Source organism: Misgurnus anguillicaudatus, chromosome 7, assembly GCF_027580225.2.
Source record: "Misgurnus anguillicaudatus chromosome 7, ASM2758022v2, whole genome shotgun sequence".
In the NCBI taxonomy this organism is placed as follows: domain Eukaryota; kingdom Metazoa; phylum Chordata; class Actinopteri; order Cypriniformes; family Cobitidae; genus Misgurnus; species Misgurnus anguillicaudatus.
In genome coordinates this window covers 29,210,584-29,787,299 of record NC_073343.2, presented here as the reverse complement: position 1 = coordinate 29,787,299, position 576,716 = coordinate 29,210,584, and the positions used below count along the sequence as shown (strand labels likewise).

The following is a 576,716-nucleotide window of genomic DNA, read 5'->3' as shown; positions in this document are numbered from 1 at the left end:
TTATATCCGGTTACCATGGTTTTCTTGCCGTAATCATTTGCGTAAACCATGAAGCTTTAAACGTTACATTAGCAGATTATTTATGGAAAATAATGGTACACAGCATTTATAGGTACAAAGCGGTGTAAATAAATGATAAAATGTGAGGAAATGAATTACATGAAACGAGAATCAATTATTTTTTAAAGCTATTCGCAGGTAGGCTAATTTCAATTATTCACATTTCTTTAGAAAAGGCCCCAAATTATAATAATTAAAATGCATTATACTGACAGATGAATTAAGGTAGACATTCTATTGAATTGCAAATAGGCTGTTGTGTGTATAACTTGTATAGGACTATTAAACAGAAACTGGCTCTTATTTTTCAATCAAGAAAAGCAACTAAAATTGCAGCTAGCAATTACTAAAAATTTTCATTTTATGTAAAAATGCCAGATTTTGCATTTTGATAATTCATTTCTTTGACAGGATAAAAGTCATATGAGTTTCGAGATACATATAGATGGGTAGATGATGACAGAAATTGCAGTTCATAGTGGAAATGATCTGCGGAGTGTAAAACTGATCGGTCATGCAGACATTTAGTTACAAGTTTGATTTTACAGACTGATCTGTTTTCCTGCTCAGTGTTTCAAGCTTTTAAACTAAAATAAAAAACCTCTTATGATCTGAACATGAGTAAATATGATAAGTGTATATGAGAGGCATCACTCACTGAGCGTTTGTGTCACGAATGAGAGCACAAGTATTTTCTTGATTTATTATAGGCTATGTTCTGAAAATGTCCTTAGAAATATAATCTACCTGAGAAGTCTGCAGTTTCTCGTTACTATAAAATAGGTTGTATTGGCTTGAAAATGCTATTACTAAGCTTTGGCTTAGAGAACTTTAGAGATGAATTTGTTGTGCAAATATACACTGCCATTTAAAAGTGAATGGTCACTTGACTGAATTGTTTTTCATGATCTTTAAAACTTATTGATCTGAAGGTTAGTCAGAGTATTTTTACTTTAATCAGCTACATTTTTCAAGAGTGTTTTTCTTTTACTACACTACAGCATAATATCATAACTCTACTATATTTCATATCAAATTTCTTTTAATAGGCCTAATTAATGCAAATTTACAGGGAAAAAAACTGTATTTTTGTATTACGGAAAATTTCTGTAATTTATTGTGACCGTTATTTTACGGTATTTTTTAACAGTGCTTAATTACAGTAAAAATCGAGTAACTATTTACTTAAAGTCTGAGTAAAGTCATTATAAATGTTAGAAATGTATTGCTGAAACACATTACAAAGACTGAATTGTGATGTACTGAATTGTGGAGTTACAGTACAGCGTGAAACCATTTTTCTACATTTCTGTGTTCAGGATTTTCTGGGTGGGGCTAGAAAGGTGGCTTGATGATGCACTGAAGACACCGAGCATGGTCCCGCCCCTAACATAATCGCAAACATGCATTCAGGTTGTAGTGATATTTGAAAGTTGAAAGAGATGATAGCTTTCCCGCAAGTGGGCACGGTTTTTAGTGGCGACAGCAGACACCCCCTAGCCTTTGCATATTTTTCCCAGATTTTCACTTATTTTATGTACTTGATGTTTTTTAATTATTCAGATTTGGCTGGATAGTTAATAACACATTTTTTCTGTGGTGTGACAAACTCAGGACAAATATTTTTATGTTAATCTGCAATACCGCGATTATCCACTAGATAGGCGCACTTACCCAATGCATGAAAAAACTGAAGCCAAAAAGTTATTTACTAATTTAAACTCTCTGTATGTTTTGATAATTGTTCTGAATCTGATCTTAAACAGAATTCCTTTACAAAAATGCAATTATTTCAGCTTTTTGCTAAAAAAATATATTTTTAAAGAAAAATACCCATGTTTATGAGTTTATAAGCAGAGAAAAAAATAGATAAGATGAAAGTTTTTCCCCCGTTTTGTTTGTTTGTTTGTTTATAGTTTTGTTTGAAAGCAGACGGTCTGTTCTTTTATTTAATATATTTGTATGTTTATATATTTTTAGAAGAAAATTTTCCTGGAGGCAGTTTGTGAAACTTTTGTAAAAATCACAAAAAATGCGGACAGGCAACTTAAAAAAAAAATGGCTGGCGGGGAATGAGTTAATATCCTTTTAGACTGACTTTAGGTAAAGGTAATTAAAAGTTTTACTTGAGAATTAATAAGAAAGTTCAAATTTTTTACGTACTTAAGTATGAAAAGTTTTAAAAAACTTGGATTTTTTTAAATGTAGTGGAGTAAAACCTACAATATTATGTATTGAAAAGTTGTAAAGTAAAAGCTTGCCAAATAAAAACACACTGATACGGTACAGATACTAAAAAATAAATACTGCTTTATACCTCTGAGGTTAGTAATGTGGAAAAGCACAATTGTGCTTATGTATTCTAAACTTTTTGAAATCAATTATTGAAATCAAAGGACAAAGGTTGATGCTCATCTTATTGTTAGATTTTGTATGGATTTCACAAACACGGTCCCATATTAGACATAAGTTTTGAAAGACACGCTGTCACTCTCTGTGAAGTCTTTAAACAGATTCAAGCTGTCACCATATTTAATCACCACTGACTACGGGTCTTATACAAACTGGCAAACAGAATCAGGCTGTCAAAACACCCACTGACACACATACACAAAGACGGAAAATATACACGTATGACTTCAGGCAGAGAACCTTTTGAAATCAAAACTATCACCCTATGGGTTGCCTCAATAAACTAATGTCACGGCTGAAATATTTGTCAGTTGAACCACTTTGCAATTTCTAATCTAGAGCTAATTTAGTCTTTTTAAGGCAAAGTGCTCAAATTATAGTACTTCTGAATGAAATGGAAGTGCATGTGAAGGCTCCCGCAGGGTGACATTTATGATGGACACAATGTCGAAGCAGTCACAGATGATGAACAGAGTTATCTTGAGAATACTAATAACTGAGCCTTCTCATTTACAGAGAATTAATGATAGGTTAGGATTTACAGGAGAAAATGAATTGTGTAGGGTTCACTATATTTTTCATGGTATTTCCAGTTTAACGTGAAGGCACACAGATTATGTGATATTGTTTTACAGGTCCTAAACAAGATTATCTCATTGGTTCTGGCATCCGTCATGTTCCCCAAATGCTTATATTTTGATGAATTTACTACAGTAAGTTATTTCCCTTTGGGTTTAAAAGCAATCATGGTAGAATCTCACAAATGCTTTAGCTTCATTAAAATATTATAAAATTTCTCTGGAGAGGAAAATCCTTTAGTACACATTGTCAAAAATCGCTGGTTCGAACATTCTGTACTAAATTGGTACATTATGGTGTGGTAATGATATTACACAATGAATAGACCATAAAGAATCTTTTCATTTGCCAAAATTTTCAATTTTTGGAGTAGCAGGACCCTAACTTTTTGCAAAGAGTATTACTATAAACATATTTAAATCAAATACTGAGCTGTGATATGATAAAAAGGGTAAAACTATATCTCAGACGTCACACTCACAGAATGTTGGCTAAACGTCTGATGTTTTTTGTACACTATTCTGGAAACCCTGTGGGAATGTTGAAGTCATCTTTGATTGGTTAAAATAAACTGGATTTCCAGGGGACGCGAGTGTCGCGATTAGTCCCTGGAAAACAAAGCTCTGAAGAGAATCAGTCGTGTTCATGTGGATAGTAATGAGCAGTTATCATGTTCAGCTAAACATTGGATTCTCAAAAATATGCAAAGTTCGCAGCATAGACTCTCTTAAAGACGTCCAAGAGTTTTGCTTGAGGCAGTTAGTGGAGTCAAAAAGTTTGGTTCTCCTAAATGGCTTGTAGGTGTTAAAAAGTGAAGAGATAAACGGGAGCGTCTCATTGGTGTGGCTGTTGATAACGTGCACAACGTTGTTCTATGGTGAGTAATGTTGTTTATTTAGATGCTAATCGGTTGCGGCAGGTTATTTCAATAACTGACTTGTTGCCAGCCGGCTCGTTATTGTTGGGAGTCTGAAACGTGACGCTAGATGAAACAAACTGTGATTGGTTGTTTGACATGTCGGTCAAACAGCTTGTGGGCGGGCTTTGTCCAGAAAAAGCAGCGAAAAACACCAGACCTTACACTGAAAAAAGTGAAAAGTTTGCTAAACTTTTTCAACTTTAGGTGAAAAAATTAAGTTTTAAAACAAAAAGTAATACGAATTGAATTAATTGAATTAAATACGTGTACGAATCGAATTGAATTAAAGTTCATCCAACTTACATTTTACAATGTAGCAGATTTTTAATTTTGCAGTTGTGACATGGGGTGACATCCTACATTTGATCTTACGATCATTTATCAAAAATGCATATGTGTGATTTATAAACAGAACGTATGCGCAGAAAACGCTCAGTTTCAGATCTCCGCCTTTAAACGATGCCTAATTAATGTCATAGAGCGCTTGTCAATCTTAAAATCCTTTTCAAGCAGCAAGAATAGCTTTTATTTCCAAAAACCATTTTTCCATAAAACTTTGACGTGGATTTTTGGGTACACACACTTTACGATCAAATCTGTGTGTGCATGCTTTATGGGGCCCATGTCAGTGACTGGAATTGCAGAGCTTAACAATAAGTGAAATTATATATTTCTTAAAGTAAAAAAATAGGTTGAAAAATTTTAATTTTTTAGGTGTTACCATTTGTAGTAATTTAAGTTAATACTTTTTAATTTTCTCAATAGTTTGTTAAGTTCTTATTCTCATGCTGCTCCTCAAGTAAGCTTGATTGAATTAACCAAATATGATCATTCAATTTAAGATCTGTGAAAAAAATCGAAAGAGAATTAGTCTCTCACAAACACATTGAGTCACAGAAGGACAATTTGTCCAATTGCATTTGTTCCCATTAATTTGCAATTGGCCAGGCATTTCACAGTAACATTTTCAGTCACTTTAATTCAATGCTTCCTAATCATTAAATAACTCATTCCAACTTGGCAGGAATCCGTCCAGCTAACTTTCCAACCGAAGAATTTGCTAAATAATTATAATTTGCCGTTTGGCTTCTTTCAAATCCTGTTTGTTTCTGTTGTTTATTCATTTTTTGTGATCTGGTATTGCACAATTACTGCGACTTAGCAAGACATCACTCATTCTTGTCTGTAATTCCCTCTTTCTCTGTTTGGCCCCGGGTGGGACCGTGTGAGAACAACACATGATGAATGTGTTCTCCTGTTACTCAGCAGGCTGAATTAGGTACGTTGGCAGCCTCAGGAATACACATCGCACAAAGAGAACGGAAGAGTTTTAACACCGATGTTTGATCCCAGAGTCAGTGTAGGGATTAATGAGGTCTGATCTCAAACTTGAGGCTTTGCTAGATTGAAAGTCTGGTTTGCATGTGAGCATTATGTAAGTGTGCGTCGCACAAGAACTTTTTAATCCTGTTCAGAATCAAGAATCTGCCCTGCAGTGGTTTTTCTTTCACCTTTCTGACGATATTCATTCAATGTGTTCGCTCTTTTGTTCATCTATTTGTTTCATTTCCTCTTATTTTTTCCTTTTTAGCTTTATTTCTATGCTCTACTTCTTCCTTTCACACACACAGCCCTATGCAATCTGGCAGTGATGGAGTCATCATCAGTTCTTATGACAGGATCTATGATGAAGAGGATCAGGGTGATGTTCAGCCCCTCAGGGCTGTCAACTCCAATCCTGTATCTCAAACACACACACTTGCACGCACACACATACACTTTAACACACGTTCATGTTATAATAGTAAGCACGTATTATAACACAATGGCTTTTTACTAAAATGGTGATGATTTATAATAACCTACTTGTAACCCTCTAAACTTAGCCCACGTTTAGGCGTTTTGCATATGCTTCATCTAAAGCCTGGTTCCCACTTAACGATTTTTTGCTTTCACAGATAAAACATAGCCATTGTGAAACATTAATGACGATATCTATGATCATAGCTCATAACATTTTTTTTGGTGGTGTCAGAAATTTAGGTAGCATGATCCAAAATCACAAAATATATGTAGTGGCCTACGAACACTATACTGTAGGTGTACACACTTGTGCTAAAATAGCGAGGACCTTAAAACGTTCTCACATATCATTTTTTTACATGTCTCACTACAGCAGGGCTAGTCAACAAATGTGGCCCTCCAATCATCTTTATCCGGCCCCCAGGTTATCTTTGTCTGATTTAAAATCAGTGTGGTTATTTTAAAGCTGCATTTCCACTGTACATGAGAAATGACGGGCGATAAACTGGAAGGAGAGTCGGAAAGAGGCTGCGTGGGGTGCCAACTATCTGTGGTTGCATGTTCGGATCCAATTTGAGATGCTTAAAAAAAACTTGTTTTGACTACACCGCATGTGACACGCTGACCGGAAGTGGTGCATTTCAGTGTGTTCCAATCAAAAAACTGTGTGTGAGGTGAAAATTATTTATCCTTTTTTTTTTGTTTAACTTTATCAGTAACACTTGAATCTTTTTAAAACTATTGAGTATAAATATATTTGTAGATCTTCGTAGGCTCTTGCGCTGGAATGAGCTTCTCTCCCATGTTGACACGAATTTACGATTAAACCGAAATTACATTACGACTGCCACTAGGGGGCGAACTCTGACAGTCGTGTCCAAATGCAATGTACAATGGAAAGGCAGTTTAGTTTATATATCTTTAAAATATTAAAAAAGAAAACATGAAGTGAAATTTTAGTCATTAGGAGAATACTATAGACCCCTTCAAGGTTTGTAAACATTGAATGATTATCGGGTGCGCGCGCAGCATGGGGTCGAACTGTTCATACCATTTAGGCTTTATAATTTAATCTAACAGTGCTGAAAAATGATGACTTACCTCAAATGAAGTGAGCACTACAAACACAAGCCTCTTTGATCTTTGCATTGTCCCAGTCTGCACGTTAATTGCTTGCAGACGCAGATGTTGTATTTTTTTGTTTTTGAGATTCTGCATGAATCGCGAAAACTTAACGGAAGACCTCGTGCGATTTTCACAGCCCACGACGTAAGTAGGCATTTTTGACGATACCGAATAATACGCAACTCAATCAGCTGTAATGACTTTTCTGACCCCGACATGCGCAGTGGGAACAGCCTGTGACGTGAACCGTGAAGGGGTCTATATGTTATGAATACTTGAAATTTAACAATTTATGAACGTTGAAGAGGACATATCATGAAAATCTGAGAAAATTTAATGAGAAATTAAACTTTGATGCTTATTACTACATCATTTGATTTTGAGATTTAGTCTGGATTTCACATACAGGGTCACAAATCTCCCAAATATTGTGTGTTTAAATTTTTCACCAAAACATGTATGACAGTAACAGTACAATCTGTTCTTTGAAATTAAAAAATGTGGGTCTTTATCTTTATACAAAATGTACAATTGGGCTCTCTTGTTAAATCTGCAAAATGTTAATCATTTTAAGGGGACATATCATGAAAATCGGACTTTTCCATGCTTAAATGCTATAATTGGATGCCAAGTGCTTCTATCAACCTAGAAAATGTGAAAAAGATCAACTAATGGTAAACCATTCTCTTGAAACGTGATAAAAAGATTATTGAAATTTGGCTCCCCCTGTGATGTCAGAAGGGGACAATACTGTCCCTTAATCTGCACTATCCAACCACATCACGAAATCTCCCCTTTAATACATGTGTTGGTTATTTACACTTTTTTGTTCAATGTTCATAGCTGAACTACACTATTCAACATTTGAAGTGGATTAAAACGTTTTTCATAAAAATTGTCTTAAAACTTTGAACAATAATCGTTCTTGTCTTAGAATAACTTTTATGCAATTTTTGATCCACTTCTAATGTTGACTAGTATATTAACATTTGGCTCCTGCAATGTTAAACTGCAATTGTTTTTAGGCAAAATACTGGATATTTTTTATATTTGAATATATGACCTACAAAAAGTGATATAACAAAAACATAAGACATAAACATAAGTTATAACATATAACATACAACATAAGTTATTATATATACATATATACATACATATACATATATATAGGTCAAATAAAAATATATAAAATGTAAAAATAAGGGTAAAAGTTTGGCCCGCGAAGAAGAGTAGTTGAAGACCCCTGCACAACAGTACGTTTACGGGGACAATAATGGGCACAATAATTTGGCACGTACAAGCAAAGCCACACATGTAACCACATGCATACATTTGTTTTTCTTTCATTACACTGAGTCTTTTATATATCCTAATCCTACATCTAAATCAACTGTAATGTATATACAGTACACTACCGCTTCTTTATTAGTACTTCTGACACTATGACAGTACTATTCAGCTACAAAAAAAAAAAAACATTAAATCCAAAACTATTTTGTATTTTAGGTTCTGTACAGTAGCCGGCCCTTGCTCTGCACAGTTAACTGTCCAAACTTTTGACTGTAAAAGAATACACTCATTCTGGAGTATATTCCTGAGAAATGTATCCCATCGAGCCAGTAAATTAATATTCAGCTGCAGCATGTATACGTTGCATTGAGAATCTTCTGAATTTCACGAATGACAGCGGGGCCTTTTCTACGAGGAAGATGGGATGCCAACAACAAAGAGAGAGCGTGCATCCCTGAAGACATACAGTACAGACAGACCAGATCATTAATAAGTCAACAGCAAATACAGAAGACAGTGTACAGCTCACACATGCTGTTGACAGCTGTGTGTTTGCAGGTCATTAATAAAGAAGATGTAATTAGTACGTATTGATGACCGTGTGGCTAAAATCAGCAGATGCTAATGATAATAAATGTACTGGTTGGAATTGAGACAGCTTTTGGCAATCACATGTACATTTCTAAAAGTTTCGGAATAGGTAAGAGTGCACCTTTCCCCCATGACATGATATTGATTTGAATACTCGAACAATCCATTATGAAAATGTATTATTCATTAGGTGGAAGTCTGAATGCATTTTATTCCGCATGTACATTATCTGAAACGCACTTGACCGGGACTTTGTGATATTCAACGTGATATATGCAACTATTGCTGCTCAAAGCTTTGTTCTTTTAAGAATTGGCACAAGCAAATAAATACAATACTGTATATAATTATAATCATTAGCTGTTTACTTAACAGCTTCTCATTGGCAGTGAAGTGCCTCTTAATGAGCTGCCCGTGCCTGATCTTCTTCTGAAAGCACAAAATCACAACGACGTTTTTGGCTCAGATGGCTGACTTTGATGGCAGGCTTGACGCATCCATGAACGCTTCTGTCTTCTCCACACGTAGTCGCACCTGTTCGCTAATCCATTAGACACGGAGGAAATGTGACCATGCTGTGTAGGTTTAGCAAACTATGAGCGCTAAAAGCCGAAAACTTGAGTCATTCAATGACTGAATTCCTATTCCTATCATATCAACTTTTTGCTGACAATTTGTTTCAATTAAAATAAGCTAGTGCAAAACTAATTTCAAACTTATTTGTAATTGCAGCTTTGTAAAAAATTGCTGTTTTTTATTATTACTCCTTTACTTCGATTCACAATGGTAAGCTTATAATAATAATAATAATAATAATAATTTAAAAGTCAAGCTGTCAGGTTGGATTTTGTAATTTTTCTCAACAAAGTATGTAAAGTAACCTGCAATTTTGTGTTTTAAACAGAGGTGGCAATAGAGAGTCAAAACTTACAGATTGCAGCTTTAATCCATTGGTGTTTGGACATCGCAATCTCATGGAAATTCATACGTATTTTACGAGGTGGCTTATTCATATTAATTAATATGACCACATTCGTATATTTTTGTATAATTTGCTTTTGCCCCTGTGACATTGGGGTTAAAGGGACACTCCACTTTTTTTGAAAATATGCTAATTTTCCAGCTCCCCGTGAGTTAAAGTATTTGAATCTTACCATTTTGGAACCCATTTAGCTGATCTCTGGGTCTGGCAGTACCACTTCTAGCATAGCTTAGCATAATCCATTGAATCTGATTAGACCATTAGCACTGCGCCTAAAGAATAAGCAAAGAGTTTAAATATTTTTCCTGTTTAAAACTTGACTCTTCTGTAGTTTCATTGTGTACTAAGACCGACAGAAAATTAAAAGTTGGGATTTTCCAGGCAGATATGACTAGGAACTATACTCTCATTCTGGTGTAATAATCAAGGACTTTGCTGCCATAACATGGCTGCAGGAGGCGCAATGATATTACGCACTGCCTCTGCTATTGAAAGTTACCAAGGGGACTATTTTCGGCTGCTGCGTAATATCATTGCGCCTCCTGCAGCCACACTGTAAAAAATACTTTGCTGTCTTAAAATTTTTTGTCGAATCAACACGGAATTACAAGTCATCTCCACTTACTATTATTTATCTTGACAAGAAGTGAGTTGTTATAACTACAGGTGAGTTGTTATAACTTATAAAATTAAGTTGACTTTTCTCAACTATACTTTATAAGTTGTGACAACTCATCTCAGTTGACATGACTTGTAAATCTGAGTTAATTTAACAAAAAAATTAAAGGCAGCAAAGTATTTTTACAGTGCATGTTATGGCAGCAAAGTCAGAATGAGAGTATAGTTACCAGCCATATCTGACTAGAAAATCGCAACTTAAAATTTTTCGTCGGTCTTAGTACACGATTTAACTTCAGAACAGTCAAGTTTTAAATAGGAAAAATATCAAAACTTTTTTTTTTGCGCGATGCTAATGGTCTAATGAGATTCAATGGATTATGCTAAGCTATGCTAAAAGTGCGAGCGCCAGACCTGGAGATTAGCTGAATGGATTCCAAAACGGTAAAAGTCAAATGTTTGGAAAATTAACATATTTTCAAAAAAGTGGAATGTCTTTTTAAGGGCGTGGTTAAGGGCGAGGTTAGGTTTCATTATTTTTTTCTTTTATGATAACCGTAAGTTTAACGAATTAATACGATTTAGCCAACTCGTTAAATACGTAGAGATTCATGTAAGATGGGGTTGGTTTGAATCTATATCAAAATTGACCTTATGCTGTGTTCCAGGCAGGTTTTTGAGCCCGTAAATCATGACTTCAAAACCACGACTCACTACTCAAAACTGGGAGTACGCATTACAGGCAACGTGTAACCCGTGTTTTCCAACCTTCTACCTGTGAAAGCGCACTGGAACGGCAGTCAAACCTGTGACTTCCCACCCGTGAACTTGTACTAGATCGATGTACTCCCAGTTCGGAGTAGTGAGTCGTGGTTTTGAAGTCGTAATTTGTGGGTAACGGATTAGCGATTTTGAATTCCCAACATGCTTTGAGCAGTACCAATACATTTTTTTTAAATGTTGTGGTAATTCAGTAATTTTAGTAAGTTGAAAATGAAGAATTGAAAATATAGTGATATTTTTATTGGACTATTAAACAAATAAACCTCATCTGCTTTGCTGATATTAAACGAGGTGAAATTACAAAACTGATGGCTGTGTAACATGACCAAGCTAAATAATTAAATAACTATTGTCAAAATTTTTAAAAAAATCTGCATTGGGTTTTAGAGTAGACATATCCACCGTCATGTGCTGGAGGGAAAACATCTCGAAGCAAAATGAGGACTTTTTTCATGCAAAAGCTGTAAAAATGGATTTTAATGCTGTCCAAGGGTGCACGTATGCATATGATCTTATGCAGAATTTATGTCTGCGAAAACTTCACAATACCTGAAAAAGGAAGAAACATTTCCCAGCGTCCCTGCTTCTACTGCTGTAAAAAGTCCCATGTGTAAAGCACATGGCCACAATCTCCTGCCCCTCACGAGCTACCCTGCTGAAACTTTGTATAATAAATCTGGGAATTATTCCTTTATGCACGATCAAACCTCAATGTAGTAATAAATCAGATTTTAAAACATTCCCCTTCTGCATCTATTATCGAAATCCGTGTTGCACATTGCCCAATTACAGTTGCAAATGTGACTTTCAAATAAGACCTCATGTCGACAAGACCCTGACTCTAGAGCGTAGATATATACCCCAAAAATTCAATCATTAAAAATCTCATTATACATTATAATTACTCCACTACAATCTTTGCTAATATTCAGAGATGCCTCCTTTTCTGGGCTTGCATGCCAACCACCGCGAAAGAATAATGGTCTTATAAATCAGCCGTGTTAGTGTGTGCGAGTTGTGCCGGGGAAAATTGATTATGGTGTGTCAGATTGTCAGCGAGCTGAAATCGCGGGAGCTTCAAGCCTTCAGCTTATCTGTTTTTCACACAAACCTCTTCAACCATTCATTTCTTTTCACAATTTACTGACCTCTGCTGCACTTGGCCAAGCTGATTTCTTGACTGATAATTGATTCCTTCTCCAAAAGGTGTCCGTATCAGTGTCTCAAATGCTGCTGTTACAATCAGATTGTTTGGGAGTAGCCGAAAAAAAAATCATTTAGAGTATTGTTGACTATACACAATAACGTGATAGATATTTATTTATATTTATTTGTGTATTATTATACTGCAGCAACCAAAACCTTACATATAGTGTACAGTATATGTATACAGTATTGGCAGCTTGCTGACAAGCTGATGTTTATTATTCAAGCACAGTAGATAGGGAACAGTACGTGGAGTACATAACAGTCTCTGAAGAATTAAAATACTACAGTTTATCGATTTTTTTTCAACAGGTCCCAAGGTGTGAAAAACTGCTGATTGGGCAGAAGCCGGTGCATCTGTAGTGTACACACCAAAGATGCACCTTTAGCATTTTTATAGCGATGACCAGTTACCCGATTGCTTTCAATGGGTACCTTTTGGCGTCAATACACTGACTAATTCCAGATGTTCTAGGTCTATAAAATAAGCTGTATTTGATATTGACTTTGCATCAGCTTACCAACACTAATTAGTTCACAGTTTAATGGTGACTGCTTTGAGATGGTGGCTCTTGTACATCTGTGTCACGTTCTGTCAGGTACTGTGTTTTGGTTGGATGATTTGGTTGGATGTGCTTCAAGAAATATATGGTTAATGGTGAATGCTGGGTGTATTTGTTGATGAAGTTCATGTTTTACCCAGCCAACCAAAAAGGACACTTAAATAAAACATGACATTTTAATAACTGCTGGAAACTAATTAATGTCGGTAAGTTCAAGCTATGCATTTTAGTAATAACAATACAACTTTTTTCAGACATAGTGGAATAATGGAATAATGTTATACTTGGAAAAAGCAATTTTATAATAATACAAATTTCAAAAGTAGCCTTTATCACACCACTGTATACTGTATGCTGTTTGCAACATTATCTCACGGAAAGTTGTGTTATAGTCACGAAAAATTTTATTAATTCAGCTGTTTTTCGTGCCTTAAGCACGAATGTCTTTTTCTTGTCACTCGCACAAGTTTCTATAAATAGTTTTTCATGTCAGTGGCACAACTTTCTTTTTCATGTCATTTTATGTATTGTTTTCTTTTTTCTCCTATTTGTAAATCATTGTTGCTTGGGATAAGGGTTAAATTTGGGGTTTGGGTTAGGATGTACTTTTATGAATTGGTTTCTACATGTTTTTTTTTTATATTCTCGCATTGAGTTGGGGTTAAAGGACAAGTTCGGTATTTTACACTTAAAGCCCTGTTTTCAGATTGTTTATGGTGAAATAGAATGGTTTTGACTGAATTTTCGACATATGCGGCTGCCCTGAAAATTTTCGCTTGTTTGCGTTTCACCTCACACCTCTACAATGGGTTTAATGGTGCACTGGAACAATCCTTCCTAAAATGCATTAAACTTTCGTTTACAAAGACGTGAAACTCACCGAGTGGTCAGGTGTGCCCACTGACATGCTCACACAAAAATCGCCGCAAAAGATGCCCTCCAACAGCTGTTTTAGCATTCGTTGTTAACTTGTGGACCTATTTTTCCAATCGCCTCACATCGGTACATTCTTCCGCTTAGAGCTTGAATAATAGACACTCCAGCCCAGGTGGTGGCGCTAATCCGCCATTGCCAATTGCAAGAATACAAAAAAACGTTCCCGGCGTGGAGTAATACCGTACCTCACAGCACATCTAATACAAGTCAATGGAGTTGGCAAAAACTACGATAAAACCTGTTGGAATGCGTATTTTGCAGCAATTTTTGTGTGAGCACACCAGTGAACACCCCTGAACACCCGGTGAGTTTCATGTCTTTGTAAACGAAAGTGTAATGCATTTTAGGAAGGATTTTTCCAGTGCACCATTAAACCCATTGTATAGGTGCGAGGTGAAACACAAACATGCGAAAATTTTCGGGGCAGCCGCATATGTCGAAATTTCAGTCATAACCGTTCTTTTTCATCATAAACAATCTGAAAACAGGGCTTTAAGTGTAAAATACCGAACTTGTCCTTTAAGGGTCGTTTACATTATAACGATAACTAAAAAAAAATCGAGTTTTAAAAATCGTTTTATATTAAAGAGAGCGGAGTTCACGCCACAACTATAACGATAAAGATACAATGAACGATATCGTTGGAATCACTTTCTGAGCGATTTTTTTCCCACCTGATGAACGATAAACCATTGACAGCCAATCAAATCTATTTGAACTTCAAGTGCATGTGCACTTAAAAATGACAGTGAACATAAAATTACCTCAGGTATCCAGCGCTGATGCAGTTGCTGTGAAATTGACTACGTAATGAGTTTATTCTACAAAATGAACTACGGCAAAAGGTAAGAGATTACATAAACTATTAGATCTTCTGTTTAGAGTTACGCGAAATGCAGCGTGTTGAGGTAATATCAGCTGGTTATCCGCTGTGTAAATGTAACACGAAGAGCATATTTACATATTCAGTGACATGTAAAGAATTGCAAAAGTTTTTTTTACAGGAAATATGCAATATTAAAGGCAAGTGATTTGCGCAAGTGCCGTGCGCGCGAGTGAATTAGCATAAATGTACCGTAATCGTTCAGTGATGTGAACGCTAATATAGTTATCGTTAAATAAAATGAAACGAAAAAGAAAGTCGTGCAACGGACACGAAAAACTATTTATAGAAATTTGTGCAAGTGACACGAAAAAGACAAGCTGAATTTAAATTAACAACACAGTCTCACCCCATGGCGTCAATATTTGACGACACTTGACCATGCGTCAATATGTTGACGCGGAGGGTATACCTTTCGCGTCATTTTTTGACGAACTGGGGACTTCAATACTATTAGGTACGCGAAATTAAACAGTTGTCACCTGGCGTTGGGGTTAGGTTTGGGTAGGGATGTCATTATGTAAATCTAACCCTAAACCGACGCGAAAATGGTAAGAAAATAGGAAAGAGAATGCAACGGACTTAATAGTATTGAAGTCCCCAGTTCGTCAACATATTGACGCATGGTCAAGTGTCGTCAAATATTGACGCCATGGGGTGAGACTGGGTTGAAATTAATCATATTTTGCGTGACTATAACACGACTTTCCATGAGATGTCTGGCTGTTTGTCACCTTTCTCAAATACAATCCATAGGAGCGTTTACTAAATTAGCATTAGAAGCTTTTTTCTGTATGCATTGTGGGGTTTAATCTGTGTGATAACTGTAGCTCAAAAGATCAAGGGTTCGATCCCAGAAACGCACATAAATTATAAAAAAAATAGATATTTTGATTAAAGGTGGGGTGCGTGATTTTTGAAAAACACTTTGGAAAACGAAGTCGGGCCGAGTACCAAAACACAATTGTAGCCAATCAGCAGTAAGGAGCGTGTCTACTAACCGTCATCGTTGCCTGGGTTGCGTATGTCTGGGGCGGGTCTATCAAAAGAAGGCCCAGATTCTATTCAGGTAGGGGTGTGTCTGTTTAGGTGATTTCAAATGTCAACATTGGCTTTCAGAGATAATGCACCCCGCCTTTAAAGCATCTACCAAATGTATAAATGCAAATCATGCAAATTGGATACTGGAAAAATGTACAGGACATGGTAAGGGTGCAAGGCTGTTGTCCAAGCTGCAATATTATTTGATGCCTTGGAGGTGCAGGTGTGCTGTCCCAAACACTGTGTTGACAGTCTGTTCACACTTTCTTTTCCTCGGCTGTTAGATCTGAGAACACTGCCCACAAGATGTAACTGAAGTGTGAGTCGTGGGACACATTGACCAGCTACAAACACAGATATGTGTCACTAAAAGTTATTCAAAAAGAACAGGAGTGCGTGCACAGAATCCAGTACACCAAAGTTACATGCATTTATGTGTAACGGTAAAGTATACAGTATTAAAACTTTTCTGAAGGTTGAAAATGATTGACATTTAAATATATATGTCCCCTCTAGGCATTAATAGCATGCTTGGCATGGTAAGTAAATCACAGTCTCATGGTGAAAGCGAAAGTTTCGCGCTTCCTCACATACCCTACTCATTTCCTCATCAAACTCAATGCAAGGAAAAATCTAATTACCAGTGAGCGTATGCGTGTTTGTGTTGATAAAATATGAGAGTAAACGTTCAAGGGCAAGGTTCATTATCTTCTGTCATATATTTATTTAACGTCTATACATTAATTTACATTCAATTCACATTCACACCTGTGCCAGATTCACTTATGGGGTGCCAGTTTATCTTACAATAATAAATATTTCTTATGAAAAGCCTTCCTGTTGTCTTCTTGTGTAATAGCTTTGCGTGTGACACTGTTATGTAATGCAATTGAAATTAATCATAAAAGGCAGATTGAATTTGTACCTGTGAAATATAACTTAATTACACATCACTTTATTAGATAGTATTCATAATGTTGGTTATAGCATGATGATGTTTATTTTTATAGTTAGTACATTTCAGATAGATAGTTGTTTAACATCATGATAGTAAGTTTTGCTAGAAAACAGATGTGCAGGAGGGATGATTATTCCCTCTTTGGAGGTTTTAAGGGGTTGAAAGCAGTGAGTTTTTGCACAGGTGTGAATATGAATAGAATTTAAATGAACTTCACTTACGTAGCACATGATAAATGTGGTTCATGAGCAGGAACATCACGTCTGTCTAATTTATTCTCACTTGGTTTGATCACATTTTGTCACTTTAATGTCAGAGAACTTGAATTAAACCAAACAGCTTTTAACTTTTTTTTTTAATATAAAGGTCACATTAAAACTTTATACAGTAGTAAAACTCATAATGGTGGTTTCCCGGACAGGGATCCCTGCTAAAAAAAAAACAATAGACACCATCACATAAATTCTATTGGTTTTATTGGGAATTTTATTGGTTCTAATGGAATATGGCCCAAAACACACTACAGTGTAGTGGTTTTAATGGTAAAAGCTAATGGTTCCTATTGGTATTTTAATGGAAACCATTAGAATTTTTTGTGGTTTTATTGTTTCTTTTAGCAGGGATTAGCTTAAGCCAGGACTAGGCCTTAGTTTAATTATGAAATATAACAAACATGCTTTACTAAAAACATTACTTGTGTGCATTTTGAGACAAAACAAAGGGCACTGATGTATTTTAAGATATGTCAGTGCAAGTTGTTTTCAGTTTGGCCAGCTCTTACATTTAATCCCTGTCCGGGAAACCACCCCATAGTCTATTTATGTATTTATGCTACTTTTAAAATGGAGTTCATGTAAGGTTATTATTGTTTGCTTAGGTCTCAAACCCTGACTTTCAATCATAAAATGTGAACTTTTGTGTTTTACATTTGCATTCTACTACTAAAATTTCGTAGAAACACATTAAATATTTATATTACTCAAAACCCAACATGTAATACTCATTTTAACCTATGGAGGCCACCATTGTGTTTGCGCATAGTGCATTCTGGTTCACGTGTAATGACGTGTAATGGTCGTCTACTATATTTTTTATGTGAAAATGTTTTGCTCCCCACTCCAACGCTATCTAATGGCAATTTGTACGTATTTTGTATTGGTGGCTAATTCGTATTGATTTGTTTGACCATATTTGTTTTTGTAAGATTTGCTTTTACCACGTGACTTTGGGGTTGGAAGATGGAGGATTTAGTATTGTTTTTTTATGATAATCCAGGCTGATTTTACGAGAAATCGTACATATTTTATGTATTAGCTAATTCGTATCAATGAAGTTAATGCAATATCATCGTATGATTCTCATGAAAAAACAACAACGAAACCGAACCCCTAACCCCACCCCTAACCCCAACGTCACAGGGCTCAAGGCAAATCGTACCAAAACTTATGAATGTGGTCGTATGAATGAATACGAATTAGCCAACTCGTAAAATATTACGAATTCTTGTGAGATAGCGTTGGACATATGTTTTTGTACTATTCACTTCGTTCTAATACATACGAATTAGCCAACTTGTAAAATACATATAACATTCTCGTGAGATCAGGCTGCCCCACTCCCATCTTCCTGTATGTTTTCTGTATTGTTCATCATTTATGTTACTGTCTGATTCATATTGGAAGGGCTGAACAGAAGATGTTGATGTTCTTGTATTTTTAATGGCATGTGACAAGATGACCTACCACCACCTCCCATCTTTTGTTGAACATCTTTTTACAATCTACTGACTGAAGACTTGTTTACCATGTTTACCGCGCTGTAAACAAAATGGTGGCCTCCAAGTAATTTTTTTTATTAGATTATAAGATTATAAAAAGTATGATATTTGTTTTTAATGTCACATTTATATAGCCAATCCCAGTGTTGCTCTATTATGCCATATACAGTATGTATTTATAGTCAGGGTACCCTTTAAAGGAAAACACCACCGTTTCTCAATATTTTACTATGCTTTTAGTTCAACATAGACAAATTAATACATACCTATCTTTTTCAATGCGTGCACTTTTAATCTTTGTACAGTGCTTCTTGAATGTGTTATCATTTAGCCTAGCCCCATTCATTACTATGCGGGTGGGTATTAATTAGGGCTGTCAATAGATTAAAATATTTAATCGCAGTTAATCGCATGATTTCATGAGTTAACTCGCGATTAATCGCAAATTAATCGCACATTTTTATCTGTTCTAAATTTACCTAAATGTAACACTTTTTAAGATTTTAATGCTCTAATCAGCATGGATTTGGATAATATATATGCTATATGCAAATGTATGTCTACAACAGCCTGTTTACATTTTCAACAGAACCATCAGCCATAGTTTTATAAATGTTTTTGCCTTTAGAAGACCTTGTTCTTTCTCCATTTCTGTTTCCTGCTACATCATTTGTGACCTGTGCTGACAAATTGATTTGGGATGAGCAAATTTTCAAAAATCATTTTGAATGTCATTTATATTTTAACATTCTCTATTAAAAAACTTCAAAACAATTGGACCAAGTGTTGGAATCTGACAAAGCATGACAGAACTATACCTGTTAATGCAGAGCAAAAACAATATCAATATACATATATGTTTTTCTTTTCTTGTTTAATTTTGACATTGAGACAGACCACTTTAAGACTGTAGGATAATGCAAGGGTTTAATATAAATGACACAACAGATACTTTTCCTTAACAGTTAACCAAACATTCACTTCAGATATAACAGATTATAAGTCACACCTGCGTGAATTCTTGTCAAAACAGATATTTTTAAACCTGTAATTTTGTGTTAGATGTCTATATATATCGAGCCCAGTCTCCTGAAGATGCGTATAAATAGCACGAAGTGTCACGCACTCGCGCGTTTGTGTGCATGCGCTTCAGACGTCTGCGTCAGACATCGCTTTTGAGCCTTGTCACTCTTAATAACTCTTTTAACATCAATCAGATCCCGAACTTTATTTCTCTTAATAATTATTTTAACATCAAGAAAGTCCTGTGGTCTATTTTCTATAATTTCTGAATGCTTTTTAAAACGAAACTAAAAAGTGAAAGAAGACGCATCTTTGCTTTATATGGATTTGGGACAGTACACCTCACAGAAAACGTGCAGATAAAGAAAACTGCACGTGCAGAAAACGTGCATTTTAGATGTTTTATTACCATTTAGAGCATTGGATTCGCTAGACGAGAGCTTAATGTTATTATTTTTATGAAAACTCATAGACAGCGCCAGTCACTTGCTGCGTCTCAATTCATCCAGCTGTGGGTCAAACAGAAATTGCGTGTTGCCTTAATCGCGCGTTAATAAAATTAGTGCCGTTAAAATGAATTTGTGTTAACGCGTTATTAACGCGTTTATTTTGACAGCCCTAGTATTAATACATGCCTATCTTTTGTCAATGCGTGCACTTTTAATATTTGTACAGCGCTTCTTGAATGTGTTAGCATTTAGCCTAGCCCCATTCATTCATATGGCTACAAACAAAAGTTTTATTTTGTGCCATCATACTCATGTAACTACTCAAGCAACATTCTTTAAATAGGAAAAACATGGACGTGTTTGGTGGCTTCTAAAATCATCCCTGTTTGGATCCTAAGGAATGAATGGGGCTAGGCTAAATGCTAACACATTCACGAATAGGGTGGCCATTCATGCCAGTTCCGCCGGACACGTCCCGAACATGTTTTCGTGTTCGTTCTCCGAAAGTCGCGTTGGTCGACCGCATACGTCATCAAGGTTTAATATTTCGGGTTTAATTTCAGAAAAGCAACCGTTACATTTCAAGGTCAGAATGAAACTACAATGATTTTATGTCTTAAAAGAAATAAATCGTAATTTTCTAATGTATTTTAACTGAAATGTGAGAACCTCGATGACGTATGCGGTCGAGCAACGCGACTTCCGGAGAACGAACCCGAAAACATGTTCGGGACGTGTCCGGCGGAACTGGCACGAATGGCCACCCTATTCACAAAACACTGTACAAAGATTAAAAATGCACTCATTGAAAAAAGATAGGTGTATTAATTTGTCTAAGTTGAGGTAAAACAATATTGAAAAACGGTGGTGTTTTCCTTTAAGAAACAAAACAGCGATGCCCTAGAAGAACCATTTCTGGTCCGCCAAAGAGCCCCAAAGAACAATTTCTTTCTTTTCCACTACAAAAAACCTTTTATGAAACACAAAGATGACCATACAGTCAAAAATGGTTCTTCTACGGCACTTTTATTTTTAAGAGTTCAGCACCTGTGTATCCGTCTCTTTCATAGTTTCCTCTTCGGACTTGTGTAATTGGCCCATGAATACACTTCCACATGTTTTAAAACAGGTCGAATTTTGATAACCGTGAGACTTCGGGCTCTACATTACCCGAGAGATCCTGCTATTATTCCTATCTGACTCATTAAACTATGCATATTTTTAATACATTCGATCCAAATGTCACAATTTTGCATCTTGCAAGTATGCAGCAAATTCTAACACAGCAGAAGTCAATGCAATTATAATGTCACATGGGACGTAACCTAATCAATTCATTATAGTTGTACAGATTTATCAAACCGAAGCTTTGAATTCATTCAGGGGCTAGAAAAGGTCAGACAAGACCGGACCTTTTGGCAGTTAAAGTAGTTTTAGAAGAGAGAGAATTTGTTTTGAACAAAATCAAATGATGAAGGCAACAACTGTGTCACAGTTTAATGATACAAAATGGCAGAAGGTTAAGATGTGTGGGATGTACCTGGAGGAAGAAACAAAGATTAAACCCGAGGACACGGCCATCTCAGGGTAAGCAGGCATGCTGTAGGGAATAACTGATGAAGGTGCTTTCATATACAGTATGGTTAATCCAGCTGGTTGTCTGAGAGAGGCAGTTTGTTCCTGTTTTTTATATTTTGATTGCCTTGTTCAATGCTAAAGTACTTTTATGGCCTTGTTTGCTAATGTATTCTTCATTGGTCTAGGACAGGGCGTGAGTTTGAAATAGCCGGAGTTAATGATGGTATCATTTAGACTGTTGCTGCTGAGTGCAGTTTATCCATCGCAAATGGCTAAGAGTAGAAAAAAATGGTTAGTGAGTATCGATTCTTTCAATTGTCTGTTCCGCCCTTTGTGAAAATAGATCAATTTAAAGTTTGCGCAAATAGCTGTTAAAATTCTTCGTGTCTGTGAATACTGAAGAAACGAGGGTAAGACTTAACAACAATCAGGTCTAAGTCAATGCAATTGCATAACGACTTTCATTGAAGGCACTACATGCTTTGTAAATCGAACCTGTTTTGTAATGCAGATCCATATATGCATCTCTCTAAGATGTTAGAAAAGCACCTAAAGCAATCATCAATCAGTGTTAAATGTATCATCTGCCCAATATCTCATCTCAGAATCTGTTTCACATGGCAGAACCTGCATATTGCAATGGAAAATAGACTAACGCAACACAAAGCTGTGTTAACATCCACTGATCTTGTTTATGTTGAGTCTAAAATGCTATAGATCTACACTATAGATACTTTGACATTGACAGCTAGTGCCATAGTCACACCACACTCCCTGGGTCAAAACAGGAACGAATGCTGGGTTGTTTTCAAATAGAAACATTGTCTGGGTTAATTTAACCCAATGACTGGGTTTGTCCCTTTTTGACCCAACGATGGGTTGAAAATAACCCAACAGAGGGTAGACTTTTCATTTCACTGACTTCCATTCGTATGCATGTAAAGCTTCAGACATGAACGTAAGCTTATATGAAGAAGAATTCACATTTTGGGCCATGCGGCCTGGCTGATAAACCCTTAAATTTTGTCAACTGGTAGAGATTTTGACCTATATATGTATTTAACCCCCTGGGGTCCAAAAACGCATTGGGGCGTTTTTGACGTGTTTTCTCCTTATCATAGCAGAATCAACTTAAAATACTCCATCATTAATAATCATACACTTACGTGTTTGACATCATTTGAAACTGTGAAGGGTCTTCTTTAAGTTGTGTAGATTCACAATAACAAAAAATCTTAATAAACAGGGTGTGCATTCAGACATTTCTGTCTCCACCAGCTGTCTCTCAAAACACATTACAAAAATCAATTGAAACTTTGCGAATAGACGTACTAAATCTAAGCCACTAAAAACAGTGCTAAATGCATCAGTGAATCTGCTGCTCATTGAGCTCGTGAGCATTTTTCCCATTTTATTGGCCTTAAATACATATATGCTTTAAAATGTATGTTTTTTCTGAGAATAATGAAAATTCTATGCCATGAAGAATTTTGATAACATAAAAACCTCATTAAAAGAAAAAGAAAACTTGTGAAAATCGTTATCAAGATATAAAATGAATCCTATTGTGATACAAGATTTTGGTCATATCGCCAACCCCTAATTCCAAAGTTCAAGTTTGGTTATATATATATATATATATATATAGGAAAATACAAAAAAAAATTGTCATATTGTCATTAAAGGGGACATTTCACAAGATTTTTTTAAGACGTCAAATAAATCTTTGGTGTCCCCATAGTACATAGTACACCCCAAGTTCTAGCTCAAAATACGTAAGGAATAATTGATGACGGACCAATTAGTAGACCACTTTTAAAGGTCTTGGTCTTGTCTTGGAATCGACCGCATTTTTATTCGGTCTCGGTCTCAGACAAAGAGGACTCGGAATTTTATTTTAAGACTGGTCAAGACCACAACTAATGGCACATCACAAATTTATTTTTTATCATTAATTTTATGCAGTTTATTCAGGTTTGGCATATGAAGTTTCTCCCAATAATTTTATTAGTAAAAAACATCTGCATTGTGTTAAGTGGATGGCAAGCCATGGAATGACAGTTCAGAATAAATGGTTAAGTTGATTTCAGCTCTTTAGTGTTTGTTCACTTTTATTTGCTTATAGACAAAGATAATTTCCCACATATCTGCAATTCCTTTGATTATTTTATCAACTTCTCTGATGGCATAGGCATGCACACACACAGACAAGAAGTGCCTAATCATATGTATATTCTACATTTTATCATAAGTGTTTTAATGCAGTGACTTGCAATGGTCTTGGTCTCGACCCTTTAAAGTCTTGTTCTTGTCTCGGTCTCGGTCTTTCTTGGTCTTGGCCTGTCTTGGTTTCGACTCAGTCTTTTAAAGTCTTGGTCTTATCTCGGCCTCGGTCTGTCTTGGTCTTGGTCATGACTTGGTCTCGGTTTAGGTGATCTTGACTACAACACCACCAATTAGTTATAAGAAAATAATGCACAACCAAGGTGGTAATGCGGCATGACGCAAAGCAGAGTGCCGTTACACCGCGGGTGTGTATTATTTTCAAATAATTCAAAGGACCGGAATCAATTATTCCACTTATACCACGATTATCACAAACTTGAGTTGATCTCTGCACGGCAGTGCCGTGGTTGGATAGTGCAGATTAAGGGGTGGTATTATCCCCTTCTGACATCACAAGAGGAGCCAAATTTCAATCACCTATAATCACCTATTTTTTACATGCTTGCAGAGAACGGTTTATCAAAACTAAGTTACTGTGTTGACCTTTTTCACATTTTCTAAGTTGATAGAAGCACTGGGGACCCAATTATAGCACTTCAACATGAAAAAAGGCATATTTTCATAATATGTCCGATTTAATGTTTGTACAAAATATGGTATTTTGCATTATTTGAGCAACTGTAAATATCACTGTACTAGGAACTCTGCTATTCAAATTGTGCAGCTGACTTCATGTTTTAGATTTGATTTAGATTTATATACTGCACAACCCAGCTTGCAGTATATCCCAGCAAGTAATTTTGAGTTTAAAAAAGGTCTAATAGCCATCCAAGCACAGCCCAGATGTCTAGGCTAAAACAAGGCAAAGACTATGAGACTGTGAGTGTCAGTGAGACTGTCAGAGCACAAAATAATATCATCTTGCAAAAACAACAAGTAACCAAATTCAAGTTTATTTTGGCTAGATGTTGGTTATTCATAGTCGGACTATATCGGGTCTGTAGTTTAACTGGGTTTTGAGATGATGGTTATTGCATTGCATGCATAGAAATACTAGAAACATTGCCCCTGTTTTGTAAGGCTAAAAAAGTCAAAGATTCATTACATTTTACTGGCCCAGTTTTACATTTCTCAGAAATTCCTCTGAGCTTTTCCATTTCCTCCTTTATCTGTGACTACTGGTCAAAGCAGACAGATTTAAGTAAAAAGTGTTGGACGACTTCTCACAGCTGTGGCAAAGAGAGACAGAAATATACTGCAAGACATCAGGATTTCTCTGAATAAAATGTAGCAAGCGCAGGATGAGTGGATCACAGCAGTTGTCTAAAGGGTAGAGCTCATTTCACTTTAATACCGTATCCTTTCAATCTTACAGAAGTTGAAATTCACCAGAAAGATGAAGAGAAATGGATGGCACACTCCCGTAAATGAGGTCAAATTATTCAGGATGATGTTCATTATTGTAACTTTGGTATTCGTGACGAAGAACTTGGCGATTATCTGAGCGTTCATGATTTAAATCTCAAAGGTGTGAAGAATAAGGCGTGATTGTTTGTTTACCAAAATAACACCGTATCAATCTGATTTGTAAATGGTTCGCTTGCTTCCCTAATTGCAAAGCAAATTTACTGTAATAACGCTCAGAAAGCACACCGGCGTGATGGAAAAATAAAACAGAATGCGCTGTTCTGGTAAACAAACATTTTGAATTATTAATTCATTTTCATTAATAGTATGTCCCAGAGTTTGCATAACGAGCAAACTAATATTTTATTTATTTCTTTTGTAAATAATTAGCCCCAGCGCCTACTGAATGAAAAACTGCTTAGTTTTCGAAAATTAATAGTCTGTTATTTTGTTGACTTTTAGTTGATCATCAGCACTTCCTGAAGCTGACCTTTTTTAACAAATCTCAATAGAGTGCAAATAATCATTTTTCTGAGGTTTTTTGTTACCCTATTCCTAAAACATCCTTTATCAAAGACTGCAGATCTACTGTATCAATTATTAGTACTGTAAATGTCAGGGCATTTTTTGGATGGCAAATCATTTTTTGTAAACGTCTACTCCATGGAGAGAATAAATCTGCCAGATGTGACCTCCATTTGTCTTCTGAAGTGAGGCAATGACAAGATGAAGAAGAGTCTGTCCCCATTCACTGCACAGGTCAATCTCCACAATCACCACAAGACCATCAAATGTCTTCAAGAGATCCGAGTGGAATAGAGAACGTTCGCCAAAGTATGAAATATTGACCATGGTGACAAAAAAAATGCATTTTGCGTACACTGAACATGCCATAATACAAGAGAGGGGGAAAGGAAGATAATCTAGAGAAGATTAGTTCAACTACAAAGAGAAAACCATGGAGAGAGTTGTCACTGTTAAAATATGACACAGTACATGAACCCTTTCTCATATATCATAAACCGTAACAGTCATGGAAACTTCCTGTATTTAAGTTGGTTTCCAATACCATTACAAACCTCTGTTACCCCACCACCTGTAGCGATGGCTTGAAGATATATTGTCTTGGAGCAGAGATGGGTCATTGCTGTCGAAATGAGTTATGGATGATTGTTAGACCCAACAGTCCCATTGCCAACATAACCTCTCTGAGAACATTCGCAACTTTGGTGATAAGACATGGGGCCCTATTTTAACGATCTAAGTGCATTGTCTAAAGCGCACAGTGCAACGTCTAAATGGGCGTGTCCGAATCCACTTTTGCTAATTTAACGACGGGAAAAATGGTTTGTGCGCCAAGCGCATGGTCGAAAAGGGTTGGTCCTATTTTTAATGATTAATGGGAGTATTTTGGGGCGTAACATGCAATAAACCAATGAGAGTCTCAGCTCTCATCCCCTTTAAAAGCCTGTTGCGCTGACGCTATGTCTAATCCCTATTTAGATGACGGACTTTGTAAACTGAAAAACTAAGTGGAGGAAGAAGATCCCCAGTTTAAGATTAATGTTAAATAATTGTGTTGTATTGAAATTGTTATTTTTTATTAAAACCTTTAAAACTCGTTTTCTTTTAGTCATGGATGTAAAAAAGCAGGCTTTTAATTGCTTTTAATGTATGGCTATCCAATATCATCAAAAAATAATTTACAAGTATGTAAGAAAAGGTTTGTACTGTAAAAATATTTTATTTGTAACAAACAGGAGATAAAGAATTTACAAACGGCTCTCCGCAAGTTTCAGCACTTGGACAGCTTCAGTTTTTTTAAGCATTACTTAAAAATGTTTCTCATCTCACCATATCCACAGGTACAGAGTCATCATATACAATAAATCCGTGAGGTCTGTTAAAAAATCATTTAAAAACAGATGCATTTGTTTAAAGCAACACATTTATTTACTTACCAGGCTACAGGTGAAGCAGCTCTTTGTGCCTTCTAACGTCTCATAATTAGTCCTCATTTATGTCCAAGAGACTCAATAATAATCTTTTACATTCAATCCTTTAATCTTTTATATTTAAAAGCGTTTTTGTGCTGCTGCGCATTCATGTATGTGTTAAGTAAACCCGCGTTGTCGTCCCGTTTAGGCGCATATTACTAATTCGCTCTTTAAATAAAAAAACATATTGTGCCATTGACTTTAGACTTTAGACCAGGTTTTTGTTGGTCAATGGTGTAGTCTATTTTAGTTGCCTCAAAATAGCAACGCGCCAACAATGCGCCTGAACACATCTCGTTTTCAGACCAGAACGCCCATGGGCGCAAATGCATTTGCTATTTAAACAACGCGGCGCTAAGCGTGAAAATCAAAATCGGTCTTATGGTTTGGCAAGTGGGCGGGGTCCAATTAATTCTCAATGGACGAATTTAAGTACAGCCCTACTTTTTTTAATTTCAGAAGCTGTTTACTTCGATGTATGTCAGCACAGGGAAAATAAGGCAATCGCTACTTCCGTTTCATGGTGACTTTGGAGCTCTGTCGAGTTGAAACTAAATCTCAGTTTTATCTTAAAATTCAAAATTTTGTATTCAATTTTATACTCAAGTAAACATACCTTCGGCAATTTCCAATAGCTAAAATATATGTAACGATCTTTTACATGTATTACAAAACCCCAGGCATGTGCAGGGGGTCCTAGATGGCCAAAGTGCCCATTTGTCAAGGCATTTTTGTAATAATTTTTTTTTACTTTTGAAACTTTGAGTATTTGCCCCTTCAAAAGTATCTGCCAAACCAATGTTAATTGAGTATTTATTGCAATGACACATCAGGTATGTAAAATACTTTAAACTTGTCTGTTTAAAATAAGACAGTTACAGTACATTTCCTAATACTTTGTGCATTTGAATAGCAAAGCCAGGCTGTTGTTTTCATACAAATCTCAAAACCGCCCACATCCTCCCCAAACCATGAAGATTTTCCAGACATTTTAGGTTTACTTATTATGCCCTTAAAACTGTTAAAGGAATAGTCTACTCATTTTCAATATTAAAATATGTTATTACCTTAACTAAGAATTGTTGATACATCCCTCTATCATCTGTGTGCGTGCACGTAAGCGCTGGAGCGCGCTGCGACGCTTCGATAGCATTTAGCTTAGCCCCATTCATTCAATGGTACCATTTAGAGATAAAGTTAGAAGTGACCAAACACATCAACGTTTTTCCTATTTAAGACGAGTAGTTATACGAGCAAGTTTGGTGGTACAAAATAAAACGTAGCGCTTTTCTAAGCGGATTTAAAAGAGAAACTATATTTTATGGGGTAATAGCACTTTTGGGAGTACTTCGACTCGCCTGAAAAGTCCGCTCCCCTTCTCCCTCTCATAATGGGAGAGGGAGGGTGTTACTGCGCCGAGTCGAAGTACTCCCAAAAGTGCTATTACGCCATAAAATATAGTTTCTCTTTTAAATCCGCTTAGAAAAGCGCTACGTTTTATAAGCACTGCTTATACGTGCGAGAGGATTTTACATGTAACAAATTAATAATTAAAAAAATATTTTTTCTTTCAAATTTATGAAATAGGTTTTTACAACTCAATAAGTGTTTGTTTACACCCAGGTTTTTGCATTTAATAAGCAAGCCAAATATATTTTTTATTACATCTTTTTATTTACATCTGGGAAATATTCTTCATTTTACCATTAGAATCAGAATTATAAAGTCTAAAAACTGTGTTTCATCTGATGTCAATACAGTTTACACTAACAAAAAATATAGAGATATTTTCTATTTACAATAAGTGACAATATATACATTTGCTATTAACTGCATTATATAAAAAACAGCCAAGTCTTACGAAATTTTGTTATATAGTCACGTAGTTTTTTAATCTTTTCTCGTGATACTATCACAAATTTCCGAGTTTTTTTGTGATCGTATAACGAATTCCTGTTTTTGTGTGATTATCACATATTGGTTACTCAACAGTTTTGTCCTATTTTCTTACCATTGTCGCTTCGGTTTAGGGTTAGATTTACATAAAATGTCAACCCCACCCAAACCCAACTCTTACCCTGACGCCAGGCGACATATAAAAAAATAAATCAATATATATCAGAGGTGTCATGCCCATTCAAACTGAGGGGGCACCTGCCCCCTTGGTTTTTTTGAGCCAATGGATTTTGCATCCAACCTCAAAATCAAATAAGCGTCCATTAATCTGTTATTTGACTTTTAATCTGTTTAATATGCACAATATTATACATTCTGTGCAACATCCTTGTCACTTTTCGGAGATTTTTGCCGTTTTGATAGTGTTTTGATCATGTTACATTACTTTTATTCTGGCGGCAGCTGGAGCTGCAGTCAGCGCAGTCGCAGACGTCATCAGCGTCTGGGTGCGCTCACGAGCTCTCTGCTGTTGCTGGCTTGCTGCTGCATTTGGCTATCTGAGGAATTAAAACGTGTTAGAAACGCTCACAACATTTCCAAACCCAAGTACGGTAATGTGCAGTTAACCTCCTCTGTGTAGAAAATGTATGGTTTTAAATGTGACCGTCTCAACGTTATATGGTAGAGATTCATCTTCTTGGCACAACACCAAAGTTCGCCAAAGTTCACGCGGGCGCGGAATCTCACATGCTCACATGAGGTAAAATTTAATGCAAAAATCCGTTCCTCTAATAATTTTATCTAAACATATTTTTTTTAATCATTATTGAACATTAAAATCAATCACGTGGCTATAGCTTATGTCATTTTCATTGTTTATATACTTTATGGATTTAAAATTACATTAATTTTATATGATAATGTAGTTGTTGTGCAAAATGCATTAATGACACAATTAAACAAACCATTAAGACTTAAATAAAACATGCCGTTCCAGATGTAAATATGATGCAAATGTCTCATTATTCCGATTGAATAGTATTTGATATTAAAGTTAGTTATCACTCTTATTTTGGAGGTTTTTGCATGAAAGCAGGGGTTTTCAGATTGTTAGAAATGTAAGTAACATGGAAAAGACTGAAAGCTCTGTAATATTTCGTTTGATGTCTGTGTATGCAAAAATTTCTGTGTGTGAGCTTTTGACACTGTGCCCCCTTAAAAAAATTGGTGCATGACGCCCCTGAGTGACATTCTAATGCAAGCACCAAATCTCACGCAAAATTTTGTGTTCATTTTACAATCTCAATATGTACAACTAAAGTTCAATGTTGTTGCGTTGAATGGCAATGATATTTAAACTGTTTTGTTTTGTTTTTGTTGTCGAGTTGCATACATTTGTGCAGAATGAGACTAAGGGCCCTATTTTAACGATCTAAGCGCATTGTCTAAAGCACACAGCGCTACGTCTAAATGGGCATGTCCGAATCCACTTTTGCTAATTTAACGACGGAAAAAATGGTTTGTGCGCCGAGCGCATGGTCGAAAAGGGTTGGTCCTATTTTTTTAATGATTAATGGGAGTATTTTGGGCGTAACGTGCAGTAAACCAATGAGAGTCACAGCTCTCATTCCCTTTAAAAGCGGCGCTGGCGCTATGTCTAATATCTATTTAGATGACGGACTTTGTAAACTGAAAAACTAAGCGGAGGTAGAAGATCCCCAGTTTAAGATTAATGTTAAATAATTGTGTTGTTTTTCACTTGTATTGAAATTGTTTTTTTTTATTAAAACCTTTAAAACCCGTTTTCTTTTAGTCATGGAAGTAAAAAGCAGGCTTGTAATTGCTTTAAATGTATGGCTATCCAATATCATCAAAAAATAATTTACAAGTATGTAAGATAAGGTTTGTACTGTAAAAATACTTTATTTGTAACAAACAGGAGATAAAGAATTTACAAACGGCTCTCCTCACGTTTCAGCACTTTGGACAGCGTTTTTTTTAGCAAAGAGTTTTTTTAAGCATTACTTACAAATGTTTCTCATCTCGCCATATCCACAGGTACATCATATACAATAAATCCGTGAGGTAGCATTAAAAAAAAAACATTTAAAAACAGACGCATTTGTTTAAAGCAAAGCATTTATTTACTTATCAGGCTGCAGGTGAAGCAGCTCTTTGCGCCTTCTAACGTCTCATAATCAGTCCTCATTTATAAATATGTCCAAGAGACTCAATAATAATCTCTTAAATTCAATCCTTTAATCTTTCATATTTAAAAGCATTTTTGTGCTGCTGCGCATTTATGTACTTTGTGATAAGCAAACCCGCGTTGTCCTCCCGTTTATAGGCGCATATTATTACTAATGCGCTCTTTAAATAACATAAAACATATTGCGCCATTGACTTTAGACTTTAGACCAGGTTTTTGTTGGTCAATGGCGTAGTCTATTTTAGTTGCCTCAAAATAGCAACGCGCCAACAATGCACCTGAACACACCTCGTTTTTCAGACCAGAACGCCCATGGGCGCAAAGGGGGCGCAAATGCATTTGCTATTTAAACAACGCGGCGCTAAACGTGAAAATTATGGTGGAAACTAGCGAAAGATACTTGCGTCGCGCATTGCGCTGCATTGCGCCGGGTGTAAGATAGAGCCCTAAATGTTCAATAGTTTATGTTTAATTATTTTTGTATATGGTAATTTGTATCTGTGCAGATTTGGTAAGGATTAGAGCTAAAGAAAAACTTAAAACCCAGCAGACGCTGACTTACTAAATCACTGAATCTAAATGTAAATGTAGAAACACGAGTCGAATTCTGTCAGGATAATAGTTTCATGTTGTAATATAATGAGGGTAATAAACTTTTTTGCATTTATATGTTTCCGCTCCAAATATTTCATTAAGGTAACATATTACACCACAGCACAAAACCTTAAAAGGATTTTAAGGTTTTTATGTTTGACAGTATATCATTCGGAGCCAATGTAGCGCACACATGCAGACAACCACATATAAAGGTTTTGGTATAACATCGTATAAATAACCAAAGAAATGAAAAAGAGAAAATCTCCTGTTTTTCTTCTTTTACCTGATAGGAATTGTGACATGCTGTCTTGAGACGTGTAAAGTACGGTTATCTCATCCTGCAGCTAAAATACAGAGTGCTGTTCTCCGTCACCAATCCAGTTCAACAAATCCTTCAATGTATATCTTATATGCGTGATTCAAACTTAACATTTAAAAAAAAGCACATACAAATTATGGCTGGTCACGATTGTTTGGCTGTAATGATGTATTGTACGTTCACATCAGATCTGACAACCAAATCCTTTAGCAATCAACACAAGCAGCTCTTTCATTAAAATAGATGTTCCCATGTAAAATCCTCTTTACTCGACTCTGATAGCAACTCAACTACGAGATTAAGCAGCATTACTGCGTTGAATAAGGTCAATAAGGTTTCTATTAGTCTTTGAAGGTTTGTATTAGACTAAATGAAATGTATATGCTAGAAATGTGTCAATTTATTTTCTCCCACTAATTTTACCAACTTATTTAATCGAGTCCATTTATTAACAAAACTTTTGAAAAACAAAACCAAGGCTTGTTATTGCATAATTTCTGAGAAGTGATTGTATGCAGTTCCCTTTTTGTATACTAGTGAATACAAAAACAATGTCAAAAAAATGATCTCAAACTGTCACTGGGACTGTACTACCCTTTAAAAAGGTCATATTATGTATCATTAAGGGACAGCTATTTATACATTTCAGTATTGTTCTTGCTTTTTATTTCATCACTTTTTTACTCATCATATTATTTAAAAGGGTTAGGACATTTAAGTGTGATTTATATCATGAAAATCTGACTTTTGTGCAATAATTGGGTCCCCAGAGCTTTTATCAACCTAGAAAATGTAAAAAGATCAACCCAGTAACTTAGTTTTGGTAAACCATTCTCTGCAAGCATGTGAAAAAATAGGTCATTGAAATTTGGCACCCCCTGTGATGTCAGAAGGGGAAAATACCACCCCTTAATCTGCACGATCCAACCACAGCACTGCCATTTAGTGCAGAGATCAGCTCATTTGCATTTTAAGGACACACCCAAAAACGATCCAAAAGACGATCTCCCGCAAATTATTGGAAATGTATAATGTTTTTCCAGAGAGTTATTGATGAGCGAGTGTTTTGGTGGCATGTAAGTACATTTTTTCATCATATGCTTTTTTTTTGGTTTCTAAGTTGGGTGTGTAAGATCCAAAATCCAATGCTATGTCATATTAATCAGTCTCCTGTTGACTAAAACATAGCATCATTTTGAATTCTGTCTGCAACTTTTTTGGTATATGAAAATATTTTTACCCAGCGGGGTTAATTGTAACGCTGTGTTACAACTAACCCTCCAGCACTTACGATATGAAAACCACTAACATTAGCGTAATTCTTGCCGTTGTTTTAAATAGGCTGCACACGAATGATTGCTGGCTGCCAACAAAATAAATGTGCCTGTCTTTTCAAAAATCGTTTGTCAAATTTATTTTTGTTCATATCTTTAATATTGATTGAATAAGGTCACGTCAAAGATTAAAATCATAATGAAGGGCTAAAATCAGACTTTGATGCTCATTATCTCAGAATTTGATTTTGAAACTCTAGTATGATTATTACAGAAAATGTTTTGTCATAATTGTGTTGCTTTTTCTCACATATTTGGACATTTGTATCCATTTATAATTACACCATTATTAGAAAAGGCTTGGATAAATGAATAAATACAGTGTAGATACCTGTCTATTATAGGCAGATATATAACCAATATCCACTTCAAGTAAATAGACAAAATAGTATTGAAATATTTGCCTGCACACTAAATTTTTAGCAAGTGTTACAACTAACCCCCTGTCTGTTACGATGAAACCCACCTATGGGGTAAGTTGTAACATTTGCACTTCTGTCACGTTTGGTGTAATTGTCCAAGACTTGCAAGTACTAGAAAGAAACTTCAAATCTTCATTTGTAGCAGAGATGTGTGTGATGCTTGTGTAAAAATATAATTAATCAAACTCAAATAATTTTTGAATGATTGAGCCAAATTTGCCAAAAACCAAAAAGGTTGTGCCCCACTCTGCCATACATATTTATAGTACATATATTTGTTTGACATATTCTATATTGTGAAGCTTTGAGTTTACTCTGTGTCATTGAATGTGTCCATATTGATCTACATTTGTGTTCACCCTTCTTCAGTCCAGTCAGATAGCTTCTAATCACAAATCTTATTGGTAATGGCCTTTATTGTACAAGGTCAAATGCCATTTAACTATCTGGCAGTTTCCATCTCCCCCTGCCATTCTATTCTTTAATCCTTTCCAGTGTTTACTCTTTTCAGACATCCCCTTTCTTTCTTTTGCTCATTCCACTTTGATAAGTTGAAGAATTTGGAAGGACATTTCATTGTTCAGCATTATGCCTAAAAGCGCTGCCATGCACAGCTGTGGTTCACTAACCCTCGCAGCGATGCATGATGGGGTTGCCAACACAGAGGCCTTTTCGAGCCAAATTAAAAATGACCTCAGGCATATTTGTAGCTATAGTGGAAATAATGGCTTTGTGTATAGTTTTAAACAGGTTTTAGAGATTTGCAACTTGAAAAATGCCTTCTTATTTTCAATAATTGTATTATGGTATAGGATATTTAGTTAGCCTAATTGATTTTAGTGTCTAAGGAAAAACAGTAAAAAAGCCCTAAATTAATTCTACCGAGCATCCCACAATTCATCTAGTCCAAAGCTATCTCCTCGAATCTGTCCTGCTGTTATTCATTCATCCTTTTAAACCGTAGGGACTGTGGAATGTGCCTTTAAGTGATTTTTTTCTTTCGTGCCTTCTCAGTCTATTCTCATGAGGAACGAGTTGGTCCAGCAGTCATACAATCACACTGAATTGCACAGCAGAAGATAACAAAGACCGTCCTCAGAGAGAATCAGTAAGAGGTAAGTGATTGGATATAGTCCTCCTAATTCCTTAAAGAGAATTATGGATTTTAAATGTGGATACTGGACATTTTCAGGAGTTCAGAGGAGTAGATTCTGCAATTTTCAAAAGCATACCAAACTAAATGAAATAATACAGCAGCCAGCAGCACTCATCTGGGTCCAAGTGATGCCTTTCAGATGCTAAAGTGTGTACGATACATTTTTTTCTTTAAGCTACAATAATTAAATTCAATTTTATTTATATAGCGCTTTTCACAATTGTTAATTGTTTCAAAGCAGCTTTACATGACTATATGTAGGGGAAACATAGAGATAAATCGATAGATACATAAGAAGCAGCGGCTAAGAATAAACCGTACAAGCGAGCATAGTAACAATGTAACGTATACAGGAAAGTGCTAAGCTAAGCCAATGGCAGCTGACTCTCCAGGGGATGAAAAAACCCTAGGAGAAAAACCCTTTGGGAAAACTCCTAGGAGGAGAAAAACCCTTGATATATATATAAATCAGGTGTGTTAATTAAGGAGACATCTAAAACATTCTGGAAGGGGGTCCTTGAGGACCAGGGTTGAGAAACACTGCTTTAATGTATCATGTTGCCTTTTCAGCATCACTAAATGTTTGCTGTTTTTGTAATAGTTGTGTATTCTCGCTATCTCACGAGAATTTTACGAGTTGGCTAATTCGTATTAATTCATACAACCACATTCGTAAGTTGGTACGATTCGCCTTGACCCCTGTGACATTGAGGTTAGGTGCGGGGTTAGGGGTTCGGTTTCGTGGTTGTTTTTTTCATGGGAATCGTACTATTTTGCACGATTAACTTTGTATGAATTAATACGAATTAGCCAACTCGTAAAATATGTTTTTTCCTGTGAGATCAGGCTTATATCAAATGACATCAGTGTGATACATTCAGAAAAGACTGCTGGTAAAAAGCAGGACCTAGAGGATTTTTCAAAAGGCCAATAGACAGTTTAATGGCTTAGGTCAAAATGGGACTCTTTGGACAACAACCACAAATCATAAAAACAGTTTCTGACTGTCCAGGTAACATCAACAGGTAAAAAAATCAAGTGTATGTAAACTTTTGAACATTGTTCATTTGAGTACTACATTCAATAAACAAAATTACATTTTTATTAGTATAGAAAATGTAAAGAAACATCACTAATGTTCAATATTAATGTTTAAAAAGTATTGTGAAATGTCCCATTTAAAAAATATGAGTAATGATACAAATTAGATGCACTGATTTTAATTTTTTCCACCAATATCGATAGCCGATTAATCAGACTGATATCTGCTGATACCAATAGTTTAGCGGTTATATTAACTTGCATTAACTAAATTCTGAAGATTACATTTTCTGAATGCTATTCATTCATGTCATGAATTAAGATGTAAAATAAATCTTTGTTGTCTCAAGAGTACGTATCTAAAGTTCTAGCTCTAAATATTATAATTTATTATAGCTTGTTTAAATTGCCACTTTGTAAGTGTTGCAAAAATGTGCCATTTGTGGGTGTGTCTTTTTAAATGCACTAAATGGCAGTGGCGTGGTTGGATAGTGCAGATTAATGGGCGGTATTATCTCCTTCTGACATCACAGGGGGAGCTACATTTCAATGACCTATTTTTTCACATGCTTGTAGAGAATGGTTTACCAAATCCAAGTTACTCAGTTTTTCTTTTTTCACATTTTCTAGGTTCATAGAAGCACTGGGGACCCAATTATAGCATTTAAACTTGGAAAAAGTCTGAATTTCATGATATGTTTCCTTTAAATGATTAACATTTGCAGATTTAACAAGATATAGCCCAATTGTACATTTTGTATAAAGATAAAGACCAACATTTTTAAATGTGAAAGAACAGATTGTACTGTTACTGTCATACAGTAGCTGTTTTGGTGAAAACACCAATATTTGTGTCACGCTCCTGTCTGTTTCCATTTCATGTTTTGTGTTTCATTTTCTTAGATTAGTTATCCTCTGTTAGTTAGATTAAATCTTCCTAGATTAGTTATCTTGTATCTATGCCCTATTTAAGTTGTGCTTGTTTCTGTCTTTCTCGTCCCGTCTCATGTCACTGAGTAAAGGGTGTTTGCGCAAGATGTTGTGTATATTCATCCAGTTCTTTTCAGTAAATTGAGTAAAGTATATGTTATTTGGATACAACTTGTCTTCATCTTCTTATCTCACACAACCTGACAATTTGGGACATTTGTGACCCTGTCTGTGAAATCCAGAATAAATCTCAAAATCAAATGATGTGGTAATAAGCATTAAAGTTTAATTTCTCATTGACTCCATTAATATTTAAGACATCAAGATTATATTTTCACAGAATGTTTTTTAAATTATGCAGGATGATTTTATGTATAAAATACTCAATCATAAAAATTACATTACTGTAGCTGAGTTTTTACAGAAAGGCAGGGTCACATTTTTCAGATATAGTTCCCTTTTGTATTATTGTACCTACCAAAGTTTATGCAAATTCAACAAATGGCAAACGAAAACTTAAATATATCAACTGTTTAGGGATCACATTTAGAGCAAAAAAATCATAAAGAAATGAAATAAGAGCAAATACAACAGGTATGGCTCATAAATGATTTACTCCTCTGAAATAAATACAAAGTGCATGTATTGCAAATACTGTAAGTAACACATTGAGCGGCTATTTAACACTAAACCTCAAATGCCAATAAGAACTTGCCAACTTAGTCAATACCGTTCTGCTCTACAGTCCAAGTCTGAAGATGAATCTGCTGTTTCTCTTTTCTTTTTTGGATTTTCTTGCCAGTGGCTCTCCTTAACACTTATTACATCTGACACAACAGCAGTGAAAACTACCATCAGGTGGTCCGCAAACAGCAAGACCGCAGGGGTCTACTACATGTTTGTGTGTTTCCCTCCTCTTTCTTATCCATTTTCCCACATGTTTTCCTTTTATTTTTTTCTTTATATAAACTCCCCTCAAGGAGGTTCAATAGAATTTCCTCTGGAGATTTTTGAAGTTATGCTTGACTGAAGCGATACAAATGCGATACACCAAATGCAATTCCAGATCTCAGCAAGTCCATCAATACAAGTAACTTCAGGAGGGACGTCTGCTTTGTCAAGGTCTTTTCTTTCCAGCAAGGTCTTCTAAGGTGTCAGTCTGAGAACTAGTTAATGTGGAAAGAGGGAAATTAGAGGTGCTGATGCGAGAGGGAAACGTCTCCGCTCTCGGGGGTCTCCTGCCTGTAGACAGTCAATTCAGAGAGAGATTAGAGATGCTCTCTTCCAGCATTGCTTCTGAAATATTTCTTAGTCAAAGTGGACAGTGAAAACGCCTTCCATTTCAGTGACATTCATGGGATGAAAGTACACAAATACATGAGATCATGTTGGGTTGTTTGTCACTTTCTTCAAATATGACCCATAGGACCATTTCCTAAATTTTCACCCCTTCCAGCAGCAGGCGATGCCATAGAAACTTTCTCCTTAATGCTTTGAAATCTTCTTCTGAAAGCTCTCAATAGCCTAACAGAATTTTATAATGTTTCATATTTCATAAGGTTTGTGAGCTCCAGGCATGCATTGCAACATGAATAAATGATGCAGTTACTGAAGGATTGTTTCGCTGTTTGCTGACATTGTAGTTATTTGCTTTTTTACGAGATTATCGTTTACTTAACATTTGTTGCCACAGTAATTGAAGTTTGTCTGTTGAGATCTGTATCATTTATAGATTTACTTTGCAAGATTTCTCTTCAGAAAAGTTTGCAAAGTTCACTTTTAAAGTTTTGTGTTACTAATAATTTGTGAAATCTTTGCTAGCCTGATAAGAATGTGTTTGATTAATGAGGCACTTTGCCTTGTGAATGATCATATTCAAATAACCGACACAAAGTCAAAATCAATCAAAATCATTCCTTAAGATTACAAACATTTATTTTTACAGTCTTATGAACAGTTATATACATAATTTTCACTGGTTTATAACACACATTAAAAATTAATAACGTCACAAGAACATTACAACAAAAGCACATTTTTAAGATCCAAACACGCATTGCAAACAAAGAGCACAAATAAATAATAATAAAATTGCACATTATGTGGCTATTGAGTTTTAATAGGTCGACTGTTTCAAGAATGGATTATTCTTTATCTAGTCACAAAGTTTTAGTTGTTTTCAATAGTGCCATTGTTTTGTAGAATAATGTTAAATGTCACATTAAATAAAAGCAAAAACAAAATGAATAAATTTATTGCTAAATAAACCCCAACAGAGGGCAAAAAGCTGTACATTTTAGCTTTATTAAAGAGATAGTTCACCCAAAAATGAAAATAATGTCATTAATGACTCACCCTCATGTTGTTCCAAACTCAGAAGACCTCATCTCTGGAACACAGTTTAAGATGTTTTAGATTTAGTCTGAGAGCTTGCTGACCCTCCATTGAAAATGTATGTACGATATACTGTCCATGTCCAGAAAGGTAATAAAACCTGCCACAACGTTATTCAGCATTGTAATCTCTTCCGGTTCTGTTGTGAAACACGTGCATGAGACTGAAGTCACATTACTGTAGTGACGCCGCTGACATGTTATCCTCAGATATTTTTGCGAAGTTTTTTTTTAAACTTACAGCGTGCGTCTCCCTCAGATTGTAAACGAAGCTCGGATGGCAAAAAAACCTGGGGTGCACCAGATAACACGTCAGCCACGTCACTGCAGTCACGTGACTTCAGAACCGGAAGAGAAGACAATGCTGAATAGTCGTATTTTTGTTATTTTTGGACCAAAATGTATTTTGATGCTGAACACATTCTAACTGACCCACTGATGTCACATTGACTACTTTGATGATGTTTTTATTACCTGTCTGGACATGGACAGTAGGCTATACCGTATATAGTTGTGCTAGCAACATCTTTGGTATGTTGATGGTATTGCTTCAAATGAGTAATTGTGGACCAAAATCCTACACTTTTTAATAGAAACATGACGGTGACTTCCATGTAAGGAGACAAGCGGTGTGTGTAGAAAAAAAACAGCTCATTCTAAGGTAATAAAAACAATACAGTTCAGCTTTATATACACCATAATATAGTTATGTATATTATATTGCATTTCTGCCAAGAGATCCTTCTAAAAATTATATATTGCACCTTTAATCTTTTTTTACTTTAAAAGTGAAAAATGTAAGGCGAAAAAACTTTTGAAAAATTACATAAATTGGTAACACCTACATTTTTTTGTTTTATCAACTTAATATTTTTTCTTAAAGTGACAACATTTAAGTTGAATTTTTTTTTTTTACTATTTTGTTACATTTTTAAGTTTTTTACTTTTTACAGTCTAAATAGGTTTTCTAAGATTGTAAGCAATATGCTCAGCAGCTTTACATAAATGGGTAATTTTCGCTGCCAAAGGTTGTCATACACTGCAAAAAATGACTTTCTTACTTAGTATTTTTGTCTTGTTTTCACGAGAAATATCTAAAAATTCTTAAATCAAGATGTATTTACTTGATGAGCAAAATGACCTAAGAAAATAATACTAGTTTTTAGACGAAAAATATACAATTTAAATGAATTTGTGCTTAAAACAAGCAAAAATATCTGCCAATGGGATGAGAAAATTTTACTTGAATTAAGTGTTTTAGAAAAAAGAAATCTTATTTCACTATTTTTTTTCTCACCCCATTGGCAGATAATTTTGCTTGTTTTAAGGACAATTTCACTTAAATTGTATATTATTTGTCTTAAAACTAGACTTATTTTCTTAGGTCATTTTGCTCATCAAGAAAAGGCATCTTAATTTAAGAATTTTTAGATATTTGAAAACAATCCTGAAAACAAGACAAAAAATATTAAGTAAGAAAGTCATTTTTTGCAGTGTACAAAAAACAAAATCGCAGCTTGAGTTGCCATGGGAACTGTAATCTTTACCTCCACTGTCGACAGGACATCTTTCCGACTGGACTCACAAATCATGTGCAAGGAAGAAATAATGGAAATAAAGTTGAATAAACGTTATGTTATATGTATAGTGCTGGGCACTGTGTGCAGATCAACCGGTTTATGACATCATGCACAAGCTACTCGATAGTAACGCTTTTGGAACCAGTCTGATCAGTCGAACACATCTATGATTTCTACCGTAGTAAAACCAGACATGCGGACATCATGGACAGGTGGCCCTGCAGAGGCAAATAGTTTTTTTTTAAAACGGCGAATTCTCTAGATTATAACATTGTTGAAAACATTTAGGATAATTTATGTACACGTGTTATTAATTTTGGAATATTTTAATGAAAAATCTTACATATTTAAAGTGTGCAAAAATAATGATTACTTTCATACAGCTTTCCCTTTACGCAAAGCTCTTTACCACTCATGAATCTTGTTATAATTCCAGCTCTGTAAAACACTAAAGTTCGGTGTTAGCATTTAATTAACACATTGATTTATTATGAAAACATAAGCTGTAATAGGGCAATCTGGGACACGTAAGCTCTGATCATACAGTATATTGCATTAGTCTAATTTGCATGGCATCTCCCTGCTTAATTCGAGGCAACTCGAAAACGGCAGGGGATGTCACACCTACTCAGCTGTTGTTGTGAAAATGTTGCTCTCCTCTGTCTGTGGTCTATCACGCTCACCCATTAATATTAGAAAAGGGATGACAGATTAAACCAAAGTGTCTGACATTTCTTTCTGATTTCCTGTCACATACTGCAACGCCCCGTTTCGGCAGCAAATCAATGTGAATAATAACAGGCGCTCGATGCACTTGTAATGGCCTGAATTAGAATGAAATGCACTACTTTGCCCTGTGAATGTCTGCGAAATTGTATTTGTCCCATTGTTCATGCACAGCTTAAGTGAGATAAAATTACGTGTAATGAATAGTCTAGTCCGATCGAGAAAATGCTACGTGACAGAAGGAGATGATTGGACAATGACAAGATCATGATCTTGCCCCACAACTTTTATTCCCACTAATAATATCAAACGGATGATATTAGAGATTCAGAGAGTTGCAGTAATGCCTACTATAACTATATAAGTCTTTAACAGCAAAGATTCAAAAAGCAAGTAAGCTTTTTTGCAAAAACCTAAAACCCACTTCTAAAGACAAAGTAAACTGTTGCCAAATCCCTAAATATGCAACTAGAAAGATTGCAAATGATTTAATTAAGAGTTTGAAAATGAAGAAACTAAACCACACCTTAGGGGGCGCTGTGCATCCATTTGACTGCCACATTCGGGTTGTACTACTCACAAGGGATTCAAGTTCGAATGTGAAACATGGTCGTTTTATCTTTCATGGACTTAGAGGACTTTGCTAAAAAATGTGTTAAGCAAATTCTGCCAACAAAGCGGTATTTTTGAATGGCCTGAAGCTGTGATTAAGCAGATTTGAAGCAAAGGTATTTGATGAACATATAATACATAACAAGAGCATTTGGTTAATATAATTTCCTCATCTTTGACGGAGGTGACTTTTAGCGTCAAAATATAATTTATATTATATTTTAATATTTACATACAGCATTAAACATGATGGCACTGTCTACATACCCTGAGCATGTTTTGAGTTATATTTAGCAATCTTTCAACTTAGTATCTGACTGATTGTAAATTTAAGATGTGCAGAAGGACAAACATAGCCCTTTGTATAAGTCAAAACAACAACATTAAAGATAGCAAACATGCTTAGGCCCTTTACAATGAGGTCAATGAGATTAGGATCATTGAGACCGCTCTGAGATATTTCAGCCTATAGTCTATTGGAAGAAAATCCCAAAAAAGTGGCTTCCTAATATGGCAAAAAAATAATTTCTTTGGCCAAAAATATTTTAAATATATGCTAAATACATTTTAAAGGAAAGCTAAATTAAACATATTTTTTTTAATTAAAAAAATTATTTAGGTATTAACATAAAAATATTTTCCTGACCAAAATAACAAAGTTTGTATAAAATGTATATATAATTATAACATGTATATGTATCAATAAAATGTATGTATACAATTTTTGCAGTTGAAAATATATTTAATTTAAAATGTTTAATAAAAGTGAAAATTTTCTTCCAATGTGACGTGAATATAAATGCTTTAAAATATATTTATTTTTAAAATATATTTTAAAATATTTTAAAAAATGGCCAAAAAATATACTGGTGAAAAATACATTTTTGTAAACATATTTCAAAATATATTTCAGTACATATATTTTTTGTCCATCTTGTTTATATTTTGCATTGCAAACATTTTTTTTTCAGGGAAAAAATCTTACTATTGTTGTCTTGTTTTCAGTAAAAACATCTACAAATTCTTAATTTAAGATGCTTTTTCTTGATGAGCAATTTAAGTGACTTTGTGCATAATACAAAATAATATAAAGTTTTTCTTGAATTTAGTGTTTAAAAAAAAATTTCAAGATTTTTTTTTTGCTTACCCCAATGGAAGATGTTTTTGTTTTTGCTTGTTTTATGCACAAAGTCACTTTAATTTGAAATTTTTGGTCTAAAAACTAGACTTATTTTCTTGGGTCGTTTTGCTCATCAAGAAAAAGCATCTTAATTTAATAATTTTTTGATATTTTTACTGAAAATAAGACAAAAATACTAAGATTTTTTTCTTGAAAATCATTTTTTGCCGTGTGAAATATATTTAAAATTATATTTGAAAATATATATTTTTTTGCAGTATGGGAAAAAACTGGAAAAAACATGATCTGCATCAATGGTTGGACATTGTAGAGCCCAGTCTCCTGAAAATGCATACAAACAGCACGAAGTGCAAAACTCGCGCAATACATACGCCAAATTCCACTTTGGCGTGCATATGATACGCAAGTCCTTCCCATTCACTTAAACGGTGCATCTTTTTTGTCGTTTTATTTATTGGTTTCTCAATTTTTTTGCTATTTTTTACCATTTTCGCTTGGGTTTAGGGTTAGAACAACTTTTTGTTATATAAAAATGACATCCTAACCCAAACCCTAACTCTAACCCCAACTCCAAGCGACCATGGCTTAAATATGGACAAAAACATTGAGAAACCTGTATATTAAATAACCTCATTAAGCAAATCTAAAATCTAACCCTAAACCCAAGCGAAAATGGTTTAAAAAACAGAAAAAAATTGAGAAACCAATAAATAAAATGACAAAAAAAGATGCCCCGTTTAAGTGAATGGGAAGGACTTGCGTATCATATGCACGCCAAAGTGGAATTTGGCGTATGTATTGCACGAGTTTTACACTTCGTGCTATTTATACGCATCCTCAGGAGACTAAGTAGACATTGTAATGAGCTTCTAAAACTCACAGTTTTACTTTTGCTGAAGATCACATGCAAACCTCTCCAGTTGCCTTTGGACCTGACCTTTTACACCTTTGCAATTCATAAGTTGAATTAGCACAGAAGACACTTAACCCTCCGACACGCAAAAGATTTGTTGCCCTCCCACTCCACATGTCTATTTAAGACCCGACATTGTTTCTCACCTGGAGAGTTGAAACCACTCATCCAGGTATTAGCAACTTGGCTTTCATTTCGAAACCTGAGCAGAATAATAACATTTTAAAAAACCACCGCGTGTGCTCTGCAGTTTAACAAGCTGATAAATTTTTATGAGCTCATCCCGCTGTCTGTATGTAGAGATCACGGTGAATAAAACAACACCTCCGTAATGAAAAGATAATTATAGGCCACAAAGCTATTGAGTTTTCCAGTAATCAGTTTATGCTGCTGGCTGCGCGTCAGGTGAAATGGGAGATTGAAGGGGTGGAAGACGAGGAATGGAGCAGAGCAGAGAAGACAAGGAGGAATTACAAAATTTCAATTTCACACCTCACTTTGCATGACTCTTAACAGAACAATCCCAAATGATGCTCTTGCCCTGGGACATGGTTTTAATTGGTGTAGGTGACAAGTGCAAGGTTAATGTCATGATCTTTGTAACATGTTTGCTAATAGGAAAGGAGCTAAAAAAATGCTGGGCTGTTTTTAACCCATGGTTGGGTAAAAATTAGAATAAAATGCTGCTTTACAACCTATAATATGCAATGCTGTCAGTTATGAATCTTCCACTGACATTTTTACAAAACTGCACTCTACAAATCAAGAGTTTGGTTACAAAATGCAATAAACGCCATTTTTAAAAATGGTTACAACCAAAATCAATATTGTATCAGGTCAGTATTAAAAAGTAAATTCTTAATTTTATGCAATATCCGATATTCGCCGTGTTATTCTGTCACCTTTTCTCCCTTTTTTCCCAAAACGCAATAAACGGCAGTCCTCCTTCTCTGCAGAATGCAATAAATCTGCTCAACCAATCACAGCGCACCATTCCACGCAATGTAAACAGTAATGGCAGTCCTTTGAATGCACACAGAATAGTTTTCCTCATCTACTTTGTACTTATAATAATACTTTTGAGGGCATTGATAAACCTGTGGTGGTTTTTTGTGGCAAGAAACGTAAGCCACTTGGGGGAAGGAAAAATGCCGGCTGTTGCTTGTTCTCACACCACAGGATCAAGCTTCTGTCATGCTAACACATTGACTCCAGGGGATCATATGAAAAAGTTTCCATTATTTTATTCAAAGTCAACAAAAATCGAGCTGGACTAAAACATTTTACAGCTGATCGCTGTCAAAAAAAGTTCAGAGACGACGTCCCAAGACAACCCATCCTCACCCCATGTCGTCAATATTTGACGACACTTGACCATTCGTCAATATGTGACGCGGAGGGTATACCTTTCGCGTCATTTTTTGACGAACTGGGGACTTCAATACTATTACGTCCGTTGCATTCTCTTTCCTATTTTCTTACCATTTTCGCGTCGGTTTAGGGTTAGATTTACATAATGACATCCCTACCCAAACCTAACTCTAACCCCAACGCCAGGTGACAACTGTCGTACCTAACTCTAACCCCAACGCCAGGTGACAACTGTCGTACCTAACCCTAACCCAAACGCCAGGTGACAACTGTTTAATTTCGCGTACACTGTTTAATTTTGCGTAATCTAACCCTAAACCGACGCGAAAATGGTAAGAAAATAGGAAAGAGAATGCAACGGACGTAATAGTATTGAAGTCCCCAGTTCGTCAAAAAATGACGCGAAAGGTATACCCTCCCCGTCACATATTGACGAATGGTCAAGTGTCGTCAAATATTGACGACATGGGGTGAGGATGTGTTGCCCAAGAATGACAGCAGCAATGACAGTGTTCTTAATATGACAAAGTGTTTTGATTAATGCCATTCATGTTTTTTGTTTTTTAATCAGTGTATACAACTAGTCAACTAGATGAATATAACATGGCAAACATGAATGCACATTTATATATTGATTCATAGATTTATAGCATTTTGAAAAAAAAACTTGTCACGGATTTATTGCATTTTGCGGAAAAATCAGTTTTTATAATCAAATTATTGATTTGAATTTTTATGTTATTATAACCTAATACCGAAGTTTTTACCGAAATGAGTCAAAATGGATTTATTGCGTTTTGGAACCAACCTCTTCAAATACTGTTGCACCTGCTAAACAAAGAATCTGACCATAGGCAGTTTACTAAGCTCAAAGCAATCACGGACACATTGAATTTTCAGGATATTCAATTCAGTCCGATCTGTCATGCAATATTGATATTTTCTATAAAAAAATCCATAAAAAAATTTCCTTCAGCACTTTGAATTTGAGAGTCTGTGACTTTTAATACACACGAGCAGAAACAGCTTTACATCAGAAAACTATCTGCATTCTATATCACTTTAAATTGTTTTGTGAACGGGTCTGTAATTCTTTGATTTTTCCCCCCTTTGTTTCGCTTCGGTTGACTGAACATTGCATTCTGTATTCTTAAAAATTGATTTTCACCCTATTACAATATTTTCTGTCTTACCCCTTGCAGCGAGTTAAAAGAGATGTGATCAATGCAACGCCTTTGACGTAGACTTTGGCTTTTGAGTGTGGCTGCTGCGTCGATATTGTGAACAATACTTGAGTCTGATTTGTGTTAACAAAAACAACTGTTAAAGCAGAATTTCAATGACTTTGCAAGTTGAGGCAAAAGCGTGACCTTTGCAGTACATGCACTTGAAACATTCGGACCTGCTGTTTCCTTATGCAAAAAAGAAAACAAAACAAAAACACCACATAAAATAGAAATTTTTGCATAAAAAACAAAATAACTTCAAACATTACTTTAATCATCATCTCCTACACTATGCTCTTTTAAAAATAAAGGAGTTTAAAAGGAGCCCTCATAATCTTTCATCGAAAACATCCTTGAAATGACCTCTCTTCACTTCCTGTCACTAGGAAGGGTGCGAAGGCTGGGCTTGTTTCTAATATAAGAGAGCGCCAATTAGCAGCATGGCCCAACTTCTAACGATCCAGTCGTTTCTCGATGAATTAAATCAAGTAATGCCCTTACATTTTTTTTTCATTTTAAAAGTTTCTCTCGGATATACGTCATGATATGTAAAATAAGACAATCACTTGCATTTCATGCTGGCTTTAAAGGGGATACCTAAAAATACTTTTTTAAGATGTAAAATAAATCTTTGGTGTCATATTTGGTGATATTCTATGGAAAGGGAGCGTATGCGCACTGTTTATGTGCACCGAACACCTTGTGGATTTTGCCGCCAGCCGCAGCATGCGCTTTTGAAGGAGCGCTGCAAGAAGTTGTGTTTTTTTTTTTGGTCGAAAATGGTGATTGCTTCACTAGATAAAACCTGTTGTGATCATTTAAAACCTTTTTGATGCATGCATTGAAACTGCAATTTTTAACTGCATTGAAACTGCAAACCATTGGTCCACTAAAGTGGAGAAAAATCCTGGAATATTTTCCTCAAAAAACATAATTTCTTTTCTACTGAAGATAAAAAAAAACATAAACATCTTGGATGACATGGGGTGAGTAAATTATGGAGATTTTTTATGAAAGAAAAATATCTACCACTGGGGTGAGAAAAAAATCTTGAAATAAGTTTACTTTTTTCTTAAACACTTAATTTACGAAAAAAATTCTCAACCCATTGGCAGATATTTTTGCATTTTTTAAGCACAAATTCACTGTTTATTTATTTTTTTATTTTTTGTCTAAAAACTAGACTTATTTTTTATGTCATTTTGCTCATCAAGAAAATACAGCTTGATTTAAAAAAATTCAAATATTTCTACTGAAAACAAGACAAAAATCAACATGATCTCACGAAGTAGTCACAGAATATTTTGCTAATTTTTTCGTGGCATTGTTTAGTGTCATTGTCACGGATTGGTTACTCATCTGCTTTTTCCTATTTTCAAACCATTGTCACTTTGGTTTAAGGTTAGATTTAGTGTTTGCGTTAGGATGTCACTTTAGGTATTTGTTTATACTTTTTTTCTGATTTATTCTTTTATATGTTCTAAATTTTAAACCATTGTCGCCTGGGGTTAGGGCAGTGCTTCTCAAATAGTGGGGCGGGACCCCCAGGGGGGGCTCGAAGCGACACCAGGGGGGGCGTGCGAGACCCGGGGAAAATACTTTTTCAGGAAGTGATTTTTTTTGCACTGTCACTTAAAGACATTACACCCCAAACACGCTGATAAGCCGCTTGCGTTTTTATTATTATTTATTGATTATATTTAATTAAATTTTTCAGTATTAAATGGTCAAAAAATATAATGTAAAGAAGGATTGATTTATTTTATTTCAGGCAAATTGATGCATTTTTAGTCTTTTCTGTTACAGACTAAAAAACAATGTTAATAAAGTTATTCTTTGTTGTTAGTTGATTGATATTTCTTTTTTTGTGTTTTCTTTAATGTTAATATGAATACAATGTTTTGCAGATGTGTAATTTTATAGACAAATTATACTATTTGCAGTCGCGGCGGAGAGTTGGGGGGGCGCGAAATGTTTACTTCTTCCTAGGGGGGGCATGACAGAAAATAATTGAGAAGCACTGGGTTAGGGTAAGAGTTGGGTAAGTATGTCATTTTATGTAAATCTAACCCTAAACCGAAGCGACAATGGTAAGAAAATAGAAAAAACAGTTGAGTAACCAGAAAGTTTGTGGTACAGCCACGGAAAAATTTGAAGATCCGTGACAATGCCACGGAAAAATGAGCAAACTATTCTGTGACTATACCACGGAAATTAGTGAGATCAGGTTGACAAAAATACTAAGTAAGAAAGTATTTTTTTGCAGTGTATGAGTCAATTATAGCAATACAATATAATTAAAGTGAGAGTTCACCCAAAACAATGAAAAAAATCTGTCATAAATAAACACATCGTTTAACTCAAGCGGTTAGTTTCAATTTAGAAAATGATTGTGACAAGAATGGTTAAAAAAGCTGTGACACTCAGAAAAACAGATGTGTGATCGACAAATACTGGTAAGCATTAATTAGTACCCAAATAAAAGTCACATTTATTTACTTCATGAATACGATTTTCTCGGGGCCCACCACACAGGGTCCCCCTCAGAGGGTGCCCTTCTGTTTCACCACTGCTCACAGGAAGCTCAGACAACAACAACAAAACAAAACAAAAAACATTATGAAACCTCATAATCATTACAAAATAAAAGCAGAGAAAGCTTGAACCAAAGAAACAAACAGTATAAATGATACACAGAGATGTCAAGGGAAATCTTATTCTTCACCTTATTTAGTTACTTCCCCGCTTTCAGTAGAGTCTCAGGCCAAACAAGAGCAAAGAGTTTTGATCAATGAGCACTGCCGGTCTCCCTCCATCAATCAAAGGAGGATTACTCTGTGTGTGAGAGGCTCCTAAAGACATTATTATCGAAGAGACGGCTCGTATTATGGGGGTGTCAGCACTCTTCGTAGGCATTTAGGATTACCACAGTGATACCCCATCCTCTCAGCTCTTTACAGACATTCTGCTATTGAAGTTTCAAAAAATCTTTAATCCTGTTGCCATTTGAACTCCTGTTATGATGCAGTGTACAAGTCGATACGGACAAACAGCTGTTAAAAGGTCATGCCACATATCATTGTGTAGTTAACCATCAGTCCATTACAATAGTTAAAGCAATAACAAATCACTTTTAATAAGCATGAGATTCAACAGATTCACACACTTCACATTTTTATTAATGTTTAAATTTTAATAAATAAAGAAGAATAGAAAGGTAATGTATTTTACTTGGCAATTTAATTCTTATGGTGCATGCATTTTTTTGTTTATTGTAATACTTATTTTTTAGCTTATTATGAAGAGACAACTTTAACTAAGATGAATCTCTTAAACAGTGTCCCAACTGACCTGACGCAGTAACTTTAGCTCAACCGTTATGCAAGATTAGGCGAGGCTATCAGTTGTCCAATGAATGGAAGACAGGAGCAGTTCTCGAGAAACTTACTGGAAAAACAATCAAAAATGTTGTTTGGCGATGCTAATGGTGCAAAAAACACACACTTCACTTTAAACTTTGTTTTTTTAAAATTGTGCACAGAGATGCCAAGTTGGTCTCTTGTTGTTGTTCAAGTGTAATGCGCTCTGCTAAGACTCTGCAATAAAATAACTGGGTTCTCCTGGGAGCGAATAGACTTTGTTTGATTTGTTTTGCTCTCTTGCTTTTCACTGGTCGAACCTCAGAGCTGCAGATCGAACAGAATGAATGCTGTCGACAACAAGCTGAACTGGAGGCAAAGATAGAAGCGCAAAAGTTGAATCTGCGTGCGAGTTAGAAATGAGGGGATGTTTACACAACAACATTTCCAACCAAAAACAAGAAACTTTTTAATGTTTAGGCTGCTTTGGCAGTTAGTTTACATGACAATAGAGTGCTGCAGGGATGATGCATTTTTGTAGGCAAAACATGGAAGTGAGTTAGCATTTTAGCACTTCCCTGCTGAAAAAAACAATAAAACCAGCCCGGAAAGTACTGCGTAATACATCGAATTTACAGCGTATGTTTCTGTAATTATAGTTTACTTATGAAGTACGTACGTGTAATTATAAGGGAACAATTTATAATATTTGTGGAATAAAGGGGTAACAACCAGGAAAAATACAAATAATATATGCAGTAAAGTACTGCGTAAGTACAGCGAATTTACAGCATACATTTCTGTAATTATAGTGTACTTATAAAGTACATACGTGTAATTTTAAGGAAACAATTTATAATACTTTGGGAACTAAGGGGTAACAAGTGCCACTTTAATTTACAGGCCGCATATGTTGTATTTACTCTTTAACTACGTGAAACAAGGGGGTAACAAGTGCCACTTTAATTTACAGCCCGGATATGTTGTATTTACTCTGTAACTACGTGAAACAAGGGGGTAACAAGTGCCACTTTAATTTACAGGCCGCAGATGTTGTATTTACTCTTTAACTACGTGAAACAAGGGGGTAACAAGTGCCACTTTAATTTACAGCCCGCATATGTTGTATTTACTCTGTAACTACGTGAAACAAGGGGGTAACAAGTGCCACTTTAATTTACAGCCCGCATATGTTGTATTTACTCTGTAACAACGTGAAACAAGGGGGTAAAAATTTACTTAGACTGTAACAACACAAAACAATTGTATATTTACACAGTAACTACAGAAAATAGTTCTAGTTTTGCTTGCTTTGTTTTCACCATAGTTGCCTTGCCTATTTTTTATTTTGCTTGATGACCCAACAAATTCCTGTACTATTTTTCTTCTTAAGGTAAGTAACCTTTATTGAAAATACTAAATAAATTGTATCATACTAATAAATAGCATAAACACAATTGAAAACTGAATTTCAAGTTTTGTTGTTTATTAGGGTGTTTTCACATATAGTTCATTTTAAAAGAACCAAACCCAGTTCACTTAAAGTGAACCAGAAAAGGAACTAGCTGAATGTGACCTCAGTCCTTTTGGTTTTCACAATATAGTGGACTCAAAAGAGGACCCAGTTCTTCTTCAAGTGATCTCAGACCTTTTCTTGTTCACATCACAACTTCATAAGAACTCAGACCCCAGCTTTCTTTTTTCTTTTTTTTTTCAGCAGTTGATTTTGATACAATGTCCAAACGGCACGCAAAGCGGACCGGGACCTCATTGATTTCACATATCAAAAAGAAATCGAACCACAAAAGAACCCAAAAGCGAACCGTACTCAGACCACCTCCTGACGTGGTCTGAGTTCGGTTCACTTCTGGGTCCTTTTAGGGGGGTCCGAGATCACTTGGTTTGATCACATATACACGCTGAACTGATCTGAGAGCGTTTGGAGGGCTCAAACGAACTAGGTGTGAAAACACCCTTAATCTCCATCATCATGCATCATGAAATGATAAAATATGTACCCCCCGTGGTTAAAAAAATACTTAGCCTATGCCTAAATATATTTTAATAGCCTACCTATATTATTCCAGAAATATATGTGGTGTATGACTATGATTGAATGAAGACCCACAGTTTGCAGAATCCATGTGAAAGCAGCCATGGTACGACGCCAGTGCGATCACCATGCACCAACTATATGTGGAGAGGAGTGTGATCAAGCCAATTCAGTGAATGTGTGTGTTCTCGCGAAATTACTCTCAAACATAAGATTGTTTTGCATGTAGCCTACGCCATATCACGTAGGCCTAATATTTGAATCGTTAGTCCGAAGTTATGAATTACTTACTGTATTAATAATTTGTAATTTCCCACGTTTTTAGCATATAAGTCATACATACCATGTAATATTAAAATAGTTAGCCCTTAGTTATACTTACTGCATATATTATTTGTATTTTTCCTGGTTGTTACCCCTTTGTTCCCCAAATATAATAAATTGTTCCCTTATAATTACACGTACGTACTTCATAAGTATACTATAATTACAGAAATATACGCTGTTAATTCACTGTACTTACACAGTACTTTACTGCATATATTATTTTTATTTTTCCTGGTTGTTACCCCTTTATTTCCCAAAAATTACAAATTGTTCCCTTATAATTGCGCGTATCTACTTCATAAGTATACTATAATTACAGAAACATATGCTGTAAATTCGCTGTACTTACGTAGTACTTTACAGGCTGTAATCTAAAGCGTTACCTGGTTTGATTGATTTTTTGGGAATTTTATTGGTTCTAATGGAATATGGCCCAAAACACACTACTACGATGTATTGTTTTTTGTTGGTCTCTAATGGTATGTATTGGTTCTATTGGTTCTATGTATTGGTTCTAATGGAATATGGCCCAAAACACATTACAGTGTAGTTGTTTTAATGGTAAAAGCTAATGGTTCCTATTGGTATTTTAATGGAAACCATTAGAATTTTCTGTAATGGTTTTATTGTTTTTTTCTCAGCAGGGTTAGCACTAGCAGTTCCATCCTGTCAAAGTCAATGTTTGTTTTTAAAGGGATTTTGGTTGACCGCCTCAAACGCCTTGTGACCTTTAAAGGTCACGTTCTTCCTGATCCTATTTTTCAAACTTTAGTTAGTGTGCAATGTTGCTGTTACACCATAAATAATACCTGCAAAATGATAAAGCTCAAAGTTCACTGCCAGGCGATATATTTTCTTTAACAGAATTCCCCTTTCCAATAGAGGGTATGCATTGACGTCACTTTTCCACGTGACCACACCGGAACTCGCCCCGTCGAGTGGCAAACGTTCAACAAAATGGGAGGCTTTCATAGCGGCTGCGGCGCAAATGCCAGTAAAACTGACTATTATCAGCTTAAATTGAATTTAGTTGGACTTGATAGCAGAGGTGGACAATACTTAGTTACATTAGTTACATTTTCCAAGCATATGTGCTTTATTAAGTTATTTGTATTGGGAACATTTTTACTAAACTACATTCTAAAGCATAGAATCATACTGTGTATGCTTTAATATTGCATATTAAAATTGATTTAATACCTAATTACATCAATATTGTTGTAGTTTTACTTGAGTAGTAACGTACTTAAATATTAAATGTAAAACAAAAACGTATTATTTATGAAATGTAATAGAGTAAAAATTATGATAATATGCTTTGGAATGTATGTTTTCCAAAGAAAAACTTGGATAAAATACAAATACTTGAAAAATACTTTTAAGTGGAAATTAAAACCTCTCCTTGATAGTGACCATAGCAACTTATCAACCCACCTGTGGTCTGTGGACGTTGGCATTGAACGATCAATTTACTTCTACTTTCTGTGTTTTTTGGCAGTCTAGCTCCGAAACGATAGCTCCGAATTCTTGTTAATCTGTTAGTACAGTCTATCGCACAACAGCTTTTTCCCATTTAGACGCATTTTCCCAGTGTTTTTGCCGATGTCACGGTGTACTCAAATGCTGCTGCTCTGTCTTTTGCCACTCAGTGAGCGTAACCGCAGTCCCTCTCACCGACGGTGACGTCATGTGCATACCCTCTATTCTACAGCGAACGGCCGGTTTGGACTACAGTCCTCTACTTCCTAGTTGAATGATGTCAATATAAGAGTTTTTGACTAAACCCGCAGGAATACGTCAGTCGCCGGCTCAAACGTCTCTGCTAAGTTAAGCTGCTATCGAATCACAACACACTAAACAAGCTACACAATCAGAACTTGTTTCGTATTTCTGAAGGAGGGACTTCATAGAACAAGGAAGACATCAGCCTGTTTTTAGGACAATGAAAACAGCGCTATACAAACAAGTAAATTGTGTGAAAAATACAACGTTTTTTTTTACATGTGAAACATGAACACATTTTATATTGCGCTCTGTAAACACAATCAAAGCTTCAAAAACACAGAAAGAACGGGATCTTTAAAGCCGCACTATGCATTTACGACGTTTTTGTCAAACAGCGACCCCTAGAGTCGCTGGAGAATACTTGCAACTGTCGTAATTTCCCACTCTAGTACTCCGGAGATAATGACCAGGTAACGTTTCACAATTTCATACAAATATTAGGCTACTGCATAGTCTACTAAACTACAGATGATGGTAATAGGATAATAAGAAGTTTATTCCAAGTGTAGAGTGCATATAATAATAAAGTACCGCGTTTGCTAGCTTATAACGTTTTTACATGATTGCAGCTAAATCACAAGTAAACATTACAAAATGCCACGACAAAGTTAATTGTGTATGTTGCATTATTTCCTAACGTTGTTCATTATAATGTCACTATACATGATTATTGCTATTTATCATAATAGTTTGCAAATTGTGCATGTTTACACTATTTACAACCTCTAGGCTTATTTATGTCCTGATAATTATGTGAGATATTGACAACTGTTGTCATGATAATCGCATGACATACTACAAGCAAGCGCAACAACATACAACAACCGCAAACAAGTTAACAAATAAGAGATTTACTTACTAGTCCATCAACAAGATCGCCAGATCAGCATCCCTGTTGCATCCAGTGCTGTCTTTTAGCTCAAGCCAACGAGTAAAAACCTGATTGAGTGGGACTCTTGTCCGGTTCCTAACGCGGTCAGATTGTTGTTATAGGCTTGATCGACTTCATGCAGCGCTGCAAGAACCTACAGCCGGATGACGTCAAAGTCCCGTCTCGGATCATTCTCGCGATACTTTGACGTCATCCGGCGGTCGGTTCTTGCAGTGCCACACGAAGTCGAACAAGCCTAACGTGTGTGACGTCGTTGCCGTAAAGCAAGTTGTGATTCTCGCGAGATTTGTCAGGGGCGGTTCTCTCAAGCTTGTATTGGTGGTTTTGCTAGCGGCGTCCTCCCCGAGCTTCAACAGGAGGATGATTCGCACTACTATGACTTTGTTTACCACTGAAATAACTTTGAAGCTGTTATATTAAGGTAAAATAACTGCATAGTGTGTCTTTAATGTGTCAAAGGTAAAGCTTCCACACTATTTTACTACATCGTTGTTGTGTAAATTTGGCTAAGGAAACAGCCAGCAATCTGATACCCGTTCTCACCAAGATGCGTACAAATGACACGTAGTGTCATTATCGTGCAATAGATACGCCAAATTCCGATTTTGCGTGCATATGATACGCCAGTCCTTCCCATTCACTTATATGGCGAATCGTTTCATGACATTTTATTGATTGTTTTCTCATTTGTTTTCTGTTTTTTAAACCATTTTCGCTTGGGTTTAGGGTTAGATTTCACATTTGTTTAAGCAGGTTATTTAATATACAGGTTTCTCTATGTTTTTATCTATATTTAAGCCATGGTCGCTTGGAGTTGGGGTTAGAGTTGGGGTTTGGTATAGGATGTCATTTTTATATAACAAAAAGTTGTTCTAACCCTAAACCCAAGCGAAAATGGTAAAAAAAACAGAAAACAAATGAGAAAACAATAAATAAAACGTCACGAAACGATTCGCCATATACAGTAAGTGAATGGGAAGGACTGGCGTATCATATGCACGCAAAATCGGAATATCTATTGCACGATAATGACACTGCGTGTCATTTGTACGCGTCTTGGTGAGAACGGGTTGAGTATATCAGTATAAAAATGACAGAAGTCAATTTAAAATGCACACCATGATATAAAAACCAACATGTCTTTGAATTTCTCTTTCTCTCTCTGTGTGTGTTTGTGCGTGCGTGTGTGAACTTCTAAGCAACTTTACCTTTGAGAAAAACTCTAAAAAATTCCTCAGAACTCTCAAAGCAAAAAGTGATTCATAAGTAATGTTATTTTTGCCATTTTCGAGAGGCAAAATGTTTTATTCTATAGTTATTCTACACAAATGATCAATTGTACAACTGACACCTATAGCATGTCCCTATTTAAAAAGCAAGTGAGGCACCTGTGTTACTGTTATTTTCCCCACCGGATTTCTTTTTAACGTTGTTATCTGTATTCGTGCCATTAAATGTTGACCGGAAAGAGAATAAAAAGTGAAATTAGGATACACTTGTTCTGTCAAGCTTCATCATTTTTACCGTTTTGTAAGCAGTGAAGCAAAAGCAGAAGTCGCTCTGTCTCTTTGTATTTACTTCAAACTGGATTTCGTTTCTCTTCTCATCACTACAACAGTCCAAAACCGCCGAACAGTCTGAAGCAGAAGCTATAGGGCAGAACGCAAAGAGATTGACAGAGATAACCAGAAGGAGAAACCGTTCGTCTGCTGTGTTGATAGTGAAGCGAGCTGTCACGTGGCCGCAGACTTTCTTGAGCCGGAGGTTTGAATAAGGTTTCTCTGAAGATGTTTTTGAGTTGTTGATACAGCTGAAGGAATAATAAAGACTTGTGTGTGTTGGCTATGCAGCATTTTATGATACAATGATGATTTTAAACACCACGTTTTAAATATTGTAACATCTGTTGATAATTACTTTTGACATCTGTTAAAGCCATGGATCTCAAACATTTTACACGGGCAGAAGAACCTAATGAGGGAAACAATAAATCTCACCACAGCACAGGTGTTTACAGATAAAACTAATCTTTATTTAAGTGCACCTCTCAGGATTGGTAATGGTTTTCAAAAATCTATACAGCTGAAAACAAATCTCATAGGACAAGTGTCATTTGAGACACATTTCGCTCTAAAAAAAAAAGCTGGGTTATTTTCAACCAAGCCTTGGATCAAAAAAAGGACGAACCTAACCGGTTTGGTTGTATGCTGATTTGTTTCGGCCCAAAATGCCGGGTTGTTTTAACCCATTGTTGGGTCAAATGTAAAAATCTTTCAGTTAGATTAACCCATCGTCTGGGTTTGTTGCTTTATTGACCCAACACTGGGTTGAAAATAACCCAGTGTTATCTGGTCATTTTAATTTGTTCGTTAAATCACAATATTATTACAATATGAATAATTATTTAGTTTTTATTTTTAGAATTGTTGAAATCTTTAAAGAAATGCTGGGTTATGTTTAACCTATGGTTAGGATAAAAGGACAAACCTAACCATTGGGTTAGACATTAACCTATGCTGGGTTGTTTCAACCCATTGTTGGGTCAAATGTAAACTTTATTGGGTTTGTTTAACCCAACGGATGGCTTTGTCCCTTTTGACCCAATTCTAGGTTGAAAGTGACCCAGCATTTCTGGTCATTTCAATTTGTCAGTCAAATCACAATATTATCACAATATTAGCATTTATTCAGTTGGGTTATTTTTGACACATAATGGGTAAATATTGGACAGAACAGGTGTTGGGTTAAAAATTATCACGTGCTGGGTCAAAAATGACCCAATGTTGGGTTGTTTCTATGCAACTATGGGCTAATAATAACCCAGCAGTTGGGTTAAAATAACCCAGCATTGGGTCAATTTTTAACCCAGCACGTGTACTGTCCAGTATTTACCATTATGGGTTAAAAATAACCCAGCCATTTATAGAATAGAATGGTTAAAATCCTGTACTCTAAAATGCTGTGTTATTTTAACATATGGTTACACTGTAAAAAAAATCCGTAGAAATTACAATGTTATTGCAGCTGGGTTGCCGGTAATTTACCGTAGATTTAAATTTATGTTCTTTACTGGCAAGAGTTTGTTCAAAGTTAAATAAATTTTAAATATTAACAAGTCTTTATCTTTACAGAATAAAACTATACAATAACAGCCTCATGCAAAGCATTCTGGGAACCAGAAATCATCATCAACCTTTTTCTGTTTTTTGCTTCAGATTATGCTGTTTTTTTAGTTTTACTCTGTAAAGACAAAGACTTGTACTGTAAATGTTAAATGTTCATTTAACTTTGAACAAAATGTTGCCAGTAAATAACATAAATTTAAATCTACGGTAAGTTACCGGCAACTCAGCTGCAATTTCTACAGATTTTTTTTACAGTGAAAAAAATGATAAACCTAACCATTGGGTTAGAATTAACCTATGCTGTGTTTTAACCCATTGTTGGGTCAAATGTAAACTTTTTTGGGGTTTGTTTATAATCCAATCCCTTTTTTGACCCAATTCTGGGTTGAAAGTAGCCCAACATTTTATACTGTAGTGTTATCTGGTCATTTTAATGTTTCAGTCATATCACAATATTGTCACATGTATTAATAATAATAATTATTATTATTTAGAATAGTTAAAATCCTTTTCTCTAAAAAAAAATGCTGGGATATTTTCAAACTATGGTTAGGAAAAAATGGACAAACCTAGCCATTGGGTTAGAAATTAACCTGTGCTGTTGTTGGGTCAAATGTAAAAATAATTTGGGTTCGTTTGGATTCTTTTTTACCTAATTCTGGGTTGAAAGTAGCCCAACATTTGTATAATGTTATCTGATCATTTAAGTTTTTCAGTCAAATCACAATATTAATAATTATTATTAATCGTTTTTTTTTTAGAATTGTTAAAATCCCATTTTTCTAAAAAAATGCTGGGATCTTTTCAACATATGGTTAGGAAACAATTGACAAACCTAACCCTTGAGTTAGAAATTAACATTGACGTGTTTTTCATGTGATTTTACAGTGGATATGTAAATGTGCAGTATATTTCTGTAATTTTACAATTTTTAACTGTATTTTAAAAACCATGGAAAATCTGTAAAATTACGTAAAATTAAAAATATTTTTACAGGGTATGCTGGGTTGTTTTAACCCATTGTTGGGTCATATGTAAACACTTTTTGAGTTAATTTAACCCAACATCTGTGTTTTTCCCTTTTTGGCCCAATTTTAGGTTGACCCCGCATCTGGTAATTTCAATTTGTCAGTCAAATCACAATATTATCACAATATTACCATTTCTTTTTTACTTTATAATGGTTAAAATCCTTTACTCGAAAATTCTGTGTTCTTTAGGACATAAAGGGACAAACCATATCATTTGGGTTAGAAATTGACCTGTGTGTGTTTTGTTTCAACGCATGGTTGGGCCAAATATGCTAACATTTTCTGGGTTAATTTACCTCAACGTTTGTTAGTCCCATTTTGATCCAATTCTGGATTGAAATAGCCCATCAATTAAAAATATCCCATTTTAGAGTGTGCAGATCACCATAAACTATTACAATAACCTGCCCTTAAAGGGACAGTTCACCCAAAAATGAAAATGGAAAACATTTGCTCACGCTCATGTTGTTCTAAACCTGTATGAGTTTTTTTATGAACACCACAGAACATATTTTGATAAATGATGGTAAGCACACAGTTGATTGTAACCATTGACTTCCATAGTAGGAAAACAAATATTATGGAAGTGCTTTGATAACTGATAAAGAAGATATTTTGATAAATGGTGGTACAGTAAGTACACAGTTGAAGATAACCATTGAATTGCATCGTATTTGTTTTTCCTACTATGGAAGTCAATGGTTACAATCAGCTGTGTGCTTACCATCATTTCTCAAAATATCTTCTTTTGTGTTCATCAGAAAAAAAAATCATACAGGTTTAGAACAACATGGATGAGAAAATTATGATTTTTGGGTGAACTATCCCTTTAAGTCATGTAGTCTGTTTTCTTAACCTGTGAGCTGTATATGAGCTATGTGGGAAGTCAATACTCCAAAAGAGAAATAAAACTCATCATTATTTTAATTGCATGAACAACTGATCAGTTTGGAAAGCACACTGTCCAAGTGGTACAGTATTACTGTAAACACAATCAGATTATACACATGATAATGGATCCAGGCCATGCTGTACCTGTAAATGTATCTTAGCTTTATTTGGGAGGAAAGGTGTTTTAATGCAGAAAACAAATAGTAGAAAGTTCAAAAATGTACTATTCTTTTTAACAGACATTCAAATTTACTGACTTCTACAGGCATCTTGTGATTTTCAAACTACATCTACCAATGTTTTCTACCCAAGCCGTATTGTATGGAATTATAATAACCTCTCTCTGTAACCATATCTCTAGATCCCGTGCTGCTAGGTTTCTGCTAAACGTGGCCATTCATCACTAGTGCCTCTGCCAAAGCATGATTTTTGTAGAGAGATTCGTGTGGAGACTGGAGAGAACGAATTCGACCATGAAACCAGGTAAGTCACAGAGCTGTCGACCTCCGCTAATGATGCTTACAGCGTAGCTGAGGTGACAAATCGGCTTTCTAACCAAAAGCATCTAGTGAGAAAACTAAGGAGAAGAACAGCAGGACCGGTGTAATGCTGAGAGACTGCAGCTGTGTGTAGCATAAGATATGTTTTTAATGCTGTTGTATTGGTTATTGTAATCTTTGTCATTTTATTACATAGAAAAATGTATAAAGAGTCAAAAATATGAGAATGGATAGAAGCAAAGAAACTGATTTAATTTATGTTTTTAAAAGTATAGGCTTTGTTCTTGAAGATGTTTTTCATTAACATTATTTTTAGAAGTAACTGGTTGAAACTGGTCTGTGAGCAATGAAATGTTTTAGAGGTCTTTTAAATGCCACAGGGGAATCATATGGCTCCTTATCTGTAAGGGAAATGAACCACAAGAGTATAAAATTGTCTTTTCTCTATGCTATTTCCCACCCACCATTAACAGAGAAAAACACATTATAGAAACTAACTACATAATTAATGTTGTATTATACCATTAAACATATACAACTCAAATTTGAAATATAAAAATTAAAAGTAATGTAGTAGTAAACATGAAACACTAATTTAAAGTTATTGAAATAATATGAAATGCAAATTTGTATCACTACACTACACTGTAAAAAAATTTTTTTGCACTTACATTTTTAAGATTAATAAAATTGATTTTACAATTCATTTCAACTCACTGAAAAAAAAAAGATTCATTCAATTTACTCAATTTTTTTAAGGTAAGTGGTTGCAATCAATTTATTTAAGCTACATTTAAACAAAAAATATTAGTAAAGTAAAATGAAATAAAAAACTTTTGTTTAAATGTAGCTTAAATAAATTTATTGCAACCACTTACCTTAAAAAAATTGAGTAAATTGAATGAATCATTTTTTTTCAATGTATCTTTGTAAGAAGTTTTTTCATTAATAATAAAAATAAAGTTTAATTAGTTCAAATTACTTCACATTTATTTTTGTAATTTATAGCAACTCCTCACTTGTCAATAAAGTTAAAGGAACACGCCCAGATTTTGGGAATTTAGCTTATTCACCGTATCCCCCAGAGTTAGATAAGTGCATACATACCTTTCTCATCTCCGTGCGTGCTGTAACTCTGTCTGACGCGGCCCTCGCTAGCTTAGCTTAGCACAAAGACTGGAAGTGAATGGCTCCAGCTAGCAAACTGCTCCCAATAAGTGACAAAATAACGCGAACATGTTCCTATTTATGTGTTGTGATTTGTATACTCACACCATGTACAAATAACAAGGTGATATGAGACACAGCCATCTTTTAACCGTATACATACTGGGAACTATAGTTTCAGAAGGCGAAGCACTGCTACTGGGCGGAGTGATTTGCACAACTCTGAGCGAACTCTCTGTTCCTCACCAGGGGCTTCTCGGGTGCTGCGAGCAAATCACTCCGCCAGTAGCAGTGCTTCGCCTTCTGAGAATATAGTTCCCAGTATGTATACTGTTAAAAGTTCGCTGTGTCTCATATCACCTTGTTATTTGTACATGGTGTGACTATACAAATCACAACACATAAATAGGAAAATGTTCCCGTTATTTCGTCACTTATTTTTTAGCAGTTTGCTAGCTGGAGCCATTCACTTCCAGTCTTTGTGCTAAGCTAAGCTAGCGGGGGCTGCGTCAGACAGAGTTACAGCACGCACGGAGATGAGAAAGGTATGTATGCACTTATCTAACTCTGGGGGATACGGTGAATAAGCTTAATTCCCAAAATCTGGGCATGTTCCTTTAATTAAATTAATTGTAATTTCAAATTGATTATACTTAAAAATTAAGTGGCAAGACTTCTCTAAAGGAATTTTGGTTTTAATGACATTGAAACACATGATATTGTATTTTTACTAAAGAACAATAAATACAACTGAGCAAAACGTTGATGGGAAGCATCTAAAAGATGCACATTTCTTTATGTATTCCTATAAATGTTAACCTTGATAAAAAGATTTAATGGGCATGCTGGTTTGACATTTATGATAATTATACTTATTTTATATCACTCTCAACTGTGTATACACAACCTGCAAACCATTTCCAAATGACAGATTATTTAGCAAATGTGATGGTTGCACTTAATGTCATTCGAGTGGACCTTCAACTAAAAGACGGCCTCATCTGTAAATCCCCCGTATAACTGAGCAAAACAAAAGACGACAAACAAATTACTCCCCACATAATTATTTACCTTAGCTGCTGGCCTTCAATATGTTTGTTTATCTCCCAAAATGAACCGACTCCCCTCAGACCTTGGGTTTGCTCTCGACCGCACAATAGCCTGAACCAGGAAATTAAAAAATCTACCGATAATTTGAAACAGGAGGAAAATTATTACAGTCTTATTGACGTGCCAGCAGGGAACAAAATACCTGGCACTGAAAGGAATTAGCAAACAGGATTTAGGGCCCTATTAAAACGATTTAAGCTCATGGTCTGAAGAGCATGGCGCGGGTGCACTTATGGCGTGTCCGAATTTTGCTTTTGGTCCAAATGGGTTTACCTGTTCTCATGAGTGTGTTTTGGGCATAACATGCAATAAACTAATCGGAATCTCATCTTCCATTCTCTTTAAAAGCCAATTGCGCTTGCACCATGCCGTTATTTACATGATGGAATTTGCAAAAGCAAAGACTAAACGCTTCTGGAATCCAATTTCATTCATTATTATTGCAAATAGATAATTCTGATACATGAAATGACTATCCATTATGACCAACCCAATCTCAAGCCATTTCGTGGTGTAGTCATGAAATATTTTATTTATTTATTTATTCGTGTTCATGGACATGATTTTTCTTTTTTTTACATGTTATTGAGCACCAATGTCTTTTTCGTGTCACTCCGCACTAATTTCTATTTCTGTTTCGTGTAATTTATGTATTGGTTTTATAAATGTTTTACCTTTGTCACTTGGAGTAAGGATTAGTACGTCTTTCTGTTACATTTCAGACATCCTAACCCAAACCCCAACTCTAAACCCCAACCCCAAGTGACAATGGTTTAAAAGTAAAAAAAAAATAACCAATACATAAAATTATACAAAATTATGTTTTTATTAACAAAGTTCGGGAGGAACACGTTCAAATAATCAACCTAATCACCTCAACTACGACCAGCTGTTGACAATCAGTAATCAGGTATCCACCTGATTGGCATCAACAGAAACCTATATAGACTGGAAACCAACTCACCCTCATTCCTCGATAGTTTCAGCATCCCTCCACCTCCCCTTCTCCGCACAATTGCCTAAGTCACCTTACTAACCAGAACAGGGGGGATTGTTCTGGGTTCGGGCCTAAGGCTGAGCCCGGAACCCTCTCCCCGCCAGGAAGCGCTCCGGGCTCAGTCCATTAACGAGCTCGGAGCCCTCTCCTCGGACAGCACGCCAAATACGCATATTAATAACTCTGTTCTGAATTATTTGTAAGTGTGAACTCGTGAAAAAGACAGTCGTGCTCAGGGACGGAAAAAACTACTTATAGGAATTTCAGGGTTCCCACACCTTAGTTAACTTCAAATTCAAGGACCTTTCAAGGACTTTCCAGGTCCAATACCCTCAAATTCAAGGACAAAAATTTAGTCACTTCAAAATCACTTGAAATGTGGGGACATTTCAAGTGAGAGCAAGGTTACATCGTGTTACCTTTGTAACCTTTAAAGATACATTGTTACAGTTGCCTTTTGAGGGGACACTTTGGGGACGCCTCCAGGGGTAAGTGCATCTGAATGTGAATATCAAATTCAACCAATTTTGAGGCTTAAAAACAAAGACAGGGTGACGTGGGAGCCAGGAAGTATATCGCTATCTAAAATATTGCCAAAGACGGCATTACAGGAACGCAGGAAGTATGGCAAGGGAGACGCAGCGTCTCGTTCCCTTCTCAGGGAACAACAGTTACATACGTAACCCCGAGACGTTTTCGTGTGTCAAACATAACTATGCAAAAAAGCATTTTGGTATGAATCAACATTCGCATACAGAAGATATAAGCATTTAAAGCGAACAGTTTAGCACGTGTACTTAAAACATCTAGAATTTTATGATATTATCCTACACTACACAGGGAATAATATGGATAAAAATGTATTGCTTTAAAAAGATTCATGCACTTTCAATGACCTGTATCTATGTATGTATATTTTCAAAGACTTCCCAGGGCTTTTAATTTCCCCCTCCCCCCCGATTCACAAACTTTCAAGGATTTCAAGACCTGTAGGAACCCTGGAATTTGTGCGGAGTGACACAAAAAAGACATTCATGCTCAATGAAACGAAAAATAGAAAAAAAAATCATGTCCATGAACACGAAATAAGAAATCAAATATTTTGTGACTCTACCACAAAATGTTTTGAGGTAGGGTTGTTATGACATGTAGGCATTTTTATATTTATGTACACAATAGTAATCTTTTACAATGCAATTCTTTCATTTTTAATATTTGGCATATTTGTGTACTGCTGCACGTTTTTACATTTCCTTTGGTATGTAAGTGTGTATTAGTACATGTTAACGATGTGCAAAAGGTACATACCCCAAAGTAAACGATGACGCGAATTATCGTCTCCAACGTAAATCTCTTTTCTTGGACTACAACAAACACACGGATTGTAGGCAACAGTTCACTTCCTTGGTGATGTAGACAAGACTGACATTATCTTAATTCATCCCACTTTGGACTCACAACCTGTAAGTTAACTCCTGTTAGCATTGCATTGTGGGCGAATCTTATAAACGTGGTAAGGAGCGTCACATTTCCGGCTGACGTCAGAGGTATTCAGGCCAATCACAACATAAAAAGTAGCTGGCCAATCAGGGACACAGCGCTTTTCAAATCGATTAGTTTTGTACATTAATCAATGCATCAGAGAGGGAAATCTGGAGCTACAAAAATATACTATAAGTGGAAAATAATGTTTTTTGAACCATAAACCACGCAAACACATTTTATTATGCCAAATATACAAAATAAAGTTGTTTTATAGCAATGAAATGGGTGCTCTTTAAAAAAAAAAAACTGCGCCATTGATTTATCAGTCAATTTTAGTTGCCTTAAAACACACCTTGTTTTCAGACCAGCAGATAGGCGCAAGTGCATTTGCTATTTAAACAATGTGGCGCAAAAAAGGGAAAATTATAATTGCGTTGGGCTGAAACTAGCAAAAAAAAAAAAAACTTGCATTGCGCCGGGTGTATGATAGGGCCCTTAAGTGTTACTGCTTACTTCAAAAGGCTTTATGTTTAGTAATGTTCACAGTGATTTTAATAGCACATGGGGATGGATGGGATACTTTAATGGTAGTAGTGATTTTATTGTGAAGTGTTTAGTGTTTAAATGTTCCTGAATGCCGAATGACTGTTGTAAATAAAACTGTTGAACTGTAAATAAAACAGAATAAAGACATCAATAAACAGAGAGGTTCAATCAATTTATAATCCGACTCCATTTTTGACTATTGTAGCCTTTTCAGCAAGTATGTTTGAATAGCTTTGGTCATAAAAAACAGGACACTAAACATTCCTGCCCTGAAAGTTTTATGGGTGAGATTTTAAGAAAAACAAAGCAGATGACTTCCATGTCATCCTCTTGACTTGCTACAAATCCCCTTTACAATTATTTCATTAAAAATAAACTCAGCAAAAGTTGTGATCACTTGTTATAAATCCTCTTTTTAGAGTGTAAAGCAAAATAGGCCAAAATGTCTTTCAAGTTATTTTTAAGCCTTTTTAGGAGTGCCAATGACCTCAATCCTTCTGACCCCATACAACACAGATGGGACATAATGTACCTCAAGGGTCATTGTCTAACACATCATCTCAACCGGTATGTGACACCTGTTCTTCGTTTTCTAGATCTGGAATAAAGATGGAAAGGAAGTTCTTTCATCTTTGCACTCTGAAAGGTTTGATTAATTATTTGAAATGGGAAGGGGACTCATGCTTTAATGTTTGGGTTAGGTTAGTGTTAGACCCTGGTCATGGTGTATGTGATTTTTTTCATGTGATATAACATGGAAAAAGGCTGTTCAGAAAACATTAACATGAGGGCTTTTGTATATGAGATCTATGGGTTCGAAATGGCTTTCTGGGAAACAGGATATTGGAGGATCAAAATAACAAATTGATAAAATCTTGAATTTCTTATAGCATATGTTCTTCCACACAGGGTCCAGACACTTTTAAGATAGTGATCAAACTCTCGGGCCTTTCTGTGAAGTGATTTTATTCCTCACTGACATTCAGCGAGAAACCACTGATATTTGAAAGCTACATAAAAATACCTCCGTCATGAAAGCTATTCTCAAGATACCCGCAAGATTTACTCAACCATATAACTTAAGTCCTTGCAACAAAAGGATGATGATGAAGTGTAGAAGTTTAGAAAGAAGAAATAAAAAGCAAACAAAAGACCTCTTATGCAAATGATGAAAATCCACATATATTTAAACGGTAATCATGCTGTACTCTGCTTGTCATTCAGATAAAGCCACTCATTTCATAAAAGGCAAAAAGCAGAATATATATATATATATATAGCATGTGCTTAAAGTCACAATGAAACAGAAGTAGCAATTGTCGTATTTTTCCCGTCGTGATGTACAGTGTTGTGAAAAAGTGTTGGCCCCCCTCCAAATGTTATTGCATATTTTTCACACTTTAATTTTTCAGATCACCAATCAAATTCAAACATTAGTCAAAGATAACACAAGTGAACAGAACATGCAGTTTTTAAATAAAGGTTTTTACTATTAAGGGAAAACTAAATCCCAAACTACATGGCCCTGTGTGAAAAAGTGTTTGCCCCCACACTTGTTCCCAACGCGAAATCACCTAAATAGGACCTGACTGACAAAGTGAAGTAGACCAAAAGATCCTTAAAAGCTACATGTCATGTTGAGATCCAAAGATATTCAGAAACAAATGAGAAAGAAAGTAATAGAGATTTATCAGCTTGGAAAATGTTATAAAGCCATTTCTAAAGCTTTGGGAGTTCAGCAAACCACAGTGAGAGCCATTATCCACAAATGGCGAAAACATGGAACAGTGGAGAACCTTCTCAGGAGTGGCCGGCCGACCAAAATCACCCCAAGAGCAGCATAGCGATGACTCATTGACAGTGTCACAAAAGACCCCACAACAAACTCCAAAGAATTGCAGGCCTCACTTGCCTCAGTTAAGGTCAGTGTTCATGACTCCACCATAAGAATGAAACTGGGCAAAAATGGTCTGCATGGCAAGATTCAAGATGAAAACCGCTGCTGTTTTGCCAGAAAACATCTTGATGACCCCCAAGACTTTTGGAAAAATACTCTGTGGACTGACGAGACGAAAGTTGAACTTTTTGGAAGGTGTGTGTCCCATTACGTCTGGCATAAAAGTAAAATTGCATTTCAGAAAAGGAAAATAACAGTAAAATATGGTGGTGGTAGTGTGATGGTCTGGGGCTGTTTGATGCTTCAAGACCTGGAAGACTTGCTGTGCAGCCTGATCTCATGAATTTCCGTGGGATAGTCACAGAATGTTTTGCTCATTTTTCCGTGGCATTCTCATGGATCTCCGCATTTTTCCATGGCCCTGCCACGAACTGTCTTTTTCTGTGGCATTCTCACGGATTGGTTACTCAACTGTTTTGTCCTATTTTCTTAGCATTGTCGCTTCGGTTTAGGGTTAGATTTACATAAAATGACATCCTTACCCAAACCCAACTCTAACCCCAACGCCAGACAACAATTATTTAAAGTTTAGAAAATATAAAAGAATAAATCAGAAAAAATAGTATAAACCAATAGTTAAAAGTGACATACCAACGCAAAAACCAAATCTAACCCTAAACCGAAGCGAAAATGGTTTGAAAAATAAGAAAAAGCAGTTGAGTAACCAATCCGTGAGAATGCCACGGAAAAAGACAGTCCATTGCAGGGCCACGGAAAAATGCAGAGATCCGTGAGAATGCCACGGAAAAATGAGCAAAAAATTCCGTGACTATCCCACAGATCACGTTGTGCTGTGATAAATAGAACCATGAATTCTGCTGACAACCGAAATATCCTGAAGGACAATGTCTGGCCATCTGTTTGTGACCTCAAGCTGAAGCGAACTTTGGTTCTGCAGCAGGACAATGATCCAAAACACACCAGCAAGTCCACCTCTGAATGGCTGAAGAAAAAACTAAATGACTTCGGAGTGCCTAGTCAAAGTCCTGACCTCAATCCTATTGAGATGCTGTGGCATGACCTTAAAAAGGCGGTTCATGCTCAAAAAACCTCAAATGTGGCTGAATTACAACAATTCTGCAAAGATGAGTGGACCAAAATTCCTCCACAGCGCTCTAAAAACTCATTGCAAGTTATCGCAAACACTTGATTGCAGTTGTTGTTCCCTTACTAAAATTAACCATATTTTATACTAAAGTTAAAAAAACATGGTTACTGTGGTAAAACCATGGTTACCACAAAATAACAAATGTGACAACAAATGTGGTTGTACAAATTAATATGTATTAGTCGGCTCATAAAATACGTATTTTATAATTGATGAGATAGTGTTGGAAATAAAATGACAAATGCAATCTCAGTACAAAAGGATTGCCAGACCTGAATTGTTTAACACCATTACCAGCAGGCAGATTAACTGTCAGCATACGTCAGTGGTTGAGGCGTATGCGCCGTTCCAAATATCACACTCCCCAAAAATTAGTTATGCTCAAAATCAAATACTTCGTTCCAAATTTGCCATCATTATTCTGATGTAAAATAGGCCTCAGGATGGCATATATTTGACAGAAGGAGCGCATCAGATTCTTCACAGACCTTAATTAACACTTCCACACCATTTCAACATTTTTTACATATCAAATTATCCGTGTCTTTCTTTTCTGAAAACCTGATTACAGTGTGCTAATGAGAGACAATCCCAAATTAACTACTTTTGGAAATGTACAAAAAGCATGCCTGAAATGTGGCATGGTATCAATGAGCCAAATCTTTTCATTTTGGTCTTGAAAACCAGCTGCGCATTTTCATAAAAATGAACAAAAAGATAAATTCTAATGCTTATCAAATGTCTTTTATAATTTTTAATTAACATGCATTGTTTTCCTAGTCAAAACCAATCTTATATTTATATTTAAAGTGTGTAACTTTTCTGACATTAAAATGTTTTCTTCTATTTCGGATCATTAACTAGCTATTTGTATAGTGTAAACACTAATATACACAAAGTTTCACGACGCAATGCGTAGGACTATACTGTATGTTCAACCAAAAAATAACCTTTATTGAAAGCACACTGAAATTAAAAATCTATTTTACAAGAGTTTCCTGGCCAAGATTGTCCGCAACACAATTCACATATGTTTAATAGATAAAGATAAAAACACAATTTTAAATCAAACAAACAAACAAAAAAATGTACAAGTCATTCAGCTCAACATAAACCATGTTCTATGACATTCTGCAAGGTCTCACATTTTGCTTCTGTGTAATGGTCAGGATTTACAATAATTGGTGCTAAACCTTTTTCCAAGGATAAGCTAAATGCCCTTCAGCTACATGAAATTAATAGATTAGTCTATATATCTAAGAAAATCTCAAATGTCACACATTTGAAATACCACTGCAGGGCATGGCAATTCATTCATGTAGAGCGGGTAAAATAAATCATAAATTGACCTCTTCCAGCTATACAGTATTTATTCAGACACATCATATAGAAGTCACATGAGACGTGTACTTTAACCTTCGATCTTTGTCTAAACTAGAGACTTGATTACTCTACAGTTTAGCCCCGTCCGCCGCCGACGGCGCTGCATCCCTCATGTATCTAAAATTCGAACACATTATTTTCTATTAATGTACACACACCAGCGGCCATTGAATGTGCACGTCCGGTGCGATACCTACTGTATGAGTTATCCCACACTTGACGCTGCACTTCTCGCCCAGTGTGTGACCCCCTTCAGCTGGCTGAATGTCTGATGCATACGGACCCCTTTTTTTGGATACACTTCAGCAGCTTCAAAGTTGCCTCTGATTTGTTGAATTATACAGGTTTTCTGGAATATGTGTGTTGCGTTCTTTAACTCTTTAGTTAACAAATGCTTTCCGGCCAATAACAAGTTTTTTGTCAATTCATATTTCCACTATTATACACCAGGTGGCGCTCTTGCATTCACACTAGAGGCGGCAAAAACATGCTATTCGCGCATAGTTGGACATTGTGCTTGAAGATTTTGAGTTTACTCACTTCATTTGCGCGTCAAATTCTAGTCATTCGAGACATTCATGCGTAAATTTGCGTCATGGGAGGGACTTATATAGCTCAAATTGAGTAAACTTACCAGATTGTTCAATCTCCTCACTCACTTTCTTCTAAACAAGATCCTTTTAATTTCTGTAAAAGTATGAAGATGTCTCGTGTAGCTCCTGATTGGTTAACGCGTAAATCCAGCAAAGTTTAGATTTTTCAACTCGTGCGGATAACGCGGCAACACTCAATTCGCGCGGAATGCGCCATTCGTGGTTACTGCGCCCCAGGATGCCTATTTGCATGTAACTCACGCTTGACGCCTCTTCCGCGTCTGGTTTGAACGCACCATAAGGGCATACTGTAAAATCTCTGTCTATGTTTTGATTATTGCTCTGAATTTGATCTATAACAAACATCTCAGCTTTTTGCTTAAAATTTGGTATTTTCATAAAAGAGATGATATAAAGAGGACAAATGAAGGTAGGATGATACTTTTTTTTAAGCAGATGGTCTGTTCTTTCATTTGATATATTGTATCTTTATATATTTAAAGAAGAGCGTTTTCCGGAAAGCATTAAACTTTTGTGAAAATCATAAAAAATGCTGTGCTGGCTGGCAACTTTAAAAAAAAAACTCTGGCGGGGAAAGAGTTAACCGTCTGCCTGAAAACAACACAAAGTCAAAAGTCTTTCAAAGACATCCAAAAGTTTTGCTCGATGGAATTAGAATCTAAAAGAGATATTTGAAAGGTCCCGTTTTTTGTGTTTTTGCGGCTTTGATTGTGTTTACAGTGCGCAATATAACGTGTTCATGTTTCACGTGTAAAAAAACGTTGTATTTTTCACATAATTTATTTATCTCTATTGCGCTGTTTTCACTGTCCTAAAAACGTCTGATGTCTTCCTTGTTCTATGAAGTCCCTCCATCAAAAATACGTAACGAGTTCTGATTGTGTAGTTTCTTAGTGTGTTGTGATTCAATAGCAGCTTAGCTTGCCGTTAGCTTAACTGGCGACTGACGTATTCCTGTGGGCGGAGTTTAGTCACAAAACTGTTCTACTGAAGTCATTAAAGCAGGAAGTAGAGGGCTGTAGTCCAAACCGTCCGTTTGCTGTAGGCTTTAAAATGTAAATTCTGTTTAGGAAAATATTGCCTGGCAGTGAACTTTGAGCTTAATCATTTTACAGGTATTATTTATGCTATTATAGCAACATTACACACTAACTAGGGTTTAAAAAATGGGATCAGAAAGAACGTTAGCTTTAACCTGTTTAACATTAATTTATTTGGAATTAAAAAGCATTACTAATTCTGAATGGTGCACAAGCCTGAATCAAACAGCTGTTATGTTATACATTTGGTATATTCATTTCTATTGTTGCCTATTAATTTCCAATCTTTAGTCTAAGTAGAGACAAAGAGACCAGACAAAAGAAATGTCATGAGTGTTTTAGATGACGTCGTTTCAGGATTGTAAAACACCTTTGAATATTTCTTGGACGTATTGACTTGTGCCCAGTCCTTCACATCTTCTTTACTCATTCATAAAAGTGACGCTGATGAAGATTACTCGCTTAACTCCCTCAGCAGCTGTCCCCGCTTATTACGCTACTGAGCATGAGCGGGTTCAAGAGGTGTTACTTTAACTGACACATAGCATGACTCACACAGCATCCAGCCAGATCAATGCTTTAGTCCCATCTTCCCCAAAGGCCCTTCCTGAAGACCTGTAAAGAATCAGGTGGGTTAGAGCGAATCAACCGCCAGATTATTTGATTTATAGAGGGAACTGAACAGGAATGCCAAATGTGAGTGTTTGTATGGAACTTGCTACCATAGGTACTCTGTATCCTTTGTAATTCAGGTGCTTTGGATTGCATTGTATTGTGCACTATACCAATAAATTAACCTGATAAGGAACACTGCGCCGTACACCGTACACCCCCTCCCTTGCACGTGAGGCTGCATTACGTCATTGTAACTGTGAAGCATTAAATCTTCAAAATATACGGTCATGCGGCACATCGTTGGAAAGCTTAGACTTTCGGGATTCCATTAAGCGCACACACAAAGCATAATATGATTTTTAGCAGTCATAAAACTGTAATCTAGTTGTTAGTTACCTGAACTGAGCGGCGTCGATTTAGGATATTTACTTACCTTCAAAATCTTCCCTGTATCCGCTTCGGTGAAATTGCCCAAAACAAATTGTTCATAAATCCCCAAAAGTCCAAGGAAATGGAATATCCAAGCCTTTTAATCCAAAACGAATTGTTCATCTCACAATCTTGACGTTTCTGACCGAATTACGATATAAATAGTGTATACAATTAGTTCACTAACGGACATTCGTTCGAATCTCATTTTTCATTCACGATTTATAATGAATATATTCGGATGTCACGTTTATTGTGCAACGTCTGAGGAACAAATACGCCCCCTTGTGGAATTTCAGCCGTTTCATAAGAGGCTACATTAAGTTAAATTTCACAAAAGTCATCTTTGCTTGCAGAGTTTGGTTACACACATTTTCCAGTCCTTCCAGAAAAACTGTGAAAAAGTTTTTTTGTGATTGTTGCGGGCAAAAACCCTCGATTTTGCGGCACGTTTTCTTAAAAAATGTGATGGAATATGCGGGATATTTATGCAATTTATGCAATGGAATTGCGGGAATTTGCGAAAATTGCGGAACTTGCAAAAGCTGCAATGATGTTCACGTCACATAATCACGTCACTTCATAACGTTCCCATGGCAATAAAGGACACGGCTGTGTTTGGGAAGTAAATGCAAAATTTTTCAACTTTCTGCTAATATATATATATATATATATATATATATATATATATATATATATATATATATATATATATATATATATATATATGTGTGTGACTTTTTGCTACAAAAATGCGGAGATTATGAATTCATGCAATCCCCGCATATTTTGCGCGCGGAAATATGTAATTAATGCGGCAAAAGTGCGTCGTATTTGGAAAAAATGCAGCCCCGCATAAATATGAGGACTTTGGCTGATTATGCAATATATTGCGCTATCGCATAATCACGTTTTTCTGGAGGGACTGATTTTCATAAACTTTGTCCAGTATTAAAAACTCCACAAAAGGCAGACAGTCGCATTTTTCTACAGCATTAACATAGCCATTAGTCCTGGTTAATAAAACAAGTGGTGTTTATTTGTAGCAAATAGAGGCAAAATTTTAAAGTGACTTTATCTGTAAGGTTTTTAATAATAGTTTACGTGGTAATATATTTTGAACAGATAATGCGAAAAAGAGTTCTTCAAAGAAATAGGAAAGGATTAAATGGATTTGCGGCCGTAGTCCTTTTTTTTTCATTTTGGTCCTCCGGGATTTAATTTACACATAGAGGCATTACTAAGCTTACCGCAGACTCTATAGCTTCACTCCCTGAACCACATTAAGTGCACAACAGATGCTATTTGAAAACAGCAGACAGAATAGTGATAACTTTCTCCTTGCAATTTCCTCTGAGCACGGCCATCTCCCAAGGGAATGAACCCAGCTGTGAAACAAGCTGCATGTGTGTATGAGCACGAGAGAGGGAGATAACCAACACTAGTTGTTACATCATGGAACAATAGTTTGATGGAAGCTTCTTTTACTCCTGTAATAGTCTCTCATTCATCCTGGTTCTTGTCTGGCCTTTTTTGTGCTCCAGCATTACATTATTGTGGCTGAAAAGTAGCTTTAGTTGCATTTCCATTTGATTGAACATTAACCTATTGGAGGCTTACAGTCCACAGTGGTCGATTTTGCAATTGAGTCAGTCAATCTCAGATGGGGTTCACGTTTTTGTATTCCATCTGAGGTATTTTTTAAATTGTTGGTCTGTTTTGTAATTTATCATTTGTATGGGGGTGACGAGATCTCATGCAACGAGCTTAAAGGAACACTATGTAAGAAATGTATATCAATTAATCATAAAATGGCCCTGATATGTCTCTAGACATTAAGAAATCATTTTCATTTCAAATACTTATATCACTCACAACCATGGTTCGGCCAGGATATTGTCATTTAAAAAGTGGAGTTGCAGCCCTCAACTGATGTTTATGTTGTCATGTTGTGTATTGGCCACCAGAATGCAGTACCAGTTTTAGCCACAAGTTTTGTGATTGCAGTACCAGTTTTGACCACAATCCTACATACTGTTCCTTTAAATATGTATCGCGAAATTAATTATGTCACAAGATTTCTCGCGGAGGTGAAATGCTGACCGTTTTTCAAACAAATAGCTGCATCATTTGGAGGTTGCATTTGTAGACTGCATATATAAAGACTGTCTTATTACAGAATATCAACAAATATAAATATAAACTCTCACTCTGAGTTTACATGAATTTATCTCTGCATGTTCTTGCTCAAGAATAACAGTGGCTGTATCATTTCGTTTGTACGGAATTGGACAAATATTAAAGATCTAAAAGAATTAAAACTTTATTTGGCTAAAAATAAGCATCTAAAGTGAAAGTAACAGAAGCGGGACCGTTAGCGCCCCCTGCAAGCATTTGTTATGCAGGGTTCACACCAGACGCGGTAGAGGTGACAAGCGTGAGTGATTTAAATGTGAAGTCAATGCAAAGACATGATTAGGCATCATGCGGCGCGGTGGAAATGGCGCGTTCCGCGCGAATTGAGCGGAACGTGCGAGTTAAAAAATCTGAACTTCGGCGGATTTCCGCACCACGTTAACCAATCAGGACCTTACTGTAGTAGTGACGTGATTACAGAAAGCGAGTAGAGTGGTGGAGTCTCAGCGGAGTTTCATAAGCCCCTCCAATGACGCAAATTTCCACGTGATTGTCTCGATTGACTAGAATTTCACGTGCGGCTTTCACGTGCAAATGAAGCGAGTATACTCAAATGTTCAAGCGTCCACCTACGTGCAAATAGCGCGCCTTTTTGCAGCCTCTATCGCATTCTGGTGTGAATCCACCTTTATAATATATAATGCATTACTGTGATGCGTTTACTTGTTTTGATGCTGTATTTGAACCATTTATTATTGCATCGTCATTATTATGTAATTTTAAAGGTTATTGCTCACTTGGGTGTATTTTACTACCAAAAAATATCAAATTACTTTATTATCAATTAGCAAAATAATTGTTAGGGACAGTCTTAGATTAATTAAAAAATTAAAAAATTTGAAATAATTAAAAAATTTCAAAATAATGTGATTTCAGTTTCACATTCATTTATTTTATCATTGACGATTTCTTAAAAAATGTAAAAATCTTGTTCTCGTGAACCCAATCTCGTGTCTCGTCAAACCCCTAATCATTTGTGTATGAATGTGTTAGACAGGTGTCTTTATATCGATGTTTTAAGTTGCCGTGTCAACTACAATATAATTCAACTTTGAAAACCGTCTCAAGGATGTGTTTGGCTCTTCATCAGATTGTCCTTGAGGGTGAGTAGTGTGATGAATTATGTTTAATTTTAGTTTCTATTAATTAACTGTAATGAACTACCACATTGTTTGGACAGCCCTACTAGAATTTTTTATTGCTAAAAGTCAACAAGTTTATTGGCTTCAACAAACGGATGTGGGTGCCCATAAAAACAATGTTTTCCCCAGGCCTTTTACTCCTCAGAGCTTAACTGTGACAGGATGCTCTACTTCAAGAGAAAGCTTTAAAAATGCCAAATCTATAAAATCTATAAAAAAGAAAACTTTTTAGTGTTGCTGTAACTTTTGCAACAAAGAGAGCTTGTTTACAATTTTTAAAGGGATACTCCAGCCAAATATCAAAATGACCCCCTGATTTACTTACCCTCAAGCAATCCGAGATACACATGTCCGTCATCTTTCAGACGAGCACATTTGGAGTTATTTTAGTAAATGTCCTTGCTCTTACAAGTAGAAAACAGGGATCAGGAAACAACTTCTGACTTTAACCCTCTGGGGTCCGACCATTTTGGGACATAATGAGTTGCATAATGAGGCAGGAATGTTGGGAACTACAGTAAAGAATGTGAGGACAAATGTATACATGTTTGTTTGAGGTTTATTAAGTTAACAATATAATCAAATAGAAATGAAGGTCAGTAGGAAATTGATCAGTTTATTTGGAAACAAACCCTATTCAAAATCTTTGTATAAACTAAGAAACTGATACACAACAGAGCTGTAAACTTCATGTGGCTCATGTTACCATATAACTTTATGTCCAAAAAGTGTTTTTCCACTTCATAGTTTTGTACTGATGAGAGAGATGCAGACCTCTAAGAGAGTTATAAACAGCTGTTAGCATAAATTGTCCACAGAAATACCCTTACATATATAATTGATGGGTAAACATCACTGATACTACATTCATATAAACTATCTTGTACATAAACTAAATCTCAGATAAACATCTGCAGCGATTAGTAAAGCCATGAGCATATTACATGATAGCAAATATAAATGGTATAAATAACGTTTAATGTTACTTACTATCCTCCTCCAGCTCCAGTGCGTCCTCCATTGTTCTTCTAAGGTAACGTTAAAGATAAATGCTTCTCTTTCCAGACATAAATGAAGATACTCCTCAGGTGTGTGTATAAAGTTTATAATCCAAACACGCGGTAAAGTCTTTAAATCTGATAAACTTTACGCTTTGTTTGTTGATTTCCATGTCAACAGCGAATACCGCCTGTGGGCGTGACCGAATTAAAGATAATGAAGTCTGCCAGGAAAAACAGTACTCTCTTTACTTCAATGCAGATTACATAAACAGGCATTATTTGTTTTCGATTATATTTAGCTTGTTTAAAAGTAGACATTTCATGCTTTCTTTTGATATGTGTATCATGTTTGTGTGACGAGTATTCGCGGAGTTTCAATTGATTTTTGTAACGTGCTTTGAGAGACAGAAATGAAAGCGTCAGCGTAAGTTCTACCAGGAAGACTCTAATACCACGTCATTCATTCATAAAATCTGCTTACCAATCACAGCTCAATGGCGACTATTTAAACGCTGAACTACCACTCTCTCCTGCTGCCCCTAGGTGTCGTAGCTGAAGTTTGCCTCCATTCTCCCCACCACCACCACCAGGTTGTTCCCTGTTCTTTTGTCCGGGAGTAGGCTCCGCCCCTGCCTTCAACATCAGGCAGGATCTGCCGGACTACAGCTAGACCCGGACGAAAGGCGGGGCATACACCAAAAGAATCTATACGAGACTCAAGCATCTATTTAATTTTGAGACTGATTTGACATTTCTTTATGGTAGAAATGTCTGGATGCACACCCTGTTTATTTTCTTTATTTGACAAAAACACAAAGATCTGTTGTTATTGTGAATTAACACATATTAAAGAAGACCCTTTACCATTTCAAATGATGTCAAACACGTAAGTGTATGATTATTGATGATGGAGTATTTTAAGTCGATTCTGCCATGATAAGGAAAAAACACGTCAAAACGCAACGCCGCGTTTTTGGACCCCAGGGGGTTAAACAGTAGGGTACTTTTTGTTTGTAAAAGTCAAAGCAAAACTGACTTAACATTGGCATGTTTTATATACAACTGGCTAACTGCAGTGTAAAAAAAGTGTATTTGATGAGGCACTCTGTCTTTATCTCAGTGTTAAAGGGGCCGTGAATTGGTTGATTTTATTGCTTTATGACGTTGATTGATGTCTACTTATGCATTTCGCGTTGTTTTTACATTCAAAAACATCAAAAGCAATAAGTAATACGCTATTTTGTAACATGGATTAGTGGCTGTCTTGAGAAATGGTTCGTTTGAAGGGGCGGGCCGCATTGAAGACCTGAACGTAAACACCCACTGCTATGATTGGACAGCTTCATTCCCCGTCATTACATGTAGGGAAATGTTTTTAAAACATTAATGTGATAAAAATAGCAGCCGAACACAAATATGTTTGAGACACAAAAGATTCTGGGTGCTAAACATGATACACATAAATGACAATACGTATATTAAAGTAGAAACAAAACTCGACGTGACTAATTTACCGTATAAAACACAGTAAGCGTGCATCCGAATCTAAACTGCGGCTAATAAATCCTTATCAATAACTTTGTATACTTCTATTGTGCTTGTGAGGTTGCTTTTACATTCACGTAATGTTAAATACCACAGTTATATGATAAAAAATAAGCTTTGTTGAGTGTTTGACCTTTCAAACGCAACTTGCCTAAGTTACCGTATACAACACAGTAAACGGGCATCAGAATCTAAACTGCGGTTGATAAATCCTTCCTTATAACTAACTTTGTATATTTCTACCTTTAAATTACAGTCGTATTGTTAAGTGTTGTACCTTTATTAATCGTTTAATGTTTTTAGTAAATTAAAACAGTCAACAAACGTATTTAGACACGGATGTTACAACAGGACACATCAAGCAATCTCTTTTAACAAAGCAATAGTGAAACGCAGTAACTTAAATAAAGTAAAATGTCTTACTGTGAATTATACTGCTGTGTCATTGTTGTCAGATCCAATATAAGTGGTGCTTCTGACTGAGTCTCTCTGCAAATCCAGCATCGACTTCTTTACAAATGAATCCATGTCCACAACGTTAACAAACGCTCCCCACACGAGCTGGAACTTCTTCAAAAGCAAACTTTATCCACGCATATTGCTAATGTTAGGTTCCAAGCCTCCGAATTGAAGTATTTAGCTTCTGTGTTGTTCCCATGGTTGTTCCCACGCGGTTCTTTCAGAACCGAAAAAGCGTTTCCATGGTATCATAACAGATCACCGCGTCAAAATAAAAGTCTCTCAGAAAAAATGTATTTAAAAAGTCATTTTGGTTAAATTTGTCAATCTTTAAAGACATGTTTACTTACTGAGACACACGTGTCACGCGAAGCTGTGGGCGGGGCTACAAAAGTAGACTTGTCCTTTTGGTTATGGGGAGGTGTTTCAATTCTACTTTGACGTCATAGATTTCCGAATTTTAGACTGGAGTTTTTAGCTGGCTTGGTGCCAAAGACGGTTATATTTCAGTAGCACGGACGTTTTCAGTTCTGAAACTTGCAGGATGTTCATTTAAGTATGATGACCTCTTATATAACAAATTATCAAGTTAAAATTGAGTTTTTGATTCACCGCTCCTTTAAGGTGGATTATGGGAACACTAAGAGGCATCTTGAGCGGGTGTTTATGTATTTCATGACTATGGGCCTGATATTGGTAACCTTGGCAACAACATGAGCCCCAGAGGTTGATGCGTTTGTGTGCATGAGCGTGTTTGTTTGCGTATGTCACAGAGGTTTTATAGCACATCTCTGAAAAGAGAGCAAGGACAATCTGAGCACTTTCTGCCCACGGGCCTTAGATGGGCACACAGACACATGCACACACAATTTATGAGGCATCATGGTGAGGATAAGAGAGCCCGGGGCCAGAAAGTCTCTCTTCTCTTCCACCCCTCAAGAGTTTTCACATATCCAATTCATAAAAATGAACTCCTCTCCAGTGCTTAATGTACCTTGTTCAGTCCTTTTCCTCAGTAAGAGACTGCCAGATCTATAAAATTGAGATGATTATGTTGGCTTTTGAAGTGAAATGAATGATTTCAATCAGAAAAATCTTGACATGTCCATATTTTAAGCACATATTTTGGCAGATTACTCCACTCCATTATAACTCCTAATGAGTCCCTGAAAGGTCAATGTGACTTCATCACAAAACTCTTTAGCTCTCCAAAACAAACCTGCTTTTGGGGAGTGTGACACTTAAACAGGAAGTTCACCCTGCAGTTGGTTAATGGCATAGACTGTAAAAAATATGGACGTAGTGTTCGTGACATCAACCATAGGTTTGTGAAGAGCTTTTTTTCGGGGAGTGCCGTCGCCATCTTGGAATCGCGTCACTGCAAAGATGTCTTTTTGTGGCAGATTTGAAAGGAAAACACCACCGTTTTTCAATATTTTGCTATGTTTTTACCTCAACTTGGATGAATTAATGCATGTTGTTCCAAATAAAGTGGGTACTGAACCATCTTTCATTGCCAAACGTCTAGTAAATCCCTCTGTGAAAAAGTAATTTTAACCACTGATTCTTCACAGGCAAACATTTAGTATATCCCTCCTTGAAAAAGTAATTTTAACCACAGATCCTTCATATATCTTCATCCTTTGGTAGTGAAAACAACACAAACTGAAAACACAGCGTGATATGATGTTTACACACTAACTAGCTGTGGGCAGGTCATAGTTTTTGTTTCTTCCGTGGGCAAGGCTGTAGGCGGAGGTTATTATGCAAAGTGTTGGTATTACGTGGATAAAGTCAGGCAGGAGATTCAATCCATATGACGACTCGTTTCAGCGATTCAGAGTCGACTCCCTACTTTAGAAGCCAATAACTTTATTAATCGTGCACTTTTTTGTTCAACTACTTTGCACATTGTTTACATTGATGGACAGCTACATACTGCAATACAGGTCATTTTCTATTTTGGATCTGTGTGGCTCTTTAAATGCCATATTGAGCATTGCATTGTCGCTCTATTCATAGTAGTAGCAGTGCTCAATCTTGTTACAGTATATTCAATATCTTGCTTTTTAACATCATGTCTCAACCACATAAAGCACATTAACGCTACATGAGCAAATCTCTTCAATCTCGTCAATCATGTTCCATGTAATTAATCATATTATTTGTAACAAAAGCTAGCAGTTTTGTGCTCAGTGTGGACAGATAGTAAACTTCTTGTATTGTGCAAGGTTGTAAGCTTAGTTGATCTGTGCAAGGAACCATAGATTCCCAACTGTCACTAATGGATACCCAGTGATGAGGTCTTCACCACCGAAAACCAAGCTCTTAATACCATGTAGGTCCTTAAGTTTCACACTGTAATGCACTTGTTCCCACAGTACGATATTAGTACGGTAGAGTTGCTTAAAAACAAGCGCTGACAAGCGTAGGAGTAGCAGATGTCGAGCAGATCTCATAAACCCATCGACCGGTGCTTGTTGGTTTTTGGGAAAAGTCTTGATTTTAAACAAAATGATATCCTGTATTTGAACACTTGTTCAATAACTGGAATTGAAGGAAATGTCAAGCTGTCCTTTCTTGATGTTATGTTTCTGCCTTAAAGTCCCAGACATAGTTTTGAGAAATTATTCTTGTGAAAAGTATATCTCTACATTTGAGTTATGTACCGCTGATGAGACGATGAATATTTCTGTTATGTTTGAGTGACTAGAAGCAAATGAGTTGGACTAAATGTGGTTATCAGTCACATTAATGATCAGTCGGATGATTGCATTTTCAATGGACCTTAGTTAGAAACCACCTTTCATTTGACGGGGACCAAAACAAAGCGGTGAGGGATAGAATTGCCTTCCTGTATGACACATCATAGACAAGAAATCCTGAATTGGAAAACTTAAACGATTTAGCCAGAGAGTAAGTCTGTCCGTCACAGCGTCTTTTCACATGTTTTTTGTCAAATAAAATGCAGTGTTTATGCTGCAAAGAGATGGGGAGTGAAAGAAGCCATTTTCTCAGATTCATAGCTTTGTTATAAAAAGCAAATCATATTTGTTTATTTTGGTTAGGATTGTCAAGATGTTTGACATCTTTGACGTGCTTTGAGTTTATTCTGTTTCAAAGAAAGATATATTTTAGGATTTACATAATACAATTTATTTATTTTACAATTGCTCATCAATCATTTTTATCATTCATTCAATGCTCTATTCGTTAATTTAAAGAAGAAAAAAACACAACAATTTTTCAATATGTTACTAACTTAGATAAATGAATACATTCCCATCTTTTTTCAATGCATGCACTTAATCTTTGTACAGCGCGTTGTGAATGTGTTAGCATTTAGCCTAGCCCCATTCATTCCTTAGGATCCAAACAGGGATGAATTTAGAAGCCACCAAACACTTCCATGTTTTCCATGTTGTAACATCATCACTCCTGACTAATCCCAATCTCTCTTGGGAGTAAACTTCTGTCAATATTACTGCGCCGAGGTTGAAGTGCTGCAAACTAAGTGCTCTTCCGCCATACAATATAGGTCTCATTTTTATCTGCTTAAAAAAATCACGTCTTATTGTGTGTCACCATACTTACTCGTGTAACTACTCATGTAACAGTCTTCAAATAGGAAAACATGGAAGTGTTTGGTGGCTTCTAAATTCAGCCCTGTTTGGATCCTAAGGAATGAATGGGGCTAGGCTAAATGCTAACGCATTCACGAGGTGCTGTACAAAGATTAAGTGCATGCATTAATAAAAAAGATATGTATGTATTAATTCATCTAAGTTGAGGTAAGAACATAGTAAAATTTTGCAAAACGGTGGTGTTTTCCTTTAATCTATTCTTCAACCAATACAAAACAGTCACAGCTTTTCTCAAAAAGTACTTATTCCAAGTGTACCGAGGTGAAACGATCGATTTCTATGAAGAAAAGATGCAAAGTGATGACTATAATCCGCATTAAATATCAGATCCGGTGTACTCGTTCAAAAACTGCCGCCAGAAGAAGTGATGATACATCATCTTTGATTATGAAATAGCATTGGCTCTTGTGTGTATCGTGACTGAATGCATTATTTTGTCAGCTTTTTTTAATTTATCCAATTAATAGCCTACCGGTGACAGTACTTTTACTTGCATGTTGTGTTTTATATGGTTGAGAAGTGGCTGGGTTTAGGGTGAGGTTAGATGCTCCAAAAAATATTTTAAACCATAAATGTTTATAAAACCATTTCTACATTACAAATTCATCAAATTAAATGTTTCTGATTTGAAATAAGGCAAAAACTTTCAAACGTAACCACAGGTTGTATAAGCTATTGGTCCAAGAGGGGACTAATCCCTTAACACGTTACTTTTCGTCATAATAAGGTGCTTGCAAAAACAAACGATGAGGTCGTTATTTTTGGAGGACATGTGTCTCATTCATTTGATGAGTAATCCCTTGTGTAAACAATTTCATCTCACCTACTTGCTGATTTCTCTGTCTGTCTGTCCGTCTGTCTGTCATTCTAGGTCTAAATGCATCAACAAATGGATTAAAAAATCAATGACTCACAAGCAAATCCTTTCTTTGAACTTTCAGGTTGTGTGATTTTTGGCCGCCTATAGGAAATACTCTCCACACTAGTGTTTCTGTCACTCCCAGAAGACTATTTCTCCTCTTTATATCCTCTGATCCAGATCACTGCTTTTATCTTTCAGACAGTGTCAGCTCTCTCTCTCTCTCTCTCTCTCTCTCTCTCTCTCATAAACACACACACACACACACACACACAAAATGCACACAACAAGAAGTGGGATTTACAACCCTTTTTACTTAAGTAATAATACTGAGTATTTATTATGTGTATTGAGAATGAAATGCAGGACGGGACTTCGTCCATCAGGGATTGGATTGTTAAACGCAGTCTCTATGTGACAGGTGGCTGGAAGTCAAAAGGGATTGGTGACTTTGCCGGGGTAGAGCGATTTATTACATTTTGATAAAGGATTAAAGAAATAAGCATGCACAGATGGATCATGTACAAGAAGACTGAAAACATACGTGACCCTGTCTGTAAAAACCCATTTTTGTCATTTACTGTTTTCTACATAAAATCATCCAACAAAATTTAAAGAAAAACCTTCTGTGAAAATAACCTATATTCACTAAGATCATGTCAAAGATTGAAAAGAATGTGAAATCAATTTTTGATGCTTGTAATCTCATCATTAGATGACACTTTAACCTGAATTTGAATTGGATTAAAAAGTAAAGCAGTGGCGGCCAGTGACTTCTTTTTTCGAGGGGGCACGATGCGAAGTTCGCCACAACATTCAATTCAATTTAATTAAATTTTATTTATATAGCGCTTTTCACAATTGGTTATTGTTTCAAGGCAGCTTTACATTAGTAGAAGCAGGGGAAAAGACAGAGAAAACCCCTATGAGAAAAACCTCCCGACTTTTTAAGCCTAGGAGGAAAAAAGTACTAGGAGGAAAAAAAATATATAGACCGTTTCAGCAGTAACAACATAAACAAGCGGCTGCCGCGGTCCGCACGTAACTTCCGGTAAACTCCGCTAAGAATAAATAACAACAAAGTTCTTTAAACGTAGTTTATTTATATAACAAGCAAAAAAATAACACATAGATTACATAGGAACCCAAAACATTTTATTTTCGACAAGGCATTTGTTCAAGAGATCAGTTTAGCAACTAGTCAGACCATTACAAAAAAATGAAACCGGAAGTAAAGTTCGGATCCAGACGTGTATCACGTGCGTCCGATGAAACCTTTTACATACATATATATATATAAATGGACAGTGGGTACACTGGTTCCACCTGTGGTTGTTGGTCAGGCATCGGCTGGGCATCCCGTTGAAGGACGGCCAGTAGATCAGTGGACAAGACAGGGAGAGAGAAACAAAGTATTATTAGCAAAGGGTCCGTTCACATGTAATGCAAGTGTCGCATAGTGTTGTGGTTTAACATCTGCTCGGTTCCAGACAGGCTAGCTATTGCGGCATTAGTAAATTACCCAGATGAGTTATGTGAATGCTTTGTTCTGTTCTAACTATTGCGAAATAAGTATAATTTTCTAGACAAATTATGTGAATGCTTTGTTAAAGAAAAAAAGTCTTAAGTTTAGATTTAAAGTTATCGACTATGTCTGATTTTTGGACGTCAGTTGGCAAACCATTCCAGAGCTTACGGGCTACACAAGGATCTACCACCTTTAGACACTTTTGATATTCAAGAGATAGTTAAGAGACCAGAAATATGTATTTAGTCCATCATGTGTGTGGTTCGTAATTTTAAAATATCTGTTCTGCGCATCAAGTGAACCTATGTGCATCACGTGTCTTGTCAAAATAAGTGCCTGCAGACGCGTCTAAAGGGTTTTTGATAAAAGAGACGCTCACGTTTGCCAGATACTCGCATAATCTCATGCGTAATCAGAGTTTACTATTAAGGGAAAGTTTTGCGTGTATTTTAAGAACGTTAGCGTCTCTTTTATCCTTTCGACGTATGTACAGCAGGCACTTATTTTGACAAAACACGTTATGGACATGGTTCACGTGATGAAACAAACATATTTTGAAAACACGTGCAACACACATGACACTCCGAACACATAGGGGCTGTTTACACTTGGTATTAAGATGTGTTTTCATCGATGGGATCACAAGTGGACGAGAGAGACACATTACGTTTACACCTGGTATTTAAATCCGTCTCTTTTGTCCACTTTCGACCGCTTCTGTGCTGAATACTATGAGGGGGTGGTCTGTGAGACGGTGGGCGAGTCTCTCTGTTGTCATTCAAACCCGAGCGGGAGTAATTATGAGTTTATATGGACGCAAACTAATATTATGTCGGAGTGCACTGCTTGTTTAGCAAGTATACATGCTGCACAGTGTTTTGTACATATGTAAGGGCTTTCTTTGAATTTTCAGCGCAATTGATGAAATAGGATCGCGCAACTTTCACACGCTTTCAAAACGAAACTACGGAGATCAGCCGCTTAGTTTTATCAATGAAAGGCTAAAATATCGCTGTTCACCGAATGTTCACGCCAGAAGTCAAAAAAGACATAAACTTGTGTTTAATACCTCAGATTAGATAAATGGGCGGAGAGAAGGCGGTCGCGTGTGGCTGTTCGAACGCATTCAACCACATGTGCGTTCCGCAACTCCAAAGCGATCCGATCGAAAGTGGTTTCCACCACCTCTGGATGTGTTCGAAAGTGGACGAGCTCAAAACGTTTTGAACACCGTTTACACCTGGCATTAACGTCGTCCACTTGTGATCCGATCGACGAAAACACATGTTAATGCCAAGTGTAAACAGCCAGATATTTTGAATTTGCGCACCTCAGATGAGCAGTCACGAGCCGCCACTTAAGTAAAGTTGCATTTTAAATGTTATTAAACTTTGTGCTTCAGTTGTTGGGATAAAGACGAGTGGGTGAGAGGAAGCGGAAGCGAAGTGTTTCACACTGTGACAGGAAGCAGCCTGCTAATGAGTTGCAGGTCAGTCTCAATTCTCTTTATGACAGTAACCAGTTTTTATATAAAATCTTTTTTTCCCTAATTGCCTCTAGAAAGGTTCATGTGTTGCCACTGTGGCATTATTGCATTCTGTGCCTGTTTGTGAATGAATCATCTGTCAAGAGAATACAGTAGGCTATTACTGTAAAGTTTGTGTGTTTGCTCAGGTTTGACTATAGTAGATTTGCGAGGGCCGAAATTGTTAACACCAATGTACTGTAGTGAGACATATCAAAAAATGACAATGAAAAAGTGAAAGGATAAGCTTTTCATTCATCTTTTTAAAGGTGCTGCAGTTTTTGTGTTTACTTTTTTGTGTGCAGAGTAAACAGTATATAATGAGAGCTCTGCTTGAGTGTCTGTTCTCAGACGGCCTTTGCGGTTCCCTTTCACAGATATCTGTGGAATATAATTCAGCCCTTCACAATTTTAGAAAACACAATAGTCTACAGTATCTGAACATAAAGCAATAATAAAAATGACATATATGAAACTAAATTTGTATTAAACAACAACATGTATTGGGAACCTGATTTTGACCTATACAGAATATATGCATGCTTGTTATAGTACAAAATGTGTAGCTACTTGAACAGCGTTTTAAAGCAACGTGTTAAAGCAATCTATGTGATGCTCCCTAAGATCTATAAGGCATGAAAAATAGTTAAATATTCACTCTCGGCATACTGATACATACAGATAAAGACACACAACACACCATGACTTAGTGCACCATTTTACTGACAAACAGTGCCACCCAAAGACATTGTGAGGTAATAAAAGGGGCAATTTCACTTTATCCATGTGATGAAGTTGTGTAATATATTTACATTAACTTATAAATTCCATTTCTTTTATTAAAGGTTAAATTACAGGTGTCCCTGGTCCTCATCCACTTTCATTGTATGGAGTAACCGTAGACATTATTCCAGAAAACTGCTTTTGTGTTTCACGGAAGACAGAAAGCACAGGTTTGGAGCAGCATAAATAAGTGATAAACCAAGGATAATTTCCCATAAAGCAAACCCATATGTGCCAAGAGCAGCTGCATGTGAGACATTTAAAATGCAACTTCAAATTTGCGTTTTTAATATGAAAGCTGCAAAAACGAATTTACACAACAAATGTAGCAAATGATTTCAGAATGAAATAGAGAAACATTGAGTTTCATCCATGAAGGATAAACAGATCTCTATTTTCAATTCACTGGCTGATGTGGTCTCACTCAGATTGGTATTATTTTAATTTCAAGCTTTATTCTAGCACTTTATTATTCATGCACTGAACATATCAATTTGTTTTAAAGTCTTTGTAAAGTCCGATATTAAGATAGCGTGCACAGCAAAGCTTTCACGTCGGCGTATGTTTTCAATTGTTTCTAATGGTGGCATTGGTTTTTTCTAAACGTTGTAGGTGTGAGCAAAAATGTGCCGTTTTTAGGTGTGTCCTTTAAAATGCAAATGAGCTGATCTCTGCACTAAATGGCAGTGTACTGGTTGGATGGTGCAGAATAATTGTATTATTGCAATAAGATCCCCTTCTGACATCACAGGGGAGACACGTTTCAATTACCTATTTTTTTTCACATGCTTGCAGAAAATGGTTTTCTCGTCGTTCTTTTAAGGTTTGTGTTTGGATTAGGGATGCACCGAATCCAGATTTTTTAGGTTCGGCCGAATCCCGAATCCACCGTTTAAGATTCGGCCGAATCCGAACCCGAATACCGAATCCTACTTGCATCCTTATTCCATTAACACAGTAAAGCACATTAATGAAGTAAACAACGTCCACAGCAGTGTATTTTTCATTTTATTTAATTTTAACTGTACATTATGCCAGGATGACAAGTTGGAAAAACTATTTTGACAATTACCATAAGCCTATGCATAATGAAAGCGATGCGTTGCGACACGCTCGTTTTTCCAATAAGCAAGCAGCTCCGCGCTGAAAACCATATTCAACTTTGAGTGAGAAGCTCCGCTCGTCAATGTCACAGTCTTCACACGGCCGTCCAATTACAGTGGAGGAGGGGCGGGACATTACCACAGCCACCAACCGGCTCACAGCTGAAGCATCACACCTACCAAGCGCTCGGCTGAAAAACAGCTGGCATTTGGCGTCCTCAAGGCGTTTTCAGCCGTGTTTAAAGGTTTTGGTGTGTCCAGCTCCTAAGGCTCACCGAAAGAAAAAGCTCATCTCCACGTCAGCACCCGATGTGTGTAATCAACGGCCGCGTGACGTCGACCAGCGTAGCGCAAGCCTAGGGTTTGGTTCGGTGAAAAAAAAATCTAGGATTCGGCCGAATCCGAACCCCGTCAAAAAGCCCAGTATTCGGCCGAATCCGAATCCTGGATTCGGTGCATCCCTAGTTAGGATGTTATTGCATGCATTTGTTTCTACATGTTTTTTGTCCGCTTTTAAAACTACTCTCGCCTGGAGTTGAAGTTAGAGTTGGGGTTTAGGTTAGGAAGTCGCAGAAAGTGATTCTAACCCCAAGCTACAATGGTCAAAAATTAGAAAACAACGATGTGCTGGGAAGGACGAAAAAGACATTCGTCTCCAGAGACATGAAAAACAGCAGAAATTCGTGTCATCAAACACAAATAAATTAATAAAAATTTTCATTATAACACGCAGTGAGACTGGGTTGAATTATGGCACTTAAACATGGAAAAAGTCAGATTTTCATATGTCCCCTTTAACTCTATACATTAGTAATGCATATTGTGCGATAACACCTTGCATACCAGATGGCAAAAGGAAGTCTATTATTTATTATCATTATAACAAAGGATAACATTTAAATGTGTTATTAAATCCTTAATATGAAAAAACCCTGTGGCTGCACATCAGTATGAATTTCATATTAAGGCATTAAATTTTGCCAATATTGAAAATTATCTCAAAAAAGGTCTTATCATGAAAAGTTTTATGTGCTTTGATCTTTGGAAATAAGAGTTTGGTGTACTATGCAAAGTAACTTTAAATCACTCTCCTCGCTTCAAAACTGCCTGGTTTGAAAATGTCCATGCCTGAGAAATTACACCCGTGAATATATATACCCCACATGACTGCCCACATTTACACCAACAATGTCTGTTCGATGTTCAGCAAATTGGTTCGGCCTGTCACAGTGATGGAGCAAGAAGGAAGAAGTAGAATAAATGCAGTGGGGAATGATTTGCATACTATTCATCTTAATGGTGTGCAAGAAAAGGAACAGTGCATTGCAAATCGTATTTTGTGACACTGGTATGCTAAAGGAGTTTGATTTTCTTAAAGGTTGTGACTTGATATTGCAATTTCAGTTATACATAAATATTAATGAATTTATAGCTAAAACTGCCACCACAAATCACCTACAGGAGCTGCTATAATCAGACGTTTAGGCTGAGTCTGTGGCATGGTCACCCTTCAGTCACTCGACCGCAGTCTTTACCTGAATGCAAATTGCCTACGGGGGCTAGTATTCAGACGTTTAGGTTGAGTCTGTGGCAAAGTCACTCGACCACAGTCTCTACCTGAATGCAAATGACCGACACACATCAACATATAGCAATGAAGCAATGTGAGAAGATCTGTCACCCAATAGCCGCTTGATCTCCTATGAGATTAAAAGCCAGTGCACAACGATCACATGAGCACACTGCTTTTTATAGGGCCAGATGGAACTTTCCATATATGATGTCATAGTTAAAAGAATCTAAAGAATCAACTCTGTGACATCATTTATTCTAAAATGCTTGGTTCTGATTGGCCAGTCGCAGTTATTCCAAGCCTGAAGCTAATAGCACACGGCTGCAAATCATTTTGACAGGTACAGTTTAATATTACACAAAATTAAATATTAATATGTATTTTAATAATATGACATTACGTTAACAAATTATTAAACCAAATATTGTGTTCGTGACAAAACATCTTGTCTTGCGTTTCTCGCGAAAGGTCTGCATTCGTTCAAAATGAGCAAATAAAATATTTGGAATCAATATTTAATGTTCCTTGCCTTACGGGAGAGCTTGTTCTTAGTAAATATGCATGACTATATGACCTTGTTAATGTGTATGTTAATGTTTATCTTTGCAAAGTAATATATATATATATATTTGCAAAATAATGAAATTACATTTTCATTTAAAATGTTTAGTTTCATCAAATGTTTCAAAAGCAAACCGACAGTACAAACTTGAATTGTTGTGAATAAGAATTAACACTATGAAATTAAATTAAATCAAATTAGCATGTTAACTTCATCCCGACTCCTGACTTTTAAACCCGATTTACTTTTATTTTGAAAAACTCTGAGAAGGCAAACTTTAAGATGTGTAAGATGTGCACTAAATAACCAGCATCGGAAAAATGAAAAACCCTGTGGCTGCACATCAGTACGAATTTAAGGCATTAAGTTTTGCCACTATTGAAAATTTTCTCTAAAAAGGTCTTATCGTGAAAAGTTTTATGTGCTTTGATCTTTGGAAATAAGAGTTTGGTGTACTATGCAAAGTAACTTTAAATCACCCTCCTCGCTTCAAAACTGTCTGGTTTGAAAATTTCCATGCCTGAGAAATTACAGCCGTGAATAAATATATATACCCCACATGACCACATTTACACCAACAATGTCTGTTCGATGAATTGTTGAGAATAACAAAAAATTCAACAGAATGAACACTGAAATTAAATTATATCAAATTAGCATGTTAGTTTCATCCCGACTCCTGACTTTTAAACCCGATTTACTTTTATTTTGAAAAACTCTGAGAAGGCAAACTTCAGGATGTGTTACAGCACTAAATAACCTGTAGATTGATCAGTACACAGCTTTCTGGACCTACACGCGTGAAACGATGACGAAATAATGCAGAATTGTCAGGTCTGTCAAGGGTTGCATGCTAAAGAGAAAATCGCTTTGTTACTTTCATCCCGCATTACTTTTGCACTGGTTCTCACCTACTTAAAGGTAAATAGCTGTGTAAAAAGCGGGGTAATGTACAGGCAGCATCGGAAAAATATAAGCACTTCACTGTAGCCATGTTTCCATCACCATGATTTTATGCGCGTTTTGAAGTATTGCATCGATTTAAACACCAAATTTTGATAAAAAATTGCAAAAAATAATTTTTTTTAATGCTCGCTTGAGGTGGTTTTTGATTTATGCGAAAAATAGTAAATGCAAATAATGGGAGATGGAAACGCATTTGACAAATAATTCTGACATAGCGAACATAAACCCACAGGACTGACCGTCTAGCTGTTTCCGCTAAAGTTGTCTTTAACTTATATGAGTCTTCATCAAAAATGCCTCATTCCTTCTTCTGTGCACAGCATTTAGTTTGGTAATTACAAGCTGCATGGCTGTTAAATTAATAACTTGCCCCATTGTGACTACATAAAGTCATGTCTTCATTTTCCACGCGTAGCCTACCTTGTTTTGTTTACTGTTGGTTACTAGGTTACCAATACCAACGTCACGTCATCCGCTTAAACAAATTGATGGAAACGCATCTAATTCGCATTTCTTTGTTTTTCCTTTTTTGCGAATTTTGAAAAGATTGGCTTCACGTTTGGATGGAAACCCAGCTAGTGTTTGGAATGCAAATCTAGTCAGGGCTTTGAGAAAATCGCTTTGTTACTTTCATCCCGCGTTACTTTTGCACTGCTTCTTCTCTACTATAAGGTAAATAGCTGTGTAAAAAGCGAGAAAATGTACAGGCAGCATTGCGAAATAAGCCCTTTACTGTAGCCATGTTTCCATCACAATGATTTTATGCGCGTTTTGAGGTATCGCATCAAAAACGAGTGATGGAAACGCCTAATTTCGATTAAAAATCCTTAATTCGCAAAGAAGTTTTATGCTCGCTTGAGGTGGTTTTTGATTTAAAAGAGTAAATGTGAATAATGGGAGATGGAAACGCATTTAACGAATTAATTCTGACGTAGCGCTGCGACCATAAACCCATGGGACTGACCGTCTGTTTCCGCTGAAGTTGTCTTTGCCTTATATGGGTCTTGACGTCGTCGCAATGTCCTTGCTGCTATGCCTTCATAAAAAATGCCTCATCCCTTCTTCTGTGCAAAGCATTTAGTTTGGTAATTAAAGGCTGCACAGCTAATAAATTAATAACTTGCCCCATTGTGACTACATGAAGTGTCTTCATATTCCACGCGTACCTTGTTTTGTTTACTGTTGGTTACTACCCTGATAGCACACAAACATCTCGGAGACGTCTATTTGATGTCTGCGTTTACATCTGCAGGACGTATTATTTAGATTGTTTGCTCATCTGCAATACTCTAAGACGTTTCCTAAAAGATGTCATATAGACATATTGAAGACGTCTGCAAGACGTTTTTGATTTAGAATGTATGTAAAGCAGCTCTTTCTAAGACCTTTATAAGACGTTTTTACACACCAGATGTATTCCAGATCTCCAGATCTTTACCAGACATCTTGCAGACGTACCTGTGCTATCTGGGTAGGTTACCAATACCAACGTCACGTCATCCGCTTAAACAAATTGATGGAAACGCATCTAATTCGCATTTCTTTGTTTTTCTTTATTTTTTGCGAATTTTGAAAAGATTGGCTTCACGTTTGGATGGAAACCCAGTGTTTGGAATGCAAATGTGCAGGGCTTTAAGAAAATCGCTTTGTTACTTTCATCCCCGCGTTACTTTGCACTGGTTCTCCCTCTATAAGGTACATAGCTGTGTACAAAGCGGGAAAATGTACAGGCAGCATCGCGAAATTAGCCCTTAACTGTAGCCATGTTTCCATCACCACGATTTTATGCGCATTTTGAAGTATTGCATCAAAAACGAGCCAAATTTCGATTAAAAATCCCTTTATTTGCAAAGAGTTTTTATGCTGGCTTGAGGTGGTTTTTGATTTGGTTAATTTGGTAATTACAAGCTGCACGGCTAATAAATTAATAACTTCCCACTGTGATGCAGTCCTGTCTTCCTTTTCCACGCGTACCTTATACCAACGTCATTCGTTCAAACTTGCATCTAATTCGCATTTCTTTGTATTTATTTTTGTGTTTTTTTTTTTTGTTGCGAATTTTGAAAAGATTCGCTTCGCGTTTGGAGTGAAATACAGCTGGTGCTGCTACAACGTCTGCCTGCCTGTAGATTATCCCTAACAAATGTAAGGCCCTGACACTATAAACTGTATGTTGCCGACTTATAATATTATATAATTACAGAACAAAGCCGTGGAGAGAGAGTCTCTCACATTAGGTCACTATATGGACATCTGCAACTAATACCAATACAAAAACGATCAGTGTACCTAATTAAACTGCCTGCCTACTATAATGGACTGCCTTGCATGAGGCTATTAAACAAATTAAATAGCAATAAAACTTGTTCACTGGCTCTTAGGGAACCATTTTAAGTGCTATAGCACCTATATGTAGATTCGTCATTAGCAAGGTCACCAGCGGTCTAAATAAAGCATTATCATTAGATAGATGTTTTTAAAAATGTGAATTTTTAAGAGGATTTAAATTTGTTGCAACTTTCATTTTGAATGAAAATAAAATCATGGTTAAAAGTAAGAAAACTAGTTTTAATATCTTAAACTTTGCCAGTCTATACAGTAAAAAAGACATGGCTAAGAAGATAAAATATAGCCTAAGTCTAGGTAGATGTAGTTGCGGGCTGAGCTCTTCTAATGAATCTGATGTCTGTGATCCTTGCATTAGCATGGATCTGTGAAAGTGAATGTTTTTATTGTATTTGTATTACCATGGCGCACTCTGTTGGAAAAACACGAAAATGCAGTTGAATGCAAGTCCTTGATCTAAATATGTGACCCTGCAGATTTAAGTCTCATAATCTTATGATGAGATTATAGGGGCATCAAGGTTTGATTTTGGTCATTGATTTCACGTTGATTTTAATCTCTGACATGACCTTAAAGATATCAAGGTTATATTTTCACAGAATGTTCCTTACATTATGTAGGATGATTTTATTTAGGATACAGTAAATTATAAAAAAGACACATGGGTTTTCACAGAGTGGGTCACTTAATTTTTTATATTTCACTTCATCTTTTTATTCACACATTTTGAACTAATTTGGGATATGGGCACTTGCCCTGAGCTGTGACATGAAAGGTATGTCTAAACATAAAGATACGTCCTACATTTTATTAACTGGGCATTTTATAAATAAAGCCACATGCAAAATATCTGTAATGTAAAAATATTTTTTGTAAATATCATCATTTCCATCGATAGAGTTATCTTGCCTCCTGTAATGGTGTTTTTTGATATATCTAAGCTAACTGCTAACTGACCCATCTTAACCAACTCCTGACCCCATTGGCCCAGTGCTAATTGATTAGGGATTTACTCATGAGGGTTAGGCGACACCACCTGCAAGACTCATACATTTTACAGCTTAATTATCCAGAATAATTTTCACCCACTAAGTGAAAAATGAGGCTCCTCAACACCTCTTTATGGGATGAGAGGACGTGTGAAATACTTTAAATCACAGAACTTGATTGGATAGCTGCACATTGCGGAGAGGACTAAATAAAGATTTATTCATTGTTACAAGCATCAATGCAGTATAGATTTCTAATCTACTTTAATTTGTAGCATGCAAATGTTCAAAGATTTAATCAAAGTTTGAAACAGCACAAAAGCACTTTTAGAGTAAGAGATGGTAAAAAGAAAAATGTCCCAAAATGGCCCCAAGCTGTTACTGGGGCAGTACTCTTTAAAGGGCACATATTATGCCCATTTTTACAAGATGTACTGTAAGTCACAGGTGTGCCTAAAATGTGTCTGTGAAGTTTCAGCTCAAAATACCCCACAGATAATTTGCTATAGCACGTCCAAACTGCCTCTATTTGGGTGGGAGCAAATAAGTGCTGTTTTAATGCATGCCTGTACCTTTAAATGCAATTGAGTTGCTGAACTCACTGTCTTACCAACAGACAGTGAGCGTTTTTGGTTATAAATAGATCTGATTCCTGTAGATACAGTCTGAGACAAAAGTATCTTTAGCCACATTAGCCCTACAACACATTTAGAAAAGCTTTTGGGTAAAATTAACCAGTCAGTCAGTGGCTGTGGGCGGAGCTTTGTTTTTGTGATGTCACATTCACAAGAGAATCAAAAGAGCATGTCTAATGAAACTGCTTTGGTTTAATGGGGTTTAAAAAGAAGTAGGGTAGATTTTTTGGTGTTTACACAGTGCCAACAAACATTTACGTCCAATCACCTTGTAAAAGTGGATTTTAGGTAATAAATGCCACTTTAAAAGTTCCTAATATGTACCATATCTGATACCAATATGTACTTCTGATTCACTAATATGAACTCTTTATGTGCAATGGTTCAGCTAGGGACCATTTTTTTCATGTACATGTGCTTTTCAACCTATTGTAATACTGATAACAAAACTCGGCATGTGTGCCAATCTCTTTTTCAGAACTTTGTATTTTATTCTGTCTCTCATGCTTCTTTCTCTATTTCACACTTTATTGATTACATCATTTATGGCTCTTGCAAACTCATGGTGGAAATAGACTTGTTTTGTGTGCTTCAGAAATAAAATTCACATTTAAAGTTAAAGTTAAGAACAAGCTTCAACCAACATTACTTTAATGGCAGCCAGGGGATTTGCACAATTTGCTGTGTTAATTGTAGATCCTGTTGTTGACCTATAATCTTGATGTTCACCTTTTGCAGTTTATCAAGATGTGTGAAGGCCAGAAAGAGGTTGTAACAAACCCACATACTGTTTGGACAACCTCATTTATTTGCAATGTGTACTGGGCCAATGAGCCAATGAGAATTGCTTGATGTCAATTATCTGATTTTGTATATGTTTAATGCAATACTGTGCAATATTGTAACATAAACTTGCGAAAAACACATACCCAACATGAGGAAAACTGCATCTTGTCTTGGAGAAAATGTCAATAATTATATTCTTGTGCAAAAATAATTACAATGTTTCACACACAGAACCTGCCATTTAAATCAATTAAAGTTAGGGTATCTAATTTTGAAAAATGCTAACGGTAGCCGACTAGCAATGAAATCAAAATCCCACCCTCCATTCAAATCGCCATCCAAAGTCACGCATCCTTCAAAACACATGAACACGCATAGATCAGATGGTCACATCTCATGTCTCATTTACCAGTAAGAAAACTTTGCAGTAAAAAGTGAATAACATTACCAAAATAACCAACATAAACAACTGGTTTACATCAGAATTAGTTAAAGCACACTTTCGGTTGTGTAGACGTAGTAACTATATCGTTACGCTAATCCGTAAACGAACACAAATTTCATTAGCAACACGATGTTTCATTAAAGTATAATATCTTAATATCTAATATACGACCCTTTTAGACCCTTTGCCTCCTGCAGGTGTTTGCATCTCATTGTGGTAAAGCAGTAAAGTTTCCACAATGAAAAAAATAATACGCTGGATTTACTAAAAATAATAATATATAGTGCACAATCTTTGCACCCACTTTTTAAAGTAAGTTTTACGTGGAATTTTAAGCAGTTTAAGCTTAAAAAAATTAAGCAATTGCTTAAAATTCTATGTGAAACTTGCTTAAAAAGAGGGACGCAAAAATTATGCACTATATTTTTTAGTAAGTCGAGCTAATTATTTTTAACACTGTAAAATTATTTTAATTCTCAGCAAATATAGCTTAAAAATATAAGCAGATTTTACTAATAAATTTAAGTAAAATTGATTTCTGTCCTTAACAAATATAGTTTAAATAAATGTAAAGATTTTACTCATTAATTTAGGTTTTGCACATTACTTGAATTATGGCTATGTTCATTTGGGTTTTTGCTCTTTGCCGATCCAGTTTTTGCTGTTGTTGTTATAAAAGATGTCTTTCATTTTGTGGCTCATATGCAGGTTGTCAATTCAGCAGGAAAGTTTGCCATTCTCCCTCTGTTTACAGACGGGAGGTGAGGGCACGTGAACGCACCGATGACGTATGGTGTCTGCGTGAACAGGCTGCGCGGTGGCATTCAAATTAAGCTTACGGATGAAGGACAAAAAGGGCAACGTCCGTTCGGACCGAGATCTATGATTGGTTGAACATTTCTTGGTCCTACGCCTTTCACAGATGACATACATTTGTACAAATACATTTAAATAACTTAACATAGTGATTGGTATCAGGATGTGAGGAGACTTTTAACCAGCACAAAAAATGTTTCTGGATCAAATCAGATAACCATTTCACTATTATGCATGGATCTATGAGGAAAGAATGCAAAGTTGAATCAAACTACAGCCGGTAATGCTGATACTATTATGAATGCAGTACAAACAGGTGCTGGGAATATTTATGAATGGGTCGATGATACTTTTTAGGCTGTGGGCAAAAGAAGCAAGCAAGCCAAAACACACAATCCATATATTCTAATAAAAGTCCTTAGGTATCTTGAGACAAAGCTCAAATATTGCCATATTTTTCAGCCATGGCAACAATAAAAAGCACACGCGCACAAACCACAGTGCAGACACATGATAATTAGCTAAAGCAGCGAACTGTGCTAAGCAGCCTGTGAAGCGCAAGTGTCAGGGGAGGAAACCATAAAAGCGTCTGTACTCTGTTGCACTGCCTTCACCTATCTCTGAATGCTTCACCAGGTTTCATTTTGAGGGTCGTAACTGTACCCAATACTTTTTATAATAACATTCGATGACGGTGAGATTGGGTATATAACATAAATCATTTGCATCTTGTTTGCTGGCATACACTTTTGTTTGTTTCAAACTAATATAGCATGTACCGTTCACCGTTACCATCAACAATAATAATATTAATAACAAGTTTTGCATTTTTTTCTAACAGTTATAGACAATTCGTGCCCTGGTGCTCCGATCTTGTGCAGAGGTGTCAATCACTGTGCCCACTCAGGGGCATAAATATGACTACTGAGAACCATTAGAGCTCCTTTATTGCATGTCAGGTTAATTGCTAGTCTTTAGCTAAAGTTACACACCTTACAAGGCTACAGAACAGACATGACAGCTGCACATTTGGTGTAGTGGCCCATGATATTGATTAATTAGGGTGGAGGTAGAAATTGGTGTTTGTCAGAGAGCTGAGGCAAATTACTGCTGGGTTAAAATTAGACGGTGCGCTGAGGATGACAAGAGACAGCCTCTCGCCAGAAACCTCAGAGCTGTCCAGGTTATTATGCTGCATCATTAGCTCCATCTATCCATCCATCCAACCGCTGCAAGCTCATGTGCATTATATGGCCAGAAGTATGTGGACTGTGGCCCTTTTTATTTTACAGGTCTGGCTATTCATGTAATTTCAGTGAGAACACAGCTTAATGCGACTGAACACATTATGGGGCGGTTTTTATGAGGTGCAGGGTCTAGATTAATACAGGACTAGGATATTTGTTATATTAGGACATTTAAGTAGTTTTTACAAACAAAAAACAATAATGGTTTGAACTTGAGACAAAATGATGGCACTGATATATGTTAAAGGGGTCATACTATGTTTTAGCTCAAAATACCCCACCGATAATTTATTATAGCATGTTAAAAATTGCTACTTTTTTGGTCTGAGCAAAAATGTGCCGTTTTTTGGGTGTGTCCTTTAAAATGCAAATGAGCTGATGAAATGCAAACACTGATCACATGATAGTGGTTTGTTGCAATTGAAACTCAATTGTGCTGTCAATTATTTTTTGTCTCTCTTTCTCTCTGCACTAAATGACAGTGCCGTAGTTGAATAGGGCAGATTACGGGGCGGTACTATTGTAACTGGACTTGATACCAGTGGCGGCCGGTGACTTCTTTTTTCTTCTTTTTTCAAAGTTCGTCACAACATGTATGTAGCCCATCGTGTGTGGTTCGTAATTTCAACATTTGTGTTCTGCGTGTGGAGTGGTCCTATGTGCATCACGTGTCTTGTCAAAATGAGTGCCTGCTGCAGATGCGTCTAAAGGGTTTATGATAAATAAGACGCTCGAGTTTGCCAGATACTCGCATAATCTCATGTGTAATCAGAGTTTACTGTTAAGGGAGTGTCTTGCGTGTATTTTGTGAATGTGAGCGTCTCTTTTATCATAAACGGTCTTGACGTGTGTGCAGCAGGCACTTATTTTGACAAAACATGTGATGCACATGGTTCACGACGCAACAAACACATATTTTAAAACCACGAGCAATACACATGACACTCCGAACACATATTTTTAATTTGCGCCCCTCTGATGAGCAATCACGAGCCGCCACTGCTTGCTACCTACATCACAAAACAGGTGACAACTGAACAAACAAATTATTCACATGCTTGCAGAGAATGGTTTACCAAAACAAAGTTACTGGGTTGTTCTTTTTCACATTTTCTAGGTTGATAGAAGCACTGGGGACCCAATTATAGCACTTATGGAACATGGAAAAAGTCTGTCTACACTATGACCCCTTTAAGAAATGTCAGTGCAAGATGTTTTTAAATGAAGGCAGCTCATCGATGCATTTTAGTCTGGGACTTGGATAAGCCCTGTCCGGGAAACCGCCACTGTGACATTATTGGGAATGTGAGTGTGCTTTTTAGTTTGTTGATATAATTTGAGAGGAAATCTGGTGTGGAAGCCTTCACAAAGTCTAGACCTAAATGACTGTAAAATCCAATTATATTTTCAGATATAATTAATTTACATTTGTTCAGCAAGCTACAGCATACATAATCATTTACAATAACAGAAATGCTTTACTGTAAAAGACTGTTGATTTTACGGTAAACACCTGCAGTTATGGATGCCATAAAACTTTGGTAGACAATACAGTCATCGGCGGTCACTCGAATCGAGTATGACTGTCCTCTCTTTTGGGTCTACTTGTGGTTCTTCAGATGGCTATAAAGGCCAATCCGGGATCTGCATACTTTGGTGCAGTGTGGGCAGGGGTAGGTAGTGAGTTTTGATGGTGGTTGGGCCTTTTCTTCTTTCTCCTTACGAAGCTGTCGCTTTGTCTCTGCGGCACGACTAGGTTCTGTTTCATGATGCACCATCCCGCAAGGAGTTTTTCCAGGTGCTTCTATCTAGTGCAATGTATTCCCAGTTGCTCGATGTAATGTTGAATTTCTTTAGAATGGCATTGATGTTGTCCTTTTTCTAACAATACAGTAAGTATATAACAAAAACAGGTCAGTACAGTACAATGGATGAAAATAAATTATGTTCCCAAAAAGTTACATTTTTAATTATTATGCTACTATATACGCTCGCTAGTACTGTTTCACTTTACTTTGCAACTTTTGTTGTCCACCGATTTTTCTGTGTTTTCTCCATAGACTGTTAAAAAACATGGACGTAGTGTCTGTGACGTCACCCATAGGTTTCTGAAGATCGTTTGAAGCTTAAAGTAGGCGGTGACTGCCGTCGCCATCTTGGCCACGCGTCACCGCGCATCACTCGTGCATATCCGAAAATGGGTAAAGAGTCGGGACGTGGGTGACGCTGACATGACTGGTTGCTGAAACCACGCCTGCCTAGGTCGACTCTAGTGAAACTAGTGGCTGTTCAACCGTCCCTCAAGTGAGAGGGAGAAGGGGAGCGGATTTTTCAGGCAAGTCGAAGTACTCCCAAAAGTGTTATTCCGCCACATTATAGTTACCCTTTTTAACCCGCTTTTAAAAGCGCCACGTTTTATTTTGGGCCACCATATTTGATCGTATAACTAAATAGGGAAAACGTTGATGCGTTTGGTCATTTCTAACTTCATCTCTGTTTGGTACCATTGAATGAACTGGGCTAAGCTAAGTGCTACCAAAGTGTCGCCGCGCGCCACAGTGCTTAAGTGCACGCACTAAGATGATAGAGGTATGTATCGACTCTTCTTAGTTAATGTAATAACATAGTTTAATATGACAAAACGATGGAGTATCCCTTTAATTATGCAGAACTTTAAGGCGTAATATAATTTAAACAGATTTTTAAAAAATTCACCCTCCTCACAGTTGTCATGAAGGGCAAAATTAGCTATATAGACCAAAAACACTTTTTGTACCAGGCTGTAAACATACTATTTTCTACTGTAAAGTTGGAGGTCTATGTGAATTTACTCCCTTTTGGAGCCAGCCTCTAGTGGCCAGTCGATGAATTGCAATTCAAATCACTTCCGTATTGGCTTCATCAGAGAGATCGGAAGGTGGGCCCTCGGTTTTCTCCTGCTTTTATTAAGCTACTTTGAAACAATCTAACAATTGTGAAAGCACTGTATGAATACAATTGACATGACTTGACTTAAAACTGAATACTATATTTTGTTGCTCTTTTCAGTGGAATAAGCTTTGGAAACATCTAAAACTTGTCATTAAATACAAATACTCATAGAAATATAAAAATAAGGTTTGTACTTCTAACCAGTTTAAACTCAACATACTATTTTTGTGTGTTGTTAAAACTATTTTACACAAAGGAAGTGAAATGTGTTAAAATGTTTGGGAATTAATTTGCACTCCCTTGGTCTCTGATCTCAGATATCCTCAACAAATTTCTTTAAGCTCCTAACAGAGACTTCATCAAGCCCCGTATTGATTCTTAGATTTGCCTACAACATTTAAGTGGTGAACAATGTTTGTGTAATGGAGCAAAGCTAGACTCATCAGTTACAGTACGTTGGCTGTCATTCTAGACACGTCTTTCTTAGGAATTGAACATCTCTACGGTCAATAAGTCTGGTTGGGAACTAATAATTAGCTAGCATGCCCATCTACCATTTCGAGTCATTTACAGAACAAAAAAATACTGTTTGTTACACTGGTGCTCTAAACACACCACACAGGCAGAGTTTGAGAGCTTATCTGAGCGATTCAAGTTATAGCTAATCTTTTATATTACGTTTTTTAATTTGTCTTCCAAAATTGGTCTAATTTGTCTCATTAATTTAAGGAGCAGTGTGTAACTTTAAGAAGGATCTAATGACAGATATGCAATATGATATACATATTATCAGTGTATAAAGACCTTACATAATTGTTTTGTGTTTATTACTTTAGAATGAGATGTTTTTATCTACATAAACCGCAGGTCCTCTTACATGGAAGCAGTAGCGGAGTGGCAATCGGGAGAGTCAGGATTTTTCCCGGTGAGCCGGTAGTGTTTTGAGGCCGCAAAGGCACGGTCAAATAGTACACTGTAAAAAATTTGCTGTAATTATGCAGCTGGTTGCCAGTAACGTACTGTAGAAGATAAAGACTGAAAATGTTTCATGTTCATTTACCTTTGAAAAAACTGTTGCCAATAAATAACATAAATGTAAAATCTACACTATGTTACTGGCAGCTAGTTGCCAGTAAACCCAGTAATACTGTATTTCTACAGAAATTGTTTACAGTCAGTGTAGTTATTGATTGCGAGTTAGCAACCCCGTCTGGCGGCCTGCGCGGCCGCTTCCAGCTGGTCAAACGGTGTGTGCAGCCTCTCTGCTTAACACAGAATATAAAAGTGCTCAACCTGTTTGGCAGGTCCAATTATGTCTAGGATTTTAAAAATATAGGGAGATCAGTGAGCGGCCCCCTCCCCAAATGGCATAGCCTGTCGGCCTTTGATGTAAAAAGCCGCCGAACGCCTGTTTATTGCAGTACGTATGCGGTCAAGCGGATAGACTATTTGATAGACTAAGGATGTTTCAAATCTATAGCCTGGTGGTCAGGACATGAGTGGATCAAATCAGCTGTTTTGCAAAGGTTTATTTATTTCCACATAGGCTATCATATATAAAAATGAAGGCTACCTTTGCAGTATATCGCATTATATATTTCCTACAATGTGATTTCCATATTATAGACGAGATTATTCAACGACAATATGGCAATAAATATTCTCACAACATTATTATTTCTCAAAACTTTGACAAAAATTATTTTCAAAGGAACTGTATTCTTACAGTTATTCAAAGATGCACACATTATTCCGCATATGATTTGAATATTAGACGAGAGTGTTCATATCGGCAAAGAACGTCTGATACGGCAATAAATATCCACACATAACTTAACATAACAGCATAATGAAATTAATAAACAGACAGGAAGCAGGATTGACATGTAAATTGTATTATTATTACCGGAAAAACAGCAGTATTACTGAAATAAACTCTGTGGTAAATGCGCCAAACACACTGTTAACTGCACTAAATAAGCAATAACAATAATAAAGTCTAAATAAGCAATAACAGTGGAAAAACATTATTATCTCTCAAAACCTTATATGAAAAAAAATTATATTTAAAGGAAATGTATACAGTTATTTAAATATGCACAAATTATTCCATATATTATTTCCTGTTTATGAGCACGTTCGTCTATGGCGTTTTGTTATATAATAGCTGATTGACAGGTGCGCATCCCTATCTTTTAAACAGGAATCATTTTGTATAGGTACTCATTAAGGAAAATTAGCCACGATTTTATGATTTTTATGATTTTTTTTGCAGATTGATTACGATTTGTATAACCTTAGTTTTACTACAAATACGAGACCTTAGTATTTTTATTTATTTTTTACCACGAAGGGCCGGTGGTCTACAAAATTTCCCGGTAGATTTTTTGGTCCCACTCCCTCCCGGCATAAAAGTTGCCATTTTGCATCTCCATGTTTCAAACGGAAACACTGCGCAATTTGTCACTATTTTATTTTGTCTTAAATGACAAACTTGTCTGTCCTGTGGCGGCTACCGTACCTTCTCTATGCATTTCGGTGAACGGTGTACTAAGTCGTTGGTTGCAATTTACAATCTTACTGCTAGAGGCCACTAAAATCAACACACTGCACCTTTTAGTTATTTTGTGTGTAAAAAGTAAAAAAAATCTGTATATTACTTTTTGATCCAGTTAAATAATATGGATTTTAATAACAATAAAAACTTATTATACATGCATCAGGTTTTTAATGATTTTACTTGTAATTTTAAAAGACAGGCTGATTTTATAAGGCTGTTTTAGATATCAGTATAGTTCATTGGTATCCGCCATGGTGCCAGGTTGCCCGCACAGAGTCAGTGAGTTTCCCGCCAAAGCACATTCTATTAATAGCCTCAATTTTATATTCATTTATTTTTTATATTAACTTGTATCAAGTAAAACAATAAAAGTTTTGAGTAGACTACTATAAAAGGGTAGCCCTACAGATTGTTTATCCATTGTGGTAGCCACCATTGCTCACAAAAAGGTTGGAGACCCCTAGTATAGTTGTTTGCTTATAACTTTGTAATAAAAACTATAACAATTATCCACGGTTAAATTGTAAATAGAACAATAATAATTATGGCTAGTATAATTAAATCTGACTTAAATTTGACTATTGAAGTTTATTAGTTGTATATGAACGTCTTCTATAGGATTTTCATATAGCTTCATATATATTTCTCATTCCAGAAGATGGCACTACACGAACAGTACACAATTTAGTGACCAACAACTCTTGCTTGGCAAGAAGCCCCATTATAAAGCAGGCCATTTCAATAAGATTCGTGATGCAAAGGGCTAAATTATTAATTTGGCTGCATGTCAGCTTGCAAATGATATAAGTGCAGTTTAAAGTTTGCTATTTAGATATAAATAGTTTTGAGACAAATAGATCATATTAAATGCATTTGTAATTTATAGTCGTGACTTAGTTTATAGGACTGTAAGCTGGCTAGTAAACATCAGGGTGATCCATGAATAGGAGTTATTGAGAACCGCTTTGTGCCCTTGTGCGAGGCAATTAACCCGTGCAGGGCACTGTCCTTGCAATAAGATTTGCTCTGCTTTGGATAAAAGTGCTACATAACCAGCAAATTGAAAGGCTAATATAGCTTACCCATTTATTGAAACAGACTCATTTTATTATGCAACACCCCTGAATGCAATAGTCAGTGCGTTGCTTTGAATGAAGATGCACAAAATAGATAAATGCAAATTTAATAAAGTCGACCCGAGGCCTTGAAATATAAGGATGCGCGCCGAAATAACGTACTACATGTGATCTTAAACGACAAAACACACGAACGAGCACCTAAAAGCATGTATTGCGCTTGAACTAGCGTCCTTTAATTTATAATGAAGTTCACGTTGCTCTGCTGCGAACGTTCTCAGCGCGTGAGTGCTTCTCATACAAATGAGACCGGAGCGCGCGCTCTCGCTCGCTCGCTCACTCACGCGCTCTTTGACGTAGTCAGCCAGCTGGGCTCCAGCGTTCCAGCGCAGTACGTATGGCGCAGCGTGCCCGACCACCCTTTACATTTCATCCAGTCTAAATGACGCTGAAAATAGGAATCGTGACACATCTGTGCGTGTCATCCGCTGGACACTTCCGAGAAGTAAAGCTGGCGCGAGGCTCTTATGAAAGGCACCCCGTTATGAAATAACGAATTCATCTTTTATTTTTAATCCCTCACGGCGCGAGGACGAAGATTCATAGCTATAGGAGCGCCTCGCGTCCGCCGCCTTCAGCATCAAGGATACCTTTTCGGCGTGCGTTTCTGTCACACTGGCATCCTGTCATTTTGAAAGAATGAGAGATTATCGTTCACATTAAAATCCGCAGTCTTATCTTTTGGGAACGTCGAAGAAGAAGAGGTGGATACCAGCGCGCGTTACCGGACTCCGATTAATAGTGCGCGTGTTTCCCATGGCGCTGTCATTTACTTCAGCCAGCATATCGAGTCGGTAATGCCGGTGTGAGAAGAAAACCGACTCTGAGGCTTTGCTGGACCAATCTCTATTTCGCTGGCAAACAATGACCATTTATATATCCGAAACGGACACTTCTTCACTTCTTCCTTGATGATATTTGCCACGGTCACGCAAGGTGGGAGATTAGACTGCACGCGTTGTCGTCAAGTGTCCGCCGCCTGAGGAACCGGTCGCCACGGAGCTGGATATGTTCTGACTAACTTGAAGATGGATATTATCTTTGGTCTCCTGTGGTTATTGGCCGTACTATTTGAAGGCGTTTTGTGCCAGGGAGTTTACGGTAAGATAAACAGACGTAGCAGCTACGTGCAATACTCTTTACGGAGCTTTCGTGACCTTGTGAAAATGCATGAGGTATATGGATGTGAATTTTTATTTTTGAATGATGCCCAGTGTGATGCAGGCCCGTATATAGCTCGCATGTCAAGTGACAGCTCCCGCGTTACAGGTGCACAGTGGGCATCAGTAATCAGCTGTGGCCACATTGTGCATTTATAGTGTATTTGTGGGCAGCGTTTAGTGCCACATAATGACAAAATGTGTAGCCTACCTTGTAATGCACTGTAAGTCGTTTTGGAATAAAACGTGCCATATGCGTAAATGTTTAAAATGTATGGCTTTTAATTGCGTCAGTTGCCTGTTTAATGGCATATCTTGTAATGAATAATTTAAAGGCTATTTTGCAAAATCACTACATTGTTGAATCAGTTGTGGCCTGCTCAAAGTACATTCATATAGGCCTGGGGTTGTCAATGTCATTTTTTATTCACATGCTTAAGGACACTGTGCCCACTCAGATATACCCTAAACATATTTTGCTGCTAGCATCAATGTCTTTATTAAAACAGTGGCTTATGTTTTAATGTGAAGAGTAGAAAAAATGAGCCCGTTTTGTCTTGGTGTTGTGTGATTGGCAAAACATTAGAAATGATATGAGTTGACTGAATTCCTTTTGACAGAATTGTATGTAGGTTAAGCTGCACATGTCAGCCGTTCATTCTGTCATAGGAGCCTCCATGGAAACGCTTCCTTAGATGTCTGCTGCAGAATATTACAAAGGATTGCTCATAATAGGATGAAGGCTAAAAGCATTGTACTGTAGACCTATTTTAACCGACGTCACTTGGATTACAAGGGCAGATTTATTGTTGGTTAATGAAAGGCAGTTTGGAACCATAAATCAGTGCATGCAACTTCACCAGATTTGTGCTACAGGTTGGATGCAAACAGTTGGACCGAAGTACGTAAGACCAGAACAGGTCACTTGTTTTTGATCTTTGAACAATTAAAGTGCACACATGCATCCATTTTTATATTATGGACAGTCAACAAAAGTCATTGACATATTCTTCAGTGATCTACAATTATCTTCAATTTTTCAAACTTAAGATGATGTCTCCATATACAGTAGGTGACTTAAATACATACTGTTTTCAGAAAAACTGGTCCTCAGCTGTCACTGGGCCAGTACCTTTTAAAAATGTCCCAATGAGACAGCTAGGGACCATTTTTGGACCATTTTTTCCCCAACAGTGTACATAGATGTCATATAGGCAATGATGGCACAAAAACACTTGTTACTGTTATTAAGAGTGCACAATTTTAAAGAAAAATGTGATGTGCGATAATTCGGTAATAATGTGATATGTGATTCTGTCATGCTTTAAATTTGCCAAGTCAATTTAAATTATAAAACATATTTAAACGCTAAAAAGCATCATCATATCGCCAGTCTTGTGCTACCTGCATCGACCTAAAGCTTTGGCTGCACTTACTTTTTGAAGTATCATTTAGTTATTGCACGTTTGCGGTATTTCTGTATATCCCGCAGCCTTAACTGTTACTTACTCGTGTTATATTCTGGGGTCTGTGATATTTCCAGCCGTTGACATTCAGTGGTCAAGTGGTGTGATTATGCGCGTGTTTAACAGTGTGTTGGCTGGCATTACATTCAGACATTGCATTGCTTTAATTCCAGTGTAATGACCTGTGTAAACGTGGGAGTGTTGTGGGTTGTACTTCATTGCTATGACAAGGAGGTTGGTACATGCCCCTTTAGTTTACTGCATACTCTACAGTGAACCATGATAGACCTGTGAACATTGAACCGATTGGTAGCAACTCTTTACAAGACCTGTACAGAATCCGCCCCCGCAATTAATGCAGAATATTTAATTTGAAGAATCATAGATCATTATTACACTAGCACTATAGTATGTGATAGAGTAATACAGTGCATTTTACCAGGTTTCATTACTTCCAAATGTGGCACTGTATAATTTTGTTGTAGCTTCTTATCAAATTTAACTTTGGTACCTTCGAATTAAAGGGCAAATTTTTTGCCAATCTTAAGAGATGTACCTGCATAAGTCTCAGATATGGGTGATTCTCACGAAATCTAGATTTAGAAGGTGTCCAGCATCAGATTTTTTTAAAAAGCCCTTGAAGACAATTTTTTGCACATATAAGATTAAGGTCTCAACTTACTATAAACATTATTTTTAGAGGATTTAAAAATATTTCCTTAAGAATTATTTACATTTTATAGATTATCATTATCAAAAATTATCATTACCGCAATATATTACATTAAATATATGCATTTACAGACTCATGTTTCGGTAATGAGAACTAAAAAGTTGTCTTGGTACTATGACAAACAAAATTTCAACTTTTATCTGGAGAGAAAAATAAGAACTGCTTACCTGGAACTGCCATCTTGAGTTTTATAGTCAATTATGTCCCTTCCAACAATTAAAAAAAAAAAAGTTAGCTCCTTGAGGGCCTAAACTGTTGCGGAGTACGAGAAATTTTTTCTTGGACACATTTATATTTCTTATTATTGTCTCTACATTTACCAATGATCACCAAATACCACATGTTTCTTTGCTGTAAATGTTTATAGTATAACATGCACTGAAGCTTTTTTTTTTATTATTATAAATTTTTCCATTTCAAAGAACCCAAATCCAGTCATGGACATGTTCCGGTAATAAAAATTTCCCCCTTAAATGTGAAAAAAACAACCAAAAACAATTTTTTCTTTTCTGTCTCTTTCGTCCTTCATTAACTGTCAAAGCATATGTTTGAGGGATATTTCATCCAAAAATGAAAATTTTCTCATCATTTACTCACTCTCATGTTGTTACAAACCTTTATAAATTAATTTGTACTGTGAGCATATCAGTGAACACCCCTGACCACTCGGTGAGTTTCACGTCTTTGTAAACGAAAGTTTACAAATACTCGAAAATTCTCGGGGCAGCCGCATATGTCGAAATTTCAGTCAAAACCGTTCTAGTTCATCATAAACAATCTGAAAACAGGACTTTAAGTTTAAAATACCGAACTTGTTCTTTAAATCTTTTTAAGCAAAACCAAAACTTGTAATGTAAAGTTTACCATGAATAGGGGAGGTGCGGTTTCACTGCAAAACCGCACAACACGTATTGCAACAACGGACTAAAACGCTCAGTGACCCCACTAGACATGAACTATGTCTATGTGTGCATGGTGCTCGCCGTGGGAGGTCAGAGTTTACAACACCCACATCAGAGACTGAAACGGAGTGGATAAAAAATTTAGAATAAATTTTGTTTATTTTGCGCACAAAAAGTATTCTCATCGCTTAATGAAATAAAGATTGAACCATTGTAGTCACATGAGCTATTTTAATAACGTCTTTACCTGGCCTTGAACGTGGGAGTTGCGTTGCTGTCAATCGGGGGTCAGAAAGCTCTCAGATTTCATTAAAATATCTTAAATTGTGTGTTTTGAAGATAAACAAAGGTCTTACTAGTGTAAATCAAGATGGGGGTGAGAAATGAATGACAAAAGTTTCATTCTGGAGAGAACTAGCTCTTTAAGTGGGGCCTAGTTATGTATTGGTGAATAGAGATGCTATATTTAAAAATTCTGGCACTGTCCTTTCTAATCAATAGGAATTACAATTCAGTCAACTATGATAAGGGTAAGGCTGCACTGGGTGGGTTGATATATAATCTTGCTGTCCCTATAGATAAAGATATAGTTATATAGTACAAAGAGATAGACTAATGCACTATATTACGACATCCCAACAGGCCACTTAGGCTGAAATGAAAAAGAGGCCTCCAATAGTGAGACATCTAGAAGGTCGATATGCTTTTCGGTCATGTAATGCAGTACAACTGTTTAGGCCTGTCTACTTTTCATAAGTCGGTTAATTGCCCCAGAAATAATGTCGATAGTCAAGACCATTTTATGTCACTGATTTTTATATATATAACAATAAAATAGCAGTATAATGCAAGAACATCCTTTCTAAGAACACAACTTAGATTTTTAAGAATATTAAGATGAAAAATATGAAATATTAATATGAAATTGTAATGTAAAAAAACATATTCTAAATATTTAAAACATAAATAAATATATGATAAAATATGCATTTAATTTTTAAAAGCTAATAGTGATTGTTCAGTGTAAATCCCAACTTTACAGCGTTTGTAGTTTTAGTCAAGTGTTATTGTGTGAGTATATGCCATTACGCGCAGTCACGTTTATAATAGCTACTGTAATGTTATGGTTATGTTTCAGATGACTTTCTATTTGTATAGCTCTTTTCATTGCCTTGTTTTTTTTAACAGAGTAGACATGCTGGCTTGTTTACGTTAATTTCCTCTCCTTACATCTCATTCACGTCGGAGATGGGGGTTGCAGCTTTGAAATTTATTTTTTCAAATTGTATGTTCACCACAAAAACATGACATTTCAGTTCAAGTAATGCTTTCTCTTCCCCTGTCACTGTCCGCACCAGACCCGGCGCCAGACACAAATTCACGGACGGGCATTTCATTTTTCAGGGGGGCACAAATGAGAGCAATGTCACTGCAATGCATAATATCATTAATTATGCATTAAGTGGACAAAAAAGCGAGGAAGAACTAACATACCTCTCCATTAATGCAATACAACGGAGAAGTCGTAAAGATTGGACCTATCTTACTGAAGCAATCTAAACGCAAATAAAACGCGTCGCAGGGCTCGACATCAACGCTTGTCCGGTTAATATCAGAGACAAGTGGATTTTTTAAAAGGCCAAGTGAAAGATAATTTTACTTGCTCGACCGAACAAGTAGCCTAGTCTGATTAAAAACGCCAATAACAATCACCAAAACAGGATAATGATTCTGCATCCTTTAATCAATGGCGACCGAAAGTGCATAATGTAAAAACGCAAAGTTAAACAAATAAGCACAGCAAACACAAAATGTGTTAACAAAGTGGGTTAAACGTACTGCGGTAAAAATGTGGATTTTTTTAATAACATGATACAGTTAACCAGCATCACATCGCGGTTGAAAATGTGACAGATTTAATGACAGTTCACTACAAATAATTAATATTAAGCCACTTACATTTTAGACGCAATGTTGACTGTTTTTGTTGTTTCAGCAGCGAAAATAGTGAAAGATAACAGCAGAACCATAACGTGTCAGTCTCACTGCAGGCAGCACTCAATCGTGTCTTAACATTAAGCGGTGGCGCGCTTAGCAAACAACCAAACATTTCCGCGCTCACTACTGACAAACCAATTAAATTCGTTTAAAATATATATTTTTTTAAATCATACCAAACACATTTTTATTTTTATTCATGAGTTATATATGTACAAAACAATAACTTTTAATTAATAACAGTGGCCTATTGATAAAAACATGGAGCTGGTGAACAGGTGCAGGTTCGTCCAGGGCGGGCACTAGTGACTCACAGGGCGGGCCCGGCCCCCTAAAGCCCGCCCATGGTGCCGGGACTGGTCCGCACGTACATGTGGACCCTGAGCTGCACGTGTCACCTTTTTAAAGACAGACAGTAGACAGAAATGGCAGAGGCAATCGCGATCGGCTAAAATGCTAATGTCATTTATTTCTTATGGAAACAAACAGACATGTAAACACTATGGGTATATATCGCCTCTCTAAAAAGTGCGGAGTTCATGCTCAATTATCGTGCGATAAGTCGCGATTCCGCCTCATTTGCGCGTCTAGTTTGCGCGAATGACGTGAATTGAGTGGTGCCGCTGCAAACGCGCGAGTTGAAAAAATTTAACTTTTGCGGAAAAACGCACCGTGTTAACCAATCAGGAGCTTGCTCTAGTAGTGACATGATTACAGGAAGCGGAGTCGCAGAAGCCCCTCCCATGACGCGAATTTCCATGTGAATGTCTCGATGACTAGAATTTCACGTGCGCCTTTCACGCGCGAATGAAGTGAGTAAACTCCAAATGTTCAAGCGGCAAACTAGACGCAGTAGACGCGAATTTGACGCCTCAAATGCGGCTGGTGTGAACCCACGGTAAGACCTGGATATCCACATACGTAGACATAATTTTTTTTTTGTTTGCACCAAAATACTTAATTCTATGTAACTGGAACCTGTTGTACACAAACGTGGAGAATTAACGTTACACTGCTTCATGTTCAAACAAAAATATTTGGTTATTATATTTATTGGTTCTTCCTAACCCCATAATAGCTAGAAGAAATCTGAAAAAATAGACAAACCAAAGCTCGGGTCTTAGGAGGTTAATTAAGTTTTATTGATGTTTTTCTTAAATTTTAATATTTTTACCCATGGCTAACTTTTTCATACGCAGTCTCTTCATTTATTCCAGTTGATGATGCACACGGACACTAGACTTAGTTAGCGTACACCATGACTTTTTAAGCTAAATTGATTCATTCTCCAGTCTCTGGTATTAATCCATGCTAATATTTAGGGATTTTCTGTAGCTTCTTGATTTTTACATAAAAGATTTACTTATCCCAACACAAGCAGATTATGAAATGCATGCTGTTTTATCTATACACAGCAGACTGCTTTAGTTTCACAGTACATTAGGTTAGACATCACTACTGATTTTAATGAATTAGGTTAATGATCATTTAATACAGAGGGATGTGTCCCAGTATAATGAATGCTAGATGTTTAAAACACTCAGCGATCATGCTATTGACAACATATTTTTATGTAACATTGGACTTTGCTAAATGAAAATATATTTGAGTGAGTGGGGGCAGATGAAAGTTGCGTTTTATATGCATTATGACTCAGTGCTAAACAGATCTGGACAATTACGACAGTTTTCTCAGGATTGTACTGACCATAGTGAAAGGGCCATTTTCAATTCTCCTGGTTTCTGCTCTAAATTATTCACGCCTTTTACAAACAGCAATTTAAAAGAAGTATGAAAAACAAGAGTTGTAGAATACTTAAGATGTTTTTTTATGACACGTTGCCGCTCCGAGTCGTCGAAGGGTGGGAGGCTTAAAAGAAAACACCACAGTTTTTCAATATTTTACTATGTTCTTACCTCAACTTAGACAAATGAATACACACCTGTCTTTTTTAATGCGTGAACTTAATCTTTGTGCAGCCCATTGTGAATATGTTAGCATTTAGCCTAGCCCCATTCATTGCTTAGGATCCAAACAGGGATGAATTTAGAAGCTACCAAACACTTCCATGTTTTCCGTATTTAAAGAGTGTTACATGAGTAGTTACACGAGTAAGTATGGTGGCACAAAATAAAACGAGGCCATTTTTTAAGCGGATAAAAAATAAGAACTATATAGTATGGCAGAAGAGCACTTAGTTTGCAGCACATCGACCTCGGCGAGCAGTTACATAATCACTCCTGACTACTCCCCCTCTCGCTCAAACTTCTGTCATTATTATTGTGCCCAACGTCGAAGTGCTGCCAACTAAGTGCCCTTCTGCCATACAATATAGTTCTTATTTTTTATCCGTTAAAAAATCGCCACGTTTTATTTTGTGCCAATACTAATGTGACAGTCTTTAAATAGTAAAAACATGGAAGTGTTTGGTGACTTCTAAATTCATCCCTGTTTGGATCCTAAGAAATGAATGGGGCTAGGCTAAATGCTAACACATTCACAACGTGCTGAACATAGTAAAATATTGAAAAACTGTGGTGTTTTCCTGAAACACCACAGAAATCGAAACTAACAGTTAAAAAATAAATAAATAAATATTGCAGTTTATTATAAACAATGTATCAGTGAAAGTTATTATCAGTGTTGGGTAGTAGTTAATTACGAGTAGCGACGCTACTAACTACGAACATTTTCTGTAGCTTGATGGTAGTTCAGCACTTTTTAAACAGTGTACCTTTAAAGGTGCAGTGTGTAAATTTTAGCAACATCTAGTGGTGAGGTTGCGAATTGCAACCAACGGCTCAGTCCACTGCTCACCCTTTGCTTTTAAATCGCATGGAGAAGCTACAGTAGACGCCACCGGAATAACATGTCATCGACTGAGACAACTTAGTAAAAAGTTTGTCCATTAAGGGCTTCTGTAGAAACATGGTGGCACAAAATGGCGACTTCCATGTAAGGGGACCCTCGGTGTATGTAGATAAAAACGTCTCATTCTAAGGTAATAAAACATAACGGTTTATTATAAAAAGGACTTTATACACCCCTGGTAATATTGTTTTGTATATTATTTTGCATTTCTGACAAGAGATCCTTCTAAAAATTACACACTGCACCTTTAACAGTTGCACGACCAGACACTACATTACGTTGTGTCTCCTCCACAATGCCTTTCAGCAGTGCACTGACTGAGCGCAGCAGCGTCTGCTTCCCTTTTTAGATCACAAACTCAATTTGTTCATTGCAAAAATTTTTCTGTCTGTGTCGAAAACTTAAAGCACATACAAGTGAGTAATAGCCATTTTAAAATAATCCTTCCAGTTTATTTTTTCTATATCAAATTTCTATTCCTATTTTAAGTGCAGTAATGAATCCGTGTTTCCCATTATTCCAGAATCTAATCTGTCACTGTTTTGTAACAAACTTATAAGTTTGCGCAACTGCTTTAGCATATGCCAATAAAAAAAACTTATATATAACTTACATATCCAATATTTATCAAAACATGTGATTTAATTAGTTTGTTTATAATAATTATTAATAACGATTCATTATTATTATTATAAAGAAGTGAAATAAAAGTATTTCTGAGTCATTTAAAAAGATATATGGTTTCTATTTTTTTCAAAGTAGTTTTAAAGGGGACATTTCACAAGACTTTTAAAATAAATCTTTGGTGTCCCCAGAGTACGTATGTTAAGTTCTAGCTCAAAATACTATATAGATAATTTATTAAAGCATGTTAAAATTGCCAATTTGTAGGTGTGAGCAAAATTGTGCTGTTTTTGTGTGTGTCCTTTAAGATGCAATGAGCTGATCTCTTCACTAAATGACGGTGCCGTGGTTGGATAATGCAGATTAAGGGGCGGTACTATCCCCTTCTGACATCACAAGGGGAGCCAAATTTCAATGACCTATTTTTTTCACATGCTTGCAGGGAATACTTTACCAAAACTAAGTTACTGGGTTGATCTTTTTCACATTTTCTATGTTGATAGAAGCACTTGGAACCCAATTATAGCAATTAAACATGGAAAAAGTCAGATTTTCATGATATGTCCCTTTTAATAGTAACTTGTAGTGTAGCTAACTACTTTTTCAGAAGGGTGGTTTGGCTGTAGTTTAAATACTTTTACTGATAAGTAGCTTGCAGCCTACTAACTATAGTTTCAAAGTAGCTTCCCTATCACTGGTTATTAATTATAATTTTTAATTCATGTGCCCTCATAAACTTTAAAATCTGAAAATGTACTTTCATCCGTTTGTGGTGACCATTCTCTGATTACGTCATATAGACGGTTTGGCGGGAGCATTCTGTAACTCCGCCCCCTCCAACTGTCAGTCTGCTTCTATATCCAATCAATTCACAGTGGAAAACACAAGCCACAGCTGCAATTTTCCTCATGTGATATTCCGTTTCACATGGAAATAGGTCACAACGTCAAGTCTTCCGGTTCCGACATATTTTAGTGCATTCTACATAGATCTCATTCTCCTTATTGTATTGTAAGAATAATTTTACCTCATCTATACACACACAATCTTACTACTCTAGTCTGAAAAATCAAAAGTCAAGTTTGGCATGAACAAAACACATTACAGTTGTAAAGCATTACTGTTAACGTGTCAAGAAACTGCAGTATAGATACATCTTTCTTTGAATTATTTATTAAGCCACCACTCCTAACACAGTTGGGTGATTCTCACGAAAACTTGGTTTTAAAAATGTCAAGCATGAAAATGTAAAAATTGCCTAAATTTACTTTTTTTTCCCACCAGACATTGAAAAACAAAGTCTGGAGTAAATAGGAACATTAATTAAAAAACTTTTACTTATCATTTAACACTTTTTGTAACATAATTAAAAAAATTAGTCCTAAAAAATCTCATTACCGCAACAGTCAGAAAACATCAACACTGACATATTTTCAAAATGACATGACAAACATGAAAGAACATAACTTGGAGATTCTGCACATGCATTTAAAATCAAAGTATTATGCTTCTATTAATTAAATTAACATTTAATAAGCATCTGTTGCGGTAATGATAATCAAAATGTTGTGTAAGCATTCTGACAAGACAATATTTCAAATTAACTGTAAAAAAATGATCTTACCTGGTAGCCATCTTGAAGTAACTGGTACATGTGCTTGGTCACTCAAAATCAAACTTTATTAAAATTCTGTATGTGTGCTTAAACTGTTCTCAAAAAGTGTTGCGGAGGATGAGAACATCAGGCATGGACACATCATTTTCCTAATTTTTCTTCATTATTATTATACATGAATATTCAGTAAATATTTTTTCTGTCATCTAAAGTAGTCTAGCAAAACATCCATTTATTTTTTTTATATTTTTGTGTTAATTTGATTAAATTACAACATAACACATGTTCAAACACAGCCGGACACATTGCAGTAATGAGAATTTCAGCAGAAAATGAGATAAAATTTACAATTATAAATTCTTATGTTGAAATCACACATTGTGCAAGGTAGAACACAGTATTGTGTTAATTCTGATGCTTTTTAATGTTACTATATTACACATTTTAAAGCTAAAAATCATTAGTGCCGTGGTGTTTCAATGGTTTCGTGAGAATCACCCAGTTAGTGTGTCAGGCTCCATAAACCATAAAAGACAATGACAATGAACACGTATATGCATACTGTCATTTTTAACTACGCACTCGCCTCTAACTGTGACTTCTTGTCTATCCTTAAAAGTCTGATGTTTGTTTTTCATTTTGTTAATGCTCGGCTGTCCTGCTGTTGATTTTGCAAGGCTTCAGCAGGCTTTCAATTCAAGTTCCCAAGCATGACAGATCCGGTTGTGTGGAAAGTCAGTAGGGCTTATGTAGGCCACACAGCACCGCAAGATTTTGTTTTAAAAAAAAATACTTTTTTGTGTTTAGTACATGGTGGGCTTTCTGCTACCTGCAGGTTTAGATTTTATCACTGTGGATGACTAACCATATAATGGATTACTGCACCTTCTGCTGTTTTGAATGAAATCATCGTTGCTCATGCAGAGCGAGGTATAGTGGCCAAAAATAATATGGTTCTAACAGGAAGAGATTAGTAATAGGATTTAAATGATTTATACATTTAAATGTGATTGAGATCTTACTACGCAGTCAAAAAAAGTGGTCCCTAGCTGTCACTACAGCAGTACCCTTACAAAAGAAATAGTAAATAGTACATACTAGGACCTTTTCGAAGGGTACTGACATCACATGTTTTGTGGTTCAAACCAATAAAAATGCTGATCAGCCAATCAAAATAAGGAGCACTGATTTAACACCTGAAAAATTCTGAAAAGGTCTGAAGGTGCTAAAAGTATATTTGAAGGGAATAAAGAATCAATCTATATCTTGTCATCTCTTGTGAATCACTGTGAAGTCCTATAACAGGAAGGCAAGATTAGTGACTCATAAAGTGACACTACAGAGGCATAAAAACAAACGCAATAACTCACAATAACTGTGTCGTCCCTTGAGAAGAACAGCTAAAGAGTCAATTAGCACTTTGGACACTAAAACTCTATCCAGTGTACTGCATGTAATAGGTGCCAAATCCCCATATTCTTATTCATCACTGAGCGTAGATAATGACATTTTGTACTGATTTATATTGTAAACTTGTTTCAGCTAGGGCAGTGTTGGGGGTAACGCATTACAAGTAACATGCATTACGTAATAATATTACTTTTCTGAAGTAACGAGTAAAGTAACGCATTACTTTTTAAATGTACACATTAATATTTGAGTTACTTTTTCAAAAAAGTAATTTAAGTTACATTTTTAGTTTAATTAATTCAATTTAAAAAATAATAATACTTAATTAAACTAAACGTATTATGCACTCTATGCGTACACGCCTGTGTGGGAACAGTTCGAGTCAGAAACTGAGATTGCAGGCCAGAGCTCGATATTTTTGTGATGAAATATGCAATTTCTGAATGCAGAACTTTTCAGTCATAAAAACACATGCGAGGCCTGAAAGAGATCAAGCCTCAGCCAAGAAAAAGTAACGCAAAAGTAACTAAAAAGTAACATAAGCATTACTTTCCATGAAAAGTAACTAAGTAACACAGTTAGTTACTTTTTTGGGAGTAACTTAATATTGTAATGCATTACTTTTTAAAGTAACTTTCCCCAACAATGGCTAGGGCAGTGGTCTTGACTATTTTTTCATGAGAGCCACACTGATAGGTCAGAGTCAATGGGAGAGCCGCCCTTACCGCAAAGTATCAAACATTACATCCAATCATAAATAGGAAGTCTGCTTTTCAGTCTGTTGCAATGCAATAAATACAAGGGCGAATCATTCTTTATCATTTACCAGTCAAATTTTTAACTGAGACAAGATGATTTCTCTTAATGACAAAAACAGGATTTTAATGCTAAGCATTCTTATAATATTCATATGCAGTGCCTCCGGACCACTAGGGGGCCACCTTTCTCTTAATTTTATGCGGCGCTGCACAGAACGATTGGCGAGTGACATTACTTTGCCGCGAAAGCAATTCGAAAGCATAACATGCAGTCTGATCTCACGGTACTTTGATGTCATATGACAATTGCTATGTGCAAGCGATGCATACGATTGAACACGCTTATCGAAGTGCGTTTTGATATAATGGGTATGGTTTTTTAACAAAGTTAGAGTCTGAAGCAGAAAAGACAGAAAAATCGCATGCCTGCATGATTATATATTATTACTGCCCTGCGAGCCGCGCAATGAGTAACATTGAGCTAGGGTGTCCCACATAATGATCAAATAATAATACTCATAAGGGGAGTAAATGATGACAGAATTTTAATTTTTGGGTGAACTATCCCTTTAATACACTAGAAAAAATGCTGGGTTATTTTCAACTCAGTAAAAACAACTCGGCATTTTAGGTCGGGTTCATTCCTTTTTGACCCCATGCTGGATTGAAAATAACGTCAGCATCTTTTAGAGTGTATTTCGAGCTTACATTAATTGTTGTAAACATACAAATCAGGGTGTTTTGCAAACTTTTACTATAACAATAAAGCTAAAATCATTAGAAATGAATACAGCACCTCAGGAAGGTAAATTGCTCCGGATTTTCTATGCGCTTTTCATTTCCCTTGAATAAATAGCTAAATAAATAAATCAGGAAATAAATCCAAGTAACATACCTTAAAACATAACAACTATGCTATGTTTCATGACGCTAACATTAGCAGTATGTCGCTAACGTTAGCAGTATGTCGCTAACGTTAGCAGTATGTCGCTAACGTTTATTTCTTATTGGTTCCTGTGTTTCTCGTGACTAAATGCGGGACTAGTCACAACAAGACATACAAGAACCAATGAGATTCAGCGTTATCAACGTGCCACCACGTTATTTGAACTTGCCATGTTGATTTGTAGGTTTACAATAATACACTACAAATTGATTGTTAAATAAAATTAGGCCACCATTCAGGGGTATTACGGTACGTTCACACAGGGTGTAAGTGTTAACGCTTCTCATTCACTTTTAATGGGTGATGTCATGCATTGCCGAACTGAATTGTGGATCCATTGGCGCTGCGTTAGTGCCGTTGCTCGCGGCAGAAGTTGAACATTTCTGAACTTTTCAAGCGGCAACGCGTGCGTCAACCAATCAGATCGCCTAATGCAAATAACCTAGGCAGAGCCAGCCAATTATGTTTATGGAAGACCGGAACATGTGTTCCATCCATAGTGATTGGCTGTTGGCCACGCTTTAGACGGTATGTACCGTTACGAAGCTAGGAAAAGCTGGGGTATTACTTAATATAACACTGATTTTATTCAGCTTAGGAAAGAAAGTCGTATGCACCTGTTATAATGCTAGGGTGAGTAAATTATAGGATAATTTTCATTTTCCATTGAACTTTTCCTTTAAGCTATAATGAATGATGCTGGTCTCACTATGAGAACTGCGAAACAAGTCAAGGGCTGAAGCAAATCTTAGAAATGTTTCCCACATCTAATTATCTATTTAAATGTCATGTCCTGATGCCAGACCTATTTCAGGTGTACATGCTAGTTGACAAGTACAACACTGAACTATACATGAACCGCTTGTTACTGTACGTCTTCATCAAATTGCCATGTGGGTAGATGCTATAATGTTCTAGCAGCCAAAAAAACAGCAAGAAATAACCTCAGCCAGACCTTGGACCTCAAATTGTTAATGCTTCAGTGAAGGTCTCTTAGGACGGAAAGCAGGAAGCTTTTCCTGCTGAGGCCTGCGCAAAAAAACACATCCTCGTACAGCTGCGTTCCCTTTTGGCACACGGTGTACGTTAAAGTAGTTTGAATCATAGCAGAGTTGTTATTATTTTTTTATTATTTTTTTAAGCTAATGAATGTTACCTGGATTTATTTCTTGATTTCTTTCTTTCGCTATTCATGTACAGCGCTTGGAAAGATCCGGAGCAATTTACCTTCCCGTATGCTTTATTGATTTCTAATGATTGTAGCTTTTTTGTTATAGCGAAAGTTTGTGTGCTCTCAACAATGTGTACGCTTGCTGTCTTTTGTGTGGTATTTTAAAGGAAAATGGTTTTGTAGTTTAAACTCATTAAATATTTATGGAAATAAGCGAGTATTGCAGTTCTGCATCCGTGAACCTGCAGGGCAGACGTAGAAGCACAGAAGAAAGTATTGTTTTTCTATCTGGAGTGCACTTCCCTCACGTTTATCAAGTCATTAGCTTTAGATTTTGTGGGAATGAGTGTTAATAAGTGTTAACAAGTGTTAATGAACATAAAGTAGTGCACATTACTACAAGCAATGTGGGCAAGCTTCATTTCATGGTTCACCGCCCTGTTTGAATTTATATCTGAAAAGGTTTCGCCTTTCCTGGACTTTTGCGAGGTACATTTTCTGTCCTGCTGTGCACATTTTTGGTCATTGAAAACCAGTCAATAATATCTCCAAAGGTAGGCTGATTTGAACTGTTTGCCACGTATGCTATATCTAGTTGGGATTTGATCTGTAAAACCTTTACACAGGGTCTGTCTTTTCTTGTTAGTGCATCAGATATCAATGTGCCCCTGGTTACCGCGAGCGCTAATGTGACTTGCATAGGGATGCTCTCCTTAATTAAAGGCTGACTGACTTATTGCGATGCTGACAAACGTTGAAGAACATCAGAGCTTAAACCTGAAGTGTTTTGTCGATGATAAAATACATTTTCCTGTCCTAGCTATGCAGAAGCAACTGTAAGTCAGTAGTTGTCAGGTTTTTATTCCCACTGTTTACAAGCCTTGTCAGAAAAAGGTACAAAATCTGTCTCAGGAATGGTTCCCTTTAAAAAAATCCATTTAGGTAGAGATGTGTACCTTTGAGGCACAAATATGTACTTTTGAGGTACCAATTTGTACCTCTGAGGTACTAATATGCATCCTTTAGGTATAAAGGTGTAGGGGGAAGATGGTGCCCAACCTAACGCTTTTTGGCTTTGGCTTTTAATAAATATTTAGATTTTTTACACAATCAAAAATGGGTAAGCATACCGCCACAATTTTTAAGATTGTATGTTCAGTGTTTGTCCAACCAATGGAATACAGTGAAAGTGTTTATAAAAATTGCATTTGCATCTAATCAAATAGATGCTTTTATCCAAAGCGACTTACAAATGAGAGAGCATTTAACATTTTGTCAGAGGTGCCAACAGTAAGTGTTTGCAGAGCGATGTTTACAAATAGGAATAGTTGAATCTATTTGGCTGTGGCCTGATTCTAGATGTTTTTATTATGCAGTTGAATGCAGTATTTCCCACAGACTTAAAGTTTATCTATGGTGGCACTTACTGTTTGGGGGTTTGAGTAATGGTGAACTAAATGCAGTATTAATGCAGTGTTTTCCCGTTCATCTTGTACCATAGGATGAAGTCAGTTTGTAATTTAATGTTAAACTATGTAAGTGTCGCTTACATAGCGACAGCCCTTTGGCCCTGCAGATTTTTAGGCAGAACTCAGTGTCACAGCGAAGCACCGTGGACAGGCGCCGAATGACGTCGCATGCGTGTACACCATAGACTGTAAAACAGATGGGCGATGCGTCTCCATAGACTTTCATTGCAAAAAAAATGAAGCCAAAATATTAAAAAAAATATTTTGCTGCTGACATCTTGCGCAAAGGTATCGAGGTCCCACCCATTTTCTCATTTGTCTCAATCACAAATATACAAATCAAGTTCTCACACCCCGTTTAATAGCTAACTTAAACCACCGTAAACTTATTAAAAACAAACACTTAAAGAAGCAATTTGTATTTATGCGCCGCTAGATGGCGCCAGATCAAATCAATAACAATGATGTTGTTTAATGACGCTCTGAAGCAGCGTGGAATTATGGGATTTGTAGTCTTTAACTCAACCGCTGATGGCCATCAATCAGACGAGAATGAGAAATCACGTTGATGGATAAGGTAATCAAGTCTTATAAATGTTGCGTTTGATGGCATCGTTTATTTCATTATGTAAGTTTATATGTGATGTTCAAAACGAAATTGTTAGTCATAGATGTTACACTATTAGTCCAAATTCGATGGTTAACACAGCACTGAATTAAGTTTTCAACTTACAATCTACAATGATTTTTCACATAATGTATTGACAGTACAAATCTTATTTTTGAAGTGTCTTAAAATGACCATTTATATTGCTGTACAATACCTATTGATGTGCATATCGTCCGCGGGAAGACGCGCTGATTACAATCTACACACTAATGTTGTGATCAATATAATAACATACGCTTTTTGAAGGGTTACGAATCAAAACAACTCACCCATCACGTAAAACACAAGCAGGATCAGAATCTCTGTCTAGTTAAATGTTGTCGTGAAGCTCTCTCCATCCAGATAATGCAACAACAAATTTATCCTCTCTCGTTTTGTTCCAAACTCTTCTTGGGTCGTTTGGTTGGCCCGTACGTTTACAGGAGCTGACACAACCAGCGGCAGACGGTAAAGAGTTTATCCATAAGTTCATAAGCAAGCGCGTAGCCCGACAGGCGCTAACGCATAGTTCCGCATTTGTCCATGACACTGGCTGCGTCCGAAAACTCAAGGCAGTGAGGACTTGTTGCCTCGCTGCCTCATGAGAAAATGACTTCGGAGGCATGAAGGCAGCTCAGAGAAAGGCTTTCGGACGCACTTCAAAGGCAGCGTGTTTGAAATATAAACAGAGAGCGCCTTTGTGATAACTAATCACATATTTGAAAACTACAATACTAATTTCTCGCTAGAAATGCAATTAAAATGTGTAAAAAAGTGAAAATTATACGTTTATTTACACTAAATTTGTGCTTCAGTCGCTTCCTTGGCCGCCATTTTATTTTTTCGAACTCGGCCACTGTTGTCATGTGGTTTTTACGTCAGTAAAGGCGGTGACAAAGGGTCACATGGATATTACGTCATGGACAGGAGACTGCACTGCCCCGTGTCAATGTTTTGAATGGAAATTTTCTCACGATTTACAAGTAGTTGAAAACATTACAGATATGGATAGTAATCAGCTGGACAAAATATATAACACTGGCCTAGTGGTTTTTGGACATTTTACTGCAAATATCTTACAAATTGCACCTTTAATTGTACATCAACATGATAAGAAATAACAAAAGTAACAGAAACCATAGTTGGGAAAATGTATGTGTAAGAGCACTTAGTTTGCAGCACTTCGACCTCGGTGCACATTAATATTGATAGAAGTTTGAGTGAGAGGGGGAGTAGTCAGGAGTGATGATGTTATTGCGTGCTAAGTGCTCTTCCGCCATACAACATAGTTCTCATTTTTTATCCGCGAATAAAATCGCCACTTTTTATTTTGTGCCACCATACTTACTCGTGTAACTACTCATGTAACAGTCTTTAAATAGGGAAAACATGGAAGTGTTTGGTGGCTTCTAAATTCATCCATGTTTGGATCCTACGGAATGAATTGGGCTAGGCTAAATGCCAACACATTCACAACGCGCTGCACAAAGATCAAGTGCACGCATTGAAAAAAGATAGGGATGTATTAATTCGTCTAAGTTGAGGTAAAAACATAGTAAAATATTGAAAAACTGTGGTGTTTTCCTTTAAGTAGAGAGAGTGGGTTTATGACCTATAGTGCAGTCAGCCACCAGGGGGTGATCAAAATGTTTTGGCTTCACTTTTCAGGATGTGTCTAGCACGCCTGGCGTACACACATATTTGTGGCATTCAATGTTAAAGAAATGAATTAGTGAATGGGAAACACTGTGCTGAATGGAACAGCCGTTCATCATGCCCCATTGGATGACGAGTCAATGACACATGCATCAGGTTCATGGTCACCAAGACCACTATCTCTCTTTCTCTCTGTATAAAAAAAAAGGATTCATGCAATTTACATGGATCATCTAAACAACGTCATAAAATAAGGAAATTGCGTAAAGTAAAATTCTCTTACCTGGGCGGCTTATGTATTGGAAACACTGTAATGTAGAACAACCGACAACATTCGTCAGGTGTCCCAGCAGACAATTAAAAGAAAAATAATATAAAGATAACCTATCTAGGCAACAAACTGGTATTTGTAAAAAAAAGAATAAACAAAACACTGTATTCTATATAATGTATTTAGAAGATGCAAATACTGCCGACATTTCATGCAGTTCATTTTATTTTCCAAGTAAAATTTTAAAGGATAAATGTATTATCTTAGAATAATGTAAAAGTGACACAGTGATGTGATTGTCAAGTAGTAACCCACACTCAGTTTTACCCATCGTAGTATGTATAAAGCTGTGAGAACTGAACCGGCGACCTTTGGGTTACAAGCCCAACTCTCTAACCATCGGGCCACGACTGCCCCAGTAATGTTTTTTAACATTTTAGATGAAAATAATCTGTATATTTGGGATTTGAAGGATCTGATCAAGTATCAGTTCAGCTTACTGACATGAGCATGACTCGAGGCGCAGTCCAGAGGATGTCTGTCTACTTATGACATCAAAGTTATTAAAATGTCTGATTACAATACAATCACATATTATATTTATATGCAGTGATTAATATTAATGTTTTCTTTCTCTTGTTGTTGGTTTATGTAAGTGTTTTATAGTTCCAGATGTTCAATGAAAGGCATCATTAGTCTTTAAACAAAGATACTGATACAATTATGATCATTGTTGAGTCCAGATTGCCTTTAGATTCTCCTGCATCCTTAAAGGTGCAGTGTGTAAATTTTAGCGGCATCTAGTGGTGAGGTTGCAAATTGCAACCAACAGCTCAGTTTACAGCTCACCCCTTGCTTTTGAAACGCGTAGAGAAGCTACGGTAGCTGCCAAAGGACAAACATGTCATCATTTGAGACAACTTAGTGAAAATGTTTGTCTATTAAGAGCTTCTGTAGGAACATGGTGGCACAAAATGGCGACTTCCATGTAAGGGGACCCTCAGTGTATGTAGATAAAAACGTCTCATTCTAAGGTAATAAAAACAATACAGTTCATTATGAAAGGTTTTTATACACCACTGATAATATAGTTTTGTATATTATTTTGCATTTCTGTCAAGAGAGCCTCCTAAAAATTACACACTACACCTTTAAATCTACTTGTTATCAATTTGTATTCTAAATGTACTTTGTTTGATAACATCTCTTTCAATTCTGATTATTAACTTATGTACCATTATTTTTAGTAAGCGAGCCATTGTAAACGTTCTGCAGCCTGTTCCTGTACTGTAAATGTGAATATACACTTTAATAAAAACAGCATGTTTGCATGTTTCAGCACGTCTTGTAACTTCAATAGTGCACATGCAGATTTGCATTTGTGATGCACCTCATAAATAATTCCTCCATATAGGTTTTCTCGCCATTCTGTTATATTCATGATCTTGTTGTTTTCTTTAGACTAGTAATTGGGTTTTCTGTGACTTCAAAGTAAATGATCCTAGATTATAAATTATGAATGTGCCTCGTACCTTCATGTAACTGTAGTGAATTAAGATTAACTGCCTAGCCCTAGATAAATAGGGGGATGTGTTATCCGAAGTTTCACAAAGATGGATGTTGTTTAATGCACGCAGTGTCTTCCTTAGGTCTTGTAGTGCTATTTAATGAGAGTTCCAGTTAGAAACATCAATGAAAATGGAATTCAGTCGCTTTTTTGATTATACAACCAAGATAAAACATTTTTTTCCTCATCCAGCTAATGTCTACAGTTTTGCTGACCTCTGTTATTGATTTTCATATCTGAATGGCTTGAAGATCACAGCGGCCTTAAAGTAATTCGCTAAAATTAGCACTAATCGCTTGACTAGATAAAGAGCTTTTGGAAAGACTTTAAAGGATAGATCAAAACCAGTTGAATGTAAAAGTTGCAAAAATGGTCTTTATATTGATATCAGGGGAGTAGATTGTGCAGTTTTTCTTTAATTGTTACGTTTGGCTTGCTGACTGGGGCACATTTTTCTTTTATTTGTTTTTCTAGTCTTTGTTTAGCTGTTTTGGAACAATGTGTACATTGTAAAAATCACTGTACAAATTGAATTTAAGCACGCACGCACGCACGCACACACACACACACACACACACACACACTTTCCTTTCACTTTACAGACCTTTTAATCTGAACACCTATGCTTAATGATATAGCAAAAAATGGAAATGACCCTATGATTTACTCAATCTCCAGTCCTCTAAAATACATAAGTCCATCATCTTAAGTCCATTGAGTTATTTTAGAAAATGTCTTGCCCCTTTCAAGCTTTATAACAATAGAAAGCAGGGTCCATGACTATTAACTCTTTCCCCGCCATTGACGAGTTATCTCGTCAATTAAGAGAAAACATTTGCATAAAAAGTGTTCCTGATGAGGTTTTATGTTAATCTGTAATACAGCAATTATCCACTAGATGGCACACTTACACAGTTTATAAAAAACTGAGCAAAAATTATTTACTAATTTTAAACTCTGTGTATGTTTTGATAATCATTCTGAATCTGATTTCTAACAAAATTCCTTCACAAAAATTATTTCAGCTTTCTGCTAAAGAAAAATATTTTTGAAGAAAAATACCCATATTTAAGAGTTTATAAGCAGAGTAAATATATAGATAGGATGAAATGTTTTTTTCCTGTTTTATTTGTTTGTTTGTTTACTGTTTGTTTGAAAGCAGAGGGTCTGTTCTTTCATTTGATATATTTGTATGTTTATATATTTTTAGAAGAAATTTTCCTGGAAGGCATTTTGTGAAACTTTTGTGAAAATCACAAAAAAAAATTCAAAAAATGGCTGTCGTGGAATGAGTTAAGCCCAAAAAAGTGCATCCATGCTTCGCAGAAGTAATTCACACGGCTCCAGCGTGTTATTAAAGGACTTTAATGAAAAATATCCATATTTAAAACTTTATCAACTATAATTACTAGCTTCCATTAGCACCCAATGTGGCCAAATTTAGTTTTGTTGACAAATATTTAATTTTATTACAAAACTAAAACTTTATTTTTATTATTTCATGGAGTCGATTAAAAAGTCCAGAACAGATATGAACTTCTTCAATACAGTTTAAAACAGTGGTTCTCAAACTTTTCAGCACCCCCCCTTAGAGTCCATCATTTTTGTGAACCCTCAAAGAAAATGTATAACAATTCAAAGTTTGAATTTTAATTAAAAATATAATATACAAAGTAGTTCTGTTGGTTGGTAGCCTTATTTTCTTCAGTTTAATTACACAAAAATGTATAATTTATTTATTTATTTCATAAAATGCCATAAAACTGGGGCCACTTGTCACCATCTGGTGGCCCCGAATTTGAGAACCACTAGTTTAAAAATTATTTCGGGGTAAGACCGTGAAAGCTGCTTGATAAAATGCTAAGAGTAAATTTTTGCACATTTTAGGCAAAGGGTGACTACATTCAAAATACTAAAATATAACATAGTTTTATAACATGAATTTTAGTTAACCCTTTTAAGTCCCTTGGGGTCATTTTCTGTGGCATTTTGTAAAAACATACATTTCAAAATGCATTAAAACTACAAAAAATTCTACTATTTAAAATAATATTTATTTTTAATGTCTTTTGTTATGTTAATATACATACATTTACAAAATGTATCACTAAAGTAGTGATGTGAGCAGTTGGCCACATCCAGTGAAATGAATGGGTCTCTATGGGCCTCTGCTGTTCAAAATTATTTATTTTCTAAACTGTAATTCTTTTAAGTTTTTTTTTCTAACCAGCAGATGGCTGAATTCAACACCTAACACTTATATCAATATCTAAAAACAATTTAAATCAAGTTTAGATTATAATTTATGTGAATTTTTCTTAAAAATGTATAGCTAATGGTGTAGTTGAGGAGTTCAGAGCTCTAGTGAAGCTTTATAGTCAGTATTGCAGGTGAACCTGGCTTTTCTCATTTTCTGTTGTTACTTGCCGTGTCCATGTGACAAGTTTCTTAGCAAAGCAAATTACCCTGCACCGTTAATGTGCTCTAGATGACATTTCAAGACAATGTACATGTGATGAAAATAGCAGAAGGCCGTCAGATTGGTTGCGGTCCAAAGAGGGCAAATGTTCTCCATCATTATTCTTAAACACTGCCCTCATCATCTTTGCCCTTTGCAAAGAATTAGCATGTGAAAAGGAGAATAAAGTGCCGTATTTCAATGAGCCCCTCTTGCCATTTTCAGTAGCGGCGTGCTCATTTTTCTTTGCTTCATTTGGTGAACAGCCTGAATGGGAGATCAGATGGTTAGAGAAGATGACATCGGATTTAAAGGGGAGGTCTCCAATGAGTGTTTGCTTTACCGGTTTATTATAGGGGGGGATTTGATTATCATGTTTTTCTTGTCGTTGCTTTGATGTGCATTCATGTACCTCATTTGATGGAGCAAGAGGTTAGGAACACTAAGGGGTTCAATTTCCATAGCACACAAAATAATAAAATAAATTATAAAATGTTTTATTGAAAATGTCAATATAAATTGTGTTTACTTTGTAATCTTTCTTTATACCAAAACAAAGAAAGCTTGGAGCATAATTTGAAGAAATTCATAAATTTAAGGCATATCTTGAACAAGAATGTAGTACACTGAAAAAAAAGATTAATTTTAATTTTAATTTTTTAAGGTTTTAAGTGGTTGCAATCAATTTATTTAAGCTACATTTAAACAAAACGTTTTTTTGTTTTGTTTTGTTTTTCAAATTTTTTTTGTTTAAATGTAGTTTAAATAAATTGACCTTAAAAAAATTAGTAAATTTAATAAATCATTTTTTTCAGTGTATGTAGGCATACTGTTGTTACTATTTGAATTAAATAAAGATTTTTTACCATGAGCATACTTCGGTAAACAAAGCACAATTAAGTAAAAACACAAGTAGTTAACAGATGCTGAAATTACTACTTTCCAATGTGAGACTCATGCAACGCTGTTTCAATTTTCCACCCAATTCTTCCACACTGTGTATCCTTCTTTGCATATTACTGACGTAGCGTGACAAAACATACTCCCGACAACCCAAGAAATACACAAGAAAACAGAAACAGATCGTAGAGCATAATTACCAGGCAAATAAATTGGTAGTGAAGAGCGCCTAAAGGCCCGCTCTCAGAGGAATGTTCTTATCTTAAACTGTCTGTTCCTTCCCATCTTGTTATCCTCCGTTTTTTTTTTTTATTTACCGCCTTACCCTACCCTTTTTTAAACGAAACCAACAGTACATTGCTTAAGCCATCACTGATTTCCACTCGACTCCAGTTCAGGAGGGTCACTGTCCAGATTTTAGCTCCAACTCAGATCAAACACACCCGCCTTTGTAAAGATCACAATTAGCATTTGATTTAGGTTGGAGCTAAACTATGGCTTTCAAGGACCGGAGTTAAATAACCCTGGAACGCCGCTTTGAACAAAACCCCCCAAACATTTTCTTTAGAGGCTTCTAGTTCTTCTCATCATGCCCAATTTGGCACAGAAAGCCGTTTTCGAGACGCTCTAATTGACACTTTTAACTTTTGAGTAGTTTATGGCACTATTACATTAAGCGGCACTCTAATGAAAGTACTTAGATGTAGTTCTAGGACGATACGTTGGTGGACAACAATGTAATGGCATTCCCAATCTCCAGACTCATGCTTTCTGCCTTTCCATTTTAGCTGCTTCATTACTCCGGAGGGCAAAGTTAAAAAAAGAGAATGACTTCAATTTGGGCAAATTGAATTGCTTGGAGAAAGACTCCTTGTCCTTGGAGGGGGAAATTGAAAGGTTTTACCTCTGTCCTGTAAATACCAGATTCAGTCTTTAATCGTTTGTACTAGTTCTGGCAGTCCTTGACCTTTCTAGGTCAACATTAATTGTAAACTAACACGCTTTATTAAAAGGGTATTGGATTGGGGTTTGCTTTTTGGTTTTGAGAGTTGCTAGTGTAGAGTAATGTGGTTTAAAAAATATATATATGTATATGTGAAGAGTTTGGTTTCAAAACACAATGAATCTATTTTGACTAATTTTGATAAAAATATGAAAATATAAAAAACTCTATTTTCTGTTACAAATTTTCATATAGCATCTTTAGGTTATAATAACATTAAAAATTCAAATCTACAATTTGATTTTCAAAGATTTATTATTTTTTTTTTCCATAAAATGCAATGACGTTTTTTTAAATGCTATAAATCTATTGAATCAATAAATAAATATTCATCTTGGCCATGTTATATTCATTAAGTTGACTAGTGGTATACACTGATTAAGAAAATAAACATTAATGATCCCCTGGGGTCAATGTGTTAGCATGACAGAAGCTTGATGCCGTCAGGAGAACAAGCAACAGCCGACATTTTCCATCTGCCGAGTGCCTTTCGCATAAATTATTTGATTTTGATGGCTTACGTTTCTTCCCCGCCACAGAAAACCACAACAGGTTTATCAATGCCATCAAAGTATTATTTTGTTTTTGTTTGTTTGTCGATTACAAAGTACAAGATGAGGAAAACTAGGATTCTGTGTGAATTTAGAGGGACGCCATTATGTTTTTCAATGCGTGGAATGGTGCGCTGTGATTTGTTGAGCGGATTTATTGCATTCTGCAAAGAAGGAGGAATCGCGTTTGTCGAGTGTTGGAAATAAGGCAGAAAAGATGACAAAATAACACAGCGGATATCTGATTTTGCGTAAAATTAAGAATTTATTTTTAATTCAGTTTTAATACTGACCTAATACAATACTGATGTTGTTGGTAAAAAAATTTTTTTTAAATCGGTTTATCGCGTTTTGGATATATATATTATATTATAGGTAGCATACTGTCGAAACGCAAAGAAATAAACACAAATGGACAACTGTAATTAAGGCTTTTGGTGGTTATGTAATTGTTTCACCTGTCATTGTAATCCTGATTAGTTTTTCGAATAATTGTGCAACCTTATCCTTTTGTATTACAGTAAGGAATGGATTTTAGAAAGCCTCCTGCATTTAAATCATAGAGATATTGTTTTTTGTACAGTACATTGTATTCTTATGATATGATGCATGATGAAAAATGGTCCCAAGCTGTTACTGGGGCAGTATCTTGTAATAAGGTCTTAACATGTACCATTTAGGTACAGATATGTTTATAATTGGTACCAATATGTACCTTCGAGGTATTAATATAAACACTGTACCCCGTAAAGACGTACTTTTTAAAAGGGTACTGCCCAGGGACCATTTTTTCTGACAGTATATCTCAAATTTAGCAGAATTTTTTTATAAACCCTTTGTGCATGGGTGAAATATTTAATTAATAATAAAAGCTAAGAATATTCTCCACACAAGCAATTTATTCTTATGTTTTCGTTTCCGCTCTTTGTCTCCAGTGGCCTTTTTGTCATGCAAGATGAATGGTGTAATTCAGTGGTGTGACTGTTTCTAGGTTTTGTTATGCTTGAGAAATAATCATAAATATGCCTACTGTACTGTAGTGCACGATTCGTGAGAGCTTTGCTTGGTTGTGAAATGCTATTTCTTGCATGACCTGTCTAATGCTTCCATTCATTTGCCTCAGCATTTATAAAATCAAATTATTACCGAAATAGCAGCAGTTGCAGAGAAATCACATAAGTTTGATAATAATTACAGTTTTGCTCGGTGTGAATGCATAATGACTTCTAAATAAGACTATGTAAATGTATTTTACCAATTTCGGATGTGTAGTGAAAGCTTTATACAGGGTTCCCACGGGTCCTTGAAATCCTTGAAAGTTTGTGAATCTGGAGGAAAAAATTCAAGGCTTTGGGAAGTTTTTGAAAACATACATACATAGATACAGGTCATTGAAAGTGCTGTAATCGATTTTATGCAAGAAGGTTTCTGGAAAACAAATCCATATTATTTCCTGTGAAGTGTAGGATAATATCATACAAATTCTAGACTTTTTAAGCACACGTGCTAAACTGTTCGCTTTAAATGCTTATGTCTTATGCGAATGTTGATTCATACCAAAATGCTTTTTTGCATAGTTGTGTTTGACACATTAAAACGTCTCGGATTACGTATGTAACTGTTGTTCCCTGAGAAGGGAACGAGACGCTGCGTCTCGCTTGCCATACTTCCTTGTAACGCTGTCTTTGGCAATATTTCAGAAAGCGATATACTTCCTAACTCCCGCATCGCCCTGTCTTTGTCGTTAAGCTTCACCATTGGTTGAATTTGATATACACATTCAGACACACTTAACACTGGAGGCGTCCCCAAAGTGTCAACGCAGTGACGCAGCGCAAGTTCCCTCAAAAGGGAACTGTAACAATATATCTTCTTAAAAGATAACACAATGTAACCTTGCTCTCACTTGAAATGTGTCCCCACATTTAGTCCTTGAATTTGAGGATATTGGACCTGGAAAGTCCTTAGCTAAGGTGTGGGAACCCGGTTTATACACTGTCATACCTTTTTAAAAGGTCCTAATATGTTCCATTTAGGTACAGATATGTATACATTTGCTACCAATATCTTTGAGGTAGTAGGGTTAAAAGTGATAGCTAGGGACCATTATTTGACCATTCTGACAGCGTAGGGACTAATATTTCTCTTTGAAAATGTAAAAAAAATAGATATGATTGCGGTCTCTATTTGTACATCACATCACAAAGAGCATTAAATGTTACAGTACAGTCTCATAATCAGGCTTTCCCTTATGTGTGTTCATTCACACGGAAGACCATGGTTACAGTATTACCTTTCTGCTATTATTTGAAGTGCTTAAAATAGTCTTCTTATGTAACCGCCACGGCGTGTGTGTGATTTGCTGGCATAAGATTGTGTTTGTGTATGGTGCATAGTCACGCGGTCATGCAGCGCTCACCACTGTAATGCTTGCGCAGCACTGGGAGAATTGACGTGGGTCTGACGCAACATTTACATGCAACATTTATAAGTAATGAACAGAATAAAAATAGGAATTGCACATAAATGTCATGTCGGCCATTGCACATCATTTAGATGTCCTGGCAGGCGGCGTCTGTGTGCACTGCCTCGCTCCTGCAGTAGTGAGCTCAGGAGACTGATGATGTTGTAATCAGGGACCACTGGAGCTGATCACAGTTAAAAGGCTGGAGCTCCAGAGCGGACCCTTTGCCTGTTCACGCTCATACAGAAATACATATTGCAAAAGAAATGTATTCTGTGTACTGATACATTTACTAAAACATTTAAAAAAGAAATCTAAATTTGTATCTGTTAACGTTGGTTAATGCACACAATAAACCAATATAAACAAATAATTGTATCGGTATTAACCACCATTAACAGAGATTAAAAAGTGCTGTAAAAATATATGACTTTAATCAGTCATATTGTCACAGAATGTTGTTTACATTATGTAGGATGATTTATGTAGAAAATTTATGTTTTCACGGACTTGGTCACATACAGTATTGTTCATTATTAGTTCATGTTAGCGAATGCATTAACAAATGTTAAGGAATGAAACCTTACTGTAATCTGTTACCAAAAAGGTGTTGATTTTTGCAGCAATGCTATAGATGAACCCTTATTAGTTCTCCACAGAAACTTATTCTTAAAAAAATTATATATTTGTACAGTCTACAGTTCCATTTTATACTACAAAGTAGGGCAACAAAATATAAAAAATAATTAGAATGTTGTAAATGGTCATATTGGAATATGCAAATAGCTAGTGTTCGAATTATGTCAAAGCTTATGGGGGTCCCCAAGCTAAGCCCCACCCCCTGGCCAAGCCCCCCCATCATTATAGACGGTTTTATCAGACGCACGTGCGGTGACGCGATTACATGTCTGATCGGAACTTTACTTCCAGTTTCTGTTTGTTTAATGGTCTGACTAGTTGCTGAAACTCTTATACAAATACCTCGTCGAAAATAACAAATGTTTTGGTTTCCTATGTAATCTACGTGTTGTATATTTTGCTTGTTATATAAATAAACTACTTTAAAAGGACTTTGTTGTTGTTGATTCTTAGCGGAGTTTACCGGAAGTTACGTGTTGACCACGAAAGCCGCTTGTTTATGTTGTTACTGCTGAAATTGTCTATAGGGGTGGCTGTGATTTCACAAAGTAAGATGTGATCCTGGATCAACAATCGTCTGATCAACATGATCTCACAAAGATCCGTGTTATAGTCAAGGAATATTTTGCTCATTTATTCGTGTCATTGTCACGGATCTCCGCATTGTTCCGTGTCCGTACCACAGACTTTCTTTTCCGTGTCAGTTTCATTTATTGGTTACTTAATTGGTTTTCCTATTTTTAAACCACTGTTGGGTTTTGGGTTAGGATGTCACTTTGACTATTGGTTTATACTATTATTTTTCCGTATTTTTAAACAATTGTCGCCTGACGTTAGGATTAGAGTTGGGTTTTGTTAAGGATGTCATTTATGTAACAGAAAGTCGTTCTAACCCCAAAATAGGAAAATAGGAAAAACAATGAAGTAACTTATACGTGAAACTGACACTGAAAAGACAGTCCGTAGTATGGACACGGATAAATGGGCAAAATATTCTGTGACTATAACACAGAAATTCATGAGAGCAGGTTGATCTGATCCTGTTTTTAATGAAAAGAAATCTTAAAGGGGGGGTTTAATGGTATTTCAAGCATTCTGACTTATTAACACAGTTATAGAGTTGTTTCCTCATGCTAAACGTAGGCAAAGTGTCAAAACCGCAGTTGGGCGCGTTTCAGAGTATTTCTGTGCCGAATGCACTTCGCCAGGGTTCGTACAAGTTTCGGCTAATTTTTTTCGATTACGGTTCTAACTGACGTTTCAGGGGTTTTCGATACGTATCACTTCTTTATATGGGCTTCCGCCGGAAAACTTCCCCCGGAAAACCCCGCCCAGCCGTCAGTCAGCGGGAGACGCTAGAGCTTGCTAACAGCTTATCACGCCACTCAGCCTTGTTTAATTTCAAAAGTCAACAATGGCACAACAAGAAGTGTGTTTTTGGATGTAAGGAGAAGACATCCAGCCTTATGGAAACAATGGATATAGTTTATTATCCGGATTAGCAGCGGAGTTTTGCGTGTGTGTTTGATGCAGTGGATTTTCAGAACCGGGTCATGACGAGTTACACGTGGTAAGTAAGACTTCTGTCTTATGTTGGAAATAGGCGCGTGTATATTATATAAATGACACAAACATGTAGTGAATCATAAGTTAAAACAGTGTTGTATAGTGTTGCATGACTCGTACTCGCTCCTCCCGTGTTATAACTCCTCCTTCTTCATTTTTTCGTACGTTATCGGAAAGATTCGGTAAAGCTAATCTTTCTTTTATAAATGTGATTAAACTAAAGACTCTTCAGAGATATAAAGGATGTCATACTACTCCATAGGTACTCCAGATTAATATCAGAAATGCAGAAACAGCGTGTGTTACGTGAGCTTTAAATTACCCTTAACGCAAACCCTAACAGTTTTTTACCCCTCAAATTAGTATGAAACAGTATGAAATCTTAGGTGGACCTCAATGCCTACTCTTAAATTACATAATTTTACAATATAGTAGTGTTGGATTACATTAAATTTTTTGGTTCATGGATCAAACATTTCGGTGAAATGCGTGTCTACGTGCATGCGCTTATGAGTGTGCGTCTATTTGAGTATGTATGTGCCATGGTCTGTGTGCACATTAAACAGCTCAATTTAACATGTTCTTGGGCTCAATTTGTTTAAAATCGCTTGCATGTTCTAGGTATAGAAATACATGCAAACGATATACTTAAATAGTTATTTATTTCTGAATGATGCATATTTGAGCGATTAGTATTAAAGGGGACAAGACTTTTTTAAGATGTCAAATACATCTTTGGTGTCCCCGGAGTACATATGTGAAGCTTTAGCTAAAAATATCAAATAGATAATTTATTATAGCATGTCAAAATTGCCACTTTGTAGGTGTGTGCAAAAATGTGCCGTTTTGGGTGTGTACTTTAACATGCAAATGAGCTGATCTCTGCACTAAATGGCAGTGTCCTGGTTGGATAGTGCAGATTAAGGGGCAGTATTATCCCCTTCTGACATCACCAGGGGATGCAAATTTCAATTACCTATTTTGTCACATGCTTGTGGAGAATGGTTTACCAAAACCAAGTTACCAGGTTGTTCTTATTCACATTTTCTAGGATGATAAAAGCACTGGGGACCCAATAATAACACTTAAATATGGAAAAAGTCACATTTTCATGGTATGTCCCCTTTAAAGAAACTATCATTTTTTTCTCATTAATGCGTGTTTTATACTGCGTTCCAAATAAAATATTTTGTGTCTTTTCTGACTGGGTGGACCAGCCGTCAATCTTAGTGAGTAGCCTCAACCAGGGGCGGAGTGGGACCAAAAAATCTACTGGGAAATTTCGTATACCACCGGCCCTCCGTGGTAAAAAAATGTTTCGTAGCCTATTTGTAGTAAAACTAGGGTAATACAAATCGTAATCAATTTGCCCAAAAAAAAAATTTTTTTTCATAATATTAATAAAATCATTAAATCATGGCTAATTTAAATGAGTAACTATACAAAATGATACCTGGTTGAAAGACGGAGATGCGCACCTCAATCAGCTATTACATAACAGAGCGAGACCAGAGATGAATGTGCTCATAAACGGAGTAATATGGAATAATTTGTGCATCTTTGAATAACTGTAAGAATATTTCCTTTAAATATCAGTTTTATCATATAAAGTTTTGAGAGATAATAATGTTTTTTCCACGGTTATTTATTTTAACGTGTTTGGCGCATTACCTCAGTGTTTATTTCAGTAATATTGCTTTTTTCCCCGCTAATAATAATACAATTTACATGCCAATCCTGCTTCCTTGTCTTTTTATTAATTTCATTATGCTGTAATGTTAATTTATATGTGGATATTTAATGGCATATGAGACGGTCATTGCTGTTATATTATCTCGTCTAATATTCAAATCATATCCGGAATAATGTGTGCATCTTTGAATAACTGTAAGAATACAGTTCATTTGAAAATATTTTTTGTCAAAGTTTGGAGAAATAATAATGTTGTGAGGATATTTATATATTTCAGTTAAATACTCTTGTCTATTAATATGGAAATCTAATAGAAATATAATAGTAGGAAATATAAAATGTGATACTGCAAAGTTACCCTTCTAAATTTTATTTATTATATATAGCCATATGGAGATAAACCTTTGCAAATGTGCTGATTTTATCCATTCAAGTACTGACCACCAGGCTAGAGATTTTAAACATCCTTAATCCACACTTTCTCTCAAATAGTCTCCGCTTAATGGATCAATCCGACCGCATATGTACTGAAATAAACAGGTATTCGGTGACGAATATTCACATCAAAGGCCGACAGGCTATGCAATTTGGAGAGGGGCCGTTCAATAATCCCCCTATATTTTCTTAAAATCCTAAAAATGTCCCGACTCTCCCGATGGCCACTCCGCTACTGGCCTCAACACTGTGAAAAATAGAATTTTAAATGCCCCTAAACATAAAAATTACTAAAGATTCTTACTGTCAACGAGGTAAAAATAATCTACACGCAGATACATTGACCTGTCTGTCAATTTCTCTAGAAAACAGCATGAGGCGCACTTGAGAGTAATTTATATTTTTGTGCTTCATAGGGGGTCCCGGCCCCCCCTAGTCCCCCCCTCAATTCGAACACTGCAAATAGCAGTTTAATAATTCAAAAAGTTATGTGTAGTCAAAGTTTTTGGTGAAACAGATACTGATGCTTTTTTTAACTAATGTAAATATAATTTGCAATAACTATTTTTTTTAAATAATTTTTTAATTTTAAATTAGATTTACTAACTAATCTACTTTTTCCTGTAGATTTTTAGTGGCATCTAGGGGTGAGATTGCAACCAATGGCTCAGTCCAAAGCTCTCCCCTCCCTTTCGAAGCACATAATGAAGATACGTTAGCCGCTATAGAACAGTTTGGCCGTTTAGGGCTTCTGTAGAAACATGACGGCGCAAAATAGCAACTTCCATGTAAGGGGACCGACCCACAGTGTATGTAGAAAAAAATGGCAATAAAAACAATACAGTTCATTATGTAAGGTCTATATACACCACTAATAATATAGTTGTATATTATATTGCATTTCTGTCAAGAGATCCTTCTAAAAGTTACATAGTGCACCTTTTATAGCATGACTGTACTGCATGTCATATACCGAATTGTTAGGAAAGTTTTCGCATATAAAGAATAGGTGCATATAGGTGGCTTTAAATGTGTGTGTATGTGAGAGAGAGAAAAAAAGAGAAAGACAGAGAGAGAGACAGAGAAGAAAATGAGGAGAAGGAGGAAAAGTAGAAATAATGGCAAGGGAAAAAATCACCCTGGGCTTATCATAGTCTATAGCCCTCTATGGGCCACCCACACCATCTGCCCGAGCAACCAGAGCTTTTAAGTTCGATTTAAGACTGCTTGGAGGGTGCAGTGCCAGGTGTTGGGGCATGCCTGACATCAGGCAAAGTGCAAGAAAGTCAGATATCAAGGACATGCACATTATCTGTCTCTACCCAATAACATTTCTACCAATAACCATTTCTACCCCTTCAGGCGGACTTACAGAGCACCCTGCAATAGTTTGTGAACCTGTTTAAGTGAGCAAACCACTGCTTGTGCTGTTATTCCAACATCGATTTTAGCTTGTAATTTTCCAACATCGAAAACGTTGCATATAACATATGCATCTTTCCATTAGAGACTGTCGGGTGTTTTATTGATTGTGGATTTACACATTAGGCATATAGGGGTATTATTCGCAATTTTCCAAACGTAGTCCGAATCCATTAATAGTCCTCGAAGGCCATTGATTGATCGCGCCACATAATGCTGAAACCACAAAACCGCAATGACAACAACTGCAACTGCGATGACAACAGCCTCATATTGAGTCCCACCAGAACACATTTTGTGCATGAAGGAATATAATTACACCGAGCCATTATTTCAGCGATGACATCTTTTTGCAAACCCTCTCACCAGCGTTGAATGCAAACCATAATCTAATCATCACTTTTCATGTGGACAGCATGCAGCATCAACGGATTAGCTTCTTTGTAAGCCATAAGCAGCTTTTCCAAATTTCATTACACCCCCCCATCAATGATCAGGTGTTGTGTTTAAACAGGCCCAAACTCTGCGTTTTGAGGTTGATAGCGGCGATAAGAAATCAATGCCTTTGTCTCAGTGCAGCGGGAGGAAATTAGCATTTGGAGGCGTTCTTGCCGTTCCCCAGAAGTAACATATTGGTAAAGTGGAATGTTGAGATTGGAGGCGTGGAACCTGAGACGTGATTGAAATGTTGAGCTTGTGGATACGCATTGCATTTTGCAAACTGAGCTCCGACTGGGAGAGACGTGCAGGGCTGATCAGAGATCAGTTTTATTTTTATACATTTGTCACATTTGAGTGCCATACTCGACTGCGTGCACATACACACGCAGTGTTCATAAATCTACTTGATCTGATAGAGTTGTGCTGTGACAGTTAGAGAGTTTTTACCACAGTATGGGTGAGTCATGGTCTATGTCTCCATCCTACAGTCTTTATCTCTCCGTGTGAGCACTGCTTTGTGTGTGAGGATACGCTGTCATGTTCTGCCATCTTTAAAGTGGACCAGAAATATTGCCAGAACGAATATAAGTAATACTTGTGCCGATTGTGTCACTACAGGGAATTGCAAAAATAACAACTGGTCTCCAACACATCAGTGGCGGCCTGTGACTTCTTTTTCAAGGGCGCACGGCGCGAAGTTCGTCACAACATGTATGTAGCTCGTCATATCTGTGGTCAAAATATGTGTTCGGCACGTCATGTAAACATTATGTGCATCACAAGTGATGTCAAAATATGAGCCTGCTGCAGGGTTTATGATAAAAGAGACGCTTACGTTTGCCAAATCTCATGTGTAATCAGAGTTTACTGTTAAGGGAGTGTTTTGCGAGTATTTTGTAAACACAAATAGGGCTGCAGCTATCGATTCTTTTTGTAATCGATTAATCTAGCACTGAATCGATCGATTAATCGAGTAATCATTTTATGGACATATTCGCTTTGCCATCGCGCCAACTAAATTCAAAATGTACCACGCGCTATGATGTGCTTCCTGAACATTGAACAACGGTATGTGTGAATCAGATCTCGGCGCGTGTAGTGCGCGTCATAAGAATTTAACGAGGCTTCGAGGCAGAATTTTTGCCTCGAGGAATTTTTTGAATCGAGTAAATCGAGTAACTCGATGAATCGTTTCAGCCCTAAACACGAGTGTCTCTTTTATCATAAATCCTTTCGACGCATGTGCAGCAGGCTCATATTTTGACAAGAGGCATGATGCACATGGTCAACACATATTTTGAATTTGCGCCCCTCGAAGAGAAGTCACTGGCGCCACTGCTGTACATACAGATACAGCATTATCTTCTCCTCCAGGCCGCCCCTAGCAAGCAATAGCCATCATTTTACCATCTAGGTTCACTATAGACCCGATATAGTCCAATTATGATTAACCCACTTCTAGCCAAAAATAAACTTAAATTTGGTTACTGTCGTGTTTGCCTAAATAACTTGTGACATGATACTCCATTGTGTAAGCGAAGAAAAAGTGATTACAATTAGGGATGCATAACGATTAATCGATAGCAGAATAAAAGTTTTTGTTTACATAATATATGGGTGCTAACTGTGTATTATAATTATGTATATATAAATATGCACATATGCATGTATAATTTTAAGGAAAATATATATAACTTTAGTTTTATCAGATTTATGAAAGACAGATCAGCTGTACCTATTCTTTCAAAATATAGCCAAGCTCCTGGAGGTGTACCGCGGGCGGAGCGAGTCACGAGCAAGCAACACACACAAAACATTATCTCACTATCTCTGGACAACTTAAGATTCACTACAGATTTGTGTTGTTTACAATATATGGACTTAACATACATCTTTGGTGACATTGATTTCGTGCCAGCCCTTGGTTGGTGTGTACGTGCGCTATTCCGTTTAAAATGCCCATATAAGGACTTCCACTGTACTTCCTGCACTGAAACTGGCCATAAAAAAGCAAGAATCTTTCATGTTCCAAAAAAACTTTCTGAAACTTGTATGAACCCTGGCGAAGTGCTTTCAGCACAGAAATACTCTGTCATAAGTCCACTTTGCCAATGTTTAGCATGTGGAATCTAAATCTTAAAGAGTGTTAATAAGTCAGAATGCATGAAATAGCTTTAGACGCAAAAATGCCTGCTGGGGCTTCACAGGTTGGACCAATTTTGCCGTTTCGACTTGGTTGGTTAGGTTCTGTAGCTTAATTGCAAGATCATTGCATTAGCAGTGCAAAGGTCGTAAGTTCGATTCCCAGGAAACACGGATACTGATAAAATATATAGCTCGAAGTCGCTTTGGATAAAACCCAGCGGCCGTCATATCCCTGTCTACTTAATCTAAAGACTCAATATTGTCTGGCTATAAGTAACAAACTTCTAGCCAAAATAAGCTTGAATTTGGTTACATGTTATTTTGCCAAAATAACTTGCGACATGTATAATAATTTGTCATGAAAGTAAAGTCAACAATGACCAACAGGTGTTTGTCAGTATGGGTTTACTCCGGGTACTCCGGTTTCTTCCCACAGTCCAAAGACATGCAGGTTAGGTTAATTGGAGATGACAAATTTCCCTTCCCCCAAGCTGTGTATCGATCAACTTGTGTGAATTAACTTGTGTATAGATTAAGTAGTTTTCAGTAAATAAGTAAATGAATCATTTATTTTTGGGGTATTATGTCTATAAAACTTTCCCTGACAGCCAAAAAGTTTAGCTTAGACATTTTTGCTGTGTTTGGACGACTATAAGACAACTTTTAAACACAATGTTGCTTGTTGGGAGCGTCTGCCTAATGCATAAATGTAAATGTTGGGTTGTACAAACAAAAATCATCCTTTAAATGACTTCAGTTACTTTTTCTTAATATTGAAGAAAATATTTTCAGATTGGATTGAAGAAACATCTTATTTCAACATTAACAAAATTCCACGCATTAGTCTCTGTAAAGTCAATCTTGAAAATTGTTTCTAAACAAATAAGAAATGTTAGGATTGTATTGCGGAAACACACCAGAAAAGACTGTAAACTATTGCAGAGTAAAGGGCGGTTCACATTTCGTGTCTAAAACCGCGCAGAAACCGTGACCGTTGGTTGGTTCTTGTCACATGACCTGTGGTGCGCTTGCGGTATTCTGAAAATTGGAAATGTTTTTAACTCGATGCGGTGCGGACGCGCCTGGAAAAAAACGTTGCTTCCGTTATAAGCGCACATACCACGCACCTACGTTTGAAATTACGAACTTGAGCGTGCAAAATATGCGATATGTAAACAGCCCCTTAGATGTTTTTTACATTTTTTTACCATTTCTGAGTTCAGGCACGAACCCATATGTCTACCACGCATAAACATTTTTCTCTCAAAATATCAACATGTACATACATGTAGCTCATATAATATTGTAGCCCAGTTTGTGCTTAACGCAATGTTATGAGACACTTGCCATTATTATGTTTTAAAGCAACTGAAAAAAGACCAAATGTACGGGCATGTCAGAACCTCCCAAAATGGTCGGACCCCAGAGGGTTAAGGGACAAAGACAAAAAGGTACTTTTGAGAAGAAAGAATATAAAAAATTGCAGCTAGCCTGGGTCTGCATAGCAAGTTTGACTGCTTGAAATATTTAATGTAAACGTCACATTTTTATCAACATCTTTCCAGTTCGACACCAGTAGATCAAAGGATGCAGAAAATCAAAAATGCGTAATCCTTGTTTGAAAATGCAGAATATGCTGCATACCAAGTTTGTCGGTTATACCCTGAAAGGTCAGCAACTGAGCTGATGTGAATCTAGAAGTAACTCATTACTATTTCAACAGCAAAACAAACTAGACCTGTTAGTCGAAAGCCGCCAAGCAGACTAAAGTCAACAAACCAGGTCCCTAGGCTCAACAAAGGTGCATCCATACTGAATAACTGTTCAGGACGGTGAAGCTGAAATGAAGTTAAATTGTTTTAACATAGTGGTGGAGTAAACTTTAATTGAATTTAGCATGATTGATGAGGTCTTTATGGATCAAAAGATCAAATTTATTAAAGACACAGTCCCTGCCAGATGCAGTGATACATACAGATGAACAGGGTTGTCACATCATATTATTATATGCATATTTGAGACTGAACATTTCATTGACCTTTTCATATCCAGGACAGAAACAAGCAGTTTTGCACTGTAATAAAAAAACACTTTTACAGTCAAATTCCAATTCAGCCTAAACAAAGCTTTGGTTCAGAAAAGATAACATTGCAATCAAGACAATAAAACAGTATTGTATTATTCCCTATTGTCATTAGTATGTTTTTCAGACTGTGATCAGCTCACATGCTTACATTGTAAAAGAGTCACCTATTGTGTTCATAACAGTTGACTCAGAGCTGACACAGTGGTACATTGGCATAAAGGCTCAAACGGTTTATATAAAGCACATACCTAGACAAACTCGACGTTCTGCATTATCAACATCATCTTTTAATGACTGTGCATATTACAATGTCAAAATGCAAACTAACAGAGAATATAGCAACAAAGCAAACATTTAAAATGTTAAAAAAGGTACTGTGCCTCAAAAATGGCCCTGACAACCAGTAGCCTTGGTAAAAAATTATTGTTTTTAAAACAATAAAGTTGTTGATTTTTTCAGCATTATGAACATTTGATAATAAAGTATTGACTCCCTAGATGTCTTTTGTTTTGTTTTGTCTTAATTCATCCGTGACTAGTTGTTAAATCCAGGGATGGAGCCCGAAGTCATGTTCAAATGGTTATCTTTTTAATTATTTTAATAATTTGGTACTCATTGTCATGGATCACAAGATTTTACAGGACACAAACTATGTTATCAAGATAGAGTAACAGTGTTGACAGTATGTAACAGAACTGGCAGTCATAAGCCCTAGGTGGGTGATTCTCACGAAACCATTGAAACACCACGGCACTAATGATTTTAGCTTTAAAATGTGTAATATAGTAACATTAAAAAGCATCAGAATTAACACAATACTGTGTTCTACCTTGCACAATGTGTGATTTTAACATAAGAATTTATAATTGTAAATTTTATCTCATTTTCTGCTGAAATTCTCATTACCGCAATGTGTCCGGCTGTGTTTGAACATGCGTTATGTTGTAATTTAATCAAATTAACACAAAAATATTAAGAAAAAAAATAAATGGATGTTTTGCTAGACTACTTTAGATGACAGAAAAAATATTTACTGAATATTCATGTATAATAATAATGAAGAAAAATTAGGAAAATGATGTGTCCATGCCTGATGTTCTCATCCTCCGCAACACTTTTTGAGAACAGTTTAAGCACACATACAGAATTTTTATAAAGTTTGATTTTGAGTGACCAAGCACATGGACCAGTTACTTCAAGATGGCTACCAGGTAAGATCATTTTTTTACAGTTAATTTAAAATATTGTCTTGTCAGAATGCTTACACAACATTTTGATTATCATTACCGCAACAGATGCTTATTAAATGTTAATTTAATTAATAGAAGCATAATACTTTGATTTTAAATGCATGTGCAGAATCTCCAAATTATGTTCTTTCAGGTTTGTCATGTCATTTTGAAAATATGTCAGTGTTGATGTTTTCTGACTGTTGCGGTAATGAGATTTTTTAGGACTAATGTTTTTAATTAATTTTACAAAAAGTGTTAAATGATAAGTAAAAGTTTTTAAATTAATGTTCCCATTTACTCCAGACTTTGTTTTTCAATGTCTGGTGGGAAAAAAAGTAAATTTAAGCAATTTTTACATTTTCATGCTTGACATTTTTAAAACCAAGTTTTCGTGAGAATCACCCAGGTATAGTATGTTTTTTTATGCATAGGCAATCGTGCACGCAGAGTCGAAGACACAGGCTGGCAAAGCATAGGTGTAGTTATGTAGTCACGTACATGTGCTGATGTTTGATACATGTGCATTGCGACAAATTGCAATACCTCTTGGAGACTACAATCCTGTATGTGCATGCGCGACTAATGCTGGAGTCACACCAAATGTGGTAGATGCGGCAAAAACGCACTATTCACACTTAGTTGGTAGGGCTGTCACAGTTATGAAATTTGGCTGACGGTTAATTGTCTAATAAATTGTGACAATTATGACGATTGATTGCCTGTTTTAGTTCTTTGGCAATTAAATCTCATACATTTTTTGTTTATGAAATCATTCATTTGTTTATGAAATCCTTTTCACACATTGTTGTGATTATTTAAATTAAATATTTTGCAAAGGTTTACCTGGCAGTAAATATTAATACACATAACATATTTAAAAGGAATCTGATACAATCTCGTTTATACAGCCGCTGCAGCTCCCCCTTGTGTTTTCAAAGAGATGTGCAATCATTGCAGTGATCTGAAATCATCACGATGTGGTCAAACAATCACGATGAGACGATTATTTAATCATTGTGACAGCCCTAATAGTTGGACGCTTGAACATTTTGATTTTACTCGCTTCATTCGCGCCTGAAAGCCGCTCATGAAACTCTAGTCATTCAAGACATTTACGAAGAAATTCACGTCATGGGAGGGGCTTATGCGACTCCGCTCGCTTCCTTTAATCATGTCACTACTAGAGCAAGCTCCTGATTGGTTAACGTGGCACGATTTTTCGGCAAAGTTCAGATTTTTCAACTCGACGCGCGACAGAGGCGGATTCTCGTCTACCGTGCCGCACTAAACGCCTCATTCGCGCAGCAAGACCTCCAGACGCGCGTAAACGCGTCTTTACATTGATTTATCATTGAAATCACTAGCGCTTGACGCCTCTACCGCGGCTGGTGTGAACACAGCATTACACATAAAATGTACACAAGGTGCACAGTACGCCAACACTCTTCTGATTACCAAAATTGCGTCATACGCACTGTACACAGACTCTCGCATACACGTAAAAAATTTACTTTACTCCGGGGTATACTGTACACAATAAAACACACCATCTCTCTCCCTCTCTCTCACACAGGCATCGATTGTCCATTTAATCAACGTTGATACGGATTTTGAAAAGTAATTATTAATGAGTAACAAATTACTTTTTTGAAGTAACTTATCCAGTACGTATCATTAGATGCCCCAGGTTTCTCATAACATTCAATACAAACTGATCAATCCATCTATTTTATAATTGTATATTATAAGCCTTTTTAAAATTGCCTATATTTGGATAAGTTATAAGTTACTCCAAATATGCCTCTTTAGGGTCCTTTCATGATACAGCGCTGGTTATATTAATGGCCTTTCTTCTTCCTCTCTGAACAGTGGATGGCACCATGTGCAATAATCACAAATTTAGCTTCATGGCCTTGGGTGGTGCCTCGGTTCTAGGGTCTGAGCTTGTAGCCCCTCCATTATCTATGTATCAAGTGTGATTAATATTAACCATTAGAAATAATCGGATATTTGAAATAGCACTGTCAACTAGAATGTGAATGTGTATATGGGCCTTATAGAATTAGTGCCAGGCTAATGAAAAGTAATGACTCGTTTTGCAGTGCTTATTCAATCGAGCTCCTCTACAATTGAAGAAGCAAGGAAATTCCATCAAGCCGGCCCGGCGGGCTCGGAGAATCTTTATTAGTTGTTAAAATGAGCGCACGTCAAACGACACACCCAAGACCTGGCCGCTGACGGTGTTTCGCTCGTATGAAATACTCTGAACCCGGTAGGCAGAATATAAAAGTGTGCTGGGGGAGAGGTCGATTCAATAATGTCTCAGAGTTTAGCTGAGATGATCACTTTATGAAAGACAAATGCATTTTGCTCTTTACCTCCCCATGAGCTGCACATTGTATGAATAAGTGGGTTGCCAGGTTGGCTGGGGGTTAATCCGCATGGCTGGAGACCAGTGGGGCAACAGCAGCTGTTGTGCCATGTGTATCAGTGATCAGTTGGCTAGTGGCTCACTCCACCCAACAGGGTTATTATCTTTCACCGCCCGTGTCTGAGTGATTGAGCAAAAGGGAGCTGTGCTGTAAAAAAAGGATTAATCTTCCACGCCTTTCTTAACAGAGGGGTTAGTGCTGCACCCCACGGACTGTATTTGGCATTTCTTTGATAGGCAATTACACTTTCTGGTTCCTTGGTTTCTATTAAATACTATTATTATATATGTTTTCAAAAAATGCCTGACATCGCTGTTTTATGCTGTGTGGCAATTATTGTGGTGTACTAACTAGGGATGCACCGAAATGAAAATTCTTGGCCGAAACCGAAAACCGAAAAAAGGAAACCAAGGCCGAAAAACCGAAACCGAAACACCGAAATAAATTATTATGCCAGTTATTAGTACAATTGCATTTATGGCTATCACTGTGTACTAACTTTACTAGGGGTGTGTGATGAATAAAAAAAACTCACAGTTTGGATCACATTACAGTTTTTGAGGCACAAATCAGATTATTTTTGGGATCAGCAAAAAGGTGGGAAAAATATAATAAACAATAAAGAAATTGCAAACATTTATAAAAAAGAACAAAGTTGTACATTAATAAGGTCTGAAATTAGCATTTTAACACAACTGAATGCTATTTTCACATATTATCTTTTCAGTTGTCAGACATATAGTGGCGTTTTCCCAGACAGGGATTAGACTAGTCCTAGACTAAAATAAATATAAGAGCTGTCCAAACTGAAAACATCTTGCACTGACATATGTGACCAGTCACGGAAAGTATGGACACAAGTCGGATCTGAGGCATTTTGAGTTATTCATAGATTCTGAAAGTGCAGATTCTAAGCTTTCCAACGATGTGTAACACATGGAAATCTGATAAGATTTGGAGAAGTTGTGGCCATTTGAATGTAACACATTCAAGAAAGCGAATGCTGAGAAATTTGAGAAAGAAAAAAGTTAACACTTTCCCTTTTCCCTGGCTGGAGAGACAATAGGGCTCATTTACATCTCATTTAGCTAAGCCATACCCCCTGTAAAGCCGTTTTGAGATACAGCTGTTCTAGCAGCATATGTAGTATTTTATTACAGAAGTCCGAATGACAAAATGCAAAAATAAACAGGACTTTTAACGTTACCTTTGTGGGGATCACAAGTCGAATCCAGTCTGTTTCAGATGTGTGAATCATCCAATGATTTTTGTCCACAAATGCGTATAATCCGTGAAATATAGAAATATAGTCTATTACGCATGAACTTCTGGTAATACAATACAATATATCTGAGGACTATTTACATCGTAACATGTAAGGGTATATCAGATTACACTCCGGTATTTACGTTCCGTTAAACACATGAACCCGCCTTCAAAGTTTGTATTTAAAATAATAGATAATCCAAAAACAGCACCGTTGAAAACGTGAAGTCCTTAAGAGATGTTACCAATCGCTCGCTCGTTCCTCCATCAGCCAATGACTTCATGGAAAATATTGATAGACAAAACATGTAGCCAATATTATATAAAGAATTCAACGAACTCTGTGTAACTTCTGTGTGTTTGGACAAATAACAGTCAGCCGCGTCACTGACTTTATGGGGCGCCGCAGTCGGATGACGTCAAAGTACCGCGAGAACGAGTCGAAATTAAACTACTCCGTAAGATTTCTTAAAGAGCTCTCGCGGTACTTTGACGTCATCCGACTGCGGCGCCCCATAAAGTCAGTGACGCGGCTGACGTATATGCGGTTGACTGTTATTTGTTCCGCCCCAGCTTCTTTTATATTTCTTTTGTTTTGTGCGCCCGAGCTTCATTTACAGTCTGGGGAGACGCACGCTGTAAGTTTGAAAAAAAAAAAAAAACTCAGCAAACATGTCTAAGGGACAGAGCAGCCACGTCACTACAGTCACGTGACTTCACGCTCTAGCCGGAAGAGAAGACAATGCTGAATAAAGTCGTAATTCTTGCTATTTTTGGACCAAACTGTATTTTCGATGCATCAACACAATTTTACTGACCCACTGATGTCACATGGACTACTTTGAGGATGTTTTTATTACCTTTCTGGACATGGAAACCGTACATAGATTTTCAAAGGAGGAGACAGAAAGCTCTCGGACTAAATCTAATGTTAAAACATCTTAAACTGTGTTCCGAAGATGAACGGAGGTCTTCCGAGTTTAGAACGACATAATGGTAAGTCATTAATGACATTATTTTCAGTTTTGGGCGAACTATTCTTATTCAGTAGTCACGCTGTTCCCTTTGGGGGCGGAGGCGAAAACACAAGCTTATCCAGTATGTAAATGTACACACAGACAATGACGCCCCCCCGCTGCACGCTAGAATCTCCGGAAAACAAGCCTATTTTAACCGCAAAATGTACGCTTTTAAATATACATAAACTGCTATCTCAAATATGGAGAGGCTTCTTCGTGATCTCAACTAACAGATTCTGCAATAAAACGAAAATCACAAATTTTGAAAAAAAAAACTTTGTTTCTCATTTTCTCGAAACTTGTGCTGCCGACTTGTGTCCCTGGTTTCCGTGACGGGTCACATATCTTTAAATACATCAGTGCCTTTAGTTTGTCCTCAAAATGCACACAAGTAAAGTTTTTAGTAAGGCATGTTTGTTTAAACTAATTATATTTCCTAATTAAACTAAGGTCTAGTTCTGGGTTAAGCTAATCTCTGTCCAGGAAACCACCCCAAAGACTATTAAAATAGTGACTAAACATGACCCAATAACCTTGTGTTTAATCCAACCAGCTGTTACTTTAATACTAAGTTACTAAAATCTTGATTTATAAACGAGACATCGCAGACAATTCGGCGCAAATTAAAATTGTTATTACACAGAGTTACTACAGAAGGCATGTGCGGGCTTAGGAGAGAGAGAGAGAGAGCGCACAAGCACATAGAGAACCAGTGTGTGTGCGAAAACATTGCTAACCTTTCATGATAAACTCGAATCAGTCGTCTTCTTTGTCAGTAACATCTGACGTTTATGCGAAAATGCAAGTACACAGAGGAATCCGCATGGAAAACACAGCCAACTTTTAATTCTTTCACTCAGTGTCATGTACGAGAGGCGCTGTCTAGGGGCTTCACGCACAGAGAGAGAGAGAGAGAGAGAGCGTGCACAAGAGAGGCACCACCGAGCGCTCACAACAATAAATGAAGCCGTTTTAAATGAAAATAAAAATGTAAATGTTGCGACCATTGTTGATTTTGTGGCGCACACAAACAAATAAATGTATGGATAACACTGCCAGGAGCAGAAGCCGCCATTACGCGAGATTAATGTAAACAGCGTGACGCGTCGCGTAGTCGACGTAATCGATGACGTTGACGCGTCGTTGCAGCACTATTGAGCACGAAGGGGAGGGGTGGGAAACGACTGATCACCGTGAGTGAAACCCAAGCGCTAGCGCACAGATGGGAGGGGCGCACTTAACATTCATTTTCGGTTTACATTTTCGGCTGGATTTTTTATTTCGGCCCGAAACCGATAATGCCATTTTCGGCCGAAATTTTTGGCGACCGAAATTTCGGTGCATCCCTAGTACTAACAACTGTATAGCTCAGTGGTAGAGCATTGCGTTTGCAGTGCAAAGGTAATGGCTTCACAAGTATTGATAAAAATTTTTAGCTTGTAATGCACTGTAAATCACTTTCGATAAAAGCGTCTGCCAAATGCATAAATATAATATAAAAATATAACTAATGAAAGTTTAAAGTGAAAGAATTTAAATTTGTGAGTATGTGTCTTCAGTATGCTTAAAGGGATAGTTCACTTTAAAATGAAAATTCTGTCATCATTAAGTCATCCTCATGTTGTTCTAAACCTGTTTGAATTTCTTTTTTCTGATGAACACAAAAGAAGATATTTTGAGAAATTATGGTAAACACACAGCAGATAGTGACCATTGACTTCCATAGTAGGAATAAAAAAATATGATGGAATTTAATGGGTACCGTCAACTGTGTGCTTACCATCATTTATCAAAATATTTTCTTCATCATTAAACACAATACTTCCAAAATATTTTTTTCCTACTATGAAAGTCTATAGTCACTATCTGCTATGTGTTTACCATCATTTATCAAATCTTCTTTTGTGTTCATTATAAAAAAGAAATTCATACAGGTTTAGAACAACATGAGGATGAGTAAATGATGACAGAAATTTTTATTTTAAAGTGAATTATACCTTTAAGTCCTGCCCCAGAAGCTATTGTTTAATGTAATTGTGTTACATACATTTTTAATTTTTAATGAATTTTTGAATTTGCTACAAAAAGTAAAACTGTGTCCTAACTCTTTCATATCCAAAAGTTTTTGTCCGAACCAGTCATGTTTAATTGTGACATACCAATTCAAGTTTTCAGAAATATATTTTTTCAGAGATAATGATGCTATTGGCACATATGATACGCTCATCAAATACCTTCACTTCAAAAAAAAGAAAGACATTTTTGATAGCAGAATCTGCCTTGTCGATTATTCAGCAAAATCCTCTAAGTGCACAGAAGATGAATTTGATAAATGACGGCGCACATTCAAACCTGGGTCACTTGTGACTACTTGGACCTTGCACATACCTCGAATGTGGCAGTCACATGCATCACAGTGCCCCTTAATGTGTGGTTCAGTTTCTTAATTTTTACATTCTGACTTTTTATGATTTGCAATGTTTTTAGTTACATCTTTAGTGATTTTGCAACTGTTTATGACCAAAGAAGTTTATTTTTTTTAAAAGTAAAGGTTTTTGCCATAAAAGCTTGCATGCACTTAGAGGATTTTGCGGTGAAAGACAGTCACATTTGTTAAATACCAATAAAATGACTAGTGACATTTGTGAAAGTAATTTACAAGAAAACATGTCAGACGCACTTAGAGGGTTTTGCATCTGAACTCCTCATATACAGAATAAATGTGTTTAATTTTTTTTTTATATGCTGTATCATATTTTTATGTGCTAGATAGGACAAAGCATTAAAGGGACATTTCACAAGACTTTTTTAAGAAGTCAAATAAATCTGTGGTGTCCCCAGAGTACATATGTGAAGTTTTAGCTCAAAATACCAGATTTATTATTTATTATAGCATGTTAAAATTGACACTTTGTAGGTGTGAGCGAAAATGTGTCGTTTTGAGGTGTGTCCTTTAAAATGCAAATGAGTTGATCTTTGCACTAAATGGCAATGCCGTGGTTGGATAGTGCTGATTAAGAGGCGGTGTTATCCCCTTCTGACATCACAAGGGGAGCCAAATTCCAATTATGTATTTTTTCACATGCTTGCAGAGAATTTTTTTGCCAAAACAAGTTACTGGGATCTTTCTCACATTTTCTAGGTTGATAGAAGCACTGGGGACCCAAGTATAGCCCTTAAACATGGAAAAGTCCGATTTTCGTGATATACAGAAATGTTGTTGTAGAGCAAAAAGTCTACCCTCAATGTTGATTGTAGAGGTGTTGCATTACCTCTATTTTCCACCCAAAATCCAAAGTCAGACTTTTCAATCCCATAACAAACAATGCATTTTCTACACAGTCTCAAACTCCTTACCTCTGCCTTGACGTCTGTTACTATTATCGTTGGCGGCATGAGAATGGCTTTCCATCAGCCTGTCTTCATTAAAGTATTTATTCCCATAACTCTGGCTCTAACGTTAAATTTGCTCTGTAATAATGTGCATTTTGTAATATGATCAGAGAGCAAATGCAACAAGCAATTTCCATCAAACTACACAGTCTGCCGAACATGTCCATGCATATTCATTTCGACTGTTGTTTGTCGGAGACTCCGCTTATTTATTTTACTGCTACCTATCCATTTAATGGGATTAAAGTAAGTCACTTGGCCCTGTTTTACTTACTGGCTTTTGGTGCGAAACAGAAATTAACTTGAATTGACCACCTTTAATCAGCCAGACTGAAACAGTTCTTAATAGTATCAGGCAGTGATCATAAATCTTTGTACCTCGCGAGGAGGAAAGGACCCAAGCAGGCAATCTTTTATTTTTTTTTCTGGAATTTAGGCAGATATTACAAAGCATGCTTGATTGGGAGAACATCCAAAAGCGCTTCAATTTGCCGAGCTGCTCCCACACATGGTTGACTGTGATATAGACCCAAACCTGAATCACTCTCCAGAGTGGATGAAGCAATCACACAGCTGCCGATTTGATTGATCTGGGCAGGAAACCCCAACATGCGGTCCGTCGACTGCTTTCTGAGATACTAGCATTCCAGGAAATTAAACTTGAGAGTTCAGCCTTATTTGATAGAATATGTACTCGCATTCTCTAGACAGTGGCAGTGCTATACCTGGCATTGAGATAGCATAAGAGTGTTTATTTTTTGTTGAGAAAATGCAACATATGTGCAATAGAAACTTGGTGTAGTTGTAGACATTTGAACCCACAGGACTGAATTAAGAAGTGCTAATTGATTGTTAGCTATAGCTAATTGAAACTGTACGGTTACATACGGTTACAACTGTACATCATTTTGGTGATTCTCACAAAATCCAGATTTAGAAGGTGTCCAGCATCAGAATTTTTACAAAGCCCTTGAAGACTTTTTTTGCACATATAAGATTAAGGTCTGAACTTAATATAACCATTATTTTTAGAGGATTTAAAAAATATTTCATATAGAATTATTTACATTTTTAGATTATCATTATCAAAAATTATCATTACCGCAACATGATATTACATTAAATATACGCATTTACAAACTCATGTTTCGGTAATGAGAACTAAAAAGTTGTCTAGGTACTATGACAAACAAAATTTCAACTTGTATCTGGAGAGAAAAAATAAGAACTGCTTACCTGGTAGCCATCTTGAGTGTTACAGTCAATTATGTCCCTTCCAACCATTTTTTTTTTTAATGTTAGTTCCTTGAGGGCTTAAAGGAATAGTCTACTCATTTTCAATATTAAAATATGTTATTACCTTAACTAAGAACTGTTGAATCATCCCTCTGTCATCTGTGTGTGTGCACGTAAGCGCTGGAGCGCGCTGCGACGCTACGATAGCATTTAGCTTAGCCCCATTCATTCAATGGTACCATTTAGAGATAAAGTTAGAAGTGACCAAACACATCAACGTTTTTCCTATTTAAGACGAGTAGTTATACGAGCAAGTTTGGTGGTACAAAATAAAACATAGCGCTTTTCTAAGCGGATTTAAAAGAGTAACTATATTTTATGGCGTAATAGCACTTTTGGGAGTACTTTGACTCGGCGCAGTAACACCCTCCCTCTCCCATTATGAGAGTGAGAAGGGGAGCAGACTTTTCAGGCGAGTCGAAGTACTCCCAAAAGTGCTATTACGCCATAAAATATAGTTACTCTTTTAAATCCGCTTAGAAAAGCGCTATGTTTTATTTTGTACCACCAAACTTGCTCGTATAACTACTCGTCTTAAATAGGAAAAACGTTGATGTGTTTGGTCACTTCTAACTTTATCTCTAAATGGTACCATTGAATGAATGGGGCTAAGCTAAATGCTATCGTAGCGTCGCGGCGCGCTCCGGTGCTTGCGTGCGCACACACGGATGGCGGAGGGATGATTCAACAGTTCTTGGTTGGGGTAGTGACATATTTTAGTATTGAAAATGAGTAGACTATTCCTTTAAATAATGATTGAAAATTGTTGCGGAGGATGAGAAAAATTTTCTTGGACACATTTATATTCCTTATTATTGTCTACATTTACCAATGATCACCAAATACCACATGTTTCCAAATGAAAGAACCCAAATCCAGTCATGGACACGTTGCGGTAATGAAAAATTTCCCCTTAAATGTGAAAAAAGCAACACAACTGGTTTGTATCATGTCATTTGAAATCATGTGCAAAATAGTACATGAAGAGATCTTTGTAACTGTATGCTGCTTATTTTGATAGCATTTACTTTTTTTATCAAAATGTTTCATGACACCTCATAAGTCTAATTCACCCATTTGGGTGAATTCACCCATCACTAAAGAAAAAAACACAAAAAAGATATTATGTATTATAAAAAATTTGATGATGGTATTTTAAGCAACCCAGTCTCACGGAGATGCGTACAAATAGCACAAAGTGTGAAAACTTGTTCAATACATAGGGCAAATTCCAATTTTGCGTGCACATGATACGCCAGTCCTTCCCATTCACTTAAAGGAAAACACCACAGTTTTTCAATATTTCACTATGTTCTTACCCCATTCATTCCTATGGCTCAAAACAAAAGTTTTATTTTCTGCCACCATACTCGTGTAACTACTCGTGTAACAGTCTTTAAATCGAGAAAACATGGAAGTGTTTGGTGGCTTCTAAATTCATCCCTGTTTCGATCCTAAGGAATGAATGGGTCTAGGCTAAATGCGAACACATTCACGAGGCGCTGTACAAAGATTAAAAGTGCACGCATTGATAAAAGACATGTATGTATTAATTTGTCTAAGTTGATGTAAGAACATCGAAAACTGTGGTGTTTTCCTTTAATGCCGCACATCTTTTTGTGGCGTTTTATGTATTTGTTTCTCAATTTTTTCTGTTTTTTTTACCATTGTCGCTTGGGTTTAGGGTTAGAACAAGTTTTTGTTACATAAAATGACATCCTAACCCAAACCTTAATTCTAACTCCAACTCCAAGCGACCATGGCTTAAAAATAGACAAAACATGGAGAAACCTAGTAAACAACATCCTAAAGCAAATCCAAAATTTAACCCTTCCTTCCTTTACAGCTTTCGGACAAAGGCAGAATGTTGCACTTATGTTTATGTTGCTGGGTTCAGCGATGATATCTTTGTTTTATCGCAAATAAAACACAGCTATGGACGAATCAGAATCAAGTACTGGAATTAACCATTTTATAAGCTCTAATAAATTATTAAAATCCAACAGCAATTTATTTTAAAATGGAAAAGTCTTATCAGTTGCTTCTTCAACAGTGTAGATATACAGTATATAAAGATGTAGATATCTCAATGTCTTACCATGTGTTTAGTAGAAAAAAACAACTGATGTTATTTACAAATATAAATGGATGCTGATATATATAGAAGCAATCCTATTCTCTTATAGTTTCACTTTTAGTTTGTAATGCTTTTGTCATTTTTATATTTCCCTCATGATATTGTCTTGTACTGAAACTCATGTAAGATAATCCTCCTCTGGCCGTGTAAGTGGTCTCCAGTCTCTGGGGAATGACCCGATGTCATAGTGCACGAGTAAAAGTGCTGAGAGCAACCTCATTTCACATCAATAATAACCCAGAGCCCACATGCCCGGCCTTTTGAAGCCTGTTCGGTGATGTCTGCTTCACAAATTCTTGACGTCATACACAGACAGTATCATAGTCATACAGTGGGTTGTGAGAAAGACACTGATTTCCTAAAAATAGATGGTGTGAAACTAGGCCAGAGCGCAGAGCAGGCAGCTGGCACACAGGAAGATAATACTTTAGTTTTAGTTTATTCATTTCTTTTTTTGCCCCTTTCAGCATCCAACAGAGACCTTGCAACATAATGCTTTTCGGCTGTGTTTTCTCTCATTGCTCAAATACACAATAGCTACCTGTATGCGCTGTTAGATCTGAGCTTATTACAGATGATGGCAGTTCCGTTACTTCTGTGTGCTTACTTCCAAGCAATTGTAAGTGTGATAATAAATGTGCTTGACAATTTCATGCTACATTTTGTCAGATGATGATGCAATTTGTAATATTTTTGATTTTTATAATAACAACAAAATATCTGAACAGTTCACTGGTTGTCATCATAAATAACTGCATCTTGTTTATTAACTATGCACAGTCCAGTTTGATCATTTTAACCTCTGAATAGGAAATCAGACATTTTCTTAAATCTTTAACTACAGTTTCTATTGGATTTGAGTTAGATAGCTTTGGATTTTTTTTCTGCCAGTATAAATATAGCATATAAAATATGCAAAAAATATTTTTTGTGCAGATGCCTTTTTTCTATATAAAGCTGTGTAAATATAAATAATAGGATTGGTCAAAGAATAATCGCAATTAATTGCATACAAAATAAAAGTTATTTTTTTGCATATTATATAAATGTGTGCTGTGTGTAATTATCATGCTTGTATTTAAAAAAAACATTTACATGTGTATATATTTATATATTCTATATTTTTTATATAAGGGTCAATGATGTGACGTAGTTATTTTGTGTCCGTATGGTTCAATTAAATGTAAAAGGGTTAAAAATTCAAAATAAATTTGCTGATTACTTGCACATACATTCTCTTTTTCGAGGACCAAGTCTAAAATTTCTAGTTTTATTTCATTTTGAAAGAATATTTGGGAGATGTCAGTGTGGTGTAACCGGTCTGTGTCAATTGGTGTAACAAGTATTTTTTTTAATGAAAATATATAAAAATATAAAAATATATTCATAAAAATGTGTAATAAAATATAATCATCTAGTTTAGTGTTATATGATTTTTTACATACATTTTTACATCATTTGGCAAAGATTATATAATATTCTCATTTAATATCACACAATATTATCGCCACGTAAAGGAGCCAGTAACCAATTTTATTAAAAGACATGTTGTGTATATTTTCTGTTGATCATGGAAAGAGTTATAACCATGCATATAGGATGGGCAGTTTCAGTACAGTGTAAAAATTTTAAAGTTTGATCAATTGTTAATTTTCAACTTTAATGTTTAACGATGTCGGGGGTGAACATAGAACATTTATTAACAAAGAACTAGAAAACAAAAACCCACGAGGGGGCAACACAACATTAAACATGATATTACAAACACTGACTTAACATGATGAACTAGACTAAGATGAAACACTAACTGAACAATAACGACTGCATGACACGACACGTCTAAACACAATGAACCAGCACAAGACAAGAGACAAGAGGAGATGAAATAGGGGGACTAAACGAGGGCACCACAGGTGAGAGGGATAACCAATAATGAATAACTTACAAGGAGAACAAGGGGGCGGGGACCTGGAACGAGACACCAGAGGCACATGACCCAATATACTAGGCCATGAGCCTCCACATAAAACAAGAGACTGTCTGAACCCTGCCATCACGATAAAACAAATATAAAACAAGACTCTCATGGCAGAGTCCTGACAGTATGGCAAAAGTACACCGCCTCACATTAAAAAATTTCATAAATTACACAGGACAGATATACATTATAGTTTAGCATGCTTTCTGCATCCCCCCCCCAAAAAACAGCATTCAAATCCGACCCCGGTGAATGGGATTTGCACCATGCAAATTGCATTCCGAAATACGTGCTAGCTGCGTTTGAACCATTACCTGATTTGCATAATTCATATAGCGTATGGGGTGCTAAAACAAGACAGACAGTGCGTGCAAATAATCGCGCCTATGACTATCAGCGGGCGCACTTCATTAGTGAATTTTCCCCACTGTGATACCTCCTCTGTCTCACGGTAACTTCTGCGTCAGTAAAGCTGATGTGTAAGGAGCCTATTCCAAGTGTGAACTATAAAACAGCGGTAAACAGTAGAAAGCCCAAAAGAGCTTCAATGAGAATATCCGAGTGTGTGCAGAAATTGCATCCTTGAAGTGCTCGGTAAGTGAAGATCAGTGCAGGAAACATCATCAGCCGGCCATACTGCAGTATAGAAGAGCTGAGTTCTTTTGCTTACAAGAGAAATCAATAATAGGCACTCTGCCTCATCAGTCGCCCACACATCTTTGGGATGTAATATAAGGTAATGCTTAGAAGAGGGTATTTTTGTCTACGAAATTGGTTGGAAATGCAAGTCTGAGATCCTTCTAGTCACCTGTGTTGTGCAAATTACATCTGTTGGAGCAAGGTGAATGATTACAATGCCTCACCTTGAATTTGATTTGCTTGAAAGCATCAGTCTCGCGTGGCAAGGATTTTATTTTTCTCCGTGACAGCTTTCTGCATGCGGGCGGATGGTGATGATGTGACCTTAAACGATCTGGCAAACTCAGCTATATTTGTTTTCTTTTCTTTGTCGCAGCTCCACCAAACGTCCGGATCATCCACTCCGGTCATGCGTGCAACATAGAGGAAGAACGATATACAGAGAGGGTGTACACTATCCGAGAAGGGGAGACTTTGGAGCTGACCTGTCTGGTCTCGGGGCATCCACGGCCACAGGTGAGGTTCTTGGTGTTTACTAACCTCTGACCTTTCAATGGTCAGCTTGAGGCAGCTCGTAGCCTGTGTATACTTCACTTTTTTGTAGTGGGTGGAATGAGATGCGGTGGGCAGAATACTATTCTTTCAGAAAACTTTTTTCTATGTGACCCTGGAGCACAAAAACTCATAAGAGTCCATTTTTTTTAATTAAGATTTATACATTATCAAGGTTACATGAATAAACTTTCCATTGATGTATGGTTTGTTAGGATATGGCAATATTTTGTCGAGATACAACTATTTGAAAATCTGGAATCTAGGGGTGTAAAAAAATCCAAATATTGAGAAAATCGTCTTTAAAGTTGTCCAAATGAAGTCTTTAGCAACACATATTACTAATAATAAATACATTTTTGATATATTTACTGTAGTGAATGAATTTACAGAATATCTTCGTGGACTATGATCTTTACTTAAAAATCTAATAATTTTTGGCATAAAAAAATCAATAATTTTAACCCTTACAATGTATTGTTGGCTATTGCTACAAACTAAGAGTTTGGTTCCAAAACGCAATAAACGCCATTTAAAAAAAAATGAGTTACCACCAAAATCAGTATTGTATCAGGTCAGTATTAAAAATGTAATTCTTAATTTAACGCAAAATCCGATATCCGCTGTGTTTTCTGTCATATTTGTTCCATTATTTTTTGAAGTCAACGAAAATCGAGCAGGACCAAAACATTTTACAGCTGATCGCTGTCAAAAAAAGTTCAGCGACGACGTCCCAAGATGACAGCAACAATCACAGTGTTATTAATATGACAAAGTAAGTGTTTTGAGTAATGCTATTAATGTTTATTTTTTAATCGGTGTATACCACTAGTCAACTAAATAAATATAACATGGCAAAGATGAATGCACATTTAAATATTGATTCAATAGATTTATTTTGAAAAATAAACAGTTTTTATAATAAATCTTTGAAAATCAAATTATGGGTTTGAATTTTTTATGTTTTTATAACCTAAAGATGCTATATGAAAGTTTGTAACAGAAAATTTCTTGGTATAGAAAATAGAGCCCGACCGATTTATCGTTTTGCCGATTTTTTCGGCCGATATGAGCATGTCGCAGATATATCTGTATCGGCGTATAAGCCGCAGATATGAAGCCGATATGAACGTTCATTACAGAAAACATTAAATGCTTTTGATAGATGTAAGTACTTGTTTGTCCAGCAGAGCGCGCCCTACTGGTTGCTAATGGCGACCCAGATCACTCACTGGAGTGACACCAGCCAATCCCCCGCCCCTTCACTTCAGTCAGTCAGTAGCCGTTTCTCAATGTCAAGGATACTTCCTTGGCAGGACTAGTCCTTACAAGTCACTTCCTTTAGAGGCTAAGCGAGGCTCCTTTTAAGCATTCGGAGAACACGTTAAATGGAACAGGCTAGCAAGTGCACGTCATTACGTCATTGCGTGATTGAAAGGTGTGCTTTCGGTGCTGCGCGCATAGGATTGTGGGTGATTTCAGCGCGTGAAGAGCGCGAAGGATACAAATTTGCATCCTTTCCTGTATATGGGATATTTCTCGAACGAAGGACTCAGTCCTTGGCTGAAATTTCAAGGATCCTCGACATTGGAACAGTCCTTCGACGGACGTCGATGACGTAGCATCCTCGAAATTCTAGCTTCCGAGGATCCTTCCTTGACATTGAGAAACGGCTAGTCTCTCAGTTCAGGTGGCGGCAGTCACGCGGTTTCTTAACAACATTTTACAGCTGGTATTAAGACGCGCTTTGGTCGATTGGATTATAAGTGGGCGAGAGAGACACATTCCCGTTTAGTTTTGGTGTTTTTAATCCGTCTCTTTTGTCCACCTGCGAGTTGTTTAAAACGCAAGCGGGAGAAATAACGCGAGGCGGAGAAAGGACGCGTATAAACTGACGCGCAGTCTGTGGGAGTACAGCTGCTTGTGCTGTTACCAAACATTCTCATTTCAAAGTAATTGATTAAATAAGCTCGCGCAACTTTACACCCTCGCTAAATAAAAGAGGCGGAGAGCAGGCGCTTTATGTTTATAAAAGTTTAAAGTCAGAATACTGTGGATTCGCGTCCTAAAAACGTTGTGCAGTACATTACACAATAGCCTACATCAATATGTTGTCAGTAAGTCAAGCATTGTCGTCTGAACGGTAAGTTTCTAATTATTTTGTGAAGTACATAACTTACTGTAAAGCTAATAAACAATGACTTTATAAGTTTCCATTTTTTAAAATAAGCCCAATATAACATTATTCTCGTCAAAACTGACAATGATTTAAGTTATATGTATTTTGTTTTGTTTGTGTTTTAAAGTTATTTATAATAAGTCAAGTTTACTGTTTTGTGCACTTATATGAGAATCATTTTGGATAATAAAGTTTATTGTTAACTTATAAAACACACCTGCCTATATTACATATCTTTGTCACGTCATTTTAAGTGTTTGATCACCACATTTGTGGTGTGATCATTGCAAAAAGGTATTTATGTATAGTATATTCTGTTAATGTATATAGTGTATTATATGTACAGTAGCCTATTGTAGTATAATATACTGTAGTATATGTTTACTGTACTATAAAATGCACATAAAGCATATCGGCCGATATATCGTTATCAGTCTTTTTTTACTCCCTAATATCTGTATCGGCATCGGTCCCAAAAAATGCATATCGGTCGGGCTCTAATAGAAAACACATTTTTACCCAAATTAGTCAAAATGGATTTATTGCGTTTTGGAACCAAACTCTTCAAATATACCCATGCAACTTATAGAGGGTATGCACATGACGTCACCGTCGGCGAGAGGAACTGCGGTTACACCCACTGAATGGCAAAAGACAGAGCGGCAGCATTTGAGTACAGTGTGACATCGGAGAAAACACGGTGAAAACGTGTCGAAATTGGAAAAAGCTGTTGTGCAATAGACTGTACTAACAGATTAACAAAAATTCGGAGTTATCGTTTTACAGACTGGCAAAAAACACCGAAAGGAGAAGTAAATTGACATTAACGAATACACAGTATGATTCTATGGTTTAGAATGTAGTGAAGTAAAATTTTTCCCAATACAAACATCCTAAAAAAGCACAGATGCTTGGAAAATGTAACTAAGTATTATCCACCTCTGCTATCAAGTCCAACAAAATTTAATATAAGCTAATAATAGTCAGTTTTACTGGCATTTTTGCAGCAGCCCCTATGAAAACCAGCCATTTTGTTGCACATTTTGCCACTCAACCGGGCAAGCTCTCACGTGGTCACTTGGAAAAGTGACTTCAATGCACACCCCCTATAACTGTTTTTGTGGTCCAGGGTCACATTAGGTACTTTCCTCAGAGTCACAACACATCATGATTCTGCACCCCTCTAGATATAAACATTAACTATCATCTTTGTACATCCGTGACCATGCACAATGATGGCGCCGGCGCTGTTGCGTCTGGGTTTGTACAGTATAATTAATTAATATTTCACTGCATCCAGAATGAAGCACATGATTAAAACAGCGACAATCTCAAAAAAGTGAAGACCTGATCATATTTTGCCAATGAAACAAAGTAACAGATGAAAATATGCTTAGTTTGTTTTGACGTTGAATGCAAATCCACTTAAACATCCAATAGACATGATGCCTCTGGGTACTTTTAAAGGTTCTTTGTAGAGCAAAGGTTCTGCAGCCTAAAATGATGTAAGAAAGAAATGGTTATTTAAAAATCCTTTGACTAAAGTTTTTTTTGGGGGAACCAAAAATGACTCTTTTATGGCATCACTGTGGAGAACCTTTACAGCACCTTTGTGTGTGTGTGTGTGTGTGTGTGTGTGTGTGTGTGTGTGTGTGTGTGTGTGTGTTGTTTGCAAAGGAAATAAAATGATTTGAAAATTGCTTTTATTGAGAAGCTTTGCTACAAACTAAAATACAGCGGAAAATACAATTTAGTAGATATAAGGGAACACAATAACAGACAAATAAGAAAAAAATAAAGAGTGAAAATGGAAAATGAATTTGAGTTGCATCGACTTAACTACCGAGACATTCTGCGAAAATACAATACACTAGCATGTAATACTCAATGAACTGGCATATTTCAATTTATTACAGAGCCCTGATATAATAGAGAGCTTACAATGAGAAAAAATGCATTATACTCTACAACACATCCAGCAAAGACCTTCTCACGCAGATCACAGAAGGGGTGTCCTTGACAAAACAGTGAAATTGTCTCAGAAACACTTTGTAATAACTGTTATTACATACATCTAATTTTTATGTTATACACTATAATGCTTTTCAGATTATACAGTAATGTTTATTCACATTTGTGATCCAGTATGTGAAAACCCAGCTAAAGTAATTTTTTGTAATTTACTGTTTTCTACATAAAAATCATCCTACATAATGTAAAGAACATTCTGTGAAAATTTAACTTTGATATCTTTAATATTGACTAGGGATGCACGATATATCGGCCGACATGCTTATTTTTAGTATTATCGGTTATCGGTCTGATAGCAAAATTAGGCCGATAAATGAAAGCCAATAAATGATGGATTATTTTGGTTTGTTGAACCACTTCACTTGCTCATTGCTGGCCATGTGGAGTTTTAATTGGTGCTTTCTGTGACATAGCACGAAGATGACACGTGTTGCGGGCTTAAGAAGAGTATGCTAGTCTAGCGCAAAGACAAGATGTCCGCAGTCTGGGAGTTTTTCATTGTGAAAATAATATGAATATTTATCGGCCTATATATTAGTGATCGACCGATATATCGGCCGGCCGATACATCGGGCCGATTTTAGGTGTATCGGCATCGGCCGATTCGCGGCTTGCGTTCGCCGATAGCTTTCCCCGGCATTAATTACAGACAGGCGCCCACAGGCAGCTATGTGTTCCTGGAGGCTGCCTGCAGCCCGTGCATTGCCCCTCCCCCCACTAGCAGAGCGGAGCGCTCCAAGCCTGCTCTGGTAAGTTTTAAACTTCAAAGCATCTTTTAACCGTTTGACTGAAATATTGCCATATACTTTGAAAGTGTAAGCACGTTGCTCTATATGTGCGTGCAATCATAGCTAAGAAAGTTTGGTGGTCATAATGGAAAACGCGAATGCCTATAAAACTGCTTGCCATTGTATTTAGGGAGCTTCAAATAGCCTTTAGGCTAACCGTATGCATACGGCAGCTGTTACGAACATCATAGGATTAAATAATGCTGACGTTGTTCCGTGATTTCATGGTATTTATAGGAGTTTTATTCAGCGACCACCAGTCTGACGTTTGGACGCGACGCGTGATCATAATGCCGCAAGCGAACGCAGGTCATCAGCCGACATGCTGTTTTTTTAATTTTCATCTCCATAAATATATGTAGTAGTAAAAGGCTAAAAATTAATATCCATTGCTGATAGTTTCTCGTCATTGTGGAGAGCGTAGTTCATGGTTGCATACGCGAACAGCTGATCATAGCTGGACATGCTGGGTTTTTAATTTTCATCTCCATAAATATATGTAGTAGTAAAAGGCTAAAAATTAATATCCATTGCTGATAGTTTCTCGTCATTGTGGAGAGCGCAGTTCATGGTTGCATACGTTTATGGTTGTTAACACGGAGTTTCGCGGAATTTTCGTCAGCGAAAAAAATAAGAAATTCGACTCAAAGCACTTAGTTCCAAACAGTTCCCACAGGACTTTTATGTGACCAGAGAAGTGTTTTTTTTTGCAAGTTTTGTCAACATTTCTGTTCACTGGGAGCGCAAAGATACATGCACTCTCTCATCCATGTCTCACTGCACCTCTCCCACGTGCACGCGCTCTACTATCTGACCGAAGTCCGTACACAAATCCTCATGTATTTGTTCAGTTTTATGCGTTTTAAGCGAGCTGAGGCAAACTATCTATCCCTCGCATTTATTAAAGGGCAAGAGGGTGTGTGAGGTACAGAAGTGGGGCAATTGGCATGTTAATCAGAATTCTTTTTAAGTTGTTTTTTGATCAGTATTGCTGTTTACATTTTCCTTGTCTTCTTATTAAAGACATTTGCTCTACAAGAGATTAAGTTAAGTGCACTAAAACTTAGACCTAAGCATTAAATAGGTTGTAAATAGTTGGTTACTTTCATGGATAAAGTAAAGTGTTCCCCTTGTTATGCTGCTTGGTTGGTGCTACTGTGTGCAATGGTGTAATTATTATTTTATTTATGTATTTTAAGCAGCACTGAATTTTCTTACTTGTTCTACCTCACCTGTTTTTACTATTTGTTAAATATAGTTCAATAAATGTTCCTTTTTTTAAATTAAGAGCTGTAACATTTGGTTTTATCATTGTGTCATTTTTATGATATAAACTGAATGAGAAAAAGCAGTATCGGCTCCAAATATCGGCTATAGAAAATCGGCAGCCTGTATCGGTCATCGGCTAAAGCTGATGGAAAAAAATCGGTATCGGCATCGGCACAAAAAAATCCATATCGGTCGATCCCTACTATATATATATATCGGTTATCGGCCCCCAAATATAAAGAGTTATCGGTATCGGCCAAAATTTCCATATCGGTGCATCCCTAATATTGACTGATTAAGGTCATGTCAAATATTGAAACTGAAATCAAACTTCGATGTTCCTAATATCAAAATTAAATTATAAGAAAGAATTTAGCCTGGATTTCAGGGTCACACATATTTATATAAAATTCATTGAGGGAGTAGAACAAGAAGGGTGTAAGTGACATTTGGGTGAAATGAAGATATATATATATATATATATATCAATCAAATGAAAGCTGCCAAAAGGACATGCGTGACCAAAAAGACATACATTTGGAGTTATTAAAGATTAAAAATAGTACACAAAAGGTATGTTTAAATGCAACGAAATAATCAGTTTGTAATCGTATTGATGGCTCAATCGTATTGAAAAGCCTTCATGTAAACACCTTAATCAATACAATTGGGGACGATTGGATGCAAATTTGGATCATATAAAGTGGGTGGTGTACTCCGATCTGTGATCCGATCAGCAGGAGAAAAGTATGCATGTAAACACGTAAATCGAAGTATTTTCTCAAGCGGATGCAAAAATACATTGTGCACATGCGCAGAACATTTGTGCTCAAGTTCACGTCTTATAATAACCTCTTATATCACACGATTCTCATCACAGAAACACTCAATAGCAAGGCAATGGCAAAAAGCATTATTAAGGTAATGTTAATGGGATCACGCACTGTACACGCGATGTACATTCTCCAGTGTATATGTTTACTTTTAAAACATTAGGCTACTTAAAGCAATAAAATAGCGTTGTACCTTTTGAAAATTGTGTTTTCGTTATCTATATCTAAAAAATTCTTAAGAACAACTTTCTTCAACTCAGTTTTGACTTTAATCCAGAGATAAAGTGTGAACTCGACAAGAGATGCTGTCAGCAGGGTGATGTTGCCAACTCCTCTGCTTTTTTCGAGTTTAGATTTGGGCTACTGTATAAACAGTTTCCACCAGTTGTTGTTTTTTTCTGCTGGTTAAAGATGAAAGGATTTTGTTCATTAGTTGTTGGTGTTTGGGCTGTGAATAGTAATGGGATGCTTTTGGGCTAGTTTTGAATGTCCATTTGGGATGTTTCTGATACGCAAACCTGGCAACCCTGGCTGTGTGCTTGCGCAGACGTTCGGTTCGGATTATATAGAATGTACATGTAAACCAACATTTTAATCAGCAATGTTTAGGGTGCATGTAAACTGAGTCGTCCTATTAAATTTAATCGGATTGACAAAATTTTGTACATATAAACATAGCCAAAGCCAGATCAAACCATGATCATTTTTGGTTCTGGCCCTCCTGTAAAGTTGGTGAAATGTCACTTACAATGGTTCTCACCCCTCGATAAGTGTCCCTGGACCACAAAACCAGTCATAAGGGTAAATTTTTGAAATTGAGATTTATATATATTCTGAAAGCTGATTAAATATGCTTTCCATTGATCCATGGTTTGTTAGGATAGGAAAATAATAGCTTTTTGTAATTCATTTTGACCAATACAATGTATGGTTGGCTATTGCTACAAGTATACCCATGGGACTTAAAGAGATAGGTCACCCAAAAATGAAAATAATGTCATTAATGACTCACCCTCATGTCGTTCCAAACTGTCGTTCATCTTCGGTACACAGTTTAAGAGGTTTTAGATTTAGTGCGAGAGCTTGCTTGACCCCTTATTGAAAATCTACGTACGGTATACTGTCCATGTCCAGAAAAGTAATAAAACATCATCACCATGTGACATCAGTGGGTCAGAATGTGTTGAAGCATCGAAAATACATTTTGGTCCAAAAATAACAAAAATTACAACTTTATTTAGCATTGTCTTCTCTTCCGCGTCTGTTGTGAAATGCATGCGCGAGACTAAAGTCACGTGACTGCAGAGACGCGGCTAACGTGTTATCTGGTGCCCCCAGCTGTTTTTTTTTGTTTGTTTGTTTTTTGTGCGCCCGGGCTTTATTTACAGTCTGAGGGAGACGCACGCTGTAAGTTCGGGAAAAAAACTTTGCAAACATGTCTGAAGATAACACGTCATCCGCGTCACTGCAGTCACGTGACTTTAGTAGACGTGGAAGAGAAGACAATGCTGAAAAAAGTCATTATTTTTGGATCAAAATGTATTTTTTATGCTTCAACACATTCTAACTGACCCACTGATGTCACATGGACTACGTTGATGATGTTTTTATTACCTTTCTGGACATCAGGGTGAGTCATTAATGACATTATTGTCATTTTTGGGTGAACTATCCCTTTAAGGTTTTGTGGTCCAGGGTCGCATATGCCTGTGTATTTATATACATGTCTCTACGGACCATCTGTACTACCTCCACAGACCCCAAGGGTTTTAGTCACTGAGTATTAATATTATAGATAAAACATATCGTCCTATTTGACAAAATAAGACATTTTTACTTCATGCTTCGCAGCTCAAGTGGATACTGTATGATATAACACTAAATAATGTAGCATGTGATTATCACAGAAAGATATCGCATTTATTTCTCCACATACGTGTTATTCACTTGTTACACTTGATGTAGCACTCTCCAATTCACCTCACTGAAGTGATCTTAATTCTGCCAACGTCCCACCCTTCAGTGTATCTTGCAGAAGGCTTATCAGTCTCATAGCCTGAGTGTGGTTATAGATAGGCAGCACTCTAGACCTCTCATCCTGGTCTCAGTGCTGTATTTTCAGTGGAGAGGAAGAGCAGCCCCAGTGAATAAGTGCGGAGAGGAGACAGCCACAGGGGAAATCACTGAATCTGCACGACTGCAGAAGAGCTCAGTGATTCCCTGCGGATCTCTGTCAGACTTTGGAAAGCTCACAAGAGTCCTAAATTCCAAATGTTTACTAAGAAATCCTTCTGACTGTGTAGTGTCATAGTGGTGAGGGAAGACTTTAGTTGGCATACTGGTTTGTGTAAGGAAATCACTATTTTTATAGTTGTCACACTTTTTGAGTGTCACTAATGCAGTATGCACTGTCAGAAAAAAATGGTCTCTAGCTGTCACTGAGGCAGTACCTTTATGGTGCTTTCTATTGCATAATACCCTACGGTTTGGTTTGTTTCAGGTCGGGTCATCTCACCTCACTTTGGCTTGGTTAGCTTTTTCATCGAGTTAAGTAACACTTCGGTGACTTGCGTGTCGTTATATTTGCGCTGCTTACTGCTGTGACATCATACAAGTGAGAGCGTCTTTGTACGTTTCCATACATTCATTTATTTCTCAGTCTGCCACAAAATAAAAATTGACCACCACAAATAGATGTTTGCACATCGTGTTTATCACTACCTCTGTCTCACATGACAATTTCTGTTCAAACACCTGTGGCATCATTCGACGTGCTCCGGTGAGCCTCATTTAAGTTCCATTTAAGCATATATGCGGACGTGCGCGTCGCGCATGTGCCGCCACAAACTGCAAGCCTGGAATAAAACTGGTATGGTGTCCATGATTCACAACCTGTGGATGTTTATCATCGCTAAAAGGGAGTTTGGGAACTTACATCAAAGCACAGATGGCAACAGGTTTACTCGAGACAAGCGCAAGCTAGCATGAAGGTAAAGCTAATCTTTTACATTATAGCGATTCTCTCAAATCAATCAGTGAACTACATTTTTTCGCATCACATTTTGGTATCAGCTCGGGTCGCTTGGAACCCCAACCGAGGTGGTAATAAAAAGAGTATCGGGTAGTATGTACTGCACCCAGTGGAAACAAATTTTGGTTAATTATATTAGGGTTGGGTATGTTGACCTATGATGTAACACTGTGTGACAATAAACATTAACTATGCATAAGCCGTGTCCCAGTTCGAAGGCCACGAAGTGAACTGAAATAAGACTTATAGACGATTGTGTCACCTGCTTTTCCCACAGAGCAGGGCCATTTCTGACTTATTCAAATAAATAACCAATATATATATATATATATATATATTTATTTTATACATTGCGCTTTTTTGCTTTGAATCAATCTAGCTGTTCTCATTTTTAAAAAATGAATTTAGGAAAATAATCACAATAAGCATTTGAAAAATGACAGTATTTCCAGGCGTAGTCTGATGCAGGGTTCCCAAACTTTTTATTTTGCAACCTCGGGTCCCACCAAAATATTTTAAATGGAAATGTAAGAAAAAAAATATTTTATAATTGAGTAATTTTTATTTCTTTGTCATTTTATTAAATGCAGCATATCTGATTTTATCCAGAAACATTTTTTGTTATGCTTGTTAAAAGTCTCCTCACATCCTGATAGCAATCACTATGTTAAAGTGTTTAAATGTATTTGTATAAATATATGTCATCCGTAAAAGATATAGGAACAAAAAATTATCAACAAACTTGGACTGAATGCAATAATTGGACGCATGCAATTTTTGCTCCTCTTCTGTTAACGTGTTTTGCATGCCACTGCGCACCCTGTTCACGCAGACATCATACATTATCAGCGCTTCATGTCTGCTCTGTAAACAAACTTTCCTGCTGAATTGACAACCTGCACTGGAGCCACAAAACAAAATAATAAAAAAAGTCTTGATCAGCAAAGAGCAAATACCTGCATTAACATTGGTAACTTTAACACAACCGAAAAAGTGCTGTATCTAATTCCGATTTAAAGCATAACATGATAATGTTATGGAGTGGGCTTCTGAACTGTACATGTTAATATGTTTTGGAGGAGGCATGGCTTTGAATGGCGATTTGAATGGATGGTGGGATCATTATTTCAGTGCTAGTAGGCTAAAGTTAGCATTTTTCAAAATCAGATACCCTGCCTTTAAAGGAATAGTCTACTCCTTTTCAATATTAAAATATGTTATTACCTTAACTAAGAATTGTTGATACATCCCTCTATCATCTGTGTGCGTGCACGTAAGCGCTGGAGCGCGCTGCGACGCTTCGATAGCATTTAGCTTTGCCCCATTCATTCAATGGTACCATTTAGAGATAAAATTAGAAGTGACCAAACACATCAACGTTTTTCCTATTTAAGACGAGTAGTTATACGAGCAAGTTTGGTGGTACAAAATAAAACGTAGCGCTTTTCTAAGCGGATTTAAAAGAGGAACTATATTGTATGGTGTAATAACTCTTATGGGAGTACTTCGACTCGGCACAGTAACACCCTCCCTCTCCCATTATGAGAGGGAGAAGGGGAGCGGACTTTTTAGGCGAGTCGAAGTACTCCCAAAAGTGCTATTACGCCATAAAATATAGTTCCTCTTTTAAATCCGCTTAGAAAAGCGCTACGTTTTATTTTGTACCACCAAACTTGCTAGTATAACTACTCGTCTTAAATAGGAAAAACGTTGATGTGTTTGGTCACTTCTAACTTTATCTCTAAATGGTACCATTAAATGAATGGGGCTAAGCTAAATGCTATCGAAGCGTCGCAGCGCGCTCCACCGCTTACATGCACGCACACAGATGATAGAGGGATGTATCAACAATTCTTAGTTAAGGTAATAACATATTTTAATATTGAAAATTAGTAGACTATTCCTTTAATAAAAATGTAAGTTTAATTATCAAATCAAAATCATTATCATTGCTTGATATTAGTTGGACTAAACAGTTTTTTTGTTTGAGTCTGAGAAGATAAGTAGTAGCAACCAGTAGTTTGACTTAATGGATGTGACGTGTGATTAGTCTTATGAAGACAAAAGTGTTCTTACATCTTGATGTTCTTAATCTAGGACTCCAAAATCTGATTAAACATACTCACTGTGTGCTTAAATGAATGTCTTAATTAACATGAACGTCTTAATGCATGGCTTCGTTCCAAAATCTCTCTCAGTCAGATTAGCACTAGGGTCAACTTTAGCCATTTTATGACCAAATCCTAATTCACATCGAAGAACATTAAACAGTAATTACTGTGCGCCTTTAAAACACCCTTTTTATAAAGTTCACCTTTTTTTCTTCTTCTACAGTTTTCTCGCAGACAATGAGAGCCAGAGGAAGAGAAGCCCTGGACTGCTTTATGATAGGCAGAGGAAGTTGTAGGCTATATATAGAGCTCTTTATAGGCGCTTTCTGTCTGCATCTGACATATTGAGCCTATCGTCACTGAACTCTCATCAGGGTCCTGGCTCAAGCAGTCTGAAGCACCGAACCACTAGAAACTGACAGTGAAAGAAAGCTTGACTAGACAATTTGGACACAAAAGCTATTTTGAAGCACTTTATAATACACATAATACCTTTTATCATTCACTGCATTTATTATGAAATGCAAGGTTATGAATGTTTTGAAGATAATACAGGTTACAATTACTGTACATTGCCAGACTTTCAGCAATAGGCATTTTGTCAAGAACCGCCAGTTTAGACAACAAGAGCCTTGTGACTGACATGTAAAGCAACCAATCAATTCAAGATAAAACACAATAGACAGCCATAAAAACATTTATTTTACTCTCAACAAATGATACAGAAAACACAGTAACAGTAGTAAATAGTGACGTGCGGGTCGGGATTTTTTCCAAACCGCGGGTCCCGCTTTAATTAAATATTTGGCCCGCCCCGCACCACTGTATCTATTTTTACAACCTGCCCTGCACCCGCGACCATTAAAATAGACATAGACATTTCTAATGTAAACGAAAAGAGGCTTTATTTTAGCCCTTAAAGTGCTTGGAAACAGCCATTAAATTACATCGCAACAACATATGCTTATGAACCATAGAAACCAGCATGGTCATATTAATATAGAGATAGGATAAGGATAAACATTTTAACATTTACAGCGTTTGTATTATCTATTCACAAATTCCTGACCTTAGTTTTCCCGCACCTCGTCTTTTTTTAAGTTTGTTTTGTTGTTGTGTCTGGCAGCAGGAGCTAACGTTACTTGCCACTTTTGGACGCGAGGCCAAAGGTTTGGGTATATCAAATTACGTTGCGGAGGTTATGTCGCAGAGGTTACGTTGCTACTTAGGCTGACCTAATTTACCTTATCATAGAACCTAATAAAAAATGAAAATATATATTCCCAAATATTTAATATAGGCTAGGGAATTGCATGCAGCATACATGTTTTTTTATTTTGTTTTTAACGACCCGTCCCAACCTGCTTGCAATAAAGTGACAATTTCTTCACCCGCCCCAACCCGATTCGGGGCCAGTAGGTTATGAGATTACCCGTGCATCACTAGTAGAAAATGTCAGAAAAAATTGTCAAAAAATGGTCCCTAGCTGTCACACTTTCAAAAAGTGTACCTAAAGATGTCGTAGTAGTATCTCAAAGGTACATATTGGTCAGTGCTTTAAAGGCGGAGTCCACGATGTCTGAAAAACGCGTTGGAAAAGGAGACGGGCCGACTACCAAAACACACTTATAGCCAATCAAATCAAATAAAATGCCGGGTTGCGTATGTGTGGGGCGGGTCTATCAACAGAAGGTCCAGATTCTATTGGGGTAGGGGCGTGTTTGTTTAGGTGATTTCAAATATCAACATTGGCTTTCAAACATCATGGACTCCGCCTTTAATTGGCCCAAAAGAGGTGCCGGTACTCTATTTTTTTTTTTTTTTTTGCTGACTCGACTCCTATATTAAGGGGTTTATATTCAGCAGTCACGGATGACCTTGTAAAAAATAATAAATCATTTTATAAGTTTGTGGATTTGCTTGAGCTAGAAATAGCTACTTAACATAAATAAAATGTGCAAAAGGATTTGATTTTGAAAAAATACCATTAGAAAGAGCTACTGTAGAAAGAGCTTTTGAACATAAATAAAATGTGCAAAAGGTAGATATGTGAGTAAAATTTTCAGCATGGTTAAATGCTACAACTAGTTGTTCAGATAGAAAGAGCTTGAAAAAAAGCTTTAAAATGACACCAAGACCATGTCTATGGGTTCAAGAATAACAAAATACTGGCCATTTGAAACTCGAAAGTAATTTATTTTGTCCCATTGTTTTCCATTTTGCGGATGGTAAAACTAGTGTGCACGTCGTTCAAAATTATTGAAATTTTGTTCACTTGTAGTTTAGCAATTAAACTTAATGTATATTACAATTTCAAGAATGTTTTCTGTACATCGCCTGAGGAAATCCGAAGTTGCATTGAGGGGAACCAAACTGACAGCCTCGACAGCAGAGATTATCACGTACCTACATAAGGCTTGCGTCTGACCTGCAGCTATCATTCTGGCTTGGTGGGATGTCAGGCAGCGAGTCCTCTGATTCTGACCTTGTTCTTTTACTACTCAGAGTCTAAAACAAGGAGGGCATATTACGTGTTCATTGTATTTTCATTTTAACCGAGCAGCTATGGTTGCGCGTTTCACACACAAACCCACACCTCTCCAGAGCACGTTGACACTGACTGACCAACGCATGTTCTGGGGGCACGGAGAGGTGGTGGTACGCTTAAGAGCTATTTTTGGAAGTGGTGGTACTGAGTACCGGGGCGTTCCGGCCCACTTAAAGCACTGATATTGGTACCAAATGAATAGATATCTGCCCCTAAATGGTACATATTGGTACCTAATGTATACATACTTAAGTGGCGATTTCTTTTTCTAAAGGTGGGTGCTCAGCACAACCTCACACAATGCTTTAACCCAAAGTATAGACGATTTCAGCAGTAACAACATAAACAAACAGCTTTCGTGAAACAAAAGTAACTTCCGGTAAACTCTGCAAGGAATCTATAACAACAGATTCCTTTCGAGTAGTTTATTTCTGATAACAAGCAAAATAAAACAACAAGTATATGACCTTAGTTCAAATCATAGCTAAAGCATATCAAAAGCTACACTGAGCTAACTTTACTGTGTAAAATGTGTACTATATAATCTATACAATCTTAACTACAGATCGGCTGCCAAACCTCCCTTCAACAAAACGCAAATCCATGATCTCCGTCTCCCCTCGTCTTCAGGAAACCAAAACTTGTTATTTTCAATGTGCGCAAATGTATGCACACGGTCGAATGCACAGCCTTGCAATGTATAGTATATTTTACTCATCCATGTACACAGATGTTCGATGCATGTGCATTGCGACAAAAATGAATGCATCTCCTGGGCTACATACTATATTCTCATGCAGGCGCATATGTGATCTAGGCATACAATGTACGCAGGTTTTTTTTATCCAGCGGTGCGTGAACAGTACATGCGCACTGATGACAAAAATCGTGTCACCCGCACTGTACGCGGACCTCGCATACACGTAAAAATGGACTCTGCTTCGGCCTTTAGGTTACTTAGCACCGGCAGATGCCACCTAAGCACCCAAGCACCTTGAAAAAATGGATAGGGGCGTGGTTGCGTTTTCTGCGTGTTTTTAGACGCGAAATGTAACGTGCTCCTTTATTCAGCTAATTTATTAAAGCATTGTAGATATTACAACTCGCGAGGGACGGTATTGAATTACAAAAGCATTTCTGATTCAATTTAATTGAGAATATCTGGCGTTTTTAATGGGTGCTCGGCCATTTCCTACGCCTATGGGAAATGGTGCCTATGTATTCATATCTCCCCCTAAAGAGTACATTATAGGGCCTTTTTAAAGGTGTCCCAGTGACATTTTGGGACCATTTTAAACCATTTTGTCTGACAGTTTACAGTATATTAAAAAAACTTGTGCATCCTTACTGAAGCAATGTAAAGTCAGACATCAGATTAGTGCTTTTCCAGTTTTGTGGCAGTATGCATCAGACAGATAGTGAGCGAACTGTGGGCGGTCCGCGCCGTCTGAAGCTGTAAAAAAAATCTTTTCCTCCTTTCCCCCTGAATAATATTTTCCTCTGTAGTGTATGACATGAGGTCTGGAGGCATGTCATTTCCACAGTTATATGACTATTTATGGAGGCACTTTGGTTGAGAAGACAGTGGGTTGCCTTCAAATTGTTATCACTTCCCCGGCATTTCGCCTGAATCGTGATCGCTGCTAACGCAGAAATATATTATAAGACTTTTGATTTATTTGCGTTGCTTTTTTGGTCGCAACACTTTTGAAGTCTTAGCAGATGTCTTTTTAATGAGGCATTTGATCTCATTGACTTGAATCTGAGGGATAGCAGTAATCTCATTATAATCCGAGTAACTTAATTGCTCAAACATTTTGTGGTGTAGCTGATAGCCTCATTATTAACATCCTTATAATATCCACACGTGTGTACACAATAATTTCATAAAAATGAACAGAATTACTTTTAAATGAATAGTTCACCCAAAAAATACGATTGCTCACCCTCAAACCGTTACGAACTCGTATGGCTTTCTTTTATCACATTCACGCTGAAGAAAATATCTCTGCGAATGTTTTCCAAACACTGAATGCAAAACTTGACTACAGGCTGTTAATCTTCATAGCACCATAAAAGCATTTTCCAAGTCTTCTGAAGCCATATAATGGTGGCTCTGTGCAGGAAACAACACAAACAAATTTACAGTCAAGTGTACGACGACAGAATGTTAATTTAATGTTACTGTTCCTTTAAATGATTAGTCCATTTTCTTAAAAAAAAATTCCAGATAATTTACTCACCACCATGTCATCCAAAATGTTGATGTCTTTCTTTGTTCAGTCGAGAAGAAATTATGTTTGTTAAGGAAAACATTTCAGGATTTTTCTCCTTTTAATGGACTTTAATGGACCCCAACACTTAACAGTTGTAATGCAGTTTAATATTGCAGTTTCAACGATCCCAAACCAACCATAAGGGTCTCATCTAGCGAAACAATTGTTATTTTTGGCAAAAAAATGCACTTTTAATCCACAACTTCTCTTCTTCCTCCAGCTGTGTGACGAGCCAGCGCAACCTCACGTAATTGCGTAATGATGTCAAAAGGTCACGTGTTACATATATGAAACGCACATTTGCAGACCGTTTTAAACAATAAACTGACAGAAAGACATTAATTAGTATCATTTGACATACAACAATGTCAGAACGGTCCTCTTTCTTCACACTTGTTAACACTGGGGCGTGTTTCGATATGTCATCCGTGACCTCTTGACGTGATGACGTATTACGTGAGGTCGCGCTGGCGCGTCAGACGACTGGAGGAAGACGAGAAGTTGTGGTTTAAAAGTGCATATTTTTTATTTTTCTTGCCAAAAATGACAATTTTTTCGCTAGATAAGACCCTTATGCCTTGTTTGAGATCGTTTATAGTCCTTTGAAACTGCAATTTAAACTGCATTAAAACTGTTAAGTATTGAGATCCATTAAGTCCATTAAAATTAGAAAAATTCTGGAATGTTTTCCTCAAAAAACGTAATTTCTTCCCCACTGAACAAAGAAAGACATCAACATTTTGGATAAAATGGTAGGGAGTAAACTATCTGGATTTTTCTTTTTTAAGAAAATGGACTTATCCTTTAAGAATATTCCTTGCAGTAGGCAAGCCTTAAATGAAGTAGCTATAAAATGTCTCTTCTGGATCAGAGAGAGTATTGTACCGAATTGCATAATATACAAATGACTACCCTGTTCCACTTTCTCACCCCTGAAAAAGTTAGGATTCCTCTTTGTGTGCTGTCAGCTATAGTCTACCTCAAAACACGCAGACATACTGGACTAAGCACTTTTCTGTAGTCACCTTATTTTCTGTTCGAGCTTGCAAAGAAATCCAGCGTAACTAAGCCCTACGAATTCCAATACGCCGTTATTCCTGACCAACGTCCAATTTGTACGTAAACAAATCCGCCCGTCCTCCATCCTCAGCAGAGCATGAAATGGGTTTCATTCATGTCATTTCCAAAGGTTGCGACTCTCTTAGACTCTAAACTAAGACCTAGTCACTAGTTTTCATTTTTATACTGTTTAGTCTTTTAAATCGGAAAAATGCTTTTAATTAAGTAAGAGAGGAGGTAATCTTTGTGCTGAGGATGTTGGTACTTGCAAGGGGAGGAAGGAGCATTGATCTGTGAAGCTGGACTCAAGCTGAGTTGTTCCCGCCTCTCAGGTTCTTGAGCAGCGGGGTTGATAAAGGAGGGTTCTGTTGTAATGTAGGTCATCTACACAGTAAGTCTCACTCAGGATTCGGTAAGGCCAAGCCAGGCCTGAATGGGCAATTTGCTCTACTTGTCTGGCTGGTTGGCAGATCCAGTGTACACAAGGAGCTACAGAATCTCTCTCTCTCTCTCTCTCTCTCTCTCTCTCTCTCTCTCTCTCTCTCTCTCTCTCTCTCTCGCTCTGTCGCTGCTTTTTATGCTTACTTCAGGGTTATACTACACAGTATCGTGTGTGTGTTGATACAGTACCCCGTACATTTTTTTATTAGATGGCATTTGAGATCATGATATATTTTCATATGGAACACCAAGTTTTCAATAAGCTGATAATTACATACCATGCTTTCACAACTAAAAATAAATAGTGAATACCATTTAATATTTTACATTTAAGAAAATCATGATGTTTTTTTGTCCTTTAATGGTACAACGTGATCACATTAGTCAAACTAATGTTCAAACAAATATTCGGGTATGATTCGGTACCTAGTCTGAATAAGCCTTCAGAGTTTACTCTCTTTCTTGCTATCACAGATCTGACTTATTTTCGTCACCTGAAACAAACTATTTTATTGTAAAATATGTCATGACTGGTGAAGCTCCAAAAATATGTGACAACCCAAGATACACACACACACACACAAACATCATTTTCACATTTAGCGCCACATTGTTTAAATAGCAAATGCATTTGCGCCCAATTTTGCACCCATGGGTGTTCTGGTCTGAAATTGAGGTGTGTTTAGGCACATTGTTGGCGGGTTGCTATTTTGAGGCAACTAAAATAGACTACGCCACTGACCAACTAAAACCTAGTCTAAAGTCAATGGCGCAAATTGTTTTTGTTATTAAATGAGCGCATTAGTAATATGTGCCTATAAACGGGAGGCACACACATGGATGCGCGGCAGCACATAAACGTTTTATAATATGAAAAATTAAGGATTAAAATGTAAAAGATTATTATTGAGTCTCTTGGACATAAATGAGGACCGATTATGAGACGTTAGAAGCCGTAAAGAGCAGCTTTATCTGTAGCCTGGTAAGTAATTAAATGATTTGCTTTAAACAAATGCAAATATTGCATATATTTTTAAATGTTTTTTTAAATGCTACACCATGTATTTGTTCAACCCAGTCTCACCCCATGGCGTCAATGTTTGACGACACTTGACCATGCGTCGGTGTGTTGACGCGGAGGGTGTACCTTTCGCGTCATTTTTTGACGAACTGGGGACTTCAATACTATTAACTATTACGTTGCATTCTCTTTCCTATTTTCTTACCATTTTCTACCATTTTCGCGTCGGTTTAGGGTTAGATTTACATAATGACATCCCTACCCAAACCTTTCCCTAACCCCAATGCCAGGCGACAACTGTTTAATTTCGCGTACCTAATAGTATTGAAGTCCCCAGTTCGTCAAAAACGCATGGTCGGGTGTCGTCGAATGTTGACGCCATGGGTGTGAGACCGTGTTAATTTATTGTATATGATGACTTTGTATCTCTGGTGAGATGAGAACCATTTTTAAGTAATGCTTTTTAAAAAACCCATGGCGCTGTCCAAACGTTTCTGATCTCCACATGTTTGTAAATTCTTTATCTCCTGTTTATTACAAATAAAGTATTTTTAGAGTGCAAACCTTTTCTTGCATATTTGTAAATAATTTTTTTAAAAATTACACTGATTATGTAGGCTGTTCATTTACAGCAATTGAAAGCCTGCTATTTTTACTTCCATGACTGAAAGAAAACAACTTTTAAAGGTTTTAATACATAAAAATAACAATTTCCATAAAAACAGCACAATTTTAACATCAATCTTAAACTGGTGTTCTTCCTCCGCTTAGTTTTTCAGTTTACAAATTCTGACATCTAAATAAGGAATCGGCATGGCTTGAGCGCAACTTCCTTTTAAAGGGGATGGGAGCTGAGACTCTCATTGGTTTATTGCACATTACGCCCAAAACACACCCATTACTCATTACAAGAATAGGAACAACCCTTTTAGACTGTGTGCTAGGTGCATAAACCATTTTTCCCGTCGTTAAATTAGCAAAGTGGATTCGGACATGCCCCTTTAGACTGTGCACCGTGCACTTTAGAAAATGCGCTTTTATCGTTAAAATAGGGCCCTGTGTGTTGACATTCTATAGATGTAATGATTTTATACTGTACAATCTGTATTTTCTATTCCCTTCCCCAAACCCTTTGGATTTATAATGTTTGTTTTCTGTATACTGATGTGTCAAGCTTTTAGGGTAAACTCCCCTTCCACTTAAGCAATAGCAGAAAACTGCATGTCTCTTAAACCTAAATAAAATTAAATCCTAATTTCTAATTTTAAAGAAATTTGTCTTTTTACTTAATTCGACTCAAAAACCTTCAAGATGTGTTTAGTGCCAAGAGAGGTCACACTAAACACTGACGATGCTTAAAGAAGACATTTAGTTCTGAGAAAAATATTTGAACATATTTCTTTTGTTTTCTGTTTGTATCTTAATAAAATAGATTTAAAAATAAATATGGATGGACATTAAAACTTCTAAAACAACAAGTCTGGTGGTGGTGGCTTAAAGACTTTTGCACAGTAGTGTACATACATCTATTTATTTATTTATATATTTTTTACCACGGGGCTCTGTTGAATGCTTCATTCTGATCGGTTGAGAAATGTTCCACGGGCATTATTATATGCATTATTTATTGATAAACGCACACCTAACATGTCAAATCTTTTAAAATAAGCACCAGAGCAAAGTCTTAGCAACGTTTGTGGTAACCGTGGTATAAGTGGAATATTGCAGATAGCACATTTAATTTTTAGAATATAATGCCTTGGGTGTGCATTATTTTTGAATAAATCAATGGCCTGTCGTCAATTATTCATTACATATTTTATATATAGCCGCAAAAAAGTTAAGAGACCCTTCCAGTTTAGAATTTTAAGAAAAGCAAACCTTGGAAGTTACATAAAGTAACCCAACAGCAGTGTAAAAGACTGAGAGCAGGATAAGAACCATGAAAGATGTGACTAAAAATCAGGGTTTTTTTTTAAATGAATTTTTCTAAAATACATTTTAGGAAAAAAATTGAAAAACATTAGTATTTTATGTTGAGAAACGAATTTGAACTAGTTTTCTTTGCAGAATATATATATATATATATATATATATATATATATATATATATATATATATATATATATATATATATATATATATATATATATATGTATATGTTTGTGTGAACTATTCCTTATGTACTAACATGCTCAAGGCTTACAGGAATCAGTTTATTTATAGAAATGGGCTAGCTGTGGGTAATAAGTGCTGCTTTTCATATGGATGGACAATAGAAACATGTATGAATTGTATTTCAAGTGCTTTCAAAGAAATATTGACTAGTCAGATAAATTGATTCGAGAACAGTTTTATCTCCAGAATGTGTACTTAGCAGTTCAAACATGAGTGCAAAATTTACTTTTGTCCTTTTTGACTGATTTATATCTTTTTACTCAGTCAGTGCCCTTTTGTTTTTTCTCCTTCCTCTTACGGTCTTGTTTCAGATACGATGGACCAAGACGGCAGGCAGCGCTACTGACCGCTTCCAGGACTCGAGCGTATTCAACGAGACACTGCGCATAACCCGCATCCAGAGGCACCAGGGCGGCCGCTATTACTGTAAGGCTGAAAATGGCCTTGGCACCCCGGCCATCAAATCCATCCGAGTGGACGTCTACTGTGAGTTAACAAGCTCTTCCGCCTGTCAGCACAAAACCACACACTTGACACGCACTTTTGCAAGTCAACGATAGCTTGATTTTAGCCCTCGCTGACTGTGTCTGCATCTCTCTTTAGCTTTTTAAGACTCAAGATACTCAACTTTGATCCGGCACTCCACTTTAGTCCTTAAGTTATGAATCAAAAATAATCAGTTGGATAGAGAAAGCCATTGCTGTATTGCAGTACCTTTCTATTGTAACCTAAGATGCTTTTTTATAAGACAAGATTGACAAGTTTACACCTGATGGTAAATATGTGACCTTGTCAGTGAAATCAAAGATGATGTCATTTTTTTACCGTGTCAGACTTTATCTTGAAATTCACAGAAAAGTGCAGGGTCACATATTTGGAGACAAGTTAGCATTCGCTTTTCTCTCAATTATAGTTTCTCAGTGGTACAGGACCGCTGGAAGTACAATGCAGACTGGAAATCTGCCATTTTTTGCTAATGGGCACTCAGGTTCCCATCTAGTTAAAATGTGTATTTTAATACGTCTCCTTTTAAATGACCCTCAGTGAAGAATGACACTCTTTTTACAAACAGATGGTGCATGTACGGCATCTACCAGCGGGCGCTAACTGGGCCATGCTTAGTAGCTAAACCCTGATCTCCTGTTTTGAGCCAAGCCAGCAATGAGCAATAACCTTTGTGCCCTTGAGCAATTGTCCAAGTATAATAAATGTACTGTAAGTCACTTTGGATAACAGCATCTGCTAAATAACTAATTACAAAGATTTTGTGCACTTCTGGAGTCATTTAATGATCTATAACAAAATGTGTTAATGACAATGGCGAGACAGCAGTATCACTGCTGAGTATAGCTCCATGCCAAAAGTTGTGAGTGCGACTGCAAAATTAAATGTGAAATGTAAAAAAAAATAATAAATTGAAAACATATTTCTGTTGCTTTGTCAATGTTCAGTAAACAGCAAAAATAAACCATGACCAAGTTAGGAACGGATGACTCTTATTAGCTGCCCTTGTTCTTTTTGATAAAATTAAATTAGAATCCACTTATGAATCAGTCGGAGCGGTTACTGGATTCGTCAGATTCATTTACTGAAATGCAAATTTCCTTTAGTCATCTCTAACTTTAAATATATCTGTACTGTTACAGTATGTGAGGTTTATGCTAAGGACACTTATATCCGTGTAATTACTGAATGCTATTTCATATACATATACATTTAGTCATTTTGCAGATGCTTTTAACCAAAACTAAATACAATGGGAGCATCACTAGCAACAATGAGCCAACAATGCAACAATGCGCATACTGTAGTATGCAATGCCAAGCTTTAAAGGCACACTCCACTTTTTTTAAAAATAAGTGAATTTTCCAGCTCCCCTAGAATTAAACATTAGATTTTTACCGTTTTGGGATCCATTCAGCTGATCTCCGGGTCTGGGGGTACCACTTTTTTGTAGCATAGCTAAACGGTACAAATCAACAGTATGGTAGAAACGTATATAAAATGGCCCTGATATGTCACTAGACATTAAGAAATAATTTTAATTTCAAATACTTATATCACTGACAACAGTGGTCTGGCCAGAATATTTTCATTTAAAAAGTGGAGTTGCAGCCCTCAGCTGATGTTTATGTTGTCATGTTGTGTATTGGCCACCAGTTGTGAGATTGCAGTACCAGTTTTAGCCACAAGTTTTGTGATTGTAATACCAGTTTTGACCACAATCCTACATACTGTTCCTTTAACTCTAGGGGAGCTGGAAAATTAGCATATTTTCAAAAATAGTGGAGTGTCCCTTTAAGAAGTAGACAAAATATATAAAAATACATATCTATATAATAAATAAACAAATAAATAACATGTTAAAAGTATTTATTATTATTATTATTATCGTTACACTTTACAATAATGTTGTAATTGTTAACATTTTTTAATACATACGCTTACATAAACTAACAATGAGCAATAAAGTTTTTCACGATTTATTAATCTTTGTCAATGTTAGTTAAAGGTGGAGTGTGTAAATTTTAGCAGCATCTAGTGGTGAGGTTGCGAATTGCAACCAACGGCTTAGTCCACTGCTCACCCCTCGCTTTTGAAACACATAGAAAAGCTTCGGTAACCGCCACTGGACAAACATGTCATCATCGGAGACAACTTGGTAAAAAAATTTGTACATTAAGGGATTCTGTAGAAAAATGACGACTTCCATGTAAGGGGACCCTCTGTGTATGTAGATAAAAAAATATCGTTCTAAGTTAATAAACACATAACGGTTCATTATGTAAGGTCTTTATACACCCCTGATAATATAGTTTTGTATATTATTCAGCATTTCTGTCAAGAGATATCCTTCTAAAAATTACACACTGCACCTTTAATAATTTTAGTTGTTAATAATAATAATAATCATAAGAATATAACATATTATTGTTATTATTATTTTATTATTATTATTATTTTTTTTAGTAGTAGTAGTAGTAGTAGTAGTAGTAGTACTAGTACTAGTAGTATTTCAAATATAGCAATATTGCATTGCATTTTTGCCACCTGTGTGTTCGTCTGTTAGAATTAATTATTGAACAAATCTAAAATTAGCATTATTTGGCAACATGCTACTGTGGGCAAATAAATGCATTAGTAATGCTGCGTTTACACCAGCCGCGGTAGAGGCATCAAGCGTGAGTGATTTCAATGTTAAGTCAATGTGAAGACGCGTTGACACGCGGATGGGGCATTTGGCGCGGTACGCGCGAATGGTGCTTTTTGTGTATTTTGCCTTTGCCACGCATTTGCTGCTGACACACGAGTTGAAAATGTTTAACTTTGGCGGATTTTCGCGCCGCATTAACCAATCAGGAGCCTGCTTGCTGCTGTGGCGGCAGCCCCGCCCGGAGTCACTCATTCAGAATAAAGGCTTGATATTTTCCCTGAGCAGGCACCCGGAGCTATACGACACAAGTTCTTATTTCTATAGAGACAGGAATAAAAAGGACCTCCCTTGGAAGAGTGTCAGTGAGGACATAAGTTGTAATACACATTTCACTTTTGAGTCCCTTGATGTTTATCGACCCGTGTTGTTTATTTTCCCCCTATAGTAAGGTAACTTAATACAAACCGGTAACTCACTCGATAAATGCACAATCAACATCAGCCATCCCGCAAACAGACAACTGCATAGCACTTGCCCCTCCCACAAGAAGCGGATTTTGCCTCTGACGCGTCAAATGCTCTAGATGCGCGAATGCATTCAAACTGTTCAAGTGGCAAACTAGATGCGATTTTGACGCCTGAAACGCGGTTGGTGTAAACGCAGCATTAAAGTTCTTATTTTTTCCACAAAGTGAATCTGAACCGGCAGAGTTCAATGGTATGTTTCCCACCCCTTGAGTCTTTTAAAATCAAATAAATATATGCTGACATTGAAAGCATTTCCACTGTATACTGTATTCCAGCTATTTTCTGTTCCATTACCAAATTACATTTGAAATAAATTTACCTCCAATGTGAGAAGGTACTACCTGGGCTTAAATGAAGCGTGTATTATTTCATGTATTTCTTGTCCAACACAGTTCCTGTGCCATCAAAAACCAGACATTGACATTTATTATATGACTCACCATAGAAGTGCATACTGTACTGTATGTGTCTATGAATCAGTTCTTCTTTAAACAGATGATGACATGCATTAAATAAGGTATTTAATAAGTGATATGAAAATAAGGTTGGCGCTTCAAAGTAACGTCATCGGCATTCAGTTAGTTCCAGATTTTTCAGTTTCAAAGGTTTACTCGTCTGCAATGGAAACCATCAAAAGCTATCACGACCTGTCAAAAGAGGAGTTGTGTGTTGCGTGTGTTCCCTGCAGACATGTAGGAGCCATAGATGTTGTAAAGTGATTTACGGTAGCACGGAGAGATGAATAGGAGCAGCGATGGACGCCGGCAGGCAGCATTGCCGTAGGGAGGCAGTGAGGAGCAAGTCATTACCCTTGAATTAGAGAACAAGCCTGAGCTTGTCATTTTTATTCCAGTTTCACAGTGGACTGTTTGCTGGTGGGCACTCGCCTTTATCGATCACAGCCGTGCTACTGCTAATGCAGTGATCAAAGCCAAGATTCATGTCATTGATAAAGAACAGGCAACGTTCTGCCGATAAACAAGTGAGCACTTCGATTTTGTTTTGTCTTGTAAGTGTGGCAACACTCGCTTGCCATTAGTTTAAAGCCATCAAAATGGTGAATAGAGATATTGATTTGGTTCATGTTTGTATTTGCCCAAAAGTGGTCATCTGAATCTGACTTTTATTTTGAAAATTCCATCACTGAATCATGAATAAACCAGCGTTTATTGACATTGCATTCGTTAAACAAATAGCTGGCCTGATGTAAAGGTCAGCATTGCTATTCTATGCTAAAGAGTTGGGTTGAGTAAACAGATTGGCTAGTTAAGTTAGTTTAGATAACCTAATATGGACACAGCATTCAAAACTCAAAATATATGCAGGCATACTGAAAACTTTTTACTATGTGATCACTTGTGATTTAATATCAAAATCTTACTCATAATGTTGTCATGTTGATTAATATTCAGAGAAAGCAGAAATAGGTTTTGAAAGGCGTGTTTTTTCTGAGATTTGAAGGGTTTGCTAGCAGCCAGCATTATTTTTGAGCTGAGGAAGGTTTTTAGATGAGTTTGTAGCTTTGAGCACAGTAAAAGCACATGGCTTGTCACTGGAGCCACTCAATGGTAATTATTGGTGCTCTTGAAAAAAAATCACTGTTGTAAAAATACTTGTAACTGAAGTGTTAAAATTCAGACACACGAGTGGTGGTTTATTTGACACATTATGTAGGCTTGTTTTCACTGCTCAGTTCTCAGATGTATTTGCAAACTTTTCCTGCTGGATAACTGAACTGAAAATAAATAACACAAACAAAACAATAAATAAATAAATATGATTATTATTATCAATTGTATTGTTGTTGTTGTTGTTGTTGTTGTTGTTGTTGTTACTATCATCTGTATTATCATTATTATTATTATTATTATTATTATTATATGTGTTATTATTATTATATGTATTATTATTATTATTATTATTATTATTATTATTAGTAGTAGTAGTAGTAGTAGTAGTAGTAGTAGTAGTAGTAGTAGTAGTAGTAGTGTTATTATTACGATTAATATTATTATTATTATTATTATTATTATTATTATTAGGGTTGGGAAAAGATTAATTGTGATTAATCACATACAAAAGTGATTTTTGGCATTCATGTATGTATTTAATAATAATTAGTGGTGCTTGCATTTATGCAAGGCATCACTATTACTATTGCTCATACTTATTATATCTTTATTCTTATATCTGGACACTTTTTCGGCGCGTAACTCGTCCCGCACGGTTTGTCGTAGACCAATGAAACAGGGCTCAAAACGACCGGCTTTTTGAGGACACGTCTGCTATGACTTTTATAAGCGATCGGGTGCAAGATTTTCGAAAGGGGGGCAAAAAACTACCCAAAAAATCCCATTGACTTAACATTGCGCCCAACTTTGATGAGTCATAGCTCCGCTCAAGGATTTTGTAGAAACATGTGGGTTACAACATTTGAAGAGGGTGGTAGGCTCTGTAAGAACATATATCACAATGGGGTGTAAGTTGTACCCCTGGGGTGTAAGAGGCACCCGAAAATTCCCATTGACTTATAATGGGGCAGGAAACATGCCCATATAAGGGAATAAAACAGTTCCAGATGGGATATCTTTGCTTTACAGTGTCGTAGAGATAAGTGGGTGGGCTCATTTCACTCGGGCATCCAACCAGTCTCTCAGGATCATCCCAGAGCTATAAAGCCACGCCCCTAGCAACAATTTTGGGCACCCTAGCAACATCTCCCATAGACTGCCATTATAAAATGCCCAGATGGATATCTTTGCACCACAGTGTCATAGAGACATGGGGGTGGGCTCATTTTACTCAGGCATCCAATCAGTCTCTCAGGATCCTTACATAGGTATTAAGCCACGCCCCTAGCAACCACTTTTGAACACCCTAGCAACATAAAATTCAAACAGTTATATCTCGGCATCCGAACATCGTAGAGACACGGGGGTTGGACCTTTTGACTCGTGACTCGGAGTGTAATCATTATGGGATGCCAATTTTTTCCCTAGCAACCAAATACAGTACCCTAGCAACAGAGTAAACAAAGCTTTATATCTCCGCATCAGAACATCGTAGAGACACGGGGGTTGGACCTTTTGACTCGTGACTCGGAGTGTAATCATTATGGGATGCCAATTTTTTCCCTAGCAACCAAATACAGTACCCTAGCAACAGAGTAAACAAAGCTTTATATCTCCGCATCAGAACATCGTAGAGACACGGGGGTTGGACCTTTTGACTCGTGACTCGGAGTGTAATCATTATGGGATGCCAATTTTTTCCCTAGCAACCAAATACAGTACCCTAGCAACAGAGTAAACAAAGCCTTATATCTCCGCATCAGAACATCGTAGAGACACGGGGGTTGGACCGTTTGACTCGTGACTCAGAGGGTAATCACTATGGGATGTCAAATTTTTCCCTAGCAACCAAATACAGTACCCTAGCAACAGAGTAAACAAAGCCTTATATCTCCGCATCAGAACATCGTAGAGACACGGGGGTTGGACCGTTTGACTCGTGACTCGGAGGGTAATCACTAGTGGATGCCATTTTTTCCCCTAGCAACCAAATACAGCTCCCTAGCAACAGAGTAAACAAAGCCTTATATCTCTGCATCAGAACATCGTAGAGACACGGGGGGTGGACCGTTTGACTCGTGACTCAGAGTGTAATCATTATGGGATGCCAATTTTTTCCCTAGCAACCAAATACAGTACCCTAGCAACAGAGTAAACAAAGCCTTATATCTCAGCATCAGAACATCGTACAGACACGGGGGTTGGACCGTTTGACTCGTGACTCGGCGTGTAATCATTATGGGATGCCAATTTTTTCCCTAGCAACCAAATACAGTACCCTAGCAACAGAGTAAACAAAGCCTTATATCTCCGCATCGAAACAACGTAGAGACACGGGGGTTGGACCGTTTTACTTGTGACTCGGAGCGTAATCATTATGGGATGCCAATTTTTTCCCTAGCAACCAAATACAGTACCCTAGCAACAGAGTAAACAAAGCCTTAGATCTCCGCATCAGAACATCGTAGAGACACTGGGGTTGGACCGTTTGACTCATGACTCGGAGTGTAATCATTATGGGATGCCAATTTTTCCCCTAGCAACCAAATACAGTACCCTAGCAACAAAGTAAACAAAGCCTTATATCTCCACATCAGACCATCGTAAAGACATGGGGGTTGGACCGTTTGACTCGTAACTCAGAGTGTAATCATTATGGGATGCCATTTTTTCCCCTAGCAAACAAATACAGTACCCTAGCAACAGAGTAAACAAAGCCTTATATCTCGGCACCAGAACATCGTAGAGACACGGGGGTTGGACCGTTTGACTAGTGACTCGGAGTGTAATCATTATGGGATTCCAATTTTTTCCCTAGCAACCAAATACAGTACCCTAGCAACAGAGTAAACAAAGCCTTATATCTCTGCATCAGAACATCGTAGAGACACGGGGGCTGGACCGTTTGACTCGTGACTCAGAGTGTAATCATTATGGGATGCCAATTTTTTCCCTAGCAACCAAATACAGTACCCTAGCAACAGAGTAAACAAAGCCTTATATCTCAGCATCAGAACATCGTAGAGACATGGGGGTTGGACCGTTTGACTCGTGACTTAGAGTATAATCATATATTGTTCCTCAAATTTGCCACGGCAAGCACCACTTCACATTTTCTTCAGGAAATGTACCTATCTAGTATTACTATTACTGTTGTTGTTATTATTATTTTTATAATTAGTGGTGCTTGCATTTATGCAAGGCATCACTATTACTATTCCTCATACTTATTATTATGTTGGCTTTGAAAAAGCCAATATATTGTTATTGCTTTTAAACTTATATCTTATTATTATTCTACCCCTCCAAAATTTCTGACACTAACTCGTCCTAGGGCTTTCAAGCTACATGCACCAAATTTTCCACAGACCTTCAGACTGGTCTGACTTAGTGTGCTATATCTTTTCTAACTGATGGGACCTTCCGAATTCCTAAACGGGGGGCTCGAACACCCCAAAATTTCCATTGACTTAACATTGAGACAAACTTTGACGGGTCATAGCTGTGAGTGAGAAACTTGTAGAAACTTGTGGCTTACCACATTTAAGGAGGCTGACAGGCTGTGTAAGAACATACCTCACAATGGGGTGTAAGCTGTACCCCTGGGGTGTAAGAGGCCCCCAAAATTTCCCATTGACTTATAATGGGGCAGGAAACATGCCCATATAAGGGAATAAAAGCGTCCCAGATGGAATATCTTTACTTTAGAATGACGTAGAGCCATGGGGGTGGGCTCATTTTACTCAGTCATCCAATCAGTCTCTTAGGATCACCACAGAGCTATTAAGCCACGCCCCTAGCAACAATTTTGGGTACCCTAGCAACATCTCCCATAGACTACCATTATAAAAAGCCCAGATGGATATCTTTACACCAGAGTGTCATAGAGACATAGGGGTGGGCTCATTTTACTCAGGCATCCAATCAGTCTCTTAGGATCGCCCCAGAGCTATTAAGCCACGCCCCTAGCAACAATTTTGGGTACCCTAGCAACATCTCCCATAGACTACCATTATAAAAAGCCTAGTTGCATATCTTTGCACCAGAGTGTCATAGAGACATAGGGGTGGGCTCATTTTACTTAGGCATCCAATCAGTCTCTTAGGATTCTTATTGAGGTATTAAGCCACGCCCCTAGCAACCAAATATGAACACCCTAGCAACATAATAAACAAAGCCTTATATCTCTGGATCTGAACATCATAGAGACATGGGGGTTGGGTCTTTGGGTCATGTTAGCGTCATGCTAGCTCCATGCTATGTCATACTAGCTTCATGCTAGTTTCATGCTAGCTTTATGCTAGCTTTATGCTAATTTCATAATAAATCTTGCTAACTTCATGCTAAATCATGCTAACTTCATGTTAAATCTTGTTAGCTTCACATTAAATAGTGCTAGCTTCATGCTAATCATGCTAGCATCATGCTAATCATGCTAACTTCACGTTAAATCTTGTTAGCTTCATGCTAATCATGCTAACCTATGCTTACTTCATGCTAATTATGCTAGCCTCATGCTAGCTTCATGCTAATCATGCTAACATCATGCTAGCTTCATGTTAATCATGGTAACATCATGCTAGCTTCATGCTAATCATGCTAGAATCATGCTAGCTTCGTGCTAATCATGCTAGTATCATGCTAGCTTCGTGCTAATCATGCTAGCATCATGCTAGCTTCGTGCTAATCATGCTAGCATCATGCTAGCCTCATGCTAATCATGCTAGCTTCATGCTAATCATGCTAGCTTCATGCTAGCTTCATGCTAATCATGCTAGCTTCATGCTAATCATGCTAGCATCATGCTAGCTTCATGTTTTTCATGGTTATCATGCTAACATCATGTAAGCTTCATGCTAATCATGCTAGCATCATGCTAGCTTCATGCTAATCATGCTAGCATCATGCTAGCTTCATGCTAATCATGCTAGCATCATGCTAGCTTCATGCTAATCATGCTAACATTATGCTAGCTTCATGCTAATCATGCTAGCATCATGCTAGCTTCATGTTTTTCATGGTTATCATGCTAACATCATGTTAGCTTCATGCTAATCATGCTAGCTTCATGCTAATCATGCTAGCATCATGCTAGCTTCATGCTAATCATGCTAGCATCATGCTAGCTTCATGCTAATCATGCTAACATCATGCTAGCTTCATGCTAATCATGTTAGCATCATGCTAGCTTCATGCTAATCATGTTAGCATCATGCTAGCTTCATGCTAATCATGTTAGCATCATGCTAGCTTCATGCTAATCATGTTAGCATCATGCTAGCTTCATGCTAATCATGTTAGCATCATGCTAGCTTCATGCTAATCATGTTAGCATCATGCTAGCTTCATGCTAATCATGCTAGCATCATGCTAGCATCATGCTAGCTTCATGCTAATCATGCTAGCATCATGCTAGCTTCATGTTAATCATGCTAGCTTGATGCTAGCTTCATGCTAATCATGCTAGCATCATGCTAGCTTCGTGCTCATCATGCTAGCTTCATGCTAATCATGTTAGCATCATGCTAGCTTCATGCTAATCATGCTAGCATCATGCTAGCATCATGCTAGCTTCATGCTAATCATGCTAGCATCATGCTAGCTTCATGCTAATCATGCTAGCTTGATGCTAGCTTCATGCTAATCATGCTAGCATCATGCTAGCTTCGTGCTAATCATGCTAGCTTGATGCTAGCTTCATGCTAATCATGCTAGCTTCATGCTAACTTCGTGCTAATCATGCTAGCTTGATGCTAGCTTCATGCTAATCATGCTAGCTTGATGCTAGCTTCATGCTAATCATGCTAGCTTGATGCTAATCATGCTAGCTTGATGCTAATCATGCTAGCTTGATGCTAATCATGCTAGCTTCATGCTAATCATGCTAGCTTCATGCTAATCATGCTAGCTTCATGCCAGCTTCATGCTAATCATGCTAGCTTCATGCCAGCTTCATGCTAATCATGCTAGCTTCATGCCAGCTTCATGCTAATCATGCTAGCTTCATGCTAGCTTCATGCTAATCATGCTAGCATCATTCTAGCTTCATGCTAAATATGTTAACATCATGTTAGCTTCATGCTAATCATGCTAACATCATGTTAGCTTCATGCTAATCATGCTAGCATCATGTTAGCTTCATGCTAATCATGCTAGCATCATGTTAGCTTCATGCTTTTCATGTTAACATCATGCTAAATCATGCTACCTTCATACCTAAACTAACAGCCAGATAGCCTACTAAACTAAACTTCTGTCAAACCGTTTTAAACGTTCAGGCTACGCTTTTTCAAGCCAACATAAAGTTTGTCTTCAAACTTTAATATCTAGTTCTTATTATTCTTTTTCTGGACACTTTTTCGGCGCGTAACTCGTCCCGCACGGTTTGCCGTAATCCCATGAAAGAGGGCTCAAATCGACCGGATTATTGAGGAGAGGGGTGCTATGACTTTTATAAGCAATCGGGTGCAGGATTTTTGAAAGGGGGGCGAAAAACCACCCGAAAAATCCCATTGACTTAACATTGGGCCTAACTTTGACGGGTCATAGCTCCGCTCGAGGATTATGTAGAAACATGTGGGTTATAACATTTGAAGAGGGTGGTAGACTCTGTAAGAACATACATCACATTGGGGTGTAAGCTGTACCCCTGGGGTGTAAGAGGCACCCGAAAGTGCCCCATTGACTTATAATGGGGCAGGAAACATGCCCATATAAGGACATAAAAAAGTTCCAGATGGGATATCTTCGCTTTACAATGTCGTAGAGACAAGGGGGTGGGCTCATTTTGTTCAGACATCCAATCAGTCTATCAGGATAGTATCAGAGCAATTAAGCCACGCCCCTAGCAACCACTTTTAAGCACCCTAGCAACATAAAATTCAAACAGTTATATCTCGGCATCAGAACATCGTAGAGACACGGGGGTTGGACCGTTTTACTTGTGACTCAGAGTGTAATCAGTGGCCACATCATTGGCCACTCCCAAGCCACGCCCCTAGCAACCAAAATGAGCACCCTAGCAACATAATAAACACAGCCTTATATCTCCGCATCAGAACATCGTAGAGACACGGGGGTTGGACCGTTTTACTTGTGACTCAGAGTGTAATCAGTGGCCACATCATTGGCCACTCCCAAGCCACGCCCCTAGCAACCAAAATGAGCACCCTAGCAACATAATAAACACAGCCTTATATCTCCGCATCAGAACATCGTAGAGACACAGGGGTTGGACCGTTTTACATGTGACTCGGAGTGTAATCAGTGGCCACATCATTGGTCACTCCCAAGCCACGCCCCTAGCAACCAAATACAGTACCCTAGCAACAGAGTAAACAAAGCCTTATATCTCCGCATCAGAACATCGTAGAGACACGGGGTTTGGACCGTTTGACTTGTGACTCGGAGGGTAATCACTATTGGATGCCATTTTTTCCCCTAGCAACCAAATACAGTACCCTAGCAACAGAGTAAACAAAGCCTTATATCTCCGCATCAGAACATCGTAGAGACACAGGAGTTAGATCGTTTTACTTTTGGCTTGGAGTATAATCATATATGTTCCCCAGAATTTTGCCACGGCAAGCACCACTCACATTTTCTTCAGGAAATGTACCTATCTAGTTGTTAATTGTTATTACTATTATTATTACTATTGTTGTTATTATAATATTATTATTATTATATTTTGAACAAAAGGTTCTTTGGATGTTAAAGGGTTAGGGTTCGAATGTTCTTTATGGAACCATTCACCCAAAAATGCTATCGTAAGGGATCCTTGTTTCATGTGCAGAAATTTAGAAGTTATGTATATTTGTAATTACAAATTTGTCAGACACCTTTATCCAAGCGACTTACAGTGCATTATATACTAGGTATTTAGGATCAAACCCACAGCCTTTAGGACTGCTAACACAGTGCACTACCACTGAGCTACAGGAAGACTTATTTATATTTTGCTTGGACTGAGTTTATGGATTTTGTATGTGGTTTAATTTAAAGCAATTAAGTGCATTAAAGAAATACATTTATTTGTACAGTATATGTGTTTCCTGGGAATCAAACCCATGGCATTAATTCAGTTACCCATGGCAAGTAATTAATAAAAAATCAGTTCTTTATAAGCATAGTCGTTAAATTAGATAGCTTTGGGCTTATCAAAACAGCTTGGGAAGAATATACAACAGAAATCAATATTTCAGTTATAGTAATTATTCATGCATTAACCCTTAAATGCATACCTCAGGTCTTTAGTGCATACTTTTAATGAAAAAACATTTTTATTAGACTCTAAATTGATTCGACCAACAAACTGGTATGTCTGAATGGCCTGATTAAGCAGTTTTGAATCAAAATTATTTGATAAACGTAAGTATAATACGTGCCGAGAGCATTCAGTTAAAGTGCACCTATTTCAATACTAAAAACGTTATTTTGTGTATTTGGTATAATACAATGTGTTTGCGTGGTTTATGGTTAAAAAAACATTATTTTCCACATTCCGTACATTTTTGTAGCTTCAGATTTCACTCTCTTCCTGAAACACATGGATTTGAAAAGCGCTGTGTCCCTGATTGGGCAACTAATCTGTACGTTGTGATTGGCCTAAATACCTCTGACATCAGCTGGAAATTTGACATTCCTTACCATGTTTGAAAGATTCACTCACAATGCTAACGGGAGTTAACTTACAGACTGTGAGTCCGATCCGGGAGGAATTATGATAATGTCGGTCTACATCACCAATCCCAGGAAGTAAACTGTTGCCTACAATCCGTGTGTTTGTTGTAGTCCAAAAAAAGAGTTTACGTTGGAGACGATAACTCGCGTCATCGTTTACTTTGGGGTTTGTACCTTTTGCATTTACACACCGAAGGAAATTTAAAAACGTGAATCGGACAATAGATGCTCTTTAATATCATTATCTCATTTTTGACAGAGATGGCATTTAGTGGCGTTTGCATCTGAGCTACTCATATATTTATGTTGATCATTGCTCTCATCATGCTCTCCGATATAAGCTATAGGAACTCATAATGTGATATTTATGAGTTCCACGATTCGACATTTATGCTGTATATTAATGATTTTATGTTCATAGTGGGACCCATTTCTGGTTTCCGCAACACTGTGCCATATGTGTTCGTCTAGACTAGAGCGTCTAGCATACGGCTTTTATAAATGGAGGCTTTCAATCTAAATAAAATGTATTTGTTTACCCGTGACCTAGTTTTCAATTTATTACATTCTGTCATATCTCACATCCATACTTCTTTCAACCTCATGCATATTACGCTCAGTCTCACATCCATTTTAAAGCCTCTTGCTCTGTAGGGGTAAATATACCCTGAGAGACTCAACAGCATTATTATTGTTATTAAGGTAACAATTGAACGATGCGTGTCTTTAAATACCTCCATTACAACAGAAGTCTATAACAGGGAATTGCTGGAACAATGTGTCCAACCTATTCATTTGAATTTCAGATTTAGAAGACCCGATCGTAACGGTCCACCAGAGTATAGGAGAGGCGAAGGAACAGTTCTACTATGAGAGAACCGTGTTCCTGCGGTGCGCTGCCAATTCTAATCCACCGGTGCGGTACAGCTGGAGACGGGGACGAGAGTTTCTGTCCCAAGGTTCGGACAAAGGTGTGGAGATCTATGAGCCTTTTTTTACACAGGTATGTCTTTATATAAACAATAACTGTATACAAAAGTATTAATACTCCATATAGTAGTGGTATTAAATGATGGCCCATGTGCACCATGTAAATGCAGTAGTACAGTAGTAATGCTTAAGGAGTTATGGTTGGGACGATATCTTTTATCACAGTATCATTTCTTAGGGCTTTCAAATGATTAATCATGATTAATCGCATACAAAATAAAAGTTTGTTTTTGCATATATGTGTGTGCACTGTGTGTAATTTCATGTGTGTGTACTGTTTGCAGTTATTATTAGATTATTATAACCATATATATATATATATATATATATTTGTACATATAAATATAAATAAATAAATATATACTGTAAATATATATATATATATATATATATATATATATATATATATATATATATATATATATATATATATATATACAGTATATATATAAAGAGAAAATACATAAATACAAAAATATATATAATTAATTAATCTTTTGACAGCCCTATTTATTTTATATTGTTATTATTATTATTATTATTATTAATAATATACTTTTATTTTGTATGCGATTAATCGCAATATTAATTGTTTGACAGCCCTAAATTTTCATTTTAGCAGTAATCTCTTCTGGTGATAATTTATGTAGTACATACAGTATATGGCAATGCTTAGGATTAACTGATAATTAAATTCTTTTTGAATAAAATTATTTTATTTTTAATAATTTTTGTTTTTATTTTGAACATAGAAGCAAACCAAATGACACATGGTTTCATTTTATGCAACAAGTGTGCTGAAGTGTGTAATATTTGTTTAATTAAAATAAAAAATGTTGTGGTAATACTCCAAAATACGGCTATAGTTTTTAGTATAACATCATTATAACATTAGTACATACTAACCAACCAAGCAATATCATTTTGCAGCATTTATTAATCTTTATTAACGTTTGTTAATGGCAATACAATTGTTTATGTTAGTTTATTGTATATTCCATAATAACTAACTTTAGATGTTAAATGTTGAAATTAACATGAACTATATTTTTTCAAAAATATTTTTTATTCAAAAATATTTTTTCTTTTTTTATATAACAAGTGTGTCATTTTTGTTAAACAGCTTTACGCCATTTTAAAACACTTTTTTCCTATCCACACTTAATATGCAGAGACAGACACTTTGCATTTTTGTATTCATTGTGTCGTGTGTAAAACAGTCCTGACACGGTCATGTTATTTCGCGTGCGATGTGAAAAATTGGTGACATTATGTGCATCATTGCTGACATAAGTTCTACATTTACCGCCTGATAAATTTAATATGAAAGCATGGCAGAGACAACTTTAGATGAACTTCATTGCTCTTGCATAGGCAAGAGAGACAAAGATGAAGAGCAGTGTGACATCAGAAGTGTTATCTGCTCCAGAAGGAAGCACATCAGACCTGACACAACTGCTTTCAAAACAGTAGATTTTCACATCTGCTATGGCACAGCGCTTGTCCCACAGTGGATCCGTCCCGGTAATTAGTCATAAGACAAGGATATTTCGAAACCCGTTTCAATCTTTTTATTCCCCACAGAGAATCAATCATGGAGCATTAGCCTGTGCACTTACTGAAGATTTTGCATGCTATTTCGAACAACGTTTTTCGTCTGTCACCCCCCGCTGAACTATGAATATGAAATTAATGCACCGCAACGTTTTGTCTGCAACCAGTCTCAGGTTGGCGAGTGGATCAACACCACAAGCAACGTCACAAGGTTCTGGCACTCAAGATTCTGAAAACATAAAGTGTCACTATAACCGATGGTGTTAGAAATTGACATGACGTGAAGTTTTGAAAATTACACTAAAAATTATGCTTGTTTAATTAAAGGTACAGTATGTAAGGTTTTTGTACTAACTCTTCCCCGCCAGCATTTAAAAAAAAAGTTGCCAGCCAGCGCCAACATTTTTTATGATTTACACAAAAGTTTAATAGTTTAATTAAGAAAATGTTTTTTCTTTAAATATATAAATATACAACATATCAAATGAAAGAACAGACCCTCTCCTTTCAAACAAAAAAGTTTCATCTGTTCTCTTTTTATCACTTCTCAAATATGGGTAGGTTACTTAAAAAATACAAAATTTTGAGCAAAAAGTTGGAATTTTTTTTTGGAGTGAATTATCCCTTTAAATTAAATGTGCATGCTGCATCTTTTCTATACAATACAAAAGCGGTAAAGCTCCAAGTACTAGGGCTGTCACGATTATGAAATTTGGCTGGCGGTTAATTGTCTGATAAATTGTGACGAATATGGCGATTAATTGTCTGTTTTATGGCTTGATGATTATGATGATTAATTGTCTATTTTATTGCTTTGACATTTCATTCTCATAAATTTTTTTCTTTGTTAATAAAATAATTTTCACACATTGTTGTGATTATTTAAATTAAATCTTTGTGCAAGGTGTACCTGGCAGAAAATATGAATACACTTAACACATATTTAAAAGTAATCTGATACTGTTTTGTTTGTACCGGGGGCGCAGCTCCCCCTTGTGTTTTTAAGAGAGATGTGCAATCATTGCGGTGATCTTTAATCATCATGATGAGGTCAAACAATCGCGATGAGACGATTATTTAATCATTGTGAGAGCCCTACCAAGCACAATAACAACAAAAACAGACCATTAAAGTACCTTAAAAGTACACTGTAAAACCCGACAAGCTCAAAACTTAAAACTTGATATTTAAAATAAAAATGTGATTTAAAGAGCCACACAGATGCAAAATCGAAAATTACCTGTATTGCGGTGTGTCATGTAGCTGTCCATCAATGTAAACAATGTGCAAAGTAGTTAAACCAAAAGGTGCATGATTAATAATGTTATTGGCTTCTAAAGTAGGGAGTCGACTCTGAATCGCTCAAACGAGTCGTCATATCGAATCTCCTGCCTGTCTTTATTCACGTAATATGAACACTTTGCATAATATTCTCCGCCTACAGCCTTCCCCGGGAAAAACGAAAACTATGACCTGCCCACAGAGACTTCAGCTAGTTAGTGTGTAAACATCATATCACGCTGTGTTTTCAGTTTGTGTTGTTTTATGACGATATGAAGAATCAGTGGTTAAAATTACTTTTTCACTGAGTGATTTACTAGACGTTTGGCAATGAAAGATGGTTCAGTACCCACTTTATTTGGAACAACACGCGTCTCCTAACCACAACCTGTAAGTAAATTATAGCTATATACTTGCTTAAATGAGTGTAAAAATGTTAATATCTGTCGTCGTTTTTATAACTTGGACTAATGATGAATGATGTGTATTGATGTTAAACTCTTAATATACTGTCAGAGAGTCACGTTAGCAAGCGGCTAACGCATGTGTAGCCTACTTGTGTTTACATTTTTGCTATAGTCCGGTCAGCTTTAGTTACACTTGCTTAAATGAGTGTCAAAATTTTAGTGTCTGTCGTCATTTTTATTGCTTGGACTAATGCTGAATGATGTGTATTGATGTTGTTGTTTAAACTCTTAATAAACTGTCAAAGAGTCACGTTAGCAAGCGGCTAACACATGCTGCACTTACGGTTTTGCTATGGCCCGGTTAGCTTACATAAATGCTTAAATGAGTGTAAAAATGTTAGTTTCTGTCGTCATTTGTATTGCTTGGACTAATGATGAATGATGTGTATTGATGTTGTTGTTTAAACTCTTAATATACTGTCAAAGAGTCACGTTAGCAAGCGGCTAACACATGCTGCACTTACGGTTTTGCTATGGCCTGGTTAGCTTACATAAATGCTTAAATGAGTGTAAAAATGTTAGTTTCTGTCGTCATTTTTATTGTTTGGATTAATGATGAATGATGTCTGTGTTTAAACTCTATTTACTGTCAGAGAGTCACGTTAGCAAGCGGCTTATGCTGCACTTACGGTTTTGCTATGACCCGGTTAGTTTACATAAATGCTTAAATTAGTGTAAAATTGTTAGTTTCTATCGTTGTTTCTATTGCTTGGATTAATGATGAATGATGTCGTTGTTTAAACTCTATTTACTGTCAGAGAGTTACGTTAGCAAGCGGCTAACACATGCTGCACTTACGGTTTTGCTATGGCCCTGTTAGCTTACATAAATGCTTAAATGAGTGTAAAAATGTTAGTTTCTGTCGTCATTTTTATTGTTTGGATTAATGATGAATGATGTCGTTGTTTAAACTCTATTTGCTGTCAGAGAGTTACGTTAGCAAGCGGCTAACGCATGCTGCACTTACGGTTTTGCTATGGCCCGGTTAGCTTACATGAATGCTAAATGAGTTAGTTTGTGTCGTCGTTTTTATTGTTTGGATTAATGATGAATGATGTGAATTGATGTCGATAATGTCTTCTCAGTAAATCATGTTAGCACTAGGTCAATACATCTTGCACTATTGTTGGTCTGTGCCACTGATCGGTGGTCTGTGCGGAGACTGTGTCAGTTGACCAATCAGAGCAGGGTAGGCTACTGAAAGGTGGGGTTTAGGCAGACTAAGTCGATGAGCGACTTCATACGAATCGTTTAGGGATCTCTAAGAAATGGGGTCATTTTAAATTTATATTTTAAGAAAATTACAGTGTTTTTTACCTTGCATGCATTTAAACCTGTTGTCCGGGACTTATAAACAGTGATAGGACGCTTAAAATTTGCATCTTACTAGCTCTGTAATTATTTTTTGCAAGGATAAACGATAAAATATGTTTGCAGTTACATATTAACAAGGTCACGGTCATGTATATTTATTAAAAACAAGTGTAACACAAACATCTATCTGGTTCCGTTGTGCTACTTTTGACCCACCTGTGTGTTACCCAGCTGGCAGGGTCAAAAGTAACAATGTGCTACTTACGTTCAAAGTGAAATTATTCTGAAGTCATTTTACATTTGTTTAAAATTTCACCTGGTTTTGATAGAACACACTTGTGAGTTATTGACCACATCAAAAATATATCTGTCTAGAACAGTGGTCTCCAACATGGCGTTTGCAGGCGCCAGGTTGCCCACACGGGCCCTGTGAGTTGCCCCCCAAACCACATTCTACTAATAGCCTTAATTTTAATATTTATTTATGACATATTTTATATTAGTAAATATATTTATACATTTATAAAATAAGCAAATAAAATTTATAAATTACAATTAATCTAAACTTAAAAGTTTATCATTGTATTTAACAAATACACGTTACTTAAAACTACTGTTTTACAAGTAGTGTTTACCATTTTTTTTGTCACAGAAACAGACATTGTGACTCATGTGTATGTAAGTGTGAAGAAACTGAGCTCAGTGTTGGCCTTGACTTCACACAGTTATTGTTTATATGACAAAGCAACACATCTCCAACCTACAGCCTAAGCACAGGCGCTACACTTCTGAACAATGGTAACCACAAACCAAACTTTACTGAAAACCACATAAAATATTTTATTTAAAAAATGCTCTCTTAATGCACGCTCATGCAAAGCATGCTGGGAACTGGAAATCCTACTCAACCAATCGTGTTGATTTAACTTTAAACTGAAGTTAATTTGCAATGCCAGACTCTTTCTTAGCTTAACTGGTAGATTGAATGCCATTAATCTCATCACAACCACCAAACGTTTGTAAGTAGTTTGTTTGTTAAAATGAGGCTGTTGTATTGAAATGACTGGGTTTGGAAGTCATAAATACAATTCATGAGTTAGCCAAGTTTTTTGACTTTCTATTATTTAAGTTTGTGGAACTCAAAGCAGTGAAATCTTTAACACACATAAAGCTTTTAAGTTGAATAAACTTTATTTCACTAGTTTGAGTATCAGACTTAAAGTGTAATCCAGACTGAAAAACTTGCATCTTGTCTCAAATCTCTGTCATGATTTTAAATATGCACATTTAAAAAAATAAAATTTCAGTCTGTTCCTCACACAAAGTTTTAAATAGCTTCAAAAGACCTTTTTGTCAGACTATTTTCACAGTGCTTGTTGTCATTTTTGGAGCTTGACAGCCCCTGTTTATTATTCAGTTTTATTTTGTGGAAAACAACAGTGTTCATGAAACAAAGAACTATAACACTTTACAATAAGGTTGTATTTGTTAAAATTAAAGTAAATGCATAATTTAATATGAACTTATGGTAACAATTTACAATAAGGTTCATTAGTTAACATTATTTAATACATTAGTTAACATGAACTAATAATGAACTGCACTTATACAGCATTTATTAATCTTTGTTAATGTTAATTTCAACAATTACTAATACTAACATGAACAAACAATTAAGAGCTTTATTAACTAACACAACAAAGATTAATAATGACTGTAACAAATGTATTGTTCATTGTTTGTTCATGTTAGTTAATACATTAAAGGAATAGTGTACTCATTTTCAATATTAAAATATGTTATTACCTTAACTAAGAATTGTTGATACATCCCTCTATCATCTGTGTGCGTGCACGTAAGCGCTGGAGCGCGCTGCGACGCTTCGATAGCATTTAGCATAGCTCCATTCATTCAATGGTACCATTTAGAGATAAAGTTAGAAGTGACCAAACACATCAACGTTTTTCCTATTTAAGACGAGAGTAGTTATACGAGCAAGTTTGGTGGTACAAAATAAAACGTAGCGCTTTTCTAAGCGGATTTAAAAGAGGAACTACATTCCACGGCGCAATAGCACCCTTGGGAGCACTTCGACTCGGCGCAGTAACACCCTTCCTCTCCCATTATGAGAGGGAGAAGGGGAGCGGACTTTTCAGGCGACTCAAAGTACTCCCAAAAGTGCTATTACGCCATACAATATAGTTCCTCTTTTAAATCCGCTTAGAAAAGCGCTACGTTTTATTTTGTACCACCAAACTTGCTCGTATAACTACTCGTCTTAAATAGGAAAAACGTTGATGTGTTTGGTCACTTCTAACTTTATCTCTAAATGGTACCATTGAATGAATGGGGCTAAGCTAAATGCTATCGAAGTGTCGCAGCGCGCTCCAGCGCTTACGTGCACGCACACAGATGATAGAGGGATGTATCAACTCTTCTTAGTTAAGGTACTAACATAGTTTAATATTGAAAATGAGTAGACTATTCCTTTAACTAATGTTATCAAATACTGCACAACCTTATTGTAAAGTGCTGGTTCAACTTAAAAAATAATGCTGGGTACACACCAAAAGATAATCAGGCTGATTTTGGGCCGATTTCCCCCCCTTCCGACAATCGTAGCTAGGGCCCGATTATCTTAATGGTTCTACAGATTATCTTATCCGGTGTGAGGTGTGTTAAGAGTGTCCAAACCTGATCGGAAAAACGTCGGGGTCACCCTGATCGTGAATCGTAAATATTTGAGATTATCATGTGAAATTAAACAATATTCAATCAGAAAGCGAGATAATGGAAGACTGAAGCAGTCATGGTGCAGCGCAAAGTGAAGTTGATGCAAAGTGAACTTGTACAGACCATGTTCCCGCTGTCTCCGCGACTTTACCCAAACCCTTTCTTTTTTTCCCTTTAAATTTCTGTGAAAATCATTCCAAACCCTATCATTGAAATTTCTTCCTGCATATCGTCCGCCATGCTTAATCTGAAGTCTCGCGAGATTTTGGGAGATTTCCTGTGTTCACAGTCGAGACACAGTCGTTGAAAATCTGTTTGTGTGTGGGGTGCTGTATTTGACACATCATGGCACACCACACACTATAGGATCAAAACGGTTAAATCTATGATTTTTTATCGTCATGTTTGTGGTCTATCACATTTTGAAAATCTTATACGATGTTAAAAAATTTTTTGTGTGTACCACCTGGTTGCCTTAAAATTAGGGATGCACCGATAGGATTTTTTTGTGCCGATACCGATTTAAACAGACAACTTCTGCCCAATGCCAATACGGATATTAAACACTTGTATATAATACTATACAGTTGGTCTATTAGCTAGTTTATTGCTGCATCAAATTATTTTTACTGAACATGGATTGGATCTAATTAACATTCAACTGACCAACATAATAAGAGAAGCACAAATTAAGCTAAAACAAATATAATAAGACAGCATGACAACCTTCAAAGGTGGTTTTTGCTATTCAGCATTTATTTTATTAACAACATTAACTCATTTTTACATATAATGGATTTCTTTATGCAGTTAAATAATAAACAATCGGTATCGACCTTTCTCGTGCTATTGCCGATATGCCGATGGTTTCAAATGCATCAAAAATCGGCCGATAAATATCGGCGGGCGATACATCGGTGCATCACTACTTAAAATTTTTTAGTTGATTCACACCACACCATTTTTTTAAACAACTAATATGTATCAAGTCAAATCAATTCATGTCTATCAAATTATTAAGAATGACGAAAACATTTATTTCATTTTGCAGGGCGAGACCAAGATCCTGAAATTGAAGAACCTGCGTCCACAGGACTATGCTAACTACACATGCACCGCCTCCGTCCGCAGCGTCTGTGGCATCCCCGACAAGAGCATTCTCTTCCGACTTACCAACAAAACAGGTGCGAGTGATCTCAAACATCATTTCTGTCTGCCGTGCCTGTTTGTTTTTTCAGTCCTTCTGCTGCATCTGCGCCATCCAACAAGTTAAAAAAGTACAAGCGACCATCCGGCACCACAGAAAGCTCTCTAAAAGCATTTGCCTTGAGGCTTTTGTCACCAGATGTGCTACGTGGTCTGATAATCAACAAGCTTTGAGTGCTGCATGTGTTATTGCGTATGTTATGCCTGTTACATTTAGAAAAGTTTTCCTTTTCTGTGGGCTGTTGATGGCTAAGCGCCCGCGGCTGATGTTTTCACCACTGGCCTCGCAGTTAATTCGGTTCATGGCAAAACCATATTCTTAAGAAAATGGCCCGTCGGCTGTCCGCGCTTCTTATCTGTCTCCGTGGGCTTCGCGTGCTACCGCAGAGAAGACCTGACCTTTACTGAATCCATTAGAGAATGAACAGTCGACAGACCTTTTCCTCTGGCCATTTCTGTTTCTGTATCTTCTTCTCGCACTTCCCCCCGCTCTCTTTTTTTTGCACCATCCTTCTGTCTTACTTTTTTCTGTTTCTCAGCGTATTTCTGGCAACACGTTGGTTGATGATGATGAGGGCGGCAAATCCAGTGGTTTGACTGATTGCTTTGCCAACTCGCAGGCCCTTACAGCACAGCATGCTGGTTCTTCTTTGGGACAAGCAGTTAGGGAAAGGCTTTAATAGTGTGTGACACATGTTGGTAGATTGGATGTGGTCACATGGTGCATTATGGGGCATTTTCTAGCTCTGTAGTGCAAAAATAATTCACCAAACTAACAAAAGATGACCAAAAATGTTGCCTGGAAGCAGGGCTCTGAACCGGTTCAAGGAACGAAAACGAAAACCGGAAACGAACGAAATTTTAACAGGAACAAAAACGAAAACAAAATCAATTTTAATCGTTCTGAACAGAAACGTTTATTTAAAATTACCATTAACCGGTTAATAACGTTATTTTATTGTTTTCTTTAATATTGTACTTTATCAGTGACGAATCATGAATTAAACAGTACAACATGTGACTTTGACGCATCAAGCGTGAGTGATTTCTTTGACACATAGCGTGAGTGAAATGCCCGCGCAGCAGTCATCGAGTCTCCGGCCCGATAGCATTTGTCTTAAATAACCACAAAGCTACCCACCAAATGTTCAGAGGTATGTTTAAGTTAAAACTTGCTTGGAAATATGAAGATGCAAACTGTAAAAAAGCCAGGGGACTTATACCACTGTCAATTACTTTTTAAATGGGTCGCCACCAAGAAATTCCTTTTAGTTATTATTTTTCTTACGACAGGCTGTCTTAACAAGTCTGTCTGCAATATTGAAGGATGTGGGGGAGAAGTACAGTAGCCGGGAATCACTGAGGTAACATACAGAGGCACATTTAACATAAACATCCAGCAGAGTATGCTGCGGTTTCAACCAGTAAAAGGCCGGCATAAAACGGGTCGTTTTTTTTCAGCTGTTTAATGTAGGTTTTTCTTTTGTGGTTTTAACAATTAATGAAATGTTGAAGTTTAGTTATATCATGTGTTATGTTATTATTTTTGTGTGAAAATTTGTCTGTATGCATGCATTTGTTAAAGTATAGCCTGAATTAAAATAACGTTATTAACCGGTATTTTTTCTAAGTAAACCGTTTTCGGAACGTAAATGTTCAATGAGGAACGCAAAACCGGAAACGTTAAAATATCGATTCTGCTCGGAGTGAAACGATTGATATTTTTTTTCGTTTTTAAGCCCTGCCTGGAAGTGATGGTAGATAAGGAAATAAGTGCTGTAATGTTTTGCCTAATGGTGCGTTTACACCAACAGCGTTTCAGGCATCAAAATCGCGTCTAACGCGCCTAGTTTGCCGCTTGAACAGTTTCAATGCATTCACATGTGTAGAGCGAAGTAGACGCGTGGAAAAAGCAAGCATTTGACGCGCGTCAGAGGCAAAATCCGCTTCTTGTGGGAGGGGCAAGTGCTCTGCGGTTGTCTGATGTTGATTGGGCATTTATCGAGAGAGTTACCGGTTTGTATTTGGTAACCTTACTATAGGGGGGAAATAAACGGTGCGGGTCGATAAACGTTACGTGACTCAAAAGTGAAATGTCTATAACTTACCAGCTTGCCCGATGTCCTCACTGACACTCTTCCAAGCGAGGTCCTTTTTATTCCTGTCTACTATATAGAAATAAGAACTTGTGTCGTAAAGCTCCAGGTGACTGCTCACGGACAAAACAAGCGTTCCTTCAGGTTGAATGAGTGACTCCGGGCGGGCCTGCCTCCACAGCAGCAAGCAGGCTCCTGATTGGTTAACGCGGTGCGAAATTCCGCCAAAGTTCAAATTTTTAAACTCGGGCGTCAGCCGGCAATTCGCGTCAAACACAAAATGCACAAAAAGCACCATTCGCGCATACTGCGCCAGGCGCTCAATTTGCTCAATTCGCGCCATTCGCGCCATTCACGTGAACTAGATGCACGAATGAGGCGGAAACGCGTCTTATGCGGCTTTCACATAGGATGCGGTGTGCGCAGCGCTATGAAACCCATTCATTTCAATGGCTTGTGCAGCGCGAGGGCGGTTTTGTTGCGCCAAACAAAGTGCGAGCGCAGCGGAGCGCAGCTTGTGCTTACGCCGCGAATCATTTATTGAAAACTCCGCCTACTTTGGTCTGGCCATCAGAGCACAAATCGCTTGGCTGCGGGGAACCCAGCGGCGAGCGCAGCGCACACCGCATCCTATGTGAAAGACGCATTACACGCCGCGCCAGACGCCTCATCCATGCCACGAGACCTCCAGACGCATGTCAACGCGTCTTCACATTGACTTAACATTGAAATCAATCGCGCTTCACGCCTCTACCGCGCTTGGTGTAAAGCAGCATAAAAGCTTTCATGCCCAACACAATCTTATGCCAATTTGTACGATTTTACGAGGTGACTATATGTTCACGACTCATAATTTGTGGGATCGAATGAAGAGCCAGGATATTTATTTAAGCAATATCGCTCGAGTAGGAGTGTGATATAGCTCTATATCATCACGGCTGTGATTAGGCCAGAGGCACGAGGCCGCAGGCCGAGTGCCGGAGGCAATCACAGCCGTGATGATATAGAGCTATATCACACGACTCCGAGAGCGATATTGCTTTTATACAACAGTTCGACGGCACACGTTTGAAAAACGAAAACTAGAAAACAACAACAGAGTTATTTTAAAAGCCTCTTTGTTTGAGAACTACTTCTTCCGCCACGGATTTGAGGGCGGCCAGAATGACAGGTAAAACTTTCGGCTGCTTTGAAGCTCATAACAACTCAATGGACGGAAAAGCCGTTACTTTATATTACCGTTTCTTGGTCACAAAGTGTAGTTTTAAGATTAGTTCAGTCGAGAATGTATATGTATTATATTTAAATCTGCAGTCGATTAGTAAAGATAGCGCCTGTTTGAACGTTTGCTTAGTGAGATTCGGTACGAATGAGAACCAAAGCATGAGCGGACATCAGTGTTCACTCGCCCCGCTGACCACCGCCCTCTCTGGGCTACATCTCTGACGGAGATACCCTGGCTCTTATGTTGGCCTTGTTTGTTTATGATCGTCAAAATGAGATCAAATCAGCAGTATTTGGTGTCATGATCAAACTATTACTTGTTTTTTAATTAATATTTAGTGTCTTTTGTGTTGTTATTGTTTTGTCGCGAGGTAAAAGTTAATAAAACTACTTGTATAACGTTACTATTGCCTTCTCATTTATTCTTAACGTGATACGAGCACTCGATTATTATTATTAAACTTTGTTCTTGTCAGTACTATATAAAACGGTTTTTTATAAGTGTCAGAGAGATGTTTTTCCATGCTGCTTATAAATATACCAGTGTCGATATCTCATAACATGTTTTAATAGTCAGGTCACGATAAAGTAAATGATCAATGTCCACATTTAAAAGCTGCGGTGATTACCTGCAGTTCCACGGTGTTTTCGCGTTCTGATAAGAAATATAGCTCCAGAAAAAAAACGAGTGTTTATATTCCTCTTTCCAAGTGTTAATCGTCCACACGATGTGACAAGACATTTCTCCCATTAACTGTAACGTAACATTCAAGGGCGCTGATCTTTGACGGAATAACTTCAGATTGGGGATTCACAGACTGATTTATGAGCTAGTAAACTAATGAGACAAACAGAGAGTGATTCAAAACAGCGCGTCTGTGTTTTTCCATTCAGAGATGAGCCTGCTTAGGACCTCCATTCACTAGGTGGCGGAATGATACGAAAGGTGAAGCGGTTACAGTGCCGATATCAGCACAATATCGCATAGGTCTTAGCCAATCAAATTCGAGAACCAGAAAGAACTGTTGTATAATATTATATAATTCGCACTGTGCTCGGCTGAAGACAGTAATGTACACCCAAATTATGGGGTATTTTTCATTTTTTGGATGAACTGCTTTGTTAACAAATATGCATGTAAAGTCTACTATCTGGTACTCATTGACTGTTAATGCATAGTGATAATGTATGCATGCATTTACTGTAGGTATGTGCTTTTATTTGATGAATTACCCTATTAGGTCTAAGCAATGCCATCTCTAAAATTCACAGAGCCTTTGCTCTTTTAAAAAAATATACATAATTTATATTTATGAGTCATAATGATGCATCGTCAGTTTCACAGATTAACCCTACTTGTTTTTCACCCAGCTTCTCCAACCATTAAGCTACTTGTGGAAGACCCGATTGTGGCAAACCCCGGGCAGACGGTGACGCTGGTATGCATTATCTCCGGAGGGGAGCCCAACCCAACCCTGACGTGGGTACGAAATGGCGAAGAGCTTCCGAAAAAGAGCGTTCTCAACGGAGGAACCCTCACCATTCCCGCAATCACCATCGAAGAAGCTGGAGTTTATAGCTGCGTGGCCAGTAACAACGTGGGCAATCCTGCAAAGAAATCCACCAACATTGTTGTCAGAGGTGAGAAGCGAGGCTTTTTAGTCATGTTTGAAGTATCACGCTGTGTTGCTGTCAATTTGAAGAGTCATCAGCGGCGGGCACACCCGCTGGTTTATTGTTTGATTGCAGGAAAAAGTTTGCATCGCCGCGAACGGCTGTCAGCATTTTCCAGAGTGCCTATCAGTGCATAATAAATTAATGATTATCATGGAAACAGAAAGACAATACTTGGGGCTAATAAACAATATATGCATGAATGCAGCGTGCAATTATGAATAATGACTGTGATTTGAGGAGTGAACCTTTCCGTTATGCATCTTAAAAATGTTCAAAGTTGTTGTCAAGGGACAAAGATGCTTAAACTGTGAAGACGTTATTCAAAATATAAAATATGCCGACGCCCCCTTCTAATGAAAGGGTTTGACTCTTTCAACTAGATAATCGAGTATACAGCTATGCAATCTTCTTAGACAAACATATTTTTTGTTGTAGAATAGGGCGTACCTTTTCTCTTCTTTCATGACAATGCCTCACTGCACAAAGCAAGGCCCATAAAGTAATGCTTTAATGAGTCCGGTGTGAAAGAAATCATGCACAAAGGCCAGACGTGACATTTTTTCAGATCGCTGAGCCACATCTCCAAACATCAGTCCTGACCTCACAGATGCTATTCTGTCAAATTGGAAACATCCGGTTTGAAGCCTTTTATAAGTCCAAGAAATAATAGGACCCCATAAACAGGGTTCCCATGGGTCCTTGGAATCCTTAAAAGTTTGTGAATCTGTTGGAAAAAAATTCAAAGCCCTGATAAGTTTTTGAAAATATACATACATAGATACAGGTCATTAAAAGTGCTTGAATCTATTTTATGCAAGCTTCCTAGAAAAAAAATCCATATTATTCCATGTGTAGTGGAGGATAATATCATAAAAATTCACGTGCTAAACTGTTCGCAAAATGTGATTATATCTTCTGTATGCAAATGTTGATTCATATCAAAATGCATATCTAAAAGCTTTTTAGCATAGTTGTGTTTGACACATGAAAACGTCTCGGGTTACGTATGTAACTGTTGGTTCCTGTAAAGCCGTCTTTGGCAATATTTCAGATAGCGATATACTTCCTGGCTCCTGCGTCACCGTCTTTGTCGTTAAGTGTCACCATTGGTTGAATCTGAATACACATTGAGACGCACTACCCTTGGAGGCGTCCCCAAAGTGTCACCGAAGTGACGCAGTGCAAGTTCCCTCGAAAGGGAACTGTAACAATATATCTTTAAAGGTAACACGATGTAACCTTGGTCTTACTTGAAATGTGTCCCCACATTTATTCCTTGAATTTGAGGGTATTGGACCTGGAAAGTCCTTGAAATGTCTTTGAATTTGAAGTTAATTAAGGTGCTAAGCTATGCTAAGTGGTAGCGCCAGACCCGGAGATCGGCGTCTGAATGGATTCCAAGAAGGTAAAAATCTAATGTTTAACTCAAAGGGAGCTGGAAAATGAGCATATTTTCAAAAAAAGTGGAGTGACCTTTTAATACACATGTTTTGAAATTGAATGCGTAACCATATATAATGTTTAGTGTTTGAGTATTTGCTTAAAGTGCGCCTATTATGGCCATTTTTACAAGGTGTAATATCAGTCTCATGTGTGCCCAAAATGTGTCTGTGAAGTTTCAGCTCAAAATACCACACAGATCATTTATTATAGCATGTACAAAAAGCCCCTATTTGGGTGGGAGCAAAAAAGCGCTGTTTTCATGTGTGTACTTTTAAATTCAAATGAACTACAGCTCCTCACTCCCTTACCAACCGCAGTGAGCGCTTTTGGTTAAAAATAGATCTGTGAATACAGTCTGTGACATTAGTATATTTAGCCGCATTAGTGCTACAACGCGCTAACAAACACATTTAAAAAAGCGTTTGGGTATAATTAACCAGTCAGTCAGTGGCCATGGGCGGGGCTTGTTTGTGTGACATCACATTAACAAGAAAATGAAAACAGCATGCCAGTAAGACTGCTTTGGTTTAATGTGGATTAAAAAAGTAGTAGAGGGTGAATTTCGTTCATTGTATGGTTCTTGTGTTCACACACTGCCAACACACATTTACGTCCAAACACCTTTAAAAGTGGATTTTGCATAATATGTGCCCTTTAAACGAACACTCAACACTGCTCTTTGTTGTGCTGTCTATGCTATTTTCCAGCCAATATCATTACATAATGAATATATTACATAATGAATTTGCTTGATATTTACATAATACATACGTACATCTAGCAAACAGAACAGAGGTAAATGCAGAGGTGTTGCCTATTCTGGCATCATATGTGTGTGAAGGAGCGTTACGTTCCCCAGTCAGAGCAGCTGTTTACGCGGACTTCACAGTTACTACTTTTCCAGTCTGATCCCCGGTGTGCACAAAAAAGATGTTTGCACATCTGAAAGTCCAGCTTTCAGTGTGAATCCTTTTCTGTCTGTCAACTCACCGGCGCTGGGGAACACGGTGAGATTACGCATTTTCATAAGACAGGCTTTCTGCGTGAAACTGGAGGGTAAGAGGCAAGTCAGATGTCTTGCCAGTGTGGAGGATCATCTTGGTGAAGCAGACAGGAAAGAGGTAATAAGAAAAATATCTGCCATGTGTAGAACAGTCATTACTGTTATGCAGTCTTGTGCCATATTTGTCTGAATATTGTATACACTCCGTTCCAAATTATTGTTTATTTTTCCAATATAGTCAGTACGTTTACAAATTTTATTTTACCCTCAACAATTATATGACAGTGTGGATGTTATTCTATTTAAATGAAATAAATATGTCAAAAGATACTTTAATACTTTGAAAAATATGCAAAATGCTGTTCTAAATTATTATGCTGAATGCACTTTAACCAATTGTATAATGATATAATGGATTATAATGATCCAAAAACAGTCAAATGTGCTGCATGGACAGATTACCCCCCCCCCCCAAAAAAACATTTTAAAATAAATAATGTATTTACACAATTTACATAATAATATATGAGCATATCTTTTACAAGACTTTAACTCTCCCATTCATTAAACTTGTAAGTATACAAGTATAGGTTTTGTCTTTTTTTCATTTAAAGACGCCAGAATTGCGTCCCTAAGTTGATGTTTTGAATTATAATGCTGTCCACCTCACACATCTTTCATATACCGGTAATGATGCACCACAGGCTCTTAAATAGGACTAATAGGATGATGGTGGTCATACCTTGATTTCTTTCTTATTTTATGCCCATATGAATTAAAATAGTCAGTATTATCCTCCATAAAAGTCCATTTATTTCAGAAGACATGATTCCTTTCATATCCCATCGGAAAAAAAAACATATTTTAGAAACTCTACATATCTTCTAGATGTCTTTTTGACCCCCTCAGGGACCCTAAAGGGACCCTACCATCTTACTTCCCAATTTTCCAGTCCAAATCATTACTCTGCCATCTCTCCTTAATGTTTCAGTCCTGTTTGAATATAGTGGCTATTCACCAACAATCCAGAATGGTATCCATCTACATTATTCAGGGTATTATGGCATGTCAATGTATAAAACTGTGTGAAAATAGTCTTCTTGTATTCTGAGCTCACAGCAAATGTTTTAATTTTGCAAGTTTTGGTTTGGGGAGGGGTAGAAATACAGCGCTATGCACTGAAGGATCCTCTATTGATGGGTTCTTGGGATTCCAGACACCAGTAGGTTTAAATGTTTGCTTCTTAACTGTGGCTTTTTTGTGCCTTTTCCTAATTTTTCTTAAAATATATATGTTTTAAAAGCCTTTAGTCATTTCTGGGAATCACTCATGAAACGTATGATAGTTAAATGATTTCTGTTTAGGTCCACCATATAAATATTTATAGGAAATAATTTGCCTTTTTAAGATAATGCAGACTTTTCACTAGTGCTGCACAATTAATCGCAATCGCGATGTCAGCCTGTGCGATTATATGACAGCAAAATGTTGCAATTATATTAAATAAATAAATGTGTGGACTTGTTAAAACAAAATTTCTTATAACAGTTTGATGATTTTCCTTGCTTTTTAAAAAAAAAAAGAAAAACGAACAAAAAGACAGTGCACGTGTGGCATGCACGTGTGTGGTGTGCGTCGTCACTTATACCAGAGCGAAGATGGATGAAGAGGAGGTTGACAGTGATCTGGTAGCTAAAAAAACTCTATGTCTGTTGTATGGCGGTATTTTGGATTTAGGATTACTGACACTGAGCAGTTGCTACATCACGTGGCTATACGAAAACATTTCTAATTTTACAAATACACATTTCAGCTAAACTGTGTGTGGATTTTCCTTAAAACCCATCAAGCTGACTCATGATACCATTTAGTATAATCGTGCATCGCAATATTAGCATCAATAACCGCAATGGGAAAAATTACCCAAATCGTGCAGCCCTACTTTTCACCCATATTGTATGAGAACTTAAACTTGCTTAATAATTTGGAACAGCATATTTTGCACATTTTTCAAAGTATTGAAGTATATTTTGACATTTTTATTTGATTTAAATAGAATAACATCCACACTGTCATATAACTGTTGAGGGTAAAATAAAATTTCTAAACTTACTGACTGTATTGGAAAAATAAACAAAAATGGCATGTGCATAATAATCTGGAACGCAGTGTATAATGGATAAAATTATGATAATACAGTAATTCTTTCAAACATTGAATGAAAAAATTAGAAGTGAAAATCAGGGAATCAATTTGTTCTTAAACTCATTTTTACCTAAGTGAATTTAGTGAATAGTGAACAAGCTGGCACATGCACAAGTTTAGTAATTTGCATAATACCCGCCCAAGCTTCATATAAGGGCTTTCCGCAATCCAAAAAATATATTTATTCATTATCATTAAAGGCGGAGTGCCTGACTTTTGAAAAACACTTTGGAAAAGGGAGTTGGGTCGAGTACCAAAACACACTTGTAGCCAATCAGCAGTAAGGGGCGTGTCTACTAAACAACAGCATTGCCTGGGTTGCGCATGTATGGGGCGGATCTATCAAAAGAAGGTCCAGAACTTCTCATTACATTTACATTCAATTAAATTTAGGCATTGAGCAGACAGTTTTATAAATGTTTTAAAAAATATTGCACGTGTGGTTTAAGTTGTTCTTGCATTTTATTGTACATTTAGAATACATTTTTGTATTAAAGTTTTTGTTGAATTATGATTTGTTTCATGCACAAATCTGTGCATACGCATGCTTATCTTAAGAAATATTCCAAATGTTTCTTTCTCTAATAGATATGTTTTAAACAAAACATATTGTTGTTTCAGATGTCCTTGTTGTTTTGTAAAATACCACTTTTATCTAGCAAAACAACATCTTGAAAAAGATTGGAAACAATTTTCTTTCAAATGAAATGCTATTATCAGGGCAGTACCCTATAAAAGGTCCTAATAATGTACCATTAGGTACAGATATCTATACATTTGGTACCAATATGTATTTTTGAGGTAAAAATATGGACTCTTTGGGTGCAAAGCTATACTTTTTGAAATAATGCAGCCCCAGTGACAGTCGGGGTACATATTTTGACCATTTTTTGCAGCGTAACAGGAATGACCCAGTAATTTCCTCTTCATAATAAAATGCAGTCAGATGCAAAGCTTCAGAATACTTATTTTCAGAAACTTATTTTTAATTGTGCTATTTATAATTATGATTTCAGTTCATAGTAATCATTATGAAGACATATGCATGCTTTCATTGAGCAGATGATCCTCATTATATGCTGTTATGAGACTGAGCTCTGTATGTTTGATGAGCTGTCAGCGTTTCAGTTTTCTTTTCTGTCTTGCTAGTCACATGGATTTGAACTGAAAAATGTAACCTCGATTTTCAACATATAGTAACTGTTCTTGACTTGTGGCTCTTGTATCGCTCTGTGGTTTGCTTATTGTCGCATAATTAATTTATTTAAACCCAAATTATTAGTTAATGTACCAATTTATTTATTTAACTTGAGTAGCCCTGTATTAAGGAAAATAATGTACATTTAGTCATTATCACAACTACATTATGATGTGCGTTATTTTCTATCTTAGATTTAAGATAATGTTTCCAGACACCTGTGCATTTCTAATGCAAAAAAAAAATAAATTAGGATATTAAGTAAAGATCATGTTCCATAAAGATATTTTGTAATTTACCTACTGTAAATATATCAAAACGTATTTATCATTGGTAATATGTCTTGCTAAGGGCTTAATTTAGACATTTCTCAATATTTAGATTTTTTTGCACCCTCAGATTCCAGATTTTTAAATCTTAGCCAAATATTATTCTATCCTAACACACATCAAAGGAAAGCTTATTTATAGCTTTTAAGTGACGTATACATTTTTTATAAAAAAATTGACCTTATAACTTGTTTTTGTGGTCCAGCGGGGGTCATATTTATTATGACTCAACTTGTATACTTAAATGTTCTGAATTCTTTGTATGAATTCAATATTTGGCTTGATGGCTACATCTGGTGGAAATTTGGTGTCAATAGCCCATTTAGAAATCCCCTTACTAATAAAAATGCTGATGTGTCAAATACTTATTTTCCTCGCTGTATGTCTCCTGAAGCAAAACGATACATTTGTGAGGGTCAGTTATTCATATTTCAAGCTTATTTAGTGATCGATATGTCACATTTGAATGTAAACACGTGTACAGATTGAATAAAAATGTGAAATGGCGGAATAGAGTCAGAATATCATTGTTTATCACGAATCATGTCTTGTAATTGCGTGCATTGTTATGTTTTACTATGAATTTAATCTTCTTTTTCATTATGAGACTTTACTCACACATACTGATCATCAAGTGGCTATTTTCAGTCATGATTACATTTCCAGAAAAATTGTTGCAAACACAGAAGATCCAGAGCCACTAAAAGTCACTTTTTAATGCATTGGATGTGCAATTACTTTGCCTGATAGCTTTTTTTGTTTATGAACTTAACGATCCAAAACATTTCTGGTACTTTCAGGGTTTTTCATTGCATTAATTGACTCTAACAGCAACAAAATTTACTTCCCACAATTCTCTTCACCTTGCTGCTTTGTTTGATGAATCACTCTCTTTTCGAAGTGAGCTGCTCATTAGATCATGTGGAAAACATGAATGTTACAATATCATTCCTACAACTTTATGGCTCACTTGTGGCCATCACCGGGGCTTTTTGCCACGTTTCATCGGCTATTTGGGTTTATAAGCTTTTCGTACGGATGGGATCAACACTATTGGATGGAAAATAGAGATGATATAAGCCCATTCTCTAGCTCAATAGATAGAGGACGGTTTTATAATGTATGATTTTCAGAGGCGACGTTACAAGCCTGAGATCCGCGGCTTTCTTGCTGCACAGATGGCAGAATCTCATTTGTTGGGCAAAATAAGCAAGGGATTTGAGAGAAAACGATATTACATGGGAAGTTTGGAAGTTGGGTAATCCCAACACACTTTACTGGCTGCTTGTACAAAGCCCTGTGATAGCAGCTGCACTGGTCGTTTTAAATATGACCTTTTCTCCTGCAATGGGAAAAGCTGATGGGGCGGTGGATGTGGTGAAGGGGTACATTTGTTTTTTCCACTCACTGATTTGGAGAGGTGAAACGGTACCATTCGGTTTCGTTTATGAATGCGTGTATAATAAAAGTACACGTATCTTTATGCACACAGTCAGTACACGAAAATATGAAAGATATCTAAAATTAATTTCAAATTTATTATGTGGATTTAGTACATTTTTATTTATATTGCATTGGAAGATACGCGAGTCAAATTGGGCCTAAAGAAGACATATACACTCCCTGACAAAAGTCTTGTCGCTTATCTATTTTGTATAAACACCTGCTATTAACCTGACTTTTAATTAATCAATTGGTGTTAGAAATAGCTCATATGAAAAGCTAAAACACTCCCAAATAATGTTTAATACACTTAAATGAATTAGTTTCACTGAAAAAAGATTTATAATTTATTCAAGACAGAAAGGTCAAATTTTGGCAATACAAAAGTTTTGTCGCCTATACAGAAATTGAACAAATTTACTGCAAATACAAAAATATGTCAGCAAATTAAGTAGTGGTGCTGTGAGATCCAAATGTAATATCTTGTATGACTTCCATGAGCTTGAAGGACTGCATCCATGCGGTTTGGCAAGGATTCATACAATGTATTGATGAAGTCATCAAGAATAGCAAAGAAAGCAGTCTTGCATGCCTCCCAGAGTTCATCAATATTCCTTGGTTTCGTCTTCCATGCTTCCTCTTTCATCCAACCCCACATATGCTCAATGATGTTCATGTCTGGTGACTGGGCTGGCCAATCCTGGAGCATCTTGATCTTCTTCACCTTGAGGAACTTTGATTTGGAGATGGAGCACCATCCTGCAGCAGAATTTGGCCTCTTTTATGGTTGGGAATATAAGAGGTAGCTAAGATTTCTTGGTATTTTAGACAATTGATGTTGCCTTCCACCCTGCAGATCTCTCGCACAACCCCCATACTGGATGTAACCAGACCACAATTTTCTGCCACCAAACTGTTTTCTGGGTGAATCTTGGATCCATGCGGACTCCAGTAGGTCTCCAGCAATATATGAGGCAACTGTGGTGTAATTTAACAGAAGATTCATCTGAAAAATCAACCTTCTGCTTTTCCAGCGTCCATCCTTTTAGCAGGCTGTGGGCCTTGGCAAATTGCCAAACGTTTTTTAATTTTCTTTTGTTTCGTGCTGGCTTTTGGGCACTGATTCGACCATGGAGGCCATTTCGAGACAAAATCCGACAAACTGTTCTGGTTGACACAAGGACTTCAGGTGACCAGGTCTCATGGAGCTCTGCTGCAGTGGAAAATGGGCTGGCCTTGGATTTTCGAGCCAACAAACGGTCCTCTCGAGCAGTTGTCTTGCGGGGTCTGCCTGACCTGGACTTGTCAAAAAGTCTCCAGTCTCTTCAAATCTTTTTTTATCCTCTGTACTTGATGCTGAGACACATTAAAGGTGTCTGCCACACCAGCAGTGGATCTGGTCTTCAGCCTCTTGATAATCAAAACTTTAGTTTCAGTGTGAATCTTAGGCATGTTTGCAGAGGTCTAGTTGCAGTTGATGTGAAGGTCTAGTGTACTGGGGTTCTTTTTATACACACCTGAGACCTAATTGATTTATTATTAGTCACAGATAAGGCTCATATGACAAGGCGACAACACTTATGTCTTTGCAAAAATTTACTCAATGAGCTTTACCAAACTGTGAATATTAGCATACTTTTTGACAGTTTCGTTTTGCACTAAAACATTATTACAAAAGCTGAGCCATTTCTTGAAAACAAATCTTGATTAGAAATATATTTTAGCGGTAAATTGTACACAAGCGACAAGACTTTTGTCAGAGAGTGTAGGTGCGTATGCAAAATCACACAAAATACAGTTTTTCATTTATCACAGTAGCCGCTGTCTGCAGTCTGCAATAACATTTTTTCTGCCACCGTAAAGTTTAATAAAGGGAATAACAAGATGAAGTGAATAGTATTTGATTGGCCACTTAAACCACATGTATCCTGTGGTGTGAGCATTATATACTCTAAAAGCGCAGAAGGTCATGGCATTCGATCCCAGGAAACACACATACTGATAAAAATCTATACCTTGTAATGCACTGTAAGTCGCTTTTGATTAAACTATCTGCCAAATGCATAAATATCAATTTGCAGTGGCGTGTTTACCATTTTGGGGGCCCTTAGCAAAGTCCAAGAACCAGGGCCCACCATGCCCCAGCATTGCCCAAGGTTTTTCATTTGAATTGCACAACAATAATATTCAGTATATAGAATTAAGTGAGATATATATATATATTTATATAAACCGGGTTTATTTTGTTTTACACTGCTTAAAATAACACTAAATTGTTACAGTTTGGTATGACAAAAATTTGTGGCTTAAAAAAATGTCACGCCCCTCTCAGATATATCTTTTGCTTGCAAATGTTTTATAGGATATATATAAAACAATGTAATTAATACTGCAACTTCAGTGTTTGACATCTTACTAAAAAAACTAAATGAGGAAAAAGAGGAAGCATTAGATTAAGATTCATACTGATCTAACAAACTGAACTAACAAACACCAGCAACATTGTAAGTTAGTTATTGCTTAAAGGTGACATAGAATGATTGAACGGAGTATTTATTTTTGTTCTGTGATGTGACATGTAGACAAAAATTTTTTTGTTTGGGTCTGTAATGCCTTAGAAGCTTCCTAAAAACCTCTCTCAGATAGCTCTATTAGGGTGGGGGATTTCAAACAAGTGGTTTTGCACCTATTTGGCTCCCCCTACTGGCTCAACTTGCAATCTCATTACTGATTGGCTGACTTTGCTGCCACTCAAAAAATTTAGCCAAATATTTTAAAGTGGAGGGGCAGTTAGATGCCTATGATGTCATAAGCATCATTTCTGGCTGACATTTCTAAAAGAGGAATTTCTATGAGACTGAGATGTTTAGCATGTTTAGCACTTTTTGTATGTTTGTGAATGTGGGTAGACTACCATTATTCAACAAAGACAAGGTAAAAATGTTTTTTCATTCTCTGTCCCCTTTAAATTTATGGATGGGAATCACATAACTCTCATGTTCATATTGCAAAAAAAAAAACTTACTGTGAGATACAACATATATAGACTAAAAATACACTAAAGATGAGATTTTAATAACAATGATGAGATACAGAATATGATTTATGTATTTTCGACATGATTTAAACCCCTGCGTGGTGTCTTTATCATGTTAATACCTGTACGAGTGTGGAACAAAAGATGCGTGTCACTGATCAAACCAAACCATCAATCACAGGTGTGAAGCCCAAAGTCTTTAAAGGAAACTTGACCATTGAGTGAATGTTGTGCAGTTACGAGAGCACAGAGAGAGTCGAGTGAGCGCTGATTCCAGCACTTGTGTGGCTGCATTTGTGCACGCTGACCAAAGGTGCGCTTTTCCGTAGAGTTTCACTCATGAAGTAGCCTATATGTGCCCTCGCGAGGATGCGCGCAAATATTAGTCTGCGTGCATACTCGCACATCTCTCGCTCGCGCGTGCTTTATCCGTACATTAGCTTTGCGCCTGAATAAACATAACATACTTTCGCACATCTTGTGGCCAGTAGGGGGCCCCCCAAGCCCGCGAGGCCCCACGCAATTGCGTGGTTTGCGTAGTGGGTAAACACGCCACTGTCAATTTGAAGAGTTTGGTTCCAAAACGCAATAAATCCATTTTGACTAAACTGGGTAAAAATGTGTTATATCAAGAAAGCGTCTATATTATAATAACATTTAAAATTCAAATCCATAATTTGATTTTTAAAGATTTATTATAAAAACTTTTTTTGCAAAATGCAATAAATCCATGACAAGTTTTTTTTTTAAATGCTATAAATCTTTTGAATCAATATATAAATGTGCATTCATCTTTGCCATGTTATATTTATTTAGTTGACTAGTGGTATACACTGATAAAAAAACCTTAATTGAATTAATCAAAACTCTTATTTTGTCATATTAAGAACACTGTCATTGCTGCTGTCATCCTTGGGACATTTTTTGACATTTCAGCTGTAAAATGTGTTGGCCCCACTCGATGGTCCTGCTCAATTTTCGTTGACTTCATTTTTCGCAGTTTAAAAAAGGATATCTGATTTTACGTCAAAATAAAATAATTTAATTAATTAATTCATAAATTAAATTAATTAATTATTTAAAAATAATTTACTTTTCAATATTGACCAGATACAATACTGATTTTGGGGGTAACTATTATTTTATTTTTTAAATGGCGTTTATCGCTTTTGGAACCAAACTCTTCATTTGATCACACACAAAATAAAGCACCTTTTTAAAGATATCTACCGTATATGTGGAGAACGACTAAGCAAAGATGATAAAATTCGACCTTAAACCTGTCTCCCGTTGGAAACAGTTGAGAAACGAAGCCTATTTTTTCCCTAAGCTTACTCAGCCATTACACCGAGCAAAGATTACTTGGGGGCAAGCTGGGTCTGATGAGAGAGCTGTAATGAAACGTCAATCAACACCGAAGTGGGAGTGTCCAGATATCCATCACTAACTAAAGCCTTTTCTGACAGCCGGCAACATCATCAATAAAACACGCCCCACCTTTAATCAGTCATCACTTAAATCTTTAGCCTTGTTACCACGAGCACGGTTTTGCCCAAAGTTGCAGGATCTGCTATGTAGGTATCTGCAATTGTGCTTTATAAGATATGTATTAGCTGGAGGGAGATGTTGGGAAGAGATGATAGAAGAGAAGATATTGCTAAGCCTGGACTCTGCCATAGAAACTCATCTTTTCATTTATTTACAGATAAGATATCATCTACCATTTGGACCAGTCTCCATCGAGCAATCAAAACAGGCATACAGAGATAAATCTACAGCATACACCATTCCTCAGTTGTGTGCTTCAAAATTTCTGATATGCAAATTGCATTCGAGATGTTTTGTCTAAGCGGAATTGCTGTGCATACTTTGCATTGTCTGAAGCTATGGAAATTGTGAACGTTAGGGCAAGTTTGTGAAATCTTTGTCTAGTCAATTCCGCCGGATAATGAGCAAACGCTGCCCGTAAAGCTGTTTTTCAAATTACTCAGGGCCGCAATGATCATAACAGTAGCGGAAACGAACCGTCTCCCATGTCGTGTAACTTGATTTATTCCTTCAGTAAATAGCAAAATGGGCATTAGAGAACTCGATTGCTTTTTGAGGCAGTGACTATTAGAAGAGCGGCGCAGTTATACATGATTTACTACGACTAATAACGGATTTGTATTCAAGCATATGTTTCCACTCGTTTGTTGATCGAGCTTGGTTGGACTATTGCCTTTTGTATAGCCTAGATGCATTGTACATCTTATATAGTAGAAAGTATTGAGTGGACATCTGGATAGGCTGTTTTCTGATGAACCGATAATCGGTTTAAAGTGTTTTTGATTGCAAAAGAAAAAAATAAGCCTGTGAAAACCCAGTTGAAGTCATTTTTTTGTGATTTAATGTTTTTTACATAAAACCATCCTATATAATGTAAATAATATTCTGTAGAAAAAATTGAAATCTTTAAAGGGGACATTTCACAAGACTTTTTTAAGATGTCAAATAAATCTTTGGTGTCTCCAGAGTACGTATGTGAAGTTTTAGCTCAAAATAGTATATAGATAATTTATTATAACATGTTTAAAGGGGCCATGGCATTAAAATCTGACTTTTTCCATGTTTAAGTGCTATGATTGGGTCCCCAGTGCTTCTATCAACCTAGAAAATGTGAAAAAGATCAACCCAGTAACAGTTTTGGTAAACCATTCTCTACAAGCACATGAAAAAATAAGTAGTTAAAATTTGGCTCTCCTTATGATGTCATAAGGAGCTCTTATTATAATAATGCGGCCCCTTAATCTGCACTATCCAATCACAGCACTGCCATGTAGTGCAGAGAAAAAGAGAGAGAGAACATAATTCACAGCACAATGGAGTTTCAATTGCAACAAACCGCTCATTTGCATTTAAAAAGGACACACCCAAAACGGCACATTTTTGCACATACCTAAAAAGTGACAATTTTAACATACTATAATAAATAATTATTTAGGGCTAAAACTTCACATATGTGCTCTGGGGACACCAAAGATTTATTTGAAATCTTAAAAAAGTCGTGTTCCATGGCCCCTTTAAATTACCACTTTGTAGGTGTGAGCAAAAATGTGCCGTTTTGGGTGAGTATTTTTAAATACAAATGTGCTTATCTCTGCCCTAAATGGCTGTGTCATGGTTGGATAGTGCAGATTAAGGGGCAGTATTATCTCCTTCTGACATCACAAGGGGAGCCAAATTTCAATTACCTATTTTTTCACATGCTTGCAGAGAATGGTTTTAGTTACTGGGTTTTTCTAGGTTAATACAAGCATTGGACCCAATTAGATTTTCATGATATGTCCCCTTTAATATTGACAGAGTAATGTCAATGTGGAATCAGTGAATAAAATCAAAGTTTGATGCAAAGTTTGAGACTTTGAGAACAGGGTCACAAAGACGATTGTGCGCCACATAATACTGATCTACTCTTCCTGATATGTTCAGAATATGGAGGATATGTCTAAAAATATGAGTTTGCTTTCTAAAAAGATGCAATTTACTGAACTGTGACCGTAGACAAATAGTTTTAACGATGCCATTATTAGTCCAGTGATTATATAAGGTATTGGATAAAAGGAAAGCGAATATGCACTACACTAAGCTTTTTATTAGCATAGACTTTAAAATTACTTTTTTCAGCCATTCACCACATGCCCATTCACATTGAAAGCGCAACTGAAGGCATAGTCAAAAACATTATTGATTTCCATATACTGCTACAAGGGAGTGTTGACAATGATCTGTGGTGGGTGCTGAGCTGTGGAAACAGCCAACAAATTGTAAAGAAAAGGCACGTCCATAATCGTTCAAAATGCATTTATCTATATTCTCCTGTACGTGACAGAGGGAAGTCTTTGAAAATTGCAAATGTATATCAATTGTGTGTGTGTGTCACATAAAAAAACATTACTGTAGTTTAAGATTAAGTCTTTTTCAATTCTTCTTAATTTATAGATGCACACGCACGGTTGAGAGTAAACATTGTGTTTTCTCTTAGGAACACCTTGATGGATTCTTCTGTTGGAAAGCTCATTAAAAGTTGAATCACAAAGTTGGGATTTCCATCGTGAGCATCGTTTTTTAATTTTAAAAGATTTTATTACAGATGAATTAAAAAAATCATCATTAAACGCAAGGCGTGTATTGTAGCAACCTGACTCTGAGAAGATTACTCATCTTGTTTCGTGGTAATTGCTTACCTGCAATGTTCTTAGAAAATAATAGATCTTACGTGAAGTTACAACACTTTTAAAAATAAAGGTGCTTGTCATTGAAGACCATTTGTGATCCTGGAGCACAAAAACAACAAAGCGTTACTTCACCCCAAAATGACAATTTTATCATAAATCACCCCTGTGTCGTTCTATTGTCTTCAACACACGTTTTTAGTTATTTTTAATAAAAACTGGAAGGCTTATGTTTGTTCCAAGGAAAGACATCACCAAAAAGGTCCATGTTGCCTCAATCGTTGAATAATAATATTATGAAGCGACGAGAACACTTTTGTGTGCAAAGAAAACAAAATGACCGATTTTATTCAACAATTTGTTCTCCTCCTTGGTTGTTCAGTGCACGGTCACGATCAAACTAAGGCGCATGCTGCTGACATCACCTGATGACGTAGTTGGCAACGTTTTGAGGGAATTTTTTGCTTTTTTATTTAAGCCATTATAAACAAGCAATTGTAAATAACACTTAAGCAGCCCGTATAAATGCTCAAATTATTTGCCAGCGTATTCAGTGTCTGTGCAACTGAGGTCAATGGGACAGAAGCCTCTTACAAATGTGCTTTTAAAAGAATGGTCAAAAATTCCCATAAACACAATCCTTAACCTTGTAGTCTTCCAAGAAGAGCTGTTATAGCTGCAAAGCAGGGGTGGGCATTTATGGCCCTGGAGGGCCACTGTCCTGCAAAGTTTAGCTTCAACCCTTTTCAAACAAACCTGAATGTAATTTCCAAGTCATACTGAAGCCTTTGATTGGGATTTTCAGGTGTGTTTGATTAGGGTTGGAGCTAAACTTTGCAGGACAGTGGCCCTCCAGGACCAGAAATGCCCAGCCCTGCTGCAAAGGGTGGGCCAACTCCATATTAAACCCTATGGATTAAGAGTAGGATGTCATTCAGGTTGATGTCACTCATTAATCATTAAGGGATTAATGTTAAAATGACCATTTTGGGGTGAACTAACCCTTTACATTTCATGGGTATATATGTAGCAAAAGCAAAAAATACATTCAAATTATCGATTTTTCTTGTATGCCAAAAATGTTTTGGATATGTTCCAAGAAGATATTTTATATATTTCCTAATGTAATTATATCAAACTTTATTTTTGTGAGTTGATGCCATTGCTAATGACTTCATTTGGACAACTTTAAAGGAGATTTTGATTTTTTTTGCACCCTAAGATTCCAGATTTTAGTTTAGTTTTAGCTCATTTTATCTCATCTCATCCTATCCTAACAAACCATACAAAAAAATGACCGGGTTCACATTTTTGGTTCCTTAAAGGGGGCATATCATGAAAATCTGCCTTTTTTCATGTTTAAGTGCTATAATTGGGTCCCCAGTGCTTCTATCAACCTAGACAATTTGAAAAAGATCAACCCAGTAACTTAGTTTTGGTGAACCATTCTGTACAAGCATGTTAAAAAATAGGTAATTGGAATTTGGCTCCTCTTGTGATGTCAGAAGGGGATAGTACCGCCCCTTAATCTGCACTATCCAAGCACAGCACTGCCATTTAGTGCAAGATCAGCTCATTTGCATTTAAAGGACACACCCAAAAACAGCACATTTTTGCTCAAACATACAAAGTGGCAATTTTATCATGCTATAATAAATTATCTATATGGCATTTTGAGCTGGAACAACACATACGTACTCTGGGAAACCAAAGATTTAGTTGACATCTTAAAGGGGACATATCATGACAATCTGACTTTTTCCATGTTTAAGTGCTATAATTGGGTCCCCAGTGCTTCTATCAACCTAGAAAATTTGAAAAAGATCTACCCAGTTACTTAGTTTTGGTGGACCATTCTGTACATGCATGTAAAAAAATAGGTAATTGGAATTTGGCTCCTCTTGTGATGTCAGAAGGGGATAATACCCTCGCCTTAATCTGCACTATCCAACCACAGCACTGCCATTTAGTGAAAGATCCGCTCATTTGCATTTTAAAGGACACACACAAAACGGCACATTTTTGCTCACACATACAAAGTGGCAATTTTATCATGCTATAATAAATTATCTATATGTTTTTTTGAGCTAAAACTTCACAAACGTGCTCTGGGGACACCAAAGATTTATTTGTCATCTTAAAAAAGTCTTGTGAAATGTCCCCTTTGAAGAACCTTTTAATCAATTGTTCTTAGAAGAACCATTTCTTTTTTACCTTTTTATAATGTGATGAATCTTTTTTTACTGAAAGGTTCTTCAGATGGATCCATTTAAGGTTCTTTATGGATCCATTCAGCCAAAAATGGTTCTTCAGTGGTATCATGAAGCACCATTATTTTTAAGAGTGGACAGCAAGCAAGTTTTATAGGGTCACCAAAGAGAGCGCAGCTATCCCGCTGCCACATTACGCTATTGATTAAGTCGCAAAATTGACCAATGAGGCGAAGCCCGCCGAGCTAAACCTCATGCAGCAAACCTGCAAAGTTCTTGCTCTTCATTATCTTCTTTCTCGTAATATTCATAGCATCTCTGCCTGTGCCATTGCTCACGGTCCACCTTGATACATCCTTTCCTAACAGACCAGATTGCTACAGATTGTAAAATGTGCAAAGTATATGCAAATAAATTGGTTAATAGGATCTCATAAAATCTGATTTTAAATAATTTAGGGATTCATAAATAATTAGGGCCAGATGCACAGCATTTACAAATCTATGGCTTGGAAATAAGAGGTGTTATAGCGGCTTGGTTGAATTCGTGGTTAGTTTGGGGCTTGAAAATCTCTGGTCCCTGTTCTCCTGTTAAAAGGAGAGCTGTGAGTGTACTAAATGTCAAAACAAACAAGATTTAATATTTATGCGTTTTCTGGTTACATGATGATTTGGTACCGCAGAATGTTTTTTGCTTTGTTAAAGTCACTATGAAATGATGTTTTAAATAAAATGAAATGCAACTTATTATTCACCAAGAAAAGGTAGACGGGACTTTAATCTATCAGAAATTGAATGGATTGTAAAGTGTGCCAGTGGTTGGAGGGGAGGGCCTGATAAATACGAGTATTGGATTTTTTCCTTCACATTAACGTGCACCCATGAATCATTTACTATAAGAAGCGAAGGAACGTAAATAGATAACTTAATAAGCACATCAATATTAAGTTAACTGTAAAATGGTAAGAGACTTTTCTCTGGAGAACGGTAAAAGGCCCTTTTGGTTTATTTGCTGTAGTTTAATCTCACTAAGTATACTACCTAAAATAGCTGCTATTCAGTCTAGGTTGGCACTTAAAGTTATTTTCAGACGTGAGACACATGAGATCTCTTAAATTCAACGTGAAAACATTCACTTATTAGCATCTTTATATTTAGAAGAAATGGGGTCGTGTGTGTTTAAGATGCATTTTTGCATCACTTCCAGTGCTATTTATGTCAAAACTCTCGATCTCAATGTTAAAGGATTGAGCTTTTATTAAAACTGAGCGCGACTCCCTGACAGCTCCCCATCTAAATGATATCAGTTTTTTTTCATAATTTCTGTCCTTTGGGCCCTATGTTAATTTCTCGCTTTATTTGTTGTAGTGGTAAGATGGTGTATTTTAAGAGCACCTATATTCACAATTCAGCAGCCTAAGATAACAGCCTTTGGATATTTGTATGATTTATCTGCTTGACGCAGTGATAATTTGAAAAGCAATGGTGTGGATGAATTGTGGGAAAAGTGGTGTGCTGTAAAGTAAACTGCGGTGAAATTACATTGAGTAAAAACCTTAAATAAACCTGCACACTGCATTTAATGCATCATTAACAGTGCAATAAAAGTCCTGTTTGGATAGATTAATATAATACACCATGACGACTCCCTATACTTGTTCTAATATGTCCAGCGTTTAACTTATTTTTGAATGCATAATTGAAATGCACATTTCTTTGTTCATTGCATCCACACAGCTCTGAAGAAAGGACGGTTTTGGATCACGCCCGACCCGTATCATAATGATGACAACATCCAGATTGGCAGAGAGGTGAAGATATCGTGTCAGGTGGAAGCTACACCACCCGAGGAGCTGATGTTCAGCTGGCTGAAAAACGGCCGTCCGCTTCGCAGCTCAGAACGAATGGTCATTACCCAAACCGACCCAGATGTAGCCCCGGGATCCACAAATTTGGACATCATCGACCTCAAGTTTACTGATTTTGGCACTTACACCTGTGTGGCTTCACTGAAGAACGGAGGGATACCGGAGATCAGCATAGACGTCAACATCTCCTCCACCACCGGTGAGCTTGTGTTGTTGTTGTTGTGCTGTGTTTGGTCTGGAGGGGAGATGTTTGATTGAGTGTTTGATGGATTTGTTTGCCTTGGTTAACCTCACGGGTACTAACCCAGAAAGTTTTTGAAGATGAAAGCCACACTTTAATGTCATTATATTAGATAAACTAAATATCAAACCATATAATTAAAACCTTACATAAGGATCCAGGTAGATTTACTGACATCAGTATTGCAGTAGACATTGCAGTAAAAATTGGGTTAATGAAGTCAACATCAAAGTATTATAGCTTCAACAAAACTTAATCTCCCTCACTGATGATATTTTAATTATATAATAGAATTGAGCATAAAATATCTACATTTGAAAGATCAGCACACTTTCTCCTTCTTGCTGATTTCTTTCAGTTAATAATTATGCAACATATCGCACCTTAATAAATGTTTCTGAAATGTGCCTTCTTCAGTAAGTCATAGATATTATTCTGCTTTGGAGACAACTTGAAATTTGGATTTTCCCACCTGAGACTTAAAGTCGGACATCATCATGCCTCTGAACTAAGTGCAGATCAATTAGCTACCTTATGTGAAACATTAAAACACGCTTTTAAAGGGGACATTTCACAAGCCTTTTTAAGATGTCAAATAAATCTTTGGTGTCCCCAGAGTACACATGTGAAGTTTAAGCTTAATATACCATATAGATATTTATTATAACATGTTAAAATTGCCACTTTGTAGGTGTGAGCAAAAATGTGCCATTTTTGGGTGTGTCCTTTTAAATGCAAATGAGCTGATCTCTGCACAAAATGGCAGTGCCGTGGATGGATAGTGCCGATTAAGGGGCGGTATTTCCCCTTTTGACATCACAAGGGGAGCCAAATTTCAATGATCTATTTTTTCAAATGCTTGCAGAGAATGGTTTACCAAAAAACTAAGTTACTGAGTTGGTCTTTTTCACATTTCTAGGTTGATAGAAGCACCTGGGACCCAATTATAGCACTTAAAGGCGGGGTGCATGATTTAAAAAAAAACACTTTGGAAAAGGGAGTCTGGCAGACTACCGAAAAACACTTGTAGCCAGTCAGCAGTAAGGGGCGTGTCTACTAACCGACATCGTTGAAGTGAGCAGAGGACTGAGCCTTTGGTTGCAATTCGCAACCTCGCCACTAGATGCCGCTAAAATGTACACACTGTACCTTTAATACATAATTTCATAAAAATTTTGTACTTTTACTTTTCTTGATAATATTATTTGGAATGTATTTTTTTCAAAGAAAAACACTGATAAAATACGAATACTTGAAAATTTACTTTTATGTAGAAAGTAAAAATACTTAAAGAGTGACTAAACCCTAAACCAACTTTTTTTAGTTAATGATCTGTAAGAATGGGGCTTTTTTAGTGCCGTTCATTGATTTTAGTCAGTTTTTTGACATTTGGATATAAAGTGTTTCAATACAACAATATATGGTGTAAAAACGTCTGAGTGCTGCCCTCTCCAGGTTGAACGGTGGCTACTGCAGTTGAATTTTCCTATTGGATGTTGGGTCCAAAAAATAACTTGTGATGTAAGCAGGTTCAAGCTCACCACACCCTAGTTACGATCTTACCACACACTTAGTTCGTCCCCTCTATCTCCGTTGCGATCTGCCCACTTTTCTTGCATATTTCAAATATTGCCAGTGGGTGGAGTCAGGCTCTGACCAGGGGTTTAGTTACGCTTTAAGTAGTTTCTGCCTCTGATGATATGTCCCCTTTAAGTGTTATTGCTTTTAAAGGTGCAGTGTGTAAATTTTGGCGGCATCTAGATTTGAGGTTGTGAATTGCAACCATTGGCTCAGTCCATCGCTCACATCTTTCTTTTGAAACACATAAAGAAGCTACACCACAGGTTACCATGGGACAAACATGTCATCGTTTGAGGCAACATAGTGATGAAGCATGCTCTGTAGAGCAGTTTGTTCGTTTAGGGCTAGAATAGAAATACGGTGATAGAAATATGTAGAAATATGCAGGCGAAAAATTGTGACTTCCATATAAAATTGACTCACTCACCGGTTCATTCATTATTTATACAGCACTGAAAACATAGTTATGTATATTATGTTGCCTTTCTGTCAATAAATCCTCCTAAAAACATCTTATGTAAGTTTTATTAGGCTACTAAGTCCAAACAATAAATACCGTTTTGGTTCTTTTTAATGTGGTGTGACGTCTGATTGACTGGAACGCATTGAAGTTGAAGGTAGGACACTTAAACTGTTCCCATATCCGACTTCATCTCGAATGCGATATTACACTCACAGCATGTTGTTTTTAAAATGGAGTCCAATATTCTCCAGGTTTAGCCACAAGTGTTGACACATGCTGGTTAACAGACAACTCGGATTCAGGATATTACCCACCTCAACCTGGAAATAATGTCTGGAATGGCGCTCTTTCAAAGTTACTAAACACTTTAAATGTTTTGATGTTAAATGCGGCAGTCATTTTTCCAAACATACCTTACAAAAACACATTACTGGTGTGCATCTTGAGACAAAATAATGGAACTGTTATATGTTAACATGCGTCAGATGTTTTTAAATTAAGGCAGCTCAAACATGCATTTTAGTCTGGGAACCACACTAATCCAATACTAAATCTTTAATGTCATAAAGGGGACATATCATGAAAATCTGACTTTTTCCATGTTTAAGTGCTACAATTGTGTCCCCAGAATAACCCAGTAACTTAGTTTTGGTAAACCATTCACTGAAGCACGTGAAAAAATAGGTCATTGAAATTTGGCTCCCCTTATGATGTCAAAAGATGATCTTATTATAATAATACTGCCCCTTAATCTGCACTTTCCAACCACAGCACTGCCAGTTAGTGCAGAGAATGAGAGAGAAAATAATTGACAGCACAATTGAGTTTAAATTTCAACAAACCACCATTATGGCGATCAGTGTTGCATTTAATTTGCATTTAAAAGGACACACCCAAAAAATGGAAATTTTTTGCTCACACCTACAAAGTGGCAATTTTAATATGTTATAATAAATTATCTGTGGGGTATTTTGAGCTAAAACTTCATATACGTACTCTGGGGACACCAATGACTTATTTTACATCTTAAAAAAAGTCTTGTGAAATGTCCCCTTTAATCCAGATGTTATTTTTTAATATTAAGGTGAGAAATATCTAGAGATGTTCCGATACCATTTTTCTCTTCCCGATACCGATTCCGATACCTGGGTGTATATCTGTAAAATATACAGCTATACATACTACTAGTCCTGTATGAATGGATATAACGGTTTTATGGTGTGCTTCAGACTTATTCCTGTATAAAACATGAACAAATACATACAGTGAACTAGGGTATTTTTATTATCTGAAAGACATTTGACAGTAATATTTATTTTTCCTAAGAGAAAACGAGCCACACATTAACACTGTACACTGAAAGGGTATTTTAGTTTTAGAATAATTTGAAAAATCTGTGGAATTCTGTGGGATGATTTTAAATGTTTTTAGAAGAAATTAGAGAATTTAAGCTATTAAATATAACAAAATTGCATCTAAAATAATTACTTTTTAAAGGCTTACAATTAAAATGAATACACCAAACCAATGAGTCCTCTGAATTAAACTGGACCAACATGAACCAGATAATGTGCATGTCAAGATAGAATTATAGTTTGTAGCCTATATAAAATGACATATATTATTGTTAATATATATTATAGCAGAATAAAAAAGCTTGTGTAAACGTTCTCATTATGAATTAAGCACGTATGAAGATCATTTCATCATTTTTACAACACAATGTAAACTTTATATTAAACATAACAAGAGCATTCGTCTTGTAAACGGATTTGAAATTATGGATGTGCTGTGCTGACTGTCGCGTCACATAGACGACAGAGACAAGTAAGATCTGCGGTAAAACTCAGTTGTAAGTTTTATTTCATCTCAAATATCAAACGGTTCATGCTCTTATCATTAAAAACAATCACAGCAAACAGCACACGCAGGGTTTATGTACTTCAATGCTGCTCACAAACGCGCGAGGCTATGTATGTGTACTTGTTGTCAATGACAGTACTGGTCACTCACAAACGCGCTCAGGCGCGGGGTATGTGTGCTTGTCAATCACGGGCATTAACTCCGTTGAGTACTCCGCCAAAATCTGCGGGCGCGGATTCCGTTGAGACATGTCGATGTTTTGTTTTATTAGTCTGAAATACTAACAAACAGCGGACATACGGCTGCATGCTTTCATTTCTTTGCCGCTCTAAGTAAACAATGGTTGCGTCACGCATGAGGTAACTTCCTGTAGTTTGCATTCAGAGCAGCGAAGAAGAAATGAGTTTCGCTTTGCAGCGTTAGCTATAACAGGAATAACTAGGTTTAGTAAGAAAATGGTATCGGATCGGTACATGGGTTCAAGTACTCGCCGATTCCGATGCCAGAATTTTTTGTGGTATCGGCCACATTTCCGATACTGGTATCTGAATCGGAACAATTCTAGAAATATCTTAAATTCGATCAGCATCAATCAATCAGTTGCTTCATCACAAGTAAATCGTCTTCCCATATTGACCAAGATGGCATCACCAGAGAAAAAGCAGATTAGCATCCGTTTTTCATAAACAGCAAAGAAAAACAAACAAAGAAAATTATACTACAGGTCCGTTGAATGCTTTAATCTGATTGGCCGATGAACGTTCTGAGGTGTGCAATTATTTTCTGGGAAACGCACGGTGAAAGTAGTTCCTGCAAGGTCTCTTGACCACATTACAGTTCCATATCACTTCACATAGTTAACTGTAATAACGGACTAACAAAAACAACATGACAGACGATTTTCTGAGGCAATAAAGGTGCAGTTTAGAGATGCACAGAGGTAGCCTTGTTCACACAATCTCTCTCTCTTCTCTCTCTCTTTCTTTCTTTCTTTCTCTGTGTCTCTGTCGCTCTTGCTCTCTTTGTAATAACTTCATTAATAACTGCATTAGAATACTGTCTATCAGCGCCTCAAGCCTCCATTGCCAGATTTAAAATGACATTTTGGAACACGCAAAAGACCCGTTGGAAGAGATGCGGAAGAAATAGTCCTACTCACAATAGTGATTTAAGTTAAAAAACCAGACGAATCCCTTTACATATATCATGTGATTGATGTCTTGAGGTGTGGTAACTGTAGTAAAAGCGGAATAATTCACTCCGGGCCGTTGAATAATTGGAAATAATGCACACCCGAGGTGTAACGGCCACTCCGCTTCGTGTAGTGGCCGCTTCACCACCTCAGGTGTGCATAATTTTTCGAATAATTCAACAGCCTGTCGTCAATTATTCCTTACATATTTAACATAAGTTACAATACATACAGTTCATTAACATACAAGTATCCACAACTCTTTAAATAAAAATGATAGTCGATCTGACACATCAAGCAACAAATGCCATTCATTAATAATTATCAGTTAATCAGAAAAACGCGCATATAAAGAAATACATTACATTGAAGTAATACCAAAAATAACATTAATGTTTTTCCATTGCAAAATACAGGTATTGTTGCATTAGCCATTTTTACAAAGCCAAACAAGGTAATGTGATTTATTTTCTCAATGATTTCCTTATGCAAAACACCTTATATTTGTTTGTTTGTTTGTTTGTTTGCCCTGAATCTACCAGAGAAGTCATGCTTAATCAACCTGCAGACGCACCAAGATCTCTCTCTCTCTTTCTTTTTCCCTCTCTCTCTCTCTCTCCCTCTCTCCAGACCACCTGCAGTCGCAATCGGAAATACATTACTGCGCCATTCCCCTTCTTTTTGTGCCATACTCATTACCTTGACTCCATATAAATCTGTCTTTTCCCCTTACCTTGTGTAGCAAAGAAAATAGATTTTTTCTTTATCTGCAAAGGAGAACAACATCTCATTTTCCCCTGTACAGTATTTATCCTTCTTTATCATCTCATAATCTGTGACACCCCGCATTTCATACGTGCATGATAGCTTTCAATATGACAGTCCATTTCTTTTACAGTATTAAATCAGTAATTGTTTTATTTTTAGAGATGGGAACGAGATTAGTATCCTTTCCGATCCTCACATCTCGCACCCATCATAAGCTCTTCTTGGGTTTTTTGTGCACCCTTTTATTAATGGTGTTGAACTTGTGAAATGGACCGTGGAGATGTACACCCCCATGCGCAGATGCTTTGTGTACAGTCAAGTGGAGATTTATGCTTTATGGCGAGGGTCTGTGCAGCGCTCAGGTGGCTATTTATAAAGGAACAGGTGTTTCTGTGGCATTGTCGAAGCTGTAGGGGAGACTTCTTCAGTCGTCCTGTTTCACAGAGCATGTCATCGTGTCAACCTGACCCTGCTGGTTCAGAGGTCTGGACTCAATCAGAAAAGTTGGCGCTCAAATTGCTCAGTCGTTAAGGGATTTGATGTGGAAAATTCACATGTCCTTGCACTTAGATGTCCTGTTTGAACTCCAGGCAGTATGTCGAATTTAAAGGAATAGTTCACCTAATATAAATTTCTCTGTCTTCATTGTAATTCTTAATTTTTTTGGTGTCGTTCCAAAGTCGTATGACTTTTTTTATAGAAGCAAAAATGTAAAGAAATAACAATGTGTTTGAACTCAATTGGATACACACCTTATAATATAATATATATATATATTATAATATTTGAACTGATTTGGGTATACGCAATATAATATAATATTATGTATATTATAATATTAGAATTGAATTTGATATACGTCATATAATATAATATAATATAATATAATATAATATAATATATTTGAACTGAATTGGGTATACGCCATATAATGTAATACAATATTTGACCTGAATTGGTTATACGCCTAATAATATAATATAATATAATGTAATATAATATAATATAATATAATATAATATAATATAATATTTGAACTGAATTGGGTATACGCCTTATAATGTAATATAATATAATATAATATAATATAATATAATATAATATAATATAATATAATATAATATAATATAATATAATATAATATTTGAACTGAATTGGGTATACGCCTTATAATATAATATAATATAATATAATATTTGAACTGAATTGGGTACACACCTTTATAATATAATATAATACAATATATTTGAACTGAATTGGGTATACGCCTTATAATATAATATAATATAATATAATATAATATAATATAATATAATATTTGAACTGAATTGGGTATACACCTTATAATGTAATATATTATAATATAATAAAATATTTTAACTGGGTATACACCTTATGATATAATATAATATAATATAATATAATACAATATATTTGAACTGAATTGGGTATGCGCCTTATAATATAATATAATATAATATAATATAATATAATATAATATAATATAATATAATATAATATAATATTTGAACTGAATTGGGTATACGCCTTATAATGTAATATAATATAATATAATATAATATAATATAAGATAATATATAATTTGAACTGAATTGGGTATACACCGTATAATATAATATAATATAATATAATATAATTAAACTGAATTGAGTATACGCCTTATAATATAATATAATATAATATAATATATTTGAACTGAATTGGGTATACGCCTTATAATATAATATAATATAATATAATATAATATAATATAATATAATATAATATAATATAATATAATATAATATAATATAATATAATATAATATTCAAACTGAATTTGATATACGTAATATAATATAATATAATATAATATAATATAATATAATATAATATAATATTTGAACTGAATTGGGTATACGCCTTAAAATGTAATATAATATAATATTTGTGCTAATAATTTTTTTATTATAATTTAAATAATTTAATTATAATTGTCATACATATGTTTCTGTGCTTTATTCATTAAATAATTGTCAATTTTTTATAATTCAGTTAACTCTTTTGTAAGGACATGGCATTATAAGTTTAAAACACCTATAAATATCATTTATAAAAAAGTCATTTATTCAATAAAGAAAAGATGTCTTTTAGAAATGTGAAAATTTTGCAAATAACAGAAACACTCTATATATATGTATACTTTGTTTTCTTAGATGTAGGCGAACATGTACGTCTTTCTTTGTTTAGTCGAGACGAAAAAAGTGTTTTGAGGAAAACATTCCAGGATTTTTCTAAATATAGTGGACTTTAGTGGACCTTAATGGTTTGCAGTGTCATAATAACACGTAAAAACAAAGCCAATATGACTTGAATTACGGACACAACATAACAGTAAGTGCAGAGCGAAAAGGGTGGATGCAGATGCTACACATCCTTTTGTTAATCTGAAGGTGAGCAATATTTTGGTTATCTGAAATAATCCCAGTTTGGTCAAATAACCGATGATTATTTAAGAATTGTAAAAGCCCAACTTTTTAAGCTTCACCATACACAAAATCACACAACAGTATAAGAAAAGTGGTCCATATGACTTTTTTAGACCTTTAAACACATTTTTAGATCTTCTCGAATGGTGATATGAAAATGTTGATGTTTGGTGATATTTTCATAGCTCATCACAGCTTTTCATCTGCTCTTTTCTAGTCCCACCCAACCTGACCGTCCCGCCCGGAAAGTCTCCTCTGGTTACTCAGGAGGGCGATACAGTGGAACTCCAGTGTCTGGTTTCTGGCAAACCCAAACCCATCATCATCTGGTCCCGCGCCGATAAAGAAGCGCCCATGCCGGACGGAAGCATGCAGACCGAAAGCTACGACGGCGTTCTGCGCATCGTCAACGTCTCCCGCGAGATGACCGGCACTTACCGCTGCCAAACCAGCCAGTACAACGGTTTCAACGTAAAACCCAGAGAAGCCACCGTTGAACTCATTGTGCAGTGTAAGTAATCCGGGCGTGTTGTTACTTTCAACCTAACGTAGTTGGCTTGAACATTCTGTGCTTCAGGTTTTAATCGTGACTTGATTGGCAAAAAGCAAACCGTTAATTTTCTTGGGAAATAAATGGAAAAAGTACGGGGACATCATTAATTGTAATTACAGGCAACCTTGGCGAGCGATGCACAATGTCGATCTTTTTACTGTCTCATTAAGACCACAGATTCAATTAACGCAGGTACAGAGGTTAATGCAACGAAATGAATTCCATATTATCGATGCATTGCGTGAATGCATTGCGTGAATGAATCGCTTAAGGAGAGCCGGTTTGACTCAGACAGGTGTGTAAGAGGGTCAGATGGCAGTGTTAACAGTTTCATAAATGCAAGCGAATGAAAACGTTCTGGCAAAGGACACATCTCCTTATTGTCCTCTGCAGCCCCTGCGGAAGATGATTATATTGAATATCTGATTACAGTAATAATGCAAGTGTGGTGTATGCCGGATCACGGATGTACAGTTCAAGTATGTGAAAAGATTTTTATTAAATATCATGTGTCAGAAGGATCACTTATTTTTCACAATGCACCTGCCATGTCATGAATAAGTTTTACAGTAATGGACATGTGCTTGCACACATTTAAATATTGCTGGATATCTGGTTATGCCTTAAAGAGTAGTTAAGTTAAAAAGAGCACTCGAAGAAACATAACACCACTTGAAAGATACAAGAAATAATTGCTAAAGGGTCCTAAAATAATCACTCTAGCTTGAATTTTGAATAACCCCTCACGATACTAACTTGTGTCAGCGTTTTATTTAATTCCTTCAAGCTCTGTATTTGTTTTGAGGGCCAGATTGGTCTGAAATAGCCTCCGCGTGTTTCCTGTTTTGCTCCGAGTCGGTGGTTTTGTTTGTTAGTCACGATTCAGTGCTTTTATTTTGTTTCTCTGTAATTGCCGACTCTCACTGAGCTTTGTGTTTTGTTTCACCCTGCTATGAATTCAGCGTGTGTGATCATTATGTCCTATTTAGGTGAATCAAATAATCCTGACCTTTGCATGTTGCACCAGCTTAGTAAGATCTAATGAACACACGAGTTAGTAAGTGCTATAGAGCGTCTCAAATTTGGCCAAACCTCTCAAACGTTTCTGTGAGATAATTGTTTATTTTTAATTAAAGCAGAGGCTTTTTTGTCTTGGTGAGCAAAACACATCTGATTTTTGAGTTATTATAATTTAGAGCTCGAGTCAACCCTCCAGTCTCAGTGGATGTCACTTTTTGCGTGCTCATGTAATTTTCATAGGGCTTAATGCAATCCTCCCCTCTGTAATTTATGCGTGACTGTCATCACCAAATAAAAGTATTTTGCTCATTGGTTGAGCCGCTGTTGCATATATGCTTACAGAAACAGAGCATTAAAGCAACACTATGTAGTTTTTTTACCTTTAAATAATGTCTCTAAAATTATTTCAGTGATAGAACAACTTTTAACTGGACAAATTGTACTGTTGCTGCAACCTGAGCAGCCTCCTAGCTGCTACAAGCACACTCTGAAAGTGGCGGTGGAGGGTAGAGCACACAGCCCCGCCCCTCCCCCTGCCTGCAGAAGAGTGACTGATACCATGCACTGTTGCGCTTTTCAACCACATGGGGGAGCTGTAAGTCATTTTACATGGAAACTACATAGTGTTGCTTTAAAGATTTTTTTTTTTAAATTAATCTACAAATGGCTTATATATTTGCCATGGTCTCTGCATATTAAAGGCACAATATGGAATTTTTGCCACTAAAAGTCGTCATACGAATATAAAATTGCTGCTTGATGATTCTGTAAAGGAACGTAGAGTTGTAGTCTTTACCACCACTACCTATTGGAAATCGGTCCGTCAGGACCAAGCGTGAAGGGGGTCGCCCACCGGCCGCACAGCTCAGCGGTGCGCCGGGTCGAGTCGCGTCTAGGACAACTCGGAGGTATCGTAAACCGGAAGTGCAAATTAAATAGCGCGAGCTTCGTCTACTGCAAAATGCAAAATATACGTTATATATATATATAACTCATATAATTTAAATTTAATCTATATAATTTACACATCCCCCATCAGCTACACATACAGACAGAATGACGGATACAAGCTCTTTAGTAAAGCCATCATTTCCTGCTTAACAGAAGCCTGGTTGGTCATAAGCATTAGCCATTCAGTACAGATGACAGTATTTGATGACTCATTCTCTACCGCTGTAACTTATGTCATCTCTGGCTGTATGATGAAGACTGTTCCCAACCCCTCCCCGCAGACAAGAATGATTGCAGTGACTTCGGAGGGGGGTGGAGGATACCAGAGGTAATCCTAATACAGTCATTACTTGCAGAAGGCCCAGGCACTAATGTATGCCAGTGGATAATATCTGCTTATGTCTGTGACAGCTGAACGAGTCCTGCAGCAAGCTAGTACAACTGCGAGAAGGGAAATAGACAGAGAGAGAGGGAGAAAGTTGGGATAAAGAAGGTATGAATAAATATGGTTAAAGCCGTAATGTAAAAGAGAGAAGGGCTAAATGGATGGCAGACAGCACAGAGAAAGTATGGTAAAGTAGAGTAGTGTGTGCATGTACGCCTTTACCATACAGTATTGTGTGAAAGTCCACCATGGCACCATTAGGTTTGCTGTTTTTGCAGTGGAATAATCAACATGTATGTTTCTTTAGTCTTCTTTATTAGAATACAACATAGACTGTAAAAAAAGATGGACGACACCCGTTCGCTCTCTTCCTTTGTTGAAAAGTGAAGCCGTCAGTGTCCCGATACGGGTGCTGACATCTTGGGTCTTGAGTCTGCGCAGTAGCGATATCGGGACCAGTCCTGAGCAGTAGTGAGCAGGAAGTAAAGCCACGAAAGCAAGGCCCTTCCCTCGGTCTCGCAGAATGCGCATATATCAGCTGTCAATCATGACGTGACACCCCCATTTTTATAGCATTAAATAACTAAAAACAAACTTTTTAAAAAAACAAACATTTGAATTTACATCAGCGTGATAAAAACAGTAAATGACAGAAAACAGCTTCGGAAAAAAAGATAAATGAAGTGTAATTAAATTGTTTAGTTGGTCTCAAGTCCTATTGAATAACATGGGGAGGCGGGGTTTATGACCTATACTGCAGTCACTGGGGGGTGATCGAGACGTTTTGGCTTCACTTTTCAGGGCTTGTGTGGCACGCTTGGAATACAACCAGAAAATACAAGAAATTTGTATGTGATATTTAAAAAAAAAATTAATAAATGATAAGCTAAAGTGTCAAGTGTTTAGTGCGATCTCCTCAACCTGCAGGCTTTCTTAAATGAAATGAAATGCTAAGTCTGAGCTAATGAATTCAGGGCTTCAGTCTCTTCAAAAGAGTTCAAGATGTGTTTAGTGCCAAAAGAGGTCAACACTAAATACTGACTTTTATCTGAAGAAGACATTTTGTGTAGATTTTTCCTGTATTTTCTGTTTATATCTTAATAAAGAGAGCAAAAAATAAATATGGATGCTCATTGAAACTTTGCCGAAACAAAGCTGAAAGAGGTGGTAAAAATGTACATTTCGCGCATAATTGGACGCTTGAGTTCACTCGCTTCATTCTTGTGTGAAAGCCGCGCGTGAAATTCTAGTGATTCGAGAAATTCACGCTGAAATTCCCATCATGGGAGGGGCTTCTGCGACTCCGCTGAGACTCCGCCACTCCGCTCACTTCCTGTAATCACGTCACTACTACAGCAAGGTCCTGATTGGTTAACGCTGCGCGGAAAAATCCGCCGAAGTTTAGATTTTTGAACTCGCGCGTTTTCCACGGCAACGCTTAATTCTCGCGGAACGTGCAGAACGCGCCACGCCTTCTGCGCGTTCCGCGCTGCAGAATGCCTAATCGCTTCTTTGCATTGACTTAACATGTAAATCATCCGCGCTTGCCGCCTTTATCACGGCTGGTGTAAACGCAGCATGAGACTTTGACACTATATAGCCTATACATGATTATCAGTCATGTGACCTTATATGTCATTCCAGTTGCCTGCCGCCATCTTGAGTACCTACCAAGTCCTGTTTATAGCTAGCTTGCTATAATTTAAAGCATATTTTCCGCCACATATCTTATTTTCTTGTTTTAGTTTGTATATTCTATGCATTAGATTCATATAGCCATAAATATGATGCATTTACATATTATGTCATAGAAAAATGAGCCCATGTGTCTCGTGTCTTAGTCCTCTCCACTGTTATTTTTAGAATTAAAAACAGCTAACATGAAAAAAACTTTAAATATATTATGTACATTTTACTGACGTAAGTTGAATTCTTGTAATCGTTTAATGATTGGTTACTACCCCCGTCAATCAAAACTTTGCTGGAAAGGCATTGGCTGGCTTCATTTTGGCTTCATCTAGTCAAAAGCGAAGATGCGCGAAATGACACCTCGCTTACCCAATGTGCGCTTCCAGGACATTTTAAGGTCTCAAACCTTATCTGATTGGACAAAACAGAAAAATAATGCGGAATATTTATATCAGTCTAACAAAGCAGCAAGAGATGCATTTTCAGTGATCATGAAACATGATCATAAGCGCGCATGTAAACAAAGGAGGATCTTGTGGGATTTTTCCGTATTTTTCAAGTTTTTTGGATATGTCAGAAATGATCAGAACCATATGGCAAGATATTTGAGTATCAACATTTATATTAATATGCGGTCCTTCTGCATTTCATTTAACCATTTTCACTCCAGTGTATTGATGCCAAAACAAGCTCAGAACATGAATCTTGAGTGTTTTAGCTTTCAAATAATGCAACGTTCATGATTGATGATGGAATATTTGATGTAAAACAAAGTACAGAAACACATAGACTGACATATCGATCTTGCCGAATCAAGTACTCAAGATGGCGGCAGACGAGTGAAGTGAGTGACGTACGCGGTTGACGTCATCTGATATTCATGTAAATACAGTCGTATGCAAAAGTTTGGGCACCCCTGACAATTTCCATGATTTTCATTTATAAATATTTGGGTGTTTGGATCAGCAATTTCATTTATCAAATAACTGAAGGACACAGTAATATTTCAGTAGTGAAATGAGGTTTATTGGATTAACAGAAAATGTGCAATAAGCATCCAAACGAAATTAGACAGGTGCGTAAATTTGGGCACCCATGTCATTTTGTTGATTTGTATACCTGTAGCTAGATTAATTGGAACACACAATTGGTTTGGTGAGCTCATTAAGCCTTGAACTTCATAGATAGGTGCATCCAATTAAGAGAAAAGGTATTTAAGGTGGCCACTTGCAAGTTGTTGCTCTTTTTGACTCTCCGCTGAAGATTGGCAACATGAAGGCCTCAAAACAACTCTCAAATGATCTGAAAACAAAGATTGTTCAACATTATGGTTTAGGGGAAGGCTACAAAAAGTTTTGATGCATATTGCACATTTTCTCTTAATCAAATAAACCTCATTTCACTGCTGAAATATTATTGTGTCCTTCGGTTATTTGATAGATCAAAATGAAATTGCTGATCCAATCACCCAAATATTTATAAATGAAAATCATGGAAATTGTCAGAGGTGCCCAAACTTTTGCATTTGACTATAAATTGTATATGTGGTTTACGAGGACATGAATAGTGCATAATGACATGTTTATAATGCTATATACATGGGCGGGTTAAAAACATACTAATAAATGGTACTTTTTTATAGATTAAAGGCTGCCAACAGGTTTTTGTTATGGTTGGAGTTAGGGACTGGGGTAGGTTAGGGGAATAGACTATACAGTTTGTACATTATAAAATGCATTGCGTCTATGAAATTGAGAGAGAGAGAGAGAGAGAGAGAGGTTGTGTTTGGATTGTCCATCAGAATGATTGCCCTGGATCTTATTTTGTCAAAGCGCTTTAAATCTGCATGATTTTGTTATATTGGTAATCAAATGAAACTTGCACTGTTTACCTCAATCGCTCTCCCTTCATAAAACAAATAGTTTAGAGGTTAATGCTTAAAGGCCATCTGCTAACTTGCCCCTTGGATTTTTCCATTATTTTGAATGGCATTTAATCAGGATAATATCTGGATAGAATTAAAAGCTTAACAGTAAAAGCTCATTTCTGGACAGTGTATGTGTCCATCTGGTGTATAATTTATTCTAGTTTGACCTCTAACTTTCATAGATTTATACAATGTAATGAAACAAAATAATTGTATACAACTAAAATATTTTGGTTGTATTTAGAGTGGAAATTGTATTTATGATGATATGTAATCTACTGAAATGTAATAAAAGTCTTTGTAGTCCAAAGTAAAGATTAGGAGCATCAAACTTTGACTTTACTCATTGGCTATGTTTACATTCACAACATTTTGTCAATCCGACTGAATTGAAGGTTACGAAGATGCAGTTTACATGCACCCTAAACATTGCAATCTGATTTAAATGTTCGTTTACATGTACATCGAATAGAATCCGAACCGAACGTCTGCGCAAGCGCACATCTAGGGTTGCCAAATTCGCGTATAAGAACCATCCCAAATGGAAATTCAAAACTAGCCCAAAAGCATCCCAATGACTATTCACAGCCCAAATATCAATAACTAAGCAACGAAATCCTTTTACAGTATATTTAAAGGGACACTTCACCCATTTGCATTAAGCTTTGTATAGTTAGAACCCAGTCATGTTTTTGAATGGTCGTGCATCATTTCCTCAGTTTCCGCTGAGACAGGAGAAACACAGATTTCCGTGTTGCACTTCCTTCTTTCAATGATGTAAAAATCATCATTTGCATCACTGAAAGCAGGAAGTCCAATATCTTTGTTGAGGGGGTGAGACTACAAACACCCCCTTTCTCGGTCAAATACGCACTAAATTCGAAATGTATGATACATTTCGACTACAAATATGCCATACTTTCAATAAAGATGAATGTTTCTACGGGTGAAATGCTCCTTTAACACGCAGAAAAAAAACAGCTGGTTAAAACAGTTTTAACAGTAGCCCAAATCCAAACTCGAAAAAAAGCAGAGGACTTGGCAACGCTACACGGCAGACAGCATCTCTCATTGAGTTTTTATGCTTTATCTCTGGATTAAAATCAAAGCTGAGTTGGAGAAAGTTGTTCTTAAGTAGTTTTCAGATATGGGTAATGAAAACACAATTTTAAAAAGGCACAACACTAATTATTACTTTAAGTAGCCTAATGTTTTAAAAGTACACATAACTGCTGCAGAATTTAGTACATCACGTGACCCCATTAACGCTACCTTAATAATGCGTGATGCTATTGCCTTGCTATCGCATGTTTCTGTGACGAGAATCATGTGATATAAGAGGTAAATATAAGACGGATTACAAATGGATTATTTGGTTGCATGTAAACGTACCTATTGATTTCAATCTTTGATATGACCTTACACAGCCAATATTACCTCATTCCCCGCCAGCCTTTTTTTTAAAAGTTGTCCGCCAGCATTTTTATTTTTTTTTTGATTTTCACAAAAGTTTCACAAAATGCCTTCCATTAATTTTTTCTTCTATAATGATATAAACATACAAATATATCAAATGAAAGAACAGACCCTCTGTTTTCAAACAAACAAACATAATGGGGAAAAAAAACGTTTCATCCTATCTTCATTTGTTCTCTTTTTATAACCTCTTAAATATGGGTTTCTTCGAAAATACATTCTTTTGAGCAAAAAGCTGAAGGAATTTTGTTAGAGATCAGATTCAGATTGATTATCAAAACATACATAGAATTTAAAATTAATTAAAGGTGCAGTGTGTAAATTTTAGCGGCATCTAGTGCTGAGGTGCTGGGGAATTGCAACCAATGGCTCAGTCCACGGCTTACCCCTCGTTTTTTAATTACATAGAGAAGCTACGGTAGCCACCATCGGACAAACATGTCATTGGGGACAACTTGGTAAAAAAATGTCCATTAAGGGTTTCTGTAGAAACACGGTGGCACAAAATGGCGACTTTCATGTAAGGGGACCCTCGGTATATGTAGATAAAAACGTCTCATTCTAAGGTAAAAACACATAACGGTTCATTCTGAAAGGTCTTTATACACCACTGATAATATAGTTTTGTATATTATTTGCATTTCTGTCAAGAGATCCTTCTAAAAATTACACACTGCACCTTTAAATTGGGTATGTGGATAATAGCGGATTTACAGATTACCGTAAAAACTCGATATGAAAGTGTCATTGGCAGGGAGATATTTTTTCTTAAAGGATTAGTCCATTTTCTTAAAAGAAAAATCCAGATAATTTACTCACCACCATGTCATCCAAAATGTTGATGTCTTTCTTTGTTTAGTCGAGAAGAAATTATGTTTTTTGAGGAAAACATTGCAGGATTTTTCAAATTTTAATGGACTTTAATAGAACCAAACATTTAATACTTAACTCAACACTTAACCGTTTTTTTCAACGGAGTTTCAAAGGACTATAAACAATCCCAAACGAGGCATAAGGGTCTTATCTAGCAAAACGATTGTCATTTTTGACAATAAAAATGACAAATATACACTTTTAAAGCACAACTTCTCGTCTAGATCTGGTCGTGATGCGCTAGCGTGACCCGACGCAATACGTCATCACATCAAGAGGTCACAAAGGACGAACGCGAAACTCCGCCCCAGTGTTTACATGTGTTGAGAAAGAGGACCGTTCCTACGTTGTTGTATGTCAAATGATACTAATTAATGTCTTTGTGTCAGTTTATTGTTTACAATGGTCCGAAAATGTGCGTTTTATATATGTAACACGTGACCTCCCTACATCACTACGCATTTACGTTAGGTCGCGCTGGACCGGACCTAGACAAAAAGTTGTGGTTTAAAAGTACACATTCTTCATTTTTCTTGTCAAAAATGACAATCGTTTCGCCAGACAAGACCCCCACGCCCCTTTTGGGATCGTCTAAAGTCCTCTGAAACTCCGTTGAAAAAAAACTGCCAAGTGCCGAGTTAAGCATTAAATGTTGGGCTCTATTAAAGTCCATCAAAATGAAAAAAATCCTGCAATGTCTCCCTCAAAAAACATAATTTCTTCTCGACTGAACAAAGAAAGACATCAACATTTTGGATGACATGGTGGTGAGTAAATTATCTGGATTTTTCTTTTAAGAAAATGGACTAATCCTTTAATTGACAAGATCACTTGTCAATGGCGGGGAAAGAGAGATATAATGTAATACAATATAAACCTTAGTAAGGGTAAGTGGCATTTATTTTGACTTTGTTATTGCTGTATGTATATAGATTATAGGTTGTATTGTCAAAACTTTTGCATCTGTAAAATTTTGAATATTTTCACAATCCACAATTATTAATACATTATCAGATACGTCAGCTCCTCCACTATTATAGGTCAGCTGAGAAATGACCATCATCATTTTATCGCCTATTCAGTCATTTTCTTTTTAAATAAATGATGGGTTTAAATGAGTCATTCATGGCTTTTCATATGGCCCCACACATTGACCTATTCACCTGAGTGAATTCACAATGAATTTGGAGCTTAACAGAGCTACATAATGTGTGACCATTACAAGCATGCCTCTGTGAATAATAATCCTTTTATCAAGTTATCCTTTCTGCAGTATGCATTTGCATCATCTTTTCATCAAGAAAGATGAGTATGATCTCTATAAAAATCTCCGCTCGTGGCTCTGACTGTAACCACGACGACCCCGACATCGACCTCTCCGCATGCACGGCTCTCAGCCCTCTGCTAGCATTCGGTTTAATTGCTCCTCAAAAACCACAGCGCCCGCTTTAGAGCTCAGGCTATCTGCTGCTGACCTTAAACCTCTGCCTCTGCTTTGATGAAATGCTGGGTTGAAAATGAACCGCCTGCGGATGCGTGACGAGCAACAGACCGAACTTCACACAATGCATCGGGTTTGCAGGTTAAATCCTCTCTGCTCATCTGGACTACTGTTGGCTCCAGTCGTAAGGTGAAAAGTCATTGAAATACTTATGGTTATAGAGGATCACAGATAATTTAGCACCGCAGTACGCAGCACAAATGCTCGATTTCTGTTGCGTAATAGCAAATGTTTGTGAATGCTGTTGATGGACACGCAAATAGATCATTAGGAAGAAACTGTCTCGGTGAAACCATTGCCTAGTAGTTAGCGCACATCTTCTTGAGCAATGATGCCTATACAAGAGACAGGTTTGTTTCTGGTTTGCAATGCTCTTGATTATGTTTACTTCTTTCTCTATTTTTTGCCCTTTATTTGCTGTGAGTTAGAGTTTATTCATTCAAATAAAAATGTTGTCAAATGTTGCTTTTCTAATAAAGCGGGGTTTTTAAACGAACATTTATTTCTCGTCATTTTTGAGAAATTGGTGCAAATTAGTAATAGTGGGAAATTAAAGTTTTAAAGTAGCCACAAGGGAAGCCACTGTGACTTTTTTTGAGGCACGTGTAGAAATGTAAATGTTTTTTCATCATATTTTATATGCATGTCCTGAACAATGATCCACTCCAAGCTCATACTACTCCAATACAAATGGCTTTTTAGGGACTATAATTTCCCTGTGAAATAAATTGGTTTAATCAAAGATAACGGATATAACATGATTAAGCACTCCTATTAATTCTTTTCCCGCCAGCGTTTAAAAAAAATTGCCAGCCAGCGTCAGCATTTTTCATGATTTTCACAAAAGTTTAATGCATTCCAGAAAATGTTCTTCTTTAAATATATATAAACATGCAATATTTCAAATGAAAGAACAGACCCAGTTTCAGAGCGATCCTCAAAACTTACATGGACATACAGCTGTTTGCTCTAAGGCGATACTTGCGGGTTATATACATGGCACCACCTGGTGGATAATAGCGGTATTGCGGAAATTCGGAAATACTCGTCATTTGGCAGGGAAGTGTTTTCTCCGAGGGGCAACCTTTGATCTCTCAAAAGAAGCCAATACGAAAGTGATTTAAACTGCAATTCATCGACTGGCCGCTAGAGGCAGGCTCCAAAAGGGAGTCAATTACCATAGATCTCCATGTTAAAATGGCCAACTTTACAGTAGTAAATAATATGTTTACAGCCTGGTACAAAAATTGTTTTTGGTCTTTATAGCTAATTTTGCCCTTCGTGACAACTGTGAGGGGGTGAATTTTTTTGTAACTCATCCGTTTTAATTATATTTAGCCTACAATTCTGCTTAATTAAGGGTGTGGCCACTTGAGTGACAGGTGAACTGCCACTGCTGTCACCACAGTCGAGCTAGGTGGGCGTGGTTTGCCAACCAGTCACCTCAGCTCCACCCACGTCCCGCCTTTTTACCCATTTTCGGATATTTGCGAGTGATGCGCGGCGACACGCGGCCAGGATGGCGACAGCAGGCACTGCCTACTTTATGCTTCAAAACATCTTCAGAAACCAATGGGTGACGGCGTCTTTTTTTACAGTCTATGGTTTTCTCTTAATTGACGAGTTAACTCATTAATGGCGAGGAAAGAGTTCATTTAAATGCGACCCTCGATATAGCTGCTCTGACAACGAATGTCCCACCTTTCAGTTCCAAAAGAACCAATCATTTCTCTGAAAAGATTGATGATTTTATGTGGGAGGAGCTCTTTACAGAGTTGCGTGAGGTGCTTGAAAAAGGTGTTTTTAGTGCAATTTAAGCTTAAGAATGAAAAGTTATGGTACAGTTGATGTTTTACAGGTTTATATGTTGATCAGAAATATTTAGTTGTGATTTTAGCACAAGATTTTAGAGATATCTGTCGTGTAGACAGGACTTTAGTTTTACATGACTGAAATAACTGCCCATAGGCGTTGCAAATATAGCCGCCTAGTGGCACAACTTCTTAAAGGGACTTTTCTTAAATGGGTTTAATTCACATATCTCTGACAAAAATGATTAGAAATTGGCACCCTTCACCAGCGTATGTGGAAATATAGGAAACTATCATTGGACAGTTCACTGAAGAAAATTTTCCTCTTGATCCCAAACTATGTTTACTCCATATATACTCTATAATCTTGTTGGTAAATGCAAGAAAATGGAAACATCAGTTTGCTTCAGGCCAGGTGTGTCATTGCACTAAAATGGAAAGAAACCCAAAAACCCTCTCTTAGTTAATAGAAAAAAAGACCTGTTACCTTGCCTTGGAAAACGGGCCTATGTTATTATAAGACTATAAAACACATAGGCAGAGTTTGGGGGGCAGGGGGGGCACTGCCCCCCCAGATCAGAGCCAATTTTGATTTTGTCTGAGTTATTAATGAAATAGAAATATGAGAATTCATATTTTATTTTTCTGATCTTAATATTTCAAATGGTAGTAGACTGAGCAATTTATTTAATGCAGTATTAATTCATTTAAACCATGTATTTAAAAAGCATTAAAGCGACTGAAAGTAGGATTTTAAGTGTTATATTAATCAAAATCAATGTATTTATTCATGAATATGTCCTCGTTGGTGTCAAATGACCGCTGCCAGTCATCTGACTTTTCTTTGCAAGCTTAGAATTTCTTCTCTTTACTTACATTGAACGGGTAAGTCCAAGGAGGCATCCATATCGTTCCGCCGTTTTGATAACTATATTAGCAGAGAGGGACAAAAAGCACTAGCCTACCAACGCGTTTCCAAAACGCATTTTCATTCAGAACACCTGAACCAGCTGCAACGGACAAGGAGATTGCAACACGTAGTTGCAACACGCATTTGGAAAGGCGAAGTGCTAGAGAGCACTGTTCGTTTGAATGCAAAATACAATTTCACCACTAGATAGGGGTAAATCCTACTTATTGCCCCTTTAAGCTGCAGTCTCCGCTAATTTCAAAGTATTGTAGTACCCTTTTTGCCGGTAGGTGCACCCCAAAGCACAAACGCAAAACTTTGCCTATGTTGCAACATTTGGACTCCCTTTCTACATTTCTGCAATAGACCAGATAGCAGAATAATTTAAGACTTTATTAAAGAAACAATAGTTAAATAATATTGATTTGCTGTGATTATTTTATCTTTTAATTTTAATACGCAATTAAAAAAATTTTTTTTATAAACCTAATAAATAAATACCCTTGATAGTTTGTATATTTTAGCAAATTTTTTTGGCACATTTTGTTTTGTATTTTGGTGTTTTCACATGGCATTTTTATGCAATATCTTAAAGTCGCATGAAAATACATGGACGAAAAACAAGCTTACCTGTATGTCAATAAAAAAAACTGTATTTGTCCATGTACAAACGTCATTGTTCCAAGATATGTTGCTATGTCTCTGTACAAATATCTGTGTGCCTGATGCAATTATGCGCAATTGAATGTGTTCACTCCAAAATAGCTGAAATTTTAAGAAGAGACTTAGCACAGAATAAGCAAACTAAAAGCAGAAGTGTGATATTTGACAAAGTGGTGTTTTTAATGCACTTGAACTCAATTATCTCCTGTCACTTGTCAAGTGTCCAAATGGTCGCCCCACCTACCCAACAGCGTCTGCAACCTTCACCAGTTAAGGGGTTAATTGAATTCGTTTTCTGGGCATGTACCAGCAAAAACTACCCATTCACAATTAAGCACGCACTGATTAATCTGGACCAGCTTCAAGTCTGGCAATAATCGCCACGAAACCGATGGCTGTGAGCATAAATCTGAACCTCAACACATAGGATTTTTGCAAGACGCAAAAACTGCAGACTCTAAAGGTCAATTGGCACTCTTGTCATTGCTTGTATGCCTTTGATGTGTGGTTAGACAAAAATGGAGGACAACACAGAGAAATAAAAAGTCAATTGAGCTTATAGTGTCATTTTCACAGGTGCAGTGTTTGGTGACAGTCGATCCTCCCTTATTAGGATGTGACATTTTCACTTAAACTCTTGTCATTGGCATAGTGTAAAACACCTGGCTTGCATTTGCATTACCTTGGGATAGGTAGGGTATTAGTAGAAGGGAATGGATGTGGTTGGCTTGTTAATTCTGCCATGAGATTATATTTTGATGATGGATTCTCATGTGGTCATGTTACTCATGCAGACGTGATAAATATGACTGCCTTGCACCTTAGACCTAGGACTGAAGTAAGTTTTAATTGCATCTAAATGTGGCAAGGCTGTCTGATTATTAATGATCTAATATATTTTAATGAATGGATAATTGCAGTTAAACCCTGACAGTAGCAACCCACCATCTCCTCTGTTCTCGTTCGGGGCTCTAGGGTAGATGAAGAAACTTTTCTGCATTTCTGATGAGACAGTCGATGGAAACCTCTTCTTGATATTACGGTCTCATTCACCGCAGCCAGACCTGTCACAATTACATAACCGCATAATTCTCTGATCTAATCGTGTTTAAATGAGATAACAGTGCATTGCTTAGCATTTTAAATGCAGTATTGTCATTCAAATAAGGTAATATGTAAAAATGTCATTGCATTATGCACTGAAAAAAATGATTCATTGAATTTAATAATTTTTTTAAGGTAAGTGGTTCCAATCAATTTATTTAAGCTACATTTAAACAAAATGTTTATATTTTATTTTACATTACTAATCTTTTTTGTTTAAATGTAGCTTAAATAAATTGATTGCAACACTTACCTTAAAAAAATGATTAAATTCAATTAATCATTTTTTCATTGTGTTTAGTGCATTGTGTAAGCGAACCAAATGAATACGGGGTGTCAGTGAACCGCAGTTAATGCATATTATTAAAAATGTCTGTTCGTGCATATAGTTTCATACACTGTAAAAAGTAAAAGGATGAACTTTAAGGAAATCATACATTTTATTGGATGATTCCAGGTTTACTATAAATAAATAACATTTTGTATGTTTTAATCGTATTTTTTTTTAATTACAATGGAAGGAAAAATTTTAAGGGATAACTTCCAACGCTATCTCATGGCAATTCGTACAGATTTTACAAGGTGGGTAAATGGTAGTAATTCGTACGACCACATTCATACATTTTGTACGATTTGCATTTGCCCCTGTGACGTTGGGGTTAGGGGTGGGGTTTCGTTATAGTTTTTTTTATTATAATATTAGCCAATTCGTAAAATATGTATGAATTCTTGTGAGATCAAGCTGGGAAATTTAAAAAAACTGTCATCATTTACTTCTCCTCATTTTGTTTGAAACCTGTATGAGTTTCTTTATTTTGTTAAACACAAAAGTCGATATTTTGATAAATGATGGTAACAACACTATTGACCTAAATAATTGGAAAAACTCATAGGTTTCGAACAACATCAGGGTTGAGTAAATAATGACAGTATTTTTGAGTGAACTATTCCTTTAATAATTAAATCTCAAGAATTTTTGTGACATAATCATCAAAATGTATTCAACTGCAGCAAAATATGCAAATGTGACTTACAACAAGTTTGGAGTCAAACTGATGAAGCTTTGAGAAGAGAGTTTTCGGAAAGACAGATACTTATTCAAAGCGACAAAGTGTTGGGCGGCGCATATGCAAATAAGTATTCCGACGTGGAATATAAGAGCACTGCGGATGCTCATCATGAGGGGATAAACTTGCCATCCTGATTAGTGGTGTGGAACTGGGATAAGCGCTCCAGAATACAGGAATATTTCTCTTCTTGGATGACACGGTACCAGCGTTCCGTGCTCGCTGTTCGTTTAGCATGCCATTCAAAGCTGGCTGCCAGCCTAATTAGCAGAGAGCTAATTTATTCCCTATAGTATTCATTTATGAAAAAGAGAGTATATAGTCACGCAAAGAAAAAACTCCAGAGTGCGATTCAAAGCACCATCACCATTCATGTATCAAGCCCGGCTTCTACTCCCCCAAGAAATGCACACGAATAGAAACTAAATCTACATTATTGCTTTAGTTAACATTGAACAGATTGATAAAGAGCTTGGGACTTGTTAATTAATAGGTTTCAGCATACTTGTCTCAATGCGAGGCTGTTGTGTCGTGTAATTGCCTGTTGCACAACATTTTGCCCCATAGGTCAGAAAGAAATGGTTACGTACGGCTAAACAATCATAATGTCTTGTCTGTGAATGGGCTGTCTTCTGCGTGCAATTAAAACCCTTAATAATAATGGAGAAGACAGAATGCCTTAAGGTTTAAACAGGACGTCTCCTATGGATTTTACGAGGCCATTATGCCAAGCAGTCAACGCCGTTCGACTCTTATTTCTTATCCTGCCAGAGCTCTAAGAAATTACCGCCTCCGTTCAGTTAGATCATTTTGTCAGAGATGCATTTGTTGTAGCGCTATCTGACATCATAGAAATGAAGCAATATATTCTTAAAACTTTATACAATAACATCATTGCGGCGCAGTCAATATGATACACAACTGTTATTAAAATGTGGGGATAAAATATTTTGCAGCGTACAGTTCATTCATTACCTATTTTGGACTTCTGGTCCTACACTTCCTGTGGCAAGCTGTTTGTATTTTCCCTTCCCTTGCATACACATTGTTCTTCCCATATTGCTGAAAAATCGATTTGCAAATGCTCACCGTTGCCGGTCGTCGCCTGTCTAAAAGCGCGAGTACGCGATAACCCTCGTGACTAGTCCATCAAACCCTCATCCATCGGAAACATGTCAGTCGGAATTGGTTCAGTTCGGGAACCTCAGCCGTGAAATTCAGAATGACAAAATGTGCAGGGCCCGGGCTCGCATCATTGCCTGAATAAAGTCGTTGTTCAGGCTGAACTGTTGACCTCAGCTGTAAAAGATATTGTATTGCGCTAAATGTAATCCACTGTGCAGACTCCACATGTTGGTCATTTGGAGAAGGGGAAACAAAAGTCAACACAACACTTTTTGAAGGCTTCGTTCAAAATGGCTAAAATCTTTTTCTTGCTTTCTTTCTGTTCTGAAATGTGCTTTCAGAGATACTGGACATTATGTTGAACACATAAATGCACCTTTTAGCATTTATGTAAATGTACTTCTCTCGTGACCGACCGTTTTAATATGTGTGTTCAATTGAATATGGGAAATTGCCCATAAGTGAAGTGTGAGTAGCTTCAGTTATTGGATTCTGTCTCTGTATTGCATATAATGTGCCATTAATCCATGCAAAAGACATCCTTTATGTAATCGTACAGGTCATAAAATTTCCACAACAGACAAATTCAAGTTAATTGGAAAAGATTTGACAATGATTTGTATCCCATTGACACCTGAGTAAATGCTTTAACTCAAGGGCATCATTTCCACTTTAAATCCCAATCGTGTCTCCCCACTTTCAAAGTTGTTTGTTTAGATTTTTTAACCGCACGTTGTCATCGCCACTGAAGAGCAGGACCGAGCAGGACAAAGAGAGTTTGCCTGTGTTGACAGGGACACCCGCAGCCATTGACTGGGATACATGCACAACCTCCTTGGCTAGGGCAGTAACGGTACATTCACATGGGGTGAAAGCGTTAACGCTTGACGGAAGGCTTGTCTGAAGCGTGGCCAACAGCCACAGTGGTCGCAATACATGCTCCAGTCTTCCATAAACGTAATTGGCTGGCTCAGTCTAGGTTATTTGCATAAGGCGATCTGATTGGCCGACGCACGCGTTGGCGCTTAAAAAGTTGAAAAATGTTCAACGTCTGCCGCGAGCAACGGCAGTGACGTGGCGCTGACGGATCCACAATTCAGTTCGGCAATGCATGACGTCATTCATTGAAAGTGAATGGGAAGCGTTAACGTATCATAAGTACCCTTTAAATAGCTCCTAATATGTATCATGTAGGTACAGATATGTACCTCTGAGGTACTAATATAAACTTTTTAGGTGCAAGGGCACACTTTTTAAAAAAAGGACAGGTGGGGCAATTTTTGACCGTTTTTCTGGCTTTGTACCATCTGACAGTAAACAAATTTTTTCTCAATTGACAGCCATTCAAAAGTACAAGTAAAACATTTAACAGAGACTGCGTCCGAAACCTAACCCTAGAGTCACATTAGCTACTAGAGACAGAGCGACAGGCTACCATTCATTTTTAATGGGAGTGGCCGTTTGCCAGCGACGAGGAAGGTGGGGCCAAAATAGACAAGAAGGCAATTTTATGCAAATGCTGAGTGATGTGACAAAGCGACTGCCAATCAGAGTGAAGGGTCAGCTCAGTGGCTCGAGTCGAAGAAAATGATTCAAGATGGCGGAAAATGTGTATTTCTGTATATATCTGATAAGTTTGGCATTTTATCTCATATATTTTGTTACTTTTATCGAGAAATAAATACTTTTAAATCCAAAAACATTGTTCTTGTAACTTAACAATACCTTTGAAGTGACTTTTGATACCGCTTTACTGTTCCCAAGCAACCAGGAGTAAGCATGCCCAGGACCGCCCATCAAGCGAGTGCGTGTGGCTCGGTGTCGCTCACTTGTAGCTAATGTGACTCTAGGCTAACGCCCCATTCATACAGCCAACGACAAGCAGTAGCAGAGCGACGCGATCTCATTCATTTCAATGGAAACCTGGCGACTTCCGGCGACACGAGCGAAAGTGACCGTTGGCGACCATATGGGCGTGTCCAGCGATGGGAGAAAGTTAAGAAAAGTTAAATTTTATGCAAATGTCGAGCGACTTTTGGGAGCGACTACCAATGAGAACAAAGCAGTGGAGTTCACGTCATCCTTCTCTCGTCAGTTACTGGCGTGGATGGAACTCATTTGTTTATGACAAGCAGATTTAGAAACGCCTCATTGAAAGAGACAAGCGACACACAGCGATAACGTCGCTGGCTGTCTGAACGAGGGGTTAGGCAGCTTACTTGTTGCCTCGCTGCCTCATGAGGCAATGACTTCGGCGCAGGCCCGGATTGGCCATAGGGAACCGGGAGGATTCCCGGTGGCCCGGTCTGTTTTTTTTGGCCACGAGGGCCCGTGTTGTCATGCCACCGGGATGAAGGTTGCTGTCCTTAGGCTGCCAGCAATCACAGCAGCACCATTCACGTATTTAAGGGTGAGAAATGCCCCTCTGCTTTATGCCCAAGTTGATTGTGTCCCGGGTCCCGACCACTTATTGGAAGAATTCTTGCATTAGGGTTCCTTAACATCTAAAATGCATGGAAAACGCAGGATGTGCCGTATAATAATAATAATAATAATAATAATAATTCCATATTTGAAAACTGCAATTCTAATTACTCACTAGAAATGCATTTAAAATGTGTAAAAGTGAAAATATAACTTTATTCACACTATTTTTGTGATCCAGCCGCTTCCCTGGCCACCATTTTATTTTTTCGAACTCGACCCGGCTTGACCAATCACATTCTCCACGCACACACACGCTTAGAATTGTGGGACAAGACGATGAAGGTGTCTCGGGAGTCAGGAAGTAAAGCAAACATTGGATTTGGATGTGCCTTGATGCCATCATGCTTTGGAATGCTGCCTCCGAAGCTCCGACTCAGTCAGAATTTATTGCTAACATTAATTTTGCAAATAGTTAGTTATACACTGAAAAAAATGATTCATTGAATTTAATCAATTTTTTTAAGGTAAGTGGTTGCAATCAATTAATTTAAGCTACATTTAAACAAAAAAGATTAGTACAGTAAAATAAAATATAAAACTTTTGTTAAATGTAGCTTAAAAAATTGATTGCAACCACTTACCTTAACTCTTTCCTCGTCATTGACAAGTTAACTCGTCAATTAAGAGAAAACGCTTCTCTGCCAATGACGAGTATTTATGGCAATCTGTATTTCAGCTATTATCCACCAAGTGGCGCTCTTATCCAACTTATACAACCTGGAAGTATTCCTTTAGGGCAAACAGTTCAAACTCTGTGTATGTTTTGATAACCACTCTGAATCTGATCTCTATGAAATGTCCTTCACAAGACGCAATTATCTCTTCAAAATGTAGTATTTTTAAAGAAACCTACCCATATTTTGAGAGGAAGGTAAGTTTTTGTTTGAAAGCAGAGAGTCTGTTCTTTCATTTGATATATTGTATGTTTATATATTTAAAGAGGAACATTTTCTGGAAGGCATTAAACTTTTGTAAAATCATAAAAATTGCTACTTTTTTAAATGCTGGCTGGGAAAGAGTTAAGGGCCCTTAAGATATTTATGGATATAATTAATAATTTTCATGCTTTTAAGGACATTTTCTAGAATACTATTCTGATTGGTCAATTATTGCATGTGGCTCTCAAATATTTTTGTAATAACAATAATTGCCAATAAAAACGGTATAATTGACCTCTGTTCCAGCCCATTGACCTCTGTTCCAGCCCATTTCCAGCCCTTGTATGTTTAATCAAATCATTTCAAGTCAACATTTCAATATCTTCAGTTACTAAATTGCTCAGTAGGCATTGAACATTTTTTTCAGTTAGCTATAAACCAATTTAAAGTGATACTGTAAATCCTTCCTCCATCCCTGTGTTATAAGTAAGGTGTAACATGATTGACAATAAATTATAAATGTTCCAATTACAGCTCTGTGTTTTGGCTCGCAGGTATCCACAGACCTGATTGAAAAGTGAAAATTGAGGCAGAATGTGGTGTGTCCAGCAACTGTGTGATTTTGCACATCAAGCGCTTTCCTTTAAAAGCTCACGACTCTCAGCGGACTTCAATAGAAATGCTGTGCACCACAATAGCACCATCCTCAAAGATTCTCCAAATCAGACAAAAAAACTGCAAACGTCGTGCACATGCCAGCGTCCTTTTAAGGACATCACATTATATATGATGATGTTCTCCCGGGGCTGGTGTGTGCATCATGGTGCATGTGCACGCGCGTTGGCTCGCAACACCATGAATCACAGATTCATGACAGGTCACCCTCTTATGAGCGCTGTGAGTCAGCAGTTATTTCATCTTTTGCTGCTTCTCAGTGTGAGCATAAAAGTTTTCAAACCCATCTGTGATCTCTCTACAGCTGCCGTGGCGCATCTTCAGAATTTCAAACATGAGAATAAATGTCTGCTTTAGCTTTTTGCGTTTTGAATGACGTTTGCATTTCCTGTCAAAGGCTTGCAGCAATTGATTTTGTGAAGGCGTTTAAAACTCTTTATTTTAGCGCAATTTTATCACTTTGTTCTCGAAACATGGGGTTTCTTATGTGTATCGGTTTATTGACTGAGTAGGTGGCGGTGTTAAACCTTGCTTTAGTTTCTGATAAGAATGTGCATCCTTTGCTTCTTTCAGATCCCCCTGCTGTGGAGCCAGCGTATATGGAGATTAGGCAGGGTCTGGGGCGCCCGTTCTCGCTGAGCTGCAGGGTCTTACGTGCCCACCCCTCGAAGGTACTGAAGTATGAATGGAAGTTGGGTACTAGACTGCTAACGATGGGCCAGCTTGATACCCGCGATGAGACGGAATATCACGTGAAGGCGCTAAACCGCGAGGGATACGGCGTGTATACCTGTGACATCACCAATGAGGCAGGATCTGGACGGTGTACCTTTCTTGTCACAGGTGAGACGATTGATTTTTTAATTACCAGGGTTTCCACTGGTCCTTGAAGTTTATGAATCTGGGGGGAAAAAATCAAGGCCCTGGGAAGTTTTTGAAAATATACATACATATATATGGGTCATTGAAAGTGCTTGAATCTATTTTATGCAAGTTTTCTGGAAAAAAATCTGTATTGTTCCCTGCGTAGTGTAGGATAATATCATAAAAATTCTAGACTTTTAAAGCACACTTGCTAAACTGTTCGCTTTAAATGCTTATATATATTTTCTGTATGCGAATGTTGATTCATACCAAAATGCTTTTTTGCATAGTTGTGTTTGATACATGAAAACGTTTAGGGTTATGTATGTAACTGTTGTTCCCTGAGAAGGGAATGAGACGCTGCATCTCCCTTGCCATACTTCCTGCGTCCCTGTAACGCCGTCTTTGGGAATATTTCAGAAAGCGATATACTTCCTGGCTCTCGCTTCACCCTGTCTTTGTCGTGAAGCCTCACCATTGGTTGAATTTGATATACACATTCAGATGCACTTACCCCTGGAGGCGTCCCCAAAGTGTCACCGCAGTGACGCAGAGCGAGTTCCCTCGAAAGGGAACTGTAACAATGTATTTTAAAAGGTAAAACGATGTAACCTTGCTCTCACTTGAAATGTGTCCCCACATTTATTCCTTGAATTTGAGGTATTGGATGTTTTGGCATGCACGAGCACGCTCTCTGTTTACCGTGTCTGCGCAGTTCGTGACTTCGTGCCAGGGCTAGCATCGCTAATCATAGCAGACATAAACTTTTACTAGCAGTGATTTTAAATGGATTTCTCCAAATAGCATGCCAAACTTTAGCCGTCGAGTAGAAACTTTGCGACTGAGGCATCAGTGGGAAGCCCAACCTGCGCTATAGCACACGCCAGCGTGTGAAATATTCTCCCAAAAACACTGTGGTCTTGTTTCTTTCTATAGAGACCTTTCTCTTCTTGTCATACAATTCATAGACACTTGTGACCCTCAGACATTTTAAAAAAACACGGTGAGAATGCGAGCTTCAATGAATGGCTGAAACACAGCCCACCACACATATGCACCTGAAAGTACTCGGTTGAGTAACAGAACTGTCTCTCTCTCTCCCTCCCTCCCTCTGTCTCCCTCTCTCTCTCTCTCTCTCTCTCTCTCTCTCTCTCTCTCTCTCTCTCTCTCTCTCTCTCTCTCTCTCTCTCTCGTTATGGCCTGTAACATCTTGTGATCCTTGACACTAAGTACCAAATTATATATATAAAAAACATTTCAAGAAAGCAGAAAAAAATACTTACTTTGGAACCAAATGTACCTGCAATTATATAATCACCCATACAATGCATTGAATTCAGTGGTGCTTTTAGGTCTGATGGGTCACTGATGGGTCATTACTATAAAATAGGAAGAAAACACATCTGAGGAGTGAACAGTGTTGAAATAAAAAATGACCTCCACTGGTAGATCCAGTAAAGGAGCTAGAACTCGAAAAGTCGATTTGCATAGAATTGTTTGCCAAATGCATAAATATTAATGTAATGTTTTCTGTAGGACGATAGCTAAATAAAAAGGCTTACCGACTTTTGAAAGTAAAGGACAAAATTCTTTCTTTGTCTTTTGTTGTTGACATCAAAGGCTTTGTGTCCATTACATTTTCTTTGCAAGTAAGTCACTTGGTAAAAGTTAAATTAGACAGAGGCCGAATTGGACAGGTTGCATAATATGCTTTAATTCTTGCAAACTGAATGCATTTTAATTTTTTAAAGGTGCAGTGTGTAAATTTTAGCAGCATCTAGTGGTGAGGTTGTGAATTACAACCAACGGCTCAGTCCACTGCTCACCCCTCGCTTTTGTAAATCATTGAGAAGCTACGGTAGCCCCCACTGGAAAAAAAATGTAATTAACGGAGACAACTTAGTAAAAAAAGTTTGTCCGTTAAAGGCTTCTGGAGAAACATGGCGGCACAAAATGGCGACTTCCACGTAAGGGGACCCTCTGTGTATGTAGATAAAAACGTCTCATTCTAAGATAATAAAAACAAAACGGTTCATTATAAAAAGGTCTTAATACACCACTGATAATATAGTTTTGTATATTATTTTGCATTTCTGTAAACAAGATTCTTCTAAAAATTACACATTGCACCTTTAAAGGTAAATGAATGAAGATTCTGGATCTTGAAACAAAACCAGCTGAGAACTAGAGGTCTTCTCGGGTTTAAAGAAATGTACGTGACCCGAAATGACACAAATCACTTTTTAAAAGAACCCGAGATGCATAAATAATTTTTTTAAAGGGGTCATATTAGTAGTTTTTTTTTTAAGATGTAAAATCAATCTGTGGTGTCCCCAGAGTACTTATGTGAAGTATATAGATAATTTATTATAACATGTTAAAATTGCATCTTTGTAGGTCTGATCAAAAATGTGCTGTTTTTGGGTGTGTCCTTTAAAATGCAAATGAGCTGATGAAATGCAAATGATTGCGGTCTGTTGCAATTGAAACTCAATTGTGCTGTCAATTATTTTTTTCTTTCTTACTCTCTCTGCACTAAATGGCAGTGCCGTGGTTGGATAGTGCAGATTAAGGGGCGGAATTGTAATTGGCCTTGCTACCTACCTCACAAAACAGGCGAAATCTGAACAAACTATTTTTCACATGTTTGCAAAAAATGGCTTACCAAAGTAAAGTTACTGGGTTGTTCTTTTTTCACATTTTCTAGGTTGATAGAAGCACTGGGGACCCAATTATAGCACTTTAAAAGAAAGACCTGATCCGAGACAAACCCGAGAAAATTAGACCCGAGTCTGACCCAAACAAGTGGCAATTTTTATAACCCGACTTAACCCGAATGTAAACGGCACCAACTTTATTTATTTTTTTTTTTTTGTCACCAAGATAACCCCTTAAATGTGCATTCAAAATTGATTGACAAGTCTGTTTTAACGAAAATTAACCTACCGCCTGCCACACAAAGTCAAAAGCGCTCTTGCCAAACGGGAGCTTGGGGGGGTTGGTAAAGGACTCGATGCACACACGCAAGATAGTTCAGGTTGTCTTGGTTTCATTCGGCAAAACACATTAATTTTAAATTACCCAAGACCCGATGCCGCTATTATTATACCCAAACAGTGTCCGAGGCACAAATGATACCAAACTCGCTCGGGTCGGACCTCAGGTTTTCGGATCTAAGTGGACTTGTCAAGACCCCTACTGACAACCCCTGGTCTACAGTACATTTGTACCATCAGAGATTCAATGCTGATTGTGGTAGACAAATGAGACACAGTACAATCCTTCATAAATCCCTTTTAATTTATTTTTTACTGCCTATTAAGCAGATTTAGTTTTTTGCCCTTGAAATATTTCCTTATAGGCATGCTACTCAGTGTACATCCAGTCATTAATATGATGAAATGCAAATCTCTGCAACAAGCGCTTAACCAAGACAACCACTTAACAACCGAATAGATTAAATTGCAAAAATATTTTTTTTAGCATGACGAAGAGCTTTCAATAATGATTCACAAGCCACACATGCTTTTCCTCAGAGATTCGAAACACCATATCTGGGACTCTCCGGATGTCTGTTTTGGCACCGATAAATCCAGCCCACCGTGTCACCTGGAACGTTCGGTTCGAGCGGCGGAGCAATTTCTCTTTGATTTCGTGCCATCACATAAGCAGGCCGATCTCGTGCCTGCTACTGCACCAGACATTCGTGTTTAGAAATGGGAACTGCTAGCTTGTGATTCCGCCCTCCCCGCTGTTGAATATTCATGGCTGAAATCCCAGCTGGTTGATGAGGCATCCTGGACCAGAGGAGGATGAGGGAGAGATGAGATACCTGCTTTCTGATGCATAGGTTATTTCTGGAGATGTTCGGTCCTAATCATTTAATTTGCATTGACAATTTCCTTCTCTGTTCAGTAGGCATAAAAGAGGATTATATCAATCATATCCGCTCTCCTTGTATCTCTCTCCCTTGCTCTCTCTCTCGCTCTCTGTCTCATTCGTTCTCTTTCTCCTCCATGCACTTCTGTAGGACATACCGAAGGCCATTATTTCACTCAAACCATGCATCTGTGATGAGCCTCTGCTCGCTGTAATGCAGGAGCGTGCCGCCGTGCCTGCTTCCAAGCTTTTCATTTATCGTTGTCATCATATGGGTTTTTATGATGCAAGCAAGTAAATCCCACAATGAATCCATTTTATTGGAGGTTAAGCTACCGCAATGTGGTACCACAACAAATTCATTGAAACAAAGTCAAAGCCACAGAACAACAGACGAACGTCACACGGCCGTCGGGTTTTGTGTGGCACTTGAACAAATGGCCAATGCATCAAATTGACATTTCACTTTGTCACAGCAATGCGCAAAAGATAAATGTGTTTGAAGATAAAAAATGCTGGAGTTTCTCTGTCTCAGACAGCAGTGAAGAATCGAGCAGGGTTACCAATTAAGACACACTCTAAACCCGGTTGAATTTACTTAAAAAAATGGAGGGAAGTTTTTGCACTAAAAATATTAAGTAAAGTGAACTAAAACAAGGGTACTTATTTAACTTAAAAGTGTAGAGTGTAAATTTTAGGAGGATCTATTGACAGAAATGCAATATAATATGCATAACTATATTTCAGACCTTACACAATGAACCTTTATGTTTTATTACCTTAGAATGAGCTGTTTTTATCTACATACACTGCGGGTCTCCTTACATGGAAGTCGCCATTTTGCACCGCCATGTTTCTACAGTAGCCCCAAATGGATAAACTGCTCTACAGAGTGTGTTTTGTTACTGTTTTCTTAGATGATGACGTGTTTGTCCTATAGCGGCTACCGTAGCTTCTCTTTGCGTTTTGAAAGGGAGGGGTGAGCTGTAGTCTGAGCTGCTGGTTGCAGTTCTCAATCTCACCACCAGTGGCAGCTCGTGACTGCTCATCCGAGGGGCGCTAATTCAAAATAAGTGTTCGGAGTGTCGTGTGTGTTGTTTGCGTTTTCCAAATATGTGTTTGTTGCGTCATGTGAACTATGTTCATCACGTGTTTTGTCAAAATAAGTGCCTGCTGCACACGCTTCAAAACGCTCACGTTCACAAAATACACACAAGATAGTTCCTTAACAGTAAACTTTGATTACGCATGAGATAATATGAGTATCTGGCAAATGTGAGGGTCTCTTTTATCATAAACCCTTTAGTCGCATCTGCAGCAGGCACTTATTTTGACAAGACACGTGATGCACACAGAATCTCTTGATGCGCAGAACACATATTTTGAAAAAAGGAACCACACACATGACGGGCTACATACATGTTGTGAAGAACTTCGCATCGAGTGCCCCTTGAAAAAAGAAGTCACCGGCCGCCATTGCTCACCGCTGGATAGTGCTAAAATCTACACAATGCACCTTTGAAATTTCTACACTGGGTTATTTTTAAGCCATGTTAGGTAAATTTTGGACAGAACACACCGCTGAGTTAAAATTGACCCAACGCTGGGTTGTTTTAACCCAACTGCTGAGTTATTATAACCCATGGTTGCATGACAACAACCCAACATTGGGTCATTTTTAACCCAGCATGTATTTTGTCTAATATTTACATATTATGGGTTAAAAATAACCCAGACAAGGACAAGTTCGGTATTTTACACTTAAAGCCCTGTTTTCAAATTGTTTATGATGAAATAGAACGGTTTTGACTGAAATTTGGACATGATGCTGGCCAGAGAATTTTCGTTTACAAAGACGTGAAACTTACGGAGTGGTCAGGGATATTCACTGATATGCTCACACAAAAATCGCTGCAAAAGATGCTTCCCAACAGGTGTTTTACCATTCGTTGTAAACTTATGGACCTATTTTTCCAAACGCCTCACACCTGTATATTCTTCCGTTGAGAGCTTGAATAATAGACACTCCAACCCAGTTGGTGGCAATAATCCACTTTTGCCAATTGCAAGAATAAAAACAACGTTCCCGGCGCGGAGTAATAGCGTACCTCACAGCACATCTAATACAAGTCAATGGAGTTGGACAAAAACTACGATAAAACCTGTTGGAATGCGTCTTTTGGTGAGTTTGTAAACGAAAGTTTAATGCATTTTAGGAAGGATTGTTTCAGTGCACCTATACAACCATTCTAGAGGTGGGAGGTGAAACAACAAACACCTGAAAATCCTCGGGGCAGCCGCATATGTCGAAATTTCAGTCAAAACCGTTCTATTTCATCATAAACAATCTGAAAACAGGACTTTAAAGGAACAGTATGTAAGAAATTTATATCAATTAATTATTAAAAGTCTCTGATATGTCACTAGACATTAAGAAATAATTTTCATTTCAAATACTTATATCACTGACAACAGTGGTTTGGCCAGGATATTATCGTTTAAAAAGTGGAGTTGCAGCCCTCAACTGATGTTTATGTTGTCATTTTGTGTATTGGCCACCAGTTGTATGATTGCAGTACCAGTTTTAGCCACTAGTTTTGTTATTGCAATACCAGTTTTGGCCACAATCCTACATTCCTTTAAGTGTAAAATACCGAACTTGTTATTCCAATATAATTCAGCAAGTTCAATAAACTTAATTTTAAGGTTGATTTAATTGAAATAATTTGTAAAATCAAATGCTCTGTCCAACATCTCCATATGACTGAGCTCAAAGATGTTCAATTTTTAATTAATTTATATTACTTATTATTAATTTATAAGTCAGTCAGTCATTAAATAAACTTGATTCTCCACAGAAACACACACACAAAATTGCATTTTTGACAGGCATTGTAAGTACTGTGGAGAGAACTAAACATGCTGAACAGGGTTCATGTAAGTAAACACTGATCACCTGAACAGTGACTTCAATAAATTATCATTTATAATAATAATAATAATTATTATTATTATTACGCAGCGCCTGAAAACAGTCCCGTGCTATTGAAAGTAACCAAGGGGACAATTTTCGGTCACTGTGTAATATCATTGCGCCTCCTGCAGCCATGTTACAGCAGCAAAGTCCTTGATTATAACGCCAGAATGAGAGTATAGAGGGTATGCATGTGACGTCATCTTCAGCGAAAATGACTGCAGTTACGCTCACTGAGTGGCAAAAGACAGAGTGGCAGGGTTTGAGTACAGTGTGAAATCAGCAAAAACACAGAGAAAATGCGTCTAAATGGGAAAAAGCTGTTGTGCGATAGACTGTACTAACAGATTAACAAGAATTCAGAGCTATCGTTTAACAGACTGCCAAGAAACACAGAAAGGAGAAGTAAATTGATCGTTCATTCCAACGTCCACAGACCACAGGTGGGTTGATAAGTTGCTAGTGTCACTATCAAGCAGAGGTTTTACTTTCTACTTAAAGGTATTTTGTATTTTATCCGTGTTTTTCTTTGGAAAACATACATTCAAAAGCATATCATCATAATTTTTACTCTATTACATTTCATAAATAATGTTTTTGTTTTACATTTAATATTTAAGTACTTTAACATACTTTTACTCAAGTAAAAGTACACAATTTTAATGTAATTAGGTATTAAATGAATTTTAATAATTATGCAATATTAAAGAATACACAGTATGACTCTATGGTTTAGAATGTAGTGAAGTAACATTTTTTCCAAGACAAACACCCTAATAAAGCACAGATGCTGGGAAAATGTAACAAAGTGTTGTCCACCCCTGCTATCAAGTCCAACTAAATTCAATTTAAGCTGATAATAGTCAGTTTTACTGGCATTTTCGCAGCAGCCCCTATGAAAACCAACCATTTTGTTGAACGTTTTGCCACTCAACCGAGCGAGCTCTCACGTTGTCACATGAAAAAGGGACGTCAATGCATACCCTATAGTTCCTAGCCATATCGCCTAGAAAATCGCAACTTTTAATTTTCCGTCGGTCATAGTACATGATCTAACTACAGAAGAGGCATTTTAAAGTTTTAAATAGGACAAATATTGAAACTCTTTGGATATTTTTTTGCGCGATGCTAATGGTCTAATCAGATTCAATGAATTATGCTAAGCTATGCTAAAAGTGGTACCACCAGACCCGGAGATCAGCTGAATGGATTCCAAAACGGTAAAAATCAAATGTTTCACTCTTTAAAGTGTCCCTTTAAAGAGCTGGTTTCTTTAAAGGGACACTTCACCCATTTTCATTAAGCTTTGTATAGTTCGAACCCCAGTCATGTTTTTGAATGGTCGTGCGTCACAACAAATATGATACACTTTCAATAAAGATGAATGTTTCTACGGGTGAAATGCTCCTTTAATGCAAAAATGTTGCAATTGTGGCTTTAAGTTGTACAACTAAGCATCTTACAATTATTACTTGTAAAAAACATTATTAAAAAATGTACTAAACTAACAATCTTGTTTAATTAACTTCTTTAAGGCAGCCAGGTTACCTTTTCAAAAACACTCCATCTTTTTTCAGGTTAAGAACATCTTAATTGTAATGTCAAGTGCATTCAAAGGACTGGGTTGAAATAATTAGCCTACGTTGTTTTTTTAAGAATCCTACATAAAAGTTGATGAATTTTAGATTTTTTTTGTTTTTGCTTTAATGACAGCATCCTTGTTCCATAGGAGTGTGGAAAACCAGACGATCCATGTTATCCCAGCATGATGTGAAATTGTTTTAGATGGCATCATATATGCTTTAATGGAAAAAATAATTTACATGATTATTATCACAAATGTGTTTACATAGTGACCTATACATCTGGTTTCACAGACTAGGCTTATCTAAAGCCAGGTCTAGGCCATAGTTAAATTAAGACGTTTAAAAAATATATATAAACATGCCGTAGAAAAATACATTAGTGGTGTGTATATTAAGACAAATCAATGGCACTGGCATATCTGTACATGCAAGTTATTTTCAGTTGACACATCTCAAATGTGTCTAGGACTAGCCTTAAGCCTTGTCTGTGACGTCATACATTTTCCGAAATCCTACAACTTTGTTTATTTTCAAGTTTAAATGAAAATAATCCTGATTTTCAAGCAGTATTTTAGATCCGACTGTACAGACAAACATGCAGCATGCACACACGTCATATATATATTACGGATTAGTGTTTTTAAGGAGTCTACCAGATCAAAGGTTTGTGTTTAAAAGGATGTCTACGTCTCATGCAGGGAAGTCGCTCTTAGAAGTCTTGGCTGTTCCAAATGTAGAAGCTTCTAGGTTTCATTTGCCAAGTGACAGCTGATTCATGCAGTACTGTCTCTCTCCATCTTTGGCTGATTTAAGAGCGATGTGTTTACGATGCTTCTGCTTTTTCTCTCCACCTTCACTCAAGCATCGATTCCCCGAGGAGTCAAATTCATCCCGGAGCCTTAAGCAGGGTAAACTCGATGGACCCATTAGCATTGGCTGTAGATTTTGTTTCCCCCTTAATAAGCTGAGGATAAAATAAATGCCGTTGACAGTCCTTATCCCTGACCTGCAGAGATCAGCAAATTTTCCCAATCACCACCTTTCCTCGCTCTTCGCAGACTTTTCTACTAACCGTGTGTCTACTAAAGGGCTTCTGGATGGAGTTTGATTGAAGATTTTTGTTGGTATTCAGCATTTTTTATGTAATGAGCTTACATTGAAAGCATGTGGTCTCTGCAAATGACATATCTGTTCATTTATACTTATATTCTGCGTGTGTTCTCTTGGCTTGGCACGAAACAGACAGCCCTTGATGCTAATCGTATTTTTTCCTGTCTTTATATATATTTTTTGTTCATGGGCTTGTCAGCTTTCAGCAGATAGAGAGATGAGATCTCCTAATGGCTTTGCTTTGTGTTTCTGTCTCCTTTGAACCACTGATGGAGAATGTTCTTCCTTTCGCTCATTTTTTTACCAGCAAAGCTTTCTAATCGCATCCGCAATATCCGCCAGCATTACTTTAGTTTAGACCGCTTGACCTCCCGATTTATACAGCAGATTAGTGATGTATTTATTAATGATCTCAAAATTTACAGCGTAATACCAGCGAGACACTTTTCCCTGAATTTTAGAGAATTCGGGTATAATAATCAAGTATGTTTATTAAGCATGGATTTAGTTTCATTAAGATCAAATAGACTTTTGCTTGATAAAATATAAAAGAAAAATCAATCTATCCCGCCGGTCATCTTTGTCTGATTTAAAATCAGCATGGTTACTTTTACCTTTCCATTGTACATGACAAATGACGGCCGATAAAACGGAAGGAGAGTCGAAAAGGGGCTGCGCGGGGTGCGTATTTATCGGATCCAATTTGAGCTTTGAAAGCAATTAAAAAAACAAACTTGTGTGACTACACCGCATGTGACACGCCGGCCAGAAGCAATATATTTCAGTGTGTTCAAATCAAACACTGTGTGCAAAATGAAAATATCAATCCTTTTTGTTTAACTTTATCAGTAACACTTAAATCCTTTAAAAACTATTGATTATTGATAAGTAAATTATTAACTATAAATATATTCGTAGATTAAAGGCTCTTGCGCTAGTGGCGGCCAGTGATTTATTTCGAAGTTCGTCACAACATGTATGTAACCCGTGATGTGTGTGGTTCGTCATTTCAAAATATGTGTTCGGCGCATCGAGTGAACCCATGTGCATCACATGTTTTGTCAAAATAAGTGCCTGCTGCAGACGCATCAAAAAAGACGTCCGCGTTTGCCAGATACTCGCATAATCTTATGCGTAGTCAGAGTTTAATGTTAAGGAAGTGTCTTGCGTGTATTTTGTGAACGTGAGCGTTTCTTTTATCAGATACAGTTTTGACGCGTGTGCAGCAGGCACTTATTTTGACAAGACACATGAACCACACTGTTCACATGACGCAACAAACAAAAATTTTAAAAACGAGCAACACACATGACACTCCGAACACATATTTTCAATTTGCGCCCCTCGGAAGAGCAGTCACGAGCCGTCACTGGCTTGCGCTGGAATGAGCTTCTCTCCCATGTTGGCACGGATTAACAATTAAAAAGATAAACTGAAATTTCTTTACAACTGCCACAAGGGGGCGAACTCTGTCAGTTGGATCCGAATGTAGTGTACAATTTAAGGTGGTTTAGCCTATATATCTGTAAAATATAAAAAAAAGAAAATTGGAAGTGCAATTTTAGTCATTAGGAGAAGACGTATAACAAATTGTGAAAGTTAAACAGTTATAAATAAGAGAAGATTAAGAGTTTAACTCTTTCTCCGCCAGAGGTTTTTTTTTTTAAGTTGCCAGCCAATGCCAGCATTTTTCATGATTTCCACAAAAGTTTAATGCCTTCCAGAAAATGTTCTTCTTTAAATATATAAACAAACAATATATCAAATGAAAAAAACAGACCCTCTGTTTAAAAAAAAAACTTCATCCTACCTTCATTAGTTCTCTTTTTATCACCTCTCAAATATGGGTAGTTTTTTTTAAAAACACCCATTTTTAAGCAAAAAGCTGAGATAATTCCCTTTTTGTGAAAGACTTTTGATAGAGATCAGATGCAGAGCGATCTTTAAAACATACACGGAGTTCTTTCTCTTTCAGGTGAGGCGCTACTTCCGGGTTGTTTAAGTTGCTTAAGTGCACCACCCGGTGGATAATAGCGGTATTGCGTAAAGCCGGAAATTCTCGTCATTGGCAGGAAAGCGTTTTTTTTTTTATTGACGAGTTATCTTGTCAATGACGGCGAAAAAGTTAAGTGTAAAAAGCCTTAAAGTTCGTTGCAAAACGAGATAAATCAATTTTTTAACATTTTTGTCAAAACATGTTTATTATCATGTTATTATTTTGTTTTATGGTGCTACTTAGCTGTATTTTTTAAGTTATGAAGGTTTAAATCAAAACAAACCAACTGCAGTTGCATTGAAATTAATTGGAATGCACAACCAAAAAACGAGATTTCTGAACAATTAAAAAAACGGTGGTTATCTCGTTTTGCAACGAAACTCTTCATATATAGTACGTAAAAGTAAAAAAATATAAAAGGGGAAAATGGGGTAAAAGTTTGGCATGCAGTTTATTTACAATTTTAAAATCTGGCCCTCGAAAAAGAGAAGTTAAAGACCCCTGATCTAGGTTGAATATAGACGGTTTTATCGGACGGACGCGTGTTGCCACGGTTACACGCCTGAACCAAAATGAACTTCCGGTGTGTAGTTATTTATCGGTATGGTTAGTGGCTAGCTGATCTCTGAAAAAAATACCTTGTCGAAAATAAAATGACTTTGTTGTTATTAATTCTATGTGGAAGTCTACTGGAATTTGCATTTAGTCAACAAAAGCCATTTGTTTATGTTGTTGCTGCTGAAACCGTCTATAGACGTGATATAGTCCGGCTGTAAGTAGCACACTTCTAGCCAAAATAAACTTTAATTTGGTTACATGTTGTTTTTATCAAAATAACTTGCAAAGTGCATGATATTCCATCATGTAAGCAAAGCAAACAGTGATTACAAGGTGTTTGCTGTCATTTCCTTACTGATTAGATTTTTATTTATTTTTTGGCCATGGTTAAATGTTTAATAACATTTCACTGACAGCCCAAATTTTTGCCTTATTTCAGCATAGACATCAGGGGTCTCATTTCTAAAACTGTCCATAGAATCATTACTTAAAGTCTACGTACACATAAACGCAAAAAATGGCATACGCCAAAAATATTAAGACTTATAAAACAAAGCAATGTTCCCTTTATAAGTCACAGATCACCTGCAAGTGTGCGTACATGAATCATCCTCAAATCCCACCCTGCAAGCCCATTCTCCCATCGAGTTTTTTTATAGATCACAACCTTTGCATGGGAACTGGCGTACGCACATTTTCAGCCACGCACGCTTTATAAATAAGACCACTGATCTGTATGGATGACTATTAGATGTCTTTTAGACGCAAAAATGCTTTCTGGGTAGAACTAGAAACAACAGTAAAAGTGATGAGGAAATGTTACAACTCAAACTCTGGTTGCTTATAATATTTCTGTGTGTTATGTCCACACGACTGTGTCTCTGACAGCTGAGTTTTCTTTCATATAAAGATTTGTGTATTTATTTACTGTTGATCTCGATAGCAGTAATTCATCAAATCACGATCAAACGACAGAGAAGTACATTATATCTGGGCGTATATCCAGAGGTACTGCGTCGACAGCGTTATTTTGGCATTTTAAACAGCTGATTCAGGTCTCTAAACTGCAATGCTGGAGTGATGCTGTACAGTCCCAACTAAGTGTGGCAGATCGTGGCAATCTGCTGCATCTGCCACAACCCTCGCACTCAGAACGGGCCTGCCAGATGGGGAATTGCACTGTGCAAATTGCGTTCAGCACAGATTTTTTGGGGCATGTTTGCGCTGTTACACGATTTGCATAATTCCTATAGTGAATCGGATGCTAAAACAACGGAGACAGCATGCGCAAATAACAAACAGCGATGTCAGCCGGCACAAATTGTTCTTAGTGAATTCTCTCAAGAATATTTCTGATGAAATATCCGGCTTTTGATGACATGGGAATGAGGAAAGGCAACTTATTGAAAATGCCGAAATTCAGCATAAGACATAGAAATCTTGGCATCTGGCTGGATTTGTTTGTTTAACGCTTTAAAATGGTATAAGGATATCAGACAGGATAAAACAAAAAATTTCCCAGTCCAGAATTTGCCCTTGTTGTGTGTCTATGCATTTACATTAAGCAGTGAATTCACAGTAATATGTGTCTGCATTTCTGTTTTAGGCAAAGCTTATGCGCCCGAGTTTTACTATGACACCTACGGTGCTCTGTGGCAAAACAAGCCTCGCGTCTACGGCTTCAAACTCCAGTGGACTCAAATGAATCCCGGTGCAGTTGACCGCATCATGGCCTATCGACTTGGCATCAAACAGGTGAGTCAAGCTGGTTGCAACACATTTCATACAGAGAGGTTATTCAAAGTGCTCTTCATAGAAAGGAGAAAACATACACCTTACATGAGAATTTTAAATAACAATAAAATCAATAAATAAAAATAAATGTGATTTTATAAAAAAATTGTTTATAATGTGTTAAAAAGAATAAAACTAAGATAATAAGAGTTGGATTTTGTGTGACAGGTTAACTATTGCTCAAAATAGGATCCGCGTTAAAGCCAACTAAATCCCAAATGCCATACATTGACAGACAGGGGCGTGAATTAAACTGCAATTCATCAACTGGCCACTAGGGGCTGGCTCCAAAAGGGAGTCAATTCCTGTAGACCCCCATGTTAAAATCTCAAAAAGTGATTTTGATCCATATGGCTCTATATAGTTCCCTTCATGACAACTGTGAGGGGGTGAATTTTTTTGTAACTCATCCGTTAAAATTATATTAATCCTTCTGCATAATTAAGGGTGTGGCCACTTGAGTGACAGGTGAACTGCCAATGCTGTCACTACTGGCGAAATAGGCGGGCGTGGTTTCAGCAACCAGACCCCTCAGCTTCACCCAGGACCCGTATCTTTACCCATTTTTGGTTGTCCGCGGGTGATGCATGGTGATGCCAACTATTGGTTTCGAAAATTTATTTACACAGCAGCTCATTTGCATTTTAAAGGACACACCCAAAACAGCACATTTTTGCTCACTCCTACAAAGTGGCAATTTTTAGTTATACTAAATTATCTATATGGTATTTTGAGCTAGAACTTCACATATTGTACGTACTCTGGGGACACCAAAGATTTATTTGACATCTTAAAAAAGTCTTGCGAAATGTCCTCTTTAAGACGGTACTTTGATGTCATCCGCCTGTCTGGTTTTCCAATGCCGCATGAAGTCAAACAAGCCTATTATTTCCTCATCAAAAATGTAGGGGTGTGGTTAAAATTAGTCTCAGCCAATGGGCTAAAAGACATACACTGTTTCAGTAGTGACATTAAAATGTGGGAAACCATTTTAAATTAAGTTTCATGATTTTCAAAGAAAAGTGTCATGATTTATAAAGATAATATTAAATAGTTTTTCATGCTTCACTTTAAAAAAAAACTTTAAGCTAATTTCAATATCACTTTCAAAAGTTGAAATTTAGGGGTCAAGATTCCGAACAATCCACCCCCCCCCCCTAAAAAATTTAATTTTATTTATATATTATATTCTATTATATTCTTTATATATTTATATTCTTTAAACTTAGTTTATTTATATAACAACCAAAAAAAACAACACATAGATTACCTAGTAAACCAAAACATTTTTTATTTTCGACGAGGCATTTGTTCAAGATATCAGTTTAGCAACTAGTCAGACCTTAAAAAAAAAACGAAACCGGAAGTAAAGTTCGGATCCAGACGTGTATCTCGTGCGCCCGATGTCTATAAGCCGCATAATTCAAAAATACGTCATTAAGCAGAAATAACATATATAAGTCACAGTGGACTGCACGTTTATTTAGAAAATTATTTCACAAAATCCAAGCCGAAGAACGGACATTTAATCTGGAAAGGCAAGTTATTCAACTAAACAATAGCAGACAGAACAGCAGGCTGAATAGATGTCTGTATGTTAAAGTAATATTATCAGTTATTTAAACGATAAACCAAAGCATACAGAACTTACCTGGAAGGTTGAATAGGCTAAATTAACTGAACAAGCCAACTAGAGCGAAGTTCGCATACTCGTCATTCCACATCACAGAATCCATTGAATTACATACAGAAGCAGCATATAGCGGACTCTCGCGGCTGTAGACGGTAATGTTGTCTCTTGCCTCATAAATTTTAAAATGAATTCATACTAACTTACAAGGCGCACCTGACTATAAGATGCAGCAGCAGCCAAGTTATGAAAAAAAACGCGGCTTATAGACCAAAAAATACTGTAAATTTACCTTTATTTATGTATTATTGTGCACTCCAATAGGTCACACTAAACATTGAATTTGAATACTTTTTTGTTTTTAGCAAACGCAATTGTTTCCTCCTTCTTATACAAACCTAATGCATGCAAAAGACTGCCGGAAAACAGGCCAATCTCAACATAACACCAACTGTGACGTTACAGTCGAGATGTATGTCCAAAAATTTTATTACACATTAAATCAAGTACAATGTTGTTACAATGCTAAAAACAAAGCTATTCTAAAGAGCTGCTCTGACAAACAACCAATCAGAGCAGAGCTCAACATTATTATTCAAACCATTTCATTTTTAAGGGCAAATCCTAGGGTTGTAAATGGACATGTGAAACCATCTCTTGATAATTTTTGCACCTAATAAAGCCACAAAGAACAATTTTTAACACATTATTTCAATGCATTCTTTGGCACCTTTAAGAGTCTTATAAAAAAGGCTAATAAACAATTTCAGATGCACTTATTGGGTTTTGCATCTGAGCTCTTCATATATAAAAAGATGCCAAGTGTTCTATTCAAAAGCTATGCAAATGAAATGCACCTGTTTGTCTATGAAAGGGTTGTGCTCGGAGCAAATTGTCATATATAATTGTTATATTCAGTGATTGGGAAAAGTATCTCTATTGTGTTTGTGTGTTTCATTCATGCTAATGGGACTTGTGGCGTGTGTGCAAAATGTTGCGCATAATGACTTTAAAAGCACAGAGAACATTTTGCTTTGCTGACATCCTCGAATTGACACTGCATCATCCACACATAGGATTAGTGAAGGAGCATTATTAGGATTCATGAAAGACATGTATGTTTACTATGGATACAGTTCATGTCATTGAAACAGATACGTTCTGTTTATTGAGCCTGGATAATATTTGCAGAAAAGCTTTAGCGCTCTCCCCAATGCGCTGTAGCTACTGTTCTGCCTCGCCGCATGTGGTCACGCAGTGCAGCGCTATTGTCAATTACGAGTCATCATCACTCTGTTTGTCACCTTCAACTTCACACTTCCTCTGCTCAGCTGGAATGGCAGCGTCCGTGGCCATTTATAATGACATCACATGGGGTGATTTATTCCTTGTCAGATTCGCCTTTGCTAGTTGGCGCCTACGGTGCTCAAAGTCAACGCAAAGTGTACGTACATGTAACACGCGTGACGTTCTTACAACTTCCCTCCTCGTTTTCGTTCCCCTCACACTGTTTATTTCAGCCTGTTGCACATCGCTCGTCTTGGGGGAGCGTATGATTAATAATGTTTACAGGATAGTGGAACATATTTTAGCACTTGGGTTTAATTCCCAGGGATTGTTGAGTTTGAGAAGGTTGGTTTTGAGTTGTACTTTAGCTGTGTCTGGGTAGTTCATAATATTTTGTCCAGAGATTTTTGTTATCACCACCATTCATCCATCCTATACATTTGCTTATCCTCTGCAGGGTCACAGGAGGGCTGGAACCTCAAGATCAACATTTTAGTTTAAATATCTATGTGTGTATAAGTGTATATATGTAAGCATCACAGTTGATTTTAAATCTTTGACAGGACCTTACTCAGTCAATATTAAAGATTAAAAAAAATTGTGTTATGCTTTTTAACACATTATGGACAAGATTTACTAACAGCTTGCACCAGGGCAAATCACCATTTTGGCGTTAATAAACGAATGTCAGGATTTGCTATAGACGCGCAGTGGATAATTAATGCTAAAAAAGTGTGGTCTAGATATTTTTGCGACCTTATTGCATAAGCGTTTCTGTTGAGATTTAAATGATTCACGCAATGCAATTTATTTACTAATGTTTGCACGTGTGATATTACTGGTAATTGCGTCATTATTTACCATGAAAAAGCATCTTAAATCATTTGCGCTTGAAATGGCAGCAATTGTAGCTGATAGGAGAAGGCTTGGCAGGGATCAGAAAGTATGTGGTACAAGGCAGAGTATTTTTTCCCACACATAACAGTTTATTTGGAATGCCAGAGGAACATATTATTCAAAAATATTGTTTGCCAAGCCATCTTATTTTTATTTGCTGGAGGAAATAAAAAAGGAGTCACTAGAAGGTGTTTCAAAACTTCTTGTAAACCTTCATCGTTTGTCATCCAGTTTTTCAGTGTATTATACAGTACTGTAGCTTCATTAGCTGGGATGTCCGTGGTGCTGAACTCAAGCACATCAGGTGTTAGTGAATCACCCGCACATCATCAGCTCTGCTCATTTGCGACCCTGGACTAATTTGCACCTCTCTTAGTAGATTGCATTGGTCATTATGAAAATCTTTTTAGTAAATAACCCGCACACATTACCACTCCCATCTGCGCCTTTTTGCAATTGTGCTATCATGCTAATTTGCCCCGTCTAGTAAATCTGGCCCTGTGTGTCATTTTAAAACATTACACTCTGAAAAATGACTGGGTTATTTTTGACCCTTGTTGGGTAAATATTGGACAGAACACACCACTGGGATATTATAAACCATGGTTGCATAACAACAACCCAACATTGGGTCATTTTTAACTCAGAATGTGTTCTGTCCAAAAGTTTGTGTTTGCATAATATATGTGTGTGCAATGTGTGCAATTATTTTGTATATATAAATACACACATATGGATGCATATATTTTAGAAACATTTAGATGTGTGTATTTTGATATAATTGATATTATATATATAAAATATACATGATTTTTTTCTTAAATGTATACATGTGTATATACATAATAATTACAAACAAATATATTATGCAAACACAAAGTTTTATTTTGTATGCGATTAATCATGATTAATCTTTTGACAGACCTAGTTAAAATAAAACACAAGTTACACAAAGTGTGTGTATTCATATATACATAATAATTAAACACAACACACACAAATATATTATGCAAACACAAACTTTTATTTTGTATGCGATAAATCGTGTTTCATCTTTTGACAGCCCTAGTTAAAATAAAATACAAGTTGTGTTAAAAGTAACACAAAGGGCACTATTTTAACGATCTAAGCGCATTGTCTGAAGCGCACAGAGCAATGTCTAAATGGGCGTGTCCGAATCCACTTTTGCTAATTTAACGACGGGAAAAATGGTTTGTGCGCCGAGCGCATGGTCGAAAAGGGTTGGTCCTATTTTTTTAATGAGTAATGGGAGTATTTTGGGCGTAACGTGCAATAAACCAATGAGAGTCTCAGCTCTCATCCCCTTTAAAAGCCTGTTGCGCTGGCGCTATGTCTAATCCCTATTTAGATGATGAACTTTGTAAACTGAAAAACTAAGCGAAGGAAGAAGACCACCAGTTTAAGATTAATGTTAAATAATTGTGTTGTTTTTCACTTGTATTGAAATTGTTTTTTTATAAAAACCTTTAAAACCCGTTTTCTTTTAGACATGGAAGTAAAAATAGCAGGCTTTTAATTGCTTTAAATGTATGGCTATCCAATATCATCAAAAAATAATTTACAAGTATATAAGAAAAGGTTTGTACTCTAAAAATACTTTATTTGTAACAAACAGGAGATAAAGAATTTACAAATGGCTCTCCGCACGTTTCAGCACTTGGACAGCGTTTTTTTTTTAAAGCAAAGAGTTTTTTAAGCATTACTTAAAAATGTTTCTCATCTCACCATATCCACTGGTACAGAGTCATCATATACATTAAATCCGTGAGGTAGCATTTAAAAAAAAACACACACAAATATATTATGCAAACAGAAACTTTTATTTTGTATGCGATTAATCGTGATTCACCTTTGGCAGATCTAGTTAAAATAAAACATAAGTTGTGTTAAAAGTAACACAAAATGTATTCTTCCAATAACAACATAGAGATGTGTGTATTCTGGGAAAACTCATTTATTGTGTTGTCCCTAAACTAACACTGATTGTGTTGTTTTTAACACAACCAATCTGGAAAACAATAAATCACAAAAAATTGACTTAGCTGTATTTTCACAGACTGGGTCACATTTTTTTTGTAACTGGTTTATTGTTGTAAATGTTTGCTTTGACAATTAAATGCTGACCAAATTCAATTTCATCAGATACATTATGGAAAATATAACAATATTACTGATGAGATGTGTTGCACTATACAAACGATATATTTTGTCAAATATACAAACTGTTAAACAAACTGTATAAAAAAAACTTGCACGCATAATCAAATTGGTTAAGTAATTTAAACCCACTATTTTAGTTTTTTGACAATAGTTGACATAACTATATACAAGTTGAAATTATTTAACTTAATTTGTAAAAGGCAGGGTGCATGATCTCTGAAAGCCAATGTAGACATTTTAAAATCACGTAAACAAACACACCCCTACCCCAGTAGAATCTGGACCTTCTTTTGATAGACCCGCCCCACACATACGCAACCCAGGCCACAATGTCGGTTAGTAGACACGCCCCTTACTGCTGATTGGCTACATGTGTTTTGGTACTCGGCCCGACTTCCTTTTCCAAAGAGTTTTTCAAAAATCATGCACCCGCCTTTAAGTTAAAGTAAAACAAAAACTTATGTTGATATACATTTTTTACAGTGTGCAACCAACTAGCATGTAGCCAAAACTTCACAAAAACACAAGACAAAACACCAACACTGGACAGAATTACAGCATTTTTATTCTGTAAATTTATTTTAAATGTTTCTGCAGTGTGATAAAAAAATTCATGCACTCTTTGAATACATAAAGCTGCACGCATTAAAAGTATAAAATAATTAGCATAAAGCTGTTGAGACACATTTTAACAAAAAGTCACACCGCAGGACAAAGGCATATTTAATATCTTTGTGTTCTCTGGGGCCAAAGCGTTTTTGTGATACCTTGCTAACTAATGCGATATACAATATGATATATGATAATACTTTGACATTGTAAAATCTATTCAAATGATATCAAAATATATTTAAAACTTCCAAATTATATAACAAATGTACATTTTTACACTATTTTTGAAAAAATAAATCATCAATCTCTGCAGTGTCTCCGCTATCTGCATCGAACCAAAACTTTTACTATACATGACTTTTTATTAAGCTTTTGTAAACCATCACAATATGCACATATACTGTATTTCAATATATCTTGCAGCCCTAATCTATAGGGTGGACTGAAGAATCAAATAATAGCACAAATGCATGCTTCCCAGCATGCCCATGTAATGTAGCTATTGATTTACCCGATTGGTTTAGAAAATGGAGAAAGCAGAAGCTGGCTTTCTCTAAAAAAAATATTACAGGCTCAAATGGCAAATACCATCCATTATGAACCTCGTTCACCATTCTTCATCGTCATGTGTCACATTTCAGCCCCGTTTATCCGAACCATTTGATTCATTAACGCTTAAACGAAATAACAGCGCGCGCATTATTTGCACTACAGAGAGGAGTCATTGTACCATCCTTGATGACTTAGCAACAGAAAGCACACCTGGCACCGCAAAGAGAGAGAGAAAGTCAAAAACAAGAGAAGGGGGCAGAAAACTAATTAACAGCTGTGTCCGGTGGGACGAAGCTGCCGCAATAAGATAAGCTTTACAGGAGAAATCAAGGATGAGACCCTGGTGAACAGAGGTTAGCTGTGTGAAGTGATTTCGACGGTGTCTGTGTGTCCGCGTGTGCGCATGCACGGGTGGGTTGTGTGGCTGTGTTGGGTGGGTGGTGATTGACTCATCTGTTCTGATCATGATGGAGTGGTCTGGCCCCTTCATTAATGCCTTATTTTCTCCACACAGCCTCTGCACATCTTTTTTGTTCGCCGACTGCTGTCCCGCAGTTTATTTGTTCTGTTTAACACGGCGCTTTTCCTCCCGCGCGCTCATCCATCATGTCGTTTTGCCCGGTCACCTGTCGACGCGAGCGCTTCGGAACGTTCCCGAGCCGGGGTGCATTTGTGGGCTCTTCAGCACTTTTGGCCGGTGACATTTTCAGGACGCGACAGGCACGGGAAGTCGGCTTGACAATCGTAAATGAGAGGGTTCGGGGTGCGTACGAGCTAACCGAGACACTGCCAGCCAAGCATATTAGGCAGTGCTTCGGCGCCCAACTCAATTTTACCGCGGGGGTCTGCGTGTTTATGTATCCACTAGGAATGAGATTGCTTACCTTTGCTTTACTATAATGACACACTTTGGAAGCGTGAAAGCACACGGTGGTCAAAATAAACATTATGAATACCCCCAGGAAAGATAAATTACATATGGAGATATCTTGGGTGGTACTCTCAGTCTGCAATGAAGCAGCGTTCACCAGCATGGATATAATTGAAGGGAAGTAATAGATGCACAATAAGTATAATCTTTTATTGCACAAGGAAAGGTTTTGATGCAGAAGACATCCTGGATGCACAAATATGCGCTTCAATGTAACCTACAGTAAGCGCTTGAACTCGCGTGTGTGCGATTCAGCTTGCTGCACATTAGATAAGAAATACTGCATGTGAGTGACATCCAGTTCACAACATCAAACAGTTTCTTGAGCCTTGAGACTTCTACAGGCATCAAGGAGCGAAATAATCAGACTCCAGAGGAAAAAAATCTTATTTGGTAAGAAGTAAATCTGTGGATCCTGCTTTATTATTATTGTTATTAACAGTAACATTGTTCACAACAGGCTATTTGAAGTCACTGTTTAATGCAGCGGAACTTTAAATGAGGGAAATTAAAGGCCTGTTTATTATTGGTATTAAAATGTGTTTTGGTCGATCGGATCACAAGTGCACGAGAGAGACACATACACGTTTACACCTGGTGTTTTTATCCGTCTCTTTTGTCCACTTTTGTCCTAATTACTTTGATGAGGCGGTCTGTGGGCGAGTCCCTCTGCTTTCGTTTAAACGCGAGTGGGAGAAATAACGGGTTTAAATTGACGCACACTAATATTTTATATTTTATATGTAAGGGCTTATTTCCAAGCATTTGATCAAATTAGCTTGGACAACTTTCACATGCTCGCAAAATTAAACAAAAATGAAAGCGGCGGAAAGCAGCCACTGTAGTTTTATCAGTGATAGCCTAAAGACCGCGCTCGACACTGTGGGTTCATGCTAGAAGTCATAGATATGTACACTAGATGTCGGCAGTTCATTGGACCGAATGCGTCAAACAGAGCCGCCATCTTGAAACAGGGGAATCCCGCTTCAGTGTCATTGTAGGCAATGATGTAACGGAAATAAAATCACCATAAATCGTCATGAATGCGTTTTTTTTTCGTTTTCTTTTGGATCGTTTCAACAGTCAGACATATATTTAGCATTGGGTCAAGAAAAAAATAAAGTTCTAAAATTTTGAAAATCGATTTTTTCTAACTGTAATGCATAGTGCTAGTAGCCCTAACATCCAAAGTCCGGCATCGTCCATGAATTCGAAGTACAGGCGGAGATAGCAGCTTTACCCAGATACTTCCTATGACAAGACCCCTGTCCTAAGATGGCGGCGGTTTTGACGCATGCTCAGAACCCCAAGGCGACATCTAGTGTATATATCTATGGCTAGAAGTCAGGACCAATGTAAAAACATTGTGCTCGCTACATCACACATTAGAATAATAAGCGGAGATTAGTTGCTGTTCAAACACATGCGTGTCTACACCACAAAAGCAATCCGGTCTAATGCGTTGTCAACTCCCTCTAAACGTGGTCAAAGGACGAGGTCAAAATGTTTCACACCCCTTTACACCTGTATTAACCCTTTCGCCGCCATTGACGAGATATCTCGTCAATTAAGAGAAAACGCTTCCCCGCCAATGACGAGATTTTCCGTCTTTCCGCAATACCGCTATTATCCACCACTGCCGCAACTTATACAACCCGGAAGTAGCGCCTCACATGAAAGAGAAAGAACTCTGTGTATGTTTTAAAGATCGCTCTGCATCTGATCTCTATCAAACGTCCTTCACAAAAATTGAATTATCTCAGCTTTTTGCTCAAAATTGGGTGTTTTTGAAGAAACCTACCCATGTTTGAGAGGTGATTACAAGAGAACTAATGAAAGTAGGATGAAACGTTTTGAAAGCAGAGGGTCTGTTCTTTCATCTGATATATTGTTTGTTTATATATTTAAAGAAGAACATTTTCTGGAAGGCATTAAACTTTTGTGAAAATCATGAAAAATGCTGGCGCTGGCTGACAACTTTTTTTTAAAAAAAATTATTGAGTTAAGCATCAATAATAAAAATATTAAACTCACTTTTGTGATCTCAATTTTAAATTTGACATTTGGACAAATATGATTATGGCTCATCTCTACAGTGTCAGATAACAGGTCAAAAAATGGTCCCAAGATGCAGAGGCGGACACTACTTAACTTCTATAAAAGTACACTTATAAAATAATTTGCAAATAGGCAAGAAAAGGTTTGTACTCTAAAAATACAACACATTTTTAACACAACTTGTGTTATATTTTAACACAAAATCAACACAACATGACACAAAATGTGTTAAAATGACACATAATGTGTTAAAAGCTTTATCCACAAAGATGTGTAAATCCTTTCTAAGAGTGTACATTTTCTGTTGGAAAACATACATTCCAAAGCATATTATCATAATTTTTACTCCACTACATTTAATAATGTAAAGTTTTTGGTTTATATTTAATATTTAAGTACATTAAGCATCTAGTACATTTTTACTTTTACTTAAGAAAAGTAAGGGTACACAATATTTATGTAATTAGGTATTAAATCAATTTTAATTTGCAATATAAAAGGAATACATAGAATTATTCTATGCTTTAGAATGTAGTGAAATTTTTTTAGTAAAGTAATTTTTTCCCAAGACAAACACTGTGATAAAGCACAGATGCTTGGAAAATTCACTTAAAATACTCAAGTAGTGTCCGCCTCTGCTAAGATGTCACTTAATTGATTGCCTTATTTTCCTCGTGGTGACGTATATCCAAGTAAAACATGCTTCTGAAATGAAATATGGCAGGGCTGAATTTGAATTTGTTCATCAAGGTTTGATTGGATCATTTGAAGTTGGGTCCTGTTGCTAATTGCTATTCGCTGCGATCTTCTTCCAGGCTCCGCCCACCTGCCATATCATATAACGGGAAGAGATTATTGATTAAAAATTATGAGGACACATGACTTTTTAAAAAAATAATGAAGTTAACAGATAATGTTAAAACAAAAAAATATATACCACAATATTACAAAACAAATGACAGTTTTACCATTTATTTTCATGGTGACTTTAAAAACACACACAGAAAAGAATGTGAACCTTTTGTAATTTCATGCTTTTCTGAATAAATGTGCCATAAAATGTGATCTAATCTTTATCTAAGTCAAGGGTGACAAACATAATGTGTCTAAAAATAATAATACCAAAAATTTTGGATCTTTCATGTCTTTATTGAACACACTCATTCAACATTCAAAATGGCAGTGGAAAATAAGTGAACCCTTGACAGGAGTGCAAACTTTACAACTTAACGCAAAGGTGGGGTTGATTGTAACAGAGGGTTTGTTGTAACACCTGCTGGAAAATTTTGTTCAAACACAAATAATTCAATCAAATTCTGCCTATATACTAAAGGTGGATGTTTATATATCTGCTTATAATAGATAGATATCCACACATTCATTCATCAATGATCCTTCATCTAACCATCCTTGTATTATGCATCAATGCATATAAATATATATAATATATTTTTTAAAGGGCTGCACAGTTAAAAAAACATAAGATGAAGAAATTTTCTTTCATGCCTCCAAAAAGTATTTTAACAAAAACACATCAAAACATTTCACAAACTCACAGGAGATCATCTTCTGACAGTAAAGGGAAAAAGACCAAAAGCACAGATTGCTCTGTCATGTGTATAAATATGTAAAGTATGTAAAGTACAATTAACCCCGCGTTAGTTTGTGCCCCGCTCACCCCTACGTCAAACATAAGAAATACGTCAATGAAACATTAGCTGATTAAGTCTCTTGAGATATAAAAGGGCAGCCTTTTTTCCGTAGGGTATCTGCAACTTTTCTCTGTCATTACTAATGTGTTGAATATAGGGCGAGCTGTGACAGCTATTGTAAAATATGTATTGTATATGGTGGCTTTAAAAATGATTAATTTCAATTTGTTCTGTTCAAAAGTAGTGAAGCAATGTGACTCGGGTTATTTAAAGGCAGAATAGGCAGGAATTATCTAAAAAAACTTTTTTACAAATTTGTTTAAACTGACTTTATATATCAATACATAAGTAAAATGTAAGTACTCTGAAAAAGAGAGTATAAAAATCGAGTGTCTGTATACCTCTCAGCACTGTTTTAAACACAGCTAACTTTTCCATTCACTCCACCCCCTCCCTTCTGGGTTTCTTCTTAAGCCACGCCCCCAAAACACATGAACGCGCGAATTACCTCAGACAAGCGGAGAGGAAGGAGCGCGGTGCATGTAATAACATCAAGTCACAATCACATGTAATAATACACCTAACTTTATCACTAGCAATATAAACAGATGGCTTTTATAAACGGATGGCTTTTAGTACTCACTCAGCCAGTGTTTTGCATGGAAGAGTTTCTGTGATGAAAGCATTGTTGACTCTGACGAGGACTACACTCCGGAGACAATACCGCACCGACTCGAGGAAAAGCCACGCGATATTTCCTCTCGTTTGATTGCTTCATTTATTCCTTTTTTGCCTTCGCTGACTGGATATGCAGGTACTGTAAGATGTGAATGCAGTTTCTGTGAGTTGTGAATGCTATTTCTCTGCTGTACTGTTGCTCTTCCTATTGCCTCGTGCACGTTCAAATCAATCGGGTGTGCGCATGTCTGGGCAGATCCCATAGCAACGGGTGGAGCCATGGTCGCGAGAGAGAGTGATATTTGAGCAAGCTAATCATATGTTTCGTCCCGGATGGAAATAATTAACTGTGTTTGGCACAGTCGTGAGAGGTCTACGGACACTCGAGTTTTATACTCTCTTTTTTAGAGTACTTACATTTTAATTATGCATTTGTATATAAAGACAGTCTAGACAAACTTGTAAAAAAGTTTTTTAGATAATTCCTGCCTACCCTGCCTTTAAGTTGAAAAAGTTGTTGACTGTACGTTTTCAAAATAATTGAAATTACTATAATGGTTACAGCGATAAATAATTTATAGCTTGGTTTACAAATATATTAAACAACAATAAAGCAGTTTCTTCAAAGTTTTTTGTATGTTTGACCCTTACACATTCTAAACAAAAATACGGGGTTGTTTTAAATAATAACAATAGGTTAGTAATAACAACCCAGCATTGGGTCATTTTTTACTAAGCAGTTAGGGCTGTCACGATTATGAAATGACAGTTAATTGTCTAATAAATTGTGACTGTTATGACAATTAATTCCCCTATTTTTAGGGCTTTGATGTTTGATTCTCATAGATTTTTCGTTTGTTCATGAAATAATTTTTTACACATTGTTGTGATTATTTAAATTAAATCTTTTGCAAGGTTTACCTGGCAGTATATATTAATACACATAACACATATTTAAAAGTAATAATTTAATTAATATATCTTTCAAAAACTGAAAATTCTTCATAAGAAATAAACACAAAGTGTCTGAAAAATAAGTGACTATACCAAAATAGGCCTTAAATAGTACCAAATTCTACTAAGGTCATATTAGTACTGGACCACATTTCTGTAGTGGCTGCAAAAAAAATCAATTCCTTACAGATCCTTAAGCCCGATTTATAGGCGTGCGTAAGTTCTACGCCGTAGCTACGCAAAAGTATAAATGAAAACCTACGCGGAACCTACGCACGACTATAACGAGCCCTTTAAGAATAGCATCCTTCACTTCCCTAATTTTGGAATAGCTGTTTTGGAAATGTATGTTTTACCTGGCAGTTCATACGGCTTATCAAAGTTTTGCAGCATTTACATTACTGCTTTGCATAATGTATCGCGTTACACTGTTAGTCAAGGAGCGGCATTAGATACTGTTTCGTTTATACAGGCACTGCAGCTCCCCCTTGTGTTTTTAGAGAGATGTGCAATCATTGCGGTGATCTGAAATCATCGTAATTTGTTTGTCCTCATCACGATGATTTTAGACGATTAGTTAATCATTGGGACAGTCCAAAAGCAGTGTGTTCTGTCCAATATTTACTTAGTCATGGGTTAAAAACATCCCATACAGAATACCATATGACATGCGGTTGCCCCACACAAAATAGATATTTCCAATCGTGATTTTTGTCCTAATGGTACAGTCCTTATTCTGTGTACAACCGTCTTTGTATTTAATGTACAGTACTGTAGTCCTCAAGGGTTACTAAAGATGTTTCAAAGTTTCTGATCTGCGCTAAAGGGCAACACATAACCATAGTCATGAACAGCCTTAATGTTTCAATGACCTAATATTTCACTATATAGCTTACTCATTTAAAATTTAACGAACCCTTTTAACATTTTTCCTGGACTTATGTGGCTTTAATAGACGGTTGTTAAACTCATTCCAACTTAGCTGACATACTTTAAAGTTATAGCCAAGATGGCTGAGCTTTAGATTGCAATATAACATTTAAAATAAGTTATCTTTAAAGGGCCAACATTGTGCCCATTTTTACAAGATGTAATATAAGTCTCAGGCAGTGGCTGCCGGTGAGTACTTTGTTGATGTGAAGCATGTATTTAGCCCATCATGTGTGTGGCTCATCATTTCAAAATATGTATTCGACACGTCATGTAAACTTTTGTGCATCACGTGTCATGTCAAAACAAATGCCTGCTGCAGACGCTTCAAAGAGGTTTATGATAAAAGAGAAGCTCATGTTTGCCAGATACTGTACTCGATTAATTTCATGTGTAATCAGTCTTGCGAGTATTTTGTAAACGTGAGCGTCTCTTTAATCTTTTGACACGTGTGCAGCAGGCACATATTTTGACGCATGATGCACATGGTTGACATGATGCAACTAACACATATTTTGACATGAGAAGCAACACACGACACATAATTTGTTTAATCAACGCATATTATTTTTGTGGTAGCACAGGGTTTTATATAGTAATTGACAAGCTATAATGATTTGTTAACTTGTTTATTAGTAAAGGCAGAATGTTCCGGTTGTTCAGTGTAGTATTTGTCCCGCCTCTCCTCCATCGTGATTGGACCGATGTATAAATGAGACTTAATCGAGCGCCACGTTTGGATAAATAAGATAAGATAAGATATTATTAATGTGTGTATTTTTTGTGGCATATAATTTATTTAATAAAAATCCTTTTAGCAAATGGTGAGCCAGGCTAAATGTCAAAAATACTCGGTAGTATTGTTTCTCAGATTAAAATCCTCTGTTGTTGTTTTCCCCACATTAGTGTTCCAATTTCAATCAATCTCAGTTTATTTTAGTTTGACTAAAGAAAGTTTTGGTCGAGATTTTCCTATTAGGTTATCAAGTTAACACTCTGTAATTATCAAGCTGTGGAGCCGTGAAGCGTGTGTAGGACGACAGGTGACCGCATCTGACCGCTCGGCCTTCGGTTTTGCCCCCACGAAATTGTTGTAGCGTGTTTGAAATTGCATTAATGTTGTAACTATGTCATCATATTTCTGCAGTGTTTCAGCAGCATTGTTATAATCTCACTATTGATCACACTTTCCATGCAGCGCAGAGACGAAACCTTGTGCCTTGGGGTACTTCAGGGATTTTGTTCCACATTACTTTCACCCTCTAACTTTAATGTGGGGAATATGCCTGTACTTCTAGGTTTTTTGTGAAAGTAGGCAATTTTTTCACCAATTTAATAAAGTTTTGTGTATGTTGAAATACGGTTTTGTTAGTTAGCTATAGACTTGTTACGCTCATAAATGCTGTGCCAACTTTTGACTTAACCATAGTGGCTTGGCTTGGCACTACTTAGATTTACATTTATGCAATTGCCAAACTCATTTATTTAAAGCGACTTACAATGCTTATAAGTTTTACATGCATTTTATCAGTATGTGTGTTCCCTGGGCATCAAACCCACCACCTTTGTGTTGCTACAGGGACTCTTGTAGACACGGCTATTTTACACTTATAAGTTTGGCACTTAGTGAAATATAAATTTTACGGATGCTCCGATCGATCGGTATCGGCCGATAACGGCATTAAATGACCCGATCGGTACTCACTTAATTTGCCGATCTCATAAACCGATCTTTCTGTTTACTTTTGTCATCATAGGGATCCTAAATGCGGATGCAGTTAGAGACCATTTTTTATGTAGTGCGAGCATTTTTATAAGCCATTGCTCATGTGCAACGTGCAGATTTGGATTTCTCTCTTTGCCTTTACAGAGATATGTGTATTTTTTATGAGGGCGCGCTCCGGTCCTAACAGCGCGACGCGTCTTCACATCCCCATCAAACAGCGTATACAACACATATCTATCGCGGACAATTGCATCCTCATGCCAAAAGTTCATTATTTGCATGCGTTTTAAACTTTCTTTTTTCTCACAGCTGCTCTTGTCTGCGTACACCCAACACACGCGCGCACACACAGCAGCCTGTCATCAGTGCACGTGAACAAATACTTCATACGAATGCGTGTATATTTAATTCATACAGTAAACGGGTGATTCTCACGAAAACTTGGTTTTAAACATGTCAAGCATGAAAATGTAAAAATTGCTTAAATTTACTTTTTTCCCACCAGACATTGAAAAACAATGTCTGGAGTAAATGGGAACATTAATTTTAAAACTTTTACTTATCATTTAACACTTTTTGTAACATAATTTAAAAAATTAGTCCTAAAAAATCTCATTACCGCAACAGTCAGAAAACATCAACACTGACATATTTTCAAAATGACATGACAAACCTGAAAGAACATAATTTGGAGATTCTGCACATGCATTTAAAATCAAAGTATTATGCTTCTATTAATTAAATTAACATTTAATAAGCATCTGTTTCGGTAATGATAATCAAAATGTCGTGTAAGCATTCTGACAAGACAATGGCTGTTTCTCAATTCCAAGAACGCAAAGAACGGACTTGTGTCCTCGTGGAGATCGGTCTTGCCAGGCGACCTTGGAAGAACGAACTCGGAAGTTTTGCCGCAATGACTTCTGGGGCGTAAAGCTATTTCAGCAAGTCTGCACTCGATGCATCCTCGATATCAAGAACACATCCGGGTATTTTCATGCGTCCTCTGTCCTTGCGTTCTTGAGAATTGGAATGAACTTCGACCGTTAATGATGACGTAGAGCGAGGACACGAGGACGCAAGATCGCTGCAGAACGCATATTGAGAAACAGCCTACATTTCAAATTAACTGTAAAAAAATGATCTTACCTGGTAGCCATCTTGAAGTAACTGGTCCATGTGCTTGGTCACACAAAAGTGTTGCGGAGGATGAGAACATCAGGCATGGACACATCATTTTCCTAATTTTTCTTCATTATTATTATACATGAATATTCAGTAAATATTTTTCTGTCATCTAAAGTAGTCTAGCAAAACATCCATTTATTTTTTTTCTTAATATTTTTGTGTTAATTTGATTAAATTACAACATAACGCATGTTCAAACACAGCCGGACACATTGCGGTAATGAGAATTTCAGCAGAAAATGAGATAAAATTTACAACTATAAATTCTTATGTTAAAATCACACATTGTGCAAGGTAGAACACAGTATTGTGTTAATTCTGATGCTTTTTAATGTTACTATATTACACATTTTAAAGCTAAAATCATTAGTGCCGTGCTGTTTCAATGGTTTCGTGAGAATCACCCAAACACTGTGAAGTGTTTTATTTTCATTACTTTTAAGAGACATAAACCTTTTTAAAGAGATATTAAATATCTCTATGCAGAAGAAATATTTGTTGTGCTTATTTATTTGATTCTCTATTAAAACAATAATATACCTCATTAATATCATATAATATAACATAACAGTAATATAACAAAGGCAACATCTGTGATATTACTTTATCTAGAAAAAATTTTAACAGTTACAGTCATCAAAGATCTTGCATATCAATATCAGCCGATCACGAAGATAACAAATCGGTAATCGGTATCGGCTGCAAAAATCCTGATCGGAGCATCCCTAAGTTTTATGTATGTATATATGTTTTAGAGGCTTTTTTGGTATCAGTACCTGTAATGTAGTTACATCATCTACCGTACTGGCAGGGGATAAGCGTGGCATGCTAACCAGCCAAACCAAAATGTACATCATGCAGTTCAAGGAAATAAACTCTTAAAGTCAGGGCATCCCTGTGCTTTAAATCCCTTCTGTACAGTCATACAGCGCTGCCTTAATAGTGAGCTCAGCGGGGCGCACTTATCAGATCTCTTCCTCACGCGACTTCCTCTTTTCCCTTCTAGTCTCAAACCTCATACCGCTCGCCCTTTGTAATCCCTGCTCCCTTCCAATGATTTAACATTTATCTCACACACACACTGACACACTTGCATTCGAATACATCATCATTGCTAGACGCAATGACACTTTTTCGCTCCCATGCACAAACATTGCACATGCAATTGCAGATGTGTTTGGCGAAAATGACAGCAGGCCCTATGAATTGTTTATTCAAAATGACACTGGGTTCGGATACGGCTTCACTTTAATGGTATCATAACAGGCCATAACAATATTCATCTCCATTGCAGTGGAGGATTTGTGAAGGTACAGTGGCCACGCACAGCGGTGCTTTTACAAACGGTCATCAAATCGTCCTGTAGGCTAATTCAAACACTCGCTCGATATCAATGCATGGCCGTTCAGTGGAAAGATGCAATTTATATTACTCTAAATAAGATGCCTCGGAGTACGAGTCCGTCTAACGTGTGGGCCATAGGTAACATAAAACCTTATTTACAGACCGAAGCTCTTTTTTATTATTGCGCATTATAACAAAATAAGTCTTGTGTGAAGTTTTATTACTGGGGGAGATTGCAGTAATGCCGGTGATTCATATTTTGTGTATGCAGCAGGTATGTGTGTATAGTATGTACGTATACTGTACAAAGAAGTATTTTCATTTACTACAACAGCTAAACATTGTAAACAACCAGTAGTAGTAGTAATTGAGTACTAATTTTACTTTAAGTAGGGACTTTAGCATCATACAGTAACAGGTTTATTAAGAAACAGTGGTTCAGTAAGTGTATCAGATGATAATGTGAATGAATGAAGACGTTTATCTGTAACTAATTTGCGAGTCGTTTTAATCAATTTGTTAAACAGATGAAAGCTTTCATTCTTTCTATTCACGTTCAGTTTAGACAAACTACATAAGTTGAAAAATATTAACAAAACAACATGAAAACCATTCCGTGCTGTTATTTTTCATTTTTTGATAAACTGCTTTTGAATAAGAATTGGTTATTGATTCACATTCTCATGATTCAAAAATGCATTAACAATGCAGCAGATACAAACCAACACAGTATGCAAATGGAAATGCCAGTTTTCATTGCTTCAGTATACTTCCATCTTTTGACTAGATAATAGCTAGTGGAAAGCAGAGGTTTATATTTAGTGCATCCAGTGTACCTACTCACATCATACCGCTAACAACGCTTTAGTGTGCATTTGCATATTTCACAATGAAGATGCAAGGCTAGGTGGAAGGTTTGTATTGCATTTGCCGTAAATGTGTCTCATGCATTGAAACAGGTATAGGATTTAGTGCCGAGTGGTAGAAGCACTTCAAATTCCATTGAAGGAAAACACCACCGTTTTCAATATTTTACTATGTTCTTACTTCAACTTGGATGAATGAATACATAGCTTTTTTTTAATGCGTGCACTTTATCATTGTACAGCGCGTCATGAATGTGTTAGCATTTAGCCTAGCCCCATTCATTCCTTAAGATCCAAACAGGGATGAATTTAGTAGCCACAAAACACTTCCATGTTTTCCCTATTTAAAGACTGTTACATGAGTAGTTACACGAGTAAGTATGGCACAAAATAAAACATGCCAATTTTTTAAGCGGATAAAAAATGAGATCTATTGTATGGCGGAAGATCACTTAGTTTGCAGCACTTCGACATAGGGCGCAGTAATATTGACGGATAAGGGGAGTATTCAGGAGTAATGTTGTTACTGCAGGCTAAGGTCGAAGTGGGCTCTTCCGCCATACAATATAGTTCTCATTTTTTATCCGCTTAAAAAATCGCCACGTTTTATTTTGTGCCACCATAATTTTTTGTGTAACTACTCATGTAACAGTCTTTAAAAAGGGAAAACATGAAAGTGTTTGGTAGCTTCTAAATTCATCCCTGTTTGGATCGTAAGGAATGAATGGGGCTAGGCTAAATGCTAACACATTTATGACGCACTGTACAAAGATTAAGTGCGCGCATTGAAAAAAGCTTCCATACACTTCCATAGGTATGTATTAATTTGTCTAAGTTGACGTAACAACATAGTAAAATATTCAAATACGGTGGTGTTTTCCTTTATGGAAAGTTTTGGCTTTGTTTGTGCGCTATATCGCACAGGAATTCGTACGTATTTTACATGTTGGCTAATTTGAAAGAATTCGTACAAAGTGAATAGTAAAAAATGTACAATTACTATAAAAAAAAAATTAAACCGTGCCCCTAACCCCAGGATCACTGGGGCAAAAGCAAAATCGTAAAATATGCTGAATTAATGTGAATAAGCCACTTGTAAAATATGTATGAAATGGATAAGTTTCACCTTTGAGCTTACCCACAAAGGCCTGTTATGAGAAAAGTTTTAGTTTCACTCACAAAGCCCACTGTTGTATATACTTTACCTTTAACCTCGTTCGTAATTAAACCGGCTGTTCAAATAATTTGATTGTATAAACTTAGTATATTAACATTTGCAAAGAGTTCTTTTATTATGTTTCATAGGTTGCCCCCAAGCATACGCCGAGAACGAAATCATCATAATTTGCTTTAATTGCCACGTTTTGAATTGCAAATCAGCTATTTTATTTTGCTAAGATATCTTCGATCAGATACTAATGAGGTTCTTATTTACACAAAATATAATTTCCTTTCTCCCATGTGGAGTCGCTGTATCTCGGCGCACACAAAAGTGTTTAGGTTGGAATTTGCATGAGGGCAGAATGTCTTGTTCTTTTCATATCGCCTCCCCTCCATCCCCAGCCCCTTCTCTGCCCGTCTTTATACAACAAGATTTGCTGAACGATGTCATGAATGAGAAGTGAGCCCAGTTGCCATGGCAACAAGCCATTTTACCTCAGACCGGCAACATATATTACAATGCAGAACATAAAAAAGGTAGAACAAAATGAGGCAGAAGTACTTGGATGAGAAGAGGTGAATTGAGAAGTTTTTTTATGCTAGAATCACAAAAACAGCTGTTGTTTAGTGACTGTCGTACATAACCGGCAAGTTTCAGTGACACCAAGAGATTTTGTTTTGACCTCTTCTTGTATTTGTAAGAACAGTAAATGGTGAGTGTTGATACTGCAGTATGGGATTAAAATGCAGCCTAATTTCCTTCGGCTACCGCTTAGTTTGCTTTTCATGCCCCTCCGCTGGATTACTGGGAGAGTTCGACTTCAAAGGTTAACACAGATTTGGTTTTTTAATTAACCTCTGCGTTTTGAGAATAATGTTTCTTTGTTTCTCGGACCAAAAGAAGGCCTGAATTCATCTCTCTGATGCTGGTATTTGAATAAAGGTCATGTTCAGAAAAACAAAAATGTCAGGATTTTACCAATTGCAAAATGCACAAAATACACATTGTGTCGTAATTGTGCTCAATTGGATTCTTAATCCAAATCTGTTGCCAGAACCACAGCAAGCCAATATTTACCGAAAGGGGAAAATATATGCGCTTTAGAGCACAGATTGTTTGCTGAGGAAAAAACCAGGAGGGAAACTCGATGTCCTGTATTCTGAATTCTTAAAGTATGATAATGAGACGCCGATGAAAGTAGTGTTGTAAAACTAAAATAATGTTCATTTCGCGAGTGACCTAGAGGAAGCCTTTGGCGCCAAGCCTTTGCAGATTGTGATACTTTGCTTTTCCTTCTGCTTCTGGTAGCTTTGCCACAGGTACCTCAGAGAAGAGCTGTGATGAAGCCTGTCGCATGTGTTTTCTGGCAAAATAGATTAAAGAAGGTATCATGCGCTGTGCCGTTTTGCCAGATGCTGCTGTTGTAAGTTTAATCAAGCAGTCGGAAACTATTATAGCTATATTTAAAGCAATAGTTCATGGACAAATGAAAGCTTTCACTCGTATGTCTTTCCAAACCCTGTGATTTTGCTTTTTCTGTGGATGACACCAAATGCATTTGTGAAGAATTTTATTGGTCATTCTTTTCCGTATAATAACTGCAATGAATGGAGTCTGAGCTTTCCTGTTTAAAAAATGATGCAAAAAAGCAGACAATTATAGTAAAAGTGGTTTATAATGACTTGTGCATTGGGTGAGAAAATGCCAAAAATAGGAGTTTAAAATTAGTAAATAATTTTTTGGCTTTAGTTTTTTATAAATTGGGTAATGTAGTCGCGGTACTACAGATGAACATAAAACCTCATTTTATGCAAATGTTTTCTCTTAATTGATGAAATAACTCGTCAATGACAGGGAAAGAGTTAAATTTGCAGTGTGTATTGTTTAGAAAATAAGTATTTGACACATCAGCATTTTTATCATATTTCTAAGTGGGCTATTGACACAAAATTTACACCAGATGTAGCCATCAAGGAAAAAATTGAATTCATACAAAGAAATCAGAACATTTAAGTATACAAGTTGAGTCATAATAAATAAAACTGAAATGACACAGGGAATAAGTATTGAACACATGAAGAGAAGAAGGTGCAAAATGACATAGAAAGCCAGGAGATCACCTGCAATCTGTCAGTATTAAGAGAGAAACCCTGCCCCCCTATCAGTACTAATTGATATCAGCTGCTTTAGTCTTAATTAATGGCCTATAAAGGCTTCTCATTACCCAGGAGGCACACAGGAAAGACTTCATGATGGGTAAAAGCAAAGAACTCTCTCAAGATCTTCGTAATCTTATCTTTGAAAAGCATTTTGAAGGGAATGGTTATAGGCGCTTTCCAGAATGCTGGATGTTACTGTGAGCACTGTGGGGGCCATGTCCAGAAATGGAAAGAGCATCAGTTCACCATAAACCGGCCACGATCAGGTGCTCCATGTAAGATCCTTGTCCAAAGAGTCCAAAGAATAAAAAGGAGAGTTCTCCAGGAGCCAAGAACCACTCGGGCAGAACTTCAGGAAGACCTTGCATCAGCAGGCACTGTTGTTTCAAAGAAAACTTTAAGCAATGCACTGAACCACCATGGCATCCATGGACGCTTACAATGCAAGACTACATTGCTGAGCAAAAAGCGTGTTGAGGCTCAGTTAAAGTTTGCGAAAGAACATTTGGAGAAGCCTGTGGATTATTGGGAGGCTATAGTATGGTCAGATGAAAGCAAATTTTACTTTTTGGCAGTCATTCTACACACCATGTTTGAACAAGAAATGGCACTGCCCACCACCCCAAGAACGCCAAACCAACAGTTAAGTTTGGGGGTGGAAGCATCATGGTTTTGGGGCTGCTTTTCAGCAAGGGGTACTGGCAGACTTTATATTATTGAAGGCAGGATGAATGGTGAAATGGACCGGGACATTCTGAATAACAATCTGCTGTCATCTATCAGAAAGCTGAAAAAGCAAGACAATGATCCCAAACACAAGGCCAAGGAAACAATGAATCACCTGACCTAAATCCCATGGAAAATCTATGGAGAGAACTGAAGATCAAAGTTCATAAAAGAGGCCCAAAGAACCTTCAAGATTTAAAGACGGAAGTATGGGCCAGAATCACTCCTGACCAATGCAGACAACTGGCCTCTCCATAAAAGAGTATATAAAATTCTACAAAGTATTAAATTAAATGTGTTCAATACTTATTCAATTTTCCCTTTATTTATTATGACTCAACTTGTATACTTAAATGTTCTGATTTCTTTGTATGAATTCAATATTTGTCTTGATGGCTACATCTTTTGGAAATTTTATGTCAATAGCCCACTTAGAAATCCCCTTACTGATAAAAAATGCTGATGTGTCAAATGCTTATTTTCCCTGCTGTACATAACTATATTATCAGTAATGTATAAAGACCTTACAAAATGGACCACAATGATTTTATTATTATTTACATACACTGTAGGTCCCCTTACATGAAAGTCAGCATTTTGTGTCACCATGTTTCTAAAATAGCTCTCATTGGACTAACCGCATTCGTCAGTATGTTTTCTCAGACAATGACATGTATGTCCTGTGGAAGCTACTGTGGCTTCTCTATGCATTTCGATGGTGATGCTAAATGCAGTATTAATGTGAAAATTAACCTTTTTATAAAGTTTTACTGTTTACAAAACCATATGGGATTGAGGAACCATAAAGGAGAGAAAATGATGACAATTTTAATTTTGGGGTGAACTATCCCTTTCATTACTTTTAAATATCTAAATAGTGCCTCTGCATCGGTTATTGCACAAGAACTATTGACTTTCTTTGGGAAGAATACATTTTTTTTCATGCATGCAGTCAGCCAAGGTGACTTACACTACTATCACAATAGATTATTTTTCACATTCAACATCTTGAGTTGGATATTATATCAGCAGCACCAAAGTTGAAGTATAACGTCAAAACAAGTTCCTTCTTCAAGGTTATTTTGTCTGCGTGCTCTTCACACTATCCACCAGCGTGAGGGCCTTACGCTTCAATATTGGCCCTTCGCATCCACAACAAGGTTTGGAGTGTCTCGCTCAAGGATGTGTTAAGATTTGAGTGCTGTGTTGGATGAAATGGAAGGTCCCTGGAGCTATGAACGCTGCACCACATGAAAGAAAAACACGGTTGGGTTTTCACTTCTTTAATAAAATCGCACCCAAATGCTAAGCTGAAGGATGCTTCGAGTCGGGTGTTTTGTGCCAGCGTAAAAAATCTTGATTTTTCGTAACAAGTTTTGTTTGGAAAAGGTTTGCAGTCTATTTCAGCGTATGGAAACCATTGATATTGATTCTCTTCAGTGAGGCTTAATTGGGTTTTGGGCTCAGCAGTTTTACATAGATAAGATCAAGTGCTGCTTTGAGCGGCCTGTGATGATGCCACTCTCTAATGTATTGATTTTTTGCGTTATAAAAAGAAAAGCGGAAACGTCGGAATAACCCGTTGTCGTATGATGCATTGCATGAATAAGGTGCTTCGGGGGAAAAAAGGTCTATCTTTTCTTACATGTGCCCGTATCGATGCTTTCCCCTCTACTGCAGGCATGGAATTAGAAATCTCACAGAAGCAATAAACAGTAATTGGATTTGGCGATGGAAATCTCATTACCAGTAGAGAGAGAGAGACCCTGATGGGAACACTGGCAAGTTCTCAGGGCTATTGCTGCCACCTCCCCATCCCCTCGCCCCACTGACTTAACCAATCATCTTGTATTTCAATTCGGCGAGACCCGTAGTCGCGAGCACGACTGCCGGGGGGGAGTCCATGTATGCCTGTCACTCAGCCTAGCTCCAAGATAGTGTTTATGCGGCCAAGATCAACAATCATAACAAAAAATATTGTGTATCCACAGCCAATAGTTGTCACATGGCAAAAGTTCAAAGTTGCAAATGTTCAAAATTAATCTGCTGTTTCATCTGTCAAACTCTGAAGGCAATGCCCAAAAGAGCTTCATCATTTTTTGTTAAAAGCTTTTGTAATTTCTGCACCACTGATGACACCAAACAACACTGCAGAAATAAAGCCCGATTAAAACAAGTTTAAAACAACCTCATCCTCCGTTAATCACACAAACCATTCGTTTACAGCTGTGTCGGACCGCTCAAACAGATTGAGGTTATGTTTGGTGGTGCCAACAATGGCCAAACTTTTGCCAAAAGAGCTTTTGTATTTATCCCACACTGAATTTTTTTTTAAACATACAGTAAATCATTTAAATGAAAGATGTACAGGTACAGTGTCTGTCTATCCACTTGTTATGTCATGACATAAGGAATACTGTTTCCGCGTCCAAGCCTCCACTCATTTCAATAGAGGATAACATTTAAACAGCCATTTATTTATTCATATTACACAATTACGTGAAAAATGTATAAACTCACAGTGTACACTTTAGTCTCCAGTATCAAAGAATCACCGACAACAATGTATTAATAATTCGTAAATAAAACCATGTCCGTGAGTCTATGTCTGGTCATGTCGGATTTTGTTATGGAGATAAAAATTAGGATCGGGTATATATTACGATTGTATATTAAAGAGATTTTTCTGTTATTTACCATGTCATTTGAGATCAGTTGGACACAGAAGTGCTGCATGACGTCAGACTTAACAAGTGGATTAACAGTACACAAAATTCACGGTTCAGTATGTACCTCGGTTCGGGGTTCACTGTTCAATATGTTTTGGTACAACAGGGGAAAAACTACTATGCTATGTTCATGTGCATTGTTTTCTTATAATTCAATGGCCCTTCGTCAATTATTCCTTACATATGAAGAGTTTGGTTCCAAAACACAATTAATCCATTTTGACTAATTTCGGTAAAAACGGGTTTTCTATACCAAGAAAGTGACAAAATGAAAGCCACTATTTTCTGTAACAAACTTTCACATAGCATCTTGAGGTTATAATAATTTTCAAATATTTATTATAAAAACTGATTATTTCTTTCCACAAAATGCAATAAATCCATGACAAGTTTTTATTAAAAATACTATAAATCTATTGAATCAATAGCCTATATAAATGTGCATTCATCTTTGCCATGTTATATTCATTTAGTTGACTAGTTGTACACACTAATTAAAAATATAAACATTAATGTCATTAATCAAAACACTTACTTTGTCATATTAAGAACACTGTCATTGCTGATGTCATCCTTTGGGACATCGTCGATGAACTTTTTTGACAGCGATCAGCTGTAAAATGTTTTGGTCCTGCTCAATTTTCATTCACTTCAAGTAAAATAATGGAAAGATTTTCATAAGATCCCCTGGGATCAATGTGTTGGCATGACAGAAGCTTGATGCTGTTGGGAGTACAAGCAACAGCCGTCTTTTTTCCTTCGACCGAGTGCCTCTCACGAAAATTATTAGATTTTGATGGCTTACGTTTCTTCCCCGCCACAGAAAACCACCACAGGTTTATCAATGCCGTCAAAAGTATTATTTTGTTTTTGTTTGTTTGTTGATCACAAAGTACAAAGTAGATGAGGAAAACTAGGATTCTGTGTGTATTCAACGTGCCACCCTGATTGGTTATGCCGATTTATTGCATTCTGCAGAGAATAAAGACTGGTGTTTGTCGCGGTTTGGATAAAAAAGAGAAAAAATGACAGAATAACAGCGAATATCGGATGTTGCATAAAATTAAGAATTTATTTTTTATTACTGACCTGATACAATACTGATTTTGGTGGAAACTAATTTTTTAAAATGGTGTTTATCGAGTTTTGGAACCAAACTCTTTATATCTTAAACATAAATAACTGATATGCGGTTACTGAATAAATGAAAGCCCAGAGCTTTCTGAACTTCTCTGTTTTTGATGATTTTGGATTGTTTGTATACTTCAGAACGTCCGGGAAGGTTTCATACAGTTGGTTTAATGAGATATGGTTTCTACCACTGCACCATAATAATAATAATAACAGTGATGGCTCGTGGGTCATCCAAGCGCGCAAATTCCATGTGCATCACGTGTTTTGTCAAAATAAGTGCCTGCTGCACACGCGTCAAAATCGTTTATGATAAAAGAGACGCCCACGTTTACAAAATACACGCAAGACACTCCCTTAACAGTAAACTCTGGAACCACATACATGACGGGCTACATACATGTTGTGACGAACTTCGCATTGAGTGCCCTCGTCACCAGCCGCCACTAAATAATAATAATAATAATAATAATAATAATAATGAAAAGCATCACCAAAAATCAATTTATACTTCCTCCAAAAGTTGAAGGGATACAGTAAACCTCTAATTTTGGACTAAATTGGCTTGTTGTAAAAAGTTAATGGAGAGGGTCAGGAAGCAAAAGCGTCCTGTCAAAACCAATTACCAACCTCACGCATCTCACTATAAACATAATAATGTTTATTTCTTGCCCATTCAGAGACTTTTGTTAATTCTCACCTCCTTTACCTTCTTTCCAAATGCAAATTTCACTTCCAATTTTGATTCATGACCATTATTGGCCAGCTGCATTGTAAGAGGAATATTTCAACCTGAGTCAAAGAAGATTGCGTTCTCATTTACAAACAAATAGTCCATAATAGCTCCATAAGTCTTGTGGTTACATTAAAATGCTCACAAAAAGAAAAATGATCAGCCATTTTTAATTGTATGCATAGTTTGTCTTATATTGTAATATAGTCACTTTTTATTTTTTATTTTTTGCCTTACATAGTGTATTTTTTCTTTTGGTTGCACATTCTGCAGAATATACCACTCTGCAAAAAATGACTTTCTTACTTCGAAGTAGATATTCTTACTATTTTAAAACAAGAAAATAACAAATTTTTAGACAAAACATATCAAATTTAAGTGAATTTGTGCATAAAACAAGCAAAAAAATCTGCCAATGGAATAAGAATTTTTTCTTGAATTTACTTAATACAAGAAAAAATCAGCAAAAATGTCATACTATTTTGCTTGTTTTAAGCACAAATTCTCTTAAATTGTATATTTTTTATCTAAAAACTAGACTTACTTTCCTAGGTCATTTGCTCATTAAGAAAATACATCTTGATTTAAGAATTTTTGGATATTTCTACTAAAAACAAGACAAAAATACTAAGAAAGTCATTTTTTGCAGTGCAGATATATATTTCACTACATGTTATATATGCATATACCTGTGTATGTGACAAATAAATATAATCTTTAAAAAAAAGATTTTTATAATAATAGTATTTTGAAAGTTTTGATTGATCTTACGGAGTAATCCTATATTTTGATGTATAAACTGCAAAAAATTATTTTCAAGAAAACAATTTCTTAGTATTTTTGTCTTGTTTTCAGTAAAAAAAATAAAAAAATTCTTAAATTAAGATGCCTTCTCTTGATGAGCAAAATGACCCAAGAAATAAGTCTAGTTTTTAGACCAAAAATATCAAATTTAAGTGATTTTGTGCATAAAACAAGGAAAAAAATCTGCCAATGGGGTAAGCAAATTTTTCTTGGATTTTTCTTGAACTTAGTGTTTAAAAGAAAATTTTCAAGATTTTTTGCTTACCCCATTGGCAGATTTTTTTTGCTTGTTTTATGCACAAAATCACTTAAATTTGATATTTTTTCTCTATAAACTAGACTTATTTTCTTGGGTCATTTTGCTCATTAAGAAAAAGCATCTTGATTTAAGAATTTGTAGATATTTTTACTGAAAACAAGACAAAAATATTAAGAATTTTTTTTCTTGAAAATAATTTTTTGCAGTGTAGTTGGATGTATCATTTCTCTCCCGATGACTCAAAGAGGATTGGTCGACAGTTATTTATGTGCGCTTTGCTTGATGCTTAATCATAAGGTGTAATAAAAAAGTTTACAAAATCAACCTGGATTTATGTTCTCCTGTTCAGACCGGGCATCAGAGGTGGTGGGAACAGGAAATCCCAATAGAAGACAACATCCAAAAAGGAGAACTGCTCACCTATAACCTCACTGAGCTCATAAAACCAGAAGCCTACCAGATCCGCCTCACGCCAATAACACGATTCGGAGAAGGAGACTCGACTGAAAGAATCATTCGCTACAGCGGTAAGTCAAAGCTTTCAGATGATTGTGGTTGGGGTTTTGCGGTGTTTGTTTAGCTGTTGTTTAGGTTCGTTGTAGTGTTACATAAAACATTTGAACGTAGTGGAGATTTTGCTAGAAGAAAGACAATCTGTAGAAAAGCTCACTGTCCAAATATGTTGCATTCTGGTATATAACTTTGATCTTAGGAAAGAGTTCAGAATAAAACCGTGCTGGTGTATTGACTGATACTGACAGAGATACAGTGTCTATGTATTTTTGTGTGTGACTGAGATGTTTTTGTGAACCCTTAATGTGCTTTTAGTCCCATTACTCAATGTATATACACAACCCTGCCTCAAGGCATTCTGTGGTATAGTCACGAAATATTTGATTTATTTATTTGTGTTTATGGACACGATTTTCAACTTTCTTGTGTGTCATTGAGCACAAATTTCTTTTTGTCTCACTCAGCACAAATTTCTATAAATAGTTATCCTAGCAAGACGTTCTGTTTTTGTCATTTTATGGATTGTTTTTTTCCTTTTATATTTTTAAATCATTGTCGCTTGGGGTTAGGGTAAGATTTGGAGTTTTGGTTAGGATGTTATTTTATGTACTGGTTTCTACATGCTTTTTTCCGATTTTTAAAGAGCACCTTTTTCATTGTTAAAAAACAACGTTATTTTGTGTATTTGGTATAATACAATGTGTTTGAGTGGTTTGGTTAAAAAACACATTATTTTCCACATACCGTACATTTCTACACATCCAGATTTTACTCTTTTTCTAAAACGCGTGGATTTGAAAAGCTCTGTGGCTCTGATTGGCCAGCTAATCTGTACGTTGTGATTGGTCTGAATACATCTGACGTCAGCAGGAAATGTGACGCTCCTTACCATGTTTAAAAGATTTGTGCACAATGCAATGCTAACAGGAGTTAACTTACAGGTGTGAGTCTGAAACAGAAGGAATTATGATGTCGGTCTTGTCTACATCACCAATACCAGGAATATACTGCAAAAAATGATTTTCCCAAGAAAAAATGTTCTTTGTATTTTTGTCTTGTTTTCAGTAAAAATATCTAAGCATTCTTAAATTAAGATGCCTTTTCTTGATGAGAAAATAAGTCTAGTTTTTAGACCAAAAATATCAAATGTAAGTGATTTTGTGCAAAAAACAAGCAAAAAAAATCTGCCAATGGGATAAGCAAACTTTTCTTGAATTTTTCTTGAATTTAATGTTTTTTGAAAAATGTTCAAGACTTTTTTGCTTTTTTATGCACAAAATCACTTAAGATTTTTTTTTCTTGTTTTATGCACAAAATCACTTAAATTTAATATTTTTGGTCTTAAAACTAAACTTATTTTCTTGGGTCGTTTTGCTCATCAAGAAAAGCATCTTAATGTAAGAATTTTAAGATATTTTACTGAAAACAAGACAAAAATATTTTTTTCTTGAAAATAATTTTTTGCAGTGTAAACTGTTGCCTACAATCCGTGTGTTTGTTGTAGTCCAAGAAAAGAGATTTGCGTTGAAAATGATAACTTGCGTTATCGTTTACTTTGGGGGTATGTACCTTTTGCATATCGTTAACATGTACTAATACACACCTAAACATCAAAGGAAATGTGAATCAGACCATTGGTGCGCTTTAAAATATTTTTGCTTGAGTTTGTGGATAGAGTTGGGGTTTGGGTTAGGAGTGTCCGAAACAGAAGTTTGGAGGCAGTTGTAGCCTAGTGGTTAGAGAGTTGGGCTTGTAACCCGAAAGTTGCCGGTTTGAAACTCAAGGCCAGCGGGTTGCTAGGATAGCTGTTCACTACTCACTGGGATGGGTTAAATGTAGAGGTCACATTGCGAGTACGTGTTACATGCTTGTCACTTTCAGTTTCACTTTCAAAGTCGTTCTTACTCCATGTGCAATGAAAAAAAAAACAATACATAACAATGTTTATAGAAATTTGTGCTCAATGAGACGAAAAAAGCAGAAAGTCGTCTCCATGAACATGAATAAATAAATAAAATATTTTTTAACTACAGCATGACTTGCCTGGAGATTGGGTTGATATACACATAGTGACCCTGTCTGTGAAAAAACCCAGCTAAAGTCATTTTTGTGATTTCCTATTTCTACATCAAAATCATCCCACATAATGTAAAGATCATTTTGTTAAAATACACCTTGATATCTTTAATATTTACTGAATAAGGTCATGTCAAAAATTTAAGTTTAAGTGAAATCAAACTTTGATGCATCAAATCTCATCATTAGATTATAAGACTAGCCAGGGCCGGCGTCAAGGGGGGGGCATTCGCGGGCAGTGCCCCCCCCCCCCCCCCCGAACAGGTTGTTGTGCCCCCCCTACAAAGTTTTTTATTACATTGAATGTTTCATGACTTGTAATGTAATCAAATGAGGAAAATATAGTTGATATATGTTTTCTTTAATTAAAATAGACCAGTTTCTCTGATTGGATGTATTGCTGCGTCTCACTTACGTCTTTAGCATATTTGTGACTTGATACTAGCAACGTGTTTTTTCGCGGCATTTTATGGATCGTGTAAAATATGGATATTAGAACATTTAGAACGAACCAGCACCGTCTGCTTCATCTTCATGCAAACACAGACTGGCTCAAACTCGGAGATTAGAGGTCGAGGTGGAATTTACAAATCTACAGGACACTGTTTTAAGGAAGTTTAATGTTCTTACACACCGTCTTCAGCTATTTTAAAGGTAAGTTAGCGTTGTTTTAAATTACGTAAGCTTAAATGTGAAGTGTGGCTATAGACCGTTAACAGCATTACGACGTGATTATGGTAAAGCGGCTTTTTTAAAGCTAGGACGCGATGTGCGCTGCGCTATGAAACCCATTCATTTCAATGGCTTGCGCCGCGCGAGGGCGGTTTGTTGTTGCGTCGAGCCAAGCGCGAGCGCAGCGGAGCTCAGCCTGTGCTCACGCCGCTGTCGAAGTTCAATAGTTTTGCGCATAGTTTGTGGTCTTTTGCACTTCATACGGGAAATGAGCTGACAGTCTGTACTAGTTGTATGAGTGTGTGCTTGCTGTATTTGTTGTTTTAATGTCTTGTTTTTGCAAGTTATTGTTGCTATTGCGTGCCCCTGTTGGAAGCTGAGTGCCCCCCTGTTAGTTATGGTCTGGCGCCGGCTCTGAGACTAGCCTGGATTTCACTGACAGGGTCACATATATTTTGAGATTATCAAGCAAAAACCTGCATATCTGCCATATAACCAGTCTATGACATTTTAATTATTCATCTATGTACTAGAGACCTCTGCTGGTTGTGTATGTGATAAATAAGTCACTCATCAAATGACTTGCAGTTTATTGCTATATAGTTATATCTAGTTATCTCTTTAGCTGAAACAACTATTGAGTAGTTCATAGATTGATTTCTTTCCTTTGTGTTTGTTTAAGAAGCCAGTCAAGACGCAGGTAACGTATATCAAGTCACCTTAACCCTACGTGTGTGTTGCTTGAATCATTTTTTAATGGAAACCAATGGTAATGTGCTTTATGACCTCACTTAATGACTGTACTGTATGCACACGGACACGTTCAGTTATTGTGCACACTGTTCAGATATCAAGGTTTCACAGCTCCAGTGTTTTGTGAAATTAGAGACTCACTGAAGGTTCGGATTTTGAGTCCTAGCTTTTGGATAGTGCCATGAAATACTTTTGGCAATTTGGCATGGCATGCAGGGTTGTTAACTTGCTCACACTGAAATACGGTACAAAAGATGGCCTGCCGCCACAGTGCGAATATAGTTTTGTGTATACAGTGTATTTAAGCCATTTGTCAGAATGATAGCTAATCTCCTAATTAAATATTAATTTATAACTCTTGTGGCTTGGCAACATATGTTAGGTTTATTAATAGTTTGTTAATTTACAGCAGGTACTTTTAACACAGTCCTTTAATTGAACCATTGCCCCTAAGATTTGTCTAGTTAAAAAAAGGTTTTGCAGAGTTTAAATAAAACACACTTACAGGCTATGAATCAAGAACTGACAGGTGGATGACATCAAAGTACAACGAGAGCATTTTGATAGCAGTCTCTTCTGTATTATTTCTCGAATCGCTCTCGCAGGATTTTTATGTTATCTGCCTCTCGGTTCTTGTGGCACCACATGAAGTCGAACAAGCCTATTGTAGATCAGCATAGCAATCAAAAAACGGGACGCGGGAGGTCCCGTACTGGAAAAATAAATTAGGCTCAAAATATGGGACATCCCGGCTAATACGGGACAATTGGCAACCCTAAGTGTGACATGCCATATACCATAACAACTATCATAAGCACTATGTAGGTAGGGGTGTGATGAATAACAAAAGTCATGGTTCAGACCACATTTTACATTTTTAAGGCACGGATTACAAATTACAAACATTTATAAAAAAAGAACAAAATTGCACATTATATAAGGTCTAAAAATAGATACAGAAATTGAATCAAATGAATAATAACACTGTCTTTATTGTATAAATTAAGAGATACAAAAGTGATTTTTTCTCTTTGTCTTGGGTTGTTTGATTAACATTAATGACACAGACTTAAGTAGGTTAATTGAGGTTACTGTCTCTTTAAGACCAAAAAAGCACAGACTGGTTTCTGACTGTAATCTATACATACACTTAAGACATAAACAAATGTTTTGATTAGAAAAAAGAATACTGTGGAGATCATTTTGTTTGTATGTACCCTGTCAATAACAAAGATTTGATGTTCGCTTGCTTTTTTGAAACCCTTCTCTTCGTTTATGCACTTTTGAGTGCACTTAAATGCTTGCGCACACACAGACGGAGGGCGTATTCCAAACAGCGCAGTAAAACGGTCGCCCTTCATAAAACGTTACGTTGTTTTTCAGTGCTCAATTCGGCAAATGTATGTTAATGGACTACAGTATGGGACACAGTAGCGCAACTCTCTCTAAAGTTTACACATCAAGAGTTCTGATCTTTGAAGGGCACAGGGATGATCACGTCTGATTGGAGCTGGACCGGACACATTAACCGCATGTGCGTCTGTTTGTACAGAAATCTGCTCACTTTAGCGCCTTTTGCAGTTAAATTGTTTAAAATCAATTGAATGTTAACATTTGCAAGCCTTTAAAACACATGCAAATTATAAACTTTCCCTATTTAAATTTGCATAGTAATCTACCCGTAGGTCGTGTTCCATAAGGATCACGGATCAACTGCGATCCGTCACACACTAACACTATGCATGCATGCATACATACATATAATATGACTTTAAAATATGATTTTTTTTATAAAGAAATGTTAACAAGATATTTGCTCCTTTTCAATTCATAAGAATTAGCCAACTTGTAAAATGTAAACAAATGTGCTTGAGACTAGAATTAGAAAAAGTAGTCTATAGGAAAAAGGAACAAAAATGTGATTTTCATTTATGCCCCTCATAATTTATTCAGTCGCCCACCCATGTTATCTGAAGCCCTATGGCTCTACAGCATCCTTGTGTCCGGTAATCGAAATACTAGCGTTAAAAAATTGAAAATGTCTCATTCCATAATACTCTTTCTCTCTCTTTCTCTCTCTCTTTCTCTCTCTCTTTCTCTCTCTCTTTCTCTCTCTCTCTCTCATTGTGCCAGAGGGCTCATATAGGAAAAGACCATCTGTATGATGCAATGACTTTCACACCAGGAGCGTTTCAATCAAAGAGTCCGACTTTTGCCGCCGTGACATTATGCATTTTAATTGCCTCAAATAGCCTGGAGAAGGTGATAGCAAAATCCCACCAGTCACAATCAATATCCTAGCGTTCACAATCATGCACTGACTTTTAAGCTTTGGTTGAAGAAGTCTGTAAGGATACCTTCTGCGTGACTAATGATTTTATAATGTTGAAATAACACTGATATTTTATGTCACAAACGGAGAATATTAATTCCATCAAGCCGAATTATAAGTCATTTGGGATTTGAATAGTCTAAAAAAATGTTTGGTTGTATTCAACGTTGGGTCAAATATGGACAAACTTAACGGTTGGGTTAAATTAACCCAGACAATGGGTTGACCCAACAATTGGATAAAACAACACAGCATTTTAGGTTAAATCAACCCAGCATAGGTAAAATTACAACCCTGGGGTTCATCTGTTTTTTACCCAACGTTGGGTTGAAAGTAACCCAGCATTTTTGTGTTCAAATCCCAAATAACGTTGTATAATTTGGCTGATCAATATACTATGTTATGTTCGTGAAATAAAATATCAGCATTATTTCAACACCACTGTAAGTGAATTAGTACAATCTTAGAAATAAATGAACAAAAGCTGTGAATGGGTTGGTAGTACCCTTTCAAAAAGTACAACTTTGTATCTAAAGAGTGCATATTACCTGAAAGGTACATGTTACCAAATGTATACATATCTGTACACTGTAAAAAAAATTCTGTAGAAATTACAGTATTACTGGGTATTACTGGCAACTAGCTGCCAGTAACTTACCATAGATTTTACATTTATGTTATTTACTGGTAACATTTTGTTCAAAGTCAAATGAACATGAAACATTTTTAGACTTTATCTTCTACAGTAAGTTACTGGCAACCAGCTGCAAAATTACAGCAAATTTTTTACAGTGTACGGAAATGGTACATACAGTATAAGGACCTTTTTAAAGGGTACCATCCCGGTGACAGCTTTTTTACCTTATTTCTTACCTTTAAAAACAAAATGGCTTTTACTTTTAATACATTTGTAATACTCAAAATAGATATTTGTAACTGTGCAAGTTTCAATCAGATTCTTACTGTAATTCATTCAGATATCGATGTGTCAGTAAATATTTGACATGACAGTAAACATTCAACTGTATCTGCAGGTGTTGACCTATATTGAGAGGAGAAAGCAAGTAAAAACACATTTTATACGAGAATAGAAAGACCAGGGTGCTGAAAAATACATCGAAAACATTTGAAAAACCTTAAAGAGATTAATCTAAAATGTGTCCTTGGTACAGCACATGAACTTTTGTTTTTTTAAATCTCTAGCTTGTTTTTTTCCATGTCTTAAGGATCTGTTTTACAGTTTCCAGTGAATAAAGGACAATTATTTTTTATTTCTCTTATTTTTTGGTATTATATTGGAAATGCAATGCATTGCAATATGTGGCAAACGCCAAGCAATGTTTGTAAAGACTCGCAGTGGCTTCAGCTTGGACACTGCCAAACAAATTAACAAGCTACTAAGAAGAATTGATGGACTGTGTCATTTGGTATCATTGCTTAAAGCAGTCGTTCAACACATAAACTTGCTGCAGTCTGTAGATTGCTTTGGAAAGCCACCAACTGGCAGCTATTTATGAGTCTTTCAGAGAATGCAAACAGGCCGAGCATACTGTTAACAAGCTATTAGAAATGTATTGTCAGACCGTTTGTACACCTCTCCGCACCTTCAATGTTATTAAGTTGTACTAAATGTCAGTGTTTGTTTACTGACAATATAAATATTCAGCGACCGGTCATGGCAGTTGCTTACTATTATGTTACTATTTTAAAATGTTTTTTCAAAATACATTTCAAGCTTCAAGCAAGTGTAAATATTTATATACACTGTCAGAAAAAAATGTCAGAAAAGCTGTCACTGCACTACCCAGTCTCACAAAGTTTTGTGATATAGTCACGTATTTTTTTTATTCTTTTTTCGTGCTATTATCACGTTTTTTTGTGATCGTATAACGAATTCCTGTTTTCGTGTGATTATCACGTATTGGTTACTCAACTGCTTTTTCCTATTTTTAAACCATTGTCGCTTCGGTTTAGAGTTAGATTTGGTGCTTGCGTTAGAATGTCACTTTATATATTGGTTTAATCTATTTTTTCTGCTTTAGTTTTTTTTTGTCGCCTGGCGTTAGGGTTAGAGTTGGGTTTGGTTAGGCATTTTATGTCAATCTAATCCTTAACCAAAGCGACAATGGTAAGAAAATAGGACAAAACAGTTGAGTAACCAATACGTGATAATCACACGAAAACAGGAATTCGTTATACGATCACGAGAAAACGCGAAAATTTGTGATAATAGCACGAAATTTCGTGAGACTGGGCTGCATTGCACAGTACCCTTTAAAAAGGTCCTTATATATCTCATTTAGGTATACACTGTAAAAAATGTGCTGTAATTTTGCAGCTGGTTGCCAGTAACTTACTGTAGAAGATAAAGTCTGAAAATGTTTCATGTTCATTTAACTTTGAACAACATGTTGCCAGTAAATAACATAAATGTAAAATATACAGTAAGTTACTGGCAGCTAGTTGCCAGTAATACCCATTAATACTGTAATTTCTACAGACATTTTTTACAGTGTAGATAGGCACACAACTGGTGCACTTTTTGGTACCAACATCTACGTCTGATAATATGAACGGTTTAGGTTCAAATGTGTCGTTTTTGGACTACCTCAGTAATAGCTAGAGACCATTTTTTGACATTTTTTCTGATGGTGTATAAAGTCACAATTCTTTAGTGTTATAATTTGCTTAGGTAGAGATGAAATTTGATTTGTAATGTGTAATAGCGTGTGACATTTTAGTTTGATATTAAAATCCATTTATATTTAGAGCAGATGCAATAAAGTAACTCAAAATTAAAAGCGATTGCATATTATATGCATCTTAGCCCTTAATTAATTCAAGCAGTGGATCTTTCTTCTGCATTAACTGTGATTGCATTGCTTGCTTACATTGTAGTACCAATGGTTTCCTTAAAGGTGATGCAGTTTGTAAAACATACAGTAAAGTACATAAAATCATACTACATAATGAAAAGAACATTCTTTGAAAATATCACCTTGATATCTTTAATATTGACTGAGTAAGATCATGTGATAGATTGAAATCAAACTTTGATGCATTTATTCTCATTATTATGAGACTTTAGCCTGGATTTCACAGACAATCAACTATCAATGACATGAAAAGTGTTGCTTAACTCTTTTTCCCACCATTGACGGGTTATCTCATCAAAAGAAATCACATCCCTGCCAATGATGAGTTTTTACGGCAATCTATATTTCTAATATCCACTAAGTGGCGCTTTTCAGGGCCGTTCACATTATAACGATAACTATAACTATTAAAAATATAGTTTAAAAAAAGAATAGCGGAGTTGACACCACAAATTTAACAATATAGATACAATGAAAAAAAATTTATCACTTTCTGAGTGATTTTTTTCCCACCTGATGAACGATAAACCATTAACAGCCAATCAAATCTTTTTAATTTCAAGTGCATGCGCACTTGAATTGACAGTAAAGCTCATTGCTGAGGTCTATAACATAAAATGCGCTGATGCAGTTGCTGTGAAATTGACTACGTAGGCTAATGCTTTTTATTCTACTACATTAACTACACCAAAAGGTAAGAGATTAAACAAAGTATTAGATTAACTGTTTAGTTACGCGAAATGCAGCCTGTTGAGGACATCTGCTGGCTACCCGCTGTGTAAATGCAACACGAACAGCGTATTTGCATATTCAGTGACAACTGCAAAAGTTTTTATTAGAAGAAATATGCAATATTAAAGGGAAGTGATTTGCGCAAGTGCTGTGCGCGTGAACGAATTAGCATAAATTTATCGTTATTGTTCGGTGATGTGGACGCTAATATAGTTATCATTATAGTTAACGTTATAGTTATCGTTATAATGTGAACGGCCCAAAAACAGTAAAAAAAAAATTATATGTTTTGATCATCGCTCTGAATCTGATCTATAACAAAAGTCCTTTACTAAAATCCAATTATGCTCAATTATTATTGCTATTTTTTTTAAACCTACCCATATTTAAGAGGTGGTAAAAAGAGAACAAATGAAGATATGAAAAAAATTTAAAATTAAAGCAGAGGGTCTGGAAAGATTAATTTTTTTATAATGAAAATCATAAAAAATGCTTTTAAACGCTTGCGGGAAAGAGTTAATTTTTCTTTGCTAAAGTCAGCAGCCGCAGATGATAGGCATGCATTGCATTCACAATAGTGTTTATTAATTTTTTGTAAGCTTTTGTTTTCGTGTGGTATGCATTGCTAGGATTTGCTCGAGCTCTGTGTTGAAATATTGTGTCGGAGTGCCTCTGGGTTTCATATTGGTATCTCCAAACCCAGTATCTGTGATAAGACGTGTTTCCTGCATAAATACTGCATTGCTGCAGTTTATTACGCAGCTCTGTGTTGTTATCTCGCTCGTTTTAATCATAGGCCTAAATATAGTGGAATTTCTCCTTAAAGCTTGTCTCTGAGCGGGACGCCGGTGAACGCTCTTGAAGCGAGAGATATACTGCGTCTAATTGCTTGTGTGTTTAATGTTGTTGACGTTCTGTTTTTCCATCCTGCTCTGATAGTTCTGGATGTTCTTTTACGGGGAAAGCGAGAGGCAGAAAACGTAAAGGGAAAAGATGGAGTCCATCAATTATCGTGTGTGTTAATTCACCACGTGTTTCCAAATATGCAACATCTGCTTGGTTAAAGCAAGACAGGCCTCCTCCTTAGCTCATTTAGAAACATCTGGGCAGTTTACTTGAAGGGAGATGTAACCGTTGCTAAATTAGCTTCAAGATTGCAATTTTGTTAAAGGAAGTAAGAGCGAGCCGTGAATAGTTATTATGAAATGTGATTAGTGAGGAAGAACGTGAGAGACATTTTGATCGTGGCTGTGTTGTTGTGAAACTAATGTTTAGATGAACATTGTTCTGTGTGCTTTGACAGAATCACATTCATAGCTTTTTTCCCTCAAGGTTGCTTTGAGATCCCATCACTCATAAATGTATACTTTCATTTTTCATATCTGTTTATGTAAGCATATATGATGAATGTGATGTATTTAAAAAAATCTCATAAAACTGTGGCCCCCCAGTTTGAGATCCACTGCCTCATGCTATATCATATCAAAATCTTTGGCATTTGCTAGTCATTAGTTGGGCTAAACTGTTTTTGAGTCATTCACCACAACAGCCATGCGACCCACAGTTTGAAACTCCCTGTTTTATGCTGCGTTCACACCAGCCGCGGTAGAGACGTCAAACGCGAGTGATTTCAATGTTAAGTCAATGTAAAGACGCGCGTCTGGAGGTCCCGCGGTGCGAATGAGGCGTTTAGCGCGGTGTGTCTAGTTCGTGCTAATTGAGCGTTGCCACGGGAAACGCGAGAGTTCAAAAATCTGAACTTTTGCAGAAAAATGCACTGCGTTAACCAATCAGGAGCTTGCTCTAGTAGTGATGTGATTACAGGAAGCATGCAGAGTCGCAGAAGCCCCTCCCATGACGCAATTTTCTGTGTGAATGTCTCTAATGACTAGAATTTCACGCTCGAATGAAGCAAGGAAACTCAAAATGTTCATACGTCCAATTTGACTTTTGTTGCAGTTTGAGTTAAATCACTCCTCAACTTGACCCATCTTTGTTTTTACCGTTGCAAATAGAAATACCTATGACGCAGTTTTTTTACCTGATGGGAGGGGTTCTGGTGGACCAATCACAGCACTTACGGTCCGCGTAGAACTGACGCGCTGTTAAAAATTTTGCGAGGTCCACGTTAGGCTACGCAGAGCTACGCACAGGCTAAGGATAACCTACGGCGTAGCTACGACATAGAGCTTACGAACGACTATAAATCGGGCTTTAGTTGGACTAATGATCTGTTGTATCTAACAAAATAAAAAACAAAATAAACTATGCTAATCCCTTTATGGTTCAGTCTGATTGCTCTTCCTGCTTTAGGTCAGGGATTGTGGTCACTTTAATCTCCCGAAAGCATCAGACCTTTAGCCCGAATCGAAGCAGCTAGTTTTCAGCAAATGTGAAGAGAGATCATATTGTATATAAGCAGATGTTTAGATGAATAGACTCTAACAGTGCTTATCATTTAAAAATTGGGTTTTATGTAACCAGAGATTTTATACCCCTGCTTTGAATCTTCTGTAAACTTTTACTTCCTTATTTGTATCATCAAATTTGTGTGGCGTTTCTTTTCCCCACAGCTCTCAAAACAGACACACTGTCAACCCCTCGCGAACATCTGCTAGGTTTGAACGCTGTTGTGCTAATCTCTCTCATTATAAAAGCTCGATCAAATGCCAAAAGATCAAATCCCACAATGCAACTGTACTCATTTAACTCTAGGATCAAAATCTGAGAGACATAATTAACATATTTCTCGAAATCCTTCTAATACAGTTACAGCCGTGAACGTAAAATTACATTTCAAACATTTTAAGATCCTTTAGAGAACGTCTGTTGATTTTTATTACCATGCATAAAAACACACACCGCAATTGGTACTTTCAGGGGAACAAAGCGTATTTTCAGACTTTTATTTTGTTTATTTTTTTGTGTTCTCTCACGACACCGGGCTTAGTCAGTGAAACGGGGATACGGTTCAGTGTCACTATCTTTTGCACCCATGCCCTCTGAAACCTTTCTTCCACAATGCACTTTAGCCCTCAATGAGACTGCCTGCAAGCACGCGGCTTTCTGCTCCGCTCAGATAGGCCGCTTTGGAATTGAATAAGGAGAGATACAGGTCTTTATGGTTCACCTGAGCATTGCACAGACCCGTAGCGACCTCTCCCTACACAAACACTCCCTTCTGCACCGACGCACTATTTCATTCCGGCTATAAGCGTGTGATACATGATAATGATGCCCAATGCATCCACAATACGCTACACTCCAAGGGCGAACAGCATTCTGGTCTCTCCGTGTCCCCGGCTGTTATTTACTAATATGGTTTATTATTAAACTATTAACTATAAGCCTTCTTCAGCATGGATATCGCATTCATAACTTGTTTTCTCTTTTGTGTTTCAGCGCCGGTGAATCCTCATTGGAGTGAGTATGTTTTGAATTTGTATGAAATAGCAATGAGACCACTTTAATGAAAGTATTGATTTTGCCAGTAGGGTCAATGACAAAAAAAGCTCTTAAAAATCTATTTTAAAAAAAAATGCATATTTTTGACTCAGGAACAATGTGTTTAGATCACTACATTTCAATATTTTTTCACAATATTTTTTATATCCCCGTTCAAAAAAAATAAAATGTCACGTGGTACAACCAGTCATTGTTTATTTGCCAGATAAGTTTTATGCGCTCACTGCAGTGTCGGCGCCAGAGAATACAGAATGAGGGGGCCTCCTATTTTACTGGTGGGGCACCTGGTTCATCTTATTATTTTATTATTATTATTACTACATGGCACTGTAAAATGCTTGGTACTGATTGGCCACTGGCCAGTCGCAACATTCAAAGGTATTTTATTCCTTGAACAACCGCCTGAAACACAGCCTCACCCGGGTACTGCGAGTGCGAGCGAGTCACGTTAACACGGACAGTTTAATACCAACGAATTAATACAGAATAAATATGCATAATTGATAACGTATATGAGATTGTATTTACAATGATTAAACCGAATGTTCCTCTTTTGACTTTTAACTTGTTTTAACGCGTCTGGAAACGTTTTGCCAGAAGGTTTGCATTTCTTAAAAATAAGCTAATAAAAGACATCAAATCAAAATGTTATGTCTATATATTTACTCATATAGCAACTAGCCGTGAAATAAGCAGGATTGATACAGCCAGCCAAGTTGTTGTCGCAAATAAATCCCTCACTATAGTAAAACCATAACTTATAATGACGTTAAAGTGCAAGACTGGATAACTCACGCAAATCATAAAGACCAGTACACAACCAAATAACAGCAAAAGAAAACAATGTTACTGACATATCTAACACCAGAATTAATGCGTTTTACCTTCAGAAGAGCTGCAGGCGACGAGAGGACTTTTTAAAACTTTTTAAGAAGGTCCTTTTATTTTTCGTGAAATTTCTTCGTCTTGCTCAAATGCCAAGACTTACAAGTATACATTATTTAGACAGAAAATGAGTTGGCGATTGAGCCCCCGAATGTGACAGTAACTTTCAGTGCAGACAAAACACTGGGGATACCTTTAAGAATTTGTGTTGTTCAAATGTAGTGGCTGGGTGTATGTAACTGGCTGACTATGTTAGCATTTGTTACCTTTTTATCATCCGCCTCGGCTATCGTGGCGGTAGTTGTAACAGTTCACTCGGGTTTGTTTACACGCAGTGATGAGCAGACAATGTGGTTCCGAAGCACATTTTTTTTTTTATTTCAACGAAACAGTCTCCATCGCTTTCTTATCAGGTTTACATCATCTGAACACCCGGGTGGCAGGGCAAAACTTGCAAATAAACTTGAGATAAACATGAAAACAGCTCGTATTTCCTTCTGTGTATCACTATTAACAACGCACATGCGAACACAGCGCTCCTCGACTACATTACCCAGAGTTCAGCACGGTCTGCACTACAAGCCCCACATTCTTAAACATTGTGGGTTAGTATTTTAATTATTATTTTTTATTAATTATACTCCGAATTTTATTCAGTATTCATTGTATAACCAAATGTATTTGCAGCACATTTTTTTAATTATTAAGTTCATTGTTATTTTGAGAAGTAAGGGGGCACAGTGACTCAAGTGGCCGGGCCATGCCCCCTAGGGCCCGCTCGTGGCGCCGACACTGGCTCACTGTGTCATGCTGATTGTTTTAATGTGTAAACATCTTTACATTTAAGAACTATATATTTAAGAACAATAATTTAAAGTATTTATATTTATTTAATTTGAAGTATAATAACAATTATAGACGACCTTAGCTTGCATTTATTAAAACTAAAATTATTAAAACGATTTATCTTAAAGTTTTTTATTTCTTATGTTTACTGTTTATACTTGTTAACTTTTTAATAAAAGGACCATAATTGCGGTTGTACCACCTTGACTTTTGAGAATATCCAAATGTTGGACAAAAGTTTTTCAATTATCCTGATATTCCTACTGGATCATTTGTAGTTTTGTTAGTTAAGTTAGTTTAGTTAAGTTAGTTTAGTTAGTTTACTTAGTTTAATTAGTTAAGTTAAGTTGGTTTACTAAGTTAAGTTGGTTAAATGAGTTAAGTTAGTTAGTTTTGTTAGTTTAGTTTAGTTACATTAGTTTATTAGTTTAGTTAGTTAAGATATTAAGATAAGTTGGTTTACTAAGTTAAGTTAGTTAAATGAGTTAAGTTTATTAGTTAAGTTAGTTTAGTTTAGTTAGTTTAAGAAAGTTTTGTTAGTTTAGTTAGGTTAAGTTACTGTAGTTAGTTTAGTTAGGTTTACTTTAGTCTCGCGTAGCCAGACCTTCAATACTGAAGGTCTGGTGTTTTTCGCTGCTTTTTCTGGACAAAGCCCGCCCACGAGCTGTTTGACCGACATGTCAAACAACCAATCACAGTTTGTTTCATCTAGCGTCACGTTTCGGACTCCCCACAATAACGAGCCGGCTGGCAACAAGTCAGTTATTGAAATAACCAGCCGCAACCAAATAGTATCTAAATAAACAACATTACTCACCATAGGACAAAGTTGAGCACTTCATCAACAGCCACACCAATGAGACGATCCTGTTAAACGTCTGTTTGAAGCGTATCTCTCCACTTTTTAACACATACAAGCAATTCAGGAGAACCAAACTTTTAAACTCCACTAATTGCCTTAAAGAAAACTCTTGGACGTCTTTTAGAGAGTCGATGCCGCGAACTTTGCATATTATTGAGACTCCAATGTTTAGCTGATCATGATAACTGCTCATTATTATCCACGTGAACACGACTGATTCTCTTCCTCAATGGAACGTCAGAGCTTTGTTTTCCAGGGACTGAAACTTATCGCGACACTCGCGTCTCCTGGAAATCCGTTTTTTTCCAACCAACGACTTTAACATTCTCACAGGGTTTCCAGAAAAGTGTACGAAAAACATCAGACGTTCAGCCAACAGTTTGTGGGCGTGACGTCTGAGGCTGAGACTAGGTTTACTTAGTGTAGTTAGGATAAGTTAGTTTTGCTTTTTTAGTTAAAGTTAGTTAGGTTAGGATAAGTTAGTTTTGCTTTTTTAGTTAAAGTTATTTAGTTAGTTTAGTTAGGAGAAATTAGTTTAGTTAGGTTTAGTTAGTTTAGTTAAGATAAGTTATTTTAGTTAAGTTTGTTTAGTTAGTTTTGTTAGTTAAGTAAGTTAAATTAGTTAAGTTTGTTAAGTTAGGTTTAGTTAGTTTAGTGCAGATAAGTTAGTTTAGGTTAAGTTAGTTTAGTTAGTTAAGTTAGTAAAAATTAGTTTAGTTAGGCTAAGTTACTTACTGATACTGATATTCAGGAAATTGTTTCATCATAAAATAATGCCAAAATATCTTATTTTGACTTTTTAAAAATTTTAACATAATTTTTAAATGCATTAATCTGCGAATATGTACGGAAAGTTGCCCTGCCTGCCATTTTACAAATAAATTTAAAAAATACTGAAAATGTATAAAGTGACACAAATATGTCATAAATGTATCAAGGTTTTTTGTATTTTTCTAGCACATAATGTCCCAGACATAAAAATATGCATGTCATGTCGTTGACCCATTAGCTTATGCGTAGCGTAAATGTTGAACATAATCTTACTAGTATTCATAGGTATTCATACAGAAAGTGCATTTCTTGAAAGGGGTTTGAATAGATACGGTTACATATGATCTGGGTGTATGAACAGCTTCTGGAAAAACTCATATAAACATGCATACTGTACATATGAATACAATTAGATATGTGTTTATGAATCCTCTGAGGTTCATACTGAATTCATGAAAGTCTTTGGTTGGTTTTTATTGCATTTTATTGACTGAATATGTTTAACCCCATCACATGTACTTATCGTACTTGAGATATAACATACATTCAAACAATGTTAATGTTTATTTTTCATTTTTGAGCTTCGATCATTATTAAATGTACTTTGTGCATGCGCATGTATAGTTTACATGCAAATGAGAGTTGGAGTTTTATGGTACGGCTGTGTAAAGGTTCTCTGTGCATTTAACTCTTTGTATGTGTGCTGTGTCCTCTATAGATAAGTTTCACTGCAACTTCGAAGAGGAAACTATCTGTATGTTCACCCAAGATAAAACGGAAGAGTTTGATTGGACGAGACACAGCTCTGCCACCAGAAGCACTAAATATACACCCAACACTGGACCCAGCAGTGATCGAACAGGATCTAAACAAGGTATACCTCGCCTCTGCTAATACTTATATATAAATATATCATTATATTGCTAATAGGCAAATTACACATCGGATGATTTAAATTTTCCCAAATAGTTTAATGAATTGGCATTCATCAGTGGATGTTGAGTAAAACACTCATCTTTTCAGCAGAGGAAATGCTTGTGATTTCGCAGAAAGGGTCTGTAATAACATTACTGTCCAAAGGCACTTTCAATTTCTCATGTTGCTGAAGGAGGAAGACGGTCCATGGTTTCCATTAGCCGCACTCTCAGTGAAATTGTGTCAGTCATTAAACCTGACATCAGATCATGACAGATCCAGTTTAGTACTGGATGAGTTTCATGGGTCAACACATCGCTAATGCAATCAGCACTTGTGGTACTTAAAGTAGAGGGAAAGTATGAGTGCTAAGTTTAAATGGGTATTGTCAGTACTTTCACCTGTACTGCATATAGGTGATGCAATCAAATTTGCAATAACAACCCCCCCCCCCCAATATTTATCAAATTTGATATACGGTTGATACCTCAATGTTCAAACTAAATGTACGCCCTTGAGCTGATGTGTTTGTAACTAATATTTGAATGAAAACATGTTTAAGGGCATGCCATATATGTACTGTAAGTCAAAAGCTTTTTAAGACACTTCCTTCAATAAAAGAGAAAAAAAAGTCTTTTAAAAGTCTATGAGAAATGTGAATTGAAAATCATTTGTCCTGTCCTGTGGAGTCACTAAGGTTTTATAGATTATTCTTCATCAGTGTTAGGTTGAATGGCGGTATATTGAAGCTTAGTGAACTCGTGTGTCCTTATAGTTTAAAGGCCAGTTCACACTGGTCAGACAACTACCAACTCCAACAGACACCAACAGACCCAACAGACACCAACAGACAACCACATTCTAAAGTCTCATTGACTTTGATCCAACAACTGCCAACAGGGGTTTCACACTGGTCAGACAGACTCCAACAGACGCGTCTGTTGGAGTCTGTCTGACCAGTGTGAAGTGGCCTTAAAAGGTGTTCTCTCTAAATCAGATTTGAGCTTCTTTATGTTACAGATAATACACAGTTTCTATTCTGTCCTTTTATCATTCACTATGTGTGACCCTGGACCACAAAACCAGTCTTTAACACGGGTGTATTTTGTAGAAAAAGTACAAAATCCGTAATCCGTGCTGTTGTGTTGTAGAAATATTAAAACTTTATAAATGAAAATAACTAGCTTCCGGTAATTCTTGAACATTTCTTAAGTAGTTCTCAAATATTTACTTAAGAACATCTTAATTTTTGTCTTAAGAATAAAATGACAAGCTTTAAAATAAATTATTTCACCCTGCTCATGAGGTTATATCTTCCATTAATCTTTTTACCACCTTGCAATCATTAACGCGATATATATATTACATAAATGAGTGATGTGTTAAGACGAAGATGTTATTTGCTGTTGTAATTTCAATTCAATTCAATTTTATTTATATAGCGCTTTTCACAAATTGGTAATTGTATCAAAGCAGCTTTACATAATAGATGCAGTGAAAAGCACAGAAAATCGACAGATAGCACAACATAATACATGATAGCACAAGCAGCTAAATTTGCTGCGGCTATAAATCAACATTATAAGCAAACGTATTACTAATGTAAAGTATAGAAGTTAAGCCCAAAAAGGCTGCCTCCCCGGGTTGAAAAACCCCCTAGGAGAAAAAAAACCCGGATTTTAATCCGGTGAAGTAAAAAAAGTCATAGGAGGAAAAAACCCTTGGGAGAGAGAAACAAAATCTTATTAGCGTAGGGGCCGTTCACATAAAAAGCAAGTGTCACACAGTGATGTGGTTTTAGTCAGCTCGGTTCCGGACAGGCTAACTATTGCTGGTTAAGTGTATTACATATAGTTGATGATTTAGATTTTTTTTTGTGGGCCCAGGGCGAGTATATGTGTGGGGCTTTAAAACAGAAACAGAACTCATTTGACTAAGGCCAGAGGCCCCACTGCCGTTGTTAATACTAACGTACAGTGGCAAACGGTTCTGTATGACATACTATTTTTAAAATCATGGGAAAAGGTTGTAACAGAGGTCAGCTAGTGTATGAAGGCGGTGCGGTGAGTAAATGTCATTCCCTAGTTTTCCAATCGATCCGTCATGCGGGTCGAGCACTCTGGGCCTTTGCTTGCTTCACTCTTTTTGGCCAGCTTCATTATCATCGTCAAAAAAATTCTCGATTTTTTTCTTGAATTTAGTGTTTACGAAAAAATTTCTAAAAAAATTTGCTTACCCTATTGGCAGATTTTTTTGCATGTTTTATGCACAGAATCACTTAAATATGATGTTTTTGGTCTAAAAACTAGACTTATTTTTCTTGGGTCGTTTTGCTCATCAAGAAAAAGCATCTTAATTTAAGAATTTTTATATATTTTTACTGAAAACAAGACAAAAATACTATTTTTCTTGAAAATAATTTTTGCAGTGAACTTAAAGGAAAAAATAAGAACTTTCTTAAGAAGCTTTTTTGAGAATACAAAATATTCTTAACTTTTTTCTTGAATTTGAATTTAAGATAAAAATTGCAGTTAAGATTTTTCTTCTTAACTCTTTCCCCTTTTTTTCATCTCGTCAATCAAGAGAAAACGCTTCCCCGCAATGACGAGTATTTCCGTCTTTCTGCAATACCGCTATTATCCACTAGGTGGATAACTTTTTAACTTCCACAACTTTTTAAAACCGGAAGTATTGCCCTATGGCAAGCTGTTGCATGTCCGTGTCTGTTTTAAAGATCGCTCTGAATGGGATCTCTATGAAAAGTCCGTCCCAAAAATGGAATTATCTGCTTTTTGCTCAAAATGTGGTGTTTTTGCAGAAACCTACCCATATTCAAAAGCTGATTACAAAAGACCTACTGAAGGTAGGATGAAATGTTTTTTTTTTTTTTTGAAAGCAGAGGGTCTGTTCTTTCATTTAGTATATTGTATGTTTATATATTTGAAGAAGAAGATTTTCTGGAAGGCATTAAACTTTTGTGAAAATCATGAAAAACGCTGGCGCTGGCTGGCAACTTTTTTAAAAAAGCTGGCGGTGAAAGAGTTAAGAATGTTTTGTGAATCCGGCCCCAGATTCAGAACCATGATCAAAAAACATACACAGAGTTTTTACAGTTTCTGGATCAGTGAGTGCTTTAGTGTTTTATAAGTTGGGTAAGAGCACCACCTAGTGGATAATAGCAGAAATATGGATAGACGTAAAAACTCGTCATTGGCAGGGAAGCGTTTTCTCTTAATTGACGAGATAATTGAGAGAATGGCAGGGAAAGAGTTAAGTACTGAAATAGGCTTTGCAATTATGGCCGCAGAGTCCGAATACTTTCCATAAAGAGCCTTTGAGTCCGCCCAGCAAAGATAGCATTGAACTGTTAAGGGCATTGGGATCATCAGAGATGGAGCAGAACATCATCTTAAAGTTGTTAACTTTTTATAAGCAATGTTAGCAGAAAAGTGCAAACCACCTGAAAGCTGCTTATGAAGCTGAATATGGTGTCTAAAGCCTGGGTATAGTCTGTTTTTTAACGTATACGTGAGCGTATGGGACACCAGTCGATCGCACAGCCTTGCAAAGCATAGTTCATTTAAGTCGTACACTAACGCTGACATGCGTACTGTACACGGACCATCACGTACACGTAGACAAAATTTACTATACTTCAACCTTAACTTGAACATTAACTACCGTCTGAGCTTCTTAGTTTTTTTGTTTGGGGTGCCCTTTGACAGTCAGAAAATTTCTCTAAATCTTCTGAAGATAGCGAACCTGTGTCATGAGGTCACATTTATATATTCTTCAGAGCTGCCAGAAAAATGTGAAGGTGTGAAATTTCAGAACAATAATAAGGGTATTTTCTGAGTTCATTTTCGTAAAATATCGCTTGTAACACCTCTAATTGACTTCTTGCATTCTCTGGGGTCTTTTATGTCTTGAAAGGTTAAAGCCAGACTAAAAAATATCATTCCAGCGCTTCTATATTTAAAGCTACAAAGGGAAGCGTCACATCAAATACAAGACAAAGACGCTGCGCTTTTGGCTCTGCCTTTACAAACTGTCGCTACTGTGATGTCGAGTTTCTTTTTATTGACTTCTCTTATGTCTTTTACGCAGGCTTCTATATGTACATTGAGACTTCACGGCCGCGTCTGGAGGGAGATAAAGCAAGACTATTGACCCCATCCTTCACAGTTGCTCCTAAAAATCCTTATGGGAATGTGGTCACCAACCCAACTTATTGCTTTAGCTTCTACTACCACATGTATGGAAGGCATATAGGTGAGTTACTGTTTTATTATGTAAACCAAGCATCATTTAAAACCAAAGCAGAGCTACCTGCAGAGCATGCCAGCATGTATTCTGATGAAGTCGTCATTGTGTGCAAGTGTATGCAAATGACTCTTTTCAATTGTTTGCACTTTCTAATTACTGTCAATGTGCAGTCGACCGGAACCTCGGCACCGACTAACAGATGTTTGACATCACAACTCGACCGTTCAAAATGAATGCATTACGTCCTCGACGGTCAGCCACGCAATGAAGGCGACACACGTGCATTAATGTCACAGCAAATGACTTATTTTGTCACATAATCAATATAGTATTTACATTTAAGAAATGTGATGTGAAACGCCACCTGAAGTCACTTTATAGTGATTTTTTGTTTTCTACAAAAAAGTATCCTATTATGTACAGAACATTCTGTGAAAAAAAACCTTGATATATTTAATATTGAATGAGGAAGATCATATCAAAGATTGAAATCAAACTTTGATTCTCTTAATCTCATAAATATTAAACTTGAGCCTGGATTTCACAGACAGGGTGACAAATGTCACATCAGCTTACATATACGCATTTATATATCCAGATATTGTTATACCTAAAGTTAGCTTGTTTCCATTTTTATTGCAGGATAATTAAGTACATACATGAACAGAGTACACATTCAAATCTTAATAATGACATAAAAACTAAGTGAACTAAATGCTTTATGTATAGAAAAAAATGCATTGCATTACATTTAAAAGCAAATATTTGAAATAATTCAATTCAAATTCATTTGTATAGCACATTTCACAATGCTTCAAAGCTGCTTTTCAGAAAATTCACATTTATGAATGAAAATAAAGTTATATTTAGTATATTTATTTATATTTTGCACTGTAAAAAGTGACTATTGGGCCTTCTTAAACAAATTTCTTCAATTGGTAACATTTAAAAAAATATGTTTTGTCAATTTGAATGTTTCACTTAAAGTGAGAAAATGTAGGGTGAATTTTTTTATTACTTCATTTAGTAACATATAGAAAAATAAGCTTTTTTAACTGAAATATTTCACTTAAAGTGAGAAGAAAAAAAGATTTTTTAGATGTTACCAATTAAAGTAATTTTTAAGTTAACCAAACTTTCACTTTTTACAGTTTAATAAAGCTATAAACTTATAAAGTTGTAATTATTAATTATGTTTTTTACAGTTAGCAAATTATTGTGTGTTTTATAGCAATGATAGGTGATAATAAAATGTATTATATGTGACTCTGGACCACAAAACCAGTCATAAGTATCACGGGTATATTTGTAGCATAGCCAAAAATACATTGTATGGGTTTAAATTGTTTTTTGTAATGCCAAAAATCATTAGGATATTAAGTTAAGGTCATGTTACATGAAGATATTTTTTTAATTTCCTGCTGTAAATATATAAAAAATGTATTTATCATTAGTAATATGTGTTGCTAAGGACTTAATTTGTAAAATTTTAAAAGCAATTTTCTTAATATTTTGCACCCTAACCTAACCCTAACCTAACCCTAACCCTAACCAGATTTTCAAATAGTTGTATATCGTCCAAATATTGCCTTATACTAACAAACCATACATCAATGGAAAGCTTATTTATTCTGTAAATCTTAGTTTCAAACCATTGGCCCTTATGGTTTTGTGGTCCAGGGTTACATACACAGCGGCAAGAAATAGTATGTAAACCTTTTGGAAATTTAATAGTTTTCTGAATAAATTTGTCATAAAATGTAATCTGATCTTTTTCTAAGTCAAGGGTATTGACAAACATATTGTTTCTATAAATAATTACACACAAAAAAAATCTTTCATGTCTTTATTGAGAACAACCAGAAAAACCTCATAGTACTTGTGGAAAAAGTAAGTGAAACCTTGAGTTAATGACCTCAAAAATAGCTAATTGGAGTCAGATTTTAACACACCTGTAGTCTGGTTAAGATAATACGTTTGGAGGTGTGGACTACAGCTACTTTGACTAATAAAAACTTAAACCCCTTAAACTTTTGGAGTTTGCTCTGCACAAGAAGAACACACTTATGTGAGCCATGCCTCACCAAAAAGAGCTTTCAGATGAGCTACCATCAAGATAAAGCTGGAAAGGGTTACAAAGTTATTTCAAAGACTTTATAAATTCACCAGTCTAAAGTTAGGCAAACAAACTACAAATGGAGGCGCTTTGGGACTGTTGCTACTCTACAGAAACAACCCTGAACAGCCAAAGATTTGAAGGCATCATTGAACCTTGCTAACATCTTTGTTCACGAGTCTACAATACGTAAAACACTGAACAAGCAGGGTATCCACGGCAAGACACTGCTTACTAAAAAGAACATTGCTGCACGCCTGAAGTTCGCAAAAAAGCACATTGACACTGCACAGTGGTATTGACTAAATGTTTTGTGGACTGATGAAACTAAGATTGAACTATTTGGATAAACACACAGCGCTACATCTGGTGTAGAAGGGCACGGCATATCCTCATGAAAACATCACCCCAACTGTAAAGTATGGTGGGGGAAACATCATGATTTGGGCCTGCTTTGCCGTATCAGGACCTGGATGTCAGACAATATATCAGACAATTCTTCAGGATTATGTGAAAATGTCTTTACGTCGGCTGAAACTGTGTAGTAGGTGGGTGATGCATCAGGACAATGACCCAAAACACAGGAGCAAGTCCACAACAGAATGGCTTCAGAAAAACAAAATCCACCTTTTGAAGTGGCCAAGTCAGAGCCCAGTCCTGAATCCAATAAAGATGCTATGGATTGACTTGAAAAGGGTCATACACATAGGGTGGCCATTCGTGCCAGTTCCGCCGGACATGTCCCAAACATGTTTTCAGGTTCGTTCTCCGGAAGTTGTGTTGGTCGACCGCATACGTCATCAAGGTTTAATATTTCGGGTTTAATTTCAGAAAAGCAACCGTTACATTTCAATGTAAGAATGAAACTACAATGATTGTATGTCTTAAAATAAATAATCTTAATTTTCTAATGTATTTTAACTGAAATGTGAGAACCTCGATGACGTATGCAGTCGAGCAACGTGACTTCCGGAGAACAAACCTGAAAACATGTTCGAGACGTGTCCGGCGGAACAGGCACGAATGGCCACCCTACATACACATGACCTCCAAAGAAATTTTTTGTGGAGTTATTTTTAGACACATGCTTGTCAATACCCTTGAATTAGAGCAAGATTAGTTTACATGTTATGAAAAATTTATTCAGAAAACCATAAAATTCCAAAAGGTTCACTTACTTTTCTTGACAGTTTTCTATGATAATCCATAGATGATGTCATTAATCCAGAGATGTAATTTTACTTCTAAAACAACACAAATCTGTTATTTTATATTTGTTGTCAATACTTTATTAAATTAGTTTTTTTCTTTATCATTAGCCTCTTTCACACGGTAATTCTGGTAAATTACCATGAATTTACCAGAATGAATTTACCAGTAAATACAAAAATGTGCTGTTCACACATGCAGTGACGTTCCGTCTTTTTACCAGTAAGACATCATTCACACATCAGTATCAAAATAACGGTAAACTCGGAGAGAAAGCGGAAGTTACCTGTGGCGGGTTATGACTTAATATCCACGGTCCGTATTTTGTTGTTTTCACATCTGTGGCAAACGGTCGCGAAGTTGCTCGTGACCAAACAACATTGCGTTAGGCGGCGTCAAACGGAACCTGCGCGTTTGCACATTAGGCTTCACAGATGGTGTGCAAAGGACGTCGGCAATTAGATGGTAAGCTGTTTTAAACAACTTTGGTGAAGAAATGTGGATGTTAACTTCAGGTGTGCTCGACTTTTAAGCAACATGTGTGTGGAAACGTCCGTAAACAGTCTGGGGGAAACCGCGTCACCTGTATAAAAAACTTTCTGATTGGCCCGCCCGATCTGTCAGCGCGGTCTGACGTCATCTAAATGCCGGTAATGCTATATTTTTGGTTCACACACAGCGCTTACCGGCAAATTACCGTTAATCTTACAACCTGTCTTACTGGTAAATTGGGAGCACTGATTTACCGGAAAGGTTCTGTTCACACATGACATGTTAACTGCAATTTACCAGTAAATTGCCAGTAAAGACTGTATGTGTGAAAGGGACTATTGATTATTGTTGTGTATAAAACTCTCTAGGGATAAGAGTTTAATTCAGGTAAAAATTGTGGAAGATACAGTAGGTATTATAATCATTTTAACCAAATTTTGGCTCCAATATAATATGCAAAATGCCTCAGTCCTCATTGGATTTGACCTGTTACTATCAAGGCCTAATTTTAAACCGAGCCAGAGCGAGAAGCTTTTAGTTCACATCTGGGAAAGATGCCTATAGATTTTATTTTAATGACCATGAAACTTCCAAGAAGATGGAGCTCAGTTACCGGCAAATTACCGGTGTTATTGTCAGTTGGATAAATATATTGTTCTTATGCGTATACATGCAAGTCAGATAATTGCAGTCTGTCTGTTGCAGTCAGGCTTTCTATGTGATGGAAAAACTGGTGGTTTCTCATGCACCATGAGTGCTGTAAATGACTTTGACCTGTAACTCAATTTGCACTGTAAATACATTTCTTTGGTTTCTTTTCATACCCGCTTTGGCTGCAGTTGTGCCGGACATATAGTTGCACCTCTGGGATGGAAATGACCCAGACGGCCTCACAGACAAGCTTGTAACTGCAATTTTCTGCTTCACAAAGCCGTGTGCTTTCCGAATAGAAAGTGTGGCGCTAATTCCAATTCACCGTGGTGTGCTTCTCCTGGCTTTTTACACGTGGGCTCTTTGGGCATCTGAGGTTAAAAACCCATGTGCCCAACAAGATCTTCTGTATGGCTGCACAGCAAAGAACTGACACAACATGGTTAGATTGCTCTTTTGATACAAAAGCCAGCACAAGTGGCTTTAAAGTGGGCAGAAAGCAGATGGAGATGGGCTGTTTTGCATTTATTTATTTTTGAATTGCAGGTGCTATTTTTTTAGAAATGAATTTTGAAATGTACTTTTGAAATGCTCAACTGGTATTAGCAGCGTGAAAGGTCATGGGTTCGATCATAAAGAACACACATACTGATCAAATGTATAGTGTAAGTCGCTTCAGATAAAAGCGTATGCAAATGCATAATTGTAATGTTAATGTGGAGAATGCAGTCGTATCAGTGGCCTATTAAAAACTGATTTATGATTTACACTGTGCTGGTCCCCTCATGGGGTCCACCATGATGAGATCACGAAACCAACTAAATACTGCTGATAAACTTCATTATCAGATGGTTTGCGCACAGAATAAATGAGTTATAACTGTTTTCACTTCAAACATGTGAAGAGTTCAGATGCAAAAGCTTCTAAGGGGTCATGCACACCAAAGCATTTAAACCCTGAAACGCTGCTGAAAACGCCAGGCGGACGCCAAATGTGGGTGCTTTCCAGCTGATTTGCATGATACTTCTGCTTTGTCATTGAAAGATGCACCAGTTGGTTATTGTAATATGTTTGTCCCGCCCATCCTTCATTGTGACCCTAAAATCTTCAATTCTTAAAAAGTCTCCAATCACTCTTTACTGTCCTTTCTGAATAAAGGATCAAAAATGTGGTCAATATCCTAATATATTCAGTAAGTATTCATCAAATTCTTCTTTACACTTAGAGGACTTTGCTGAAAAATTGAGATGTCGTTAAACAGATTCTGCTAACAAACTGGTATTTCTGAAAGGCCTCATATAGGTATTAAAGGTGCATTGTGTAACTTTTAGAAGGATCCAATTACAGAAATGCACTATTATATACATAAATATATTATCAGTGGTGTATAAAGACCTAACATAATGAACTATTATGTGTTTACCTTAGAATAAGCCGTTTTTATTTACATATACTGCAGGTCCACTTACATGGAAGTCGCCATTTTGTGCCGCCATGTTTCTGCAGTAGCCCTAAATGGACAAACTGATCAACAGAGCACATTTTGTCACTACTGTATTTTGTCTTAGACAACAACATGTCTGTCCTGTGGCGGCTACCATCGCTTCTCTATGCGTTTCAGTTAACGGTGGACTGAGCCGTTGGTTGCAATTCACAATCTCACTGCTAGATGGTGCTGAAATCTACACACTGCACCTTTAAGCAAATTTGAAGCGAAAGTATTTAAAGAGTAACTAAACCCTAAACCAACTTTTTTTAGTTAATGATCTGTAAGAATGATGCTTTATTAGTGCTGTTTATTGATTTTAGTCAGTTTTTTGACATTTGGATATAAAGGGCCCTATTTTAACGATCTGAAACGCAAGTTCGAAGCGCGAAGCGCAAGTGACTTTGTGGGCGGATCTTGGGCGCTGTTGCTATTTTCCCGGCGGGAGAAATAAGTCTTGCGCCGGGCGCAAATCAATAAGGGGTTGGTCTGAAGTAGGTTCATTATTCATAGGTGTGGTTTGGGCGTAACGTCAAATAAAACAATCAGAACGCTATCCAACATTCCCTTTAAACGCACGGGCGCAAGTTCCATGGCGGGTTGCTATTATTATGACGGATTTGACAGGCGCATGCCAGGAGCGGTTCACAGCCGAGGAGACCCACGTTCTTGTAAGAGCAGTCAAAGACAGAGAAGTTGTTTTGTATGGGGATAGGAGAAACCCGCCCAAATCAGCGTCGGTTAAACAGGCGTGAGAGGAAATAGCCGCAATTGTCTCATCAGCCTACCCGGGCTACATCAGCTGCGCCAAGCACTACCATGATGTCAGGAGACGGGCGGATCCCAAGCTTGCCAGCATAAATCGGGCACGCCGGGCACACAGGAGGACATCCCTGCGTCCACCCTCACCCCTGAAAGGGTTTGGGGGCTTTGAAATCGGACACAAGAAACGCAAGCAAGGTTCAACCCCAAAGTACACTTACAAATCAAGTTCACATACATGAAGGTTTCTTATGAAAACAGTTTAATTGTTATTTAGATAAAATAAACGTAATACAGCCACACAACAAACTTATGAAAATATTTTAATCGTTATTTGCATGATAATTGTTAAACGCTGCCACACAAAATAAATAAAAACTATCACCACAATGCTCACCACAATGATTTCCCTTATCTCATGTATTAATATTTTTTATTGTAACAATTAATGATTTGCAAAAATAACTGTTGCATCTGTGTAGATTAGATAAGCAATGCGCGTTGTGCACGCTATACATTATGGTCAAGCATGCGCCCTAAAAATAGCATAATGAACCACGCGCCACTGACTTTAGCCTAGTTTTTTTTTGTTAGTAGCGCAATTGTTTTTTGAAACTGCAAAATAGCATAAGAGATGGTTTGCGCCGGAGCACGCCTCCTTTTTTGCGCTGAACCGCCCAGGGAGCGCAAGTTCATTCCCTAGTTTCCCGACGTGCGTCTGTGGAGGGAAAAACCCGCTGTGCGCCAGTGCAAAATACGAAATGATACATGCGTCACTGACAAAGTCAATTGCGCTGGTTGCAAGATAGGGCCCAAAGTGTTTCAATACTACAACATATGGTGTAAAAACGTCTGAGTGCTGCCCTCTTCAGGTTAAACGGTGGCTACTGCAGTTGAATTTTCCTTTTGGATGTTGGGTCCAAAAAATAACTTGTGACGTAAGCAGGTTCAAGCTCACCACGCCCTTGTTACGATCTCTCCACACACTTGGTACGAGCTTAGTTCGTCCCCTCTATCTCCGTTGGGGTCTGCCCACTTTTCTTGCATTTTTCAAATATTGCCAGTGGGTGGAGTCAGGCTCTGACCAGGGGTTTAGTTACGCTTTAATGAACATATAATAGATGCCTAAAGCATTCAGTTAATATTATTATCTTATTTTTGATAGAGGTGACATTTAGCGACTTTTGCATTTGAGCTCTTTATATGTTAGCATTGTCTCTGTATTTTCTGTTTCATTGGCTTTCATTTACAGGAAAATTAAGCATATCACTCAACTCAATTTCTAACTGTTAAGAAACCATTTTATATCATTAGCTTATATTAGAGCCCATTTTAAAAATATGAAACAACAGCAGTGATTTTGTTCATGATCCCTTTATCATTAATTTTTCTAGAGAAAGTCTATTCAAGGTCATCGAGCCTTGCGGTTGCTATGTAACACAGAGGAAAGGTTCAGTACAGTACAGTGTGTATTTAACTGGCCACATTGCTTTTTTCAAGGAACGTTAAACGTGTATTTGAGGCAGAAGAGTCAGACGGGTCCAGATGTCTCTGTGTGGACTTTGAGTGGAAACCAAGGAGATCGTTGGAGGCAGGCCAGAGTTAACATCCATCCAACATCGTCTTTTCAGGTTAGAGAATGCCAGAGTTCTTCATCCCATTCATTTTTCTTCTTTATAAAGGTAACGACTTTGACGATCATTTTGATGTTTTAGCTTTGCAAAATATACGTTTTTTGAGTTTTGTAATGATGTATAATTATTTTTTCCTGCCTGTTTGTGTAGATTATTTTGGAGGGTATTCGGGGTTCTGGTATTGAAGGGGATATTGCCATAGATGATGTGATCATAGAGGAAGGGGAATGCCGAGACCCTCCACCCAGCAGTAGTGAGTATATTAAACATTTAGCATTTTAAATGTATAGCTTCTTGTTTTTAGAGCATTAAGTGTTAAAAATCAAGTATTGTTGTGTTCATGTCTATGTGGTGTTTTTAATATGTGCTTTAACCTGATAAGGAACACTCTGCCGTACACGGTACACCCCCTCCCTTGCACGTGAGGCTGCATTACGTCATTGTAACTGAGAAGCATGAAATCTTCAAAATATACGGTCATGCGGCACATCATTGTAAAGCTTGGACTTTCGGGATTTCATTAAGCGCACACACAAAGCATAATATGATTTTTAGCAGTCATAAAACTGTAATCTAGTTGTTAGTTACCTGAACCGGGCGGCGCCGATTTAGGATATTTACTTACCTTCAAAATCTTCCCTTTATTCGCTTCGGTGAAATTGTCCAAAACAAATTGTTCATAAATCCCCAAAAGTCCAAGGAAATGGAATATCCAAGTCTTTTAATCCAAAACGATTTGTTAATCTCACAATCTTGACGTTTCTGACTGAATTGCGATATAAATAGTGTATACAATTAGTTCACTAACGGACATTCGTTCGAATCTCACTTTTCATTAACGATTTATAATGAATATATTCGGATGTCACGTTTATTGTGCAACGTCTGAGGAACAAATACGCCCCCTTGTGGAATTTCAGCCGTTTCATAAGAGGCTACGACAAACCATGTGCAAATTCGTCATTCAACATCAGTATTTTTCATAAAATTGCAGTTCACAATGCATGCAATGTATAAGCCAGAGTTTCCCACACTTGTGGTAAGTGGTAAGCCCTCCAAAAACATAGTAAAAGCCCCACAAACCAGGACCTCCCCATTTCTATATTACATATATTTAATAAAGCGGATTGTCTCTTTGCACAAAATTATCAACATTTATTAACCAGTTTTTCAGAATATCATGTGAATTATGAGAACTACAAGAAATATTTTAAAAATTATGAGAAATATTTTTATATTCTGGTGAAAGATGATGTAAACATTCTTTACAAATATATTTAAATCCATAACACTACATACATTTTGCGTGCTCACGTGAAACTATCGTGCGCGAACGTGAAAAGTTTCACGTGTGCACACAAAAGTTTCTGTTGTGTTGTATTTGAGGGAAAGAAAAAAATCTACAAGTTTGCAACTCTTCCCCTGTGACTTCAAATTTACTGATACACATGTGTGGATAATATACCTTCATATGTGCACGCGAAAGTTTCACGTGAGCATGCGAAAGTTTCATGTGAGCCAGCGAAACTAAACTCGATAGTTTCACATGCGCACACGATAGTTTCACGTGAGCATGTGATAGTTTACATGCGCATGCAAAACTAAACTTTATTTAATTTTTGCTACATATCCCCTTCAGGGGCTCCGTAGTATCTCACCTCACTATAATGGGAAAAAAACAAATTTAGAATATTTTAATTATTTTAATAATTTGATTTAGCCTTCGCCTAGCCTCCCTTCTTTACCGCGACGGCCCACTGTTTGGGAAGCACTGCCATAAGCTAGACATCTGGAACCTGCGAATGCAGAATCTATGTACATGTATATCTATGGTCCAAGCTCTATGATTAAGTAGATGCAGGGACTAATTTACATATTCATAGATCCGCGTTTACTAAAGTAAGTGTGTAGAGTAACATTCAAGCTATTTTAAAGTATGATAATTTTTTTCAAAAACATTTTTATAAATACTATTTTAATGCTAAAAGATGAGTTTTAAGCAATAAAATGATTGACTACAAGGGGTCTTTGAGAGTTAATTGTCTTCGAAATCGAATAAACCTAGTTCTTCATTTTATGATTGGATCAAGAAACGCAGTTGGTTTAAATTAATTATAAACTATAAAAACATTTATGTAATTGAATCATTTTCATTTTTCAATTAGAATCGTTTTTTGTCTGGATTTTTGACACAGCACGTTCCAAAAAAGGCCGATATGTTATAGAGATAAAGACAAATCTCATTAAATGACTTAAATGACTTAATAATTACTTACATGTTCCTGTTGCACAACTGGTAGAGCACAGCAATGGCAAGGGTTCGAATCTTAAGTTAAACCAAATCGAACAAAAATTGTGTGTGTCTGCCAAATGCATATATGGTATATTTTCTTTATTTCTATAGATATAAGATCCCTGGCCTCTCCCACCGCAGTGCATATATGGCAGCTTTGTCTGACGCTACTTTTGATCTTGATCGGCCTCCGGAGGTGACCTCATCACACGAAGGTGGAACCCAGATTCGGCATTCATAGAAATTTCGGCTGACTCGGACTGCCTGAATACAACAACCAAAGATTCATCCCGTCTACACAAAGGTTTGAGATCAGTGTGAATGAAAAGGAAGCGAGAGAGGATATATGTCGTTCTCTAAAAGTAGCGCAGCGATTTCCACTACAGGAAAGTCTATTACAGATGTCAGTGTTATTGAGAAGACAACAGGTGGACCTGGATTCCTACAGCAGGATGGCTTACAAGAGAGACTTCATAGGGGAATCTTTCAAAGCACAAAGACATAACATGTATTTCCATTATTACATGTTTTTGCTTTGTTATATGTCCGCCGCTGTCATCAGAGACCCTGTTACGCCATATTTCATCACATGTCGGCCTGGTACGACTGAAAGAAAAAGTATGTTACCGGCAAACACTGAATGATCGTTCGAAAAAATTGATATTGATTTCTTTTACTTTCCATTTACTTCTTACACTCTAGGTGTATGTCTAAAAATAGAGATGTGTCAAATAAAGTCACGCCGCTTTTGTAGTTCCCTGTACTGTAAGGTTATCGATTTGATGTTAAGATCGGGGCTCCACAAATGTGTTATGTTTTAATGGTGTGTGGAGGTTTGATCTTGATCTTGAACGTTCATATGTACATGTCCTTTGTGTTTAAACAGATATTGAAGTCCGATGAGTTTCACATAAGCTTGACAATTCATGTATTTTTTTTGTATTAGGCACCATTTTAACTGCTGGTGGTCATTTGACACAATGATCGTCTCTCTCTCTTTCTTTCTCTCTTTCTACCTGAGTTGACCTTTCGTTCCACTAAATAAAGGTAGAGGAAAGGGAAAGATAACAGGTGTAGACAATTGTAAACATCAGAAAGTACTTGGCGCAAGTGTGGTTCGCTCAGTTCCCAACTGTGTCCGACTAAGATCATGCCGTTGTTTTCTGTAGGTGCGTAAAAAGATAGCCGTCCTCTTACAAGTCCGGTCACCTTCGGACTCTCGCTGTCTGTAATGAAATCAAGTGCCTTCAGAAAATTCATTCAGAGTCAAACTGTTTCTGCTATCATTTATAGCATTTTCTTTTGGCACAGTTATAACATATTATATATCCGACCCTCTCTGTGAAATCCAGGCGGAAGTCTCATCATCTAATGATGAGATTAGGAGCATCAAAGTTTGATTTGACATGACCTTACTCCATCAATATTAAAAATATCAAGGTTATATTATGTTCTTTACATTATATAGGAGGATTTTATGGTAGGGTCACATATATGTGTGCTATATACAGTATATGCTATATTTATATATATATATATATAGCATTATATATGTACATGAGATATAATATATATGGTAGGGTGAGATGAAAAGGTGAAATACAAAGACCCAAGTTTGAGAGACGGGTGACCGCAGTGCCATGCGACAGCCAAATGTTTCATCGCTGATGTCTTGAGTTTTAGATGTACTGTTGACAGTGATGAGTTATTTTTTGACATCCACCACTTTTAAAGTATACATCGCATCTGCTCCACGTGATATAAAGATGGTCTGAACTTAAAGCACCATTGATTCATCAGAATAACATCTGGGAGCTATTATCACCAGGTGAAAAACAGCCAGGAGGGTCACTGTGAAATCCTCCTTCAAACTGATGAGATGTGTGCCGCTGAAAAAAATACATTTTTCCAACATCCTGAAGACTCAAGGACTGAGATGAAACTTCAAAAGACTGATGAAAGACGTTCAGCCTTGAAGATCTGGATCCATTCGCTTGGATTCATACAACAAATGATATTTTATTACTCGAATGGAAATGACTGCTCTTTTACAACAAACAAAAAAACTCTTACAAACTCTGAACTACCTGAGACCATCTGTTACCTTATTCAGCTGGTTTTTGGAAATGTATTGTAAAATCACTTTTATCATACATTATTTTCATTTCCGATGAGGATTTACATTGATGGAAATGTTTGTTTTTGTCTTAAAACATTAATTTACCAGATCCCTTTGCATTATTATATTATGGCATAATTTGAACTTATTATAAGGTTATATCAAATATATGAGATTATATGCAAATACACTTAGGGAGGTTTATGGAAAAGGTTTCACAATGATGAATATTCAGAAAAAGAAGCACAACGTGAAATAATATTGATATAAAATACAACAACACGGTACTTTCAACACACAATAAGTTGTTTTTCTCAATTTTATTAAAATCACAGTCAATAAACTACAGAAAAGCTCTTTATGTAAAGAAAAAAGAAATATTTTACATCTCGGTTCAATAAAAGGCTTTCATGGTATGTGTGCCAATTTTCTCATTTGATAATTTATTTGACATTTAATTCAGTTGCTTTATATCTTATAAACTGTACACAAAACATGACTACACTGTAAACAAATTACAGTATTACTGGGTATTACTGGCAACTAGCTGCCGGTATCTTACTGTAGATTTTACATGTATGTTATTTACTGGCAACAGTTTGTTCAAAGTTAAATGAACATGAAACATTTTCAGACTTTATCTTCTACAGTAAGTTACTGGCAACCAGCTGCATAAATACAGCAGTGATACACTGTAAAAAATCTGTTTTACCTTTAAAAAAAATCCATCCCCAACTTTGCTGTTAAAACCTTTTATTTTTACACATTCTTCTCATTCGCAATTATTTACTGTATTTTTTACAACAGAGTTCTGTATACTTTACAATTTATTAACTGATATGTCTAAATGGGTGATTCTCACGAAAACTTGGTTTTAAAAATGTCAAGCATGAAAATGTAAAAATTGCTTAAATTTACTTTTTTTCCACCAGACATTGAAAAACAAAATCTGGAGTAAATGGAAACATTAATTTAAAAACGTTTACTTATCATTTAACACTTTTTGTAAAACATAATTTAAAAAAATTAGTCCTAAAAAATCTCATTACCGCAACAGTCAGAAAACATCAACACTGACATATTTTCAAAATGACATGACAAACCTGAAAGAACATAATTTGGAGATTCTGCACATGCATTTAAAATCAAAGTATTATGCTTCTATTAATTAAATGAACATTTAATAAGCATCTGTTGTGGTAATGATAATCAAAATGTTGTGTAAGCATTCTGACAAGACAATATTTCAAATTAACTGTAAAGAAATTATCTTACCTGGTAGCCATCTTGAAGTAACTGGTCCATGTGCTTGGTCACTCAAAATCAAACTTTATTAAAATTCTGTATGTGTGCTTAAACTGTTCTCAAAAAGTGTTGCGGAGGATGAGAACATCAGGCATGGACACATCATTTTCCTAATTTTTCTTCATTATTATTATACATGAATATTCAGTAAATATTTTTTCTGTCATCTAAAGTAGTCTAGCAAAACATCCATTTATTTTTTTTCTTAATATTTTTGTGTTAATTTGATTAAATTACAACATAACGCATGTTCAAACACAGCCGGACACATTGCGGTAATGAGAATTTCAGCAGAAAATGAGATAAAATTTACAATTATAAATTCTTATGTTGAAATCACACATTGTGCAAGGTAGAACACAGTATTGTGTTAATTCTGATGCTTTTTAATGTTACTATATTACACATTTTAAAGCTAAAATCATAAGTGCCGTGGTGTTTCAATGGTTTTGTGAGAATCACCCAAATCTGTTTTGTACTTAATAACATACAGCTTACCACCATAACACAGGTAGTCAAATAGACGGCCACATGTTGAATTAAAGTTTATCACAAGTGACCTTTCCATAGATCAATCCTAATATCATAATTTGAATATTTTACTGTAAAAGTGCACGTATAATCCTATTGAATATACTAGATTTTCACTGTAAAATATTGGGTAATTCACAACTCTTACTTTCAACAACTGTACATTTAACTTTATTTTACCGTAAAATTAGACAGTGTTAAATTTATTACCATTTTTAACAGTGTCACACTGTAAAAAATTAGCTGTAATTATGCAGCTGGTTGCCAGTAACTTACTGTTGAAGATAAAGACTGAAAATGTTTCATGTTCATTTAACTTTAAACAAACTGTAGCCAGTAAATAACATAAATGTCAAATCTACAGTAAGTTACTGGCAGCTAAATACCCATTAATACTGTAATTTCTACAGAATTTTTTACAGTGCAGGGTTAACCAAAAAAGGGTTTTTACTGCATTTTCCGTAAAAATTACAAGGCAAGCAAAACATCTGGCAAATTTTCAATCTCAATCTTGTAAATTGGAACAGACAGAGACCAGACAGAACTCAAATATAAATTAATGTTATTACTTTTAAATCGGTTTTCCTAAGAATTCCCAAACTGGCCATCCTGTTTTGCCTATGCTTCAAGTCTTTTATTTGTAAATGAATCAAATCACAATCGCCGAGTTAGTTATTGCGTGTGTTTTTTTCTCAGTTGGAAATTTAATGAAGTTGTACATTTCAAACAATGCATTTCAGACAGTTACATTACAGTGGTATTGTTCAATAACTTTGTTACACATAAGACTGAGCAAGCACAGTAAAACTTGAAAAGAAATGAAATTTTTAAAGCTGATGTAATTATATGTGCTACACGTTTCACAATATAAAAAGTATGTAATAAGAAATGAAATGTTAGAAAAAGCAGATTCTGCACAGCTAAGTTCTTTTATAATTTTATGTAAACTCGCTCCCATCTGAATGTGCAATCATCCAAGCTCACTCGTCCTAATCATGAGTTGGGAAAGAACGTCATCACCATGTTTATTGACTAATTTTGTATCTTTTGACTAGCTGTATACTAATAGCGAATGATACCTGACGAGGCTAGAAAATAATGAATCAGGTAAGTACATTATAATCATTTCCATTACGTAAGCATTCTCCATGACCTGATATTCTGAAGGTAGTTCATGAATTAAAGATTGCTGGTTTATATGGATGATGATCTGTGATAACCTTCATACATGATGATGTAGACAAACTTCAAATGAGTTTTCTATCTCTCTCTCGCTCGCTCTGAGAGACGTGCTGTCTCCCACCCAAGGCCACGACTCCAGCAACACTTTAGTGTCTAATTGTGTAATGTATTGATTCAGACTTAAAGGGACACTCCACTTTTTTTGAAAATATACTCATTTTCCAGCTCCTCTAGTGTTAAACATTTGATTTTTATCGTTTTGGAATCCATTCAGCTGATTCAGTGGTCTAGCAGTGCCACTTTTAGCATAGCTTAGCACAATCCATTGAATCTGATTAGACCGTTAGCATCACGCTAAAAATAACCAAAGAGTTTCAATATTTTTCCTATTTAAAACTTGACTCTTCTGTAGTTACATCGTGTGTACTAAGACCGACTTTAAAAATTAAAAGTTGCGATTTTATAAGCAGATATGGCTAGGAACTATACTCTCATTCTGGCGTAATAATCTGCTGTAACATGGAGGCGCAGTGATATTACGCAGCAGCCGAAAATAGTCCCCTTAGTAACTTTCAATAGCAGAGGACTATTTTCAGCTGCTGCATAATATCATTGCGCCTCCTGCAGCAATGTTACGGCAACAAAGTCCTTGATTATTACGCCAAAATGAGAGTATAGTTCCTAGCCATATCTGCCTAGAAAATCGCAACTTTAATTTTCTGTCGGTCTTAGTGCACGTTGTAACTACAGAAGAGTCAAGTTTTAAATAGGAAAAATATTGAAACTTTTTGGTTAATTTTTAGCGTGATGCTAGTGGTCTAATCAGATTCAATGGATTATGCTAAGCTATGCTAAAAGTGGTACCGCCAGACCACTGAATCAGCTGAATGGATTCCAAAACGGTAAAAATCTAATGTTTAACTCTATGGGAGCTGGAAAATGAGTATATTTTCAAAAAAAGTGGAGTGTCTCTTTAAAATCTGTACTTTTTATTTTGTATGTTCTGGCAACCATTTAGTCTTAATGGGTAATGATGGGTTTTATGGGGTTAATTATTGCCACCGATTCACATTACTCCAAAGCTGGAAGGTATTGCTATTGCTCATGGTACATCATGCACATAAATTTGTTATTGAGCAAAACGTATTTTTGAGCCTTTACGGTTACAGCTTTACTAACCAACATCACCTAACAGAAAATTTGCCATGTTGATTAGGATAAAACCCATCCATGCGTGGTAAAGCCTTGGGCTTCAAACCCACTTTAAGTCTTAAGAAGTGCCTGCAAAATGACGGAAATAGACTGTCACTAATCCTTACAAAGATGCTTCTTATTTTCTAGTTTTAGTGAATCTCACCACAGGGTGTCTGGTAGTTTCATCAAAAATACATTACAGATTTATTACAAAATAACAGACTTATTTACTGTGTTAACTGGATATTTTTTCCATTATGGCCATTAGTAACATCTCAAATATTTGGATTATCAATTACCCCACCCCAGTTCCTTATAAATCAGTGGTTTGGAAAAAGAAATGGCTGTAATTTCAATAGATGACAAATAAAATATTTCATATACTGGTTCTTTTGACCCACTATTACAGAAAAGAGGAAACTTTCAAGTGTGGCAGATTTTTGCATTTAATGTCCTCAGGCTTACGATGCTAGGCATGGTTAAAGACCCTCCATTAGGTTATTTCATAAGTACCCAAATTATTATCTGTAATTTATGGTCTGAAAGTCCCTGCAAGCAGGCCCATTTGTCACCAATGACAACCTGTATAGTGAAAATACACATCGTAATGTAAAAAGCTAAAGGCAACTTTCCTTTCTGCCTTCTAGTACTGTCGTCTGAAATGAGATTATAGCTGAACAGGTTGGACACCATTCTATATTTATCTCATTAAAATGATTTAGAGGTAGAAGTTAATAGCTATCATACATCAAATGTAAATTCAAGCTTTTATTTATTTATTTACATTGAGGCGGTATGGGGCTTTTGGGGAGGATGATTTGTGTGTGCATGCGTGTTTGAAATATTTGAACATAATCCATTATGTCGTGGTGCGAAATCTCCCAGCCAAAGCAAGTACACGTCTGTAAATTTTTTTGGCCTGCTGCACGTTTCGCCATCATGCCCTCTCATGTGAAAATATTAACTTAACATACAAATGAAAACGTTTCAGACCAGTGATGCAAACCGATGGTGTATTGTTGAGGAGATCTGAACTGATTTGAGAAAAATCCAGAGTGTGACTTCTCAGTAGTTTATAATATACAACCAAATTAATTTTACAGACATTTCCAAATCTATATGTCAGAGACCAGTGGGGTTTTAATGGGCTTTTAATGACTTTCTGACATGTTGTGTTAATGATATTTTTCAAATGCTACCTGTAATGTACTATTGATACTTTATGCACTTTTGTTATTTCAAATTAATAATTGAATTCATTTACACCTATGATTAAATGTGATGCTTTTCAGAAGAGCTGAAAATACTTATATTAAAGCTAATAATAATAAGGATAATAATAATGCTAATATCAATAATGATAATAAGAATGGTAATATTGATAAAAATAATAATAATGAAGATAATGCTAATAAGAATGTTAATAATGGTAATGATGATGATGATGATAATAAGAATGCTAATAATGGTAATGATGATAATGCTAAAAAATGATAATAAGAATGCTAATAATGGTAATGATGGTGATGCTAATAGTAATGATAATACGAATGCTTAAAATGGTAATGATGATGATGATGATGATAATGCTAATAATAATAAGAATGGTAATAATGGTAATGATGATGATGATGATGATAATAATGATAATAAGAATGTTATTAATGGTAATAATATTGCTGCTAATAATAGTTATAATAAGAATGCTAATAATGGTAATGATGATGACGATGATGATGATGATGATGCTAATACACTGGAAAAAAATTATTCATTCAATTTACTACTTTCTTCAAGGTAAGTGGTCGCAATCAATTTATTTAATTCATTTAAACAAAAGGGGTTTTTTTCAAATTTTTTGTTTTTTTGTTTAAATGTAGCTAAATTAATGATGATAATAAGAATGCTAATAATGGTAATGGTAATGATGATAATGTTAATAATAGCGATAATAAGAATGCTAATAATGGAAATGATGATGATGATAGTAATAATGATAATAAGAATGCTTATAATGGTAATGATGATGATGATAATAATGAAAATAAGAATACTAATATTGGCAGTGATGATGATGATAATAATGGAGAATGGTAAGAATGGTAATGATGATGATAATGCTAATAATAATGATAATAAGAGTGGTAATAATGGTGATGATGATAATGATAATAACGACAATAAGAATGCTATTTATGGTAATGATGATGCTGCTAATAATAATTATAATAAGAATGCTAATAATGATAATGATGATGATATTAACGATAATAAGAATGCCAATAATGGTAATGATAATGATGCTAATAATGATGATAATAAAAATGCTAATAATGGTAATGATGATGATGATGCTAATAATAAGAAGAATGTTAATAATGGTAATGATGATGATGGAAATAATGATAATAAGAATGCTAATAATGGTAATGATGATGATGATAATAATGATAATAAGAATACTAATATTGGTAATCATGATGATAAATCTAATAAGAATGATATTACGACTGGTAAAACTGGTAATGATGTCGATGATAATAATAAAGAATGGTAAAATGGTAATGATGCTGATGATAATGATGAAAATAAGAATGCTAATAATGGTAATGGTAATGATGATAATGTTAATAATAGTGATAATAAGAATGCTAATAATGGAAATGATGATGATGATGATGTTAATAATAAAAAGAAGAATGTTAATGGTAATGATGATGATGGAAATAATGATAATAAGAATGCTAATAATGGTAATGATGATGATGATAAAAATGATAATAAGAATACTAATATTGGTAATCATGATGATAATGCTAATAAGAATGATAATACGACTTGTTAAAATGGAAATGATGTCGATGATAATAATAATAAAAAAATGGTAAAAATGGTAATGATGATGATGATAATGATGAAAATAAGAATGCTAATAATGGTAATGGTAATGATGATAATGTTAATGTCATCATTAATTTCATTCATGCTAATAATGAAAATGATGATGATGATAGTAATAATGATAATAAGAATGCTAATAACGGTAATGATGATGATGATAATAATAGAGAATGGTAAGAATGGAAATAATGATGATGGAAATAATGATAATAAGAATGCTAAAAATGGTAATGATGATTATGCTAATAATGATAGTAAGAATGTTAATAATGGTTATGAAATGATAATAAGAATAAGAATGATAATAATAATAATAAATAAAATAATAATAAAATAGTTGTTTTGGTTCACACTTCCTCTCTTGCTTTAGTTCCTCTGCTCTACAAAGTATAGCTTTGACAGCTCTCTAATCAAAAATTGAAGATTTTATTATATAATACAAGAAAAGCTTTCACCCTCTGCGGCTGGCGGATTCTGCGGTTCAATTAGACTTAAATCCTGTGATGTGTGCAAGTCTGAAACACTAAAGAACCCGAGATTTCATCCGCCAGAGATTTCTCTATGAAGTTTCTGCTTTGCACTTCAACAGGCCAACGTCGTCTTCACAGGAGTGCATACTCTGAGAACAAACCTGCGCTTCTGCGTTTGTTGCCACTTTTATGGGTTTGCTCACACTTTATATCCAGCGCAACACATCGTGATGCCTAATCACAAGTGACATGGAAGAAAATCAAACAAACATTTTAAGAGTTTGATAGAACGCATATAACGTTCAAATGTCATTTCCCTTGCTGATTCTTGAAATAATCTTACAAGCAATATTTGATTCCTTCTTACACAGTTTATGCTCAAGATACAAACAACAGGCAGCTGGGTGATTTGGATTACTGACGTTTCAAATTCTTCTTGAATTAGACAGAGGTTTAGTTTGGGTTTATAGGGGAAGTGTGTCATTTTATTGATGTTAACTTTCTCTTATATTAATATGCAGAAATGACTGTAAGACATTCAAATATTGCTGTTTGTTTGAATCGCCCATGAACATCACACTCAACCAATGACATTACTTAGGCCGGACCACCTGATTATTATTTGTGCCCTTTTTGTCAGACTTGTTAGTTTATATTTTGGATTGTGTTTAAAATGTGAACACAACTGGTAGAGCATAGCTGTGCAAAGGTCATGGGCTTAAATCCAATTAAACACATTATAGGAGCATCAAAGTTTGATTTTAATAATTGATTTAACATTAATTTCAATCTATGACATGACCTTACTCAGTCAATATGAAACATATCAAGGTTATATTTCACACAATGTTTTATATATATGTAATTATATATGTAGCTGGGTCGCAGACTTTTACAGACTGCGTCTGAAATATCCATTGAAAATGGCTTCAAAAGTCTGAACATCGACATACGTTGTTGGATGTTCAATTGCAATAATAAGAAGCAGTTTTTCTTCTTTATGCCAAATGAGAAGTGTTTCAGATATTGTATGCAATGCCTAGTTTTTTCGGTGTTATCTTATGTAGGATTTATCATCGCTGAATAATCCCAGCTCTGTCAGGGGATCCTATCTCAGCAGATGTTGCTAGGATAAACACTCAATGGGTGGTGGAGGTTTAGACAGTAAATATGATTCATTAACATCAGTAATTAGGATGAAGCACACTGAATGTATGTCTACTGATAGACTGTCAAAGCTGTACCACAAAAAGTGAATTTTTGTGCCATTGTTACAAATGCTTAAATATCTCTGCTTTGTATTAACAAAATATCAAACTTACTGTTCCTGAAATTCTTATTTTAGTTCAGTTAAATTCGATTTTATTTATATAGCGCTTTTCACAATTGAAGAGTTTCGTTGCAAAACGAGATAACCACCGTTTCTTTAATTGTTCAGAAATCTCGTTTTTTGATTGTACATTCCAATTAATTTCAATGCAACTGCAGTTGGTTTGTTTTGATTTAAACCTTCATAACTTATAAAATACAGCTAAGTAGCACCATAAAACAAAATAATAACATAATAATAAACATGTTTTGACAAAAATGTTAAAAAATTGATTTATCTCGTTTTGCAACGAAACTCTTCAATTGTTAATTGTTTCAAAGCAACTTTACATTAATAGAAAATAATAGCACATGCATAACATTTCAGATGTTTTAATATAATATAGACAACAACATGTCTTTTGTTTAAAAAAGACAAAATATTTTAATACTCTTTTATATAGTATTTTATTTAGAAATATATATATAGTATTTTAAAATGATTTGCTGGTTTAACTTAAAAAAGTACTGTAAGTGACTAAAAATATTAGTTCACTAAAAGAGTTGTGTAAAAATTGTTGTGTCAATTAATATTTTTTAAGTTGGATTAACTCAAAATTTTAAGGCAACCAGGTAACTTACATTTTTAAGTTGAACCAACTGTTTTACACTACCCAGTCTCACAAAGTTTCGTGATATAGTCACGTATTTTTGTTTCTTTTTTTTCGTGCTATTATCACGAAATTTCGTGTTTTTTCGTGATCGTATAACGAATTCCTGTTTTCGTGTGATTATCACGTATTGGTTACTCGACTGTTTTTTCCTATTTTTAAACCATTGTCGCTTCGGTTTAGGGTTAGATTTGGTGCTTGCATTAGAATGTCACTTTATATATTGATCTATACTATTTTTTCTGATTTATTTTTTTATATGTTGCCTGGCGTTAGGGTGTCGTGGAATTTTAGCCGCATCAAATAATACTCACTAAGAGTCAAAGTCAAGGATCACACAGACACACTGTCGACAGAATTTTCTTTGTCTGAATTTTATATATTCTGCAGAATAGGCTCTCACTCCCTGGTGCTAGAAGTCTAAACCCAAGAGCCCCGATCACAAGGTTGAACACACATTTATAGTAAGATGCTGAAATACGTACAATCATCCGTTTCTACGTCATTTAGAAGATAGCCTTCAGCTGTCAGTGATTAAGAACATAAACAGTTACACTGTAAAATGTAATAGCTAACTTTACTTAAAAATAAATAGTTATCATAACTAGTTGCTCCATAATTTGTTGACTCTACTAGCTTACAATAAGTTGACACAGCATTTTGGTGAGGAGAGTAATTAAACTGATCATACTTCAGTAACCTTTACTTGAGAAGTATGAGTGTCTCCACACCCTCCCAACAGTTGGTGGCGGTAATGCACCATGCTGGATGCCAACCGCCAATACAAATCAACGAAGAAGAGATTGCACATGCGCAGTTCCTCCTGAGACGTTGGATTTGAACCATCACGCGGCAAAAGAACGTTTGTCTGGATTTGGTTTGAAGGTAAGAGCATGCAAAATGTTAATTTGGAGAGGCCATGTATGTAATACTTCAGTCTGTTTGTAGGTTAAATGTATTTCTACAATTTTGTAAAGTCAGGACTATGTTCTGTTAATGTTCTGAGCTGAGTTTTGTTTGTGAGGTAAGGTTTAAGCTAAAGCTAGCTAACCACCTTGTCATAGTCCCACCTTGTGAATCTCAAATTTCTTAAACTGTAACGTTAAATATGAATTCATATCGCCAAACGCAATGTGCTTGTTAACTGTTGCGTGCATCGGCTATAACTGGCGATGGCACAGTAAAACTTTAACTTATCTGCTAGCTCAGCTGTTAAGCAGGAGGTCTGGATCAGAATATTCATATATTCATTCGATTTTTAATTTTGACATTCGAATTTTTTTCTGTTTTTAACATTAGCGTTAATGCAGAGCAGGAAGTGCACTTCACGCTCCCGCTCAAGGTTTGTAACTTACTGTTAATGTGCTCCAATAGGCCTTTTTCACGGACGTTCGAAATCACATCCGGTTCAAGAATAGTTGTGACGAGCGATTTCCGGTCAAAACAAAAATGGCTGAAGCAACATCTAGATGTCACTGTAGCGTCCCCCATTGCTCAAATAATAAGCAGCGACAGCCCTATTTAAGTTTTCACGCATTCCCCAGCTTTGAATATGACAGAAATAAGTGGGTGCATGCTATTCGACGCGATCAATCTACGACTTTTACTATCCTGAGAGGTAGTACGTTTGTTTGTAGCCGGCACTTCACTGACGCCGATTACACTTCCGCTACTGGTCGAAAACGTCTAAAAAAGGGAGCAGTTCCGTCCCGATTTCTTTGGAACAACTGGGGACAAACAGCACGACAGTCTGTGTACGAAAGAGTAAGGGCTCGACACGGACTTTGTGCTTGTCCCATCCTTTCCTCTGACGATGCTCAAGAAGACGACGGCGACATGGTTCCTGAGGTAACAGCTGGTGCATCAGACCACGACTATGCAGTCGCTCCTCCTCCAGGTAGGTTTCGTTTCACTTTCAATCTTTAACGCTCAAGAAAATTAAGTGCTGCGATAAATGATGAGCATGAGTAAAATTAAGATTAACACAAGCCTGTTAAAGTTACCCATAGGAAACTAAACTATGGTTTTACTACAGTTTAAACAACAACAACAAAAATGTCTACTGTAGTAAAACCATGTTTTTTGTAATAGTAATCAATCCACCAAATAAACATGGTTACTATACTTTTACCACAAAAAACATGGTTAATTTTCGTAAAGGGTAGTTTTGCATTAAAGTTTTAATGGTAATCTCAGGTTGTATTACTGCACAGCATGTTACACAACTTTGACATTTCTATGTAAACATACCAAGTTGAATGTCATATAAGCATTGCTAAGATAATGCTGTTGCTGTTATTTTATGTACACGTGGTCTGAGTTGGTGAAATTTTAAATTTTTGTTAATTTATATAAGTACTAATTATTTTTTCATTGTTTTAATCTATTACTTTTTGTGAATCTAGGTGCACAGGATGCAGCAGCTGCACGTATAAATGAACTGGAAGCTGAAGTCAGGAGACTGGAAACTGAGGTCATGCAGCTGAGAATAGAGCACTCTCTGTCCCAGTTCCAGAGATTTTGTGCTTCAGATGAAGACATACGTTTCTACACCAGGTTTCCATCTGAAGAGGTCTTCCAGGCATTCTGGAAAGCGATTGAGCCCTCTGCTTCCATGTTGGTGTTCTGGTCTAAGGCCCAGAAGAAGGGACAGACAGCTAGAATAGAAGCCTCTGAAAGTCATCACCGCAGTTTGCCGCTGATTGATGAGTTTTTCTTATACTGCTGTCGTGTTGCAGCAGGACTTAAAGAGAAAATGTTAGCTGACATTTTCAAAGTTAGTCTCTCCACTGTTAGCCGCATCATTATAACATGGGCTAATTATCTTTACCTTATCCTTGGATCTCTACCAATATGGATGAGCAGACAGGAAGTGAATTCCACAATGCCTGAGAAGTTTAGGCAGTTTTGTCCAGAGGTGAGGGTCATCATTGACTGCACAGAGATACGGTGCCAGAATCCATCTGCACTCACACTTCAGTCAGAGGTGTTTTCTTCCTACAAAAATACCACCACCTTTAAGGGGTTGATTGGTATTGCACCATGTGGAGCAGTTACATTTGTATCAAGCTTGTTCACAGGTTCCATCTCGGATCAAGAGCTGACAAAACAGTCTGGGATTCTTGACTTGTTGGAGCAAGGGGATGCTTGCATGGCTGACAAAGGATTTACCATCACGAGCATGCTGGCAGAGCGAGGGGCCAAACTCATCATACCACCTTTTAAAATGGCAGCTCAGTTCAGCAGAGAAGATGCAGAGAGAACACAAGCCATAGCACGCCTTCGAATTCTAGTTGAGAGAGCAATCAGAAGAGTGAAAGAGTATCACATCTGGGACACCGCTGTACCTTTGACCATGTCTGGAACAGTTAACCAGTTGTGGACTAACTGCTGCCTGATGAGTAATTTTCAGTGGCCACTTGATGTTAAAGGTCACAAATCAGCAAGTGCATCATAGCCAGTTCATTTTAAAGTGTGGCTTAAATGTAATATAATGCATTATATCTTTATCTGTGTTTTGTGTTATATTTTTCACTACTTTGTACAGTTTAATATGCAAATAGTACACTACTCAACATTGAAGTGGATCAAAACCTTTCATAAAATGGTCTTTAAACCAATACCCGTTCTTGTCTTAGGACAACTTTGATTAATTCAGTTTTTTGATCCACTTCAAATGTTGACTAGTCTAGGTATAAATGTTAAAAATCAGTAACAATTGCAGTTTCAAAAAAAATTTATTGACAGTAAAAAATATGTTAAGGTAACAAACTCATAAATATGTATATAATATATGGCAGGTATATTTTTTATGTTGTACACACACACACACACAGTATTTTATATATAGCATATAATACAAATCTTGAAATCATTAAAACAATACATTAAATAAAAAGTACTATACAAACAATTCTTGCTTCACATTTTTTACAGTATTAAAATGTTATATAAATACTGAACTGAACTTATGTATTTACATATTGCATGAGACAAATAAAGTCAATTAGAGCCCACCCTTAAGATATTCATCCATGTATGTACAAAAATAGTAAAGGTCCAGGTTCTCTCTCATTTCAGTGATCATGACACTGTCCCTCCACACTCTTTCGACTGTTATGTCCTCTTCAGTGTAAGTTATAAAGTCACACCAACTGAGTCCAGTTATAGCCAGTTGACCTTGAACCTGCCAGTAATATTTGTGGGATTTTTTAAGGGTCGCCTGTCCATTTACAATCTTAATATGCCTAGCCTCAGAAACGGTATGAACATCAGGACATTTCACCTCTGCAAGACCGAAACAGGGATCTGCATTAGGGTCATAAACTTTGGCATCAGGACTGGCACCAAGGTATGGAGCATCCGGGTGTACCACAAAACCACAAGGTGAGACATTAAAATTGAACAAATCAGAGTAACATTCCAGTACCTCAGGTTCCTTGTCAAGGCCGGATTTCATTGCCTTAGTTTGCTTTGTACCCTTGAGCATCCGTCTTGCCAGTGCCTGGCCAGATGTCTCCCCTCGCACATGACAAGCCTCATGAAATCTGCTAGCTGTCACTCTTGGCTTACGCATTTCTTTCCATAATGGACACTCTGATTGGTCTTGAGTTTGCTTCTCTATTACAGCTGCCAACTCCGGTGTAACACTTAGGCTCTCCAAATGGAAGAACTGGTGGCAGCTTGCGACGTAGTGCAGACTCCTTGGAAATGTAGCACCATCAATAGGCAGATTTGGGAACAAAGGAGCATCTGGGTGTTTCACCTTGTTTTTGGTCACGACAGGAGGGCACTGGTAGGAGAGCACAGAACCTCGGGGCACCAGACCAAATCTGGAGCCCACTAAGGACATTTCAGAGAAGTCATTTAGAACACAGGAAATCAGAGGTTGGGGAGTGAGTCCTTTTACAGCTCTTCCAACAGCTAGTACAGCTGGGTCAGGGAGGGGACCTAAAAAAAAAAAACATGAGAAATATTAGGAAAGCATTTACAAGACAATACAGCAGTCTTAAATTCGTTATGTTACGTAACATTTGTTATGTTATGTAAGATATAACATCCAATTTGTGACACCAGTTCCTCCTTCTATTTAGAGATGAGCAAACATCAATGGCGCAAGATTTGTCTCAATAATTCACACACAAAAAACTTCGCACACATGCATAGCCAAATTCAGATGCATGAAAAAATATCCACAAAAAACGAAATCCATGTTCACAAAATGAAATATATATTCATAAAATATGTTTCACAAACAAATTTCACAGATGTACAATTTCTGGCCAAAAAGTTTTGAATGTGTAAAATCCATGAGTTTGGCATGTACACACAAATCCTGGCGATTCACGCACTAATGGTGATTTGCACATTCAGAGTACATGATAAAGTAGTGCATTTTTAAACATTCATAACTTGTATTCTATAAACTGTTTTGTGTTTTTACATTTTATATATATATTTATTTTGAGCATGTCAATTGTTTTTTCTTATGCATGCAAATTTGGCTATGCATGTGTGCATAGTGAGTTTTGCATAAATTAGTAAAGACTCGCTCCATGAACATTACTCAATCTGTACTTATAACATTACCTGTGTATGCTCTGTAGAGAGTAGATTTGCATACTGTTCTGGAAGAGATCTTCGGTTTTTTCACAACCAACTGATCCGTAGTCTCTGCAGCAATCCCCTAAAAACAACAATAGAAACGGCATATTTCCAATTATCTACATTACTCTGCAATAGTGTGTAACTTGTTTGTCGTTATGTCACCTGTGTCCTTGGTCTATGCCATGTTTGCAGCATGCTTGTGGATGCCATCGTTGGTGGAACAGTCTTCATCTGCATCATGCTAAAGTGGGCCGTTTGGAAAAACATAGCTACAAGATGATTGCACAGTGCTTTCCCTGCAGTGCATGTGCAAGACGAACTTGTGAGCTCAACAGGCACTGTGTCAGATTTAAAACGGATCTAAAGTAAAAGACAAAAGCCATTATCAGTATATATTAATGTACTAACCTATACTACAGACAGAACCTTGATGAGAACCATCAAACAACAGTTTTAATAAAAGGGAAAGGAACGTCAATATAGAAATCTGCAACCGCAGAATGAAAAAACTATTTAAAACTATCCCTTACACTGTAAACGTTTTTATTTTCAATATGCAAACAGGGGTCGTGTTAGGGAATGTCTTCATTTCTAGTGTAAGAGATTAGTTTTCTAAACAGGTTTTTCATTTTCTAAGGTAACCTGCAGTGAGTGTGGCTCCTCACGCTTCCTCATCGACCTAAAACACCTACACCTCACGATAATCTCAGTGTTTTTCACACTCGACACTGAACATTGCATGACAAAAGTGAACATATTATTAGAAATATCACATTAAACATCATCATTTACTATGGTACGCTCTCTCAATTGACTAGCTAATCTTATCTGTTTTAAACAACTCTTCAGCCTGCAATTTAATAAAGATAATTTAAGCAAAACAATAACATTTACGCTATCGCGTTAGCTATACCATGCTAATGTATGCTTTGTCACTTACCTTCGTAATTAAAGATGTAATTTTCGTGGAAGAACTTATATCCTTTGTTAAGTTTTGAGTGCGGAGCAATGGCATGATGGTCAACAAGACGAAAAACATCCGCTGATGTAAATTTGGGTAAGTTCTGTAAAGAAGTTGTAAAAGCTAAGCGCCTGACTCCATTTTGCCGGAAATCGCTCGTCACAACTATTCTTGAACCGGATGTGATTTCGAACGTCCGTGAAAAAGGCCTATATTAAAGGTGGGATATATTTTTCTATTGAAAGGGCATTTGGTATTTTTGTGATTTTAAAATAATTAAGGTTATTTATTTAACATTTTGGCCCAAGCAGAAAATTAAGGGCACCTCAACTCAGCCTGCAATTATTTAAAATTTTCCCAAAATAACTGCATTACTGAAAAATACTAGATACTAAACCTAAATTAATGAAACTTTCAGAATAGAAAGTTATGATATGAACCAAACAATTATAAAACCCCCTTGACTAATTCTAAGCATAAAATACATAACTTACATATACAATTTGTTATATTCAGATAGCCTGTTGTAATGGAATGAGTAGCAGGGCAATATACATACATGTATCCTTTATGCCAAGCAAGCGTTAATTAGAGCTGATTGGATGCAGAAGTTGCAGTAATATATTCATTTTCGAGGCTTGTGTAATACTAGTTTTCTGGCCCGTGTGACCTAGTGATTTGTTATTAAAACGCATCCAAAATGACTTCATTAAATGCTCATTTGTCTGTTTCTTTAGGTTCTGTCAGAGTTCTTTCGCTTAACCAGCAAAAACCTCAAAATCGAGTTTTTCAAAGAACTGGACAAATACACTCCTCGCTGTCTTGACATTTTCAAGTCCAAGGGTGGATGTACCGGCCAGATACTTAAGGCGTATTTGCATCATCAAATCGCACTGGGGGTACGTTTCTCATGCACATTAATGATTTAATGGTGTCAGCAAAATAGTGTAACCACATTGTATTTTCAGAGCTGTTAATTGATGGTCCTTGACCATTTATGGGTGATATGTATGAAATTATCTTTCAGAATACAGATGTTACTGCTTAGTGAACAGCAGTCCTCCGTGGCCTTCCCATCCTCCTTGGAGATGAGAACAAAGACTTCTTCAAGACATACTTTGTAAGTAGTTTCAGGTGCTAATTTACAGTGGCCGAGTAGACTTGTCGCGATAGTCGGTGTAACGGTGATTACCAGTGTGTCAGCCTCTTACCGGTTAGATCACTTGCCCACCGCGACACCGTCTTTCACCGTCGTTTTGATATTTTTTTGTAATTAAATAATTTAGTTTCGTTAGAGAGAGCAAACATGAATGTGTCTTCTGCCTGAATTCAGCAGAGCTGAACGCGCATAATTACAGAGCAGCCGGTGTCAGATTTCATTTATTCCTTTCAGAGTGTGTGAGGCGAGCGACTGACCAGACGATGGCAGAAGCCGTATGCTTACTCATTTTTGTTATAATATAGATATATGTTGTTTAAAGGAATAGTCTACTCATTTTCAATATTAAAATATGTTATTACCTTAACTAAGAAGAGTTGATACATCCCTCTATCATCTGTGTGTGTGCACGTAAGCGCTGGAGCGCGCTGCGACGCTTTGATAGCATGTAGCTTAGCCCCATTCATTCAATGGTACCATTTAGAGATAAAGTTAGAAGTGACCAAACACATCAACGTTTTTCCTATTTAAGACGAGTAGTTATACGAGCAAGTTTGGTGGTAGAAAATAAAACGTGGCGCTTTTCTGCGCGGATTTGGAGGAGGAACTGTATTTTGTGGCGTGGTGGCACTTTTGGGAGTACTTCGACTCGCCTGAAAAGTCCGCTCCCCTTCTCCCTCTCATAATGGGAGAGGGAGGGTGTTACTGCGCCGAGTCGGGGTGCTCCCAAAAGTGCTATTGCGCCGTAGATTGTAGTTCCTCTTTTAAATCCGCTTAGAAAAGCGATACGTTTTATTTTCTACCACCAAACCTGCTCGCACAACCACTCGTCTCAAACAGGAAAAACGCCGATGTGCCCGGTCACCTCCAACTCCATCTCCAAATGGTACCATTGAACGAATGGGGCCAAGCCAAACGCCATCGAAGCGTCGCAGCGCGCTCCGGCGCTTGCGTGCGCGCGCACAGATGGTGGAGGGATGTATCAACGGTTCTTGGTTGGGGTAATGGCATATTTTAATATTGAAAATGAGTAGACTATTCCTTTAAGACAGCGTACGCAAGCACTGCATTTAAACAGTTGCATCTAATTCAAATTGAAAGTAAGCCCCTCCCACCCTGTGAGCTTCTCTGTGAAATACGGCTCTGTGTAGTAAATGCTGCTCCACCTGAAAGCAGGTGATGGTGATTTACTATTAATCACGGAGCCAGCTTTACTGATGAGATGCGCATGAGAATCGCAGTCGATTTCTCGCCCAGCCCTACTGCTCAGTACAATGTGTAATGCATAGGTTATGCTTATTGGAAATTTTAGTTAAAAGGACCTCTGGCTAGTTTAACAAATTAGCCTTTTTGGGTTAGCCCTAACGTTTTGCCCCACAAACGTGATAGAAGAACACCCCAATGTTTTCGTTGTAGCGATATTTAAAGACAGCATTTTTACCCATAATGCATTCTGGACTGATGTAGATGGCTCCAAGCGCTGCTACAAACATAAGGCAAATAAACAATAACGTTATCAAGATAAGCTATTACCTCAGTTAGCGAGCGAAATATACCTTCCTCCGTGTTTACGGCATGTTTAGGCTCAAATTGGAAAGTCTTGAATGGCAGACATTTCACTCGCTAATTGAGGTAATCGCTTCACTTGATAATGTTATAGTTTATTTGCCTTTTGTTTGTAGCGGCGCTTGGACCGGTCTACGTCACGGTCCATAATGCATTATGGGTCAAACAAACAATGGTGACTTACTAGTAAAAAGGTTGTCTTAAAATATCTCGCTACAACAAAAACATTGGAGGTGGTGTTCTATCACGTTTTTGGAACAAATGGTAGGGCTAACTCAATAAGGCTAATGTGTCATCAGCCAATGCCTCTTCAGATGTAAATATGAGCAGATGTGAGATACCCTCAATTGGTCCTGATCAGAACTACCTATCAACCTTCTTTCTAAAGTGGCTGCTTTGTGTTTTCTACCTAAATGCAAGGTTGTATATCAATGTGGAATTGTGTAATAATATCTCATGTAATTTGTGTTTTTAGGACTGTGATGAACCGTAACTGGCCAACACCTCCATTGAGATCCTAACAGTAATCCCGGAAGGTACCCCACCTCAAGGAACACGCCAACATTTTGGGTTTTTAGCTTGTTCACCAGAATTCCCCAGAGTTGGATGGGTCCATGCATGCCATTTTCATCTCTGTGTGTCCTGTGGCTTTGTCTGACGCGCCCACCGCTAGCTTGGCTTGGCACAGGGATTGTAGGTGGATGGCTTCAGCTAGCGTGCTGCTCCCTATGAGTGACAGGGTGGCGCAAACATTTTCCTATTTGTATGTTGTGATTTGTGTGGTCGCGGCGTGTACAGGTGGCAGGGTCATATGAGACACAGCCATCTTGGCAGTGTACATACAGGGAACTATAGAAGCACTGCTACTTGGGTGGAGTGATTTGTTCGCAGCACCTGAGAAGCCCCCTGGTGAGGAGAGAGTTGTGCTAATCACTCCGCCCAAGTATCAGTGCTTCATCTGAGAATATAGTTTCCTGTATGTATACTGTTGGGGGATGTCTGTCTTATGTGACCTTGTCGTTTGTGCACACTGTGACTGTGCAGGTCGCAGCGTATAGGTGGGAGAATGTTCGTGTTGATTTGTCGCTTGTTTGGAGCAGTGTGCTAGCTGGAGCCATTTACTTCCGGTCTTTTTGCTAAGCCAAGCTAGCGGTGGGTACGTCAGACAGAGTTACAGGACGCACAGAGATGGAAGGGGTATGTATGGACTTATCTAACTCTGGGGGATACGGTGAATAAGGTAAAAACCCAAAATGTCTGCGTGTTCCTTTAAGGCCCAAAATTCAATCACTCAAAAATCTTCTGTGCAGTGAGTAGTGAAGTTCTTTGTTTTACACACACACACTTACATTTATGGTGTATCTACATTATTGATGGAAATATATATTTTTTTCTTTTTGTCATTTGGTCTTGGTTTTGTGTAATGGTGAATGTGTGATTTGTTGGGTTTTTATGTCTTTTTTCAAAATTCAACTTCTCTCTTATTGGATGTGCAGTTCACTGTATTGATCTGTTTCAATCAAATAAAGTGTTTCATTGATTCATTCAAACTGTTGTCTCTCTTTGTTTCAACAACTTAAAACTTTTGAGTAAAGTTTACTTGAATATTTTAAGGCAATCGGTTTCCTAAGATTTCCTTAGTAATGTGAACACTTAGCCTTGTAAGGATAACTTGCCTTAATGAGTACTGCTAACTGAACATAACTCAGTTGTCTGAACTGACATTTCCTTAGTGACGGGAGCTAATTATTTTTAAGTTCACTGTACTACCATGACATGAGTTGTCTTGACTAACATTTTTTTTGTCATCATAACTAATGATTTTGCGTTAACTGTACTCAAGTGTACTACCATGATATGAGTTGTCCTAACACATTTCTTCTCAGCTACAACAACTTAAAAATTGATTGTCAACTTTACTTTAAAAATTTGAGGCAATCGGTTTCCTACGTTTTTTTAAGTAAAGTCAACAAATTACATTTTACAGTGTAAACACAAATCTAGTAAAATCATAAAACGTATGTCTTGTTCTCAGTACATGATGTTTAAGTCCTTGGACATTGTACTTTGCTCAAAAGACAGAAAGAGCATAATTCTGTACGTTAGCAGAAAAACATGATCTTCATATGAATCACAATTTATGAGCTTATGATTGTAATTAAAAAATGAAAAATAGGATGAATAATATGAAAATAAAAGCATAATAAAAGTCCTCCACTACACTCCTCCCTTTTTATGATTTATTCATAACTTCATTTACTGTCATCGTTACGTAGCTCTAGTTATTACCCTTAACTATAGTGTACATAGAGTTCTGTGCAGTTGTAAAAGCAAAAATGCACACACATAATATGATCATGAACCTCATTTTTGAAAGAAGAAAAATAGTTAGTTTTCTTGAAGAAATTGAGCACAGTTAGAGTTGGGGTCGTGAGCCCTTGATGATTCCGGATTGAGCACAGTTAGAGTTGGGGTCGTGAGCCCTGAGCACAGTTAGAGTTGGGGTCATGAGCCCTGAGCACAGTTAGAGTTGGGGTCGTGAGCCCTTGTTGATTAATTTCCTTTGTAGGTTCGGGTTTGGTAGGACCACACGGTGCATTCGTGCCAAGCTATCCTGCTTTCTTGTTTGAATGAAATTATCTTAGTGTCTAAATTAATGTGGGGTCTCAAAGCTGGTGTTGTAATTACAGTTATTAAGCTGCAAGCGTCGTGTCGATTACCCACATTAAAGATGTCGTGTGCGTGTGTCCAAACCAAACCCAGAATACTGGAGTCGTCCTCCAATACCTTGTGAGCTGTTGCCGTTCTCTCGTGTCGTTCTTCGTACAAACTTGCAGAATATAGGGGTCTGTGGCTCCCTCCAATGCGGAAAAGTGGTCAGTAGCATTCCACTAGTCGTCCTCCCTTTGGTTCACAACTTGCAGTTTCGGACCAACCCTCCGGCAATGGGCAGCGTGCACCCAGGTGGCACGCTGTGCGACCTTCACGGCGGTGTGGGTCGTCAGCAGAACCTGAAATGGCCCCTCCCACCGTCTCGCCTTCCAGGATTTCCTCCTCAGGTTTTTCACCAACCCGAAATCTCCTGGTTTGATGTTGTGCAAAGGTCCCTTTGCGGGGCGTGGTAGTGCTGCTTTAACCTGTTTTGAGATATTTTGAAGGATAGAAGGCATAGAAATACAATACTGCAACATGTCATTTTCATTTCGAAGGGTATCACCTGTCGCCCTGTGTGGCTCCCACCCCTTATGTGGTGGTGTACCAAAAAGTATTTCAAATGGGGACAATTTTGTTCGGTCTCTGACCCTCATTCTCATGTACATGAGTACCAGTGGTAAGCACTGAACCCAATTCAATTTTGTTTCTTCACACATTTTGCTTAGTTTTGCCTTGATGGTGCCATTCTCTTTTTCCACTGCACCTCCACTTTGTGGATGGTAGGCACAGTGATTGGTCAAATTGATTTGCAAAAATTTACCCACATCTTTCACCACCTGAGCAGTGAAGTGTGCTCCATTATCACTGGAAATTTTGTTTTGGATTCCCCATCGGGGAATAATGTCTTTCAACAGCATTTTTGTCACCCCAGCACTGTCTGCATGTTTGGTGGGCGTGGCTTCAGTCCACTTTGAAAACATGTCTGTCATCACCAAACAGTAACGTTTACCTTCTGCTGGTGTCAATTCAATGTAATCCATCATTACATGTGTGAATGTTCCCTCAGGAAATGGGATGCCCCACAGGTGCGGTTTTTACCCCTCTTGCAACATTATTACCCAGACATATATGACAGTTTTCACAATGTCTCTGTGCTACAGGAGAAAAACCCTTTGTGAACCAATTCTGTGCCCTGGCTGTCAGCATTCCTCCTTTGGACACATGGTCTAAGCCATGTGTCAACCTAGCAAAATGGGAATAAAAGTGTTTAGGTAAGCAAGGTTTTTGATTTGGACCCATCCAAATCCCTTCAGGAGTTTTGGTAGCTCCACACGATTTCCATAGAGCTATTTCTGTTGGGAGAGAAAATGTTTGCATGCTTATTAGTGACTCCTGTGCTGTTTCAGCTTCCTTTTCCTGGGAAATCTGTGTAAGAGAAAAATCAACGTTAGTAGAAATGAGAGATGCTTGCTTTGCCGCTGCGTCTGCGCGTGCATTGCCTCTGCGTCTGCGCGTGCATTGCCTCTGGATACCACGTCCTGTTCCTTGGTGTGTGCTTTGCGTTTACACACAGCTATTTGAGAAAGGAGTAAAATTTCCTCTAAAAGAGAAACAAGCAGTCAATGTAAATGGTTATAGATTGATTAGTAGCAATTTTACAAGCTTGTGTTAGTGCATGCAATTCAGCCACCTTTGCGTGAGGTGGTAAGCATCCGGATTCTACAACTTCAAAGTCAGACACAACTGCCCACCCCACCCTGTTTATACCTCTGTCATCTCTGGAAGAGGACCCATCCACATAGTATGTGAGGGTGCAATTTGGTATGGGTGTGTCAGCCAGGTCAGGCCTTGGTGTACATACTTCCCGTAGAGCAGACAAAACAACAATGTGGTGTACCTTCATCAGGTGTAGGTAACAATGTCGCCGGGTTTAGCACTGTACATCTTTCAACTGTGACATTAGACATTTGTAACAATGCACAGGAATAACGCAGCCATCTTGCTGCAGACAAGTGAGATGTGCGCTGTTCGAGCAGTATATGAGACACATAGTGAGGAAACCAACAGACGCAGCTGTGTGTATCCCACAAACTCACTGCTGGCTTGTACAGCTTTCTCTGCAGCTGCCACTGCCCTGAGACATCCCGGTAGGCCCCTGGCCACCGCATCAAGACGACCTGAAAAATATGCAACTGGTCTCAACTTGTCACCATGTTCTTGCGACAAAACAGATGTCATACAGCCATTTCTTTCATCCACAGTTTGAATAAAAGGATTTTTTTTTGATCTGGCAGCCCCAAAGTGGGTGCCTGCTGTAATGTCTGTTTTAGTTCCACAAATGCCCTTTCAGCCTTCTCTGTCCACTTTACCTTCTCTGATGGTGCCAAAGGTTTCTCATAAATCATGTCATGCAATGGTTGTTGCATCTCAGAATAGTTAGCAATAAAAGTCCTGCAATAAGATGTCATACCCAAAAATGACATTACTTGTTTCTTGGTAATGGGTTTTGGTATGTTAGCTATTGCCTCTATTCTCTTTGGAGAGAGACTTACCCATTGGTGTAATTTCGTGTCCTAGAAAGGTTACTTATGGACAGAGCACTGTACCTTCTTGAGGTTGACCTTGTGGCCCTCCTCAGCTAGATGAGTGAGCAGACGTATGGTGTTGTCTGTGCACGACTGCTGAGTCGGTGCCGCCATCAAGAGGTCATCCACGTACTGCAATAAAGCAACATCATCATCCAACACAAGTTTCTGTAATGAACAATGCAATGCAAAGTTGTAAATCGTGGGGCTCTCGCTGTACCCCTCAAATGTAAAAGTAAGCGAAAACTGGCTATCAGGATGGACAGGAAACACTGAAAGATGCATTTGAAATATCCACTACAGAAAACCACTGACCGTCAGCTGGTATCTGTGAGAGAATTGTGTAAGGGTTCGGCACGTTTGGTGCCCTTACCTGCACCGCAGCATTTACTGCTTGGAGGTCTTGAACAAACCTCCACTCTGTGGGCTGACCTGCATCTCTGACCTTTTGTACAGGAAAAATGGGTGTTCTCACAGGTGAGTTTGGGCAGGGAACAATTATCCCTTTCTCCAATAAGGCCTCAAATACTGGCCTTATTCCCTCAAGCGCCTCCCTTTTCAGAGGGTATTGAGGTTTACATGGTCTGTAATCACTCTTTGGGGTGATAACTACTGGTTCACACCCTTTAATCAAACCCACATCATATTTATCTTTAGCCCACAGGTAGTCAGGTACTTTGTCAAGAACCTCTTGCGGTAAATCAATGCTAGCACACGTCATGTGTGCTGGCAAAATGTTTTGTAAATTTGAATCTGCAGAAACAGCTTTCTGTATTATAACTCTCTCTCTCTCAGCAATGAAAAAAAGAAACACAACTTCTCCTGTGTGCTGTTATCTGCACTGAGAACTGCACGTTTTCTGACAACATTTCCCAATCAACAGCCTCGCTACAGGCCTTTGCAAATTCACCTGCTTTTTCCCATGGCTGACTGGTATTTTTTGCAATAGAAACATGGGGTGCCGAATTTTCAACATCAAAAATTTGTTCTTGCTTTTCTGTCAATTTGAACGAGTGCCACACACCATGAATCATTCCAGCATATATGGGTTATAGTCAAACCTTCTATTTTTACAGAGAACCATTTCTATGAGCTGTGCAATGCATGTTATCAGCTGGAATGACCTCGCTGGCTTGTGGCAATCTTATCTTCCCTTTCAACATGCAACTCTTCTCTCTGACAGGCCCATTCATACACATACAACAGAGAGACACACACATAGATGACATTCTGGGATCCCAACAAGAAATATTCAGGCCTTGGTTGTTACATAAGATGCTAGCATTAATTTTACACATCAAATCCCTCCCCATGAGGTTTACCGGACACGCGTCAGATAAGAGGAACATATGCATAAACTTGTTACCGTCATGCATACAACAGAGTGGAGCAGTAAATTCTTCCCTCACTATATGCCCCGTAGCACTCATACAGTAGATGAGTTAAACTGCCCACTCAAGGTGACAAATGGGAATTCATCTTTGCGTATGACAGAGTCAGTTGCATCCAGAGTCTACCATAAACAACAATACCTGTCCCTCAACCATTATTTCTTATCAATATCAAGCAAAGCAAGTTCTTCATTGCACAGAGCGTGTCTTTCCCTATCATACACATCAGAAAAATCAGAATCAGCAAGCAGATAATATGGCATTTGAACCGCAGAAAAAACAAGATTGGACTTACCCGCCTCTGTACGATGCTCCCCTGCCCCCTCCTGGCTTCAGTCGCCCCTTTCTTTACACAGTGGCAGGTTTCCCGCGCCCCCTTGGGATTCCGGTGTCCCTTGAGTTTTCAGGAAATGGAAACATTGGGTTTTCAAATGTCCTTTCTGTCCGCAATACCAGCAAACATTTTCTTTCGGATCTCCTCTCCTCTTCTCTCATTCTCTCTGCTGCCCGTTCTCTCGGGAGTGTTGTCCTTGTGAAGAGAAATTGCGTTGGTTATGTTGTGGCTGTGCCCATTCTCCTATCTTGGCAAAAGCTGAAGATAGCTGTTTCTCTGGTGAACGGCTTCTCTGCTGTTTCCTTAGGCCTTGCCTCCCGTTCCGTCTTTATCTGAACATCATCTTTGTTCTGATTCTGGTCTACGTGGCAGTTCTTGCATCGGCGGTGGCGGGGGTGCAATCAAGTAGTGCTTGTCGTGCTGGCTTTTGTATCTGTGCGGCTTGTTGAGCTGGTCGTTGTATCTGTGCGATTTGTTGAGCAGGTGGTGGTGGAGGGCGACGTTGTGGAGGGGGTTGGAGGTCATCGTCCAGAAGCGGTACCCTTGTGTATTGGAAAATGTACCCCAGGTGGGGTACGTGCAGGTGCATAGGGAGGAGGAAAGAAAAAAAAACAGAAAGTTAGGTTCATCATGTAATGAATCTGATGTAGGAAAACATTTGCTTAATGTTTAGCTCTGACTTAGTCTGAGTCAGTTCGTCCTTGGTCTTTATCTTACTCTGTGCTCTCATTTCTCTGCCATCCGCAATGATTTTTCCCTTAATAAAACGAGTGCTTTTACACTCAGTGTTCCTTTAGGAGGAAAATCATACCTTTTCTCCCAGATTTTACGCTCTCCAACGCCCCCGTGCCCTTTGATTTGATCACTCGAGCATACACACCATTTTCCAGATCCATTGACTTTGTACTCCCTTTCGAATTACCCTGACCCATGGTCATGAACGAAATAACGCTTACCGTATTATCTATTCAGATGCCACCACAACGGTTCTTTTCCAGATTCCGTCAGCTTTGACTTCAGAAATGGTTGAGACTCTCCCTTCCCTTAGGCCTGGGGTACGGAGCCCGAGACCTCTCGTCTCAGGGGTGATCAGTCAGTCTCTCCCAAACCTTCTGAAGTCTTCAGCTGTGGAATCCGCATCCTCGTCGCCATTATTGTCGTGGAATTTTAGCCGCATCAAATAATACTCACTAAGAGTCAAAGTCAAGGATCACACAGACACACTGTCGACAGAATTTTCTTTGTCTGAATTTTATATATTCTGCAGAATAGGCTCTCACTCCCTGGTGCTAGAAGTCTAAACCCAAGAGCCCCGATCACAAGGTTGAACACACATTTATAGTAAGATGCTGAAATACGTACAATCATCCGTTTCTACGTCATTTAGAAGATAGCCTTCAGCTGTCAGTGATTAAGAACATAAACAGTTAAACACAAATCTAGTGAAATCATAAAACGTATGTCTTGTTCTCAGTACATGATGTTTAAGTCCTTGGACATTGTACTTTGCTCAAAAGACAGAAAGAGCATAATTCTGTACGTTAGCAGAAAAACATGATCTTCATATGAATCACAATTTATGAGCTTATGATTGTAATTAAAAAATGAAAAATAGGATGAATAATATGAAAATAAAAGCATAATAAAAGTCCTCCACTACAAGGGTTAGAGTTGGGTTTGGTTAGGGATGTCATTTTATGTAAATCTAACCCTAAACCGAAGCGACAATGGTAAGAAAATAGGAAAAAAACAGTCGAGTAACCAATACGTGATAATCACACGAAAACAGGAATTTGTTATACGATCACGAAAAAACACAAAATTTTGTGATAATAGCACGAAAAAAGAATCAAAAAAATACGTGACTATATAACGAAATTTCGTGAGACTGGGCTGGTTTTACATTGTGGATACCGTACTTCATGGTTGCCAAATTAGTGGAGCATATCTATATAATGGGATGCACTGGTTGCTATGCTAGAGAATCTGTGTGAACTGATACATTCGTACAAGGGTCCAGTAGCTTAATAGGTTGTGTGTTGTGTTAGCTGTGCCAAAGGTTGTGGGTTTGATTCCTAGGGAACACATTAAAAGCATCGGTAACACTTTACTTAAAGGGGTGTTTATAAGATTGACATGACACGTGTCATGAACATGAAGGATATTTACTGCACATTTATGACAACTGTCATTAAGTGTAATTTGTTCAATTATGTTATTTTAATGCAAATATTACATTGTTTGAACTGTCTTTATGACAACTTGACATTAACTTATACATCATAACTTGTCCTAAATCTGTCATAATCATAGCAGAATAATTATCAAACTTAAGAAACTACCTAGCTTTATGGGTTAACGTTACATTAAATTGTCATTTAAATGTCATTAAGTGTTAAAACTATGTCAAATAATTTTAAATACCTTAACAAAATGCAACAGACACGTCAAAATATTATACTTAAAGGCGTGGGGCACGATTTCTGAAAAACACTTTGGAAAAAGGAGTCGGGCCGACTACCAAAACACACTTGTAGCCAATCAGCAGTAAGGTGCGTGTCTACTAAAGACATTGTTGCCTGGGTTGCGTATGCGTGGGGCGGGTCTATCAAAAGAAGGTCCAGATTCTATTGGGGTAGGGGTGTGTTTGTTAGGTGATTTCAAATGTCAACATTGGCTTTAAGAGATCATTGACCCTACCTTTAACCTTATGTAGACCTATGTGCACAATACATCAAAAAACTGACAACTAACAGAACTTGTTATTCCTCACAAAAGGGTTCTAAAATGTTCTGACATAGAAGAAAAAACTAACAAAACATTTAATTAATTTAATGTAATTAACTTTGCATCGATATGGACCCAATGCTGCATGGCTTAACCCATTATTGTACCGTTTTCATTTAATTTTAGATGAATCGGTCTCTAAATGCAATAAAATACAATTTTATCAAATTTAATTATTATTATCATTATTATTATTTATTGAATTGTTGATTTTATTTGTTAAACACATGGAGGAAACTTTCCAAAAAAACATTATGAACTGAAGAATATTTATGATGTTGTTATAAAACAATTTGATAGAGTATTAACACTTAATGACATTTTAACGACAAATTATATTTGTACCACTGTAGTTGAGGTCAAGAAAAATATTCATGACACTGTTTTAAAACAATTTGACAGAGTATTAAAACTTAATGATATTTTATTGACAAATTAAATTTTATCAGTATTAAAAAGTGGTCAGTTATGTTGTCTTGGTAATGTCAAGTTGTCATGACAAAGATATCTTAAACAATATCATCTTTGCATTAAAAATGACATAATTTAACAAATGACACCTAATGACAGTTGTCATAAATGTGCATAAAATCTCCTTCATGTTCATGACACGTGTCATGTCATGATTATGAAGCTGTCATGTCAGTCACCCCTGAACACCCCTTCAAGTAAAGTGTTACCAAAGCGTCTGCTAAATGTGGCATCCACTATGAGCTTGTGATCAACTTATTAATTCATTCATTCATTAAATGAAAGTATTTTCTGTGGTAATGTATTTGTGACCAAAGCATCCATATACAGTTTGTGTCCACAGTATACGCCCGTGTGTGTTGTCCAGCATGCAGTTTTGTTGTACTTAGTTGCACCTTCACCCATAACATTCTGTGCAAATGATGTAGGGTGTGTTTATGTGTGTGTCTTTAGGCAAACAATGTCCCTTTACCCTTCATGGAGGTCTCCGTAATGCTGAAATTACTGAGGAGGCACATTCCACTATTCTCCAGGGAGGGAGTTAAAGGAAATTGCATTGTTAAAAATGTATAGCTACATATTTTCACAACAGAGATATTCCTTAAGGCTTAAACATGAACATAATAGGATTTCAGTGGTGTGTACTTTACCGAATTGGATTTTTGCAGTCAGCCCACTTTACTGTACACAACCAACACTTATACATATAAGCCTATAGGCAAACTCTTTGTCTACGACATTTTGCAATTAGAGGAAACCAAAGATGGTTGTCACAAGTTTTCTCTATCGACTACAATGTTGGAAAAAATTGTCAAAATATGGACCCTTGCTGTGACTGGGGTGGTACCCTTTTAAAAAGTAAAGCTTTGCACCTAAAGAGTTAGTACTTATTAGTACCTCAGAGGTACATATTGGTACCAAATGTTCATATATTTGTACCTAAATGGTATTAGGACATTTTAAAGCATACCACCCCCGTGACAGCTTTTTAAAGGGCACCTATTTCATTGCTAAAAAACAACGTTATTTTGTGTATTTGGTATTATATAATGTGTTTGCGTGGTTTATGGTTAAAAAAACACATTATTTTCCACATACTGTACATTTTTGTAGCTCCAGATTTCACTTTCTTTCGTCAGCCGGAAATGTGACGCTCCTTACCATGTTTGAAAGATTCGGTTGCTAACAGGAGTTAACTTACAGGCTGTGAGTCCGAACCGAGAGGAATTATGATAATGTCGGTCTTTACTACATCACCAATCCCAGGAAGTAAACTGTTTCCTACAATCCATGTGTTTGTTGCAGTCCAAGAAAAGAGATTTACGTTGGCGACGATAACTCGCATCATCATTTACTTTGAGTTTTGTACCTTTTGCATATCGTTAACACAACCCATTCTCACTCCCCAAGGCGTCAAAATCTGAAGCATGTTCAAACGCCTTCAGCGTCAGTATGAAGGCGCGAAGGGTGCCCCTATGCGTCACTATATCGACGAAATTGGAACTCCGTTGCTTTCATGCTAATCCCTCAGCGTCGGATATAGACGAAAGGGAATCCCAGAAGCTGATGCCGTCACATTATGCGACAATCGGCAGGATCATGCCGCTTCTGGACGGTAACTACTATATTTTTTTCCAATATTTAAACCATTGTCGCTTGGGGTTGGGGTTAGACTTGGGTTTGGATGTCAGTTTAAGTATTGGTTTATACTTTTTGTCTTCTGAATTTTAAGCCATTGTTGCTTGGGGTTAGGGTTAGAGTTCGGGTTTGGGTTAGGATGTCTGTATTGGTTTATACTTTTTGTCTTCTGATTTTTAAGCCATTGTTGCTTGGGGTTAGGGTTAGAGTTGGGTTCGTTCTAACCCCAACCCCAAGTGACAATGGTAAAAAATTTGGAACAAAAATTGAGTAGTTACCGTCCAGAAGCGGCATGATCCTGCCGATCGTCGCATAACGTGACGGCATCACCTTCCGGGATTCCCTTTCGTCTATATCAGACGCTGAGGGATTAGCACCCTTTGAACATGCTTCAGATTTTGACGCCTTGGGAAGTGAGAATGGGTTGGTTAACATGTACTAATACACACTTAAACACCAAAGAAAATTTAAAAACTTGAAATGGACAATAGGTGCTCTTTAAACTTTGTTTCTAACTGAGCGTTCACACCAGACGCTGTAGAGGCGGCAAGCGTGGGTGATTTACATGTTAAGTCAATGCAAAGACGCGATTAGGCGTCGCGTGGCGCGAATGGTGCAGAATGCGCGGATGGCGCGTTCCGTGCGAATTGAGCGTTGCCGTGGAAATGCACGAGTTGAAAAATCTGAACTTCTGCGGATTTCCGCGCCACGTTAACCAATCAGGACCTTGAAATAGTAGTAGTGACGTGATTACAGGAAGCAGGCGGAGTCTCAGGAGAGTCGCAGAAGCCCCTCCCATGATGTGAATTTCTGCGTGAATGTCTTGAATGACTAGAATTTCATGCGGGCTTTCATGAAGGTTGTAACTCAAAATGTTTAAGCGTCCAACTTGAGTTTTTGCCACCTCTACCACAGCTGGTGTGAACGCACCATAAGAGTGTGAGGATTGCTTTGTTCAAATTAATTTATTTATCATAATTCGTTTATAAATAATTATACCTAATGTTCATATATGGCAATACATGATTTCTGTTTGGATCTCGAGCACTTGAGAATGCAGATGACGCTTTCAGATAGCTTGTCCCTTATACCCTATTACAGCTTGAACCCCCTTACCTCCATAAAACAAACACCACTTACCATCTCATGACATGTAGACTTTAAACTATAGGCACACACTTACTCCCAGAATGACACTTACTGGGACAATCCCCTGACGGGCCTGAACTTAGGTACTCGCTTCACCTCCACTACGCGTTAACACTTCACGTCAATTTGATCTCAAGTAATTCCAAGATCGAGAGTCGGTCATATGGGTCAAAAAGCAACACACACAACTCAATCATAAAGTCCTTGACCCTGCAGCATCCAGAGGATGCATCTCCAGGATCAGCACGGCGGCCCGGCAGATAAGAAATGATGAATGCAGATTGTTCTGTGGCTGACACTATCATCAGTCTATAGTGACTTAGTATCAGCAGGAGTCTACACCCAGGGCACAGAGCTTCATGAGCGATGACCGGTCCCACGGGATCTTCAAGCGCATACCGGTGACTGCCGTATACCAAAACCAAATACCAATCCTCTATCAAACCGCCTCCAGAATTGCTTCTTTATCTTTGTCTGCGACTGTATGACAAAATGAGCCATCAGGTCGCTGCTTTCGTTCTATTAGTATTCTTCTAGAACGTTGTCAGTAAAAATAACAACATTTGTTTATAGAATTCATTTATTGATATAAGGACCTGTCATGTATTTTGTTCTGTAATGCAAAGTGACACAAGAGAGAGACAGGGCTTGCTTTAACCCTTCTGTTTGAAATACAGTAAAGAAATATCATATTTAAAAATTAAGTGCGAGGTTGAAACGTCACAACTTTTGCAAATCTTACGAGATCTGATTTTTGATGTTTTTGCAAACTTGATAAAACGTTGCAAACGTCCTTCGTGGAGTATGTTACTTTTGCCTGTAGAGAATTAAAAAAACGTATTTTTAGCCCTGCAATGCTGGCAGTTTATTTTAATTATTGCGCTGTGGGGTCAGTCTGCTTCCAAACAGATGTTACTATATTGGAAAAGTCACATTTCTGATAGAGGTACGTGTACTATGTGATGACAGACAGGTTAAATACCTGCATGCAGCCTGTGCAAGTAGTGGTGCACGCAGTTGCACGTGAGTTGCACACCCGACAGATCAACTAAGCGAAATGATGTGAGAGGGCTGTGTCTCATTGTGCACCAAACGACTTCGAATAAAAACACGTAACATTACGATGGGTTCCAGGGTCAAGAGAGCGTTTTAATTCGTGCTTTCATCTCCTTTTCCCTCTTTCTTTTTCTATTTTTAGCCCCTGAAAGCTTTTTGCTTTATTCATCTTTCGACGAGAACAGTAAGCAAACTGTGACAACTGTACAGTACCTGCTTGCTCAGCGCGCTCACGGCGCCGGCGCCCCGCCCATGCCAGGCGCGCCCGCCGGAGATATTCCATTATTATCCAAAATTTTATTTTGGAATCTTATGGGGGCGCCTAATTTAGCCTGTTTGTAATCTAAAATGTTATATAATGTTGAGGAAATACAGAAATGATTTAGAAACGCACAACAGCAGCTACATATAGAAAATACAAAAAAAATGCTTTTTATACCATCGCTTTGGCGCCCCCATGGTATAGCGCATACCCTCTTTTTGCGCCACTTGGAATTATGATAATGTCGGTCTTGTCTACATAACCAATCCCAGGAAGTAAACTGTTGCCTACAATCCCTGTGTTTGTTATAGTCCAAGAAAAGAGATTTAAGTTGGAGACGATAACTCGCGTCATTGTTTTCTTTAGGGGTTGTACCTTTTGCACATCGTTAACATGAACTAATACAACACTTACAACAAAGGAAATTAAAAATCATGAATCGAACAATTGGTGCTCTTTAAACGAATCATTAAACAAATCAATGATCAATTAATAATGACTGATGATTCTCTGGGGGAGGGGCTTGGTACAAAGTCACGCGAGGCGCTTGTCAACTTGTGCGCATGTGCAGTAGCTGAAACGACCTTGAAAAAGTGTTTTAGCGCAGTTTCTGCATATTGTTTCATTGTTGGTCAGAAATATGTTGTTTAATTTTTATTTTAGCCAATGATTTTAGAGATATCGGTCAATTCAAGTAGATAGGACTTTAGCCTTGCATGACTGAAATAACCCAAACATGGCCGCCCCATGGTGCGACTTCCTTAAAGGGACTGTGTTTAAGACCCTTAGTGATGTATACACACCCCTGAGGATTCCCAAAGAAGTAAATTCAATGCTGACTGAACTTGAGCTAACTCTTTGACTGCAAATTTTGCCATTGATTGCAGACAATTAGTTGCTGTATTAGCTATAACTGCTGTGTTCATCCAGCATTGTCTTAAATTTTTTTGTGATTGAACTCGCAGGCTGTGAATGTCGTGACCGTGTCCTCTTCGAGTCCAGCTGTTCAACTCCAATAATGATTTTGTGTCTCACTCTCACCTTATGATTTATTAACATCATTGCCTTTAATTATTCTCTTTAAAATAACTATTTAAAATTCCTCACCACACATATTGATCATTTTTCAGTATTGAATGATTGTACTCACCACCAAATCATATCTGGTTTAAAGTGAAGTATTTTATTTATGAAAATGCCATCATTAGATCTCACTTTTTGTCTTCATCTCCTGGTGGATTGCAATGTTCCAACACAAGTTCAAAGAATGAAATTATTTATTCATTATTTGTACATCGACACTTTCAGCAGCTTATGAAATAGAAATGCTCTTTTGGTACACAGCCACACATTCATTATTTTCTCTGTTTTCTTGCTCTCTCTTGATATAAATGTCTGTTTTTAATAAAAATATGAATGAATAATTTGTTTGGATTATTGAACTAAAACCTTTGAACGTCAAAACCTGGGCGTTTTGGATATTTATTTTTAACTCTTCAACCTATTAACTCATTCCCCGTCAGACATTTTTTGAAAAGTTGCCTGCCAGCATTGTTTTGTTATTTTTACGGAAGTCACAAAATGCCTTCCAGAAAAATATTCTAAAAATATATAAACATACAAATATATCAAATGAAAAAACAATTTTCCTATTTATATTTTTTTCTCTGCTTATAAACCCTTAAATATTGGTATTTTTCTTTAAAAAAAAAATAGCAAAAAGCTGAAATAATTGCATTTTTGTAAAGGAATTTTGTTAGAGATCAGATTCAGAACAATTATCAAAATTGTTATTTTTTAACAGTTTATTAATAAATTGGGTAAATGCGGTATTACAAATTAATATAAAACCTAATCAGGAACACTTTTTTCTTAATTGACGAGATAACTCTTTCCCTGCCATTGACGAGTTAAGGTTCATCGTATAAATTTAAAATTTAAATTTCTTTTATTCACTTTGGCTGTTTTTACTTCAAATGTGCTTCTTGTACAACTTAAATATGACCCGGGACCATAAGTAGCACAAGTAGGCCTAAATTCTCGAGCAAAATACATTGTATGGGTCAAAATTATACATTTTTATGCCAAAAATCCTTGGGTTATTAAATAAAAATCATGTTCCATGAAGATATTTTGTACATTTCCTACCATAAATATATAAAAAATTTATTTATCATTACTAACTTCATGTGGAAAACTTTAACGTCAATTTTCTCAATATTTAGATTTTTTGCAGATTCCCAAATAGTTGAATCTCAAATATTGTCCTATCCTAACAAACCAAACATCAATGGAAAGCTTATTTATTCAGGTTATGTATAAATCTCAATTTCCAAGAATGGACCCTTTTGGCTTTGTGGTCCAGATTCACAAATCTATATTTTTATTATTATTTGTTTGTTGCATTGCATGCTGATAAATGTCAGTTTCTTCCCCAAACTCCAATCCAGATCCTCTTTTTGCTTTCAAAGCTGACACAGCTATCTGGGTCTTTTTCATGCATGCCATCCTTTACCAGGGAGAGAAGGGGTTGGGGGAGAGAAAAGGTTGGGTTTGTGTTATTGTGCCAAAAAGATGCTGGGTTTGCATTCGGATGAGCTGGCAGGCAATCTCCCAGATAGTCTGTGTGTTTACAAGGCATCTCCCGCCGAACGCTTTCTCATAGATCAGAATGCATGGTTGGCCATTTCATAATGATGGAGAGCTTGGACTTTACTGTCTCACGAGAGCAAATTGCTTTCTGATAAGAATAGAAAAGTCGTTTACTCACAATAGAGTGGGGGCTTTGCCATTCACATACTTGAAATGAGAAATGATTGCGCAGGGAGGAGAATGCAAAAAGCTCAAGGTCCATAATGGATGAAACTAACAAGATGATACCATCCACTAAATGGAGCTGATTATGTGTGACCATGTGGGCAGGTGCATGCTGTCCTCTAACCATTGTTGTATAATTTCTCTATTGTCGTTATCATCTCAATCAAAACTATATTAATGGGGGTGGTGTGTTCGTGATTCATACGAGGGACGGTGGAAATTCGACCACAGGTACGTTTCGGTTATTTAAATGAAATTAAGCAGAGTGTCCTTTTATGACTCTCATTATGGGAGTCTGTTCTGAATGGGATTCGGTTAAAATGGGCTACTACAGGTGCTTTCATGAAGACATTTTGCCCTGTCTTCAAAACAAAGGTAATTTCAGCCGGGTGATTTATGCAATTCTATGATTGAGTGAATTTCAAAATTGAACTTCTGCTGTCGGTTAGATAATCTTATCTGCAAATGAAAACAAAACACTTGGGTTTTTGTTCATTTAGAGGCAATACTTTGTTCTCTGAAAACCAACACTAAATTATAATTGCAATATGGGAATCAGACAATTTTTGTAATTCTGAAATGTTGGAAGGTCTGTCTCAAGAAATTAAAAATAATATACCCATTCCTATACAGACAGTATTGTGCTCTTAGACCACCAAAGTGTTAATGACATATGACTATCAGAAAATACAGGAAATGAACACATTTGCCACAACGTACATTTTCACAACAAAATAACTTTTCTGTAGAGTCAGTATTTTGTGTGACCTCTCTTGGCACTAAACACATCCTGAACTTATTTGTATTAAAGGGACACTCCCCTTTTTTTGAAAATATGCTCATTTTCCAGCTCCCCTAGAGTTAAACATTTGATTTTTACCGTTTTGGAATTCATTCAGCCAATCTCCAATCTTTTTTTGCTGTCGAAACATGGCTGCAGGAGGCGCAATGATTTTACGCAGTGCCTGAAAATAGTCAAAAGTTATCAAGGGGACTATTTTCGGGCGCTGCGTAATATCATTGCGCCTCCTGCAACCATTGTACGGCAACAAAGTCCTTGATTATTACGCCAGAATGAGAGTATAGTTTCTAGCCATATCTGCCTAGAAATTCACAACTTTTAACGCAACACTAAAAAGTTTTTGCTCTTTGTTCCCCCTATAGGTTGGAAGCGCAATTGTCCATTACCACTGTCGTAAATAATTTATCCTACTGCAGCAAACCTGGCTCTGATTGGATTGTAGGTCTGCCGTAAAGCAAGTTTTTGTAGTTTTCACTCGAACTACAGGACCGCGACCCGACAGTTGGAAACTTCTTTAGTGCGGTTTTGGCTGATAGAGGGCTGCAAACCGAATGTGAAAGTGCCGTTCACCCTGTTTCGAGTGGATGAACGACTGAAACTTTTTTGGAAACGTTATTTTAAGGTAAAAAAACTCTTTAGTGTTGCTTTAATTTTCTGTCGGTCTTACTGTGGGTTCACACCAGATGCGAGTTCAACGACGCAGATGACGCGATATAGGCCACGAAAACCTGCACTATTTGCCTGAAACGCATCTTCGCCCAAGTTGAAAATATTCAAATCGAGCGAAAATTTAGAGCAAGTAACACAATGCCCCGCGTTTGGTGTGTACGTAGCATTATGCTGCGTTCAGACCAGCCACGGTAGAGGTGTTAAGCGGGAGTGATTTCAATGTTAAGTAAACGTAAAGATGCGTTGACGCATGTCTGAAGGTCTCGCGGCGCGAATGAAGCGTTTAACGCGGCAATGTAGACGCGATTCAGCCTCATTCGCGCGAATCGCGTGAATTGCGCAATGCTGCAGGAAACGCACAAGTTGAATTTTTTTTACTTTGCCAGAAAAACGCGCCGTGTCGAGCGGAGTCGCAGAAGCCCCTCCCATGATGTAAATTTTTGCAAAAATGTCTCGATGACTAGAATTTCACGTGCTGCTTTCATGCGTGAATGAAGCGAGTAAACTCAAAGGGGCGGTTTCCCGGACAGGGATTAGACTAGTCCTAGACTAAAATAAATGTAAGAGCATCCAAACTGAAAACAGCTTGCACATATCTTAAAATACATCAGTGCCCTTTATTTTGCCTCAAAATACACACAGGTAATGTTTTTAGTAAGGCATGTTTGTTAAAACTAGTTATATTTCCTGATTAAACTAAGGCCTAGTCCTGGTTTAAGCTAATCTCTGTTTGGGAAACCACCCAAAAAGGTTCAAGCGGAAAACCAGACGCGGTAGACACAAATTTGACACCTCAAACGCGGCTGGTGTGAACCCACGGCTAGTACATGATGTAACTACAGAAGAATTTTAAATAGGAAAAATATCAATACTCTTTGGTTATTTTTGAGCACGATGTTTATGGTCTAATCTGATTCAATGGATTATGCTAAGCTATGCTAAAAGTGGTAGCGCCAGACCCGGAGATCAGCTGAATTGATTCCAAAACAGTAAAATTCAAAAGTTTAACTCTAGGGGAACTGGAAAATGAGCCTATTTTTAAAAAAGTGGAGTGGAATTGAAAACATTTTTATTTTTTTAATATTGTGGTGTCATTTTACAAAACGATTTACTCATTCAAATGTTTTCATAATAATAATTTTTTTATGATAATCATGCTTTTTTTTGTACAATTCACTAGTCAACTCGTAAAATATGTACAAATTCCCGCGAGATCAGGCATGCATGGCTGACCTAGTGCTGGTAAAGCTTAAGAATCCTGGTGAGGTCACACTCACAAAAATCCAAATCACAACTTAATGGTCTTCTTTAAAGGGTAAATTGATCAAGCATATTCTAAAAACTAAATTATGCAAATCTTTGACAAAATTGCACATAAATTCACATTGAAACTTTGTTGTCTTCAAGATGGACGTTTTCTTTGCAGTCATGCAGCATCGCACGGCATACCAACGTGCTTTCACTCAGTCTACATTGTTTCTTGCAAGCACATTATTTCTCTCTCAGTGGTGTATAATGTGGAATGATATGTTGTCCTTGTCATCTCTCATTTGATAAATGCTCAATCCTCTGCTAATGGAAGTTTTCTCACAGTTTCAATACACTGTAAAACATCTCAGAGGCTTTTACAGCTGTATAACCTTGAGGAAGATTAAAACAGTAATATGTATGCAGTGATGTATCAGCTTTACTTCAGCTAATTCCTATACAAAACAATTGATTTTCATTATATCATTGCCTGGGACATGTTTAGTAAGACATAATGGAATGCCTTTAAATTTGATTTTAAATGAATAAAAAAATCAAAAGTATTGATTTATATGTCCCTTTATGTTTTTAAATATCACACAATTTATTAGACTCCAATGTGGATGAACAGGATGAAATCAAACAAAATAAATTATTTTTTTACCTACATGTAAAGACATCATTTAAATAAACAATATGAAAACTAAACTCAGATTTAGATATTTTAAATGTTATCTTAGTAGTAAAGATATGATCCATTATCTCTCAACAGGACTTTGGACAAACATATTGTTTATCCTAAAAATCTTGAAATTAAAATCAAAAATGTATATGAAGATAAATAGTACAGTATTTCACACAAAAAATGTATTGATTGATTTACTGTACTTAAATTGAACTTGAAATGAGAGTAGATTGCCACCTTGTGGATGTGATTGGATGTTAAAACTTCATGACATAACCTTCTCATTAGAATAAGATTATTTGAGTTTAATTCTTTATAGTAGGATTACAAAAATAACAGATAACAGATCAAATAAATACTGATAAAGAAAAACAATCAAGATGCATTGTTTTGAAACTGGTCTGTAAACAAACATATCAGTAAAAACCACAAGAGCAAGAGGTTTGGTCTTTTGGGCCTACAGAATGAAGTACACGGATCCTGTTGTTTGTTTGGACATGAAGTTTTTGAGTCAGATCTAGGACAGTAGGACTGGGGCTTTGTGGTGCATCAAGAATCACTAACTGCTCAAGTCGAGGCAAGTCCTGAAGTCCAAGAAACACTGACACTGGAACATCATGGTGTCTAAAAGAGACAAGTGGATTCAAATAAAAGTTAACCGGGGCCGAACACGCATACGGAGTAACACGAAGTGCAGTTTGAGCAATTTTGGAAAAAAATAAATACCATCTCACCTCACTTTTAGAGTCTGCAGGTTTGGGAAAATCTGAGGCATTTCTTTGATTATATCACAGCTGTCGTGACAGCACAGGTCCAAGTGAAGATGCAGGAGATTCGGCACCTGCTCTCCCATAATCCTTACAGACTCCAGTTCAGCTCTCACTCCAATCAGAGACAAACTAGTAACAGTCCTGGGTATTGATTTAGCATATACACTGAGTGGGTATCCTACTGGAAAATAGAAGACAATAGTGATAACTTGCTAAAAGTGTGATATGATAATGCTATAGGTTTGTAAAATCAAAATAAATGAGAATATAAAAAAACTCAAAATTTTATAACCAACATACTGTATATGTTTCACATTCTGTCTGGGACAAAGAAGGCATTGCTATCTTTGATCTGCATTAATTTAAAACTATGACTAATTATAACTTCGTTAATCTTTTGCATAATAAAAGTTTTTGTTAACATCATATATGTTTGTGTATTGTGTATAATAATTATGTATATATAACTACACACACACACCGTTTTGGGAAAATTATGACATAGTGAGAGTAAGTTTCTAAGAGGTCACGGGGCCACAGGTAGGCCCAATTTGTTTTAAATATTTATAACAATAACCCCTACTCTAAACCTAAAAAACTTTGACAAACTATATATCACTAGAAAGCTCTCAGAATGTAGTTTTCATATTTCAAGGTCATCTGATGATAGAAATAATGTAGTGACAGTTTTTTTTGTTACATGACCTTCCCCCATAGAAAGGCATAATTATTATTATTTTTCACAACACTATATATTATAAATGTTCAAAAATGTTGACAAACTATATATTATCGGAAAGCTCTAACAGGGCTCAACCATAGACTGTAAAAAAAGATGGACGACGCGACTTCGCCTCCCACCATTGTAATAAATTGAAGCCAAAAATGTCCGACCACGGTCGCTGCCATGTTACGTAAAAACGTCAGTTTGGAGCCGAGGCATGCGCAGAAGGAATCGTCCGTGAAGCCAGAGGCGGAGCCGCGGTATCAAACTTCCGCCCAAACGCTCGCGCGGCCAATTCAACCACTCCAATCATAACGACACGCCCCGTTTCTATAGCATTAAATTACAAGCTAAAATGAAACTTATCACAAAAATTAACACTTGAACATATATTAGCGTGATAACAACTAATTGAAAGGATCAAAACCATCTTTCGAAAACTTTTATTGGAAGTGTAAATATTTTTTTTATTTAGAGCAAAGTCCTATTCATTTGAATGGAGAGGGCGGGGTTATGACTTGTACTGCAGCCAGCCACCAGGGGGCGATCAAAGAGCCAGAGGCTTCACTTTTCAAGGCTTATGAGGCACACCCGGGCTCAACATAAAGGACTGCCCGGTGGCCCCGGGCAAGCGTGAGAGACATTCGGGCCAGTGAAAAGTATTGTTACTTGCCCGATCGGGCCAGTGCTTCACCCTTAGTCACTAAAATATATTTTCATCAATGTATATTATTTAACATCTTGGAAGCATACAATTACTTGGGTAAAACACGACGAAAGAAACGATGCAATATTTTACACAATTTGCTGTCAGCTTACAGGTAAAGCAGAAAATCTGGGAGCCTTTTTTTGTTGGAACATGTCTGTTGTATATGTATACAATATATTTGACTTTTGAATTATTCTTTTTAAATATGTGACACTGACAATTTTTTATTGGGGCCAGTGAAAATTTTGGCAGGGCAAGTGAAAACCTGAACCACTGGCATAAAAAATTATTTGCGTTGAGCCCTGTCTAAGAATATAATTTTCATATTTTAAACCCTTTTTTGCATTAATAATAATGTCCTGACAGTAATTTATTAATTTGTGACAAGAGTATGCAGCAAACTGTTGACATCTAGTGGCCATTGTAGGTAAAACCACAAAAAGTGTGACACAAACCTATTTTTTTGTGATTTTAACTTAAATTTAAATCACAACTAGTTTAGACTTAGGTTTTATATTTTCTGGCATTTCTTGTGTAAAACATTTTGATTTCTATCATTTTAATGTATAAAATATATACTTGCATTATTTTCACTTATTACATGTAAACTGCTATAACAATTTTTTTGTTTAATATTTTCACTGCCATGAAAAACTCAAGATCAAGATTAGGCTTCTAGACCAAAAAAATGACAGAGATATATTAATTTAAAGGGGTACATCACATCCCCCCACATTCAAAAAGGGTTGCGCCAGTTATGGGGTTATTAAGTATTTATATATAATATAAATTATATATGAATATAAAAATGTACACACATTCACGTAAATATTTTTATATATATATACACATGCATGTGTGTGTATTTATATATACATAATTATTATGTATACTTGTATTCTGTAAATTATTAGTTGCGATTAGTTGTTATGCAGCCTTTTTTGAAGTATTAAAATCATTTCATTATCACAAACCATTGCTATATTGCGGTATGCAAAATGTGCAATTTTACGATACTTTTGCTTCTATTTCGGTCTACCATAAAATAAGATAAAAGATAGCTATTTAAAGATTAACCCATGTAACACTTACATCATACTGTATCTGTGATAGTATAAAATGGTTTGTTCATGTAGTTTAATTGGTAGAGCATTGTGTTCACAATGCAAGGCCACTGAGTCAATCTCAAGGAACACAAAAAAATAATAAAAATGATTAAAAAAAAATAATGCATAGCCTGAATGCACGATAAGTCATTTTGAATAGAAGCATCTGCCAAATGCATGTTCAATACAAACCATAAGACGAGGTATAACACAAATTATATTAAATTTCAACATAAATACAACTTACAAGATATAACGAGTTCTGAAAGTAAAGGGAGGCCTTGCAGCCAATTTGCAAGGTTGTTTTGGTTTGTATCTACAATCCATCCTTTATAATGTACAGTCAGTTTTGTCAATGAGGACAGCCTTGTAATGGCAGCAGATGAGAGATAGGGATCTTCATAGTTCTTTAGCTCCAGACAGGTCAGACCACCCTGAGTCACTCCTGTGTAAAAGATCAATTGTGTACACTTTAATAACGCAAAACAGATTTACTTAATAACAAATATCCCCATTCTCTTTCTTGAAAACATTCATACCTGGACTTTCGCATGCTGTGTGACAAAAATAATCATCAGGAAGAATCCCATACTTCGGTCCCATTCTTAGGGAAAGGTGTTTTAAGTTAGGCAGGCACTTTAGCATACCATGAAGAGCATTTTTGGGGATGGGGTTTTTATCTTCATGGTAGTATAGTGTGGTCAGATTGACAAGTTGTGAAATCGCAGCACTTATCTCCATTATTGAGGCTCGCTGGACCTCACACAGGCAAAGATGTGTCAGCTGTCTGAGAGATGAAAGTGAACGGGTCAGACTGGGACAAAGACACTGACGGATAACAAGCCTCCTGAGGTGTTTTAAAGTACCTAGTGTCGACAGTGCTGTGCCATCTGAACACTGATTCAAAGTCAACGAAGAGATCCAGGGCAGCCAGGTCACGAGTTTTTGCACATCTTTAACATTTGCCTTCTGTACAACTATGCACCTCGTTTTCCTTTTACCAAGAGTCGACCAGAAATGCGAATCGTACTGTCCGATCTTCTGCATGACGACGACGGCGTTTTTCCATAAGGACCAATGATCGATCAGTCTTAGAAAGGACTTGCAGGTTGAACGAACATTCAATTTATCCCGATTAGATAGAAATCCAAACACGTGGATCCAAACCTCCTCCGGTAGTTGGGACATTGTTTACTTAAACCACTCATGTAATGTTAATTGCGCGTGTTTACTAACATTCTAATATCATTCATATCTGTTAAACTCTGTTTTCCTTCATTTTTTTAACGCACGTGCCATAACGCAAATTTATTTTGATATGAACCACTAGTTGTGTGTTCGACATGACTTCATGCGGAGTCGCACAGAATCAAGTACCGCGAGAGTAAATGGAAAGCTGTGCTTTTGAATGGCTCTCGCGTTACTTTTATGTCATACGCCGTTCGTTCTGCGCAGAGCAGCGTGAAGTCGGCATTGACGGAAGTGACGAAATCTTTACGCGACGTGAGACGTTAGCCGCGCACTGTCTGGGGTAATTCAAACGGGCAAAATGGTGAGCGAGTTGTTTTTCTTTCAATCTTGGTTGTTTTTATAAAATCTAAAATTTAAAATAACTAATTGAACTATGCATTATGTTAGGATTTATCTTTATTTTTTATCACTGATTTCCAATCGAGTATCTAACACGGTTGTGTCGATTCATTTTACATAAAGTTATTTTCGCTTTACGTTGTTATTTTTTGTTACTTTACATGCAGACCACTGAAATGAGTTATCTAGATTTTAAGATTTTTAACTGAATAATTGATTAAGATTCGAAAATTTACCGTGTTTTTGCTTTTGTTTGTTTGCATTAAAAACAACAGTAACCACAAATTAACAATGATTTCACAACAATAACTGCACATGATTAAATGCCATTTAACTGTCATAGTCAATTAGTTCAGTTTCTTGTATCGGTCTTGTTATAGGACTTTGCTGGGAAAATGGATAATTTTGGACAGTAAAGTTTTTCTGACAGCCTCCTATAAAATCCATACAATGTATCATCCACTAGACGACTATTTCATAGTTCCTCAAGTCCCAAAGGCTGGTGACATGATCACCCCAGTCAAAACTGGTCACAATTGGGCAACCGGTGTAACTAGGTCAGGCAGAAAGCTTTTAAACCGAGATGTTTTTGTGATGAACTCCACGGCACAGAATGCTGAAGAAAATAGCCCAACTATCTCGTGTGAACTCAGCAGTATTAATGATGCCCCGGTGCCTCTTCCGGACGAAGCGGATATGATGCTGAAGAAGACCACTGAGACGCCGGCAAAGATTTTTGCCAGGATGAAAGCGAAGGTTCAGAGACAAAATGCTGTGGGTCATGGAGTAGCTTCTGATCATGAGATGTATAAAAGTATCCCTTCAATCGCCAAGACCCAGAACTCCCAAATGGGTAACACCAACCAGGAGACTTATGTGTTAGCCATCTCTCCTCCACAGTCACCTGAAGGAGCTCCACAGGATGAAGAGATGGACGAGGAAGTGCCTGACAGACAAGATGCAGAATCATTGGCTGGTTAGTTTTTCATTTCGTTTCATGTCATACTAACAGCCTGCTTTGATTGAATTTTACATACAATTTATTTTTCATTCTTATGTGTATATCTAGAGTCATATGTTTTACTGGAGACGATGCCCAAGGAGGTTTTTGCAAAGCAAAGGCAAATGCCGGAGATGAGTCTTTATAACAGACAACAGCGTATGATTCCATTTTTTTATCCTCTTAGTTGCCCTTGTTTGAGGACACTCACTTATATTTAGAAATAATTGTTTTGTCTTTTAGAGCCTTCTGTGTTGCTGGAGAGGATTGTTCCTGAGGAGACATTGGCTCTGTTTCATCGTAAACCCATACATTTTGTCAGTGGTTCAAAGGACATCAAAACAGGTGGTTGTGTTGTATTTGGTGAGAGGAGCATTGTGAGCGATTCAACAGATCAAGAAACTGAGGAAGGCTCCCAAATGGGGTTTTCCAGCAGTCCCGAATCTAATTTTCTCAGCCAATCAGAGTCTCAGTCGGAGTGTACAGAACTTGTCGCTGGACCCCTTCAGCCTTCTCATAATCTGCTGGATGATCCTCTCCTGCAACTCTCTCCTCGTGTTTTCATCCCACGAAAGAAAGGGTCTGTGTTTCAATCTAAACAACAAACTAGGCAAAAAGATTTAGTTCAGCAAGAAGGATGTGATGTAAGTAAAATAGCTTTATTTCATAATGCTTTTGGTTATCTGGATAGTGCATTTATGTTTATTGGCCTAATACAAATGTGAGTGAAAATATCATGGTTTTGTGAGCTTATATTGTTATTTAACTCAATGTTATTTTTAAATTTTAGGTGGAAGGGGTTCATCTGAGAGATTGGGTCTTAAAGCTGCTCAACAAAGACCTTGTGGTTGATGGTATTCGAGTGTAAGACATTTACTTCTGTTTTTGTTATATGCTGCTGGTTGTGTGTCTTTAAAAATGATATTAGTTATCGACTGTATCCCTAAAGTTATTTTATTTTTTATATTCAGAGACACTAAGATACCCTGGCACAGCAGTTTTATTACTGAAAGAATTTCAAGTAATGTGCTTAAGACATCGTCGGGGAGAACCTATGTCCTCATTGGGAAAATGGCCAAGCATCCCAATGCATGCAAGTTTATTTTTTAACCAGGTTTTACCATTGTGGTGTAGTTTACTTAGGTTAATTATATTATTCTTATTTTTCCCCTACAGCGTTTCCACCGTGGTTTTTAAAGAAGTTTCTTTTTGGTTTTCCAAAATTGTGGAGGCAGTACCTGAATCAGTTTTTGAATGATCATGCTGGGTATGTTGCCTTCGCTTAATATACTCACAGTATTTAAAAAGATAAGACTGTAAATTTTTTATGCTTTTGTCTCTTTTCTTTATTCAGATCCCAGATAAGTCAGAAAGCCAACAATAGTGTGCGAAATTCCAAAGCCAGAAATCAACAAACAGCTAAAAAGTCAACATCTACACAATCTAACCCTCAAAACCATTCGACTTGTGAGTATATCATTTCAATATTTGCTTTTGATATCAATAGCTTTACTTTATTATAGGGGTTACTGACTACTGTACATGCTTGTGTATTGCAAAGTTGCCTTCTAGTTGCTAATAGACACTTGTATCATTTACCTTGAATTGGCCCTTTTTTGATGTTTTTTAAAGGGGACATATCATGAAAATGTTTAAGTGCTATAATTGGGTCCCCTGTGTTTGTATCAACCTAGAAAATGTGAAAAGATCAACCCAGTAACTTTTTATTCTCTGCAAGCAAAGAATAGGTAATTGAAATTTGGCTCCCCCTGTGATGTCAGAAGGGGATTATACTGCCCCTTAATCTGCACTTTCCAACCACGGCACTGCCATTTAGTGCAGAGATCAGCTCATTTGCATTTAAAGGACACATTTTTGCTCACACATACAAAATGGCAATTTTAACATGTTATAATAAATTATCTATATGGTATTTTGCATGTATACATGTAAAAGCTGAAACTTCACATGCATACTCTGGAGACACCAAAGATTTATTTGACATCTTAAAAAAGTCTTGTAAATATTTTTTTTTAAATTGGTCATCCTCCAATGTTCGAAACAGTCAAGTTAATATGTTTTTGTGGTCCAGCTCCCAGCACACCCACCGACAGCATCCAGCCGGATAGTGCAAAAGTTTCACGGAGTGGCCGAATCATCAAACCACCTCTGCAATACTGGAAAGGAGGGAGGATTATTATGGATTCTGACATGAATGTCACCGTACATGAGGACTATTCGACTTCAGTGCTTTCTACGGTACCCTTTGCATTTCATTTAGCAGTATGACAGAATATATTTGCCATTTAAAATGATCTTATGTATTGTTTGAGCTAGGAAATTTATTAAATGTGATGGTTGTTTGTTTTTTGCAGCCCAAAAAGCCTTTAACCCCAGCAAAATCTAAAACCACAAAGGAGCAATCAATCCCTGAAACTCTCAGAGGTGGTGTGCACTCCTAATTTAATTATTTCATGCAGTGTATTATCGCATGTTAACTTTATTTTATTTTACTGAAGGGAGGCGTAACACCTGTAGCAGTGAAGATGAAATATCTGTGCCAATGAGGAAAATCAAGCCACGTTCCAAATCCCAAAGAACGGTCCCTACACAAGCCAATCCACTTCCAGCAGAGAGCACGACGCTGCATAAACCCACAAGAGCCCAGAAAGAACCCTCGGGTCATACAGCAAAACAAAAATGTGATGTATATAAAAGGCCTCAGAGAAGTTCGCAGAGAAAAAAAGAGTTGAACGAAGAAACTTGTTCACCTCTCAGATCACAGGTGACAGAGAAATACACAAACAATATTGGTGCAAATACTTTAAATACTCATTTCTCAACTGGAGAAGATGTATCTTCTGATGAACACCGTCAAAAAGCAAAGGGTAAAACCCAAAAACGAAATCAGGGTGAATCGCGCACCGATTTGTCTTCTGATAACAGTTCCTTACGCAGAAGCTCTCGCATATGTTCCCGAGTTCAGTACTCCACTGACTCGAATAGTTCATTTGCATCTCCAGACCCTCCAAAAAGGACAAGAAGAAAAGGCCCTGCAGACCCTAAACAGCTCACTAAACCTCCTAAAGCCAAACCACTCCCATCTGTGTCCGAGAACTCAACCAGTCAAGAGGAAAATTATGAGCCAAATATAGTTAGACACTCACGTAGAGCAAAAAAGACCTTGCAGAGAAATTCAGATTTGATTGAATTGCCTTCAGATTGTGATGATGAAGGGCGAGGACAGCAAGGCAAGAAGGCCGATGTTACTTTGAAGAAAACAAGACAAAGAAAGGTTTCACAAAAGACTGAAATAAAGACAAATAGACGCTTGGCTTCTTTGGAGAATGTGCATTTGGAGGACTCGGAAGATGAAGAAAGCGTTCAACGTAAAATTTCAAATAACAGCTTTAAGAAGTCCAAAGTGGGAAAAGCAACCGGGAGAAGCAAAAAGACAGAGACGGGGCATGTCAGTATGAACCAACAAGAGGAATCGGATGGAAAATGGACAGAAGAAGAGCTACAAAAATTGCATGAGTAAGTCAAGGTTGTTTATATACCTTTTTTTGGCAAAGCCTTTATGCGTTTTGCATCAGCGAGACAAGTTCGAGATGTCCTTGGATCGCGTTGATAGTGGTTGCATTTGTTTCTCTTGGCAGGGCGGTGAATTTGTTACCCAAGCACAAGAGCGGTTACTGGGAGAACGTTGCTTATGTTGTTGGTACCCGTTCGGCTGAGGAGTGTCAGGAACAGTATAATGCCCATCAGCAGTCCAACAGAAGACCTAGAAAAAGAGCACAGAAGAAACCAACTACAACCGAGCAACCAGGTACAATCCAATACAATCAGAAGAGGTTTTTTTTTTTTAGATTTTAATAGTTTCCAAAAGGGAAAACCATTTTTGTTTTACACTCGCAGAAAAGGCAATTGTTGAAATTACTGCTAAAGCTGGAACACTTAAAAGGAGACAGCAGATGAGGCATTTTGTGGACCATATGCCCAAGGATGACCATGATGACGTTTTTGCCAGCTCGCCTATGCAGAAGAGGCAAATCAAGGTAGCTTCTGAGCCACTATAACAGATTAGATATCGCTCACATGCACGATTAAGTCTGAATATACATTTTTATTTCCTCCCTTTGTAGTTGCCTGTATTTTCTGCGAATGGAGATGAGGAAGATTTCAGCCTGCTTCAAGATCCTCAGACGCCAAGTTGTAGCATGTCTTCAGCTGTTAAAACCCCTCAGTGTCTACATATCAGCCCAGGGATGCTAGGATCCATTAATAAGTATGTTTCTGTTTCTATTATTCCTGTAGCTCAGTGGTAGAGCATTGCGCTAGCAGTGCAAAAGGTTGTCGGTTCAAACCCAGGAACACGCATATTATAAAAAAATTATATATACCTTGTAAGTCGCTTTACATAAATGTGTTTGCCAGATGCGTAAATGTATTATCTCTCAAAGCTTTTCACGCTTGTATAGTAGCAGTGGAGAGATGCCAAGTGCTATTTTAAGACCTTTTTGCTTATTAGTATTATAATGCCGATGTCTTATTTTTTTACCTTGGTGTACATGTATATTTTAACTATATTGTTTTTTTTTCCAAGGAATAACATGGACAAATACATTTACCATCTCCAGAAGAACAAAAAAGGACGTAAACAAGACAGAAAGGCTGGACCAATGGTAACAATAATAGCATATCCCACTAATGGTCACGACAATAAGGTTGCGTGCACACCAAAGCTTTTACGTCGGTGGCCAGCATATGTTTGCAGTATTTATTGTTATATATTGCAGTAAGCAATTGTTTAAAAAAAAGCCAACAGCAGCATTTTTTTCCTTGCTGAAAGCCAGTGTGCAGAGTTGAAAAAAATTCAACTTTGGATGGAAAGCTCAGCTCGTCAATGTCAGTTCTCACATAGCCGTCCAATCACAGTGGAGATGGGGCAGGACCAATATCACAACAACCAACTGGCTCAACAATTGATAGACAAAGCGCTCGGCTGAAGAAAGCTGGCAGTCGGCTGAAAAAAGCTGGCATCTGGCGGCTGTCGGGCATTTTCAGCCGTGTAAAAAAATCTTTGGTGTGCACGCCCCCTAAGGTTTCATATATTAACTTGAGTTATGCATTAGGCATCACGAACTAGCAATGAACATTTTGGTAACAATTTACATGAAGACTTCATTATAAGATTGAATGCTGTAGAAGTATTGTTCATTGTTAGTTCATGTTAACTAATGTAGTCAACTAATGTTATTGTTAACTACAGTACATTAAAAAAATCTGAATAATGAATATTTATTGTAGTGTTTACATTTTTTAACAGCATTAATATTTATTGGTGCAACTTCATTTATAAATTTAGCAGTGTTTATTAATTGTTTGCCTTGTTTGATCTCCAATAACTAACAATATTAGGATAGCTGTGATTAATAAAGTAAATTTGTAAGTGTAGTTGATTTTATGCTAAAAAAAACATGTATATGATCAAAATATCAATGAATCTATTTATTTTATGGTGTAGGATAAACTTACACCAACCCCTACAGGAAGGAAGGCCTTAAAGAGATGTGTTGGTATGTAAATGAGTTATTAATTGATTTAAAAAAAAAAAAAAAACTTGTTTCGTGGGTTTTAATGGTTTCGTCTGTTTTTAATTTTTAGCTGAAGATGAAGACTTCGTTGTCTGGAATATGCTCTCTGATAAGGATATTCCATCCAGAGCCGATGACAGTGATGAGGAAGATGACTATTTCATGGAATACTGCTAAATTTCACTGTTTAATAATTTTGTTTTTGGTTTTGTAAAATTTCTTAAATGATGGTTCTTAATGAGTCTAATTTCTCGGGACAGTGTTGTCAATCACATTTTTACACACTTTTAGCGTCTTCACAACATCTTGTTTTAAAGTGCTTTTTGAAAGACTTTGGCTCACGCATGATCTCAGCAACTATAAAATTATGCGGCTTTATACGTAAAATGTAGCTGCTTCTGAAGATGGAACATAGAAATTAATAAACACACAACAGTTTAAATTGGTTCAAAACACGTTCAGTTTGCTCAGTTTTGACCAAAACAAGCCCCAAAAAAGGCTGTTTTTAGATATTTTGTTGCACTGTATATATGTAAACAATGTATGAACAAATAAATGGTAAATGCTTACTATTTGTCTTTTTATTATAGGATATTATAGTTTGTTTTAGCATTTATAAAAAGACTATTAAACAACTTTTTTCGACATGGCTGGTAGAGAGAATTATATGACAGGTTAAACTATTCTTAACTAAGACTCATGGATAGATAAAAACAGGCAATTAAAGTCTGTCTCAAAATCTACTGAGCGGTCTACTTAGCATTTGTGAAATATCGAGTTATGAAAGTATGAAATTTATATTAATCTATTTTCCGTAAGGTGTATTCGATTTCATACGGATCTGCGCAGGATGATCTAATTATGACATAAAGTATCGCGAGAGCGATAGAAATCTCCGTTTTCTAATCGTTCTCGCGATACTTAAAAGTCATGAGCCGATTTGTTTACGCAGTGTTGTATGTAGTCAAGATTGTGCTGTATGACTCCCTCTAGCGGTCATTTCCCTCCCTTTAACGTGTCTGCCCTGCGCTTCACAGTTTGACTCGCACTTTTCATGCGAAGCAGATGTCTTTGAGAAATTACACACAAACAGTCGACTTGAATAGGAATATTGTTTTCTCATTAGGGTTCTCCCAGGAACACAGTTGATCTATTAAGCAGGTAATTCAGTTTTTCCCTCATTATTTTAGTATTTTTAAAGACAAGTCGTTGCTTTTGAAGATGAATCCTGCTAGCATTTCAGTCAGTAAATTCGTTAGCATTGGATATAAGCTAGCAATAGAATTATATTTCATACTCGACACCGAATAAAATACTTCACAGTTAGTATATTACAAACAACTACATGTTTTTAGGGGGTACTTTCATGTATTTATTTAAAAGTAACTCTGTCGGGTGCTTTCGGAAGTTTGCGGCTTTAGCCAGGTCATTTAGCCTGGAGGCTGTCTGACAGTGTCTAGAAAAGTACTAACTTGTAAGGTTAACAAACGTTTGTGAAAATAGATGTAACTTATTTGTGTATATTGTTCGAGAGTACAAACTGACTTTTGTCAAGCTATAGGTAAATTCCACCAGTAAAACGTTTATGCAGATTTATGTTTAAAAGGTTTATTGTGACCCAGACTGTGAAAACCGAGTTAAAGTATTTTTTTCTGATTTCTTGTTTTCTACAAAAATCATCCTATATAATGTAAAGAACATTCTGTGAAAATATAACCTTGATATCTTTAATATTGACTGAGTAAGGTCATGTCAAATCAAACTTTGATGCTCCAAATCTCATCATTAGATCATGAGACTGGATTTCACAGACAGGGTCACAGTTTAGACTGTTACAAATTTAAAACTGAAACTACTAGATTTTTAGCATGGATACTGCTTTAGGGATTGCTAAACTGAATGGAAAAGTAGGGAATCCTCCTCCTGTCTCATTCATCATGGGCCACCCTTTTATTCAGAGAAGCACTTGGATGACTTGACTAGATCCACCCTACTGGGTTTAACTGTGCAAATATATGTGACCCTGGACCATTCAACCAGCTTTCCATTGATATATGATTGGTTAGGATATGACAATATTTGGCCGATATACAACTATTTGAAAATCTGGAATTTGAGGATGCAAAAATAAAGTTTTATTATTTTTCTACGAATTTAAAATATCTTCATTTAATATGATCTTTACATAATATCCTAATGATTGTTATTGTCATAAAAGAAAAATCGACAATTTTGACCCATACAATGTATTTTTGGTTTTTGCTGTAATATACCCATGCTACTTACAGGGATAGTTCACCCAAAAATTTAAAGTCTATCATCATTTTTTCATCCTCATGTCGTTCCAAACCTGAATGAATATCTTTTTTCTGTTAAACACAAAAGAAGATATTTTCTTCTTTCATAAAAGAAGAAAAGAGGAATTTAATGGGTAAGTCAACGGTGCTTACCATAATTTATCAAAATATCTTCCTTATTTATCACAATACTTCTATAATATTTGTTTTCCTACTATGGAAGTCAATTTTTACAATCAGATGTGTGCTTACCATCATTTATCAAAATATCTTCTTTTGTGTTAATTAGAAAAATAAATTCATTCTGGTTTAGAACAACATGAGGATGAAAAAATTATGACAATTAAAAAAAAAAAACGATCACTTTAAGGGGCCATTCACATGTCGCGCCGAACACGCCTATGGGTGTTAATCGGACTTATTTCTGATTTGATGCGATATCGATTTTCTCCGCCAGCTATGCGATTTTTATTTATTTATTTTTTTTAATTATTTTTTTGACGATATATTCGAAGACTACTTCGATGCGTTTACGGTTCGATTAATTTATCAATATTTTTATATTATGTGCCAAGTTAGGTAGTTACATTTTTACTTACAAATGCAATTAAAATATATAACATAAACATTTAATTAAACTCTTTGAAAATGGCACAATCTCTGTCCCAATTGAAACATTTACAGCAACAAACTAACAAAAATACCCTTTTTTTAAATAAAGAAAAATGAATAATGAGGGTCAAAATGTCACATAAAATAAAGCTTATGATGACAACAGTCAAAGTCTTTCAGTATTTTGTGCCAAAATGTGCAATAGTGACAATCAATAGTGGTACTTTTAGAAAAACTGTAATTCAATTTAAAATTAAATGAAACCAACACTATGTAGTTTCCATGTAAAAATGACTTACAGCTCCCCCATGTGGTTGAAAAGCGCAACAGTGCCTGGTATCAGTCACTCTTCTGCAGGCAGGGGGAGGGGCGGGGCTCTGTGCTCTACCCTCCACCGACATTTTCAGAGTGTGCTTGTAGCAGCTAGGAGGCTGCTCAGGTTGCAGCAACAGTACAATTTGTCCAGTTAAAAGTTGTTCTATCACTGAAATAATTTTAGAGACATTATTTAAAGGTAAAAAAAAACTACATAGTGTTGCTTTAATATAAAAATAAAGCTGTTAAACCTAAGCATTTGATCTGTCACACAACATTAGATATAACAGTCAAACAAGTGCTGCAGTGGTCCATTGATCACTGCGTTTTGCATGGAGAATATCACCTGCAGTGCTAAACACACGCTCGTCTTCTGTCGCTGTGTTTTCGCTGCTACAACCACATTTGTTGCTACGTCGCATTCACTTGCTGACGCTAGCAGATGAAAATAAACAAAAATGTGTGCTTTGGCTAAAATGCGTAGATGGACGCTACGTCAAGGGGGACGTTGAGAGTGTCAAAATAAAGGTACCTGAAAGGTATCCTGAAATCTAATCTATTTTTTTGTGCCATCGATTTTATTTCTATTGATCTATATCGATGTATTGTTACACCCCAGAAAATGCTAGGCGTGTAGGTTCTTGTCACATGACTTACGGTGCATTCTGAATTTTTTTTTTAACTCGATGCATGCGTGTCGCTTCCATTATGAGCGTGCATACCGTGTGCCTACATTTGAAATAACGAAATTGGGGCGGCACGGTGGCTCAGTGGGTAGCACTGTTGCCTTACAGCAAGAAGGTCCCCGGTTTGAACCCTGGCTAGGGCAGGTGGCCTTTCTGTGTGGATTCTCTGCATGTTCTCCGTGTCAGCGTGGGTTTACTCCGGGTACTCCGGTTTCCTCCCACAGGCCAAAAACATGCAAAATTGGAGATACCAAATTGTCCCTCCCCCAACCTGTGTATGGATCAACTTGTCTGAATTAAAACTTGGGTATGGATTAACTGGTTCTCGCCGTAGATGCTGGAATGGCGTTAAGAAATAACGGAAGAAGAAATAACGAAATTGAGCATGCAAAAGATGTGATATGTGAATGGCCCCTAAGACTGGTTTTGTGGTCCAGGGTCACGTATAGGATTTTGAGATCCTCTGAAGATCTTGGGTCTGCTGGTTTCTCTGTGAGAGCAGCCCCAGTGCGAATCATTGCATTATTCATAAAGGCAACATATAAGCTTACAAGCTGCAAGGTTGTATTACAGGCTTTACACATTGATTGATTTGTAAATTTCATACTGAGTTTAGAAATGTTAACGTTATGAAATTGGACATGTAACATCCTCATCTCTAAGTGTGCAGCTTTAGATACAGCAGAGTCATATTTCTTGCATCAGTTCCTTATTACAACACATCTTTGGCATATCCTATGTGACATCTCTGTTTTATTTTCAAGTGACTCGCTTCTGGTGTGCGTTCAGGGAAGATGGAGGTGTCTGGAGGGCGTCCCAAGTGAGATACTTGCTCCGTGACTCGGGTTGGGTGAAAAGCTGAGGCGAAGATGGAGCAGGCTCATAGTTTACTGCTGAACGAGGAGGCCTGCAATCAGCTGATGGAGCACCAGAGGGCTGAATTTGTCTTCGAGTGGCTGCGTTTCCTTAAGAAACTGCTGCCCGTCACAGACAGGGTGAGTCGAGCTTTGACAATAAGCTCTCTGTTTGAGAAAAAATGCTGATCCGTTCTGTCTCTCTCGCACACTTGGAACAGACTCTGACTGCTTTTCCACCGGCTGTCTCTCTATCTGGAATAGACTGTTTATATGTCTGTCAGTTCTTACTGTTGAAACGCCAAGAGTGTGTCTGTGTGCCATTCATTTAAACAATATGCCCATGTCTATTTGTGTGGCAGGCCGACGTGAAACAGAACCAGAAACGCCTGGTGGAGCAGCTGACGACGGTACTTACAAGTTCTCCGGGTCCCCCGACGCGCTGGTTGCTGGCACATTGTCTGGCGCTGGTCTACCGAGTGGGCGACTCCCTCACGTCGAGCCTCACTGTGGACCGCTGCAATGATATCATCCGCAGCAAAGATGACTCTCCTAGCTTCTTGCCTACTCGACTGTGAGTGGATTGTGTCATAAATCTACACCCTACATGCTCATCATACTCCCACCCACCCATCGACTGCACTGCAGATGGGGTTCTAGCACAGCTTGATTTGCTGCCACTGAGTTTATTTATTGCTCCCCACAGGGCAGCTGTGGCCTGTTTGGGTGTTTTATATGAGCAACTGGGGCGACTGCTCATCAACTCATTTAAAGAGACGGTGGCAAATCTTCTGAAAGCCGTGAAGAGTGCGGAGGTGGGTGTGACTACAAACCGTGATATTTTTATTTGAATGGCAAACAGGAAAAGAGAAGTGTATTTTCAGTACAACACTGACCACCAAACATTGTGTGTTTATAAATATTTATTAATAATGCTTGTTGCATGGCAAACAAACTCAAAGGATGATGTATTCTTTTGACACTGTGTTTATTAATATTTCCAGTCTCAGGGTCGCTGTGAGATCATGCTGTGTATTGAGAAGATCCTGAAGGGTTTAGGAGTAAGTGCCATGTCCTGTCACAGGGACATCTATAAAGCTGCCCGCGCCTGCCTCACTGATCGCTCGATGGCTGTGCGATGTGCTGCTGCAAAGGTACAAAACGCATGCCTCACACATGCTCAAAAAGCAACTTTAGGTTGTGGTTTGTTTAAAATATTAACAATTCATGTTAATTTCTCTCATAGTGTCTCTTGGAGCTCCAGAGAGAGGCTGTCTTCCTTTGGTCCACAGAGCTGGAGAGCATTGCCACACTTAGTTTCAGAGCCTTTGAGGGCTCAAACTATGATGTCAGAGTCGCCGTCTCAAAACTGCTTGGCACGTTGATAGCATCGGCACTGGAGCCAAGACAGGCCATAGGTAGATGGATTTTGCTAATATCCTCAAGTAATGCTCAGCTGATCTGGCTGCAGTGGACAGGGTTTCCACAGGTCCTTGAAATCTTTGAAAGTTTGTGAATCTGGGGGAAAAATTCAAGGCCCTTGGAAGTTTTTGAAAATATACTAGGGGTGGCACGGTTCACAAAACCATTGGTTCGGTTCGTGTCATGGTTCTCGGTTCAGTACCGTTCTTGTTGTTATTTTTTTTATTTTTATTTTTTAACACTCCAGAAATGTATTATCTTATTAATGTATTAATTATCCATAATTTAGGATACAGTATTAAAAAGTTATATCATGTAATCATGCACAAACTAAATTTGACTTTAAACACATTATTGGGACCATCTCTGAGGACAGCCAGGCGAGTTTTTGATACAGCAAGAGGGAAGACATTGATGATTTCAACATGCTTTTCATTTATTTGGCAAAAATAGAATGTGAATTGCCATCTACATGAACTTATGTGCTTTTAGCACACAAAGATAACTTGCATTCATCAAACTGCCAACTTCAGTGTTGCTCTTAGATTTATCACTGAAAGGCTGCTTAAATACTGCAGAGAGTATATGTGGACGAGAGAAAAATATAACGTTTGCACCTGTAATATTTAAATCCGTCTCTTTTGTCCACTTTTTACCACTTCTGTCCTGTTTACTTTGAGGGGCAATTTATGAAATAAGATCGCGCAACTATGCAAAATGAAACTACGCGGAAATCAGCCGCTTTCCTTTTATCAATGAAAGGCTAAAAATAGCGGTGTTTACCGTATGTTCGCGGCCGAAAAGACGTAAAACAATTGTGTTCAGTACCTCAGATTAGATAAATGGGCGGAGAGAAGGCTGTCGCGTGTGGCTGTTCAAACACATTCAACCCATAGACTGCAGTTCTAGCTATTGTTTTATTTCCGCTGTCATCATAGGTAACATGAATTAAAAAATATTTCCATACCCCAAACTTATACGATGAGGCGCATCCTCCAACTCCGGGCAGACTTCCTTCCCACTTGCCATTTCTACACGTAACATGACCTGCAGCACTCACTCTCCACATCAGGCATCTATTCTTTCACGCGATTCGCTAAAGGGAAACACGCTATCTGAGGTCACATACAGGGCACGAGGCTACATACATTGCGCATGCTATGAACCGTCGAACCGGCGACGCACACACGCTCCGAACCGAGACAAGCAAACCGAACGCTTCGGATTTTTTTCATGAACTGTGCCACCCCTAAAATATACATACATAGATACAGGTCATTGAAAGTGCTTGAATCTATTTTATGCAAGTTTTCTGAAAACAAAATCCATATAATTCCCTGTGTAGTGTAGGATAATATCATAAAATTCTAGACTTTTTAAGCACACGTGCTAAACTGTTCGTTTTAAATGCTTATATCTTCTGTATGCGAATGTTGATTCATACCAAAATGCTTTTTTGCATAGACACATGAAAACGTCTCAGGTTACTTATGTAACTGTTGCTCCCTGAGAAGGGAACGAGACGCCGCGTCTCCCTTGCCATACTTCCTGCATCCCTGTTACGCCGTCTTTGGCAATATTTCAGATAGCTATATACTTCCTGGCTCCCGCATCACCCTGTCTTTGTTGTTAAGCCTCACCATTGGTTGAAATTGATATACGCATTCAGACACACTTACCCCTGGAGGCGTCCCCAAAGTGTCACCGCAGTGACGCAGCGCAAGTTCCCTCGAAAGGAAACTGTAACAATTTATCTTAAAAGATAACACGATGTAACCTTGCTCTCACTTGAAATGTGTCCCCACATTTAGTCCTTGAATTTGAGGGTATTGGACCTGGAAAGTCCATGAAAGGTCCTTGAATTTGAAGTTAACTAAGGTGTGGGAACCCTAAGTGGAAATGTTAACTTCCTGTATCTTCCCGTGTCCGAATGTATCACTCATCATTGCTCTCCCACTCTTTTCCATCTGCTCTGTCATTTGTCCTCTCTCGCACGTCTCCCACCCCTTGGCATCTCGTCTCAGCTCCGAGGCCGGGCTCCAAGCGAAACTCCCTGGAGGAGGTGATGGAGCTGTTGAGTTCTGGTTTCCTACGTGGAGGAGCCGGCTTTCTGCGGGCCAGCGGAGACATGCTGAAAGGCACCAGCTCGGTCAGCAGAGACATCCGCGTTGGCATCACGCAGGTCAGACTCCCTCCTGCAGTTTTTCTCTCTGATCATACAGTTTATGATTTGAATCACAGCATGACTGGGTTCGTGTCTAACAGAGAATAAGTAATTTTTACCATTAATACAACGTTTCATGTCTTCTAAACAGACGTGTGTGGTATTTGTGTCTATTTTGGGCGGCACGTGGCTGGAGATGCACTTCTCCTCTCTTCTCGCTCTTCTCATGGAGTGGGCGTCTCACACTCGGGCGACACAATACCCTGCAGATGCCGTCTCCAGCCGCCGCTGTGTCTCTTTCATCCTGCGGGCCACTGTTGGCACTTTGCTGGGGGAGAAGGCCCAGATTGCAGCCGCTAAGGAGATCTGTCAAACAGTCAGCAAACAGAAGAGGATTGTGGGTAAGAGACTGTAGGATGAGGATTTAGGTCACACTGATGTTAATTGACAATTGGGTATTGACATTTGTAGTGTTGTTAAGTGTAGCATGCATTTGTTTGCCTTTGTTTCTATCAGACGCAGCTATGCACGAGGGCAACACGGAGACACGCGTGAGCCCCGCTGATGTAGTGGCTAGTCAGCATGTGCTGGTCTGTGCCCTGCTGGAACTGGGCAGTCTGCTGCAGGACCTGAGCTCTGCTTCTGCTCCACTGCTGCAGGACACCAGCATAGGTTTGTGTGCATTAACCATTTACTAACCAACAAACACTGTACTCCCTATCAGACCTATTAAATAAAATAATTGTGAAGATGTTTAAGTCAGGGTTTCCAGGGCCCTGGGAAGTTTTTGAAAATGTACATACATAGATACAGGTCATTGAAAGTGCTTGAATCTATTTTATGCAAGAAATTTTCTAGATAAAATATCCATATTATTCCCTAAGTAGTGTAGGATAATATCATTAAAATTCTAGACGTTTAAGCACACGTGCTAAACTCTTAGTTTTAAATGCTTATATTGTCTGTATGCGAATGTTGATTCATACCAAAATGTTTTTTTGCGCAGTTGTGTTTGACACATGAAAACGTCTCGGGTTACTTATGTAACTGTTGTTACCTGAGAAGGGAACAAGAAGCTGCGTCTCCCTTGCCATACTTCCTGCATCCATGTAATGCCGTCTTTGGCAATATTTCAGATAGCAATATACTTCCTGGCACCTGCGTGACCCTGTCTTTGTTGTTAAGCCTCACCATTGGTTGAATTTGATATACACATTCAGACGCACCTGGAGGCGTCCCCAAAGTGTCACCACAGTGATGCAGCACGAGTTCCTTCGAAAGGGAACTGTAACAATGTATCTTAAAAGGTAACACGATGTAACCGTCCTCTCACTTGAAATGTGTCCTCACATTTAGTCCTTGAATTTGAGTGTATTGGACCTGGAAAGTCCTTGAAAGGTCCTTAAATTTGAAGTTAACTAAGGTGTGGGAACCTGATTAAGTGTATAAAATAAAATATTAGCATATTTTAGCAGAGTGAATTGTGTGTGATGAGAGTGTGATTTGTGAGACATGTATTTTAATTTCAGAGCCGTCCCAGAAGGTGCACAAATAATCTTAGATTGTTAACCTGCACTACCCTAACTTTTACTAAAACTGTATTTTTTTCAACAGGAATGTTGGACATGGTGATCTCTGTTCTTCTTCACCCCAATGCGTCTGCCCGCCTGGCTGCCGCCTGGTGCCTGCGGTGCATTGCCGTAGCGATGCCTGCTCAGGTGGCGGTGTTGCTAGACCGCTGTGCAGAAAGGTTGAATGCATTGAAGTCATGCCCCGAGGCTGTGGCCGGGTACAGTGCTGCCATAGCAGCTCTGCTGGGAGCCTCGCAGCTCTGTCTGCTGGGTATACCTCACTCTAAGAGCAAGGTGTGAATGTTTTCTGTGTCCGCACAGTGTTAAGGCTTGTGTTCTCTTTGGGCTTCTTTTTAATTAGTATTTCCAGAAGTATTCACACAGAGAATGATAAACTTGCTAAATGTCAGCGTGTTGGTTGTTTATGCATCACTGCAGGTTCCAACCATCTCTGAAGTGTTGATTTATATCTCTGTTTAATGCAATAAAAATAAATGACTTTGGGTCTGAACTGGATGCAGGTTGTGATGACCTTGGCTGAAGATCTTCTGCGATCGGCAGCTCAGAACAGCCGAATCTCTGTGCAACGCACTCAGGGAGGCTGGCTGCTGCTCAGCGCCCTCTCCACACTAGGTATAAATGAATCCTTGAATCATGAATTCATTATTTAAAGGATTTTTTTACATAGGTATTTTCTCATCTTTTCTTCAAGGACCCACTGTAGTGAAGCATCACCTGCCTCGGATGCTGTTGCTATGGAAATGTGCCTTCCCACTATCAGTGAGGGATGTAGAGAGCGAGCTGCGGCGTGGAGATTCCTTCACCTGGCAGGTGACCCTGGAGGGCCGAGCAGGAGCATTATGTGGTGAGCGAGTCTTTTAGGTGTCATGAGACTCATAGGCTTAATTACTGGTACATTAGCCCATATGATGAGTCACTTGACAGAGTAATAAACGTTGTTGTGCTCTTTACCTCACTAAATATTATGTGTCTTCTACCCTGTAGCAATGAAGAGTTTAGTGGTGCATTGCAAAGATCTTCTTACCGATGATGTCATCAGTTATCTACTTCCACTCATTTCCTGTGCAGTGGCTCTGCTTACTCGGTGAGTGTTTTTTTTTTCATTACAAGCAAGCGTATCATGCGCAGAAACCAAATTTCATCATTTTATTACTGAACCATTACTTTTGGTAATTACCATTTAATTTTGCCCAAGTGTTCCAGTGGGAGTAAAGATCCCAAGCGTGCATGTAAAAATTATTCACCCAATGGGACACACCAAGCAAGTTTAAAAAAGTCAATCCAGGTAGTGGCAGCAATTTGCACCAAAACGTGTTCGTTTTTTATTTAGGCTACTTAAAATATATATATATATATATATATATATAAAGGTTTTCTTTAAATAAAATAAACACATACTAACTCTGAAATGAACATTTGCTGAACTTAAAAGATTATCTACACTTATCTGAAACTTTCAGAAGCAAAAATCTTTGCACCTGTAAAAACTTTTTGTGCATGTAGCTTTATTAACGATACCATTAATGTTGTTTTAATGTTATAAAAGCAGTTACAGATGTTTTACAAAATACATAACAATGTTTGCACCATTGAAATGTGGAACACTTTCTGTTTTACTAACAGAAGATGTAAAATCCATTTATTAACTTTTAACAATTAAAAGTTTCCACAACATCTCGTGAGGTTTGGGCAAAAGTCTCATTGTTTACATCCTGAACATGATGAATGACGGGATACGCTTAGCCTTGAATACCGCTTCGAAGTGGTATTCGAAATAGTGTGGGTTTAGTGTGTATTAAGGACACTGCACTTTGCCAGTATTAAGACATGGGACAGTCTTGCGCACTTACTTCCTGTCGCGTGCACACGCTCTCCAGTGGCCAAGACCGCAAGTGTGTGTATTTGGACGCAGCCCATATAAAAAGCCACAGTATTAAAGGGATACTTCACCGATTTAGCATTCAGCTTTGTATCTGTAGAAACCCGGCGGTATTACTGAATGACCATGTTTCCCTCCATCATTTCCCCCTGAGAGGAGAGATATCTGCATTTTGGTTCTGCAAAAAAGTCCTCCGATGATGCAAAAATCGTCATATTACATCATCGGAGGACTTTTTTGCAGAACCAAAATGCAGATATCTCTCCTCTCAGGGGGAAATGAGGGAGGGAAACATGGTCATTCAGTAATACTGCCGGGTTTCTACAGATACAAAGCTGAATGCTAAATCGGTGAAGTATCCCTTTAACTATAACAGCAATAAAATCAATAAATTGATTGTTATAAAACCTGTATGACTTTAGTCATAAGTACTTTAATACATAATACACATGCATAAGTTGATACGTGCCTGTCTGCTCTTTTTTTGTTTTAGGCTCCCCTCTCTTGTCAAATCCTATGGCAACCAAATAAAAAATGCTGTCATTGTCTTTAGATTGAGAGTCTATGAGATTCTCACATTGCTGCAACCTAAAACATATGAAGGTAATTAAAAGCTTGGTTGTACAACTAGGTGATGTTTTATACCTGGCTTTCTGGAATTCTTAATTCTGGTCAGGTTCATTATGATACCTGCTGACCTATGAAGTGAAATGTCAAGCAAAATTTTAATTTGAAAATAAAATTTTAAATGAAATGCTTTGACATCCAAAAAAGCTGCCTGGATTCTTAAGAGACACGAAGGGTCTTTGATTCCATGCATTTATTTGTTCATTTCTGTTTGGTTGTGTTTGTTCAGAAAGTTTTGGCACAGTGTTAAAACAGCTGCTGAATGATCTGACCGGGCCAGAAATCACACCATGTGCTGAGTTGAACCTGCTGCATTCACTGTGCTGCAGCCAAGACCTGGCACTACTGGGCCCGGGACTGCAAGATATGGACCAGCACTACATAGAGGAGCAGGTCGGTACCACAGCCAGTTTATCTTCATAACACCCTGTTCAGACTACCAGCGACTTTCTTGCCATGTGTCCCTTGTCACTTTCAATGAGGCCTTAAGGAGCGTTTCTAATTCTTTTTGTCTTAAACAAATGAGTACCGTCCACTGCAGTAACTGACGAGAGACGGATGCCGTGAACTTCACTCTCATTGGTAGTCGCTCCCAAAAGTTGGTCATCATTTGCATAAAGTTAAACTTTTCTTAACTTTGTCTGGTCGATCCAGCCGCCAATTATTATCATAAAATTTAGAGATGCACTGAAAATGGCATTATTATTTTATGACCAAATAATCAAAAAGGTCAAAAATATTTCACACTGCCTCTCCCCTTAGTGCTCACTTGAGCACTGCTTAGCATTATTATTATTCCTCTAGTCTCAGCATCAGACGAGAGGTCTAAAAATAATACAGTATAAACTCCAATCTTTTTTTTTTAAGAAAATACATTTACAAGCCTGCTTGTAGGAAATTGTCTTGTTAACCACACAATTGTTGTTGTCCTGTGATGTCCTTCCTATTTATCTCATGTATTTTCTATGTTTAAAGCTCTGTGGAGGTGGGTCAGGAAGTGGAACGTTAGAATATGACCCTTTCACCATCTTTGGGAAGGCTCAAGTCGTCCCTGCCCCTCTTCCTCCAGTCTCCGCTTTGACGGGTGCAGCTGTCCAGCTTTTTGGGGTGATTTTCCCCCACTTGGGCGTCCAGCAAAGGTACTGTGTATATATCCATCAAATACATCCAACATCTGTTTTGTTTGGGCTTTCTGAGTAGGGCTGGGCGATATATCACATGGGATTGTCATGCGCTTCTCGTCAGTGAAGCCGGTTCCTTGATTAGTAGTAATAGTATGACAATCCCATGCAATATATCATCCAGCCCTATTTCTATTAACATGGCTTTATTAGCATAGTGCTGATGTGTGTAAGTTTGTGACTTAAAGCAAGCAAGCAAGCAACTTTATTTATATAGCACATTGTTTAAACAACAGACGTTGTCCCAAAGTGCTTTACAAAATAATAAAATCATAGTACACAACAAACATACTTCATTCAAAAGCTAAAGAAAATAAATGAGTTTTTAAATAAGACTTAAAAGTTGTAACTGATGGAGCTGACCTCACATGGAATGGGAGACTATTCCAGAGTTTTGGACCTACCACGGAAAAAGCACGATCTCCTTTTGTTTTAAAATTACAACAAGGTACCTTTAAAAGTAGTTGATCAGGTCGGCGCCAATAGCCCTGTGGTTAGTGCGCAGACATATAGCGCCAGTGCGCTCCCGGCGACCCGAGTTCGATTCCCGGCTCTGTGGTCCTTTGCCGGTCCTGCTCCCCTATCTCCACCCAACACTTTCCTGTCAACTCTCTACTACACTATCCAAAAAAAAAATAAAGGCATAAAAGGCCCTAAAAATATATTAAAAAAAAAAAAAAAAAAAAAAGTAGTTGATCAGAAGACCTGAGAGTTCTAAAAGGAGGGACACTCCTCTTTTTTTGAAAATAGGCTCATTTTCCAGATACCCTAGAGCAGGGATGTCAAACTCAAGGCCCGCGGGCCAAATCCGGCCCGCCCCCTCATTTCATCTGGCCCGCGAGAGTTAACAAATTATGTTAATTATGTGGCCCGCGAGAGTTTACAGATTATTTTATTGTTATTATAAGTTTTATTTTTTGCAGGTTATTTCCAACATTGACTTTTTTTGCAGCCACCAAAACTAATTTTTGTCCCGCCAAAGTCTTTTTGATATTGATAATGTTGATGATTGCATGAAAGAGAACGTGCAGTGCCCCGCACACGCGCACTACTAGAGTGGGCGTGTCTGAATGCGAACGCTGCAGCCTCCGGAGGGCACATTTCCAGGCTGCATACGTCATCAAGACTGTCTTGTTTCAGGATATTAACAATTATAAAGTTAAATATTATTCTTTGTTTATAGTAAATAGTTGTAATATCCGTATGACTTGCGAATGTAATGGTCAGTTAACTTATAATCCAGGCTTGATGACGCTGCCTATGCGACCTCCGCATATGGAAACGGACAGTATCTGCTCGTGCTTTCTCTCCCTCTCTCGCGCACGCACACGCGGATCCAGCGAGGAAATGTTTTCCGTCTCGTGTACAGAAATGTTTCGCGATGTCCAGCTGGGATTAGTTTACACAGCGTCTACTCCCGCTAAATACGCGAACTAATGACTCATCTGACTCATTAGTAACTATTGAAACTATTGATCTGTAGCCTACAACACTTAACTCATGAGACGTCAGTCAATCAGACACTCAAAGCCAGGTAAAAATCACAGCTTTTTTGTAAAGAGGGCAATAAATGACACGCCAGAGTATATTTGTCTAATAAATGCATATTGTGGTGGAGATTTTAAAACAGATTAGTATTTTAAAATGCCTCTCATTTTCTTACCTGCACAATGAAGGATAACAGAACATTTTGAGTGTACTCACACACAACATGTGTTTTTGTCACCACAATTATTTTAAAAATAATCTGTAGAATAGTTGTACTCTATACACTTTGTCATTATTTGCCTGGGCTTCTACTTTCAAAGCTAGGTATTAATTGAGTTATTAACAAAACCAATAGTAAGCAAATGCAGAGAAAATTATGCAATGTACAGTAATAAAAGAGTTGATACATTCATACAGTCCTTCAAATACACCCGGCCCTTTGAAAATAACCGTAATGCTGATGTGGCCCGCGATGAAATTGAGTTTGACACCCCTGCCCTAGAGTGAAACATTAGATTTTTACCGTTTTGGAATCCATTCAGCTGATCCCCGGGGCTGGCGGTACAACTTTTAGCATAGCTTAGCACAATCCATTGAATCTGATTAGACCATTAGCATCGCACTCAAAAATAACCAAAGAGTTTTAATAGTTTTTCTATTTAAAACTTGACTCTTCTATAGTTACATCGCGTACTAAGAAAGACTTAAAATTAAAAGTTGTGATTTTCTAGGCAGATATGGCTAGGAACTATACTCTCATTCTGGCATAATAATCGATGACTTTGCTGCCGTACCATAGCTGCTGCCAGGTGCAATGATATTACGCAGTAACTTTCAATAGCAGGGGACTGTTTTCGGACACTGCATAACTATAGTAACTATAGAAGAGTCAAGTTTTAAATAGGAAAAATATGTCATTTGGTCATTTTTGAGCGCGATGCTAATGGTCTAATCAGATTCAATGGATTATGCTAAGCTATGCTAAAAGTGGTACCACCAGACCCGAAGATCGGCTGAATGGATTCCAAAACGGTAAAAATAAAATGTTTAACTCTACGGGAGCTGGAAAATGAGCCTATTTTCAAAAAAAGTGGTGTGTCCCTTTAAGTTTGAATTGGAAGGATACACTGAGATTAAAAAGTCTTATTTATTCAATAAATTCTTATGAGACCTTAATGCAATACAATTTGATTTGCATATGCAAATCAACAGGTAACACTGATGAAAAGTTAAACAGTACATTTTGGCTATATACTTAATTGCTTGGCTGCTGTGTTACAGTGCCTTGATCCTAATGATCAAAATTTATGCATAATACATCACGTCCCATATACATTTTGTTTTTGCTGGATATTTGTATCCTCTTTTACTGATGTTTACAAACATTACAGATTAAAATGATTTGGATTGTTAAAAGGAAGTAGACTGCTACTTGTAATTCCAGCAGGAACTGGCCTTAATGAGGACCAGAGGCTTTTTGAAGCACTTTCTTACGCAGCACGGCCAAATTTGCATTCAGACATCTGCATTCATTTGCATAATTGGGGCAGTTCAGGCCTTGTCTCATACATTATTAAACTTAACAGTGGATAGGAAATGATTCTGATCATATGGGGCCACCTATCCTCTTACAATGCATCTTTTATTCTGTGATGCTCCACTAGCAGGTTTTTGTATCGCTTATAGGTTGTTGTTTTTTTTTCAAATGATCATAATAGACACATTCAAAGTATGCATTTATTGTGATATCTAGTTCATTTTAAAGGCTGTGTAATATGAAATTGTTGTTTTTCCTATCTTAGGGCACAGACTCTGGATCAGTTCTGTGAGTTTGTGAGACAGCTTAAAGGAGTGAGACAGCAAACAGTTCAGATCCATGTAGCTGCTGCTTTCTGCTGCACTTTAAAGGTATGGAGATGTTTCGACGCTTTATCTTAATGTGTTAAAGGGATAGTTTGCCCAAAAATGAAAATTGTGTCATCATTCCCTCCCCTTCTTGTTGTTTAAAACCTGTATTTTGAGTTTCTTTATTTTGTTGAACATAAAAGAAGATATTTTGATAAATGATGGTAATCACTAGGGATGCACCGGAATTAAAATTCTTGTCCGAAACCGAAAAAGAGAAAACCAAGGCCGAAAACCGAAACACCGAATTAAATTATTATGCCAATTATTAGTACCATTGCATTTATGGCTATGACTGTGTACTAACTTTACTAGGGGTGTGACAGATCACAAAACTCACCGTTCGGATCACATTATGTTTTGGAGGGACGGATCGGATTATTTTTCGGATCAGCAAAAAAGGGGTGGCAAAAATCTAATAAGAAGTAAAGAAATGGCAAACATTTATAAAAAAGAACAAAGTTGCACAATAAGTAAGGTCTGAAATTAGCATTAGGTACAGAAATCGAATTAAATGAATCATAACACTGTCTTTATTGTATAAATTAAATATAATTATTATTTTTTAGAGCTACTGAAGTGATTTTCTCTTTGTCTTGGGTTGTTTGATTAACATTAATGACACAGAATTAAGTAGGTTAATTGAGGTTACTGTCTCTTTAAGACCAAATAAGAACAGACTGGTTTCTGACTGTAATCTATACATACACTTAAGACATAAACAAATGTTTTTATTAGAAAAAAAAGTACTGTGGAGATCATTTTGTTTGTATGTGCCCTGTCAAGCACAGAAAGATTTTATGTTTGCTTGCTTTTTGAAACGTGTCTCTCCGTGTATGCACTACTGAGTGGACTTAAACGTGCGCACACAGAGACCGAGGGTGAATTCCAAACAGCGCAGCATAAATAGTCGCTCCACATAAAAACATTACGTTGTTTTTCATTGCTTTATTCTGCAAATGTATGTTAAAGGAATAGTCTACTCATTTTCAATATTAAAATAAGTTATTACCTTAACCAAGAATTGTTGATACATCCCTCTATCTTCTGTGTGCGTGCACGTAAGCGCTGGAGCGCGCTGCGACGCTTCGATAGCATTTAGCTTAGCCCCATTCATTCAATGGTACCAACCAGAGATAACGTTAGAAGTGACCAAACACATCAACGTTTTTCCTATTTAAGACGAGTAGTTATACGAGCAAGTTTGGTGGTACAAAATAAAACGTAGCGCTTTTCTAAGCGGATTTAAAAGAGGAACTATATTTTATGGCGTAATAGCACTTTGGGGAGTACTTCAACTCGCCTGAAAAGTCTGCTCCCCTTCTCCCTCTCATAATGGGAGAGGGAGGGTGTTACTGCGCCGAGTCGAAGTACTCCCATAAGTACTATTACGCCATACAATATAGTTCCTCTTTTAAATCTGCTTAGAAAAGCGCTACGTTTTATTTTGTACCACCAAACTTGCTCGTATAACTACTCGTCTTAAATAGGAAAAACGTTGATGTGTTTGGTCACTTCTAACTTTATCTCTAAATGGTACCATTGAATGAATGGGGCTAAGCTAAATGCTATCGAAGTGTCGCAGTGCGCTCCAGCGCTTACGTGCACGCACACAGATGACATTGGGATGTATCAACAATTCTTAGTTAAGGTAATAACATAGTTTAATATTGAAAATGAGTAGACTATTCCTTTAATGGACTACAGTATGAGATAAATTAGCGCAACTCTCTCTAAAGTTTACACATCAAGTGTTCTGATCTTTGAAGGGCATAGTGATGATCACGTCTGACTGGAGACGGACCGGACACATTCAACCACTTTTTTGTGGTTAAATTTGTCCACATCCCAGACATGTAGCTTCAGACAAGCAGGTGCAGGTCGTGGTTTCTGTTTGCGTCATCACAACATTTCAGCCGTATTGTTTTGGTGATAAAAATCTTTCTGCCAAAAACCGAAAATGCTCTTTTTGGGCCATTTTCACCCGAAAAATTTCGGTGGCCGAATATTCGGTGCATCCCTAGTAATCACACAGTTGACGGTACCATTGACTCCTATAGTATTTGTATTTTTTACTATGGAAGTCAATGAGTACCGTCAACTGTGTACTTACAACCATTTATCAAAATATCTTCTTCTGGTGGAGGGAACCATCCCTTTGAGTCCATTGCCGTCACACTGTATTAAGCTATTCGTCTGTCTTCTGTCTGTTTGTTTCTCTCTCTCTCATCCTGCATAGTGTTTAGCCTTGAATCGGATGGAATTGGGACCAGAGGAGGTACAAAGACCCGCGCTGTCTCTCCTGGTGGGGGCACTAGAAGGCTCAAACCCTCAGTTGCGCTGCATGGCTGCAGAGGGATTAGCAAGACTGGTGCAGGTCCTTAATGATCCCAGCTTCACTGTTTCCCTCACATTAATGAGTTTTGACAAGTGAGTCACTGTCACATAAACAGGTGCGTTATAATTTAAGGCAGAATATGAATTTAACTCGAGATGGATGTAAATGTATTTCAGGCTGAAGACGGCAAGGGATGCAATCACACGCACTGGTCACGCCTTGGCACTCTGCGCTGTCTATCGTTACCTGGGTGGTATTAATTCCCCCCAGTACCTCAGTGCCTGTGTTGGGGTCCTTTTCACCCTGTCTCAGGACAGCACCTCACCTGAGGTCCAGGTACAAATGCCTTATGCATTTTATCACTATATGCATGTATGAAGTTGATGAAACTGAAAGTTTGTAAACAACTTGCATTCCAGATGTGGGCTCTCCACGCTTTGTCCATGGTGGTGGATTTAGCGGGACCTCTGTATCACACTCATTTGGAGGCCAGCTTTACCCTTGTGCTGCGATTGCTCCTCTCGACTCCACACACGCATGTGGAGGTGCAGCAAAGCCTGGGACGCTGCCTTAACGCACTCATCACCTCCATGGGTCCTGATCTGCAAGGTATGCATACCTTACATAAGCATTGACACCTTATGTGCATTGTGACTATGCAAGCACTCATTTCTATATTATGTAATTGTCCCCAGGTGATGGTGCAAGTGTGTGTGCGGTGAGGACCTCATGCTTGGTGTGCTGTGCTGTGATGCAGGATAGTCCAGACTGTCTGGTTCAAGCCCAAGCCATCTCCTGCCTCCAGCAGCTACACATGTTTGCTCCACGCTTCGTCAACCTGGCCAACGTGGTGCCCAGCCTCTGTGTACGTGATTGCATGCAGCCCAGCATGCCTACAATCATACATTACTATGCTTTTTATATTCCTAAATGAAACATGATACTGCGATGGCCACTCTTTCCAATTGTGTATAACAGCACAAGCAATGTAAAGTGATGTAGGATAGGTTATCCACTGGGCATTATTAGTTCATATTAATTTTTCCTCCCCTGTATGACCTTGGTTAAATCAGCAAAGACGTTTAGAAAGAGGGGAATATTTTTATATTTTGATGAAAGAGTTTTTGTCTTCAATACTGATGGATCACACACAATATCATCATGGACATTTATTACCATCCCACCAACCGTAAATAGGCTAGATTTATTTGATGTGTTTTAACATTAGAGATGACCTTTCAAGACCTTTTAAGACATTTTACTCAGAGCTGCATACAGCTTTACCGCTTTGCTTAATGTCTTACTGTAGCAGTTTCCATTCTCCACATTCATTTATTTTATAGTTTAGAGGTAGTGATAAATGAATGTCATTGAAGTAGAGGCAAATAGTGACCGTGCTTGTCTTCTTTCTCATACAGGAGATCTTATTGGATTATTCGGTATTGGTAGGTTTTTTCTCCTCTCTTCTGTCAGGCGACTGTGAACCTTTTCTCTTCATGTCCTCTCTCTTGCTAACTTCCTGTACTGTCGTTTTCCTAACGGTTTTTCCCAATGTGAAACTAACTCATACAGGAGATGTGGATTTGAGACTGAGCAGACAGTGTTCACTATCTCGAACTGCAGGGTTAATGCCAAGGATTAGATTTGCTTGGCTTGGTCTTTTCTGTAAAAGCTTCTTACACTGACCACACACACACGCACACAGTACACATGACATTCACCTCCACGACTGTTGCCTCATACTAATTCAAGCTATTAGATTCATTACATTTGTCTTCTCTCTCGCTTGCTTGCTCACTTTCTTTCTCTACCTCCCACAGCCACACATGCACAATAAGACGGTATTAAGCTACGTTTCATTTACCCTTCAAATCGCGCAAATTGAATTAGCGAATTGAAAATGCGCCTATTGGAAACAAAGTAATTTTGCATAATCTCACATATATTGCAAACAAGTTTTTGCGCTCAGGTGATGTGGTTTTTCAGGCCAAAAAGGAATATATGTGACCCTGGACCACAAAACCATTCGTAAGTCACAAAAAATACATGCATGGTAAAAATTATCGATTTTTCTTTTATGCCAATAATCATTAGTATATTAAGTAATGTTCATGGTCCATGAAGATATTTTGTTAATTTCTTACTGTAAATATATCAAAACTTTATTTTTGTGAGTGGATGCAGCAAAATCAGCCATAAACTCGCCTACAAACTTCGCTTTGCTACCTTTTTTTATGGTAATTTCCCATTCAAGTTTGGTTTATGTAAAAGCCTACACCTTCCCCCATTCAGGCAACAAGGTCATTACAGCGGAAATACAGTAGAGAGCACTAAAACAAACCTTTTCATTAATATGCATTGCTGTATACAGACTTCATTGGACTTTGAACTTTAAATGCGATTTTCTCAAAAACAATTGCACTCTCAAGTTCCAGATTTTCAAATCGTATTTCGGCCAAATATTTCATAAAAAACGTACAGCAAAGGAAAGTAGTGTTTGGCAATATGCCCCATTGTGAGATCGTCCTGTCGTCAGCCAGTATCGGGGATGGGGCAATAGTTTACTCATTTGTTTATTTGTTCATTGTTTTACTCATTTATGACAAGCCACTTGATTGGTGGACATATAAGAAGCTGATTTACTCTTGAGGGCAACAATGTCATGACCGCAACCTTCATCAGGGTTCCCACAGGTCCTTGAAATCCTTAAAAGTTTGTGAATCTGGGGGGAAAATTCAAGGCCCTGGGAAGTTTTTGAAAATATACATACATAGACACAGTTTTCTGGAAACAAAATCCATAATTCACTGTGTAGTGTAGGATAATATCATACAATTTGTAGCCTTTTAAGCACACGTGCTAAACTGTTTGTTTAAATGCTTATATCTTCTATATGCGAATGTTAATTCATACCAAAATGCTTTATTGCATAGTTGTGTTTGACACATGAAAACATCTCAAGTTACTTATGTAACTCTTGTTCCCTGAGAAGGGAACGCAACGCTGCGTCTCCCTTGCCATACTTCCTTCGTCCCTGTAACGCCGTCTTTGGCAATATTTCACTTAGATATATATGTCCTGGCTCCCGCGTCATCCTGTCTTTGTTGTTAAGCCTCACCATTGGTTGAATTTGATATACACATTCAGACGCACTTACCCCTGGAGGCGTCCCCAAAGTGTCACTGAGTGACGCAGCGCAAGTTCCCTCAAAAGGGAACTGTAACAATGTATCTTAAAAGACGATGTAACCTTGCTCTCACTTGAAATGTGTCCCCAAATTTAGTCCTTGAATTTGAGGGTATTGCACTTGGAAAGTCCTTGAAAGGTCATTGAATTTGAAGTTAACTTAGGTGTGGGAACCCTGCTTTTTAAAACTGGCATACATTTTTTGAATATGGAACAGTATGTTTGATTGGATAACAAGACAGAAGCGGTGTGTTTGACTTTAATAACCGACAAGCACATGACATCAAAATACTTCAAAAGTCAGGAGTCGATTGCTCAGTATACTTATGTCGGTCTGCGCCGTTTCGTATTTGGAACGACTTATCGCGAGAAAACAAAATTATGCTTTAGTCGCATAACTTCGGTTAATTGAAATGCCGTCATTTTGCAATCATTTTTTTACAACATTTTAAAGCTAAAATTTAGCGCAAATAAATGGTAATTGAGAAAACATGCTTTGCTTAACATGCTCTATTTCTAGATGCTTTGATTTATAGTCATATTCTTTTCAAATAGCTCGCTTGTCACATCGAGTAAAGCTTGAAACAAGCCTTGACAATAGCCGTGCACTAACTTTCTCTCCTCCCACTGGCCTTCTGTACCTTGAGAAGAGGGTTTGTGTGGGATCATTTTAACACAATGGGACTAACTTTATTGCGTGTGTCACTGTCTGCTGAAAAGTCTTTGGCTATGCAGAATTTAGTTTTAAGTCTTGTTTCCTGTGCTTAATATAGTTACATTAACACCCCCTTTCTATTATTTTAGAGTAACACTGCATTCTGTAACCATTGACCTTGAAGTTTCAGGAGTCTGGTGTTAATATGACTTTTGAGTCACAGAATGGGATTGACTTTGGTGACCTTATAAAACAGACAGTAATTTAATTTATATCTGCAGATGTATTATTTACAGGACAATTTGTATACCTGCCTGTGAAAATCCAGCTAAAGTCATTTTTTGTGATGTACTGTTTCCTACATAAACTCATCCTGCATAATGTAAAGAACAAATATGACCTTGATATCTTTAATATTGACTGAGTAAGGTCATGTCAAAGATAGAAATCCATGAGTGAAATTAAACTATGCGACTTTAGCCTGTATTTCACAGACAGGGTCACATTTGGCTATCACACCTGTTTTGTATCCTATATGTCCTATTTGTGCTTTCATCTGTACTCTCTCATGCAAAATGTGAACAAGCTGATAATCACATTTGCTGGAGAGTATTTCTATTTTCACCCACTTGGTCTCAGAGCACCTACTGTACATGTGAACGCAACCAATTCACTCCATACTAATAAGACTAACAGCCCAAAATCAATTCTAATCAAGACTATTAAAGTGTCTCAAGATGCAAACACTCAACGGATTCACGTTTCATTAGTATGACCACACCAGAGCTCATATATTTTTCCACTGATCTCATTTGTGCATGTGCAGATAAACCTGTGCAGCTCATATCTGTCCCTGCGGCGAGCGGTCGTGGCCTGCCTGAGGCAGCTGGCTCAGAAGGAGGCAGTGGAGGTATCCGAGCATGCTGTAGCGCTAGTTAAAGAGCTGCCTCGCAGAGACAACACACAACTGGGTGAGTCATCATTGCAAACTACACAGTCTGGTATTTCACAGGGTTCCCACGGGTTTTTGAAATCCTTGAAAGTTTGTGAATCTGGGGGAAAATTCAAGGCCCTGGGAAGTTTTTGAACATATACATACATAGATACAGGTCATTGATAGTGTCTTTGAATCTATTTTATGCAAGAAGTTTTCTGGGAAAAAAATCCATATTATTCCCTGTGTAGTGTAGGATAATGTCATAAATATTCTAGACTTTTTAAGCACACTTGTTTGCTTTAAATGCTTACATCTTCTGTATGCGAATGTTGATTCATACCAAAATGTTTTTTTGCATAGATGTGTTGCATTGTGACAAATGAAAACATCTCGGGTTACATATGTAACTGTTGTTCCCTGAGAAGGGAACGAGACGCTGCGTCTCCCTTGCCATACTTCCTGCATCCCTGTAATGCCGTTTTTGGCAATATTTCAGATAGCGATATACTTACTGGCTACCGCATCACCCCGTCTTTGTTGTTAAGCCTCACTATTGGTTGAATTTGATATACACATTCAGACGCACTTACCCCTGGAGGCGTCCCCAAAGTGTCACCGCGGTGACGTAGTGCGAGTTCCCTCAAAAGGGAACTGTAACAATGTATCTTTAAAGGTAACACGATGTAACCTTGCTCTCACTTGAAATGTGTCCCCACATTTAGTCCTTGAATTTGAGGGTATGGACCTGGAAAGTCCTTGAAAGATCCTTGAATTTTAAGTTAGCTAAGGTGTGGGAACCCTGTAATTAATATTCGTTCATTATGCGACCCTGTCTGTGAAATCCATGCTTAAGTTTCACAGTCAAAAAATTACATGTGGAGCATTAAAGTTTTATTTTAATAATTGATTTCGTCTTAATTTCAATCTTTCTGTCAATATTAAAGCTATTAAGGTTATATTTTCACAGCATGTTCTTTAAATTGTGTGGGGTGATTTTATGTAGAAAACCGTAAATCACAAAAATGACTTTTTCACAGGCAGGGTAACATATATTAAGTGTTTATACATCACACCAAAAACATTTGATTATCGCTACATGTGCATTATATTAAAATAAATGTTTTATGTTTTGTAAACAAATGCCGCACAAGCACATTTTTTGCATTTAAAGTTTCAAAACTAGATCAAAAACTAGATGAAAAGTCTAGTAAAACTTACTTGGCAATGCAACTTGATTTCATATCCAAATATGAAATATTTGATTAGAAAATTAGATTATATTCCAATAATCTTGGTTTCATATATCTAATGCATAAAAAATCATACATGTCAATTGTATCCAAGTATTTATATACTTTTGGAGCCACTGTAACTACATTTGAAAAATCAAAAAATAAATCATTTTGCCTTTTTATATTATTTCAGAATATAGCATGGTCATCAATCTTTTTATGCTAAATTTTTCCAGATGTCACTATTAAGGAGGTGGGCCTGGAGGGAGCTCTGTTTAGTCTGCTGGACAGGGAGTCCGACCCACACCTGTGCCGAGACATTCGGGAGACGCTTGTCCACATGATGAGCTCCGCTTCCGAGTGCAACCTGGCACACTGGCTAAAACTCTGCAAGGATGTGCTGTCTGCCTCGGCAGGTGAGCTTAGATCTCAACTCCAACAGCAGTGTAGGGAAACAAAGAAGATCTTAATGTTTCATTTCAGAGGTTTTAATCTGTCATATCTAAGTAAAACATGGCCTATTTCCACCAAGTATAGTATATTAATAGAATGCCTCTGGGATGGTGTATTTTTTTGTAGGCAAAACCCAGAAGCGAGTTAGCATTTTAGCACTTGCGGATCCATCGTCCCTAAGTAAATGGGTTTTTTGAATGGTGTTTTGGTTAAACTTCTTAAATTAGATATTGGGTTAACAGTAGATATTTTCACATTTTATTCTACTATAAAAAACACACCAGTAATACCCCCACTCGTGACTTTATTTAAAGCTTTAAAATGTAAGGTGGCTAACAAGTTAAGACCGTGGTGTAGTTTCGCTTGTAGCCTAAGGTTAGCTTTTTATTTCTAGTTTATTTCTAGTAAATGCATTTACTAAAAAATAAAAATATTTCAAAATTCATAAAAGTTGTTTTTATCTGTGAAGATTTTCTTTTTGGACAAAACGTGTAAGTGTCATAAACATTTGTTAAAGGATTAGACCATCCAGATAATCCAGATAATTTACTCACCACCATGTCATCCAAAATGTTGATGGTTTTTTTTGTTCAGCCGAGAAGAAATTATGTTTTTTGAGGAAACATTCCAGGATTTTTCTCATTTTAATGGACTTTAACGGACCCCAACACTTAACAGTTTTGATGCAGTTTAAAATTGCAGTTTCAAATGACTCTAAACGATCCCAAACGAGGCATAAGAGTCTTGTCTAGCGAAGCGATTGTCATTTTTGGCAATAGAAATAACTTCTCTTCTTCCTCCGGCTGTGTGACGTGCCAGCGCAACCTCACGTAATTGCGTAATGATGTCGAAAGGTCACGTGTTACACACATTTGCAGACTATTTTAAACAATAAACTGACACAAAGACATTGATTAGTATCATTCAACATACAACAATGTCGGAACGGTCCTCTTTCTCTACACTTGTAAACACTGGGGCGTAATTTCGCATACGTCATCGGTGACCTCTTGATGTGATGACGTATTACATGAGGTCGTGCTGGCGCATCACACGACCGGAGGAAGACGAGAAGTTATGGTTTAAAAGTGCATATTTTTTATTTTTCTTGCTAAAAATTCTTTGGCAAGAAAATCTTTTCGCTAGATAGGATCCTTGTGCATTAAAACTGTTAAGTTTTGGGGTCCATTAAAGTCCATTAAAATGAGAAAAATTCTGTAACGTTTTTCTCAAAAAATATAATTATATAAACAAAGAATGTTGGATGACATGGTGGTGAGTAAATTATCCGGTATTTTTTTAGAAAATGGACTAATCCTTTAAACACCAAGCTTATTTTTGTGAAAAAAAACATTGATCATGGTGACATTTTTATTGAATTTAAAGTATCCCGTAAAGAGACCCGTTACATTTTATGATATGTCCCACCTATACTTGCAAAGATACGAGCCAAGTGATTTTCTTAGAAAGTGTGGCACAATGAAAGGCCTAATCTTTTGTGTACAATTTCATGAGAAATATCATTTTATTTAGGTCGCTTTGAAAGATTTTTATCATAGATTGTTTTGTTTTTGTGGTGGTTTTATGACACTTTAGACTCTTCTGCAGCCGCCTCGGTTGAGACTCATCAGGAGGAGGATGGAGATCGATTTGATGACTCCTCTGTATTTCACGCTAAGCCTGAATCCAGCGGCCCCTTCAACAACCTTCGCTGGTCTACTCGTGTGTTTTCCATGGAGTGTGTGTGCCGTATAATTGCACAGTGTGAGCACGGAGACCCAGCTCACTTCAATATGGCACTGGCTCAAAAACAACGTTTACATGAGTCCGCAGATTAGTCACATTATTCTTGTCATACACACTGCTTCTGCTTTAAACATTTTCTTTTCAGCATTAAAATAACTTCTGTTTATTTGCCGCAACACTATGACTGTCTGAATCGATGTGTATATATCTGTTGACATAGCGCCATCTTCTGTGGTAAAGAGAATTCATTTAATCTCATGTTGCAAACCCATTTCACTTTCTATGTGGATCTTGGTGATGTTATCTTTCGTTGTTTGTTCACACATTGAAAGTGAATTGGGACTGAAGCTGTCAGTCAATATAACTTTTGCTTGCAGTGCTTTTTTGCATTGATTTAAATTTTTAGGGGAACCACACCTTTGTCTTGCAGATTTTCTTGTTCTCCACCTGGCTGATCTCATACGCATGGCTTTCATGGCAGCCACAGACCACAGCGATCAGCTCCGACTGGCCGGTTTGCAAACACTGTTGGTCATTATCCGTAAATTCTCCAATGTGCCTGAGCCTGAATTCCCTGGACATGTCATTCTGGAACAATACCAAGCTAATGTAAGCTTTATTTCTAGCCTCATTCCTAAGATCAACTTTGTACACTTTCAGTTTAATCCAGAGAGCCGTGATGAAAGGAACAATTTTGATCTTTGAAAAAATGTATGCAAAATTTTATCAAATTGAAAGCAAGATATATTTGTGCAGTTAATTTTAAAGGTGACATGACACACATTTTAATCTTTAATACATAGAGTAGTATTGCATCCTTCATATCTCTGAAGAGTTTTTAAGCTGCATTCATACTAGCAGCGAGTAGCAGAGCGACGTGATCTCATTGTTTCAATGTAAGCTTGGTGACTTCCAGCAAAAATTGAGTGTCTGTAGACCTCTCACCACTGTTTTAAACACAGCTCATTTTTCCATTCACTCCACCCCCTCCCTTCTGGGTTTCTTCTAAAGCCACGCCCCCAAAACACATGAACACGAGACGAGCGGAGAGAAAGGAGCGCGGTGCATGTAGTAACATCATGTCACAATCACATGTAATAATACACTTAACTTTCACATTATGAATATAAACAAATAGGATGGCTTTAAGTACTCACTATTAAGCCAGTGTTTTGCATGAAAGAGTTTCCGTGATGAAAGCATTGTTGACTCTGATGAGGACTACACTCAGGAGACAATACCGCTACCACATCGTCGACTCGAGGAAAAGCCACGCGATATTTACTCTCGTTGGATTTCTTCGTTTATTCCTTTTTTTGCCTCGCTTGCCTTCGCTGACTGGATATGCAGGTACTGTGAGTTCTGAATGCACTTTCTCTGCCATACTTTTGCTCTTCCTAGAGTGCCTTGTGCACGTTCAAATTAATCGGGTGTGCGCATGTGTGGGCAGATCCCATAGCAACAGGGGTGGTGCCATGGTCACGAGAGAGAGTGATAGTCGCGCAAGCCAATCATTTGTTTCGTCACAAATGGAAATAATTAACTGTGTTTAAAACAGTCGTGAGAGGTCTACAGACACTCGAGTTTTATACTATCTTTTTCAGAGTACTTACATTTTAATTATGTATTTGTATATAAAGACAGTTAAAACAAATTTGTAAAAAAGTTTTTTTAGATAATTCCTGCCTATCCTGCCTTTAAAGCTGGGTTCTTTGAGAAGCTGAAAAAGGTTATATTTCTCTCACAACCAGAAACAGATCTTTAATGAAACTGTTTATATTGTGTCTAAAAACACTAAACTACAAATAAGCAACTCCTGTGCAACGCTGGCAAAGATTTCTGTAACTTGAACGAAGCATGTTGATGCATGTCTTGCGCCCATCCAATGCCCATGCAAGCATTTCCGCCTTTCATGACGTCATACAGCACCATACTTGAATCCTGCAATGTTTTTGGCACTCCGTCTTGCATCCAATTACTTTTTTGATGCTTTTTTTATGTTTAGCATAAGAATCCAACTCTTTTACAGTGTAAATACGTCAAAGTGCATGAAATAACTGTGTATTTAATATAATAATGGTGAACCTTAATTTGCATATTTTTTGTAGTATTTCCTACATGTAAATGTAATTGGTCGGAGCTGATGGTGTAGTGGACAGTGCTCCAACATGTTTTGCAGATGCACTTTCGGTGTCCCGAGTTCGATTTCTGTCTCGTGATCCTTTGCAGATCCTTTACCCCTGTACTTTATTTTCCTCTGCTTACACTGTCTGTCAAATAAAGGCAAAATGGCTTAAATATATATATATGTCAATTTAATTTGATATTTGAATGATCATCCCCTAAATGCATAGGTAATTGCAAGGAGCTTAGTTGTTTAAAAACTGCCTGCTGTACTGGAAGATGCCTGAAAGTTTGAAAGTCTTCATTCAGAAGTTTAAAGTAAAGCTTGTTGGTGTTATATATGCTGTTAGATACCCATCAGGAAGTACCTGAGCCTACTCATTATTCTCCTGTTACTGTGCGTGTGTGCCCGCATGTGGTGACATGTATCAGTTTCACTAAATTAGGTTATCTGTGGGTTTACTGGGGGGCCCTTAGTTTCAAATAGTGACATAAAACATTTAGTATCATGTGCTAGAATGTATTACATAAATGTTTCTGAAAGGGTTACTTACTGTGTGTTCACACCAGAAGCAGAAGAGATGGCAAGCGCGAGTTATTTACATATTTAATCAATGCAAAGACGCGAATAGGCATCCTGCGGCACGGTAAGCGCTGCGCAATTGGTGGTGAAGGCGCATCGCTGATGCAGCGTTCCGCGCAAGTTGATAAATCTGAACTTTGTTGGATATTCGCGGCGCGATTACCAATCAGGAGCTTGCTCTAGTAGTGACGTGATTACAGGAAGCGAGCAGAGTCACAGAAGCCCCTCCCATGACGTGAATTTCCGCGTGAATGTCTCGAATGACTAGAATTTTACGCGTGAATGAAGCGAGTAAACTCAAAATGTTCAAGCGTCCATCTTTTGCCGCCTCTACCGCGTCTGGTGTGAACGCACAGTTAGGCTTGCTTCGTTGTAGGATGTAAATGCTGTACAAATGATTGGACAAATGCAAATTGCCGAGATAATGTTTCAAAACATTTGTGATGTTGTTATTTTTTGAAACATTTAGGTTGGAGCTGCGCTTAGACCTGCTTTCCATGTGGATGCCCCTCCAGATGTCACTGCTAAAGCCTGCCAGGTGCCAAGTAACAACTTAAAAATTCACATTTTTAAATACTGCATCTGTTTGGACTTGCACACTTGTTGATTCAAATAGCAAAAAAACAGTTTTTTAGTATTAAAGGAACAGTATATAAGAAATTTATATTAATTAATCCTAAAATGGCCCTGATATGTCACTAGACATTAAGAAATCATTTTCATTTCAATTACTTATATCACTCACAACTGTGATCTGGCCAGGATATTATCATTTAAAAAGTGGAGTTGCAGCCCTCAACTGATGTTTATGTTGTCATGTTGTGTATTGACCACCAGTTGTGTGATTGCAGTACCAGTTTTAGCCTCAAGTTTTGTGATTGCAATATCCGTTTTGGCCACAATCCTACATACTGTTCCTTTAATTCAAGTCTTTCATTATTGTTTTACCAAATACATTTATTTAGAAGCACCGCAAGGTCCCAAAACAATCCCTCGCACTGTCATGCCTGTTTTTGAATCATTTGAATTCATGTGTTTGTGTGACCTACTTTCTGAAATGTCTCGGTTGTCATTCAGGTTTGCAGTGCTTGGATTGCCAGCGGGGTCATCAGTGACCTACGTGACCTGAGAAGGGTGCATCAGCTTCTGGCCTCTTCTCTCACCAAGGTTCAAGCTGGCAAAGACGTTCCCAGTCAACTCTACAATGAAAGCACCTTCACCATGGAGACACTGGCTGTGCTCAAAGCCTGGGCAGAGGTACTGAATACCACCAATAAACTACTAAAGTCAGCATGAACAGAAGTTGTGATCGTGTTTTTGTCTCTACTGTGACTTATATCAGAGTGAAATGGCTTGTGGAATGAGATAAAAATTTACCCCTCCATTGACTTGCCCACTATTTGCTTTGAAAAAATTTTTGCCTGATGATGCAAAATCGTATATACATTTGCATGTATTTTGATTAGTAAAACATGGATGAGATTTTGCTCTCCCTTCTCATAGGTGTACATTACAGCTGTTCAGAGCTCCAGGATGAAGGAGAGCCCAGGGAGCTGTCCGCAGGAAAGTGAAGATGTCGGGACTGCTGGTTCAACAGGAGCTGGTCTGCTTAAACTGGTCCAAACAGATCTGGCAACCTTAAGCCGCCTGTGGCTGGCTGCTTTGCAGGACCTCGCCCTGCTCACTCTGCCCCCACAATACTCCAGTCAACTCCCTTCAACAGGTCAGTCATCATAATCATATTACCAGACCATGACTGTAAAATCATTTCTCTGTTATTCGTTCTATTTGAGGATACGCTAACATGCATGATTGTTTGTCAGGTGGAGCATTTTATACAGCGGAGACGGTCGAACAGGCCCGTCCACATTACTGTAGCGCTTGGGCTACCATTCTCCACGCTACTGCTCTATGGCTCAACAGCACCGGATTCATCATGTTGGATGAGGGGCCCGCAAACTTCTCCCGACCGGTCACCCCCACCTCCATGGGCCAGTCCACCTCACTGAGCAGTGTCAAATCTCCAGAGGATGTCAATACAGATCGGCTCTACCTCATTCTGGGTGTGAATCTGTAAAAAATGTGATGTATTTAGGTCGTTAAGGGGATGTATTTCAATGTGCACTGAAAAACCATTGCTAGATTTGCTTTATTTACTGTTCTGTAACCTTGACCTTTTGCAGCGTACCACCACATATTTGCAATCTGAAGACAAGCAGTAATATCAGAAACTGCCACATACGGCTACTCAAACTTGTTTTTTTATTTATATTATGTGTTTATTCATGTCAAAGATGCCCACATGATCAGATACTTACTACATGTGCTGGTCATATAATTTGAATATCATCAAAAAGTTTATTTATTTCACTAATTCCATTCAAAAAGTGAAACTTGTATATTATATTCATTCATTACACACAGACTGATATATTACTGACAACTAAGGAAAATCCCAAATTCAGTATCTCACAAAAATAGAATATTGTGAAAAGGTACAATATTGAACACACCTGGTGCCACACTGTGATCAGCTAATTAACTCAAAACACCTGCAAAGGCCTTTAAATGGTCTCTCAGTGTAGTTCTGTAGGCTACACAATCATGAGGAAGACTGCTGACTTGACAATTGTCCAAAAGACACCATTGACACCTTGCACAAGGAGGGCAAGACACAAAAGGTCATTGCAAAAGAGGCTGGCTGTTCACAGAGCTCTCCAAGCACATTAATAGAGAGGCGAAGGGAAGGAAAAGATGTGGTAGAAAAAAGTGTACAAGCAATAGGGATAACTGCACCCTGGAGAGGATTATGAATCAAAACTCATTTGGGGGAGATTCACAACGAGTGGACTGCAGCTGGAGTCAGTGCTTCAAGAACCAGTATGCACAGACGTATGCAAGACATGGGTTTCAGCTGTCGCATTCCTTGTGTCAAGCCACTCTTGAACAACAGACAGCGTCAGAAGCGTCTCGCTTCTGGACTGCTGCTGAGTGGTCCAAAGTTATGTTCTTTGATGAAAGTAAATTTTGCATTTCGTTTGGAAATCAGGGTCCCAGAGTCTGGAGGAAGAGAGGAGAGGCACACAATCCACGTTGCTTGAGGTCCAGTGCAAAGGTTCCACAGTCAGTGATGTTATCTGCTGGTGTTGGTTCACTGTGTTTTCTGAGGTCCAAGGTCAACGCAGCCGTGGAAGTTTTAGATCAGTTCAGGCTTCCTGCTGCTGACCAACTTCATGGAGATGCAGATTTCATTTCCCAACAGGACTTGGGCTGCAATAGCACGTCATTCTCCTTTTCCAGTGAAACATTTATTTTTTTCTTGCTCTGTAATAACTTACAGGGGGTCAGTAATACAATTTAAAACTTACGATTTAAAGTGTTACAGCCACTGAATTCTGCTCTGATAGACTGGTTATGAGGTATAATTTTGAGGATCATAAAATGCACAAAACGTTTAACGATTCTCATTTAGACCACCATTTAGCACCTGAAACCTATATTAGGAGGCATCTTTGTTTTTAGTGCAATGATGTTTAATGTTCCACGTCTTTCCTTTAGGAATCAGTGTGGAGTTTTTGTGTTCGCCTCGCTCCGGAGACCAAATGGAAAACATCATCTCGTGTCTTCAGGCTCTACAGGCTTTATTAGAAGTGCCTTGGCCCCGTTCAAAAGTGGGCAATGATCAGGTATAGTATTCATTATTCATGTATTCAGACTTAATTGCTATGATGACCTTAAAGGAAAACAGCACTGTTTTTCGGTGTTTTACTATGTTCTTACCTCAACTGAGATGAATTAATACATACCTATCTTTGTTCAGTGCGTGCACTTAATCTTTGTACAGCGTGTCGTGAATGTGTTAGCGTTTAGCCTAGCCCCATTAATTCCTTAGGATCCAAACAGGGATGAATTTAGAAGCCACCAAATACTTCCAGGATTTTTCCTATTTAAAGACTGTTACATGAGTAGTTAAATGAGTAAGTATGGTGGCACAAAATAAAACACAATTTTTTTAAGGATATAAAAATCCTGACATCCCTATTTGGATCCTAAGGAATAAATGGGGCTAGGCTAAATGCTAACACATTCACGACGTGCTGTACAAAGATTAAGTGGACGCATTGAAAAAAAGATAGGTATGTATTAATTTGTCTAAGTTAAGGTAAGAACAAAGTAAAATATTGAAAACTGTGTTTTTTTCCTTTAAAATATAGTAACCAAGTAAACAAATGCAGTTGTTTTCTCTCTATATTAGTTATTAGTATTAGTCTTTTTTTCAGTGTAGTTCATCTCTGATTTAGTACTTCTTTGTTCCCTCTGTAGGCTTTGAGTGTTGAGCTGCTCAGCGTACTGCACAGGCTTATTGTCACTCGGGAATCTCCCAGCATTCACCTGGCTGTGTTGGAACTGGTGCGCCAAATCGTATGCGCCGCCCAAGAACACGTCAAAGAGAGACGTCACAGCGCTGAGGGTGAGTCTCGGCTAACAAAAAAGTCCAGTTCCATCACTGAATCCTTCAGCTTGGTGTTTAGATTATTTTGACTCCTGTCTGTTTGAATTCAATGTTCTTATGTGCTGTATTTGGTCAGTGGATGATGGTGCGGCAGAGAAGGAAACCGTCCCTGAGTTCGGAGAGGGACGGGACACTGGTGGTTTGGTACCAGGGAAGTCTCTTGTTTTTGGAGCTCTGGAGGTGTGTTTGTGCACGCTGGTCCGGAAACTTCCACAGCTCAGTCCCAAGCTGGCCGGCAGCCCCACGGGGCGAGGAGGACTGACCTGTTCCCTCAGCAACACAGACTGTATACTCGTCACATCTGCTCTGGCTATCCTTTCAGAACTGCCATCCATTTGTTCACCAGAGGGTAAGGCAGTCAAAAAAGTTACTTTGTATATTATGAAAAAACTTTAAAGTCTCCTTTTTAGGCAGTCTGTTCAATTTGGGATTCTCAATTTTGAAAGATCACAAAGACAAAATGATGGTGACACCCAAGTGGGTCGTGTTTGTTAGTAGCGTTTGGGAAATCTGTTTGAAACCTATTCATTCTGCTAACTCCAAAAGCCTTCATGATCCAAAACATGAAACATATTGTACCCCTTTGCAGGCAGTGTGTCAGTGCTTCCCACAGTGCTTTATCTGCTGCTTGGAGTATTGAGAGAGGTGATAAAGGTTTCTGTTGGAGCCGAGAGCGGACAGCTGGTGCCGGGCGTCCTGCAGGCCTTACGCACTGTTCTCACCTCTCCCATGAGCAAAGCCGAGAAGAGTCGTGGGGCTTGGACCGATCTGCTATGCAGTGCGCTCCATACACTCTTGGAGTTTTGGAATGAAGGTAATGCTCGCAGTTATACACCCAAATTATTCTCATTCGCAAATGCGTTAAATAATTTAAGGAACATTCTTTACGTACTTTTCTTTGGATTTCTGTCTTGCACAGATAAAAATGAGCCTGGAGTGGATGAGGTTACCATGTTGACAGCCCTCACTATCTTTCTGCTGTACACCGGTGCAGAGGTTACAGCTGTGGAGCCACTGCAGACTCGCTGCATCCAGACTTTTAGAGCCAGTCTGGAGTCTAAGGACCCTGTGGTAAGTGAAAGAGGAACATTTCGAGAGTCATTTAAAATGTAATGAACTCTTTTACCGCCATTGAGAGTTATATTTGCATAAAAGCAGTGTTCCTAATGAATTTTTTGTTAATCTGCAATACTGTGATTATCCACTAGATGGCAAATTATGAAAAACTGAGTCAAAAACGTTATTTACTCGTTTTAAACTCTGTGTATGTTTTGATAATCGTTCTGAATCGGATCTCTAACAAAATTATTTCACAAAAATGCAATTATTTCAGCTTTTTGATAAAAAAAGAAAAACACCCATATTTAAGAAATATATTAAAAATATAGATTGGATGAAACGTTTTTTTTCCCCCCGTTTTGTTTGTTGTTTGTTTGATAGCAGAGGGTCTTTTCTTTTATTTGATATATTTGTATGTTTATATTTTTTAGAAGAAAGTTTTTCTGGAAGGCGAATTTTGTGAAACTTTTTTGAAAATCACAAAAAAATGCTGGCGGGCAACTTTTCATAAAATGGCTGGTGGGGAATGAGTTCAAGGGAAAGTTCACCCAAAAATAAAAATTCTCTCATCATTTACTCACCTTCCTGTTGTTACAAACCTGTATACATTTCTTTGTTTTGTTGAACACAAAGGAAAATATTTTGAGGAATGTTTGCAACCAAACCATTCATGAGCCCTATTCACTTCCATAGCACTCTTTTTTTCCTACTATGGAAGTGAATTGGGCACATTATCGGTTTGTTTGCAAACGTTCCTCAAAATATCTTCCTTCGTGTTCATCATAGAAATTAAATGTATACAGGTTTGTAACAACATGAGAGAAAATAAGAACTGCTTACCTGGTAGCCATCTTGAGTGTCACAGTCAATTATGTCCCTTCCAACTATTTTTTTTTTTGGAAATGTTAGTTCCTTGATGGATTAAACAATGATTGAAAATGATGCGGAGGATGAGAACATTGGTCTTGGACACATTTATATTCCTTATTATTGTTTCTACATTTACCAATGATCACCAAATACCATATGTTTCTTTACTGTAAATGTTTATAGTATAACATGCACTGAAGCTTTTTATTTTTTAGATTTTTTAATTATAAATTTTCCATGTCAAAGAACCCAAATCCAGTCATGGACATGTTGCGGTAATGAAAATGTCCCCTTAAATGTGGAAAAAACAACAAAATTGGTTTGTATGATGTCATTTAAAAATCATTTGCAAAATAGTACATGAAGAGATGTTTTAACTATATGCTGCTTATTTTGATACTCTTACTTAGCATTTACTTTTTTATCAAAATGTTTCATGACACCTCATAAGTCTAATTTCGCGGTAATCACCCATATGTGACACTGCACCACAAAACCAGTCATAAGGGTACATTTCTTGAAAGTTAAGTTGAATAAATAAGCTTTCCATTGATGTATGGTTTGTTAGAATAGGACGACATTTGGCGAGATACAACTATTATAAAATCTGGAATCAGAGGGTGCAAAAAATTTAAATATTGAGAAAATTGGCTTTTAAAGTTATCCAAATTAAGTCCTTAGCACCTGAATCCAAATTAAGTTTTGATACATTTACAAAATATCATCATGAAACATGATCTTATCCTAATGAGTTTTGACATAAACAAATCTATCATTTTGACACATACAATGTATTGTTGGCTGTTGCTACAGATATACCCGTGCAAATTGTTTTTGTGGTCCAGGGGGCGTATTACAGAAAAATCTTAATTTTTAAAATCTTATCTTAACTGTTTGGTAACCATGGTAATTTCAGTTAGGACCTCATTTAAGACAAAATCTATTACAAAATAACGTTCCTGTATACATTATCTTATCTTAACTGCAGATAGGAAGTGGTATTTCAGAAGCATCCTAACTTTACAAAACATCCTAAAAACAGTCTTAACTTGAGGGTAAACCCACAGGTGTCCTAAATTAAAAGTGAAATGAAAGCTAGCTAAAACAATTACATTATGATAGACCTGCTAGAGAATGACATCACGTTGTTTAACCAAGTGCAATGTTTGTTTTTGGATATTTTTTACCTTCACTACATCACTCCCATTATTCACATTATCACAATGTTTCTCACAAGTGGAACGATCTTCCAATCTCTGTCATCCCTCATTATTAAAAAACAAGTTATTTTATCCGTGAACACTTGATAGGATCATACAGTACACACTTGACTCAGTATTTCTTCTCATGTCTCTATGAAATGTTGAAATGTACAGTAGTATCCTAGCACTTAAGAAGAATAGTTTTCTCATTTTTAAGTCACATTTGCTTAATGTTTAAATATAAAGGATTAGTTCATTTTCTTAAAAATTTCTTCTCGACTGAACAAAGAAAGACATCAACATGTGTAGAACCATATAGGGGCCATATTCACCTTATTTTTCACGACAACAAGGGCGGCGCCATTGCGCTCAGTTTGTCAACGTACTTCCGGCCGCATAGAAGAAGAGCAGCTGAGGCAGTGACTGAAGGCGACGCGTTAAGCTTAAAAAGTTCATTCAAGCGCCTTTATGTTTGTTTCTTACCAATTTTAACGGACGGGAAGCCGACTGAGGAACACCCTTATCCCAAGCAATGGTTCGACTACGATGTTCCGGTAACTTTAAACCACGCCGGGTGTTGAAAAGGTGTCCAGTTTCAGGTAAGCTATCTTAGCTAACTATGTGCTCGTTTGTCTAAAGTTAGATTTGTGAAGTCCGTTCTACAAATACAATTAAGATCAGTAACGTTAGTTTGTTAATGCAACTATTTTGAATGGTTTTAATTGTCCACCAATATTTATATATTTACGATAGTACAACGAGATATTATAGTACATTGCATTCTTACAGTAGCCCACGTGATTCCTACAAGTTACTGAGATTTCAGATGCTAGAATGTCAGTTCATTTCTCATTCAGATATTGATAATGACCTATTAAACAACGTATTATTTAACACTGAAGTTAAAGGCTGTGTGTATAATGTTACTGTCTCTTTTTAATGCATCTCTCTCTTACACACTGTTCTGTTTAAGTATGGGTGCCATTTATATATTAATTCTCATGATGCAAGTTTATTTAAAATACTAACATAAAACTGTTTATGGTTATATTGTTTTCACAGATGCATTGATGTGTAGTGAAGCAGAGGACAACTGTGAGGATGATACAATCAACATGTTCCTAAACTGTGATGCAGAAACACAATGGGAGGATCCATCCGTCTCTGACCACAACTACACTTTAAAATCACAACTCAACCTGAAGCAACCTACATCTGATATGGGAAAACAATGGTGCGGTTTCTCAGACAGGGCTTATCCTGGTCCCAGGCTAAAATGCATATTTGAGCTACAATAATTTAAAAACACCTTTTACTGACATACCTCAACATATATGAGTGCCATTGTTTTGTCACAAGATGCGCACCAGTCTTGTTTTTTTGTAAGGATTGTTTGTAAAAACTAAAATGTCCTAATATAATTAAGGCCTAGTCCTGTAAACCCTGTCCGAGAAACTGCTTCAATGTGTTGAGCTGGCACAAATGTACATATCTCTGCTGAGAAACAACCATCTTTGTCAGCTTTACAGAGGGTTGATATTGCATCCATTACACAGTCACCAAGCACTTTACCAGTACATACACCAACAGCTTCCAGATAAACACTTGGGATCAGCTCCTGATGACTCCGATAAAGCTGTGTCTTAATTTATTGCAGGGTGGTCTTGCTGAAAAGTTAGCTGTTTCTTAGTCTAGTTATCTTTATAAACCTTTACAGTGTGACCTGATTTTACCTGTTGTAAAGTTACATTAAACCTTCATATGTGATCAGATGTCATGCAGTGATATTAAACATTTACAATGTGAGCTGTTGTGCATTTATTAAACCTTTACAATGTGATCAGATGTTACCTCCCATGCAGTTATATTAAACCTTTACAATGTGAGCTGTTGTGCATTTATTAAACCTTTACAATGTGATCAGATGTTACCTGTCATACAGTTATATAAACCTTTACAATGTGATCAGATAGTATCTGTAAGGAATTTCTTAAACCATATGTGAGCTTTGTAGATTCCACTTAAAAGGATTTAAGTCTCCTGATTTGAAGGAATAAGTGTTGACAAGTTTGCAAATGAATTCTATCATACATTACCACATAAAAACGAAATAGTTATTGGACTGGCTAAGGTGCACATTTGCTTTAAAAAAGACGAAATCACTGTGTAAATATACATACTTTTAATAATTTTCAAAGCTGCTCCATCAACTCCTGACAGGACGAGGTAATATGTCCCATAGGTTACTTGCCGCGGCCGCTTCATATCGTCTAACCACGAGACGATTGATGGGACAATATAAGACTATCCGAGCGTCATATGAAGTTTTAACCGTCCTCCTAATTTAAAACATTTACAGCAGTAGCGATATTTGTCATTTCGCTAAAGTTATAGTGAACTACAAACAATCTTCTAACCACCAAACTAACCACCGAATGCACTGTGCCATATTAGCAGCGGAAGGCGGTTGACAAAATGCGGAAGAGCGAAGAATTAAAAAGGGGCGTGGCGGAATAAGGTGAATAGCACCACTATAGCACCACATATGGTTCTACAAAGCACTATATGGTTCTACACAGGTGCTTCACTGGTGCTTCACCGGTGCTATATGGCACTAAAAATGGTTATTCTATGATTACAAGCAAAGAACCATTTTTGGTGCTATATAGCACCGTTTGTTTTTAGAGTGTAAGAGTTGATAGCCGAATGTGATTAAACTATTTAAGATTTCCTAACTAGAGATTTGGTGAGATAAGATGAGAATCCTAAATCAACTTAAAATTTGCTTCTGTAATATGAATTTGCGAAAAATCCTAGTTTAACACATCATATCTTAAAGGTGCAGTGTGTAGATTTTAGCGGCATCTAGCAGTGAGATTGTGAATTGCAACCAACGGCTCAGTCCACCATTCACCGAAACGCATAGAGAAGCTACAGTGGCCGCCAAAGGACAAACATGTTGTTGTGTAGTAGTGATAAAACGCGCTCTGTACAGCATTTTGTCCATTTAGGCCTACTGTAGAAACACGGCGGCACAAAATGGCGACTTCCATGTAAGGGGACCCGCAGTGTATGTTGATAAAAATGGCTCATTCTAAGTTAATAAACACATAACAGTTCATTATGTAAGGTCTTTATACACCACTTATAATATAGTTATGTATATTATATTGCTATATTCTGTCTTTAGATCCTTCTAAAAGTTACACACTGCACCTTTAAGTTAAGACCAAAGTTTCTGTAATACGCCCCCAGAGTCACATATTTTTAACAACTTTTCTATCTTATATATGATTTCTTCATTAGGTGCTGAGCAGGAGTTATCAGTTGCTAGCATCTTTATTTCAAGGCCCAGCGACCATTTCCAGGCCGTTTATTCTGGCTCTGGGTGGCCATCTGGTGTCACAGCTGGAGGAAGTTGAAAAGAGTCGTCCTCAAAGCCCAGCAGAACTACAGGCAGTGCAAGATGAAATCCGAGCCCTGGAAGCACTCGTGTTTGCCGCTGATGAAACTCACCGTAAGTCACTGGCACTGTTAACCAATCAAAACAATGACATCTATTGTTACTGAAAGCCCAAGCTGAAAAATTCAAAAGGGATACGGCATTACCATGTTTTTTTAATCCGAGCAGCTCCTCAACTGGTGGCTGTGCTGCTGCCCCTCCTCATCTCTCTGCTGCTAGATGAGAACGCTTTGGCCTCGGCCCCCGCATCATCTCGCGCACTGCACGAGTCTGCTTTGAAAGACCTCATGCGCATCGGCCCCCAGCACTCGGATGTCTTCAAAGCGCTGATGGCCTCCTCTCCGCACATGAAAGCGAGGCTGGAGGCGGCCGTCAAGGGGAACCAGGAGAGCATCAACACTAAGACACCAGCCCCTCGAGTCATCAAAAACACGCCTAGCATTCAACTAAAGATCAATTTCCTCTGAATTCAGCATTTTTAGACATGCAATGCATGATTTGAACTTTGGCGACGTCAATATTTTAACGTCGTGTTGGTTTTATTGTTTAATCAGTTAATAATTTCTGTCTTTTATTAAATGTAGTGTTGCCTTTAAACTGTATTAACCTCTGTGAGGACGATCGGAGAAAATGCATTTTAATTCTGTGACATTGGGAGAACAGCTGAACCATGGGAGAGCATTTTTTTTACTTTAGTTTTTAATGGTTAGCCTGTTATTCATAGCATGCATTTTTGTGAGATGACATTTTGTCTGTATAAGCAAATGCAAACAAATCATTTCTTGCGGATATGCTGGAGCTTGCAACTAAACTTTATTCAAGATCAATGAATCACTGGGTTCTTATAAACTGGCGTATGATGACCTAACAGTTTTTTAGCTTATTTTTAATTTTCAGTATTTCGAAGACGTGTAGTTATGCTTACTGTATGTATTTATGGTCATGTAAGTGCATTTCTAAAAGGTACTTACATCTCTTATTATACTACATGAAGTCAATGCAGTACAGTATGCATTCAAGAGTGTCTACATGTACTGCTGTCATGCATGGAAATATAAGACCTCATTTAAGTTGCACTACTGGTGATTGAAGTGAAATGGATGTTCCCAATAGTTACAAAACAAATATTCAACAAGCATTACAATATTTACAGCACTATTTTTAACAGCACTACAAACTAATTTACAATGCAAATGGTAGACTTACAAATATTAGTACAATGTTTTTAATACTTACATATTGGTGCTGCCTTCTGATGGATTCAGTGATTAATTTTTACGAGCTTTTGTAACTGTACCACATATTTTGTATGTTGTAACTTGTACAGATTTAAATTTAGGGCATAATGTTTATTTTCTGATTCTACTGAAATAATAAAATCTAGTTTTGCGTCAAATGTTGAAGTTTATTTAAAACATTAACGGTGAGCATAGCATGTCCCAATTTTGGATATAGCTTTTCAATTCTTATTAGGATAACTGGAAATGTGTGTAATGTAGTGCAGTTGTTATTTAACCCTAATAAGACCCTTGGGGCCAGTCTTACCCCAAGCCACTTTTCGTTAGTTAAAAAACATGGGTCCTTTTATCTCAGTGGAATAAGATTTTGTGACTTTTCCAGATTATCTGTCAAGATTCATATAAAAACTGGGCTTGATTGTTAAAAAAAAAATAGTTCCTTGGGGTAAAAATGACCCTAATTGAAAATGATTGGGAAATGCAATTTTTTTTGTCAAAAAAAAATGTATGTATCTAGAATAAATTTGAAAATTTTAACACAGAAACACAGACTCACACACACATAAAGACACACACACACACCTACATTCAGTCAAATTTCTTTCGTATTTTGTAAAAACGGACATTTCAAAATGCATCAAAAACTATTCTAGAAAAATTCTATTCAAAAAATTCTACTATTTGAAATAATATTTATTTTTAATGTCCTTTCTAATGTTTATATAATTCTAATTTATATGTTTATATAAACATAAATTCACAAAATGTATCACTAAAGTAGTGATGTTGAGCAGTTGGCCACATCCAGTAAAATGAATGGGTCTTTATGGGCATCTGCTGGTCAAAACGATTGATTTCCTAAACTGTAATTCTTTTATGTTTTTTTCTAAACACCAAATGGTCGAATTCAACACATAACATCTAGATCAATATCTAAAAACAATTTAAATTAAATTTAGATCATAATTTATGTGAATTTTTTTTATAGAAATTTGATATTTTACAGGCAAGCTAATGGTGTAGTTGAGGAATTAAGTGGTAAACAGATACAAAAGTACTTTATATCTCCCAAAACAAAGCATTAATGTATAAATGGGAATTAAACAAACAAAAAAGATATATTATTTGTATCATTAAAAATGTAAATATTTTTGTAAACACTTTTTAAATTTCTGGGGTCATTTTACCCCCACAGAACTATAACGTGTACAGGAAAATCGGGGCTTATGTGTTAAAGGGATAGTTCACTGAAAAATGAAAATTCTGTCATCATTTACTAACCCTCCAGTTGTTCCAAACCTGTATAAATTAATTTGTTCTGCTGAACACGAAGATATTTTGAAGAATGTTTGTAACAAATCAGATCAGGGGCACCATTGACTTTCATTGTAAAAAAAAATATACTATGGGAGTAGGGTGGCCATTCGTGCCAGCCCCGCCGGACACATCCCGAACATGCCTTCGGGTCCGCTCCCCGGAAGCTGCGCTGGTCGACCGCACACGTCATCAAGGTTTAATATTTCGGGTTTAATTTCAAAAAAGCAACCGTTACATATTAAGGTAAGAATGAAACTACAATGACTGTATGTCTTAAAAGAAATAAATCTTAATTTTCTAATCTATTTTAACTGAAATGTGATGACGTATGCGGTCGAGCAACGCGACTTCCGGAGAACGAACCTGAAAACATGTTCGGGACGTGTCCGGCGGAACTGGCACGAATGGCCACCTTATATGGGAGTAAAAGGTGACCCAGATCTAGTTACAAGCATTTTTCAGAAAATATCTTCCTTTGTGTTTAGCAGAATAATGCAGAATAATTTATACAGGTTTGGAACAATTTGAAGGTGAGTAAATGATGAAAGATTATTCATTTTTCGGTGAACTATCATTTTAAAGGAAAACACCACTGTTTTTCAATATTTTACTATGTTCTTACCTCAACTTAGACTAATTAATACACACCTATCTTTTTTCAATGCATGCATTTTTAATCTTTGTACAGCTCCTCATGAATGTGTTAGCATTTAGCCTAGCCCCATTCATTCCTATGGCTCCAAACAGGGATACATTTTGAAACCACCAAACACGTCCATGTTTTTACTAGTATGTTTAACTTTGTTTAAGTTTGTTTGGAGCCATAGGAATGAACGAGGCAAGGCTTAATGTTAACACATTCACAAAGCGCTGTACAAAGATGATGAACGTTAAAGAGTGTTACTTGCTGTCACTACACTAGTATTTTTTTGCATTTTATGTATTTTTATGCAATTCCACAATAATAAGAAGCGTTACATTATTAACATTACATTCTAAAAATAAAAAAATAATACATTTGCAATTTATTTAAATAATTTAATGTTTGGCTGACTCGTTGAATGTAAATAACGAGGTTCTTCAGCGCCCCCTGTCGCGCGGTTACATTTCTGAGCCCTGCTGCGGAGCCTCGTGATATGCGGAGCCTCGAGTCGATCTCTCGTCGGCTCTCTCCATTTCACTCAATATATCTCACCCATCGCCTTCCCGTTTACTTTGACCTCTATCTTACAAACAACAGACGCAGGGAATGAAGAGATATTCAAGTCGTACCGTCTGACACAACTTTCTCCAGATCCGAATTTTCTTCACCTTTGTGTGTTTTTCATCTCGTTTCGTCGTTTGGCGATAAACGGTGAGTGTTTGTGTCACCCGACGGAAGGTTTATACCTCTGCCCGACAGACGAGCTCAGGCCTCGGCCTCTCACTCAACTTAGCCCCCGGCTTTACTGGTAAACACAAGGCCGCGTTCTTGTTACTTTGTTTGTTTGTTGTTTTCTACCTTAAATTGTATTTAAAACTTGTCGTATGTGTGGATGGAAAACATATTTATGTTCAAAATACATTGAGTATTAAGTGGTTGAGTTTATTAGATATCTTGGAAGTGTTATAGCAGGACGCAGTTTAGCTAAACCAAGCTAACGAAATACTGTGAAAACCTAGGCCTATTACAGGCGATATTTTTAATGGCTGTTTACTTAGTTTCTGTGGAAACATATTGTCAAAATTTAGACTTTTAAACAAATGGTGAAAAATTAAACTATATAGGAGCCTTGTCATGACGAGAAAGCATACATAAGCTATCTGAACTTAAGAAAAGGAGGCCATGAGAACAAGAGGATTGAACGGTAAAAAATTACAGCTTTTTTAACATTCACCAACTTGACGTTAAATCGCCCTTTTGAAGGTTCATAACATTATATGTAAATTATCAGACATTTTTGGGACATCGTGTTTGTTCACCTGATCGGATCTCACGAACATGTTAGATGGACGTAACGTTACATTACGAAACACGCGATATAATATTATATATCAGACGTTCTGTGCTGACCCGTGTTAACATTATGTAATGTTAATATACAGACCTTCTGTGATCAGTTTTTGGGGGGGTTGTCAGACCGGTATCATGTTGACATCGGTTGCAATTGAGTTGTTTCTAAACTTCATGAAATTAGACATTAGTCAGCTGACCTAGCAGATCAGATCAAATATCTTGAAAACGCCAGTCATATCAGCATTTAAAACAAGATGTCTATAAGTTTTTATTAGATGACTTGTGGATCACATGGTAAAGTTGATCTCCATGCTGTAAGCCCGACATCAGACACAATTTATACTTGAAATACTTAAATATACTTCCTTATTTACTCCAAGCTCCTATAAAAAGTCCAAAAACAGATCTGGTTAAGTTTAAAAGTGCTAATATTACATTAGTAAACCACCTGTTTTTTCTTTCTTCTGGAGTATTTGCTTAAAATGGTTTAACCCACGGCTATGGCATCAGAACTTGTTTTGAACGTACAAGTCTGAAGTTCAGAGTTTAGTATACTGAATGTATTATTCGGTTTAAAATAGTGCTGTGTAAGAGTTAAAATAATATTTTTTTAAACAAAGATCAACTCAGCTGTAATATATTACAAATATTTCATTTTGTGAGTGAGCTTTTCAAAATAACTTTCTAGTCACAGTCAGATGACTTGTATATGTTTACAAGAAAATTTTTGTAAAAGGAATAGTTCACCCAAAAATGAAAATTTAGCCCATATTGCAATCGTTCTCAAGCCAATCCTATTGTATTTGACTTTCATCTTTCATCCAAACACAAAGTTATAATAAATAATATCCTGGCTCTTTTCAGCTTTATAGACTGTTTCAGCAGTAACAACATAAACAAGCGGCTGTCGTGGTCTGCACGTAACTTCCGGTGAACTCCGCTAAGAATAAATAACAACAAAGTCCTTTAAACGTAGTTTATTTATATAACAAGCACAAAAGAACACATAGATTACCTAGGAAACCAAAACATTTGTTATTTTCGATGAGGCATTTGTTCAGAGATCAGTTTAGCAACTAGTCAGACCATTAAAAAACAAAACCGGAAGTAAGGTTCGGATCCAGACGTGTATCGCGTCAGCGCGCGTGCATCCGATGAAACCGTCTATACTGGCATTGGATAGTGCCCCATTTTTAAAGCTCCAAAAGGCTCAACCATCCTAAAAAAAAAAGAATCCATACAATTATTAAATGTCTTCTGGGGTGAAGTGTTTTTTGTAAGAAAACTTTTTTTTTTACTTTATAAGCTACGGCCGTACACGTGTACACGAAATCGTTGAGGTCAGGCTTAGTGGTCGACCGATATGAGTTTTTTTTTTATGCCCGATATTAAGAAAGCTGTATGGCCGATTGGTTGATATAACACAAATGTTATTACAGTAAATGTGACAAACAGAAAATTAGTGAACTAAATAAACGTTGTTATGCATAACATTTATGAAAACATATTTAAATTTATTATTAATGTGGATCTGGCATCTCGCGTTACTGTTTGGATAAGTGTGTTGAACTAGTGTGGTGTTGTGTGTTAAAAAGACTAATTATTGGTCATTTTACTGTGTGTCCGTTTTCGTAATGAAAGTCACTCAATGTAAAGCCAAACAATGAATTTAATTAATAGAGAAGTTTACTGGCCAATTGAAAAGATTTAACGACTGATACTGGGGGGAAAAAAATATCGGTTTATATATTGGCATCTGCAATATATTGGCCTATCACTAGTCAGGCTAGTTTTTAAAGGATGGTCATTTTGCTGCTTTAAAAATGGGGCACTATCCAGTGCCGTTATAAACATAACAAATTTTTTAATATAACTCTGAAACCGTTTTTACTCTGTTGATACTTTTGAAAATGTTTTTAATCAAGTGCGCCCAAATATGGTTTTCAAGATTTCTAGAGGAAATAAATTTGAAACATCTTTTTAATCTTCCTTTAATTTAATTATACTTTATTCTCGCCATGAATAGTGCCTTAGAAGCTGGTATGGCGTTAAAAAAGAAAAAGAAAGAAAGAAAGAATATAACTCTGATTGTGTTTGGTTGAAAGAGGAAAGTAATACACCTAGGTTGACTTGAGGGTGAGTAAAATATGGGCTAATTTTAATTTTGATGTTTCCTTTAAGGTTTGTGTGTTTTGTACATTTTTTCCAACTTCTTCTTTTGGCAAATTATGTTGATTCGAGTCAAACAGCTGCTTTCAATGTCAAGTTAACAGGACATTCTTCCTGAATCAAGTTAGTCACTTAATCTGTTGTTAAGTGGATGTCCCAGTTAGTCTCTAAGAAGATGGTGGATCTGAAGCCTTTGTAAAGCTACCCAGAGTATAATAAAGGACAGACGTTTGCAATTTCAAACAACTCTGGTTTATGCTCAAGTTTGGCTCGGTTTCTCCTGCCTTGCTTTTTCAAAACAGGGAAACTGTACTTGTTTTGTCAGCATGCGTTACCTTGTATGTTTCAGTAAACAGCCGCGCTGTTTGGCCTCTACTGTGTGAGTAATAGATGAGCTATTCATCATGCAAACCGCTGTTGGCCAAGCTTACTAATCAGCTAATAACAGCAATTTCTTTCAGTTCTCCAATTACAGACAGCCGTTCATCACGTTTATTGTCTGTTTTACTCCAATTACAATGCCTAAATCTTAATCCGCTCCACCCATTCTCTAATTACTCAGAGAGTTTTATTAAATTACTCAAGTTTGTTGGCCGTTCAAAGCCAAAGACACATCAAACAAATAGAAGAAAGCATTGGTTAATGCCTCAGGCAACATCACAGAGGATTTTGCGCGCCGTTAACTCTTGTCATATCCCAGATTTTATTTCATTTTTGATAAAGGTGAAGACTTAATGACACAACAAGAGGATCAGTGACTGCCCCCGTTTATTTCTCTCCTGCTACTGGCGGATGTGTCCCCAGTTGGGCCTGTGACCGGGTGTTGGGTGGAAAGGGAAGCCAGGCGTGATGGCGGACGTGGATCCGGACACATTGCTGGAGTGGCTGCAGATGGGACAGGGTGATGAGCGCGATATGCAGCTCATCGCCCTGGAGCAGCTATGCATGCTTTTGCTCATGTCGGACAACGTCGACCGCTGCTTCGAAACGTAAGTGAAAACCCAGATCTGTAGCTAGTTCTGATGTGTTGAAAAGAAGCAAAAGAAGTGTTTGTATTATGTTATTGTGATGTGTGCTGGTAGGATAAATTGCATTTTTAAAGGGATAGTTTGGCCAAAAATGATATTAAACTCATGATTAACTCACCCCAAGCTGTCCGAGATGCATATGTCCATCGTTTTTCACCAACTCATTTTTAGTTATTTTAGAAAATGTTTTTAATCTTTCAATTAATCAAATGTAAAATTACGGGGTTCATGTCCTTGAATTCCAAAAAATGTGCATCCATCCTTCACAAAATAAATCCAAAAGGCTCCATGATGATAAACGAAGGCCTTCTGAGGGTAATCCGTGCCGTTTTGTTGCAGAAATGTCCGCATTTAAAACTTTATAAACTAAAAAACCAGCTTCCAGTATCGCCGCCATCTTAGACTCGTCTGTATTCAGGACAGAATATCAGTGTAGTGCCGTATGACAAATTCGGAGGGGCGGGGGCACAGAGCAGGAGCCAAGAAACCTCCGTAAACTGCGTACGCTCTCATCTTAAAGCAACACCAAAGAGTTTTGGCTCTTTGCTCCCCCTACAGGTTAGAAGCGTAATTGTCCATTACCCACTGTCATAAATACTGAGGCATAGCTGGCTCTGATTGGATTGTAGGTCTGCCGTAAAGCAAGTTTTTGTAGTATTCACTCGGACTACAGGACCGCTACCCGACGGTTGGAAACTTCTTTAGTGCGGTTTTGGCCGATAGAGGGCTGCAAAGCGAATGTGAAAGTGCTGTTCACCCTGTTTAAAGTGGATGAACGACTGAAACTGTTTTGGAAGCGTTATTTTAAGGTAAAAAAACCTCTTTGGTGTTGCTTTAAATGTGGACTCGACTAAAATGGCGGCGTTATTGGAAGCTAGTTATTTTCATATATACATTTTTAAATTCGGATATTTCTACAACAACACCGCACGGGTCACCCTCAGAAGGCCTTTGTTTATCAGCGTGGAGCCATTTGGATTTATTTCGTGAAGGATGGATGCACATTTTTTGGACTTGAAGAATGTGGACCCCGTAACTTTACACTTGATTAACTGAAAAATCTAAAACATTTTCTAAAAAAAACTGAAAATGTGTTTGTCTGAAAAATGATGGACATATGCATCTCGGACAGCTAGGGGGTGCGTAAATCTAGGTTTAATATTATTTTTGGCTGAACTATCCCTTTAAGAAATGTGACCTTGTTTGTGAAATCCATGCTGAAGTTTTATAAACTTATTGAGAGTAGGAACATCAAAGTTTGATTTTAATTGTTTATTTCAAATAGTAGGCTTAATTGATTGCCATTTATAAGATTGGATGTTTTTTTAATTCAGTTGAGTTCTTCATTGACCTTTCAAACATTAATTTTATGTCTGTGGTAACCCTTCAATAGTCAACATCAATGATCGACAATACATAACTAACATTGCCAAAGAAATTAAATGGAAACTTTTTCACTGAAGTTTATTTAGTCAATGTTTTTAGCTTTTTTTAAGAATAGATCGTGTTTCATATTACCGTCAAATTATCCTTCATGTTGTAGCTTTGTTGGATTGCATATTAGCATCATGTTATCTTTCATATTGTGCACCCCTTGTGTCCGTTTTCTCCAGTACTATACAATTATTCATAAAACTTGTTTCTGCTGTCCGTCTACCCCAGGTGTCCTCCGCGGACATTTCTTCCAGCTCTTTGTAAGATCTTTCTGGATGAGAGTGCACCAGATAATGTGCTGGAAGTGACAGCCAGGGCCATCACCTACTATTTGGATGTGTCTGCCGAATGTACCCGCAGGATTGTGGGAGTAGATGGAGCCATCAAGGCCCTGTGTAACCGACTGGTGGTTGTGGAGCTCAACAACAGGACCAGCAGAGATCTGGCTGAACAGTGTGTTAAGGTAAGCAACTCCATATTGATTGCTGAACTCAGTTTATCCTAATTACAAGTGCGTCTAGGATTGTTTTATGGACTAATTTGCCATTTAAAGGAAAACAGCACCGTTTTTCAACATTTTATTATGTTCTTACCTCAGCTTAGACGAATTAATACATACCTATTTTTTTTCAATGCGTGCACTTTTAATCTATGTACAGCACATTGTGAATGAGTTAGCTTTTAGCCTAGCCCCATTCATTCCTATGGCTCCAAACAGGGATGAATTTAGAAGACACCAAACACTTCCATGTTTTCCCTATTTAAAGACTGTTACATGAGTAGTTACACGAGTAAGTATGGTGGCACAAAATTAAAGGTTTGTTTGGAGCCATAGGAATGAATGGGGCTAGGCTAAATGCTAACACATTCAAGAAGCGCTCTACAAAGATTAAAAGTCCACGCATTGAAAAAAGATAGGTATTAAATCATCTAAGTTGAGGTAAGAACATAGTAAAATATTGAAAAACTGTGGTGTTTTCCTTTAAAGCTGTGATGTTTATGTCTCTTCATGTTACAATTGTTTATTTGAACATTATTAAATCTTTGGTTCCAGTTACAAAAAATGCTCAGTGAAAAAACTAAAGTACAAACTAGTGCTGTTGTTTTTAAATCATGAATTTGTTGTCATCAGGTTCTGGAGCTGATCTGTACTCGGGAGTCTGGAGCGGTATTTGAAGCCGGGGGACTAAACTGTGTGCTGAGCTTCATAAGGGACAGTGGTCATCTGGTGCACAAAGACACTTTGCACTCCGCCATGGCAGTAGTTTCTCGTCTGTGTAGTAAGATGGAGCCGCAGGACTCTTCCCTCGAGACATGCGTGGAGTCCCTCTCTAGTTTACTCAAACATGAAGACCATCAGGTACTACATGAGCAAGATTTACCACATAATAAATGTTACTATAACCAAAAAGGACACAAAGCTCCATAAAAGTCATGCAAATGATAAAAAAATGGAAATTCTGTCACTTTTTGTATTGCTAAACACAAGGAAGATATTTTGAAGAATGTTTGTTACAAAGCAGATCAGGAGCACCATTGACTTCCATGGTGGGGAAAAACTAATACTATGGACGTGAATGGTGCCCCTCATCTGTTTATAACAACATGAGGTAGATTAAATGATAACAGAATTTTTATTTTTGGTTGAACTATCCCTTTAAGTGCTATTTGTTTTGTATGATAAAATATTTACAAATCTTGCATCATTAAATAATAAATATTGCCCTGATGTGATCCACAGGTGTCTGACGGAGCGCTGCGCTGCTTTGCTTCACTGGCGGACAGGTTTACGCGCCGTGGAGTTGACCCAGCACCGCTAGCTAAGCACGGGCTTACAGAAGAGCTGCTGTCCCGTATGGCAGCAGCAGGAGGAACGGCATCTGGACCCTCCTCCACCTGCAAACCTGGCAGAACCTCCAGTGGAGCTGCTCCATCTGCCGCCGACTCCAAACTGAGCAACCAAGTGTCCACCATCGTCAGTCTTTTGTCCACACTTTGCAGAGGCTCACCGCTTGTTACACATGTAAGATATATTCGGAGTATGATGTCGCAAGTACTGTGGGTTTCTTCAGTATTTCTAAGAACTTTACCACATGGTGACGATTAAAAAAAAAACACAACTTCTCATCTTCCTCCGGTCCTGTGACGCGCGAGTGCGGCCACACGTAATTGTGTAATACCGTGGATAGGTCACGTGTTACATATATGAAATGCACATTTGTGGACCATTTTAAACAATAAACTGACACAAAGACAGTAATTAGTATCATTCGACATACAACAATGTCGGAACGGTCCTCTTTCTCCACACTTGTAAACACTGGGGCGTAGTTTCACATCCGTGACCTCTTGACGTGATGACGTATTGCATGAGGTCGTGCTGGCACGTCATAGGATCGAAGATAGACTAGTTGTGGTTTAAAAGTGCATATTTTTTATTTTTCTTGTCAAAAATGACGATCATTTCGCTTGATAAGACCCTTATGCCTCGTTTGGGATCGTTTAGAGTCCGTTGAAACTGCAATTTTAAGCTACATTAAAACTGTTATGTGTTGGTGTTCATTAAAGTCAATTAAAATGAGAAAAACCCTGCAATGTTTTCTTCAAAAAACATAATTTCTTCTTGACTGAACAAAGAGAGACATCAACATTTTGGATGACATGGTGGGGAGTAAATTATCTGGATTTTTTTAAAGAAAAGCTTACTACAAATTATTAAAATAATTAATCGCTTTTTAGTAGGTGGTCAACAGAGATGTCTTGTGCAAATGAAATAATTTATACTAATGAAAATCAGGAACAATACATAATCATCTTCTTCACCCCATAGGTAGACTAGTAGAGGCTGTTATAATAATTTAAGTAACTGCATCCACCAAATAAAGTTAAAAATAAAGTTTTGGTCTACAATGATTTTACAATCTTTACATAACCTAATGATTTTGGTAAAAAAGAAAAATCGATAATTATGACCCAGACACTGGTACAAATATACCCGTGTGATTTGTGGTCCAGTGTCAGGTATATGATAAATACTTGCTGCGTTTTTTCTGATAAATAAGTTTTTACTAAATTGAAACCGAAATTCGATTACCTTTAAGTACCTTAAGACCAAAACATTGTACCTACATGGGTTTCATATGTGATTAAAGATTTACGCCTGCGTCATCTCTTGTCCTTAGGATCTTCTGCGCTCCGAGCTACCCGACTCTATGGAGAGCGCCCTGCAGGGGGACGAGCGCTGCGTGCTGGACACCATGCGGCTGGTGGACTTGCTTCTGGTGCTGCTATTCGAGGGCCGCAAGGCTTTGCCCAAATCGACTGCGGGTTCCACCGGCCGTATCCCAGGTCTGCGGCGTCTCGATAGTTCCGGAGAACGTTCTCACCGACAGCTTATCGACTGTATACGCAGCAAAGACACGGACGCTCTCATTGATGCCATTGACACCGGTGGTAAGCTTTTTAAAAAGTTTTGAATTTAATGTTACTTCGATGAATGTTGTTTTGATGACACATCCATTCTTTTTCTTTTTTCTAAGCATTTGAAGTGAATTTCATGGATGATGTAGGTCAGACACTCTTAAACTGGGCCTCTGCGTTTGGAACACAAGAGATGGTGAGATATTTTGTAACGTCTGGCATTGTGCGGTTGTTTATTATGTCCCCTTTAGACAGGGTGACTCATTGATAATGGAGCAACAGCGTGAGCAAACAGATGACTTTTAAAGTAGGACAAAACATTGTGCAATAAGAGACCCATTAGATTGTAATGCTGACTGACTTTCTACCAGCAGCGGTGTTTTGAATGCCATGCATAATGAAAATTAATACGACCTCGTTTTCTTGACCCTCTTGGTCTGTGGAGGGCTTGTGTAAGTGAGAGGGACTCGGTCAGCACAACAGATCAGTAGTATTCTCTTGGGGATGTGAAATCTTACACTGCTTCTGGTCTGGTTAAGGTGGAGTTTCTCTGCGAGAGAGGTGCTGATGTCAACAGAGGTCAGAGGTCATCCTCACTGCACTATGCTGCCTGTTTTGGCAGACCACAAGTAGCCAAGGTAAGGCATTTGATGCGAACGTCTTTGTGATTTAAATGAAGCTTTTATTGCATTTTGAATATTAATAATAATGGATTTTAAACTAGACTTTATTGCGCCATGGGGCTAACCCTGACCTGAGGGATGAAGATGGGAAAACTCCATTGGACAAAGCTAGAGAGAGGGGTCACAGCGAGGTCGTAGCAATTCTTCAGTCTCCTGGTGGGTCTATCAGCTTTTTCCTGTTATTATAGTTAATGATCTGTATCGCTCAAAGTTTTATTTCAGAAAGTTGTTTGTTTTGGCGTGTTAAGGTGCTACCCTAAGTTAATTTGCTATTTGTAGATTGATTTTCCCTAAAATGTGTCTGCACAGTATGTGGTTGTGGGCTTCAATGGATTTCTTTAGATTTTCAATTCCGTCTGGCGACAAATTTCAGCTTTAATGCATTCACTCGCCATTACTTTCATTTTGGATTTGGGTAATTGAAAGATTTTAATGTGCTTGCTATGGTGTGTGGTTTAGGAGACTGGATGTGCCCTGTCAACAAGGGGGATGAGAAGAAAAAGAAGGATGTAAATAAAGAAGAGGAGGAGGGCAGTGAGCCAAAAGGTGACCCTGAGATGGCGCCTATCTACCTGAAAAGGCTGCTTCCAGTATTTGCACAGACCTTTCAGCAAACCATGCTGCCTTCAATAAGGTAAGAGGTTGAATCATTTTAAATCGAACTTAAAGTAATAATGTTACACTAACCTTGTGTATGTTATTGCTTTTTAGTTAACCATGTCTTGATGTATCATCCTTCTTTCACAGGAAAGCTAGTTTAGCTCTGATAAGGAAGATGGTGCACTACAGTTCTGAAGTTCTCTTAAAGGAGGTGTGTGACTCTGATGCTGGACACAACTTGCCCACTGTGCTTGTGGAGATCACTGCAACCGTTCTGGATCAGGAGGTCAGATTTTTTTTCTCGCAGTCCACATGGCAGATAGATTTTCATATTCGTTGGTTGGTGGTTAATTCTCAATGACCTCTACTTGGCTTTCACAGGATGATGATGACGGTCACCTGCTGGCACTACAGATCATTAGGGATCTGGTGGATAAGGGAGGTGACGTGTTTTTAGACCAGCTGGCCAGGCTGGGTGTCATTAATAAGGTTTCCACTCTGGCAGGACCCACGTCAGATGATGAAAACGAAGAGGAGGCCAAGCCTGAGAAGGTCAGACTTGCTCACTTTAAATGTCTAAGGGGCAGTTTTTTTTGGATGGGGCTTACCCTAGACCCAGAGTAAAATACATCTTTGAGCTGCTAATTTGAAAACAACTTGCCTTGACATTACTTAACATATATCAGTGCCAATTTTTTTTGTCTCTATGCACACTAGTATTGTTTTTAGTTAGGTGGGTCAATGACGTGACGTAAATTATTTTGTGTCCGTATGGTTCAATTTAATGTGAAAGGGTTAAAATTTCTGGTTTTATTTCATTTTGAAAAAATATTTTGGGGGTAATTGCAAAATGTCAATGTGGTGTAACCGGTCTTTGTCAATTGGAGTAACTAGTATTTTTGAAAAATGAAAATATAAATATGTTCATAAAAAAATGTGAAATAATGTAATCGTCTAGTTTAGTGTAACATTTTTTACATACATTTTTACATCATTTGTCAAAGATTATAAAGAGCTGTTGTCAGCACATGTCAAGACAAATATTACAAAAACGCATTAAAATGAACATTTAGAAATTAGAAATAAAATGATATTTTAATAAAGCAATAAACCCCAAGAAGCAGTGGGTTACCAGTGCATTTTATAACAGCTAAGGGGCGTTGTAAACCCCCTTATCTGTTATAAAATGCACTGTAACCCCACTGCTTTGCGGGGTTTATTGCGTTTATAAAACGGTTACATCATATGCATAGCAGGGTTTCACAAAATAAAACACAAATAAGTTGTAATTATATTAGTAGAAATATTACTCTTCCGCCAAACAAAGTAGTTCCTCAGACAGAGCACAGAGGAGCTACATTTTATGGCGTAATAGCACTTTTGAGAGTACTTCGACTCGGCGCAGTAACACCCTCCCTCTCTCCCATTATGAGAGGGAGAAGGGGAGCGGACTTTTCAGGCGAGTCGAAGTACTCCCAAAAGTGCTATTACGCCATACAATATAGTTCCTCCTCTAAATCCGCCCAGAAAAGCGCTACGTTTTATTTTGTACCACCAAACTTGCTCGTATAACTACTCGTCTTAAATAGGAAAAACGTTGATGTGTTTGGTCACTTCTAACTTTATCTCTAAATGGTACCATTGAATGAATGGGCCTAAGCTAAATGCTATCGAAGCGTCGCAGCGCGCTCCAGCGCTTACGTGCACGCACACAGATGATAGAGGGATATATCAACAATTCTTAGTTAAGGTAATAACATATTTTAATATTGAAAATGAGTAGACTATTCCTTTAATGTTTTTTGTGTGTGTCTGAAAAGTTTGCATTGCCGACTGAATTACAGGATTTACACCAAATGAATTATTTTGGTATGATTTTGTTAATCCATGTCCATTTCTCAGGATGATGAACCACAAGAGGATGCCAAAGAGATCCAGCAAGGAAAGCCCTACCATTGGAGAGACTGGTCCATCATTAGAGGCAGGGACTGTCTTTATATCTGGAGTGATGCAGCTGCTTTGGAGCTCTCCAATGGCAGCAATGGTTGGTTTCGCTTTATCTTGGATGGTAAACTGGCCACCATGTACTCCAGTGGAAGCCCTGAGGGTGGATCTGATAGCTCTGGTACGTTTCCTCCAAACAGATGGATCTGAAATCCAGTTATCTTTTTGGGTTGTTCTCACACTTTGCATGTTTAAGCCCCGTTGACATGCTATTGTACTGTTTTGAGGCACTAAATAAAAATAACTAGCTTTTTGGTCAACCACAAACCATTCAACCACACCTTCTCGGTTCCCTGTTAAGCATTTAATTATGGTCTTGACACTGCTTAAACTGTGCTTAATTGTCACTGTAGGTCTACATTACAACTTTCAGCATATATTATGTTTATCCATTTGGCAGACACTTTAACCCAAAGTGACTTGTTGTGCATTTTAAGCTATACATTTTATCACTAAGGGGACAGGGCTTATCTTAGTCCCAGACTAAATTGCAAGTTTTAGCTGCCTTAATGCACACCAGTATTGTTTTTTTGTAAAAACTACATAAATGTACTTTAATATAATTTAAGGCCTTGTCCTGGATTAATCTAAACTCTGCATCTATCATTTAAGCTAAAGGAAAAGTGAAACTTATGTCTTCTGCATTTAGGACGTTGTATATTTAGTTTTTTTTAGTTATGTCGACTTGCAGAGAGTGCACTACTTAAATCTTTAGGGTTGGCCTTTAATTCTTTGGTTAGCTATACAAGCTAATGGTTTCTTAACCTTTCTTCTTTAGAAAGCAGAAGTGAGTTTTTGGAGAAGCTGCAGCGTGCTAGGAGTCAAGTCAAACCAGTGACCGCTAGCCAGCCCATCTTGTCCACACAAGGTCCAACCAAACTCACAGTGGGCAACTGGTCCCTTACCTGTTTGAAAGAGGGTGAGATTGCCATCCACAACTCGGATGGTCAACAGGCCACCATCCTCAAGGAAGACCTACCAGGCTTTGTGTTTGAATCAAACCGAGGCACTAAACACTCTTTCACTGCAGAAACATCTCTAGGTAAAAGTAGGGAACATTGAATTCTGATTTGTTTAAAATCAGCTGCTTGTCTGTCGCATATGTCATTTAATTTTGCTTTTATTTATTTATTTTTAAACAGGGTCTGAGTTTGTTACTGGCTGGACTGGTAAACGAGGAAGAAAGCTCAAATCCAAATTGGAAAAAACTAAACAGAAGGTATGTGATTATGAATATTAATTTCCTGTGAAGATACTAGGGGAATATTGCATGGCTGGAAAAGCCTCTCAGCCAATCAGATTTGAGAACCAGAAAGAACTGTTGTACCATGCCTAATAATTACTGTGTTAATGGAATAGTCTACTCATTTTCAATATTAAAATATGTTATTACCTTAACTAAGAATTGTTGATACATCCCTCTATCATCTGTGTGCGTGCACGTAAGCGCTGGAGCGCGCTGCGACGCTTCGATAGCATTTAGCTTAGCCCCATTCATTCAATGGTACCATTTAGAGATAAAGTTAGAAGTGACCAAACACATCAACGTTTTTCCTATTTAAGACGAGTAGTTATACAAGCAAGTTTGGTGGTACAAAATAAAACGTAGCGCTTTTTTAAGCGGATTTAAAAGAGGAACTATATTTTATGGCGTAATAGCACTTTTGGGAGTACTTGGACTCGCCTGAAAAGTCCGCTCCCCTTCTCCCTCTCATAATGGGAGAGGGAGGGTGTTACTGCGCCGAGTCGAAGTACTCCCATAAGTGCTATTACGCCATAAAATATAGTTCCTCTTTTAAATCCGCTTAAAAAAGCGCTACGTTTTATTTTGTACCACCAAACTTGCTCGTATAACTACTCGTCTTAAATAGGAAAAACGTTGTTGTGTTTGGTCACTTCTAACTTTATCTCCAAATGGCACCATTGAATGAATGGGGCCAAGCCAAATGCCATCCAAGCGTCGCAGCGCGCTCCAGCTCCCACGTGCACGCACACAGACGACAGAGGGATGCATCAACAATTCTTAGTTAAGGTAATAACATATTTTAATATTGAAAATGAGTAGACTATTCCTTTAATTGACTGTAATACACTTTGTTTGTAGGTCAAAACCATGGCTAGAGATCTATACGATGATCACTTTAAGGCTGTGGAGAGCATGCCAAGAGGCGTCGTGGTCACTTTGAGAAACATTGCCACACAGCTGGAGTCTGCCTGGGAGTTGCATACTAACAGACAGGTAAAGCGATGCTCAGTAACTCAACTAACCCATGCTAGTAAAGTGTCTCGTATGCTTCATCACTGTTATTGAATTTCAACAGTGCATTGAGGGGGAAAACACGTGGCGAGACCTCATGAAAACGGCTCTTGAAAATTTAATTGTCGTTCTCAAGGATGAGAACACAATTTCTCCCTATGAAATGTGCAGCAGTGGCCTCGTGCAAGCACTGTTTACTGTCCTCAGCAATGTAAGTCACATCGTAAATGTTTCTTCAACTTTTATTGTTACTATATTTTTTTGTTTATATTATTGTTACTTTGCTCGCAGAGTGTTGAACTAGACGTGAAACATGACTGTAAGCCTTTGATGGAAAGAATAAATGTGTTCAAGACTGCGTTTACTGAAAATGAAGACGATGAAAGGTAAACTCGCCTATTTTTTATGTTTGTTTATTTTGTCATTTATTTTGCTAACATAATTGTCCCTGTTTTGTTTTTTTAGCCGACCCGCAGTTGCCTTAATTCGCAAACTGATAGCAGTGTTAGAATCAATAGAGCGGCTACCTCTCCACCTATACGACACACCTGGCTCAACGTACAATTTACAGGTGATTGTCTCTTTTGCATCCTCTTGTTTGCTGTAAATTTAGTGGCATCTGTCTTATGAATGATGTTATATCATAAAATCTTTCATATGTGTTAGATTTTGACTAGAAGGTTGCGTTTCCGTCTGGAGCGCGCTCCTGGTGAAACGGCTTTGATCGATCGCACCGGCCGGATGCTCAAAATGGAGCCACTCGCTACGGTCGAATCACTGGAGCAGTATCTTCTCAAAATGGTCTCAACAATTTCTTTTCACTCCAATTTCTTTTTATTCAATATATTCTGGTTTGCCTATGAGAAAAGGTTATAACGTTTTCCTCGTCTCTTTCCTCAGGTGGCCAAGCAGTGGTATGACTTTGACAGGTCCTCATTCATCTTTGTTAGGAAGCTTAGGGAGGGCCAAAGCTTCACCTTCAGACACCAGCATGACTTTGATGAGAACGGGATCGTGTACTGGATTGGCACCAATGCTAAGTGAGCAACTTTGTCCTATTTTAGACTTTTGGAAGAGCATCAATTATTTAAATGCAATCAGCAAATTGAATCCATTTATCTTTCACCAAGAAGTTTCACAATAGGATGTGATTAGAAAGGGTTATTAGGAACACCTATTCAATTTCTCATTAATGCAATTATCTAATCAACCAATTACATGGCAGTTGCTTCAATGCAGCAGACTGAGGTTTGAGAGACTGAGGTATGCAGCAAAGCATTTGTGAAGCCACAACACTCACATTCTTGAGGCGGATGGGCTACACAGTAGAAGACCCCACCGGGTACCACTCATCTCCACTACAAATAGGGAAAAAAGGCTACAATTTGCACAAGCTCACCAAAATTAGACAGTTGAAGACTGGAAAAATGTTGCCTGGTCTGATGAGTCTCAATTTCTGTTGAGACATTCAGATGGTAAATTCAGAATTTGGCGTAAACAGAATGAGAACATGGATCCATCATGCCTTCTTACCACTGTGCAGGCTGGTGGTGGTGGTTTAATGGTGTGGGGGATGTTTTCTTGGCACACTTTAGGCCCCTTAGTGCCAATTGGACATCGTTTAAATGTCACGACCAACCTGAGCATTGTTTCTGAACATGTCCATCCCTTATGACCACCATGTACCCATCCTCTGATGGCTACTTGCAACAGGATAATGGACCATGTCACAAAGCTCAAATCATTTCAAATTGGTTTCTTGAACATGACAATGAGTTCACTGTACTAAAATGGCCCCCACAGTCACCAGATCTCAACCCAATAGAGCATCTTCGAGATGTGGTGGAACGAGTGCTTCGTGCCCTGGATGTGCATCCCACAAATCTACATCAACAAAAAGATGCTATCCTATCAATATGGGCCAATATTTCTAAAGAATGCTTTCAGCACCTTGTTAAATCAATGCCACATAGAATTAAGGCAGTTCTGAAGGTGAAAGGGGGTCAAACACAGTATTAGTATGGTGTTCCTAATAATCCTTTAGGTGAGTGTACACATGCTTAACTCTAACCCTCTTGCGTTTGTCTGCAGAACTGCGTATGAATGGGTAAACCCTGCTGCTTATGGATTAGTTGTGGTGACCTCCTCCGAGGGCAGGAACTTGCCTTACGGCCGACTTGAAGACATCCTGAGCAGAGACAGCTCTGCTCTCAATTGCCACACAAACGATGATAAAAACGCCTGGTTTGCAATCGACCTCGGTCTATGGGTCATTCCCTCTGCTTACACTCTTCGTCACGCCCGTGGATATGGACGCTCTGCTCTTCGTAACTGGGTGTTTCAGGTGTCCAAAGACGGTCAGAACTGGATGACGCTCTACACGCACGTGGATGACAGTTCTCTTAATGAACCAGGGTATGTGCGTTTCATCTGCGTTCAGGAGTTTATTTACTTGCTGCTGGATATACTGTTTGGTTGTGCCAGTTGCTTTTTTCGTTAATGCTGTATTGTGCCTACCACTAATATGACACTCGCTTTGTTAGGTCGACAGCCACATGGCCACTGGATCCATCCAAAGATGAAAAGCAAGGATGGAGACACATTCGTATTAAACAGATGGGGAAGAATGCCAGCGGACAAACGCACTACCTCTCCCTGTCTGGTCTGGAGATCTATGGCACCGTTACTGGCGTGTGTGAGGACCAGCTGGGTAAGTGCCAGTAATGATTTATCTGTAATACTTGTAATTGAGCACCTTTTAAAATTATTTACTTCTCTTATATTAAAGGAATATTCCATTTTCTTAAAAGAAAAATCCAGATAATTTACTCACCACCATGTCATCCAAAATGTTGATGTCTTTCTTTGTTCAGTTGAGAAGAAATTATGTTTTTTGAGGAAAACATTGCAGGATTTTTCTCATTTTAATGGACTTTAATAGAGCCCAACATTTAACACCCAACAGTTTTTTCAACGGAGTTTCAAATGACTACAAACGATCCCAAATGAGGCATAAGGGTCTTATCTAGCGAAACCATTGTCATTTTTGACAAGAAAAATAAAAAATATGCTCTTTTAAACCACAACTTTTCGTCTAGGTCCGGTCCAGCGCAACCTAACATAAATGCGTAGTGATGTAGGGAGGTCACGTGTTACATATATAAAACGCAAATTTGCGGACCATTTTAAACAATAAACTGACACAAAGACATTAATTAGTATCAGTTGACATACAACAACCTAGGAACGGTCCTCTTTAAACACACTTGTAAACACTGGGGCGGGGTTTCGCGTTCGTCCTCTGTGACCTCTTGACGTCATGACGTATTGCGTGGGGTCACGTTGGCGCATCACGACCGGATCTAGACGAGAAGTTGTGGTTTAAAAGTGGATATTTTTTATTTTTCTTGTCAAAAATGACAATCGTTTCGCTAGATAAGAGCCTTATGCCTCGTTTGGGATCGTTTATAGTCATTTGAAACTCCGTTGAAAAAAACTGTTAAGTGTTGAGTTAAGTATTAATTGTTGGTGTCTATTAAAGTCCATTAAAATGAGAAAAATCCTGCAATGTTTTTCTCAAAAAACATAATTTCTTCTGGACTGAACAAAGAAAGACATCAACATTTTGGATGACATGGTGGTGAGTAAATTATCTGGATTTTTCTTTTAAGAAAATGGAATATTCCTTTAAGTTTCATTTTTAGTAAGGTTTTTGTCAGTTTAAATATTTACGCTTGCGCAAATAGTATCTGTCTAGGTATCCAAAAATATACTATTTTATCTGATTGAGGTGACACAACTGCATAGATTTTTCTGTTCAGATGGAAAATGTGATTTCAAAGCACCAATATAGCAGAATCATTGTGTCACTGATTTTTAAGATACAACGAAATATTGAGTTGCAAAAGTACATCCAAAACTAGACATGAAGTATGCTGTGGGTAGCTAGAAAAATCTGCATTTCAAAAGTATTGTGTAATTTTATCCCACTCAAATACACCCACTTAGTTTTTACTATATGACCAAAATCCAACTTTTTGGCATGTAGGGTTCATCCCTTCGCAGCCGCCCAAAGAAAATTAAAGGGACAAAGCAATCTCAAACTTAGAATTTGAATAAAACAAATATTAAATGATACAATGTAGTGTTGTTGGTTGTCAGCTTTATTTTCCTTAGAATTTGATAATTTAATGCATTTATGAAATTTTAAATTTAATCATAAATCTGCCCAACGCCCCCCAGTTTGGGAACCACTGGAACAAGTAAATAATGTAATTACATAAAGTACCATAGAAGTCACAGTTTCCAATTATTAAAATAATATTGTGAGACTAGGCATGGGCCAGTATGAAATTTCGATAACCTTAAACAAAAATAACACGATGTTGGGGTATTGCCATTGCAACACACACAAAAAAAACCGTTTCAAATGGACACAATACATTTTATTTTTAAGCAACATACAACATGTATGCCGGGTAAAAATAAAGCCTTTAAATTAAAGGATTAGTCCAGATTAAAAAAAAACAGATAATTTACTCACCACCATGTCATACAGGATGTTGATGTTTTTCTTTGTTCGGTCCAGAAGAGGTTTTGTTTTTGGAGGAAAACATTCCAGGATTTTTCTCATTTTAATGGACCCCAAAATACTTAACAGTTTAACTGCAGTTTAAAATTGCAGTTTCAAAGGACTTCAGACGAGGCATAAGGGTCTTATCTAGCGAAACGATTGTCACTTTTGGCAAGAAAAATAAAAAAATATGACACTTAAACCACAACTTCTCGTCTTCCTCCGGCTGTGTGACGAGCCAGCGCGACCTCACGTAATTGCGTAATGATGTCGGAAGGTCACGTGTTACATATATGAAACGCACATATGCGGAGCATTTTAAACGATAAACTGAAACGAAGACATTAATGGGTATCATTCGACATACAACAATGTCGGAACGGTCCTCTTTCTTCACACTTGTAAAAACTGGGGCGTAGTTCTGCATGCGTCATCCGTGACCTCTTGACGTGATGACGGATTATGTGGGGTCACGCTGGTGCGTCACACGACCGGAGGAAGACGATAAGTTGTGGTTTAAAAGTGCTTTTTTATTCTTCTTGCTAAAAATTACAATTGTTTTGCTAGATAAGACCCTTATGCCTCGTTTGAGATTGTTAGAGTCCTTTGAAACTGCAATTTTAAACTGCATTAAAACTGTTAAGTGTTAGGGTCCATTAAAATGAGAAATCCTGGAATGATTTTCTTAAAAACATAATTTCTTCTCGACCAAACAAAGAAAGACATCAACATTTTAGATGACATGGTGGTGGTGAGTAAATTATCTGGATTTTTTTTTAAGAAAATTGACTAATCCTTTAAAGCGTAACTAAACCCCTGGACAGAGCCTGGCAATATTTGAAAAATGCAAGAAAAGTGGGCAGATCCCAACGGAGATAAAGGGGACGAACTAAGCTTGTACCAAGCATGTGGTGAGATCGTAACAAGGGCGTGGTGAGCTTGAACCTGCTTACGTCACGAGTTACTTTTTGGACCCAACATCCAATAGGAAAATTTAACTGCAGTAGCCACCGTTCAACCTGAAGAGGGCAGCACTCAGACGTTTTTACACCATATATTGAAGTATTGAAACACTTTATATCCAAATATCAAAAAAGTACTAAAATCAATGAACAGCACTAATAAAGCATCATTCTTACAGATCATTAACTAAAAAAAGTTGGTTAAGGGTTTAGTTACTCTTTAATTTTGTGTACCTGGGAAAGGTATCACAGAAAATGTTAGTGGTTATGAAACCTTGACTCTTAAAATCCTCTGTATACCTTGAAACTGGTAACCGGACCATGCCTATGTGTTACAGATATCAACAAAATAGTATTTTTACCAGCACATTTGTTTGTGGTATAGTAATTGAAAGTAGGCTATTTGACAAACAAGCATGCATAATTGTCCTATTTCTTTGGTTAAGGCGCATTGCCTGTTCACCGATCTCACTTGGGCTTGTTCTGCATTTCAGGTAAAGCCGTAAAGGAGGCAGAAGCTAACCTAAGACGCCAGCGGCGACTCTTTCGCTCTCAAGTGATGAAGTACATCGTTCCAGGGGCACGGGTGGTACGTGGCATCGACTGGAAGTGGCGGGATCAGGACGGCAATCCTGCTGGAGAAGGCACGGTGACTGGGGAGGCCCACAATGGTGAGTCAACTTTGTGCGGTGGTAGCTTGTATAGGATAGCACAATGTGTAATGCTTATGCGGTAGCGTCGAACCACTATACTGGCCAGTCCACAATGGAGTTCAGTGGTACTTCAATATTTTAAGGGAAACAAATTGTGAACATCAAGTGCATTTGCATGTCTCGAGTAGCTTTCTCCAGCAAATCCATCACAACAGATAAGTGAGGGGGGAGACTGAGTTACCCGTTATTGATGTTCAAACTGAAGTTGAAATCACAGTGGACTTCCCAGCATGTTTCAGAGAAGGACTGCTTTCAAACCAGCCACTTCCTATTGTAGTTTTCTTTTAAATAAATGCTCTTGTGTGTATTTAAAAATAAATATGCTGTGGTAAAGACATTTGATAGGGCTGATCTGAAACCAGTTTCTCTTCCTGTATTTACTTCCTTGTATGGTGCTTTTCTCTTGCTCTTATTCTGCATGATATGATGTAAAGCATATTAAAGAATCAACCTGTTTCACACCTTCAAGGTCTATTATAAGTGTTAGATAACGATTTTCTTGCTATCTGCTACTGTCATTTCATACTTTTTGTTTTTATTCGTTTGATATTTTGAAGTGCAACCTTTATCCCTCCCCCCCAACTTAACAGGTAACATTTTCAATGTCGTACTTGTATTATCTTAAGCATCCACTCTGTTGCTATTGAATTCTTTGGGCAACCATATTTCAGTGTATAAAACACCCCTTTTAACCTGTCTCCATCAGTCAAGCCAAGTGCATGTTGATGTCACAATTTGCAAGCTCCGAATGAACTCCATTGCAAGTATATTTTACACTGACAGAAACGATTCTTCTGTTCTTTTTCCTAAGTGGCTTTGTAGCTTGGCATTTGCAAAATTCTACTGCTTTTTGTCATTTTTCTGTGCTTCATGTTTCTTCACTGCTTCACCTGGACCAGGGTTAACTTTCCAGTAGACGGTCGTAAAAGATTTGGTTTTAGTGTAACGTGACCTCGCAAAACAGTCCTGTTTTATCATCGCATTTCTGGTCCAGTGTCAAGCTGTTGTCTTTGACTTGCTGCTGTCTCTCTCTGCTCTCTTGCTGGGTCTCACCCGTACATATTCCCTCCTCCCTACCCCATTTTCAGGCTGGATTGATGTCACCTGGGATGCCGGTGGCTCAAACTCGTATCGTATGGGTGCGGAAGGAAAGTTTGACCTCAAGCTTGCGCCAGGGTACGACCCTGAATCAGCCCCGTCACCCAAACCTGTCTCATCCACTGTTGCAGGCACGCCGCAGTCTTGGAGCAGCCTGGTGAAAAATAACTGTCCGGACAAGGGTGGCTCGTCCTCCACAGCGGGGGCCAGTTCCTCCAGTCGCAAGGGCAGTAGCAGTTCGGTGTGTAGCGTGGCCAGCAGCAGCGATATTAGCCTCAGCTCCACCCGAGTGGAGCGCAGGGTCGAAAGCCTCATGGAGCAGGTAGGAGTCGTCGCGGGACCCCCGGGAGCAGAGGGACAGGAACCGATCGTTGTGCTTTCCTCAGCAGAAGCCGGCTCCGCCTCCAGCACCAGCACGTTAACGGCGGACACGGGAAACGAAAGTGGAGAGCGCAAGACCCCGGGACCCGATGGGGCTTTGAGACAATCGGCCGATTCGACGGCCATCTCTATGGGGATTGTGAGCGTCAGCTCGCCCGACGTCAGCTCCGTGTCGGAGTCGTCCAGTAAGGATGCTGCGTCCCCGAGGCCCTTGTGCTCCGCCACCAGCGCACGGCTGTCCGTCAGCTCTCTTTTGGCCGCTGGAGCGCCCATGAGCTCCAGTGCCAGTGTCCCCAACTTATCCTCCCGTGAGGCGAGCCTGATGGAGTCTTTCGTTCGCAGAGCGCCCAACATGTCTCGTACCAATGCCACCAACAACATGAATCTGAGCCGAAGCAGCAGCGACAACAACACTAACACGCTGGGACGTAACGTGATGAGCACTGCCAGTGAGTATCTGCAGCCTCACGCTTTTATAAGTGGCAATACTGAGGGGTTTTCTTGGGTTGTGAGTGTACAAAGTTGTAATTTAAGAATCACAAAAATATTTAATTAAGTGTTCAATCTCATTGGCCTAAACCAAAGACAGAAAAAGAAACAAATGGCACTTTTCCACTGTGTAGTACAACTAGGCTGGACTCAGTTTGCTTTTACAGACTTAGCAGTAGTGGCGGTGCAACTGTAATGCTGTGACATAATCATAAATGTGACACAAACAAATGCATAACATAAGAGCAATGGAGCATATCGATGAAATGAGGTTGTTGATTCTCATCATGTCTATGTTTTTCACTCCTAAAAAAATGGAGTTTGAGAGTTCGTAGCACTACGCGCAGACAACGATATCACTTGGTTTGCTTGATGGTGCAGGAGGTTAAGCTAATCTAGCTAATCATTTAGCAGTGATGCAGGTAGTGACGATTCTGTCTGACCAATCAGTGATCTGCAGGGTTAAGTGCTGTTCACACTTTAAAGATAACTATAACAACTGTATTAGCATCCACATCACCGGCGATAACTTTAATTCGCTCACGCGCGTGCTATTTGTGCAAATCACTTACCTTTAATGGCATTAACTATATTTCCTGTAATAAAAAAATTGTTTACATGTCACTAAATGTCTAAGTATGCTGTTCTTGTTGCATTTACACAACGGGTATAACCAGCAGATGTCCTTAACACACTCACCAATGAGCTTCTCCACAGCGTCCTCTGTCATTTCAAATGTGTGTGCCCTTGAAGTTCAAATAGATTTGATTGGCTGTCAATGGTTTATTGTTCATCAGTTGGGGAAAAATGCACAAAGTCATCCTGACGCTATCGTTATTGTTATAGTTGTGATGTGAAATCCGCTGTTCTATTTAATGTAAAACAATTTTTAAAACTCTAGTTATTATGTGAACGGCCCTTTACACGTAACATTTTAGTATCGTTTTAGTAAAGTGAGCCGTACTATGCAGTGGAAAGCGCCAAACGCCTCATCTGCGCCGCGAGTCCTCCAGACGCACGTCAATGCGTCTTCACATTGACTTAACATTAAAATCACTCCCGCTTCACGCCTCTACCACGGCTTGTGTAAACACAGCATGAGAGTATAGTTCCTAGCCATATCTGCCTAGAAAACCGCAACTTTTAATTTCCCTTCGTTCTTGGTACAGGATGTAACTACAGAAGAGTCAAGTTTTAAATAGGAAATATATCGAAACTTATTCTTTTTAAGTTTGATGCTAATGGTCTAATCAGATTCACTGGATTATGCTGCTAAGTTTTGCTAAAAATGGTAGCACCAGACCCGGAGATTGGGTGAATGTATTCCAAAACAGTAAAAATCAAATGTTTAACTCTATGGGAGATGGAAAATTTACTTTTTTTTTTCAAGTGGAGTGTCCCTTTAATGGCTTTTTGCAAGTGCTTTGATTAGAAATTGCATTATTATTCTCTATAAGCTTGTCTCGCCTTAACTTCTGCACGTGATTAATTAATGATAATAATTTGGGTTTTGTGCAGCCTGTTCCATGATTATTTAATTACACATGTATTTTTTTATGATATTAACATGACTTATGCCATGATTTTGCAGCATGTTTTTGTCTATAGAGCAAGCTTTTAATTTCGGGTCACCTGCTTATTTTGTTATTTTCTTGAACTAATCACAGTTTTTGGGTTGTGTTTGCAGCTTCTCCTCTCATGGGTGCGCAGAGCTTTCCTAACCTTACCACAACTGGTACCACTTCGACTGTTACAATGTCAACCTCCATAGTAACCAGCAGCAATAACGTAGCCACGGCAACTACAGGTTTGTCCGTCGGCCAGTTGCTCAGTAACACGCTGACGACCAGCCTGACCTCTACATCTAGCGAGAGTGACACAGGTCAGGAGGCCGAGTTTTCCCTCTATGGTAGGCCATGCTATGGTTTTTCACTTAAACAGAAACTCCTCTCCTATCTCACCTTCATCAGCATTAAACCTCTGCAGATTAATCTCTATTTGTGTTTCTGCACTGCTACTAAACTCATACTCTTGTGGTTTGAATTCATTTCCTGTTGTTAGACATTTTTAGTATATGAAACATCTCCCCTCTTGCTATCTTTGTCTCAGACTTCCTGGATAGTTGTCGGCCCAACACGCTGCTCGCAGAGTTGGATGACGAGGAAGACCTACCAGAGCCGGACGACGACGATGATGAGAATGAGGATGACAATCAGGAAGAACAGGAGTATGAGGAAGTTCTGGTACGGTCCAGGGTCAACCTTGGTTACCACGTTCATATTCATAGGGTAAAATCTGTTGAAGTTTCAATAATAGTACAGTGCAACTTCTTTATTTACTTTTTTGTTTCCTTTCTATGGTTTGTTAGAATTTAATGGTGGTTGTTTTTGTTTTACTTTTTTAGTTTGGTGAACAGTGGTGTATTTACCGTTTAGGATCGTACTTCGTGTAGTGTTTTAGTTCATTTTTGTTTTGACCAGCATGGTTTCCACGTCTGTATAGCATGATATTAGGTAAGATACATGTATGTGCATGCAGTTACATTAAAAACTATTTTGACCATCCATGTTGACCTGACAGGAGGAAGAGGAGTACGAAACCAAAGGGGGTCGACGCAGAACCTGGGACGATGATTTCGTGTTGAAGCGACAGTTTTCTGCTCTAGTACCTGCATTCGACCCCAGGCCAGGCCGGACTAACGTCCAGCAAACTACTGACTTGGAGATCCCTCCACCAGGTGCTTTAAACACTAGAAGAGTTTGGTTCCAAAATGCAAAAAATCCATTTTGACTATTTTCGGTAAAAACGTGTTTTCTATACCAGGAAAGTGACAAGATTAAAACCACTATTTTTGTTGCAAACTTTTACATGGCATCTTTAGGTTATAAAACATTAACAATTCAAATCCATAACTTGATCTTCAAAGATTTATTATAAAAACTGAATATTTTTTCCACAAAACGCAATAAGTCCATGACAAGGTGTTTTTTAAAAATGCTATAAATCTATTGAATCAATATATAAATGTGCATTCATCTTTGCCATGTTATATTCATTTAGTTGACTAGTGGTATACAATGATTAAAAAAATAAACATTAATGGCATTAATCAAAACACTTACTTTGTCATATTAAGAAGCTTGGGACGTCGTCGCTGAACTTTTTTGACAGCGATCAGCTGTAAAATGTTTTGGTCCTGCTCGATTTTTGTTGACTTGGAGTAAAATAATGGGAAGTTGTTCATAAGATCCCTGGGGTCAATGTGTTAGCATGACAGAAGCTTGCTGCTGTTGGGAGATCAGGCAACAGCCGGCATTCTTCCTTCGCCCGAGTGTCTCTTGCATAAATTATTCGATTTTGATGGCTTGCGTTTCTTCCCCGTCACAAAAAAATACCAAAGCTTTAGCAATGCCAACAAAAGTATTATTTTGTTTTTGTTTGTTTATTGATCACGAAGTACAAAGTAAATAAGGAAACTAGGATTCTGTGTGTATTCAATGCGTGGAATGGTGTGCTGTGATTGGTTGAGCGGATTTATTGCATTCTGCCGTTTATTGTGTTTTGGGAAAAAAGGGAGAAAAGAAGACGGAATAACATGGCGGATATCGGATTTTGCGTAAAATTAAATACTTTTTAATACTGACCTGATACAATACTGATTTTGGCGATAACTAATTTTTTTAAATGGCATTTATCGCGTTTTGGAACCAAACTATTCACTTCTTTTATGCAAAACATGCGTTTCTCACTCCGACATGCATTTATTACTTTCATATGAACTTTATAGGTACACCTCGATCAGAGGTACAGGAGGAGGTGGAGTGCACACCGTCCCCCCGCCTGGCTCTCATCCTGAAAGTAGCCGGGCTGGGAACTACTCGAGAAGTCGAACTACCTCTAAGTAACTACAAGTCCACCATCTTCTATTATGTCCAAAAGCTTCTTCAGCTCTCGTGCAATGGTGCTATTAAACCCGACAAGCTTAGACGTATCTGGGAGCCTACTTATACGTGAGTCTTTTAACTTTTTGTTAAACTTGGGCATTGTGTAGTGTGTGTTTGTTCCTCAAACGTTTTCTTCTTTGTTTTGTAGAATAATGTACAGAGAATTAAAGGACTCGGACAAAGAAAGAGAGAGCGGAAAGATGGTAATGAAAACTTTCTACCTCATCTTCTCTCTTACTCACTCTCTCCCCCTCTCATTCGCTCTCTTCGGCTCATTAAATTCTTGGCTATGATTTTTTTCTGTGCCTGTCCCAAATGTGTAAATGCTCCTCCTCCAGTATACTGTCTGTCAGTCGTCACTAACCTTAAAGCTAGGAGACTTTTGGTAAATGCACGGCCTCTTAGTGGTTCAACCTACTGTAATGCATGTGTATTGCGTGAGACTTTACAATCAGGAAAGACCAACATTTGGTTCTTCCTGTTGTAGGGTTGCTGGTCTGTAGAGCATGTGGAACAGTACCTTGGCACAGATGAATTACCAAAGAATGACTTGATAACCTACATGCAGAAGAATGCAGACTCGACTTTCCTGCGCCACTGGAAATTAACCGGCTCTAATAAAAGTATTAGGAAAAACAGAAATTGTTCGCAGCTCATAGCTGCATACAAGGTATAGAACGGCATCAGATGTGCATCTATATCTACTGTATATATATACATATACCATCTTTATTTTCCCTTCTCTGTTTTTCAAGTATTTTTTCCTTCTTGCCTGACTATCAATAGCTGTCCTTTTTTGTCTGATGGGCGTAAATGTCGTATCATTATTATAAGTATTATGCTGTCATTGTGAACATTGTTCTCAGTTTGGTTTGATTTAAGTTCTTTATTCGTCTTCGGCCATACAGTATTTGATTTAAATAAGAGCTTTTCGGGATAAAGGATTAATGGCCTGGAGAGGAAAAGTTTCTGTGTAACAGCACGTACTTGATTTTACAGGATTTCTGCGAGCGTGGCTGCAGATCTTCAGGCCTGAGTTCGGGAACGCTGTCCGCCACACAGAGCTGCGATATCCTGAGCGCTGCGCGGGAGCAGGCTCAAGCCAAGGCGGGTTCGGGCCAGAGCGCCTGCAGCGTGGAGGACGTGCTGCAGCTCCTACGCATCCTCTTCACTATCGGAGGAGAACCTTCATCTGGACGCACACTACAAGAAGGTGAGGGGCTTTAACGAAATGCATTCTGGTTATTTTTTTTTTTCACATTATTAATCAATGTTTGTGCTTTTTTTTGTATAGAAGTGGAAGAGCTACAGTTCAATGCATCACCTGAGGAATTCGCCAGCAAAAAAATTACAACCAAAATCCTGCAACAGATCGAGGTATGTATTTTGGTGTTTTGCTTAAGACTGTCATGATTATGAAATTTGAATGACGGTTAAATGATTAGTCCATTTTCTAGATAATTTACTCACCACCATGTCATCCAAAATGTTGATGTCTCTCTTTTTGTTCAGTCGAGAAGAAATTGTTTTTTGAGGAAAACATTCCAGGATTTTTCTCATTTAATGGACCCCAACACTTATATGCAGTTTAAAATTGCAGTTTTAAAGGACTCTAAACGATCTCAAATAAAAAAATTAAAAAAATAACTTTTAAACCACAACTTCTCATCTGTCTCCGGTCCTGTGACGCGCCAGCACGACGTCACGTAATTGTGTAATGCCGTAGAAAGGTCACGTGTAACATATATGAAACGCACTTTTGCAGACCATTTTAATCAATAAACTGACACAAAGACACTTACCGGTAAGTATCATTTGACACGGTCCTCTTTCTCCACACTTGTAAACACTGGGGCGTAGTTTCGATACGTCATCCGTGACCTCTTGACGGGATGACGTATTACGTGAGGTCGCGCTGGCGCGTCACAGGACCGAAGGATAAAGAAAAGTTGTGGTTTAAAAGAGCATTTTTTTATTTTTCTTGCCAAAAATGACAATCGTTTTACTAGATAAGACCCTTATTCCTCGTTTGAGATTGTTTAGAGTTCTTTGAAACTGCAATTTTATACTGCATTAAACTGTTAAGTGTTGGGGTCCATTAAAATGAGAAAAATCCTGGAATGTTTTCCTCAAAAAACATAATTTCTTCTCAACTGAACAAAGAAAGACATCAACATTTTGGATGACATGGTGGTAAGTAAATTATCTGGATTTTTTTTAAGAAAATTGACTAATCCTTTAATTATCAAATAAATTGTGACGATCAATTGTCTGTTTTATTGCTTTGAAATTTAATTCACATATTTTTTTGATCATGAAGTAATTTTTACACATTTTGTGATTATTTTGCAAGGTTTACCTGGCAGTAAATATTAATACACATAACACGTATTTAAAAGTAATTATTTAATGAAAATATCTTAAAATGCAATCAAAATGAACTGATTATACAAGAACATGCCTTAAATAGTAGCCAAACATGTCTGTAGTGGCTGCAAAAAAATAAATTCCTTACAGATCCTTAAGAATAGCATCCTTTACTTCCCTAAATTTGGAATTGCTGTTTCGGAAATATGTGTTTTACCTGTCAGTTCATACTGGTTATCAAAGTTTTGCAGCATTTCTTTAATTGTTGTTTTCTCCACTGTAACGCCATACATTGCAAAGCCATTCAATACACTGTAAGTTTAGGAGGCCATCTGATATGGTCTCGTTTTATACACTTGCTGCAGCTCCCCCTTGTGTTTTTAAAAGAGATGTGCAATCATTGCGATGATCTTAATGATCACGATGAGATGATTATTTAATCATTGTGACAGCCCTAGTTATGCTGTAAGTACATTTTTGTCTTTCAGGAGCCACTGGCACTGGCTAGCGGGGCTCTTCCAGACTGGTGTGAGCAGTTAACCAGCAAGTGTCCTTTCCTCATCCCCTTTGAAACACGGCAGCTTTACTTTACCTGCACTGCATTTGGAGCCTCCAGGTTTGTGTGCACAGTTTACAAAGAAATCATTACTCAGGTCTTTATTATTATTATTATTATGCTGAACCATACATGCCTTTCCATCTTACATGGAAACCAGTGGTGGCTTGTGACTGCTCATCCGAGGGGCGCAAATTCAAAATATGTGTTCGGAGTGTCGTGTGTTGCTTGTGTATTCAAAATATGTGTTTGTTACATCATGTGAATCGTGTGCATCACGTGTTTTGTCTGCTGCACATGCGTCAAAACTGTTTATGATAAAAGAGACGCTCACGGTAACAAAATACACGCAAGACACTCCCTTAACAGGTAATTTTGATTACGCATGAGATTAAGTGAGTTTCTGGCAAACACTTCATCATGAACCCTTTGGACGCATCTGCAGCAGGCACTTATTTTGACAAAACACGTGATGCACACAGGATCTCTCTACGCAAAGAACACATATTTTAAAAAAAGGAATCACACACATGACGGGCTACATACATGTTGTGACGTACTTCACATCGAGTGCCCTCGAAAAAGAAGTCACCGGCCGCCACTGTTAGAAACGGTCCTTAAAAGAATAGAAGAACTGGAGTGTAACATGCATAGACAATTGCAATAATATTAACAGGAGTATAAAGTGAGTGATTGATGAGTTTGTTTCTTCTACAGGGCTATAGTCTGGCTCCAGAACCGTAGAGAAGCTACTATGGAGCGTTCCCGGCCATCCACCACGGTGCGTCGTGATGATCCCGGGGAGTTTCGTGTGGGCAGGCTCAAACACGAGCGCGTCAAGGTGCCTCGTGGAGAGAGCATGATGGAGTGGGCCGAAAGTGTGATGCAGATACACGCTGACAGAAAGTCTGTGCTGGAGGTAAAGACCACACACTGGTCTGGGTTATACTTTGTTAAATCTGTTTTGAAGACTAACAGATGATTTTCGTCTCTCACACAGGTTGAGTTCCAGGGAGAGGAGGGTACGGGTCTTGGTCCCACCCTGGAGTTTTATGCTTTGGTGGCTGCAGAGTTTCAGAGGACCTCACTTGGTATCTGGCTTTGTGATGACGACTTCCCAGACGATGAGTCTCGTCAGGTTAGTTTAACCACTTGTTTAGGTGTTTGACCTTGCCAATGATGAGTTTTTACGCCAATCTATATTTCCGCTATTATCCACTAGGTGGCTACTAAGCATCCACTAATCTAAAAAAATAAAAACAGTAAAAACCTGTGTATGTTTTGATAATTGCCCTGAATTTGGTCTCTAACAAAAATCCTTTACTAAAATGTAAATATCTTAGGTTTTTGTTCAAAATTTTGTATTTTTGAAGAAACTTAATATGAGAGGTGATTAAAAGAAATGAGAATAGAATAAAATGTTGTTGTTTTTTTTATGCAGAGGGTCTGTTTTTTCATTTAATACAGTGTATGTTTATATATTTAAAGACGACATTTTTCTGGAAGGCATTAAACTTTTGTGAAAATCATAAAAAATGCTGGTGCTTTCTGGCAATTTTTTTTTAAATGTTCATGAGGAAAGGGTTAAGGAACTTGTCCAGTTGTAACACATTATGATTTTCTGTGTTCTTCGTTCATCAGGTGGATTTGGGCGGTGGCTTGAAACCACCAGGCTTTTACGTTCAGCGTTCCTGCGGCCTTTTCCCCGCCCCCTTTCCCCAGGACAGCGATGAACTTGACCGTATCACCAAGCTTTTCCTGTTTCTCGGCGTCTTTCTGGCTAAATGCATTCAGGACAACCGTCTCGTGGACCTGCCCATCTCCCAACCGTTCTTCAAGTTGCTCTGTATGGGTGACATTAAAAGCAACATGAGTAAGCTCCTTTACCAAACCCGTATCGAGTCGGATTGTCACTTCTCCGAGATCCAGTCGGAGGCCTCCACCGAGGAGGGTCAGGACACGTATTCCGTGGGTAGCTTCGATGAAGACTCCAAGTCCGAATTCATACTCGACCCACCCAAGCCTAAACCACCCGCTTGGTATCACGGCATCTTGACCTGGGAAGACTTTGAACTGATTAACCCCCACAGAGCACAGTTTCTAAAAGAGCTAAAGACACTCGCTGTAAAGCGAAGACAGATTGTGAGCAATAAAAGCCTGTCTGAGGATGAGAAGAACACACGGCTACAAGATCTCATGCTGAAGAACCCTATGGGCTCTGGTCCACCGCTTAGTGTAGAAGATCTGGGGTGAGCACTTTGCATATTAATCAAGGAAATTTGAGAGATTTTATGATTTGTTTTACTGTTTTTGCTGATCTCATATCCGTGTTTGTGTTCACTAGATTAAATTTCCAGTTCTGCCCATCATCCAAAGTACATGGTTTCTCAACAGTGGATCTGAAGTCTAATGGAGACGATGAGGTAGGTCGTAACTTAGTGCTGGATGTGTACTCGTGTATATTATTCGGAGGTTTACAATATATACCAACAAAAATGTGTTGGGCCCAGTGTCAGACAGTGGGTGTGAATGTTAAAACATTTGTATTTCTCTCCTCAGATGGTCTCAATGGACAATGCAGAGGAGTATGTAGAGCTTATGTTTGATTTCTGCATGCATACAGGAATCCAGAAACAAATGGAGGCTTTCAGAGGTAAGACACGTTTAGTAGACGTCAAATTGCTGGATTTACACTGCATATCTTTGACTCCGATTTGACTCTCCGATTTTTTTTTTGACGACCCGCCTAAATCTTCATTTAAAAGCAACTTGTGTCCGATATCTGCATTTACACTAAAAACTTGACAAAACCATTCATCAAAATGATAACTGTTAATACAATATCAGGGGAAATAACTCACAATTATGCTTTTTTAATCTTAATTGTGAAGCCCTTTAAAAAAATCGATTTATATGCATTGACGCATAATACAATAATGGTTAGATGAAGTATCATGGATGGATGAATGTGTGGATATCTATTATAGGCAGACATAAACAATATCCACCTTTAATATATAGACATTTTTATTGAATTTAAACACATTTTTTTAGCAGGTGTTACAACAAATCCTGGTTGTTTGTTACAATTAACCCCACCTATATGGGGTAAAGTTTGCACTCCTGTCACTTTGGCTGTAATTGTACAATAATGGTAGATCCCACAAACATACGTGTGTTAATTGTGTAAAATTTATTGATCTACCTTGAATTTTTTTTTTTTAATGATAGAGCCAAAGCCAAAAAGCGTTACTTTGTGCCTCGCTCTCCCCTACTGTGTAGTTTTTATGTAAATGTATAGTTTAAAACCATTTAATTATGAACGGGTTCTTATTTATTCATCAATTGTTATATAACATCACATTGTTAATATAACACTTTTTGTTACAGAGGGCTTTAACAGAGTGTTCCCTATGGAGAAGCTCAGTTCATTTAGTCATAAAGAAGTGCAGATGATCCTTTGTGGCAACCAATCTCCATCCTGGACTGCTGAGGACATCATTAACTACACAGAACCCAAACTGGGCTTCACACGGGACAGGTAGATATAAATAAAAAATGCAAATTTATTATTAATCTGCTGTATATTATTAATAGTAGTATGTATTGGATTTCTCAGAATGTAACTTTTGGTGCGGTGAATCTGGCTTTTTTTACCAAATCAGTAATGGGAAATTGTTTTAATACCTCAATACATTTCATTCTGTTAATGGATTTGGCAGATGCTTTTATTCAAAGTAACTTTAAGTGCATTCAAGCTGTAAATTCTGGGAATCGAACCAATGCAATACTAACATGATCGTTTACCAAGTCGACCAGTGCAGGTCTAGTATCATTTTTAGAAGTGTTGTCAAACTGATCATTTTGATTTCATTGCAGTCCTGGTTTCATCCGCTTTGTGCGAGTGCTATGTGGAATGTCATCTGATGAGAGGAAAGCCTTCCTTCAGTTCACTACAGGCTGCTCAACTCTGCCACCTGGTGGACTAGCCAACCTACACCCACGTCTCACAATAGTCCGGAAGGTATAATGTCTTTGCTATCTGTTCTAGGGATGCATAACGATTAATCGCGATTAATTTATAGCAGAATAAAAGTTTTTGTATACATCATATATATTTGTGTGTGAACTGTGTATAATAAATACTTATATATAAATATGCACACATGTATGGATAAAAATATATTAAGTATTTATATATTAATATTAGGGCCGGGACTTTAACGCGTTAATTAAGATTAATTAATTACACAAAAATAACGCGTTAAACATTTTTAACGCATTTTAATCGCACTTATTTTTGCACCGCGGAACATTTCTCATGAGTTTCGGCGGACCGATTATACTGGAGCACCAACTAGCGTTCATGACTTCACAACAAACCACAGTGAACATGAACCAAGAGGCTGATGAGATCGCTTTGGTTGGCCCCGTGGATGGGAATTTTTTTTTATAAAAAACGAACGGATGTAAGCGTCGATAAAAGCATGGTTGTGTGTAAGCTATGCAACAAGGAATTCACATATCACCGCAGCACATCGAGCATCTCAATGCAAAACATACAGCATAGCGTGGACATTAGCCCGACTCCGGGCACAACGACTTATTCGGACGGGATTAGTTTTACATAGGGATGTGGGGTAAAGCAAGTTTTTATCAGAGCTTCTCGGTGATTTTAGTCCAGTCCGAATGCTCCATGTCAGTAATCATTACTGACAATGTCAGTAAAGATTACGGCGTCTTTTACCTTCTGTAAAAAGGTCCGGAGAAATTACCTCAGGTAATACAAATCCAGTGCGAATAGACCAGCTGTAAATATACACGTAAATCGCGTCATTTCCTTTTAATTTGCGGGTTTCTTTTAAATATAAAAGCGCTTAAAGAAGCATTTACTTGCGTTCTAGACGGGAAACAAGTCAGTTACAAGTCAGTTTCTGAATAAAACACGACAAAAACTTAAAAAAAAAGTCAAATTTACTTCTCAGAGGCATGGAACTGTTTATGAAACTGACGTTCTCCCCAAACTGAAATTAAACACAGTGTTTCGCGTTTTCCTTGTCTGTGTCATGTTGTTTGCACATCTGATATCTGGAAGCAAGGTAACGTGCACGTGAAGACGAGAGGTGACGCGCTGCGCCAACGAGTTATACCCCTCCCACTTCTGAATGTTTTACAGAGATTTCTAATCCCGTCCGAATTGACCATTAATATTACCGACGTCCTGTGGTAAAATTACATTACGCCATCTACCCCTGTAAAACTAATCCTGTCCGAATAGAAACAATATTTTGTTGCTTAAGCTTATGTAGGCTATTCAGTCATTATTTATGGTACACTCTAAGAACGAATGTGTTAAAAACAACACATTAGTGTTGATTCTGGGACAACACACTAACTGCGTCGTCCTGGAATCCACCCATCTCTGTGTTATTATTGAAACAACACATTTTGTTATACACTTGAACACAAAATCAAGACAAAATGACTCATAATGTGTTAAAATTACACATAATGTGTTAAAAGCTTACAGCACAATGATGTGTATAAAATTAACACATCCTTTCTAAGAGTGTATACTAAAATCCATGTAAAAAAGTACTTCTTAATGTTCTCAGGTCAAATATTTATATGCGATTAAAATGCGATTAATTTAGATTAATTAATTACAAAGCCTCTAATTAATTAGATTAATTTTTTTAATCGAGTCCCGGCCCTAATTAATATAAATATATATTTACATGTAAACATTTCTTAAATATATACATGCGTGTGTGTGCATTTAAGTTATTATACACAGTTCTTACACATACACTCACCTAAAGGATTATTAGGAACACCTGTTCAATTTCTCATTAATGCAATTATCTAATCAACCAATCACATGGCAGTTGCTTCAATGCATTAAGGGGTGTGGTCCTGGTCAAGACAATCTCCTGAACTCCAAACTGAATTTCAGAATGGGAAAGAAAGGTGATTTAAGCAATTTTGAGCGTAGCATGGTTGTTGGTGCCAGACGGGCCGGACTGAGTATTTCACAATCTACCGGGATTTCACGCACAACCATTTCTAGGGTTTACAAAGAATGATTTTAAAAGGGGAAAACATCCGGTATGCCGCAGTCCTGTGGGCGAAAATGCCTTGTTGATGTTAGAGGTCAGAGGGGAATGGACTGATTCAAGCTGATAGAAGAGCAACTTTGACTGAAATAACCGAGGTATGCAGCAAAGCATTTGTAAAGCCACAACACGCACAACCTTGAGGCGGATGGGCTACATCAGCAGAAGACCCCACTGGGTACCATTCATCTCCACTACAAATAGGAAAAAGAGGCTACATTTGCACGAGCTCACCAAAATTAGACAGTTGAAGACTGGAAAAATGTTGCCTGGTCTGATGAGTCTCGATTTCTGTTGACACATTCAGATAATAGAGTCAGAATTTGGCGTAAACAGAATGGGAACATGGATCCATCATGCCTTGTTACCACGGTGCAGGCTGGTGGTGGTGGTATATTGGTGTAGGGGATGTTTTCTTGGCACACTTTAGGCCCCTTAATGCAAATTGGGGATTGTTTAAATGCCACGGCCTACCTGAGCAGTGTTTCTGACCAAGTCCATCTTTTTATGACCACCATGCACCCATCATCTGATGGCTACTTCCAGCAGGATAATGCAGCATGTCACAAAGCTCGAATCATTTCAAATTGGTTTCTTGAACATGACAATGAGTTCACTGTACTAAAATGGCCCCCACCGTCACCAGATCTCAACCCAATAGAGCATTTTTAAGATGTGGTGGAACGGGAGCTTCATGCCCTGGATGTGCATCCCACAAATCTCCATCAACTGCAAGATGCAGGCCAACATTTTTAAAGAATGCTTTCAGCACCTTGTTGAAATAATTCCATGTAGCATTAAGGCAGTTCTGAAGGCGAAAGGGGGTCAAACACAGTATTAGTATGGTGTTCCTAATAATCCTTTAGGTGAGTGTATATGATGTAAACAAAAACTTTTATTCTGCTATAGATTAATCGTTACGCATCCCTAATCTATTCTATCAAATCAAGTTGTTTAATGGCTTGACTACTATCGGTGTACTATTTGTCTTCTAGGTTGATGCAACAGATGCCAGCTATCCTTCAGTTAACACATGCGTGCACTACTTGAAGTTACCGGAGTATTCCTCTGAAGAGATCATGAGGGAGCGCCTCCTCGCTGCCACTATGGAAAAGGGCTTCCACCTCAACTGAGCATGCTCTCCCCGCACCTTTGACCAACTCTCCCATACTGGTGAAGCCTGTTGTGTTTTGTTGCAGAAAATAAAAGCTGTGCTCTGATGAATTCCCAACCCCACTTATTCCCCAAACACCCCACATTTACTCAAAAAAACAGGAGTAAAAGACCCATCGCAGCTCCCGAAGCAAACTCCTTATTCACTTGACTGCTCCACAAGGCCTTTCCCAGGTCACTCTACTGCTTTAAGGGCTTGAGCCGCTGGCAGCCAGGGTAGTCTGTCCTCATTCTACTGTGTTTACCGTCATATTCCAACTTCACTGTAAATTTCGGCATAGATCGTCTCTTTTCGAGATCCGGATATCACCACCATCTACAGCATCAGACCCCCGGTCTCCCTGCACGAGGGGGACGTAAGCACACCTGCTTCAGTAGAGCTAACTTATAGAGTGTTTGGGCATTAACAGGTTTTAAGTTTTACTAGTGCCTGCGTTGTTGAAATATTAGGATTTTCGTTCATTTGTTTTACTTAATCTGTCAGCATACAATCATGCACATGCTTTGTTTTTCTGGGTATTTTTTCCAATTTTGCTTCCGTTACTGTGCGAGTATGTTTTCAACCGTATCTTGCCCCGCTTAAGGATCAAAGTCCCCGAGTGCGTTTGTGTAATTTTACAAATAAAGCTATAGATACAGGAACACTGGTTCTGTGTGCAAGGCACATTTAAAAGAAATAAGCAAGCTGTGCTTTCCCTTGTATTTTCTTTGTATATTATAAACATTTATTTAACTCAAGTTGCAGTTTGAAGTAAACAGATATTTTCAAATGTGTATGCTCCAAAAAATAATCATTAAAATGTTTGCAAAGTATAGTGTGTAATGTCTTTATTTAGACTTTTCTGTGCACTCCCGTATGGTAAACACTGGAAATAGTTGAATTAGTTTTGCATGAAGTTTATATGCATTTATTCATTAAGCGGATGCTTTTATTTAAAGCGACTTGCAAATAAAACATTTTACATTTTGTCTAAAAGCCAACAATAAGCGTAGTGTACAACATCGGCAATTCAATTCTTAAATGTAGTTAAAAATTGTATTCTTGGGTGATTCTCACGAAATCCAGACTTGGGTGTCCACCATCAGATTTTTTAAAAAGCCCTTGAAGGCAGTTTTTTTGCACACATAAGATTAAGATCTGAACTTACTACAATTATTATTTTTAGAGAACTTAAAAAATATTTCTTATAGAATTATTTAAATTTTTTAGATTATCATTATCAAAAATTATCATTACTGCAACATGATATTACATTAAATATATGCATTTACAAACTCATGTTTTGGTAATGAGAACTAAAAAGTTGTCTAGGTACTATGACAAACAAAATTTCAACTTTTATCTGGAGAAAAAATAAGAACTGCTTACCTGGTAAGTGTCACAGTCAGTTTTTTTGACAATGTTCTTGAGGGCTTAAACAATGATTGAAAATTGTTGCGGAGGATGAGAAAATTGGTCTTGTACACATTTATATTCCTGATTATTGTCTCTACATTTACCAATGATCACCAAATACCACATGTTTCTTTACTGTAAATGTTTATAGTATAACATGCACTGAAGCTTTTTATTTTTTTAGATTTTTTAATTATAAATATTTCCATGTCAAAGAACCCAAATTCAGTAATGGACACATAGCGGTAATAAAAATTTTCCCATTAAATGTGGGGAAAAAACAAAATTGGTTTGTATGATGTTATTTAAAATCATGTGTAATAGTACATGAAGAGATGTTTGTAACTGTATGCTTCTTATTTTGATACTCTTTTCATTTACTTTTTCATCAAAATGTTTCATGACACCTCATAAGTCTAATTTCACGAGAATCACCCTCTTGCATATAATGCATGGTCAGTTTTCTGTAGAAACATCAAATACGTTGGGTTTAATACAGAACACAACAAAATACAATTTTTAGAACAATGCAAAAACTTGGTTTAGATTTAGTGAGTATTTTTCTTGTTGAACATTAATGTTGAATTCAATCAGCTTTCAGTCATCTTGTCCAGAGCCAGTAGCGGTGCCAGTATCCGGTTCTTATTTGTCTCCACAATATGTCCATTCAGGATTATTTCATCGAGTATGATGTGCACTTTATCTAAATTGAACATTATCTATTTTTTGCATTAAGGAATTAAACACTCAAAAAAAAAAAAAAAATACAAACACATGGCACCAATGATGTCACTATTGCTGAAAGGTATAGTTCATACAAAAATGAAAATTGTCATTACTCACCCTAAAAGTTGTTACAAACCTGTACACGTTTCCTTGATCTGCTGCTGAATGTTTGTAACAACCCGTTTTTTGAGCACCATTGACTTCAGTAGTATTTTTCTTTCCTACTATGCGAGTCAATGGTGCTCCTGCTTGATTACAAATATCTTCCAGTGTGTTTAGCGAGACAAAGAAATGTATACAGGTTTGTATCAACAAGGGGGTGAGTAAATAATGACTAAATTGGGCTAAATATCCCTTTAACGGATTAAACCACTTGTTGCTTAAAACTGATAACTAACATTGTCCCTAAACAACAACAGCAACCAAAAAGGTCAATGCCTTGTGTAAGGATACGTCCAGTTCACTCTGTCAAGAGAAAAGTACAGATACCATCAGTGAATTTACAGCAGAAATACCTGCGCCCGTATTCATAAAACATCTTTAGGCTACAAGTAGCTCCAAATTTGATTTAAGAGAAATGCTTAAAAATGGCCTAATTTGTTGACTCCTGAATTTTTGCTTAGTGTTTCACAAATTCTTCTAGTGCTTAAAGAGTAACTAAACCCTAAACCAACTTTTTTTAGTTAATGATCTGTAAGAATGATGGTTTATTAGTGCTGTTCATTGATTTTAGTAAGTTTTTTGAAATTTGGATATAAAGTGTTTCAATACCACAATATATGGTGTAAAAACGTCTGAGTGCTGCCCTCTTCAGGTTGAACGGTGGCTACTGCAGTTGAATTTTTCTATTGGATGTTGGGTCCAAAAAAGAACTTGTGACGTAAGCAGGTTCAAGCTCACCACGCCCTTGTTAAGATCTCACCACACACTTGGTACGAGCTTAGTTCATCCCCTCTTTCTCTGTTGGGATCTGCCTACTTTTCTTGCATTTTTCAAATATTGCCAGTGGGTGGAGTCAGGCTCTGACCAGGGGTTTAGTTACGCTTTAAAGTATATCTGTGAAAGGTTAGGAGTAGTCAAGATTACTCTTAAGTCCAAATCACAAACAATACTAAAATAGTTGTTGCCTTACTCTCAGTATAAGTTGAGCAAGGAGTAACAGCTGTTCTTTTTTTATGTCTTTTTATGATTGCGTGTCTTACTCTAATTTATAATTATAATATAATCTGTTAAAGGTACACTGTGTGACTTTTAGGAGGATCTCTTGACAGAAATGCAATATAATTTACATAACTATATTATCAGTGATGTATAAAAACCTTACATAATGAACATAGAGAGCTGTGGAGTGAGCCATTGGTTGCAATTCACAGTTTCACCACTAAATACTGGACCTTTAATTAAAAGTCTGCTTATACACTCTTAAAAATAAAGGTGCTACACAATGCCATAAATGAACAATTTTTAACTGTATGGTTCCATAAAGAACCTTTAACATCTGAAGAACCTTTCTAAAATGAACAAGGTAAAAAAAGAAACAATTCTTTTAAGAACCTTTTGCCTGAATGTTTCTTTGGATCTTCTTTCGAATCGCTTTAAAGAACCTTCTGTATCACCTTTTTCAAGATTGTCTAATAATTGTTTGTAAAACGCAGACATGTAAGAGGATGGAAATGTTATACTTATTTGCATATGGCATCATGATACTTTGTTCTACAATACATCTATGATTAAAGGTGCCGTGTGTAATTTTTAGAAGGATCTCTTGACAGAAATGCAAAATAATATACAAAACTATATTATCAGGTATGTATAAAGACCTTTTATAATGAACCGTTATGTTTTTATTACCTTAAAATGAGACGTTTTTATCTACATACACCGAGATCCCCTTACATGGAAGTCGCCATTTTGTGCCGCCATGTTTCTACAGAAGCTCTTAACAGACAAACAAGTTGTCTCCAATGATGACATGTTTGTCCTGTGTCGGCTACTGTAGCTTCTCTATGTGTTTCAAAAGCAAGGGGTGAGCTGTGAACTGAGCTGTTGGTTGCAATTTGCAACCTCACCACTAGATGCCGCTAAAATTTACACACTGCACCTTTAAATCACAGAGACCCATACCCTATTAGCCAATCACTGGTCGTAGTTGGTCATCTTGATGATGTCATCCATAGCAACAAGTTCAACCCCTACCCTTTCTTATAACTTAAGATTTTAACCAGTTCCTTGGTAAAAGATGATTTTAGTAGTAAGAGAAAATGTTTTGTAAATATGGGCCTTGATTTTTATTTTTTATCTGGAATATTTAATAGAAAAATGCCAGTACTCACCACACGACTGAAGTACTTGTCTAACACTTCAACAAAGTTGTGCAGAAGCTCATAGATTGAGAGTTCATTCTGTGTTAACGGAATAAGAGTCAGGTGTTTTAATCTAATTGTAGCAAAAAAGTTGGATCTACTTAAAAATATTACTTTAATTGGTAACAAACCTAAAAAGTATGTGTTTTTTTTTTCAACTTAAAGGTGCAAAAGAATCCATTGAAATAATATGTTAAAGGGGGTTTAATGTTATTTCAAGCATTCTGACTTATTAACACAGATATAGAGTTGTTTTTTCATGCTAAACGTAGGCAAAGTGCAAAGTGTCCAAAAAGCAGTTAGGCGTGTTACAGAGTATTTCTGTGCCAAATGCACTTCGCCAGGTTTCGTACGAGGTCCTGAAAGTTTTTTTCGATTACGGGTCCAGCTGACATTTCAGGGGTTACTATACGCATCACTTCTTTTTATGGGAACTTCCCCCGGAAAACCCCGCCCACCCGTCAATCAGTGGGAGACGCTAGAACTTACAAACATCACATCACGTGACACAGCTTTGTTTAATTTCAAAACTCAACAATAGCTCGAAAGAAAAAGTGTGTTTTTGGATGCAAGGAGAAGAAAGCCAGCCTTGTGGAAACAATGGATATAGTTTATTATCCGGGGTAGCAGCGGAGTGAGTTGTACATGTGTGTTTGATGTGCTGGATTTCATTGAAAAGTCCCAACCGGGTCACGAGTTTCATGCGGTAAGTAAGACTTCTGTCTTATGTTGGAAATAGGCGCGTGCATATTATATAAATGACACGACATGTAGTGAATCATAAGTTAAAACAGTGTTGTATAGTGTTGCATGACTCGTAATCGCTCCTCCCGGTGTAGTAACTCCTCCTTTATTTTTTCGTACGTTATCGAAAGATTTGGTAAAGCTAATCTTTCTTTTATAAATCTGATTAAACTACAACACTCTTTGGAAATATAAAGGATGTCATACTACTCTATAGGTACTCCAAATTAACATCAGAAATGCAGAAACGGTGTGTGTTATGTGAGCTTTAAATTGTTCTTTGATATTTACATAGAAGGTATGTAACTTTATTAAAGGACAACACCACTGTTTTTCAATATTTTACTTTGTTCTTACCTCAACTTAGACTAATTAATACATACCTATCTTTTTTCAATGGGTGTACTTTTAATCTTTGTACAGTGTGTTGTGAATGTGTTAGCATTTAGCCTAGCCCCATTCATTCCTTAGGATCCAAACAGGGATGAATTTAGAACCCACCAAACACTTCCATGTTTTCCCTTTTTAAAGACTGTTACATGAGTAGTTAGACGAGTAAGTATGGTGGCACAAAATAAAACGTGGCGATTTTTTTAAGCGGATGAAAAAATTAGAACTATATTGTATGGCAGAAGAGCACTTAGTTTGCAACACTTCAACCTCAGGCGCAGTAATATTAACGGTAGTTTGAGCGAGAGGGGGAGTAGTCAGGACTGATGATGTTACTGTGCGCTGAGGTCAAAATTTTAAACATGGAAAAGTTCGATTTTCGTTAAAGTGTGAATATATGTAACCAATTAAAGTAGGTTTTCCCCTCAAATTGTTGAAAAACTTACATTTTTGAAGTGTTACCAATTTAAGTAACATTTTCAAGTAGATCCAATTTCAAGTGTTTGAACAAAATATCTTATTGGCACACCTTAATATAAAAAAATAAAAAAAACTAGTGCCTAATTGACACTAATTATAAAGATTGCACCTGTAACACAAATAACTAACCTCATTTTCCGTAATGCCAACAACAATAAAAAGTGCTGCATACTGACGATATACCAGCTTGTAGTCTTTATACTCCACAAACGAACACTGAGTGAACAAAAGCACAGAAATGTATAGATATGTTCTGTATTTATTCATTGTAAATACACTGATGTTGCTGTTGCTGTTATTTTGCACTAAATTTCCCCTAGAGATTAACAACACATGCATAACCATTAGTCTTGTTTTAAAAAAAATGCAAACCATACACCAAAATAGTGCTATACAGCTGTGTGGTTAACCAGTTAACTGAAAGCGAAAAGGAAACTGACCTCTTCCTTCCTCCGGGAGAGACATCCCCTGACCACATCAGCTTCAAGAGCTGCTCTCTTCCCAATGTCTACATGTTCATAATACTTAGACAGGCGCGTCTGGCCCTGTTTATTCATCATCAGAAGAAACTTGATCATGGTGAAGCAGAATAATATTCTCCACTAGAAAGATAAATAATTAGTCATTAGTTTGTACCAGGGAGGGTAACAATAATCATCTTTGAATAGTTAAAAATAATGAGTTGTGCACTTTTTTTTACAAAATGTACCAGCATAAAACCTGATTTATTTTAATATTGCAAAACAAACTAAACACAATACTAAAAATTATATTCATATGAACCTTAATTTATTTAGACAATGGTGTCTAATAATAACTGTGGCATCTGGTATTACAATATTTAACTATGGTATGATTTAGGGACGCAATAAAAATATTTTTTGTTTGCCGACGCAGATACCAGTATCACAAACAACTATTGGCTGAATCCGGTATTTGCTTACTTATTTAAACTTTTGTCATTAAAACACATCACTGTTTTGATCAAGTTTTAAATTAGTAAAGTTCACCAACATATGCATTAAGCTATACTGGCTAGTTTTTTGCTGCATCATTAAATAATTTTTATTTTCAAATTTTTTGAATTAGATCCATTTAAAGGGGACATTTCATAAGACTTTAAGATGTAAAATAAATCTTTCGTGTCCGAAAAGTACATATATGAAGTTTTAGCTCAAAATACCATATAGATTATTTATTATAGCATGTTAAAATTGCCACTTTGTGCGAGCAAAACATTTTTAAAAACTTTACGTTGCATTTTAAAAGCAAATGAGCTGATCTCTGCACTAAATGTCAGTGCCATGGTTGGATAGTGCAGATTAAGGGGCGGTATTATCCCCTTCTGACATCACAAGCCAAATTTCAATGACCTGTTTTTTCACATGCTTGCAGAGAATGGTTCACCAAAACTAAGTTACTGTGTTGTTCATTTTCACACTTTATAGGTTGATAGAAGGCCTGGGGACCCAATTATAGCACTTAAACATGAAAAAGTCAGATTTTCATGAAGTGTCGGCTTTAACATTATAAGAGAGGCACAACAGTAAGATAAAAACAAAATAAAAGTAAATGCATAAAATGACAAACCTCAGTAGTTAAGTTTGCTATTAAATATTATTCTCAAATATTTTTAAACTCTTTTGACTAGGTCAAATACAACTTAGCGCCTTTACACAGTTATCGGTGTGTTATTATATCAGCCTCTCTCACGCTTTCATCCAAAGCATCTTAACGTGCATTTAAAGGTATTGCGGAGGATTTTCTTTTTCCGGGTGGATCATCAAGACTATTGGTCCTATTAGTTGTCAATCAGGAGTGTTGCGCAGTTGCATTTTATAAAAAAGTGGAGAAGGCGGTTCTTTTCTAAAATTCGAGAAAATCCTCCGCTACACCTTTAATCTACACGTTTTTTAGTATGCGTGTTTCTGGGATCGAACCCATGAAGTTTACGTGGCTAGCACAATGCCCTACCAACTGACCTAGAGAAACTAAAAAATCTGCCAATAAATTTCACCGGCTGATAAATCGGTGCGATTTCTCAAATATTATTCATTTGCGCCGCTATACACACATGGGGGCTCGTCCGGGATATAAATATTAATATTAAAATATTAATATTAAAAGTACTGCTATTATCAACGTCTAGTTATTATATCATTAGGTTTAGAAACTATAAAAGATAAAAAATCACTTAAAGGAACAGTTCACCCAAAAATGTAAATTATGCGTTTTTTTTATTCACCATAATGTTTTTCAATTCAAACCATAATGTATCATATCTGACCTAAACTCTCCAGTGAACTCGCGTATGGCTGAAGTTTATAAAGTTTGAAATATGTTGTCTTACGAAAAACCTATCGCTTCAAATGAGAAGACATTTAATAACTAGATTAGTTTTTGATGGATGGATGGGTGTGCTTTAAAAATGAGGCACTATTCACCGCCATTATAAAGTTGAAAGGAGCCAGGATATTATTTAATATAACTCCAACTGTGTTGGGCTAAAAAAGAAAGTCATAACTTATATACCTATGATGGCTTAAAGGTGCAGTGTGTAAATTTTAGCGGCATCTAGTGGTAAGGTTGCGAATTGCAACCAACGGCTTAGTCCACTCCTCACCCCTCGCTTTTAAAACACATAGAGAAGATACGGTAGCCACCACCGGACAAACAAGTCATCGTCGGAGACAACTTAGTAAAAAATGTGTCCGTTAAGGGCTTCTGTAGAAAAATGGTGGCTCAAAATGGCGACTTCCATGTAAGGTGTATGTAGATAAAAAGGTCTCGTTCTAAGGTAATAAACACATAACGGTTCATTATGAAAGGTCTTTATTACACCCCTGATAATATAGTTTTGTATATTATTTTGCATTTCTGTCAAGAGATCCTTCTAAAAATTACGCACTGCACCTTTAAGGATGAGTCAAACAGAAGCTAACTTTCATTTATGAGTGAACTATTCCTTTAAAAAACATTCCTTCATTTTCTCCTTATCTTTATTAACTGTATTTATAGTCAAGTCATTCCTCGTCTTCCATCATTGATTGAGTCACACTATCGCCACACACACGCCCCGTGTCTTCCCGTGTAGTCCCGTATTCAGCAGGGTTGGGTGAACGCGTCCCATCATGCAGTGCGCGCCAGTCCTCCCTCACTCACCCCCGCAGTAAGGAGACTCACATCCAGGGATCGGACTAATGGCGGTCGGCAAATCCGTGCGCTGACACGAAACCCAAAACACCGTTTCACCCGCTCAGGTGCCAGCCTATTTCGTAGGGGGCAGGGCGACATCGCATCGCTACGCGGACGGTGAATAAGGGAGGGTTGAGGGGAAACAATTGACGACTTCTAGCAGGACTTTCCTATTTTTAAATATGGATGAACAGCCCGGCGGAGGAGGAGGAGGAATGGCCGCCCAGAGACAGCAGCAGTCCGCACCGCAGCAGGGTAACAACAGCATTAATCCCCAGATCGGCAGCGCTGGAGGAGCGGCTATGGTCCAACAACAACCAGACGAGATGCCCAGGCCCCAACAGTACACTATCCCGGGGATTTTACACTACATCCAGCACGAGTGGGCCCGGTTCGAGATGGAGAGGGCGCACTGGGAAGTGGAAAGGGCCGAACTTCAGGTACAAACCCCGAAGATCTACTAAAACGCTTTGGTAACTAAACAGGAACCGCACGGGGAGGATATAATCGACGTGAAGATGATTGTCTTAAATTAAAAAGTGCTTTCTAAACGTTGTCCTTGATAGTAAGAGATTGACTATAGATCCCGCGAGCTTCCTGTCCGCCCCATTCCGCACTGCTAGCGACGCGACAAACTTTACGCTTTCATTTGAGGAAATACTCTTTTGTGTATTTTAAGTGTCCACTAAATATAAACTAACTATAATATAAACTATATAAAATAAAGAAGTACACGACCCGAAACCTTGTAACGTTACTTGGAGTAGTGTACTTGATAGGCTATGCTAAGCTAACGTGACATCGCTTTAGCAACGATGTTTAGCGATAGCGGACACGATCAATTCAGTATCATCTTACCCATGAACACGGTACCAGATTTGATAGTCGTCGATGTGTCGTCGTTTCGTGGCGTTGGAAAGCATCTGTCAATGAAAGCCAGCAGACTTTGTCAACTATTCACTCGTTCTGCCATTTTGCTTTGGTCAATATGGCGTCCGTATGGGTCTCTTCTTGTATCGATTCAGCCTGTTAGCACTCTCACTTTAACACCTTACTGAAATGTGCAGTATTTTTAGATACTGTGTGAGATTAAGTACACAAAACATAGACATGATAGACGACTGAAAGCACGAGGAATACGTGTGGCTGACCAATTTAAAGCTAAGCTGTTAGCAAATCTGTATGTGACACTGTTAGCCATTGCTAGTTTCTGCTCTTTAGTTTTATTTTAAACTCATTTTACTGACAAATGAGTGTCATATAGTCAGTTGAAAGTGTCAGGTTATGTGTTTAACCCATAAACTTGATATTTTACAAGGATGTGATGTCATCTTTACTTTTCTTTAGCATCTCAGGTTAGCTGCTAAGACAGTGTGTTGTGTAATGGGAAGGTTTGCTAATAATAGACTAATACACTAGGACGACTAAAGTTGATACAAAAATAACAAATATTTGGTTTTATTTCAGCTTGGCTGACATCTGCACCCATTCACATTAAATACATGTATTAAGATGTGATATTAGGGCAGGTTTGGTCTTTTTGCAAATATCATTGCAGGTTTGACAAGTGTAACTTTAACAGCAAGTTCGTGTTTTTTTAATCTGTCTAGCTTTGGGGAATGAGGAAAAAGTAGGGTTTGCGTTTATGTAAACACTGTGACTTTTGCCGTAGGATGCTTCAGTGTTTTTTTACCACCCGTGTACAAACTTGTTCAGTGACATACTTTATAGGTGACTCCCACTTTACACCTAATGGCACTGTCATTATTTAAAAGCAGTCAGCTCTCCCACGTTCATACCAATCCAGGATTTCTCCGAGAAGGGATTGGTCTTGTTTATCTTCTCCACATTCCATGTTTTAGATGTTTAACTTCTGCCCTGAACATTGAGCAAAACGTCAACATTACAAATTAATTTTACATTTATGCATTTGGCAGACGCTTTTATCCAAAACGACTTAAGGTCGAAGTATGGTCCATTTTTAAACGTACACAAGGGTCCACGTACAGTTTTCGTCATCAGAAGTGTGTGCGCGTACTGTACGCGCACCGTCAGAATTTTTTGCATGCATTGGTCGTCTTTGTACAGGTACGAGTCAAATAAACTATACTTTGCAAGGCTGTAAAAACTGATTATACTCTGGGCTTTATAGTGCATCACTATGTGTGTTCCCTGGGATCAAACCCATGATCTTTTGCATTGCTAACACAATGCTCTAGCTCTCCCACTAAGCTCTGCATGAGCACAGATGTGAAAAATGAATTTGAAAGTGACACAGATGATTTGATACATCTATTCTTTGGATATTTGGATGTCTTGGTTTTTTATCAGTACTGTAGTTACCTTCAAAAGCAAGGGATTGTGCACATTTGGCATCTGTGTTGGAGATAAAGCTAATGTTAGATAATGGGTAGTAGTTTAATGCTACTTTATGACACTATCTGGCCCCAAATTGATGTGAAACTCTTCTTGTCAGTTTGCCAGTTTTTGTAAGCATCGCTGCTAGAGGAGATGTCCTAAGCAGTCACATCGGGAATAAAGCCGAATAAGATTATGTGGGTTAGCTCGGGGTTTGTAGGTCATTCTAGTGCCATCTTCAGTCAGTTTGCATTGCATCTCTCCAGCTACAAGGAATAACGTTTTCTGTGGGGTTTATGTTTATCACATTGTAACTTAAGCTATTTTACACAACAACAATGTAGTTTTCCTCGTTTTTTCATGTAAACATGTCAATGCTGTCAAAAAATCTGCGTTTACACAAAGATGGCTAACTATGCTTTATTACATGTGCCAGGTCGGTAGATGCCGACGTTATTTTGTAAAGAAAACACTAGGGATGCACCGATAGGATTTTTGGGGCCGATACCAATATTAAACACTTGTATACAATACTATATAGCTGCTCTATTTGCTAGTTTATTTCTGCATCAAATTATTTTTACTGAACATGGATTGGATCTAATTAACATTCAACTGACCAACATAATAAGAGAGGCAAAAATTAAGCTAAAACAAATATAATAAGACAGCATGACAACCTTCAAAGGTGGTTTTTGCTATTCAGCATTTATTTTATTAACAACATTAACTCGTTTTTTACATATAATGGATTTCGTTATGCAGTTAATTAATAAACAATCGGTATCGGCCTTTCTCGTGCTATCGCCGATATGCCGATGGTTTCAAATTCATCAAAAATCGGCCGATAAATATCGGTGCATCACTAGAAAACACATTTGCGTTCTTCCAAAGAGCGATAGATCAGGGTCCTGGAGGGCCAGTGTCCTGCAAAGTTTAACTCCAGCCCTAATCAAACACCCCTGAAAATCCTAATCAAAGGCTGCAGGATTACTATGAAATGACATTCATGCGTGTTTAACATCATTCACACAGCACTTTGGTCCCAGAAAAACCTGTAAAATTGGCAGACAGGCTTCTGTAAATGTTCTGGGATCACTCCCGGAAAGAGAATCTAGTAACATTGCCGTAAGATACGTGGAAAAGCCCACCGTGTGAATGAGATGCAGAAACCATGCCGTAAGGGGCGTGCCGTAGTGAGGACGTGTGTCATGCCAACTTGAAGTTATTGTTCAGCTCTTTAAAATGAGGGGTTTACATTAGGGCTGGGTATTGGCAAGGGCCTTACGAAACGATACATGGGACATGATACAATGTATCACGATACGATACACTGCATGTTGCGATACATTGCAATACTCTTTTCTTTTTTATCAAAATGTAAAAAATAGCTTTTTTACTTTTTTTTTTAAAGCCAAAGTGCTCCCACACGTTGGCTTTGAAAGCTGCGGGCGTTTTTAAAGTTTCTGCCATTTTCTCATTCTCACTAACTTTTGAGACATTGGCCGAATGGCCGTATGTGACAGACAACTGGACAGCGACAACTACTGCAGCGGCAGAGGGCGTCGTTTGACGTACACAGAGGGATTTTGATGTGTTTTTAAAATATCGACAGTAGAGATTGAAATACCGATACACTATTGTGGAAAAATTATCACGATAGTTAGCTGTATCTGTATTTTTGCACAGCCCTAGTTTATATGCAGATTAACATTCACAATGAGAAATGTTTGCAAACTGGACTGAAGCAGAGATCATGGAGCTCATAAAATATCCACTCTGAAGCTGAGATCATTGACCAGCATGACAGAACGGCATGTCATGCACTTCTTTATAGTCTTATAAACAGAAATGCACACATGGTTTCTGGAGAAAGAAATAACGGATAATAAGCAAACTTCAGACGCTGCAGAGAAAAATACGACCAAGTGCAGGACTTTAAACACGTCTCGTGTCTTTACGGGATATTTACAGTATCTGTGTGTGTGAATGCAAACACAGATTCCAGCAAATCATTGGCAAATTGAATGAACCAAAAATCAAACCATCCCCGACAAATCCCGAATTTTTACAATTTACAACTTTGAACTTTCAGGTCCCAAAAATGTCATTGTCATGTAAACAAACAGCCAAACTGCATAAAAAAAAATCAGTTTTCTGGTAAAACGTCATCATGTAAAAGCCCCCTTAGTTGAGGGTGCGTTTACCGTTTATGTCAACACCTTTATCCATTTCATGTAAAGGGTGTATCCGTTCCACAGAAGTGATATTGCATTCATAACTGAGCAATAAGTTTTGAGAAACTGTTATATTGTGAGTTACATTTGAAGGGTGTTGTTAAAGGATAACACCACAATTTTTCAATATTTTACCATGTTCTTACCTCAACTTAGATGCATTAATACATACCTATCTTTTTTTCAATGGGTGCACGTTTGGTCTTTGTACGGCGCCTCGTGAGTGTGTTGGCATTTAGTCTGGCCTCATTCATTCCTATTGCTCCAAATGGATGAATTTAGAAGCCACCAAACACTTCCATGTCTACCCTATTTAAAGACCATTATATGAGTAGTTACACGAGTAAGTATGGTGGCACAAAATAAAACTTTTGTTTGGAGCCGTAGGAATGAATGGGGCTAGGCTAAATGCTAACACATTCAAGAAGCTCTGTACAAAAGTGCATGCATAAAAATAAGATGGGTATGTATTAATTTATTTAAGTTGAGGTAAGTAAAATATTGAAAAACGGTGGTGTTTTTCTTTAAGCATGACATGCAATGTTGTGTCTGCATTCCTTTTAGCCGTGACTATGTTTGCAATATAACATAGTCTAAATTAGGGGTGGGCGATATGACCAAAATCTTCTATCACGATAGGATTAATTTTATATCATGATAACGATATGTATCACGGTAGAGGTTTTTTATGTTTTAATAAGGTTTAAATCTTTAATACCATAGAAATGTTCATACTTCTCACAAAAAACATATACAAGCATAGAAAGAAGATAAAAAGCAAACAAAACTCAAGCTCTCTGAAGATAAACAGTCATATAAGAATGATAATAAATAATTATGCATGTATGTATAAGCCTATACATATTTTTATTTAAGGTAGAAAAGTGATTTAATCAGGAGCAGTGAGAGATTTTTCTCAATGCTGTTTGATTAACACGAGTGACAGACGGGAGCAAAATTAGGTAACTTCCCCTTTAAGACCAACGTCCAGATCCAATACACTGTCACACATGCGCTTTCTGTTTTAGCTGTTTACTTTCTCTTAAGACCTGACTGGTCGTGTTTATGAGGATGCTTGCAAAGACGGGAATTTTGACGCATATATGTATTTAAGGCCAATAAAGCGGGAAAAATGCTCGCGAGCTTAATGAGCAGCAGTCGCGCGACTTGCGCGTTCCTCACAGACAGAAAAAGCAGCGGCTGCGCGACTTGTCCGCTCCTGACACACAGAAAGAACGCACGCATACAGATCTGTTGTCTGTGTTTCAATGGCTTAAAATAACTTGTTTTAAAACTGCAGTGCTTAAATACGTGTACAAACGTTACGTTTTCGCGACCACGCGCACAGGAGCGTGTCGTGGGCACGTAACCTCGATAGAAACGATAGTCCAAAATCTCTACCGGTTGACAATTTTCTACCGGTTAATTATGTCTACCGGTTTATCGCCCACCCCTAGTCTAAATGCTTTTGTTGCTGAATGATTACTACAGTTAAAGACTAGGAAAAAAAAATGAAAGCTCAAATTTTATGTTGCATCTATCCATAAACCTTATTTAAATAATAACAGAACGTTATTCTATAGGTGTCGTGATATACACAGCAGCTAGGTATAGGCCTATGTATTTTGCATCGTATCAGTTTGTATGCTTTGCCACAATGCTGTTTAGCTTTTTTTTTTTTAGCTTTCTTAAGTGTTCATGTAGCTCAACTGGTAGATTATTGTGTAAGCCATGCAAAAAAGGTCATGGGTTTGATCCTCTGTGAATAAAAAGTATATGTAATGCTTTGGATTGAAGCGTCTGCCAATTGCGTAAACGTTAATAATTTTAAATATCGTTTAGATTTATGAACTTAAAGAGTTTTGATCGAAATGAGTTTGAATGTGCCTGTGATTTGGGTAATATAAGCATTTTGCGTCACATACTATTATTAAACCCATAAGGTCCCCTCATTCAGCTGCTTTTCTCCCACAGCGTGTCGGGTATTTTTAGTGTCTGCGTTCAGTCCGCACAGCTGAAATGCTCTTCTACCGATCTTTAAATCCGGTAGGTGACAGAGATTTCCACCAAGCATCAGAGTCTTGCTCGGGGCAGTGAGCAGCCAGCTGTTCCTGACCATATGTGTAGTGGCTGTCCTTACAGTCTGCTGACACATGCAATGCTGTGTTTTAATAGACCGGTATTCCTTAGCATTACCTGCCTGCTTACAAAATGTATTTTGTAAAATGCAGGCCTAGTTAACCTAGTCTTTGAATTATTTATATTCGCTCATAACCGGTCCAACTTAGTAAGGTGCATTCCGAATGCCTTAATGCTGTACTAATGCAAGCTCATGTCATTAATATTCAGGTCTTAATGCACATATTGCATTACAGAGATAAAGTGAAGTAGTAATCTGATAGCTCCGAGCTGCATGGTTGTTTTGTTAAAGTCCTTAAAGTAAAAAAACAGGGGGCTATGGTTAAAACGAAGCATTGTGGGGATGTTTTAGATAACCTGGTAAATCCAGAGAACCTATGCATAATATGAGCCACAGATATTATGTGCTTGAAACGTATATCAGCAGTACATTTGCCAGGCATGTTATGTAAAAAGGAAGTTTTTAAGCATCTAGGTATCTGTGTTTTGTGACATGTTTGTGTATCAGATTTCATAGTTGCAATGGTCGCATAAATACTTCCCTGTTGAATAGCTATGCTGGAATGCTATAAATTGATATGAACATCATGCATTTTTGTAAAATTAAATCATATTTTTACATATTTAGAGATTTACCCTTTAATTATGGGTTAAATCTTACACCTATGACCTCTGACCCCCTTCACTGTCATAAAAATGGGAAAAGTGCTGTCCCAGGGGTGGTAGTCTTTCAAACAGTATACCAGTACCTGTGTACACAAAGGGTGCATATTAGTACCATAAAGGTACATATTGGTAACAAATGCACCCATATCTGTACCTAAATGGCACATATTAGGACCTTTTAAAAGGGTACCAACTCATTGAGTCTGTGATGAAGGGACTGAAAGGCCATTTCACACTGAATGTGACGATGTGATGCAAATGTGGCTATTCACATTGGATGCAATGATTCTTGATGCAACAGATCGAGGACCAGTGTGTTGATTTTTTTTTCCCCGCCAGTGCCGCCACATAACTCCATGATGATACACACAGCCCATCTTGTTAGATTTGACTATCGGTGCTTTCATTGTGTTGTAACAGCAACGAATGATCTGAACTATAGAACGGGACTGCAATAAAACTAGTTTGCTGAGATTCCAGTGATCTGTACAAAATCTCGAGAGACTTAACGGTTAAGCCGAAAGTATACTAGGGACGTCCGCGTATGCGCGCCGTCCGCATGACGTCATTTTCATCATCAGGAGGGGCCGCGGACCGTCCGCGTGCAGCCCAAAATTTGAGACCGCGTGGACAGTGCGAACAACAGCGCATGCGCGTGAAAATTTAGACAGGACACTCCACTACAAACAATTATACAAAGGAAATAGACAGCATTTGCACACACACTTTCATTTTTATTCTTTAATTCTTACTTCTTCCAAGAACAAAAAAGCTGTGGAGAATGATAATGTTTGATTCCTTTTCAGTGTTGTCTTGTTGTTTGTTCTAAACTGTGTTTGCAATGGTGGATCGGCTACTGTTCATCACCTATACTAATGTTTTAATGTACTGTAAATGTCGCCAAATCAGTGCTGCCCTGACTGCCTGGTAGAGTAATAATTTGAATAAGAAATCATTTGTATTGCGTATAGTGTCGAACGCGGCCATCCGCGTATAGCCGCAGGGAGTATACTCGAAAAGCTGCGCGGACGTGGAAAAAAATGTATACCCCGGCCTTTAAAGAGCACCTATTTCATTGCTTATAAACCACGTTATTTTGTGTATTTGGTATAATACAATGTGTTTGCGTGGTTTATGGTTAAAAACACATTATTTTCCACATACCGTACATTTTTGTAGCTCCAGATTTCACTCCCTTCCTGAAACGGACTGATTTGGTACACAACTCATCGATTTAAAAAGCGCTGTGTCCCTGATTGGCCAGCTAATCTGTATGTTGTGATTGGCCTGAATACCTCTGACGTCAGCCGGAAATGTGACGCTCTTTACTATGTTTGAAAGATTCGCGCACAATGCACACTGGAGTTAACTTACAGGCTGTGAGTCTGAAGTGGGAGGAATTATGATAATGTCGGTCTTGCCTACATCACCAATTCCAGGAAGTAAACTGTTGCCTACAATCTTTGTGTTTGTTGGAGTCCAAGAAAAGAGATTTACGTTGGAGACGATAACTCACCCCATCGTTTGCTTTGGTGTATGCAGGGGCGGCGTTTGCGTATGGCAGGGTATGTCATTTTATCATTTTAAATATTTTCAGTAGAACATATCTGAACATTAGTACATCACTAACATGGATAATATACACGTGTGCTTGACTTCATGCTATAATACAGGAACCGACATGCGGATAACATCAAGAGCGGTTTGAAAGCAAACTCTTCCGATGATTTCTCGCCTCACCCTCGCGGTGCTTTGATGTCATCAGCCTGTCGTTCTTGCTTGCAGCGCAGCTTGAAGTCCTTGCAGGAGGTTTCATGATGACCGCTGTTGTTTATAATCTTTATTTTCGCAAGTAAACTCCTTTTTTTGTTTTAACATTCAAACAGACTCACGGTTCTCCCCCACGCTCGTGCAATGCATATTGCATACATTATTCCAGAAGTAAAATGATTTGTTCTCTGTGGATAAATAAACATGTTCTCTTACACTGGGAAATTGTAGCGCAGTCTAAGTGTATTAATTATTTGCGCGCGTTTTTGAATATGGCGACTTGTGGAATAAAAACTGCACGACGACAAAAGGTTAGACTTTTTGCATTTAGCCCTGTTTTACTAAGAGTTTAGTGTTTTAGTCTTAGTTGGTTAGCTGGCTGAGTAAACTACGTGTGCTCTATCACATCATTAAAAGTCTTTATTGTGTTTTGTGTTTATTGGCGGCTGTCATGACAAGATTTGTGAAGGGATGTTACAGTATGTTTTGATATTATCTTGTTTTAGTTTATCTGTTGCTGGAGTTGCACTTAGTTAAGAATGACAACATTTGAAAAGCATTTTAAACAACCATGATTTCTATTTTTGTTTTTTCTTTTGTATTGCTTCCGTATTGTTGTCAGTAAGTGTACATCCGTGCAATCATAGTATGATTTTGTACGGGTTGGTGGAGTATTTACACATAATGGATATAATGTGGCTTCATAGATTCGTTATTTGAATGGCCTTCTTGTACGAATAATTTTTGCCATACCCTAGGTTTTCGTGAAACGCCGCCACTGGGTGTATGTACCTTTTACATATCGTTAACATTTACTAAAAAACACCTACACACCTAAGGAAATGTAAAAACATGAATCGGACAATAGGTGCTCTTTAAATTTACAGGTTTAAGGAAACTCCTTATTGGTTTGAAATCAACCAAAGATGATTTAGTTGTTTGCTGGTCACATTAAAATTTATAAAAAGGTTATTCAAATGTTTTTCCATTATGCCCCCACGAACTGTCTGACATTTGTTGTGCAGTTCGATAGTCCCGCCTCAAACTCACGTAATGGTTGAAGCAGTGATGTGGTTTTGTGCTGGTCATTACTTATTTAGATAATTAATCTTTAGAAACCAAGTACTCAAGACAATTACTTGAAATATCTATGTTGAAGCTCGAGCTGTAACTAGGAAAGAGCTTTTAATAATTTACAAGGAAGTCATGCATCAACTAAACTATAATGTAACATGTTAACTTTTATTTAGTACATTACGTTAATACCGCTTTCATTATTATGGTCCAGTTACATCACTTTAGTATTATTATATTATTACCTACGATGAACAATTGTGAAAAGCGATATATAAACAAAATTGAATTGTTTTGACAGTCAGGTTGTTATATAATGGCAACTGTTAGGGAACTTAAAAAAACAGTTTTTTATAACGTGGTGCCGTTATTGTTAATTAAGTTGTCTCATAGCTAAATTTTTCGGTCATCATTAGCTTGTAACATACCATTCCTCTCTCAGTAACCGACATATTTTTGTGCTGTGAGCCGTTATCTGACGACTGTACAGGGGAATGTGTCATGTGTCCGCCAGGGCTATTCTTGCCTGCCGGGTCGCAGCTTTGCCTCTTTGTAAAGCTCTTGTTTAGGGCAGTGATCTCACCGAGTTTCCCCCGGGCGTCTCACTGGAGTGACCTCACACATCGATTCCAGAGCTATGAATGATGGGGTGGATCGAGAAAGCACACGCTTGCCTGACGCATGTGTTGATGCTCTCAACATCATCACCTCAGAATGATGAATAGACGTTACCTTAGGTGACATACGGTTGGTTTTGGTTACTGATTTGTTTTTGCTGTATTTATTCATCCATGTATGGTTTTTTAGTCAAATAATGAATCATGCATATTTTTCGGGGCCATGCAAAGCGGGTCTCTGTGCGCCGGTCTCCAAAATGTCTGTAGTCTTAAGACAAGCACAGACAGCTGTCTCTGTGAAAGTCTCATCCAAGAAACGCAATGGCTCTGACCACCCAACCACACTGGCCTTCTCATCCCTCTGATGAACTCCTAAAGGAATAGTTTGACCAAAAATGAAAACTCTGTTATTGTTGAGAGACACCTTCATGTCATTCCAATTCTGTATGCTGTTGTTTCCATGAAAAAAAATATTCACTTAGATCTTTTCCTCATGACAACAGTTCAGCGTAACCAGCTGTGAAGCCATATTTCATCCATTACATTGCATTGAATGCATTACAAAGTTTTGTATCTCACTAAGAATGAATTTATAATTAGTTTCATATTTAACAATATCCAAGTCAGGTTTTGTAAATGAATAGGCAGCGCTATTTAACTTATAGAAATTTCGCAAAGGTATGAATTACTGAATGATTTTAACACTTCAAAAAGTTACTTAAAGTTTTAGCTTGACGCAGAGAGACTGGTGAGACGAAGATGCCAGAGTGATGTTTTTTCCATTTTAAAATATATTGGAATTCAAATAGATTTTGCAAACTTAAAGAACCGTCATAGTGCATATTATTTATTGAAACATTTAGCAAGTTATTACATTTCACATTTATATATTATCATTTAGCATATCATACATCGTATTTAGCAAGTTACCTCATATCGCATTTCCCTTCAATATTGTGAAGCCCAGTAGGTTGGTTATGTAATTTTAAGTAAAAAAAAAACAGAATGTTATTAGATTTTACAAACTTAATTCATTATCATATCGCATATTGTACATTTACTTTTTTTTCGCAAGTTACCACATCACATTTTTCTTCAGTATCGTGAATCCCTAAGCTGGTTATGTAATTTTACGTTTTTTTTTTTTAATAGTACAATTTAATTCAATTTTACAAACTTAATTCATTATCATATTGCATATTGTTTATCGCATCATCTAAACAATAGAGCTGGGTATCGATTCAGATGTTCCAGATCGATTCGCAAGCAATCGATTTGATTCTCGATACGAATTTCGCTACCGATTCTTGTCTCGTTTTTTTCCCGGATTCTCGATTCAACTCAATGAATATAGAATAGAATATAATATTATAATATATTAGAGTTTAGACTGAATGACAGGCTCGCCTCTCACTCCTTGGTTACATTGCGCAAAGCAAAAAAAGGGTGACATCTAGTGGAGAAGACTAGTAATTAGATTAACGTAAAATTTTACGTTCAGTTTTTGCGGAAATAAAATTAAAAAAAAATTGATTCGTGGCCTGTGAGAATCGATTTTGAATCAACCACGGGAAAAAAATCTATTAATCGAAAAATCTATTTTTTTTGCCCAGCCCTACTTAGCAAGTTATCACATCGCATTTCTTCAATATTGCCCAGCCCTATATGTTGGTTATGTAATTTTAAGGTTTTTTAAAAATATTGAAATTGAATGAGATTTTGCAAACTTAAATTACCAATTTACTCATTACCATTTTGCATACCCTACATTGCATTTGATTAAGTATTGCAAATCGTATTTTCTGTCAATATTGTGCATGCCTAATTCTTGTTAATGATCAATGCACCTTTAAAAACCTAAAAATTGCTAATATATAAATTATGCTACCATACACATCAACTATATGCTGTTATATCTACGTTACGATAAATAATTACTGTTATTTCCCATTTGCTTGACACGGGGCTCTTAGCTGTTCCAGAAATGTTAAAATACTTTTCAAGTGTTTTGTTTTTGTGTGTTTAAATTTTTGTAAGAGTTCATGAGTACATGAGCTGGAGATAGTGTTGACTTTGTCAATGCACTGTTGTCGAGCATGTAGGCTATAGTCAAATTCCACTGACGCATACCACAATGTTCCTTCTGTCGTCATAAAATGAAGGAAAACATTGCATCATAGGAATGTAAAGAACAAGTCTAAGGTTGCCCATCTCGCCTACCCCCTTTCTACAAAAACCACAAATGACATATTTACCTGATAAACACATAGGGTTGTCATGCAAGCTTTTTCTCTAGAACAGGTGTCTCAAACTCAAACTGATTTGGAGCCATTTCTGAGATGAACATCTTGTCAGAGGGCCGCAGAGCTATTTTAACATAAAAAACAATATTTCTGTATATGTACTACATTTAAATTCTTTTTTTTATATATAATGTTTTGGGCCATTTTTGCTTTAATTGATATATAGTAGTTTGAGAGTTGACAGGAAAGTAGAGGGTGGAGAGAGGGGTATGGGATCGGCAAAGGACCTCGAGCCGGGATTCGAACTCTGGTCCCAGAAGTGCGTTTGCACCATATGTCGGAGCGCTTCCCACTACACCATCGGCTCCGACCTGCATTTAAATTCTATTATTAAACATATAATAATACTTTAAAGGTCACGTTCTTCCTGATCCTATTTTTTAAACCCAGTAGTTTGTGTGTAATGTTGCTATAATACCATAAATAATACCTGCAAAATGATAAATCTCAAAGTTCACTGCCTAGTGATATATTTTCTTTAACAGAATTCGCCTTTCAAAGCCTACAACCCTCTATTTCCTGCTTTAATTAGGGCTGTCACGATGATTTCAGATCACCGCAATGATTGCACATCTCTCTAAAGAACACAAGGGGGAGCTGCAGCACTGATACGAGACCGTATCATATGGCGCTCCTTACCTGACGTGATGCATTGCAAAGCCATTAAATACATGCGTACTAACATGACCTTAGTAGGTTTGGCTGCTATTTAATGCCTGTTTATTTTGATTGCATTTTTATTTTCAGTGTTTTTTTCAGACACGTTATTGTGTGTGTTTTTCTTATGAAGACTTATCAGTTTTTGAAAGTTATATTTGTGCAAAAAATGTATGAGAATTAAATGTCAAAGCAATAAAACAGACAATTAATCATCAAAGTCTTAAAACAGGCAATTAATTGTCGCAATCGTCAGAATTTATTAAACAGTTAACCGTCAGGCAAATGTCTTAATCGTGACAGCCCTAGCTTTAATTACATCAGTAGAACAGTTTTTTGACTAACCTCGCACACAGGAATACGTCAGTCGCCAGCTAAGCTAACGGCAAGCTAAGCTAATGGCAAGCTAAGCTGCTGTCGAATCACAACACGCTAAACAAACTACACAATCAGAACTCGTCCTGGAGTGCCGACGTCCTGTAGGTTTCAGGTGACTCTTTAGACCTTGATAAGTTGTTCAGGTGTGCTTGATTAGAGCTGAAGCTAAACATCGGCACTCCAGGATCAGGCACTCCAGGTTGTCTATACATAAGCCTTCTCCCATTCACTTACAGGCCTTTAAGAGGGGTCAGGTTGCACAGCTGCTCTCATTGCTAATGTTAACCTGCTCTGGAGAGCTCTGTTCATCTGGGTCGCTGCCTGCCGGCGCTCTTATGTTGCTTTCCTGTATGTGTCTTTTAACTGTGGTCCAGAATGAAATGGACAGATCTAATCTGAACATAATCTTTAGTTGTTGGGTAGTGGTCGAGGGTGTTTTTTTAAACATCAATATCACACTTCATGTCATATGAAAGTACAACTTTCAATATTTTGGTACTGATGTGTGAATGATGTCTTACTGGTAAAAAGACGGACACATCACTGCGTTTGTGAACAGCACATTTTTGTATTTACTGGTAAATTCATTCTGGTAAATTCATGGTAATTTCATTAATTGTTTATAAGCTTTGGTTCTCTGTAAAGAAATTCTGTGGTCTTGCTTACAAAACCTTTCGGATGGGAATTGGATATGTCATTCCCATTTGTGCATTTGGCAGATGGTTTTATCTAAAGCGACATGTTAGGGAAATGTAACTTACTTTCAAAACTAGAGCTGCAGGATATTGAAGAAGATGCGATATATCGCATGATGTGATGCAGTATATGAAATGATAATGCTTTAGAAGCTACTAAAATATGTTTAAAAAAGTCATTGATCATCTGCCACACGTCAGAGTACACACGAGGACTATCATTCGTGTGGTAGTCTCTTTGCTAAAATTTAGCTGTGCTCCGATCAATGCCGATATCCACAAAAAATACTATTCTGAATCGGACAGCCGATCTTATTCACAGCTATTTCATGTACTACGGCTTTTGATCAGTAAGTCTTTATCGATCTGAAATCACTGTTTGAATTGTTTATAACATGCACAGGGTTTCCCGCAGAAAATTTGTTAGTTATGGTGGTATAGGGCCGAGGGCGTGGCAATCAAAGGGGCAAACACTCAAATAAAACTTAATTTTGAAGAAACTATGACAAACGGGGAATAGCTGCGTGATGAAGTGAAACTAAAGGGTTAATAAACACAAACTAAAGCAGATGTTGTAGAACGACACGCGTTTAATCAACTGGCTATCCTTCAGACATGACGGACCACGTCTTATCTCATTTCGGCCGTGTGGTGGGCATGCACGCTCGCGGTGATGCGCGTACGCGCTATTCTCCGAGATGCACTTGACGGCCTTTTGTGCAGCTAAATTCTTTTTTTTTTGACGACCTAGTTAAGGCGGTAGGGTTTTCAAGCTTAGGTGGGCCGCCTTAACTGAAATATTCTGCGGGAAACCCTGATGCATTTGAAAAAGTAACACTCGTCAAACATAATTATTATATTCTTTATTATCATGAAAATACCTAAAAAGGTTTGAAGAACAGCAATATAAATATATCATTAAGACATTTCCTGGAGCTGGGTGTCATAGCTGCGTTTTTATGGTTCTTCGTTTACAGCTCATATTGAGTTTCTGCACGAGAGCGCCCTCTGTCTTTTGGATGTAGCAGCATTTCATTGTAATTCATTGAGAAGCATAGCAAGCATAATTGGACGATCAATCGGAGCATCCCTACTAAATCTGTAACTATACTTATTGAAGTGTTAAAGGTGCAATATGGGACTTTTAGAAGAATCTCTTGACAGAAATGCAATATAATATACATAAACTATATTTTGTAGTGGTGTATAAACCCCCTACAAAATGAATAGTTTTGAATTTATTACCTTAGACTGAGACGTTTTTTTTCTACATAAACCACGGGTTCTTCAGAGTGCGTTTCGTCCCTGCGTTGTCTCAGGGTGTTTTCACATATACACTGTTTAGGTCGGCCCAAATGACGTGTCGCTCCGAGTACGTTGCGTTTGGGTCAGTGTGAACACAACAGCCGCACTCGGGTGCGCACTAAACGGCCGCTCCGAGACCGCTCTAAACAGGTGGTAAAAAATATATATATGTGAACACGGACCGCACTAACTGAAAAATTATACAATGTATTTTGGTGCGCTCCGAGGCCGCACCACGGTGCGCACCAACATATGTGAAAACAACCTCAGACGATAACATGTTTGTCCTGTGGCAGCTACCATAGATTCTCATTGCGTTTCGAAATAGAAGTTGGTTGCAATTTGCAATCTCACTGCTAGATTCGGCTAAAATCCCACATTTCACCTTTAAAGGGACACTCAACTTTTTTTTTGAAAATATTCTCATTTTCCAGCTCCCCTAGAGTTAAATATTTCATTTTTACCATTTTGGAATTCAATCAGGCGATCTTCGGGTCTGGCGCTATCACTTTTAGCATAGCTAAGCATAATCCATTGAATCTGATTAGACCATTAGCATCGCGCTCAAAAATAACCAAAGAGCCTCAATATTTTTCCTATTTAAACTTGACTCTTCTGTAGTTACATCATGTACTAAGACCGACGGAAAATTTAAAGTTGCGATTTTCTAGCCAGATATGGCTAGGAACTATACTCTCATTCTGGAGTAATAATCAGGGGCTTTGCTGTAGCGTGACTGCAGGTGGCGCAGTGATATTGCACAGCAGCCGAAAATAGTCCCCTTAGTAACTTTCAATAGCAGGGGACTATTTTTGGGCACTGCGTCATATCATTGCTGGAAAGTGAGAATTTTTTTTTTTGAGTGGAGTGTCCCTTTAACTATGGCAATATGCATGTTTTGATATTTTTGATATATTGTGCGGTCCTCATTCAAACAGATATGCACACATGTACAGGTACACTTCACACATGATATTATGTTAACTGTGGACAGTTATATATTAACCATGGCGATATCGGTTCGGTTGACCACTATTTGTGAATATGTCAGAGGAGAGTGTGTTGAGAGAGGTTTTGTCACAAATGTCTTTATGGCTTCTATATTTGTCTTCCAGGCTCGAATAGCTTTCCTGCAAGGAGAAAGAAAGGGTCAAGAAAACTTGAAGAATGACCTTGTTAGAAGAATAAAAATGTTAGAATATGCATTAAAGCAAGAAAGGTTTGTACTTTTATTTCAGATATCGTTGCATGTCATGAGTATATATTTTGGAAAGTTTTTTAACAAACTTTCTCTCCCCCATTACCAGAGCGAAATACCATAAATTAAAATATGGCACGGAACTAAATCAAGGTGAAGTGAAAATGCCCAGCTTTGAATCAGGTAAGAATACCCAACTGTGTTTTCGAAAATGGCTGCACTGGCTGGTTTTATTTGGTATGTACTAATCTGGTTTCGTTTGTTTTTATTGGTTTTAAAGAAGATACCAAAGATACAGAGGTCTCGGCTATACCTCAAAACAGTCAGTTAACATGGAAACAGGGCAGACAACTCCTCAGACAATAAGTTGGCCATGAGTCATTATGCATTTCTAAACACTTTGGTTGTGAAGGTTTCTCACTTCCTGCCGAGGAAGTCCATGGGTATCTGCGATGATTATTTATATCTTCTGATTGTACGAGCTTCATATGAAGTTCTCTTTATGCTTCTCTGTTCCGTTCAGATATCTTCAGGAAGTAGGTTATACGGACACGATATTAGACGTTCGGTCGCAAAGGGTTCGGTCATTACTGGGGCTGTCGGGCTCTGAGCAGAACGGTTCAGTGGAAACCAAGAACCTAGAGCAAATTCTCAATGGAGGAGAATCTCCAGCCAAAAGAAAGGGACAAGATATGAAAAGGTACAAATTTCCTTATTCGTGAAAATAAATATGACATCTGCCATGACTTAGTAGTATTAGTAGTCACCAGTTTCACAGTTTAAAGTCCCCCTGTGATGAAAATCAAGTTTTTATTGTTGTTTATATGTCTATGTGGTGTTGTGTTTGAATGCTTTTACCTGTTAACATCAGCGCTTAAAAAAATTGTACTGCAAACGCGCAATTCACGTATGCATTGTGAAACCGCAGTTATGTCTAAAGCTGCCGAATGTAGCATCTATCATAGATATACATCTTATATATTATCTGCTGCGAAAGAGTGGAGGCGGGGATTAATTTGCATATTCATATATTCATTTATACCAGAGTTTTTTATAGTTTTTAAAATAAATATTAGATTTTATTTTGTTTTTTATTTCACTTTAGTTTAAGTTCGATCCAACACCATTTAAAATACGAAAACCCAAGTTTTGTTTTGCTAAATTCTATTTTAGTTTTAGTTTTAGGATTTTTTTTATTATTTCATCTCAGTTAACAAAAATGTTTTTTATTAATAGTTTCAGTTTTTCGGGATAGTTTTCATTTACGATTATAACCCTGGTTTATACTAGATGAGGCAAAGGTGTTGAGTTATATTTAAGCAGTTTTAAAGCGTGAAAAAGTCACTGGAAAAACTTTTACGTATGCTATTATGCTCACAAATGAGTTTTAACTGTTGAAATGATCGACTACAAGGGGGACTTTTAATTAACGATTTTGTACTTTACTAAGTGATTGTAACCTTTGGTTTAACAGGAATCCAGAGGTTCTGGAGACATTTAATTTTTTAGAAAATGCTGACGATAGCGATGAAGACGAAGATGAAGATGGAGATATAATGGAGGATGTGCCAGACAGAAGTGATAAACGCAGAATAAAAAAACATAAAATTAAGGTAAGGATTAATGTAAACTGTACAGGATATTTTGTTTTTTATTAATAATAAATATGCTTCATTTTATAAATGCCAACATAATCACACATAGTGGAATGTTTGAGTAGAGATTACTATAAAAGCAAAACTGCTTTTCCATCAGGTTGGAAATGAAGGTTTAGCTTCAGATTTGCCAGAAGATGCAGACACAGAGGAGGCGTTGAAGGAGTTTGACTTTCTGGTGAATGCAGAGGATGGAGAAGGTGCCGGAGAGGCCCGGAGTTCAGGAGATGGCACGGAGTGGGGTAAAAACACTATAGTTACTTAAAGGATTACTCCATTTTCTTGAGAAATAATCTGGATATTAACTCACCCCCATTTCATCCAAAATGTTAATGTTTTTCTTTGTTCAGTTGAGAAGAAATTGCTTTTTTTTAAGAAAAAACTTTCCAGGATTTTTCTTAATTTAATAGACTTCATTGGACAACAGTTTACAGTTTTAATGCAGTTTAAAATTACCGTTTCAATGGGCTCTAAATGATCCCAAACGAGACATGGGGGTCTTGTCTAGCAGAGTGATTGTCATTTTTGGCGGGAAAAATAAAAATATGTACTTTTTAAACACAACTTATCGTCTTGCATCAGTTACGCGAGGACGCGCCAGCGTCCAATAAAGTCTATTAAAGTGAGAAAAATCCTGAAATGTTTTTCTTATAAAACTTAATTTCTTTTTGACTGAAAAAGGAAGGCACACTGCAAAAAATGACTTTCTTACTTGGTATTTTTGTCTTGTTTTCAGTAGAAATGTCAAAAAATTCTTAAATCAAGATGTATTTTCTTGATGAGCAAAATTACCTAAGAAAATAATACTAGTTTTTAGACAAAAAATATACAATTTAAGTGAATTTGTGCTTAAAACAAGCAAAAATAACTGCCAATGGGGTGAGAAAATGTTACTTTAATTAAATGTTTAAGAAAAAAGAAATCTTATTTCACAATTTTTTTTCTCACCCCATTGGCAGATAATTTTGCTTGTTTTAAGGACAATTTCACTTAAATTGTATATTATTTGTCTTAAAACTAGACTTATTTACTTAGGTCATTTTACTCATCAAGAAAAAGCATCTTAATTTAAGAATTTTTAGATATTTCTACTGAAAACAAGACAAAAATACTAAGTGAGAAAGTCATTTTTTGCGGTGCATAAAGAAAGTGGAGTAATCCTTTAAGGGCAGATTTTTTTTTTTTTTTTAGTTTCTAGACATTTAAAGGTTTTATAAATGGAGGACCAGCTGACCCACAAACTAAAACCAGTTTGACCAGCTTGGTTCAAGATTGAAGTAGCTGGACCTCCTATCGTGACATAGCTGATCAAGCTGTACTTCCAGCCTGGTCAAGCCGTTGTGTCAGGTGGTCTTCTGGCCTGACCAGCTAAAATAACGTGGCCAAATCCCCTCTTAAACCAGGCTGGGAGACCACCTTAGGCTGGTTTTAACTGTTAAAGATGGTGGTGCATTTTTCCACTTTTTTACTTTATGTATGAGAGCAGTTTAGATTTGGGTATTATGTAAGGTAAATAAATTGCAACCATTTTTTATTTTACATCAACAACTTCAAAAACTAGCTGGCGCTGTCGAAGTCAAATAGACTAATGGAGCACGTGTGGCAGAATGATAACAGGGAATCGACTTATCGTGTATGTCTATTATAAATTATCTTTAAAAGGTTTGAAATCAAGTTCTTTTAAAAACCTGTAAAATTATATTATGCCCACCATCATTTCTTTATCTATGCTTCTCTTTGACTTAAAGGGATGCTTCGCCGATTTAGCATTCAGCTTTGTATCTGTGGAGACCCGGCAGTGTTGCTGGGTGACCATGTTTCCCTCCCTCATTTCCCCTGAGGGGAGGGGTATCTGCATTTTGGTTCTGCAGGGAAGTCCTCCGATGATGCAAAAATCGTCATATTACATCATCGGAGGACTTTTTTGCAGAACCAAAATGCAGACACCTCCCCCCTCAGGGGGAAATGAGGGAGGGAAACATGGCCACCCAGCAACACCGCAGGGCCTCCACAGATACAAAGCTGAATGCCAAATCGGTGAAGCATCCCTTTAAGCTCTTCTTTCACCCTGGCCCACTTCTAAAACTAAGAACCTATATAGGACATGTATATTTGGAAAGAGACTTAAATTGTCATATTAGGTACGTGTTAAGATGTTGATCATTCCTAAAAAAAAATGGGAGTTATAGCTATAACGTTTTTTATACAGTACTGTGCAAAAGTCTTAAGCCACCACCACCAGACCTGTTGTTTTAGAAGTTTTAATGTCCATCCATTTTTATTTTTCAATCTATTTTATTGAGATACAAACAGAAAATACAGGAAATATGTACAAAAAATAATAATTTTCAGGAATAAATATCTTCTTTAAGCATCGTCGGTGTTAAGTGTGACCTCTCTTGGCACTAAACACATCTTGAGCGTTTTTGAGCATAATGAAGTAAAAAGACTGATTTCTTTAAAATTAGAAATTAATATTTATTTTGATTTAGGTTTAAGAGATCCTGCAGTTTCCTGCTATTGCTCAAGTTGAAGGGGAGTTTACCCTAAAAACTTGACACATCAGTTTACATTTTTATACAGTTTTTAATACTATATACACATTTACTGTATTTTCTGGATCTATTAAAGAGACTGAGAAACAATTATATATGATCACTATAACATTGCAAAAACAACAAATCTAATTCTGGCATGTTGGCCTAAGGCACAGTACTCTATATGTTTTGAAGTCTTTAAGATTTTGCGGTGTTCCTATACTACAAAAATACATTTATACCAAAATATATTTGTGCATTTGGGCACTGTTCTGCTTTTTAGCACAGCGTCAAAAAGTACTGATTTAGTATCAACACCACTGGGCTATGTATCTGCTGCTTAAAGGGATAGTACACCCAAAAATGAAAATCCTGTTATTATTTACTCACCCACAAGTTCTTACAAACCTGTATCAATTTCTTTGTTTTGCTGAACACAAAGGAAGATATTTGTAATTAGAAACGGAACACTATTGACTTCTATAGTAGGAAAGAAAAATACTATGGAAGTCAATGGTGCCCAAAATCGATTTGGTTACAAACATTGCTCAATCTTCCTGTGTGTTCAGCAGAACAAAGAAGATTTTTGGGGTGAACTATCCCTTTAAATCATTGCTTAACCTATCAGGTCCTCTGGTCTTCACTCCAGACTGACACCTTGTTTACTGGGCCTTCTCTTTGCTTTTCTATTTTTAGCCGAGCCTCTGCCATTCACCCCCGGGGGAGGCAAGTCCTTTATCATGGGATCTGATGACATGTTGGAAAGTGTCCTGGGAGATCTCGCCGATCTGACCGTGTCCAATGACGAGGCTGAATACAGCTATGATGTAAGTGTGCTGTCCGATAAAGTCTGCTCTTCTGATTATTGTGTTCCAGGAACTCAACATTAATGATTACAGAGCCTATTTATAAACCAAACTATATTTAGATCGCTTGGATCTGTTTGCAGTTCAGTTTGAATTATGTTAAAGGGGACATTTCACAAGACTTTTCTGACATCACAAGGGGAGCCACATTTCAATGACCTATTTTTTCACATGTTTGCAGAGAATGGTTTTCCAAAACTAAGTTACTGGGTTGATCTTTTTCACATTTTCTAGGTTGATAGAAGCACTGGAGACCCAATTATAGCACTTAAAAAAGTCAGATGTTCATGATTTGTCCCCTTTAAACATCAGATAATTGTTTTCAAGGATTATAACATTACTTTATGTCTAAGGACAGTGCAGTTTGTTGTGCATTCAAATCCCTCCGTCAGTCCACTGGCGATTTCCAGGTTTTATTTCACAGTTGTTAAAATGTCTCTCCGCCATCCTCTATTTATAGCTGCCAGCCAATAAGGACGCCTTCAGGAAGACATGGAATCCCAAATATACCCTGCGAAGCCACTTCGATGGAGTGCGGGCCCTGGCCTTTCATCCTGTAGAACCGGTGTTGGTCACGGTCTCGGAAGACCACACCCTTAAACTCTGGAACCTTCAGAAGACCGTTCCTGCCAAAAGGTAAGAGACGGTGTCCCAACGGAAAAAATATTCTCGGAATGGTTGGATGAATTGTTTTGGTGAAATATTATACAGTACTGTGCAAAAGTCTTGGCCACCACCACCAGACTTGTTGTTTTAGAAGTTTTGATTTCCATCCATATTTATTTTTCAATCTATTTTATTAAGATACAAACAGAAAATACAGGAAATATGTACAAAAAATGTCATCTTTAGGCATCGTCAGTGTTTAGTGTGACCTTTCTTGGCACTAAACACATCTTGAGCGTTTTTGAGCAGAATGTAAAAGACTAATTTCTTTAAAATTTGAAATTAATATTTAATTTGATTTAGGTTTAAGAGATCCTGCAGTTTCCTGCTATTGCTTAAGTGAAGAAGGAGTTTACCCTAAAAACTTGACACATCAGTTTACATTTTTATGCAGTTTTTAATACTATATACACATTTCCTGTATTTACTGGACTTATTATATTAAAGAGACTGAGAAACAATTATATATGATCCTTATAACAACAAATCTAATTCTGGCATGATGGCCTAAGACTTTTGCACAGTACTGGTATAATATATTCATTTATTTATTTATTTTTTGATATTAGATGATTTTGCTTGATTTAAATAGTAATAGTAGTGATTTAAATGGTAATAATAGAGGATATAATGATGCAAAAATGTTGCCATCAAGCCCAATAGTGTTGTTAACAATGATGTCTTTTCTTGGCTCAATAAACGCGGCTGAACTTGTTTTTTATCTTTGCTTTGCAGAAGTGCCTCTTTTGATGTGGAGCCCATATATACATTTAGAGGGCATACGTGAGTATTGAATTCATGACCTTAATCATGTGTAAGTTTTGTTATGTTTGCTTTCAGAAATACACACCTTAAAGGTCCACTGTGTAGATTGTTAGCGGCATCTACTGGTGATAGTAGCTGCGTTTTCCTTACCCTTTAAATTGCACAAATTGACATTGCGAATTAAAAATACAGCCAATGGAAAACGTCAATTTCGCAAAAACTTCCATACATCGCAAAAAACTTTTTTCCGAAAAGGTGTATTTTGCAAAACTGCAATGAAAACCATTTTAGGTTACCTGACGCAAGTAAGTCGCATAATTATTATTTGAAAAAAAAACTATGTGCTAAAACCTTCCAAAAACACCTCAATACATATCTGCTCCTAAGTATAATACGTTTTCCATGCCAATAATGTTTAGATAACACTCTTACACCTCTTTTGATATAAAATAATGTACTATTACCCCCAAAAAACACCTATACGTTGCTGCTCCTAACTATAAGGGGCTTTCATTGGCATTAATGTTTGGATAATACTCCTTCGGTTAAAAATAATGCCTAGTGCGGTGGATGTAACCTTAGTAGTTAGTAAACCTACCAAAATCAGTCATGTGATGTGTGAAATGACTTATCGCGAGAAGGAAAAACTTAGTCGATTATCATCGGTTATTGGAAACATGTCATTTCGCAATAGTTTTTCGTCGACATTTTGCAAAATAACGCTAAAGTTTTGCGCAAATCTGCAATGGAAACGCACTTACTGCCAATTGCAACCAATGGCTGAGTCCACAGCTCTTCCCTCCCTTTCAAAACGCATAGAGAAGCTACGGTAGCCACCACAGGACAAACACATCAACGTAGTGACAAAACGCACACTTTTTAAAGAAGTTTGTCCGGTAAGGGCTACTGTAGAAACATGGCAGCACGAAACGGCGACTTTCATGTAAGGGGACTTGCGGTGTATGTAGATAAAAATGGCTCATTCTAAGGTAATAAAAAAAAAAATTGTACCCCACTGACAATATAGTAATGTATATTATATTGCATTTCTGTCAAGAGATCTTTCTAAAAGTTACACAATGCACCTTTAATGAAAGCGATTTGGGGAAATTTTGGATACGCTCAACAAGTAAAGCCTAAATGAGCTCAGAAGTGAATACTAAGTTTGTCGTTCCAAGTCATGCACTATGGATTTCCCCAAACATCATTCCTTCATTAAACTTGATTAATGGCATTATGCATTCAGAAAGGTTTTGGCATCTCCTGATCTCAGATCATCCATCAGAATGTGACACGTGATTCATCACTCTACAGAATGTGTTTTCACTGTTATATGTTCCTCTGGGTGGTGAGCATTACCAGTGTTTCAAACAACAGCGCACACAGATCTCAAATTTCAGTTTAAACTTAGTTTGTGAAACTTCAGTAGAGCATTTTTTGTTGTTTAGGAGGTGGGTTGGAAGCTAATGGTTGTAATTGAGACCCATGTTTTCACCACCTGCCATTTACCTGATATTGCTCCTGGACAGAAACTTTGTGAATTTATGTACAGTTCATTCTGTAGATATTGTGTGTAACAAGATTAAGCACTGATATTACGATGAATAATGGACAGTGCAATGCTCAATATGGCCATTCTGGCAACAGAAGTCCCGCCTTTCAGTTAAACGAACCAATCATCAATCAATAAAGACTGACAGAGGAGGGGCTCTGTACAGTCACGTGAGGAACCTGCCAACCTGTGTGTATGCGCAGTAGATGAAACGACATCAGAAAAAGTGTTTTAATGCAATTTGAGCTTAAACAACAAAAGTTGTGGTACAGTTTAATTGTTATGGTTGGAAATATAGTATATAATATATTAGAGATCTCTGTGTTTCCCCATTCAAGTAGATAGGACGCCATGACTGAAATAACTGCCCGGAGGTGTTGCAAACGTGGACGCCTTGTGGCGCGACTTGCTAAAACATTATGACTGTGAATTAATTATGTATTTATGTAGGGGTGAGCGGGACACAAACTAACGCACAGGGTTCATTGTAACTTTTCCACTACTGGTACTTTTGGTTTAATTGAAGATAATGATAGGTCCCACAAACAAACTTTAAGTGTTCATTTGTAGCAAAGATGTGTGTTGATTTGTGTAAAAAATGATTAATCTAACTTAATTTTTTTTTTAATGATAGAGCCAAAGCCAAAAAGCTTTAGGTTGTGCACCGCTCTCCCCTACATTTATGTATTTGGCCCCAAGTAGTATCTGGACTAGGGTGGTCCTTATAATGGGTCAAATTTTTTGTTAATTTTTCATTTTTTTATTGATTTATTCAAACATATTGGTAGGGTGAGAGCATGAACTTTTAAAAGTTGAAAAATAAGGACCATCCTAATCTGGACACACTTAATATAAATATAATTTGTGTTAGGTATCACATCCAGAGGAAGGTCATTCTGCAAATGTCTTTGTAAAAAAAAAAATTTTTTTTTTGCTCACTGTAGCGGACCTGTGCTCTCATTGGCTGTGACCTCGAATGGTGAGCAGTGTTTTAGTGGTGGAATCGATTCAACAATACAGTGCTGGAACATCCCCAGCTCAAATGTAGACCCTTACGACACGTACGGTGAGAGAAAGAAGAAATCGCACAAGTATTTTATGAGGTTTGGGACCCCTGAGATCAAAACAGCTGATGGTTCTGTATTTTTTGCGCAGATCCCAGCGTGTTGGCTGGTACGTTGTTGGGTCACAGTGATGCGGTCTGGGATTTGGCTTACAGTGGTATCAAACACCGGCTGCTCTCCTGTTCAGCTGATGGGACGATCAAGTTGTGGAACCCTGAGGAGAAGTCACCGTGTCTTAACACATTCAACTTGGATAGAGGTGAGGAAAACCTTGAACGTTAAATGTAAGCAATAAGGTATGGGACTCCATTTGCTTATACAAACATATTTGATGGGAAAGACGAGAAAGAGATACAAATGTTAAGGTCTAATAGAAAGTAAAGGGCGGACCTTAAAACAGACTTCATGATCATCACATCATAGCACCTGTCATATTTATAATATCTAGAGCTTCGTCTCTCATGTAGGCTATAGGTATTCATCCTGTCTGTAGGTTTTTGCATATGAAGAGTTTGGTTCCAAAACGCGATAAACGCCATTTTTGAAAAAAATGAGTTACTGCCAAAATCAGTATTATATCAGGTCAGTATTTAAAAGTAAATAATTAATTTTACGCAAAATCCAATATCCGCCGTGTTATTCTGTCATCTTTTCTCCCTTTTTTCCCAAAATGCGATAAACGCCACTCCTCCTTTTTTACAGAACGCAATAAATCCATTCCAGAAATTACAGCCCACCGGTCACGCAATGTAAACAAACAATGGCGGCGCGCTGAGTACACGGAGTCCTAGTTTTCCTCATCTACTTTGTACTTCGTGATCAACAAACAAAACAAAATAATACTTTAATGGCATTAATAAACCTGTGATGGTTTTCTGTGACGGGAAAGATTGTCATCAACATCTAATAATTTACGCGAAGCACTCCGGAGATTGGTGCTTATCTCCTGACAGCATCAAGTTTCTCATGCTAACACATTGACCCCAGGGGATCTTATGAAAAACTTTACATTATTTTACTCAATGAAAATCGAGCAGGACCAAAACATTTTACAGCTGATCGCTATGAAAAATGCTAAGCAACGACGTCAAGTATAACCGCTGCAATGACCAATGATCTTAATATGACAAAGTAAGTGTTTTGATTAATGACATAAATGTTTATTTTTTTAGTCAGTGTGTACAACTATTCAACTAAATGAATATAAAATAGCAAAGATGAATGCACATTTGTACATTGAATTAATAGATTTCTAGCATTTTGAAACAAAAACTGTCATGGATTTATTGCATTTTGTGGAAAAAAGAATCCGTTTTTATAATAAATCTTTGAAAATCAAGTTATGGATTTGAATTTTTTTTTAATGTAATGATTTAACAATACAGAATACAATGAGGACATACTATAGCTTCAATAGTCTATCAAATTAATAACTCGATTATAAACAAGATTCTGTCTTATCAAGACTTGCCGGTAATCTGTTGTTATCTTTTGGGCATTTTCACTTTAACATTATTAGCTTTAAATTGCTCATCATTTAAAACTGCGGTGAGCATTTAGTTAAAAGCTAGAGTGAGTAGCAAATTTCTGTACATTTTTATAATCAAAAAACAATATAAACTGAAAAACATTTATATACCGTTCTGTGAAATAAAATGACTCATTCCGTGAAATAGATTTTTGATCATTCCGCCCACCCCTAATATTAGGTATATAGTATAAATGTTTGCTTATAAATGCGTAACTATATTTGTTTTTAGGTTATTTGTGAAATCTCTGTCTTGTAGTATTCGGTAATGGATTAATGCATTTGTTTATTTGGTCACCAATTTATTTTCTGAATTTCAGATCATGGTATGCCCACATCCATTAACTTCAGTGGGTGTGATCCAGCTCATATGGTGGCGTCCTTCAACACAGGAGATGCTGTCATCTATGATCTGGAAACATCTCAGCCCATCGTGGTGTTTTCTGCACAGGGTGAAAGTGGTACGTTCATTTTTTTACATTACAATCTTCATGATCAAAATTTTTATTCTAGTTCGACTATGGACAGTCATAGCCTAGTGATGAAGAATCGAGCTTGTAAGTCTCATGGCCGGCAGATTGCTTTCAGTAATCTAACTGGATTTACTCTCCTTGGTTTTGTTGCAGCTCTTCCCTTTGGGAATCATATTAATAAAGTAGTCACCCACCCCACCCTGCCAATCACAGTCACTGCTCATGAGGATAGACACATCAAATTCTTTGATAATAAATCAGGTGAGTGTTTCACATAATTGTTGTATTATGTTTGGCATTTTATATTAGCATAATTTGTTTTGTTAGTAAATTGAAGAAATGCAAATGTTTGGCATCGTAGTACCGCACAGATATATCATTTATACTGTGTTATATGTGACCCTGTCTGTGAAATCCAGACTAAAGTCTCATAAACTATTGATGAGATTTGGAGCATCAAAGTTTGATTTCACTAATGTATTGTTAATCTTTGACATGACTTACTCCATGAATATTTAAGATATCAAGGTTATATTTTCACAATAAATCCCAAACAATGACTAGGTTTTCACAGACTGAAATGTGTATATAATAAAATGTAAATAGTCGCTGATGCTTATTGTTTGATATTTCAAGTGTTACATCATCTGTCCATTTCGGTGCAGGTAAAGTCATCCATGCAATGGTGGCTCACTTGGATGCTGTCACTAGTCTGGCTATAGATCCAAATGGCATCTACTTGATGTCAGGAAGTAAGTTCAATTCACTTCTAATAGATTTACACTTGACATAAACAGCCTGGTTATAACAAGTCATATGTAACAAACAACACTCGGCATCAAAACGCTGATGCAAAAACGGTGTACATTTCATATACAACACATATGGGTGAATGATACCAAATGGACAAACACTAAACATTTAAGCTATTCATTGGACAAAATAGTTTGACAAAAAGGTAAACCACACTGTATTAGGGAATATGGGGTTTATTGAATTGTACCAAAAAATGCAAAAATAAATATAAATATCCAGACAGGGTTTAGATTAATCCCAGGACTAGACATTAGTTATAATAGGACATATAAGTTGTTTTTTCAAGCATACCTTACAAAAAACAATAGTGCTGTGCATCTTGAGACAAAACAATGGCACTGATATGTGTTAAAATTGGTCAGTACAAGGTGTTTTGAAATTAGTTCAGCTAAAACATGCATTTTAGTGTGGGACAAGGATATGCCCTGTCCGGAAAACCGCCCCATTAATTGCAATTTTATTTGTTATTAGTGTTTGTTATTAGTGGTTGTTTGATTTATCTCTTTTGTGGTAATATTTTGTAGTCATTGTCTTGGGCAATTTCTTTGTAAACTTTGCACATATGTCTTGTGTGTCATTTTTAATCCAAACACATTAGCGCATTCCCCACCAGCCATTTTTTAAAAGTTGCCCGCCAGCATTTTTTGTGATTTTAACAAGTTTCACAAAATGCCTTCCAGGAAATTTTTCTTCTAAAATATATAAACATACAAATATATCAAATGAAAGAACAGATCCTCTGCTCTTTAACAAACAAAACTGGGAAAAAACATCTCATCCTATCTATATTTTTTTCTCTGCTTATAAACACTTAAATATGGATATTTTCCTTTAAAAAATATTTGTTAGCAAAAAGCTGAAATAATAAATAGTGGATAATAGGGATGCTCCGATTGATTGGCCGATAATGCTTGCTATGTTTCTCAATGAAATACGGTGATATGCCGCTACATCCAAAAGTCAGGGGGCGCTCTCGTGCAGAAACTCAATGCGCTGTAGACGAAGAACAATACACAAGCAGCTGTGATGACACGCAGCTCCATGAAATGGCTGAAGGATATATTTATATTGCTGTTCTTCAAACCTTTTCGGGTATTTTCATAATAATAAAGAATATGTTTAATAATTATGTTGTTGCTTTTTCAAATGCATGTTATAAACGACTCAAACTAACAGTGATTTTAGATCGATAAGGACTTACTGATCAAAAGCCGTAGTACATGAAATAGCTGTAATAAGATCGGCTGTCCGATTCAGAATAGTGATCGGCCACGTATTATTAGTGGAGATCGGCATTGATCGGAGCATCCCTAGTGGATAATCACATATTTCAGATTAATACAGAAACACGTTTTTTAATGCAAATGTTTTCTCTTAATTGACGAGATAACTCATTAATGGCGGGGGAAGAGTTAATGCAACATGCATACAACATTTTTAATGCATCTCTAATAAAATATTAAAATAAAGAGCGAAGGTATCTGTCAAAGTGTGATCACTTTTGGCCACTACTGTATATAACATATATGTTAGAGGGATAGTTCACCCAAAAATGAAAATCATGTAATTGATGACCCACCCTCATGTCGTTCCAAATTCGTAAGACCTCCATTCATCTTCGGAACAGTTTAAGATGTTTTATATTTAGTCCGAGAACCTTCTGACCCTCCATTGAAAATCCAGTAACAGTATACTGTCCATGTCCAGAAAGGCAACAAAAACATCATCAAAGCAGTCCATGTACATCAGTGGGTTAGTTAAAATGTGCTGAAGCATCAAAAATACATTTTGGTCCAAAAATGAAAAAAATTACGACGTTATTCTGCATTTCTCTTCCGGTTCGTTTGGAAAAGGCGTGCACGAGACCAAAGTCACATGACCGCAGTGACACGGCTAATGTGTTATCCTCAGACATGTTTGTGAAGTTTCTTACAGCATGCGTCTCCCTCAGACTGTAAACAAAGCTTGGGCGCACAAAAAAAAAATCTGGGGGCGCACCAAATAACACGTCAGCCGCGTCACTGCAGTCATGTGACTTTAGTCTCGTGCATGCGCTTCACAACAGAGAGAGGAAGAGAGGACAATGCTGCACAAAGTTGTCATTTTTGGACCAAAATGTATTTTCGGTGCTTCAACACATTCCAACTGACCCACCGAAGTCACATGGACTACTTTGGTGATGTTTTTGTTGCCTTTCTGGACATGGACAGTACACCGTACATAGATTTTCAATAAAGGGTCAGCAAGCTCTCGGACCAAAGCTAAAACATCCCAAACTGTGTTTTGAAGATGAACGGAGGTCTTACATGTTTGGAACGACATGATGGTGAGTTATTAATGACATTAATTTCATCTCTTTAAACTATTTCACAATTCGCAATTCCTATATACATCCTCTCCATTAATATCTTTCAATACACCTTTCCATTAAGCTTGGACTTTACAAAGTATAACATCTCTTTTTCACCATCCGTCAGGTCACGACAGTTCCATCCGTCTGTGGAACCTGGACAGTAAGACTTGTGTACAGGAAGTAACCGCTCACAGGAAAAAGTCAGACGAGGCCATATACGACGTTGCCTTCCATCCATCCAAGGCGTACATAGGAAGTGCCGGAGCCGACGCCCTGGCCAAAGTGTTTGTATAAAAAGCCCTTATCCGCACCTGACTCGTGGCATAATTTTAAGACGGAAAGAAACGGACTGCTTCACTGCCTTGTGTAACAAGAGTAGCATTTTTCACACTACAATGAAGTGGCTTCCACCACCACCACCTTCGCTGTCAAACTCACCACACGCACACAACGATACCAGGTGCCAAGAGGGGACGTTCAGTTTTTGCGAAGCCACTGTGGAGTGCTCGATCGGTTTTAAAAAACAAAAAAAACATTATCTGTAATTTACTGTAAGTCGAAGCCGGAGTGACGCCAGTGTTTGTAGCCTTTTAACTGGTTTTGATCTGAACTGATAATGTGTCCTGTAGGTATGTTTCAGTGACCATGAAGTGGTTCTCATGTTCATCATTAGGTCGCCATCGACTGTCACCTGGACCGGAGCCCCGCCCACCCCGGCGAGCCATAAACCACACCCTAATCTCTCATCCTAATGTAGCGAACAATAAAACAATACAGTTAAACTCTTCAACTCGGCCTTCATACCTTTAGAGTCTGTTTCATGTTTGTGTAAAAAAAGTATAGTTTTTATAATCAATTTTATATAAATAAAGACTGTCGTAAAACCGCTGAAAATCCATTTTTTTAAAGAAAAAAGAAGAAGGGACTGATCCCTCCGTTTTACCCTTCGGTTCTCTTTAATGAATGGTCTCGTGTCTCTGGATGAGTGCCGCCCTATTGCATTACTGCTATGTGACATTACTTTAACCTTTTTATCACATAACATGAAGACTGTACACTAGTAGAAACATAATGCTTGGTGCTCTTGAGAGCTTTTAGGAATTTACAGATAAACCGCAGCGTCACATGATGATGTTTTTGTACACCTTACTGTAATTGAGTTGAATTGGCTTATTTATTATTTTTAGTTTGTGAATAGTCTTATCCTTTGTTATATTGGCAACCAATAGATGGGCTGTTGCAAACCAACAAGATCTCGTAATCCATAAATAAGCAAACGTATAGATTAATATTAATGTTTTATTTTTTAACAAAACGGCTTCTTGGTTATGGTGTTTAAATGGACCTCATGAAGCTGGCCGGCAGTACGTTAAGGGATTTGAAAACTTATCACACTTGGAAATATTTGGTTTGGTTTTTCAACCTTTTTAAAGAAACAATGCAGTTTATGGTGTAACAAAAGACCTTTTGTTTGTGTAATGCATGATTAATACAATAAAGTATTTTTTTTCTAGTCTTCCAAAAGTTCAGTTTGAAGAGTTTTGTAAGTTTTTGTTTGTTTTTTGTTTTTTTGATTTGCTACCAATCAACAGATTTTAAAGATTGTACCACAAAGCGAAACACAACTGTTGAAAAGTAATGTATATAAAATGTCTATAATAAATATTAAATGGTGTATCTGTATATGCAACATGACCCCCTTGTCTTGACAATTCATGCAATCAGTGATGGACGTTGAATTTTAATAAAGATTGTGCTTTTATTTGGGAAGATGAAACAAGACCTCTGCTACATTACATAGATGAGAGATGATGACAATGTTGTTTCAATGTGTTACTGTGGTCTTGCGTTATTATTATTCACTTTAGGTCAAGTGGCCTTACTGATGCTCAGCGGGTGTGAGCGTAGATTTCATATATGTTTGATCGACAGCTGGTCAGTTGTAAAAACACCTTGTCTTTTATTGAGAGGAAAGTAATAAATTAAAAACAAATGTACAAGCAGTCTGATGCCCCCTCCTCCCTGTGTTGTCTTTATGTGAGAGTAAAGCATGCATATGGAAATAGATGGGATAGGTGCGCTAGTGTAGCCTAATATATGATCAAAATTGCTAAACTAATCAAATACATTTCCAGACATGTGAACGTGTGATGAAGAAGTGGTGCATGTACTACAGTGCATGTTTATTGATTGATACCCCTGGGAAAGGACAATATTGTATTTATTATATAACCCAGATGGATTTATGTAATGATGTGATTTTGCAAATTTATAAAATGATACATAAAAAACTGTACTACCAACAGAATGCACATGAGGATGCTGTTTCACTGCGAATCCTCCTCATTTTGCTGTTCAGAAATCTTGCACAACCTTGCATGAATCAAATCTTGACTCCCAAAGTTAATATAAAAGAGCCTTTTGTTACAGTAAACTCTTGGCGAAGTCGACAGGATCGCAAAGATTACAAATCACAAATAATTACATATTTTCCATATTATTCAAGAGAAGCTGACTTAAAATACTGTGTGATACGTTCTCAAATACAATTTAAGATCAAATGTTGCATTACCGTGCAATCTTTTCCCACAGGAATAAAATCGTCCCGTCCCTGCCTTGAACAATTCATTTAAATACGAAAACTACATTATTGGTCTTATTTCGGTTCTAAATAAGATATGTAAGAAAAGCCAAATATGACAATAAAAATGATGCTTTTATAATTAAGCTCGCCCATTTTTGCCCATGTTTTCACTTTCTCGCAAATAAGTTGCACACCCTAATTGAACTCTGTGAAGTCCCTGCAGATGCCTCGCACGATGGGCTGATGAAACTGCGCCAGGCCGGTGAACTCTCGAGTGAAAAACACATGGCTGTCTTTGGGCTCGGACGCCATGGCCCTCAAATCTTCCATCGGAGCCCAAGCCACACCAATGGTATACACGGTAATCCCTGCGAAAAAGATGCAAATGGTCAATATGGCCTTCCATACACTGAATCAAGCAGATAACAGTTAATTCACCTAGTATATTTTCTTAAAGTAAAAAATAAACGTACCCTCTCTCTGTGCAGCCATAGCTGGAACTCTCACATCATCGTACGACTGTCCGTCAGTGATGATTATGAGGAACTTCTTGCCAGAGCCCGTGCGAGGTTTAAAGAGATTGCGCACAGCAAAGTTGATGGCATCTCCAGTGGCCGTGCCTCCGCTCATGTACGCGATGTTCTGCAGAGCCTTTAACGCATCGTCTTTAGTGACGTAGTCGTTGAAATTGAACTCCATCCTTTGGTCGTATGTGAACTGGATGGCACCGATGCGAGATCCGATGTCTGAGATATCGAAGCTGCGTGCGATGGAGACCAGAAGTTCCAGTACTAGCCTGAAGTTCCCATCGCCTACACTGCTGGATCCGTCGATCAGGAAGCCCAGGTTCACGGAGTTGTAGCACGTCTTGCTGCAGAGCATCTGATCGATGGAGCAAAGCTTATGAGCGAGGGGCTTCACGAACTTGTTGGTTCCGAACCAACTGGGCATGGTGAAGGTGAAGAACTCGTTGTCTTTGCACACCACCTGTCAACACACAGAGAAGTGTAAATCAATTTCGGAGAACTGATTCATCTTATGCACTTGTAGGTTCTTTGCTATCGTCTCACCTTTCTCATGAAGTCTGGTTCGCTCACCATATTCATCTCCTCGGGTGCGGGTTTGGCCACAGACACAAAGAACACATTAATCCCCGACTCTCTGGCCAAAACCGCTGCCTCTTCTACATTATCAGAGGGCCAGCCATCCACAAATACCACAATGACCCGTGGGTAACCTCTCCTCACGCCAAAATCCGGATTGAAGAAGTTCCTCACAGTGTGTAGTATTGCCTTACCTGTGCAAAAGGCAATAACTCAAGCCTGCCGAGGTCTGAAGCATCTTAAAAACATCCTATTCAACTAATGCCAGGTGTTTGAAAGGAATGTTCCATGTTAAGTAAGTCCAGCTTCATCAAAAGTAAAGATAAATGATAAATGCTGTTGATAACCACTTTAAAATACTAAAAAGATTTTTTTACTATAATACACTGACAATAAAAGCTTAAATGTTTAAAAACTGTTGGCTTATTTTCAACCCAGCATTGGCTCAAAAATTGATGAACCCAGCTATTGATTTAACATGAAAATGTCAATATTTGGACCAACCATGGGTTTGAAACAACCCAGCAAAGATTTGTTTAGGCCAAACAATGTTTATGAGTTTATCCATATTTTACCCAACAATCTTTTCTTAATAATTCTCTTTTGAACATTAATAAACATCTTACACTTCTGGCATTGGCCCAGTAATGTTTTTTTCAGCCTGATCTCACGGGTATTCGTACATTACGCATTTCAGGTGTTGACTTAATCGAATGAATTTGTATTAAGTAAATCGTACAAAAACGTATAATTATTATAAAATCAATAAGGAAAGCTCTAGCCCAAACAACACAGTGGTGAAAAAGATTTTGAGTTAATTCAACTTAAAAATATTAGTTAACTCTCTTAAAGTTGTAAATTGTTGTCAACTAATATTTTAAGTTGAATTAACTTAAATTTTTAAGAAACCAGGTAACTAACTTTGTTCATTTGAACCAACTTTGGTTCAAAATGTACGAATGTGGTCGTAAAAATTTATATAATTTACCACCTCGTAAAATACGTTCAAATTGCCAAGAGATTGCAGTGGTTATTTTCGTCTAACCAGGCATTGATATTTAATTGTGAAAGACTGAACAATGAGCAGTTGTTTAAGGGCCACAGGCGGTGGTTCAGGCATAATTCCTTTTTTCTGCTGCTTATAAATCGCTATATTCTGATACAATGCCCCTTTCTAGCAAAGCTTGGGTTACAGTTAATACACCTGGAACATTCCTTGAGATTGCTTTAAAATGTGTATTAAATGTTATGCTATAAACCTGTATTTGTGTTGCCCCCAATGTATGGAATCTCTTTGATGGCAAAAGACAAGTCTTTGACTGTAGTGTAGTTTGTCAAGTAGAATTCAGTTCGAGGGCTCTCGCTGCAAAAAAAAACAAACACGTTTTACAATTTTGGCGAACAAAATCGCCGTATATGGCAAATACTGAGATGTTCACCTGGTTTGCACCACTCCTACATGAGGTCCCGGTGATCCAACTTTTAGCATCGTCACAAGTTTACTTATAAAGTTCTTCTGCAAGTTGTATCGTCGCTGTCCAATGTTATAGCTGCTGTCCAGCAGCAAAGCCATATCCACTGGGCAATCTGTCATTTACAGAGGATCTGGTAAGTCATGACCACAACCTCTAAATCATATTTCTCCACAATTGAGGTTATGATAGAAAATGGTGTTTATAAACCGCAATGTGGTCATACAGACCTCTGTTTGGTGTTGCAGGAGGAGGTTTCCTCGGGACTTTAACTGGTTTCTTGGCTGTGAAGGAGAAGTTCGGATACTCAGTACTGTATATACTACAGATGTAAATAAACCCCTGTCATCTGATTTCCTCATGTTACCTGTTCCAGAAGCAGCCGTGGCAGAACTGCTGGTTTTGCTAGACACTTCCAAAGGCAAGCTAATTGTTCCTATGATCAATGAATAAATCAATTAGAATAAGATACCAACCGTTTAATGTCATGCACTATATGTAAATGTACATTTGTAATGATGCAAATCACAAATTTTCCACTCACTGGCCACAGTAAAAGATGAACTCCATTGTGCAAGAGATTGAGACTGGACACCGTGAGCAAAAGAGCTGAGGTAGCTTGTCCTGCCCTGGAGTCCGTGAACCTCCACAGGTCCACCTAATTGACCTATGATTCCTCTGTGTGATGACAAAGACAAAAGATAAGAAAATATCAACCATACATTTTTAAAATAAATGGGTTTTTTTTTTTTTTTTTTGCTGTGATGTCGTAGAAGTACCATTTTTGCTTTTCCAAAGAACATTTCTTCAAATATGAGAAAAGAAATAACCACTTCCTTTTAACATTTTTGTAGTCTGAAGACTTTGATGAAAGGTTCTGTGGTTTTTGTAAAATCCAACAAAGATTTGATAGTTTAGATTTAAGAGTGTAACTGGACTACAATTTTTCACTGCAAAAATAAAGCTTTCATTCTGTGCATTGTCATCTTTACTTTCCATCTTGGTTGTTAGTTATTCATTGTACTTTTTTCTAATATTTCTTGCTAAATTTCAAAGTCTTTTAAGTCAGAATTCTTGTGAAAATGTACCTGTGTATCGCAGCTCCACAGATGCTGGAAATTGAGGCATAAACTCCTGAACCGAACACTGACAGACTCCACAGAGAGCAGTTTGCCGGGCAGAGCACCAGCTGACGTGTGTCTGGTAGATCAGCTGCCCGGGTTCCACAGGTAATCGGTGTTGGAACTGATATATGAGGTAAGTCAATATAAAGTGCATATGTGAGTGACATTATACAGATTTAGTATATATAAAAAAACATTTGAACATGAAGGATAACTATATTTAGGATAACTTTCCTTAGTGTCTCAGAGCTGAACTTATAAATTCAAAAATAAATCTAAATAAACTAAAAAAAAAGCTGAATCATAAAGCAAACAACCGAATTATTAGAGTTTATAAAAATGTAAATTAAGTAATTTGTGAAATAAAATAAATTCACATATTTTTTTTTTAAATACAATATTCCAAAATGTCTCTCCATTGCTTATATTTTATGAAAAGAGGAATAAAGAAATTACCATTTGCTTCAGAGCCCAAAGTGCAACGGCTTATAGACAGAAGACCTGTGCAAGAGAAAGACTGAGTTGTATAACTTTGCACAATATTGCTAAAATACATACATTAAGTGTATGATCACTTCAGACTAACTCCTAAATAGATCACCTACCTAATACATAAAGTACAGCAAACCACAACGACATGGTTAATGAAGAAATCTGTAAAGACAAAGGATCATTACGCCAGGAATAAACTCACCTCATTTTGAAATAAAGTATAAAGTTCATTTATTTATAAAGTTACTCCTGAAAGTTGTCTTTTTTGTATATTCTTAGTTTTTTCTTGTATCTAAGTGTATTATATTTCTTTTGCAGGCAGAAGTGTGATGAGAATATAATCTCTCTAGACACATCCATCACAAACAGTTCCTGTCGCATACTTCAGTTAATCCTCTCACAGAGCGAGAGAGAGAGAGAATAAAGGAAAGATGGGTTGCATATAGATACACAATACACATGCAGTAAACAGCCACACACCATCAACCATTTCAAATGAAATCCAACTTACAGATAACCTTTAGGATGATGTTTCCTCGGCAAAATAGTAATTCCTTTACGGATGATATTCCAGAGGTGTCTGAATATTGAGCGAAGAGCTACTCCTTTAAATAATGTCCCTGAAAACCCCAATGATTCTCTGGTGACGTCCCAAAAGGCGGGACTTGCATTCAAACCACCTGAAAAGGACATCGTTTTAGAGTCCCCTTCTTTTTAGTCATTGACAAATTGTAAACATTCACTCGCTATATCCTTTTACAGGATAATCTACAGTGCATTAATTTAGTCAGGAAAGAAATTCGCCAAATATGCAAAATAAAGCAAATACACAGTACTGTGTGCACATTACACTACTACTGTAGGCCCGGAGTACTAAGGGATGTTGGGTCAAAACTTTACCCCGAGGCCACCTTGAGTCATAAATAAATACCCCTAATGCATTGATCTAAAGATAAACCCCAGTTTGTTAAGTCTTAATAAACAAACCCCAAAATCTGAATCATGAATTCACTTCACAATCCATAGACAAAAAACACAATACAGATACATTTTTATTGCATCTCTTGGACAACCCTCATCTTCTAAACTTTCATTTATCCACACCATTGCATAACTACGTTAAATGTAAATAATTTGTGATTTGTAAGTACAGTATATGCTTGTATATGCATTTAAAATAAAAATGAACTAGAAACTTGTGTTTGTGGTGACGTAGAGGTGATTAAATAAATACACACAAAGCTTTCCTTATTATAATAATATTATACTTTTATGTAATGATTTCCCAGATAGCATGCAAACATTGAAACAATGTCAGGTTTGCACCCTCCATCAACATTGAAAAAACATCGAGACTCCAACAAATCACCATTATTGTGATCAGTGTTTGCTTTAGTTGGGTCCTTGACTCTTGTTATTCATTAAGTTAAATCTTTTTTTTTAGTGCTTGTGTGTGTTTATGTAGAAACACGTGTTCGTTGGAAAAGAAAGATGTGTTTCAAAGTTAAGTTAAAACTGATTGCTTTTTGTGAAGAAGTCAAGATGATATAAAATTAAGCTGCTTTACATGATTATATTGATCTATTTTTTACATTTATAATTATTTTGGTTTGTAAATACACTGTGACAAGACAAACAGAAAAATTGCTGACACATTCAGACATCATTACTCATCCTACAAATCTCAACAATGGTGACAATCATCAAACAAATTCATATAAAATGATCAAATGCAATGCATGCTGGGAGTTATAAATTAGTTTAGTACTACGATGATACCCAGCATGCATTGCAGCATGAAGCTTTCTTTTGTTGATCGTCACCATTGATGAGATTCATAGACCGATTCATGATGTCAGAGATAGATGCACTAGTTTAACCTTTTAAATGTGTTTTTGTAATCCTCAAAATAAAAGACCTGACACTGTTTCAAACTAGTACTGTAACATCCATTTTTTTTGCATAACTTTAACAGTATTTCATTAATATCATTTAGGTATATCTACAAGAATTAAACTACTTGATAACATTAGATCTTTGTTTCTTTTGCAATAGCAGATGTATTTAAAACACTGCTTCAGCAGCCAAAGAAAACTTACCATTAAAACACAAGAGTCAATGACCCAACTAAAGCAAACACTGACCACGATAATGGTGATTTGTTGAAATTTCAATATTTTTTCAATATTAATAGGGGGCAAACTTGATATTGATTCAATTGTATTAACATTGACAAATCAACAATTTTTAACATTGCTCCAATGGTTGCATGCTATCTGGGTTATCATCTATAGTTTGTAAAACATTTGTAGGTTAAACCTGGCAGCAAACAAGAATAAAGTTAACTGGATCATCTCACAAGTAATATTGATAGTGTCATCTACTGATGAAGTGCTGTGAAAGTTTGTAAAAGCCATATTGGGCCGAGCTGGGTGAGTGTCACGAAACTTGGCATCTGTACTGACGTTGATATTGAAATCCGGGCTAAGGTCTCATAATCTAATTGTTGTGCTCGTGTTTTCAGAGCGACAGGAATGAAATCAGACCCATCTGTTATGGCTTCGTTTGAACAACCGCTCATTGTAACAACTGGGAACTCAACCAAGGCCTCAATTAATGAATATTTCACCTCGCATAAAGTACATTTTTGTGAAGGATAGCGTGAAAATCAAATTATTCGACACATAAGAGTGTGCATTTCAAGTTAATATCAAGTTAAACTTGGTTAGATGAAAACAGCCATTACTGGGTCAAAACCAGAAGTTTAAGGCGCTTACAGTTGTGCAAAATTTGAAAAGGATTTGGAAGGGTGAACCTCAGGTTGTGCATAAAAGTCATTAAAGGCACAATCAAGTTATATTGTAGCCTAAGAAACTTGACTATTAACTACAACACAGTATTACAACATTTAATAATAAACTTTATTTATATAGATAGATGGATGGATAGACAGGCAGATACCAATAAAGAGACAGACAGACAGATAGATGGGCAGACAGACAGACATAGACAGACAAACAGACATAGATAGACAGACAGGCAGGCAATCAGACAAACATAGACAGGCATACAGACAGATACACATAAATACATAGACAGATACAAATAGATAGATAAAAGGCAGGCAGACAGACAGACAGATACACATAGATACATAGATAGACAGATAGACAGATACACATAGATATTAGACAGACAGACACACACACACACACACACACACACACACACACACACACACACACACACACACACACACACACACACACACAGAGAGACAGACAGACAGATACACATAGATACATAGACAGACAGACAGACACACATAGATAGATAAATAAATAGACAGACAGACAGACAGACAGATACACATAGATAAATAAATAGACAGACAGACAGATACACATAGATAAATAAATAGACAGACAGACAGATACACATAGATACATAGACAGACAGACAGACACACATAGATACATAGACAGACAGACATAGCTAGACAGACTGACAAACAAATAGACAGACATAGATAGACAGACACGCATAGACACATAGACAGACAGACAGGCAGGCAGACAGAAACACATACATAGATAAATAAATAGACAGACAGACAGATACACATAGATACATAGACAGACAGACAGACACGCATAGACACATAGACAAACAGACAGACAGACACACAGAAACAAAGATAGATAGACAGACACACATAAATACATAGATAGACAGGCAGACAGATACACATAGATACTAGACAGACAGACATAGATAGATAGACAGACACACATAGATACATAGATAGACAGATAGACAGACAGACAGATACACATAGATACTAGACGGACAGACAGACATAGATAGATAGACAGACACACATAGATACATAGATAGACAGACACACATACAGTCACAGACAGATACACATAGATGCATAGACAGACAGACAGACAGACAGACAGACCAACCGACAGACAGACAGACAGACAGACATAGATAGATAGATAGACAGACAGACAGACAAACATAGATACATAGATGGACAGATAGACAGACAGGCAGGAAGGCAGACAGACAGACAGACACACATAGATACATAGATAGACAGGCAAACAGACAGACATATACAGATAGATAGATAAATAGACAGACAGACAGATAGACAGACAGACAGACAGACAGATACACATAGATGCATAGATAGACATGCAAACAGACAGACACATATATGGGTGATTCTCACGAAACCATTGAAACACCACGGCACTAATGATTTTAGCTTTAAAATGTGTAATATAGTAACATTAAAAAGCATCAGAATTAACACAATACTGTGTTCTACATTGCACAATGTGTGATTTCAACATAAGAATTTATAATTGGAAATTTTATCTCATTTTCTGCTGAAATTCTCATTACCGCAATGTGTCCGGCTGTGTTTGAACATGCGTTATGTTGTAATTTAATCAAATTAACACAAAAATATTAAGAAAAAAATTAAATGGATGTTTTGCTAGACTACTTTAGATGACAGAAAAACATTTACTGAATATTCATGTATAATAATAATGAAGAAAAATTAGGAAAATGATGTGTCCATGCCTGATGTTCTGATCCTCCGCAACACTTTTTGAGAACAGTTTAAGCACACATAAAGAATTTTCATAAAGTTTGATTTTGAGTGACCAAGCACATGGACCATTTACTTCAAGATGGCTAACAGGTAAGATCATTTTTTTACAGTTAATTTGAAATATTGTCTTGTCAGAATGCTTACACGACATTTTGATTATCATTACCGCAACAGATGCTTATTAAATGTTAATTTAATTAATAGATGCATAATACTTTGATTTTAAATGCATGTGCAGAATCTCCAAATTATGTTCTTTCAGGTTTGTCATGTCATTTTGAAAATATGTCAGTGTTGATGTTTTCTGACTGTTGCGGTAATGAGATTTTTTAGGATTTTTTTTTTAATTATGTTACAAAAAGTGTTAAATGATAAGTAAAAGTTTTTAAATTAATGTTCCCATTTACTCCAGACTTTGTTTTTCAATGTCTGATGGGAAAAAAAGTAAATTTAAGCAATTTTTACATTTTCATGCTTGACATTTTTAAAACCAAGTTTTCGTGAGAATCACCCATAAATAAATAGATAGACAGACAGGCGGGCAGACAGACATATATACATAGATAGATAAATAGACAGACAGACATAGATACATAGATAGATAGACAGACAAACATAGATACATAGATTGACAGATAGACAGACAGACAGACAGATGAATATAGTCACAAATATTACTACTAGATTTTGTTTAGATTTTCTTGCCGATTTAGCTTTCACAAAAACACTGTAGCTTTATCTACTAGATTGAAATATAATAGGTTAAGCAGGTGACAATGTTGTATTATTTTGTAGTTTTTTTCCCTGTTAGACCAGCTGATGGTCATATGGATCTGTTGGCCTGAATCTGATGCCTGTGTGCTGTCAAATGAGAGGCTGAGTTAAGGAAAAGCAACACACGCACACACACACACACACACACACACACTTTATCCCATGCCAGCATTGCGTGGTCACGTTTCACACCATGTGAGACTTCATGGGAGATCTGTCGCTTTCGTCCAAGAATGCAAAGACTACGGCTTCACTCCTTATAAATAGTAGCAAGCGTCCAATACTACGATGGATGTCTCATTTAGGCAACCATCTTCACCTACACAAATATTAGCCTTGGCTAATATCGCATAGACTTGAGCCCAGATTTGTCTGCTCAAAAGAGAAATTTATTTTCCCAAAATAAAAGTTGATTTCATTTCAATGTTGGAAACATTAAGCAGAATATACAATATTTCACGATTAATACATAAAGACACAAGTACAAATAAAAGACCACTTTAAGATTATTATTTTTTTATTCTCTATTTATGTGTTTAAGTAAAATTATCATTTTTATTTCATTCTGTCAACTACAACTACAGCATTTCAGCCAAATTACAAATAAAAAAGTTTTTATTTGGATTTATTTGCAGAAAACTAACAAAAAGATGCAGTGTTTTCAGATCTTGAATACTGCAAAGAAAACTTAACATTTATTTTAAATAACACAATACTACTGCATTTATAAAAATAAATATTTGATGGAATAACCCTGATTTTTAATCAGATCCTTTCATGGGTCTTTTATGCTGTTAGGTGACTTTATGTCACTCCTTTAGGTTAATTTTTTGTGGTTTTATATATTTGGGTTCAGTTTTTCAGATAAATTCTCTCTATGCCACAGGAGAAAAGGTCTCCAAATGTGGTCTGAATGAAGACTATGCCAGTTTGTAAAAATAGCGCAAATGTGTTTGATATGTTTGCTTTCCAGACATTTCTCGAGGCTCTTCCATGTGTCTTTGTGTTATCTCAGCTTTGTAGGGTCAATGTTGAAGACCTGCTAATACACTATAATGTACTTGTCACTCTCCATTAGACCTAATGAAATTTGAGTTAATAAATGTGGTATACATTTTCAGCAGTGAACGGTAGAAGCTTTAGTTGTATGTTTAAATTGGAAATAACAACTTCGTCTTTTATATGCAACACTTTCCTCCCATAAATCATTAGGTTATACAATAGGGCAGTGTAATCGCACTGATTCATGCTTTCCTGGATTCATCATTTTTCACACTACACAGTAGCCAGATGATGTTTTGCACCAAAATAAGCATGTGGAGTTTGAGCCAAAAGTGACCTTGCTTAACAGTCCTGCCCTAACCCCTGACAGCCCTCGTTTGGCAGAACAGTCACTGTAATATGAATGCACACGAGGATCCTCCCATTATTTTGTGTGGGATTAATCCTGTTGTTATTGGAGATAACACGCATCGCATGAGTAGAGAAAGTTTCGCTTTTTTGGAACGCTAGGGGACTTTTCACACAATTAGGTCATGAAGGTCCTAATCATTTGCTTGAGAAAAACAGCCTGATACAGACATAAACTACAAAGCTGTTCACTGTATTAGACACAAATAAAGATGCTTTATATTTTTGAATAATCTAAATATATAATCCTTCGAAAATAGTCACTAGGCAAATAAAATGCTGCTTTTATATAAGGCTCATGTGAATAAAACCAGGCCGTTACCTAGCATACTTTGTATGTATGGAAAATACTTGCAAAATATTGAGACTGAGGTCGCTTTGGAAAATTTTTCAAATCATATTTAAAATTCGCAAAATAGTAAGTGCATTTCTCAAAACAATTCGTACAAACGTCATGAAGTGCCTGCAAAAGTCTGTCAGTGGCATCAAAATCTAGTTCTAGTGTCTTTGTTCATAAACAAGACAGTCAGTATGTTTAGTCATGTTTATATGTGTCAGCCGTGTTGGGGAAAGTTACTTAAAAGTAATGCATTACAATATTAAGTTACTCCCCAAAAAAGTTACTTATTGCGTTACTTAGTTACTTATCATGGAAAGTAATGCTTACGTTACTTTTGCGTTACTTTTTCTTATTTGGCTTCAGGCCTTGCACATGTTTTCTATGACTGAGAAGTTCTGCTTTTAGAAATTGCATATTTCCATCGCAAAAATATCAAGCTCCGTTTCGGACTCAAAACTGTTCCCACTCATGCGCGCACGCATATAGTGCGTAAATATTTGTGACGTTCATTTTTATTCAGTACATTGTTTTTTTAAATCAAATTAATTAAACAGAAAAGTAACTTGCATTACTTTTTTAAAAAAGTAACTCAAATATTAATGTGTACATTTATAAAGTAATGCGTAGAAAAGTAATATTATTACGTAATGCACGTTACTTGTAATACGTTACCCCCAATACTGTGTGTCAGTAGTTTTTGATGTGAACTGTATGGCTATGATTTTGATAACAATGTTTGTAAATGAACAAGGCTGTACTTATACGCATCTTGGACATGGTCAATAATACATAACAATCCCTACAATAACATCACAACCTACGTGGAATAATAGAGTTAGCTAATTCAATACAATTTAACTTTAATCATATCACAGCCATAACATATACCTTAAATGTACATTTTTTGTCTTTAAACCAACATTGTATTTTGACGTGGGTCCAACGTTGGGTTTTGATATCTGTCCGACATTGGGCTTTGACGTCAGGCTGACATTAGGTTTTGACGTCCGTCCAACGTTGGGTTATTACGTTAGGCCAACGTTGGGTTTTGATATCAGGACGATGTTGGGTTTTGATGTCTGTCCGACGTTGGGTTTGAACGTCAGTCATACAATGGGTTTTGATGTCAAGCCGATGCTTTGTTTTGACACCAGGCCAACGTTGTTTTTTGACATCAACCTGATGTTAGAGCTTGATGTCATGGCATACGTTGTGTTTAAACATTAGACCTTGATGTCAGGCCAACGTTGTGTTTTGATGCAACCCAATTTTCATTTGTAACCGAAATGGAACGTCTGCCCAATGTAACAGCTTGATGTCAGGCCAACGTTGCAGTTGAACGTTAGACCTTGCTGTCTGTACGACGTGTTTTGTTGTCAACCCAATTTTATTTTTAACTGAAACGGAACATCTTCCCGACGCTAGAGATGGATGTCAGGCATACGTTGTGTTTAAACATTAGACCTTGATGTCAGGCCAACGTTGTGTTTTGACGTCAACCCAATTTTCATTTGCAACCGAAATGGAATGTCTGCCCAATGTAACAGCTTGATGTCAGGGCAACGTTGCAGTTGAATGTTAGACCTTGATGTCTGGACGACATGTTTTGTTGTCAACCCAATTTTATTTTTAACCGAAACGGAACATCTTCCCGACGTTAGAGATGGATGTCAGGCCAACGTTGTGTTTGAACGTTAGACCTTGATGTCAGGCCGACGTTGTGTTTTGACATCAACCTGTTTTCATTTTCAACCAAAACAGAACATCTGACCGACGTTAAAACTTGATGTCAGACCTACATTGTGTTTGAATGTTAGACCTTGATGTTAGGCCGACGTTGTATTTGAACGTCAACCCAATTTTCATTTGCAACTGAAATTAAACCTCTGCCCGATGTTACAGCTTGAGGTCAGGTCGCTTTGGCCTTTTTAACCTCATCCCTTAATAATAAATCTGGTCATCCACATTATTTAACAATTGAAATACAAAGATTTAATATTAGATCTGATTTAGAATAAGATCTGAGTAATTCATACACGACAATTAACTGAAAATAAAAAATACAGAATCTCAGAAGCCCATCTTCATGATCTTTCCCCACAACCTGGACCTGGTTGTACCTTTTCAATTTTAACACACTGTCAGAAAGTCACTGGGGTGGTACCCTTTCAAAAAATTCACCTTAACAATTCATATTAATTCCCTAAAAAAGTACATATTGGTACCAAATGTACACCTATCCATACCTAAGTGGTACATATTAGCTCCATTTTAAAGGGTAACGTCCCAGTGACAGCTTGGGACCATTTTTGGCTTTTTTCAGACAGTGCAGTATGATTACACATTAGTGTATGTAAGTGTGTTTATATATTTACATTACACTTTACTTCTATTCTATTCTTTTGAATATTGAACTACTTGATCATTGGTTGATCTAACACTTCACCCTTTTAATTTTTGAAAAAAATTATATCTCTTTCTCCGCCAAGATATCTTGTCAATTAAGAGAAAACATTTGCATTATAAAGTGTTCCTGATGAGATTTTATGTTAATTTGTAATACTGCGATTATCCACTAGATATAAACTTACCCAATCTATAAAAAACTGAAGCAAAAAAATTTTTTTTTCTAATTTTAAACATTTTTTATGTTTTGATAATCATTCTGAACAAAATTCTTTCACAAAATGTTTTTGCTAAAAAATGTTTTTTTAAGAAAAATACCCATACTTATAAGCAGAGAAAAAATAGAATGTTTTTCCTGTTTTGTTTGTTTGTTTGAAAGCAGAGGGTCTGTTCTTTCATCTGACGTATTTGTATGTTTCTATATTTTTTTTAAAAAGAGTATTTTACAGGAAGGCATTTTTGAAACTTTTGTGAAAACACAAAAAATGCTGGCAGGAAACTTTTCAAAAAATGGCTGGGGGATGAGATATTCAAAATGGCAAAAATCTATAGAAAACATGCCTAACAGATTATGACAAAAAGAAAAACCATTATGCATTTAATAACGCATGCGATGAACTAGTTCCTAGATTTTTTGAGGTATAAGACTGTTCAACAGAAAACCAATATAATGTATTTAAATATAAATGGCATAATGTATGCAATCAATTGAAAATGTAGAAAACAGCAGATAATAATGTGCCAAGCATTTGCAATTTTTCCAAAATGAAGAGAATTTGCTTTTATGTTGTGCACAACTGACTAGATGAAGTGGAGGTTAAACAAGGTGTTTTGAAAAAGTCTGCAGCTCCGGTTGCGGATCCGTCACGGAGTCGTCTGCTGTCTGGAATTCTGCATTGCTGTCGTCTGTTGCTGACTGTGTTTCTCCTTAGTAATATCATGCATAATTTGTAAAATATTTGTCTTTAACATTTTGTGTATAATTCTGAAATGAGCACAAGACTTTAGGAATGTGCGTTCTGTGATTCATGTTTTTACTGAACTCAGAAATATGCTTGACTTCCTGATGTTTACTGTGACAGTCATGCTCATTACAGTCATGGCCACACAGATTGAGGGCCGCTTAAACTGTTTTGTGGAACTTGAACCTCAGGAACTCAAGGATTCAAGGGCAGCTTCATGAGATGTGCTATAATGTTTGGTTAGAGTGAAAATTTGTAAAACGGCGTTCTTGCAAAATGCGAGTTTGAAAGCGTTGCTTACCTTGTTTAGCAGGTTGGGTTTAGCTAGATGGTATTTGAGATCATATTGCAGTCACAATGCTCTTACATAATACATCTTTACAAATGTACGCTGTCTTCCTATCAGTTGACTTATTTTGACCCTTGCTGCTGATTAAAATTAAACGAAGTCTGAAGTCTTGTTATTGTGCACTGGGTGCCATTTGTTGGGCAAATATTGGCTTCATTTTCTAAATCTAGTCTTTTTTTCCTGTTTTGTAGAGAAAGGGAGTTACTGTAGAGTACATTTATGATATTTGTTAGGATATTGGGATTTATTTGTATTTTTTAAGAAAATGAGATTCCTTCATTCTTAGTGTGGTTAATGTATTCATTTTGGCATTTTCCCACTATAAAGTGCTTTGTTGTACCCAAATGTTTACTCAACCAGTACTTCTAAAAACTTTGAAATTGCTTTGAAGTGATGGGAACTCCAACAATCCTTTTATTACTCCTCCCTAATACATCACTGGGAGGCCAGCAGATAACACTTTTTGTATTTCCTTCAGTTTCTTAGAGCCTGTTTAAAACTAAAATTTTAATGCAATAAACCTACATGTCAGCTACCAACCCACACTGCTGTAGCATGTTTAAATATGATGATAAACGTACAATTTAAAGTTAAATAGACAGTTAAATGTTGCAACATAACGGGACAGTTGCAATATTCATTCAAATGTAATAATAAATCATTCTGGAATTTCAAAACAAACAGGGTCTTCACAAAGCTAAACTGTCTGTGTAAAAGTCAAGACAAAGGGCCTCATTTATAAAGTGTGTATACGCACAAATTTGATCGTAGTGTGTGTACACAAAACTCCACGCCAACATTCATATTTATAAAAACACTACACACCGGATCCGGCCCAGAGTCGTCAACTGTCTGGGAAGCCAATTTTGCCATTTGAAAAGGTTTTAAACATTGACAGGTGCTGTGTTATATGTCAATGACATTAAAAGACATTGTTTAACTCTTTCCCCGCACGCGTTTAAAAAAAAAGTTGCCAGCCAGTGCCAGCATTTTTTATGATTTTCGCAAAAGTTTAATGCCTTCCAGAAAATGTTCTTCTTTAAATATATAAACATACAATTTGTCAAATGAAAGGACAGACCCTCTCCTTTAAAAAAAGTTTCATCCTTCCTTCATTTGTTCTCTTTTTAACACCTCTCAAATATGGGGCGGTTTCTTCAAAAATACAAAATTTTGAGCAAAAAGCTGAGATAATTGCATTTTTGTAAAGGACTTCTGTTAGGAATCAGGGGACTCATTTATAAAGTGTGGGTACACACAGATTTGATCGTAAAGTGTGCGTACGCAAAAATCCACGGCAAAGTCCATATTTATAATCTTTGACGTGGAAAAGTGCTTAGCGCCACTTTTCACAGTACACACTTTTGCTTGTCCGATTGCTGCAGACTTTTGAAAATATAAGCCATTCTTGCTGCTCGAGAAGGGTTTAAACATTGACAAGCGCTCTTTATTTATGTCTATAACATTAATTAGGCATCGTTTAAAGGCAGAGATCTGAAACTGCTCAGTTGCGCACAAATTCAAGTTCATTTGCGATTTACAGATTTCACATCTGCAAGAAAGGAGTCCGCGCGTTTTCTGTGCATACGTTCGTTTTATAAATTATCAAAAGATCAAATGTAAGGTGGTTTCTACGCAGCATTTTATAAATCAGGCCCCAGATTCAGAGCAATAATCAAAACATACACTGAGTTTTTACTGTTTTTGGATCACTGGATGTTTCAGTGTTAAGTTGGGTAAGAGCACCACCTAGTGGATAATAGTGGAAATATAGATTGCCGTAAAAACTCGTAATTGGCAGGGAAGCATTTTCTCTTAATTGATAACTCATCAATGGCGGGGAAAGAGTTAAAGGTGGAGATCTGAAATTGTTCAGCTGCACACAATTTTAAAATCATTTGCGATGTATAGATGGCAAATTTGAAGTAAGGCGTACATGCATTTTCTGTACCTACATTTGCACATGTATATGCCCTTTATAGAAATAATCCTGGTTCAAATTTAGGAGGAGCATTTTATAAATAAAGCCTTAAAGAGGCACTTTTATGAAAATATGCTCATTTCCAGCTTCCCTAATGTTAAACATTTGATTTTTACCGTTTTGGAATCCATTCGGCCGATCTCTGGGTATGGCTGTCGTACCATGGCTACAGGGGGCGCAATGATATCACTCGAAAATAGTCCCTTGCTATTGAAATTTACCATACGGGACTCCTTTCAGGCCCTGCGTATCATGCCTGCTGCAGCCATGGTACGACAGCAAAGTAATTGATTCTTACGCCAGAATGAGAGTATAGTTCCTGGCTATATCGGCCTAGAAAATCGCAACTTTTAATTTCTGTCAGTCTTCGTAAATAATGTAACTACAGAAGAGTCAAGTTTTAAATAGGAAAAATATTAAATCTCTTTGGTTATTTTTTAGCGCGATGCTAATGGTCTAATCAGATTCAATTAATTATGCTAAGCTATGCTAAAAGTGGTACCACCAGACCTGGAGATCAGCTGAGTGGACTCCAAAACGATAAAAATCAAATGCTCAACTCCAGCGGAGCCGGAAAATGAGCATATCTTCAAAAAAGTATAGTGTCCCTTTAAGACTAGTAAAAGGAAAACAAATATTTTTAAACAACAAGTAACAAACTATGGTTAATATTGCAATGGATTTGAACTGATCAAAATCAAAACTTCTGAAATACTTAAGATTTCTGAAGTGATCAGGTAGATGGACACCCCTCTTTAATAGCATACTAAAATATGATAAAATTATAAAACCTAAAATTGCTTCACACAAACACTTTAGACAGCATGACAAAAACTATGAGCATGAACAATTTACTTTTTTTTACATAAAAATTTTCTTTTTTGAGAAGGAATGGTCACATATGTCTGCTGGATCCAGAAGTACAGTATGAGTTTCATCCACCTTGCTCATTCCTGATTGGAGAAATAAGTCATGTTGCAACTGTCCCCCAAGTTGCTGGGTTTTCTCCAAAATATCTGCCGTCTGCTTTCTAGTTCATCAGGGCTCTCAGCCTTCCCCTTCAGAAAGCTTTCGTTTGTATTACGATGCATCTCAGCGTCCGTATCATTTGCCTCCTCAAAGGCGGCCATGTTGAGCTGCAGATCACCAGGCTGGGCCAATGCGACTGGAGGGGCGTGTCTTTGGGCTGATTTGGATCTGAGGCAATAGAACAGAGCCCGCAGGTCCTTCCGGAACTTAGAGCTCATGCCAATGTAGATAAACGGATTGTAGAAACTTGCTGACTTGGCAAAAAGGCTTGCCAGAATGCCGTTGAGCGGGGATATTTGGTAACCCCAGGCAGACCGCATGGAAATGACTGCATATGGGGACCAAGCCAACAGGAAGGCTGCACACAGAATTAAGGAGACCTGGAGTAAGAATCAAAGGCACATGCGTTACTGTACACACCTGTGGTGATAGAAGGTCATGAAAGCACTTTTTTCCATATTAAACGATCATCAGTTTTTGGTTGAATGAGCTGTAACCAAGATTAAAGGGTTTGGAGCAACGGCCTTACCCGCGTAATTCTCCGCTCAATCTTCCTTTGCCTCTCGCTGACATCTCCTCCCCGACTGCACTTGTGGCTGGAGTTGACGTTGCGAATGATGGACACGTACGAAAACACTATAATAGATACTGGCACAAAGAAGTTGAAGAAGAAAATGCAAATGACGTAGAGCTTGACTGGAACAGAATAAACAGCTCGCGTCCAGTCGATTTCACACGTCCCGTACCTGCCAGCTGCAAAGAATATTTCAAATGAAATCTCAATTTTTAAGTCAATCAATGAGGAAAGAAACCAACTTATAGTCATAGTCTTACTGTACCTCTGTAACTGCCCCAGCCCAAGAGCGGAGAAGCAGCCCAAAACAGAGAGCACAGCCAGGCTGCAACTACGACCGCGCCAATGTTGCGCTTGTTGACGAGATGAGCTGATGGACACGACAGGAACGTTTGTATCAGTGCAGTCCTAACAGAGTAATAATGCTGATTTATCTCAAATTTGTCCTGCCAAGTCTGAAGAGCTTCTTAAAATGGAAAAATAACATGGTGCTTGATTTATCTCAGGCTCAAGTATAGAGGTTTTTAGGTCTTGGAGGAATCAGGTTGAACATGTGATTGGTCAATAAGAGAAATAAACGTTGGCTATGGATGAAATGAGTCACTATGGAATGAACACGGCATTGCTGTCAGGGACAGGTAGTTTGAGCATCTGCTCTAACGGTGTGTTAGATGAGAGTAATGTATGAGGTTAAAGGTCACTGAGTGCATTAGCCTTAACGCAACATCTATTAATCCCCCCCAAAATTTAAACGCACACAAAAATGGCTAAAATGCTTTGAAGGAATTAACCCCATTGCACAGAGCACATGGACTGAATATTGGGTATCTTATAATAACCTAATATGTTTGGCCAAAATGGAGCATACCATGATGAGGCTGGCAACCTTTGATGTACCGGACAACACTGATGGATGTCAGCGTGTTGATGCTGACGAGTCCAAAAAGCAGGATTAGGAATCCATCCACCTGGCCAAGACACAACATCTTATACATTGCAAACAGTTCTGGCATTCTTTGCGAACCTGTCTCATAACCCACTAAACAGGTCTTGGGGAGCAAGCCAGAAAGATTAGGGGATAAAAGGACACATGTCCTAGTACTTGGAACGGATACAAATAATTCATCTCTTCTGTTTCATAACACCACCTGCCAGACGTCAAAGGGAATTGAAATATAGACCAGAAACTCGCATCAGTTGCTGGGTCTGTCTTCCGAAGCAACAGAAGTAAAACAAATCAACATGAACAAAGCTATACTTGATTCTGATTGGTCAGTTGCATTCTGCTAAAATACGTAGTTCATCTGGGTGAGTCATGTATCTCTTTTCCCATGCCAGTTGTAAATTTGTTATAAGAGCTGACAAAGTATTTCAAATAAAAATTCTATGTTGTATGTATGTTGCATTGGTGGTCAAAAATGTATAATTAGGTAAAATTATAGTTAATATGTGAAGATGACTCTGGGCCGTATCTGCACCGGATCCACACCAGAGCTGATGACTTGGCGCGGATCCGGCACGGAGAAATCTGCTGCCTGTGAGCTTTTTGTTTTTCCATGCATATTTTTTGCATATTTAAAGGGTTAGTTTAGCCCAAAATTACAAAAGGTCCATGTTCCACTAGTAGTTCAATAATAAATTAAATACTATAAAGTGACAAGAACACTTTTGTGCTCAAAGGGAACAAACTAAACATTTTTTCGACAATTTGTTCTCCTCCCTTGTCATTTTGTGTGCGTTCACGAGCAGACTACTGTGCATGCTGCTGACGTTGTTGCCAATGTTTTCCTCTTTTTATTTAAGCAATTATGCAAATATTGTAAACAATACTTAACCAGTTTGTATAAATGCCAGCGTAACTTGAACTTGCCAAAAAATAAATAAAAATCATTAAAAAAATTCTGTGTCTGTCAACTGGCAACGACGTCAGCAGCATGCGCCGTAGTCTACTCGTGAACGCTAGGGCTGTTCGATTCTGGATTTTTTTCGAATTGATTGTGATTTCTGTTTCTGGAATCGAAAGAATCAATTCCATGAATCGATTTCTCACTGTTATTTTCAATTCTTTTTTATACCAGCACCATGCCGCTTAGACTCTTAGCGTGCCACACAGCGAGAAACTCCGTACACCGGTCGCGACTGTTGCAAATCCATTTGTCCTTCCTATTAGACGTGTTGCAAGTGCTGCTTGGCCATAAATAAAACGAGGCATTTACTTCGTGCTTCCTGCGCCATATGTGGACAGTAGACACAGTGTAAAGACTATGAATATGTTCACCATATACATATATGCAGATTCTATTTACACACACACACGCACGCACGCACGCACGCACGCACACACACACACACACACACACACACACACGGATATAGATTTTTATTTATTTGTGGTACAGATTTCATCCAGTATCATAAAACAATAGCTAAAATCCCTGTTAAATTCTAAAAGCATTTTGTTCAAAAAACAAACTCATGCACACTTTACATATACAAACTTTTTAGGCCTTTATACATATAAACTTAAAAAAATTAGCACCAGACTACTGATGACCTCGGAGAGATTCTTCTTTGCGCGAGTATGATTTATTGTTGTTGTCGATTGACTTATACTTGTTGCCTTAAACTACAACGAGTAAAACTAAAAAATTCTAAATATTTAATTGGGTCAGTCATTGTGCTAATTGCCTACACAATGCTGAAATAATCATCTTACCATACTCCGTGTCACGACTGGATCCATTTATTTAGTCGGAACTTTATTTCTTTGCAGGTGACGTGATTGTGTTGACAAATGAGATTGGCTACAGGCCGCGGTTTGTGTTAAAAAAATATTAATGGAGTCTATTCCAACCGACTCTCAATTCCCAAAGCCTCGGAATCTATTCTTTTTGGAATCGATTCCCAGCCCTAGTGACCGCGCACTGAACGACCGAGGAGAACAAATTGTTGAATAAAATTGTTTGTTTTGTTTTTTTTAGCGCACAAAAGTGTTCTTGTCACATCATAATATTGAGTTATGATGTAAGTTATTGAACTACTAATGGCACATTTTGCAATGTCTTTCTTTCATTTCTGGGCTTGATTGGGAAAATCAAACTACAGTCTATGGGACAGTCACAAGTCTGCAGTTTTCATCAAAAATATCTAAAATGTGTTCTGAAGACAATCAAAGCACACAGGTTTTATGATAAAATTGTAATTTTGGGGTGAACCCTTTAAATAAAACCCATATTCCCCGATACACTGTGCTTTGCCTTTTTTGCTAAATTATTTTGTCCAATAAATACATAATTTAAAGGTGTTTTGTACCATAAACCTCATATTTTGATGGTTTATCTAGCTTGAAGGGTACTTATAAGCAATATTATAGAGATCCAACCAACCCCAGAAATCACTATTGGTCACTACTGTACACCTATTCTAATGTAGTAACTACATACCGTTGGCAAATCACGTTACAATGTCACGTTACCTTACCTTGCATGTCCAAAATGTCTTAATAAGATAGCCCTCATCTTTGAACACATCAAAAATTTCAAGGATTCCACGAGAATATCCAAAAATCGCAATGCTGCCGTCGGATACCACAAGGTTAAACGTCAAGAAATCCTGTGGTTCAAGTGAATTTCTTTCCTTAGTTAAAAGCAATATCACAACCCCATTTCCAATCAAAGAAAGGCATCCTGTAAATACGAGAAATAACGTAGTCACCTATTCTTCACCTATTTTAACAAGATCTCAATAAATTATAAAAACTAAATCATTTTTACCTAGTATAACCAAATAGACACCAATAGCCGTCTCTCCTTCATGTGAAACCTGGTGGACGGTAATATTTGAGAGAAGAACATTGCTGGTGTCCATCTTTAAAAGTCAAACTCATCCCAAGATGGAGTTTTGTAAGACTCTGGTGAAACCAACTAAAGTTAACACGTACATACTACTGTACATCCTGACGATATACACCGGTTACTCAGACTAGACCGAATGTCTTTAAACTATGCCTGAGAAAAGATTTAAACTCGTAATCTCTTGATCTTGTTAAAGACTTTAGAGACTGAGATTATTAGGTCAGTGTTGTCACAGTCACAAAATCATTTAAGGCTGCTGAACTCCCCTTATATCAATACAATGAAACATCTACACATATTCTGATCAGTGGCAGCCGGTGACCTCTCTTCCGAGGTGCGCAAATTCAAAATGTGTTCGGAGTGTCATGCATGTTGCTCGTCATGTCAAAATATGTGTTTGTTGCGTCATGTGCATCATGAGTCCCGTCAAAACACGCACCAACTGCATACGGGTGATTCTCACGAAACCATTGAAACACCACGGCACTAATGATTTTAGCTTTAAAATGGTAATATAGTAACATGAAAAAGCATCAGAATTAACACAATTCTGTGTTCTACCTTGCACAATGTGTGATTTCAACATAAGAATTTATAATTGTAAATTTTATCTCATTTTCTTCTGAAATTCTCATTACCGCAATGTGTCCGTCTGTGTTTGAACATGCGTTATGTTGTAATTTAACACAAAAATATTAAGAAAAATAAATAAATGGATGTTTTGCTAGACTACTTTAGATGACAGAAAAAATATTTACTGAATATTCATGTATAATAATAATGAAGAAAAATTAGGAAAATGATGTGTCCATGCCTGATGTTCTCATCCTCCGCAACACTTTTTGAGAACAGTTTAAGCACACATACAGAATTTTAATAAAGTTTGATTTTGAGTGACCAAGCACATGGACCAGTTACTTCAAGATGGCTACCAGGTAAGATCATTTTTTTACAGTTAATTTGAAATATTGTCTTGTCAGAATGCTTACACAACATTTTGATTATCATTACCGCAACAGATGCTTATTAAATGTTAATTTAATTAATAGAAGCATAATACTTTGATTTTAAATGCATGTGCAGAATCTCCAAATTATGTTCTTTTGGGTTTGTCATGTCATTTTGAAAATATGTCAGTGTTGATGTTTTCTGACTGTTGCGGTAATGAGATTTCTTTAGGACAAATTTTTTTAATTATGTTACAAAAAGTGTTAAATGATAAGTAAAAGTTTTTAAATTAATGTTCCCATTTACTCCAGACTTTGTTTTTCAATGTCTGGTGGGGAAAAAAGTAAATTTAAGCAATTTTTACATTTTCATGCGTGACATTTTTAAAACCAAGTTTTCGTGAGAATCACCCATACGCATCTAAAGAATTTATGATAAAAAAGCTCATGTTCAAAAATACTCTAATTAGACGAGATTAAGCGAGTATCTGTCAAATGCGAGCGTCTCTTTTATCATAAACCCCTTTGAAGCGTCTGCAGCAGGCTCATATTTTGACATTACACGTGATGCACATAAGTTTACATGACGCGCCGGACACATATTTTGAAATGATCCACAAACATGATAGGTTACATACATGCTGTGATGAGCTTTGCATCGTGCGGCCTTGAAAAAGAAGCCACTGGCTGATTCTGATGACCCAAAAAATGAATACAGTACACTATTTCTGCTTCAGACAGTTAGAACTTTATTGTTGAGAACCATTAGTATTGAATTAAATAGTATAGGAAAACAGTATAAAGTACATGTAATATCAATGATTCTGAAGTTAGAGCAATTTTATTGGCATGTAAATGAAGAGATCTTGATTTTTTTATTTTGAGACGAGTGGATAACTGGACTTCATCGCTCTCTTCTTATTTCTTACCAAGTTGTGAAAGCTGTGGAGAGATAATATGTGATACTGGATAATCACATTAACACTAAAACAAAAGCTTACTACTGAATTGTTTATTAAAAAATACACATTTTAATACAAAGTTTATTTCATACAAGTTCACATCCAAAGGAAAAACATGGAAGCAGCACATAAAAGCCTTTTCATCCTCTCAGGTGGAGGACTAAGTGGTAAAAGTGTTAAACAAGAATTTAATGTGAATAAAACCGGGCAAAACGTTCAAAAAATATTTACAGAGGGAAAGGCACGTTGTGACTTGGTGTCAACTTTGTTAAGACAAAGTACTACGTAGATATGCTTCAAGCAGCAAAAAGCATTCCAAGACACTCAAAGCGGTGGTGTTTCTCCAACTTTGGGATATTCAGAAGGATTATAGACTGCAAAGCATTTTTTCATGGAATTTTATCCATGTAGGTAAAAGTATGTTGATGCGTACCATCGGCTAAAGTGACGCAAATTGTGACTTTGAAATGGACATCTTAAATCACGCATTATTATCCTCAATCAATAGCGTTTGGAAATGATCTTTGTATATTAAAAGTTCACCCAAATGGATAAAGGGATAGTTCACCCAAAAATGCATCACCCCGATATTTGTAATCAAGCAGGAAGCAGGAGCACCACTGACTCCATAGAAACAAAAATGCTATGGAAGTCAATGGTGCTCTAAAACTATTTGGTTACAAACATTTCTCAAAATATCTTCCTTTGTGGTCAGCAGAACAAAGAAACTTGGTTTGAAACAATGAAAATAATTTTCATTTTTGGGTTAACTATCCCTTTGGGTAAACGCTGTAGGGAAACCTACCTGTTTAATGAACATGGAAGCATTGAAAAGCTCACTACATCCATAAAGAACCCGCTTTCCTGGTCTGGCCTGAAGAGAAATTAAAATCATTGTGCATTTTCATGAAAAAAAGTGTGTGTATATATACACTGTACTGTATAAAGTATTTTACACATCCAAATCTGCTTAGAATACCTTTGTGTAGTCAACAAGATTTTGATACTCTATGTAATTGCCTCCCCCAACGACAAAGACTATGGCCTGTAAAATGACAAAAGCTGACATCAGTTGTTTGATATACTGCTGGTTAAAGGAATAGTCTACTCATTTTCAACATCAAAATATGTCACCACCCCAACCAAGAACTGTTGATACATTCCTCCACCATCTGTGCGCGTGCACGCAAGCGCCGGAGCGCGATGCGACGCCTCGATAGCATTAGCCCAGCCCCATTCATTCAATGCTACCATTTAGAGACAAAGTTAGAAGTGACCAAACACATCAACGCCCCTCCCACCCAAGACGAGTAGCCACACGAGCAAGTTTGGTGGTACAAAACAAAACGCAGCGCCCCTCCAAGCGGATCCAAAAGAGGAACTATATTGTATGGCGTAATAGCACTTATGTGAGTACTTCGACTCGCCGCAGTAACACCCTCCCTCTCCCATTATGAGAGTGAGAAGGGGAGCGGACTTTTCAGGCAAGTCGAAGTACCCCCAAAAGTGCTATTACGCCATAAAATATAGTTCCTCTTTTAAATCCGCTTAGAAAAGCGCTACGTTTTATTTTGTACCACCAAACTTGCTCGTATAACTACTCGTCTTAAATAGGAAAAACGTTGATGTGTTTGGTCACTTCTAACTTTATCTCTAAATGGTAGCATTGAATGAATGGGGCTAAGCTAAATGCCATCGAAGCGTCGCAGCGCGCCCCAGCGCCCACGTGCACGCACACAGACGACAGAGGGATGCATCAACAATCCCCAGCCAAGGCAACAACATACCTTAATATTGAAAATGAGTAGACTATTCCTTTAAAAAAAATCTATAAATACTTCAAAGAAATACCCTGTTATTTTCAGTGCTGGAAATTGCTAAGGGCGCTCAGGGGGACAAAGATCTTTACGGTATTAGTAGACAGTCTGCTTAATATCTATTAACGCTTTATTGTAGGGATGCACCACTATGATTTTTGGGGGGTTTACCGATTTAAACAGACAAATAGTCTGTGCCCACCTGGAAAACTGAGCTTTTATTCCCCTAAGCCTAACCCTTAAAGTCTGCTAATACTCTAATGACAATTAGTTGACATATAGTTGCAAATTAATAAAAGTTAGTTGACTTGGTGCAAAGTTTTTTATAGTTAGTAGAATCTAAAGTGGACTATCAAAAAAAGTCCTCCTCACACTACACTGTAAAAAGTGAATAACACCTACAAATTTAAGCTTTTGCACTTAAAGTTGAGCCAACTTTCACTTTTTACAGTTCCATACATGCGGGATGTCCCCAACTAGAGTCTCCAGTGAATATTTCATAAGAACCTTTTCTGTCACAAATGGCTTTTAGGAGTCTGGGCTTTCAACTTGTTTTGTCAGCAGCAGGTCCTAACCTCTACTAGGAACAAAAGGCTGTATATGGCACGAGAACACATATTAACTCATGCAGATGTTACAGTACATGGGTGCCAAACCATGAAGATCCCTTATCAATTTCCTTACAGTGCAGAATGATGCCCATTCTGTCCAAGCATCATCAGGTATCAACTGTCCTCATTGTTTTTTCTACTCACCTCCTGAAAGGGGTTCTTGTTTCTTGGAATGGAGCTGAGGGAGTTAAAGAGTCAAATTAATTCATCATCAGTGGCAGAGAGAGAAAGCAGCCAACAGTAGCGGAAAAACGACAGATCTTCTTATATTCTAAATATTTTCAGTGGAAAGTCGCAGCACTGGCAAGGATGTGCAGATCCGTTATTTACCCGACTTCAATGCTGCCTTATGTGTATATAATAAAAGAAACAAGCAATTTCAGATTCCTCCATGGATCAAATGCCTTTAACATAATATTTGAATACAGCGGGACCAATTCAAACAGAGAGCTCTATCATTAAAAAATATAAGGCGTCTGAATGCATCAGTCTGCGTCTTTGGTGTCCTACCTCTCGCTTCCGCGAAGCATCTTTGGATCAAAATATCTGTAGTCATCTGTCTCCTGCAAAAATCACAACACATAACATTAGGGATTACAAAGCACGTACTGTAGGTAAATTAGGGATGAAATAACACTGACTGCACTCTTCCCACACCACCGGCTCCTAAAAACCACCTCATCCATCTACATTAAACGCTTATCAAGATATTATGGTTCCCAGTCACAATTCATCTGAAAACTAGGCTGAAACTGTAAAGTATACTCTTCCTATCCTTAAATTTAACTAAAAAAACATAACAAGGATATAATCTCCTTTTCTAAACGGTCTGGACTTTAAATGTCTCTGAGGCGGTTGCCAACGGGTGCCTCCTACTTCCTCATCCTCCATATCGGATGGGCCAAGCTCATCTCTTCCCCCACAAGAGCCCAGTCAGCCTAGCCTGGCAGACCTGGTGCACTGTCACATAATTCTTTTTAAAAAGGAAAACTTTGCCATCAACTCTGAAACTGGAGACCTGTTACACTTCTTAATGTCTACATACTCCAGATTTTTCTGCTATTGGTTTACCATTGCTGGGACCAAAACTCTAGTGTGGGACTCGTCGAGGACTAGGATGCTCTTTACCCTTCAGCTTCCCAACAAGTGCTGTATTGTGCCGGGCACTGAAATTCCAGTAGCTAAGAATATGATAATACTGTTATGATCAATTCAAGTTTATGGACAGATAATGTAGGGTTTGAAGGGAAGTATTTACAGTTGGTAATGAGATCCGGGAATCTGTCCACCCCGGTGTAAAGATCAGAGAGGCTCTAAGGGCGTTTTTGAAGGAAATAAGGTCCTTCTGTCATGGTACGAGAAGGGGAAACTAAAGGGCCACTGTTACACAAGCACTTGATCTCCAGATCTAATATGTCAGCTAGCTGTCTCCATTACAGCATTTTAAATTTAGGACAGCTCTTCAGGATAGTTCTTGGAAGTGTGCTTGGGGAACTTTCAAAATGTCTAAACAAAGACGAGCCCTGAAAGTCATAATGTGAGGACACTGTCAAAGAATTGCCACATCATATCCTTTTCAGTAATTCCAAATCAGCATCAATCATCTTTCCCCACGCAGTCCCAGAACGTAGTTGATCTCAAAGCATCAGAAGATATTTTCAAAGCAGATCTTTTCTTCAAGACAGTCCAACGATAACTTTAAAACAGCCAATGTTTTCAAATACCTGATGCTTCTTCATATACAGACGTTTTACAGCTTCCAAATGGATGAGACCCTTTCGTCCAGCAGAACACAATCCTGTTCACGTTCAAATTGCATCAGTTCCCAGAAAGACGTTCCCTGCTACTGATGTTTGAAGCTCATGAGGTATTTGCATCTTTGTTAGGTTCTCAAAGGTGAAAAGCAAAATGGAAAGCTTCCAAATCCCCAAGATTTGGAAACTTAATACATCATGCTAAGTGTTGGCATCCTAAAAAAAACCTCTCACTCTCTGTACTTCTTTTAGCAGGTGTTCCCCTGGCAAACAGTCACATTAACACAGCATATCAAATTGACTGTACTAGGGTTTTGAAAGCGTTTTCTGTGTCCTGTTCAGAGCAAATCCAGTGTCCCATCACGCTGTGGTGTCATGCGCATTAATCCGCAGTGGGTGGTGCATTAACGACAACAGTGGGGCTTCTGGCCTTAGTCAAACGGGTCAACATGTTTTATTTTCTTTTAAAGATCGGATAGTGACCCATAGTTACCACAGATACCTACGCATTGAGCCCCCAATTTGCTAAATCCTCAACTGTGGGTAACATACTTATGCCGCAATAGTTAGCCTGTCTGGAACCAAGCTGATTTAAACCATATCACTGTGTGAAACTTGCATTACATGTGAACGGCCCCTACGCTAATAGGATTTTGTTTCTCTCTCCCTGTCTCGTCCTCGACCCCGAGGACAATGAGACAAACAGACCCAGTTCTGGTTAATGTTAAAGTCGGCACACCTCTGATCTACTGGCCGTCCTTCAACGTGATGCCCAGCTGATGCCTGACCAACGACCACCGGCAGAACCCGTTTAATCTCCTTATCCGTTTACATGTATATACATATCTCCCAAGGGTTTTTCTCTCCTAGGACTTTTTTATTCCCCCGGCTAAAAAGTCCAATTTTTTCTCCTAGGGGGTTTTTCAACCCGGTATTTTGTAAAAAATCGTGTATTTTGTTGTGCTATCTGTCGATTTTTTGTGCTTTTCACTGCTTCTATTAATGTAAAGCTGCTTTGAAACATTAACCAATTGTGAAAAGCGCTATATAAATAAAATGGAATTGAATTGAATTGTAAAGCAGCCTTGGTGACAAACAATACCATTTGCAAATTGGGGACAAATTGACAAATAAACATTTTTGGATAATCATCAGATTTTAGCCTAGCCAAATGTACAAACAGCCATAAAATAAAGGATTACCACTGTTTAACTTTTGCACTGAATAAATATATTTGAGGTAATGAGAGAAAAGTAAGGATGATCTGGTAAAATAGCAGAGAGATGAATGCTCACCGGATTTGACTTCATTTCCATCAAGTTGTCCAAGATGCGAGTAACTGGCAAGTTCTATACAAAAACAAGATTCACAATAAATCCAAAAACCCAACTGGACATGTCACCATAACTGACTATGCTAGATCACCTTCATTTATTATTGTTTCTGATCCGAGTACACCCTGATGTTTCAATTACACAGATGATCATGATTAATATAAGTGTTTATGATGTCCTGGAAATATCTGCTCTTGAATTCGTGTGGCCCTTCACAAGATGTAATTATCTATAACTTGTTTTTTTGTCTTTTAATATCCAATAACTTATTTGTGTTCAACAAGTATATACTTACATGCTGTTTAAGAACTAGATTTTTCACCCCCTCCATCACAAACTGGGATCCAGTGTTCATTACCCTCGAGAAAAGTCTGCAAAGTTGACAAGCAGGCCATCGTAAATTTGCATCCAAACACATGACATCAACAAAACGATGCACATTATAAGAATTAAATTTAGCGTAGCGTCATACCCCATTGGTTTTACTCCACCACTCCCATAATTGGCTGGAGTTGCAGCCATCTTGGTGAAAGCTCTGGAAAAAGAGTTATATTGGTTACAAAACTACAATGCTCATCATTCTGCTTAATTGAATGTAGTAACTAAGCAAATTTGACTTGTTATGAAGTGTTTGTTGACGATGGCCAGTACTCACTTCCACTGCTTGATGTAGTTGAGTGGGGACAGGTCACAGCCTGCATCAAGCATGGCTTTTTTGTACTGCTCTAGATCAACCTAAAAAGAACAGAGTGTTTTTGAATAAATAAACACTCAAATCTCATGGATGAAAAAAAAATCCAGCGGGCCAAATGGAATTGTTTTTATTTTACAATGAAGAATGGTATAAGGCTTGCAAGCCACGAGTATTCATCAGAATGAAAAGAAACTCATTTCTGTTAGACACGTAACAATCTGCGCTGCAGGAACGAGAAGGCCGTTTTGATGTCACCAACCTCATTTCCACCTCAAAAAACAAACAACAAAATGGTTGTTTTTGGAGTTCAAGCAAACGCTTAGCCAACAATAATCTACTCCGGTTCAGAGGGACGCGGATGAAAGAAAAATCCCAGAAGATGTGGAAAAAGAGCTCCTGTCTGACTTTAGCTGTCGACTCACTCTTCTTCTTTGGAAAGTCAAAGCTTTTACTGCCCGAATTGATAGATGTATAAGTGCATGACAGGCGTTGGCCCATTGGCTTACTCTCCCTTGAAAGGACTAAACTTCAAGGGTCACTTCTGTGGACACAGCGGAGCTTGGACATCATCCATCCGAACTTGCTCCCAAGGCTCTGTTTCTTTGTATCCGAATTATACACAAGAACTCATACTGTCCTTGGAATGGCCATTGAGGAGATCTTGCCATGAGCGGAACAATCCTGCTTTATCAAGGTACAAGAGTAATAACGTTTGGGCATGGCATCAAAGAGCATCGGTGTTCCTAAAATCTGCACCGCATGTGTCCCAGAGAACAACAAGGCTTTTGAAAACGGTCTAAAAAGTACAGTTTAAGAACCTAGGCCGAGCTTCATGGGGAGGAATCAGAATGTTTTTGTGAATTTTTCCCAAAATAATGAAATCCATGCATTTGCCACTGATTATTATAAACTGTGGTGTTACCAAAAGTGCACATCAGGGAAGCCCAGCAAAGGAGTATTATTTGTCTAAGCATTTAAAGTCACCCTGTAGTCGATCATTTTATCACTTAAAACCCATCTTTGGGCATCAAAATAGCATTTGTAAAAGTTTCTTTCTGTGAGGGAGGTAACTTCTTCAAGTTTTAAAACAGCTTGAATGTAACTCTACACTCTTGCCTCATTTAGTATAGGCTACCCGGAGATATGAATCAGACTATAGATATGAATATTTTTCTTCTAGTAGGTTTTTTCAACCCCTGGGGAGTCAGCTGACATTGGCTTAACTGAGCACCCTTTTCTATACGTTATATTATTACTACGCTCGCCAGTACAGTTTAATCATTGTCGCTGTTTTGTGCTGCTTATGTTGTCCATCAATTTTTCTGTTTTCTCCTACAACTATTAATGTAAAGCAGCTTTGAAACAATTAACAATTGTGAAAAGCGCTATATAAATAAAATTGAATTGAATATGCAAATGATTCCCCGCCTCTGCCCAGTCACAGCAGCTCAGGCCATAGACCTTTCGCACCACCTTGGACCATAGATATATATGTACATAGATCCTATATTCGGCAGTTTTAAACACAATTTGCACATGGTTTGTCTTAAAGCATGAAACAGACATAGGGATATATACAACAATAAAAACTTGGTTTTCACCACAGGGAGACTTTAAAGGGAGAGTTCAGCCAAAAATGATATTAAACCCATGATTTACTCACCCCAAGCTGTCCGAGATGCATATGTCCATCATTTTTCAGACAAACACATTTTCAGTTATTTTAGAAAATGTTTTAGATCTTTCAGTTAATTAAATGTAAAGTTACAGGGTCCACGTCCTTCAAGTCCAAAAAATGTGCATTCATCCTTCACAAAATAAATCCAAACAGCTCCACGATGATAAACAAAGGTCTTCTGAGGGTAATCCGTGCTGTGTTGTTGTAGAAATATCCAAATTTAAAACTTTATAAACGAAAATAACTCGCTTCCGGTAATGCCGCCACCTAAGTCGCGTCCGTATTCAAGATGAGAGCGTACGCCGTTTACGGAGGTTTCTTTGCTGCTCCTCTGTGCCCCCGCCCTCCGAAATACATCACGAAGAAAAATGCGTACACTACGGTGATACTCTCTCCTGAATACAGAAGAGTCTAAGATGGCGACGTTACCGGAAGCTAGTTATTTTTTTTATAAAGTTTAAAATTTGGATATTTCTACAATAACACTGCACGGATTACCCTCAAAAGGCCTTTGTTTATCATCGTGGAGCGTGAAGGATGGATGCACATGGATGAACTTTACATTTGATTAACTGAAAGATCTAAAACATTTTCTGAAATAACTGTAAATGTGTTCGTCTGAAAATGATGGACATATGCATCTCGGACAGTTTGGGGGTGAGTAAATCATAGGTTTAATATCATTTTTGGCTGAACTATCCCATTAGAGGTAATTATAAGAATTTGTGATCAAATGTCATGTATTTGACATTTTGTCATGTATTATACTAGGAGTTGGTTGCGACAAGAAAATAGGAATACAAATAAAATACAGTTGATTTCAGGGTAATATAGTTTGAATGAAGGTCGTACCTCAGATGGGGGCTGCTGGGAAGTTATGTAGTAGATCAGAAACAACCTCATCTTATCCTCTGCTGTTCCAGCTACCAATGAGAAAAAAACTTTTATATTGCATACAGTTCATTTACATTCAACAGAGTAAACAGACTACAGTTTTTAATTTTTTACAGCGCTGAAACGTGAACCAAACATTTAAAAAAAGAAGTGATCGCTATCATTATAATCAGCAAAGTGGTCATTCCAGTGTACTCATAGGAAACCGGTGAACTTAAAGAGGACCCTGTGGAGATCAAGCAACTGTGTCCTCTTAAAACCTTACAATGCTGGCGGGAGAGAAAACAAATTTCATCCTGTGGTAGCATCACAGAGAGCCTTTAAAGCCAACAGTTTCCCCCAAGAGATGTGATGTATTTCAGTCCACTAAGCTGGAAGAATGGCTGGATAAAGAAGAGGGGTGGAACAGATTCTCATTAAGGGATGGTGGTATGAGTTACTCATTCAATTAGTTTTGTTTGATCTTTTAGGATGGGGCTGTTTTTGGTAAAACAAAACTTTATGGCAGTTCGGCAGAACGCCATGAGGGATACAATGGTGTTTGGAATATGCTCAAGATTACAAGACTAGTCAAGTAGACAATAAGCCACTTGATGCCACAAGTTTTACCACGGTTAGGGGATGTTAATGGGCATGCAGATATAAGAGTGATCTGTTTGTAGCTTCAAATGGTCACATTTTAATCAATTAGATTTTACTGTGCCCTGGGCTAGCCATCACAATGCCATAGAAATAGTAATAACAGAGTAAAAAAAAATATTATCAGGATATGAAAGAGGATTAGGGCCAAGGAAAAATAAAACAAAACATCTTAAAATCTGGGTAAAGTCATTTCAGTGAATTTCTAAACATATTATAAATGTTTGAAATGTTTGGCGGAAACAAAGACTGAATTGTGACATTGTAAAAAAAACGATTTTACACAGTTTTCCCACATTTCTGTGTTTAATATTATTTCCTAACACAATCACTAGCAATTATTCAGGTTGTAGGTAAGTTGAGAGAGACTGCAGTTTTCCCGCGAGTGGGAGTGGTTTCAGAACCGACAGCAGACACGCCCCCAGCGTTTGAGAGCAGAGAATCCTGCCTCTTTTTCCACGACTTTGAAAACGTATTTTATTTATTTGCCATTTTTTTAACCATGCAAATTTGGCTGTGTTGGTTAAAGGTGCCACAGAATAAAAAACTGTATTTACATTTTTTAATAATAAGAGCTCTGCACATGGTAATGACATATCGTTAGCCTAAATTGCGTTTGTTTCCTCATTTTTATGTAAACCTTGTGCACGCAAAAGACTGCTGGAAAACAGGCCAATCTCAACATAACATGTGATCTCACATTCGAGATGTACGCCCCCAATATTAAATTACACATTAAATAAAGTACAAAGTTGTTATAATGTTTACTAATGCGAGCTACTGACATGAGCCATAGAGCAGAGTAATCAGAGTAGAGCTCAACATTATTATTCATGACCCTTCCAAATATGGCAAAAATAGACAATTACATTCAAAGGACAAATCCTAGGGTTGTAAATGGACTTGTAAAAAGTTTTTTTGCACTTAATAAAGTTACATACGTTCTATGTAGATATCAAATAACAATTTAACATTATATCGATGCATTCTTTGGCACCTTTAATATCACAAACTGAAAACACATTTAATGTCGGACTTTAAGATGCAGTTTGTTCATTTTCATTTTATATGCACGTTGCATTAATATTTTGGCCTCATCTGCTTGCCTGTACATGTGTTTTCTTCATCATTTGCTATCTGTTTTGCAGATCTGCTTGTTCATGTCATTCCAAACACAATTATGTCAAAATTATGACATTAAATATTGTAAAAATATCACAACTTTAATCTTATTGCTACGACTTTATTTTAGTATTTTGCTTTTATTCTAAAAATATCACCACTTTATTTTTTTATTTTTTCTTGTGAATCAACATGCAGCACAAGACACGCGAGAACCAATGATCGTACCAAAGTGGATCTGGTGTGCCACCATTTTAGATCACACACCAATCATGGTACATATACACCAGAAGCGAATTTAACTATTTGCTTAAGTTGATTAAATGCAAAGTCAATGCAAAGACTGGAATTCGTACTGGACAATACGAATGACGCAAATTGGGCGGTGCGACTGCCGCGAGCATGCGCTATTCACATCAAACGCTTTCCGGGCAAGTCAAGAAAAAAAAGGCACATGACGCGAAGTTATAGGGACATTCCTTTTTTTTTAAAATATGCTCATTTTCAGGCTCCCCTAAAGTTAAACATTTGATTCTTACAGTTTTGGAAACCTTTCAGCTGATCTCTGGGTCTGGCGCTAGCACTTTTAGCATAGCTTAGCACAAGCCATTGAATCTGATTAGACCATTAGCATCACGCTAAAAAATAACCAAAGAGTTTCAATATTTTTCCTATTTAAAACTTGACTTTTCTGTAGTTACATCGTACTAAGACTGACAGAAAATTAAAAGTTGCGATTTTCTAGGCAGATATGGCTAGGAACTATACAATCATTCTGGCGTAATAATCAACGACTTTGCTGCCGTAGTGATATTACCGAGGGGCAACCTTCCGATCTCTCTAATGAAGCCAACACGGAAGTGACTTAAACTGCAATTCATCGACTGGCCGCTTGAGGCTGGCTCCAAAAGGGAGTCAATTTCCATAGACTCCCATGTTAAAAATGGACAACTTTACAGTAGAAAATAATATGTTTACAGCCTGGTACAAAAAGTGTTTTTGGCCTATATAGCTAATTTTACCCTTCATGACAACTGTGAGGGGGGTGAATTTTTTTGTAACTCATCCGTTTAAATTATATTAAGCCTTAAACTTCTGCATAATTAAGGGCGTGGCCGCTTGAGTGTCGGTTGAACAGCCACTGCTGTCACTAGACTCGCGCTAGGCGGGCGTGGTTTCACCTCAGCTTCACCCATATCCCGCCTCTTTACCCATTTTCGGTTTTCCGCGAGTAATTCGCGGGGACGCGCGGTCAAGATGGCGACGGCAGGCAACGCCTACTGTAAGCTTCAAAAGCGATCTTCACAAACCAATGGGTGACGTCACGGACACTACGTCCATATTTTTTTACGGTCTATGGATATTACGCACGGCCCGAAAATAGTCCTCTTGGTAACTTTCTGGGACTATTTTCGGGGCAGTGCGTAATATCACTACGCCTGCCATGTAATATAGTTCCTAGCCATATTTGCCTAGAAAATGGCAGCTTTTAATTTTCCGTCGGTCTTTGTACACAATGAAACTCGTAAAACTCTTCGGTTATTTTTAAGTGTGATGCTAATGGTCTAATCAGATTCAATGGATTGTGCTAAGCTATGCTAAAAGTGCTTACGCCGGACTGAATGGATTCCAAAATGGTAAGAATCAAAATTTTTAACTCTAGGGGAAAATGAGCATATTTTCAAAAAAAGTGGAGTGTCCCTTTAAGTCCTGCGAGTAATCTAGAGCGAGGAACGTGATGCTTTGCATTTGGTGTGTACGCAGCATGATAGTGTTATTAAACGCAGCTTATCAATCTCTAAATAAGATCAAAATGCAAATTGCTCTAACGAACTTTAAAAGGCATATATTAACCCTACCGGGGTTGTATGGGTTCCTTTTTCTGATGACATGCGGCCGGCCACTCAGTGCCATAACAAAGCTAGGAAGAGTCAGGATATTATTTAACACAACTCCAAATGTGTTCGGCTAAAAAAAGGAAGTCATATACACTTTGTATGGCAATTATGGGGTAATTAAATTTTTTTGATGAACTATTCCTTGCTTGGCTCTAATCCTCCTCTGCATGTGAAAGACTCACCGTCCGGATCACTGATAATGTCCAGAAGCGATTTATCAAGATTAGATTTGCTCATGAGCTTTTCCTCATACTCAAAATACACATCCAGCTTGCGGCTCTAAAGACAGAGGTTTAGACAGGCACATTTAGAGCGAAAATATATTTAGAGAAATAATAAGATGTGCTGACAAAATGTAATTCAAGAGATAAAAAACATTTTTCTCATGGTGCACTCACCTTGATGTGGTCCAAAACTGCTGTGGCGACGTTGGTGTGGAGGTCAATCAATCTCTTCTTCTCCAGAAGCTCAGGAAGGGAACTGTTTGGAAAGAGGAGCATGATGTTATCCAACGCTATATGTGTAGGCTCAGGCAGGTGTCCAGCTGAAGGCCCTTTGTGAGAACGATGACTTATACATATTTATAATAGCTGGCTGTAATTAGATTATACTAGGATAAATTTCACGTATAGAAACAAATTCAACAAACTAAAACTTGAGTAGTTAAGTTTTTTGTCTGCACAACGGATGAAATAATGTCATGTGGGTTTGGACCAACACTTGAATTTTGGATGAACTCTCTCTTTAAGCAAAGCACACAATGAAGTCACGGTACAAAGAAACCTGTTTCTCCTACCTGACAGCTGAAGTAAGTTTGGCGGTGTTATCTGACAACATACTAATGGCTCCATCATCCTCCCCCTCCAGGCCCTTTGAAGAAACCACATTTCTGTGTTACAGGCTTCTTATCACAGCTTCCATTCAACACCGTCTTTATATATTATTCAGCATCGGCCCTAGAGCGACTCCACAAATAACAAACCGAATACTTCTGTCTTACCATGATGCTCTTGAGACGTTTAACCTCATCCTCTTGGGCACGATATGAATCCAGTTCCTCCTGCACGGCTTCTGCAACCTCAGGAAATGGACTGAAACAGCGACGGGAAATCGATTATGCACTTTTAATGGGGTCGGTGCTAAAAATAAGTTATCTACACACACATGTCCGTCTATACACAAGTTAATCCAAACAGATGTTGGGGAAGGACAATTTGGCATCTTAAATTCTCCAAGGTAATTACACTCACCTTCCTTTGTGTTTTTGCCAAAATTTGTCAGCAGCAGTGAGATCATAGCTCTTCTTGTTCTTCTTTTTGGGTCGTGCCCCGGCTGGACTGGTCTCTGACCCTTGAGACTCCTCCACACTGACCCGGTTCAGATGGAAGTCCTGATACAAACACACAAATTCATATGGGTGATTCTCGCGAAAGTAGACGTATGATGTGTCATGAAACATTTTGATAAAAAAAGTAAATACAAAGTAAGAGTATCAAAATAAGAAGCATACAGTTACAAACATCTCTTCATGTACTATTTTGCACATGATTTCAAATCATATAAACCAACTTTGTTGTTTTTTCCACATTTAAGGGAAGAACTTTCATTACCGCAACGTGTCCATGACTGGATTTGGGTTCTTTGACATGGAAATATTTGTAATTAAAAAATATAAAAAATAAAAAGCTTCAGTGCATGTTATACTATAAACATTTACAGTAAAGAAACATGTGGGATTTGGTGATCATTGATAAATGTAGAGACAATAATAAGGAATATAAATGTGTCCAAGACCAATTTTCTCATCCTCCGCAACAATTTTCAATCAGTTCCTTGCCCGCAAGGAACTAACATTTTCAAAAAAAAAATGTTGGAAGGGACATAATTGACTGTGACACTCAAGATGGCTACCAGGTAAGCAGTTCTTATTTTTCTCTAAAAGTAAAAATTTTGTTTGTCATAGTACCTAGACAACTTTTTAGTTCTCATTACCGAAACATGAGATCGTAAATGCATATATTAATGTAATATCGTGTTGCGGTAATGATATCTTTTGATAATGATAATCTAAAAAATGTAAATAATTATATAGGAAATATTTTAAAATTCTCTAAAACGAATGGTTATAGTAAGTTCAGACCTTAATCTTATATGTGCAAAAAAATTGGCTTCAAGGGCTTTTTAAAAATCTGATGCTGGACACCTTCTAAGTCTGGATTTCGTGAGAATGACCCATATATGTGGGATGCCAGATAATAGGGCTGCACAATAAATCGCATGTGATTGTCACGTTAGTAAAGCCGGTTCCTTAATTAGTAGTAAATCGCCATTACCTGCATTCAGATGGAGTGCATTTACTACACAGAGCCGTAGTTCACTTACAAGCTGGGCAATATCCCATTCATAATCGCTGACTTTTATTTAAACACCCCTTGCAATTTAAAGATGCTGTGTGTAGATTTTAGCATCATCTAGTGGTGAGATTGCGAATTGCAACCAACAGCTCAGTCCACAGCTCACCCCTTCCTTTGGATAAAGACGAGAGAAGCTATGGTAGCACCCACATGACAAACATGTAGTGATGATCAGTGAGCAGTTTGTCCGTTTAGGGCTACTGTAGAAACATTGCGGAGACTTCTATGTAAAGAGACGCGCGGTGTATGTAGATGAAAATGGCTCATACTAAAGTAATAAAAACATAACAGTTCATTATGTAAGCTTTTATAAACCACTGATAATATAGTCATGTATTTTATATTGCATTTCTGTCAAGAGATACTCCTAAAATTTACACAGGGCACCTTTAAGTCTCGCTTTATTTAAGCAGCAGCATTCTGAGAAGGAAAAAATACCCAATGAATTTATGACTACTGGCACAAAAACCCAACACGTACATTCCACATTAAAAAGTAACCCTTTATCATCCATATATGATGATTGCAATAACTTCATCTTTCCATATACCGCAACTTGGAACTCATAGTAGTTTCCATTTGGGGAAAAGGACATTAACATTACTAGAAGAAATGAATAATATGGGCTTAATTGTAGGTCATGTGAGTTTATTTGGGTTCTGCTCACCAGCACATCATGAATGAGAGCTTGGTATGTCCAAGTGTGGTGAAGAGGAGTCGCTAGATCAAGGTTACGGTCGGCAAGAACAAACAGCGGCCTTTGAAAACTGTGTAGAGAGAATGAGGAGAAGTTATATAGTGGGTAACATTTTATTTTGATAATCCATATTAGACATTTTACTAACTTTAAGTAACTTTACTAACAGAGATTTCACTAACTATAAATGAAGAGTTTGGTTTCAAAACAAAAAAAAGTTATCGCCAAAGTCAGTATTGTATCAGGTCAGTATTAAAAAGTAAATTCTTAATTTTACACAAAATCCAATATCCGACGTGTTATTCTGTCATCTTTTCTCCTTTTTTTCCCAAAACACGATAAACGGCAATCTTTCTTTTCTGCAAAATGCAATAAATCCGCTCAACAAATCACAGCGCACAATCCCACGCATTGTAAACAATAATGGTGGCGCTAGGCCTGGGGCGGTAACCGGATTACCGCCATACCGCGGTCACGTGACCCATGCCGCGGGTCTGAGCTCCTCACCGTCATAACCGCAAAAAAAAAAAAAAAAAACTTGAAACATTGGCCTGCAATTGTGTGTATATATGGGGATGTCATACACGCAGCTTTTAAACAACCGCAGCTTGTTAACAGAACATTAACGGTTAACTGATATGATTTTAATATTAAATTGTCATTGAGTAGAAATACAGGTGACGTTGTCTGTGCCTCGGTAAAAGCAATACAAACATTTTATTTAATTTGAACATGCAAACAGCCGCAACAGATCAACAACAGAATCAGGTTTCATACATTATTAAATTGTCACGCAACATAAAGAGCACGCGATCAGTCCGAGGATTAATATCCAAAGAGGTAGATCGTCTCTTTTTCATCTAGCCTACCACAGTGGCCATTTCTACAGCAGGACACATTTCAAAAAGTTTTGCTTTTGCGTCTTCTTTCTCCGTTTGTGAAAAAAGACAGATGTTTATGGTAAGTGTGTAGGACGGAAGCGGTCCCGAGCACGCGAGACAGACGCGGACTGCCCGAGCGCGCGCGAGACAGACGCCGACTGCCCGAGTGCGCGGGAGACGCGGAATGCCCGAGCGCGCGGGAGACAGAAGCGGAATGCCCGAGCGTGCGGGAGATAGACGCGGAATGCCCGAGCGCGCGGGAGACAGACGCGGACTGCCCGAGCGCGTGCGAGACAGACGCGGAATGCCCCGGCGCGCGCGAGACAGACCGTGTCATTTTGCACCACACACACACGTCTCCGTGCAGCTTCCAAGCTATACTCAAGCACGGACACATATGCAGTACGTGATTTCTAATGGTTATTTTACCAGACCGTCAGGGCAGCAATAATTTGCGTCATTTACAGGCCATTCATGATAGAAAAGTGGCGAAATGTCTGTAGGCACGTAAGTGTGGACACGTACAATGCTTTAACATTTTTTTTGACTGATAATATTAATTGTTCAAGTTGTTGAATGTTGAAATTGAAGAAATGTGGAAGGAAATAATATTCACTTTACATGTTCCTTAAGTAATTGCACGTGTTGTTTATTGAACATAAATAAGTCATGCATGTTATTTAACTCGTTGTCTTGCCAATAAACCGCAAAACAGCGGGAATTTGTTGATTACCGACCGCGGTAAGAAAAACTCCAAACCGGCCCAGCCCTAGCGTGGCGCGTTGAATACACACGGAATCTTAGTTTTCCTCATCTACTTTGTACTTCGTAACCAACAAACAAACAAAAACAAAATAATAATTTGATGGCATTGATAAACGTGTGGTGGTTTTCTGTGGTAGGGAAGAAACGTAAGCCATCAAAATCTAATAATTTACATGAGAGGCATGCCGGCTGTTGTTTGTCCTCACACGACAGCATCAAGCTTCTGTCATGCTAACACATTGACCCTAGAGGATCTTATAAAAAACTTTCCATTATTTTACGCAAAGTCAACAAAAATCGAGCAAAACCAAAACATTTTACAGCTGATCGCTGTCTAAAAAGGTCAGCGACGACGTCCCAAGGATGGCAGCAGCAAAGACAGTTTTCTTAAAGGGGCCATGGCATGAAAATCTGACTATTTCCATGTTTAAGTCCTATGATTAGGTCCCCAGTGCTTCTATCAACCTAGAAAATGTGAAAAAGATCAACCCAGTAACTTAGTTTTTGTAAACCATTCACTACAAGCAAATGAGAAAATAGGTCGTTGAAATTTGGCTCTCCTTATGATGTCATAAGGAGCTCTTATTATAATAATAATCGCCCCTTAATCTGCACTATCCATTCACGGCACTGCCATTTAATGCAGAGAAAATGAGAGATAGAAAATATTTCACAGCACAATTGAGTTTCAATTGAATTTCATCAGTTCATTTGCATTTAAAAGAACACACCCAAAACGGCACATTTTTGCACCCACCTACAAAGTGTCAATTTTAACATGCTATAATAAATTATCTGTGGGGTATTTTGAGCTAAAACTTCACATATGTGCTCTGGGGACACCAAAGATTTATTTGACATCTAAAAAAAATCTTGTGTCATGGCCCCTTTAATATGACAAAGCAAGTGTTTTGATTAATGCCATTAATGTTTCTTTTTTTATCATTGTAAATCACTAGTCAACTAAATGAATATAACATGGCAAAGATTAATGCACATTTATATATTGATTCAATAGATTTCTAGCATTTTGGGAAAAAACTTGTCATGGATTTATTGCATGTTGTGGAAAAAATAATCATTTTTATAATAAATCTTTGAAAATCAAATTATGGATTTGAATTTTTAATGTTATTATAACCTAAAGATGATATGTGAAAGTTTATAACAAAAAATAGTGGTTTTCATCTTGTCACTTTCTTGGTATGAAAAAACAACTTTTTACCGAAATTAGTCCAAATGTATTTATTGCGTTTTGGAACCAAACTCTTCAAATATTATTATAATTATTATTTAACAGATATACATATTTTAATCATATGTGACCCTGTCTGTGAAATCCAGACTATCATAATATAATTTTGAGATAACAAGCATCAAAGTTTGACTTTAAAGACATATAAACTGACATGACCTTACTCAGTTAATATTGAAGATATCAAGGTTAAAAGTTCTTTACATTATGTAGGATGATTTTATGTAGAAAAAAGTAAATCACAAAAAATGACTTAAGGAGGGTCAGACATTTTAAACTGGGTGTATGAGTATATGTGTGTGTTTTTAGTCCACCTGAACTGGCCAGTGCCCATGGTGTCTCCGGTAAACAGGCTGTTACGAGCGTCTCGCAGATTCTCTCTCAGTTTCTTGTCAAGTTTCTAGGAAAATCAAATTAAAGTTAAATCAACAATACTGATATTTTCAGTAGGAACGCGCTGAATCCAATAAACTCTACGACTTCAGGTGTTAATTTTCTCTCGCATAACACCGAGACATTCTTTCTTTCAAACAAATCATCCAAAATCTCTTTAGTGGAGACGAGGTTGGACCGAATCCCACAAACAGAACAAAGAAGAAAGAAGAAGTTTGTCCCTTTAGTAAAACAACACTAAGCTACAATATTACAATAAAAAAAAATTGCTGTGTTTACTGCAGAAGTTGAGGTGATTATCAAATATCCACGGCCATTCTTTACTCTTTTGATAATTCATAAAACTCTTTACTGAGCACGAGAAGACAAAGACGTCTCAGAATGTTCGTACGGTATCAGAGGAACATCAAAAGAACGGATCGGTGGGTCTCTTACCACGGCTACCATTTCTGCAGCATTCCCTCGTGGACATCGGATTATTGGGACAGCACCTATGATAACAGGAAAGCTCAGTGTACTGCCAAAAGGAGAGTGCATTGAATATCTGCACACAGGCTCCCAAGACACACAAGAATGTTCAGTTTCACTCACACTTCATAAACAGCAATAGAGACTTGATAACTGCACTTAGTTTGAATCATTAAGTTTCCATCATATGAACGTTTAGCAGTTTAACACATGACTGCATTTATTTATTAAGACAACTTACTTGTTATTGGTAAAAGGACGAAATTGTTATTTATTCAAAATGTAAATCAATTCTTGATGAAAACTGACCTAATTTAAATATTTTTTATTGCATTATTAACATTTTTATCTTTTTGGCAATATACAGAAGAATTTTACTGTAGGAAAGTTCTGCCACCCAGTGGCTAATTTTTAACATAGACCATTTCCGTTCCTTATCAAATAACAATTATTAAAAAATAATAATGTGAACAGTTCCTTATAATAAGCAGAAAATGTGGCTTATTTGTGTTTTACTAATGATCTTTTATCTTTTTTCATGCTAAATTACAAAGCTGACAAAGTTTGAAGAGGAGCAACCTGCTTGTTCCAAAAACTCAGGGAGGCTGGATTGCAGAAATTACTTTTTAAACTTTTGTGACCCTGTCTGTGAAATCCAGGCTGAAGTCAATTGAATTTAAATTCAATCATTGATTTCACTTTAATTTATGGCTGTCAAAAGATTAATCGCATACAAAATAAAAGTTTGTGTTTGTACAATATATGTGCATGTGTACTGCATGTAATTGTTTTGTATATATAAATATAAATTAATTAATTAATAATAATAAAAAAAATAAAAATAATATATATATATATATATATATATATATATATATATATATATATATATATATATATATAAATTTAAAAAAAATACATAAATAAAACATTTCATAAATCATACATGTATGTGTGTACTTATATATCCATAATAATTACACACAATAAACATGCACATATATTGTGCAAACACAAACCTTTATTTTCTAGGCAATTAATCTTTTGACAGCCCTACTTTAATTTCAATCTTTGACATGACCTTAGTCAGCATTAAAAATATCAAGGTTATATTTTTTACTAATGTTCTTGTAGGATTATTTTATGTTAAATCACAAAAAATGACTTCAGCTGGGTTTTCACAGACTAGATAAAATACAAATAAACAGAATACAAGTGTAGAAGTATGTTGGTTTTTACCAAGAGTAACAAAGAAGCAGAAGAGGCTATCCACTATAGTGTCCATGATGGCCTCCATATCTGTGTCCATTATATCTGGTTTGTTGATTGCTGTAGGTAAATAATAACAGCGCTGTTAATGATTTCATTTAGAATAAAAAATAAAAATAATATTTTTAGGCATCAACGTACCGTGATAGGAAATGTGTTCTTTGTTTTGATTACAGAGAATGAACATTTCATCTTCAAGCGTGATGAAGTTCAAATACTGATCAAACACCTGCAAAGAGGCAGAACAGATCTAAGTACTGGTCCAATTTACCTTTATAGTGCTCTTCAGCATGATATAAAAGAAAAGAAAAAGTTTTTTCTCATGAAGAATGCTCCAAATGCTGATATCGGAAATTAAAAATAATTTTACTACTCAACAAAGCTTAATATCATCAATAAAATACCGCCATTGCATAGTATACAATTAGTCTGTATGGCTGTTGCTTCCTCCATAGTCTTGAAAGGACAAAACAGCTGTGGCCTGTTGCACGAAGCGAGCTGAACAAACTCAAATTTGCAGTGTAAGTTTTGAGTTGACAAAACTTGACTAATCCAACCTGTGTCAATCTGGTTTATTCGCTGATGACTTCTCATGCACGTGTAAGTTTGAAGCGAACAGCCAATAGCGTTAAACATGGAAAAGGCAGGTGTTATTACACACAAATATGAGTTTAAAACTATAAACAGCACAATTTTTTTTTAAAGTGATTCAGATTTTACAGATAAAATCATAACTTCAATATACTTCATGTTATTTAGTTTAATATGAGTTTGTTTAATATTAATAAATTATTCATTTGTGAAATAATAAAGTACATAAATAATGACAGGTCAAAGATAATGAAGTCAAAGATAAAATTTAAAAAAGATGCAACTTTATATAACTTTAGTCCTTTATAATACTTGGATGCAACCTAAACCAAAACATCTTGGCAGCAGATTAAAATGAAATACATACATTTTTAAACATTGTTAAAAGTGGTGATTGTGGTGATTATTGTCATTGTGTGTATATTTTAATAAAATGTGTAATTGTGTCCATCCCTATTGTGTCTTTTACGCCAAAGTGCCCTTTTTATTATCACTAAATGGGTTAACGTGAGATATTTGTCACTTTGCTCATAGCTGATTGGTCCAGTTTGGGGTTGAGCAGGTTAGCCGTCTAGCATACGTTAAGTTACGATGGCGATGAACACTTTTCCTAAACCAGTCCATCTTCTTGAGCCCGAAAAATCAGAGTTTGCACAAAATAAACCCAAACTTACAGTACAGGCCAGAAGTTTGGACACACTCACTCGTTCTTTATTTATATATTTGTCCACATAACAGAATAATAATACACTCGTCCAAACTATGGCATAACACAAATGCAACTGTGGGAATTATGTTGGTGAGTGAAAGCATCCAAGTCACCCTTTGCCTAGAAATTGCAAAACCATACTTGTGTAATTTTATCAAGAAGCTTCTTGAAGTTTTACTTTAGACTAAATTTGAAAGAATATTGAAGGACTTCACATTTAATCTGGGCTCTTATTGACAGAATTTTCTTTAATATTCAGTGCAAGTCATCTATTTAAAAAATAATATTTTAAAATAAAATTTGTTTGGCACAGGTATAGTTTTTTCAACAAACGTAATTTCATGCATTTAACCATACACCTTGAGATTAAAAGATTTTTAAAATCATAGTTAACATTCTAGTGAAGTGTGTCCAAACTTTTGGCCTGTACTGTACCTGGGTAGCAACTGTAGAACCAACTTTGTACAACAGGCCACTGAAGTCCATTCCCAAAAACATTAAAGCCATTTCAAAGTTTAATGTAAGTTACTTCTCTCTAAGTTAAGTGTTTGACTTACTTTGGTCACCTGGGTTACTGCATTGGCTGCTAGAGCAGCACTTGCTATATCCTCTAACTTGCTTCTGGAGATGGCAGAGATGAAGTTTAGGTAGTAGAACTCATAGAGTTGGTTTCGCAGGTCCTGCAAGGGTAAAGTAACTCTATTAAATCTGAAACTGGGTAAAAATTTTTATTAAGGTTGTCACTGGCTGAGAGGGGTTTCACATGCAGCAAAATATGGAAAAAGCATTGTTAAGGTTTACTTGACATATCCTGTCAATGTTCTCCTCTGTGGGCATTACAAAGTAAATGGCAGGAACATCTGGAATGGGATCGCGATCCGAATGCAATAAGCTGGAAGATAAAGCAAACAGAATGCGTCGTAGTGTCAAAAACAAATTATTTAAACCACTAACATTAAATCCATTGCAAAAAAGCAACCATTACACAGGTTAGTTTATAACGGTGTAGTAATAAAATAATGTTACACATTATAAAGTATTAAAGGTTCTCACAGGTGGAGAGTGATGCCCATGTCTCGTAACTCTTTCACAGACAGCAGGGGAGATATGATGTCTTGGCCAAAGCGATCATAAATAAGAACCTATTAAGAATTGGAAATGGTGAAGCAAAATTGTCCAACTTTTAAAGATCATTGTGGTAAAGACTAGGTTGGTGTATCCTTACCTTCCATACCGGTTCAGATGCTGTGTTTTTAATTGGTGGGGCATTGAAGTTTAGCATTCGCTTTAGAGCAGCTGAGGACGAAATATCATTTCAATATCACTTTTTAAAATCAAAGCCAGTCAACACAAGCCTTTCTTGCTTATTAAAAGCTTTGACCGAATACCAACAATGCTTATTTTATGCAATGCATGCCATCCATCATGTTCATTATATTAAAATTTAAATGCATATGAATAGCCCTGTCCATAGCAGCAGCCAGCCACACAGCAAATGTCAACATCCATAAATTGTCAACCTCTGAAAAATAATGAAAACTATATATTTAATATGAAGACAAAATATATTTAACCCTTGATTGTGATCACCAATATAGTTTTCGCTAAGAGCCTCAGCTAGCTTGTACAACCAAGGGGTCATTTTGACAATACTCAGGAATAGTTTATCATAAATCAGCCGTTTTTCTCTATGTAGGGATTAAAACACAAGTACTTATTTACCTAGTCATACAAATTCAACAGATAATCTATTAATTTGGTGTTAACCAGCTGGTAAATAACAAAATACGGTTAGCGTATTCAGCTAGACCATTTTACCATTACAATTGCATATGTAATGTATTTATTATTATCGTATGTTAAATAAATAATGCTCAAAGCATTAAATCACTCAAGTAAATGATATCAACAGTATTGAGCGTTTTAATATGAATCAAAACTTTGAAACAGACCTGTCTGTTTCTCCCGGACGGAGGCCGCCATCTTTACTGTTTATGCGATGACGACTGTGCAGGTGACGTGGCAACCGGCGTGCCTCTGTACGGGAACGCGCACAGTGCGAAAGACGTGTCAAGTTAAAAATTAGTGTGTTTTAATTTATAATCACAGCTTATATATACTGTTATGGATGTAAAATAAAAAATCAATTGATATATAAATAATCTTTTGAATACCCCCATCCATCCCTTCACGGATCCGTCCGACCGTCCATCCATCCATCATCCAACGGTTTCCATGGTAACCACAGTCTCAATTCAATTTATATACATAATTTGTGCATTGTTTTATAGCTTCAGTACGAAAACATGTATGAAAGAAAAATATTAAAATAAAGATACAGAAATAGAAAAATTATAAAAGATTAAATAAAGAAATATTTTTAAAATGAATTCAAAATGAATAATTTGGCAATAAATCGAACTGTGACAAAAAACAGGCTCAGTTTAGTGTGACAGTAAACGTTTGGTGAAATACCGTGAACAAATACATCAATATTATCAATTATATTGACTTTCTAATTCTATTTAAACCTCATGCCTTGAAAAGTCGATATAGGGGCGGTTTCCCAGACAGGGCTTATCATAGTCCCAGACTAAAGTGCACGTTTATGGAGCGGTTTCCCATACAGGGATTAGACTAGTCCTAGACTAAAGTAAAAGTAAGAGCTGTCCGAACTGAAAACAACTTGCACTGACATATCTTAAAATACATCAGTGCTCTTTGTTTTGCCTCAAAATGCTTTTTGTAATGTTTTAGTAAGGCATGCTTGTTAAAACTAGTTATATTTCCTAATTAAACCAAGGCCTGGTCCTGGCTTAAGCTAATCCCTTCCGGGAAACCACCCCTTAAATGCCTTAATTTAAAAACATCTTGCACTAACATATCTTAAAGGCGGGGTGCACGATCTCTGAAAGCCAATGTTGACATTTGAAATCACCTCAACAAACACACACCTACCCCAATAGAATTTGGATTTTCGTTTGATAGACCCGCCCAACACCAACGCAACCCAGGCAATGATGTTGTGTTGAAATCGTGCACCCTGCCTTTAACACATATCAGTGCCATTGTTTTGTCCCAAAACGTACATCAGTAATGTTTATTGGTAAGTTATGCTTGTAAAATCTACTTAAATTTCCTAAAATAACTAAGGCCTAGTCCTCGATTAATTTAAATCATATCTGAGAAACTGTTCCATACTTTTATTTTATTTAAGCTTATTAATGATCTGGTGCTTGCGATGCCTTATATTAGCCATCTTATTTTGAAAGTTTGACGTGATTTTACACGGTTAATTATTAAAAGTAGGAAAAACAGTGGGAGTAACAGCAAAGAGTTTAATAAATTATGACGGATATAAAGCTGACAACAACTTTAAAGAACACAAGCAACAGTAAAAAAAAATGGAAAAAACAAACATTGCTACCAATGGTATTTTAAAAGAACAGTTTATACAGTAAAATTCATGGATTCATGTGTAGTGGCTATAAAGACGCATTTATCCATTGTACATAAACTCTATTGTGGCTAATATACAGGCTAAACTTGCAACGGCACCATTTTGTGGCTACTAGGAAATTACAGAGTATTCATTGTTAAACCATGTTTTTTTAAAAAAAAAATCTAAATTCCCAGTTGCTTGGTATACACACTGTAGGCATATCTATAACTACTGAACATTTTAACTGTAGTTGCACTATATATAAAACTGGTACAACTCTGAATTGTGTGGCTGGTAACAAACACTTTATATTGCAAGCCATGTTTACATGCACCTAAACTAGTCGAGTCTAAAGAACATGCATTGCTTCCAGCTGAGGCCTAACAGTTTTGAACAACTAAAATTGATGAATAATCTGAAATGTGATTATGACTGGTTAACCTACTGTATGATTGCTAGGTAATATGTAAGGCAAATTGCATTGTTATATTGTAACTGATTGTAGATTCTAAATTACTGTCAAATAAATGACAACAGGGTTTATCATATTACTGATGAATGTAACAAGTAATGCTAATGTGAACAATACGGTTCATATAAAACTACATAACTCCAATAAATAAATCACAGACATTTAGCACCATTACAGATAAAGGGCAACAGCACCCTTAATCTTAGGAAAAGAGTCTCTAGAAGTACTGCATAACAGAAAACTGACACACTGTGTAGTCCAAGTGTTTCTTGAAGACCTCATAAGAGGGTAGTATTGGAAGAATGAGATGATTGGTGTCACAGTGGCTCCGAGGAAAGGCACAGGAAGGGTCTGGAGAGGTTAGGAAAGAAAGAGCTAGAGGGGGATTGAATCCAATGGATGGAACCACATCTGTGCCAGTGGCAAATGTTAAAATATCCTCGAGTGATGCTGCACACTGGCCATCTGAAACAAAAAGGAAGAGGTAAGCTTATGTCGCACCACTAAAAGATAAACACAAAATTATATATCAAGAGCTAAGATGCCAAACCCTCTTAGGGGCCAAACGCGTTTTAAACGCTTGGAAATGGAAGGTGCGCACAGTGCGTTTTTTCGTTCACTTAAAAAAAAAGAGCAGTGCGGCATGGCTTTTTATATTGTTAGGCAACCACCGAAGCAGCAGTCCTGTTAATCAAATATTGATGCATGAGCTTTCTTTTGCTGTTTACTGTCATGTTAGCAGAAACTTTAAAGGAAAATATAATATTTTACTATGTTCTTACCTCAACTTAGACAAATTAATACATCTTTTTTCAATGTGTGCATTTAATCTTTCTTAAAGAGAAAACATGGAAGTGTTTGGTGGATTCTAAATTCATCCCTGTTTGGATCCTAAGGAATGAATGGGGCTAGGCTAAATGCTAACACATTCACGACACGCTGTACAAAGATTAAGTGCACGCATTGAAAAAAGATAGGGATGTATTAATTAGTCTAAGTTAAGGTAAGAACATAGTAAAATATTGAAAAACGGTGGTGTTTTCCTTTAAAAAGAGTTAGCTTGCTCTGACCTTGATGACGTCGGGCGCTTTTCCGTTCTCAGCGCAAAAATTGCAAGACGTTCAGCGTGCATAAACATATTAGTCTGTAATTGAAAAACTTTATTTTTACAACTGTCACTTTGGTCATTAGTATTTAGCAAATTTGAATGTATTTCACTGCAAAACCCTCGAAGCACATGTAAAAATATCTACTTCTAAAAAAGAAATCTCCAGTCACTCTTCACAGTTCTTTTTGAATAAAGGTAAAAGGCTCAAAAATTTGGTCAATATTTTATTATATTTGGTACACGGGTGAAAAACTGCTAAAAATATTTGTATCATTTAACGGTTTCTGCCAACAAACTGGTATTTATGAATGCCCTGAAGCCAGGATTACACAGATTTGAAGCGAAAGTATTTGATAAATGTATAATACGTGCTGAAAGCATTCAGTTAATATCAATATTACATTTTTGATGGAGGAGGCGGATATTTGCATCTGAGCTCTTCATATATTGGCCTGGGAAACATTGAATTCATAATATTTTTTCACATGCATAAGAAATAGGCTATGCAACCCTTTTAAATCAACCAACATACGTTACACCATTTGTAATAAACATACCTTCACACTCATGTAGGTACTGTTTCCAAAAGCTGTGAGTCGTGTACTCCTTTGCTTTCAGATCTTCTTCTTCTGAAAACCGTGTGGTAAAGAGCTCCAGAATCGATTCGGCGGTCAACTTCTCCACGGGGCCACAGAAAACCGAATAGAAACCTTCTGTGCACATCTGGACCTGCTCAAACACTCCTAGTGTCCTCAGACCCTCCCGAAACCTGAAAAAGGCAAAACAAAGAGTATCAGTAAACAAGCATACACACGTGGATCAAAACACAATACTGGTCTAGGCCTATTGGCAATATAGACAATTAATCGCTATCACAACTTCATTTAAGTCTACCAACCTCTGCAGAGGCAGCTGTAGTCGGATGATCAAATAAAAATTGAGAACATCCTCCACCAACATGTCTTTGTCAGAAAGCTTACTGACTTCTCGCCAACAGCCTGCTACTTCCAAGTACTGCGATGCTGACTGCATTGCACGTCTTAAATTATATATGTTGTTTGCTTCTGCAATCTGAAAATATATATATTTATAGAGAATATATATATTTAACATATGTTTCACTATAATCAATAATACATTGTTTATTTAAAGTGTAGTACTACAATATCTTCACATAAACAACATAAAAACTCACTCTTCTGATTTTGTGTGCCAAAACGGTGTCTCCAAGGTCTTGTAATGTAGGTCTGTAGTTTGTAGGGTAGCTGAACAGATTGTGGTACAGAACTGGAGAGAAGAAGCCCACCGGAGGACCCCCGTGAACCAAAGAGAGGGCCAACAGGCTGCCGATCTCAAAGTAAAGATCATCCCTCAGAGCTATTCATACGATAACATACAATACAATAGTAAGTTTGCAAGGTCACCTCAGTGTATTAGAAATTAAAGAGGGGGTCTCATAGTACCTCTTGAGTTCAGAACCAGGTTTTTAGCTCCATTGGGTCCCTCAAAGATTTCAGACTTTTCCAAGCTTTGAACGAGACATCTGAGAAACTGACGCTGATTCCTGACGTTGTTGTTTAGTTTGTCTTTGGAGTACTTCACAGAAAGCGTGTTGGAGGGATTAAAGTTGCTTTGCCGCAAAACTCTCAGAGCCGCTTTCACCACCTCATCATCATTACCATCTTCCACCAACACCTCTGTGCACTGCTGCTGTGATATCTGAGAGGCCAGACCCATTAAGATCTCTAGAAAAGTGGCGGGCATACACTGCCTGCAAAAATCAAGAGCAATTTAATTTCGTCATCCATTCAATAAAGATAGCTAATAGTCTTACAAATGTCTTAGCCTCTGCGAGACTGTTGCAACACCCCAAAAAATTGGGTTATTTACAATGTAATGTCCATGCAAAAGTATCAGGGTCTTGCGAAGCACTTTGAATAGACCACTTCTAATACTTTTTAAAGGCGGGGTGCATGATTTTTGAAAAACACTTTGGAAAAGGGAGTCAGGGAGAGTACCAAAATACACTTGTAGCCAATCAGCAGTAAGGTGCATGTCTACTAACCGACATCGTTGCTGGGTTGCGTATGTGTGGGGCGGGTTTATCAAAAGAAGGTCCAGATTCTATTGGGGAAAGATCATGCAAACCACCTTTAAAAGCATACTAATTAAATGGATGTGGTGATAGTTTAAAGACAAAGTTTTTATTTTGGGGTAAACAGCCTTTTTAATTTTTTTACAAAAAAAAAACTGATGCTAATGACAGAGCTTGTACCTTTTAGTGGTGAGTGAGGAATGAAAATCAGAGATACATCCTTTAAATAATCTCTTCCTCTCTTGCCTTTCAGCCAGTGGAGATTTAACATGGTTTGGTAAAGGCACTGAATCTGCAAACAAAAAAAAAAAAATAAATAAAAAAAATAACGAAGGCAATGTAAGATAATAATGTAAAAAAACTCAAACCTACATTTCATGTCCCAGCATGCAACAATATAATTATTTACTTCAAAATTAATACATGCTGATCAAAAACAAATGAATAGTTAAGATCTTACTATTGCCCTCAACAGCGCCTTTGCATTCATCACACGTCCATTCGGTTTCATAAAGCTCAAGGCAGGAGCACTTTCGATGGGTTCCTCTGGATCCGCAGAACGTACAACGGAGAATTTCGAAAAACCTGTAAACCAGACAGACAAATGTAATCTTAATGACATCTTTTAAAAATGTAACACATCCTATTGCATTTCATTTCAAATGATTCATATAAGCACATAGTTTACCCTGAGCCTGAGCTGTGTTTACGACCCCTGTGAGATAGACACTTTCTGGCATCACAGCGCTGGTACACCTGCAGTAATTCTCCATATGCATTTTCTTCTAGTTCCCATGATGCATCTCTGAAAATATATTTTAACATACATAGTAATGATGAATTAAAAAAATACATTTGCATTAATGTCTAGCTATGCTAAAGTGATGTGGAATAAAATTGCATTATGAATACAAATAAAATCATTTGTAAATGGATGCAAAAAAGCCTATTTTGAATATTTAAAAAAAATATTGAATTTAAACTATTTTGAACAGTTTGCAATTTTGTAAACTTTGTACGTAGCTTTTGTGTACTTATATTAGTTATGGGAAAAACTATGTATTATATCTTCTCAAATATAATATACAATTAGGGCTGTGCAATTAATTGTTTTTTTATTTTAAATTCTTAATTCAAGCAATAACAAAAACAATATTTGTCAGGTAAAATAATTATTGTGCGATTAAAATATAAATTGCGTGCTGCAGGACCGATTTCGAAGGCACCACTTCTTTGACACATAGCCTATTGTAACACTTACTAGATAAAAAATTTGTAAAAAGTTGTGTAAAATAATCGCTATTATGCGTTTTTTATTTTTACAAAAATAACCGTGATTATGATTTTGCCCATAATCAAGCAGCCCAATATAAAATATGTACATTATAATAGTAAAAATATATTCATAGACAGACACTTGTATATAAACTGTACAAAAAAATCATAAAGTCACCATATGTAATAAAATTTTTCAAAAATAACTTGCACGTTGTTATACATTTTGTTCACATGTGTCCTTAAATTAGTCAATACAATAATTTCAACAATGTTTGAATTCAAAGAATTTACAGTTTTACCCCGAACCGTGTTATGTGTTAAAGTCACAATGAAGTGGAAGTAGCGATCGTTTTTTCCCTGTTGTGTATATGTATATCCGAATGTTGTGTATATGAGTGTAACTTCTGAAATTAAATCAAAAGGTCGAGCGGGACTTGAATTCGTCCATCGAGAATTGTTTAGATCATTGGAAGTTGAGTCATGTTGCTATTTGCTAATCGCTGTGACCTTTTCCCAGGCCCCACCATTTCACCATTTCTCATGACCGTAAGGTTAAGAGAGATTGTTTTGAACAGGAGATTAGCGTTTTTGATTAAATATTATGAATTTTTTTAAATAATGAAGTCATTTGTAAAAAACACAATATTGCAAAAAAAAAAAAAATTCCTAACATAAATCCTCAATTAAAACAAATACCACTTACCTCTCTGGTATGTGTATTCCCATCCTGACCATTTCTTGCTGGAACTGATCTTTGTTATTGCAGAGCGTGCATTTGAAGAAGAACATAGCAGCACTGTATGCATATTGCTGAAACAACAAAGTCGAGGCACAAGCTCAAATTTCCAGCCGCAGGTTCTTGTATTTGTAATCAAATTTAACGAACAGATTGATGTGCAAATGTTTTTATTTAGCATATGTAAATTAATGGTACCTGTACACAAGCCCTATGAAACCAGCTCCCATGACACGCGGGACACTTGAGGACATTGTAGGAGAGAACGGGTTCAATGGCCTCCAGACACACAGAGCAGGAGAGCGGTAGACTGGGACTGGAGACGCAGGCTTGACTAGGTGCATGCTTTTTACAGAAACACCTGTAAACATAAGCTGCCATCATCAATATCTAAGGGTCACTTTCCTAAAATAAGATCAACCCACTCGCCTGGAATTAAGGAAATGTCATTTGATGATGATAAGGTTAAAATGTGTGGGCGTGACACTGCACGTGTTTCTCTACAAAGAAAAGGTGATGTAGTCTTCTGAAAAGACACTTACGGAAACGAGTCGGTGAACTGGAAAATAAACTCCTCCTCTATTCCACACGGCATGTGGACCATCTGCCTGCAGGTTTTGATGAAACACCCGACCGAAGCGCCAATCTTTTTGCAGTGCGTGCACCTCTGCAAGTGATGGGTAAAAATACGTTAGTGTCTGACGCATTTACATGGTGATAATGGAATATACTTAGTCAGTCAAATGTGTACTTACCAGCCTTGAAGATCTGCGAATCTCCTTCTGGATGTCATTCACAAGAAAACCATGAATGCCTTCATGTTCCTCTCCTCTCTGAAAAACTCCACTAGACATCAGCTATAAAATAAGCAGGGAATATTACACTTGAAATACGATTCTTACAAAAGTTGTACATAGTAATGTTATATTTCAGAATCTACAGAGCATCAACTTGACAGGGAATAGTTTTTATGTTTGAATAAACATGATTTAAAGATGTAAATGTGTTTTTTTGTATTCCTGTATGTGTTTTGTGACTGAAAGGATAGACTAGAAGTGACCTGTATTGAAAATTAGCCCATATTTTACTCATCCTTAAAGGAACACGCCCACATTTTGAAAATTTAACGTATCCCCCATAGTTAGATAAGTCCATACATACCTTTCTCATCTCCGTGCGTGCTGTAACTCTGTCTGACGCAGCCCCCGCTAGCTTAGCTTAGCACAAAGACTGAAAGTGAATGGCTCCAGCTTGCAAACTGCTCCCAATAAGTGACAAAATAACGCAAACATTTTATATATAGTCTCTGAAGGCGAAGCACTGCTACTTGGGCACTCCGCCCAGTAGCAGTGCTTCGCCTTCTGAGAATATAGTTCCCAGTATGTATACTGTTAAAAGATCGCTGTGTCTCATATCACCTTGCTATGTGTACATAATGTGACTATACAAATCACAACACATAAATAGGAAAATGTTTGTGTTATTTTGTCACTTATTGGGAGCAGTTTGCAAGCTGGAGCCATTCACTTTCAGTCTTTGTGCTAAGCTAAGCTAGCCGGACTGCGTCAGACCGAGTTACAGCACGCACGGAGATGAGAAAGGTATGTATGGACTATCTGTATCTAACTCTGGGGGATACAGTGAATAAGCTAAATTCACAAAATCTGGGCATGTTCCTTTAAGCCATCCTAGGTGTATATGCCTTGCCTCTTTTAGTCAAACACAGCCGAAGTTACATTAGATAATATCCTGGCTCTTTTCAGCTTCATAATCCATACATTTAATAAATGTCATACAACATTCATAATTCAAATTTTATAAAATACGACTATACGGGTTTATAATTCACCTAAAAAAACGCCAGCGTTCAGCGCGGAAACAAAACACCAGCTACTGGCTTTTTTGAAAAGCTAGTAGCTTCCATTGGAAACAATTGAAAACATACAGCAGCTATCGGCATAAAAGCTTTGGTGTACATGCCCCCAGGATTAGTTTTGGATGGATGGGTGTGCTTTTTAGCTTAAAAATTGGGGCACTATCCAATTCCATTAAAAAGCTGAAATGGGCTTGGATATTATTTAATTTAAAGGGCACGTTATTTCGTGTATTTGGTATAATACAATGTGTTTGTGTGGTTTATGGTAAAAAAAACAAACATTATTTTCCACATACTGTACATTATTGTAGCTTCAGATATCCTGCCTTCCTCAAATGCTCTGATTTTGTACAAAACTCATCGATCTGAAAAGCGTTTGTCCCTGATTGGCCAGCTAAGCTGCACGTTGTGAATACCTCTGGCGTATTGTAATGGAAATGTAAAATCGTGAATTGGACCATAGGTGCCCTTTAACTCCAACTGTGATTAGAAGGAAGTCAAATACACCTAGGATGGCCATGAGTAAAATATGGGCAATTTTTTGGAAGGGGGAGTGGTCTTCTTTTAACTAGTGGGGTACAAGTCTGTTCTGATAGGGTCAGGGGCAGAAAAACACTAAACTAAATAAATGTATTTACATGCAACTTACCGTTAAAACTGTGCAGTTATGACAGCAAAACTTTTTTTAATACTAATATAATTTTTGTCTGTTATTATTTCCATGTGTTAAGCACACTTCTGCTGTTTATTGTCATGTTATTCATATAGCATATTTGTTGGCTCTATGGAGTCCACAAATTTTATCTCATTTTTTTTGGAATCCACATTTTGGGTCATTGTTTGTTGGCCAATGTGAAATCTGCGTCTTGGAAAATACATGGTGTAAAAAGTAACATGGCGATTGCTCACCAAACAGAAATAGTGGACAGTCAGGTCGTGCTGTTCGAGTGTGATCTTCTCCCCATACTTTTCTGGACAGTCGTCGCCCCGTTTACAAAGACTACAAACTAAAGCACAAACGCAGATCTTAAATTTAGTTACAACTATAAAACACCTCATACAAATCATGAGTTTGATCACTGAAACATTGGTTGAGTGGTAAACTTGGAAGAAAAAAGGACTTACTGAGATCTTTCTCGTCCTTAATCTCTTTTATTTCAGTATTCTCCTCTTTCCTCGCTTTCATTATTGGTTTGTTCGACGGCAGCGAGCAGCAAGTAAAACTTTACGAATTGTAAAATGTCGACGCGAAGATTTATCACAGAAACCAAAACAAGAGTCTGTTCTCTGGTGCTAATGATGCCAGCTCGCCATTTCAGCGTTATCGTGAGCTTCTTCTAGTCATATAACTCAAAAAGATAAATTTTACACATTAAAGCCTAGTTTTAAATGCCAGATACTACAGCTGTGTGTTTAAAAACCTCACAAAAATTCAAAGCTCCCTCTACCCGTAAAACCCCCGCCTCCGACTGATTTTGATTGGTTGAATTCAAACCAAAACAGAGATGTTCCGGTGGGAGGGTTTTCAGCCAAAACATTGGGCAACTTCCGTTTGGCTTTCAAAATAATAGTCAGTACCACGGACTTTTGTGGAAATATAAAATTGGATTTAGTTGAAACATGCTCTCTGAGGCTGTAATAGAAATAAACTATGATTTGGGACATATTAATTCTAATTTCAAACACTTTTTAGGATAGATTGGGACGCAGGGTATGTTAAATCTGTATAATCGCAATAGGTGTGTTCGACTTTGGCGCAAAGAACCAATTGGCCAAGAACCAATACAGAGATGACGCCAAGGTACCGCGAGAGCAACTCGCGTAATCATACGGAGAAGTCTAATTTCGAATCACTCTCGCGGTACTCTGACGTCATATCTATCAGAAGGTCGTTTCTCAATCCAAAGGCTGCAGCCTGTGCATAGATATGTACACGCAGCCTGTGGAGGTCGCATTTACAGGCCGCATACGTCATCAAGTCAGATTTATTTAAGTTAACTGAGCATTACATTCGCAAGCCATGAGCATATTACAAAAATTTACGATTAACTAACAATAATAGTCAACTTTATAATTGTTAATATTTTGAAATAAGACAGCCATGATGACGTAGGCAGCCTAGAAATGCGATCTCCGGAGGCTGCAGCCTTCGGATTGAGAAACGGCCAAAGATTTAGAAATCTATAATAAAAAAGTTGAGTACACGATTTAATTTATTTTAGCAATGAATTTAGGAAATAAAAACAATATATTATACAGGTATTTATTTTATAAGGAAAATATTATAATCATTAAAACATTTATGGATGGAAATTACGTCAACTGCTCACTTCAGTGGGTATTTAAAAGCTTGACTTATTATGTTTTATAATTATAGTTTAATAAACATGTTTAAGAAATCAGAGAAACGTTTCTAATATTTACACAAAAAATAATATAAGATTACATTTTGGACCTAAGAAAATACGCCTTGTTGAGCATCACTAACCAGTAGGTGGCAGTAGATGAAAACAGTTTAAAGTGCTCTCACTGGCCTCCCATTTCAAATCCGAGATTCAATTTATTTTTTGTCTATTTAATTGACACATGAACCCCAGTCAGAAGAAAACATGATTTTGAGGACCATCTTTTAGAAAACTGAAAGGTCAGACAATTTTATGAATTGCGCATCATTTCTAAAAAGCATTTCCACATTTAATTCTGCTTTATGGATTATGCACTGATTTATTTGGCCAAAAATAAAAAGCAATATTTTCATTACATATTTAACGTTTGTTGCCCTAACACTTTTAAAAGATTTGTTATAAAAACATCAGTATTTCTTGCAAGTCATTTAAAAAAGAATTGTATGCACTTGCTATAAAATATGAATACTGTATAATGTGTAATGGAAAAAATGAGATTGTGGGCCAGTTTCAATAATCTACACATCCTACAATGTTTAATGTATGAAAATAGAAAATATTACATTTGTGTTGTGTGACCTAAAAGGTTACAAACTCTGTGAAGAATACACCTAGTGCCCTAAAATGGTGAGTATTCTGACTTTTTCAGCCAAATTCAGCACAGATTTAGTAGCCTTAACTGCATACACCTGTCAAATAACCCGCGCCACTCTTGCTGGAGATTATGGATGATGATAGACTCACTGAGGTGGATTCAAACAAAAAAGAGCCGGACAGCTTGCCTGTTTTTCCTGCCTGAGCAGATCCTAGATCAAGGTCTTGACTTGCCTATTGTTTGACAACACTTGCAAGGGGGTCCTTGGATGCTCTTTTGACTCGAGATATAAGATTACAGGCCAAGCTTTTCCTCCCTTGACTAAATTCCAGAGGGAGTCCAAACAACTCGCTCAGTTTTCAACACCGCGTTTCCTCCCCGTGTCCAATGCTTCTCAGAGTTTGCATTATGCGAGCTAATTTAGCCAATTATGCACAGGTGTGATGCTAATTCTCCTCTCACATACTGAGCTCCCGACAGTAAAAATAGTATAATTATACAGCTGTCCCCGTGTTTTCCTTCCCAGCCGATGCAACAGCCTCTGTCACACAAAAAACACCTTTTCAGTAACGGCTAACTTAAAGAATCTGCCACAACTTTCCCTCCATTCAGCTTAACTGTTGATTGTTGTTCTTCGGGAAGCAGGTGCGAGACTTATACATCATATGAGATGTGTGAGCCAAATCTGACATTGAGAATTGTTACACAGTGAGATTACAATAAAAAGTGTGCTATTTGTCACTGAGAAAAGCATTTATTTGTTTTTCTTTTATATTGTGCATATTTTCTGAGTACATTGACAATTTTGTCAAATATTTTTGGAAGTTGTTTGTAAGACTTTTATACTGTTGTTTATTGGTCAATATATGCAATACCCATATTACTACACTTTTACTCGTGTGTTGTGTTTTATATGGGTTTAGGGCTCCACTCCAAAATATCCTTAAAATTATGTTTATGAAACATTTCTATTTTACAAATGTAGAAAATTACATGTATATTGATGTAACACCTTGATGTGAACAACCTTGAAATGTAACCACGGTTCATAACTGGCCACTAGAGGCGTTTATCTCTAAAACGTACTTACATCATAAAACGCTGCTTGCACAAATGACCTATAGGATGACCCCCCGTCCTGCTTTGAGGGTACCACAAGCATTTTGAACCTGTCACGCACGTCGCATATTAGGAAAAATGTCATGCATGCTTCTTTAAAACTCTG

General features: G+C 37.1%; 13 protein-coding genes and 1 long non-coding RNA gene across 26 annotated transcripts; 7 read left to right on the top strand and 7 right to left on the bottom strand.

Annotated features, from left to right (window-relative positions):
* The first annotated feature begins 106,544 nt into the window (after positions 1 to 106,544).
* Positions 106,545 to 339,251, top strand: mdga2a (MAM domain containing glycosylphosphatidylinositol anchor 2a). The gene is made up of 17 exons (XM_055171404.2): positions 106,545 to 107,367; positions 161,103 to 161,242; positions 183,355 to 183,529; positions 197,784 to 197,980; positions 206,368 to 206,500; positions 211,214 to 211,483; positions 230,338 to 230,667; positions 239,282 to 239,575; positions 260,733 to 261,002; positions 274,733 to 274,881; positions 304,459 to 304,636; positions 317,466 to 317,486; positions 321,611 to 321,766; positions 325,915 to 326,079; positions 334,290 to 334,420; positions 334,574 to 334,676; positions 336,828 to 339,251. The coding sequence occupies exons 1-17, from the start codon at positions 107,295 to 107,297 to the stop codon at positions 336,914 to 336,916; spliced, it is 2,874 nt and encodes a 957-aa protein (XP_055027379.1). The 5' UTR covers positions 106,545 to 107,294; the 3' UTR covers positions 336,917 to 339,251.
* Positions 339,252 to 349,770: 10,519 nt separating this feature from the next.
* Positions 349,771 to 351,906, top strand: LOC129439451 (uncharacterized). The gene is made up of 2 exons (XM_055198055.2): positions 349,771 to 350,294; positions 350,803 to 351,906. The coding sequence occupies exons 1-2, from the start codon at positions 349,847 to 349,849 to the stop codon at positions 351,852 to 351,854; spliced, it is 1,500 nt and encodes a 499-aa protein (XP_055054030.2). The 5' UTR covers positions 349,771 to 349,846; the 3' UTR covers positions 351,855 to 351,906.
* Positions 351,907 to 352,202: 296 nt separating this feature from the next.
* On the bottom strand, positions 352,203 to 355,103 carry LOC141365367 (uncharacterized). The gene is made up of 5 exons (XM_073869708.1): positions 354,945 to 355,103; positions 354,647 to 354,732; positions 354,167 to 354,364; positions 353,987 to 354,083; positions 352,203 to 353,347 (listed from the first exon to the last, which is right to left on the bottom strand). The coding sequence occupies exons 2-5, from the start codon at positions 354,677 to 354,679 to the stop codon at positions 352,404 to 352,406; spliced, it is 1,272 nt and encodes a 423-aa protein (XP_073725809.1). The 5' UTR covers positions 354,680 to 354,732; positions 354,945 to 355,103; the 3' UTR covers positions 352,203 to 352,403.
* Positions 355,104 to 378,529: 23,426 nt separating this feature from the next.
* Positions 378,530 to 382,874, bottom strand: LOC129417732 (uncharacterized). Of its 2 annotated transcripts, XM_055172564.2 has the most exons (5): positions 382,415 to 382,838; positions 382,088 to 382,335; positions 381,796 to 381,993; positions 378,974 to 379,190; positions 378,530 to 378,863 (listed from the first exon to the last, which is right to left on the bottom strand). In XM_055172564.2, the coding sequence occupies exons 2-5, from the start codon at positions 382,287 to 382,289 to the stop codon at positions 378,656 to 378,658; spliced, it is 825 nt and encodes a 274-aa protein (XP_055028539.2). In that variant the 5' UTR covers positions 382,290 to 382,335; positions 382,415 to 382,838; the 3' UTR covers positions 378,530 to 378,655. The 2 variants fall into 2 exon arrangements, with proteins under 2 accessions (XP_055028539.2, XP_055028538.2); XM_055172563.2 differs by having other exon boundaries at positions 382,088 to 382,874.
* Positions 382,875 to 382,975: 101 nt separating this feature from the next.
* mis18bp1 (MIS18 binding protein 1) lies at positions 382,976 to 390,304 on the top strand. 3 transcript variants are annotated; one of them, XM_055172562.2, is made up of 18 exons: positions 382,976 to 383,100; positions 383,519 to 384,114; positions 384,208 to 384,297; positions 384,382 to 384,630; positions 384,670 to 384,782; positions 384,929 to 385,002; positions 385,110 to 385,231; positions 385,315 to 385,405; positions 385,493 to 385,605; positions 386,231 to 386,397; positions 386,514 to 386,586; positions 386,658 to 387,675; positions 387,798 to 387,967; positions 388,057 to 388,196; positions 388,284 to 388,426; positions 388,745 to 388,823; positions 389,666 to 389,717; positions 389,806 to 390,304. In XM_055172562.2, exons 2-18 carry the CDS (start codon positions 383,589 to 383,591, stop codon positions 389,910 to 389,912), a joined length of 3,327 nt encoding a protein of 1,108 aa, XP_055028537.2. In that variant the 5' UTR covers positions 382,976 to 383,100; positions 383,519 to 383,588; the 3' UTR covers positions 389,913 to 390,304. The 3 variants fall into 3 exon arrangements, with proteins under 3 accessions (XP_055028537.2, XP_055028536.2, XP_055028535.2); XM_055172561.2 differs by having other exon boundaries at positions 384,382 to 384,782; positions 386,514 to 386,583; XM_055172560.2 differs by having other exon boundaries at positions 384,382 to 384,782.
* Positions 390,305 to 390,735: 431 nt separating this feature from the next.
* Positions 390,736 to 431,585, top strand: heatr5a (HEAT repeat containing 5a). The gene is made up of 36 exons (XM_073869170.1): positions 390,736 to 390,896; positions 394,410 to 394,640; positions 394,862 to 395,073; positions 395,206 to 395,314; positions 395,504 to 395,653; positions 395,746 to 395,917; positions 397,946 to 398,103; positions 398,237 to 398,486; positions 398,602 to 398,757; positions 399,700 to 399,950; positions 400,178 to 400,289; positions 400,369 to 400,521; positions 400,662 to 400,761; positions 402,050 to 402,159; positions 402,413 to 402,576; positions 403,159 to 403,322; positions 406,655 to 406,760; positions 408,997 to 409,187; positions 409,272 to 409,431; positions 409,515 to 409,704; positions 409,791 to 409,960; positions 413,763 to 413,907; positions 415,342 to 415,521; positions 417,155 to 417,395; positions 417,700 to 417,913; positions 420,481 to 420,549; positions 421,089 to 421,268; positions 421,515 to 421,734; positions 421,835 to 422,074; positions 423,570 to 423,697; positions 424,335 to 424,482; positions 424,601 to 424,873; positions 425,114 to 425,338; positions 425,444 to 425,595; positions 430,962 to 431,172; positions 431,287 to 431,585. Exons 2-36 carry the CDS (start codon positions 394,515 to 394,517, stop codon positions 431,583 to 431,585), a joined length of 6,129 nt encoding a protein of 2,042 aa, XP_073725271.1. The 5' UTR covers positions 390,736 to 390,896; positions 394,410 to 394,514.
* Positions 427,981 to 429,461, top strand: LOC141365366 (uncharacterized). The gene is made up of 2 exons (XR_012370593.1): positions 427,981 to 428,254; positions 428,718 to 429,461. It is a non-coding gene; the product is annotated as an uncharacterized lncRNA (long non-coding RNA).
* A 3,189-nt stretch (positions 431,586 to 434,774) lies between the features above and the next one.
* hectd1 (HECT domain containing 1) lies at positions 434,775 to 472,449 on the top strand. 8 transcript variants are annotated; one of them, XM_073869702.1, is made up of 42 exons: positions 434,775 to 435,027; positions 438,562 to 438,827; positions 440,529 to 440,763; positions 441,433 to 441,660; positions 442,042 to 442,323; positions 443,483 to 443,753; positions 443,840 to 443,916; positions 444,260 to 444,358; positions 444,445 to 444,559; positions 444,863 to 445,037; positions 445,151 to 445,289; positions 445,385 to 445,555; positions 446,906 to 447,128; positions 447,786 to 448,049; positions 448,150 to 448,226; positions 449,112 to 449,246; positions 449,329 to 449,475; positions 449,556 to 449,650; positions 449,730 to 449,835; positions 449,931 to 450,065; positions 450,165 to 450,304; positions 451,356 to 451,679; positions 451,808 to 451,974; positions 455,294 to 455,470; positions 456,742 to 457,440; positions 459,168 to 459,389; positions 459,590 to 459,768; positions 460,061 to 460,217; positions 461,268 to 461,490; positions 461,573 to 461,627; positions 461,912 to 462,094; positions 462,424 to 462,637; positions 462,719 to 462,801; positions 464,280 to 464,407; positions 465,065 to 465,266; positions 465,348 to 465,485; positions 465,989 to 466,596; positions 466,692 to 466,770; positions 466,907 to 467,000; positions 467,738 to 467,888; positions 468,227 to 468,371; positions 471,459 to 472,449. In XM_073869702.1, the coding sequence occupies exons 2-42, from the start codon at positions 438,688 to 438,690 to the stop codon at positions 471,594 to 471,596; spliced, it is 7,620 nt and encodes a 2,539-aa protein (XP_073725803.1). In that variant the 5' UTR covers positions 434,775 to 435,027; positions 438,562 to 438,687; the 3' UTR covers positions 471,597 to 472,449. The 8 variants fall into 8 exon arrangements, with proteins under 8 accessions (XP_073725803.1, XP_073725802.1, XP_073725799.1 ...); XM_073869701.1 differs by having other exon boundaries at positions 456,601 to 457,440; positions 459,590 to 459,723; XM_073869698.1 differs by having other exon boundaries at positions 456,601 to 457,440.
* A 1,043-nt stretch (positions 472,450 to 473,492) lies between these two features.
* ap4s1 (adaptor related protein complex 4 subunit sigma 1) lies at positions 473,493 to 481,971 on the bottom strand. The gene is made up of 6 exons (XM_073869697.1): positions 481,789 to 481,971; positions 478,176 to 478,337; positions 477,865 to 477,951; positions 476,092 to 476,160; positions 474,212 to 474,223; positions 473,493 to 473,751 (listed from the first exon to the last, which is right to left on the bottom strand). The coding sequence occupies exons 2-6, from the start codon at positions 478,311 to 478,313 to the stop codon at positions 473,623 to 473,625; spliced, it is 435 nt and encodes a 144-aa protein (XP_073725798.1). The 5' UTR covers positions 478,314 to 478,337; positions 481,789 to 481,971; the 3' UTR covers positions 473,493 to 473,622.
* strn3 (striatin, calmodulin binding protein 3) lies at positions 480,818 to 514,297 on the top strand. 2 transcript variants are annotated; one of them, XM_073869696.1, is made up of 16 exons: positions 480,818 to 481,370; positions 498,245 to 498,348; positions 498,437 to 498,510; positions 498,611 to 498,692; positions 498,854 to 499,027; positions 499,802 to 499,940; positions 500,083 to 500,224; positions 503,216 to 503,346; positions 503,846 to 504,021; positions 504,787 to 504,834; positions 507,313 to 507,434; positions 507,524 to 507,691; positions 509,281 to 509,421; positions 509,587 to 509,694; positions 510,099 to 510,185; positions 512,727 to 514,297. In XM_073869696.1, the coding sequence occupies exons 1-16, from the start codon at positions 481,113 to 481,115 to the stop codon at positions 512,894 to 512,896; spliced, it is 2,124 nt and encodes a 707-aa protein (XP_073725797.1). In that variant the 5' UTR covers positions 480,818 to 481,112; the 3' UTR covers positions 512,897 to 514,297. The 2 variants fall into 2 exon arrangements, with proteins under 2 accessions (XP_073725797.1, XP_073725796.1); XM_073869695.1 differs by having other exon boundaries at positions 480,819 to 481,370; positions 498,608 to 498,692.
* A 241-nt stretch (positions 514,298 to 514,538) lies between these two features.
* On the bottom strand, positions 514,539 to 520,404 carry coch (coagulation factor C homolog, cochlin (Limulus polyphemus)). The gene is made up of 12 exons (XM_055172665.2): positions 519,889 to 520,404; positions 519,491 to 519,539; positions 519,342 to 519,386; positions 518,850 to 519,006; positions 518,306 to 518,439; positions 518,129 to 518,197; positions 517,992 to 518,045; positions 517,729 to 517,876; positions 517,549 to 517,652; positions 516,257 to 516,483; positions 515,660 to 516,173; positions 514,539 to 515,554 (listed from the first exon to the last, which is right to left on the bottom strand). Exons 2-12 carry the CDS (start codon positions 519,522 to 519,524, stop codon positions 515,382 to 515,384), a joined length of 1,659 nt encoding a protein of 552 aa, XP_055028640.1. The 5' UTR covers positions 519,525 to 519,539; positions 519,889 to 520,404; the 3' UTR covers positions 514,539 to 515,381.
* A 12,028-nt stretch (positions 520,405 to 532,432) lies between these two features.
* opn6b (opsin 6, group member b) lies at positions 532,433 to 538,755 on the bottom strand. The gene is made up of 6 exons (XM_073869694.1): positions 537,612 to 538,755; positions 537,319 to 537,524; positions 534,707 to 534,806; positions 534,104 to 534,208; positions 533,794 to 534,017; positions 532,433 to 533,644 (listed from the first exon to the last, which is right to left on the bottom strand). The coding sequence occupies exons 1-6, from the start codon at positions 537,703 to 537,705 to the stop codon at positions 533,183 to 533,185; spliced, it is 1,191 nt and encodes a 396-aa protein (XP_073725795.1). The 5' UTR covers positions 537,706 to 538,755; the 3' UTR covers positions 532,433 to 533,182.
* A 609-nt stretch (positions 538,756 to 539,364) lies between these two features.
* scfd1 (sec1 family domain containing 1) lies at positions 539,365 to 563,584 on the bottom strand. The gene is made up of 25 exons (XM_055171409.2): positions 563,437 to 563,584; positions 562,710 to 562,780; positions 562,538 to 562,626; positions 562,286 to 562,376; positions 562,042 to 562,164; positions 560,326 to 560,413; positions 560,155 to 560,244; positions 558,883 to 558,938; positions 558,369 to 558,454; positions 555,124 to 555,223; positions 553,293 to 553,432; positions 553,043 to 553,133; positions 552,839 to 552,912; positions 552,441 to 552,522; positions 552,225 to 552,321; positions 548,342 to 548,412; positions 545,773 to 545,852; positions 545,590 to 545,652; positions 545,413 to 545,488; positions 545,079 to 545,132; positions 542,540 to 542,592; positions 542,174 to 542,207; positions 540,581 to 540,646; positions 540,407 to 540,475; positions 539,365 to 539,581 (listed from the first exon to the last, which is right to left on the bottom strand). The coding sequence occupies exons 1-25, from the start codon at positions 563,465 to 563,467 to the stop codon at positions 539,558 to 539,560; spliced, it is 1,899 nt and encodes a 632-aa protein (XP_055027384.1). The 5' UTR covers positions 563,468 to 563,584; the 3' UTR covers positions 539,365 to 539,557.
* A 1,224-nt stretch (positions 563,585 to 564,808) lies between these two features.
* On the bottom strand, positions 564,809 to 575,902 carry g2e3 (G2/M-phase specific E3 ubiquitin protein ligase). Of its 2 annotated transcripts, none has more exons than XM_073869692.1 (14): positions 575,679 to 575,902; positions 573,401 to 573,498; positions 571,371 to 571,472; positions 571,158 to 571,282; positions 570,814 to 570,976; positions 570,583 to 570,689; positions 569,290 to 569,406; positions 569,062 to 569,186; positions 568,782 to 568,893; positions 567,970 to 568,277; positions 567,702 to 567,883; positions 567,405 to 567,577; positions 567,064 to 567,275; positions 564,809 to 565,863 (listed from the first exon to the last, which is right to left on the bottom strand). In XM_073869692.1, the coding sequence occupies exons 3-14, from the start codon at positions 571,467 to 571,469 to the stop codon at positions 565,616 to 565,618; spliced, it is 1,971 nt and encodes a 656-aa protein (XP_073725793.1). In that variant the 5' UTR covers positions 571,470 to 571,472; positions 573,401 to 573,498; positions 575,679 to 575,902; the 3' UTR covers positions 564,809 to 565,615. The 2 variants fall into 2 exon arrangements, with proteins under 2 accessions (XP_073725793.1, XP_055027382.2); XM_055171407.2 differs by lacking the exon at positions 575,679 to 575,902 and adding an exon at positions 573,617 to 573,991.
* Positions 575,903 to 576,716: the final 814 nt, after the last annotated feature.

Excerpts from the sequence above, each read along its gene's own strand:
- g2e3 (XM_055171407.2), bottom strand. The coding sequence starts at position 573,677 with ATGAAAGCGAGGAAAGAGGAGAATACTGAAATAAAAGAGATTAAGGAC. Across the intron at positions 573,499-573,616 it reads TAAGGACGAGAAAGATCTCA|TTTGTAGTCTTTGTAAACGG; the intron begins GTAAGTCCTTTT and ends TTTGTGCTTTAG. Across the intron at positions 567,884-567,969 it reads CCTGGTTCTGAACTCAAGAG|CTCTGAGGGATGATCTTTAC; the intron begins GTACTATGAGAC and ends TCGTATGAATAG.
- mis18bp1 (XM_055172560.2), top strand. The coding sequence starts at position 383,589 with ATGTATCATCCACTAGACGACTATTTCATAGTTCCTCAAGTCCCAAAG. Across the intron at positions 388,197-388,283 it reads TGCAGAAGAGGCAAATCAAG|TTGCCTGTATTTTCTGCGAA; the intron begins GTAGCTTCTGAG and ends CTCCCTTTGTAG. Across the intron at positions 388,427-388,744 it reads ATGCTAGGATCCATTAATAA|GAATAACATGGACAAATACA; the intron begins GTATGTTTCTGT and ends TTTTTTTCCAAG.
- hectd1 (XM_073869698.1), top strand. The coding sequence starts at position 438,688 with ATGGCGGACGTGGATCCGGACACATTGCTGGAGTGGCTGCAGATGGGA. Across the intron at positions 462,095-462,423 it reads AGCTCATAGCTGCATACAAG|GATTTCTGCGAGCGTGGCTG; the intron begins GTATAGAACGGC and ends TTGATTTTACAG. Across the intron at positions 466,771-466,906 it reads AGTCTAATGGAGACGATGAG|ATGGTCTCAATGGACAATGC; the intron begins GTAGGTCGTAAC and ends TTCTCTCCTCAG.
- mdga2a (XM_055171404.2), top strand. The coding sequence starts at position 107,295 with ATGGATATTATCTTTGGTCTCCTGTGGTTATTGGCCGTACTATTTGAA. Across the intron at positions 107,368-161,102 it reads TTTGTGCCAGGGAGTTTACG|CTCCACCAAACGTCCGGATC; the intron begins GTAAGATAAACA and ends TCTTTGTCGCAG. Across the intron at positions 317,487-321,610 it reads GCCGGTGAATCCTCATTGGA|ATAAGTTTCACTGCAACTTC; the intron begins GTGAGTATGTTT and ends TGTCCTCTATAG.
- heatr5a (XM_073869170.1), top strand. The coding sequence starts at position 394,515 with ATGGAGCAGGCTCATAGTTTACTGCTGAACGAGGAGGCCTGCAATCAG. Across the intron at positions 398,758-399,699 it reads GCTGCAGGACACCAGCATAG|GAATGTTGGACATGGTGATC; the intron begins GTTTGTGTGCAT and ends TTTTTTCAACAG. Across the intron at positions 402,160-402,412 it reads GCAACCTAAAACATATGAAG|AAAGTTTTGGCACAGTGTTA; the intron begins GTAATTAAAAGC and ends GTGTTTGTTCAG.
- opn6b (XM_073869694.1), bottom strand. The coding sequence starts at position 537,705 with ATGGACACCAGCAATGTTCTTCTCTCAAATATTACCGTCCACCAGGTT. Across the intron at positions 537,525-537,611 it reads TGTCTATTTGGTTATACTAG|GATGCCTTTCTTTGATTGGA; the intron begins GTAAAAATGATT and ends TCGTATTTACAG. Across the intron at positions 534,018-534,103 it reads GGGCTGGGGCAGTTACAGAG|CTGGCAGGTACGGGACGTGT; the intron begins GTACAGTAAGAC and ends TATTCTTTGCAG.
- strn3 (XM_073869695.1), top strand. The coding sequence starts at position 481,113 with ATGGATGAACAGCCCGGCGGAGGAGGAGGAGGAATGGCCGCCCAGAGA. Across the intron at positions 504,022-504,786 it reads AAGACCGTTCCTGCCAAAAG|AAGTGCCTCTTTTGATGTGG; the intron begins GTAAGAGACGGT and ends TTTGCTTTGCAG. Across the intron at positions 504,835-507,312 it reads TATACATTTAGAGGGCATAC|CGGACCTGTGCTCTCATTGG; the intron begins GTGAGTATTGAA and ends TGCTCACTGTAG.
- scfd1 (XM_055171409.2), bottom strand. The coding sequence starts at position 563,467 with ATGGCGGCCTCCGTCCGGGAGAAACAGACAG. Across the intron at positions 553,134-553,292 it reads TGGCAAAAACACAAAGGAAG|TCCATTTCCTGAGGTTGCAG; the intron begins GTGAGTGTAATT and ends TCGCTGTTTCAG. Across the intron at positions 542,208-542,539 it reads ATGCTTCGCGGAAGCGAGAG|CTCCATTCCAAGAAACAAGA; the intron begins GTAGGACACCAA and ends TAACTCCCTCAG.
- LOC129417732 (XM_055172563.2), bottom strand. The coding sequence starts at position 382,736 with ATGTCCCAACTACCGGAGGAGGTTTGGATCCACGTGTTTGGATTTCTA. Across the intron at positions 381,994-382,087 it reads CACAGCATGCGAAAGTCCAG|GAGTGACTCAGGGTGGTCTG; the intron begins GTATGAATGTTT and ends TCTTTTACACAG. Across the intron at positions 379,191-381,795 it reads TTCAGAACTCGTTATATCTT|TAGGATACCCACTCAGTGTA; the intron begins GTAAGTTGTATT and ends TCTATTTTCCAG.
- coch (XM_055172665.2), bottom strand. The coding sequence starts at position 519,524 with ATGTCGTTGTGGTTTGCTGTACTTTATGTATTAG. Across the intron at positions 518,198-518,305 it reads TTCATCTTTTACTGTGGCCA|GAACAATTAGCTTGCCTTTG; the intron begins GTGAGTGGAAAA and ends CATTGATCATAG. Across the intron at positions 517,877-517,991 it reads TCCTGCAACACCAAACAGAG|ATTGCCCAGTGGATATGGCT; the intron begins GTCTGTATGACC and ends TGTAAATGACAG.
- ap4s1 (XM_073869697.1), bottom strand. The coding sequence starts at position 478,313 with ATGATCAAGTTTCTTCTGATGATGAATAAACAGGGCCAGACGCGCCTG. Across the intron at positions 477,952-478,175 it reads TCTCCCGGAGGAAGGAAGAG|TGTTCGTTTGTGGAGTATAA; the intron begins GTCAGTTTCCTT and ends TTGTTCACTCAG. Across the intron at positions 476,161-477,864 it reads TTGGCATTACGGAAAATGAG|AATGAACTCTCAATCTATGA; the intron begins GTTAGTTATTTG and ends CCGTTAACACAG.
- LOC141365367 (XM_073869708.1), bottom strand. The coding sequence starts at position 354,679 with ATGAGGAAGCGTGAGGAGCCACACTCACTGCAG. Across the intron at positions 354,084-354,166 it reads GGCATAGACCAAGGACACAG|GGGATTGCTGCAGAGACTAC; the intron begins GTGACATAACGA and ends TGTTGTTTTTAG. Across the intron at positions 353,348-353,986 it reads TCTCTACAGAGCATACACAG|GTCCCCTCCCTGACCCAGCT; the intron begins GTAATGTTATAA and ends TTTTTTTTTTAG.
- LOC129439451 (XM_055198055.2), top strand. The coding sequence starts at position 349,847 with ATGGCTGAAGCAACATCTAGATGTCACTGTAGCGTCCCCCATTGCTCA. Across the intron at positions 350,295-350,802 it reads TGCAGTCGCTCCTCCTCCAG|GTGCACAGGATGCAGCAGCT; the intron begins GTAGGTTTCGTT and ends TTGTGAATCTAG.